The sequence below is a fragment of the Pelodiscus sinensis genome, chromosome 5 (genome assembly GCF_052426305.1).
Source record: "Pelodiscus sinensis isolate ZL-2025 chromosome 5, ASM5242630v1, whole genome shotgun sequence".
Classification (NCBI taxonomy): Eukaryota; Metazoa; Chordata; order Testudines; family Trionychidae; genus Pelodiscus; species Pelodiscus sinensis.
Window position 1 is genome coordinate 13,087,187 of NC_143056.1, and position 576,716 is coordinate 13,663,902.

At 44.0% G+C, this 576,716-nt stretch overlaps 5 protein-coding genes and 1 long non-coding RNA gene across 10 annotated transcripts; 3 read left to right on the forward strand and 3 right to left on the reverse strand.

Annotated features, from left to right (window-relative positions):
* Positions 1 to 96,667: 96,667 nt before the first annotated feature.
* SIX1 (SIX homeobox 1) lies at positions 96,668 to 100,452 on the reverse strand. The gene is made up of 2 exons (XM_075926331.2): positions 99,765 to 100,452; positions 96,668 to 97,902 (listed from the first exon to the last, which is right to left on the reverse strand). The coding sequence occupies exons 1-2, from the start codon at positions 100,322 to 100,324 to the stop codon at positions 97,629 to 97,631; spliced, it is 834 nt and encodes a 277-aa protein (XP_075782446.1). The 5' UTR covers positions 100,325 to 100,452; the 3' UTR covers positions 96,668 to 97,628.
* A 26,347-nt stretch (positions 100,453 to 126,799) lies between these two features.
* Positions 126,800 to 139,587, reverse strand: LOC102459421 (homeobox protein SIX4). Its single transcript, XM_075926354.2, has 3 exons — positions 138,563 to 139,587; positions 135,719 to 136,413; positions 126,800 to 133,000 (listed from the first exon to the last, which is right to left on the reverse strand). Exons 1-3 carry the CDS (start codon positions 139,393 to 139,395, stop codon positions 132,210 to 132,212), a joined length of 2,319 nt encoding a protein of 772 aa, XP_075782469.2. The 5' UTR covers positions 139,396 to 139,587; the 3' UTR covers positions 126,800 to 132,209.
* A 1,380-nt stretch (positions 139,588 to 140,967) lies between these two features.
* MNAT1 (MNAT1 component of CDK activating kinase) lies at positions 140,968 to 347,632 on the forward strand. The gene is made up of 8 exons (XM_006110770.4): positions 140,968 to 141,210; positions 203,936 to 204,088; positions 205,480 to 205,553; positions 214,118 to 214,221; positions 219,210 to 219,350; positions 226,447 to 226,572; positions 285,365 to 285,486; positions 347,133 to 347,632. The coding sequence occupies exons 1-8, from the start codon at positions 141,122 to 141,124 to the stop codon at positions 347,251 to 347,253; spliced, it is 930 nt and encodes a 309-aa protein (XP_006110832.2). The 5' UTR covers positions 140,968 to 141,121; the 3' UTR covers positions 347,254 to 347,632.
* A 3,561-nt stretch (positions 347,633 to 351,193) lies between these two features.
* On the reverse strand, positions 351,194 to 367,432 carry TRMT5 (tRNA methyltransferase 5). Of its 2 annotated transcripts, none has more exons than XM_075926357.2 (5): positions 367,356 to 367,432; positions 359,738 to 360,393; positions 358,496 to 358,620; positions 354,813 to 355,467; positions 351,194 to 354,272 (listed from the first exon to the last, which is right to left on the reverse strand). In XM_075926357.2, exons 1-5 carry the CDS (start codon positions 367,358 to 367,360, stop codon positions 354,184 to 354,186), a joined length of 1,530 nt encoding a protein of 509 aa, XP_075782472.1. In that variant the 5' UTR covers positions 367,361 to 367,432; the 3' UTR covers positions 351,194 to 354,183. The 2 variants fall into 2 exon arrangements, with proteins under 2 accessions (XP_075782472.1, XP_006110831.2); XM_006110769.5 differs by lacking the exon at positions 367,356 to 367,432 and adding an exon at positions 366,584 to 367,349.
* A 66-nt stretch (positions 367,433 to 367,498) lies between these two features.
* Positions 367,499 to 424,310, forward strand: SLC38A6 (solute carrier family 38 member 6). Of its 4 annotated transcripts, XM_075926358.2 has the most exons (16): positions 367,503 to 367,709; positions 369,246 to 369,376; positions 372,105 to 372,178; positions 379,320 to 379,372; positions 384,377 to 384,416; positions 403,272 to 403,350; positions 408,501 to 408,583; positions 409,055 to 409,113; positions 412,440 to 412,505; positions 412,740 to 412,793; positions 413,724 to 413,803; positions 414,769 to 414,869; positions 421,321 to 421,445; positions 422,304 to 422,448; positions 422,579 to 422,673; positions 423,999 to 424,310. In XM_075926358.2, exons 1-16 carry the CDS (start codon positions 367,590 to 367,592, stop codon positions 424,083 to 424,085), a joined length of 1,392 nt encoding a protein of 463 aa, XP_075782473.1. In that variant the 5' UTR covers positions 367,503 to 367,589; the 3' UTR covers positions 424,086 to 424,310. The 4 variants fall into 4 exon arrangements, with proteins under 4 accessions (XP_075782476.2, XP_075782474.1, XP_075782475.1 ...); XM_075926361.2 differs by lacking the exon at positions 422,304 to 422,448 and having other exon boundaries at positions 367,499 to 367,709; XM_075926359.2 differs by lacking the exon at positions 412,440 to 412,505 and having other exon boundaries at positions 367,501 to 367,709.
* A 93,188-nt stretch (positions 424,311 to 517,498) lies between these two features.
* LOC149524289 (uncharacterized) lies at positions 517,499 to 530,273 on the forward strand. The gene is made up of 5 exons (XR_016349581.1): positions 517,499 to 517,778; positions 520,387 to 520,494; positions 526,770 to 526,930; positions 529,502 to 529,579; positions 530,095 to 530,273. It is a non-coding gene; the product is annotated as an uncharacterized LOC149524289 (long non-coding RNA).
* Positions 530,274 to 576,716: the final 46,443 nt, after the last annotated feature.

Below are 576,716 nucleotides of genomic sequence, written 5' to 3' on the forward strand. Positions count from 1 at the left end.
ATCCCTCGCCGCGCAAAGCGATGTCACGGGCGCTCAAGGAATCAAAGCGGGGCGGATCCGGAGCCTGCACCGTACGGAGAACTGGATCGCTCCGCGCCGGCACAGGGAAAAGACGGTGGCTCTGGGAGGATACAGGCTGTAGTCAGTCCAGTGTGAAGGAAAGGAGCCGAGCGCGCACAAAGCTGCGTGCTAGGCGGGGAGCCAAGTGGCGCTGCTTGTGTGTGTCTTGCGGCGAATGACCGAGATTTCGCGATGTAGCCACTGTGAATTCGGAAGCGGGGATATAAATACCCCTTCCGCGTAACATCAGATCCAGCTCCCTTCTGTCCCTGGTAAATAAAATAGTGGCTCATAAATTAAATAACCTTCCCTAGCATCATTATAACTGAAAAAGATCAAGGGAAGGGGGGGTCATACTGGGGCTGCATGCATTGTCTGCCTTTTTTTCACCGACTGGTTTTGCTCTGAGAAAGCTCACGCCAGCCGAAGAACGGGCTAAGCTTTTGCCTAGCAAAAGGATTTTATATGATACCATTTGACACTGATCTTTAAATCGCTTGAGCTGTGCTTTTTTTTCCCTCGTCCGCTCGCTCTTCTTTCATTTGCCTCCCTGGCCTCGGAGACTTGCCTTCCCGAATAAGCGGATTGCTGCGCTTGTTTTAGCAGGAGAAGAGTTGTGCGCGGTGAGAGCCAAGGGGAGACTGAAGGAATCCTGACACCGCGGATATCCTGCAGCAATCAGCCCAGATGCAGCAGGAATCGAAAGAAACCTTCAAATCAGACACCCATGTCAACAGGGAAAGGATGGGGGGTGGCGAAGGGAGCCGCTGTCATTAAATTCTATGTATAGAGACACTTATTATTTGCTCCCCAATTGCAGAAGGCAGATTCCCATCTAGCGGTCCGCTTTTACGCGGCTTCTAAGTTAGTGTTTCAATCGGTAAAACATCGGCAACTGGACTCTCCGTATTTCTTCCCGTGATGGACCGAATACACAGATTTTTTTTCCTAACTAAATTCTAAGTCCACTTGGAAACACATTTTAATAGCATGAGAAACAAACAGAACTGTGGGAGAGAAATAGACATTATGGATATGTTCCTGTAAATAAAAACCCACTCAGAGAATCTAGTTTCATTTGAGAACATGGCCAATTTAAGTCGCTTTCAGGTTCCCTTAAAAATGCGATCAGCAGACACTTTAAAAAGCAGACATCCGAAGTGGTGTTTTCCCAACAAAGCAGCAGATCCATTGAGTCCGATCAAAGATGATAGCTACAAATAGAAAGTTACTCGGATTAATATATTGGCTTTGCTGTATTACCAGGCTTGCTACCTTTTAAAGTAATCATTCCTAATTAAAATCCCGTGGTGCGCAATGCAATCACCTAATTCTATGTTAAAAAAAGAGGCTGAGAATGTATGACTGGATACCTTTTTTCAAAATCCAATTGTCATTTTGTTTGACGAAAAGAAGTTTTGTGTTTAACTATGTAATTTTAACCTCACAACACACATCTCTCTAAACCCGAACACGTTGTCCAGATTAAAAAGGATAACGTGATTTACAAGCGTGTTTAAAGGGAGCGATTTGGCCTGTGATCGAAGCACATCCATCCAGCGTTAGTGTGGCTTTTTGTTTTGTTTGTTTGTGTTAGGCCTTAAGTTCTGCCTTTTCTTGACCGACAGCTCTTTCGAACATAAAGATTTTCTTCCCAGCTAGAAGTAAATCTGCTAGAATGTAGTAAAATATTTCATCGCCATCCAAGTACCCAGTGAAACTTGTGAGAGTTTTGACATTTACTTGTACAGAATAGAAACGAAATCGAACCTTGTCTTTGTTCTGTTTCGATCGATCGATCGTCTGTTTTACTAGATAGCGAGAAATACATGAATACGGCTCTATATTTAGATATTCTACATCTCTGTTAACATATCGAAGGTTTTGAGATTTCTTAGACAACTATGTAAACTATCTCAGTGGGGTAGTCGTATTAGTCTGTAACTTTAAAAACAAGGAGAAGTCCTGTAGCACCTTGGACACTATATAAAACCTACTTTCTCAGATGAGTGGAGGAAGTCTGAGTAAGTGGGTTTTGCCCATGAAATCTCATGATACCATATATAATTTTTGTTAGTCTGTAAATGCTACGAGTACTCGTTGTTGTTTTTTTTAATATTACATATAAACACAGTCCGTTTTTAGGAATTTCTTTGTCTTTTCCCCCTTCGTCTTATGTGGGTAGCTAGCTGGGATTTTCTCATTTTTATGTCCTTCTGGTATATATAACTGTATAATTATCTATATTAATATACAGAAAGGGATACTATGGGAATTCAATAGGATGGACAGACCATAGATGTGTGGGTCTTAAAAAATTACATCAGTATACAGAGAATTCTGAGGGATGAGAGAAACTAAACATTTGGCGACCTTAATTATGCACAATAGCTAAATATAAAATCATTGATCACCCTATTATATCTTCACAGTATACAGATTCATATCAACTGTTCTATAATATATAGAGCCATATGGATCATCGACGTTCATACACAGATTCGTTTAGAAGATCATCATAAGTGTGTGTGTGCGGAAGAGAGATTTTAGCGTTGTAATGTGCATACAAAGACACAATGTTACACCGATCGTCTTATATTTTGCTACAAAGGCTGTACTGCACTTTAGTTCCCCTCAATTCGCAGCCTTCCTGCGTGTTGATGTTGTTATCCTTCTAAGAACCATCAAGGCGAGAATCTCTTACAGGCACGAGATGCCCTGACATTCTCGTCTCAAAAATCAGCACCAGGCACTTAATATATTTTCCTCCCACTTTGCTTTTTAAAAAAATGAAACTGTATTTACATTAAACAAAACGCGAGAGAAAAGCTCGCTAAAAGTCTGCTTTGACCTCTTCTCTCTTTAGCGCCACAAAGAAGAAAATATTGTATCAAAAGTAAGGTGAATGGGGAGGGAGGAGAGGAGAAACAGCTTTTTCTCTATTCAGCTGGGGGAGGAAAACTTTGAATATTTCCGTTTCTTTTCAGAGGCAGGGCAGCCCTGGGCAGCAATGAATGGAAAAGTCGTGGAAGCGGTCTATGAGGCTGTCAAACTGCTCAGCGTAATAAGCGCTAATGATGGGTCCCGAGTCCTGTTAGGACAAAAGAGGGCTTCGAGGGCTCGCAGAGGCTGAATAGCTAATAAGTTTTCGGGAGGGGAGGGGATGAGCTAGCTGTCAACACATTGATTTTGCGAGTGCAAAGAAAAGCGAGGCTTGCCGGTTGGGGCGAGTCCTGTCCCGGTGCAGCTGGGGACGGACGGCCCACTTACCCGGGTCCTGCATTGTAAAGGGCAGAGCAAAGCTGCTGCGGCGGGCGGCTGACCACAATGCAGCCAGCCATGGGGGGTGGTGGGGAAGAGGGGAGCGCTCGGGAACGCCACCCCAGGCTTGTCCAAACACTGCGGCCGTGCGCATGCCGGGCCCAAGCGGGGCACCCGCGCGCGCGCATCCTGCGCTCCAGTTTGCACCGCCCTGCAGCAGGGGGGAGGCGGCTCCGGTCCTGTCCCGTCCGCTGACCCTATCTAAACGAGCCATTGCTGCCTGACTTGTTCTGCAGAGAGATCCTGCGAAAGCGAGACACGGGGGGAGGTAGAGGGGAGGAGGAGAGAGCTGAGCTGTCACCTGGGGCCTGCCTGGCTGGCCGGCCTGAGAGTGGCATGGCCTTCCTTGCAGCCAGAGGTTGGCCCCCATTAGTGTCCTGGTGCAGAGCAGGGGCGCAGATCCCCTCCTCTGAGCCCCGGGCGTGTGTTGGGGCGAAAAAACAGCGAGCCCGCAGCGTGGGTGCATCAGACTCCACCGTCCCTGCTCCCGCTACTCCTACATTATAACTGCAGGAGGCGGATGTGCTGCTGCCGTTGTCCCTTTCCCTGCCTTGGTGTAAAAGCGCGGGGATCCCACCAGGCCAATGGGTGGAGCAAAGGTACCCCCAGAGTCACAGCCCGGCCCGCTGTCCCAGGCCTTTGGGCCGATGGGAAAGAGAAAACAATGGTAATGGAACGTTTACACTCTGCGTGCCAGGCCGGTCTGCGCTCCAGATGGAGACGCAGGGAGGGGGAGGCGTGTGATTCCCAATATGCATATTCCCAGGGGCTTCTCCAGCGGGCCCCCAGTCTGTGCCTTTGTGTGGGAATGAGCCACCTGGGCTGCACTAAACCGCGCCTGTTTCCCCACCAATGGCCTGGCTGGCGCAGGAGGAGGATGGAATTCAGAGCTGCACCTGCTCACAAGCTGTGTTTAAACGCGAGCAAGCCGGACTTGAGTTCCAAGCGAGCGAGGATCTCTTTCCACTCCCCGATCTCTGTGGGCAAAATCAGTGAGGGAGGGGGATACAAGATGGGAGCAGGAGACCTTCCTTCTCAGTCAGAGAAGGAAAACCCCACTGGGGAAGAGAGGCTTTGTTGCATAAAATTATCAATTCCCCTCTTTTTACTGGGGAGAGCGGAGGTGTCCTGTCCCTATAACATGAGGCTGTAAAACACCAGGAAAGGCTACTCTGCCTCCCATGGAGCACATGAATGGGACTTTTTAGGGGGCCTCACTTTGCAGCCCTTGGGCTTGCTTTGCTCAGAAACTGGGGGCCTATAGAAACATGGTGTTTTAAAATCCTGTGATGAACTCAATAGTTGCAGATTCAGGGGAGAGAGAATTGAGCAGTTCCTTATTTATTTTATTTTTCTAGCCTTCAGCTCTTTGGTCCCTTTGTTATTTTGTGAAATTATGTTAAGAAACTGGTGAGTTCTTAGCCATGCACCGCAGCCTCCTGATACTGTCACCTTTGCTGTATTAGAATAAAAGCATCTTTGCCTGGTTGTAGGCTCTTTCCAGTCACTTCAGGTTGCCTCCTGTTGCTGGCAAGAGTGAGTCTCAGGTCCGACACTGGGTCCTCAAAGTACAAAAAACACTACACAGATATCTGTCAGACAGCAGTTTACTTCCTGACAGCTATCAGCTGTGCCCCTTAAATAAAAGAACAACATTATAGGAAGAGCAGCATTTCTTACATCCCTTCTGCTAGCCAGGAACCCCATTTTGGCTGCGGATGAAGTGGGAGACTGTCTCAGTTCCGAGGTGCCGGTACCCAAAGCCCATTGGTGAGGTCCAAATTGCTATGCTCTTGTGTAGCTTTAAATACTGCATCTCTACCTTGTTTGGGACAGTTTGGAAATATCCGGGGATTACTCATTGCTTGTTACAGTATGGCTTAGCTGTACTGCTTGTCCTTTGACTTTGTTTACATGATCAGTACATTTAGGTAAACAAGATTGTTATGTTCCCACCCTTATCTACAGTTCATACTTACTACAATGGCATATGTTCCTAGAGGCTTCCTTCTGGCTCATCAGTAGTAGGGAAGAGGGAGGGGAATAGGAAAGAGGGGGAAATGCAGGCCTCAGAACCCCTATACTTCACACATACAGAGTTCTTCCACAATTGACCCCTACACCTCCTGACACACAGATTGATCACTTGGGTCTCGTTCTCTCTTCCTACTTCCCCCTAAAACTGATTGGCTACGTCTACACTGGCCCCTTTTCCGGAAGGGGCATGTAAATTTCACTAGTCGTCGTAGGGAAATCCGCGGGGGATTTAAATATCCCCCGCGGCATTTAAATAAAAATGTCCGCCGCTTTTTTCCGGCTTTTAAAAAAGCCGGAAAAGAGCATCTAGACTGGCCCCGATCCTCCGGAAAAAGTGCCCTTTTCCGGAGGGTCTTATTCCTACTTCAAAGTAGGAATAAGACCCTCCGGAAAAGGGCACTTTTTCCGGAGGATCGGGGCCAGTCTAGATGCTCTTTTCCGGCTTTTTTAAAAGCCGGAAAAAAGCGGCGGACATTTTTATTTAAATGCCGCGGGGGATATTTAAATCCCCCGCGGATTTCCCTACGACGACTAGTGAAATTTACATGCCCCTTCCGGAAAAGGGGCCAGTGTAGACGTAGCCTTTTAGTGGGGAAAGAAAATACTATTTTCTCTGTTGTCAGCTCTTACTTTTATGAGATTTTGTCAAATCACTAGTCTTATAATGTATGTTACAGTCAATGGATGCTAGAAGGTATTTATATTAAACTAATAATCACAAACATTTGATTAGTTATTTTACAATATTATTTATTAAAAGTTAGGGTAAGATCCTACTGCACTCACTAATAGTGGCATGGGAGTCTATAGCTAGATTATCAAGCTTTGGCTCAGCTTCCTGCTATTTTAAATAAGTAAAATCCAATTAAAGTTAATCAACCGATGCTGTCCCTGCACTATATTCTTAAATAATCTGCAAAAACATTAGGTAACAGTAGTTTCTTATGTACCCTGCACCCAAAAAAATCATTTGCTGATTTTAGTGTTTTACCCACTTACTTACATATTACTTTTGCTGCTACAAGACCTAGTAGAATATATAGTGTGCGCTCTCCTTGGTTTTTTATAGGGCTTTGTGTAGGAAAAATAAAGGACGACTCTGTTTTTAGCTATGACCAGATCTTTTAAAAAGAGTGAGCTTTTCTGCTTGCCTTGCTTTACATGGAGCTACTAGGGTGAGGGCCAAGGCTATCTTTAGGCATACACCATCCTGTAGGGCATCTGAAAATTTGGGGCAGCATTGGGACAGCTGGTAAGAGTGTGTTAGTCCCCACACACACAGCATGTGGTGCAGTCTCCTTAAGCAGGGACATTCACTGGCATTGTACATTCTGCATGAGGAAACAGATACAGGGGTCTCTGCAAGGAATTGTGATTCTCTGCCACCAAAGGCAGGTTGGGTGTTTTGGTATCCTTTGCTGTCCCAACCAGTGTTTTCTCTAACATTTTCTATCCTTGGTCAAGTTGAATTTTCTTTTGGGTGGGCTGAAATTTCATAGGTGCACCACCACTACAAATAAAACATGCACGCATTTTATATATATGAATTGGATTGCTTATGAAGGGGGAAAAAGCACTCATGTCCATTTTAGCTACACATACCAATCAAGGCTTTCCTAGGTCAGCATGTGGCAGAACGACTCGTGAAATTTACATGCCCCTTCCGGAAAAGGGGCCAGTGTAGACGTAGCCTTGCAGTCTAGGCATTGTGGCACAGGCCCCACTTGCCCTTACTGTGGTTTAGGCTTCTGTCCCTTGGCTAAAAAGGGCATCAGGGCAGATGCCCCCAATCAGATGGGGTAACTAATCCTCCCCAACTACTGGCTGGACTCCCAGGTTACTTGTCAAAGGGAGTCCAAACACTCCCTATCAGGGACTCTCACCGTCCATCCTCATCTCTAGCAATGCAGTCACCTTATCAACTATAACTTTGCTCCAAACTCCTGTTCTTCCCTGTCCCCCGGCAGGAAAGGCTTTTTAAAATGCCCATTAGCAGTCTGAAGTGAGATCAGCTGGCCCTTAATTGATTTAAAGCAGCCCTGTCTCAGGTGTTCTCACTCTGCCTGTGATAACTCTGGGTCAGCTGCTCCTGGCTGCCTTGAAGTTCCCTTCTCCTAATTAGCCAGGCCTTTCTGCATTTTAGAGCTGCCTCTCTTCCCTTCTAATATAGCCCTTTGGTCTGACCAGGTCATATTTGTGAGGTATGATTTGAAAATCCATAACTTGCTGATCAGCAATATCCCAGTAACATCTGCACAGCAGCATTCTCTGTAAAGTTATAAATTTTCCCCTGTATGATGTTAAAATACATATTCAGACTTATGTAGCACCAAACAGACCTATCTTGAACAAGGATGTGTGTTTTTAAACAGTAAACAAAGTCGTGGGGCAGAAAAGGGCAAGTGAGAAACAAAGGAAGCTTGTTCAGGTGAAAAAACTTAACAGGGAACATCCTTGCACAATACAGACTCTTTGTCGCCTGGTTCTCAGCTAGAAAAGCTTTTCAAGAGGGGGACTGAAACCATAAAAAGGAGAAACGAACATCCCAAAAGGCCTCTCTTCTCTCTCACACACAGTCCATGTCTCTCTTTGCACCTAAGCAGACAAAAGAAGCAGATGATGGGTACTGGGGGAAAGCTTCTGACAGAGAGTCTGGTCAGTAATGCTGCTGGAGGCATGCAATCAGAAACTTTGCTTGAAATCTAAACTAGTTTGTTATGTTGGGCACTAGAAAGCATTTTATGTATCTTGTAAATGTTTGTGATGCTTACACCTCATTGCTTGTACTCACTTAAAATCTCTATCGCTGTAGTTATTAAACTTGTCTTCTTTGATCTAATCTGGAGTGTTTCAGTTTTAAAGTGTCTGGATAACTCTATTTAATGTTATGAACTGTTATATATTAGTCCCTTCAAGGAATAACAGATTTAATACACTTTGTTCAGAAAAGGGCTCAGCAATACAAAATATACATTTCTGGAGGGAAATTCAGGGGTTGGAGTATTTTGGGGTTATCCTGCAGAAGTAACTCAAGCTGATAAAAACCAGAGCGTAACCCAAGTATAACTGGCAGGCTGCAGTTACACACAGATATTCAGAGTGTGGCTAGAATGCTGGAATGATATTGGTGAGTAGCCCAGCTGTAAGCTTAATGTAGCAACTCATTGTAAGACACCCAGGGCAGAAGTGACACAGCCCTTCACTGGTCTGGATTGCACCTCAGTATGTTCCAGTATGTGAAGCTGTGATTATCTTTATTGCCCCTGAAGTAAAGTGGTAGAGGTAGTGCAGTGGCCCCTGATGCCAACTGGTATGCTGGTGAGGAGGTTAGAGAGGTGCCTATAAATCTACAAGGCTGTGTCTAGACTGGCAAGTTTTTCCGCAAAAACAGCTGCTTTTGCAGAAAAACTTGCCAGCTGTCTACACTGGCCGCTTGAATTTCCGCAAGAACACTGATGATCTCATGTAAGAAATCAGTGCTTCTTGCAGAAATACTATGCTGCTCCCGTTCGGGCAAAAGTCCTTTTGAGCAAAAGCTTTTGTGCAAACGGGTCAGTGTAGACAGCTCAGATTTGTTTTGCGCAAAAAAGTCCCGATCGTGAAAATGGTGATCGGGGCTTTTTTGTGCAAAAGCGCGTCTAGATTGGCACGGATGCTTTTCCGCAAAAAGTGCTTTTGCGGAAAAGCGTCCATGCCAGTCTAGACGCTCTTTTCTGCAAATGCTTTTAACAGAAAACTTTTCCGTTAAAAGCATTTGCAGAAAATCATGCCAGTCTAGAAGTAGCCCAAGAGTCTGCAGTACCTGTTTGCTTCCAGAGAAGCCCCATTATGTACAGGTGCTTCTCTCTCTCCTTTTCCTGATGGGAACCCTGGGCCTTTTTTCCCTCTCACTCTTTCCTTTTCTGGGCTGGCTGCAATGTTCGCCCTCCAGGCCCTGTGCTCATGGTCTGATGCAGCTCCGGCTTTTAGTTTCTCATTGAAATGTCATCTGTAACTCCAGAAGTTGACATTATTGTCAGCCATTTTGTGTGTCCAGCCACTGCTAGCTGAAAAACAAATACCAGAAATAACTGATAGATTATTTGCTAGAAATAATTTTAGGGTTCTGAGAGGGAAGGCCAAACAGCCGTACATCTATAATTTTGCTAATCAAAATTACAATAACACTAAAAGCTAATATAGCATAAAATTAAGACTTTAAGCAGCTGACCTTGGTTAAGTGCCCCAACATATAGGTTTTATTCTTGTCACAACTAAAAATATAATTTTTAACAGTCAAAAATAATACAAATATGGTAGCTCTCTAATGGCTACTATGGTAACCTGCTAAAAATCACTGTAAGTTATGTGCTTTAAGTTAACTATAAAAATTAAGCAAAAATATAGACTTTGAAGCAATCCACAGGAACTTTTCTTTGGGCAAGGAGCTGGCATCTAAACTTCCCATCAGCTGACAGAAGAATAGCCCCAGAAGCTGTGTCTTGTTAAACTGGTGGCACCATCACTGTAATGGGAAATGCATTTACTTGACAAGCCTTCCCCTGCATCAGGTTCACTTGTGCACCGTATGACAGAATTGCCACCCCAAGTTATTAGGGATGCTGAGCACCTGCAGCTCCCATGAACTACAACAGAAATGGGAGCAGCTACAGATTTGCAAAGCCGGACTGCAGGGACCCAGGTCTGCAAAGTTTGGCCTAAGTACTCACATTTGGGGGTTGGGGAGAAGAGGACTAACTTTTAAAAAATATTTATGTCTTCACACTTTAAAAGCAGGCACTCAAAATGCTTTGATACATCCCCTCAATGCTACATCAAAGAATGAAGTTGCTGTACACTGCTTGGTTGGTTGGTTGAAATGACTCACCTTCTTGCATCAGAGCCATTGCTTACTTATACACACACTGAGCAATGGAGGGAAATAAATGGCAATTACAAAAACAAACACATTTGAAGAAATAAATCTACGCACACTCATTAGATACTTAATGGGCTATTTCTTTGTGTGTGCAGTAAACATCTATTTCTGTAGCAGAAATCTCTCCTCTGAGAAAAACATTAACCTTCCGCAGTTCACCTTGGTTGGCAACTGGTAAGAATCAATTCACCTAAGAATGATGTCAACTTTTAACTAGCTTGCTACATTATTTCAGCTGGAGAGACCACTAAAAATATAGTTGATTGCATTTTACATTTTTAACAGTGAGATTTAACATCATTTGATTCATCGGCCTTATGTTACCTATCATCGCTCTTTGAGCTGCAATGCACGGAGCTGGCACTGGTGAAATGCTTTCAGAGTTCACACATTAATAAATGGGGCAACTTGGACAGTGTCTCAGTTGCTAGCCAAAACAAACAGAGCAGCCCATTTCCTAGAGATACAGTATAAAACTGTTATAGAACATTGACTGAGGAGGATTCTGCAGTGTTTCAGCTTTTTCCATCAGATCCAGTAGAAATCACTGATTTTTTTATGGCCTTCTGCAGTGCAGAAGTGACACCAACACAAAGTAAGTTTTTGGGTTTTTTTATTGCACATATCTGTCAGGTCACTGATCTGCAAAGCCTTACTCCTGTGAGTAGTCCTTGCTCCCAAAAGTAGTCCCGCTGAAGTCAATGGGACTATTCATGGCAGTAGGGACAGCAGGCATGAATAAGGGTTTGTAGGAACAGGCCCAACGTTGAGTAAAAAGTAGTTAGTGTAGGGAAAAATGCATGTTCTGAAGTTCACATACTAATATTATTCTTATATATAGATTTTTATTTGCTAAAATATTTGGCTGTCTCTTGTAGAAAGCTAAGCAGGACCAACCAAATTTAGATTCTGATGGCATTTTCTGTTGTTCAGGAGTTAGAACCTGGCTATTTATTTTATACTCAAAAACAGTGCTATACTTTTGCACCCACCATACATATAACTTTTCAAATTTGCTATTGAGTTATTAGAAAATACTCAGCTGTTACAGTGATAGGTATGGTATCAAATCCTAAGCAGATAAAAAAAAACACAAATTATTTTTGTGTTAAGTTTTCAAAGTAAAATAAGGAGGTTTGAATGCATAGAGAGTCTTATCCACAGCCCACCTTTGTATAGACTTTACCATGCAAGTGGATTTGTATTTGACTATATAATTCACTGTTAATCCTCAGCTAGGCTCTGATCCAAAGTCCATTAAAGTCAATAGAAAGACTCATATTGATGTCAATGGAGTTTGCATCAGGCTTCATTGTTGTGAAACTTCAGCTATATATTTTAATTGACTATTTTTAGTTTGCAGGACAAGTTTATCAATAGCTTGTCAGAACTGCAGGGGGGCAGACTTGGCCAACATCCAGCTTTTTCCTGTGATCACGATGTTATATTCATAATTTCACAAGAACTTATGCTCCGATGTCTCAAGAAAGTCTACAGTGCAATTCCACTCTCATGAAGTTCAATAAAGCGTGCCGTGATTTTTACATGAAATGTTTGCCAAAAGAGTATATCAGAGTCAATAGACTTCCAGATACTGTGAAGTAAAAGGATATTAATTGGCAAAAACTTCTTTATCCAAGTGGAATATGTACAGATCCCAGTGGAAGGGTTAACCTGCATGGAGAAGTCACAGAGAAGTGTGAACTGCACTCGACTTCAGAAGTAAGTTTAGTATTTAACAAGCACACTGTTGTGGATGCTAGGGAAGAACACAGTGGGTAGGCGCAGTCCTGACTCACCCATTGATGTCAATGGCTACGTCTAGACTGGTATGATTTTCCGCAAATGCTTTTAACGGAAAAGTTTTCCGTTAAAAGCATTTGTGGAAAAAAGCATCTAGATTGGCACCAACACTTTTCTGCAAAAGCACTTTTTGCGGAAAAGAGTCCGTGCCAATCTAGACGCAGTTTTGCGCAAGAAAGCCCCGATCGCCATTTTCGCGATTGGGGCTTTTTTGCTCAAAACAATACCGCATTGTCTACACTGGCTCTCTTGCACAAAAGCATTTGCGCAAGAGAGCTTTTGCCCGAACGGGAGCAGCATAGCATTTCCGCAAGAAGCACTGATTTCAGACAGTGGGAAGTCAGTGTTCTTGTGGAAATTCAAGCGGCCAGTGTAGACAGCTGGCAAATTTTTCCGCAAAAGCAACTGCTTTTGCAGCAAAACTTGCCAGTCTAGATGCAGCCAATGAGTTTACTCCCATGAGCAGGGGTCCCTTGTGGAGTAACAATTGCAGCACTGGGTCTACTGACTCACCTGGTAATTAGATGTAATTTTTTTTTTCAAACACCACACAAATTGCACAGAAACTAAGGCTGGAACTGCAGGCAGGTTGATCCCAGCTTGTTAGAGGATACCCGAATCTAGAGTAAACCCAGAAAGCACAGGATCTTATCAACTGGGGGGGGACATTTTGAAAATATGTGAATCTGGGTGTCCGTAACTAATAGGTGTCACTCTGCACCTCATAGGATTGGGTCCCTAATATCTCTGAGCATCTCCTCATGTCCTCTTTTTAACAAACTTCTCCTAAAAAACACCTGGCATTGAGATGATGCTCCGTCTAGGGTAGGAGCCAGGCAGTTTTTCTGCTTGTCTTGTCCCTAAGGCAGAATTCCTGTTCCAGGAGTAAGCAGCCAAATGAGTTCTTTGAGCAAGAGAGACCAGACAATCAGGCTAGCCTTGCTGATGTCATGTATGTAGTTTACATTTTTCTTCTGAGCCTTTTAATACACTATAGTTATGTTCCCTACGGCTGTCCCTTAACTAAAGGAATGTATAGTCAGTATTCCATAGAGTTTGCAGATGTCTATAGACTCACTGTGCCCTCTGATCAACATGACCTTCCTGAATGTGAGCTTTTCAATGACCAAACTGAAAAATCTAGAAATCTGGAGGCACTTCCCACACACGATAAGAATTAGACTTGACCGTAGTGGGCTATAGACATCTGTGAGGTCTCTAATTGGGGCCTTTAATTCCTATAATCCAGGATGATTTGCAGCAGATGCTTCCAGATTACTGCTAGGACCCAAAGGTGGCTTGAGAGACAAAAATAATTAGCATCCAAATAGCAAGGTCAGAGGAGGGCTGCTGTGTAAAACCCCATAGCACCGGGCTGGGGAGAGAGGGGAGCCCTTCTACATCCTGTGAAAGTAGAGGCTTCTCCCATCTTCCACTGCAAGGTGCAAGGGGGAGGGGGATACTTTCTGTGTACAGCAACTACCATAAATGGCTTTTAAAAAGAAACGAACCAGGCTCCAATTTTGTTTCTCTAAGGCTCCCTTGCATCACTCTGGTTGCAGAAAGGAGCCTTAAAGTGAACAGAAACAGCCGCCTATGCAGAGAGTCTCCCTGGACAGTACAGTCCTGCGATTGTGACCTTCAGCAAAGAGGGCAAAGCAGGTGTGTTCAAAGTGCCCGGCACTGCTACTATTTTTAGTCTCCCAGGGCCCAGAGAGAGCCATAGGCAGAATAAGATGTGTTAGAGTCACCTTAAAGGCTGGGCAGACCCACCCCAGAATTGGGAGAATGAAGGTGGATTAAAGCTGACTTTGCTTACCTGTCTGGCATGGAAATGGGGTAACTAAGAAGCTGGCCCAGAGCCTCATGTTGTACTGGTGTTGGACAGGGTTTTCCAAAGGGGCTCTGATTAGAAAGACTAAAACATATGAAGTTGCCAAAGAGAATCTAGTTTTATTCCCACTTCCAAACATGTGTGAATATTTTCTGAGTGGAGGCAGCAGTGATAGCACCTGAAATGCTGACGGGAAAACAGCTATAAACACTAAAAGCCCCGGTGAGAGGAACTGCTGCTTCTGTGATTCACTCCCAGCCTCCAGCCAGACAACCAAGTGCATAACAACTGAGGGCCAAGGCCTGTTCCCAAGTAGGCTCATGTAGCTGTGGGCTGAGTAGGCCCAATAAGAAAGAAGAGAAACACCCACAGAGGGCAAACAGAGGGATCACTTCTGGCACTTCTGATGTGGGGAGGTTGAGTCCTTCGCCCTCTGGATAAGAATATCACTGCTTGAACAATGATGTATGGGAGCTGCACCAAGTTTCCTAGTCTGACCCCTTCTCAGGTATAGCTTGTTTGCCCCACAGAAGTCTAGAATCTTAAACAACATTAGACATAGCTAATATCAAACTGCACCGAGGGAAATATACAGTCCAGCTCCATATGTGTTAACATTCCCTTTCCTCAACAGAATGCCCCTTTGTCCAGCCAGATAAACTTGTCCACTTTCAGGCTTTTATTCCTATATTTCCTCATCTGACTAAGGGAATGTCTACACTAGGAAATTATTTAGAAATCATAGAATACTAGAACTAGAAGGGACTCAAGAGGTCATCAGATCCAGTCCCTCACCCCGACAGCAGGACCAAGCATTATCCATTCTAGATCATCCCTGACAGGTGTCTGTCCAACCTGTTCTTAAATGTCTCCAGTGATGGAGATTCCACAACCTCCCCAGGCAATTTATTCCAGTGTTTAACCACACTGACAGTTAGGAAGTTTTTCCTAATGTCCAACCTAAACCTCCCTTGCTGCAATTTAAGCCCATTGCTTTTTGTCCTGTTATCAGAGGCCAAGGAGAGCAATTTTTCTCTCTCCACCTTATAACAGCCTTTTAGATACTTGAAAACTCCTATGATGTCCCCTCTCTGGGCACAGCTAAACTGTGGAGGGGCAGTTTTGATCCCCAAAAAACTCCTCTGCGTCCACTTTTTTTTGTGGAAGAGCAAGCACGCTCTTTCAGAAGCCCCTAGAATCATAGAATCATAGAATAATAGGACTGGAAGAGACCTCGAGAGGTCATCGAGTCCAGACCCCCGCCCTCAAGGCAGGACCAAGCTCCGTCTACACCATCCCTGACAGATGTCTATCTAACCTGTTCTTAAATATCTCCAGAGAGGGAGATTCCACCACCTCCCTTGGCAATTTATTCCAATATTTGACCACCCTAAGCATTAGGAATTTTTTCCTAATGTTCAATCTAAACCTCCCCTGCTGCACTTTAAGCCCATTACTCCTTGTCCTGTCCTCAGTAACCAAGAGGAACAAATTTTCTCCTTCCTCCTTGTGACACCCTTTTAGATATTTGAAAACCGCTATCATGTCCCCCCTTAATCTTCTTTTTTCCAAACTAAACAAGCCCAGTTCATGAAGCCTGGCTTCATAGGTCATGTTCTCTAGACCTTTAATCATTCTTGTCGCTCTTCTCTGTACCCTTTCCAATTTCTCCACATCTTTCTTGAAATGTGGCGCCCAGAACTGGACACAGTACTCCAGCTGAGGCCTAACTAGTGCAGAGTAGAGCGGCAGAATGACTTCACGAGTTTTGCTTACAACACACCTGTTGATACAACCTAGAATCATATTTGCTTTTTTTGCAACAGCATCACACTGTTGACTCATATTCAACTTGTGGTCCACTATGACCCCTAGATCCCTTTCCGCCATGCTCCTTCCTAGACAGTCGCTTCCCATCTTGTATGTATGGAACTGATTGTTCCTTCCTAAGTGGAGCACTTTGCATTTCTCTTTATTAAACCTCATCCTGTTTACCTCTGACCATTTCTCTAACTTGCTAAGGTCATTTTGAATTATGTCCCTATCCTCCAAAGAAGTTGCAACCCCACCCAGTTTGGTATCATCTGCAAACTTCTAAGAGGAAAAAGGGGGCTTCTGAAAGAGGCGGTTTTTTTTTACATTTGTCGCAGTCTAGATGGGCCAAATGTCAGAAAAGCCTCTTCCATCAAAAGAATCGGAAAAAGGTACGCAAAATGCAGAGCATATTTTGCATACCTTTTTCCGACAAAAACTTGTAGTCTAGACATACCCACATGTTTCTTCTCTTTTCTAAGCTAAACAAGCCCACTATATTTTCCCTTTTCCAGTCTTCTGGAATTTCTCCTGACTTCCATGATTTTTCAAAGATGATAATTAAAGGCTCAGATTCCTCCTCTATCAGTTCCTTGAATATTCTAAGATGCATTTCATCAGGTCCTGGCAACTTGAAGACATCAAACTTTTCTAAGTCATTTTAAACTTATTATTTTTGTATTTTAACATATAAACTTACTCCATTTCCACTCGCATTCATTATGTAAGGCATCCCATCACCAACTATCTTCTTGGTGAAAACTGAAACAAAGAGGTCATTAAGCACCTCTGCCATGTCCAAATTTTTCCTGTTATTATTTCTCCCTCTTCGCTGAGCAATGGGCCTACCCTTTCCCTGGTCTTTCTCTTGCTTCTAATATATTTATAGAATGTTTTCTTGTTATTCTTTATGTCTCTAGCTAGATTGAGCTCGTTTTGTGCCTTTGCCTTTCTAACCCTGCCCCTGCATACCTGTGTTATTTGCTTATATTCATCTTTTGTATTTGACCTAGTTTCTATCTTTTATGAGACTCCTTTTTGATCATGTAAGATCTCCTGGTTGATCCAAGGTGGTGTCCTGCCATATTTTCTATCTTTCCTATGCAGGGGAATAGTTTGCTTTGGGGTCCTTAATGATGTTCCTTTGAAAAACTGCCAACTGTCTTCAGTTGTTTTTCCTCTTAGTCTTGCTTCCCATGGGACCTTATCTATCATCTCTCTAAGCTTACTAAAATCTGCCTTCCTGAAACCCATTGTCTTTATTTTGCTGTTCTCCCTTTTGTCATTCCTTAGAATCATTAACGCTATTATTATAACTTATTTCAAAATAATAACTCCCAAAATAATAATTTCAAAATAGTGTGTCCACACGATGGGGAAGCTTCAAAATTAGTCCGAGGCAGGCTCCATTAATGTGGATGAGCTATTATTACTTAGAGCTCCAGGAAGCACTGGTGAGTAATTAGTCTGAATTACTCTGGTGAGTAGTTATTTCAAAATAATGGCACAGTAGTGTCCACACCACCGCTATTTCAAAATAACTGTTTCAAAATTAGCATTATTCGTCATGTAAAGCAGGTATTATGATTTTGAAATAACCACCCCTTATTTCAAAATAACGAGCTTGGTATTTTGGAAGCTCCGCTTGTTATTTTGAAATAAGGGGAGTTATTTCAAAATAACCCCCTAATGTAGACCAGGGCTAAATCTCTGATCTCTAAAAACACACTGCAGATTTCTTTGTTCAAACTCAGCCCTAAGCATTAGGAGTCCAAACCCTTTAACTTAGATACACCGCGATAAGTTTGGGAATTGAGAGAGACTCCCACGGACTTCTCTGGAGGTACAGCAATGATGTGTTTGACCCTGGAGTTGAAATCTTGATCCCACTGAAATCAATCGCAAGACTGTCACTGACTTCAGTGGAGCCTGGATTTTACTCTATGGGAGGGGATTATCTGGGTGGAAAGAAGTCTGCGGCTACTCTACACTACTGAAGAAAGTTGTGAATAGCGTAGCTGGAGTCAACTTACCTTAGGTCATGTTTCCAGGGGTCTATACCATAGAGGGGTGTCAATGGAAGAAACTCTCTTATAGACTTCCCTTACTCTTCTTGTCTGGGATAGAGTAGAAGAGTTGACTCCAGAGCAATCAGTGGTCAATTTGGTGGATCTTAGAGCTGTAAGCTGTGCGCTTTGTGGCCGTTTAGGAGATAGTCAAATGGCACTCAGCTGATTAGCACAGCACCCACAGCTGGATTTTTGTTTCTGCTGCTGGGGCACATTCACACATGCCTCAGTGCACATAACAAAATGTATTCTGCATGTGGATGGACAAAATCCACATGTGAGTGGAAAAGATTACAGGGAACATTGGTTTTATAGACCCATTAAATCAACCACTGGTGGATCCGTCTCAAAGCATCAGTCCAGGCTGTAGTGAAGACATAGACTGACTTAGAGTTAGGGCATCTTACTGCTACAGTACTTCTGAATATGGTGTAAGGATATTTTAGGAACACTAAACAGCCCCAGGAGTTACTTAACACATTCTGCAAAGCAGACAGCTCTTGCTGTAGCAGACAGAAAGCCCACTGCTAATGTTGAGGTTAAAATCGAGGTCTAAGAGGTTTATTTTAGCATGGGTTCTGCATGCCACACCCAAGTGATTAAGGGAGGTGAAATAGACATGTACACAAATGAAGGCTGTACACATGAACAAAGGCAAAGGCTTAAGTTTTAGTACTCTTTTATATCCCATCCTCTGGTTCATTATACCATACTAATTACAAATATTTATGGCAAAACATGTAATTATGCATTTCCCACTAACTTATATAACATGTTTGTTTGCTTTTTAACAATAACGAACTATTGACCTGATTTAAGAAATGAACTTATTTTATTTTTCTTAACTATGTTTGACAGGTCTCTGACTTTTCCATCATCCTTTACCCAAGTGAGGGAGAGTCCAAAAGCTGAATAAGAGAATATTTAGTGCTAGGAGATTTACCCAGTGCTGCTCAGGCCCTTTAACTCAATTAATGTTTGCTTTTGGAAAAGAAAATGAAAATGTCCATGCTTCTTTTAAATCATTGCTGAAGATGGGGCTGGGGAAGAGGGATTTGGTATGCAGGCTGCAGCTCCAGTGGGCATGGCTGGAAAAGGGGTGCATGTCCCCTAACAGGGGCAGGTCCATATTCATCTGCCCCTTGTACTCCCCAGCCAGAGCAAGGAATGCAGCAAACTGCATTTTCCCCTCATTCCCTGATGAAGAGGAACAACAGCTGGCAATGTTCCCATATAAATGGGGGGAGCTTCAGGCCCCTCCCCCCCGCCTTTGTAAAGGGCACCTGGGGGTTGGGAGGTTGGGGTTGGAGCTATTCTGTATGGTAGGGCTCATCCAGCCCCTTTCACCTGGTGATTCTCTCACTTTTCTGTGTGGTTTTCTGAGAAGCAGTCCCATTGCAGGCCCATCCCATTTTCCTGGCACAATCAAACCCTGCCCTTGCTTTAAGTTATGATACGAAGATGTTGTATGTTGAATTTGATGGTCCTAGCTCTACCATTGAGGAGGAGTTCTTGGACAAACAGACAGACACACACATAGACCGACTCTCTCAAATATATTGTGGATGCTAAGAAGGAAGAAGTGCAAACAAAGCCTAAAGAGATTATTTGGAGGGTGTTACTGACCATACTAAATTAGGCCCACATTTTTGCTTATATATTACTTACTTACAAATTACTAGCTAGAGAAGACCCATTAAATACAGTTAGGCTCTTATCTTGCATGAGGTAATTTCAACTAATTGCTGTTTCACTTTCTTACATGTGACCGCTTTCCCGATAATTAGGGTCAGAGGACAAGCTCAACCCTCGGTGTCTGGTCATACACCCCTTTGCATGGTAGTTTTCCTCTAACTCCAATGGGAGCCAGACTAGGCCTTATGGATGGAATGAATTTCAGATGAAGGGGTCTTCTTGGCTCTGTAATTTACTTCCTCTCTTGATCAGACAGATGCTGAATCTCTTGTTCATAAGGATGCAGTTCTAGGATTCTCTTGTCACTGGGGGTTTTACTAATCTGAGTGGAGGGGGTTAAGTAATTTATGTGTCACTGTCAGATGTTACATGGAAAACCGAGTCTTAGTTTGCCAGGAAACACTGATGTTTCACTGCATTCGTACTGAAGTAGTGTATTTTTACATGGGTTAGTGTACCTTGATTGGTTATGATCGGAGACTGGATTAATTATAATTAAAAATATACATCAAGAATAACATTTTCAGGTGTGTCTACATCCCCTTTTCAACTGTGACTTTGACACTTAAGATCCTAAAAGTTGTTGACTTAGGCTGCTATTTGCCTAAATCTCTTTTGAAAATGTGACTTAGGCACACCTAAAAACTTTACTCCAGACCTATCTAGTAGTCTTCATACTCAAGTCAGTTGAAAAAAATGGTTTTTTTGCTTATTTCTCTCTAGAAATCTTTTTCAGAAAAATCATGTTCTCTAAAGAGGGTCAGACATTGGGAAAGAAGGCTAATAGTTTGGGAGTGTGGTGGGGGTTTTACATTGAGATTTACTTTAAGGGGAGAAATTTCAATACTCCAACACAATTATCTGTGTTTTTATGAGAGTTAGGCAATTCTGTCCCCATAAAGGGATGAAATCCCAGATGTTCATATGTCCATATCTTTGTGTTGAATATGTAGATCAGAATTTGATCTTCCCAAAGTCTTAAGTTGATCCATCTTGAAATGTTGTGAATATAAATAGTAAAACTGGATCAAAGCCCAGATCTGAATCTGGGATTGAGATTGGGGCACATCTGTAAGCACAACAATGAAGGATTCTAGATGCTCAATTTAGGTAGAAATTAACAGACAAATTATGGAAATGCGCTTGCTCTTCAAAAGGATAATACTTAGTGTTTCTCATCCTTCAAACTGATTTTGCAAACTGTTAATTAATCACCATCATTCTGTTTTTGTAGGGCAGCAAGACAGGTATACAAAAACTGGCTTACTTTTTTTTGCATTCAGGCAGATCTTGATTTCAATGAAGGTCCATATTTATGCTTAACTGTATAATTGTCCCTTCTATTCAGTTTCTTCTTCTTCTTCTATTTCTTTTGCATTAGTATGACAATATATGCACTGTATGGTGGCAAAATAATGGACATGTCTCTCTTCTCATGTTGGTTTTATATGGACATAACTCCTTGGATTTCAAGAGAGCCATTCCTTTGCAGAGGTGTAATTTTACATCAGAATCAGGCCTAGTACCATTAACTTCCATGGATGGTAACTAAACAGTGTGGCCACCTTTCCATTTATTCCACTAGGAGCTTGATTGAGCTATATGACTTTTATCTGATATATCTCATTGCAAAGGTAGTGACTTTAGATTCTTTTGATATCATATTTTTAATGGAGTCTTTACCTTTTTCTATCACTGTATTTTCAAGTCGTTCTTGGACTTTTCAAGGGAAACAAAAATTAGATTGGGTTCAAGACATTTCATTAGGAGTGGTAATTTTTTAAAAGCATAGCTAGAAAATGTTCATTTCAGCATTAAAAATAGGTAGCCCTTTCAAAACAGACACATTTGAAAAGGATTAAATTAACCAGAACACGGACCTCTCCTTCCTGATTCTGAGAACTCCCCTGTGGGCCTCTGAGTCTGAGGCTCTTACTATAAAATAGAGATCAGTGCAAATAGTTAGCTGAAAGATTATTCATTCTGCTGATACCATTATTGGACCTAACCAAGTGAGTTATAAGATCAAGAACACATATTCCTGTGCATCCAGAAATATAATTTATGCTATCATGTGCCGAAAGTGTCCGTCCGCTATGTATATTGGACAAACATCTCAGACACTTCGCCAAAGGATTAATGCCCACAAAACAGATATCAGACAAGATCACAAAGAAAAAACAGTTTCTTGCCATTTTAACCAGAAAGGACACTCTCTCAATGACTTAACCACCTGCATTCTGCTACAAAGACCTTTTACATCTGCACTTGAAAGGGAATCCTCTGAACTGTCATTCATGTTAAAATTCGACACTTTCCAAAAAGGACTCAACAAACACTTGAACTATCTCACCCATTACCAAGATAGTTTCCCCAATTATCACCTCTAATATCATTAACTCACAAACATCCCACTCTCCCTACCTCTAATATCATCAATTCACAGACACTTACCTTCCTTCCTCCCCCCCTTCCCCCTGCATCCCCCTCCTGTTCTGCAATGTGATTTGTCCTTTTCATATTTGTTCATTTTTTTAATTGTATCCTTTGGTATATATGGTTGTGACTATTTTCTTCCACTATATGATCTGAGGAAGTGGGTCTGGCCCACGAAAGCTCATCATCTAATAAACCATCTTGTTAGTCTTTAAAGTGCTACATTGTCCTGCATTTTGCATCACCTAATAAACCATCTTGCTAGTCTTTAAAGTGCTACATAGTCCTGTTTTTTGTTTCATCACGGTCGGTAATGACTGTGGTCCAGCTCCTTAGTGGTTTTCAGACATCTAACTTCCATTGAGGATCTCACTTATCTAAACACAAGCCTAAACCCTGCTTATTTTAATGGGACATCAAGAATGGGAAACCAATGAGACGTAACCATGTGCATAAGTGTTTTGCTGAATCAGGGCCTGTGGGACAATAAGCTATTACTCTAGAAGCCACAAGACCTGTTTTTAAATCAAGCGGCGGTGCTGTACTCTTTACAAAGACATTGCACTCTGTCCAAAGACATTCATCTTGATTAATTTTCCCATGATCTGCTTTGAAAGTAAGACAAAGTAAGATTTGTTTTCATCCCAATATTCCACAGCACTGATTTGTAAAAATGCTCTGCCTAAGCAGAAAATGAAGAATCAGGACCAGCCTGGTGAAATAACCACTCGACCATAGTGACATCAAAACATCCATTTAGTTTAGCTCATGATTGTTGCTCAGGTAGAACTGGATACAATTCTTCTACTCCTATTCCTGAACTTTCTTCCATGAAGCCTACACCGGTGTTCCCTATAAGCTTGGGTGGCCACCCGAGAAAGATTCAAATGCCACACAGCTGACTAACAGAAACACATCAGCACATGTTTCTACTGGTGATGCACATCTGCACATGCCTTGGTGCACAATAAAATTTATCCCACACACAGATGAAAAAAAATAGATGGAACATTACTGCACACCCACATGCTCTTATAGGAAACTGAGCTGAGTGGTCCTCTGATGTGGAGGATAAGCGTCCACATTCAAAAGGAATGTGTAACTCACACTGACCCAAGTGTGGCATTCCATCCCACTCTAGTGATGTTGATGGCCTGCTACAGCATTATCCTATAGAGATGGGAGAAGGGTTAGCTCAAGTAGGGGCTCAGGCCATGTTCATCCTGGCTGCCAATAACATACCTACGGGTGTCATGGTGTACCCTCATCCTTTCCTCATTACACCATATTGTAAGTATCAGTGCACACAGCACCACCAGTAGTAGCTGGCTCTGTATCTTTGTCTTAGTATTCATGGCGTTTTGCTATGTGTGTTGCCTTGGCTGCTGCAGGAGGTAGGAACATCCTGTCTGTCAGTATCAAAGGGGTAGCCATGTTAGTCTGAAAATCTGCAAAGCGGCTCACAGTCACGGCTACCCCTCTGATACTTGACACCATGCAAGGCACTGCATTTAGCCATGTGGAGTGGAAATCTATCATGCATCTGATGAAGTGGGTCTTTGCCCACGAAAGCTTATGCTCCTACACATCAGTCTATAAGGTGCCACAGGACTCCTCGCTGCTTCTGCCTGTCTGTGTGCAGGAATCGTTTGCAGTGTTCCAGTAAAGCCTTTGGTTTTACAGGCAAAGATTACAAGTGGTGGCAGTGGCTTCAGGATGGTAAGTGCATTTATGGGCTATGTCTACATTGGTAGGTTCTTGCACAAGAACATCTTGCGCAAAGGTTCTTCTGCAAGAACTCTAGCGCAAGAACGCATCCACACTGCCATGTGGTTTTGCGCAAGAGCAACCATGGCAGTGTGGACGCTCTCTTGAAGAAGAAAGCTCCGATGGCCATTTTATCCATAGGGCTTTCTTGCACAAGAAACCCCTGTCGCGCATCCACACTGCCCTCTTGCGCAAGAGGGCTTACACCTGTTAGAAAAGAGCATAGCTCTTGCACAAGAAGCCCTCTCTTCTGACACCTTACTGTAAATGTTCTTGCACAAGAGTGGGCAAGCAGTGTGGATGCACTGGCAAGAACCCACCAATGCAGACATAGCCATGCAGTGGAAATGCAGTGGTCATGCAGATCATGGAATCTGAGAGGACTTAACCACTAATGTTCCCCTACGTGCTTTGACTTCTATTAGCTAGGATTAAAAGGCTTGAAATGCTAGCCCGGACCCCAGGTTTTCTTTAGACTAGGAAACGAGGTCTCGTTTTGGTCAGGTTGAGCGATCACACACCTGTTCTTTTCGTAGTATGTAGATGCAGGGTCACATCTTCCGTTCAACTTTGTAGCAGGCTGAGCTTTAACCTAAGTTACAACTTCACCCTATAAAACTGAACAACAAGATGTTACCTTGCACCTCCACTAAGAATAAGGTTAAGTTTAGCTCAAGCTTCACTCGCATGTACTAACTAAGCCCAAGCTAAACTGGACCACTTTTCCTAGTCTAGGCAAAATCAAAGACTTGACAAAAAACAGAGAAGTGGGAAGGGGCCTGTGGCACAAACAAGACACATTATTTCTCTCTTGTTGCAGCCCATCTTTCACCTATTGTCTACACATCATTTCCCATTGGTTCCAATGGCCATTTGGAGGGACTTTTAATTAGATCTTCAGGATAAGAACTTAGTCTTCTTTTCTTGTCTGTAAAGTTCCCACTGCACATCTAACACTATATTAACAATTACATTTAAGATGATTTGCTGAGATACATTTATGCTATTAATTGGACTAGTGGAGGGTGGGACCTTATTACTAATACAGGCCTGCACAACTCGGAAAGTGGCGAGGGCCATATTACTCCAAAGAAAACAGCTGCGGGATACAAGTAGGGATGTTTTCCCCAAAAATACCGAACACGTGGTATTTTTGTCGAGCAAAAGAAAAATAAATCATGCGTCTCCACTTGGCCCCCTGGCGTTTGTCTCTCCTGCACCCTGCCCCTTGGTGCCTTCCCCTTTCTCCTGACCTGCCCCCCTCCCCTCAGCACAAGCCCCTTCCCCTCCCCTACCTGGCTTCTGCCTTCCAGTTTGCGGGGCTGCTGAAGCCTTTTTGAATCCAGCAGTTGCCGGCCGTGACATCACAATGCCACATCACGACAGCATCCTGGTGTCTGCTGGCATCCCACCCTTTGGCTCATGCCCCACCTCCTCACACCGGAGCTGCATGCAGGCAGCCCGGCAGCAAGAATCGCTACACTTCCCCCTCCCCGGCAGTGCTCTGCTCCTCCACCGGCCGGTGGATCGTATAGGGCTGCACCACCCGTAGTCAGCACAGGCCACACAGTGAGCTCCTGCAGGCTGCATGCAGCCCTCGGGCCATATGTTGTGCAGGCCTGTGCTAATAAGTCGCTCGATCAATATTTTACATGTATGTACTACCTTTACTCCAGGAAGTACACAATCAAATGTACAGAATAAGGCTCTGAGCACAGGATTTAGATTTAGAATGAATCTTTCCAGGCATGTAACCACTATTTGCTCAGTGTGGAGCTCATCAGAAATTTTAGTCTAAACAACTTATTTTTAAAATGCTATTTTTGTCAAAAATTCAAATGTGATGGGTTCAGTCCCAGAGAGCAAAAGGAGAGCAAACCTAGAACCTTCAAGTCAGATGGGTGAGCTTTACCCACATAAATCATGTTATACTTCATTCCCAAGCTACAAGCTCAGCTCGGGGAAGGCTCAATCAAAGGAACTTGTTACAGCATCCAGGTACACGGCTCCAATGGGACCAGAACCCCAGAGAAATCTGTCTTACTGTGTATAAACCTGTACACAGATTAAGCTTGTAAATTGTTTGCCTTTTTGTGGCTGGGTCTCCTGGGCAGTGGGGTAGCCTAGTGGTTAGGTCCCGGAGTTAGCTGGTGGCCCAGGGTGTAGGACCCTGCTGCTGAGGCCTGACCCTAGGAATTCCAGAGTATAGTTCTTCACTTTGGGGTGTGGCCCTAAGAGTCCAATTTCCCCCTCCTCAGTGAGGGTTCCTTTTGGTTCTCCCCCCTTTGTGCCAGGGGAGGGGTTGGAGGCTTATGTGTTCCTGTGGCTGACCCAGTAGACAGCTCTGGCTCAGGTCCTGAGGACAGCAGAACCAGCTCCTGTCTCTTTGCTGGTCATCTCCTAACTGAGCCACGTTCCTCTCTTTTATTCTCCCTCCAAGCTTGGCATTCACTGCAGGTAAAACGGGGTGGAGCTAGTTGGGCAAAAAGGCCTAGTTTAGTCCCTGCACTGCCAGGCCCTCCTCTCACTCCCTCACACCTTTTTATCAATGAAAGAGAGATATGAACAGCTGTTGCCACCCCCACCCCTCTGTAACAGCTATTTACATTGGGTTTATCAATATACAAAAATAATTATATTAAGTAAAAAAGTAGGATTTGAGTGGGTGCAGCCAAATCAAAGTAAGTTACTAAGCAAAATAAAACAAAACACATCAGCTAAGCCTAATACTCTGAGGGTATGTCTACACTACAACGTTAATTCGAATTAACTTACTTCGAATTAGTTAATTCGAACTAACGGATCCAGACTAAAAAACTAGTTCGAATTAGAGTTTTGCTAATTTGAACTAGCATGTCCACATTAAGTGGATCCTGAACCGGGCTTAAGGATGGCCGGAAGCAGTGCCGGCAGGGCATCAGAGGAGGACTTAGAGCGTGGAGATGCTGTCTCAGGCTAGCCGAGGGCTGTGCTTAAAGGGTCCCGACCCCCACCCCGGACAGACAGTTCTCAGGGGTGCCCCGCTTGCAAAGCAGTCCTGGCTTGGATTGCCCGGACTACCCACACTGGGCACATCACACCACTCAGCCATCAGCCCAGCTGCACTTGCCGCAGGCTGCCATCTGGAGAGAGGGGACAATTGGGGGGCTGCAGGAGAGCTTCCGCCCCCAGAAGCCCACAGAGCCAGCCCAGTCCTCCCCATTGGGGGCTCGTGCCCCATTCCTCCCTCACCTCCTTCCACTTACCCTTCCCTAGCCCCTCTTCTTGATGTACAAAATAAAGGACAATTGTGTTCAAAAATGGAATCTGTCTTTATTGAACAAAACTGGGGGAGACTGGGAAAAGGAGGTGGGAGAGGGGAAGAGAGAGGCTGGGAGAGAAGAGGGCAACTAAAATGATTAGGGGTTGGGAACAGGTCCCATATGAAGAGAGGCTAAAGAGACTGGGACTTTTCAGCTTAGAAAAGAGGAGACGGAGGGGGGACAGGATAGAGGTCTATAAAAGCAGGAGTTGGGTGGAGAGGGTGCATACAGAAAAGTTCTTCATTAGTTCCCATAAAGAAGGACTAGAGGACACCAAAGGAAAGGAATGGGTAGCAGGCTTCAAACTAGTAACAGAAAGTTGTTCTTCACAAAGCAAAGAGTCAACCTGTGGAACTCCTTGCTGCAGGAGGCTGTGAAGGCTACAACTAGAACAGAGTTTAAAGAGAAGTGAGATCAAGTCATGGAGGTTGGGTCCATGGAGTGGTATTAGCCAGGGGGTAGGAGTGGTGACCCTGCCCAAGGTTTGTGGAAGGCTGGAGAGGGATGGCACGAGACAAATGGCTTGGTCACTGTCTTCGGTCCATCCCCTCCAGGGTCCCTAGGGTTGGCCGCTGTTGGCAGACAGGCTACTGGGCTAGATGGACCTTTGGTCTGACCCAGGACGGCCATTGTAAGCTCAGGGCTCAGGGTCGGGGGTCTCAGTGGACCCCCCTTTATTCTCTTGCACACCTGCTCCTGGGTGGCCAGGCTGGCAGCTCTCCTGCCCTAGCCGGCCACTTTCCTGTGCCTAGTGCGGAGATCATGAACGAGGTCCACGATGTCCGCACTAGCCCAGGCGGGTGGCCGCCTCTTGCGGTCCCGGGCAAGCTCCCGGGAGCCGCTGCCTGGTCCCGGGAAGAGGGGGAGGGCTGGGGGACATCGGGTGGGTGGCTCGATCCATGCCAGGTGCAGGGTCTGCTGGCTGGGTGCTGGCAGGCTTACACCTGGCACAGGCACCGTAGCCAGCCCGTGCCCCTTTAAGGGGTCCGGGGCCGGGAGGGGGGCAGACGAGTTTCCCTGGTGGTGCCCAGAGTGGCCACCAGGGAAAGCTGGGGAGGGCTAGCCTCCCACTAGTTCGAATTAAGTGGCAACACAGCCCTTAATTCGAACTACTTAATTCGAACTAGGCGTTAGTCCTCCTAGAATGAGGTTTACCTAGTTCGAATTTAGTGCTCCGCTAGTTCGAATTAAGTTCGAACTAGCGATTTGCCTGTGTAGCGCCTATGAAAGTTAATTCGAACTAACGTCTGTTAGTTCAAATTAACTTTGTAGTGTAGACATACCCTAAGGAACTTGTTACATGCAATTTCTTACCCTAACAATAGTTCTAATCATCTTTTATTCCAGCTTGAGCCTGATCCTTCCCCCTGTTCAGTCTTAGATGTTTCCAGCAGTCACCTTGGGTGGAAAGCAGGGGTCTTCAGTCACCTGGTAACCATCTCTATTGTTTGATTTCCCCTTTGTATTCCTGTTGTCAAACATAGGAATCCTTTGTGTTCAGTTTACATTTTTCATGCTCTCATGGAAAAAAACAGCATCTAAAATGGGTTCCAGCATCAGGTTACCTGGCCGCATGTCTTGGCAGGACCAAACATATTCCAGGCTTACAGGAAAAGCAAGATTATTCGCAGACCATTGTCTCAAGTAGTGGGCTATTAAGTTCCTTGAGTACCACTAATGACCCTAACTGAGCACTTCTAGATTAGTAAACAGGTTGATACTTCATATTTCTAACTTCAAATACAGGAATGATAAATGTACACAAATGGAATATACACATTCAGCAGATTATAACTTTTTTAATGATATGCTACAAAGTATGCTTTGCATAACGCATCTTCCAGTTATGTATGAGCATATTTCCATAAAGAATATGGGATGCAACATCACATGAAATGTTTAGGAAAATATGTTGCTTTTAGATTAAATTTATTTAGGGGGAAAAATCTGAAAGAAAGCATTTTGATAAAGTCACTCAGAATGGAACTTTGTCATTTAAAAATGACTTCTTGTAATAAAATTCCTTGAGGGATTTTTGGGTTTTTTAATATGAAAACATTTAAAAACCATTTAAAAGGCTGAAATCAGAACAAAATTTTTCAGCGATACTGAAATGAAGCAAACTATTTTAGGACTTTCATTGAACAGGAAATTTCAAATTGGCAGGTTTGTTCCATTTCAGAATGGTACAAAAACTGAAATTGTTGAATTTCCTGTGAAATTTTAAGTCCACGTCTTTGCAAACCTAGCTGTGGGAGGAGGAGGCTCTTTCATTGGGAGTACTAACTGGTTTATTTTTATGCAGCATTTTATTAGATGGTTTGATATGTAAAACACTTTAGCATTTCTCTTCCTTGAAGCCAGAATATTCTGCAAGCATTAAAATATTAACAGGCCAGAATAGAGAACCAAGAGAGAGGAAGAATGTCATATTTCCTGTTATATAATGTCATCTAGCCTCAGCTGACTATCAGGCATATCCAACACTGGATAGAACAGAGGCCAAACATACTTTGCAGTGTTGCCAAGCCCACAACTAGAGGGAAGGTGACTTGTTCTACAAAGAAAGTAGAGCTACGGAGAGGGAGTGCTTGGCAGCTGGGTGAGGAATGTGGGTTGTAAATGTTTTTTCCCTGGGTTCCCTTGGCAGATGTGAGTGGAAGGAGGGAGACTTCAGACAGTCAGGGTAGTGGGTGGAGGTTTAAGGAAGGTTTATCTTGTGGGTAAGGCTCTGAACTAGGATTCCGGGTTCTTGACTTCTGTTCTCAGCACTACTGGGATTTCGTGTGTGACCTTGGAGGGCCTGTCCGCACTGCAGCTGCGAGCAAGTCTCCCAGCCCCGGTAGACACACTCGTGCTAGTGCACTAAAAATAGAGGTGTGGATGTTGTGGCTTGAGTGAGAGCTCACGTTCTGAAGTCCGGGGGTCAAGTGGGCTTGGAACTCAAGCTACTCCCTGAGTTACAACATTCACACTTGCTATTTTTCTCAAGCTAGTTTGAGCCCCACCAGCACAAGTCTGTCTACGTCGGCAGGTAGCAATAGAGATGTAGCCATGTTAGTCTAGTCTGGCTGAAACAAAAAACAGGACTATGTAGCACTTTAAAGACTAATAAAATGGTTTATTAGGTGATGAGCTTTCGTGGGCCAGACCCCTGGATTTCAGAACGTGAGCTCTCATTGATCTGAGGAAGTGGGTCTGGCCCACAAAAGCTCATCACCTAATAAACCATCTTGTTAGTCTTTAAAGTGCTACATAGTCCTGTATTTTTTTTACGTAGGCAGGGAGGCTCATACCTGGAGAAGTTACTGAAGCCTTGTTTGCCCTGAAAGTTACGTTGGCAAAGCTCTATTAGGCCAGGTCTACACTAAAAGGGAATATTGAATCAAGACACCTTGTTTTGAGGTTCCCCACCATCCCTACAGTGGGAGGCCAATGGGAGAAAACACTCCCGTTGGCTTCCCTTACTCGTCACAAAAGCAGGAGTATTGGCAGGGCGCCCTCTGAGTTCGATTTAGCGAGTCTTAACTAGACTTGCTAAATTGAACTGCAGAAGATCAATCACAAAAGAGTCAATCTTCCATTTAGTGAAGACATGGCCTTAGTTAGGGGAGGGATTGATATTTTTGTTTATTTATGTCATTATACTGACCTAGCCATGCCAGTAAAAGCCCTAGAATAGATTAAGAGATACTAGTGTAATTGTGCCTTATAAATCAGTATAGCTTATTCTGCTTTCTGACTGCCCAGAACTATACTAGCATAAGCACTTTTATACAAACATGACAGCATCTACTGTAGGTCAGCTTGGCTGTTTTAATGGTAGCAGCATAAGTATACTTTCTAATAGACAGCTCTTTAATTTCTCTGTCACTCAGTTTCCCATCTGTAGAAACGGAGTGTGATGCTTCCCTCCTTCACAACTGTGTGTGTAAGGAAAAATACCATGAACATCCCATATGTGAGGGGCTCACACAAACAGTGATAAGCATCAGAGAAAAATCCATAATCAAACATCCCCCAGGAAGATTTCTCTTTCCTCCACAACCCCTACCTGGGCTCCCAGCCTTTGACCACCATCCACAGCAATCTCTGTGCCCCCTGGAGTATCAGCCTGCCTTCTTGAGGTGCTGAGCCCAACCCCAATGAAATCAATGGGAAGCTTGCCACTGATTTCTGTGGGCTTTGGATCAGGTGCTTGAAGCTGACACTAGGGCGCAGCTTTGCCTGTGCAGTTGAAAGGCTGTATCATTCACCACATTTTGGAATTTTTCATTCCCTGAATATTTTGTTCCTAAAGTTTTATCCCAATTCACAATGAAACCAAGTGCTGAAATATCAATATTTCTGACCACTCTGACTTTTATCCGCAGTGAAATAATCATAGAATCATAGAACACTAGAACTGGAAGGGACCTCGAGAGGTCATCGAGTCGAGTCCCCTGCCCTCACAGCAGGACCAAGCACTGTCTAGACCATCCCTGATAGATGTCTGTCTAACCTCCTCTTAAATATCTCCAGAGATGGAGATTCCACAACCTTCCTAGGCAATTTATTCCAGTGTTCAACCACCCTGACAGGAAGTTTTTCCTAATAAACAGAGCATACATGCTCATAGCACCTCATGGCTGTGTCTACATTGGCACCCCTTTCCGGAAAAGGGATGCTAATGAGACCAGTTGGAATTGCAAATGCCGTGGGGGATTTAAATATCCCCCACGGTATTTGCATGTACATGGCTGCCGCTTTTTTCCGGCTCGGGGCTTTGCCGGAGAAAAGCGCCAGTCTAGACGGGATCTTGCGGAAAATAAACCCTTTTCCGGAAGATCCCTTATTCCTACTTTCAAGTGGGTGCCAATGTAGACACAGCCCATGTGTTTAAAGCACTATGCAGCAATTGCTTACCAATCCAGCACCTCATAACATAATAATCATCAACGGCATTTGCAAGGATTAACCATGTATAAACACTATTATTCTATATTTATGGATAGAAGAGCCTGAAGCACAGCAAAGTTAAATGCCGTTCCTCCAGATCACACAGTGTCAGGAGTTCACTAGCTCTCAGTCCTTTGTTTCTATCTCCATGCCAGGCTGCAAAATCAAATACTCAGTTAACTAACAGTCCTGCAGCACCTTAGAGACTTACAAAAAATATATATAGTATCATGAGCCTTCGTGGACAAAACCCACTTCTGGTTTTGCCCATGAAATCTCATGATATTATATATATTTTTGTAAGTCTCTATGGGTATGTCTACATGGGTATGTCTACACTACAGAGGAAGCTCAAAGCTGCCGCTGTCGATCTTCCAGGGTTTGAATTAGCGGTCTAGTCAAGACAGAGGACAATGCCAGTAATCCTGCTTTCATGAGGAGTAAGAGAAGTCAAAGGAAGAGTGTTCTCCCTTCGACTTCCTGCAGTGTAGACAGCACCAAAAACTGGGTTAAGCCACTTTGACTTCAGCTATGCAATTAACGTAGCTTAATTCAACTTTGTCCTGTAGTGCAGACATACCCTAAGGTGCCACAGGACTATTCTTTTCCCCCCCAACGTACAAACTAATACAGATACCCCTCTGAGACTCATTTAACTAAGTAGGTCAAGATGATCAAAAGTGACTAGTGATTTGGGTGCTCCAATTTGACACCTCAAAAGGGGACTGATTTTCAGAGAATGGGTGCTCAGCTCTTTCTGAAAATCAGGCCACTAGAAGGAAGGTAGCCAAAAACTGAAGCTCCACAAATCACTTTGAAAAATGTCAACCTTAAACTTCAGATGACCTGATGTATGTTTCTCTTTCTGTTAGAGGTGGATGAGCTTGTATCAAAACTTTGGGTACAGGTTTGCACTCAAATGTGCAGTTTTAATTTGTCTATGCAATGAGCCAAAGCTGAACGATTAGATTCACCACCCTGATCATTAGGAAGTTTGGAGCTTAATTGTAAACAGTAACACTGTTTTAGAATGACAGAGCTTGAGTCGAATCTGGAGCTCATGGCTACCTGTATTTTGCATTGACCCACCAAATACAGTAGCAAAAAGCTGTTTTATTTGAGTGTTTGATTAGAAATCTGCCAGTTTCTAACACCTAGATGGGAACAAAAATAAAAGCATCCTCCTCCTCCTCCAAAATCAGAGATTTAAGAGACCATGAAGTCTCTTTACTGAGTGGTTCTCTAGACTTTTTAATTGCTTTACAGCCTCCTTTAGACTGTGTGATGAAATCTGATTCTGCTAGAAATGGAGCAATAGCTCCACCATGTGTAGACATTGATATTTACCATTCTTTATAAATGGACAAATATTTCACCAAGAACATGAGTCATTGGGATTTCCAGGATAACAGACAGTAGTTCTCAGATTAAGCCCTGTGGAGAGTAGTGTTGCTTTCCTGGAGGACAGCAGTATGAAAGATCTGGGAACTTTGTGTGTAGGAAGTGGGAACTGGGAGAATGAGGTGAGCTCACTAATGAAGTGGTGTGCAGAATGGGGAAATGAGACAGATATTGGTATAACAGGCACCACATGGCCACATTCACATGCATGCAGTATATTCACTATTGCTATACGTTGATTATAGAGATAGCGTTTACCTGTTTTACCAGGACATTCCAGTGGATACAAAACTGCAGGGGGAGCTGATTCTCCTGCCAGTTGCACTGGTATATATTAGGAGAAGCACCAGGAAAGTGAATGGAATTCGACTGGTGTAAACTAGTGTAAACACAAGAAGAATGATTCACATTTTTCTGAGGCTGCCCTGGCATTGTAAGGCTTGTGAGGCGGTAGGGGTAGCTGTGGGAGGGAAGGCAGAGCTTTCTACTAACAGCTAATCTATATTGCCATGCGGGTTTAATTCTCACTCCTTTGCTCCTTCTGTGACCAGCACTGCTGAGTAACAGGATGCATCAACGGCTGTACGGGACCTATGCAAAGTCAGGACCAGCCAGTCAGGAGTCACAGGGGCCAGGGCAGAATTGTTCCTTCTCGATGTTTGTCATTAATCTCACACGCCCCTGGCTCTCTGTTTCTTCATCACTCTGCAAGGATGTTTCAATGCTGTTGGTTCACGTCTCCCTCGGGAACATTACTGGTCACCTGACTGCTCTCTGGCGGCGGAATGAGGCAAAGACAGCTCTTCAGCCCAATGAGGTGGTGTCTTGTGGAGGCAGGGACAGCAGCCTGATGACGCCGGGCCCTGTCACTGAACCGCCAAGGACCATTTTCTCTTCCCTTGCCTGGAGGGTGTCTCACTGCATCGGGAGTGAGCCCCTCCCAGCTTTGGCTCTCAGACACGTGCTAACTGTGCAGGCCTGGCTTCGACTTATGAGCCCAAGCGCCAGCCCATGCTGCCAGATTGACACAGTTGCGTGTACAGTGGTAGCGTGAGCCAGGCTGGGAGGCTCGCTTACAGATGCCAGAAGAAGCTCAGCTTTGCCAGAGCAGATCAGACCAGTGATCCATTGAACCCTGGTCAATGAGTAGTACCCAAAGCTTCACACGAAAGTACAATAAACCAAATAACCGCCTATGAGGGTAAGTACGAGGCTGTAGGGGTCAATTGTGGAAGAACTCTGTATATGTGAAATATAGGTGTGGTGAGGCCTGCATTCTCCCCACTTTTCCATTTCCCCCTTTCCCTACTACTGCTGAGCCAGAAGCAAGCTAGGAACATACGCCACTGTAGTAAGAACCAATTGTAGATAAGGGCGGGAACATAACTATCTTGTTTACCTAAATGTACTGATCATGTAAACAAAGTCAGAAGACAAGCTGTACAGCTGAGCCATACTGTAACAAGCAATGAGTAACCCCTGGATATTTCCAAACTGCCACACACAAGGTAGAGATGCAGTATTTAAAGCTGCACCAGAGCACAGCAATTTGGACCTCACCGATGGGCTTTGGATACCAGTGCCTCAAAAGCTGAGACAGCCCCCACTTCATCTGCAGCCAAAACGGGTTTCCCAGCTAGCTGAAGGGATGTAAAAAATGCCACTTTTCCTATCATGTTGTTCTTTTAGTTCAGGGGCACAGCTGATAGCTGTCAGGAAATAAACTGCTTGTGTCTGACAGATACCTGTGTAGCGATTTTTGTACTTTGAGAACGCAGTGTCGGACCTGAGACTCACTCTTGCCGACAACAGGGGCCTTTGGTGGTTCCTGGAGGGGAGCTTGATGCCGCAGCTGGTCCCACTAGTTGTCCCTAGGAGTGGGAGTAGCTGAGGCCGGCCAGGACCTGGAGTTTGGAGAAGTTAATTCCTGCGTAGGGTTCAGATGCTCCTCAGAGAGAGGCTTCCAGCCTGTGTGCCCTGTGAGCTGAGTGCTTGGACGGCCACACAGGAGAGATTAAAATGCTGCCCAGCTGATTACCAGAACATGCACAGTGACCACCATCAGCAGAATGTGTTTCTACTGATGGTGCACATCTGCATATGCCTTTGTGCACATAATACAATTTATTCTGCACATGGATGGGAAAAAAATTAGAGGGAACATTGCTCCCAGTTAAGAGCTAATTGGGAGTAGCTGAGGTTGTTTAGGCTTAATGTAAAAGAGCTCTGCATTCAGAAAAGGCGAGCTGTGCTGATCAGCTGGCCTTGCAGAGCCATGCACTCTTCAGTTCTCCTGCTTGCATAACTGTATGGAAGAGAAACATGCAGCTGGAAACTTGTGCTACAGCAGAATCCCTGCAATAAAACTACCCAAGAGAGGAGCTGATGCTCAGACCTGAGCCTCTGTGAATAAGTACGTCTCTTTGATTCTGCCCCTGACACCTACCAATAAAGGAAACTTTCATCCTCTCATTGGACTATTGCCCCTCTGCGGAGAGTGACGCATGTCCACACCCTTTCCAGTCAGCTTCCCAGTGAAAGAGAATTCAATGGCTTGAAGTTTAAGTCTGTGGTAAGTGTAGCCCATCAATATGCATAAGTAGTCCAGATTATGTGCATTGGAAGGCACTTGTATTTGTCAATGGTGAATTTCATTTGCCATCATGCGGCCCACTCAGCTGGCTTTCTCTGTTTCCTTGCTGTTCTTTAGACTGGACTCTAATAACCTGGTAATCTCCAAATCTCATAAATGATCTGGAGAAAGGGGTTAGCAGTGCGGTGGTAAAGTTTGTGGATGATACCAAACTGTTTAGGATAGTCAAGACAGAAGCAGGCACTCCAACAAGATCTCACCAAACTGAATGATTGTGCAACAAAATGGCAAATGAAATTTAATGCGGATAAGTGTAAATTAATGAACATCAGGAAAAATAACGCCAACTATACGTACAGTATGATAGGGGCTAATTTGGCTATGACAAATCAGGAAAGAGATCTTGGAGTTATCGTGGATAGTTCTTTGAAAACTTCCACGCAGTGTGCAGTGGCGGTCAAAAAGGCAAATAGGATGCTAGGAATTATTAAGAAAGGGATAGAAAATAAGACACAGAATATCATACTGCCCCTGTATAAAACTATGGTATGCCCACATCTTGAATACTGCGTACAGATGTGATCTCCTCACCTCAAAAAAGATATTTTGGCCTTGGAAAGGGTTCAGAAAAGGGCAACTAGAACGATTAGGGGTTTGAAACAGGTCCCATATGAAGAGAAGTTAAAGCGACTGGGACTTTTCAGTTTAGAAAAGAGGAGACTGAGGGGGGATATGATAGAGGTCTATAAAATCATGAGTGGTGTGGAGAGGGCGGATAAAGAAAAGTTATTTATTAGTTCCCATAATAGAAGAACTAGAGGACACCAAATGAAATTAATGGGTAGCAGGTTTAAAACTAATAAAAGAAAGTTCTTCTTCACACAGCGTGTAGTCAACCTGTGGAACTCCTTGCCAGAGGAGGCTGTGAAGGCTAGGACTATAACAGGTCCATAAAATGCTACTAGCCAGGGGATAGAAATGGTGTCCCTGGCCTCTGTTTGTCAGAGGCTGGAGAAGGATGGCAGAAGACAAATCGCTTGATCATTGTCTTCTGTCCACCCTCTCTGGGGCACCTGGTGCTGGCCACTGTCAGCAGACAGGCTACTGGGCTAGATGGACCTTTGGTCTGACCCAGTACGGCCGTTCTTATGTTCTTATGTAAATGTTGCCATTTTACTGCTCTGCCTGCCCTTCCATCACATCAATAAATACATTGACTAACACTGGTCCCACTTGGGAACCGTGGGGTGGCCCAGTGATGATCTCTTCCCACTTTGGGCAGAGCCATTCATTTCTACTCAGTTTTCTGTTTCCTGACTAATTTCTAATCCACAAGAATACTTTATTTCTTGATCTCATGACTAATTAGCCTCAGTTGAGCCTTGGACCAAAGGCTCTCTGAGTCCAAATAAATTATGTCAACTGGTTCTTTTTTATCCATTGCTTTGATATGCTCAAAGAAGTCTAAGACTAAAGAGGCATGATTTTCCTTACCTGGTGCAGTGCTGGTTAGTCCACAATCAATTCCTAGTATCTCTATTATAGAATCATTTCATCGCTTTAATCAGTCTTTCTGAAACTGAAGACAGACACAATGGTCTGTAACTACCAGAAATGCCCAAGAGTCTTTGTGGAAGATAAAGTTTTCACTACTTACAATACAGTGTCAAATTTTCCTGGGATTCCAAAATTCTGTTCTTTACAGCCTTCTGGAATTTCAGGTGTATGTGATGTAGGCCTAGAAATTTGCTGCTGCTTTAACTTTCAGCTTGTTCCAACACCACCTCTTTTGACACCTTTGCATGTTTTTTCCCTCAAAAAAGTAGATCTAAATGTTTTTTTTTAAAAAGGCATAAAGATAATGGAGCAGATCCTCTGCTAGTGTAAATGAGCATCTCCGTTTATTTTAGTGGAAATACAACTGTTTTCATCAACATAGGTCTGGCCCAATATCCTTTTTCTCTGTTCAGCACCTAAAGCTAACTCTCTGTTTCTTTTATGTCTCCAGGATCCGTCTCACCAGGAAAATGATTCCTATTTGAAAACTTCCTGCTACATATATCAGATCAGAGCTGAATCTGTGTGCCTGAAAATCATCCCTATGTATTGGATCTAATCAATATCTAATCACATGCCAACTGTCCACAGAACAAGAGCTGTGGCAGCTAAACAGCATTCTGCTTAATCCTAATAACCAATCTCAGGCAATTTACCTCTTTATTTTCAGAGTATTTCAGATATTGGGCTCTAACCTGGGATAACAGGTTGAAGCACAAATGAAGATTTTCAAATACTCTGAGAAAGTATTTCTTATTACATATTTGTGCAAATGAATTAATGTGAAATCTGCCCTGTTTCTGGTTTCTTTTTGAGTATTCTTGATGTTTAACTTCCTTCTCACATATGCACACACATTGGAATTATGCAGATAACAGTCCATAAACTAGAGAAGGCTCAATGAAAATAAAAGCAAAAAGCTAAAAATTAAATGATCATAGACCAGATCTTCAGTGAGTATAGATGAATAATAAAGGGGAAGTTGATAGTAATAAATATAAATCAGAAACTAGGAATTGTAGAAAATGTATAAGCGAAGTACTAGAACACAAGGAAAAATTAATGTCTAGCAGAGTGAAGGATAAAAAGGAGGATTCTTTTTGTTCCTAATATGTTTAAAAATTCCTAAAAGGTATTGGACCATTATTAAAATGGTAGATTTATCTATAATAATACAGAAAGGCATAATTTTATTTGAATTATTGCGCTTTATTAAATAAACTTTTGCTTAATTTGACTATAAACTTAGAACATAAGAACATAACTTGGGCTATTGATTAACCACAGTTAACTTAGGCAATTAACTCAAAAAATTAATCATGATTAACCACAGTTTTAATCATTCCATTAAACAATAGAATACTAATTGAAATGTATTAAATATTTGTGGATGTTTTTCTACATTTATCTTAATTATAACAGAATATAAAGGAATTATAACAGAATATAAAGGAAACACTGCTTGATTTATAATATTTCTATTACAAATATTTGCACTGTAAAAATGGTCAATAAAAATAGTATTTTTCAATCCACTTCATATAAATCATCAATCATCAACCACCACTATGGTCTCAACGCCCATTGGTGTCCAGTGCCTCCCTCACTATTTCCTTCCATCTTTCCCTGTCCAGTGCGGAGTGGCTTAGTTTCTGTTCATATAAATACTGTAGTGAAATCTCTTTATTGTGAGAGTTTAATGCACAAATGTAGATGCTTTTGTTATATAACTGCACTCAAAAACAAAACAATATAAACCTTTAGTGCCTACAAGTCCACTCAGTCCTCCTTGTTCAGCCAATCACTAAACAAGTTTGCTCACATTTAAGGGAGATAATGCACAGGATGGGTGCAAAGGGTGTGAAAGCACCCCACCCCCATGCTCTCGCAAGTAAGCATGCTCCTGCCTGCCAGGGAAAGGCAGTAGTGGCCTCTCTCATGCTCTGGCCGGCTGGGAGAAGGCTGGGGCTGATTTCCCCACTTACTTGGGGGACCATGAGGGTGCATTCACACCTTTGCAGTCCACATTTACAAAAAAAGCACACACAAATACACAAAATTCCTGCGTATGGCCCTGTAATGTTGCCCACTTCTTATTTATGTCACCAGAAAGTGAGTATAGGTATTTACGTGGGTCTTTAGTTGCTGGCATTGCATATTTACATGCCAGCTATCCTAAGCAAATGCTTCAGCCACCATTTCAGAGGACATGCTTCCATCCTGATGGTGCTCATTAAAAAAATAAGGCATTTAGTTTGTAACTGACCTCCTTGGGGGAGAATTGTATGTCTCCAGCTCCATTTTTCTCCACATTCTGACACATATTTCATGCTATAGCAGTCTCGGATGAGAACTCAGCACGTATTGTTCATTTTAAGAACACTTTGGGTATGTCTAGACTACATGGCTCCATCGATGGAGCCATGTAAACTAGTTTACCCAGCATAGGCAGAGAAGCCTATGAAATGTGAAACAAGGCTTACAGCAGGCATGTCCAAAGTCCAGCACGCGGGCCAATTGCGGCCCGTGTTCCGGTTTAATACGGCCCCCCGGGTAATTTGGCAATATCTATCATGTATGGCCCCCAACGAATCCATGGCTACGTCTACATTGGCCCCTTTTCCGGAAGGGGCATGCTAATTTTTCAGATCGTAATAGGGAAATCCGCGGGGGATTTAAATATCCCCCGCGGCATTTAAATAAAAATGTCCGCCGTTTTTTTCCGGCTTTTAGAAAAGCCGGAAAAGAGCGTCTACACTGGCCCCGATCCGGCCCGATCCTCCGGAAAAAAGCCCTTTTCCGGAGGATCTCTTATTCCTACTTCAAAGTAGGGGCCAATGTAGACGAGCCCCATATGTATTGAGATGAATACATTGTAAAATCTCAGTTAATGTCAGTTGGTCTAAATCAGTTATAAATATATTTGGACACAACATGTATACTTGGTGTTATGTTCCTGTCCATATTTTTTGAACTTAAAAGTTGACAGACAACCTTTATTACCAATAATATGTAATGTACTTTACAATGTTCCTGACATATATTTCAGCTTCCTGGATTTTTTTTTTCATCTGGCCTTCAGATATGAAAGGCAGAGTGATTTAACACCTGTTTAGATTTGTCATCCATGTGACAAAATGAAAAGTATGCCATTTGCAATAAAATTTGCATAAAATAGTTAATTTGCATTTAATTTTAATGGTTCAAAGAATGTCAGGCAAAATGGTCGGCCCTCACGCATGTTCACTTCATCAAATCTGGCCCTCTTTGAAAAAAGTTTGGACACCCCTGGCTTACAGGATCGGTCGGCAAAGGCTTCCCCAGCCGACTGATCCACGTCTAGACTACCGCGCTATGCCTTCCAAAACCTGAGAGAGGTGGGGCGTGAAATATGATTCCAGGAGTCTTAAAATGCCACATTATGATGAGGTAACCTCCTGAATGACAGCAGGTTGCCTCAACACTAGGTACCAGTAACATCATTGGGGTCCTGGTGAATAATTAGCTGAATATGAGCTCCCAGTGTGATGCTGTGTTCAAAAGGGCTAATGTGATTCATAGATGCATACACAGCAGAATCTCAAGGAGGTGCAGAGAAGTTATTTGACCTCTGTTTTGCACTGGTGTGACCTCTGCTGGACTACTATTCTGATGCACAAAATTCAAGAAGGATGTTGAAAAATTGGAGAGGGTTTGAAGAAGAGCCATGAGAATAATGAAAGGATTAGAAAATGTGCTTTATAGCAATAGACTCAAAGAGCTCAATCTAGTCAGTTTAACAGAGAAGATTAAGGGGTGACTTGATTAGTTTATACATTTCGGCTGCGTCTACACTGGCCCCATAAAACGGAATAGTCATGCAAAGCAGGTAAGTCAGAATAGGGAAATCCGCGGGGGATTTAAATATCCCCCGAGGATTTAAATAAACATGTCCGCTGCTTTTTTTCCGGCTTGGGGAAAAGCCGGAAAAAAGCATCTAGACTGGCGCGATCCTCCGGAATAAAGCCCTTTTCCGGAGGATCTCTTATTCCTACTTGAAAGATCCTTCGGAAAAGGGCTTTATTCCTACTTTCAAGTAGGAATAAGAGATCCTCCAGAAAAGGGCTTTATTCCGGAAGATCGCGCCAGTCTAGACACTTTTTTCCGGCTTTTCCCCAAGCCGGAAAAAAGCAGCGGACATGTTTATTTAAATCCGCGGGGGATATTTAAATCCCCCGCGGATTTCCCTATTCTGACTTACCTGCTTTGCATGACTATTCCGTTTTATGGGGCCAGTGTAGACGTAGCCTCCTACATAGGGAACAAATATTTGATAGTGACCAGCGTTCCCTGTAGGCTGTGCATTTGGGCAGCCACCCAGGAGAGATTCAAATGCTGCCCAGCTGATTAGCAGAGCACCCAAGCCACCAGCGTATGTTTCTACTGGTGAGCCACATCTGTACGCGCTTTGGTGTACTTAACAAAATTTATTCTGCACAGGAGTGGAAAATATTAGAGGGAACACTGATAATGACCCCATCTAGAAAAAGGTCTAAGACAATCCAATAGCTAGAAAGTGAATCCAGGCAAATTCCGATTGAAAACGAGAGGTACAATTTTGACAATAATGAATCATTGGAACAATTTACAAAGTGTTGTGGTGGATTCTCCATCACTGGCACATTTTTAAATCAAGATTGGATGTTTTTCTGTAAGACCTGCTCTAGGAATTATTATGGGGGAGGTTGTATGGCCTGCCTTCCACTGGAGGGCAGGCTGGATCACAGTCGGCCCTCCTGGCCTTGGAGTCTGTGAATCTATAAATAGTTGTATCAGAGTCAATGGAATTAAGCTGATTGACACCAGCTGTAGATCAGGCCTTTGGATTTAAGGCTTTTAAAAAGAACAGATCTGTGCAGTTCTCCATTTTGTGAGAGCATTACTAGGATTTGTATAGCACTGAGAAAGTGTTAACTAATCCTCAAACCCACCTGCAAAGTCAGGAAATATTATCCTCATGCTAGAGAAGGGGGAATTGAGCCACAAACAGTGCAATCTCAGATTTAGGATTAGAGCTCCAAGAGGGTTGGGTTTGAGGCTCATTGGGATAATATCGGGTGAGAAATAATCCAATACGGCAGCTTAGTGCCAGTCCTGTTTCATGATTATGGATTATGTTGCTACCTGAAAAGTGGGAAAGCCCGATACAAGGAGATGCTGAAACACTGTAAAAATATGACCCAGTGAACAGGCTGCATGTGACTATTATCTTTAAATTGAAAGGAATTTGCAGGTTTCCATAAAATAGTATTTATGCTTTTCTCTTCTTCTGTATCGATGAGCTGGCCTTAAAAAATGCCTAGCGCTCTCCCCTGTTTTCTTTGCCTTTTTAAAGCCTCTTGCATTTAGCCACAACCTGTATTTTCACATGAAATTCAGCTGCTCAGCCCAACAGTCCACAGAGACAGGCTGTAAAGTAACTCATCTCTTACCCGGACAAATGTCTCTACATTCATAAATATGAGCATCTGGCTTAAGAGCAAAGTAGGTCACTGCTCATCCATCAAAGAGCATTGTTAGAGATACAGGGAGGAGTGTTTCCCTTTCCTTTGAGATAATGGGGGAATAAAGAGGCTCATGCTCTCTGACAGGGTGATGATTTGTGTCTCCCTACATGTTGTGTAGATTGTCTCAAGTATTGGTAGTAAAATGAGAAAAAAAATTAGCTTCCTCAAAATATATGGGTGGCTCTTCCATTGATGTAAAAGGTGCAGCTCCAATGACTTCCGTGCTGAAATCCATGGAGCTATACTGATTTATACCATCTGGGATCTGGCCTCAGGGGGCCGACAGACTTTTCAGGCCCTTGGACAAAGTGGGGGTGGGGAGGGGCTTCCACAATCCTTCCCCTCCCCCCCCCAACCCTAAGAGCTGCCCAGAGCACACCACCCGGTAACAGCTGGGAGCCCCAAGCCCTTTTGAATCTCCAGGTCCCGGAGCAGTTGCTCCTTTACTCCCACCCCCATCAGTGGGCCTGCATGGCCTGTACATCTTTTCAACAATTACGCATATGGCTTGGAAGCTCTAATAGTGGCCCAACACCCCACAGCAGGGCTGACAGCCAACATGGGCCCCAGGACAAGGTGTGGGGGGAAGCTTCACGCCCCTGAAATGGGAGGAACCTGGGGCAGCCAGTTCTCAGTGCCACCAGGGAACAACATGCCCCTCCCTAACGCCTCAGAGTTCCTGCCACAGCGCTCCAGCAGTGATTTAAAGGGCCCAGGGCTCTGGCCGACGCCACAACCACAGTAGCAGTGGTGGCAGCTGGAACCCAGGGCCCTTTGAATCGCCAGGCTCTGGGCAGTTGCCCTCTTTGCCCCCTCCCCATTGGCAAGCCTGGAACTTCACTGTGGTTCTTACTCCAAAGAGCTTCCCCTCTCAATACAAGACAAGAGGCCACAGGTGGAGCCAGCTGGTGCTGGGGCATACAAAGTAACGATGATGACAATATTGGTCAGCATGAGAGACATTGCTCTCAGCACACAGGAGGGATCCTCCTGTGTACCACAAGGGACCAAAGTGACAAAGCATCAATATTTCTGTGGATCAGCCTGCATTGAACAGTCTTTCTTCATGCCACTTACAAATGAATGCCATGCATTTGTATTAAAACAGATATTGCTGTGTAGGAGATGCTTCATTACATCTCTGAGGGTATGTCTACACTACAGCGCTAATTCAAACTAACTTAGTTCAAATTAGTTAATTCGAACTAAGCTAATTCGAACTAACGCATCCAGACTAAAACACTAGTTTGAATTAGCGATTTGCTAATTTGAACAAGCATGTCCACATTGAGTGGACCCTGAACCGGGGTTAAGGATGGCCAGAAGCAGTGCCGGCAGGGCATCAGAGTAGGACTTAGAGCGTGGAGCTGCTGCCTCAGGCTAGCTAAGGGCTGTGCTTAAAGGGACCCGACCCCCACCCCGGATAGACAGTTCTCAGGGGTGCCCCGCTTGCAAAGCAGTCCTGGCCTGGAGTGCCCTGAGTACCCACACTCGGCACATCACAGCACTCGGCCATCAGACTGGCTGCACTTGCCGCAGGCTGCCATCTGGGGAGAGAGGGCAATTGGGGGGCTGCAGGAGAGTTTCCACACCCAGAAGCCCGCAGAGCCAGCCCAGTCCTCCCCATCGGGGGCTCGTACCCCATTCCTCCCTCACCTCCTTCCACTTCCCCTCCCTAGCCCCCCTTCCTGATGTACAAAATAAAGGACGATTGTGTTCAAAAATAGAATCTCTCTTTATTTAACAAAACTGGAGGAGACTGGGAAAAGGAGGTGGGAGAGGGGAAGTGAGAGGGTGGGAGAGGGGAGGGCAACTAAAATGATCAGGGGTTTGGAACAGGTCCCATATGAAGAGAGGCTAAAGAGACTGGGACTTTTCAGCTTAGAAAAGAGGAGATGGAGCGGGGACAGGATAGAGGTCTCTAAAAGCAGGGGTTGGGTGGAGAGGGTGCATTCAGAAAAGTTCTTCATTAGTTCCCATAATAGAAGGACTAGAGGACACCAAAGGAAAGGAATGGGTAGCAGGCTTCAAACTAGTAACAGAAAGTTGTTCTTCACAAAGAAAAGAGTCAACCTGTGGAACTCCTTGCTGCAGGAGGCTGTGAAGGCTACAACTAGAACAGAGTTTAAAGAGAAGTGAGATAGTCATGGAGGTTGGGTCCATGGAGTGGTATTAACCAGGGGGTAGGAGTGGTGGCCCTGCCCAAAGTTTGTGGAAGGCTGGAGAGGGATGGCACGAGACAAATGGCTTGGTCACTGTCTTCGGTCCATCCCCTCCAGGGTCCCTAGGGTTGGCCGCTGTCGGCAGACAGGCTACTGGGCTAGATGGACCTTTGGTCTGACCCAGTACGGTCATTGTAAGCTCAGGGCTCAGAGTCGGGGGTCTCAGTGGACCACCTTGATTTTCATGCACACCTGCTCCTGGGTGGCCAGGCTGGCAGCTTTCCTGCCCTAGACTGCCACATTCCTGTGCCTAGTACGGAGGTCGTGGATGAGGTCCACGAAGTCTGCACTGGACCAGGCAGGTGCCCGCCTCTTGCGGTCCTGGGCAAGCTCCCGGGAGCCACCAGCCTGGTCCCGGGAAGAGGGGGAGGGCTGGGGGGCATTGGGTGGCTGGCTCGAGCCGTGCCAGGTGTAGGGTCTGCTGGCTGTGTGCTGGCAGGCTTGCACCTGGCATGGGCACCGTAGCCAGCCCGTGACCCTTTAAGGGGTCCGGGGCCAGGAGGGTTGGCCAGAGTGGCCACCAGGGAAAGCTGGGGAGGGCAAGCCTCCCACTAGTTCGAATTAAGGGGATACACACCCCTTAATTCAAACTAGTAAGTTTGAACTAGGCTTAGTCCTCGTAAAATGAGGTTTACCTAGTTCGAACTAAGTGCTCCGCTAGTTCGAATTAAGTTCGAACTAGCGGAGCGCTAGTGTAGCGCCTATCAAAGTTAATTCAAACTAACGTCCGTTAGTTCGAATTAACTTTGTAGTGTAGACATACCCTAACTCTTTAAGCCAGGGGTGGGCAAATACCAGCCTGCAGGCTTGATTTGATCCACGAGGGTTAGCCCCTGGCAGGCCCCCAGTGCTGTGTGTACCTGAGCCTCCACAGGTATGGGTGATCACAGCTCCTGGTGGCGTGGAGCACCATTCCAGCCAATGGGAGCGGCTGGAAGCAGTGTCCTGCTCCGTACTGCTTCCCATCCCCCCCATGGGCTAAGAACAGTGATCTGCAGCCAACAGGAGCTGCAATTGCCAGTACCTATGGAGGCACTGGTAAATATAGCAGTGTGGCTAACCCTGTGAACTGTTGCCATTTTATTGCCCACGCCTGCTTTAAACATTACCACAGCCTAAGCATTTTCTGCTGGCAAATACACTTGAACTTCATAATCTGGTTATCTCTTTACAAACATCTGAACGAGGAGTAAGGAGCGAAACCAAAATGTTGGGAGAAGCCAGGATAAATAAGAACCAAAAGCAAATAGAAAAGAACTAATGGAGCAGCACCTCTAAAATAAAGTATAAGAACAGCATCAGGGCGAAGGGACTGAGATGGCTCAGGAGACTGGCAAGAGCATGTGGAGCCTTTACCCAGGGAGTCACTGACAATCTACCCTGGTAGCAGTTGGCTCGAGGACAAAACTTAACTCAGAACCCAGGATCCAAGTTCAGACTAAACTATCAATAGTGAGTTGAATCCAACCTCTCTGAAATGTGGGTACCCAGGCCTGCCAACAGGAAGGGCAAAAGGAGCAGTTGCCCCGGGGCCAGGCAATTCAAAAAGTTCCAGGGCACCTGCCCGCCACTGCCACTACCACAGCAGTGGCAGCCACTGGAGCCCTGGGCCGTATAAATTGCTGCTAGAGAGTCGTGCTGCACCACATGCTCTGGCCAACTCGGAGTTTGGGGGCAAGCTGCAGTCCAGGTAGCGTGAAGTGTGGCTGCCCCAGCCACGTCCCTTCTGCATGATGCTCCACCCCTTCTGGGAACTCAGAGCAACCCCTCCCCCAAGAACCCGCAGAGGCTGTTGGCTCCCCTGTGCGTTCTGATATGCCATTTAGACCCCTGACACTTACAAGTGCTTTTGTAACAACCTGTGGTTTGCACATACATCATAGTTGTTACCAAGCATCCTTCCCAGGCCTCCCTGCACTAAAAACTCTGGCTGTATTTTGCCTGTCTCTGATCCAGAACCTTTCACTAGCTCTGACATTTATATATATTAAACCACTGGAAAATCAAAACTCTTAAACTCTTTGTTGGCTCAGATTCCCTGACGCATGTCAGCCACTAAGGGCCTAAATCATATGGAATCGATAGAAAAAAGCTTTTTTCTAAAAAAAGAAAAATTCAACTAGAGCTTCAAACAACTTTCCCAAGAGCAGGAAAGCTTTATGTTCATGATGGTATACCTGGCAAGTCCACATGGGCAGTGGCTGTTTCTGAAGACGAGTGGTGTGTGCACATTAAGGGGGAGGACCTTATCCAGTAGTGGCGGCTAAAAAATTTTATTTATATATTTCTATTCATCTAAAGTCAATATAAAACCACCATGTCTTGGTGACAGTGCATTGCTCAACAAATTAAAATTCCCAGCATCAAATGACATCCGTATCTGTATTCAAATAAAAGTCCACAATTAACACCACTATAAAGAATCCTACCCACAAAACCCCGCTCTTATTGCTACAGTGCTGCCTAGAAGTTCTATGCGAGATCTAGGCCCCCACTGTACTGGTTGCTGCACAGACCCATAGAAGAGACGGTCCTGGCCCTGACAAGCTTACAACCCGGACAGAAGAAGAGTTATGACTCCCATTTGACAGCTAGGAAGCGGAAGGATTGTGACACATCACACAGGGAGTTAGTGGCAGAGTTAGGAGCCTTCCCAAAGCCTTGCCTCCCACTCACTCCATCCCCCTTTCTCCAGCCTCACTCATTTTCACAGGGCTGGGGAAGACAGTTTGGGTCCAGGGGTGTGTGTGTGTGACAGACTTGTTGGGCCCCTGGGCAATGGGGGGGCAGTCACATGCTCCCTTAAGAAGCAGGGCCTTGGGTGGAAGGGGTGGGGCTGGGTCGACCAGCCCTCAGAGCCACCTGGAGCATGGGGCAATTTAGAGGACCTGGGGCTCTGGCTGACACAACTGCTGCAGTAGCTGTGACCAGGAGCCCCAGGCCCTTTCGAACCTCTGGGCCTCATGGCAGTTGCCCCCATCGACTGGCCTGGTTGAAGTGCAGGAAAGGCTGAAGGCTCCAGCTGGGAGGTGGGGCCAGAGATGAGAGGCTTGGGATGCAGGAGGGGGTTCTGGTCAGGGCAGGGGGCTGAGGTGTGTGTGGGAGGAGGTGAGGGCTCTGGGGTAGAGCCAGGGGTGAGGGGTTTGAGGTGCAGGAGGGGGTTCTGGTCAGGGCAGGGGGCTGAGGTGTGTGTGGGAGGAGGTGAGGGCTCTGGGGTAGAGCCAGGGGTGAGGGGTTTGAGGTGCAGGAGGGGGTTCTGGTCAGGGCAGGGGGTTGGGGTGTGTGTGGGAGGAGGTGAGGGCTCTGGGGTAGAGCCAGGGGTGAAGGGTTTGAGGTGCAGGAGGGGGTTCTGGTCAGGGCAGGGGGCTGAGGTGTGTGTGGGAGGAGGTGAGGGCTCTGGGGTAGAACCAGGGGTGAGGGGTTTGAGGTGCAGGAGGGGGTTCTGGTCAGGGCAGGGGGCTGAGGTGTGTGTGGGCGGAGGTGAGGGTTCTGGGGTAGAACCAGGGGTGAGGGGTTTGAGGTGCAGGAGGGGGTTCTGGTCAGGGCAGGGGGTTGGGGTGTGGGAGGAGGTGAGGGCTCTGGTGGGGTCAGGAATGAGAGGTTCAGGGTGCAGGAGGGGCTCCGAGCTGGGTTTGGGCTGCAGGAGGGCCTATGCGGTGAGGGCTCAAAGAGAGTTTGGGTACAGAAGGGGGCTCAGGGTTCGGGCAGGGGGTTGTGGTGCAGGAGGGGGTGAGGAGTGAGAGCTCCAGGGGGTGCTGGCCACATGCAGCTCCCAGGAAGCAGTGACGTGTGTGTCCCTCTAGCTCCTATGCAGAAGGGCAGCCAGGTGCCTTGATGTGCTGCCCCTCCCACAGGCACCACCCCGGCAGCTCTCATTGGCCACAGACATCCCCCTGCTGCCTTTCACCTACCTGGACATGTCACCACTTCCCAGGAGCTGCACAGACCCAGACAAGGAGCCTGCCGGCCCTACTTCAGCCAACCAGACTTTTAACAGCCTGGTCAGCAGTGCTGATTGGAGCCACCTTTTTCAGCCATGTGTTCCGGTTGAAAACCAGACATCTGGAAGCCCTAGGGCAGCTGTGTGCAGAGGCAGGCTGAGGGATACGCCAATTAATTCTGGCTTCTAAGAGCCGTAGTAGCAGAGCTAGGAACCCAACCCACCAGGCTGAAACAGCCACCAGCTAGGGGAATTCCAGAAGTCACCTCTTTCCACCAATCATCCCCCTTATGCCACTTGGGAGGAGAGGGTGGTGTGGCACCAGGGATGGCCCGTGAGCCTAGGCAGATGTGGCGGTCGCCTACGGCGCCCAATGATTACATCACAGCCATTGCCAGCCGTGCAGGCGGGGGCGCCGATCGCACCTTCCGCCTGGGGCACCAGCTGCCACAGCCGGCCTCGGGCCGCTCCTATGTGGAGCCCATTTGCCTAAGAGGGTCTTCCCAGGGCTAGTTATGCCAGCTGTATGGCTGGTGGCATGGCTCAAAGGGAACGTCTCCACTACAGACAGACTGCAGGAACATCCTCAGAGGCTCTATAGCCTGACTTGACAACATGAAACTGCAAAACAGCCATCCAGTCCCACGCACCTGCTGCATCCACACCAGCACTGCACCCAACGATAGGCGATGGGAAGGTTGTAGGGTAGGGGATCATCCCCTGGTTCATACTGCCACAGCCAGCTGCACTCAGCTTTCTTGGGCTGTTGTGGGAGACCTTTCTGGGATTTAAGAGTGGAACTGTTACAAGCTCAGGGAGTTCTGCATTCAGTTTAAGTAGCTCCTAGTGGGACCTGGCTGTGGTATCATCAGGAATAGTTCCATGGAAGGTATTAACCTGGCGTCCATCACTGTATTATCAGAGTGCTCAACAATCATCAGTGTATTTGTCCTCACAATACCCTACTGATGTTGAAAAGTGCATCAGTCCGGTCATGGGGGAGACCCACCACCATAGTACTTCCAACCGGCAGTCCTGGGAATTAGCTTGTTTGGCTCATTGGACACCTCCCTCTAGCTGGTGTCTCCCCGTGTTTCTCTTCGCAGGGAACACCCAGGTCCCCTGTACCCACCTTGCCTCAGTGACCCACTGTCAGTCTTCATCTAGCCCAAGCCTCAGGGGCAAACTGCAGTCTGCAATGGCCACTCAGCACTGGCAAAGGGGTATGGACCTGCTGCCCCTGCCTACCATGGCTGCCCATTGCAGCTCCAGTAGCTTCAGGCCTTGCAGCCTGGGAGGCCAGAGCCTCCCTAGCCCTGACTGCCTTCCCCCCCAGCCTTGCTCTACCTCCAGGAAGCCTCCTGCTTCTCTGGCAGTCAGGTCCCTACTGCTCTCTGTCCAGAGCATCAGTCAGTCCTCCTCTCCCTGCAGGAGCCCTTCTTTATATAGCCCCTCATTAGCAAGAGCTGCCTCAGCTGGGGCTTCGCTTGCAGCCCTTGCTCAGGGCTGGGGTTTTGCCCTGAAAGGGCCAGTGCAGGGCAAATACCCTGACACAAATCCCCATATTACAGCTGGGGAATCAAGGCCCAAAAAGAGTTGCTTGAGGTCACACAGGAAGTCTGGGCTGGAGCAGGAAACTGAACGTGCATCCTATGAGGACAGGTTAGTTCCTCTCTCGGATTAGAACCTGGGAGGAGTAACAGTCAATTCGAACTAAGGGGTTTATCTCGGAATCCTGCTTCTCTGCCGCGTGTAGACGCGGGCAGTTACTTCGGGCTAGTCAGTTTCCAAAATGGCGACTGGCCGGGATTATGCTAATCAAGCACAGGATATTTAAATCCCATGCTTCATTAGCAATTTCAGTCGCCCTCATTAGCCTCCCTAGTTCGAACTAGGGGGCTAGTGTAGACGTACCCTTTGGATGTTAAATATTGGTTGATTTACTAGTCGAGTCATCGATGGAAATTCCATCGACGACTCAACTAGTTGATAGGCACTTCCACATTCCTCCTTTGTAATGTACAAGAGCCCCCACTTGTACATTTCAAAGGAGGAATGCGGAACTCTGCGTGCAGCCTGGAGCCAGTGGGACGTCCCGCTGACTCCGGGGCATGCCAGCTTTGAAATGTACAGGAATCCCCAGTGGGGGCTCTTGTGCATTTCAAAGCGGAAGTGCCCTCACTGAGCCTGGGATGAGCAGGGGACTCGGAGTCCCCCGCTGACCCCTGGGCTCCATATTGTGCTGCTGATTTGAAAGGCCACACAGAGCCTGAGCTGATCCCAGACTCCATGCAGCGTTTCAGTGGAACCCGGGGTCACCTGAGGACTCCCCAGATGATCCTGGGATCCACAGAAATGCCGCGTAGCGCCTGGGATCAGCTGGGTCTCCAGCTGACCCTGGGCTCCATGTGGCACTGTCGCTTCAAAACACTGCCTTGGAGTTTGAATGCGGCAGCGCCGCACAGCTGATCCTGGGCTCAGCTGTGCAGCACTGCTGCTTTGAAGTACCCCCTCTTCTCTCCCCCCGCCTTTGCTGCCTCTATCTGATGGGGGCGGGGAATCGACTAGTCCTTAACGTCCTTAACTCTGACCAAATTGAGCCCTGCCCCAAATGCAGTAGCTTAGTGAGTGTGCAGCAGGGGGAGCTTTACCAGGCGTGGGATAGCTCCATTGCAATAGACAGTGTAGCAGAGCTGTGCTTCCATCCACGCTGGACAAGCCGTGGAGAGTCCGCCTGTCCTGCCAGGCATCTGGCTGTGGCCTTTTGAAAGCTCTGTGCCCTCACCAGGATCACAGGTCTACAGTCACCTAATTACCATCAACCCTGGTGTATAGAGACAGGAAAAATCACACAATAAAAATCAGGCTCACGAAGCAGCCAAGGAGGCCCGATGCCAAGAACGCAGGTGTTGTGCCAACTTGGCAAGGAGTGAATGCCTCTCGGTTAGACGGTGAGCAGGGGCTCACTCAAACAGCAGTTAGCATCATTGGCTTCTGGGGGGGCGGGAGAAGAGATGAAAGGAGTCCAAGGAAAGAGCACCTTAATGAGGTCGGCCTCCGAAACAGCCCGCGGGAAGCACATTACTAACGGAGCACGACATGGGCCTTAGATCAAGGTGGCCTCCCGAAGCAGAGTTTGCAAGCCAGGAAAATTTGAGAGCGAATTCTTCTTATTTTAGCAGCACCCAAGCAGCTCCAGCCACAAACCAAGCCCTTTTAGTTTGGGAAGTGTTCACAGTCCCAAGGAGCTGACGAGCTAAATAGATGGGGGAGAGAAACAAAGTGAGTTATTCCCATTTTACAGATGGGGAATTGATTCACTGAAACACAAAGGGCCTGCTGCAAGGCCCACTGAAGTCAACGGAAAGCTTCCCCTTGATTTCCAATCAGGCCCGTGGAAGCCCATAACAGAGCCAGGAACTGAATGCTGCTTTCCCAAGTCCCAATCCAGGGCCTCAAGTGCAGTTCAGACAGAGAGCGTCACTAGCTCGCCTCCGCTGACACTAATCCTGTAGATTTCTTTCCTGCCATGCTCAAGTTTTGAGCCAGAGCCATTTGTTTCCCTTTTGACCCGGGGTTTTGAATCACTCCCTTTATTCCTCTGCACAAATGACTTGAGCCAAGATTGTTTTGGCTGGAACAGGTAGGGCTAGCTGCAAATATTTAGTGTTCTCTGGCTCCGTAGCAGCTCCTGAGCTGCTCACAGTCTTGGCAGTGGCAGTGGAGGAGGAAGGAGCACCGTGCCTTCGTGGTGGTGGTGGCGTTCATTAGTTTCACTGCTTTCCTGAGCTTGGCAGTCAGCACTGGCATGCAGCATGGGCTGTGCTCCAGGATTTGTTCTTGTCTTAGACAATTTTCCCAGCGCCCCAGGCCACGGCAGCAGCTAATGTTAACAAGCCCCATCTCCGTGGGCTTCACCAATTGGGAAGAGCTGGGGCCAACTTTCTCTCATGTTCCTTTTCCTGTTCTGTTGTGTTGTGTTTGGTTCCAACCATGGGGTTTCAGTCTGGATTTAAAATCAAGCCTTTTTCTTTTGTTTCTCTCCCCATATCATCCCAGTGGTATTACAGGAAGCTGCATTTCCAAGTTTCAGAGGGGTAGCCAAGTTAGTCTGTAACTGGAAAAACTTAAAAAACAACAAATAGTCTAGCTGGACTATTCGTTGGTTTTTTAAAGTTTTTGCATTTCCAAAGCTAGCCATTTTTCTCCTTCCTCTTTTCTAGACTGCTTAAAGGAGCCCAGATCTGATTACTAGAGGTCTCAAGTTGCAGTGGGGGGGGGGGTCGAGGTTGGATATTAGGAAAAACTATTTCACAAGGAGGATGGTGAAGTACTGGAATGGGTCACCTAGGCTACCTCTCCACTACAGGGTTTTCGTGCAAAAACCTGCGGAGCGTTCACACCTCAAGTGCATTTTTGCACAAGCAAATTTATAGTAAATCAAAAGAACAGAGGGGAGTTTGCGGTGTAGGTATTCCTCTTTCTACAAGGAGTAACTCCTTTTTGTGCAAGAGTTCTTGCACAAAAAGGTGTGTGTGGACGGGCAACGAGAGGGAGGGGGTTGCGAAAAAGAGCCAGTCGAAAAAAGCACAGGTGCTCCGTGACTATTCTGTGAATAGCAATCAGAGCTTTCTTTTGAGAGAGCATCCATGCAGTCTGGACACTCTCTTCTCTTTGCTTTTGTAGTGTGGACGAGTTCTAGCGCAAGACGTTTTTGCAGAAGATCTCTTCCACAAAAAGCTTCTTGCGCAAGAAGCCTGCAGTCTAGACGTAGCCCTAGGGAAGTGATGGAATCTCCATCCCTAAAGGTTTTTAAGTCCCAGCCTGACAAAGCCCTGGCTGGGATGATTTAATTGGGCAGGAGGCTGGAGGCTGGTCTTGATGACCGCCTGAGGTCTCTTCCAGCCCTAGGATTCTATTATTCTACAGGTCCTGAAAAGTCAGTAGAAACTTTTGGTCCTCCCCATCTCTGAAAAGTAGGCCTACTTTTTGTTTTTCACCCTCAGGCTGACTTTTGAAAGGTGGCTTCTAATCTGGGGTGCCCCCGTTTCCTAGACAGCAATGGTTGGGCATGCAGAAATTAAGATTTCCCAAATTAGGGGCAACTTTGACCATGTGGCTGCACAAGTTCTTGTCTCAGTCATGTGAAGTCTTTACAACATTCCTAAAATTTCTCCAGGACAGCCAAGACCCATGTCCCTGCCTTCTGTCATGCCTCACACATCATGTGGAATGTTCTCCCTATTCTCATCTGCCATCCACCCTGCGATTTTCAAGCCAGACCCTCTGTGGCGGCTTTCCGCTCGCCACCGCGCCACCTGCCGTTGAATTGGGGAATTAGGACGGCTGGCAGGTGGCCGGATCCCTTTCAGGACACTGCCCTCCGGCAATGTCCACCACAGCCAAAGCCTTTCCCCCCTTCCGGGGGCTTAGACAAGCCTCTTCCCCGCCTTTCTTCAGGTCGGGACGAGAGGTACTTGTTCACGTGCCCGGCCTTGCTCCAGGTCCGGGCCACTGAGGGATAAGTTCAACCCCTCCCAGCACGTCTATTATCGCACAGTCCAGGGCAGGGTGTCCAGTTTAGTCCTGTCCCTTTAAGAGTTCCCTCCCGAGGCCCGGTCGGCAAGCCCGAGCCCTCGAGCAGGGCGGGCAACACTTACAGTCTATAAGGCCCGGCCCTCGAGCCAGGCGGGCCAAGCAACAGGTCCAGCCAAACCCAGGCCCTAACTCCGGGCGGGGCAGCAACTGACGGCCAGGCCCTGAGGCAAGGCGTGGCTGCCAACATACACAAGTTTGTAAGAGCTCCTCGTTCAGCAGCGGTGAGGGGGGAGACTACCACCCGGTTAGGGAGGGTGGCAGGGGGGGCGCAGGCCCACCCACCTCACTGCACCCCGGCCCAGGGGCCCTGAATGCAGCCGTGCAGCTGCGACTGGCTCAGCAGGGCTCCGGCCCGTAACTTGCTGGCCGCGGGCAGCTCTCCGCCCGGGCTACTCCCTGGGCCATTTCTCATCTCCCCCCTTCCCAGGTACCTGTAGCCCCAGCGGCCTGTCAGGGAGTTGAAGCCCGCGTCGTCTCCGCAGGGGCCGGGCGGCCCAATCCAGGGGTCAAGAGGTCGGAGCTCTGTAGCGTCCCGCGGGGCTTGTCCGGCCCGGCGTTCCAGTACCCACCGGGGGTCCAGCTGGTCCAGCGGCTCGGTCCCGTCCTCTGGGTCCGCGAGTGGTTCAGCTGGCAGGCCTGGCCAGGCCTTAGTAGCCCGGGCAGGGAAGCCCTGGCCGGCCTCCGGGAAGGTGGCTGAGGGTGGCCTAGCCCGGGTCTTAGCCTCCCCAGGCAGGAGCTCCAGCCAGGCCTCCAGCTCCTTCGGAGGCTGGGCCCTGACTGAGCTCCGCGGCAGCCTTCTTATAGTCCTAGCCCCGCCCTTTGACTTCCGGTCAGGTGAGGGGGCGGGGCTAGGCTGGTCCCAAGATGGCTCCCAGAGGGTTTCCTCCGCCTCCGGCTCAGTGGGTGCCATTCCCCTACACTCCACTGGCGAGAAGGAGAAGAAGCAGTGGGGTGCAGGGGCTGCTCTCTTCCTTCTCCCCCCACCCCGCTGGTTCCTGGTTCCTGCTTCTGCACCAGCCGGAGCCCTCCCCACCCAGCTGCCTGCCTACCCGCCCGTCTGCTGAGGCCTGCTCCCCGGACGTCACTGCACCCCACCACCACCACCGCTACCACCACCACCACCACCTGCTGCTGTTGCTGCCTGGGGGGAGAGGGGGGGCCTGCCAGCCGCCCTCCCTCTCCCCTCCACCACTGCTCCAGAGGAGGAGGACCACCCCACCAGCACCTACCACCCGGAGGCCTTCCACTGCCGCCTGCCTGCTGCTGCTGCTGCACCCCGCTGAGGGGGAGAGGAGGAAGCCACCGAGAACTGTGGAGGGGGTTTGTTCACAAACTGAGCTTTTCAATCTGCTCCGGGGTGGTGGTGAACTGAACTGTTGAAAGGGGGGCTGGGGGAGAGGCTCGGAGCCCTCCCCCCAGTCCAGCTGCCCCCCCCCACCCGCTGCCACCACCCCCAAGGCCCCCTCCACCACCCTTTGCCACCTGGACTGCCTCTTCTCCCCCTGGTGGGGTTTGCTGCCCTGCCTGCCACCTGGGACTCTGCTGCAGCGGTGGGCGAGGTTGAGCCCCACACAGTGCTCGTGGGTGTGCTCCCTCCCCCCTCTTCTGGACTCGGCCCCCCTCCCTCAGCTACATCTGGCTGGGGGGCTACCCTTACCCCCGGTCACCCACCCTACCCCAGCAGCTTGGTTTTTTTTTTCCCCCACTGCCTGCCCCTCCCTGTTAGCTTAGTTTGGTTCCTTCCCTCCCTTCCCAAATCCACTTACCCACCACACCTGCTCCCAAAGTCATCTGCCACGCCCCTGCCCCAGCCAGCCCAAGAGTGTGTGCCCCGCCCCACCCAGCTGTTGTTTGCCTCCATTTTATCCCTCCCCAGCCACCCCCCAGCCCCCCCCAGCCCTTGAGCACCACCTGATTTGCCTCGCCCCCTCCCTGCCCTGAGCGCTTGTGCCCCCCTTTTAGTTAGCCCCCTTGTTCACTGCACCTCCCCAACGGCCCCACAACCCCCCCCCCCCGTATCCCAGTGCAGCCGGAGGAGCCGGCCCCCGCCCTGTACCCGTTACCTTGCCCCCTGCCTGCCCTGCCGGCACCCTCCTCCTCCGCTCCAGCCTTGCGGGGAGGAGTGGTTGCTGGCCCCTCGGTTCCCCTGCTCTATCCGCCCCTTTTGGTTCTCTCCCTCCCAGCAACCAGTCGGCGGGAGGGAGTAGTTGCCCCCCTTTTTCCCCTTCTCCCCTTCCCTCCCAATTATACGCCCCCCCCACCCTTCCCTTCCCTTGCGTGCCCCCGCCCCCGTATTAGCGCCCTCCTCCTCTGCTACAGCCTCAGCAGGGAGGTGAGGCTGCTAACCCCCCCCCCCCATATCTTCAGTTGCCCTCCCCAAAACCAGCACCCTCCCTCTCTCCCACCCCCTCCATTTCAGACACCCTCCTCCCTCGCCTGCTGTCTGGTGGGGAGGAGCGGTGAACCCTTCCTCCCCTTCCTGCTATCTGTGCCTCCTTCCTACCCCCTTCCATGATGGAGGCAGTCCCTACCGCGGCCCCCTCACTACCACCAGGCCCGACAACTGCTGCGGCTGACCTCCCGACCCTAGGCCCGAGCTCCGCCGCCGCCACGGCCGCCGCTCCCTCAGACACGGGAGCAACCATCACCTCGGCCGGAAAAAAGGGCGGGGGGAAGAAAAAGGGCAAAAGCCCGGCCCCGAAGGCCAAATCCATCACGGCCAAAGCCGCCCCGCCCTCCGCAGCCCCTCCTTCCCCTGCTATTCCCTCCACCAGCTCTGGGGGTGACACAACCAAGGCCCCCAGAGCGTACGCCCAGGTGGCCGCTGCTACCCCCTCACCTGCCCCGTCATCGGCCCCGACTGCCGCCTCCAGCTCCATCCCTGGTGGCCGGGGCCCTTTTCCCACCATGACCAGGAGGCACGGCGTCCGCTGCCTCCTGGTCGCCGCCTCGCCCCACATGGAAACATACGTGCGGGCGTTGGCGAGGGTGGTGGGGGCCTCGGCCGTGGTGGCGGCCTCCAAGATGTACGGCAAGGCGGTCTTCTTCCTTGCCTCGGAGGCCGCCGCCCAGGAGGCGGTGGAGAGGGGCCTGGCGGTGGGGGGCGTGCACGTGCCCCTCGAACCGTTGGAGGACCTGGGCGTACGGGTGGTGCTCACCTCCGTCCCGCCCTTCCTCCCTAATGCCGCCCTGTTACCTTCCCTCTCCACCCTGGGGAAGCCCATCTCGACCATCAGCCCTCTCCCGCTGGGCTGTAAGGACCCCGCCCTCCGCCACGTCCTATCCTTCCGCCGGCAGGTACAACTGCAGCTGCCGCCGGCGGCGCGTGGCGGGGAGGCGCTCGAGGGGTCCTTCTTGGTGCCCTACCAGGGGGCCCATTATCGGATTCATTACTCCTCGGGGGAGACCCGGTGCTTCCTCTGCCGGGCGATGGGGCACGTCCGGAGGGACTGTCCCTTGGCCCGGTCGGAGGAGGCGTCCGGGCCCCCCGGGGCTTGTAAGGGCACCGGCCTCACCACCGCCGGCCCCCCTGGTAGTCCGGGATCCGCGGCCGCCCCTCCTCCAACCGACGGCCCTGCCCGGGAGCCGGAGGCGCCCCCTCCGACGTGCCCGAGCGGGCAGGCGGGCCCCGCCTCTACACGATCTGTCTCTGCGGGGCCCGAGGAGGAGAGGGTGGCGCGGCTGCCGCCGGGCAAGGGAGAGGGCCCTCCCCAGGTGGAGGTATCCCCCTCCTTCCCTCCTTTGCCACAACGCCCCCCCCGAAAATCAAACGTACCCCCTGGCCTTGCCCCTGCTGACCAGCCCTCCACCTCCACCTTGGAGGACTGGACGCTCGTCCGGGGGAAGCGCAAAGCCCGCCGTTCGCGGGCTTCCTCTCCCCCCTCCGATACGGAGGGTGGGAAGGCCCCCCGAAAGATCCCGAGGGGGGCCAGCGCTGTCATGATCCCCCCCGGCGAGCGTCAGCAGGAGGCGCCGGCCGAGGAAGCCGTGGCAGCGAGAGGGGACGATGAAGTCCCCCCTGAGGAGCCTATCCACGAGGAGGCCTCTGATGGAGCCCCCCCGGCCCTGAGTTCAACTGAGACCCCCTCCGTCCCCGCCGAGGTAATTGGTGCCTCGGCGGCCGGAGGGGAAGGCTCCGGGGCCGAGGGGATGGAGCTTAGCTCCATCTTCGAGGAGATCGAGGCCCTGGGTCTGACCCCGCTCACCCAGGGGGAGGACGACCCTCCGCCAGCGGGCCTCGGTCTGGGCGGCGACTCTATGGCGCCGCCCCCTCCTCTCCCCGATCCCGTGTCCAAGGTGGCTGACCCCGTCCTCACACTTGGGGCGCCCCTGATACTGCCCACTGGCCCGGCCGACTCGAGCGCCGGAACGGAAGCCGCCGAGCCCTCCGGGGCGACGGCTGGCGCCGAGCGGCCGGGTCCCGGGGTTGGGGGTGCCCCCTCTCCAGCTACCGAGGCGGGGCAGCCATCCCCCTTTCCCGTTGGGGGCCCAGCAGAAAATGCCATCCAGGCCGACGCCGAGGCATTAACACTTGCCTCTCCACCTGAGCCCGGCGTCGGCGCGGGCCCCTTCCTGTTCCCGACCCCCAACTTCCCATTCGGGAGGCGCCGCAGCCTGGTGGGATTGCCACAGGGGACCCTTTCCCAGACCCCGTCCAGGATCCCAATTCCCTCCCACGTCCCGATCCTCCCCCTACTCCCGCTTCCGCCCTTTATGAACCCATTTCCAGCCCCGAGTCCTCCCCTGTTCCCGATCCCTTCCCTACCCCTACCTCTGCCCCATTCCCTGTCCCCGACCCACTGTCCGGCCCTGAACCTACCCCTCCCCCCGGCTCTGCTGTGGAGGTAACCCCTCCCTCGCCGTCCCCCCCTTCTTTTCCCATCCTGGTCCCCGTTATGTTGCCCGATCCGTCCCTACTGCCCCCCCAAACGTCCGCCAGTGCCACCCCCGCGAGGGCCGTCTCGTTCCCGCTAGCTGCGGGCGGCCCTTCGGGGGTTGTTTTTGTATCCCCGGTCCCCAACCCGTTGGGGGCTGCCTTGTTCCCTCCGCCGCCTCCTTCCCTACCGGGGTCGGGGGCGGGCAGCGCGGCGCCAGCAGCAACGGCGCCGCGTCGGGGATCGGATCCCTGTTTGCCCGTCTCCGTGGCCCGTGAGCTTCATCCGGGGGCCCGGACGGAGGAGAATCCTGGTTCCCCCTCGGTGCTGAGGGGCGAGCTGCGCCAATTCCTCGCGGATAACCGCGGGGCGAAGGGAAAGGTGCAGCTCGCCCTCCAGCGCTGGGGGGACTTCCACTCCATCCTCCAGGCCACTAGAGCCTTGTTGCAGGAGGGGAGAGGGACCAGTAGGCAGGACGACGCGGCCTACCGTCAGACCCGCAGGTTTCGGGACGCTCTCCTGACCTTCGGGTCGGGGAGCGGTCTGCTGCGGGGCCTGCGTGAGGCCGCCGACTCGCCTGTCCGCGAGGATCTACCCCAGCCCTCACTATGAACTGTACCATTCTCGCAACATTGAATGCCCGGGGCTGTAGGGCGGGTCTCCGCAGGAGCCGGGTGCTCTCCTTCCTTCGGGAGGGGGGGTACTCGGTGGTTTTCCTGCAGGAGACCCACACGACTCCAGCCGTCGAGGCTGGCTGGCGGCTGGAGTGGGGGGACGGGGCGTATTTTAGCCACCTCGGCGCCCACTCGGCCGGGGTGGCCACCCTGTTCTCCCCTGCCCTACGGCCCGAGGTGCTGGGGACCGCCGAGGTTGTCCCGGGCCGCCTGCTGCACGTCCGGGCCCGCGTGGAGGGGCGGACGTTGAACCTGGTCAACGTCTATGCCCCGAACGCGGGCCCGGACCAGGTCACCTTTTATCGGCAGGCGGCCACCTTCCTCGGCACTCTGGATCCTCGCGAGGGCCTGGTCCTGGGCGGGGACTTCAACACCACCCTCGATGACCGGGACCGTGTAGGACTCGCGAACTGCCAGGCCGCGGCGGACGTCCTCAGGGAGATCGTGGAACATCACTCCCTGGTGGACGTCTGGCGAGACCACCACCCGGACGACAGTACCACCTTCACTTACGTCCGGGTGGGGAAAACACGGTCGAGCCACTCCCGGTTGGATCGCATTTACCTCTCACGATTCCATCTGGCACGAGCCCACTCCTCCAGCATCCGGCCGGCCCCGTTCACGGACCACCATTTGGTGTCCGTGAAGGCCTCTCTGACTTCGGAGAGGCTGGGGCCGGCCTATTGGCATTTTAACAATAGCTTGCTGGAGGACGTGGGCTTCGTGGCGTCCTTCCGGGAGTTCTGGCAGGCCTGGCGGGGGCAGCGGCCCGCCTTTCCCTCGGCGCGGCGATGGTGGGATGTGGGGAAGGTGCGCGCCCGGCTCTTCTGCCGTGACTACTCCCGGGGCGCCAGCCGGCGGAGGGATGCGGCGATAGAGCAGCTGGAGCGGGAGGTCTTGAAGCTTGAGAGGCGCCTGGCGTCCGCCCCCGAGGATCCACTCCTCCGCGAGGCGTGCCGGGAGAAGCGGGAGGAGCTCCGAGCCCTGGAAGATCACAGGGCCCGGGGCGCTTTTGTCCGATCCCGCATCCACCTCCTTCGGGAGATGGATCGCGGCTCCCGCTTCTTCTATGCCCTGGAGAAAAGGAGGGGGGCAAAAAAGCACGTCACCTGCCTCTTGGCGGAGGACGGCACCCCCCTCACGGATCCGGTGGAGATGCGTGGAAGGGCCAGGGCCTTCTACGCCAGTTTGTTCTCCCCGGATCCGACCGAAGCCGACGCCTGCAGGGCGCTCTGGACCGAGCTCCCGACGGTCAGCGCGGGCGACCGAGACCGGCTGGAGCTGCCTCTCACTCTGGCCGAGTTCTCGGAAGCCCTCCGTCTCATGCCCAACAACAAAACCCCGGGCATGGACGGGCTGACCGTGGAGTTCTACCGCGTGTTCTGGGACGTCCTCGGCCCGGACCTCGTCACCGTCTGGGCCGAGTCCCTGGAGAGCGGGGTCCTCCCTCTGTCGTGCAGGCGAGCGGTGCTCGCCTTACTGCCGAAGAAGGGGGACCTCCGCGACCTACGGAATTGGCGTCCCGTCTCGCTCCTCAGCACGGACTACAAGATCGTAGCAAAAACCATCTCGCTGCGACTGCGGTCCGTGCTGGCGGACGTGATCCATCCCGACCAGACCTACACCGTCCCGGGCCGTAGTATATTTGATAACTTGTATTTGGTCCGGGATCTCTTAGAGCTCGGGTGTAGGGACGGCTTGTCGTTCGCCCTCCTGTCCCTGGACCAGGAGAAGGCGTTCGACAGGATGGACCACGGGTATCTCCTGGGCACCCTGCAGGCCTTCGGCTTCGGGCCCCGGTTTGTGGGTTTTCTCCGGGTGCTGTACGCCCTCGCGGAGTGTTTGGTCAGGCTCAACTGGACCCTGACCGAGCCGGTCAGCTTCGGGCGGGGGGTACGTCAGGGGTGTCCGCTGTCGGGCCAGCTGTACGCTCTGGCGATCGAGCCCTTCCTCTGTCTCCTCCGTAGGAGGTTGACGGGGTTGGTGCTTCGGGAGCCGGAGCTGCGGCTGGTCCTGTCGGCGTACGCCGATGACGTGCTCCTCGTGGTCCAGGACCCGGGCGACCTGGCGCGGGTGGAGGCTTGCCAAGCCGTCTACTCGGCAGCCTCCTCCGCCCGGGTCAACTGGGTCAAGAGCTCTGGCCTGGTGGTCGGGGACGGGTGGCGGGCCGGCTCCCTCCCACCCGCGCTTCAGGCCATCAGGTGGAGCGCGGGTCCGCTGCTCTATCTGGGCGTTTATTTATCCGCCACGCATCCCTCTCCGCCGGAAAACTGGCAAGGTTTGGAGGCCAGGGTGGGTGAGCGGCTGCGGAGATGGACGGGACTGCTCCGGTGTCTCTCCCTTCGCGGGAGAGCGCTGGTACTCAATCAGCTGGTCCTGTCCATGCTCTGGCACCGGCTCAACACCCTGCGCCCGGCCCCGGAGGTCCTGGCCAAGCTCCAGAGGGCAGCTTTGGGGTTCTTTTGGCCAGGACTGCACTGGGTCTCTGCAGGGGTCCTGTCCCTCCCCCTGGAGGAGGGGGGTCAGGGCCTGGTCTGCATACGCAGCCAGGTCCGGACCTTCCGCCTCCAGGCCCTGCAGAGACTCCTCTTCAGTGCAGGTAGTCCGGCATGGGGCACCTTGGCGTGCGCTTTCCTCCGCCGCCTCCGAGGGCTCCGATACGACCGGCAGCTCTTTTTTATCCACCCGAGGGGTCTTCCGCGAGACCTCTCAGAGCTGCCGGAATTCTACCAGGACCTCCTCCAGACCTGGAAGCTGTTCTCGGCGACCAGGTCCGTTGTGGCCTCCGAGGGGGCAGACCTCCTCGCGGAGCCCCTGCTCCACAATCCAGCCTTGTGCGTGCAGGTGGCGGAGTCTCCCTCGGTGCGCCGGAGGCTGATCCTGGCAGAAACCACCACGGTCGGAGACCTCCTGGACTACGACAGGGGGGACTGGGTGGATCCCCGAGCGCTCGCTCGGCGCATGGGGCTCTCCACCCCCCGAACTCCTCTGCGCCTACTCCAGGAGGTGAAGGCGGCTTTGCCGCGGCCCGCTCTCGACTTCCTGCAGCGGTCCTTGCGAGAGGGTACGCCCCGCCCCTCCCCTCCTGCAAAGCCTCCGTCCCTTATTATTGGGCCCCTGTTCCACGGGCCCCCCCGGCCTCCCCACCCTTGGACCCCCAGCCGGCTGCAAAATCTGCAGCCGGTCTGTTTCCAAGCCGCGCCAAGGCAACATCTGTACACGCTCGTGCTCCACACCCTGCATTTCCCCACCCTCGTGTCCCGCCCTGATACCAAATGGCGGGACTATCTAAGACCCGTAGAGGGTGGGGAACCCCGGTGGGCCAGCGTCTATTCCGATCTGATTCCGCGGCCCATCGGGGACATCAGTTGGCGGCTCCTTCACGGAGCCGTGAGCACGGGCGTGTACTTGGCGCGGTTTACCCCCATTCCAGACACCTGCCCCTTCTGCGGCGTGAGGGAGAACCTGGCGCACGCCTACCTCGAATGCGCCAGGTTGCAGCCCCTATTCCGGCTCCTCCAGAACCTCTTATTGAGGTTCTGGCTGCACTTTTCCCCCCACCTATTCATTTATGCACACCCTATCCGTGGCCCCACAAAGTCGCGAGACCTCCTCGTCAACCTCCTCCTGGCTCTAGCTAAGAGCACCATCTACAATACCAGGAGGAGGATGCTAGACGAGGGGGTTCTCTGCGACTGTGGGGCCTATTTCCGCTCCTCCCTTGTGTCACGAATCCGGGCAGAGTTCCTCTGGGCGGCGTCCACTGGCTCCATCGACAGCTTTGAGGAGCAGTGGGCGCTGTCCGGGGTTCTCTGCTCGGTGTCCCCATCCGGCTCCCTTATTTTGAACCTTTAACCCGCACTCCTTGATCCTTTATTCATTATTTGCCCCAAGCACTTAGTTGGACATGGGTCCAGTGTCCCTCCCATAAGGCTGGGGAGGGGCTTTTAGAAGGTGGGCGGGCTTCGCCCGCCCACCATCCCATGTTTTCAAATAGACCCCACCACCACCACCATCACCATCACCACCGCTACCACCACCACCACCACCACCTGCTGCTGTTGCTGCCTGGGGGGAGAGGGGGGGCCTGCCAGCTGCCCTCCCTCTCCCCTCCACCACTGCTCCAGAGGAGGAGGACCACCCCACCAGCACCTACCACCCGGAGGCCTTCCACTGCCGCCTGCCTGCTGCTGCACCCTGCTGAGGGGGAGAAGAGGAGATCATCACCACTGAGAACTGTGGAGGGGGTTCGTTCACAAACTGAGCTTTTTCAATCTGCTCCGGGGTGGTGGTGAATTGAACTGTTAAAAGGGGGGCTGGGGGAGAGGCTCGGAGCCCTCCCCCCAGTCCAGCTGCCCCCCCCCCCACCCGCTGCCACCACCCCCAAGGCCCCCTCCACCACCCTTTGCCACCTGGACTGCCTCTTCTCCCCCTGGTGGGGTTTGCTGCCCTGCCTGCCACCTGGGACTCTGCTGCAGCGGTGGGCGAGGTTGAGCCCCACACAGCGCTCGTGGGTGTGCTCCCTCCCCCCTCTTCTGGACTTGGCCCCCCTCCCTCAGCTACATCTGGCTGGGGGGCCACCCTTACCCCCGGTCACCCACCCTACCCCAGCAGCTTGGTTTTTTTCCCCCACTGCCTGCCCCTCCCTGTTAGCTTAGTTTGGTTCCTTCCCTCCCTTCCCAAATCCACTTACCCACCACACCTGCTCCCAAAGTCATCTGCCACGCCCCTGCCCCAGCCAGCCCAAGAGTGTGTGCCCCGCCCCACCCAGCTGTTGTTTGCCTCCATTTTATCCCTCCCCAGCCACCCCCCAGCCCCCCCCAGCCCTTGAGCACCACCTGATTTGCCTCGCCCCCTCCCTGCCCTGAGCGCTTGTGCCCCCCTTTTAGTTAGCCCCCTTGTTCACTGCACCTCCCCAACGGCCCCACAACCCCCCCCCCCCCGTATCCCAGTGCAGCCGGAGGAGCCGGCCCCCGCCCTGTACCCGTTACCTTGCCCCCTGCCTGCCCTGCCGGCACCCTCCTCCTCCGCTCCAGCCTTGCGGGGAGGAGTGGTTGCTGGCCCCTCGGTTCCCCTGCTCTATCCGCCCCTTTTGGTTCTCTCCCTCCCAGCAACCAGTCGGCGGGAGGGAGTAGTTGCCCCCCCTCTTTCCCCTTCTCCCCTTCCCTCCCAATTATACGCCCCCCCCACCCTTCCCTTCCCTTGCGTGCCCCCGCCCCCGTATTAGCGCCCTCCTCCTCTGCTACAGCCTCAGCAGGGAGGTGAGGCTGCTAACTCCCCCCCCCATATCTTCAGTTGCCCTCCCCAAAACCAACACCCTCCCTCTCCCCCACCCCCTCCATTTCAGACACCCTCCTCCCTCGCCTGCTGTCTGGTAGGGAGGAGCGGTAAACCCCTCCTCCCCTTCCTGCTATCTGTGCCTCCTTCCTACCCCCCCCCCTTCCATGATGGAGGCAGTCCCTACCGCGGCCCCCTCACTACCACCAGGCCCGACAACTGCTGCGGCTGACCTCCCGACCCCAGGCCCGAGCTCCGCCGCCGCCACGGCCACCGCTCCCTCAGACACGGGAGCAACCGTCACCTCGGCCGGAAAAAAGGGCGGGGGGAAGAAAAAGGGCAAAAGCCCAGCCCCAAAGGCCAAATCCATCACGGCCAAAGCCGCCCCGCCCTCCACAGCCCCTCCTTCCCCTGTTGTCCCCTCCACCAGCTCTGGGGGTGACACAATCAAGACCCCCAGAGCGTACGCCCAGGTGGCCGCTGCTGCCCCCTCACCTGCCCCGTCATCGGCCCCGACTGCCGCCTCCAGCTCCATCCCTGGCGGCCGCGGCCCCTTTCCCACCATGACCAGGAGGCACGGCGTCCGCTGCCTCCTGGTTGCCGCCTCGCCCCACATGGAAACCTACGTGCGGGCGATGGCGAGGGTGGTGGGGGCCTCGGCCGTGGTGGCGGCCTCCAAGATGTACGGCAAGGCGGTCTTCTTCCTTGCCTCGGAGGCCGCCGCCCAGGAGGCGGTGGAGAGGGGCCTGGCGGTGGGAGGCGTGCACGTGCCCCTCGAACCTTTGGAGGACCTGGGCGTACGGGTGGTGCTCACCTCCGTCCCGCCCTTCCTCCCTAATGCCGCCCTGTTACCTTCCCTCTCCACCCTGGGGAAGCCCATCTCGACCATCAGCCCTCTCCCGCTGGGCTGTAAGGACCCCGCCCTCCGCCACGTTCTATCTTTCCGCCGGCAGGTACAACTGCAGCTGCCGCCGGTGGCGCGTGGCGGGGAGGCGCTCGAGGGGTCCTTCTTGGTGCCCTACCAGGGGGCCCATTATCGGATTCATTACTCCTCGGGGGAGACCCGGTGCTTCCTCTGCCGGGCGATGGGGCACGTCCGGAGGGACTGTCCCTTGGCCCGGTCGGAGGAGGCGTCCGGGCCCCCCGGGGCCCGTAAGGGCGCCGGCCCCACCACCGCCGGCCCCCCTGGTAGTCCGGGATCCGCGGCCGCCCCTCCTCCAACCGACGGCCCTGCTCGGGAGCCAGAGGCGTCCCCCCTGGCGCGCCCGAGCGGGCAGGCGGGCCCCACCTCTATTCGGTCAGTCACCGCGGGGCCCGAGGAGGAGAGGGTGGCGCGGTTGCCGCAGGGCGAGGGAGAGGGCCCTCCCCGGGTGGAGGTATCCCCTTCCTTCCCACCCTTGCCACAACGCCGTCCCCGAACCCCAAAAGTGCCCCCCGGCCTTGCCCTCGCTGACCGGCCCTCCACTTCCACCTTGGAGGGCTGGACGCTCGTCGGGGGCAAGCGCAAATCCCGCCGGTTGCGGGCTCAATCTCCCCCCTCCGATGAGGAGGGCGGGAAGGCCCCCCTCCGAAAGATCCCGAGGGGGGCCGGCGCTGCCCAGAGCGCCCCCGACGAGCATCAGCGGGAGGCGCCGGCCGAGGAAGCCGCGGCGGCGAGGGGGGACGACGCCGCCCCCCCTGCGGAGCTTCTCCACGAGGAGGCCTCGGGTGGAGCCCCCCCGACCCCGGTTCCAACTGAGCCCCCCTCCGTTCCCGCTGAGGTAATTGTTGCCTCGGCGGCCGGAGGGGAAGGCTCCGGGGCCGAGGGGATGGAGCTTAGCTCCATCTTCGAGGAGATCGAGGCCCTGGGTCTGACCCCGCTCACCCAGGGGGAGGACGACCCTCCGCCAGCGGGCCTCGGTCTGGGCGGCGACTCTATGGCGCCGCCCCCTCCTCTCCCCGATCCCGTGTCCAAGGTGGCTGACCCCGTCCTCACACTTGGGGCGCCCCTGATACTGCCCACTGGCCCGGCCGACTCGAGCGCCGGAACGGATGCCGCCGAGCCCTCCGGGGCGACGGCTGGCGCCGAGCGGCCGGGTCCCGGGGTTGGGGGTGCCCCCTCTCCAGCTACCGAGGCGGGGCAGCCATCCCCCTTTCTCGTTGGGGGCCCAGCAGAAAATGCCATCCAGGCCGACGCCGAGGCATTAACACTTGCCTCTCCACCTGAGCCCGGCGTCGGCGCGGGCCCCCTTCCTGTTCCCGACCCCCAACTTCCCATTCGGGAGGCGCCGCAGCCTGGTGGGATTGCCACAGGGGACCCTTTCCCAGACCCCGTCCAGGATCCCAATTCCCTCCCACGTCCCGATCCTCCCCCTACTCCCGCTTCCGCCCTTTATGAACCCATCTCCAGCCCCGAGTCCTCCCCTGTTCCCGATCCCTTCCCTACCCCTACCTCTGCCCCATTCCCTGTCCCCGACCCACTGTCCGGCCCTGAACCTACCCCTCCCCCCGGCTCTGCTGTGGAGGTAACCCCTCCCTCGCCGTCCCCCCCCTTCTTTTCCCATCCTGGTCCCCGTTATGTTGCCCGATCCGTCCCTACTGCCCCCCCAAACGTCCGCCAGTGCCACCCCCGCGAGGGCCGTCTCGTTCCCGCTAGCTGCGGGCGGCCCTTCGGGGGTCGTTTTTGTATCCCCGGTCCCCAACCCGTTGGGGGCTGCCTTGTTCCCTCCGCCGCCTCCTTCCCTACCGGGGTCGGGGGCGGGCAGCGCGGCGCCAGCAGCAACGGCGCCGCGTCGGGGATCGGATCCCTGTTTGCCCGTCTCCGTGGCCCGTGAGCTTCATCCGGGGGCCCGGACGGAGGAGAATCCTGGTTCCCCCTCGGTGCTGAGGGGCGAGCTGCGCCAATTCCTCGCGGATAACCGCGGGGCGAAGGGAAAGGTGCAGCTCGCCCTCCAGCGCTGGGGGGACTTCCACTCCATCCTCCAGGCCACTAGAGCCTTGTTGCAGGAGGGGAGAGGGACCAGTAGGCAGGACGACGCGGCCTACCGTCAGACCCGCAGGTTTCGGGACGCTCTCCTGACCTTCGGGTCGGGGAGCGGTCTGCTGCGGGGCCTGCGTGAGGCCGCCGACTCGCCTGTCCGCGAGGATCTACCCCAGCCCTCACTATGAATTCTACCATCCTCGCAACATTGAATGCCCGGGGCTGTAGGGCGGGTCTCCGCAGGAGCCGGGTGCTCTCCTTCCTTCGGGAGGGGGGGTACTCGGTGGTTTTCCTGCAGGAGACCCACACGACTCCAGCCGTCGAGGCTGGCTGGCGGCTGGAGTGGGGGGACGGGGTGTATTTTAGCCACCTCGGCGCCCACTCGGCCGGGGTGGCCACCCTGTTCTCCCCTGCCCTACGGCCCGAGGTGCTGGGGACCGCCGAGGTTGTCCCGGGCCGCCTGCTGCACGTCCGGGCCCGCGTGGAGGGGCGGACGTTGAACCTGGTCAACGTCTATGCCCCGAACGCGGGCCCGGACCAGGTCACCTTTTATCGGCAGGCGGCCACCTTCCTCGGCACTCTGGATCCTCGCGAGGGCCTGGTCCTGGGCGGGGACTTCAACACCACCCTCGATGACCGGGACCGTGTAGGACTCGCGAACTGCCAGGCCGCGGCGGACGTCCTCAGGGAGATCGTGGAACATCACTCCCTGGTGGACGTCTGGCGAGACCACCACCCGGACGACAGTACCACCTTCACTTACGTCCGGGTGGGGAAAACACGGTCGAGCCACTCCCGGTTGGATCGCATTTACCTGTCGCGATTCCATCTGGCACGAGCCCACTCCTCCAGCATCCGGCCGGCCCCGTTCACGGACCACCATTTGGTGTCCGTGAAGGCCTCTCTGACTTCGGAGAGGCTGGGGCCGGCCTATTGGCATTTTAACAATAGCTTGCTGGAGGACGTGGGCTTCGTGGCGTCCTTCCGGGAGTTCTGGCAGGCCTGGCGGGGGCAGCGGCCCGCCTTTCCCTCGGCGCGGCGATGGTGGGATGTGGGGAAGGTGCGCGCCCGGCTCTTCTGCCGTGACTACTCCCGGGGCGCCAGCCGGCGGAGGGATGCGGCGATAGAGCAGCTGGAGCGGGAGGTCTTGAAGCTTGAGAGGCGCCTGGCGTCCGCCCCCGAGGATCCACTCCTCCGCGAGGCGTGCCGGGAGAAGCGGGAGGAGCTCCGAGCCCTGGAAGATCACAGGGCCCGGGGCGCTTTTGTCCGATCCCGCATCCACCTCCTTCGGGAGATGGATCGCGGCTCCCGCTTCTTCTATGCCCTGGAGAAAAGGAGGGGGGCAAAAAAGCACGTCACCTGCCTCTTGGCGGAGGACGGCACCCCCCTCACGGATCCGGTGGAGATGCGTGGAAGGGCCAGGGCCTTCTACGCCAGTTTGTTCTCCCCGGATCCGACCGAAGCCGACGCCTGCAGGGCGCTCTGGACCGAGCTCCCGACGGTCAGCGCGGGCGACCGAGACCGGCTGGAGCTGCCTCTCACTCTGGCCGAGTTCTCGGAAGCCCTCCGTCTCATGCCCAACAACAAAACCCCGGGCATGGACGGGCTGACCGTGGAGTTCTACCGCGTGTTCTGGGACGTCCTCGGCCCGGACCTCGTCACCGTCTGGGCCGAGTCCCTGGAGAGCGGGGTCCTCCCTCTGTCGTGCAGGCGAGCGGTGCTCGCCTTACTGCCGAAGAAGGGGGACCTCCGCGACCTACGGAATTGGCGTCCCGTCTCGCTCCTCAGCACGGACTACAAGATCGTAGCGAAAACCATCTCGCTGCGACTGCGGTCCGTGCTGGCGGACGTGATCCATCCCGACCAGACCTACACCGTCCCGGGCCGTAGTATATTTGATAACTTGTATTTGGTCCGGGATCTCTTAGAGCTCGGGTGTAGGGACGGCTTGTCGTTCGCCCTCCTGTCCCTGGACCAGGAGAAGGCGTTCGACAGGATGGACCACGGGTATCTCCTGGGCACCCTGCAGGCCTTCGGCTTCGGGCCCCGGTTTGTGGGTTTTCTCCGGGTGCTGTACGCCCTCGCGGAGTGTTTGGTCAGGCTCAACTGGACCCTGACCGAGCCGGTCAGCTTCGGGCGGGGGGTACGTCAGGGGTGTCCGCTGTCGGGCCAGCTGTACGCTCTGGCGATCGAGCCCTTCCTCTGTCTCCTCCGTAGGAGGTTGACGGGGTTGGTGCTTCGGGAGCCGGAGCTGCGGCTGGTCCTGTCGGCGTACGCCGATGACGTGCTCCTCGTGGTCCAGGACCCGGGCGACCTGGCGCGGGTGGAGGCTTGCCAAGCCGTCTACTCGGCAGCCTCCTCCGCCCGGGTCAACTGGGTCAAGAGCTCTGGCCTGGTGGTCGGGGACGGGTGGCGGGCCGGCTCCCTCCCACCCGCGCTTCAGGCCATCAGGTGGAGCGCGGGTCCGCTGCTCTATCTGGGCGTTTATTTATCCGCCACGCATCCCTCTCCGCCGGAAAACTGGCAAGGTTTGGAGGCCAGGGTGGGTGAGCGGCTGCGGAGATGGACGGGGCTGCTCCGGTGTCTCTCCCTTCGCGGGAGAGCGCTGGTACTCAATCAGCTGGTCCTGTCCATGCTCTGGCACCGGCTCAACACCCTGCGCCCGGCCCCGGAGGTCCTGGCCAAGCTCCAGAGGGCAGCTTTGGGGTTCTTTTGGCCAGGACTGCACTGGGTCTCTGCAGGGGTCCTGTCCCTCCCCCTGGAGGAGGGGGGTCAGGGCCTGGTCTGCATACGCAGCCAGGTCCGGACCTTCCGCCTCCAGGCCCTGCAGAGACTCCTCTTCAGTGCAGGTAGTCCGGCATGGGGCACCTTGGCGCGCGCTTTCCTCCGCCGCCTCCGAGGGCTCCGATACGACCGGCAGCTCTTTTTTATCCACCCGAGGGGTCTTCCGCGAGACCTCTCAGAGCTGCCGGAATTCTACCAGGACCTCCTCCAGACCTGGAAGCTGTTCTCGGCGACCAGGTCCGTTGTGGCCTCCGAGGGGGCAGACCTCCTCGCGGAGCCCCTGCTCCACAATCCAGCCTTGTGCGTGCAGGTGGCGGAGTCTCCCTCGGTGCGCCGGAGGCTGATCCTGGCGGAAACCACCATGGTCGGAGACCTCCTGGACTACGACAGGGGGGACTGGGTGGATCCCCGAGCGCTCGCTCGGCGCATGGGGCTCTCCACCCCCCGAACCCCTCTGCGCCTACTCCAGGAGGTGAAGGCGGCTTTGCCGCGGCCCGCTCTCGACTTCCTGCAGCGGTCCTTGCGAGAGGGTACGCCCCGCCCCTCCCCTCCTGCAAAGCCTCCGTCCCTTATTATTGGGCCCCTGTTCCACGGGCCCCCCCGGCCTCCCCACCCCTGGACCCCCAGCCGGCTGCAAAATCTGCAGCCGGTCTGTTTCCAAGCCGCGCCAAGGCAACATCTGTACACGCTCGTGCTCCACACCCTGCATTTCCCCACCCTCGTGTCCCGCCCTGATACCAAATGGCGGGACTATCTAAGACCCGTAGAGGGTGGGGAACCCCGGTGGGCCAGCGTCTATTCCGATCTGATTCCGCGGCCCATCGGGGACATCAGTTGGCGGCTCCTTCACGGAGCCGTGAGCACGGGCGTGTACTTGGCGCGGTTTACCCCCATTCCAGACACCTGCCCTTTCTGCGGCGTGAGGGAGAACCTGGCGCACGCCTACCTCGAATGCGCCAGGTTGCAGCCCCTATTCCGGCTCCTCCAGAACCTCTTATTGAGGTTCTGGCTGCACTTTTCTCCCCACCTATTCATTTATGCACACCCTATCCGTGGCCCCACAAAGTCGCGAGACCTCCTCGTCAACCTCCTCCTGGCTCTAGCTAAGAGCACCATCTACAATACCAGGAGGAGGATGCTAGACGAGGGGGTTCTCTGCGACTGTGGGGCCTATTTCCGCTCCTCCCTTGTGTCACGAATCCGGGCAGAGTTCCTCTGGGCGGCGTCCACTGGCTCCATCGACAGCTTTGAGGAGCAGTGGGCGCTGTCCGGGGTTCTCTGCTCGGTGTCCCCATCCGGCTCCCTTATTTTGAACCTTTAACTCGCACTCCTTGATCCTTTATTCATTATTTGTCCCAAGCAATTAGTTGGACATGGGTCCAGTGTCCCTCCCATAAGGCTGGGGAGGGGCTTTTAGAAGGTGGGCGGGCTTCGCCCGCCCACCATCCCATGTTTTCAAATAGACCCCTCTACACCCTCAGATGAGTAAATCAGCACAGCTTTACAGACCTGCAATTCAATGGCAAAAGCAAGAGTGAGTTTGAAGGCGATGGATAAAATCTGGAAAAGTAAAGCGATTAGCTTAAGAACGAATCTGAGCGTCTTGAAAATGTGTGTATTTAGCAGCATGTTGTACGGATGTGAGACATGGGGTGATAACGAAAGATTCGAAGAGAAGGATATTGGCATTCGAGAGGAGTTTTTATAGAAAGATCCTAAGAATAGGATGGATGCAGAAGGTCACCAAAATGATCTGGACAAATTGGAGAAATGGTCTGAGGTAAACAGGATGAAGTTTAATAAAGACAAATGCAAAGTGCTCCACTTAGGAAGGAACAATCAGTTTCACACATACAGAATAGGAAGCGACTGTCTAGGAAGGAGTATGGCAGAAAGGGATCTAGGGGTTATAGTGGACCACAAGCTGAATATGTCAGCAGTGTGATGCTGTTGCAATAAAGCAAACATGATTCTGGGATGCATTAACAGGTGTGTTGTGAGCAAGACACAAGAAGTCATTCTTCCGCTCTATTCTGCACTGGTTAGGCTTCAATTAGAATATTGTGTCCAGTTCTGGGCACCGCATTTCAACAAAGATGTGGAGAAATTGGAGAGGGTCCAGAGAAGAGCAACAAGAATGATTAAAGGTCTAGAGAACATGACCTATGAAGGCTGAAAGAATTGGGTTTGTTTAGTTTAGAAAAGAGAAGACTGAGGGGGGACATGATAGCTGTTTTCAGGTATCTAAAAGGGTGTCATAAGGAGGAGGGAGAAAACTTGTTCATCTTGGCCTCTCAGGGTAGAACGAGAAGCAATGGACTTAAACTGCAGCAAGGGAGGTTTAGGTTGGACATTAGGAAAAAGTTCCTAACTGTCAGGGTAGTTAAACACTGGAATAAATTGCCCAGGAAGGTTGTGGAATCCCCATCTCTGGAGATATTTAAGAGTAGGTTAGATAACTGTCTATCAGGGATGGTCTAGACAGTATCTGGTCCTTCCATGGGGGCAGGGGTCTGGACTCGATGATCTCTTGAGGTCCCTTTCAGTCCTAGTATTCTATGATTCTATGATATAGGAAGATACAGCTGAAAGAGAACCTACTGCAGAAGGTTATACAATGGAAGTTATAGCTATTCAGGCATATCTGCAGAATGAACAACAAGTGAAAAGTTAAGACCCTGGTATTCGGCATAATGGATGGTCCAAATAGGAGAGGCAGACCCCACAGAGAATGGGTAGGTAATATAGTAGATTGGTGCGGAGCTAGTCTACAGAAACGAAGCCACTCTGCACTGCATTGGGAAAGATGGAAGGAAACAGTGAGGGAGGCATTGGACACCAACGGGCATTGAGCCCATGGTGGTTGTTGATGATGATGATGGTGATGAATTCAATGGCGCTGTGTTCATTTACGCCAGCTGGCCTTTCTCTTAAATCTCTCCTAAGGAGGCACGTCTCTCATTTTGCCCACAAGAAGTGAAAGGCTGCTAGCTGTATATATATTTTAGAGCGTTTGTGCATTTGTCTGTCTGCGAGTCCATCCTTCTCCTAAACCAGGGGTGTCCAAACTTTTTTCAAAGAGGGCCAGATTTGATGAAGTGAACATGCGTGAGGGCCGACCATTTTGCCTGACATTCTTTGAACCATTAAAATTAAATGCAAATTAACTATTTTATGCAAAGCTTATTGCAAACGGCATACTTTTCATTTCGTCACATGGATGACAAATCTAAACTGGTGTTAAAGCACTCTGCCTTTCATATCTGAAGGCCAGATGAAAAAAAAATCCAGGAAGCTGAAATATATGTCAGGAACATTGTAAAGTATAGTACATATTATTGGTAATAAAGATTGTCTGTCAACTTTTAAGTTCAAAAAATATGAACAGGAACATAACACCAAGTATACATGTTGTGTCCAAATATATTTATAACTGATTTAGACCAACTGACATTAACTGAGATTTTACAACGTATTCATCTCAATACATATGGATTCGTTGGGGGCCATAAAAGATAGATATTGCCAAATTACCTGTGGGGCCGTATTAAACCGGAACACGGGCCGCAATTGGCCTGCGGGCCGGACTTTGGACATGCCTGTCCTAAACAGTAAGAGCTAGGGCCACCAAATTTGGTAGGCAGCTAGACCAGGGTTTAGTTGTTCCAGGGTCACAGGATGTGCCTGGAATCCAATTGTTTTCTGTACATGGAAAGGAAGGGCTCTGAGAGCAGGGACAGTTATGTTCCACAATGAGCAGTGGGGGCAGTGAACGTGGGGGACCAGTTACACTGCAGAATGACCATGGGGGAAGGCTGCACCAGGAAGAGAGTGGCCAGTTGGGGCTGGGGGTCTCCATATTGCAGGCCACTGGCTATGGGTAAGTGGCCGACTCCGCCCCAACCCCTCCTTTTCAGCTGCAGTGCCCCAAGGAGCTGCTGGCTGTGGGGAGGGTGAGCCACCCAGTCCCGTCCTCCCCAAGGAGCTGCAGCTGGTGGGGACTAAGCCACACAGTCCTGGCCCCAGCCAGGAACTGCCAGCTGGGGGGCCAGGGTGCCCTGCCCCCCCAGAAGCTGCCCTCCCGCAGGAGATGCTGGCTGGGGGAGCAGGCAACACAGCCCTGTCCACCCCCCCAGGAAGAGCCACCAACTGGTACCAAGCAGCATGACCCCGGACACCTCAGGGCGTGGCTTTTTCTGGAGCTGCACTGCCTTCACTGGTGGGCCCCTCCCAGGCCTCTCTTCCCTGAGCTTCCAGGCCTGATCCTCCCATCTCCTGCCCTCAGCACTCTACACACCTCCCAGCCCCCCTGCCCTGATTCCTGCACCCTCAACACCTGAGCCTGCAACCCCATGCCCTGGCTCCTGTACCTCCCACCCCTGCCCCGAGTACCCCCACACCTGACCCATGCCCTGACCTCTTCCTCCCCCCCCCCCACTCCCAGCCCACTGCCCTGACTCCTACATTCCCCACCCTCTGCCCTAAGCCCCCACAAGGACCTAAGCAATGCCGGGTAAATCCTCTAGCAATAATATATAATATAGGTATATACTTTAAAGAAGACAAAGCCATCCTATTTATTTTCTCCTCAGCACTTCCTGGTGCAACCTGACTGGGCTGGCTCGGTTTTGCTCAGAGAATACATTCTTCAAGGCAAGACCAGCTGATACTTTATGTCTTGTACAAGGCTGAGGTTATAGTCAGCCCTGAACTAGTCATTAGGGGTGGTCAAAAATGTCTAGCTGAAACTTTTTTCTAGTGGAGAACTGGGATTGAGACTAAACAAATAGTTGAATGGAAAGTATCTGCTTTCCTTGAAAATGTTGATTTGTGTTTGTTTGAAAACTGGGCAGCAAATAAACCAAATGTATTTAGTTGGATTTGGCAAAAAACTTGACAGCAGCTACAGCCCCCTCATACTATATTGTCTGAGTCTTCAGATTTTCAACAAAAACGAACATTTGCATGCCTTGAAATTTCCCGTAGGGCAGAGAGGAAACATCTGCCCAGCTCTGTTAAGAATACTGGTAGTACTAGGTGGATAATCCTTTGGTTGTGGAAACTTTTCAATCTTCATACCCCTCATGGGATTTGGCCTTCCAGGGTCAGGATAGCTACAGTGGGAGAGGTTGGGGGAGCCACAGGACAGTTGCTCTGTGCTGCATCATTTCCCCATTTCCGAAGGGCTTTGTGTAGCGTGAGATAATGCAGAGTTTGTGGGAAGCAGCGGCAGTCAAGGAGCAGCAAAGGAGCAAAGCTTCTGAAGAAGCCATGCCACCCTGTGAGTGCGGTGGCTAGAGATAGGTGTGGAGGCTCCACCTGGGTGGTTTGGGTCTCGCTGGGTTTCTTGGGAGCCACAAGAATTTCAGGACATTCTTTGGTTTAGAAAATTAAATCTTCTGTCTGTTCCAGGGGGAAGAAGAGTCAAAGGGTCCAAAGCCTCTGTCCCAAAGGGTTGCGTCTCAGGAATCTCATCAAGTGTAGACTTCCATGCTTTCTGGTCCCCAACTCTGACTTTCTCCAGCTGTGGGTTTGATCTGGCCAGGCCCTGTGTCTTCAACATGTCTGTGGAGCATCACTTACACATAGGATGTGTAAGTAGATTCATAATTGATTCATAGGTTCATAATAACCTTCACTGATTAAGAAAAGCATGTCACTATTTTGCCACCTGTTCATTTTGGCTGTGTCTAGACTGGCCGCTTTTCCGGAAAAACTTGCCAGCTGTCTACACTGGCCACTTGAATTTCCGCAAAAGCACTGACGATCTCATGTAAGATTGTCAGTGCTTTTGTGGAAATACTATGCTGCTCCCGTTCGGGCAAAAGTCTTTTTCTGAAAAACTTTTGCGCAAAAGGGCCAGTGTAGACAGCTGAGGTTTGTTTTCCGCAAAAAAGCCCCAATCGCGAAAACTTTTCCGTTAAAAGCATTTCCGGAAAATCATGCCAGTGTAGACGTAGCTTATTTGTTTTATTCACCCTTACCCTTTACCAAAGCCTTAGATTTTGCATAGCAGCATATTCCCCTCCAGCTCATCATCGTGAAATGAGGAGTAACGGTAGTTCGAACTAGGAAGCCTAGTTCGAACTACCTAGTTCGTGCCCCGTGTAGCCGCGCTGCACGGGGTTCGAACCAGCGGGGTTTTAAAAATGGCGGCTCCCCGCTTATGCAAATGAAACCCGGGAAATTCAAATCCCGGGCTTCATTTGCAAGTGCGGTATGCCTACATTACCCTCCTAGTTCGAACTAGGAGGGTAGTGTAGACATACCCTAAGGTGCCACTGGACTACTCCGTTTTTTTAAAGCATCCAGAATGATGACAATGTAAACAACCAATCCAGCCAACAGATGGCACTCAAACTCCATGCTATGGACGTGCTTAGCAGGCCAAAAAGCTCAAGTTTTCCAATGAAGGTTTTATTCACATCCCCAGGCAAGATCAGATGTTCAGCTGGCGTCAATCGGCATATCTTCACTGAAGCCCATGGAACTACACCAACTGTGGAGCTGACCTGCAGATTATATCATTCGTTGCTAGGCAGAAAAGCTTTGGATCTTACTCCTAATACATATAGAAACTGGGTATACAAATGAGATTTACGCAGTTCATACATTCATAGACTACTCTGGATGTAAGGAGGAACTTTTCTTAATAGGGCATGAAGCGAGATGCATGTGGACCTACTATCATTGTACCAGTATCGCAAATGCATACTTCTTACTAATCCATAAAGTCAGGAAAGACAATACGGGAAAACTACGGAAGACTGGATAATGCGGACACACAGAATGTAGCCAGAGGCAACTGCAAAGCATGCTAGTGCCAGGTCAGAATTTGAACTGGTGCAAATCAGTGGAGCTCTATTGAAGTGAAAAAGCCGTCACTGGAGCCATGCTGGTTTACACCATCCACGTTTCTGTCTCCCTCCTCCGGGATTTCCAGTGGAGCCTGCTAAAAATGCAATGAAAGAACATGTTGCAAACTAGAATTCAGCAACTAATTCCCATCATGTAATTTCTCAGCAAATTTAGCCTGTCTTGTTTCTGATTGTGGAATGTGTTTGTGAGCAGATTGGTTTTCTTGAGGGTTTTTTTTTCAGGTTTGCTCAGCAAACTGTTTGTGCCTTTGACTTTTTGTGGCTTGAGTCCAAACCAGTTTGCTGCAAGAATTCAATACTCAGTAGTCATAAATATGAGCTGTGTTTGGTCATGTGATATTGTTTCTATTCCCTGACTGGTTGAGTCTCTCTTATAATTAGGAGGGTTAGAGGAGGCCACTGTGGCTTTGAATCTCTCAGGGAAAGGGAGCAAATAAGCAGGATTAGGGAATTGTAGAAAATTATAGACATTTTCTTCAGACCCACACAAGCTTTGCCAGAAATATCATTCCTAGAAAATAAAGGCTACATGTAGCAAGATGTACTGGCTGCTGGCAGAGGGTTTTGTTAACATTTGTCATAGTCATGCAAAGTAATTGTGTTTGTACTTACTCAATCCTATTGCATCAGAGTTCCATAGGCATGTCTCGGAGTGATGGGAACTCTGTCACAGGGAAACGTCGCATTTCTGTTTGATTTTTTCCTATTATTGTTAAAGTGATTTCTAAGATTTATTGTAAGTAAAAGAGATTAAACTGAGAACTTTTTTTTTATTCTCTTTGCTCTGTACATTTTGATAGCACTGTGTGGACAGTCAGTTTAGTTTCTACTGTATTATGGGTGGATTTTCCCCTTGCTGGTGTGAGTCCTGGATAGAAAAACACATTGAAAAATCCACCCAGGAAATATGATTGTAAAACTGCAACAGTTGATGAGTGGGTGTAGTATCGGAAACTACTTTTAACTTTTTTAAATTGATTAGATTTGAAATTCTTAATGTTGCTTTAAGCAGTGTCCTACCCTTTCTAAAACTTAACCAACTGTAACACTTTAATTGCTCTAACATTCTGTAACCCCCCAAACTATTCACACAAAGTAATTGCACCTGCTTGGGCAGATGTAGATGAGAAAGGTGTGATCAGAGCTTTGGTTTTGTTATTTGCCGATGTGGAGAGGTTGGAGAGAATTGTCCTTTCCTTGTGTCATACCGAGTCCCTCCCATCTCATCTCATCTCATCTCAAACGTACCCAGTGGATGTTGGGCCATGGGAGTTTTTGCACTCCTTGAGAATTTGAGTGCACCAGTCTCAGAATTCGCAGCACACCAATGTTAGTGTACATGAACCTTGATTGCAGACATGTCCCTGGAAAGCAGTTGTGGAAGGGACAGGGACACAGATGGTGTGAAGTCATTTTTAAATGAACACAAACACTCCTGGGAAGTGCATTCTAGCATTTTCCCAGTTCTGTCACAAAGCATGAATGAGCATTCCCCTGGAAAGGGGTATGAGCCTTAGACATTCAGAGGGGATACAACCACACAGCTCCCAGCACATCCCTCCCCCCAACTAGAATTTATTTAGAAAGCTGAAAGGGAATTATCTGGCATTCAAAGCGCAAAAGACCTTATTCAGCAAAGCACGTGGTCGTGTGGTCCTGAATTGCGCTGAATCGGGGCCTCCATGACTTTTGCAGCTAAGATGCATGTGTGAATGACGTCTTATCCTCTTATCTGCGTGAATAATCTTTACTCAGGCTAGCAGTCCCATTTAATATGTCCATTAATCATAGGCTGCTCTGTAAACGCAGCACTAGAAGAACTTTTTAGCAGTTGACTTAATGAGACTGCTCTTATGAGGGAGGATCATTTATGTGAGCAAGGGCTGTAGAGTCAATTGCATGGTGCCAGTCAGATGTAATCACAGAAAGGCCCTAAATTAAACTGTGCAAGGGGATTTCATCCCTATGCTGTGACTTGTGCACTGCTCATATCAGTTCTTAGAGCAGCGGTGATTCTCTGGTTCATGATGAGGGGTGAAAGAAATTTAGGTTTCTTACAGGTCCTGTCCTATCGCAACCTGGGTCCCTGTCAGCTCTTTAAATTGCTCCCGGCTGGCTTTTGCTGCAGCTCAGCCAGTTCTTGCTGGGGCTCCACACCAGGGTGCACCCACTTCATTTCACCTCTGTTCATGATACATTTCCCTTAATATGAACATCTCTCTTTTGAGCTCAGGCTGTTTGCAGAGATTGCATTTATGTTGCTCTGGCTTTTTAAAATGGCTCATGAATGTATCACTCATGACAGGTGGTGGATTCATGGCCCAGGTGACTGGAATCCTTTATCCACAATGTAGGTGCAGTTAGTTATTTTAAAAAAATATTTAACAACCAGCCAAGAGCCATTTCTAGGAAACACAATGCGATTGTGTTTTCACATGAACGTGCTTCCTGTGTCACATGGACAAGATGACTCCAGCTCAGCCGTTTTGGTATCCTTGTGGTTTTGATTTTCAGTGGAGAACAATCATCCCAGCTGAGATTGTACACCGAGATATTTTTCTTTTGGATAGGGTTACATATGCACTGATCACAGGAGCCTGCAGTGGGAAGACTTCATTTTTTTTCTAAAACCAGTTTCGTATTCTGTTTCTGAAGATGGTTTTAGCTGTAATTGTCTGCTCGTTGTTAGAGTGACCAAGCCTTCCTCAGCGATCACTAGGCAGGATGCTAAAATTACAGGTGACCTCAGCACTGAGCTGTTAACGAGTTCTCTTGCATAGATTCCTGCTAATAATGGAGCTTCAAATCCTGTTGCCATTTCTTTGTGTGTGATGATGGGAAGTTCTCTGTTCCAGGATGGCTAGCATTTCCCTGCTTCTTGGAACAGCCATTTTGGCCATTTCCCCCCTGGAAGCTCCTCTTTCTCACTGGCTGTCATCTCTCTCCAGTTGCAAAGGCAGGATGTACAGTTTCCTTGGGGACCACCAGTGGCTCACTGCTAGGACATCATCCTGCAGAAGGGGCATGAAGGTGAAAGAGCTGCCTGCTCCAAATATCAAAGCAAGGCTCATTTTCCAGTGTTAAACCACCCTGACAGTTAGGAAGTTTCTCCTAATGTCCAACCTAAACCTCCCTTGCTGCAATTTAAGCCCATTGCTTCTTGTCCTATCATCAGAGACCAAGGAGAATAATTTTTCTCCCTCCTCTTTGTAACACCCTTTTAGATATTTGAAAACTGCTATCACGTTCCCTCTCAGTCTTCCCTTTTCTAAACTAAACAAGCCCATTTCTTTCAGTCTTCCCTAATAGCTCATGTTTTCCAGACCTTTACTCATTTGTGTTGTTCTTCTCTGGACTTTTTCCAATTTCTCCACATCTTTCTTGAAATGTGGTGACCAGAACTGGACACAATACTCCAATGGAGGCCTAATCAGTGCAGACTAGAGCAGAAGAATGACTTCTTGTGTCTTGCTTGCAACACACCTGTTAATGCATCCCAGAATCATGTTTGCTTTTTTCGCAACAACGTCACACTGTTGATTCATATTTAGCTTGTGTTCCACTATGACCCCAGGTCCCTTTCTGCAGTACTCCTTCCTAGACAGCCGCTTCCCATTCTGTATGTGTGAGACTGATTGTTCCTTCTTAAGTGGAGTACTTTGCATTTGTCCTTATTAAACTTCATCCTATTTACCTCAGAACATTTCTCAAATTTGTCCAGATCATTTGAATTATTACCCTATTCTCCAAAGCAGTTGTAATCCCTCCCAGCTTGGTGTTGTCTGCAAACTTAATGGCTACGTCTACACTGGCATGATTTTCCAGAAACGCTTTTAACAGAAAAGTTTTCCGTTAAAAGCATTTTTGGAAAAGCGCGTCTAGATTGGCAGGAAGCTTTTCTGCAAAAGCACTTTTAGCGGAAAAGTGTCCGTGGCCAATCTAGACGCGCTTTTCCGCAAAAAAGCTCCGATTGCCATTTTCGCGATCGGGGCTTTTTTGCGGAAAACAAATCTCTGCTGTCTACACTGGCCCTTTTGCGCAAAAGTTTTTCGAAAAAGACTTTTGCCCGAAAGGGAGCAGCACAGTATTTCCGCAAAAGCACTGACAATCTTACATGAGATCATCAGTGCTTTTGTGGAAATTCAAGTGGCCAGTGTAGACAGCTGGCAAGTTTTTCCGCAAAAGCAGATGACTTTGCAGAAGAACTTGCCAGTCTAGACACAGCCAATGAGTGTACTCTCTATGCCATCATCTAAATCATTGATGAAGATATTAAACAGAACCAGTCCCAAAACAGACCACTCCTGAACCTCACTTGTTATGCCCTTCAGCATGACTGTGAATCATTAATAACTACTCTCTGAAAATGGTTATCAACCAGTTGTGCACCTACCTTATAGTAGCTCTAGGTTGCATGTCCATAGTTTATTGATTAGAAGTTCATGTGAGACTGTATCAGATGATTTACAAAAGTCTAGATATACCACGTCCACCACTTCTCCCTTATCCACAGGATTTAATCCTATTGAAGATTGGATTGATATGATTTGTTCTTTACAAATCCATTCTGGCTGTTACCTGTCACCTTATTATCTTCCAGATGTTTGCAAATGGATTTCTTAATTATTTGTTCCATTATCATTCCTGGCACAGAAGTTAAACTGACTAGTCTTAAGCTTCAGAGAGGTAGCTGAGTTAGTCATCTATATGACTAGTCTTAGTTTCTTGGGTTGTTCTTATTTCCCTTTTTATAGATAGACAAAATATTTGTTCTTTTCCAATCTTCTGGAATCTCTCCTGACTTCCATGACTTTTCAAAGATGATAGCCGGGAGCAGCCTGAGGCCGGCTGCGGCAGCTAGCATCCCAGGCGGAAAGTGTGATCGGCGCTCCCACCTGCATGGCCATCAATGGCCGTGACATAATCATCGGGCACCCAGGCACCCCGAGACATCATCATCGGGTGCCCCAGGCCACCGGCTCCCTAGGCGACCGCCGAGTCTGCCTAGGCTCATGGGCTGCCCCGATGATAGCTAAAGGCTCGGATACCTTTTCTATCCACTCCTTTAGTATTCTAGGATGCATTTCATCAAGCCCTTGTGACTTGAAGACATCTAACTTCTCTAAGTAATATTTAACTTGTTCTTTTTTATTTTAACTTCTAAACCCACCCCATTTCCACTAGCATGAGCTTTCGTGGGCAAATCCCACTTCTATTATCATGTTACTCATCCCCATATAGGACTTACAGACTATGATCAAATCACCCTGAACCTTATCTTTGTTATGCAAACTAAGGTTGAACTCCTTCACACTATCACTATACAGCCTGTTTTCCCCAGCCTTTAATCACTCTCCTGGCTCTTTTCTGAACTCTCTCCAATTCACCGACGACATTCTTGAGTTGTAGACACCAGCACTGGACACAGTGCCACATACGGAGGTAAAATAGCCTCTCCACTCCTACTGAAGATTCCCCGGGTTGTACATCCATGTAATGCATTATCACTTTTGGCCACAGCATCACACTCTTAGCTCATGGTCAGCTGATAACTCACATAGGCACTGACTCAGGGCTGGGGCACCCATGTGGAAAAATTCACGGGTGCTGAGCACTCACTGGCAGCCAACCTCCCTGCCTTCCCCCTGAACATCTCACCTGAAAGTGGCCTCACTTACCAACTCCTCCAGCTGATTCTCAGTGTTCAAGAAACTCTGAGAGGGAGGGAGAGGAGAAGGATGGGGTGCTTTCAGGGAAGGAAGCAGAGACTAGAAAGAGACAGGGGCAGAGCGACAGTGGGGCTCAAGTGAAAAAGTAGAATGGGGATGGAGTTGGGCGGGACTTGGGGAAGGGTGGAATGGGCCAGGATGGGGGAAGAATAGGGATGGAAAGAGGCAGAGGTTTGGGGGAAAGGGTGAAATGGGCTAGGGTGGGGCCAGAAGAGGGACAGAAAGAGGCAGGGACTTAGGAGGAGGAGTGGGTGGAGTGTGGGCGGCCTGAGCACACACACATGGCTAGAGGGGAAGACAGTGCTTGTGATCCATCATGCCCCCAAGTCCTTTTCAGAATGGAGTCCCCTCTCCTTTAAGCCTGGCCTGCAGTCTGTTCTTAGAAACAGATTGAGCTTTTTAAGTCTATTACTATAAGGCACATCTTAGAGCCCCATGAAAGTCCAGATAGAAATCACCTCCACTTGTCATTCTGCATGCAGAGATTCTTGCAGGACTGAGGCTCAGATAACAGCCATTTTATATCTGGGGGGGAATAATGTTGGTTTTCAGCCTTAAAGGTTTTGGCAATTCAGATGAGAACATAATTCCAATTAACACGCACCATAAAATCTGCCAAAAGTCAAGGAAGTGAAGAGAGCCGTTCATTTCAGCTTCAGTTTCACTTCATTTCAGGTGGAAAATATAACACTGTGCTCCCAGCTTAGGCCAAGCACAACCCTTTATTTCTGCTATGTCGGTGCAGGGGGGAAACCAACAAGCACAGAAACTGAAGTCTCATTGGCAGTATAAATCGCAGTCGAAGACAGTATGGCCAAGATATTGGCACCTATTCGGTGTTTTCATTCCTCCTTGGTCTATAAAACAGCGATGTAGGGGACGCCCCCATCAGATCCAGGAGGACAATATCATATTTGTTAGCTGAAATGAACTGAACCCAGTAGGCAGCCTTTTTGGAAAGCTCCGGGACTTTTCTTGATTGATGTGCTGGAGTTTGGCCCCTACCCAGGACTGCCTGAGGCCCCCACTTCATTTAAAGAAGTTACTTTGCTCTCTATAGGCCAGGTTCAAACACCTCTCTCTTTACCTCGTTACCTGGACTTGAGAAAGAGGGGAGCAGCTACTCACTGGCGGAGACAGCAGGATATTTGGCAGGACTAATCAGCCACTAGTATGAGCAGGAGCTCCACAAGCTGACCCTACGGAATGTTCCCCCAGTGTCTCTATATCCTGAGCCTTCCTCTAAACCTGTTGTGCCTGATGATGTTCGAATGGCAGGTAAATGTGTTTGTTGTTGTTTTGCAGCTTGGTCATTTAAAGGGACGGACCCCAGGGAAGTGGGCCCTACATGTAATTGGATTTTGTGTCCTCTCCTGTCTCTTTACCAAGTCTAGGTAATGGGGGGGCATATTTACCTCCCCCCAAATAAGCATTGTATGTGTTCTGTTGCAGCATGTTCCAAAGGCCATTATGTTATCTATTGGCTGGGTCCACCCATGGACTGTTACGTGTAGGATACAACCATACACATCCCCTCTGAGGCCATGTGGAGGAGGCTGCAAGAAAGGAGAAACATGCATGGCGCTGTCTCTCATCACTTTCAAACTGGGTATCTAGTCAGAACTGTGCATCTCCGCTTCTTTCCAATATTTCAGGGTTCTGGACTGACCCCCGTCACTACAGCATCTGAGTATCCCAGAAGAAGAGAGACGTCTGAACCCCTTTATATTCTGGGGAATACACATTGATCATTTTCAGATATAATTTCTTTTGCAATCACTGCTATCTTGTTTATTTCAAATATTTTTTTCCAAACTCAGCAAAGAGATTCTTTCATCAAGGGAGTATTACCCACAAATCTCTTAGGAATGTGTGTTTCCAATGTTTTTCTGTTGTATTACTGGGAATAATATAACATCATAAAATACAATTTATTATTTAAATAAGCAGAGGCAGTGCAGCCCGGTGGCTAGCACATTGAACTAGACTTAGGAGACCTAAGTGCTATTCCCAGCTCTGTTCCTGATGACTTGTTGCATGACACAAGGAAGATGTCTTCATCTATGGTTATGTCTACACTGGTGGGTTCTTGCACAAGAATGGCTGTTCTTCTGCAGAACGTCCACGCTGCCCGCCCGCTCTTGTGCAAGAAGATTTACAGTAAAGCATGGTAAGACAGGGCTTATTGCGCAAGAGCTACACTCTTGTCTAACAAGTGTAAGCTCTCTTGAGCAAGAGCTCTTGTGTAAGAGGGCAGTGTGGACGCACGGCAGGGGTTTCTTGTGCAAGAAAGCCCTATGGCTAAAATGGCCATCAGAGCTTTCTTGCACAAGAGAGCATCCACATTGCCATAGACGCTCTTGCGCAAAAGCACATGGCAGTGTGGATGTGTTCTTGTGCAAGAGTCCTTGCACAAGAACCTTTGCGCAAGATGTTCTTGTGCAAGAACCCGCTAGTGTAGACATAGCCTATGTATCTTGGTTTTCCCCTATGTAAAATATGTACTCTGTAACACACTTTGATCTCTACTGATGAGATGGGAACTATTATTAATGAGCAACATTTTTTTATTAAAAACCTCTTGCCATTTTCCTTTGCTGAAAAAGTGTGTCTCCCCTTCCCAATACAGGGCATGACTCAGAAAGGGATTTTATTTACATTTTCCTCCAAAATCACCATTGGCTTGGATGACCTAAATGTTGTACATGCCCCTGGTGCACTGAGTGGGTGCATTTGAAATAAAGAGCTAACACAAAAATTGACAAGAGTCCCTTGTCCCTAAACTGAATTTTTCAGGAAGTGTAAACAAGACAATATAATGAATCTAATTGTGTCTCTTTCACTTGAAAATGACTATTGGGATTTTATGCTTCAGGGAGACTTCAATCTGATGATCGATACTTGGGTGAAAGAGGGCGGATTCTGACACTTCAGGATAATCCTTGGAATACATCATCATGTCAGGTTTGACAGCAAAAAAAGCAAACATGGCCAGAGGCATGGATAGATTTTAACCTAGTTTCATCATTAAAACTATACCAAAAAAAGTATGCATTCAGGGCAAAGATTGATAAACTGAAAGATCATGCCCAATCAGTCGGGAGATTAAACACATTACTCTAATAAAGGTTACCTATGACTTCCCTACCTAAAATTGTGTCCCTGTCCAGCTAGGAAGGATGAGTATCAGCACTTCAGCGATTCTTCTCATTTTGGGTCACACCAAGCTGCTTTTAAAGTATCAGAATCTGGCCCTCTAAGATTTACTTCTGCTTATAGGGAGGCAATATACTGCCATGGATGTGCCTGTGCTATTTCTATTGATAGCCCTGTGGCTGCTCCCAATGCACAGATTCAAAGACCAGGGAGATGCCCGCAGTTGGAAAGATGTGTGAGAATGCTGACCTCAGAGACATGTCTACCTAACAAGCAAAACTAGCGGCACAAGGTATGAGTCTGATACGTTCTCTCGTGCAATTCAGTCTCAGATACAAAGCTGTCAATTCATTGCAAGTCCAGTGGAGTCACACTGCTAATCTTGCCCCCATGGGGTGCAGTAACACTTTCATAAAGCTAGAATATGCAGTAGCAGGTATGGGCCGAAAACACGTGGAGTGAAGAGGTTTCATGAGTGTCTGTGTCATGTTTTCTATATTGGTTTGTAGCATCCCACAGTCTTAGGTACAAAGTAATTTAATGGACAATACTCCAAGCAACTCCTGAATGTCTTTAAAAGAACTATGATTTAGGGTATGTCTCCACAGCAGCATTATTTCGGAATAACTGACGTTATTCTGAAATAACAAAGAGGGGGTCTACACCACAAGCCTTTATTTCGAAATAATGTCAAGCTGGCTTCTTACTTAACTCCTGTAGCCCTCATTTCATGAGAAGTAAGGGAAGTCAAAGGAAAAGTGTTCTTCCTTCAACTTCCTGCTGTGTAGACAGCGCCAAAAGCCGAAATAAGCTATTTCAACTTAAGCTGCACAATTGACGTAGCTGAAGTTACATAGCTTATTCCGACTTTAGCCCTGCTGCGTAGACGTACCCTCAGTGAATTAAACCCAGGGAGGAAGTTAGAAGGGTTCTAATCCTAGCCCAGGCACTCAGTCCTTATAGGTATGTCTGCACTACAGAGGAAGATCAAAGCTGCCGCTGTCGAACATACAGGGTTTGAATTAGTGGTCTAGTTAAGATAGGTAATTCAAACTGAGAGGGGCACTCTGATTGATGCTGGGAACCCTGCTTTCACAAGGAGTACGGGAAGTTGAAGGAAGAATGTTCTTCCTTCAACTTCCTGCAGTGGAGACAGCATCAAAAGCCGAGTTGAGCTACTTGGACTTCAGCTATGCAATTAATGTAGCTGAAGTTGCGTAGCTTAATTCAACTCTGTCCCGTCGCATAGACATACCCTATGTGATTTTGAGCAAATCAATAAGGCCAACATTCAACCTGGGGGCCTAAAATTAGGTTCCTAAATCCATATGCAGGTACCTAAATATAAAGGCCTGGTTTTCCATGTATTTGCCATTGTCATTCATTCTCAGTATGTCTGAAAGTCCTGTTTCAAGTAGGTGCTGAAATAAGAATTTAAGTAACCAGGTTTGAAAATTCCAGCCTTAACTCCATTTGCTAAGTGACCTACTAATTCCTTCCTACCTCAGTGTGCTTACCTGAGGATTTATTAGTTAATAATGACATTTTTGAACCCATTCAGTGCTAAGTATGATTAAAATATAGTGGTGAGGTTTAGAATATGAATGAGGCCCTGACCCATGATTACTAGGCCCCAGTATATGACAGGAGGGTGGTGAGTTCTTGGTTTGTTTTCCTATACTTGGTTTCATGCTCACAGATCTGAACAGGCAGCCCTGCAAAGCCTTTGCAAGTGTAGCTGGAAGGGAGGTTGCCATTTTAAGCCAGGCAGCAAGGTACGCTTTTGCAGGAGGAAGAGGCACTTGTGAAATGGGTGACCTTTCTAAATCCCTTCTTGGACAGACATTTCCAATAAGTGCTGAAGAAAAGCCTGCCAGCTCTAGCTTTCTCAGCCTGCTCTCCATTTTCCTTCCATCATCTCCAGGCTGAATTTAATCTGAGAAGGTTCCTTTGAGCTTTTGTGTTTGCTGGGGGAGATGTGGGCGCAAAAGGGATCACATTACAACTTTCATTTCCTGAAATGTTTGAGGGAACATCCAGGGTTTTATCCACACATCAGGCAAAGTTGAGAGCTCAGGTTTCAGGTCTTGTCACTCAGCTGTCACCAAACAAATGAGCCTCTCAGAGCTGGAGACTGGGAGAGCTACCTGCTATTCATGACCCCTAAAGCAGGTGATCGCTCATGGGAAAAGCAGGTAGAATTAATCATTTTGCTGTTCTCCATTTCCTCTCCTTTTTGGCTGACCCACACACAGTGTGAAATCTGTTGAGGTTTTTTTTTTAATCAAATTAACTCCTTCTTGCCTGTAGAAAAACAAAAAAGAGCCATGTGAGAAAACAATGCATGCTAGGTGGCTGAGTCCTGTCTATGAAATACTTACTGGGACTTCAGCAGATGGACAGGAGCTAGCTCAAGATTGCAAACTGAAGCCAGGTGAAGTGGTGTGGAAATAAAAGAGGGAACAATCGCTCCCTGATCTGTCTGCCCCTATTTGCATCTGCCTCTGCTCCCTGGCTTGTCTGTTGTCTCTGTTTCCCTGCTCCCTCGCCTGGCTGTCTGCCTCTCTGCTCCCTGGCATGGCTGTCCATATTCATGTCTCTATTTCAAGGCCATTGGGATTGGGGCATAATTACAAAAACTGTTCTCTAAGTAAAGGGCATGTTTTAATTATTTTCCCCCAATATCAGCCATAGCTCTTTTTTGTAATAATGTTAATTCATTTAAAATTATCCAATGTCCTTTTCACAATGGCTAATCTCTGCTGAATTTGTGCCTCTTTCCGTCTCCTGTAACCCCGAATCCTGGGGTAGTTTTTGTTAAGTAATTCTTATTGTAAAAGCTGTTCTTTGAGGAACAAAGTTCTTAATTATTTTCATTTGTATTATGAGCTGCATACTCTGGATTAATCTCGAAGTCACTTGCTAATAGATTCTAGGTAGGTAAATGTCACACTTTAACCTCTCCTAATGTGAGTACGCTTCCTAGCTGAATGACAATTTTTTTTCTCCAGTGCTGGGTGAGTTGCCACGGCCAAGGCCTTCAACTCAAAGACTGTCTTTTGAAAGAGCAAAGTGGTAAATGTTATATTGTCATTCTTTGCCTGGAGGTTTGGAACAGGCGGGTTTTTCTAAGCAGGAGGCAGGAGATAGACTGTAAGACAATCCTGTTTTCTATATGAAATAAGCACTAGTCTGTTTATTTTGAAAATAGCCATTGGTTATAGATTCCCCCTCCCTGATTTCCCCAGCTTAGCTTTTTGCGCAGAACTACAGCCCTGGGCAAAATCGCATCTAAAACCTGACTTTAGAAGGCAGCAAATCATGTTTTTTTTACCCTGCATCTGTAAGGCAAATAGAATACTCACCACACACCTACACAGAAGTAAGGCCTTGTCTGCTTACATTACATGCTTAATTACATCTTCTTTCCCCAAATGTATGGACCTCTTGATTTGTCTTCGGACTTTTCACTTCTTTCCGCCGTTTTCTCAAACAAAGCTTCCATTGGCTTTAGTGGGAAGGGGGTGCATTTCTAAGTGGCATTGCAGGATTACACACACACAAAGCCGTCCATCATCAGCGTTTCATTGCCCTTTTAAAAACTGGGATTTGCAGGCGCTTCTGCCGCCAGTCACAGGAAGAAAAAGCCAGCAAGCTGGCCAAGAGAGGGGGCGAGCTAAAGCGTCTACAGACGGGCTCCAAGGTGAACACGGACGACCCCACATACCATAGTTTGTAGCCAAAACAAAAGGAAAAACTATGTAGCACTTTAAAGACTAACAAGATGGTTTAATAGGTGATGAGTTTTTGTGGGCCAGACCCACTTCCTCAGATCATATTCTGGAAGATAATTGGCATGCGTGTCACTCTCTCTGCCCGTTGCTCAAGCCTAGTTTGTCTGGGTCCGGACAGCAACGGGTCCCCAGAGGTTGGGGGCTGGGTTTCTGACCCATCGACACGCCAGTGAAATTGCTGGGAAGAAGCTAGGCCCCCGTAGGCCAGCTGAGCTCCTGAAGGGAATTACCCTTTGCCAGCTGTGGGAAACTGGGCTACAGCGGGGCTATTCAGCGCCTCGCTAGTGGGGAGGGGGACAGCCCCGAGTGGTGGGACCCAGTGGCAAGGCTGTTGGATTTCACGGACCTGCGAGGCTGGCAGGTGGCAGGGACCCGAGCGGCAGGGGATTTTTGACGTGCGTTGTCACAGCAATAATATTATAAAAAACCCTCACGGGCGAGGCGAAATCTGCCCCACTGGGGGAGTGTTTGCCTTCCTTGGCCGTGCCCCTTTGACGGCCCGGAACCAGGGGGCCTTTCACCAGCAGCCCCACCCACAGCGAGAAGGACCAGGGGGGTGCACAGAGCCCCTGAATGAGTCCAGAATCGGGCTCCTTCGTAGTCTGCGCTGGGCTGTTCGGAGCCCCGAGTGGATGGCAAAGTTTCGGGGATCCCTTGGCTAACAGGGCCTGGTGGATTTTTCTCAGCCCCGGGCGCTGCCCTCTGGCATGCGGCGGGAGACATTTCTGGCCCCGGGGACACAGGGCAAGCGGTGGGAACCCGGGTGGCTCGAGAAGTCCGCTCCCGGAGCTCCTAGCGGGGCACCCCCAGCTCCTTTCTGTTTCCCTCTAACCCCCCCCCCCCAAACCTCCAGCTCCCGAGTGAAGCCGGACGCGGTTTAAGGTGTCCGGCTGGGAGCCGGATTCGAGGCAGAGTCAAAAGGCCTCCAAGGCTGCCTCGTGTCTCCCGGCTTTTCCAAGGAGGAAAGGCGAGTTTTCGAAGACTTTCAATGCAGCGTTCGCCCCGCGGGAGCTGGACAATTGTTTTCCAGCAGCCGCTGTCTCTAGACGGGCGTGCGCCTAGCAGGCTTTAGACAGGAACCCGCTTTGGAACAAGTTCGGGGACCAGTTCCCACGCCATTTCCCGGGGTTATTTCTGTAACTATGGCCCAGTCGCATCGCCCGCTTGCGGCCCGATTCAACATCTTCCCGCCGGCAGACGCTGCTGACACGGACGCTTCTGCCGCGTCTCCCTTTAGCCAACATCTCTGGGGGCCGCGCACATCGGAGAGCGAGTCTGTGACTCCTTGGAAGGAATTCCCCGAGTTCGGCGCGACGAGCGACCGGATTGACGGCAGGAAGCGGGTGCGGGGCGGCCCTGAGAGGGCTGGGTGCTGCCTTTAAGGGCCCGGGGTTGCGTTTTCCCGAGATAATTAAGGAATATCCCGGAGTCCCCGGGCCGACCCTGCTCCCGTTGAAAGCCCGAGGAATTCTGCTGCCGGCTACACTGGGAGCAGCCGTAGGCCACGTCGGGGCTGCAAGAGAGGAGGCCAGCTTGGGGGGGAGCATCCGCCCTGGAAACCCCTCCTGCGCCAAGACTGCAAGGGCCCGATCCTGGGTGCCCGACTAAATCCGTTGCCCCAAACTCCAGCGCTCCTCCCTCCCCGCCATCGTCCCTGCAGGGTCTGGAGGCAGAGCAGGAGGATGCGGAGCTGGGTACCCGCTTCCGAGCAGCCCCGGCATCACCCCGGGCGCAGCGCTGAGCCCGCACGCTGCGGAGGCGCCCGGTGCAGGGAGAACACCAGGCGCCGCGCCCAGCGCTTTCGTCCCGGGGGACTTAGGCCGCGTCTTCCTCGCCAGCCCCGCGGAAACAAGGCGCCTGCGGCGTTATCCCGACCGAGGAAGTGGAGCTAAACCCGCCCAGCTGCCGGCTCGCGGGAAGGGGCGCCCAAGCTGCCTCTCCTCCCCTTCCCGGCCCACTAGCGCTCCAAGGCGGCCGGGGGTCCCGGGCATTGCCGGCCTGGCTGCCTTTCCAAGGAGCCAGGCTAGTGCCCTGCTCGTTCGTGCCCCCGTCACACCCCACGTCCCTGCCAGCGGGTCTCTGCCCAGGCGCCCAAGTAGCCGTCGGGGGCCCTGCCCAGCCCCAGGGGAGCGCGCCGTGTGACTGGCTTTCCGGCAGCCCGGGGGGGTTCCCAGGCAGAACCAGCCTGGCCCCCTGCCTCAGACTTAGCGCCCAGCTCGGGGGTGCAGCCGTTGCAGGGAGAGGGGGGCTGCAGCCGGACGGCGCTGCCTCGCGGATCTGTCGCATTCTCAGGGCGCAGGGAGCTCGCCCAGCCGAGACGCACGGAGCCAGCGCTCACCTCTTAGTGGAGGAGGGGATGGAAGGGACAGGCCCCGGGCTTGCCATCTCAGATAGTGCAGGCAGGGCGGGGGGCGGGCTCCCCCCACCCCCGATTGGCCCGATCCCCTTGCTGAGCTGCCAGGCCGGGGCGAAGGCCTGGAGGTCTAGCAGAGAGGAGCGTTGCAAAGTCCCACAACCCAGAGCAGGGCAGCAGACTGGGGGGGGGGGAGGAAAATCCTGATCCGATCCCAGTAGGAAATCTCCCCAGGCTCCGGCCAGCCTGGAGGGTCCGTTAGCCCTACACGGGGCTTTGGTGCTCCCCTGGGGTGTCTGACTTTCGCTGATCCCATCCTCCCCCCGAGCTGCTGCTGCACAAGCCTAACCGGAACCCAGCGGCCCTGCGCTGCCCTTTAGTGCTGGCACCGGCTGAGAAGCGAGACCTCGGGCTTACTGGAAGGGGAAACCCCGCTGCGCGCTCTCCCGACTTCACAGGCAGCTCGGCCCCGGCCAAACTGACGGGCTTTCGCGCCCTCCCCATCAAGTGAAAGTACAAACCGCCCCACATCTCTCCGCAGTGAAACCGGCCAGCTCTGTCCCTGTCGCGCCGCAAAGCCCCCTGGCACCTCTCCGCCCAACCCCACACCCACCAGCTCTTTGCCAGAGCGAGCAGCCAGCTGGACCGGCGCTGGCTTGGGGGCGTCTGGGGTGCCGAGGACAGGTTCCCCCGGCTTCTAACACGTAGTCAGCTGGAAGGAAGAGGGCATCTCTCCTCCAGCAGCCGAGCCCCGGGCTCAATCCTCTCGGTGCACCTGGAAACCCTTCGGATCCCTGGTGCAGGGACAGAGGGTAAAACTCCGGGAGCTGGTGACGCTGAGTTCAGCCGGGTTACTGCACACGAGCGCAGGTGTAGCTGAAAACAGCAGCGCGCCCACATCAGTAAAAAACGCCTCGCAATCCACCGACCAGCAACCCTTCCAGGCTCTCCTCTCTGCCTGGCCTTAATCCAGAATCCACCTTTTGCTTAAAAGATCCAAATCCCCCTCTCCCCTCACACACACACACCCACATTCACTCCCGGCGCGAACTTTCCCGTGTGTAATTTTCTGTCTGCTCTGCTCAACTCTGTCTCCTTCCAAACTGATCCGGGCAATCCCTGGTTTGCTGGATCCCAGCAGTCCAAGAGCACAGGTCAAACAGCTACCCCCTTTCCCTGGCTAGCCCTCACAAACGGCTGGGTCTGGGGCTCACATCAGCCCCTGAAACATTGGCATGCCCCGGCAGCCTGCTCCAACAAACTGCCCTTGGGTCATTAAAACGGGAAAGAGTGTAAGGGAGCCCTGTATGAAGGGCAAAAAGAAAGTGGTGACCCCTTTGGTTGGCAGGTTTAGATAGGCCTGCTGATGGTCTGGCCAAAACATGGAGCCAGAAGCCATGGGCAGAGGGCTCCACTAGCTATTAATTTGCTATTTGCTTTCCTTTATTTCCCTCCCTTAGGTTTTACTTTGCAAAGATGGTTGGGATGCCTCCCTAAAAGTCCCATTATCGCTTATTATGGTCATGATGGTTATGAGTCTATTCTACTATAAGGAAACAGGGTTGAACATAAATGTTCTCAATGAAGATGTGAGGGGTAGACCTGGTCGCTAACCCCTTTCAGCCTCCTTCTGTAGTTTTCTCTGGCTAACAGGGCAATCGGACACATCAAGCTATTGTAAAAGCCTGTTCTGGGTGAAGGCGGAGATGGCAGCAGTTCCCGAGGTTTTCTCCTCGGGGTGACTTTCACCTCGCGAGAATTGAACTAAACCCTGAGAAAGCAACCTCTGGTTGCGAATTGGTAGGAGCTTGTAGAAAAGTGTAGGGTTGCCGCGCAAAGCTGGTTAGTTGGGTTTAGAAGCACGGATCGCTGTCCCGTCGCCCCCTTATCTCTGCCTTCTCAATTTGACCTGATTCTGCAGGATCAGAGTACCACGAAAGGCTGCAGTGATTTCTATTGAAGTGCAACCTCCCCCCCCCCCAACTAGTTTTGCAAGATAGCTTGATACAGAGAAGGGGCTACGCGTTGCATTGCGGTGTCAAACCGGAGCATGACTCCATCGGCTGGGCATTTACACTGGTGCCAACCAAGAGCAGCAAATCTGGCCCTCAAGCAGCTGTTTGAGGAAGCTGTTAGAAATGGAAGTGGATTGTCCTTCCTGGGGAGATTTCCGCGGTGAGCTTTGAAGCGCTGCCTGGGTCATTGGGAGCTATCTTTAGGCAGCCTGTTTGTTTTTTGGAGTGAATGTGAAGAATGCGGAGAGATCCCTCCTGAAAAGACCTTCCTGCAGAGGGTGACATTTCTCCATGGCCCAAGACCTGGAGAGTAAACACTGCAGTGACTTAAATAAACACATACTTAATGATCCAAAACACTAACAGGGCAGCTTGGGATCATTACCGCCAAACCCAAGTGAGCAGAGGAAGGGCTGGAGAGCCAGAAAAAATGGGGATTCAAATGCCCACCACAGGGAAAGCGGCGTGTTCCAGTCGGCAGCCAGATGGGCAAACTCCCCTGTTGCTACTCACGGATTGAAATCCAGCAGCCGGGTTTGTGCCTGTCATTAGCCCTGTCCCAGGAAGGGCCCGATCCTGGCATCCTTACTCCAGGCCAAATTCCGCTTTATAAAGGGCTTCCCTCGTCGGCAAAACGCTCGGTGGTTTGAGTGGGAGGACCGCAGGATCGGGCCCTTCATAGACAAACGCATAACATTTTAGCTCCACACGAGACAAATTCGCCCGGGATAGGAAGCTGAGTTTTTGAAGGATGTGCCTTTCCTTGGGAGACACTCCCCGTCCTCTCTGAGAAACACAAATAAGCCTGGGGTGTTGGATTTTAATTTCTAGTTCATTTATCCTGCTGATTTTAAGCTGAATTCGGAAGCTATAAGGTTTATCCTTTAAATACTACCCCAAATTTATTGCAATTAATAATTCTGTTGTTTATCTGGCAGTAAGAGGTTGCCCACTCTCCAGTTTGCACTCCAATGTAAGTTAACAACGTAAGGGGTTATTTTTAGTGTTGTTTTCCTGCTTTACCATTACATGCTTTGCGGTCCTTCCTGCATTCTCTTGTTAGCAAGACTGTTAACAGTGAAAAAGCCAGGTAATGATAGAGGTGTCTGAAAACAGCTAGGGATAAAGACTGCTTCCAAAAACACTGAACAAAAATCAAAACAGCAATCATTCAATAGGGAACCAACCTAGTTCTTTGAACTAGCTCTCTGGCCTTGTTTTTACTCCTCAAGTAACCTCAGCAAAAGAAATAGATAAACCCTACCGAAATTGAAACACTAGCCTGGAATAAGACAGAACTCATCTTCGCAAATAAAATCACAGTCTTTGTATTCTATTAATTATTATTATTTAATTTAGGCTTGTTTGGGTACAATAGAAAAGAAACCTGAAATCATATGCTTTTTTTCACAAATAACCAGACTGCCAGATTTGCATCATTTTGCAAGACAAACTATGGAGACAGAGTAAAGGACAGTCTAACAGGAGTATGCAATATTGACATGAAACTTGTCAGGATAAAATAAGGAATATTGTTCAGAGGAAGCCACATTTATTTTTTTATTTTTAGTTTAAGTCACATTGATGCATTGAAAGTTCACCACAAAAAATAAAAGACAAGAATGTTTGCTCTATTAATGGTCATTGAAGTTCCTCTAGCTAATTGCCTGGTATATCTGCTTTAAGACATAGGCACTGGTTTTTATTCTAATACTGCATCTTTTTAAAATTTAATCTACACCAAAATCTGTTGTTAACACTAAATGTGAAAAATGTAAACTTAACTTTCCCTCCCAACTCCTTCCCAAATAAAAGGCCTTGTAGGTTAATCCACCCTCTTATTTCTTAAGAATTCAAATGAGAGTAAATTTCCCCAACTATAGAAAAACTCTTCATCTATCTCTCTCTCTCCCCCCCCCCCCCCCCTGTAGTGAAAGATTGGATCTTCCTCACTTTGGAATTGAATAGCATCCAGTTATTTTGTAATTCCTGTTGGTAAACGCTTTTAATTGAATTCGAAGGAACGTTGTCGTGAGGGAAAAATCACAAGGAACAGCCGTTTTCTGCGTTTTTGGCTACTTGGAGAAAAAGAATGGGAAAGCTGTAAGCGCGTTGGAGAGGAGAGGAAACTCCTTGGGTACGTTTTCAAAAAGAGTGTAAAGTCGTGTTAAGAATCGCCGGATAAGCTGTAAAATTGTGTCCTGTCCTCTATTTACAATCGAGTGTCCTATCGCCGCGGTAAACCTCTGTTTCCATTGCTTTCACGGCTGCTTGGTCTCCTTGTTTTTAGGAGCCGAGATCTACCAAGCTCGAGGTGAGGGGTCCTAGCAGGGAGTCCTGAAGGCTGTGGCTGGTCTGAGAGGCTGTTAAGCCGGTCAGGGAATAGTTGGAGCTCCTGGCGTGGCTAAGGTTTCCCTGTAATAGAAGGACTGAGTTCTGATCCGGACTTTGTGGGGGGGAGAATTCTTCTTCGGAGCTGGACATAAGCGGTTTGCCCCCATCCAGGGGAGAGAGCTGGTTGGGTTTGTTGGTGGATGTGTTGTTGTTTTCAGTGTTCTCCCTAAGAAAAAGAGAAAGCAGCGTGTTTGTTACAAAGTAGGAACAGCGTCACAGTTAGTTCAGCAGCTTAAAGCGACGCTCAATTTGTATAATGCTCAAAAGAGGCATAAAACAAACAAACAAAAAAAACAACAGTGGAGTTTCTACGTTCTCCCTCACCAATGCCAGGAGGGAAGCTGGAGCAATTCCTTATCAATGTATCCGTTTTGAGCGCTCTCTCCACTACACTCGGGACAAGAGAGAAACTCAAGCAAGACCCACTCTCTTACGCGAACGCGTCTCATTCTGCGGGCTGCCTCGCAACAAATTTAGTTTTAACAAAACATTTGATTAGAAAAGAATAACCATCCCCACAGCCAGTATTCAAAAGCACCCGGAAAAGTGTTTGCTATTTTAGCTACATGGCTGGAGCTGCTGTATTCGGCCTATGTAAACAGCTGCACGGTTTCATGTAAGTGATGTGCATGGTAACTTGGGTGAGGACAGGGGCTTTTTTTACATTTAAAACCGCTCTTTCCGGGGGGGGGGGGGTCAAATATGTAGAGAGCCTTCTAAAACCGCTAGAGCTGAGATCTAACAAAGCAGGGAGGTAGCAGAGAGATTAGTGCGGGAGCAGGACGCGCACCGAGGCTGTGCCCCGAAGATCTGTCTCTTTCGGCTAAGGAGGAAGGGAGCCACAGGCCTGGTTTCCCAACTGGCTCCTTGCTGGGATTTAAATCCCGTTTGAACTACAGAGGTGGTTCCGAACCGGTTCACACAGCGGTTAGCGAACCCGCTTCCCTCCAGAGTAGGTCTACAAGCTCTGTTACCCCGGATCTGCGTGTGCGGTTGAAAGTGTCTCAGCCCTGACTCACTCCTGGTTAATTTCATAAGCGCGCGGCTGCAACCTCTCGGGTTTCTCTTTCTCTTCCGGACCCCGGCCACAGGACAGCCCTGCCAGACGGGAATACAACCCCAGCGCCCGAGAGGCCAGGAGCTGAATAAAAGGCAAAGAATGAAACGATCTCCCCTTAATGCCTCGCTCTCATTTACTTCCCTGTCCGATCTGCCTGCCACAAACTTCCCTGACTCCCTGGCGCTCAGGAGGGAAGGGATGAAAAACAAAAGGCAAGAATGGCCAAGGTGAACTCCACACAAGTCACTTAAAAGTTTAGTTAAGCCTTCGCGCTAGGCAGGTGGGGATGTAGTGTCCGGGTGCCAGGACGAAGAGCGATTTTTTTCAGAGGGTCTTTCAATGCCTTATAAATCGCCTTCTGCGCGAAAATAGCAAACCCGTTTTCCTCCAGCCTGTCATTTCGCCGGGGGGGAGGGGGGATGAAATGCAGGTTTCGCTTTGAAAAAGTGACTCCAAAGAGAATGATCTGGCTAGTGGGTGCTCCCCCCCCAATGATCTGGCTGGTGCCCCCCCCCCATCCGATTTTATTCTTCCCGGATCACTGCTCTCAATGCCAGAGGCACAGTATCCCCTGCCTGGCACCGTCTCCCCCTAAACCACCACCGGGCAGAACCCCAGCAACATAGGGATCACCTTTCCCTTTGGGGGCGCTTACTGGCCACGCTTTTCCATTTGTTATGTCTTCACCTTACCCAGCTGCACTTAAAAAAACCGCACACCCCCCTTCCGTACCTTGGGAGTTTTGCGGGGTGCAGTGCTACAAATCCTGATTTCGGCTATTCCCTGGCGCCCTAAGCAGGGCTGAAACAGACACAGATACCCCCATATTCCCCTCCCCAAATAACCCAAATTCTCCTTCCTTATCTAAAGCGTGAGCTTTCTGGCTGGCGCGCCCGGTGCAGATCCAGGCAGCCCCGACCAAGCGCAGGGCAGGAGGGGAAGGGAGGAAGAAACGGCAGGGCAAGTACCTTTCCTTCGCCTCGGCTGCTCGGTCCCGCTGCCTCCTGTTTTTAAACCAGTTGCTGACCTGGGTGGTAGTGAGGCCGGTGGCCTCGGCCAGCTCCCTTTTCTCGCGGGGCGAGGGGTAGGGGTTGTGCGCGTACCACTCCCGCAGCACGCCCCGGGACTTCTCCTTGAAGCAGTAGCTGGTCTCCTCGCCGTCCCAGATGGTGCGGGGCAGGGGGAATTTTCGGCGCACGCGGTACTTGCCCACGGCGCCCAGCGGCCGGCCCCGCAGCTTCTCGGCTTCCACGTAGTGCGCCTTGAGCCAGAGCTGCTGCAGCTTGGGGTGGTTGTGGGGCGAGAACTGGTGGCTCTCCAGGATCTTGTAGAGCTCGCGGAAGTTGCCCCGGTGGAAGGCCACCACCGCCTTGGCTTTCAGCACGCTCTCGTTCTTGTGCAGGTGGTCGCAGGCGGGCAGGGACCAGAGGAAGCGGCCCAGCCGCTCCAGGTTCCCCCCTTGCTGCAGCACCTCGCACACGCAGGCCACTTGCTCCTGCGTGAAGCCGAAGGACGGCAGCATGGACATGGCTGGGGCTCGGCGGCGCGGCCCTGCCGGGGCCAGGTGAGAAGCCGGCGCGAGCCCGGGCGCTCCCGGGGACTGGGCGAGGGAGGGGGGGAAGAGGGCAGAGAAGGCAGCGCGCGGAGCCCCGGCCTGGGCGCGAGCCGCGGGGGGGGCCGAGGGCGGGTGGGATGCTCGGATTGTTGCTGGGGGAAACTTTGCGGCTCGGCCACCGCCGCGAGGCTTAAAGCGCCCGAGCCGCCGGGCCGCGCTGATTGGACGCCCCCCGCGCCTATCGGAGGCTCCGCCAGGGGCGCGCGGCCTGCGAGGCAGCAGGGCAGCGCGGGGAGGCCCGGCCCGCCAGCCGAGTTGCTGCTGCTGCTGCTGCTGCTGGTGGTTGGTGTCTGATGACTGAGTGGCTGAGCCTGTGTGTGAGAGCGGAGCAAGGGGGGCGGGGAGGGGGGAGCCGCTCCGTCCCGAGAGGGGAGACACGTCAGGGCCCTGCAATATGAGCCCCTTCTCAAGTGTCACCTAAAGGGAGCGGGGGCTCATCTCTGCACAAATCAATTATTACAGCCCTTAAGAAAGGTCCCCCTCCTCCCTCCCCCCGCCACCTCCTGGTCCCTTCCAGCCCTGCTCCTTCCCTGTGAGCTCATATTTAATTACCTTAATGTTGGGAATGAATAAATAACGGCTTGATGAATAGCTCATGCAGCATGATAAATAATAAAGGAGGGAGCCGTAACTTTGGGCTGGAGGACAGGAGGGCTAGGTGGTGGGGGTGGTTGTGTGAGGGTAGAGGGGGAGGCATGTCCAAGGGCCTCATTCAAAGTGTCTTCGCCATGAATTGCTGCTGAGGCACTGGCAAAACTGAAAGTGCTGCTTTTGGGGGGTGGGGAGAGGGATAAAGCGTTTAGACTGAAGTAGATCTGAATTCGAATTAGAGAAATCATCCCTCTAACAATTGTTTAGTTGAGGTGTGGACCCAGCTCCTAAGTACAAGATGATGTATAAGAAGGATAAGTAAACAGCGTCAGTGTTTGTTCTTGTGCCTTCCGGGTGGAGTGATGAACTTGGGTCGCAAATTTAGTAGAAATGAAAGGCGCTTCTGCACTGTTCGCCTTCTTTGTGTGTGCGCGCTGCAATATTTAGCAAAACTGAACGAACAAACGCCGCTTTAATAATCCTAATCCTCATTTGCACACCTTGTCTATAAGCAGGTATTATTTAAAAAAAAGATTTTGAAAACAATTAGCTTCCCTAAACAAAGATAATCTATTGTCAGTAGCAGGGGACGGGGTAAGCGATAAGAACAATAAGCAGAGATAAGGAAAGCAGAATGGTGGGAAGAGGGTGTCTTTATGACTGTATTTATCTTTGATTAGATAAGCTGAAAACAGAATTTTAAGTACACTTCAGAATTCTTTTGATTTAAGAATGAATTCACTTAGTGCTAATCACAGTCGCGATGCTCTTTAAAACCCCTTTGTCCTCACGAAATACAATTGGATTTTTTTTTACTTTAGACTATTAAAGTTAAGTGCGGAGGCTGACAGAAAAAAGCGTGTACTGGCATATCAGCTTTATTGTTTGTATACATTGATGCTCATAGTTCTGTTTTCCTTGACATTTGGAATGGTACATTTGTCTCTGATAAAGTGCCAGCAACAGCAACCTTCGTATTTTCCACAAACCGTTGATTCTGAGGTTTTATAGAGAAAAAATATATATAATCTAAAAGCACATAGTGAGATCTGCGCGCGCGAGTGTGAACGCAATATACTTGGCATTTCCGAAGTAAGCGTTCTCATCTACAGTGAAACAGGCTGAAAGCAGACGATGATATTTATGTACGCCTAGATTATTTTTTAAATATATTTAATGGCTATTTGAGCTGTTTAAAGAAAGCCACTGCCCCCACAGTCTGTACAATGGCTTTACTTACTAAACTGGAGTCATGGCACTTCTATATACCATGACCATGTGTCTGGTAATTTTCCCTTGCCATTTTATTTTAGTACTTATGATGTTTCAGATGAAGTCTTAAAGAGCTGCAATGTCCTGCCAGAAGGAATGTCTCTACTTGGAACAGATCCTTATTGACAAGGCAGCTGTGTGGGGACCGGAACGGAGTCTTAAACCCAGCTCTAAAATCAACTAATACCCTAAAGTCTAGAGCAAGTGCGCAGAATTATAATATATGAGGTTGCAACTTTAAGTGATTGTCGCCTGGAATAGAAATTCCACGTCCAAATGCGAGTTTACTAAGTGATTTTTTGCTAATATTTTAAATAAGGAAATAAATAGTAATTTTCAAGGTGTTTTGAGCTGACAAATTGACCTAAAGGACTAATTCGTAAGCAGAAAGACAGATATTTATACCTGGTGTGTTGTGTATCTTTAAAAGTCCGGCCAAATAAACACTATTTTAGAATAAGCCAGTGGATGAAGTGAAATTGACAAGAACTTGACAAGAACTTGTGCATCGTCGGAACCCTTTCTTTCCTACTCCAAAATGGTTATTCTTCAGTGTAATCAGAAATCCAGTACCGAAGGGGCGTGTGCCTTGTTCACGCGGGTAGTATCTACTCCATCCTACATAAGAGAACCATTTATTATGAATGTTAATTATTGGCCCGAACTGGTTTTCCTAAAATGGAAAGCTTTCCCTGTAAACCACTGAAAGAGGTAAAATGACATGAATTTACAAACCACACTAACCGATTTCTCCTTTTAAAAGCACACAGACTGGGTTTTATTGTTCCAGCAAAATCATTTGATGTCAATAACCAAATAACAACAAAACCGATTGCAGGCTCCATAGATATTTTTCCCTCTGTAGAAAGAAAATAAGCACCCTTTTAAATCTGAGTTCATTGCCCTGATTTTCTCTCGGAAAAAATGTAGGTAATGTTTATCAAAATATTTTGTTTAAAAATAATTGTAATGGATAGTTGAATATGCCTTTGACTACAGTATTTTTTCTTAAAAGCCTAGATATGTGATAAAGGGACATTTTCATAAGGCCTTAAATCAAATGTGCTTACAGATTTAATATAAAACAGGCCATTATTTTGTGCTCTTATATAATAAGATAGGTATGCTTATAGCTATCCACCGGGCTAATCGAATATGTTTTAAAATTAAGAAGATCGAACGCAACTTTGCCAAGTGTATCAGCGTTTGGGGAAGAGTTTAGAAAACTTTTTTATTTATGGATTTGTTCAGACAATTTATTAGTGCAAAATTAAAATGACCGCGGATATGATGCACATCTGCGGTTGTGTTCTTCATCTGATGAGAAACCTCCCAGGTCAGTCCAGTCCCAACACCATAAAGATTAAAACAGTGACAACAAACAAGGGCGGCCGCAAAATTTGGAGGAGCCAGTCTACTAGTGAGAATAAAATATGCTCTTTAGAATGGGCGAACTGGAAGTGCAGTAACACAACGCGGGCGATTTCCGAACCTTGAGATGGGGAAATACAAAACCAGGCCATTAGCAAATGAGTTTTGTGTTGTAAAGGGTTGCTTTCCCATCCACTTGCTGTTCTGAAAAATAGATCACATTTCGTTATCTTTAGTGAGAATCTGCAACGTGATACCGGATCTCTGCAGCCCTCCTTCCCAGCTGCAAGGCACAGGGGAGACAGCCAGTTTCCTTGGCTTATTTCTAAACAATAAGGATTTGTATTTTCTTTATAAAAAAAAAACCCCAAAAAGGACAGAACTCTTTCCATATTATTTGCTGTTATCTATAGAAGCCTATGGCCCAAGATGCCTGGAAACCAATAGAACCTTTAATTACTTGTTCGTAATTGCCCCAAGACACCTGTAAAAACAAAGTTGGTGTCAGCAGGCATCTTGGGAAGGGCCAGGCAGGGAGGGAGCGTCTCCTTAAATCCGTCCGGTTTGTCTATCTCCTGAAAATATCGGCTCCCTTTTGTCCTGGATGGTTTCGTGGTATTAGAGCCCAAGCACAAGGAAAAACAATCAGGGGCAGTTTGGGGGAAGAAGGTTTGCAGGAGTTGGCAGGGTGGAAAGGGGGCAGTTTGGGATTCTCCTCCCTCGGAGGGGTGTGCAGATGTATGCTGCTGAATGACAACTGTGCCTCCCCTCCGGGTGCGGGGAGGAGGGGGGACTGGGTTGTTTTGTGGACAACAAAAACGAAGGGAACCATCATTCTGCTGGGCCCGCCTTGGTCCTGAATGCTTGGCTCCGAACTGCCCAGAGACTGAAAACGCAAAGTTTTGGGGAAGACGGAAACTTTCCCGGCTGGGAACTCCAAAGAACAGACCTGCCTAGCAGCTAAGGGATGTTAGACTGAACGAGGGGAGGGCCTATCTCAAGTGCCCCTACACCCTAAAAGCCAGCGTTGGACATGATTCACATAAGATAATAAGGACATACAAAGGGCTCTTTCTTTGTATAGTTACCGGGGCATTTTTCAAAGGATTAGAGGTGATCACGCGTTTTCTTCTTTAGCCAGGCTGACAAAATGTGTATGTGTATTTCTTTACTTCCTCCCTTCGCCTTTTTTCCTCTTGAGTTCCCAGTCAAAGCCCCCCGCCCCCTTTTTTTTCTTTTGCACTAATGTACATCCTGGATGCTGGATCTGTCTAAGCTAAGAAGAATTTCCTTTTTGGAGGTGAAAGCCTCCAGCTCCTCCTGTTCCGAGGAAAGTGCTAGTGATGGTAATACAGGGTGACACTAAATAAACAGTTAAGTTGGGCTGGAAAGATGGAGTTAATTATCCAGTGAGCTGCATTTAAACCGAGACCATGAGGGGCTGATTTGTTTTGGCGCAGAGCGCTAAGAAGCAGGCGAGCCCTCGCTGTTTGTGCAGCGCTCTTTGCAACCCCTCGCTTGCTCTGCTTTTTGCATTCATCAGTATTGGGCGGCGGGGGGGGGGGGGGGGAATTCCGTTTTAATTTAAAAAACGGAGATTTAAACAAAAAAATAAATCTTCGTCATATTGAGTGTCTGTGCAGTTCAGACAGATCGAGAAAGCAGCCACCCACCCATACACCCCCCGACAGCCGGGTCAAACAGGCAGGAACTGGGGACTTTTTAACCTTCTCCCACCCCCACCCAAACAAACAACCCTTTTTAGTGGGTTCCAGGAGGGCGTTATACCCATAGGCCCGGTGTCCTGGCCGCTCAGAGGCCGCTCACAAGAGCCCTATATGATCAAAGCTGAAGGATAATCCACGATTTCGTTGTGACCTTTGTCTTTACCACATCTAAGGCGTGCAGGGGTTTCTATGTTCAGGTATCTTTTCATTGGGGCATTTTTTAGTTGGAATTATCGGTACAACTTCTGCGGCTCACCCACTATCTGTTGTGCGCAGGTGAATTTGCACATAAACAGCCGTTCTGGTCGTATAGATCCCCTTTTGGAAAATGCTGATATTAATAATCCCTGGATGCCCCTCTTTCCGGGTCATTACGGTACTGCTGGTCTCTAATCAATCCTAATGCGATGGCAATTGGAGTCCCTGATGAATGCATCTCAGGTTTCTTGTAATGGCTCTACCACATTTTCCTGGACCTCCTTCTTTAACCTGAGATGCCAGGGGGACAAGTTCCTTCTCGGCTGCTGATTGCTTCAAGATGTTGGGGCTGGTTTGGAGAAAGAGAGAGACTATGTCTGCCCCTGGATAATGTGAAACTGAAGTGGATGAGCAGTTTCTGAAACCGAAGGACAGCCGCGGCGTTTAACTCCTTTTCGGCGCGGATACCTGCCGGGGGGGTTCATTGTTTGGTTATTGAGCATTTCCGCTTCCAATACAGCCCCCGACATTTTGTGCCGCGGGACGACGCCCCTACCCGCCTGATCTGTCAGCCCTCGGCTTGCTAAAGCATCTTTCCGTTCCCATGAGCTTTTTCCCACCAGACAGGAACTTTCCCACCACCTTGCCCATGGAGGGGCGTCCTCTGCCTTTCACTCGGCGTCCAAGCCGCTCAGACCTGGACCAGCGACTGCGACCATGAAGACGAAGCCGCTGCCCCAGCTAGGAAATGACTTCCCATCATTTATCAAGATTAGCCTCTAGCATGAAAGGACCCTGCCTGGTGCTCAGGCTGGCAGACAGAGCCCAAGCTACATTCATGCCCTCCGCGCATTAAGTAGCAAGACAATTCGCATTTTCACGGCATTGTTTTCCTCCCATTTCTCAGCATAATGGAATTTGCCGTAACCTGAGACAATGATAATTGCAACTTCTGGCCATGCCCTTTTAAATAAGATAATGCAGCTTGAATTAGGCTGGATACTGCTGCAGACAAATTGGGCAATAGACTGCTGCTCCATTGATCGTTTAGTTAAGAGTTCTGGGTGGCTCGGTGACTCGGTTCTTACTTCCACCTCCAGTTTTCCCCTCGCCAGTAAATCGACAAAACATGTCCATATAGAGAGTATTTATGTGTGTACACATCCCCACACCGTAATATAGCAGTATACACACAACATAAGTAAAATCATAAATTAAAAACCTGTTTTCCTTGGTACGCCATCTCTAATTAGAATATAGGCGGATAAATTGGATATAAAACGTACAATGCATGTATTTGTGCGCGCATATAAAACTGCACATTCAGTTCGTGTACCAAGTTCTAACCTGCGGAGTTTTAACTTCCGGAGCCCATGTAGCCTTTGGCATAAGAAGTTAGTTTAGCAGAGTTGGAAGCGAGGCATATCAGCTGCACCCTCTGCCCTCTAGCTGACCTGTTTCATATAGAGCCCCATCCTGTTTATCCATCGGTTTTAAAGAAACATTTTAAATGTGGAAAACAAAGCTACACAGCAAACCATAAGCGACACACACACACACACACACACACACACACACACACACACACACACACACACACACACACACATGAAACAGGGCCTAATCCTGCTCTCCTTGGGGGAAATTCCCATTGAAGCTAATGGGAAGTTTGTCCCAGTAAGGAATGAGGTCTGGCCCATATTGTAAATTCATCCCCAAAGACCTGATGGGTGAGTATTTTAATAAGAAGCCTCCTCTTGCTATTCGCTGTCTGTGGAAATGACACTGGGCAGGAGGCATATTCAATAGCATTGGCTACGGTATTACCCGGAGCTTTTTGAGATGTGTCTAGTTTGAGAAGCCTTAGCACAGCAGATGTTAATAAAATAACTTATTAAAAAGCGGAACCTACTGCCTGCGAAGAAAGGTGCTGTGTTCCCCCAGATGTTTTATCTGACTGGCCACTGAGGCGTTTCTTGAAACGTAGCCCTAGCCTTTCTGGAGGACTGGCTCAGCTGTACCCGGTGGCATGTCACACAGGCCTTACTTCGGCCTCAGATTTGCGGGGTTGAGCTATTTTCAGTTTCTGGCTCTTACTGCCAGGAAGGAAAACCTTCTACCTATGAAGGCTTTAAAGCTGGAATGTAGGGCCCCGCTCACATTTTTAAAACCCGCTCAGAGATTCCCAGCCGTTCTGTAACAAGTTGGTTTGGTTTTTCTTGCTTGCTTAGAAATGAAATCAGATTTAGCAAATATGTCTAAACCCTGCCAGAAACCCAAGAGAAGGTCCTTGGAATGATTATCCAGCATTGAGTGGAGGCGCTGTTAGAATTTGGGACTGGAGGGAGAAGCTGGGACTGATGGACAAACTCATTTTTTTTTTTTTGCGCCAAACAATTGAGGGATTCATCCTCTCTCCCCCCTCCCCCCCGCCATGGGAAAAGTCGAAATTGGGAACGCGTGGACCACTTCTACTCCAAGCCCTGCCACTTCCTCCTGCCTCCGCCGCCGTTTGACCCTTTCCATTGTGGCTGTGTCAGTTCAGGGGTGCGGTTTGAGCCGTGCCGGTGTTTTGAGAGCGGGGCTGCGCGTTCAGAGCCGCGCAGACTGGCTCCTTGCGCTGCGTCCCCTGGGAGTGAGCGCTGCCCCTGCATTTCTGAGAAGTGGCTGGCTCTGGGGAGGGGCACAGGAGGCGGCGGCGGCATCTGGAAAGGGAGAGAGAGGGCAAGGGTGCAGGAGGAAGGAGGAGGGAGAGGAATCAGGGACAGGGCAGAGAGCGGGAGAGAGAGAGAGGGCGCTCTGTTACTGAAGGAAGGCGTAGCCAGCTCAGGACCTGGTGGGCTGGAGCCAGCCTGCCCGTTTTTGCAGCTTTCTCCGCTGCCTGCCTGCGATTTTGATTTCTGCGGCGGCGTATCGTGCTGCCCCGGCTGCGGACGAGGAACCGATTCGCTGTTTGCTCTGCCGCACGCCTGGCGAGAGCCTGGCTCGCTCCGGGAGAAGGCCGAAGAGTCCCCGCTCCTGCGCCCAGCCGCCCTAGGAGGAGGGAGGATGGACGCACCGGACAGGTTGCGCAGGGGAACAGGGCGGGTGGGGGGGGGGGTGCGGGGCAGCGCCCTCCAATAGCTGGCTTCCACGGGCACGCCCCACGAGCACCAGAGAAAGGATTAAAGATGCTTGACCCTGCTGACGTTTGGGGCATGAAAAACAGAGAAGAAAACAGCACCAGGGACCAGAAACCACCTGTCCGGAGAGATCCACTTTCAAGGAACATCTAGGGCCCAGAAGCAGCCTCGAACCTTTTCAGCTGATGCTGCATTGGGGGAAAAAAGACCCTTTGTCCACTCGGGGGAACAGCCAGTGGGAGGAGCCGCACAGCTGTCCTGGCTTTGCTTTCTCTCCCTGGAAAGGCTGCAGGGGGGATCTGAGTATTCCTCCGACCTACACCAGGCGTCAACTACAGAGGAAGCCGCTCTCAACCCTAGCAGTCTAGCTAAGACAGCTAATTCCAAGTGAGAGGGGCTCTCACCCCTAACCCAGCTTTCATGGGATGTCTACACAGCAGCCTTATTTCGGACTAACTATTGTTACTCCAAAATAACATAGTGCGGCGTCTACACTACAAGCCTTTATTTTGAAATAATGTCGAGCTGGAGGACTTCTTACTCTTGACTCCTGTACCCCTCATTTCAAGTGGAGTAAGGGAAGTCAGAGGAAGAGTGTTCTTCCTTCGACTTCCTGCTGTGTAGACAGCACCAAAAGCTGAAATAAGCTATTTCAACTTTAGCTACACAATTAATGTAGCAGAAGTTGTGTATCTTAATTCAATTCTTTCCTGTTGTGTAGATGTACCCTAAGGGTATGTCTACATCGTGGCGCATACCTCAAAATAAGCTGTGCAATCTGAGCTATACAAATTGCGTAGCTTATTTCAAAATAGCTTATTTTGAAATTTGACGCTGTCTACACAGCATTTATTTCAAAATAAATTGCTATTCCGCTGACTTCATAAATCCCCATGCAATGAGGTTTATAGGAAGTCAGCGTAAGAAGCTTGTTATTTTGAATTTATTTGGAAATAACAGGTTTCTTGTGTAGACCGCACATAATATTATTCCAAAATAACTCTGCTGTGTAGACATACCTTAAGAGGCCACCTGCAAAAGTCTGACTATGTTTCCTTTGCAGGCAACAAGACCAGAGAAGCTCGTTGGAGCATGGCTTGTAACATTTTTTCAATACCTAGCCCCACCGTGTATTAGATCGCTAGAGTTCAAACAGCATTTGCTGGCCCATTTTGCACATATGCAAAGTTCCCCCCCCCCCCCCCCGCTTCATCTTGTTAAACACACAAATAAATAAAAAATACACACCTGGCTAGTGCAAAAGGTTTTTCCGGTCTATATACACCAAACCAGCTCTCACTGCCTGTGGCTGCTGAGGGAATGAGAAACAAGATTTACATAAACTGCCCTGTTTACCTACACTCTTTGCATTCTGAGACAAAACAAACATTTTCTTTGCTCTGGCACAGTGCACAGCTGTGGTCACAAGCCAGCCAGCCGTGTATTCTTATTTTTCTTTAAAAAGTGTTGGGTAGGACTCTGTATTAAATGAAATTAGCCTGTAAAAGGGCTGGGGGTGGGGGGACCTTAGTACACAGACAGTGTTGGTGGTTTTTTTGAGAGAGCTGCAAGAAAAGGACCTTTCACCTCTCATTAGTGATGCCATCAGTGCTTTGGCAGAGCCGAGGCGAGGTCATGTTACATATGGCACACAGTCTGTTCAGCTCTTGGAACGTCAGCTTTGAAATTTTAGAGAGGGGAAAGGTCACCTTTAATAAGCTCTAGTCTGGGGGTTCTCAGTTCTTTCTCTGCAAACTGTGTGGGTGTCCATATGCCTCAATCATCTCCAAAGTTGCTCCCTCTAATTTGAAAAGCTGCTTAGAGTATTCCCCCCTTTTACCTCACATGGAATCAGTTCAATTTTAACTAATACTCTCAAGTTGGCTATTTTTCAAGAAAAAAAAGCCAGCATTATATTTTCCCCTTCTTACAATCATAAAACTGTTTGTTATGAGTGACATATGGCAGCTTTCCAGGAGCAAATGAGATTCATCTGTCTATCAGGATAGGTGAACACAGATGTATAGGTTTACAGTTCCCAGACATCAGTGTTATACCCAATATAATTTGATGGTGCTTCAGGAGCTTCATACTTCCATGGTTATTAAGAGTTCTTGTTTCTGAATCTTCCTGGGGTAATATAATCCTTCAAGCCTTATTTATTGGGATCCCACTTACTGGTATATTATAAAAGCACATGGTTACAGTTCCATTTCTTTCCTCAGAGGAGACTAAAAAAAATCAAACACAAAATATATGTGTTTGAATGGGACAAATTAATTGCTAGCAAGACACCACTAACTTCAACTTTACTGTAGTCAATAGAGCCCTTCAAGACTTTTTCTAGTGTACTAGGTCTGGGCAGAGAGAGAAGTAGAGGGTAGAAGGGCTTCATTGGTCTTACTCCAATGCTCCAGGTGATTTATTTATTTTAATTTAAAATACATTATTTTCCAGAGCCAAATTTTGCATATTTTTAATAGAAAGATGCAAAGGGCCCATTTCTTGAGCTCTTATACTGATTTAAATAGAAGTTGCATCCAGCCACTACAGACTCAGCCCCAAAGGCTATTTACTTCTACACCAGTCATCATTAAAAACATATTAAATAAAACAGGTGATTATGTAAAGAAGTTGGAGGTAAGGGAGCCAAATTAGCGTGCAGCTTTAGGAATACACTTTTGAATGCTTTTGGCTGCTCCAAATTCAACAGAGGCATCCAGAGAGCACATTTTGGCTACATCTATACTGCATGATTATTTTGGAATAAACTATTCCGGAAAAAATACTCCAAAATAGCTTGTTTCGAAATAGTGCATCTACACTACAGGGAAGCCTGGAAATTAAGTCTGAGGCAGGCTCCCCTAATCTGGACATGCTACCTTGATTTAAAGCCCCAGGAAGCACCGGGGAGTAATTACTTTGAACGGCCTGGGGGAGGAGCTATTTTGAAATAGCAACAGTGGAGCGTCCACACTATTTCTATTCTGAAATAACTATTTCGAAAGAGGCGTTATTCCTCGTGGATTGAAGGATACAAATGCCAATATAAGCCACCCGTTATTTCAAAATTATTTCAAAATAACGGGCTAGCTGTGTAGATGCTCACATAGTTATTTCAGAATAATGTCTGTTATTCCGAAATGACGCTGCTGTGCAGATGTACCCTTTAAGGAGAACTGATTCATATTTCCTACTTCCCTAAACTAACAGGGTGACTAAATTAAAAAAACAACAAATAATCTGGTAGCACTTTAAAGACTAACAAAACATGTAGTTGGTATCATCAGCTTTTCTGGAAAAGATGAAGTGTGTGCGGAGGCTTGGTTTTTTATGATAGTTTCTAATGTTGAGAGTCCCTCCTCGATTTGTTTTCTGTTTGTTGTATAGAATGCTGATAAGGTGGTTCCTGAGTTTCTTTGCTAGAGTGTGGCATAATCTCTGGCTGTAGTCTGTGGGATACGTAGATTGTAGTGGGGTTTTCACCCTTAATCCTTTAGGTATGATGTTCATTTGTTTGCACTTGGAAAGGAAGATGACATCTGTTTGGATCTGAGTGAGTTTCTTTGTGTAGTTGATAGATTTCCACTCCAAATGGCTGAATGTAGTGCCCTGCATGTTCAAAAGTTTCAGAGGGGTAGCCGAGTTAGTATGTAACAGGAAAAACTTTAAAAACAATAGTCTGGTAACACTTTAAAGATTTGTTTTTTTTAAAGCTTTTCCTGTTACAGACTAACTCGGCTACCTCTCTAAAAGGGTGACTAATGAATGTTTTACTATTTAAAAGAAATAATCTTCCACTAGGTGTGTCAAAAGAGTGATCAGTCATGGAGTTATTAGAGAGACTGGATTAAAAAGGGGCTTCCGTGATGAGATACACTGATTATTTTTCTCTTTGTTTCAGAGCATTTTCAAAACCTGGAGCTGAATTCTGCTCTTAATTACATAGGTGAAAGTGAAGCCCCAGCCCATCAGTGTAAATGTGTGATGGATCTAGCCTGCTATTTTCTGTAGAACAACATATATATATATATATATATATATATATATATATATATATATATATATAGTGGCAGCTGAGTAGCAAGAGAAGCAGACCCTTTGTACCAGTGAGAATCATGTTAAATAATTAATTCCCAAATGCCTTTCTACATTAGTGCTTTCAGCAAAAAAAAAAATAAGTCTGCTTTATAGGGCCTCAGGCAATGTAACATTTGGTACATTGTCAGTCCAAACAGACTAGGTAATAGATATCCACAATACTTTGGAAAGATGCTACTCTACAGTGTATTGTTTGCATAGTTTGGATCCACAGACCCAATTTCCTCCCTTCGCATTATACTCTTATATAAGATATGAAAATATTTCTGAAACAGCAACTGAAGAAACTAGAAAAATATCTAATCCATCCAAATCAAAGGCTGCCAGGGAACTTAATGTCTGGGTCTTCTCTACAAAGGGACTCCGTGAAAGTAGAACGTTTGTCTCTCCTTGATTTTCAGACCAAATCTGATCAGTTTATAAAGAAAAGGATGAGGCTCCCCCCACAACTGCTGTCCCCACAAACTCATCCTGTAATCTGAAAGTCAAACTGAGATCTTTCTGGCCTGTACATCAAGATTAAAGATCCAGCAATCTATTAATAAGTCAGAGGAAGTGTGCATCACAATACACCCAGCTCACCTTTCCAGAGTTACTGGAGGTCTGCGAGGCAAACAGGAACATAGGAACGGCCTTACCAGATCAGAATAGTGGGCCTGTTTCCAACAGTGGCTAGTAACAGAATTGTCAGAAGAAGATTCAATAAATTCTGCAGTAGGCAATTGGGGTGTATCTACACAGCACCCTAAACTGGAAAACATGACCTATGAAGGAAGACTGAAAGAATTGGGCTTGTTTAGCTTGGAAAGGAGAAGACTGGAAGGGGACATGATAGCGGTTTTCAAGTATATAAAAGGGTGTCATAAGAAGGAGGCAGAAAAATTGTTCTCCTTGGCCTCTGAGGTTAGGACAAGAAGCAATGGGCTTAAATTGCAGTAAGGGAGGTTTGTTGGACATTAGGAAAAACTTCCTAACTGTCAGGGTGATTAAATACTGGAATAAATTGCCTTGGGAGGCTATGGAATCTCCATCACTGGAGATAGTTAAGATATTTAAGATATTGGAGATATTTAAGAGCAGGTTAGATAGACATCTATCAGGGATGATATGGTGCTTGGTCCTGCCGTGAGGGCAGGAGACTGGACTTGATCATCTCTTGAGGTCCCTTCTAGTTCAATAATTCTATGATTTTCAGAGCCCAGCTCTCACCCAATCTATTTCCTCTGAAGTCAATTTGAGTTAGGGTGGCAATTGTAAAAACTATTTAGTTATTAAACTGAACAAATAGATCCCTGATATACTCCAGGAGATAACAGACTAAGAAGTTGGCATTATTCTCTTTTTCTTTTTATATAGTCCCTTGCCAAATCAGCTCTGTATTTTTAAGTGAATTTGATCATTGTTGTGTCATACACATCTATAATTTATTTCCAAATATGCAAGAATTAGCAGAATTTCTAAAAAAGATTATTCATATTTCTGAAGTTTGTCTTCAGCTTTTGCATGTCTGGTATCCAGAGAGTTCACCATAGGGGCTGAGATGGGGAGTTGGAGTCCCCTACTTTTTTAACACAGAAGCCAAATTGCAATAATAGTATGTTTATTATTCATTTTATGCATTAGGTACCAATAGAAATTGGGCCCCATTGCGCTAGGCACTGTATGTACTTAAGAGACAGTCACTGCCTTAAAGAGATTAAATGACAGCTAGAGAAGGCAGACAAATGAAGGATTATTGCTGCAGGTTTACCAATGGTGAACTGGGACACAGAGAGAATGAATGACTTGCCAAAGTCACACACAGAATTTGTGGTGGAGCTGAACCCAGATTACCTGAGTTTCCTTCTGATGCCACAAAACCAGCCTCTGCCCCAGACCTGGGTAAAAGAGTGGCTGTGGCCATCTCTGGTTTATCCGTTAAGACCCGTCAAGACTTTTGGCCAAGAATCTGAGCTTCCCTGGAAATTCTTCCAAAGTCTGCAAGAGTAACAGAGCAAGGCTGCTCACCAGCTTCTCAGAGTAGGTACAAGGAAATGATGCTCACTCTCTGCAATCTATACAAGCTGCTGGTACCTCAAAGGATGCAATGCAGGTTCTTAGCACTGGTATATTGAGCACCTCATAATCTGAGCCCTAAGTACTTGAGTGATCACTTCTATGGCTATCAGCTATAGTTGGCAAAGTGTCCTGTAGCTCCATAGGTCCAGCAAGGATTAGTTTGGACCTGTTGTTGGAGGGTCTTGTTTACTGCGTAATTTCTCTCAAGGGAGGTATTCCAGAGTCCCTGGCTGGCTGCATTTGGACACACAGCAAGTCTCATCAGTTTCAGCTGGTCTGTTTGTGACCATTCTGTTCTGAGCCCTCTCCTTGCCCTTTTGTTTTCTACATTCCTTTTACTAGTTGGGAACTGTTCCCGTTGTGGGTGGGGTGGTTTGCCTGATGCCTGTTGGGTTTGTATTGGAGCCAGAATGTTGGATTTTGTCTAGCCATGTATTGTATTTGGCCAGTTGGTTCTTTTTTTAGGCTTTATAATATTTTGCATTTGGATTTTACTGTATAGCACTTCCATGTTTCACAACAGGCATATTTAGAAACAGTTTAAATATAGATAAAATAAAAGAGAAGGCTTTAAGACACACACACACACACACACACACACGTCCTCTAAACACAGTTTGGGGAGAAGTTACTGAATATGGTTAATGTCTTCTGCATCATTTTCCCCACCCCTTTCTGGGGAATTATAAGCAATTTCTGTTACTGTAAAATGGAAAGAATTTATTCAAATCATTTAAAAATAAAGGCAAATTAGGAGAAGATACAATGTACATTGATGATAGTGATCTAATATTTCTAATGTTTCTATAGTGACTGGAAATAATCCATAGTTTTAGAAATGAGCAAATGTCATTTAGATGTGTAAGGATGGAAAAGAGGAACCATGGATCTATAGGACAATTAGCTTAACCCTGTGGTAGAAAAGCTATTAGAAGTATACATGCAGAATTATGATGGAATGGGTTCTGAACCACAAGGTTTGAACTGAGGTTTATAAAAGCACTTAGGAGCCCTCTTTTGGTCATTCAAAGGCGGAAGAAAAGAATTAGATAGTGAGGCTTTGGGTTTATGCTCACAAACTCCAACTGGGAGACTATCCCTCAGCTTGGAAGGTTCAGAAAGAACTGGGTTTAAGAGTCTGTGGAATTTCATAAAACTAGGTTTTAAATTCAAAACCTTTTCAGTAACTAGAGTTTACTCTTTTTTACAGGTGTATTTGAAAGATATTTTAAACTCTAGTGAGTTCTAAAAAGTTTTTGTGAGCTGTGTGGGAATTTCTCTTCCACCTCACAACTATATATTAAATATTTCAGATTAATAATAGTTTTGCCTGCATTGATTGTTATATTTGATGAACTGTTCTCCACGTCTTCTTGGCTTTGTAGACATTTTGTTCAACATCTTTATTAATTACCTGGATAAGGGGATGGACTGCATGCTCAGCAAGTTTGCAGATGACACTAAGCTAGGGGGAGAGGTAGATACATTGGAGGACAGGGACAGGGCCCAGAGTGACCTAGACAGATTAGAGGATTTGGCTAAAAGAAATCTGATGAGGTTCAACAAGGACAAGTATAGAGTTCTGCACTTGGGATGGAAGAATCCCAAGCATTGTTACAGCTCTGGGGACAGACAGTCTAAATAGCAGTTCAGCAGAAAAGGACCTGGGGATTACAGTGGATGAGAAGCTGGATATGAGTCAACAGTGTGCCCTTGAAATCAAGAAGGCAAATGGAATATTAGGGTGCATTAGGAGGAGCATTGCCAGAAGATCTAGAGAAGTGATTATTCCCCTTTATTCAGCACTGGTGAGGCCACATCTGGAGTACCGTGTCCAATTCTGGGCCCCCTACTACAGAAAAGAGGTGGATACATTGGAGAGGGTTCAGCAGAAGGCAACCAAAATGATTAGGGGGCTGGAGCACATGACCTACGAGGAGAGACTGAGGGATTTGGGCTTATTTAGTCTGCAGAGGAGAAGAATGAGAGGGGATTTGATAGCAGCCTTCAACTTCCCGAAGGGAGGTTCCAAAGAGGATGGAGAGAGGCTGTTCTCAGTAGTGATGGATGGCAGAACAAGGAGCAATGGTCTCAAGTAACAGTGAGGGAGGTCTAGGTTGGATATTAGGAAAAACTATTTCACTAGGAGGGTGGTGAAGTACTAGAATTGGTTCCCTAGGGAGGTGGTGGAATCTCCATCCCTAGAGGTTTTTAAGTCTCAGCTTTGTCAAAGCCCTGGCTGGGATGCTTTAGTTGGGATTGGTCCTGCTTTGGGCAGGGGGCTGGACTCAATGACCTCCTGAGGTCTCTTCCAGCCCTATGATTCTATGATTCTAAAGGGTAGCATGTATTAGCAAGTGCTGATAATGCCACTACAGTGAGGTTTGGGGAAGAAAAGGTCAGAAGTGATTACAGCACAGAACAGATATTGACCAGCACACGCTGAAGGCCTGAAATCTGCAAACAATAGCAAAAACTACACCTGGGGTATGGACAGAGAGGACTCTGATTATTTGAGAATAATAAATGTTTTGCTGTCAGTATCAGGATGGCATTTGGGGTGGACCTTGTTATTATGGACTCAGTGCCTGTAGCATGGTTAGAAGTCTGCTCTGCAGAGTGACTTTTCTTGGAGGTATATAGACAGTTGGGCTCCATATTACTTTTTAAATCAGATACAGAGTGAGAGAAGTATTGAGGGGGGTCATTTCATTACTCATAGGTCACGTAGGAAGTTGGAGCAAGTGGTATGAACTAAACAATGCTCTCCCCTTTCCAAGTTGACCTCCTGTGCTGTTTGACTGTGAGGCAGGAAGCCGCCAGAGTCCACAATAGGAAAATTAAATACTGTCATTTCAAATAGCAAGTGGTTTATTATATAACAGATCAGAGGGTGTGTTCTATTTTTGGGACCACACTAAGCTAACTGGGGACAGTCACCAACACAGCTGCCTGTGAGGCTGTTTCCAGTGACAGTCGCTTTGATGCCAAACAAGCTCACTTTTCCTCACTAGGGTACTATTCTGAAGAAACCTCTGAATGACTTAGTTGCTTTCCCTCCTATAAATGGGCAATCTGTTTTCCCAGAGTTTATTTGCACATTGTTTTTGAACTATGTATTGAGAGCTGGTGAAGGGAGAGAAAGCATCAGAAAATTAACAGCAAAGGAAACCTCGCTGAAAATGTGTGGGCCCTGTCCTCAACTGGTATAAATTAGCATTAGCAAAGATGCTAGTGGGACCACAGCATTCTACACTACCGGAGGGCTTGGCTCACCTGTAGGAAGATGGAAGAGCATTTTAATTTATAAACCAAAAGATTTCTGCCAATGGCATGAGCAAGCGGTATTCGAGATAGGTGTAACTATAAGCAGGCTTTAAGCCTTACTCTGAAAATAAAGAGAGAAAGGGAAGTAAAACCAATCCAAGTAGATTTGCTAGACAAAACGTGAGTGGTAGGTTGTCAGTCAAAATGCCATTATTAGGGATTTTCACAGATTAGCCAGCCAGGCTATTAAATGTCAGACAGCATTTCGTATCATGGGAGAGAAAAATCAAACTGCATACAGGTGGGACCTCCCTGGTCCAGCACCCTGGGCACCTCAGTGGTCCCGAGTGACAGAGTTTCCCAGATTAGGAGAGGTCAAGGCTCCTCTCCTGGCTATTGGCCCAGCTCCTCACTGCAGGCCCACTTCCCTCACCCTTGCTGAGGCTGCGCCTCCTGCCCGGGTCCAAGGCTACACTCCCCAGCATACTGACTCAGGCTGGGGCTGTGCTCTCACCACCATCTTGGGCTGCGCTCCTGGGCATCGGCCCTGCTGCCTCAGGCCCGGGCGGGGGCTTTGCTCCCTTCATGCTGGCCCTGCTACCACCAAGGCTGCACTCCCCACCACCAGCCCAGACCTGGTAGCTGGCCAGGCAGGACTCTCTGGTCCACGGATGTTGCTGGTCCAGAGAGTGCTGGCCTAGAGGGGATCAATCTGTACTTCACTTCGGTCTTGCACCAGTTCAGCTGTGCTGAATGGCTAGTTGGAGCTGGGAGAGGAGAAGGCTACATTTTGTGCTCCTGTATGTCAATGAATGGTCCACCCACAAGCACAGGAGTGAGTGGCTACAGAGGTGCAATCCCTGCCACATAGCCCACCCTTAATAGCTAGTACCTGCAAGCACTCCTTAGCCTCATGCAGGGGTTCATGTGGTGCCGCATGGCAGAGTCTTCTATAATTCAGATTCTAAATGTGATTTAAAAGAAAAACCAGAACACCAGTGTTTGTTTTAATATCACAGATGAAAATTACTTTTTTTGATCATTCATAAACATTTTTGGTAAAGTGGGAAACTATTAACATTCCAAACCGTGCTGGCTGGTCACTTGCCCGTACATCTGCAAAACAACATTCTGATTCTAGAGCCTGATCTTACTCTCATTGAAGTCGGTGGCAAAACTCCCCTTGGCTTCAGGGGGAATAGGAGTAGGCCTCTCCGGCTACAGCTAAACAGCAGCGCTATTTTGGGATACTAAAAGTATCCCAAAATAGCTATTCCACGTCTTTAAACTTGCCCGTTATTTCAAAATAGATTTTGAAATAATGGGCACACTATTCCGGCATTCCTGGTTAAGGGACATTTCGGAATAGCACTTTATTTTGAAATTTGGTGCTGCGTAAACAGTGTCAAATTTCAAAATAAGCTATTTTGAAATTAGATTGAAATAAGATATGCAATTTGCGTAGTTCAAATTGTACATCTTATTTTGACCTATGGATGCAATGTACAGGCAGTCCCCGGGTTACGTACAAGATAGGGACTGTAGGTTTGTTCTTAAGTTGAATTTGTATGTAAGTCGGAACTGGTACATATTGTAGGGGAAACTCTAGCCAAACATTTCTCCAGAGCTCAGTTTTATTCTCCCACACCTCACTTCCCTCAGTCCTTTATTCTCAAGCTGAGGTGTCTGCTGAGAAAAGCCACCCCGCGTCTCCCTGGTCTGCTGGGGGGGGCGCTAGCTTCGCGTCTCCCTGGTCTGCCTGGGGGAAGCAGCTAGTGTGGGGTTGCCTCACCCCGTTTGTAAGTAGGGATCTGATGTAAGTCGAATCCATGTAACCCGGGGACTGCCTGCAATTCACCCCCACTGTCATTCACAGGTACTTTATCCTTTTCAAACACTGTCTTAAAATATTTTAGTGGTATATAAAACCAGGATTGATATTGAACCAAATCCTCATGCTCAGGCCAGCAACTCCATCCAGCCAACTTCTTGGATGGTTGACATAAGGTTTGAGGGCGGTGGGGGCAATCAACACTCATTAGGAGATTTGTTGTTTGATAAACAACACTCATTGGGAGAAATATAGGTCCAGATTGCTGTAAATGCTGCATATCAGTGCCATTGGGACTAGTTGTGTGTGTCAAAATACCGTTGTCCATTATAAGTGTTTGTAGGATCTCAGTCTGTAATCTCAAACCAGAACAATTCCATTACTTTAAATTGTTTTGCTCCACATTTACACCAGCGTAGGTGAGATTAGAATTTGGCCCTTAATATGTATGAAACAAACTCAGCATTGGTGTAAACGTGGACAGAGCTCCTGTTGCTTTTGCCATGACTAGCCCCTGTACTGAATTAGATTACACTTTGTTCACGGACTGGCACTGTGGTCCAATGGATAAGACACTTGCCTGGGCATCAGAGCTGGATTCTCTTGTCAGCTCTACTACTAACTCTCCGTGCGGCCTTCGGAAATCACTTCCTCTCGCCGTGCTTCATCTGCCTTGTATATTGTGACTGTAAACTCCTCAAAGTAGGGACAGTCTTTTCGTATGTGTGGACAGCTCCTAGCACACTGTGGCCTGATCTGAGTTAGGGACTTAAAGCCTCACTATAATATTACTAATTGTATGGCAATTTGCAGCAATAAAGAACAGGAAAAGGGCAGAATTTAACATGCTATAGTACTTCCTGTTAGTACATTTTCAAGGACTTTTGCTGCAATATCAGCAGATACTGTTTAGCCAAAAACATTTCAAATCAGGTCTTTCTTTGTGAGACACTGCAGCATTCAGAATGACTTTCTTACATGGAAATATCTTACCTGACTATGGTTTTCCTGGTTAACCGGCAGATTTACTACAACTCTGTTCAGTTTCCCTGAACGGCATGCTGCTCCTGGACATTTCATCTTTTTCTCTGAACAATCACAGCTTTGCACCAGCTTCTGGAGCACATAAACTAGGTGCTATTTTTATTGAAGCTGACTCCAGATTTTTCACAGCTGTGTCAGTTTGGATTGTTAGCCTCGGTGGTGAATTTTCTGGCTCTTAGGGGTTTTGAGTGGGGATGTAAGAAATTAACCGTCTGGTTGCAGTTAAACTCTTCTGCCCTGCCAGCGTGTGCTGGCTCCTGGTGCACACTGGCTGCTGTCTCCGCTCCCAGGGAGCTGGCTGTGCTGAGGGCTCTGCAATATCCAGAAAACCCCGCAATACGTGTAACCTTGTAACCACTAGGCTTTTTAACAGTTGCACAGTTACGTTTTAAAAACCATTTTTACATCCTGAGTTTTGAGATGCTGATATATGTATGGCTATGTCTACACTACGAGTTTTGCTGGAAGAGGCAATGCAAATGAAGCGTGGATTAGCATTTTCTCATGCTGCATTTGCATACTCTCGTCCGATCCGTTTTTGCGTGAGGGGTTTTTGTGCAAAAACAAACAGTGTGGACGTTTCCTTTTAGTGCAAAACCCCCTTTTTGTGCAGACCAAAAAGGGGTTTTTGCTCAAAAAGGAAATGTCCACACTGGTTGTCTTGCACAAAAAGGGGATTTGGTGCAAAAGGGAAACGTTCATGCTGCTTGTTTTTGCACAAAAACCCCTAGCGCAAAAACGGATCAGAAGAGAGTATGCAAATGAAGTGTGAGAAAATGCTAATCCATGCTTCATTTGCATTGCCTCTTCCGGCAAAACTCGTAGTGTAGACCTAGCCTAGTAGTTATATTCCTACTTTTGTAGCTCTTTTCCAATTAAAAACAAATTCTAGATCCATGTCTGAGTTGATGCATCGATTGGATTCCTAGGGCCAAATTCTCAACAGATACTCAGTGACTGATTTGATATAAAAACCTTAATACAAGTACTAGAAATGCCATGAATATGCATATGTGAAATAGCTGGGGAGCTCTCCATTAAAGTGCACTTACCGGGACATCCTGCCTTGGAGATAAGAACATTCATCCACGACCTGGTACTGTGTGTGGGGGGGAGGGGAGCTTCTAAATGGCTTAGAAAGCCCATCCAGACAAAACTGCAGGAAAGGAGGCCTTGACCCCCAGCCCTGCTGGGCTCCTCTTTTAGTTGGTTTTCCTGATGGACTGGGAGCAGGTGCTCATCTTACAAGTATTCTACCATCAGGTTAGGTGCTGCAGGGACATCAGAGGTCCTGATAGGCTGCTTTTCTCCAGCTGAAGCGAGTACTGCATGCAGTTCTCCCTCCATCATCCAATGTAAAAGTGGCCGGCTTGTGGGTGTACCTGCTCCCCCCGAATGTTATTATGCCCTCTTTTCTCTTTGTGCACAGACTGTGCCATTTGTATAAGCAGTGGTTCCTCTTTGAGGCTTCTCTGCAGCCTCTGTGCCCCATATCTGCTGGAAAATAGGGGTTGCAAAGCAACAAATCCTCAACTAGGAATGCTGCGGGGATAAAAGTGATTCCCTGGTGGTTCCGATCTGATCTCATGGTCCTTTTCCATCCCCCCGGCTGTTGCAGCAGGGCATATGTTGGCTTAACCATGGGCTACCAACATGATACTATTCCATTTCCCATCCCCAGCTGGCTCCAATATTTAAAGGTTGCTTTAAGCTCTTGTTCCAGCTGGAATGGAGCTGTCATCTGGGAGCAGAACAAACCTTCACAAATTAAGTATCACAAAGAGGCTTGGGAGGTCAGAACAGTTTATCTTGATTTTACAAGCAAGAAAATGGAAGCACAGTGAGGTGAGGTGGGCAGTGGGAAATGGAGGCATGTGACCTGCTGCTGGGAAGGAGGAGCATTGGACAGCCTGTGAGTATCACTCATGCACCTTAGGGATGTTTCTCTTCAGAATCTTCATTAGCTTCAGCAGCTGCAGAGCCTGTGCAAGTTACACAGATCTGCAGAAGGAGCTGGCGTGAGGATTTGGCCTATGAAATATAATGACAATGATTAAGACATTATAGGCTTGATTTTTCACAAGTGCTGGTTGAGTACCTGCCCCTCCAACTGAAATCAGTGGGAGCTGGAAATGCTCCAAACACCTGAAAAATTAGGCCTTAATTGTGCCTTTACTGTTTGGCTACGTCTACACTAGACTGTGTAGACTGTGTCTAGACTGGCAAGTTTTTCTGGAAAATCAGCCACTTTTCCGGAAAAACTTGCCAGCTGTCTACACTGGCCGCTTGAATTTCCGCAAAAGCACTGACGATCTCATGTAAGATTGTCAGTGCTTTTCCAGAAATACTATGCTGCTCCCGTTCGAGCAAAAGTCTTTTTCCGAAAGACTTTTGCGCAAAAGGGCCAGTGTGGACAGCACAGTACTGTTTTCCGCAAAAAAGCCCCGATCACAAAAATGGCGATCGGGGCTTTTTTGCGGAAAACCGCGTCTAGATTGGCCATGGACGCTTTTCCGCAAAAAGTGCTTTTGCGGAAAAGCATCCTGCCAATCTAGACGCGCTTTTCCGAAAATGCTTTTAATGGAAAACTTTTCCGTTAAAAGCATTTTCGGAAAATCATGCCAGTCTAGACGTAGCCTACATGTTTCTTGGTCAAGAAGCCTTTTGCGCAAGAGTTTTTGCATAGAAACTTCTTGCACAAGAGCACATCCATACCTCAAAGCACATTGCAAAAGAGATGTGCTTTTGCACAAGAGAGCGTCCGCACTGCATGGATGCTCTTGCACAAGAAAGCTCTGATGGCCATTCACAGAAACCTGTGCAGTGTCCACACCTCAAATGAGCTCTTGCACAATTAAATGGGCAGTTAAACAGCACAACAGAGGGCTTTTTCCGCCGTAGGTAAAATTCCTTTTCTGAGGCATAACTGCTTTTAGCAGTTATTGTGCAAGAAGGCAAGTGTGGACATTCCAGAGGGGTGCTGGAGGCAACTACACACAAGCAGACCATATCCTGGTCTGTGTTCCAGTTGCTTTGCTCCCGCAGATTCTGCCTTCTGAGGATTCCCCTGCATGAGGAAATCCTTGGGCGCTGGAGAATTATTAGAGTGGCTCCCATCCAGGCTCCTGGCCAAGGGATTTGGTTGGGGAAAAGGGCATGGACATGGTGTCTCTAAATTCCCAGTGATCTGATGATGGAACAATCCTTAGGGGATGCTGGGAACCTGAGCAAAGTAGAGCAGCCCCGAGGTTGCTCTGAAAGTTGCTCTCAGAACTGGGATATCAGTGAAGGTATAAAGGTGAGAGATTGCAGCCCACAGCCTGGACAATTGACTTCAGTAGGGCTAATTATGTGAGTAAAGCAAGCAGAATGTGCAATTATAAGGACCCAGATAAGACTGCGGATTAGTGAAAGTGATGGGCTGTGTCTAGACTGGCCAGTTTTTCCGGAAAATCAGCCGCTTTTCCGGAAAAACTTGCCAGCTGTCTGCACTGGCCGCTTGAATTTCCGCAAAAGCACTGACTTCCTACTGTATAAAATCAGTGCTTCTTGCGGAAATACTATTCTGCTCCCGTTCAGGCAAAAGTCCCTTTTGCGCAAAGTTTTTGCGCAAAAGGGCCAGTGTAGACAGCTCAGATTTGTTTTCCGCAAAAAAGCCCCGATCGCAAAAATGGTGATCGGGGCTTTTTTGCGCAAAAGCACATCTAGATTGGCACGGACGCTTTTCTGCAAAAAGTGCTTTTGCGGAAAAGCATCCGTGCCAATCTAGACGCTCTGTTCTGAAAATGCTTTTAACGGAAAACTTTTCCGTTAAAAGCATTTCCGGAAAATCATGCCAATCTAGACGCAGCCTTGACAAATCCCACACTGAGCATTGAGAGGTTAAGGAATGACTCTGAGCTCAACCGGTCCCACCCTGCCACATCTGAAGCAAATGTGCCAATTGGAGGAACTAAGAGGCAGAAAAGCAGCTTATTTGGGGGCAGGCCAGGAAGAACAGATCTGCTACCACAGCTCCTGGGAGATAAGCCGAGGAAAGATAGAATCTCTCCCAAAACAGCTGTCCAAAGGCCCCTCCCTGAGGGAAAGGAGGGCCCACTGCCAAGAAGCATTGCCTTTCATGTGAACTCTGGACTGGACTGATCCCGTTTGGACTGAGCTGACTGAGGAGATTGGGCCGTACCCCAGGAGGGGGCAGGTGCCTTCATGCTTCCTTACCTGAGCTCATAACCTTGGGGGAAATGGTAGGAAGTGGCCTAGGGAGGGCTGCCTTAAGCTTCCCTACCTGCCACAGCTCCTATCACCCTCAAAGGGCCCTTATTTGGACCTTGGTGGAGTGGGAGGGCCTGGCTCCTCTACCAACAAATCCTCTGCATGTCACCAGTTTAAGCCCTAACCACCAGGCAGTGCTTCCCTACCAACCCATCCTAAGCGATGGCTGTCAGTTACTAAAAGAAAACAAAAGTAAATGTCTACTGAACTGTAGCTTAAAGTGACAAGTTGCCTCTGAACATGAATAAACCCAGTGCTGGACTGAGCCATATTTGCGCCCCGGGCAGCAGGCACGCAGCGCATACAAGGCCCCACCCCCAGACACGCGGTGCCCCTTACCACTTCAATCAGGCACCCCCCATAGGATGGCGCCCTGGGCAGCTGCCCAGCTAGCCCCCCCCTTAATCCAGTCCTGAATAAACCCATGTGAAATTTTTAAATGCGAGTCAAACCTCAATATACATTACATGAAATATATGCTAGGTTTGAACAGGTTAGGGGCATTTTTTTTTAATTTGCTTGCATGGCAAATTATAGTTATATTTTATGCAACTTGATGTTGCTGTGGGAAACTATTTTCTATACCACATACAGATGAGTCGTCTAGCTGAATTTGGTGATATTAAATTTCTTCTGGGACCAAAAACAGCAACTGTGTGGAACCCTAAAACTTGGTGAACAACATGAAAATTCAGTAATGCTGAAATACGGTACTTCAGTACTAAGGTGGTGCAAAGATCAGTCTGCACTTAAATCTAGGAAGACAGGTGTCCAATGACTTGCACAGTTTTTAAATAGTTCAGTTTAAATGGAGATTAAGTCAAGCTACCTTTACAAAATAAGTAAGATGTGTGTGACAACTTAAAAAGGACCTGTAGGGGAAAAAATCTCTTTGTAAATAATGAATAGTATTAGGGTTTGTCTACACAGCAGTGTTATCACAAAATAACAAGAAGCACATCTACACTACAAGCCTTTATTTTGACATAATGTCAAACTGGAGGTCTTCTTACTCCGACTCATGGTAACCCTCCTTTTATAAGGAATAAGGAAAGTTGAAGGAACAGTGTTCTTCTTTCAACTTCTACTGTGTAGACAGCGCCAAAAGCTGAAATAAGCTATTTCGACTTAAGCTATGCAACTTCAGCTACGTCAATTGCGTAGTTTATTCCGACTTTAGCACTGATGTGTAGACATACCATTGGATTGTAATCAGAAGCCTGTTTTGTGGTTGTCTTTGTATAAATTCAGTAATATACATGGATTTTGAAAGGTGTGGTCCAATATGAAATAACAGACATGATATTGTTACATTGGGTATTTTGAGAGCAAAGTAAGGGGCTGGTGCAAAACTGATTAAGACAACAGAAAAACTATATTATATTCAGTCGAGTCTGAAGAAGGCCTATAGTGAATATACATCTTTTCTATTGCCAATACCTTTAGAATAAATCCTTACAAATGTTTATCTAGTTCAGATTATATTTCTAACATAAGTTCTGCATTCAGATGTAATTATATAAAGACAGTTGTTTGCAGCACAAGATGTGTATAAATATAAAGTTTATTCAGTATAGTGTTTAGAAAAATAAGTTCACATCATCTCAGAATACAAATAAAACACTTAACTGTCCAGGCACAAACCCCTATTACAGTACCACAAACTTACACACCTTAGATCTCTTTGGTTGGGTCATAAGCAGAAAAAGGTTTGGTGAAAGGTTTGTATACCATCACTGAATGGTGCAGTAAAGACTTCTATTTATTTTCTACCCCAATGCATACATTCCGTGAAGATTTCATCTTTCTGGTAAGGCACAATAAACCCATACTGATTACAGAAATAACTGGTTAGTTCTGGACAAACAGTACATGCAGCAAAATAATGAATACCCTTTGAATGTGAATCCTGAAAGCCAAAAGATCCACATGCTCCTTGAGTGTAGAAATGTAAGAAGGTAGTTTTATATTATATGAAATGTATAAGTTAGATATAAAATATCTTCAGGGTAGGATTTCTAAGAGATACAGGAAGACTTCATGTTTCTTCTTCTAAAAATTTCACTATTTTCTTTTCATTGTTTCAAAATTATTAATATTTTAACAACTTCAGATATTTCCTGATCATGATACTATGACACATGCCTATTGGAGTTCCATACACTTGTTTCAAAAGAAGCAGGCGGGATACATAATTTTCGTTATTAAAGGTGCACGGGCCCTGGAAATCTATGCATGGGGACTTTTCCAAGCATTCCCTACCAATATGAGCCAAATTCTGTCCCCTGTAACGTATTTGCAATCAATGGGGGTATATAAGTTTTTTAGTTACAGAACATAGCCCTTATTGCCTCACCGTAGATTTGGGAGAATTTAAGCTTTTGTTTCAAGAAATTATTCTAGCAGTTATGGTCGGGAAAACAATTTTCTTAATTTGAATCAATGGACTTCTGTCTTCCATAGTTCACAGACATAATGAAACAATAATTCTAAGAATTGTAAACTGCCCCATTAATTTCAATAGGGTGTTAACTTGGAAATCTGATGTCAACACTAAGAATAGATCAACCTTGTTAGTTAATTCATTACTGGCACTATATATTGGGCCAAATTCAAACCTGGTATAACTCCAGTGAAATGAGCTGGTGTACTCTGACATAGCTCTGTTAACTTCAGTGGATTTCTGCGGATTAACAGCAGCTGAGGATGTGTCCTAACTAGGTCCATAAACATGTTTATTCGGTGTGGGTGGAGTCAGTTGAAAGAATACTTCACTGGACTGCAAGACTGAAGGAGGCAACTACCTGGATGCTCTGCTAACATTAATGAGTCTTCTGGTTCTCAGCAACATCAGGGTGAAATTAAGAAAAATAATAAAATTGTTCAAAAACTTTACGACATTTTGAAAAATGTGCTTAATGAGCTTTCATATTTCCCCAAAATTTCTATAGAATCCAGTCAAAGATTTAGCAGAATTTGGCAACATTTCCTGTACGATTGAGGGGGGCTTAACTTTAGGTCATTGTGCACTTCCTGTAGATGGACATGATGTGATGCCAACCTGCTTTTCAATTTACAAGTAAAAAATTATAGCACACATACTTCATATTTAAAGTTTAAGTGTACCTTTATATCCATCCACATTAAATGGAAGAGGGGGAAAAGGATATTTTACTTGACCAAAATATTGTAAGTATGTCTTCCATTTAAACAAGAGAGCATCACTGTAAAGACTATAAAGCAGAGATTTTCAAAGCTGCTTTGGGGACTTTGCCTATTTACAGCAGTTGAAGTTCTGACCCTAAGTACTGTAAAGGGCTGTGTATACTGTGTAAAGAAGGCAGGTAATCTGCTTGTCTGGGCAGATATTCAAGGACCACATTGTAATAAACTGACCCTTTTTTTACTGTAGGAGTAAAAATACTATTTAAATAGCCACTATAAAAACACTGTATTGGGCAATGACACGCATTATGCATATGTGTACCTGCAGAAAACAGAGATTATTATTAGATCATATGGAGGGAATGACACTTATTTTTGATGGGGAAGAGAAGTAAAGAGAAAATAAATTACTTGCTTCCTGGAAGACTAGAATAGACTTATCTGACATTTTTGCACCTCTTGCTGTCCCTGCATTATGTAGGACAGGCAATACTCTTGTTAAAAGTACCAGACATTCTGAGATATGCACCACTGATTGACAAATACCATTTTCATGTCAACCAAAATGCATTGTAATTCATTGCCTCAGTAACATAGTTAATACAAACAGAAAAGTTACCAGCAGCATGTGTGCTGGCAGAACAGCATAGCAATTCTATTATAATATCTGATTGTTTTAACAGCTGAGAAAGTTATATGAAATATTCACTAACTTCCCTCTAAAGACAGTTTGAGCTTTGCAGAACAAAACATGAGGCTCAGAACAACCTCTAGAGCCACACACAGCTTTCAATCCATGCATACAATTTCCATTCATGTAAAAATATAATACATAATAACATATAGTGTCTCTATTCTTCAAACATTAACAAATTAATTCTTGCAAGATTCTTGCAAAATGGATAATTATTATTGTTATCCTCATTTTATGGATGGATGAACTGAAGCAGGAGGGTCACATGACTTGTCCCAGGCCATAGAGGGTGTATGTGAGATGCTCAGATACTACAGGAAGAAACAGTGTCAGAGCAAGGACTGGAATTCTTAGGTCCCTAAGGTTATGTTTATACTTACTGAAAGATCGACATTCCGGGGGGGTCGATTTTCTGGCATTCGATTTAGCAGGTGTAGTATAGACCTGTACATTGAATGCTGAGGGCAACTCCCGGCCGTGTCCAGTACTACTCCTTTTGCGAGGAATAAGGGAAGCCAATGGGAGCATTTGCTACCATCAGCCTCCTGCAGCATGGACACTGCCAAGGTTCAGCTTAAGGTAACCTGACTCCAGCTACGCATTTTACGTAGCTGGAGTTGCTAACCTTAAGCTGAACTTTCTGGTCTAGTGTAGACCAGGCCTAACTTTCTATCCTGTGCTCAAACCATGCCTCAGGTCAGTGGGAGGCATGCCTGCAGACTCAGGGCATTTGGTGGCTCCATGTTTTTAATAATAATTAAATGTTTTAAATTGCTTACTTTTAACAACATTTATGCTAGTCAGGGAAGTAGCCAACTGGCTAGCTGCTTTCTTTTCTCCATATACACTGGAAAGCCTCAATGATCTCTTCTTACAGAACATATTCCTCCATCCTGTCCCTTCCCCAAACCTCAGGCTGCAATGTTGAATGAAACAATTCTTCGCAGGTCAGCTTAGAGGTTCCATGCTGTTACTTACAAGAACAAATTGTATGCAATATAGTGCAAAACAGTGTCACACAGTGGGAAAAGCCACTTCTCTAAACATTTTTGATAAAACAAGTTAGCTATCAAGAGAGAATGAGACAGGGATGCTCCTGGACAGAACTGATATTATCTCTCTTTGTTGTCCTTTAAATTGTTTTGGTCTTTTTTTTTTTTTGTGTGTGTGTGCAAAAGATGTTCTGTATCAGTTCATGTAGGCCTCAACAAAAGCCCACTGAAGTCTTTGAAAGTCTTTCTCCTGATTTTAATGGGCTTTGAGTCAGGCCTTTTATGACTCATGCATGCTTCAATTATTGTTTTTATTCATATAGAGTTAAAAATATCAACAGTGAGAAGTTCTTCATAGATCTTCATTATTAATTAATAATTATTATTAGTAAAGCTTAAGGTTGTGATTTTTCAAGTTAAAAAAAATCCTATAGACAAATGGTGAAATCTGCTCTATCCGTATGGAGCTGAGTGTTTGGGACGTATGTGGATGGCTTGCAGAGGGCTAGGAAACTGAAATCTTTCCTCAGCTCACAGCTAGCAAACACTGTCTTCCCCGCACAGCTCCCTCTAACCATTAGGGGTTTCTGTTGCAGCTTAAGGCCCCAGTTGAAGAAAGCGCCTTCACACCAGTTGCATGGAGCATCAGGGCCATCGGAACCTTGTAAATATAGAACTTTCTTCCCTGGCCTAGCCAATCATAGTTGTCTGTGCTTGCCTACATGAAGGTTTTCTTCTTTGTTGCTCTGCCCACAGTACCTCTGTGAACCCTCTCTGCAAACTTAAATGATGCAGAGGGCCTTACTCTGACTCCTCACACAACTGATTTCACCCAAAATGCCCCAGAGACCAACTTGTCTTACTCAGGGAAGTAGGCACATTCACTTAAATGGAGCTACTCACAAGAGTAAGGTGGGCATAATCTGGCCCTGAGGATGGATAATTGCACACGTGTTTTCATTCCTCCTGCCACTGTGCTTTAGTAACAAGAATATAAGGCCACTAAGAAGAAAGGCACGTAGAATTCTGTAAAAAATACATAAAACTTTTCACTAATTTGAAAATTACTAAGTAAACAAAACATAACAAAAAACCCCCAAAAAACCAAACACAAATATGGGAGCGAAAAATGTTCCAATCTTGCAATACTGGGAGTTCATTTTCTAGTTTCAGTGTGATTAACATTGTACTTTTACAACCTCTATTGATAAAACTCATTGCTTGAAAACCCTACAAAAAAGTAAAACCTTGTTGTAAATAATTGTTTACTTCCTGTTCAAACAGTAAAAATAAATTAAACAGTCAGAAAACATTTCAATGCACTGTATCTAAAGTGAAAGAGACCAATATAAAGCATAAATAAAATCCACTGTACCAATAAAAAAGTCTCCTTTGTAATAACTGGAATATTTACATTCATACTGGAGTGAAAGCTTTAGAGTTGCATAATTAGTGTTTCAAATCCTTCCCTCCCCAGCTGAACTGGCAAAATGCTAGTCATAACATTTAGAAATCTGCAAAAGTTTGAAGCAAGATTTTTGGGATGAACAGAAGTCTGCTGGGAAAAAAAAAACAGTGACAATATTATTTGCAATTGTGTTCAGTTTCTTAACCTCAAACACCATTAAAGTAGCTTGTGAGGTATCGTCTAGTTTCTTAAAATCTGTTCAATGCCCGTGGACTAGGAGTAAACAACAAAAACTGCATTGTTTCTACATTTTTATAAAAACATTTCATTTTCCTTGCTAGTATGAAGAATGTGGACTTATTTTTGAAATTATGTTGTGGCATGGAGATTCTAGATAAACTATTAGGGTTATATTAGTAAAACCAGAGCAACACATATTTGCTTGGTTGTTTATCTTGTTTCCTCTAACCTGCCTCCCTTAATCTTATTAAAAGAGCATACTGCATGCAAACAAAATGTGGCAACCTAATTTCACTATTGTAAATTCCCATGTGCTTTAATGCAGATTATTCAAATGTTCTTCTGTTTTCAGCGGTATTACTACTATCTTTAAATGAGAAAAATCATGGTGCTTTTTAGGGCCTTGTGTGGAGACTTATCTACTGAAACCAAAAGCAAGAATAAGTTACAAATCTTGCATATCTTCATCCATCTGAACTGTCTGGAGTTTGGCAAGCTCTTTTTTGTCCGTTTCCAGTTCTTCACAGACCGTGTCAACCATATTGCTCATAATGTATTTGGATTTTGTGTCCAGCAGCATTAAATTGCTGGTTGACTTACTCTCAGAATTGGATAAGAAATTTTCCTTGACATCAGGTGCTGACTGCAGAACTAACCTGTGCTCTCTGACAAAATCCGGGTGAACTTGTGCAGATGGATGAGTGACATGGTCTCCAGTTGTAGAAACTATTTCCCCGAGTGTAGGCTGCACTGTAGTAATTGACATGAGGTCTTGACTGGTGATGAGGGAACAGTTCTGAAGAGTTGCATAGTTAGTGTTGCTGATTGATATCACAGTAGATGTATTTGTTACAGAGGCTGACATAGACTGACTCTCTGAGATATCAGAGTTCAGTTCTGCAGCATTTAAAAGAGAAGGCGGAGCTAGGGAAAAATTATGTGAGGGTGTTACATTTACTAAAGAGGAAGCCATGGACTGGAGGCCTCCACCAGAAACATTTTCAGAAGATACATTTAGTTGTGTATTCGGACTGACTGGCATTAATTGAGAAAACACAAGGCTTCTTTCCAATCCTTCTTGTTTTACAGATCCGATTGCTGGACCTGAATTGGGAACTGTATACACCACTGCACTGGGAGCAAGAGGACTAAAGAAAACCTTTCCTTGCTGCACTGTTGAAGAATCACTTGTAAAAGTCCCCCCATCTGACGTACTTGGATTTATGGAAATGTTACCTGGGGGAAAAAAGGTATAAATTATAGTTGATGGGAAGTTGTGTAATGATACAAGTTATTTTAGTATACACTTTAGTCTTACCAGTTTTAAGAAATCTAAGAACTACAGGCACCATAGAAGCAATATTCTTTGGAATATTTTAGAGAACATAATGTATGAATAAATGAAAGCCCCTGAATACACAAATTACTTCTGAACTTAGAAAAAGGTTTCAGGTACATTATCACCTTTCAAAGTCTTACTGAGTGGACAAATAATCCATAGCTAAGTGATTGAAATGAACACAATTTGGCCTTCTTTAGCAGCTACCACTACATTTCCTTCTAAGAGTACAAACATAAAAAGCTTCTAAGTAAAGCCAGTTCAGAAAGAGACTAAAATGACACATGGAAAATTACAAAAAACACCCCATGAAGTGACTACTGAGCTAAAAGCCAGAAATATAATTCTGCAGAGACATGTTGAAAATAATACCTTTTGTTGGGCTTTCTATACAAGTCAATTTAGTATTCAAACTGTCTTATGTTCTCTATCAATACGGATCCTGTGAACACATTTCTAAGAGCCCAGTCCTGCCACTTTTACTCATGTTGAATTTCTCAACCTGGATTCTCCCATTAATATCCATGGAACTACCAGAAAGAGAGTTCAGAGGTACTCAATGTGCATAATTGGACCCAAAGTTGGTGAAATGGTGAGTCCAGTAAGAGTCATTATTACAATGAGTCTCTATGCACAAGATAAATTGGCTCTCAGAGCGGTTTCCACCTTTCAGCATCTCCACTTATCCACCTCTTTCAGGAAGCTATTAGCTATATTTGTAAAGGGGCTGTAATTGGTTTTGGAGTTACCCGTTTCATAACATCTACAGCGTATTGCTCACTTAGGAAAGTGTTTAAAATGGGGACTGTTTACCTCCCCCTTAGCTTTCATTAGCCAGTACTTTCAAGGTGCTCCTAGAGACATTTTTGGTTACCATAATTATTTTTACCTAATGAATACACTAGAAAAATGAAGGAAGGAAATTGAAAGTTAAGTGGGAATAAGGTATAAATAAATTATAGCAGCTTACTTAAGATAGCATGGAATGTATTTCACTATGAATACAAAACCACTTACCAGCTAGTCTCACAATTTAAAAACAGCCAAACAGTAAACATGGACGTTTCAGAAAGGTAGCCATGTTGGTCTGTTTCAGCAAAAATCACAAGGAGTCTGGTGGCACCTTACAGACTAGGAAAGTGAGTTGACACTCATGAAAGCTTATGCCCTAAAAAAATTGTTTGTCTGTAAGGTGCCACCGGACTCCTTGTTGTTTTTGGAAACATGGAGGTTTCTGATTTTCCTCTACCCTGGAATTGCCACTGGGGATCAATCACACTCTGCCTAGTCAGGTATTCTCTCTCCAATGTGGGAAAATGCTGAATGCTTCAGATAAAGGTTTACAATGCTGCTTAAGGCTGTCCAACATTATACCAGAGAGAGAAATTTCTTCCTCACCTTTGCTGGCTGTCATCCTATTCTTTGGAGCATGTAGATTAACAGTCCTTGTAATTTTACTCTACCCCTTGTAATTTCAGATGGTATTTAAATAAAATGTCTAATCTTCCACTGACAGTGAGTTCCACAGTTTAGAATAGTACAAATGTATCTATCTATCTTGTGCTGATTTATAGTTTCCTTTGAGTGTCCATCCTTCAATTAAATTCCTTTTTACTGGAAAAATAACTAAGTCCTTACACACATATACCTCAAGCTAAAACACAGTACAAATTGTTTATCATTCATGGTCCTTGCTAATGTGCAGAGATTCATATTTGGTTTAAATATTTTCTTAACACCAAAATGCTGAAGATTAATAAATTATAGGATAGTTCAGCTCTGCATTTACTTTATAAAATTCACCCATATCAAAATAATGATCCAGAACTAGATTTGCTTTACACAGATTTTCTCCTTTACTACCTGGAAAAAAATCAATCCATAATAAATGTTAAGGTAATCTCTAAAAGAATCTTTTGGGAGGAGTTCATATAATGGGTATGTTAATCCATGGTGACATAAATTTCCGTAGGGCTAAGGTAACATTTACCCAAAATCTCTTAACATTTTATATCTACAAGGAATCACATATTTCTATGACTTCTCTTTAGATTACTCATTCTCTCTTATAATGAGAGATTACAAGCACAACAGATCAGTCTTGTTGTGCCTGTATATTCTGTGGCTTTAACTTTCACAAAATCCTTGGATTAGAAAACAGTACACACTTTCTCACTAGCTGCCAACCTTTTGTTGTTTTTAAAGTTTTTCTCATTTTAAAGTCAGTATTAATCAATAATCTTTTCTCTTTTTTAAAAAAAAAGCCCAACGGAATTATTTGGAGCTACTAAGTACTCACTGATTTAACACATTTCTGGAACTGTGAAGATTAATACTGAAGGATTCCTACCATGGTATTTTAAAAAGACAGTGAAATCTCACACTTTCCTTTTTGCTGCATTAGACAAAAAAATTCATACCCCACATAACAATATCTCTAAAAATGAAGGATACTAAGTGTTAAAGGAAGATGTAATGTACGATTCACATCGCAGCTGCCAGGATGCTGTAACTATACACCACTGCACAGATATTACACACTATTAAAAAATGATATGTATTCAGTTCCCCCCCCCCCCCCCAAACAGCTTTACTTTAGCAAACAAAACTTTTACCTTGTGAAGCTGCCACAGAAACAGGAGGCAGCTGCAGAGGAGAAAACCCGACGGTTCCATTAAGCAACTGGCCATTTGTTCCTGAATTAGGGATCTGGACAATGCCATACTGGTTTATTTGGACAGGAGCAGTAAAAGTAACTACAGACCCTCCATCCTGAGAAGCAACAGTTTGTATGCTTTTCCTTTTCACCTCAGTGCTCGGTATTAACCCTGGGAATGAGACAGGTACATTACTGGGACTGTATGTTGTGGGTGCTGCTGCCGAGTTAGACACAGAAGCCTGGAGGATTTTGAAGTCCTTGACATCCTCAGAAGAAGACACCAATATGTCAGTGATTGACACGCCGTTGCTTACAGCACTTGAAGTTGTTTTGGGTGGATTTAAAGTTACTGCCTGTGAAGTCCCCATATTGAGACCATTGAGGATTACTCCATTAGGTCCCTGGAGAAAAGAGCTCCCATTAAGAAAGACAGAGGAAGTACTGGCAGGCACTAGGTTTCCATTCAGCAAAACGCCAGAAGAACTTAAAGATATTTTAGTGTTTCCAAGCTGCTGCATGTACACCGGTTCCATGTGATTGGGAAGGCTGAGGCTGGTAGCTCCGTCGGACGAGTTGGGGAGTGGATGTGGAGATAAATCCTCCTGTCCCTTACTGGATTCATCTTCTGTGCTAGGGTTGCCATCTGACTCACTATGAGGAAAGACGGAAATATGGTATTTCATTACAGTGACATTATTCATAGGTTTTGAGTCCAGAAGGGGTCACTATGACTATCACAGGTCAGAAAACAAGACTGAGTGATGTTTATTGTTTGCATCTGTTTTTAAAGCAAGCTTTTAAGAGACAATAAACGGTTTAAAAAATAAATAAAAGTCAAGCCAATAATGAGTGTAAAACTGGATTGTAAACCTGTAAGTAAATTCTCTTTCAGTGGTCATCCACCCAGAATAATCAAAGGGAACTGCCTCAGGGCCATCTCCCTGCCTGCTAAATTGCCCTATGGAATGGTGTGTGCATGTGTGAAATCCAGCAAGCTCAGGAGCAGCCATTTGGTAAGTTACGCGGTGCCTTCTGGCAACTGTAAGGTAAAGCAGAGTCCCAGGGAGCACTGTTAAACCCTGAAAATATCTACTGTCTCCTTGTTAAAAAGAGCCAAGCACATTGGAACACACTAAAGGGGAGACTGGGACCACCCCCACATCTACCTACCACTCACTGTTAGTTCTTGAATGTTTAGATCTGTTAGGAAGACTTCATTCTGTTCCAGTGTGTCCTTTCCCAAAAGGGGAAAGTGACCTACTGGAACCTTAATTTACACAAGAGACAAAGAAACTATTCCAGACTTCCCAGGGGTGGGGAAGGGGAAATCTACTGTGTGGTTGCATACAGTCTGATCACAGGTTCTGGTGTTTGGTTCATTTTTATTTCTGAAGAATGGGATACCCAGACTGCCAGTCTTTCAGAGCAGCACTGCTTTGGTTTATTAGTTGAGACCATACCTTTCTAACAGTTTGAGAGTGGGTGACTAGTAGAGGCAGATGCAGAGAGGGCTCCAGTCCAACTCTGCCTTCAGGTACTTGGAAACAAAGGGTGCCTCTTTCCTCTCTCCTTTGTGCTGGGGCTCAATTAATATTGGAAAGGATTTGGTCATCCAAACTCTCCATGGAATGCATCCAGGAGATGTCAACCAAAGGAAGATCTCAACAACGCTCCCCAAAAGCCTTAGAGGCATGGGGTGTTAAATGCGTTGTATGCCATCTAAAATCTCCCCTCTCCTGGCAACAGGCTCTGTTTCTGAACCACCCAGTGCTTGTCTTTTGCTGACTTTTCTGCTCTCCGTGGCATTTTACTGTTGTTTTTAGGTTTTGTGGGTGCTGGTTGCTCTGAATGTCTCTCCACAGCCATGTGTCCTTTTGATGTGTCCCGAAAAAAGGGGGGAGATTGGATCAGCACAATCTCGCCCTTAAGGCCTTTTTCAACCCTCAGCCTATGGAAAGGAAGAAGGGGCCTAGAATGTGGCTGGAGTGTGGGGAGGTCACCTCCACCTGGCCGGCTCAAGGCGGTGGAATTCCCCCTAGCCGCCCCACTCCTAGCCCCCAGGAGCAAGGTGTGGGGAGCCAGGGCAGGACTTCCTCCCGGACAGGCACTGAGCTGCGGGAGCCTGTAGTGGAGTCCAACTTCAGGGACACAAGGAAGGGCGAAGAAGGTGGGGGAAACCAGGGGGGAGCGAAGAGCAAAGGCCTCACTCATATTCTCGTCACTGAGCCGCAGTCTAAGCAGGCCTGGCTGGGGGAATCTTCCCATGGTCTTTACCCTGCTTTGGATTCGGCCCGGTGGGAGCCCAGCGTTCCACCGGCGCTCCCCGCTAGGCTCGCAGTGAAACCCGATCCGGACCCGCTCGGAATCAGATTTCAAAACAAGAGCCGCGGCCGCAAGCCGCCCCCGCCCCCCTGCGACTTAAAAACTCGGCAAATGATTAACTCTGTCAACTAAAAAGCGACTCCGCTGCCCCCAGCCCCGCAAGGGCGCCGGCTGTGCCCTTGCAGGGGGGAGAGCCCCCATGGAGAGGGGGGGGGGGGGGGGGGGGGGGGGGCACTTAGCAACTCCCCAGCCGCGCTCACACGTTGCCTGGGAGCTGGGGGCACGGAGCCGCGCCGAGCTGGCTGGGTGGGAACTTCCCCACGATCGCCCGCAGCCCGGCCCGGGGGAGCGTGCGGCGGGGAGGGGGCGATCGGGCGGGGAGGGGGTGTGCGTGCAGGGGAAGCAGGCTGCTGAAGGTAAGCGCCATGTTTGCACGGGAAGAAAGAGGCCGGAGCAGGCGGGCGAAGTTGGCGCTCACCTTTTGGACTGGGGCTCGGAGGGGTTGCGGTCCCGCTGCCGCCGGTTCTTGAACCAGTTGCTGACCTGGGTGAGCGAGAGCCCGGTGAGCTTGGCCAGGTTGCGCTTCTCGGCCGGCGAGGGGTAGCGGTTCTGCTTGTAGAGCTCCTTGAGCGCGTTGCGGGACTTCTCCTTGAAGCAGTACACCGTCTCCTCGCCGTCCCAGATGGTGCGGGGCAGCGGGAACTTCCTCCGCAGCCGGTACTTGTCCACCGCCCCCAGGGGTCTGCCCCGGGCTCGCTCCGCCTCGGTGTAGCGCGCCTTGTACCACAGCTCCTGCAGCAGCGGGTGGTTGGCGGAGTCGAAGCTGTGGCCCTCCAGGATGCTGTAGAGCTCCGGGTAGATGCCCTGGTGGAAAGCCACCAGCGCCCGGGCTTTCATCAGGCTCTCGTTGCCACGTAGCAGGTCGCTCTGGGGCAAAGACCACAGGAATCTGGCCAGGCGGTCCAGGTTCCCACCTTGCTGCAGCGCCTCGCAGACACACGCTACATGATCCGGGGAGAAAGCCAGGGGGGTCTGGGAGGAGGAGGAGGAGGAGGGAGAGGAGGCGGCAGCAGCATGGTGATTCCTGGCCAAAAGTTCCGTGTGGAGCAGTATCTGATCTGCAGCTCCCTCCTCCCTAGCAGCGGAGCCCGCTTGCTCCATGGGGAAAGGGGCAGGGGCAGGCGGGGGCGGTGGGGCAGGGTTGAGGACTGCCTTGTCCCGGGGCACCGTGCCTGCTTCGGAGAGGATTTCCATCACATTCTCCTGCTTGATCGCGCTCGGGAGCTTGTCTGCGGGGGAGGCAGAAGACATGTTTCCCCCCCTTGTTCTCTCTCTCCGCAAAGTCCACTCCTCCTGCTTTCGGCTGGATCTAGCCGATCAGGTTTCCTCCCGGCCACGCAGTAACCATTAAGATAGCTGCTCTAGCAAAGTAGTGTAAACGGATCGCTCCTCTCCGCGGCTCCCCCCAACGTGACTCCTCGGCTAGCTGCATACTATATGGCACAAGCAGCCTGCTGGCCCAGCCGAGCCCCCTCATTGGCCATTTCACATTTTGGGGGCGGAGGATCTGCGGTTTCTATAGAAACCGTCAATCAAACTCCCTTTTGCCTCCCCCCCCCTTCCAGTTTGAAACACCTATACCTGGAGTTAGAAAGGGTTAGTGGTATTTTGTTTCTTTTTTCCTCTTGTGAGGGTTAGTTAGGTTACATAAAGGACGTTTCATCACTATAAAGCAGAAAATTCCATTTTATTAGGGCAAAGGAAAAATCAACAAAACTTTAAAACAGGGGAGAAAGTCACCCTTTAAAATTAGTTGGCTACTAGGAATGTAAGCCAGAGAACATGTTACCGCTGCAGAATTACAGCATATACGTCTGGAGCTCTCTATGATGGAATCATTCATTCACTTATTCCCTCAGACTCCTTTTAAAACACAGCAGTTCCTCCCAGAAGATTAAACATAAAAATTTCAAAAATCAAATAAGGTTGTGAACGATCAAGAAGAACCTATTGCAAATACTTGAAGGAAGATGTTATGTAACGTCTTCTTTTTCTGTGTTAAAGCATACACTATAAATAGCACAGCATAAATACCCCAAACATGACAGAAATGAAACTATACTTGTCACCTTAAGTCACCCAGAGTTGTCAATTAAAGTAAGAAGGACATGATACAGCAAGGCAAATAAAACAGCAAAGCAACACGACTAATCCGTGATGATGAGCAGCAGAAGCTGATCCAAACGTCTGATGATAAGAGCGACTAGGTTCAGTGCATGGTCAAGAACAAAGTTTATGTGCACAGTGTACATTCTTTCCTATTCTCTGTATATGTTGGTATTACTGATCCATTCTATTATCTGTTGACAACATCCATGGCAAGATCAAGTTATTTAAATCACTAAAATGCCAGAATTAAAATAAAGTAATAATGGAGTGGGGTTCGTTATTTATCATAAGTAAAAGAAAACCGAATTGTCAAAAGCTAAACTGTAAAATTAGCTCTTTCCTGGATTTTAATTGTTTGCTCTGTCAATTTCCCTGCCTCTCTACGCTTCATACACATGGCAAATACTTGGGCTTTTAAGGACTTGCTCTATAACCCCTGATTCCCCCCCCCCAAAAAAAAACTCGGTGTTGGGCATAACAATAAGCATACAACTGAAAAGCCCTGGACATTATACGGCTACAGCAGGCTGGGTATAGGTATTGTTCGGAGTGCCTGTCTCCACGTGCCTTCGGTGTTGTTTATTTTCATTCTGTGTTAATTATTTGTATGTGCACAAGCTTTCAAGAGAAGGCACTGGGAGGGGAGGGGGGAGACGCGGTATAAGGCACACACAACGACGCACAACTGACTGCCCTTTTGTCCGCCCCCCAAGCACACGCGGTGTGTGGTGGCTGCAGCAGCAGCAGCAACACTCCTCCTCCGAGCGGAACGCTTGCGCTGCGGGGTGAAAGCCCGGCCGGGCCCTGTTTGCAGTGGCAGCGCTTGGAGGAGCGAGCGAGGGAGGGGGCGGGTGCTGGGGGGAGGACCATGGATGACCAGAGCTGCCCGCGGTGCAAGACCACCAAGTACCGGAACCCTTCCCTGAAGCTGATGGTGAATGTCTGCGGGCACACGCTGTAAGTGCTGCCGCTGGGGCTGGGGGGGGGGGGGGGGGGCTCAGGGTGCCAGGAGGGCACTGAGGACAAGCAGTCCCTGGCAACCCCCCCCCCCCAACCACCTCCTAGGCTGCTGTGGTGCGCGCGGGGGGAGGGGGTTATCACTCCTCTAAAAGCATCTGGAGTGCGGGGGGGGGGGAGCAGCTCCCCCAGGTTGGGGGAGGGGAGCAGGCTCAGGAGTGAAGCTCGTACATCCCACACAGGAGGAGGAAGAAGGTGGGGGTGGGGTGTTGCTGCTGCTCGTGTGTGTGTGTGTGTAGGGGGGTGCTGCTACAACTGGTTTGTGTCTCTGTGTGTGAGAATACTGCATCTGCTGGGCCTGAAGATCCCACTCCAGCGCAAGGGGCTGTGGAAAGGGGGAGACACAAAGCTGCCTGAGCATCTCGACCCTTAGAAAGCACTTGGTAGGTATGAGCCCAGTTATTTGCTCCCAGTAATGGTTGCAATAATTTGGTGAGAAGCAGTTCCATGTTGGGTGTGTTCCTCCCTTACTCTACTGCAAGTTTTAAGGTCAATAGCTTGTTCCCTATTCAGTCTCATTTTTCAGGCCTAAATGTGGGGAGGTGTTTTACTTCTGGAGGCTTCTCAGTTAAATCTAGTCTCTGAGAAGTACTGCTCTGTGCAGAAGGATTTCAGCTTACCTATGCAAAGCAAAGCCTGAAGGCCAGAATGAATCCTGCTCATTAACTGATAAATACATAAATTATTTTCAAGTTCAGGTGGTTTGGCAATAAGAAGTTGTGTTGTAGGGAAGCATTTGTGCTTGGAATTGGAAGCTCCTATCAGCTGTCAAATCCAACTGGATTTGTAGCTGGTTTTTGGTGTTACTGTTGGTTTTTTTTCTCTCCTGGGTTTTAACATCTCAGGATTAATAGCACAACAGACTTGGCTGCTCTGTATGTATGCTGTTATGAAGGTATTTCTCAGCAAGAAAGTTGGTTCATGTTATAGCACTCAGACTATGTAACCTTATTTTCAGTCTCATCTTTTTATGTTAAAACTTTTCATTTTCATCATGATATTTAATAAAACCAAGTGTTTTCTGAGTTGGGAAAAGGAAAAAAAGCATTTTTTTCAGTTAAATTCTAATTAGATGCATTTTTACGTGCACTTAGGTAATTTAAAAAAATACAAAAATATGTGTTAAAAATTGAGCATATGTGTAGTAGCCCTGAATGAGAGCTACATGTGCTGACTTTGGAAGAAGTTTGGTTTGGAAATGACAATATTGTAAACAATTTAAAATCATGTTCAGAGCATGATTTATTCATTTTAACTGAGTTAACCATTCAACAAACTGTAATAATCCAGCTCTTTCAGATGCAGATATTTATTTGTGGAATCATTCTTGCCAGTGACTGTTGTTAGTTGGTTAGCTTGGTTCTGGAGGTCTTTCATAATTTTCATGCATGTTTACATGGTGCTTCTATAAAGAGGTTGGACCTGTCACATTAGGGAACTCTAATGAAAGCTTTTTTTCAATCCTTTGCTTTTCTAGTGGATTTTAAAGTAAGAAGTCTTAACAAACTCAAGTAATTATGTAACAGACAGACATGTGAACTGAGTATATTTAAAAAGGCAGGATTTCGCTGGTTTAATGTTTTATTTTTGTTTTTAAGAAGCACAACTATGTCCATCTGAATATGTGTTTCCTGGTTAAGTCTAGCCAGGGCTGGCCAGGCCTGGTTAATACTTGATTGGCAACTTTCAAGGAAGTCTGTGGTGCAGGAGATTATTGCTTGTAAATTTCGGATATTATGTTTTTTTTCCTATACTGCTGCTCCAGTAAAAGCATAAACAAATAGATGTTATTTTTTATATCTAGTCTACTTTTTCTGTGATTTTTTTTTTTTAGCTACATAGATAGGGTTCTAAGAAAATTACTATGCATGTATAATTTATTTTATATAGCAAAAATGCCTATCTGTTGTCTATTAGGTTGTGTACAAATGCAATATAGGTTTGATTCAGCAATGTTTATGGCCGCTGAGGAGCACTTACTCAAGTGAGTAAATTCCATGGATTTAATATGAAATAAGGGTGTCAGAACGGTGCCCCAGTGAATCAGTGTGACAAATACTTGGATACATGCATAGTTTTCTTATATAATTACAGTATAACTATACATCACTGTACACTTCCAATAAAGGCCAGAGTAAACAGGTGAGCTTTGCATTGTGTTTTAAAGGCTCAATAATGTAGCAAAAATGCATATTTTGATATTGATTATAAGTATGATACATAATGATGTGATAGAACTTGCTTATAAGTTCTATAGCTTCTATTTCTTTCTCTCTCTCTCTCTTAGGATTAGATAATGTTCACTGCAAGGCCTTGCTCACTGTTAGTTTTGCAAATTAAGTTGTACCCCTAGTAACTGTTGATCTTGTCTGAAACTCTATACAGTTGTTTGGTGTGAATGGAGAGTGTGTGTGAGTGAAAGCCATCACAGATGCCCAGGTGATCAAGAAGAAGTGGAAACTTTGAAACATCCATTGTGTCTTGAGGCTGAATTGAATTGGCAGCATTAACGAACCCTGGAGACAGACAGAGACCCCACCAAGAGAGAAAAACAAGGATGGGAACCCTGACAATCATCATCAAAGGAGCACAAATTAACACCTCCTAAGGGTGAATGACTGTAGCATGACACTGCAAAACCCATAGACTCCAATGGGAACTGACATGGATAAGAAGGGAAGCTCTTGCCATGGGACTCTGGGTTCAGTCCTGCAAGACAAGCCTCCGAGGAGCCTGGAATCGCGATTGAAAGACTCCGACTCCTCACTCAGTCAGCCTTGCCTAGCCAGTAAAACTGACTTGAGCCACAACGGATTGGTAACTATGCAACATCTGTAGGACTGTGTGTGTGTGTGTGTGTGTGTGTGTGTGTGTGTGTGTGTGTGTGTGTGTGTGTTAAAGCATATGCTAACTGCTTCTCTGTTGTCATCTTAATAAACATGGCATATTGCCTTCTTCCCTGAAAAAGATTCTGTGGACTTCTTACAAGCATAACAAATCACACCAGTTCAGGAGAGTGAAATACAGAATTGCAGAGTCTCTATTGAAAGTAACTCCTTAACTGGATGAGTCTAGGGACTGTTAATGCATCAGCTGACCTCAGTTACTGTGGCAGGGCATGGTAAGAGATACGGTCTCTGGGATAGCTGAAATTAAACCATTGCTGCACAGTAGTTTCAGTGTAAATACCCCAACCGTAAAGGTTCTTGGATTTTGTAATGATGAGTGGTCAAAGCAGCTTAGCCTGAAATTAGAGGAGCACGTTGGATTGCTGCTGCCCTTGTCACATTTACTTGTGTCATGGGTCTCCTTGTTCCTAGTAAAAGGAAGAAGGTACATGTGGGCAGAACTGTAGATAGAACTGTGGACTGTTACTTCTCTAGCTCCTGAGATTGATGTTTCACTCATTGATGCATTTTCAGGAAAGGATGAGTCACAGGCATTGAGGAAATGGTGCAGCTCTTGGAAGGACTAGTTACAGGCACTGAAGAAATGGTGCACTTATTACTGTCTCATCATGGTAATCCACCCAAAAACTGGTAGAGAAGGCCACCTGGCCTTGTCTACATTAGGATTTGGAAGGTGTTGGCTAACATGTTCACTGTTTAGTGTAAAGCAGGTCTTTAACACACTACACCAATGGAGTCCAAATCCTAATCTAGATGAGGCTGGAGGGATTACCAACTACTTAATTTTGCTCAAAACTCTGAGGGATCCTTGTCTTTTCCAAAAGAGGCCAGTATGTTCCAGTTTGATACTGTGCCCCACTGTAAAGCATACATGCAAGAGGATAAAGTTAAGATCAATGCGTGCCTCTGATCTTGGAAGTTATTGGTTTGCATTATAACTGTAAATGCTCCATCTTGTGGCACAAATGTAACCTTTTCTCTCTCTCTCAATATCGAGACGGTTAATGTTGCATTTTTATTATTATTATTATTTCCACATTAATTATCTTGTTTTAGGGGTTGATATATTAATAGTTTTATATCTTATAAAAATTTTTAACGAAGTTGGAAGTCTAGGTGACAGCCCTGACCGTGATGAGACACCACTGATCCAATCATGGGGGCAGGGTGAAAAAATGAGTAATCGGCCACACAGTCTCTGATAGCATACTGTTGGGGTTCTGAGTGAATAACCTGCTGAGTTAAGGTTGGTCTAGTGTCCTTTAGTTCTCTTGCTCAATATCATTACATTATGCACGGGCCTTTATCAGCTGTTCTCATAAGGAGGTTTACATAATACCAAGGTCCTGATCTTGCAATTGATTATATATGGGCATATCCCTGTACATGGTCCTTTGGAAGTCATTGGGTCTCTGTGGAGGTGGGTCTATGGGTAATTAGTTGCAGGAGTGGAGTCTGTGTGTGACACAGGCACAGTGAGATAAGGGTGGGTGTTAGCCATCTGTCATAATTTGCATTAGTGAATCCATGTCAGAATTTTAACTGAATGTATTGATTGATTACAGGATGACTGAGCGTAGGGTGCATCATGCAAGTTATTTCCAGTAGAAACAGGGAAGTGTTGTTAGTACAGTATACAATGCACTGGTGAAACCTCATCTGGAATACTGCACAATCCTGGTCTCTTGTCTTTGAGAAACAACGAGGAGTCCAATGTCATCTGTTAGTCTCTGAGGCTGTGTCCAGACTCCATGCCTCCGTCGACGGAGGCATGTAGATTAGCCAGCTCGGAAGAGGGAAATGAAGCCGCGATTAAAATAATCGCGGCTTCATTTAAATTTAAATGGCTGCCCCGATCTGCCGATCAGCTGTTTGTCGGCAGATCGGGAGAGTCTGGACGCGATGCCCCGACAAAGAAGCCTTTCTTCATCGACACAGGTAAGCCTCGTGAAACCAGGTTTACCTGTGTCGATGAAGAAAGGCTTCTTTGTCGGGGCATCGCGTCCAGACTCTCCCGATCTGCCGACAAACAGCTGATCGGCAGATCGGGGCAGCCATTTAAATTTAAATTAAGCCGCGATTATTTTAATCGCGGCTTCATTTCCCTCTTCCGAGCTGGCTAATCTACATGCCTCCGTCGACGGAGGCATGGAGTCTGGACACAGCCTGAGGGTATGTCTACCCTACCACCCTAGTTCGAACTAGGGTAGTTAATGTAGGTATTCAAACTTGGAGTGTAGGAGTACAGGTAGTTCGTAATAGGAAGCCTAATCCGAACTACCTAGTTTGTGCCGCGTGTAGTTCGGGCACGGAGTCCGAACTAGCGGACATTTAAAAATGGCGGCACCCGGCAACATGCAAATGAAGCCCGGGAAATTCAAATCCCGGGCTTCATTTGCAAGTTCGAATGCCTACATTAACCACCCTAGTTCGAACTAGGGTGGTAGTGTAGACATACCCTAAGGTGCCACAGGACTTCTCATTGTTTTTGCAGATACAGTCCAACACAGCTAGCCCTCTGAGATCTTTAAGAAAGATTAATTTAAACTGAAACAAAAAGCAGGACTATGTAGCTTTTTGTTTCAGCTACACCAGACTAACACGGCTACATTTCTATAACTTATCTAATTTAAACTGGAACAGGTTCAGAGAAGGGTGTTGCAAGGTATGGAAAACCTTTCTGATGAGAAGACACTCAAAGAGTTTGGCTTGTTTAGCCTAAGCAAGGGAAGGCTGAGATAGATATGATTGCTCTGTCTACGTAGAGCTGAAGGATAAATACCAGGGAGGGAGAGGAGTTATGTAAGTGAAGCACCCGTGGACACGAGGACAAATGGAATCAACAAGTTTAGGCTGAAGCTTAGACAAAGATTTCTAACAATCAGAGGAGCCTTCCAAGGGGAGCAGGGTCAAAAAATCTAACTGGCCTCAAGATCGAGTTCTGTGTTTATGAAGAGAATGTTATGATTAGATTGCTTATCATGGTATGTGGCCCATCAGCGACAGAAGCAAAAATCCTTAACTGCTGGGGATCGGATGATGGGAAGGGCTCTGAGTTACTACAGAAAATTCTTTCCCAGGTATCTGTCTAGTGTCTCTTGTTCACATACTCATGGTCTAAGTGATCACCGTATTTGGGGTTGGGAAGGAATTTCCCTCATGTCAGATTGGCAGAGATCCTGGGAGGTTTTTGCCTTCTTACAAGGCACTGACAGGTTTAAACTAGTGTAAATGGTGCAGTCTCTGTACCATGGGTCTTTAAACCATGCTTTGAGGATTTCAGTAACTCAGCCAGAGGTAATGAATCTGTTTTCAGGAGTAGGTGAAGTTCTGTGCTCTGCAATGTGTAGGTTAGACTAGATGATCAGGATCGTCCCTTCTGTTCTTAAAGTCTGAATCTACTAGGAGAACATGAGTGGATATTTAAAAATATATATTTTCCTTAGCTGGTGCTACACCAATATTATAGAAGCTGGTGCTACACCAATAAGTAAGAAGCTGTGTGTTGATGGAGATACAGTAAAGTTTTATTATCCTTTTCCACTATAAATCTTGTCATGAGGATAGGAAGATGATAAACGGGCCGTAAAAATTTGCTACAAAATGAAAGTTAACATAGAATTCAAGAGTCCAAGAGTAAGGAATGCCTTTTATAAAGCAGAAAGGGTGACTTCTGCAGTAGTAAATATGCAAAAAATATTAAATATTTGGCTAAAAAGATGCTTTTGAGGGAAAAAGACGTGTATCTAATTGAAAGAAGGAATGGTCCATTAGTGTTTATATGGCATTGGTTTCTAAGGTGCACTGATGGCTTTGCCTTTCTTTTAAAAGTTGAGTTTCAAGAATTGCATTACAAAGCCTCTGTGCATGCATGACAACTTTTCATTACTCTGATGGTTTCAAATGTGTTTTTGGAGTGAGCAGGGACGGCTGTGTGGGAGGAGGGGTCTTTGCCAATGAAGTTTTAATCCATCCAGTTTCAGTTGAGAACATGAATTTTCTTTTTACTCTGCTTCTTTGGGTTTCATTGCTCATGCTGAGTTTTAGTGGGCAGGTTAAACATCTGACTGATTTACTTACATTAAAAAAAGGAAAGGAAATGCATCCACCAAAAACTTTTAAAAAAGAATGTTAAGGTTGTTACCACAAATGGGATCAAGTATAGAAAGTTACTGTTGACTGTAAAATGTGTCTTATGGCCTTCAACAATCAGACATAAAAATCTTACATTTAAAAGGAAAAAAAAGTTAATTGGAGCCACTGGTCCAGCTGCTGAGTCCCACTGTATTTTTTTCTGTTCAGAGAGGGGAGGGAAGCTGGCCTTTAAAGTCAGGGCTTCCTCCCTGATGCTGTTGGACTTGCTGCATCAACCAACAATGGGGCGCTTTGGACTTTTGGTTCTGATCTACACTAGGGAGTTATTTTGAAATAACCCCCTTATTTCCAAATAATAAGGGGAGCATCCACATTACCAAGCCCATTATTTCAAAATAACAAGCTGGTTATTTCAAAATCTGTATTCCTACCAGCCTCTGGGAATAATGCTATAGCGTTAGCGTGGATGATCTGGTGCTGCTAATTTGAAATAATTGGCTTCCAGATGCCTCTCACCACTGCACTTCTGACTGCTCTGGCCACACCTCGCATCTCCACTGCTTCCCCTTCTCCCGCGAAGCTTAAAACTCTGGGCTGCAGAAGAAGGGCTTATTGCACATGGCCAGCTTTGCCAGCCCTGTGCGAGACAGCAGCATCCCAAGATCCATGAGTGACCCCAACTCTTCCCTGAGAGCTTCCCATGGCTGCCAGCACTTCTGCTGCTTCCTCGGCTGCCACTGGCCAGGAATGCAGGAGAGCTCTGGCCCAGACTGGTGCGGAGATCCAGGACCTTATTGAAATCTGGGGGGAGGAGACCAACCTCCAGGATCTCCACACCAGAAAGATGAATGCAGACATCTATGGCTGGACCGCCGCCAGCCTGGCTGACAAAGGACCCTGGACAAAGTCAAGGAGCTCCGGCAGGCCTACCACAAGGCCAGGGATCACAGTGGATGCTCCACGGCAGCACCATACAGCTGCCAGTACTACAAGCAGTTGGATGCCATTCTGGGAGGAGTGTTGATGACCTTTCTCTCTTTCCCCCCCCCCCCCCCCCCCCATCATCATGGAGTCCAGCCAGGACATGCCTGGCATCAGCCTCCGGGGGGGGGGGGGGTTCAGACAAGGAGGAGGCCTTCTAGTCCGCCCTCTCAGGATGTCTCCCAGGTGTCAGATGAGCCCTGGAAAGGCACATCAGGTGAGTTCTATAACTTTCCCTATACACATGCAGGGGCACATGATGGGCTGCGTGTTCTTTGCTTGGCCTTCTTGGTTTGGGTGAGGGGGGTCACACAATAGCCTGTGCATGTGGGTGCGCATGGAGTGCCAGTCCGGAGCACTTAGCCCCATGACTCACTCACATAGGAACCCCTCGGTCCTTCTCACAAGGCTCCCTGGAGAGACCTGCCTTACTCTGGCCTCCATAGTGGGACACTTTCCCATGACAAGCCACCAGAAAGGAGTCTGGGGTCATAGAACCATACAGCAGTGCCACAAACGGCATGGGCTCATGCTTGCACTCCGGCAGCATCTGCTCCCGGTCAAACATGGCGGTGCGGAGGAGACTGATCCTGTGCATGAGAACCTGCTGGCAGGGGGAAGAGGAGGGGAACCCAGTAACATTGTCTCCAGCAAGTGACCTCTGCCGCTGATGCAGGCCTCCCCCAACACCCCTCCTCCAGCAGGCAGGGATAGAAGTTCTCTCTATGGGATGCTGCCACTCCTGGACCTGGTGTGTGTGGGACGCAGTAGGAAGCTGAGCTGCCCTGTCCTGCACTCCTGCCTGCAGGCTCCTGCCGCCCAGCACCTTCCCATGCCTGCTTGTCCCTGGGCCGTGGGTGTAGCGCTTCTCCCCTGGGATGTCTGTGCCCCTTCTGGAAAGTGCCTATTGTCTAGGGAATATATGGCTTTGCTTGAAGCTCACCATTATCTGAACCGAGATCTTCAGTGTCGGCTCAGAGATTAGGTCTAGGCTTCATACACAGTGTCTCCTGTGATGAGTGCCCTTGTAATTTTTCCTCACAGCTGGGCCAGCTGCCACTTTGGTGCATTCCCCGCCATCTACCCGACTCTGCGAGATCTTCAGGCAGAAGAGAACATGTGAGGACCTGAAGTAAAAGCAGATGGCCTGCCTGCAGTCCCTTGTCTGAGGGTTCGAGGAGGAGCACCAGGAGCGCCGCACTGAGCGGGAGCAGAGGCAGGCTAACTGGGACCAACTGGTGCGCCAGCCTGAGGCCATGTGCTCCTCTTTCACCTCCGTCCTATAGCTGCTGGACAGTATGGTCCCACCAGTCTGAATTGGTCTCCTGCCACCAGAAGCAGCGTTCCGCGGTATCCAGGGGATTGAAGGGCATGTGCAGCAGCAGGAGTGATGAGGGCCTGCGGTCCGGGCTGGTCCTTGTTCTGCTGGAGCAGCTTGTGGGCAGTTTGGAAGTACTGCTCCAAGAGGTGCAGCTCGAGGCCCGTGAGCCTAGCACTGTTTTGCAGCAGCTCTGGCTCCATGTTGTGAGTCCTGGGGCATTCACAAGGGCAACCAGAGCACGCTGCATCCGTTTTGTGTCCCGCAACGGGGGATGCAGTGGAGGAGTGGCATGTGAGTGGCATGTGAGACGTGGCCGTAGAGTGTTACAGCTTCCTGACCAAGCAGCCACAGGAAGTTCCCACCCTCCTGGTGCCCTCCCCAGAGTGCTTCTAGGGGCTCTCAGTACAAGGCAGGCTCCAATGTGTGAATGCGCTATTTCTATTAGTTAAAATAATTCTGATTACTTCTGATGCTTCCCTGTAGTGGAGGCATGCTTTTTCAATTTTGTTAAATCCGGTGTTATGTCAGTTTTAGTTATTTTGAAATAATTTCCTTGTGTCCTCGGAGAGAGAGGAGTCCACAAAACCCAGGCTTCTATCTTGAAGAGTCAGATCTGCTTCTCCAGTTACCTATGATCCCCAAACTCCTGAAGAGAAGAGGTAGGGAGATCTGTAAGACCACAAAACCTAGGCCAATTCCCTGAAGTTCTGGGTCTGCTACTTCTGCCATTCCAGCCTCTGTGCAAATAGGATAAAGATCTCAGAAGAGCATTGCACAAGTGGACAGACTCTATGTGGGTTCTTTAATGCGACAGGCAGCATTACTTCAATGTAAATGTTTTAATTTTTTGTTCTATCTATGGGCTAATAAACTTCTTATAGGGTAGCTAGTTAATGTTAGAACAAATTCACCTTCTAGACTTCCCTGGTGTGATTAGGATCTTCATTATTTTTTTTCTCTTTTCCTATGGGGAGACAGGTTAGTTTTTCTCTTGTTAATATGGCTCCAAAATGGAGGTAGCGGCATAACCAATTAGACCTTTAAAAATGTTCTAACTTTAAGGTCATTCAGGAAGGCATTTACTCCTAGAGTTCCCCTATGGGGACTCCATAGTCTCTCATGCATCCTTTTATATCTGCTTCTGGGAATTGGTGAGCAGTTTAGCTGCATCCTCTCAGGCTTCTCTGATTGCTATTTTAATGGCTATAGAGGCAAAGGGAGTGGAGCTTTAGGCTGCCACTTGGGAACCAAATTCACCACAGGCGTAAGTGGGTGCAACTTCAGTGAAGCTGGGTCTGTTGTGCCAGCACTGAGTGTGACCCAGAATCTTTTGGCTACAATTGTACAGCGTGAAAGTATGGTGTCTGCTCCAATGTTCCATCCTCTGCTGTGATAATTCTACAAAGTGTTGTCAGACTAAATTAGAGACCCTGGAAAATTAACATAAAAGCTGAAAATCTTAAATTGGGTTTTAAGATGTTGTACTAAGAGGAAGTTAATTCTGGAGATTAAGGCCTCAATCTTGCAAATGCTTAAGTTGATGTTAACTTTATTCTGTTGAATTGAATGAGCCTATTCACTTCAATAAAGTTACGTGCGCATGAGTGTTCAAAGGATCAGAACCTCAGTTTCCACTGCAGATGTATCAGGTAGATAAGGTATCTTGTTCTGGCCCTTGTGGGGTGATTTGTAGGAGCAACATATGAAAATAGTTGAAGAGGTTCCTTTTGTCTTCTCTCCAAAGTTTGGGGTACAATTCCTAGTAAAATGAGACCTAACCCCACATCTTCCACATAAGTCTAATGGAATATTAATTTACTATCAGTGTGGACACTCCAACTTCAATGGAACTGCCAAATGTCTGTACACTGACACTGAATGTTTTCTTATGTATGCAACATTCAGCTTTCCTTTCCCTATCTTTTCATATGCTTGTTACTTCCACTGTGTTTGGTGCTGATCTTGGAAATGCTAGGGAAATGTAGGGTTGGGTCTTTCGATAATAAACTCAGTCAGGGACTTTGTCTTTTTATATGGTCTGTAAAGTGCCTGCCATGCTTAGGGATGACACTAATAACAACGAGACAAAATTCTGTTCCCAGTTAAACATTGGTGTAAATCTGTAGGAATTTGGTTGACTTATTTGGAATTACTCCAGATTTACATCTGATGAAGCAGAGCAGAACTTGTTCCAGGAGGTGTTTAAGGGGATAGTAAATCACATGCTCTGTCTGTTCCTGTTCACCATATGAAGTTTGGTTTGTTAAAATTGGCACTGGTTGGAAAAGAGATGCAGGCAGAAGCTTATTTCCTGCCTGAATTTGACTTAACCTGAGAGAGATTTTTCTTCTTTAAAGGAAGATACAAATGAATGTTCTACAGTTAATGCTTCCCGAGGGACCTGCTGTGTCTTTCACCAGAATTTGAAGAATGGTGAAACAAGACAGCCTTTCTCCTTTTGGCTTTTTGGATTTATTCTTTTTTTTTCTTTTTTTTTTTTTTTGTGGGATTTAGATGATCTCAGGGCTCTGTTCTCTCCCATTAGTCATTTTAAGTCTCTTGTGGAGGTGATTACATCATTATTGAAATACCCAGGATTTTATTTTCTTGTGCTATCTATAATGACACAGAATTTTTTGTCATGAGTCTTATCTGAACAAATTTTTATAGGTTTGGCTCTGAGTCACAGTGTAGTCTTAATATTTTTGATGAAATATCATTGATGTTTTTGTTGTTGTTTTTAAAACATTCTGTGTTTTTGTTGCTGGTTTTTAAACCAACAATGCAAAATTTTGTTTTGATTCTGATTGTACTATCGAGCTTGTTTCTGGCATGTCTATTTTGTAATCCTTTTTATTAAGTTAGCAGGAATTTGTAAGTGACACTCTCGATTGTGAAAAAGTTTCTACAAATCTTTAGAAAATCTTAATTGCAGTCCTGTTTGGAACGGTGACTTTGACAAAAGAAAAATGATCGTGAGATTTGGTTTGTTGTGTCCCTGACTTCTAGATAAAATCTTTCATCTTAGAAATAAAAGAATGTTTTTGTCTAAATGCTAGCCCTGAAAAACCTCTCCAGTGTTACTTACAAGCTCTATTTTCTTGGGCCATAGTACTCATGGAAGACCACCTTCCCGCCATCCTCTCCTTGAACCAAAGCAATGAAAAGGTAGGGGAAGACATGCCTAAGCCCCTTGGACAAGGATGATGGGATTAAGGAAACACCCGTAGCCTCATTTGCATAGAAGATGTAATGGAAAGATATTTCCATTAGCATACAGAATGGAGAATAGAGATTCCAAATCAAGAATCACATTGAACTCTGGGACACAGAAAGAAGAAAAGCATTGCCTGGAAGGAAATCTCTGCTCCTAATGCTAATGAACCTACACTTGCCCACACCCAGATCAGTAATTATGAGTCCAATTTTAGTAATACATCCTCTACTGGTATCCGAAATACTGAAGTTACCTAATTGCATTATGACCGCTCTTCAAGGAATAGCACCCTAAGCCAGAAATGTTCAGTTTCTACTGTCTAGCTTAAAGAAGGCAACTTTAGAATACTCCCTTGAACCATCTGCTTACCCATAAACACATCTAGCGTTCCTTCTTGAACCATTGTGTTTCCCTACAAAACACCCTACCCATGCTCAAGTAAAGTGTTCTGATGCCTGGATCTAAAGTCTGTATCGTTCCATTGGGACTTCATCTACTCCTGACTGATTGTGCTAGGGCTCTGCTCTGTCTGTCTCCAACACACTGTATCCCCCTTCCCCATCTACCATCACCACCTGGGAACCCTGATCACTTCAAGCTTCATGGAGTGGTGAGCTCTAGCTCTCTCAGTATAGCCTCCTGACCCTGCCTTATGTGATCAGTTATGGTTTGCTAGCTCGAATGTTTGTAATCATATATAAGTTAGATTTACTATTATAACTGTTTTGTTTGCTTGGCTCCTCTTGTATGGTTACTGCCTAGAAATCAATAACTTTCATGGTTAAGCTGGTTGTTTTTCTCTCTTTTCCCCCCTCCCCGCAACTCTTGAAGGGAGGACGGTTTGGCTTCCCCATTCACTGTGCAACAATGCTCTTTGTACCTAAGCTAATTATCCCTGTAGCACCCAAAAATTGTGTGGGGTTTGCTCATCACGTGGGTTACTAGCAGAATGATTGTGGTGTAAAAGTGGGTATAGGGAATTGCTGAACCTGGGGGCCTATGAAGGTAGTAGGAATGTGAATGGTTAACTGGCGGCCCAGGCAAGGAGCGGGGCCCCTTATCTGTTAACTGATTAAACAGGATTTTACGTCCTTAGAGGGTGGCACCTTCAATTTGTATTTAAACCCAGCCCACTGAGTCCAGGGGCACATGAGGGTCACAGCTTGCTGTGCAACCCAGCATATTGAGTGCAGGGATGTGTAAGGGGTCAGCTTGCTGATTAAACCGGTCCTCTCAGATGCCCACAGTATGCTAACATCTTTATGGCTGACCTAGAACAACGTTTCCTCAACTCCCGTCCCCTTTCACCTCTCCTCTACCTACGGTACATCGATGACATCTTTATGATCTGGATGCATGGCCAAGAAACACTGGAGATATTCCACAGAGATTTCAACAACCTACACCCCACCATCAACCTCAGCCTGGACCATTCTACATGAGAGATCCACTTCCTGGACACCACCGTACAAATCAACAATGGAAAATTAGACACCACTCTCTACAGAAAACCCACCGACTCATACAGTTACCTACATGCATCCAGCTCCCATCCAGAACACACCACACGATCCATCGTCTATAGCCAAGCCCTTCGATACAACCGCATCTGCTCTAATCCCACTGACAGAGACCAGAAGCTTCAGGATCTCTACCAAGCATTTATAAATCTCAACTACCCACCCAGAGAAATAAAAAAGCAAATTGAAAGAGCCAGACGAATACCTAGAAACCATCTACTTCAAGACAGACCCAAGAAAACCAACAATAGAGCACCACTTGTCATCACCTACAACCCCCAACTTAAACCTATCCAACACATTATCAATAAACTACAGCCTATATTGGAACAGGATACCATACTCAAAGAGGCTCTGGGAGACAGACCCATAGTCTCCTAGGGTGTGTCTAGACTACATGCCTCCTTCGACGGAGGCATGTAGATTAGCCAGATCGGAAGAGGGAAATGAAGCCGCGATTAAAACAATCGCGGCTTCATTTAAATTTAAATGGCTGCCCCGATCTGCCGATCAGCTGTTTGTCGGCAGATCGGGGCAGTCTGGACGCGATGCCCCGACAAAGAAGCCTTTCTTCATCGGCACAGGTAAGCCTCGTGAAACCAGGTTTACCTGTGCCGATGAAGAAAGGCTTCTTTGTCGGGGCATCGCGTCCAGACTGCCCCGATCTGCCGACAAACAGCTGATCGGCAGATCGGGGCAGCCATTTAAATTTAAATGAAGCCGCGATTATTTTAATCGCGGCTTCATTTCCCTCTTCCGATCTGGCTAATCTACATGCCTCCGTCGAAGGAGGCATGTAGTCTAGACACACCCCTATAGACAACCACCTAACCTCAAGATGATTCTTACCAACCACCACAGGACATACCACACTAATACCAACCCTGGTACCTTCCCTTGCAACAAACCCCGTTGCCAGCTTTGTCCACATATTCATTCTGCTGATACCATTATTGGACCTAACCAAGTGAGTTATAAGATCAAGAACACATTCCTGCGCATCCAGAAATATAATCTATGCTATCATGTGCCGAAAGTGTCCGTCTGCTATGTACATTGGACAAACATCTCAGACACTTCGCCAAAGGATTAATGCCCACAAAACAGATATCAGACAAGATCACAAAGAGAAAACAGTTTCTTGCCATTTTAACCAGAAAGGACACTCTCTCAATGACTTAACCACCTGCATTCTGCTACAAAGACCTTTTACATCTGCACTTGAAAGGGAATCCTCTGAACTGTCATTCATGTTAAAATTCGACACTTTCCAACAAGGACTTAACAAACATTTGAACTATCTCACCCATTACCAAGACAGTTTCCCCAATTATCACCTGTAATACCATTAACTCACAAACATCCCACTCTCCCTACCTCTAATATCAATTCACAGACACTTACCTTCCTTCCCCCCCCCCACATCCCCCTCCTGTTCTGCAATGTGATTTGTCCTTTTCATATTTGTTCATTTTTTTTAATTGTATCCTTTGGTATATATGGTTGTGACTACTTTCTTCCACTATTTGATCTGAGGAAGTGGGTCTGGCCCACGAAAGCTCATCATCTAATAAACCATCTTGTTAGTCTTTAAAGTGCTACATTGTCCTGCATTTTGCTCTGGTAGTGGGTGTGAGTGTATGTGTGTTCATCTGATCCTAGTATAGGAAGAATCCAGTCCTGGGGAACCTAGATCCCGCAAGATAGCTCCTTTGGGAGGGAATTGGCAGAAGGGAGAAGTAAAGTTCCATATGAGAACACAAGTAGCACCCTAAGGCTACATCTTCATTGCAATGCGGGATACCGGAGTATCCCGAAATAGCTCTCCCATGCCTTCACAGCAAGCCTGTTGTCCCTGTAATGTTTGTGATGTTTTTGCAAATTCATTGCAGATGTTTATTTTGTCAGCTTTGGTCTTTTTGAAGAAAAATTAAGCAAAAATGTGTGTAGTAAATGATACATTTTGACTTTATTTAATTGGATTAGGTCTGAATACCTTCTAGATGCATAATTCTTTTGAGAAAAGTATTCTTCCTTAGTAGCTATTGCTTAAATGTAAAGATAAAAGCAGTGGCATTGGGACAACTTGTACAGTAATTACTCGTTTAACATGTGCCCGCTTAACATGTTATCACAATAGCACAAATTTTTTTAGGGAACGTTTTTCGAATAACACAACCATCCCCGAAATAACATGAAAATAATCAAGCGGCGGACTACTTCGCGCAACGGTATAAGTTGGTGAAAACAGTGGTAGGACACGTCGTCATAGCACTCCTCCGCTCACTCATGTGTTTATCTTTGCGTTTTAACAAACCACCGCAACTTGTGTTGCTAGTTATCTTGTGTTGCTAGATATCTAATGTTAACGTTGACGACCAAGCACCTCCGCGTGCCCGGGGCCGGCGCCCCTCCCCAAGCGCCATGCGCCCGGAGCGCGAGCGGCCAATTCGCTGCGCTCCCGGGGCCAGAGCTTACCATGCACCCAGGCCGGCTCCGGAACCATGCATGCACCACGTACCCGGGGCCAGGCCAGCCCTGAGCACTTGGCGGGCGCACACAAATGCATGGCGCCCGCGGGCACCGTGTTGGGGACCACTGGCTTAGAGTCAAACGCCAGCTGAGCGGCAGTTGACTTTAAATGCTGAGCCCCTTGCAGGGCAGGAGGAGACTTCACACACACTGCTCCACCCCCAGGCCAATCAGGTGCCCAAAGTCTCCTCCTGCCCTGCCTCCATCCAAGAAGGAGCGTGCGGCACTTAGAAGTGTCACACTCTCTGAGGGTGGGAGGAGACTTCACATGATCCTCCCTCCTCCTCCTCTCCCTCCCCCCCGTCCCCAGGACAATCAGGACTTGGGTGTGGGGGGAATGTACGAAGTCTCCTCCTCCCCTGCCAGAAGCAGGCGGTGGTTAGAAGCGCTGTGCACTCCTTGCAGGGCGGGGGGATACTTTGCGCACTTCCCCCTCCCTCCCCCATCCCCAAACCCTGATTTGTCTGGGGGCAGGAGGAGTGGCAGGGCCTCCCCACATGCTGGATCAACTTGCTTGGCAGGCCGAATCTGGCCAGCGGAGGCCCTTTCACCCACCCTGCCGTATATGATGGAAAACACGTCAAGTCTGTAGGTACTGCCACATCCTTTGATTACAAGTGGATGGGGCAAAAAACCAGCCGTAACTTAGGCCCCTAGCTTGCAAATTGCTTTGCACTGTCTGCAGGAAATGGGTTTATAGTGAGAGCTATTTGAGTGAACTAGAAAGAAATTGGACTCCAAATGCGCGAACACTTACTTTTACTATCCTGGTTGTCCTATTGAAACAAATGGGATCATTCACTGTAGTAAAGTTAAAGATGTGCATAAAAATTTGCAGAGCTGTGGCTTTGATTTGAACATGCTGACTAGTAGTATAGCAGAAGCAGGGAAGTAACTTTTCTGGGTATTGAGGAAAATATTCTTGTTTTTTGTTTTGTTTTTATTTTTTTTTTCAGGGGGAAAAGCAGGGAAATGAAAGCCAGAAAAGCATGAGATCAAACTAGCTACAGGCATAAAGGGAAACAAGAAGACCTTTTATAAATACATTAAAAGCAAGAGGAAGACCAAGGACAGGGTAGGCCCACTGCTTAGTAAGGAGGGAGAAGCAGTAACAGGGAACTTGGAAATGGCGGAGATGCTCAATGACTTCTTTGTTTCGGTCTTCACCGAGAAGTCTGGAGGTGTGCCTAACGTAGTGAATACAAGCAGAGAGAGGGTAAGTTTAGAAGATAGGATACACAAAGAACAAGTTAAAAATCACGTAGGAAAGTTAGATGTCAGCAAGTCACCAGGTCCTGATGAAATGCATCCCAGGATACTCAAGGAGCTGATAGAGGAGGTATCTGAGCCTTTAGCTATGATCTTTAAAAAATCATGGCAGACAGGGGAAATTCCAGAAGACTGGAAAAGGGCAAATATTGTGCCCATCTATAAAAAGGGGAATAAGAACAACCCAGGAAACTACAGACCGGTCAGTTTAACGTCTGTCCCAGGGAAGATAATGGAGCAGGTAATTAAGGAAATCATATGCAAACACTTGGAAGGTAATAAAGTGATAGGGAATAGCCAGCATGGGTTTGTGAAGAACAAGTCATGCCAAACTAATCTGATAGCTTTCTTTGATAAGATAACAAGCCTTGTGGATAAGGGAGAAGCGGTGGATGTCATATACCTAGACTTTAGTAAGGCATTTGATACGGTCTCGCATGATATTCTTATTGATAAACTAGGCAAATATAACTTAGATAGGGCCACGATAAGGTGGGTGCATAATTGGCTGGATAACCGTAGTCAGAGAGTTGTTGTTAACGGTTCTAAATCCTGCTGGAAAGGGATAACAAGTGGAGTTCCTCAAGGGTCTGTTTTGGGACCCGTACTGTTCAATATCTTCATCAATGATGTAGATATTGGGATAGAGAGTACGCTTATTAAGTTTGCAGATGATACCAAACTGGGTGGGGTTGAGACTTCTTTGGAGGATAGGGACATAATTCAAAATGACCTTAGCAAGTTAGAGAAATGGTCAGAGGTAAACAGGATGAGGTTTAATAAGGAGAAATGCAAAGTGCTCCACTTAGGAAGGAACAATCAGTTCCATACATACAAGATGGGAAGCGACTGTCTAGGAAGGAGCATGGCAGAAAGGGATCTAGGGGTCATAGTGGACCACAAGTTGAATATGAGCCAACAGTGTGATGCTGTTGCAAAAAAAGCAAATATGATTCTAGGTTGTATCAACAGGTGTGTTGTAAGCAAAACTCGTGAAGTCATTCTGCCGCTCTACTCTGCACTAGTTAGGCCTCAGCTGGAGTACTGTGTCCAGTTCTGGGCACCACATTTCAAGAAAGATGTGGAGAAATTGGAAAGGGTACAGAGAAGAGCGACAAGAATGATTAAAGGTTTAGAGAACATGACCTATGAAGCCAGGCTTCATGAACTGGGCTTGTCTAGTTTGGAAAAAAGAAGATTAAGGGGGGACATGATAGCGGTTTTCAAATATCTAAAAGGGTGTCACAAGGAGGAAGGAGAAAATTTGTTCCTCTTGGTTTCTGAGGACAGGACAAGGAGTAATGGGCTTAAAGTGCAGCAGGGGAGGTTTAGATTGGACATTAGGAAAAAATTCCTAACTGTCAGGGTGGTCAGATATTGGAATAAATTGCCAAGGGAGGTGGTGGAATCTCCCTCTCTGGAGATATTTAAGAACAGGTTAGATAGACATCTGTCAGGGATGGTGTAGACGGAGCTTGATCCTGCCTTGAGGGCGGGGGGCTGGACTCGATGACCTCTCGAGGTCCCTTCCAGTCCTATTATTCTATGATTCTATGATTCTATGATTAATATGTTCTGCTTTCCAACTGCTTTGTAAATGGAAACCTTAGGTGTCACTGAGATGTCACTAATTATATTCAGGCAACGTTGTCCATTATAGTGGGAAGTGTTAACCAGTTTTAATTAGACTCTCTTTTCAGATGCTTATACTTAGTCAAATTAACCATTTGGGCTGAAATTTCAATGCTAGGTATGTCTTAGAATGTATTTTTTGAAAGATTCAGCCAAAACAGTTCCACTGTTTCCAAGAATGAGATTAAGGAAAAATGTTTTGTAATTTAAAAAATGTCTTAAGAAAAAAGTTTGACACAAGTTCCATGCCTTGGAGTTGGCACTTGAAATGTGACAAGGCTGTGGTCTTTGTGTCAGGGCTGTGCCTCTGAAAATACATCCCAGTTTAGCCAAATTATAAGTCTCTAAGGGTTTTTTTTTTTTTTTCCTGAATTTGCACAGGCTCAGTAGATACTTAGAATCTTTGGAGATTTTAGCAGCTAAAATCTATCTTCATTGAACATGCTTCAGCCCTTCACAGCTCCTAGCACTGACTAAACCACACATGTACCATCCTCACCTAGTATCTGAGTATGCTGCAAACCTAGGGCTAATCAGGACTTTCCCGGTAATGGCTGGAATGAGGCTGGGCACTGGAAGTAAGGAGCCTGCCTTCTTGTGCTTTCAGTGACTCCATTGTTGCTACCAGGCATCCTGGAGGAGGAACCCTCCTGACTTGACTGCATAGAGAACATGAACTCAATGGAAAGGAGAGAGGAGTAGAATAGGACAAGTGTCCGGTGAGACTGGGAAGGGCAGAGAACTGTAATTAGGAATTGGGGGTTAGTGAGACTGTCACTGGTTGGCCAAGGAGCGCCAACAAGGGAAATGCAAGGGACTGAGATCAGATAAGGAGCTGAGAGGGGAGGGAACGACTGGAACTGGTTGGATAAAGAAACTGGGGGTGGGTGGGGATTCAGACTTTTTTTCTCTTTTAAAAACCTAGGAAATCATACAAATCTAAGTATAAGAATGTTATTCATATTGCAGAGTCAAGCATTCAAATTGGGCAATGCCAAACTTCAGGTCCCCTATGAAACTTTATCTCTGCTCTTTTCTGCATATGCATTATTATGATAGTCATCAATGGCATGACTATATACTCTCCCCTCCCCCCACGTAGGACCTACTCTGATTCTGTAGTGAAAGAGGTTATTGTTTGTAGGGCCCTTTGCTTATTTGTTGCTGAAGTGGTGGTGTATGAGGCAAAAGATTACAAAAGAAAAATGATGGCCTCATGACAAGACAATTGAGTGCTGTCCTAGATAATCAGATTTTACTCCTGTCTCTGCCCCAGAGCTCATATGTGATGCTGGGCAAGTCACTTCAGCCACTTTCCACAAGTTTTCACTAATTGTCTGATCACCTTCTTTATTATTTGACTTAAGACTCTGGGTGTGTCTAGACTACAGGTTTTTTTCCCAAAAAAAGTACCCTTTTTTCCAAAAAAAACTTCACCTGTGTCTAGACTGCAGCTACGTTCTTTTGAAAGTAAATCGAAAGAAGGCGGCAGTTTTTTTGATCACGGTAAACCTCATTTTATGAGGAATAATGCCTTTTTTCTAAAGTACTTTAAAAAAAAGGCGCTATTGAATGCAAATTGTGCTTTTTCAAAAGAGAGCTTCTAGATTCTTTCGAAAAAGTGGCTCACTTTTTTGAAAAATCTGCTTGTAGTCTAGGTGCTCTCTTTCTTTTGAAAAAACTTCTTTCGAAAGAGGCTTGTAGTCTAGACGTAGTTCTGATTTGCAGAAGTGCAGGTTCTGATTTGCAAAAGTCTGAGCACTTGCAGCTCTTGTGGGAGCTAAGCTTTGAACATATAAAGATTTACATAATACAGTAGACTTCCGATAATCTGAAACCTTTGGGACCTAGGTGGTGCTGGATTATCAAATATACCGGACTCTCAGGAGGTACTACAAGTTGGTTTTTTTTTTTAATTTTTATATATATATATATACACACGCACGCACACAGTATATACTGTGCAAAAAGTGTTTTTAACCCTTTTTATTGTAGCACAAGCACTGTCCAGCATCACACAATGCCAGTGGCAGACTGACTTGGTCCCATCTGGTTTCGCTCAGTGCCGCTGCTGCCTTGTGACTCGTTTTTTTGCCGAATCTCTTGCAAATGGCTCTTGCCATTTTGATGCCGGACTATTGGGAGTGCCGTACAATTGGATGCCAGACTATTGGAGTTTTACTGTACCAAATACTTGCGGGGGCGGGAAAGCAAGTTCTGGATGTGTCAAATTGGTCATCCCAAATTAGTGGACATTTCTGATCTTAGTCTCTTTATGCCTCGGTTCCTCTTCTGTAAAATTTGAATACCTTTTTGCCTTACAGGTTCTAGTGAAGATAGATTATTTACTCTTTGTGAAGCAGTTGGATAGCATAGTGGCGAGCATCATGGAAAAGCTCATCTGATTCTGTATTCAGGGAAGGATTTGAATAGTATGCAGTGAATAAGGCATGGTACCACCACTCATGAACAAAAAGAATAGAAGGTTGTACAAGCAACCTTAATTTTATCATCTCCTAAATTTTGAGTGCTTGACATTGCACCATTAGTAAAGTTGTTATAACATAGCTTTTTAGGTGTATAATCTTCATAAGAAGGACCTTTCCTGTAATTATATTGGAAAATAAAATAATAGTAAGTCTTCATAACATTCCATTCATTGTTTTCAGTCTTTTGGGGGTAAAAAAAAGTCCTTTTCTACTTTATAAGTATTGTATTAGGTAGAGAAGTTATTTAACACTCTTGTCAAGTTTTATATTTGTCCTTCTTGGTGCGCTACAAGCTTATTCCTTTATGGGTATTTATTGGACAAATATTTTCTTTTCCATTTTATTCTATTTTTTTTGTATCCTTTGTCAGGTATTCAGTGTTTTTTGGCAGGTTTATATATAAACCATGGTTTCTGTGACAAAATGACTTTGAAGATCAGTTACAGCTCTCTAGCAGTCCCTCTGTCCTTTTGCATATTTGAAATGTCACACTGTAATCCATAATAAAAAGCAAATATTGCTGAAAGGAGTAGCTTTTAAATATAAAGGATTACTTTTACTCCTGCTGTAAACTTCCTTAGCCCAATATTTTGTTTTAAAATCCAGGAATTTTTATAAATGAAAAATGACAGATTGATTGGAGGGGGAAGTAATCTACCCCCGCTTTTTAACTCTTCTCTCCCCCCCCCCCCCATTCTCCAAATGTGTAAGGAGTTAAATCATTGAAAATTTAATGAAGCTTTTATCGATTATGGTGCAGTGCCTCTGCATTCTCTGAAAATTATTCATATTTAATGAGCCTCTCTTCTGATTTCAGGTACCAGGAACAACTGCTTGTAGCCATAATTCTGATTTATTTGCAAACAGTATATTCTGTTGTCATTTGGAACTTTGAAATTTTAAAAATAGTTCAAATAAGTCTGATTTCCTTCCCATTGTTGAAAGTTATCCAGAGCTTCACAAAGTTAGTTATCAAAGAGCTGCTATTTTGCTACTGTAGATAATGGCAATTAAAATATTTATTTCCAGGCCTTAGCTGTTAAGGGTGTTATTACTCCATATAGACTCATGTTACACAAATGTATTGTGTCTGTTCAGTTTATTATCCTCTTATTTTTCATAATTGGAATTATTAGCATGTATCTACTAACTTTGTGTTTTGGGGTTAATTGCTAAGAGGTCTGTATAATGTGATACCATTGAATGTGTACCATAAAATTTAATAACAGGACATTTTTTTTCATCCTATCTAATACACAGGGGAAATTTGGAAGGTGGAGTCTCTTTTTTCCTCCCTTGGTGATTCTGTGTAGTTGTCTATTTTCTCTATGGACTTAAAATTAAATAACTGTGTTTTAATAGATGACCTTGATATGAAGAAATTTGGCTTTACATGGGATGTGTTACTTTGGATGTCATTTGAGAATTGTATTATTGTTTGTTTTCAGTATTATAGCTGGTTCATTTACGTATGCGAACAGTTATGTTCAAGGAATACTGTATATCTTCTCATTAGTTTTTAAATGAAAGCTGAATCAGGTTAAACATATTAGGTATATATCCCTCACGAACCTTAAGATTTTCTTGATCATTATCAAGGTTTTAAAATTATGTAATGGTTCTTTTAAATAAATAATAACATTGATGTGGCGTGCCAGACAGCATTCCCTCTATTCTTTTCCATCCATGTGTGGATATTTTTTATCCATGTGCAGAATACATTTTTATGTGCACTGAAACATGCAAATGTGCACCACAAATAGAAACAAAAAAACTAGCTGAGGGCATTATATAATCAGCTGGATGTCATTTGAATCTCTCCTAGGTGGCTGTACAATCACACAGCTTACAGGGAATGCTGGTATCTGGAAGAATGTTAAAATGTGTGTAATTAAGTAACTATAACTGCTGAAAATTTCAGAGATTACACATCATCAGTGATCTACAACCTATCCTGGACAACGATCCCTCACTTTCACAGGCCTTGGGAGGCAGGCCAGTCCTCGCCCACAGATAACCCGCCAACCTGAAGCAAATTCTCACCAGCAACTACATGCCACACAACAGTAACTCTAACTCAGGAACCAATCCATTCAACAAACCTCGGTGCCAACTCTGCCCACATATCTACACCAGCAACACCATCACAGGACCTAACCAGATCAGCCACACCATCACGGGTTCATTCACCTGCACATCTACCAATGTAATATACGCCATCATGTGCCAGCAATGCCCCTTTGCTATATCCATCAGCCAAACTGGACAGTCCCTACGTAAAAGAATAAGCAGACACAAATCAGATATTGGGAATGGCAATATACAAAAACCTGTAGGAGAACATTGCAATCTCCCTGGACACACAGTAGCAGATTTAAAGGTAGCCATCCTGCAACAAACAAACTTCAAGACCAGACTTCAAAGATAAACTGCTGAGCTACAGTTCATCTGCAAATTTGACACCATCAGTTTAGGATTAAACAAAGACTGTGATGGCTGTCCGAATGCAAAAGCAGTTTCTCTTCTCTTGGGGTTCACACCTCCACATCAGCTGCTAGAAGTGGGCCTCATCCTCCTTGACTGAATTGACCTCGTTATCTCTAGCCTTATTCTTGATTGGAACTCTTTTCTTATGCCTGTATATTTATACCAGCCTCTGGAATTTCCACTACATGCATCTGACGAAATGAGTCTTTGCCCACGAAAGCTTATGCTCCAATAAATCTGTTAGTCTATAAGGTGCCACAGGACTCCTCGTTGCTTTTGTAGATCCATACTAACATGACTGCCCCTTTGATACAGAGATTACACAGTTACACATGAAGGCAGTTGGCTCCCTGGAAACTGTTGCGCACGAGGAGCCAGCTTTTTAAACCATCTCCCTGCACTCACTGGTTCGCATCTGCCACCACATGTTGCTGCCTCTGATTCAGAGGCAGCAGCACAGGGTGGCTGGTGGCTGCTTGGGAACTGGTGCGTACAGGGAGCTGGCTTTTAAGCTAGCTCCCCGTGCATATCAGGAGCCTACGTATAACCATGAATGTTAATGGATGAGCTCAGGCTCGTAGGTTAACTGGTTACACTTTCACATCCCTAGTACCAAGATGAAAGTTCTGGCAACAGAAATCCTCTCTCCCCAGAATGTGCAATGCTGTGTTTCAATAGCTTCAGTGCAGAACTTGCAGCTCAGAGGAAACTGGTCCTGAAGTGATTTTGCCTATATCTTCACTACTGCAGAAAAGTCAACCTAAGGTATGTAACACCATCTACATGAATAACATAGCTGGAGTGGCTGTACCTCAGGTGGAGTGTCTGTGGGGTCTACGCTGCAGTGGGCTGATGGGAGATGTAGCCTCTTTGACCTCCTGGTTCTGGGCTAATCTGGAGGATGAAGCACCCCCTGGAGTATAACTGACAGTCGTGAAGGGCGGTCTAAATGATCACAACTTGCCTGTGGCTGCATCGGGCAGCCAACTCCCAACCCCTACAGGGCTGGAGTGCCAGAAGCGGGGGCTGCTCCTGGGTACAGGTAAGCATCACTTGGTAAGGGTGATGTTTACTGGATAACTAGCTATCTGTTCACATCGCTAATTTGCATTAGTGATATAGATACTTTCACTGGGTATTCATTAGAGATGTAAGTGACTAGTCGACTATCTGATAAGAATAAGATAATCGGATAGTCGACTAATGGTGCGACTAGTTGCTTCCCCTCCACCATGCTGCCTCTGTCAGAGAGAGGCAGTGGAGGGGGGAAGCAGGAACCGGTGCTGGAGGGGAGCCGGCTTAAAAGCCATTTCCCTCCAGTCTCCGTGGGGTGCAGGGGAGGTAGAAGCACAGCGGGAAATGGTGCGAGCGGGGACTGAAGCAGTCTGTGCTCGCACTGCTTCTGCTGCAATTCTGCTTTTGAAATGTACAAGAGCCCCAATGGCTCTTTCAAAGGCTGAGGTGCCACAGGGAACATGGGGCTTCCACTTTTGAACTGTAGCAAGAGCCCAGTAGGGCTCTTGCTACAGTTCAAAGGTGGAGGCACCCTTAGTTAATGGAAATCCCATTGACTATTCAATTAGTTAATTAATCTAAATTTAACATCCCTAACAATCATAGCACAGAACTGGAATTTTGCCTCCTGTGTGGTGGTTATTGGCTTAAAAAGTATTGTTATTTTAAAAAAATGTAAATTCTTCTTTTCCAGGCCATTTTTAGGAGCCTATAGAAAAACAAATTATTGTATTCTGTGAAACAAGATGGTTGTAACAAAGATGTGGGGTTTATTTCTACAAACACTGAAACAGGTGAATAACGTAACTCACATATGTAGCACCACAGATGTCACAAATCATAGAATCATATCATAGAGCTGGAAGAGACCTCAGGAGGTCATCGACTCCAGCCCCCTGCCCAAGGCAGGACAAATCCCAACTAAATCAACCCAGCCTGGGCTTTGCCAAGCCAAGACTTAAAAACCTCTAGGGATGGAAATTTCACCTCCTCCCTAGGGAACCCATTCCAGTACTTCACCACCCTCCTAGTGAAACAGTTTTTCCTAATATCCAACCTAGACCTCCCTCACTGTAACTTGAGACCATTGCTCCTTGTCCTGCCATCCATCACTACCGAGAACAGCCTTTCTCCATCCTCTTTCAAACCTCACTTCAGGAAGTTGAAGGCTGCTATCAAATCCCCCCTCACTCTTTTCTTCTGCAGACTAAATAAGCCCAAATCCCTCAGCCTCTCCTCATAGGACATGTGCTCTAGCCCCCTAATCATTTTGGTTGCCCTCCGCTGGACCCTCTCCAATGCATCCACATCCTTTCTATAGTGGGGGGCCCAGAACTGGACACAGTACTCCAGATGTGACGTCAGGAATGCCGAATAAAGGGAAATAATCACTTCACTTCTCTAGATCTTCTGGCAATGCTCCTCCTAATGCACGCTAGTATGCCATTAGCCTTCTTGGCTACAAGGGCACACTGTTGACTCATATCCAGTTTCTCATCCACTGTAATCCTCAGGTCCTTTTCTGCAGAACTGCTACTTAGTCGGTCAGTCCCCAGCCAGTAGCAATGCTTGGAATTCTTCTGTCCCAAGTGCAGGATTCTACACTTGTCATTGTTGAGCCTCTAATGTTTGCAGGATCAGAATATTAGCTTATTTTACAGCATGCGTGTGTGCGTAAAACACACTCATTTACTCTGTTACCAATTTTTCTGGTAAATTGTTGACATAATGCAGATGAACAATTTGTTTACAATAAATTGATAATTGTGGATTTAGACTGTTTTTCCTAGAGCAGTCACTTTTCTCTTTTTATTTGACTTGGCTTATTTACAATATGAGGCTGATGGTGCTGAGATGGGAGAGAACTTGTCTTTAAGGTGTTATCAGTGCTGTGCTCTGATGTGATTGGCTTTTACGTTCTACTGAATGACATCAGACCATGTAACTTGTCAGCCTTGTGCTTGCCTAAAGAGTTCATGCACAGATTTGTGCTAGGATTTGTAATAAATACATATATTTGTTTATAGGTCACAATGTGGATATGAATTTTGCGAGGGTTGGAGTGATTTCTTTCATATGATTGAAGTAAACATTATTTATTTGTGCTGTCCAATCTGTTCTGTGTTTATGGCAGTGAACATTGATTCAGAAGAATATAAACATTTTCAAGGCAATTAGAATATTTTATCTGTAACTACTTAAATTATGTATTTTATTTATCTACTATATATTTGAGAAAATTTGTATATCTCTGTTCATTAACTCTTCCTAAACAGTAAGAACTAGTACCACCAAATTCGTTATAAAGCTTATTATCACATTTATATTAAAACAGCATCATGACACACAAGGAAACTGACTATGCAATGGGCCTCAGTCTATATTCTAGTGGATAAGTGTGCACAAATGTCTATAGTGCATGTTGCTAATACATGACCTTATTTTTAGTCTCCATATTTTAGGTAGGGTGCCTGCCTTATTTGGGTTCATAAAACAGGCTCCACAAAGTATTGGGGAACTTTATAGATACCATGTACAGTATTTCATCTGCTCTCAGAAAAATCTTATGCATTTCCCTAGGCCTCAGGGTTGGAGTCAATATGTTGTAGTTTACTTCTCTTTCTAGCTTGTTCGCATAAACATGTCAGGGCTTTATTCTGCATTTGCTTAGACACTGTGTACCTTAGATTAGAAGGGAATTTAAATTTTGTAAGGCTGTTTTTCTGATCATGCAAAGTCTGTTTGATCTTCCAGAGAATAATGTGAATGTTTGTCACTGCTAGGCATCTTCGTAGATGGAAAGGAAAGGAAAGCTATGCTGAGAAACACATGGAGAATATCACAAAGGAGATCTGGTGTCTAAAATTGTGGGGGACCTTTTATGGAGCATCAGCATCATTTTAAAATTGCTCGTGTTAATCTTCAATTGAGTTCTCTCTCTCCTGTTAGCCTCCAGACCATCCTCTGGCATGGCCACTAGTATAAATAAAATGTCTTGGACAGGACATTACTCACCAGAATGAATAGTAGTTCTAACGGCACTTCTCTGTTAGTTGACGTTTTAATTATAAGTTGAATCCATCGAAGGGAAGTAAAGTAAATGGTTAAACAGAAGATTCATTAAAAATAGTAAATGATTATTTTCATGAGGTTAACTTAATATACTCTAAAAGCATAAAAATGTGTCAGATTAACATTTATCCCATTGTTTTTAAATAGCACAAGTATGGGTACTTATAAGAACAACTCCCAATACAGTGTCAAGTTCTGCGTGGGGAAAGGAAAAATCCTCTAATTAGCTTCGGTTTTGAAGGCAGACAGAAATATGAGTTGGGAAGGTGAGAACATACTATGAATGAGAGATCAATACCAAGAGAATGAGGGAGGAACAGTTTTTCCAGCACAGATTTATTCAATTAGATACTTTTTTCCATATTAAAATGCTTGCCTTCTCATTCCCGAATCTGGTATGTCTACTCTACATGTGCTATGTCATACAGCTGCAATGCTGCAGCTACAGTGCTGTAGTGTAGATATTTATTACAGTGATGGGAGAGGTTTTTCTGACTAATTAATCCACACTGCTAAGAGGTGTAACTAGGTTGATGGAAGAATTTGTCCATTGTCTTAGCAGTGTCTACGCTGAGGCTTTGGTTGGCTAAACTCAGACTTTTAGGGTGTGAATTTTTCACATCCTTGCATGGCATAGCTAAGTCAATGCAAGTTTCAGGTGCACAGTAGGTAAGAGATTTAAGATGTTACTAAAAGCTGCCTGGACTGCAGATCTAAGCAATAATTAATATGTACAGCTTTTAACCTGTGTGTGTGTGGCCTCTCCTCTTAAGTCCAGAAAGGAGAAGTTGGACTCAGGAAAGTGATGTCAGGGAGTGTCTACCCAATGAGTGGACAGTCATGTGTAAGTCATCTATCTGCTCCCCTTCAGTTTGGAGAGTTACCTTTTGTGCAGCTGGAAAGAAGGACAAGGAAAAGTCATTCTGTCAGCCTGGTGAAAGTACATTGTGTCTCTTTGGGGTTAGACTCTGGGTCTTTTCAAAAGGCTGTGATTGTCACGCAAGTGAGTCAGCCTTTTGTGTGCAAGACCAGGTGCATTACGTATTTTCAGGATGGAGTGCTAGGATGTTTTCTGCCATTCATCACGTTTGCCAGCACTCCTCTGCAGGCTTTTGCATTGTAACCGGTTTTCCTAAATGCTTTGTTTCCCTGTATGACAGGAGAAGAGTGTGAAATACAAGAAACGTTTCTACAGTATGTGCGGTCTCCAGAGAACAGTGCCAACTAAGTATCAGTGGGCAATGTACCAAAAATTAAAATGTCCACTAGTTGTTGCAAGGTGGGTAGGCAAAAGGTCCTGTATCGCTTCTACCATTTCTTTGGGCATTCCAATTCACAGCCCCCTCTCCATTTAAGTGATCTTCCATTCTCCTTTGCTGCATATTTTTACATGATCACTTGCATTTCATAACAGCAGGATTTTGGGGAGGATCCATGCCAGTAAATTTTTATGAATGTTAGAGATGAGCTAGAAAAGACTAAACTAGTGGGCAGAAGTTTATAGTGCTCCAACTTAATGCTGAGTTTGGTGTGATCCTTATTCCTGAAAGAGTGTCCAGATCCTGTTTAATTGGTTAACCGGTTAAACATAGTGTATAACTATTTAACAGGCGGGAGAGGAGGGATGGATGGAGGGGTGCTGGAGTGGCCACCAATCTATTATGGCCAGGCTGGAGCAGCCTCCCCTGCCATGGGCGGGGGCTGCTCCAGCCTGGCCCTTTCAGTGGCAGGCCCTGCTCTGGGTGACTGGAACAGTCCCTATCCGTGGCAGGTTCCCCCCCCCCCCCCAGCCCCTGGCTGGAGCAGCCACCTGCCTGTGGCAGGTGGGGAGCTGTTTCAGCCCCACCAGTTAATTGGAACCAGTAAGCATCCCCCATTAAGGGTGATACTTACCAGTTAACCTTTCATATCCATAGTTTCCTTTTGGTATATATCTCTCCTTGCTGAATAAATACAGATGAATGTTCTCCGTGTGCCCCCAAACAAGTTAAAAGCAGGTTTCCATCAATTTCATCATCTTACATAAAATATTGTAATTACCACTTTGATGTTGTAACATAACTCTGCACATGCGGTGTGCCTGAAGATGAGAATGCTGGGCGACCAACATGTTGCTGAAGTTTAAAAGTTTCATTGAGGGTGGATACAAGAAACTTTTAGCTTCAAAAAGTTAAATGCCCTCAGACTACTTCTTTGTATGACTTCATTTCTTTCTTGCAGTGTTAAGGTTTTATTGTTATTGTGCCTGTTTAGTGTGTGACTTGTTTTTGATTTGACAAATCATTTTGAAGGGCCTGATCCTGCAAACACACCTGAGCCATTTGTTTATTATTATTGAAACCAGTGGGCTTGCTCATGCTTTTAGATGTTCGGGCACTTGATCCAAAGCCCATGGAAACTTTTACTAGTTTCAGTGGGCTTGGGCTCAGGATTTTAGCCTTGGTAGTAAGTGCTCGAAGGATTGGGCCTTACATTTATAGTGAAAAACACGTACGTGTGTCTGTGTGTGTCTGTGTGTGTGTGTGTGTGTTTTTTCTTCAGTTCTTTATCTTTTAAATGGAGACTGACAAGGAAGCAATGTTTAGTTAATGCATGTTGTAGTCCATTTTAATCCATCTTGTGGTGAAACGCAACATTTTAACATTCCACTTGGACCATCTGAGAAGTGGGGGAAGGACACAATCACATATTGGCCACATCCAAAAAAGTTCTTTGTTTTGACATTTTTAAGGATCATTTAGCCTGAAACCGGTTTTGTTTAAGTTGCTGAGCAAAAGTCACGAGGGTTTGTCTTTCAATGACAATTGTTTACTGTGTAGGTGGGAGTTTAATGCAGGTGCTAGTGACAGTTTGAGGTACTTGACTCTGTGCCCAGCATGAGAAATTACTTGTTAGCTAGCAAAATTAAAACCTACTTTTGTCATCTTAATGCCTTCACATCTTTATGCAATTAAACAACATTTAATTTATTTATCATGTTAACTTTTAATACTTTATTGTACATACAAACATAATTCTACAGTTCAGATCCTCCTCACAACCCACTGGCATAACTGAGAGCAGTTTTGACACTCTCTTCCTGACTGAAATCTATATTTATGATAAGCAAGAGCGTGAGTTTTATATTGTTGAAGATTCAATAACAGCTCAGAAAGACCAGCCTTCAAAACCATCAGGAAATACTTTGTTCTTACCACAGTGGGAGAGAGGATGTCTCTTCCTGTTAAATGCTTTAGAGAAAAGGCTAGCCATGATCATACTGGTCTGTAGTTGCATTCAATTTGTAGGTAGGCTGCTGCTAAGGAAGATCTCCCTGGAATACTTCTTTTCTGTAGTCCCTGAAGAAAGCACTTTGAAATTATGGGAGTATGCGCCCGTGGGGAGGGGGTGGGAACTGTTGTATATATGCAGCCTCCTTTTCTACTAAGAGGCATTTGAGTTGGTTGGTTCTCTCTCTCTCTCTCTTTTTTTTTTTTTTAAATAATTGTGCTCATGTGCACAAAATTTCAGGACTGTAGTTTTGTTTTTTTTCGTACAAAACAAGTTTGAAAAATTAGAGCATGTTATGATTGGTGTGTAGGTTTGGGGAGAGGGATTTCAGAAAAGGGGAGGATCCTTATGTGTAGTGCTGGGCAATGATTCAGAGAAGGAAAGGAGAGGTTTTAGAGGCCAATCTTAGGCTGCTAGGAGAGATTGAAATCTAGGTCCTCCATGGTAGTGTTCTCTGAAATGCTTCCAGTTCCATGTGCAGGGCCAGGTAGACAAGCAGAACTGCAGGATCTCAATTAGGGATGTGAATGGTTAACCAATAAGCATCTCCCTTACTCAGCCCAGGCGCACTGTTCCAACCCACCCATGTTTAATTGATTTACCAGTTAAACATAATATTTAATGGATTAACTATACACATGAGATTTTACATCCCTAGTTTCAACAAGTGGATGATATGATGGGATACAGAAGGGGTTATATTTATTAGGAACTGGGGAAACTTTCGAGAAAGGGGGGGGCCTATACAGGAAGTCTGGGCTTCATCTAAACCAAAGTGGAACCAGATTCCTGGCACTTATAATTAAAAAAAGTCAGAGTAATTTTTAACCTAAGGGCTGGGGAAAGCTGACCGGTGCAGAGAAGCACGTGGATCGGACCAAGCCATCCCTTAGGGTAGGGCCTATTAATAGAGATTCTCTGTGTCCAAGTAAAGAGGAGAGGATGGAAGATGATAAAGTACAGGTAAGATTTGATGAGAAACAGTCAAATGAGAGAGTCCCATTCAATCACCTCATGTAATGGCAGACAACTAAATAGTGACAAGTTTTTAAAGTGTTTATATACAAATATGGGAAGTCTAAATAATAAGATGGGTGAACTAGAATGCTTTGTATTAGAATGAGGCTGCTGGTATAATAGGCATCACAGAATCTTGGTGGAATGATGATAATCACTGGGGGACAGAAACACCAAGGTACAAAATATATTGGAAGCACAGAACAGTGCATGCTGATGGGGGGGAGTGGCACTATATGTGAAAAAAAGTGAAGAATCAAATGAAGTACAAATCTTAAATGGGTCAAAGAGTTCCATAAAATCTCTACAGATTCTAATTCCAAGCTCTAATAATATGAATATAGCAGTAGGGATAAATTACTGATCACCTGACCAGGATGGTGATAGTGGCTGTGAAATGAAAGGGAGATAAGAGAGGCTATTAAACTAAAAAAAACCCACAACCTCTCAATGATAACAATTTTGGAAGTTTTAAACTATCCTCATAGGGTATGTCTACACTGCAAAGTTAATTCGAAATATCAGCCATTATTTCGAATTAGCTTTAATTAATTAATTCAAAATTAATTTAAAATAACGGAGCGCTTAATTCGAATTTGGTAAACCTCATTCTACGAGGAGTAATGCCAAATTTGAAATAGCTATTTCGAATTACGTGCTGTGTAGACACTTAATTCGAAATAGGGGGGCCTCCAGCCCTTCCCACTCTGGGCACAACCAGGAAAACTTACTCTCCTCTCCCCTAGCCCCGGAGCCATTAAAGGGATAGACCCTAGCCACAGTGCCTGTGCCAGCTCCAAGCCTGCCAGCTCAGAGCAAGCAGTGGCCACCGGGGCCCCTGACCCAGTGGCCCCAAAACATGAGCCAGCAAGCCACTGGCAGCCAGCCCTCCACCACTCCCCAGGAGCAGTCTGCCAGCTCCTAGGAGTCTGACAGGGGCTGGAGAAGGCGGGCACTTTCCTGGTCCAGGGTGGAGATCATAGACCTTATTCAGGTTTGGGGGGGATGCCCCAAACGTCCATGATCTCTGCACTAGACGGAGGAAAGTGGCCGTCTATGGCAGGATAGCTGCCAGACTGTCCTCCAAAGGCCACATTCGAACCCAGGAGCAGGTTTGCATGAAAATCAAGTTGGTCTGGCAAGACCCCCAACCCTGGGCCTTGAGCTTCTCCTCCCCCTTCCAGCTCCCTCCTCCCATGTTTCCCCCTCCTCTCTCCCACCCTCTCTCTTCCCCTCTCCCACCTCCTTTTCCTCAAGGCCCAGGGTTGGGGGTCTCGCCAGACCAGCTTGATTTTAAGCTAACTTGAAATTAAGCTAACTCAAATTAGCGCTGTAGTGTAGAAGTACCCATGTTGACTGGGCATGTGTCACCTCAGGAAGGGATGCAGAGATAAAGTTTCCCGATGCCTTAAATAACTGATTCTTAGAGCACCTGGTTCTAGAACCCGTAAGAAGAGAAGCAATTTTTGATTGCAGAATCTGGTCCAAGAGGTGGCTATAGCTGGACAACTTGGAAATTGTGACTGTAATATAATTAGATTTAACATCCCTGTGTTGAGAAAAGAATCACAGCAGCCCAACTCTATGGCATTTAAGTTCAGAAAGAAGAACTACACAAAAATGAGAAGGTTAGTTAGACAGAAATTAAAAGGTACAGTGCCAAAAGTAAAATCCCTGCAACCTGCATGGAAACATTTTAAAAACATCACAGAAGAGGCTCAATTTAAATGTATACTCCAAATAGTATAGTATATGTATCTCATATAAAAGAGAACCAAAAGAGTCCCACCGTGGCTTAATAAGTAAAAGAAGCAATGAAAAAGAAAAAGGCATTATTTAAAAACTGGAAATTAAATTCTAGTGAGGAAAATAGGAAGGCACATACACTCTAACAAATGAAGTGTAAAAATACAATTAGGAAGGCCAAAAAAGAATCTGAAGAATAGCGCCCAAAAACTCAAAAAGTAATAGCAATTTTTTTCAAGTACATCAGAAGCATAAAGCCTGCTAAACAACCAGTGAAGCCACTGAACGATTGATACTAAAAGAGCACTCAAGAATTATAAGGTCATTGCAGAGAAACTAAATGAATTCTTTGCATCAGTCTTCATAGCTGAGGATGTGAGGGAAATTCTCAAACCTGAGCCTTTCTTTTTAGGTGATAAATCTGAAGTACTGTTGGAACAAATTGATAAACTAAACAGTAATGAGTCACTAGGACCAGATAACATTCACCCAAGAGTTCTGAAAGAACTCAGATGTGAAATTGTAGAACTACTGACTGTGGTTTGTAACCTTTCCTTTAAATCAGTTGCTCTACCAAATGATAGGAGGATAGCTAATATGACACCAATTTTTAAAAAGGGCTATACAGGTGATCCTGGCAGTTATAGGCTGGTAGGTCTAACTACCAGCTATAGGCTGGTAGGACTGGGCAAATGGTTTGAGACTATAGTAAAGAACAGAATTATCAGACATCTAGATGAATATAATTTGTTGGGAGGAAAAGTCAACACGGTTTCTTTAAAGAGAAATCATTCCTCACCAAACTACGAGAATTCTTTGAGGAGGTAAAAAAGCATGTGGACAATTAGGGATCCAGTGGATATAGTGTACTTAAATTTCCAGACAGCCTTTGACAAGGTCCCTCATGAAGTAAACTGTCGTGGGATAAGATGAAAGGTCCCTCATGGATTGATAATTGATTTAAGAAATAGGAAGCAAAGCGTAGTAATAAATAGTCAATTTTCAGAATGGAGAAAAGTAACTAATCTGGAATTCATGTATTCACAAATTATCTGGAGAAAGGGGTAAACAGTGAGTTGACAAAATTTGCAGATGATAGAAAACTGCTCAAGATGTTTAACTTCACTGCAGACTGTGACAAAAAGATCTCTCAAAACTAGGTGAACGGTAAAATGACAGATGAATTTTAATGTTGATAAGTGCAAAGTAATGCATATTGGACAATATAATCGCAACTGTACGTATAACATGGTATTTATATTAGCTATTACTACTCACGAAACAGATATTGGAACTTTGTGGAGAATTCTTTGAAAACATCCATTCAGTGGGCGGCGACAGTCAAAAAAGCAAAAAGAATGTTGGGAAGCATTAAGAAAGGGATCGAGAATAAGATAGTGCCACCTCTTATTTTCTCTATATAACTCCATGCTACTCCCAGATCTTGAATACTGTGTGTTGTTGTGGCTGCCTCATCTCAATAAAGATATCTTGTCATTGAAAAATGTTCCGATAAGGGCAACAGAAATGATTAGGAACAGTTGCCATATGAGGTGAGATTAATAAGACTGGGACTTTTCATCTCAGAAAAGAGACGATTAAGGGGGGGGTAGAATAGAGGTCATGAATGATGTGGAGAAAGTGATTAAAGAAGAGTTATTTACTCCTTCCCATAACACAAGAACTAGATAAATTCATGGAGGATAGGTTCATCAATGGCTATTAGGTAGGATGGGCAGGAGTGGTGACCCTAACCTCCGTTTTTCAGAAGCTGGGAATGGGGAATGGGATGATTACCTGTTCTGTTCATTCCCTCTGGGGCACCTGGCATTGGCCACTGTTGGAAGAAAGGATATTGGGCTAGATCAGGGGTTCCCAAACTTTTTGACATGGGGACCAATAAATCCATTCACAAGCTTTTGGAGGACTGGTAACATATATTTGCATATTCATTAAGCAAACGATGAATATTCAGATATGTTGTTTCTGGTCCTCCCAATGCCAGCTTTAGCAAAGCTTTTGATACGGTCACCTTTGGGGTGGTGTGCGTACGCAGGAGGAGTACTAATACCACCTGGTATAATTCTGTTAATTTCACAGCCCTCCACTGAATTACTGCTAGAGCAGCAGGAGAGAAAAGCAACACTGTTGTAGCAACAGTACCAGAACAAGTAGGAGTCCTGTGGAACTTTAGAGGCTAACAGATTCATTAGGGCATAAGCTTTTCTGGGTAAAACCCAATAGTGCCAGGTGAGGAACTAACCACCATGTGCATTAAAATATGTAAATGTACCATCTCTATAAGTAATTAGCAATAAAATAAAGACACATGTTTCTATCTTGCTTTCAATCCTTCTATGAATCTTGGTGATTTTTAGTGAACAATATAGCATAGTTCTTGCTGTAGAATTTTGTTGTCTGACTGGTTAATTTTGTACATTAGTTTCAGGTTGTTCTGCTTGTCACTAGACTTGTTTTTCAGGGTTTTGCAGAGAAAACACCCAGTGCAGTGTTACTTACGTCTTAGAAAGTTAATGTACTGTAACTGCAGAAGTTCGCTGTTTCATTGCTTGTTGAATTCTGTCAACAAAGTGGTATAGTTAGTCATTCAAATTTTTGTGCACACATGCCTGCACAAAAATACTTTCAGGTTGTTACTGCTTTGTGTGATAAAGTGACCGTAATGAGAGGACAAAATCTTCAATTTGTACTGATATGTTGTTTTTGTCTAGCTAGCAGTACCATTTTTAAAATATAAGCCTAGATTTTTGCCTTCCTTCAGGAAGTAAATAGGATGATTACTGTAAAATCATGAGTATAATGCACACTTTTTTTCCTGTTTTTTCAGCGTCAAAGTCGGGGTGCGCATTATCTATAGGAGGTTTTTTTTTTTAAAGTTTTAAACTCACCCTCGGCAGGCATAAGCTGGGCGGGGGGCAGGTTTCCTTCCTGTTCCTTTCCCGTTCCTTTCCTCCCATTCTCCTGTATAATGGGTGCGTATTATACATAGGAGTTCGGTTTTTTCATGATTTTAAGAGTATAAACTCAGGGTGCGCACTATACATAGGTGCGCATTATACTCGAGATTTTACGGTATTTGCTCTGCTGCATTGTAGTATTTTTCAGAGTTGGCAGACGTTAAGTGTAATGTTTATAAATTTTGGACAAAGGTGTAGTGGTTTTATGGGTTGGAAACAGCTTGTATTGTCTGATACAAGTTGAAAAGTTAAGGAAAAGGGTTTATTTGATGATGCAATTTCAATTAGTATTTTATGAAGTGTTTCAGATCCCCATCATTAGCAGAATACACGTATGGATTTAAATTATAAGACTGATGGTTGTAGGCTTCATAGGTAAACTGAAGGTTACCTAGCAAGGCCAGAGTACCAGGAGAGGGCTTTCTTGCAATAGTTGATGACATCAATTACTCTGGATTAGTAATCTTCATTTTTTTTATACTGCTTTACATGGCAGTGATAGCATCACTTCTATCAGGGGAAGAAGCACATAGGTCCTTATTCAGGAAAGCAGTGAAGTGCACACTTAAGTGCTTTACTGAACAGTGATTGACTTAGCACACAATTATCTGCTTTCCTTAAACCAGGGCAGGGTGCTGAACATATGTCTTGCAAAGTAAATAAAACAGGGTTCTTGAAGTTGCCTCATTTTCAAAAAGTTCTGAACATCCAATCTTCAGGTTTTCTTTATTAGGGCATTCTAAATCATTAGTCACCTTTGAAAGTGTTGGCTGTTGGCTTAAGTGGGAATTGTATCAGGTTTTGTAAGGAAAAGTCCTGAAAAGGTTTTGAAAATATTGCAACTACAAAAAAATAGTCGGAACTCACACATGAATCTCAGTTTATCACACTAAAATGGTTGTAATTTTTATATTTTAATCTCAAGAGGGCACAATTTTTGTTGGAAAAATTACCTATATATTTTACAGTACAAGAGAAATAGGTCAGATTCTAAGCATTCCCCCACCCCAAAGGTAGAGTAGTGAAGTGCCTGGTTAAATAAGTATGTTTTGTGTAATAAATTGATACAGATTTCATAAAATTCTGTGAGTACCATTTCACTGGACATAGGCTGTATGTTCTAGGGTGCTCAAAGAATGAAGAACATCCTTGTGATATTTATGCTTTCTGAGTCCCTCTACATTCTTAAGGCCTCCATTGTTTCCGAAGCAGTGAAGCAAGTTCTGAATGTGATGCTAAGAAAAGACTGTATGAAAATGGGGGAGGACATGACTGTTAAAGCAGCATATTGAGCGAGAGGCTCCAAAATGAAATGAAAACAGGTTTAAATTGCTGCTGAAGTAAGAACATTCTACCAATCTCCTACTCAAGTTCGCATATGAACAGGAAAGCAAAGAATAGAGGGTGGGAAGAAACTAGCTAGAAAGGAGATGCAATAAGTCTTACGTAAGTGTTTACAACTGTTAAAAAGTGAACACGTCACTTTTATATTTTGTGCTCCACAAACTTTGCTGTTTACAGAGCAAGACATCATGCCTGGATCCAGAAAGCTCTCAACAACACAACTTCTGGTAACATATGATGTGAATGATGAACATGACAGGACAGATTACTCTTCTTATGTGAAGAAAAGGTTTCTTTTCAACAAATTATGAGACTTAGAAAATATGAATCCAAAACCCAAGCTTTCTGGTTTAATTTTTTTTTAGGTCTGACAGAAAGGTCAATTTGTAGATCCCTAATTCTGTGAGATGTAGCATTATGCTGAAGTGGACACTTTGTTGAGACATGTTTTGTTATTGCATAGCATTCCCTTGCGAGGTGCTATTAGTGATCTCTGGTATATTAAGGTTATTTGTCCTGAATTTTTAGCTTTATACATTTTAGAAATTGGAAATGTACTAAACATTTTCTCTTAGGCAGTAGACTTTTTTATTACTAAAATATCAATTTATCTTTTCAGAGCTACATTTGGTGAAGTTTGTCCTTTCTGCTAAAGACCTTTATTGTGTGCTGTTGTATGGGACTCAGCAGAAACATGTTCCATTTTTGTGATTCAATACAGGTGTTTTTGTTTTTTGTTTTTTTTTAAACTGTGGAAGAAGACAGCTTGAGGACAAGGAGATAATAATCTGCTTCCTTTTCAAAATGAATACAAAATTCCAGTTAAGCCATCAGTTAAAAATAATTATGGTAATATTATAGTTCCATGGTGTCTAACCAGTTCTGAAGCAGTAGCAAACTAGTCACACTCAGCTGGCCAAATAGTTGCGAGTGGTTAGTGGCTAGCATGTTGGACACCCCGGTTATAATTGTACATTTTACTACTTTATACCTACTGTAATAATGAAGTTTTGTAAAACACTCTGCACTCCTCCACATATCGCTGGAAGATCAGGATGTATTAAAAATGGAATTTTTAGCTGTTATGTTTTCAGGGCTCTTGTCTAAGAAATCACAGAGGGTACGTCTACACTGCAACACTATTTTGAAATAATTAGCACTATTCCGAAATAATGTAGTCTGAGTCTACACAGCAAGCAGTTATTTCAAAATAGTGTCAAAACACTGTCAAGCTGGAGGACTACTTACTCCGACTCCTGTAACCCTCATTTTACGAGGAGTAAGGGAAGTTGGAGGAAGAGTGTTCTGTTTCTAAATAAGTGCTGTGTAGACATTCCCTATTTCGAAATAAGCTATGCAATTTACATAGCTCCATTTATGTAGCTTATTTCCAGTTGAACCCTGCTGTGTTGACACACCCAGAGTGTTTAAACAAGCTTGAAACCGGCTGTAACAGCCTGTTGTCATAGAAGTCTTGAGTTTGTTTCCTTCTGCATGTTGTGTCATTTGTTTTAAAAGGCTCAGGTAGATATTGAGACTCTTGATCAACAGGTTGACTGTCAATCAGATTTCCAAGAGCACTTAAGTCCTGCCAGATAGAGCTCTCTCATCAGCATAATGAAACCACCTCCACCACAGGTGATGGCTGTGTTTGGCAGGAGAAGCTCTATTGCCAATGTAACATTGTCCACACCATTGCTTAGGCTGGTGTAACTTCTGTTGTTCAAGAAGATGACCTATTCATATCCCTGAGTGACACAGGTCATACCAACATAACCTGTGGTGTAGACAAGCCCTTAGGCTCTTATGTGCCTAAATCATGTTTGAAAAAAGGACCTACATTTTCCAAGCATCTTTATCTTAAGTATTTGAATTGTAATCGTGTTCCATCAGCATTTATTTATTAAATGAATAAGGAAACTTTCCTACATATTAGGAAATTCCAGTCCTCCTTTTCCATTCTGGGTTTTCCCCTTCCTATGGGAGAGCTTTCTCTTGGGTAGTTATTGTATGGTTTGCAAATAACTATTTCAATTTTGTATCTTTATTAGCTATGGTAGTGAATTTGTGTGTAAGATATATTGTAGTTCATAGAAGAAGAATACTTCCTTGGCTTCTTGCACCCAAGTATTTGAGTTTTAAACCATTATAGATGTGATGCTAACTTAGCTTAAGGTAGGTAAGGAATGTATAGGGATCACTTCACTTTCCTGCTTGTGACACACTGCCACTTCTGCAGTGAACACAACAGTTGTTCAGCAAGCAGCTGTCAGCAGCAGTTTAAGGCAGGAAATGAAGAATGGCATCTTGAGCCGAAACTCCAGGGGGAATTTAGGGAAGCAGGGTATAATTACCAGCGTTGGAATTTTGGCCGGAAAAATTGGGTTGCTACCACTGCAGTTATGGGAAGAACTATGGGATCTTTAATGACTGCAAGTGCTTAGTACCTCCGTCGTCTCATGTGAAAGAGAGAGCACTGACAATAATGTGGCCTCTAAAGCCATGTTGGGACAATGATATGGTGCTTATTCCGAGGGAAGAATCTCCTGCTGAATCATTCACACCACATCCTGCAGCACATGTACTGGCGTGATCAGCCTTGTTTAACTTGTGAGATATGACAGATCTCAGCACAAGGTGTTGTGGCTGCAGACTTGAGAGAGGAAATTCAAGTTAATTATTATAGGCTTGCTATTGCGCCATTTCTTTTGATGGCTAGTAGATTGATCTGTATTACTTTCCTGTCAAACAATGTGTGTGTTCACTTTATATTATTTTAGTTTTATCCTGTTTTCATCTTAAAACAGTGACTTACTTAGCATTCTTCCATATTTTAACCTACTGTATATTTGAGAGAGTTTATCTGTCTGTTCAAGAACTCCTCCTGAATGATAAGAGCTAGAACCACCAAATTCCGTATACAGCTTCCTATTTATCATAACTTAAAGCAAGCTAAGGGATTGGTTGTGCCAGGACAATGGGATTGCTTCTCATAAAACCATTCAGAAAAATGAATCACTAAGCAGATGAAAGGGAGCAACCCCCCCCCCCCCGGTGTCCTTTAGAGAGGACGAGGGGGCCTGAAGCTTTCGCCTCCCCTAATTCATATGGGAACATTATTGGCTGTTCCACTTCATCAGGACGCAAGGGGAAAGTGCACAGTTTGCTTCATTCCTCACTATGGCTGGAGAACATAGGTGGCAGATAAACCTTGACCTACCCCAGCTGGGGAACATGCATGCATTCCTCCCCCTGGGTATGCTCACTGGAGCTGCAGCAGCCAGGGAGAGGTGCTTCTCACTTGGCCCCAACCTGCTACAGAGAGAGAGTTGGGGTAGTCTTCTCTCCCCGAAGCAGCCTGAATACCGAACCCCTCATCTCTAGCCCCACCCCCAAGCAACGATTTAAATAAAGACAAACAAAATTGACCTGAGCAACGCTGCGTATATCTTCGTGTGTGTGTGTGTGTAATATAATTTTTCTGCACAGAAATTAATACTTTTCTCTTTATTACTAGTTTCTTTCCCAAGTTGAAGTCATCCCTGGGTTTCACCTGTTAAATGCTATTGCATGACTCATAACTGTAATTTTGTCCCTTCCATTCTAGAAATGTTGTGATGTGCCTTTCAACTTCTTTATTTTTAGTGACATGTAACATCTCTGCTTCATCCATTGTCTGTTGCTCCATCCATTTCTCTGGTATTCCCTGTGATGTTATGTATGTTTGTTGTTTGGCTGTTTAGAGTATCCTAAAATAATGAAGGAAAGAAACTGGTTTATCTCAGAGGCTCTCTTTTTTTGTCTTAGGACCAAAGTAAAAAAGTGGAATGAGCCATTTTAAACCTTGTCTTACAAAAGATACAGAAGACCAAGTTAGTTAACAGCTGAAAACAAAGCTGCTGGGGTGAGATTCTGTGCTGGGCTTGTAAGAAGTACAGCCTGGAATTCACAGCTCAGGAGAAGTGGGATTTCAAGTGGCTTTTGGGATGTATCTACACTTCCACTTGATCAACAAAACTTTTGTCATTCACGAGTGCTTAATCCTCCCCTCCCACCCCGAGTAACAAAGTTTTGCTGCAGGAAGTGCACATATGAACACTGCTTTGTGCTCCTGCTGACAAAGCGAAACCCACTCATTGGGGGTAGAAGTATTTTGTCAACAAAAGTGCTGACAAACAGTGTTCACACATGCTGATTTTTAGTGACAGGACTATATCGACACAGGCTTGTCGCTAAAAGCTGCGTAGTGTAGACACACCTTTAGCCACATTTTGTGCCCTTTTGATCCTGAGCTGTTTTGATGTTTGGAGAGGCCCCGGGGACCTAACTGAATTAGAGCAACCTCCTCTATGGGCTCAGCATTCAAGAGTGCTGCCAGCTGTAGTCCTGCCCATAAACCAGAAGGGCAGTCAAACATCAGGCTTCTGGCATGCTTATGCCTGAAGGAATCCTCTCCTTGGTGGAGCTGGAGCTATTATTGCCCCTCTTCAGAACTTTTACATGACATAGAGTTTTGCAATTAATTTCAATGAGGCCAGAATTTTGCCCAGAGGCCATTCCTAGTTCTGACCCTGACTCACTTTGAGTCCAGCCAAGTCAATTAGGTATTGTAAATGCACTATCTACCATGTGACTGACATGGCTTTTACAAGTAAAATAATGGTTATAGTAGCAGAAGGAGCTTTTCAGTATTCTTCATGACTTCTGTTGAGGGTTGATACTGTGCATGATACTGTACAGTCATTGCCCTGTCAGACTTTCTCTGACTACATTTTTGTTACTTGCAAATAGGGATGTAAAAGCGCAGCTGATTAGTCGACTACTCATATTCCCCCCCCCTCCCCTTTGCTGCTTCTATATCAGAGACAGCAATGGGAGCTGGCTTAAATGCTGGTTCCCCCAGCACCGTCTCTGTGGTGCTGCTTGCCCACCCCCACACTGCTGCCTCTATCAGAGGTAGCAGTGTGGGGAGGCTAGGGAAAACTGCTCCAGCAAGAGCCCCTGTATGTGGGGGGGAATTGGGACCCTTCAGAGATAGGAGCTGCTGCGGTGAAGCAGCCTCTGTCAGTGGCCAGCCACTGTGGACAGGGTCTGCTTTGCCACTGTAGCTCCTGTTCACAGCCAGCCCAATGCCTGTGATTTCTTCCTGCTTTTTATATGGTGGTTTTTGTGTATGACTAATCCAGTGGATGCTTCAAATGCCAAGTGTGACTGACCAGGTTTGATGCTCCTTCGAGGGAATCAGCAAATATGTGGACAAGGGGATCCAGTGGATATAGTATACCTAGATTTCCAGAAAGCCTTTGGTGAGGGACCTTGTCAAAGGCTCTAAAGTAAAGTAAATTGTCATGGGATAAGAGGGAAGGTCCTCTCATGGATTGATAATTGGTTAAAAGGCAGGAAACAAAGGGTAGGAATAAATGGTAAGTTTTCAGAATAGAGAGAGGTAACTAGTGGTGTCCCCCAAGGGTCCATACTGGGACCAATCTTATACAATCTGTTTATAAATAATCTAGAGGAAAGGGGTAAACTGTGAAGTGGCAAACTTTGTAGATGATGCTAAACTGCTTAAGATGGTTAAGACCAAAGCAGACTATGAAGAGCTTCAAAAAGATCTCACCAAATTAAGTGATTGGGCAGGCAACAAAATGGTAAATGAAATTTAATGTTGATAAATGTAGAGTCATGTGCATGGGAAAAATAATCCTAACTATACATACAAAATGATGGAGACTAATTTAGCTATAACTACTTGAGAGAGATCTTCCAGTCATTGTGGATAGTTCTCTGAAAACATGCACTCAATATGCAGCAGCAGTCAAAAAAGCAAACAATGTTAGAAATTATTAAAAATGATAGAGAATAAGATAAAGAATGTTATTGTTTCTATATAAATCCATGGTATGCCCACATCTTGAATACTGCGTATAGATGTGGTCACCTCATCTCAAAAAAGATATATTTACATTGGAAAATGTTTAGAGAAAGGCAACAAAAAAGATTAGGGGTTTGGAGCGAGTCCCATAAGAAGAGAGATTAAAAAGACTTTGACTTTTCAGCTTAGAAAAGAGGAAACTAAGGGGGGATATGATAGAGGTCTGTAAAATCATGACTGGTGTGGAAAAAGCGAATAAGGAAAAGTTATTTACTTGTTCTCATAACATAAGAACTAGGGGTCACCAAATGAAATTAATAGGTAGCAAGTTTAAAACAAAAAGAAGGAAGTTTTTTTTTTTTTTTTTTTTTTTTTTTTAAAAACAGCACACAGTCAACCTGTGGAACTCCTTTCCAGAGGATGTTGTGAAGACTAGGATTTTAACAGGGTTCAAAAAAGACCTAGATAAATTCATGGAGATAGGTCCATCAATGACTATTAGCCAGGATGGGTAGGAATGGTGGTCCCTAGTCTCTTTGTCAGAGGCTGGAAATGGATGATAGGTGAGGGATCACTTGATGATTACCTGTTCTGTTCACTCCCTCTGGGGCATCTGGCATTGGCCACTGTGAGCAGACAGGATACTGGACTAGATGGACCTTTGGTCTGACTCAGTATAGCCGTTCTTATGTTCTTTATATTCTAAATAAGTGAATAAACAATTGCATAACCTCCAGGAGTGGTATAAGAACAAACAATGCATAGGATGACATGGAAGTTTCTCGTGATTCAGGAATGGGAAAGAGGGGGAGCGTCTGGAAAGAGAGAAAACCTAAACCTTAGAAGCCCTGTGCTGTGCATGATCTTAAACTTATTAACGATAAGCGTGTTTGCCTTGGCTCATGTGAGCCAATGGACAATATTTGAATCGGACCACAGCTTGTATCAGTTAAGGTGCTGAGTTCAGGACAAATATAGAGACTTTTGTAATTGAAAATGCTCTTCGCTATTTTTAAAAGTTCATTGGTGAAGTGGACAGCTACTAACTCTTGTGGTAAATTAGTTTTGATTGGGGCTACAGACAGGTAATTGATAGAAAATGCTGAAAACTTGCCAAGATTCTTATTCAAAGCTAGCAATGGGTACTAAAGGAGCTATTTGCTTGTATTTGCCCAGTAGGCTGTAATGGATTTGAAGTAGTTATTCTGGTGCATTGGGTAAATTCTGTATGTATTCTGGCATGCACAGTCATTGTGAAAGCACTTTTTTCCCGATGCTGTTATGACTTCTTTGGAATTGTCAAGCAAACATATATTTAGATTCTTTGTAAACATTTGAGATTGTGACTGACGGGATACAATAGAGCGGTGGGACACCACAATCTAGTGCACTGGTCATTCCTCGTTTTTAGATTATAGGACGAGTTGGTTACAAAGTAACCTTCCATTAAGAATATTTTAAAGATCTACAATGTACAACAATATTATCTGCTCTCCCTGTTCTAGTTAATAACACAAAAGAGCCTTTTCTAACACTGTCTAAAAAATAAAATGGTTCAAGTGTGCTGAAAAAGCGTGAGCCAAGTTCCAGCCCCACAGCAAATTCTTATGGCAGAGTTCAAGCCATTAGAAATACATTTATAATGGAAATGTTGACACATTGAGTGGTGAAAATGTTTTTGCTACAATTAATACATCATTTCACTTTAATCACCCTTCAGCCAAGCTGAGGTGCTCTAAGCACTGCCCAGTCTGCTATGTCTTAAGTCTGAGATGAGCTGCTTTGTATTTGCAAAATAATTCAGTATGTAAGCAGGTACTAGAATAATAAGGTTTTAATCAGGTGTCACTTCTTCTTAGGGAAATAATGCAGGACTAATCTGACTTAGCAAATATTGAGACAAAGGAAGAAGTGTCAGTCTCTTAAAAACATCTTCTTTTAGATCATTCACGTAGCCAGAAAATTTGGCAGACCACAATGAGAACTGACATAATACAGCTCCAGAAAACGTATCATGCACTGACTTTTTAAAAAGTGAGAATAAAGATTAGGCTGTGTGGGAGTCCCACAATAATTGTAAAAATGAAAAATTGTTAGCAAAGGAGACTCTGTGTGTGATTCTACCACCCAGAGTTCATCACTGGCAAGAAGAATCCTGCAGACAGTTTAAGGTAGCGTAAAGGTAACTGGCTTTGTTTTCTGTATTTCATTTATGATAGTACTATGATTTTGATTTGACTGGGATCACGATTGTGCTTATCATTGCTTTGAGGAACTCTGTTCCCAAAAGTTTGTGTGGTCTACCAGGGTGAACGATTCATTTACTTGCCAAATTAAGATATTAACTACCTGGCTCAATGTTCCTGAGCACCTGAATGTAGTTGCAAAATCATATCTCCACTGGATGAGAACAGTAAAATCCGTGCGTCATGAGGACCCAGTAGAACCTGGAGGAAAAAAGGAGCATACTTTTTTTTTTTTTTTTTTTTTTTTGTGTCCTCTCTAGGTATGTGTGATCATGTGAGTGCAGGCACTCTGGGCCAAGGGAAGTGGCACTTTAAACAACTGAGTGCCTTCTGTAGCAGAGTGATTTAAATGAAGGTGATTGAAATCAGCTGTTTAATCCATAATTTCAATCTCCAAATCTTTACATAGTTTGTAAAGAAAGGTGCATTCTCATTGGTTGATATAATTTTTAAAACATGTTTGATTTACAAATAAATGGAGTATTTTCACTAGGTTTGGTAGATCTTTTGGCTGCCTAGATGACTGAAATAAAATAATATGAATTTATATTTATTTTTCATAAATTTCATATTTAATATTTTATCATTAATTGTACTTTTAATATGTTAGAAAATAGTAAATAATATTATGATTACTTAATTACTAGGTAATCAGCTTTTTGCTCTTGATTTGTGTTAAGCTGTATTAGGAATGGTAACTAGAATTTAATTAAATGCACAAAACAGTATTAAAAATACATTTTATGTATACAGTGTGACATTAAATGTTTTGAAAACAAACTTTTTTATCAAAATGTGTTTCACCTTTATAACTAAATGGTTTATTGAAGGAACAGAGAATTAAAGGTAGTACATTAAACTTATTGTTTCAGGTCAGCTTTGTAGAATTTTGAAATTAAAAATTATACCTGAATAGAAGAGACTGGAGCTTAAGTTCCTACTTGCCTAAATCTCTGGAAAATGAAATAATGCTCTCCTGGGGTTCTTCAGACTCTTAAAACTAGTAGATCTCACCCCCTCCTCCCTCATTTTTATTTATGAGCTGGAAGAGAAAGACAAGTTATCTGTTTTACAAGTCCTAATAGATTTTTCTCAATTTTGAATGAATTAGCTGGGGCTCCCTCCCTCTCCCAAACCTCTTCCGGTTGGGGAATAACAGCAAAGGCTGTCTCCTGGGCAGAGGGGCCCCACTTACCCATTCTGGTGGTGAGCAAGATGGCTGAGTCCCAGCCCTGTTGGCCACTGTCTTGGTGGCATGGCTATCCCCAGTGGTCACTCTGCAGTATAGCTCTCCCCTACTTTCTAACCCAGTGTTTCTCAATCAGTGGTACGAGTACCCTCAGGGGTACTCGAGAGAACTCTGAGGGTACGTCATCACAACTGAAATTTGGAGAAAATTGAATTTTTATTTCACAGAGTTTTATTATTTTTGTACTTTTTCACCCAAAAATTGAATTGGCCGCTCAGCTACGATTAAGTTGTTTAAACAAATGTGTTGCAATGGTAGAAAAAAATGTTGTGTGTCTGAAAACTATAGGTACTGGGGGTACTTATAATTTCTTTATTTTGAAAAAAAGGTACTTTTTTTGAAAAACGAGTACTTTATAAAAAAAAAGGTTGAGAAACACTGTTCAAACATATTTAAAAATACAGTTGTTATACTGCAGTCGCATAGGCAGCAAGAAGATGTACTAAATCTAGTATAAATACTCCATTTAATTGTAAATCAACACATTTTAATGATTATATCAATGAATGAGAATTTACAAAATTTATTTTTTTTTAAATAAAATAACTGGTTAATTAAATCAGTTTTTTTCCATGTGGAGATTGTGGTCCAGGGCACATGATTCAATTGCCTCTTGCATCTCAACCCTCTGCAACCCGTCCTGAAGCCCTCCCCCATGTCACAACCCCTTCTTTTACACAAACTCCCTCCCAGACGCTACACTTCCTCCTGCACCTCAGTCCGCTAACCCAAGTTCTGTTTTGTCACCAACCTCTGTCCCAGACCTTACATCTCCTCTGTCAATATCATAGAAAAATGCAGCCTTTGACCCCTTACAAAATTGAATGCCTCCTCAAAATTATTGCCCATCCCGACATATCTAGCTATATATTTTAGAAATGTGCATTGTCTGTCCATCTGAGAGTCCATTTGTTCAAGAACTTTTTCTAAATGATAAGAGCTAGGCCCACCAAATATGGTATGCAGTTTCCTCTTACTCTAACTTAAAGCAAGATCAGTATTTGATTGTGCCAGGATAGTGAGATGTTCCTGGAATTCAATTGTTTGTGTCTCATAAAATGGAAAGGGAGGGGTCTGGTAGGAAGAACAGTTATAATGTAGAATGACCACAGGGGGCAGCAAGTGCCCCAGCTACAAGCTGCTGGCCAACAGCACCCAACACCCCATCTGTCCTGGGGACTAGGTGCTAGCCATTGTGCAGTCCTTGCTCCTCACACCCGACTCAGGTCTGGGGTGTGCTGGAGGGAGGTTCGGCTAGCTCCTCCCCATTCCTAGCCAACCTGGGGAGAATCCGGAAGCCAGGATGCACAGCCACATCTCTGCCCCAGGCTGAACCCAGACAACACTGGGGAAGTCTTCTAGTCAATCATAAGCAGGGCTTGGCAAACTGCGGCAAAATCTACTCACCAGCACCACACTGCGCATGCACGCGTCGCCGGTAAACGGGGCGACCAGCTGAAATCTACTTGCCACGGACGAGTAGATGCACTGATTTGTTGAGCCCTGATCATAAGGATTATCTAGATCCATTTAAACCCTTTTCTCTAGCAACATACCGGAGAGTTTGGGGTATAGTGAAACATTTAAAATATTAATATTCATATTTGCCTAGTAAACGTTACTTTCTAAACAGGAAGCTTTCACCTAGGTTATCTAATTATACTGAGCAATAAAAATCATTTTAGAAGTCCAGTAGAAACAGTAAAAATGTAATCGATAAATACTCTCACAACAAACTAACATATCAGTTTTGAACTCACTAATGTTGAAAAAAAAAAAGGAAAAAATATGTAGCACTTTAAAGACTAACAAGATAGTTTATTAGGTGATGAACTATTATGGGGCAGACCCACTTCTTCAGATCATATTCTGAAAGTGAATTGGCATGAAGACCATATATAACAAAGGAATACAATGAAGAAAGAAAATAAATTATAAACTAACAAATCAGATATTAGAACAGAAGTTGGGGGTGAGGGACAAGGAAAAGATAAGACAAATTTATGACAATCTAAATTTTTCTGACCTAGTAAGACACAATAGGCAGTGCATAAGAATGGTGCAAAAATAAGTTTACTAAACCTGATTGCTCAGACATTCCACATCATCTTCAACATCATTGCCTTCTAAGGAGCATTTTTCATAATGTTGCTTCAGTCTGACAACCATGCTTTGCATCAAAGAGATGCACTGTTTCCATTTGTCATATGTTCCTTTTTAGCTCAGAGGTACTTACTCAGGAATTTCTTGAAAATATTCCCAAATAGGTTTCTTTCTTTCTTTTTTTTTTGACCTACAGCCATGGCAGTCCCAACCCTCCCCCTCCAATTTCCAGCTGTTGAAATCAACACTAGAGGCTGTGCTCTGTAAAATGATGTCTCTTTGTCCCACATTGTCCTGCTTTGATGCCAGTGTTGCTCCTTTCTGGTTGCACAGTATGCTCTCTCTCTCTCTCTCTCTCTCTCTCTCATTTATGTAACCTTTTGAAAAAACAAAAGACTGAACAATCCAAGATGTCTGCTCATGTAACCCACATGCCTTTTGCACAGTAGTGTTACATTTTTTTTAGACAGAGAGGGAAGCTGTTTGTATATCTGTGTACTCAAGTGAGGCCATCTCTAGGGGGGCACAGAGCCCAGGGCAACCCTCACTACCCCAGGCATGTCCCTGCTCTGCCTTCCCCTCTCCCCCCCCCCCTTTGCATCCCTTCCTTGAAGCCCCCTCATCCGAGAGATGTGACCCAGGGGATTATTGGAGGGACCTGGTTGCAGGGGGTTGTTCTCCCTCTCCTGCCTCTCTCCCCCTCCCCCGCACTCACTTGGTGGTGGGTAGAGGAGCGTCCCAGTTCCAGTCTGCTTCCTCCGAGCCCTGCACTGCTTGGGGGAATAGAGTGGGCTAGGATGGGGCTCTCCACTTCCTACTGCTGTGGTGAAGTGCAGTGACTGGTCAAGAAAATGGTGATGGAGCAGAGCAGGCTGCTGTGTCGCTCCACTTCCTGCAGCTCCCATGAGTGTGGGAGTGCCCGGCTATTGCTGCTAGCTTAGGCTCTCTCCCCTTCCCCCCTCTTCCCTCCGTCCCAGGTAATCCCCAGGCCATTCTGGGCCCCTCTCCTGTGGCTAATATCAATATGGCGACTGTCCCAACCATAGGATGTTTGATGTAGTCACTGGGTGGGGGGCAAGCATCGGGTCTGTGGTGGCTACCCCGAACTATTTTATGGTTCTTACCCAAACAAGACTATTTACTTGAAATGCCTAGAGCATCCAGAAGCAAGGGCTGGTTGTTAATGAGCAGTTCAGAGGTGTTTTCCCCATGAGCTGAAGAGTAAATCTCTATGGAAGGTGGAGTTATAAATTTTCGTAACTGAGCCAATCAGAGCTCAGCTCGGGAGACGGTATACAAATAGAATGACACCAGCCAGGTGTGCTCAGTAATGATCCTGATGAGAGACATGATGGTATCTGATGGAGTCAGAGGATGGGTTCTAATACCTGTGATGACTTTGCTGATCTTTTACATCCGGCAGCACAGCCCTTTTCTCCCCCACAGGATCAAACCCTTAATATAGTACATGACCTATTGTGACACATTTGAAACCTTTACCTCCAAAGTTAGATGGTTCTTCCCCTGATTCTTTCTTGATCTAGAAAAGCAGCCTTTTCACTCACTTGTTTGATAGAGCCTCAGGGATTCAGCACATTTGTTTTATTTAATATCTTAAGATACTATAGTAAGTTTAGGCCTTAGCGTGTTTAGTATTACATTTGATTTCATTTTAATTGGGATTATTTTTAAAAAGAAAAACCTTAAATAACAAAATAAAAATATCTGACGTTTTTATTCAGTCGGTGCTGGAGTAATTTTCCAACCCCTAGAGTGGAGTACTTTGGGATAGGAGGAAGGAGAAGGGAGGGAGATGTTGCCACATTTCACCCATAGCAGCTCTACTTTTACTCTGCTCATCAGCTGTTCCCACAAACTTCTTTTACTGAGGAGCACCAGGCCCTTTCACACAACTGCACCCTCCCCATCTTTGGTCTGTGACTGGCAGAATGTTCATGCGATGGCCTAAATCCCATAATCTCTCAGAACCAGAGCTGAGCACTACTTCTGTCCGTAGAAAGAGCCAGCATACTGGGTAGTGATTGGTAGCCCAACTGTCCAATCTATGCCTTGTACCAGGCATAATCTCCTAAAACTAATCAGTAATAACCAGCCAGCTACAGCTTTGCCCAGTATTTGTGTGCAGCAGACACTGCTGTGGAGCAGGGAGTAGTTATTAACCACATGTGAATGTTGTGAAATGAACATAGCTTTGAAGGCTGTGAAGATATCAGGAATCTTTTTATCTGCATTAAAAGGGCGGTCAGTGTTCTTTAAAGCATCTCTGGCATGGAAATCAGGGTAGAAATCTTACTAGCTCAAGTTTTTCTTATGTGATTTCTTGTGGTTTTTCCTATTCACATATACAACAATCTCTTTTCTGTTGGTATCTTAGGTCCTCCTCTTCTGGTTCCATTTGAATAATGACAGATGGAAATGACAAATGGCAGAGACAAGTGCAAATAAAAAGAGAAAAATAATTGCCCTCTTTTCTCTTCCTTCCACTTACCCTTTCCCCTCCCCCTGCTTGAACCTCTTTGGTTTTGGTTGAAGTCTGGGATCAATGTTTATATCGTCATTTTATCTGAACTGTGCCTAGCCAGGATAGCACATAGATGAAATACAGGTTAATTTAGATTATAGAAGAATGTTGGTTAAAATGCCAGAAAAAAGGGGGATAGAAGTAGTTAAATATTTGGATTTTTTTTTTTTGTTTAAAAAAAAAAAAAACCCTCTTTGCAAAGAAGGAGAATAAAACAACTCTACTGCTCTGCTTCATAAACAAAAGAAAACCATAAAAATGTTCTTAGGAATGAGTAATGACCATAGATCTAGGCTTCTTCTGCGGACTTTTGCTGTATTCAGCAGAATCTAAGATTTCATTAAAAAGAGAGCATTTCTAGCACTTCTTGTTTGCAGAGAGAGCCCTTCCTTTATGCTGCTGTTTTGTTTGCTCTGCAGCCAACCAGCCTAAAACAATATGCAGCACCATCAAAATGTGAACTACATCCATTTGTCTTAACATAGCAGTAGCATTGGTGACTCCTGATCCTTTATTCGTCCCCCCCCCTACCCTCCAAGTACAGTCCGTAGAGAGATGCATAGAATGCTGGATCACACCCAAGCTTTTACTGTTTAAAGATTTGTTTTGAGAGGGGTCGTCCAAAATAAATGCCCATCTCCAGTAATTGGAGCTATTTTATAAAATATCAATGTTCTCCCAAAAAAGAACAAACTTCCAAAAAATGTTTCTGAAGCACATGAGAGAGCAGTATTGAACACAGTAAGTTATCAACTATGATTAACTTAGATTAAATGTAGGAAGTAATTTAGTGTGGTGAATGTATTCACAATTCAAAATACATTCAGCTTTTTTGTTGTTTGAATTTCTCATAAATAAGCTATCGTGCCGATGCAGGGCAACCTCACCTGTGTTTCCTGACAGTAGCCTAGCAAGGGCATCCTCTCAGGCTTCTGGCTCCCCAGTTATTGCTTCTTCAGGGTGGAGATTCTTGTGTGTATTCCTTTCTGACTGGGGTATTTTCAGATTGCACTGTTCCCTATTAAACCCAACACAGACAGGTTGGGTTTAACAGGGAACTGGGTTGCCTAAGGACACCTGCTTTTTTTTTCTCTTTTCCAAGGGTGGATAACTCCAATTATAATCTACATGGCTCTCTAGGAAGCTCATTTTATTCTTAAGGTAAAAAGTATTACAGAAAAACACATTAAAACAATAAGTTATCTACACACATGCTCATAAGTTTACCAGAGTTCATCCCAATCTTAATATGGATTTTGACAGGAACAGTCCTTCAGACCCTCTGTGAAGGGGCGAGGGGGGTTATAAGTTCAGCTCAGAATAAAACCGTAGTAGTTCCAGTCCATTCAAACTACCCTAAGGTTTGAGACCCTTCAGGGATCAGGGAGCCTATCCATTTGCTGGATCAGGCAGAAGATCCTGAACCAATTTAAAACCAGACTATTTATCCAAAGTCCTTCCTTTGTCCTGATCCCTAGAGAAACCAGTTTAAACTAATACATACATACTGCTCCAGGAGGGTGACTTCAAAAGGTTCATAAGAAAGGTAGTACAATAGCATCCCCCCTCCTTACATGGGAAGATCCAAACAATGTCGCAAAAATGCAACTGTTTGTGTTAAATACATTTTTTCCCTAATTTCATAGTTTATCTTCTTTCCATAGGTTCATTCATAATATTGCAGTCTGTTGTCAGTCTTTCACACTTCCCAGTACAATTGTAGAGCAAGATCTTTTACATGCATGAGCTCTTCATTTACTGTTTCGCATTTCAGAAATGGGATAAAAATTTGTTAGTAAATCTTGCCGGTGTTATACTTGACCTTTGTAATGATAATTGGATTTTGCTGACCATCTTCTACTATAAAGAATCCAGGTCTCTTTTTCTCTCTAAAGTTTGTGGTGAAATTAGTGAACTGTGTTACCCATAGCCTATTCACTCAACTATTCTGTTGGATGACTTCTCTTGATTAAATAAGTGCTTTTTAGGATGCATACAAATGATACCCTGTAATTCATAGTTTTCTTTGATATCTTCTATATTAAGATTGTAAACACTAATCTCACATCTATTACAATTTTATATGTATTTTCTATTCTGTTTCCCTGACAAATGCATCGTTATTCAGGATCCAGTTTCCACTAAATTATGCCATGGACTAGTATGGGAGCAGGGTCCAGATCTGAACAAATGTACAGTCCTGATTTAAGCAGGAGTCCATAACTTTTTCTATCTTTAGGTAATATTAGCTCTCTGAAGTCCTGACAAAGCCCGTAAGTGCCAACTTCAGTGGGTTTTAAGCACTTGCTTAAGGGCTCTTCTGAATTTGGGGCCAAAAATGCCTGTCCTGGTTCAATAGAATAATTGATACACAAAGGCCTAAATGGGTTGCCAGTTGCTAAATGGAATTGTCAAAATTGGGCACATAAGGAAATGTTAATGTAGTAGCTATTACTGCTACTGCTAAATAGATGCATGGTACGTTGTCTGAATCTATACAGCTGCCCTGTACACCTAAAGTGACCACCCATCCTGAATTGGGCAGGACAATCCCAAAATGCAGAGCTCAAGTCCCAGTCCTGGGCTGAATGACTCTGGGACAGCATTTGTCCTGGATTTCTTGTCGTGCTGCTCCACATCTGCCTTAGGATTAAGGGTGGCACCAGCCTCTTCCTGGTGGGGGCTGAAGTTGGTCGTAGCACGCTCGCTCCCCGCACTGGCCATAAGTTCGTGCCCCTGGCCAGACTATAAGCCAGAGCCAGGCAGTAGTAAAAGTTCCCCAGGGAATCCGAGCTGCTGTGGATAGGCCTAGTTCTTCTACCTGCCCTGGGCAATGTGCCCTGGGGGGGCAGGGACATGGGCTGGGTGCTGCTCTTAGGTCCTTGCCCGGGTGGAGGTGGAGAGCAGGAGTTCCTTGGATGGTTCTTACAGTCTGGCTTCCAGTCTGGTCATGGGGTACAGCCTTGGGAGAAGAGGAAGAGCAGGGGGTGGAGCTTTAGAGACATGGGGCAACTGCATGTGTCCCACTTTTTTAAAAGGTGGGTGACCCTACGTGCAAGATGTGGTCTGACTACTGTGACTGTCTGTAGAAAACCCCACTGGGACTCCTTGTGGATGCAGCAGTTCATCTGCATGTTGCAGGGTTGAGGCCTTAGTTTATAAACTTTTTAGGGGCAGGAACCATATTTTCTTTTCCTGTTTGTACAAGGCCTGGCACAGCAGGGCACTAATCAGGATCAGGGCCTGTGTGCATGTTCAAAATTGAATGAATCCCCTCCTTTTCCTGAAGCCTGCCCTGGTGGTGTTGTAAGTGTGTTCTTTGGGTTTAGTGATATACAAAGACATCAAAAAGAACCAGTCAGACGGGATCTCAGGAGATTCTTTTCTTTTAAGAAAACAAGAATATTCTTGAGATCAAACGTGTCTGCGATCAATCGTTGAGAAGGTAGCCAGACCTTCCTTTGCTTGGGGGCATGTATGGCCTATCAACAAGGAAGTGTAGAGTTTCAGTTCTGTAATTGTTCTCTTGGATGGTGAGGAAACTGCTGCTGGGCAAGAGATTTTTGTCTGCTCCATGCAACATTCCACCTTTAAAAAGTCCAGTGCAATCCCCGTTGAATTCAAAAGAGGTTACGCATAAGTAATAGAGGGCAGGATTTGGTGTGGGAGGGGAATGGGAACTTGACCACATGCAATAGAATTCCCAGCTAGAAGTATCCTGTCACCCTTTTGACATGGACAGATATTTTCTAGCCTTCAAAAGACATTGGCCTCAATTTGAGAAAGCACTAGATCACTTGTGTCAGTGCTTTCCCAGGCAGGGCAGGGATACTTTCCACAGCTGAGTTTTTAATATGAACTTGAAATCTAGTCGATTTGGGGGAAGGAAAGGAAACGTTAAGTAGGGATGTGAAAGTGTTAACCAATAACCTGGGCTCATTGGTTAACGTACACAGTTATACACAGGCTCTCCCCCCCCCCCCACTACTGATTCTGTATCCTGTGAGAGGTGGAGGGGCAGGTGGAAGTCAGTGCTTGCAGGGAGCCAGCTTTTAAGCTGATTCCCCATGCTCACTGGCTCCCAGGGGAATAGGCAGGAGCTCCCCATGTGTGTACTGGCTCCTGCAGAGTTGCTTGCCTCCCCCGTGCTGCTGCCTCTGATATAGTGGAAGTGGGGCAAGTGAGGAACCGGTATATGTGGAGCCACTTTCCCCTCTCCCTCCACCTCAACTGCTGCCTCTGTATCAGAGGCAGCCGCGGGGTAGCAGGCAGCTCTCCACATGCACTGTCTCCCAGGGAGCCACTCCCTGCATGTAAACACATAACTGCTTACGTTTTCAACAGTTACACATTTACCTGAATAAACAGATTTTAACATCTCTAATGTTAAGTTTCTTCAGGTGCTGTTGGTTTTGTATGGTGCCTGGCACAGTAGGGTCTTGTTCTGAATTGATCCCTAGGCAATACCATAATAAAACATCCATGGCTGGGTCAAACTGTGAAGGAATCCTGTGGCACCGTAAGGTACATCTACACAGCAACATTATTTCGAAATAACTTAGTCCATATCTACACAGCAGGCAGTTATTTTGAAATAATGTCGTTTCTTACTCTGAATCCTATAACCCTCCTTGTATGAGGAGTAAGGGAAATCGGAGGAAGAGTGTTCTATTTCAAAATAAGTGCTGTGTAGATGCTCCCAATTTCAAAATAAGCTATTTTGAAATAAACTACACAATTGACGTAGCTCAATTTGCTTAGCTAATTTCAAGTTAAGCTCTGCTGTGTAGATGTACCCGTAGAGACTAGCTGATTTATTAGGGCATAATCTTTTGTGGGTAAAACCTACTTCATCAGATGAATTGGAGTGGCGGGGTGTATACAGGCAGTCCCCGGGTTACGTACAAGATAGGGACTGTAGGTTTGTTCTTAAGTTGAATCTGTATGTAAGTCGGAACTGGCGTCCAGATTCAGCCGCTGCTGAAACTGACCGCCAGTTCTGACTTACATACAGAATCAACTTAAGAACCCCAGGCGTCCCCAAGTTAGCTGCTGCTGAAACTGATCAGCAGCTGATTCCAGGAAGCCCGGGGCAGAGCAACTCTGCCTCGGGCTTCCTGTAGTCAGCGCTGGTCAGTTTCAGCAGAAGCTGACTTGGGGACGCCTGGGGCAGAGCAGCTGGGGTGCTGCCGGGTTGGTCTAGTAGCGCCCAGAGCGGTGCTGCGGGCCGCTGCTGAAACTGACCAGCAGCGGCTGAATCAGGACGCCTGGGGCAGACCAGCTGGGGTGCTGCCGGGTTGGTCTAGTAGCGCCCAGAGCGGTGCTGCGGGCCGCTGCTGAAACTGACCAGCAGCGGCTGAATCAGGACGCCTGGGGCAGACCAGCTGGGGTGCTGCCGGGTTGGTCTAGTAGCGCCCAGAGCGGTGCTGCGGGCCGCTGCTGAAACTGACCAGCAGCGGCTGAATCAGGACGCCTGGGGCAGACCAGCTGGGGTGCTGCCGGGTTGGTCTAGTAGCGCCCAGAGCGGTGCTGCGGGCCGCTGCTGAAACTGACCAGCAGCGGCTGAATCAGGACGCCTGGGGCAGAGCAGCTGGGGTGCTGCTGGGTTGGTCTAGTAGCGCCCAGAGCGGTGCTGCGGGACCAACCGGCAGCACCCCAGCTGCTCTGCCACGGCGTCTGGAGAAAAGCCTAGTCTGCTGGGGGGGGGGGTGTACTAGCTGTGCCCCCCCCACCCCAGCAGACCAGGAAGACGCGGGCGGCGGACCGAGATGCACCACGGTCCCGCCACCTGGGTCCTCCACGGCTTTGCTCCCCGTCTCCCTGGTCTGCCAGGGAGACGGGGAGCAAAGCCTCTGAGGACGCCAGCAGCGGGACAGCCGCGGAGCGTCTGGGCTGTCCCGCTGCCCGAGCCCCCCCGCGGCTTTGCAAAGCCTCGGGGAAGCCGGCAGCGGAGCAGCCCCTGCCTCGCTGCCCGAGCCCCCCTGCGGCTTTGCTCCGCGGCTTCCTGGTCTGCAGACCACAGAGACGCGGAGAAAGCCCCGGAGTACACGGGCGGCAGGACCGCGAGGTCCCGCAGTCAGTGTCCTCCGGGGGAGCCCCGTTCGTAACTGCGGATCCGACATAAGTCGGATCCGCGTAAGTCAGGGACTTCCTGTATATAAGAGCAACAAAAGAAAGAAGTTACTTGTGTGGATGAGGCTAATCAACTCAGGGTGGAAATGGTTCATTTACAGCATTTGATATGGAGATGTGACTATCAAGAGAGGGGAAATTGCATCTGTAATGCATTAACCCGTTAAAATCCTTATTCAATCCTAAGTTGATAGCTGAACTGGAGTTCATTTGCAAATTCAATACTGTCTCCCTTTGTAATCAGGTTTTGAAATTCTTTTGTAGAAGGATGGCTACTTTCAAATTCATTACTAATTGTCCAGGGAGGTTAAAGTGTTCTCACGCAGGTTTGTGTGTTACCATTCCTGATGTCTGATTTGTGTCCATGTATCCTTTGGTGTAGGGACTATCCAGTTCTGCCAATATACATGGCAGAGGAGCATTGCTGACACTTGGTGGCATATATCACATTAGTGGATGTTCAGGTGGATGAGCCCCTGATGGTGGTGTGGCTTATGTGGTTAGGTCCTGTAATGGTGTTGCTTGTACAGATGTGTGGACAGTTGACAATGGGGTTTGTTTGCGGGGATAGGTCCCTGGGTAGGGATGAGCATGTTTAACCAGTTAACCGGTAAGCCTCATTCTTAACATGAGAGGCTTATTGGTGAAGGTTAACCGTGGGCACTGCCATGGGCAGTGGGTTGCTCCAGTCCTGTGGGGCACCTGCTGTGGATAGGAATGTCCGAGGTGGGCCTAGGAATCCCATAGGCAGGGGCTGCTCCAACCGGGATACCAGAGCAGCCCCGGCCTATGTGGTGCTCAGGCTCACCATAGGCAAGGGCTGCCCTGCCCCAGCAGCCCCATTTGCAGTAGGTTTGGGGGCAGGGGAGAGGAAGACCGGCTGCTCCAGCCCAGTGGCGGGGGAGGTCACTCCAGTTGGGCTGGAGCAATACCCCATCCTCCCCATCCATCCTCCCCTTTAATCAGTTAACTGGTTAAACAATTAAACGGGTTTTTATGTCCCTGTTTCTGTGATGTTTTTGTGTGGCTGCTGGTGAGTATTTGCCTCAGAGTGGGGGGCTGTCTGTAGGCGTGGGCTGGTCTGTTTCTCAAGGTTTCTTCTACATGTTGATCTGAGGAAGTGGGTCTGGCCCACGAAAGCTCATCACCTAATAAACCATCTTGTTAGTCTTTAAAGTGCTACATAGTCCTGTATTTTATAAGAGTGAGAGATTGTTTTCAGGGATAGGTTATCAATGATGCGCTCTGGAGGGAGTTTTAGCTGGGGGCTCTAGGTGACAACCAGTGATGTTCTGTTATTTTCCATGTTGGGCCTGTCCCGAAGTAGATGACTTATGGGTTTTCATCTGGGTCTGTCAATATATTTAATACTCACCCGCGGAAGTGGAAAATCAAGCATTCTTAAAATGTAAAGATCTTGTAGGTGTTTGTCTCTCTGAGGGATTGGAGCAGATACAGTTGTATCTTAAGAATTGACAGTCTAGTTTCCCTAATTTTAAAATAAAATTTGTCCCTTCCTCCCCCTCTCTTCTGCACCAGGTGATATGAGACCCACACAAACAAAATAGACTACAGTACTTAAACCAAGGAAACCATGAAACTGTCTATAAACATCAATCAGGTTGTCACATGTGCAAAGTAAACATAGTGGTAAAAAAAGAACATTTCCTCCCACCATCTCTCTATTATATTTCAGTTATGGGTGTTGTCATAAATGATGGTAGGCAAAGCATTTGAAAAGAACCCTGATTTTTTTTTTAACTGATATCCCTGTAGCTCATTTATTTTTCTAGTGTAAGGTGCTAAAAAGTTTTTTCCTCTCCTCCCCCAATATATTGTATTTATATATATTTGTGCTTCTGAAATGGAAATGTGAGTGTGTATGAGAGAGAAATATAAATAATAAGATTGGCTTATTGAATGGCGTCAGCCAGTGTTGAAGAGACTGTAAGATTGTCACTCTGCTTGTATGTTAAGTAAAACCAAAGCCAAAAATTACAATTACGCTATTCTACAATTTCCAATCTTAAATGAAGGCAGGGTAAAGTTGATTAACTCTAGCCTGCTTTGTTCCAAAAAGTAATGGAACCAGTCTGTTTAACTGGATGGTAGTTTTGAAACAAAACTAGCTCAGTATTCCTCACAACTGCTTAATTCTTTGCCCGGCAGACTGACATTAGGAAGAGACAGTGAAGCTTGGTCATCAGTGTACAACTGTTTTGTGGCTTTCATGTACCAAATATATAAATAGGACTCTCTCTCACTCAACAATAGGACGTGACTGCAACAGGTGTTGTGCTTTGCTTGTATTGTGCATGATATTAGTACCCAAATACATCTTGAGTTGTGTATTGTTTTCCACGTTGTGTGTGTGTGTGTGTGTGTGTGTGTGTGTGTGCTCTTCCTCTGTTAAATGTCAGTTGACATTTATCAAGTGACAGTTATAAATTAAGATGCTTGTCAATGTGTTAGAAATAAAATCAGCATTTTTTTGAAGCAGGAGGTAATAGCTTATGTAGCTTCTGTGTACAGTGTATTTATGTGCAGTTGTCTGAATGTATTAGCAGAAAAAACAAGGGAACTTTAACACTGGGCATTTGTAATAATGGAACATGAAATCTCTTGAATGTGATCCTGGTTTGAATCTAGCTCCAGTCCAGAGCTAGACAGGGTTGTTACAGTACTATAGCTGCTGGGAAGGCTATGGGACAGATTGTGATCCCTTTTTGTTGTCTGGCTATACCAAAAGGAGGACAGCAGACATTTGATATTGGTTTAATCAGGCCACAACTTTTTTATTAGATGACAGAGCCTGCCTGGCAGATAAATGTAAAGTGCAGGTAACCCTGTGTTCATTCCATTATTACCAGTGGGGCTTCTCCTAGCTCCCCTCCTTTTTCCCTCTAGGTCACCCACTTGCCCACTTTACAGTGAAGATGTAGGCGTCTAAGGATGTTAAAATGCATTTAATTAAGTAACTGTGTAACCAGCAGTTACACATGGGGTGCAGTCAGCTGCCTGGGAGCCAGGGCACTTGGGGAGTCAACTTTTAAACTGGCTGCTAATGCGTACTGGTTCCCACCTACCTCCCCCTCTCCTCCATGCTGCTGCTTCTGACACAGAGGCAGCAGCAGTGGATTCAGGCAGCTCTCCAAGAGCTGGTGTGTAGTGGGAACCAGCTTCTAAAGCTGACTCCCCACGCCTACTGGGAGCCTGTGTGTAACCGTGAACGCTAACTGATCAGCTCAGGCTCATTAGTTAACCAAGTACACGGTTATACTTTCACATCCCTACAGGCTTCCTGGTATTCTTAGCTAAGAGACTAAGTGGTTTAAGCAGGGAGAATAAATAAATGTCTCACCAGCTGAAGGAAGCTTCCTAAGACCAGGCCCATGTGGAGAAACTTGCACTGCCATTGCTGGTGCTCTTGTGTACTTTGAATGGAGGACCTTTGTTTCCAGTGATATTAACCTGGTACCTTTCACGAGCACAAAGTGTTTCCTTGCTCACACCCTTGTTTGCACAACATTTTAAAAACAACGTCCGAATAATAAATGGGGAAGACTTACATCACAGTTACAGTTAAGCATCACTTTTTTCTTTACCTTATTCTTCTCTCCTTCAGATGCGAAAGTTGTGTGGAGCTGCTGTTTGTCAGGGGGGCTGGAAACTGTCCAGAGTGTAATACGCCGCTGCGGAAGAGCAACTTCAGAGTACAACTCTTTGAAGATCCTGCCATAGATAAGGAGGTGGAAATTCGGAAGAAAGTATTGAAAATGTGAATATCTTAATTCAGAAAACGAAATTCAAATGGCCTTAAATTATTTCCATCTTCAGAAAATGATTTAGTTTTGCCAGTGGGAGTGTACGGATGTATCTAAAGATTCAGATGTCTTAATTTTGTTTCACTTTGAAGGTTTTAAATGTCTGATTTTATTAAAAAAGGAATTGATTTTCTCTGCAAGCCATGTCGCTGGTTGACCTCATGAGGAATGGAGGCTCAATATGACCTTGGGGGATCCTTGCTTTCCTAACCGGGTCTACTGTGTGTAATGTGGGTGAGTGGGAGTATTGTGCTGGCCTCATTGAAAAGAGTTTACTTTCCAAATTGAATTGGCTCTAGAGTATGAGGACAGTAGTTGCTTTGTCTTTCTGAGGTTAATCAGCAAGTGGAGCAGGGAACGGGCTGCCTTATTATTGCAATCTGGACCTATCTTTGGAACTATGGTGAGAATCCCTGAAATAAAGATGGTCTGGACCCTGTAAAATGGGAGAGTCCCATAGCTCCGGCTCTAATCTGAGTGCAGAAATCAGCATAGCTGTGGAAGAGCCCCACAAACCTGAGTTGGCTGGTGCTGGCTGGCCAGCCTCAGGTTTTTCTTTGCTATAGACTTATGCTTCTGAAATCTTCTGTGCCTGACATACATGGAAACATCAGTAATGCCATCTCCTCCATGGAGCCCTATAAGTGTGCTGGTATCTGTATTGCTACAGACATACTTACTGATGGGTATTTTGAAATGAAATTACCAACATAATTGAAAATGGCATGATCGTATGATGTTAGTTAAACACAATCTGCAAAATATGTCACATTTTAAAATGTGGTCACAATTTTTAATATTTTGGTTCAGAATTCCCTAGGGAGTAAACTATTTTGGCCTCTCACCTTTATTGTTGAGTAAACTGTCAGAAATAAAGGACGTGTTGACTCTTAAGGTAGGAATCCCACAGCATTTTATGTTTATTGCATGAATATCTTTTTGTATTTCCCTCATTTTGGGTCAGACTTGCACATCCCATGTGAGCTTTGAGAGGTGTGGGTGCCTGGGCTCAACTACAGTGCACCTTATTGGCTGCAACAGAGCTGGGCACAAAGCCAGACTCTGCACTTTTCAGCCTTTTTCCACAAAGAGTTGAGGTGCTTATTTGTGGTACTTTCAGTTAGAAAATAAGTCTGCCCTTTTATTAGACATGAGCAAGGAGCTAGCTTGGAATTGGTATCTTCTAGGATATGCCTCCACTTCTTTTCTTTACTTTGGGGATGGGCAGTCGTATCTCACTGACAATAATCCTTGGCCAAATGTACTATGCATGAAATGAACACAATGTTGAATTAAGCTACCATGTTGGTGCATTATGCAAACAGTAGTTTCTCGTCTCTCTCAGATACAATAAAAGAGAAGATGACTTTCCCAGTCTAACGGAATATAATGATTTCCTGGAAGAAGTAGAAGAAATTGGTAAGTCTTAATGCTTGCATTTTTGATGTGCTGTGCTCATGAGACCACAGGCTTTTATCTTCCAACTGCCTCGGAGAATATCAAAGCTGCATTTCTTTAATAGGATTTATCATGGTACCTGATGTTTATCTAATTACTTTTTCCTTACATTTTTAATCAGATTTGCCCAATTGGGGGACATATTTAAGTAATAAACATTTTATCTGCAAGAGAAAACTATGATGCATAGAGGAAGTAGTGTTTTATTGCTGGAAAGAAAAGGCATATAGGGTATTGTTGGTGCTGCAATAGCAAAGATTAAACAAAGAAGAAAAATTCTAATTCTTATTATATGCCTCTGTTTACCTTTATTTACCATGACAGCAGCCATATGGCGTCTTTCATCATTTTGCTTCTGTGAGTACAGTAGTTGGAAGCTGCTTTGAAGCAGATGACCTTGCATACCACTGTGGCCGCATTTTGTTGCTACGCGGGAAAGGAAGTTTTAGGAGCAGACGCTGAACTCTTTCTCTTTTGGATTTGCTGAAGCAGAGATTTGCCCTTTGAAAGAGGAATTTGTTTGTATTGGAGTTCATTTTCTGCTTTTTCAGAGTTACTCAGGATTTATGGAAGGGTGCTGGAGTCTGCATAGACAAAGACAGAAGTGTTCAAAGGAGTCATTCTTAAATTGTTTTTTGGAGGAGGAGTGAAGGGGCTAGGTGCTGTCAGGAAAGGTAATGATTGAGGTTTAAGAGAAAACATGGTGAAGGTGATGTTACCCCCTTTTAACTCCTCAGCAAAGATGAATAAGGATTCCTCTGAACTTTGTTGCTGTTTGTTAGTTTCAGTGGCTGTGTCTAGACTGCATTCCTCCGTCGACAGAGGGATGCAAATGAAGCACATCGAAATTGCTAATGAAGCCGGGATTTAGCATAAACATGGCTGCCAGTTGTTTTTGACACGGAGTTTTGTCGACCAAAAAGGTAGTCTAGACGTGGTTCTGTCGACAATAAACCTTTTTCCAACAGCTCCTGTAAACCTCATTTTGCTTCTCCTTGCTTTGGAGGCTTAGTAAATTACAAGTAAATAAACTCCATAAGGCCTAAAAACAATGTGGTTTATAGAACTAAGTATGTAAAACATGCAACAGTGTACATCTCTGCAGCCCCTGGGACATTTGTTGCCCCCCCCCCCCCAGTGATTGTTTCTTTGGAATTCAATTTGAGCATGTGCCATTTACAGTGTTGTCTCTCGTCAGATGCGACCTATAACCTTATCTGGAAGATTCATTTCCCCTTCACAACAAGCTTATCATTTATTTTTTTAAATGGAAAGAGCAGGGGGAACACTGGTGATGTAGCAACAAACATGAACATTTTGGTGCTCACCTGCCAATATTTCTATTTTGTTTCTCCCACCCCACCCCTCCACACACACCTTTTGAAGTGGTTTAGAATGTTACCATTAAAATGCTTTGGGCTAAAATGTTTTACACAAGTTCTTGAGTGGAAACCACATTTTAAAAAAATTCCTCAGGAAAAATCATTTTGGCAGTTTTTAGATCATTGCAAACACTTGATTGTAATTAACATTAGGAAAAAATGAATGGTGTAAATTCTGCCCTTGGGTTAGCTATGCACAGCACCCATTGTGAGGCATATGTATGTCCCATTGATTTCAGAGAGCAGGAATAAGCCTTGCAAAGAACACTGCTACAAGTACAATAATAGCAGCCACACCCTTTGTGCCTTCTCCCTATCCTTCCCTTCCGTATTGCTTCTTTAATTGCTTAAAAAAAAAAAACCCAAAAAACATAGGGATGAGCTCTTCGAGCCAGGGCTGTCTTTTTAGAGTGTGCATGTACGGTACTTAGCACAGTATGGTTTTGATCCTTCAGTAGGGCCTCTAGGCATTACTACCATATACATAGCTAATAATAATTATTGCGTTATAAAGCTTGCAGTATACTCAAGTAGGAAAAAGTGACTACTATTCATGTGCCCTATGGGTAAGAACTTACCTTTCCACTTTTCAAAGACTTTTTTTATAGTAACCATTGTTTAGTAACTTGTGCTCATGCCAAAATAACTATCTAGTGAACACTTACTGGATGTAAAGAACTTAATACCTGTGACTTTTTTACCTGTTTTTTTTTTTTTTTGTGGTTCATATAAACTTTAACAAAGGAAATGACACAATGCAAAGGCACGCAGCTCTCTCAAAATATAAAAGGCAACAAAGACATGGAGAATTTCTGCACCTGTGACATCCAAAATGTCCCATATTTGACCTGATGGGAATGAGTAATTGGAAATAATTCTAACTGTGAAAGCACTTCAAAAAATCATTCTTTTAATGCTAAAATGAACTGAAATGGAACATCCATAATTCATAATCTTTAATTTAGGTTTTTCCAGCTTCAGTATTAATTTTTTTCCCCATCCTCTCCCTAAAAGAGGGTAAGAGCAGAAGAGGTTGGGATATTTGCGATCTTCAGTTGATGCTGAAAGTGGTATTTTGGGGGGAGGTGTTGGAGCTTTAGCAATCAGCTTTGCTCTGAAGCTGTGTGCCTTCAGCAGTGGGGATGTAGAAGTTAACCTGTTAACTAATAAGCACTAGCCACTACTGGGAGCCCGTAGTGGTGGCAGTGCTAGTAAACCCCAGGAGCCTACAGGTCCAGGAGCCACTGGGAGCCTGCTGGGTCAGCAGCACCAGCAGCCTCCTGGAGCCTGTAGGACCCGCAGCTGCCAGCAGCCTGCAGACCGTTGAACTGTGTTAACTGACTGAAATTCACTTCCTCATTTAGCAGTCATCCCTGTGCCACCTCCAGTCTCAAAGTGGCAGTGTGCTTTACGATGATGACGGTCTGGAAGCATAGGTTGGAAATAAGGGGTAGGAAATGTGATGTCTATGCTACACCAATATGTGCCAGTAAGTTTTTAACTTAAATGTAGCTGTTTTATACCAGTAACATTCTACATTAATCACTAAATCCATGTGCAGAATAGACCACAGGGTAACGATTTACAGTTTTGGTTTTAAATATCTCTGTTGGCTAATCAATGAACCTGAGAATTAGGGAGTGCTACCCTGCAGGAGAAATATTCATTGACCTTTTTTATTTTATTGGTAAGGCAGCACAATAAATCAATTTCTACCTTATTAGGAAGTAGGAAAGAAAATCTTGACATCAGCTTCATTATAAAGTACATTGACTGCCCATTGTCAATTGTTTTATGACATCCATACACTGTGGTGGCTTTGTCTGCTTCAGCAAGAACTCCTTATGCCCCATAATGGAAGGGATTGGAGCTGGTACATTGAATCATGGCCGCGTAAGTCCTCCAATCATATTCCCTCATGGGAGAACCAGAGAATCTAGCTTGACTATTCCTCAGTGGCAAGAATTCTTTCTGGTGACCACTGTGATCCACATTTAAAAACCCCAGTAATTAGGAAAATGTCTGATGGGTTGCCATGTTAGTCTGTATCTGCAAAAACAGCCAGGAGTCCTGTGGCACTTTAGAGACTAACAGATTTATTGGGGGATAAGCTTTTCTTGGTAAAATCCACTTCTTTAGTAATTAGGAAGAGAGGGCTCAAAGTTGGTAATGTCTTCAAGAGAAGGTGTGACAGATGTTGATGTTGCTGACTTAAACACCACTGATAGATTTGTTTACCATAAACAGTGCTGCTTTCCCAGGGCCAATAATTGTTCCACCTGGCTTTAAGGTTTGTTTCAAAGGTAATTCTAAATTCCATAGTACATAAGCAGATTGCTTTTCCTTTTGTTATGAGATTAATTTGGAGCTTTTTAAAAAATAGTGAGATAATCTCGCTAAAGGCTGAATTTCAGGAAATCTGTGAGTTTTGCCTAAATAGAATTGAATGTTTCAGAAAATACAATAGGCTTCTTGTTGTATTTCAACAAATGTCTAAAGGCAGGTCAACTCTGAAACCAACCAATGTGAGATGAATAAGGAAGTAAATAATTCTCATGTACAAATGGGCTTTAAGATTTTCAGGCCTATTATATTTCTATTTGGAAGCATGATATAAGTAAAGTAATAAGATTGGCTTCCCTTTGAAATCTTTGCAGAATAGGCATGTGCTTTGCTAGCCGTATTCACATTTTTTTTTTGAACTAGGCATATGTAGGATTTGTAGTTTTAACTGTATGTTGGCTTGTTGGTTTCAAACTTTTTTCAAATGTTACTATATTAAAAAAAACCCAGCTCCTCTCAAAAACCCATAACTGGCTGAATTCTGCAGACCATATCTGAGCAACACTCCTTAATGAGGTCACTTTAAATTCTGTGGAATTTGGTTCAGCCATCAGTATGGGGATGCTGTATTTTAAATGTTTTATTCTGTAGCTTGTGTTCTTCTTCGAGTGATTGCTCGTGTGCATTCCAATATAGGTATGTGTGAGCAGCGTGCATATGCGGTCAGCGGTACCCTTAGGGCCAGCTAGGGAGCCCCCTGGAGTGGCGCCTGTATATCGGCCCATATATACCCCTGCTGGCCTCCTCACACTCAGTTCCTTGTTACCGCCATAACGGTCCTTGGAACAACCCTCAGCTCCTCACTGAGATCCTTGTCTTCATTGTTCTTCTCCTTCTTTTAGTTAATCTTCAGCTAAGTACCTGCAAATTAAGTTACAGACTTTTTGTTGTTTCTTCTTTGATTGCACCCTGCCGCTGTGCGCCCTGTGCCCACGGTAGGGCATGCCTGGCCTTCAAGGCTTTAAGCCCTGCAAAAAGTGCAATAGGCCTATGCCGTGGGGAGATCCACACTCCTTGTGCTTAAAGTGTCTGGGAGAAACACACCTTTCGGAAGCCTGTAAAATTTGCAAGGCTTTTAAGCCCAGAACTAAGGGCGAACGGGAGTCGCATCTTATGATCCTCCTAATGGAGGTGGCACTTCGGGCACCGGCCTCCCACAGTGCACTGGCCTCAGTGCACGATGGCTACATGCACCACGCCTCTCTGGCACCGCAGAGAGCCTGGCACCACTCTCAATCACTGGCACTGCAGAAGAAGAGGCGGCCTAACGGGGTTGGCATGCGCCCTACAGTGGGGCACATGGTGTCGACGAGCCCAGGCTTCCTAGGTCGGGGGGGGGGGGCACTCCTCCCAGTGAAGGGACGTTAGCCCTTCAGAGGACTTTCCAGACCCATCCACACCGGAGGCCTTGGAGGCAGCGAGGGTCCTCATTGAGTCATCCTCCTCTCTTCCTCCCACCCCGGCACCCTTCAGGTGGCACAGGGACCCTTGGCACCGCTCCCCTTCCAGGGTGCCCGAAGACCCGGTGCATGAGGGCAGACAGCATCGCCCGACCCCTACGGCATGTCTCAGGACGTGACACCGGACTCGGTGTGGCATCATCGCCAGGCACTGCCGCCGATCCAGGGCCCACCGGCACCTACCTCTGTGCGGGACTCCAGTGCAGCCATGCCTCCTCCACCACCTCGGCACCGTGGCAAACCAAAGTCCATGTCCTGGCGCGTCGCAGCCTCATTGGCATCCATGTTGGCACCACCAGGGTCTGCCTCAGCAGGGGTGGACGAATATTTTGCGGGACCCAGGGCAGCACAATTTCACGGGGCCCCTCTCACTGCGCACTTCCTCTCTTACCTGTGTTGTGAGGCGTATCAGCACACCACACGTGCTCCTCCACCGTGCGACGCGTGGTGCCAGGGAATTTAAAATGCGGTATCCTGCTGGCCAGTCTGACCCTGAGCGTGGGGCTCAGGGCAGATGCCCCGCTCACCCTGCCCTATATCTGCCGCTGTGCCTCAGAGTACTTGTCTGATTCTGAGGCAGAATCCGTCTGGTCCTCAAGGGGCTCCAGGTCTCACTCGTGGCGTTGCTCCCGGCACCGTTCCTGGCACCGTAGTCCTCTGTACTCGTACCAACAACAGTAGGCACAACTGGTCCTGGTGCCCATGGTACAGCAAATGTGGCCCCCTCAACCTCCAGTGCAGTGGCCCTTCTGGACCCCCTGTACATACCACCAAAGCCAGGGCATGGATCCTCCCAGACCGGCTTCTGTCTCTTCAGACCCACAAGTTCCTCTGTCGACGACACCTCTGGTCAAGTCCCCTTCCTCGGGCCGCTTGTTACCTCCAGGCCAGTCTGTGCCACGTCCATGGGGGAGCATGGCTCCGGTGAGCCAACCTCCCCCCTCTTCATCCACGGCCACTTTGGACGATCCAGGACACACAGATGCCCCTTTGGGTGAAGTGCAGAAGGGGTAATTGTCTTCCTTCTTGGACGAGGCGCTAGCCGACTCCACTCTGTCCATGCCCTCCAGAGATGCTAGGGCCCATCAGGACCTACTCCGCCGCATGGCCCGAAGTTTGGGAGTACAAGCAGAGAAGGGCTCTGATGACTCAGACCCTACTGTCGACATCCTGCACGCTGACACTTCCTCTAGAGTGGTTCTGCCAGTCAACAAAATGGTAGCCAAAATCTCATCAGCCATGTGGCAACCCCCGCCTCCATTCCCCCAACTGGCAGGCATGCGGAAAGGAGGTACTTTGTCCCCCAAGAGGGTAATGAACACCTCTTCTCTCACCCTCCCCCAGGCTCTTTTATTATTTGTCGAGCCCTGGTTATAGAAGAATACTTCTGCTGCTCAGGCCACCAAAGGCATTTTGCTTCTCATCTTGTATCTCTGCATGCACCTGAAGTATTCCTGGGTATCCTGGTAGTGCAGCGTACCTCTGTCGTGTGCTTTTTTTCTGGTCATCTTAGAAAGGTTGAGAGAACTGTCGTGTCGGCTTTAAATGGCAGGAAGTTCTGACACTCTCACACAACTACTTTGATTGCAGGGCTCTGATCAGAAATGTGATTGTATGCCAGCTCTTTCACATGACAGTCAAGCCACCATGCCTAAATATCTACTAACAGTTTGTCAGTTAGGAGCTGCAGGTTGGAAAGGTAGAGGTCAAAATAAGATTCAAATACAGTAAAAGCCCTTTTGTCCAGCATGTCACCAACCAGCAATCTCAATAAACCAGTATTTCTGATATGCATAGGAAGTCCAGATTATAGTGTGATTTGTGTGGGGCCGGCAGGGGGCTGGGGCATAGGAGGGATGCCGGGGCATGTTCTGGGAAGAAGGTTTGGTCTGGGAAGGGTCTTGGAGTAGGGGTTGGGTGTGGAAGAGGCTGAGGCTACTGGATGGGGGTCACTCACCTCCAGTGGACCCCACAAATGGCTCCCTCCCCTTCCAGTTTTTGATGGAAATGTGGCCTGGCAGTTCTGCAGTCACAAAGCTTCCATCCCCCATCTCTGATTGCTGACTCCCTGGCCAATGGGCTGGGAGCCACGAACTGTGGCCAGTGGGAGCTGTGGGGGGAGGAGGAGGAGGGAGGGCAGTGCTCGAGCCCCTCCCATGCGCTGCAGCTCCTCCCACACCCTGCCCTGCACTCCAAACCCCTTCCTCTTAGTAAACCGGCATTTTTATTTTACTGTGAACTCCCTGTTCCTCCAGCATGCTGGATAAAAGGGTTTGGTGAGGAAACATTGCTATAGTAAATGTTGTGTTGCTAAAATGGTAAAGTTCTTCCCTGCACTTCTTTTAATTCTATGATTTCAGAGCAATGTAATGTTGAAAAATCCAATCTCTTTTGGGAGAGAACAATGTAGGAAATGAAAATGTTGTTGATGCTAAACTAGAGATTTAAAAAAAAAAAAAAAAAACCCTACAGACCAATAGAATTAGCCACACTTTTTGAAAATGAATGCTGATTCACTGGTTACACTAGTGTTCTATATTTTCAAAGTTATTTTTATTTGAGAGCTAAATGGCTTCCTGACCCTCACCAGCATTCTTGTGCTACTTCATTGGTTCCAGCTCCATGGCACATCATTCCAGGCTAAAAGCTACTCAGCAGCAGACTGGATCTCTGACATTGTCTGTCTCCTATTTTTGCTTCTGCCAATAATATCTGCCAATTTGTTCTTTTGTTCCCATTACTGTGCTGCCACTTTTGCTGCCCTCACCTATTCTGTGGGCCGAGACAGCTCCCCTCAGAACTCTCCCCAAAGCTCACTTCTGCCCTCGTACCAATGCAAAGTGTGGGTGAAAGAATGAGTGTAAATGAGATGGACAAACATAGGCACACTGACCTGGCCCAGCCTGCCACACCCTTGCCTGTCTCCCAAACAATTATCCCTGTTCGGGAGAGAGGAGGAGCACAGTTTAGGTATGGACTAGTTCTTTCAAGACATACAGAAATGTGGCCTCTATGACAAGTAACTTATCCAGGTTACTGATACTGTTCAAGGGATTGTGCTAGTAGTATCCCATGAAAGAAACAAAAAATCAGGTATTAATCTCTGTTACACAAGTATAATATTGCAATAATTCCATATAAGTAAGTGAAGTTACTATGGAGTTGAAAGATTGGGATTTGATCTTTGTGTGCTGTGAATTTTTGCCCTATCCTGTGAGGCATATGCTAATAATGTGATAGAGACAAGGAGCATTAAATAAGAGTAATACTTACTGGTTATGGTTGTCTGTACCAGGCTGATACTGCAAATTCATTTATCTTTTCTTAAATATCAATACAGTGTTTAACTTGACCAACAATGTGGATTTGGAGAACACCAAAAAGAAAATGGAGCTGTATCAGAAGGATAACAAAGAAGTCATTCAGAAAAACAAGATAAAATTGGTTAGTTTACTCTCTTTTTAAAAATCTTATTAATTAGTTGAGGAATTAAGTAACTATTTAAAGGTGGAATATTAGTAAAATGCTGTCTTTAAAAGAAAAGGGGTGAGGTGTGGGAAGAACCTAACACGCATACTGGCACGCTTCCTAGTAAGAAAAATGTGATATTCAAATATTCTCCTGTATCAAAGCTTTGTCTACATCAGGAGATCATCTAGGCAACTGAATTTTGTGTGCATGTTGGTTAGAGAGGGGCTGATATAACTAGGTAGTAAATGCAGGCTCTTCCAAACATGTATATGCTGGCAGTGTATTTGGACAATATCCAGAAGAGACTGGGTTCATTCCTATTCCAGGACAATAATTTCTTTCTTGTCCAAAGGAGGAGGGGGGAATAAAATCCAGATACAGACATTATGGAGGTCCCAGGAGAGAGTTAGAGAATGGAAAAACAAAGGCCTGTCTTATGCAAAATTTAAAACGAGTGATAGTGAAAAAAACTTTTGTACTTTAACAAGACAATCTTTTTAAGGGCTAATGATGATATTGCTTCTTAAAGGGCTATAGCACACATGTTCACTACGTGGGCCACACATACTTTCCAGGAGGGTTTTCATTAAATATTATTCCGGCAGAGTCATGCTTTCAAAAGTGGTCTGACAAGGATTTTTTTTTTTTTAAATTAAAACATTACAGACAAACCGTTTTTAAGTGTTTTTCTTCCAGTATTAAAAATATAAATTTCTCATACCTTTAAAGAAAAAAAAAGTTTCAATTCAGCAATTATAGTAGTAGAAATGACAGAATAAGGCCTGATTCTGCATGTGTTTTCCCCTCAACATTCACAGTAAGAATTCGGACTCTGAAAATAATAAATTGAACCATTTCCTTCTCAGAACCAAAGAAATTTGTGAGGGAAGGTGTTGAACTGGAGTAGTACCAACAAATTGAGAACTCCATGTATGTGTATAAAACAGCAAGGGCAAAGGTGATGCATTGTATTCCATTTTCTGAAATCAAAGACCATTCAGGTCATCAGTTGCCACATGAGATGAGATAAGAAGTTCATTTAGTAGGACCTCCTGTCTGACTGTCAAATATCAGATGTGTCAGAGGAAAGAGAGAAATAATAGTGGGGTCCCCTAAGGATCTGTACTGGGATCAGTGCAGTTCACGATATTTATCATACTAAATTATTTGGAAAAAAGGATTAAATGGTGAGGTAGCAAAGTTTGCAAATGATACAAAATTATTCAAAATAATTAATTCCAAAGGAGACTGCAAAGATTTAAAGGGGAATTCCCAAAACTAGGTGACTGGGCAAGAAAATGAATTACATCTGTCAATGTCAATAAAGGCAAAGTAATACACTTTGGAAAACACAATCTCAGCTATACAAAGGGGTCTAAATTAGCTGTTACAACTCAAGAAAGAGATCTTAGTCATTGCTCATACTCAGGGCTTGCCGAGCCACAGCGAGCCCCGCTCGTCAGCCCTGCTGTCCGGCGTTCTGCGCATGTGCAGATCGCCTGAACCCTGCTCTTCCGGGATGTAATCTCCTTGCCATGGGCAAGGAGATTACATAGATTGTCTAGCCCTGCTCATAGTTATCAGAAAACAGCTGTTCATTGTGCAGCAGCAGCAATCAAACAACTAAAAATGTTAGAAATCATTAGGAAAGAGATACAGTCGACTTCTGATAATCCGGCACCTTTGGGACCTATGTGGTGCCGGATTATCGGATATGCTGGAGTATCAGGAGCCAGTATACAAGACCCAGTATTATCGGGCTTCATGACATTGTAATCTTCAATCTTTATAGTTGGCAAGTGGCAGCCTCATCAAAGACCACCAGATTCTTTTATGAAGGTGGCAGAAGTCTCTGCAGGTTATGTACGTCCGCAGATATTCTAATATATTTTTTACACACAATAGAAAAACTGCGGGTAATATGTGAGCGCATGTTATACTTGGACGCGTGTTATATTCGCTAATTTACGGTAGATTAGTTCTACTTGGAGTATTTGATCATGTAGTTGTATTTTGGATGTGTACATGCCCACATGCACAGTTGTCAGAGATTTTAGTGTTAGTGTATCCTTGAGGCTGGCCATGGGGCCCCTGCGGTAGTGCTCCTAAGCAGCAGTATATTAGGCATCACTGGTCCTGTCACCTCTCAGTTTCTTCTTGCTGTCCATGGTGGTTAGTCAGCACCTTCCTTGTGTAGCAAAAGCTAGCAGTGTCTTCTCACCTTCAACAGACCTCATGCCTTAGGGCCCTTAGCTTCAAGTCATATTTGGCATGCAACAGGTTGGTGCCCATCAGTGTCTTTAGTGTCTGGGAGAGAGCCACAGGAATGCCAAGTGCTGTATTTATAAAAACTTTCACCCTCATGCCCACTAAGAGTAGGATATCCACCCAAGGACTCTCCATCCTGCACCAGATTAGTATTTGTCTGACCCCATGCTGAGTGGACTGGCTGAGAAGAGTACACTCTGAGAAGTGTACTGTTGTCACCAAAATCAGCCCAGCACTGCTCCTCTTCACCAGTGCCCATGAAAGTGGCAAAAGAAACGAAGCCCTTTGGCAGTAAAGGGCTAAGGGCCTATGGGTGAAGGACTTACGTCAGTCCGCATGCATGCTTTAGGGCTCCAAGGAGTTACCTCAGTGGCTGGACTCCCAAGCTAAGAAAGGGATTTGACCCCCTCCAAACCTAGGCAGTGGTAAGGGCTCCTAGCCTATAGTGGAGGCTTCAGTACCTGAAGAGGCTCTGGTGGCTAAAGACCAGAGCCGATCACAGGTGCTCCACCAGAGGACCGAGGCAGCTCCGCCTCTGGCACCAAAGACCAAGCTCACTGGGATGCAGTACCATAGACGGGTGTAACATGCTTGGTCACCAGACTGCAGGTGCAAGTTTTCTTTGCTGTGACCTCAGTCCCTGACTCTGTGACCCAGCTACTGGCCAAAAGGCCTAGCTTCCTGACAAAGTGTCCACCAACCAGACCTGGGTCACCAATCCTCATACCACAGGGTAGGTTGGCCTTCACTTAGGATATCACAGCCAGATTCTTGAAGGGCCTGGAGCAGTGGCATCTAGCAATCGTGTGGCCTTCTGAGATGGAGGGTCACTATTCATGGTTGCCCATCAGTGGCCTGGAACATCTCTACCTGCACTTCAGGGATCCTGTCCCCTTCGTGCTATCACAGCTCATGGGTCTCTGCCTTTGTGCTTTGTCCTCTTCATTTCATGGAAGGTCGCATTCCTACTTGCAGTGACGTTGTCCTGCTGAGTATCCGAGATTTGGGCACTTGCCTTGGATACACAATCTTCTGTAAGGACAAAGTCAGTATCACACCACACTTAGCTTTTCTCCCCAATGTCATCTCTGTTTCATATGAGTCAAGACATCTACTTACCGATGGTCTTCCCAAAACCACATAAATTAAAGCATAGTCTTCGTGTCTTGGATGTCCAAAGGGCTTGAACCTTTTACCTTGACAGAACCAGGTTGTTTTATAGTTGACACAATTATATGTTGTGGTGGCCAACAGGATGAAAGTTGGGCCTGGATCCACTCCAAGAATTTCTTCTTGGATCACAGTCTTCATTTGCTTCTGCTATGACCAAGTGAAGGTGCCGCCTCTGGCAGTTGTCACTGTCCATTTTACCAGGGCTCAGGCCTCTTCTACAGGCTTTCTGGCTCATGTGCCTTTTAAGGACACCTGTAGAGCAGCCAGACCTTTATGTCCCACTAATGTGCTGTCCCAGCAGGCCCAGGCCAATGCTGGCTTTGGCAGGGCAGTACTATGAGCTGCTAATCTGTGAACTATGAGCCCACCTCCATGGATACTGCCCGTAAGTCACCTAAAATGGAATTGACATGAGCAAGCACGCAAAGAAAAACTGTTACCTATCTTATGTAACTTTTTCTTTGGGATGTGTTGCTCATGTCCATTCCATTTCCCGCCTTCCTGCCCCACAGCTGGAGTTGCTGGCAAGAAAGAACAGAGAAGGCACAGGACTGGCAGCACCTAATATATTGCCATATGGGAGTGCCACTCCAGCGGGGGCAACAGCTGGCCCTGTGGATATTGATTGCTAAGGAAAAATCTCTGGCAACTGTGCAGTTACGAAAGGTAGGTAACCATTTTTTTCATGGAGGATGGGTCCATCAACGGCTGTTAGCTAAGATGGTCAGAGATACAACTCCATGCTCTGGGTATCTGTAAACCTCTCAGTGCTAGAAACTGAGACTGGACCATGGGATGGATCATTCGATACATTGCTCTCTTCTGTTCCCTGCCTCTGAATCATCTGGCACTGGCTACTATTGGAAGACAGGATAGTAGGCTAGAAGGACCACTGGTCTGACTGGTATGGCATTCTTATTTTCTAGGAAAATGCATGAAACCACATAGGGGATCACACTATGACATAACTTACCCATGAAGGTCACTCTTCCTAACCCCCATTGTTTTGTGACTGGCTTATTTCCTGAAGCATAAGTGTTTCTTTCCTGTCTGATGTGACTGTGGTTATTCTCATTATGGGTATAACTCCTACTAAGGTCTTGGCTTCAATTGTGTCTCATTGCAGTACATTCCACAGGTTAATTATCCATTTTATTTTTAAACATGAGTGATCAGTTTAAATGTGTTGCCTTCCATTTAGTTGAATACCCTGGCTCGTGTATTGTCAGAGTAGGTGAATAGGTGCAGCAAATTCACCTTTCCTATTCTGTGTGTCCCTAGCCTATACCCTCTTATTTGATTCATTTTGTAAATTAGAGCACTACAAGATTTTTGTTATATTTTCATACAATGTTTTTGCCTTTATCTAGTTCTTTAATAATTTTCAGTGCCTGTCTCTAGATCCCTGCCAAAGACATTAGGATAACACCCTTTTTGTGGGGGAAGGGCCTCGTGGCAGAAATTTATCTGCCAAATGTAGAGGGTTTTCCAATAGTAAATTTTTAATATGCCTGTTTTAGACTCGGGAGCAAGAGGAGCTGGAGGAAGCTTTAGAGGTGGAACGACAAGAAAACAAACAACGGCGACTGTTCATACAGAAAGAGGAACAAATGCAACAAATTATAAAAAGGAAAAATAAACAGGCACTTCTGGATGAACTGGTGGGTATCAAAACAGAACTATATATTTTGAGCTCTAATTTAAATTATTTTTAGGACTTCAGACATGGACTTGAACTAGTTTTATACAGATGATACAAAATATCAGTTTTGTACATTTCATATTTTCATTTATTTCATTTTGCAAAAATGTTGAGAATAGATCTAGTAAGACACTAGCGGGAATAATGGTGGAAATAATTCTGCAAAATGCAGGAGATTACTGAATAAGAAGGTGTTTTTGGTATGTTTTCTGCTGCTTCTTTCTTTAAGTTATTCCATTTTTTGGTCTCTAACAAACCTGTTTTAAACAGTTTGTATACTACATTGTACTTCATTGTGACAGGTACTGGTATTTCAGAAAGGGTATCACAATGAGTCTGTCTAGCCCATTCATTAAATTAGTAACTGACTGCTTTCCTTTACCTACCTCTGTAAGAAACTAGTGTAAAGGATCAGAATTTCTGTTTTACACACTGAAGTATTAGCAAACAATAGGAGGCGTATTGACCACGTTAGTAGGAAAAGGAGGTTTTATTATAAACATTTTCTTGGTGTGTACATTTGCCTCTCTTGAAGAGAAAGCGTAGCCTTTATAATTTAGATATAGTATGTTCTTGGAAATCTTTGGTAGTCGGCTATTTTAAAACTTCAAAAAGTGACATGCTTTCTGGGACTGCTTCTAGATTTCCTCTTAATCTATCATTCTTTGTCAGCCAAATCCAATGGTGATCTAGGGAGCACAGGGTAGACTATGAACACTGTATATGTGTGATCTAATCTGGGTTTACCATTCAACATACTGTTACATATATGCTGTACTAGGGAGTCTTGAATTGTGTGCATGTGTATGTATGCACGTGCATTTTATAAATAAAAATATGGGCAGAGAAAAACCAGAAAAGCAAGGAAATAAATATTAAGAACCCTATTGTTATGCCAGTATGGTAGCTTAAGGATGCTGCCTCAGCCTTAATTCAGAATTTCTTTGCTTTGGTTGGTTTGGTTCTCACATTAAAGTTCCATTAATCCAGTTCTCTTGCATTTTATTGCTGGTTGTTTATGAAGATGTATCTTCCTCCCTCTCTCCCTGAGAATGTAGAGTTCTTCTTTTTCCCAATGGGAGACTTATCAAAATGGAAAGAGGTTGGCATTAGGTGAATTAGGAGTTGGTTGTACAGTTTTAGAGACTGCGCTAAGGGCCTTGCCCAGGGCCAAGATTTGTGTCAGCCTTTTATTGGATCCTTTAAAAGGAGATGATGTTCCATTTTTCTTAGCCATCAGCATAGATGTGTTTCAGAAAGGCCCCTTATTTTACTCCTATGGATGTATCTCACCAGAAAGGGAAATACCCCAACAATGTGAGACCTTATATCCAGCACAGTCTTATAACTTTTAAAGTACTAATGCTCATGATCTGCTTAGTTAGGCATAGTCTGCCTAGCAGGCCAATTAATAACTCCACTGTACACTCAGTATATTTCCTTAATGGCTTGGAAAAAGGGTTTTGAACTGGTTTCTGACTTAAAGTGTGTTCAATCCTGCTTTAAAGTACACTTTTAATTTAGTAGGGGCCAACACTGTTTTCTTACCCAGCAGTCGATTTTACTGGAAATACAGTTTGCCAGATGGTTTGCGAAAAGAGCAGTTATAAATAATCTTTATAACATGACCAAAATAGGTAATTTAACTCTGATTGCATATGCATTGCTATTAAAACATAACTAAAAATTTTAAAACAGAAAGGTAATGTTAAAGGCAGAGGGAGAACATTAGAAAACTTTAAAGCGTGTCTAGTTTTTAAAGGGGACTATCGAATTTGGCTCAAAACTTAGTTTTGTAAAATTGTGCTTTTCGTAAAAACCAGCAGAAATGAGTTTCTGCAATAATTCCTAACATTTCTCTGCATACAGCTATTTTTAAACAACATCCCACTGCAGTACCTGAAATCTAAATATTGCTTATGCTGCAAAGCTAACTAAAGCCAAACAAATGTTATTTTTTTCATTGATAGAAATGGAAAAGACAAACAAGACATAAAGAAAGTGAAAAAATTGTCAAAATGGATTTAAAAATCTACTATTAGAACTATAGATAAAGATGCATGCATTTCAACAACATATGGCATGAAATCCTGGCTTTGCTGAAGTCAATGGTAAAACTCACATGAACTCTACAGAGGTTAGGATTTCACGCATGAATTTTAAATTTGTCTCTCCTTAATGCACCCTCTATGTTCAGGAATTGTTGCACAGAGAATAGTTGAATATATATACCTTTCAGTGCTTTCTCCAACCTGCTTTAGTATTGATTTAACAATAAGAAAAAAACGTAGGGCAAATATTTCCATCAGATGTGCATGAGATGTCAATTCCAATATCCTGCTGTCCAATCTTTTACTGAATTTTTAGTCACAGAGAGAACTTGTGCACACAGATAGTAGAATTAGGAGGTCTCGTGCAGCAAGAGAAGAATTTTGCGCTTAATGTTCAAACTTCAATGCAAGTTTGAAGACTGCTTCACAATTTGTGGTGGTTGTTTGGATTATAGTAGCAGTTAGAGGCTTCAAGCCATTGTGCTAGGTGCTATATAAATATAGTAAGAGATTGTTTTGCCCCAAAGAGTTTACCATTTACATAAACCAGTCAGAAACCAGGTAAGAGGGGAAACAAAGTCACTGAAGTGGATTGTCCCAAAGTCAAAGAGCAGGGCCATGGCCAAGCCAAGATTAGAATTCAAATCCTAGTCCATTGTCCTATCTGTTGTACCATGCTACCATCTCCCAATACGGGGTTAGACAGATTTCAGTATTTCATATCCCTATGGCTACCACTTTTCACTAAAATGCCATTTGTAATTTAAATCTTTATTCTCTTCATTGTTTTTTCTGAGCAATTCTTCCTTTCCAAACTTTCAGATCTTGATTCTGAGCAAAATGTGTGAACTTGTCTTTTAAGTATAATATTAACATGTAGTATACTAATAGTGCTAGAGACGTTATTAATTCCCCATGCATTACAACCTTGCTCCAACCCCTTTTATGTTGGGGATCTTCCAGAGGCTGAGTGGGACTGGGACAGCATGTCTGGGCAAGGATAAAGTACATCATGCTGTGATGCTGCCTGTAGGCAGGTAGGGACAGGCTTCTCTGACTTAGCCCCTCATAGTTCTTAATTATGTGTATGTATGTGTTTCCAGGCACATGAGTATCTCCTACTCCCAGACCTAGGAAGATGCCAGGGTAGCTTAAAGCCACCTTAGTCTTCTCCCCTTCCTCCTTTTTTTCCAAGCTGTGGGTTCTGATCCTGTTGATACTTATGAACGTGGTTAACAGTCCTGATGTGAATGGCTGTGTTGATTTCAGTGTGTTTTTCACAGGTGAAAAGACACCTGTGTATGTAAATGTTTAGAGAATCTGATCTAGAATATCTATTTCTTTACTGCTATGCAGTGATAGTTAACTAAAAGGGCAGTGGGGCTTAACAGATACGAGAAACAGTGAATCAAAAGCACTGTGGTTTGCTGGCACTGTGCTGATTTTCCAGAACTGTATCCCTAGGCTAATGTAGAAACTGCTGAGGAGTTAGCATGTTGTCGCATGAGACAAACAACCAACGTTTGATAAATGGGTGGAGGACAAAAAGCCTAGGGAGACCTCCTCCCTGTATAGCTCACATTAAATGTGAAATTTTCAAACAAATATAGCATTTGATAGGGTCTTCTCAATTATTGCTCTATAATAGCAGCACTGAGACTGTGAGTGTGTTGGATGATGTGTAGGTGCTCAAGGATTCAGGCCCTAGCATAGCAAATGGATGGTCCAAATTCTCTTTTCAGTTGCATGTAATCTAGAAGGGGAGCAGTCCTTATGCTGTGCCTGTGCCTGGATATTTGCAGGACTGTTCTGTTCCTCTATTATTTGTTTTATCTGTCAGCCTCAGTCAGATTCCCATTGTGAGATACAATCTCTGTCCTGAAACCCCTACAATCTATTTTAAGACAAAATCAGAGAGAGAGAGAATAACCAACAATAGAAGGAATGAAAAGTGAGCATCAGTCTTATGGTAGATAAGAAGTATAGGCACAGTTTGATGGTTCTCTGTCACTTTAGTTCGGGGTGGCCAACCTGGTCCAGATGAAGAGCCACAATAGCAGTGGAGACAGCATGAAGAGTCGGGGCAAAGTTGTTGAGCCCAAAAAAAAAAAAAAAAAGGCAAGGCCACGAAGACATGGGGAATGGCGCACTGGGGGAAAATAGGTGCTGGTACACTTTCCCACAGTTGCTTTTTTTTATTGTTTTTGTTTAACTTTTCTCCAGCTCTTCACACTGTCTCCACTGCTGTTGTGGCTTACAAAAAAAGCACTGGGAAGGGGTGAGAGGTGAAAGCTCTGGGAGGGAATTTGGGTGCAGGAGGAAGTAGAGAAGAGGATGCTGGCTCAGGGAGGGAGTTGCAGGCTGGAGAGTGTTAGGTTCAGGTGGAGAGTTGGGGTGCTGAGCAAGCCGCAGGCTTGGGGCTGTGAGGGTGCAGGAGTTTGGGCTGGGGTGCATGAGGGGCTCAGGGCAGGGAGGCTGGGAGTAGGATGGGCTCAGGACACATGTGCAGTGTGTGGATGGTGCAGGATTGTTGTGGCAGAAGACTGGGGATGTGGGGGTGCAGGAGTTTGGGGATGTGAGAGGCTTAGGACAGGGGGTTCCAGTGTATGATAGGGTCAGGTTTTGAGTCTGGGTGTGTGTGTGCAGGAGTGTTATGATGCTGTGGCCAGATGGGGGCTTGGCCCCAATTGGCCAGGCTTCATTTTAAAATAAAATATTACGTCAAACACAACATGTTTCAGTGTTGTCTTATATTATGAGAGGCGCGGGGAACCTGTTTTGAATCAGGGGTGGGGTCACTGACCCACAGAAAAGTCAGTCAGGGCCACACAACTGAAATGCAAAAAAACAACCCCTCCAAAACCCCCCAAAGTTCACTAACGTGGCCCCAACTGTGCTGGTGGGGGCAGTGGACAGGGTGCTGGTGGGTGCTGGGGCAGGGTACTTGTGGTGGTGGTGGGTCTGGCCAGGGGAGGGGACCGAGACAGCTGGGGCCAGTACCTGGTGATCCCGGGTCTCAGGAAGCACATGGGCTGCTCTTCCCCTCCCCTAAACAGCTGTGCACTTCCTGAAATGCCTGGTCTGTCGCTCTGCCAGGGACTTCCTCCCCCCCGCTGCCTGTCTGCGCAGTGCATGCCAGCTCCAACTTCTCAGGAAATGCACGCTACTCCTCATGACAGTTGCATGCTTCCTGAGAAGTTGGAGGTGGCACGTGGTCCTGGGACAACTCCACGCACACAAGCGCGCGTGCGCACACCCAGGCAGGCAGCAGGGGGGAAGGAAGTCCCTGGCGGAGCGACAGACCGGGTATTTCAGGAAGTGCACCAGCTGTTTAGGGGAGGGGAAAAGCAGCCTGCTCTAACCCAGTCCCCCTCCTCTCCCCCAAAGCCAGGCACAACCTCGAACCCAGTCCCCCTCCTCCCTCTCTAACCTAATTCTCAGATCCCGGAGCTGCTGCTAGCGCTACAGCCGCGTGTCTCCCTCCAGGCGCTGGGGCACATGTGCTGAGTGGCCGGCTTTGAGCATGAGCTGGCTGGGACGCCATGCGCACCCCAATCCCCCTCCCTTCCCCTGCCCAGAGCCAGACACCTACCCTCCCTGCTGTAACCCAATCCCCCTCTCCCCAACCTTATGCTCGGGTCCTGGAGCTAGAGCCACTGCGCCGCATCTGGGATGCCATGCTCCCCTCCCCTTTTCCAGAGCCAGGCATCTCTCCCTCCCCCCGCAACCTTACGCTCGGGTCCCGAAGCCGCTGCCTGCGCTCAGCAGCCGGCTGCTAGCATGTGCAGCCTGGAACACTGGCCTGCACGTGCAGGATATGACGTATTGCGCTGGGGGCTGTGAGCAGAACAGTACAGGCTGTGAGCACTCATGTGGCTCGCAGCGGCCCGGCTGTGAGAGCGGCTAACCTGAGCGGTTCCGGGTTCTGTCCCAGTTGCGTCAGGAGCCTCGGGTTGGCCACCCCTGCTTTAGTTGTTCAAAGGAATCTAGGCACCTAACTGCAAGTGATAGTCACATTTCTATTGTAAAGTTTTAAAACAAAATAATTACAGTCACAATCTGGACTTTGAGGGTTCAGTTGTTTTTTAAGTTAGTAGCAAATTTTGCATCACAAAGCAGTATTACCTGGTTCCCCAGAGCAGACGTGTATACGCTGTCTTGAGTGCTTTGCAGATTCAGTGCTGCACTGAAGGAGTCTGACAATCACCGGGTCTGATTCCCCCTGTCCCCTACCTTGCCTGCTTCCATGGTTGAGAGAAGTTAGAGGGTTTTAGGGTTCATGGAGATCATCAGACTAGTTTAACACAGAATTATTTAGCTAATAATTTGTCTACCTCTCCTTGGAATGTGGTATGTATATACATGTTAACAGTCTTTTTGCTGTGACCCAAATGTAAGATTTTAAGTAGTTAAGCAAGTTTAACTATTTATTTTATTACTTTTATATATTTTTTTTAAAAATTGGCTGGCTTCCCTAAAAATAAGTTGGTAAAGGAGAAAATAAATATGCTGTTGGTTGCACTTACAATAGTGCCATTGTGCAAGGCAGAACAAGGATCATTTCCAAACGGCCTCAGGTGAAATCTAATGGGGAACAATTTCAAACTGGTCTGAATTCATTTGTAGAAAGAATGTGTCTTAGATAAACATCTGATCCAAGTTATACTACTTTGTACTACTCCTTCTGTGATTAAGTTCTAATTTTTTTCTTATTTTAATAAATATGGTTGCATTGGCCAGTTGCAATAAGGACCCTGTTATTGTCTTTAATGTGGATTCTATAAAAATGCTTGTTTGCAGATTACTCTGATTTATGAGGCTGCTGCAGGTTTTTCTTATTACTGAAAGTGATCGTTTGCTGTAAACTGTTTCTCATATAGAGAATATTTAGCGTAACCTCTTTCTGCTGGCGATGGCCTTTTCAGACACAATTTGTAATTTTGAAGAATGTGCAGCATTAATTTCTTTTGAATATTTCATTCTGTGTTTTGAACATGTTTACAGGAAAGTTCCCATCTCCCGGCCTCTCTGCTCTTAGCTCAACATAAAGACAGAGCTACACAGCTAGAAATGCAGCTGGAAAAACCCAGACCAGTCAAACCAGTCACATTTTCCACTGGCATCAAAATGGTAAGACTCTTTGTTTCCTTTTTATTTCACTGTTTCAAAAACATTGAGGAAAAACTATCTAAGTTATAAAAGATCTTTTACATTTGGCTTGTACACCATAGCATGCAGACCAGTGATTAGTATAGTTCTAATTATTGGTGTAATTTTAAGAGAGCAATTCAAGAACTTTGGCATTCTAGTAGTTAGAGTGTAAGAGATTTTTTTGCATGTTTTGCCCTGGCAATGTTGTGCTGTAATTGATCCTTTGAAAGTTACTTTTTTACCCCAGAGCTGTATGTAATTGTTCTGAAAGTTTAAAATTCTAGAGCCTTCAGAAAAGACTGGTGCTCCTTTTGCTTACCGTGTGCATTAGAAGATTGTGTGTGAGAGAGAGAATCTGGAAATCCAGTGCCACATCAATAAAAACACACATTTTCAAAAAATGAGAACAACAGAGATGAGTATTTTCTAGCAGAAAATGTTAGCAGTTTTGTTGTAATTCAGAACCTGTCAGCATTCCTGTTTTATAGCTCCATTCTTGCTGTCACAACATAAGTGTTCTTTTCTTTTTCCAATCTAAACTTTTTTTTTTAACCAAAATATGTACCTGCAACCTGTCTAGCTATTTGGTTTTAATCAAATCCTTGTTACCAGTCTTTACTCTTTCTCCTCAATAACCCGTCTATTTTCCAAGGTCTCTGAAAAGACTGTAAAAATTCCTCCTAAAACAGAAGTGAGCAATAATTTTTGATGGAGGTGCCACTTCCAAGATTTTGGAAAGTGGTTGAGGGCTGCACTCTTCCATGGTATTAATGGAGGATGTGCAGGGTCTGGGATGGAGTTGGGTGCAGAAGGGAGCTTGGGGTAAAGGATTGGGGTACAGGAGGGAGAATGGGGTCTGGGAGAGAGTTTGGGAAAAGAAGGTAGTTGTGACCTAGGGCAAGGAACTGGGGTACAGGAGTTTGGGATGTGACCTAGCGTAGGAGGGGATAGTGATCTCGGGCAGGAGATGGGGTGCTGGATGTGGGAGGGGGTATGGATGCATGTGGAGTAGGAGGACAGGAGTGTGGGACAGAGGGTTGAGGAAGGGAGGCTGAGGTGCCAGAGGCAAGTTCTTGCCAGGATACTTACCTGCCTACCTGCAGAGCTAAAGGCTTAGGGAGCTTAAAATGTTTCTACCTGCTCGGCCATGTGCTTGAGTGAGTGAGCAAAGAGGCTTTGTGGCTGCCTGTTATTCAAACAGGCAGCTCCCAGACACTGGCCAATGGGATTGTGCTGGGGGCGGGAGCAGCATCTGAATCTTCCCACCTCCTCCGGACTCCGGATCCGGTGGCTTGGAGGGCCGGATCGGGCCTGTGGGCTATATTTTGCCCAGGCCTATCCTAAAATCATCTTCTGCAAATAATAATCCTGAGCAGATAACCCAGAATTTATAAAAATTAATGAGTCCTGTAGCACCAAGATTAACAGATTTATTTTGGGCATAAGCTTAATGGGTAAAACAAACTTTGTCAGATGCACAAAAGCTCATGTCCAAATAACTCTCTTAGTCTTTATGGTGCTACGGGACTCCTCGTTGTTTTTGCTGATACAGACTAACATGGCTACCCCTCTGAGACTTGCCAGAAGTTATACTCAACCGCCCCACCCTAAACCCTCCCCCCCCGACAAAATAAAAAAACCTCCTAACACTCAACTCTGCATCGTTGTGACATCAGTCTGTTTTGCTATGGGTGTCCGAACTATTCTCTGTGTCTGAGGGTATGTCTAGACTACATCCGTCTTTCGACAGAGGGATGTAAATTAGACACTTTGAAATTGCAAATGAAGCCGGGATTTGAATTTCCTAAGCTTCATTTGCATAATGGCATCATGGCGCTCTTTCGAAAAATTGCTATTTCGAAAGTAAAACTGCAGTCTAAATGTGGTTCTTTTGAAAATAGAAGCCTTTTTCCAAAGATCCAATCTTTGAAAAAGGCTTCTATTTTTGAAAGAACCGCATCTAGACTGCAGTTTTACTTTCGAAATAGTGCTTTTTTGAAAGAGCGCCATGATGCCATTATGCAAACGAAGCGCGGGAAATTCAAATTCCGGCTTCATTTGCAATTTCAAAATGTCTAATTTACATCCCTCTGTCGAAAGACGGATGTAGTCTAGACACAACCTGAGTTATAACATGATCCTCTTTGCAAACATCATTTGCATTATACTCTGTCTTTACAGCACCAGGTATAGTGTCAGCTTTTGACAAATAATAGTAAGTAAGTATCGTCAGCTCTAAGATTTGTTTTTTCTCTTGCATTCTTATGATATGTAATGTTTTCTTCTGTTTTAATTAGTGTCCTAGTTTATTAGGACAGGTTAGTATAGGCTACAAACTCGTATATTTGATTGTGTTGAATTAATAGAAAAAACCTGTTACTTTGTTTAGCAATGTTCCAACTGGATAGTTACACTAATTGTTCCTTTTTCCTACAAAATGTTCCAATGTATTTTTAATTCTTGAACTTCGGAACCGTGGAGTGTGTCATGAGGATGCTGTAACAATTATTAGTTTGTATTTGGAAAGAACCAGAATGATGTTTGTGTTAAGTGAGGATGTGAAAGTGCTTTCCAAGCCATTTCTAATAAAAAAGGCTGTCGCACATCTACTAGGGATATACATTTTTAATACGCAGGCCCAGGTAACTTATGCCTGAAGAACATAACATAAGAACGGCCAGACTGGATCAGACCAAGGGTTCATCTAGCTCAGTATCTTGTCTTCTAACAGTGGCCAGTGCTAGGTGCCTCAGAGGGAATAAACAGAACAGGTGATCAAGTGATGCACCCCCAGTTACCCATTTCCAGCTTCCAACAAACGGAGGCTAGGGACACCATTTTTGCCCATCCTGGCTAAAAGCCTCTGATGAACCCATCCTGCATGAATTTATCTAGCTCTTTTTTGATCCCTGTTCTGGTCTTGGCCTTCACAACATTCTCCGGCAGGGAATTCTATAAGTGCCTTCACAACATTCTCCGGCAGGGAATTCTATAAGTTGACTGTGTAAAGAAAGCTACAGGTTGGACCTCCCTTATTGGGCAGCCTCAGGACCTGTCCTGTCCTGAATTTGCCAGATATAGGGAGGTCCCCTGCCACAGCCCCCCTTCCCCCCCCCGCAGGACACTCCCACTCCCTGCAGCTGGCCCCGCTCTGGCCCCACTGCCATTGGGCTTCAGTCTACAGGGCTTGGACTTGGGCTCTGGCCTGCTGGGGCTCCCCAGGGACGGAGCTCCCCAGCTGCCTTGGCCCCGCTTCTCCCCTGCCTGACCGGGAATCCCCGGGGATGGGGCTTGCTGGCTTCCCTGCTTCTTCCATGCCCCGGAGATGGAGCATGCCGGCCCCACTTCTGTTGCACTCTGCCAGGGATCCCTGGAGCTGGGCTTGCTGGTTGCCCCGCCTTTGTCACGCTCCACCGGGATCCCCAGGAACAGGGCTTGCCAGCTGCCCTGCTTTTGTCGCTGGCAGCCCCACTGCTGCCTTGCCTGGCCAGGGCTCCCCGGGGATGAGACTTGCCGGTGCCGCTGCTGCCCTGCTGGCCAGGGCTCCTGAGAGATGGCGCTCCCAGCTGGTTTGTGCTCCTGGGCTCTGAGGCTCCCTGGTCTAGCAACATCTGTGGTTTTGCCGGACCACGGATGTTGCTGCACCAGAGAGTCCTGGATTTCAGAGTTTCAATGTGTACTAAAGGAGTTGGTTGAGGAGAGATGTTGTCTGCTCATGTTAATTTTTAATAAATATTGGAACACTAGAGAAATTCTAAAAGTCTCAAAGAGTGTTAACATTGTTCCAGAATTCAAAAAAGGTAAGATGGATAAATGGGTAACTACAGTCTGCTTATTCTGACATCAGTTCTGGCCAAAATAATGGAAAAGATGACAAAGGAATCTTTTAGTAAAGAATTAAAGGAAACAAATGTCAGTCAGCATGGTTTTCTGGAAAACTAGCCTTGTCAAACAAAATATCCTCATTCTTAGAATAGATTTATACACTTCATAAAAGCAGCTGCATAGAAATAATATACTTAGATTTTTGTAAGGCATTTGACTTAGTACCATAAAACATTCAAATTAAAAAAAAATCACTTCATACAAAAATCATTCTCATGTTAAATAGGTTCAGAGCGAGCTAATTTAGCTCAAAAAGTCATCAGTAAGGAATGATCTTCTAATAGGATGTTTTCTGTGGGGTTCTGCAGGGGATGGTAGAAGGCTTGGTGTTTTTATCAGTGACATGGAAGTAAATATCCAGTCACCATTGAATAAAAATTTTTGGATGACATAAAAATTGTTAGAATGGTAAATAATGAAGGGAGGGAAGTCATATACAGATATCTAAATCACTGGTAAGTTGGACCCATTTAAACAAAATGTGTTTTTAATATAGCCAAATGCAAAGTTGCATATTTGGGAATAAGGAAGGCAAGTCATACCTACTGAATAGGGAACAATATCCTAGAAAGCAGTGACCCTGAAAATGAGATACTGCAGCCAAAAAAAGGTAATGCAATCTTTTGGATGTATAAACGGCATAGGTAGGTAGGGAGGTGCATGACTTCTGTATATTGTATTGGTGAGACATATACTGTGTCCAGTTCTGATGATCATATTTTTTAAAAGATCATTGAAAAACTAGAGAATGTACAGGAAAGAGTCACAAAAATGATTTGAGGGCTGCAGAAAATGGCTTACTGTGAGAGTCTTAAAGAGCTTAATCTGTTTAATTTGCTGTCCAAGAGTGAAGCTCTTTAGAAGCAATTTAATGCAATTAAAAATTACCTGAGATTGGATTGTCCAAATACATTGTCATCTCATACAGAAACATCTATACTTACCATAGAATCATAGAATACTAGGACAGAAAGGGACCTCGAGAGGTCGAGTCCAGTCCCCTGCCCTCATGGCAGGACCAAATACTGTCTAGACCATCCCTGATAGACATTTATCTAACTTACTCTTAAATATCTCCACAGATGGAGATTCCACAACCTCCCTGGGCAATTTATTCCAGTGTTTGACTACCCTGACAGTTAGGAACTTTTTCCTAATGTCCAACGTAAACCTCCCTTGCTGCAGTTTAAGGCCATTGCTTCTTGTTCTATCCCCAGAGGCCAAGATGAACAAGTTTTCTCCCTCCTTCTTATATGACACCCTTTTAGATATCTGAAAACTGGTATCATGTCCCCCCTCAGTCTTCTCTTTTCTAAACTAAACAAACCTAATTCCTTCAGCCTTCCCTCATAGGTCATGTTCTCTAGACCTTTAATCATTCTTGTTGCTCTTCTCTGGACCCTCTCCAATTTCTCCACATCTTTCTTGAAATGCGGTGCCCAGAACTGAACACAATACTCCAATTGAGGCCTAACCAGCTCAGAGTAGAGCAGAAGAATGACTTCTCGTGTCTTGCTCACAACACACCTGTTAATGCATCCCAGAATCATGTTTGCTTTCTTTCCAACAGCATCACACTGCTGACTCATAGTCAACTTGTGGTCCACTATGACCCCTAGATCCCTTTCTGCCGTACTCCTTCCCAGACAGTCGCTTCCCATTCTGTATGTATGAAACTGATTGTTCCTTCCCAAGTGGAGCACTTTGCCAGAGACTGATCTTCTGCCATTCGATTTAGTGGGTCTAGTAAGGACCCGCTAAATCAAACGCCAAGGGAACCTCTGGTCTGCATTGGTACTCCTTGATTCATGAGGAATAAGGGAAGTCGACGGTCGTGTTTGCTCTCATCAACCTCCCACTGTGGAGATGTCGCCAAACTCGGCTTAAGATACATGTTATTTACATAGCTGGAGTTGTGTACCTTAGCTGAGCTTCTGGGTCTAGTACAGAGTTGGCCTAAATATGCAAGCTAAAAGGTAGGAAAGGAAATTGATGCACAGAGAGGTAAAATGACTTGCCCATGATCACACAAAATCAGTGGCAGAGGGGGGAATAAATCTGGAACCTTCTGAGGTCCAAACTAGTGTCCTGTGCACTGAACTATGCTGCATCTCCTGTCAGTCTTCTTGTTTGTATGACAATGTAAGCTGAAGTAGCAATTTCACCCCTAACTTTCTCCTGGGTTTTCTCTGACTAAATCGCAGCAACAATGTTTATCTTAATTTAGTCTGAATATTACAGGTGTTTCATTCTGGGTGCTGTCATCATGTACCAATTGAACCTCTCTAAACCAAGACACTCTGTTCTGGCAACATCTGTGATCTGGCAGGATGACGGATCTTCCCGGACTAGAGCGTTCTGGTGGACGGCTGGTGGCTGGGAGCCCTGCAGTGGGGCTAGAGCCCAGTAGTGGGGCTGCCCTGTGATGGCAAAGCCAGCTGCCTGGAGATGATGCTGTCTGGTGGGATGGAAGGCGGCGGTGCTGCCCAGTGGGGCTGGAGCCCAGCAGGAGAGCTGCCTCCTGGCAGCAGAGCTAGAGCCCAGCAGTGGGTCTGGGAGATAGAGGGGCTGCCTGGCGGTGGATCTGGGAGTGGGGCTGCCTGGTAGTGGCATTGCCAGGAGCCCGGCAGCCCCGCTGCTGCCCAGTGGAGCCACCTTGCAGAGCCAGGAGTCATAGGGGCTGCCATCAGGACCAGACCCCAGCAGTGGGGCTGCCTCTCAGCAGCATGACTGCCCGGTGGGAAAGGGCAGCAGTGGGAGCCCTGTGTGTGGAGTGGCCAGTGGCAGGATGAAAGCTGGCTGAGAGGCTGGCAGCCAGAGCATGGCTAGAGAGGCCAGTGGTGGTGGGAGGCCAGAAATCCCTCATTCAGGACCGGTTAGGGCCTGAGGGTGCTGGACCAGAGAGGTCCAACCTGTACTGTAATTAGTTCAAAGTTCGTGGGAGTTGCATGCTGTCCTGAAGCAGCAGAAGTCAGAGGAAGAGTAATTCTCAAGAGTGAAGCTTAGTGCCAGGTGACACAGGATGTCTAGGAAACCACTGAATGCAGCTTGGTAGTAAATTAAGCATAGTAAGTATGAGGGAATAATGTTTTTGTGATGTTACCCTCACAGCATTATTCTAATTAGAAATAACATGCTTATGTTATATTTTGTTGGACTTTTTTGTTTTAACTTTGACCTCAACAAAGGTCAGATTAACTGTAGTATGTTATTACCTCTGTTGCTTCAGGTTCCAGCAAATGTTCAGTGGCTGCTTCTGTTTTCCAGTCTGTTTCTTTTATAGTTCATGGAACCAGTATCTGAGGTTTGCACCAACTTTTCTCTCCTCTCTCCCCCATCCCCCGAAATATCCGTCTGATTCTCTGTAATTGTTTATGTTCCTTCAGTCTTTCCCGGCCACGTGGTATTATGTGAATTGGGAGGATTAAACCTAATCCCACAATTTAGTTTCTACTATCTACAGATCAAAATAGATGCATGTTGTGCTTCAGATGTTTGCATTCATTTGTGTGACGTGATTATGTTCATACATTGCCATTATTATTGGTCTGCTGCTGCATCGTCTTATTTTTTTCTTAAAGTACTGCTCTGAAAATCTGCCTAAACAGCAAAAGAGGTTTTTTTAAGGGAATCAATCTAGTTTGCTTCCTGTGCTATTCCTTCTAGGCTGGTTCCAACTGGTCTGTCTTCAGGCAGAAACAGTTCAGACAGATTTGATTTCTGCATGAGATGCATGCATGCCAGTCAGACTTAATCTGTGCTTTCTTTTAATTTCTACTCTTCTTATGGTGTGCAGCTTGCTTGCATGGAGATAGGGAAGGAACACTCCTTTCTCTAGTGTTTGTTAGCCCCCACTTAGTGCTCAATCCTGGAGGATGATGACGACTTTGGCCCCTACCCAGAAAAGCACTAAGTGCATGCTTAATTTTAAGCATTGGAGCAGTCCCATTGATTTAATTGTTCAAAGTTTAAACACATGCTTAAATGCTTTGCTGGATCAGGGCCAAATTGCTCACACTTTGCAGGATCGAGTCCTTAAGGAGTTACTATTGTGCAAACCTCTGACTGGGGCTTTTGGGAAGCTTTTAGATCACACAATAAAGTTCCGCTTCTTAGTAGTTCATACCTATGCAGCCATAAAAGCTTCTCCTTTGACTTGAATAGACTCTTCATTAATAATTACCCTCACTTTGTCTATTATTTAATCAACTAAATGAAAAACAAAACTGAAGAGGACAGGGTGTCTTGGGATGTTTGTAGAACATCCTATATAACTTCCCTTTTCCCCCACCCTCTTAAACTTTAGTTGACTTGGGGGAAAGTATATTGTGTTATGTGCAAACCTTTTTGTTCAGCACTGAAAGGCACGTCTGACTTGTTGTAACACATTTTTGAAGATTCCCTGTAGCAAAAATGCATTGTATGAAGATAATGACTTAATTACCGTAGTCCAATATCAATTGTTATATTGTCGTCTAGATGTTAAACTGCTTCTTTGGGTTAAAAGATTATCTCATTATTCTATAACAACACTGTAGATAATTAGTTGAAAGACAGCTTCTTTAAAATTTAAAAGGCGCTATTTACAAATTAGTTAATACAGATTATCTGATGCTAAGATTTCTTTACACCTTACTATCTTTATTGATACATGAACGTGAATAGATACTGACCCAAAGTTAAGAACTGGATACTTCAGTAAACTTCTGATTGTGTCCTCTGTGAGCCCTTTGCCTGTAATCTAGTATACGAGACATCTATTGTGTTCAAAGTGGTACTGTTTGTGAACCCTTTCCCATTAATAAATCTAGATTCAATTTACATTAGTGTGCAACTGAGAACTTGGGGCTGGTCTTTTCAAGAGAAGAGTTCACATCTGTTCAGGCACTAATTATTAATTGGTGATAATTCCAATCCAAGTAATCAAAACGAATAGTGTAATGTTGTAGGGGAGTGAAGAAATGGTTTGGAAAGGTAGATGACTGTCTGAACCAACTTAAAACTCTAAAGCACTTCATGCAACAGTGCTATGAGCTGGTGATCTTTTACATTTGAAGTAAGGAGTTTGGAATTTTGTTGGTGTTAACATGAACAAAAATTTTGTTGTTGTTGGCACAATAACCCTTTAGCAGGCAAGATATTTTATCTACTGGTTCTTTTCTACCCGTTTTATTAGAGTTAACAGGCTAAGGTCCTCCATATAATAGGCACTTCAAATATGAATGTAGGCCATCTCAAGGTTGCAGCAATCAGTGGCCAGCCATTGGCTAGATGCATCTGCATGAATCCCAAGTATAGACAAGAAAAATAAAGATTTGTTTCAGTAGAGTTTATGCCAGTTTTAAGCACGGGTAAGCTTCATGAGAGCAGAGCAGATACACCTCTAAAACCTAGAATGGCAGGAAAAAGGAGTTAAGGCTCCTTTAATGGTCTCTCACCTCATTCCTTGGCATTGGGAGAGGAAGATGGCTGGGGGTGGGAAGATAATGTCATCTGGGTTGGTGGGCAGTCCACTGGGGCTCAGGTCAGCTATAGACCCCTGTGAACTCAGTAAAGGGCTATAACCCCGGACCTTCTGACTGGATCTCCATCTCCTACCTGTATTGGCAGTTTACATTAGGAATGTTAATTATCGATTAATTGAATAGTCGAGTAACCTCATGAATTCTTACTGGTTAGTCGACTATTCTATAGTCCCTGGGGGCGGGGCCAGCAGCCAGGGCACTCCGGCCTCACTCCCGAGAAGACTCTGCCAGGTGGGAGCTGGTCTGCGAGGGGAGCCAGTTTAAAAACCAGCTCCCCATGTAGAATGGCTGCCTATCGCCCTGTGCTGCAGCCTCTGATAAAGAGGCAGCAGTGCGGGGTGGCAGCAACCCCTGTCTAGGGAGCGGTCTGAGCTCCTGGACCTGGTGCGAGCCAGAACTGAGCCGTGCTGCTGGCCAGCCTGCTAAAAAATGTACTGGCAGGGGCAGGGGCGGGAATGCATGTTGTCTATAGCATTAGCGTATAAGCTTTTGCTTATTGGTTAATCAATTACACTTTTACATCCCTACTTTACACCCCTGAGATTAGCATAGTACCAGATTTTTGATGTGTGGGCCTTGCACTAGTCACCTGTTAATGGAGTGGAAAAGATATTTTTTTTTCTCCTTGCTGCCTGATCGGCCGGTATGGAGTGAGCTTTTCTCATATTACCTATAGCAGCTCAAGGACCCAGGGGTGTAAAGGAAGAGTGAAGGTTCAAGTTGTCATAGCTTAGAAGCGGTCAGGTGTTCATTTCAGGTACTTGTTCCATATGAGGTCTGGTTCCCTTATAGGGAAGAGCTTTATAAAGAATGTAAGCATCTTTATACCATTTTATAAACCAGAGAGAGAAGTGATGTTAGTGGTCCTCAAGAAGCTGGAGGATGGTGTTGGAGCACCTACTGTCTGTCAGCAAAGAGCCCCCCATTTTCCCAGCCCCATAACCCGCAAGCAGGATGTCGCTGGTGTTTCAGTGACAGGCTAGGTAGGTACCAGAACTCAGCAGTGCAGGAACACTTTTTGGTAGTGAGGATTTTGAAAGTCGGCTAAGGAAACTGTAAAGCAGAGGTACCCAAACTTTTAACTTCATGCCCTTTCCCAGCACCCCCGTGAAGTCCTGCTGAAGTTAATAGGCTGGATAACTAGTAAGCCTGTCAGTAAGCCTCATGCTTAGTGGTATGCTTACTGCTTAAACCAGAGGTGGGTAATAATTTCTGACGGGGCAACTCCAAGATTTTGGAAAGTGGTCAAGGGCCGCACTCTTCCAGGATATTAATGGAGGAGATGCGGGGTCTGGGATGGAGGTTGGGTGCAGAAGGGAGCTTGGGGGAAGGGACTGGGGTGCAGGAGGGAGATTGGAGTCTGGGAGGGAGTTGGGATGAAGCAGGCGGTTGTGACGTAGGGCAGGGGAGTGGAGTACAGAGGTTTGGTTTGTGACCTAGGGTAGGAGGGGATTATGATCTGGGGCAGGAGATTGGGGTGCCAGATCTGGGAGGGTGTATGGATTCAAGAGGGGGACAGATATGTTGAGGTGCAGGGGGAGAGTTGGGGCAGGAAAGGGCTGGGGTGCCAGAAGCAGGCTGTGGCCAAGAGCCTTTCTTGTCAGCTGCCAAACTAGCCGGCCTGCCTATAGAGCCTAAAATGTTTTCCAGTCTGCTTTCCTGCCATATGCTTCATGAGTAACTGAGCTGAGGAAAGGGGACATGATTCTTCTTGGCTGCCTGTTACTCCAACAAGCAGCTCGCATTGGCTGGTTTTTGCAAGAAACTGGCCAAGGGGAACGTGTGGGAAGCGGGGTGGCTCCTAAAACTTCCCCTTCCCCATCAGTTTTAAAACAGAAACTGAGCCCTGCAGTCATGTTTCTACATGGTGACGGGGCTGTGGGGCAAGCTGGGGAGTCTGCCTGGGGCTCCCCACTTTCTCCGTGGGCTGGAGCTGGTGGCTTGGTGGGCCATATGCAGCCCGCGGGCTGTATTTTGCTCAGGCCTGGCATAAACGGTTTAACATCCCTATATTGCTGTTTCTTGGGCAATGTCATTTAAAAATGTCTGACATCAATAACCAAATCCCATTTCGTGAACAATAGTGTGGTATTTCCAGGAACCTCCTTTGAAGCAAATGAGACCTCTGCAAATGTAAACTGTTTGAATATAGATTTATTGTGACTGTTGGAACAGAAGAAGGTGACGCCTGAATAGCATCACTTTCCTCTCCTCCCTTGCGCAGTATTAAGGGTTTCAGGGTTAAATTCAGTGTGAAGCTGTTTATTCTGGAGTTGATATAGGCAGTCCCCGAGTTACACGGATCCGACTTATGTCGGATCCGTACTTACGAACGGGGCGTTTCTCGCCCCGGAGGACCCGGGCGGTGGGACCGCCCGGACGTGCCGAGGTCCCGCTGCCCGCGTCCTCCGGGGCGAGAAAAGCTGCTCCGCGTCTCCCTGGTCTGCTGGGGCGTGGGGGGGCCCAGCAGACCAGGGAGACGCAGAGCAAAGCTGCGGAGGACCCGGGCGGCGGCAACGCGGCACGTCTCGGTCCCGCCGCCCGCGTCTCCATGGTCTGCTGCGGGTGCGGGGGGGAGAGGGGGGCGCAGCTAGTGCGCCCCCCCCCCCCCAGCAGACCAGGCTTTTCTCGCAGGCGCCTGTGGTAGAGCAGCTGGGGTGCTGCCCGTTGGTCCCGCAGCGCCGCTCCTCGGCGCTACTGGACCAACCCGGCAGCACCCCAGCTGCTCTGCCCCAGGCGTCCTGATTCAGCCACTGCTGGTCACTGCTGAGGTGCGGCGCTGCGGAGACCTACCTGGCAGCGCCCCAGCTGCTCTGTCCCAGGCGTCCAGATTCAGCTGCTTTTGAAACTGATCAGCGACTGATTCCAGGAAGCCCGGGGCAGAGAAACTCTGCCTCGGGCTTCCTGTAGTCAGCCGCTAGTCAGTTTCAGCAGCGGCTGAATCTGGACGCCAGTTCCGACTTACGTACAAATTCGACTTAAGTACAAACCTACAGTCCCTATCTTGTATGTAACCGGGGACTGCCTGTACATTATATGGGCCAGTGTGATGGGTTGTGTTTCCCATGCAGGAAATGAAAGAGTCATGGGCCTGAGAGTTCAACCAACACACCCGATGAAGCTCAGCTAGGGAGGGAGCTGGATGGTTAGTATCATGAAAAAAACCTAGAGCAGAAGGGGGCTGCAGGGAGGAAAAGGAACTCCCCAGTCATGCTTTGAGACTTAAAGAGTGGAGAGACCAGCAGGAGGAAGCCCAGAGGGAGAATTGGCCCTACTGTCATTTCCTAACTAGAGAAGTCTCAAGGGGCACCAGGAGATAGATGACGCAGCCTGTGGGAGTGGGGTAGGCTTCAGCAGTAAGCTCTGATAAAAGGGGAGAGCCTGGACTTTTAGGGAGAGGAACCTGGGAGGTATTCAGGGAAGGAATAGCCAGGAGAACTTAAGGTGTGAAAGGACAAGTCTGTGGAGCATGGATATTGGTGTAAGTTTGTCCTTTTGGTCTCAGGTTTATTGGGGGATTACAGGGAAGAGCCCTGCTAGTCCTGGCCGTAGGGTTCTGGGTAGAAGAAGGGATAGGTCAGAACAGAGACTTTGTCTGGTTGCTTGGTGTGACGGTGCATCGGGGAGCTCCCGACCCTGCACCCCCATCCACAGCCAAATGTGACTCTGTCAGGCCGTAGAATAGAAGGTTTATTTGCTTCTCGGAGATACAGCACAGCATAGGCTCGACGTTGACATAGGAGCCGGGGCAGACAGCCTAGTACTCTTAGGGGAAAGGTGTTCACAGGCCCCTGAACACCCGTCCTGGACTTAGTCTGCTTGCTTCGTGCTTCCCTTTGCCAAGACGGCCCTAAACCCCAGCAACTCGTCCCTCAGTCCCCAGGCAGCCACACCCCTTCCTTTGTTCAGGTTCCACCACCTAGCCCAGGAGTCAGGCGGCTGGGCCATGCCTATGTGCCTTCCCTCAGGGACCATCCCCTGCTGGGTCACACACAGACACTCTCACTCTCTGCAGACCAGCATAGGCCAGTAGGGGTCACGCACAGCACAACACAGCAACCAGTGAATGCCAAATCAGAGTGGATCCAGGGCCACAGAGTGTACAGCACACCCACTACATCACACTTGGGCTGGAGTGAAGTGAAGTGTGTGTGTGGGGGGGGGGGAGGAGGGGTGTCCTTAGTTCCCCTATCAGCTATCAGAAAAGGTGGTGTGATATCCCCTTAAATCTGTGAACAAGGACATTGCGAAGACCTGAACAAAGAGTGTCCGAGGGTTAAAGTGCCCAAAGTCGGGTGCAGACCTGTTGTAACTTTGTGGCTGAGTCTAGACTGGCAAGTTTTTCCGCAAAATCATCTGCTTTTGCAGAAAAACTTGCCAGCTGTCTACACTGGCCGTTTGAATTTCCGCAAGAACACTGACGATCTCATGTAGGATTGTCAGTGTTCTTGCGGAAATACTATGCTGCTCCCGTTCGGGCAAAAGCCCTCTCGCGCAAATCATTTGCGCAAGAGGGCCAGTGTAAACAGCATAGTACTGTTTTCCGCAAAAAAGCGAAAATGGCGATCGGGGTTTTTTTGCGGAAAACCGTGTCTAGATTGGCCAGGGACGCTTTTCCGCAAAAAGTATTTTTTGCGGAAAAGTATCCTGCCAATCTAGACGTTCTTTTCCGAAAATGCTTTTAACAGAAAACTTTTCCGTTAAAAGCATTTTCGGAAAATCATGCCAGTGTAGACGTAGCCCGTGTTTGGACTTTTGGGGTAACAACAATGGTGACTTGGCCAGATGACTGAGTTATGAGAAGAGGTGAACTGCCAATTTTTAGAGGTGTTGAGCACTTGCAGGTCCCATTGACACTGGGTGGAATTCTGGTTGCTCTGCACTGCTACAATTGGCCCTTATGTTTGTGCTTTCTCAGGAAAAACATGTTGAGAAGAATGTTGCATGTTGTGCCAATTCTGCAGTTTCTAATAATGTAACTGCAGTGATTTGGAAAGGTGGACACCAGCTTCAAAAAGCCATAGAGATAAGGGAAATTCTGACCTTCAAAACTCAACCTCTCATTAAAGAAACAATATGGTGGTGTGGAATGTTTTATTATATCTGTAAAAACTAAATGGTGGATTACAATGAGGTACTTCGGGGCTGGAGTCTAGGTTTTTGCCATTTGTCTGAAAAACCCCATGGCTTAAATGTTGTTTATGTCTTAACAGCATTTAAAAAATGTATTCAATATGTAGCAACATGCCCGTAGGTTTGAACATTATGATGCAGGACACTTAGCAACAATAGACAAAAAGTTTAGGGGAATAAAGTGGCATTAAAAATGCTTTGTGAAGGATCAGGCAGAAACATGCATAGCTGCATTTAAATGTTTTGAACTATCTGGTTTTTGAAGTGTAAGTCAGATACATGGTATTTAAAAGCAGTCTGTCATCATGTCATCAGATCATATTCTGTATGTGCCAGCATTACAGACTAATGTTTCAGATATTTAATTAGTTCTGTGATTATTCTAACTGCTCATATATCAGAGTGTTTAAACATTAGATATTTTATGTTGACTTAATATAGGTTTTTTAAATCAAATGTTAGGTGAAAAAGTATATAAACCACTGCAGATGATAGTATCTTTTAATGATCTGGTAGTTTGCTGTTAGTCTAAAAGAGTGGTTCTCATCCAGGGGCGGGCAATAATTTTTGACCGGGGGCCACTTTAGATTGGCCTGTGAGTGGGGAGTGTGTGAAGTCTTTCCCCCACTTCCTCCAACAGAACAGCTGCCGGTTCTGTCTCGGCACCTGCACCTCTGGCTGTGAGAGACTTCGTGCACTGCCCCTCCATCCCCAGGTTGACTGCCCCTTTTAGGGTAGGAGGAGACTTCATGCTCTCCCTCTGCCCCCAGGCTAGTCAGGACTTGGGGGCAAGGGGAGCGCGCGAAGTCTCCTCCTGCCTTGAACCTGTCCTGCAAGGAGTGCGTGGCACTTCTATGCACTGCACACTCCTTGCAGGGTGGGAGGAGACTTTGCATGTTTTCCCCGCCCCCAGACCCTGATTGCCCTGGGGGCGGAAGGGAGCATGAAGTTTCTCACTCCCTGCCCTCTGGGGTACGGCGTTTAGAGCCAGGGTTGGCTCTAAGCACCATTCACTCCCCCGTTCCTAAGCGCTGATTGGCCTGGGGGCAGGGGAGCAGCAGAACCTCCATGGGCCGAATCAACCTGCTTGGCGGGCTGGATCCAGCTGGCGGGGGGGCCCTTTTGCCCACCCCTGTTCTAATCTGAAAAGTAACTGTAAAAAATGGCATTGTGAGGTTCTGCATTTTCAGTACCTCATTTTGTTTCGATTAGGGCAGTCAATTTATCTGTGTTAATGTGTTTAAAAAAATTAACGCGTTAATTGCAGGTGTTAATGCAGCGCTGCCCCTTTGAAGTGCCGCTTCAAAGGGGCAGCGCATTAGGAGCCTGGGATCAGCTGGAGTCCCTAGCTGACCCCGGGCTCTATGCAGCGCTGCCCCTTTAAAGCACCAGAGTGGCACTTCAAAGGGGTAGCTCAACAGGGAGCTGGGGATCAGCTGGGCTCTCCAGCTGATCCTTGGCTCCCTCCGCATTTCACTGCCTTTCTGAAGTGCCACTCCGGCGCTTCAAAGGGGCAGTGCTGCACGGAGCCTGCAGTCGGCTGGGGACTCCAGCTGACTCCGGGCTCCTGTGGTGCCCCCTTTGGAAACTTGGGGAGTCCAGCTGATTCCGGGTTTCTGTGGCGCTGCCCTTTTGAAACGCCGCTGCAGCGTTTCAAAGGGACAGCACATGCGATTAACTGCGATTAATTTTTTCTAATCGCTTGACAGCCCTAATTTCCATGTCAAAAGTGAGGTTTTATAATATAAAGATGTTCTCACTCCCTCCCCAACCCCTTCCCCCACACTCACACAACCAACCATGCAAACTTAGCCTGGACTCTGGAGTGGAGCTGTACACTCACCAGTAATGTGATAAATGTCTGGTAGTCCCAAGTTAAGTCTTCCTGTTACACCTGTGCAAGCCTACTAAAGACAGAGGGCCTGATTCTCCTTTAAATTGTGTACATTTACACTACACTCAGTGTAAAATATATTTATGCCCACTTTAAAGCCCTTTAACACTGCTAAAGTGGTATTTGTTTATGTACAAATATTAGCATGTATATAGGCCAATAAGTTTGCTCAGCTGTAATGACTGGATCTTAGTAAACAAAACTCTCTTGTCACACTCATTTAGTTATGTTGGCTCTGTCGGAGTGAAAAACTATAATATATAATTTGTTTCACCAAAATCAGTGGATCTGCCTGTGAAGAGACAAAAGGAGCAGATCTGCTGAAAAACATGCCACATGTACTGTTGTTTTTCAGAAGAAAACTGTACTCTTGAATTTAGTGTGTTTTACCTGACAAAAACAAAGTATGCTTTGCTTCCCTTGGCTACTGGAGCTGGGTTGTATAGTCCACTGATGCTAATAGCATTGCTTAGGTGAATACAGTGAACAGCATTTGGTCCTGAGCTTGGACTGTTGAGCAGAAACATCAGATTAGCTATAGTTGCAGCCCTTCCGCTGCTTTTGTAGGAAGAGTAGCTCACTATAGAGATGAATAAAATCTATTAATAAAATATTTTCAGGAGAAGCAAATGTTCTCTAGAAGAAAATCTATCTAAAATAGATCACAGGATAGTTCAGAATCGATGGATGGCATTTTCAAAGGATCATTCGTCACAGGATGGCTGCAGTTCATAGATTTTTATTTTGTAGCTTTTAAAACCAAGGTGGCATTGTGTGTCTGATTACCTCCATAACACAGGTACAACAGCATTCCCAAACCATGTGAGGGTTTGACTGGGATATGAACACCGCATGTTGAGTTGGTCTACGAATTGCCTTGTTGTAACTTTGGGATCTAATGAATTTTATAAAGCTACCACAACCCTGAACTAAAGCTGTTCTTAATTCTTTTTTCTGATTCAGCGTAAGCTATATGCACTATGGGGGTTTTTTTTTTTAAATCACTTTGGAAAATATCTTAAGCATTTTAAGGCCTGATTGTACAATTGGATTGGCATAGGTCAGATCTGGGCAAAATATGGCCTGTGGTCCACATCCGGCCTGCTAAGCCTCCCAGTCTGGCCCACGGAGGCAGTGGGGAGCCCTAGGCAGGCTTCCTTGCTTGCCCCGCACACCCCTCAGAAACGCAGCTGCAGGGCGCTTTCTTTTTGAGTCCATAGGGGAGGGGGAAAGATTCATGTAAGGCTAGGGCGTCGATAAGTCTTGTGCAAAAAAATGTTCAACATCAACTGAGCTGTGAGCATTGCTCCTATTATTTTAGCCCATAGACAACAATACTATACAAATACTTTCATCTTACAAACAAACTAGATAGCAGTGTTGCAAAATTGCTAAGCACACTTCCTGGCCGAAATATAAAATCTGCTCAAATCACACCATTTAAAAAAAAAAAATTTTACTTAATGGGGGTCACCTAAACCAATGCAGGTTAGGTTTAAATGTATGTAATAGTGTCTATAAGCAAAGTTACACCCAATTTATTTAAACTGATGCAATTTTTATATATAGCATAGGGCAGATCCTCATTGCTTCATTGACCACAAGCTTCATGTCAATTTACATCAGCTAAGTGATAGAAATGTAGCCGTGTTAGTCTGGGGTAGTTGAAGCAAAATGCAGGACAATGTAGCACTTTAAAGACTAACAAGATGGTTTATTAGATGATGAGCTTTCGTGGGCCAGACCCACTTCCTCAGATCAATACCAACCCTGGTACCTTCCCTTGCAACAAACCCCGTTGCCAGCTTTGTCCACATATTCACTCTGCTGATACCATTATTGGACCTAACCAAGTGAGTTATAAGATCAAGAACACATATTCCTGCGCATCCAGAAATATAATCTATGCTATCATGTGCCGAAAGTGTCCGTCTGCTATGTACATTGGACAAACATCTCAGACACTTCGCCAAAGGATTAATGCCCACAAAACAGATATCAGACAAGATCACAAAGAGAAAACAGTTTCTTGCCACTTTAACCAGAAAGGACACTTTCTAAATGACTTAGCCACCTGCATTCTGCTACAAAGACCTTTTACATCTGCACTTGAAAGGGAATCCTCTGAACTGTCATTCATGTTAAAATTCGACACTTACCACCAAGGACTTAACAAGACTTTGAACTTTCTCACCCATTACCAAGACAGTTTCCCCAATTATCACCTGTAATACCATTAACTCACAAACATCCCACTCTCCCTACCTTTAATATCAGCAATTCACAGACACTTACCTTCCTTCCTCCCCCTTCCCACCCCCCCGCATCCCCCTTCTGTTCTGCAATGTGATTTGTCCTTTTCATATTTGTTCATTTTTTTTAATTGTATCCTTTGGTATATATGGTTGTGACTACTTTCTTCCACTATTTGATCTGAGGAAGTGGGTCTGGCCCACGAAAGCTCATCATCTAATAAACCATCTTGTTAGTCTTTAAAGTGCTACATTGTCCTGCATTTTACATCAGCTAAGGATCTGTCCCCAGGCCTTATGTATTAACAGACACTGGGATTTAAATAAAATAAGTTAGTGCTGTCCATTCAGATTTGGTTTAACTAAATTGGTTTGAAATCACTTTAGGTTAAACTGGTGGAACTGTTTCATGGGGACAAACTGTTAGCATCTGGAAGCAAACAAAGGACTCCCCCTCTGACAGAATAGTTGTATAGAAGTGCATGGCAGGCTGGGGGGAGAGGGGTTTGTATCATTATAACAATATCATTTTAGAAATTATTATTCTTAAAGTGATATAATCCCATAGCATAGCCATTTTTAGTTATGTCAGTAGAGTTATAGTGGTGACTAGCCCTTAAGAAAATGTGAATTTAAATCAGTCTGAGATACGAAACTGGATCATCTCATTGCTAAGTCTCCTAACCATGAAAATGTCACTGATTTTTGCTGCCTTCCTTGAGTAGGTGTTACTGTGAGCAATAGGGAGAGATCTGACTGAAAGAAAGAAGGTGGCTGGGAGAAAAATAAAATAAAATAAAAAAACAGCTGGCAGGGAAATAAAGAATAATACAATTTTTCTCAATCATTATTTGCTTTGGAAAGATCATGCTTTAAGCACATGGAAATACTTTACACGTCGAGGAGTGCTGACTTCCTATATTCCTTATGAAGGAAAAGCAAATCATTCATATAATGTAAATAGATTATTCCAATATAGCTTTTTCTGTGCTGCTGTCTTTTTAATAAACCTATATTTTACTTTACATACCATATTTTGGTCACAAGGTACATAAATCATGACCATTAAAATAAAAAACTGTTGTTAATCTACACAAGCATGCAAAATATAAATGAGCTTCTTTTATTGGTGCAGAGTGTTGTTAAACATTATTTCAGATACTGAGTAATCCTAAAGGGGAAGCATACTAAAAAGAAAGGCAAGTTAAAAGTAAAATATATTTTTTTCCATAAGTGAGAAGATGGTTTTGTTTGTTTTACTCTCAAGTGATTTATAAACATCCAACCTCCGATATCATGGCAATAGATAAAGCCCTGAAAATCTGTGAGTATCCACTTTACATCTAAGGGTATCCACACCTACAGATGTGGATGCAGATATCTTCAACTCATTTTTGAGCAGCAGAAGAATATTTTAACAGCTTGATGGAGAACTTCGATGCTGAAACTGAGGAGCAGACTAAGATTCTTGGGAACTGATTTTTGCAATGGGAGTTTTTCAGAGTAAAGGAAAAATGCATATTCTGAATATAAATAGAACCATATAAACTGGAGTCATACAAACTGGAAGAAATAATCTAAAAACTCATCATAGTGATGTTTTTAATTGTTCCATAAACAATAAAACTTTATTCCCCTGACACCAGCCTGATCGCTTCATGGCTGTGTTTGTGCTGATCAGAATAAATATGGAATGTGATCATAGGCTGATAAAGGCACTCTTCAAGATAAGCAGCAAGAGGAAAGGACAAAAAGAAGGAAAAAGGCTTTTGGCTTGCCATAGAAATGGTGGAATCAACTCCAAGTCTTTAAGGCATGCTCAAATGCAAAAGACCTAATGAGGTTTAACTTGAGTGTCCATGTGCCATCACAGTCCTTTTACTCAATGATGTCCACAAAGACATGGCCTGCTGCATCTTGCTTCCAAGACATTGGGTCTGATACTGCTGTATTAAGTCATTTGCCTAGGATTTCTATTTCCTCCTCTTATTGCTTACTTGAGAGAGGTGTGACCACCTTGAGATTTATTCATAGAATCATAGAACCATAGATCTGGAAGAGACTTCAGAAGGTCATCAAGTCCAGCCCCCTGCTCTAGGCAGGACCAATCCCAACTAAATCAACCCAGCCAGGGCTTTGTCAAGCCGAGACTTAAACACCTCTAGGGATAGAGACTCCACTACTTCCCTAGGTAACCCATTCCAGTGCTTCACCACCCTCCTAGTTAAATAGTTTTTCCTAATATCCACCCTGGACGTCTCCCACCACAGCTTGAGACCATTGCTCCTTGTTCTGCCATCTGCCACTACTGAGAACAGCCTCTCTCCATCCGCTTTGGACCTCCCTTCAGGAAGTTGAAGGCTGCTATCAAATCCCCCCTCACTCTTCACTTCTGCAGACTAAAGAGACCCAACTCCCTCAGCCTCTCCTCATAAGTCATATGGTCCAGCCCCCTAATCATTTCGATTGCCCTCCGTTGGACCCTCTCCAATGCATCCACATCCTTTTTGTAGTGGGGGGCCCAGCACTGGACACAATACTCAAGATGTGGCCTCACCAGAGCAGAATAAAGGGGAATAATGACATTGCTGGATCTGCTGGCAATGCTCCTCTAAATGCAATCCAATATGCCATTAGCCTTCTTGCCTACAAGGGCACACTGTTGACTCATATTCAGCTTCTTATCCACTGTAACCCCCAGTTCCTTTTCTGCAGAACTACTACTTAACTGGTTGGTCCCCAGCTTGTAACTATGCTTGGGATTCTTCTGTCCCAAGTGCAGGACTCTATACTAGTCCTTGTTGAACCTCATCAGATTTCTTGTGGCCCAATCCTCCAATTTGTCTAAGTCACTCTGGACCCTATCTCTGCCCTCAAGTGTATCTACCTCTCCCCCTAGCTTAGTGTCATCCGCAAACTTGCTGAGGGTGCAATCCATCCCCTCATCCAGGTCATTAATAAAGATGTTGAACAAAACCGGTCCTACAACCGAACCTTGGGGCACTCCTCTAGAAACCGACTGCCATCCTGACATCGAGCTGTTGATCACTACCCTCTGGGCCCGGCCTTCTAGCCATCTTTCTATCCATCTTACCGTCCATTTATCCAATCCACATTCCCTTAACTTGCTGACAAGAATATTGTGGGAGACCATATCAAAAGCCTTGCTAAAGTCAAGGTATATCACATCCACTGACTTTCCCACGTCCACAGAGCCAGTTACCTCATCATAGAAGCTAATCAGATTGGTCAGGCACGACTTGCCCTTTGTGAATCCATGCTGACTATTCCTAATCACTTTCCTCTCTTCCAAGTGCCTCAAAATGGATTCCTTAAGGATCTCTTGCATGATTTTTCCAGGAACTGAGGTAAGACTGACCAGCCTATAGTTCCCTGGATCATCCTTCTTCCCTTTTTTGAAGAGGGGCACTACATTTGCCTTTTTCCAATCATCTGGGATTTCTCCCGATCTCCACGACTTTTCAAAGATAATGGCCAAAGGCTCCTCAATGACATTTGCCAACTCCCTCAGTACCCTTGGATGCATTAAGTCCGGACCCATGGATTTGTGTACGTTTAGCTTTTCTAAATAGTTCCTAACCTGTTCTTTACCCACCACGGGCTGTCCATCTTCATCCCATCTTGCGTCACTTAGCGCATTAGTCCGAGAGCCCACCTTGTCCGTGAATACAGAGGCAAAGAAAGCATTGAGTACTTCAGCTTTCCCCACATGATCTGTCACTAGGTTACCTCCTTCATCCTGTAGGGGCTGCACACCCTCTCTGATCACCTTCTTCTTGTTAACATGCCTGTAGAAACCTTTCTTGTTATCCTTCACATCCTTAGCCAGTCGCAATTCCAGTTGCGCTTTCGCCTTCCTGATAACCCCCCGGCATTCTCGAGCTATACATTTAAACCTCTCCCTGGTCATTTGTCCTAGTTTCCACTTTTTGTAAGCTTCCTTTTTGTGCTTAAGTTCACCAAGGATTTCCCCTGTAAGCCAATCCTACCATGATTGCCTTTCTTGCTATGCGTCGGGATGGTTTCTTTCTGTGCCTTCAATAAGGCTTCTTTAAAATACTGCCAGCTGTCCTGGACTCCTTTCCCCTTCATGTTAGCATCCCAGGGGATTCTGCCCATCAGGTCTCTGAGGGAATCAAAATCTGCTTTTTTGAAGTCCAAGATGTGTATTTTACTACTCTCTTTCCTTCCCTTGGTCAGAACCCTGAATTCTACCATCTCATGATCACTGCTTCCCAGGTTGTCACCCACCTCTATTTCCCCTATTAGTTCCTCCCTGTTTGTGAGCAGAAGGTCAAGCTGCGCACGGCCCCTGGTCGGATCCTTCAGCACTTGTGTCAAGAAGTTATCCCCAACATTCTCCAAAAACTTCCTGGATTGCCTGTGTACTGCCGTATTGGTTTCCCAACAGATGTCAGGGTGATTAAAGTCCCCCACAAGAACCAGGGCCTGCGATCTGGAAGCTTCTCTCAATTGTCCAAAGAAAGCCTCATCTACCTCATCCACCTGATTCGGTGGCCTGTAGTAGACACCAACCACAACATCACTGCTGTTGTTTGCTCCTTTAAACTTAACCCATAGACTCTCAACAGGTTTTTCTCCCTCTTTATACTGGAGTTCAGAGCAATCGTAGTGCTCTCTTACATATAGTGCAACTCCTCCTCCTTTTTTCCCCTGCCTGTTCTTCCTAAACAGTCTATACCCTTCCATGACAGCGCTCCAGTAATGCGAGTCATCCCATCAAGTCTCTGTTATCCCAATTAAATCATATTTCTTGGACTGGGCCATGGCCTCCAGTTCTTCCTGTTTGTAGCCCAGGCTTCTCGCATTAGTGTACAAACACCTCAGGTAACCAATTGATCACCCTATCTTCTCCATTCGAATCAGGGGTCCTCCTTTCTTGCTCGTTCCTCTCTGCATTTCTTCCCGGTATCCGACTTTCCCACTCCCCTCAGGGTTTTGGTCACTGTCCCCCAATGAACCTAGTTTAAAGCCCTCCTCACTAGGTTTGCAAGCCTGCTCGCGAAGATGCTCCTTCCTCTCTTCGTTAGGTGGATCCCATCTCTTCCTAACAATCCTTGTGCCCGGAACAGAGTCCCATGGTCAAAGAAACCAAAGCCCTCTCAGCGACACCACCCGCGCAACCATGCATTTACATCCTCAATTCGACGATCCCTGCCCAGTCCTTTCCCTTCAACAGGGAGGATGGACAAGAACACCACTTGCTCTCCGAATTCTTGGATCCTTCTTTCCAGCGCTACGTAATCAGCAGTAACCCACTCAAGGTCATTCTTGGCCGTATCGTTAGTTCCCACGTGGAGAAGCAGGAAGGGGTAGCGATCCGAAAGTTTGATCAGTTTGGTAAGCCTCTCAGTCACATCCTGAATGTGAGCTCCCGGTAAGCAGCACTCCTCACGAGATTCCAGGTCTGGACAGCAGATGGATGGCTCAGTCCCTCGTAGGAGGGAGTCCCCGACCACCACCACCCATGGTTTTCTTTTGGGGGTGGTGGCCATGGAACCCCCATTCCTAGGAGTACGCATCCCATGCCTTCCAGAAGATGGTGTTCCCTTCTGGTTTCTTCCTTGTGAGGTCCCTTCCAGAGCATTCAGCACTGTAGAGCCTGTGGAGAGAGCCTGAAAGCAATTACTTACCTCTATAGCATTGGGGGATTCCCATGCTGGCCTTTTCCCCCTCTAGAAGTTATATGCTGCCAGTTCTCTTCCTGGTCACGTACTGCCCTCTCTGGCTCCTCCGCCTGCCGTGCTTGAAGGATTAAATGCTGCCTTCTATCGAGGAAGTCTTCATCCTCTCTGATCGAGTGTAGGGTTGACACTTGGGCCTCCAGTCCTCTAACTTTTTATTCCAAAATGTCGACCAGCTTGCACTTTGTGCAGATGAAATCCATTCTTTCTTCCGGGAGGAAGACAAACATGGCACACGCCGTTCAGGTAACAACAGCAGACCTATCACCATCCATCACTGCTGTCCTGGAGAAGGGATTTAAAAAGAAAGGCAAAAGAACCTCACTCTCTTCCCAACTCCCTGTCCAAACTCCCTGTTAGCACTCACCTGTTTGCAAGCTCCTTGGTCGCTTGTCCACTGCTTTATAAAGCGCTGAAGTGCCTGAAAGTCCCTCCCCCTACCAAGGCTCAGCCAATCAGCAGAGACTTCTAGAATTCAAACTTTAATTAGAAGCCAACAGTTTCCACCTGCCAATCACAGCACACACCTAATGAGATTTAACTTGAGTGTCAGTGTGCCATCACAGTCCTCTTTTACTCAATGATGTCCACAAACACATGGCCTGCTGCATCTTGTTTCCAAGACATTGGGTCTGATACTGCTGAATTAAGTCATTTGCCTAGCATTTCTATTTCCTCCTTTTCTTGCTTACTTGAGAGAGGTCTGACTATCTTGACATTTGTTTGGGAAGGGAGAATTGGCAAACAGGTATGCAATTTCCTTTAAGTCAGCCTGTTAGCTGGTCAGAATCCAGTTTTGAGGGAGTTGCCCAAAGGCCAACAGACATAGAGAAAGCCATTCTGTCAACACTAACAAGATCAATGGCATGTCTGTGAAAAGGTGATAGAGAGAACTCCTTTTTTGATCTCTCTCTCAAGACATTTGCTCTTGGTAGCCACAAGTTGCTGCTTTGCTCTTATACAGCGTTTGCACTTTGTCCATAAAATGATGCCTCATATGACAGCTATTTCAAACTTTGTAGTGAACAGCAAGCACTAAGTTGGGTGGCATTTTAAGCTCACTTTTTAAATTCCTTCTGCTGGCTCTTTCTCCATTTTTTTATTCGTATCCTTATTCATGAGATCTCTTAAAGATTTTGTTTTCCCAATAAACAAGGTCAGATTATTTTACTCAAGCGGCTTTCTGTTTCCACAAAGTATCATTTCATCCTGGGTTTCTTCATTTCTACGGTAGTTTGAACATTCTGAGGGGCCTGCAAATGTGAAAGACATCAGTTGAGGTTCAAGCTTAAAGTTAATATTTCCCTTCCAATTTCCCTAATCCTTGAAAAAACACGGGGAAATTGCTATCTTCCATTAGTCTCGGTGTTGACTTTATGGGTTCTAGTCTTGTGATCAGGCTCACTGTACTAATAGTCATGTGACCAAGCAGTGGCTTTGGAACTGCTTTAAATGTTTCCCTTCCTCTCCCTCCGCGCACATATCAGGTTTATCCTGGATAGCATATATATTCACATAGTTAGGAATGCTTTTTCTTTTTTCTATGCACCTCAGTGCACTTGAACCTCTTCTACTATTATAAACTTGGATCTACAAGTTGCAGTGCAGCACTTTGCTTGCTACAGTTAACGTATTTTACTAGATATTTCAGTTTGAGGAAGGAATTTGTAGCACCTTGTTCAGGGACCTTTGATTTGTTAATCTTTTCTCCTCATCTTAAATTTGAGCTTAAATTAGCGTGTGTGTAACAGAAAACAGGTAGCCGTATATCTAATAGTTTCAAAGGAGTCAGACTCTTTTGATCACTTTCTAAATAGAACGTTTGGAACCTACCAAAAAAAAAAAAATTAAAAGCCCATTTCAGAAGGGAAACTGGTATCTATGTATTCAATAGTCCCCTAGATGTATTCATTCTGTACTAGAAAACATCACAGTGGAAGTTATTGTTGATCAAAGAGACAGTGTTCTGTACCAAAGAAACCTAAATAATAGTGTCCCTGAAGATATTTGTTCAGGTGCTGAGGGCAGGCAAAGGAAATAATTGTTTTGGGCCATCTGTATTGGATATCAAAAGGTGAATTCCCTATATGTGTCCAGACGGGAATAAAAAAGTCAGTCAAGGTATAGCTAGAATGGAATATTACCAGTATTGGCTGCCCATGAAAGAGAAGTCCCCTCCTCCCCCCATTAAGGGTAAAAATTCTTGGTCTATGAAATTTCAGTGACTTACCTTTATTTCTGTCTGCTCTCTTTTAAGTAAGTAAACTTAGACAGGGACTATAAGCAAGTAGTGAGGTTTAAACCATTTTTTAAAAACTTTATTTGCCAGTATATGTAAAGCTAGTGCCTGTAAATAAATTCCAGTATTCACGGGATGTGTGACATCTTGGTATAATTAGTGACATACTTTGTGTAACAGTTGGGGAACATACGTTACAAATCTTCCTGCCTCAAGTCTGTTTTCGGGCCTGGAAAAAGAATAGTGTGTGCACTCTGCCTTAAATATAAAAGATTTCAGAAGGTTTGAGAGACCAGAAAGACTAAGTGAGCTAAAACAGGTAAGTGCTATGTTGTGGACAGAAGATGGAAAGTGACAGGTCACATATAGAAAATTTGTCTAAATTAACAAGTTATTTGAAGAACAGGAACTCTGCAGCCTTTACAGTAATTGGTAGGAAGTAAAGCAATGGACCATCAACTTGCTGGAAGTGTTGCTATGAGAATACTGATACAGATACTATTCTCAGAGAGTGAAGTAGACCCTAAAGGAGAAGGAAGAAAGTAGAAAGTCATTGTGTGTGGCTTTTTGTTAACTTCAAGAATGCATTGTGTATTACTGTCAAACTAGGGGGATGTAACTAGTGGAGTCCCTTGAGTCAATCCTGGGTCTGGTACTATTTAATTATATAACACTAGAAGATTTACCTGGTGTTGTTTGGGGAACAGCCTTGACATGGGGGCAGAAGTGGGATCTTGTTTAATTCTTTGTGTATTCGGTAGTGAATTTAGTGTGTGCATGTATATTAATAACTATGTTCTCTCCTAAACTTCTAGGATGAAATCACAGCCAGTGTGGGCCGGCCTATCCAGCACCGTCTGTGATTTGGGGGGCGTGTGATGGATAGGAGGAGTGCTGGCCAGCATTCGGTGACTAAATGGTTAAACTCAGGTAGCTAGGGGGTGCTGGCAGGGAGCTAGTAGAGCCAATGGCAGAGGGTATTGAAATCTGAATTGAAAGATATACCGACTTGCTATTTTCTTTGTCAGAGTTTTTTAAGCTAGGAGCTGGGAGAAACAAGACACATTGAATCAGACAGAAATACCATGCTTACAAGGAATACTGGGCATGGAAATGGGCTGGACCTTGAAACATAGATTGTGAGTAGATAAGAAAAATATCTGTTTAGTAGCGATCAGGTTATTTTCTTTGGCTTGTTTGGTTAAACTTCTCTATGCTAAGTCTGTGGGCTCCCTCCCCCCCATTCACTGTATCTAAACTGCACCCAGAGAGACCATTTTTTCTCTGTGTTTTAGTTGGTTCTTTCCTCAGCTGCTGTGTAACATCTAGTAACCAAGTAGGCTTTATCACATATATCTTTTTGTTTTGTTAATAAAATCACCTTTTCTTAGGCGACAATTTGATTCTTGTGTCCTGGAAGGTAACAGGAGGTCTGTGTATGCATGTCTAATGAGAGGTCTGCTATCAGAGATTGCAGTTTTTCTCTTTTTTTTTTTTTTTTTTTCCTTCAAGCTCTCTTGTAGTAAGTGCATGGGGATATCCTATGGAAGAAGTTCAAGTGCTTCTTCCTGGGTCTAAGAAGAAGAGGTTTTTTATACTTGATGGTGGCAGCCTATCTCCCAAGGCCAGGAAATATGTAAAGTCGAGGAGGTTTTTTTAAGCAGAAGCCTATAGAGGCAAAGGTATTTAAGGTCTCTTGTGGGTCCCCACCTTCTGCACTCGAAGTGAGGAACAGCCTTGACAGGGTCTTTAACTCAATTAACTTTTATTTTTTGGAAAATAAAATGAAAATGTACATGCTTCATTTAAATCATTACTCTGGGATGAGGCTGGGGAAGAGGGATTCAGTAGGCAGGCTGCCCCAGTGCTCTCACTGCAGAAGCTTGGGGCCAGGTGAGAAGTGCCTCTGCATGGCCACAGCAGTGCCAATGGGCACAGTTGGGGGAGGGGTGCATGTCTCCCACTCAGGGCAGGTCCAGGTTCGTCTGCCCCCTGCACCTCCCATCCAGAGTGAGGAATGCAGTAAACTGTGCACTTTACTGCCCTTCCCTGACAAAGAGGAACAGCCAGAAATATTCTCATATGAATTGGGGGGGGGGGGGGGGGAAGGCTTCAGCTCCTCTCACTCTCTCTTTAAAGGGTGTCTGGTGGGTGGGAGGCTTAGGGCTGGAGCCCCAGCAGTGAGGGGGGAGGGAACACCATCAGCCAGCCCCTTTTACCACCTACTAATTCTGTCTCTTCTGTCTGGTTTTATGAGAATCAGTTCGATTCCAGGCACATACCATTTTCCTGGCACAACCAAATCCTTACCTTGTTTTAAGTTATGATGATCAGCGGAAGCTGTATATTGAGTTTGATGGTGCTGGCTGTTACTGCTTAGGAGGTGCTCTTGAATAGATAGACAAGGAGATAGTCACATGTACTCGCTCAGATATACAGTATATTATATTGGCTAATAGAGCAGAGAATGTGCTCATAAAAATGTGGTTTTCATCAAGTTGGGAGAGGATGCAAGCGCTTCGGAGTACTGATTGAGAAATAGTCTGAATCAACAAGATGAAATTCTGTGAAGACAAGTGTAAAGTACCACATTTAAGAATAAAAAATTGAATGCATGGCTACAAAATGGGGAATACTGCAGAAAAGCATTTGTGTATGTGTGTTATACTGGATCACCAACGGAAAGAGACAACAGTATTATTGTGTAATAAGGTAACTGTAGCCGCTGAAAATCTCAGCAGTTACAGTTCCATGAGCTGAGGGCTCTGCAACATAAAGCTTTATGCAGACAGCAATGAAGCCACCCTGGAAGCGGCACTGCCAGCCTCTGCCCACCCAGTTCCTGGGGCAGATGGCTTTGCTGCTGCAGTGAAGCCTTCTCTCTATTGGGCAACCCGTGCCCACCTGGCTTCCCAGGCACTAGCTGTGAATGTAGGTGATACCATTAACTAATTAGCATTAGCCTATCGGTTAAACGGTTAATCAGTTATACTTTTACCATCCTTACTGTATACAAGACATGCCTCTCTATTTGGCAATAGAAAGGCCTTAGCTTGAGTACTGTGTCCAGTTTTGGGTCACACACTTCCAGTAGGATGTGGACAAATTGGAGAGAGGGGAGAGCTACAAAAATGGTAGAAGTTTAGAAAACCTTACCTATGAGGAAAGGTTAAAAAAATTGTGGATGTTTCTTTCTGAGAAAAGAAGACTGAGGGAAACTCTGATAAGTCAAATACATTAAGGGCTGTTACAAAGAGGAAGTGTTCAGTTGTTCTCTATGTCCACTGAAGGTAGGACAAGAAGTAATGAGCTTAATCCATTGCAAAAGGAGATTTATCTCACAAGTTAGGAAAAACTTTCCACCTCTAAGGAGAAGAAAAATACTGTAATAAGTTGTGGAATCTTTCATTGGAAGGTTATGGAATCCTTCGTTGGAAGCCTTTAAGAACAGGTTAGACAAATACCTAACAGGGATGGCTTAGATTTATTTGGTCCTGCCAAAACACATTGGGCTGGACTTGACCTCTCAATGTCCCTCTAGCCCTTCATTTCTGTGATTTTATTATTTTAATGTAATGGGCATAAGAATGTTGAAAATGCTGGGAGAGGATGGTGTAGACAAGTCTAGCCCTCTTGTCTTTGTGTGTGAGTGTAAACAAATCCTTTATGGTCTGTGCATAATATGTACAGTATATTATGTGGAATCATATTTATGCAACACTCTTTGAATAGCTATGGCTTACTGCAGAATATGCATTTAACTGCACAATCAGTGTATGCTTCTATACCTGATGTATTGAGTAGGCATGCTTCTAAATTAATTGTTTTGATTTGGTATTTTCAGGTTGTCTGAGGCCCATTCTCCCTGTTCCAGCCCTTGAAGGGGACACAGATAGAGAGGGTAGAGTATTTATGGTCTCTGTCCCAAAGTATAGGAGGGGAACCATACAAACATGATTGCCTCTGTAATTACCAAAGTCCATTCTCAAGTCAGTGTGATCTCTTGGTCAGTATTGCCGAGATCTGCTGGCAGATCGAAAAGGATTGACCTAGACAAATGATCCTTTCCATCATCAAGCGATTGTTAGCCCCAGATAGCAATTGTGTGTGTGTGTGTGTGTGTGTGTGTGTGTGTGTGTACACATATAGGCGTGCCTGTGTTTTCAGGATAAATGCATGTCAGCCTGCACGCTAAGCTTCTATATGATTTGAAGCTCACGCACTCTGTGTTAGTTCCTTTGTTTTCAGCAAGGCATGGCATGATGATGGATCAGCTACCTAATCCTAAAGCATTTTTTACTTTTCTATTAGATCAGAAATTTCTGTACTTAAGGGCCTGTTTCTGCTTCCATTGGAGTCGGTGGCAGAACTCCCACTGTTGCAGCTGGAGGAATCTGGAGAATGGTCTGTGTGGGAATTCTTGGCATGATTTTTGTGTGCCTCTCCATAGATTAAGGGGAAACAGGGTTTAACCCCCACCATCAGCACGTATGTAGAACATCAGGCCTACATGGAACGATTTTGGCCATTCTTTTGGCCATTCTCAAGAACTGCAGCTCTGTCCCTTTTTTATTGTGTTTAGGACATGAGAACGTGACATTTGGAGTTTTACAAAAATTGTATTGTCTTCTATGGGGAGAGCCCTCATTCAGAGCTCAAGATGGGCTGGTATCTATGTCAGTATGCCATGCCAGTCACCTGTCTACAACATGCAAACTGTGCCATAGCTCTGAGAGGCTTGGAAGTTCTAGAAAGGGCCCTTCACTAGGCCGCAGGAGACTGCTTGGGATGGGAGTGGAGGGGAACCTATAAAAGGAAAACCTGTGGTGCAATAGACTATCACAGCATATGGGCTTCAATAAACATCTCATCCCAGCCATAAGATTCTTCCCTGTGGACCTGGGAATTAATATGAAAAAGAGCAAGATGGGTCTGAGAAGCAAGGAAGGAGAGGGATTGGGGGGGGGGAAGAAGGGGGGAAAATGGAAGAAAAGGAAAAAACCCTAACATGGTGGAAAAGAGACTGGAATAGGGGAGATAGTGGAAAGCAAGAAAACATGTGTAACTTGAATGCCAACACCTTTTTATTTAAATCTTAGCCATTAGGTACTCCCAAGCTCTTAGTACAAGAGAATTTGAAGAAAAAAAGAGAGAAACTGCAGTCTCTGATAGCTGATCTCTCAATCTTAGGCATTCATACAACAGACCACCTGTTACCTTCCAGGACACAAGAATAAAATTGTCGCCTAAAAAAGGTGATTTTATTAACAAAACAAAAAGATATATGTGATAAAGCATACTTGGTTGCTAGATGTTACACAGCAGCTGAGAAAAGAACCAATTAAAACAGAGAAAAATGATATCTCTGGGTGCAGTTTAGATACAGTGAATGGGGGTGGGGGTACAAAGACTTAGCACAGAGAAGTGTAACCGAACAACAAGCCAAAGAAAATAACCTGATCACGACTAAATAGACATTTTTCCTATCTACTCATGATCTGTGCTTCAAGGTCCTGTCCATTTCCATGCCTAGTATGACTTGTATTGTTTTTGCTGGCAGAAGATGGGGAGCTGAAATGGCAGGAAACAGTCAATTGGCACTCTGTGTTTCCAGTTTGATCATTGCACTCCTGCATTTTCAATTGCCTGTGACAGCTGATGGAGGGGGGGGGGGGGGAGGGGAGAGAGAGAGAGAGAGAGAGATTGATTGATTGATTGATTGATTCTTTTCACAGAAATTCTGCCTTTAGATAAGCGAATATTCACCTGAATCAGTATATTTGAGTTTTGCTAACACTGAGTAATTGTCTGGTATTATAGTTTCAATCTGATTCTCAGACGAGAATACTAATGGGTTTTCATTAGTTTTTATTTTATTTACCCAAAAAGAAAAGTTTTGGTGATAGATCAAATCTCCATCCGTAGAGGTTTTTAAGTCTTGGCTTGACCTTCTTGATGACTTGATGACCTTCTGAGGTCTCTTCCAGCCCTGTGATTCTATGATCAATAAGCAAATCCTAAAAAATGAATGTGAATTGTGTGATAATTCCTGTGATTAAATGTTGTGAAGAGTTCTTTAAAATCATAGAATCCTCCTCCTGCCTAAGGTTTTATTTACGTTTTTGTAAAGATCTGTATTTTCGGTTCAGATAACCTCACCTTGGTATACCCATGCCCAAGCAGCTGCTCTTTGCTATGTAATGTTAACCTTGAATATTACATGGAATGTCTTTGAAATGGAATTTTAAATTATTTTTCACATCCTGAAAGATTTCAAATTAATGGACTATCTCTCTAACAGTACAAGCTAAAAGTCTTTTTAATTACCACTTTATTGTCAGTATATTATCTATGAACACCATCAAATATCTTGTAGTGACTTCAAGGCATCACAAAAATAATTAATGGTTCTTTTTAGGGCAATATATGCTATTACAGCAACAACATGGAATAATACTTGAATGTATGAAATGAAGGCTTACTAGAAAAAGCTAATCCCTAGAGCATAGTAACAGGAAATACTAATATTACTAAGTAATAATAAAAGAACACCTCAGTGCACATGCTTTTTCTGTGTTTCTGCTTTTTGCTAAATGAAGAATGACTCTTAAAATGATATACAATTGGTGATAAATAAGAAACGCTTGTGTAATTAACAGTAGATCTGTTTGTTTAAAAATCTTCAGAGGTTGCGAAAGATTGAGTTTAGCTATATGGGAAGGATGAATGTTGTGCAATAATGCCCCTTCATTCCCCTTTCATAATAAATCTCAGCAGAGTATTCATCTAAAGGGCTTGATGCCAAAAAGAACAGGTTTGACTTGTCTGTGAGGATTTACACCACAGTAAAATGCACAACTGCTTTTGGAGAGGTCATTGTGAAGGTCACAGAGCTAGCATGCACTGCTGAATGGGATCAATCTATAAAAACAGTGAAAGAGTTTGTACTATGAAATCAATATTTAAAAAGTGACATGAAATACATTGAGAGTTTGGAATCATCAGAACATATGAACTCAAATGTGTGTATGGCACTTGGCAGAAATGCTGCTGATCTTTTTTTTCCCTCTGAAGTTTGTAATCGGGCATTTTTTAAAAAAAACATTGCTAACATTCTTAATTTAAAATGTAGATGTAATATTTGTTTCTGCATGCTTTCTTTGGCAAATTATTACAAAGAAATTCCAGAAAAAATTAATAATGGATTTAGCAAAATGGAAATTGGATGCTTTTCTTGAGTTAGGGTTGACTTTGACCATGGGGTTACTGTCTCTTTAAATAAAAAGTGATGATCATTTCAAATGGCACACAGCCATAGGTGGGGTTTAGTGCAGAGATTAATTAGTAAACTTTGGAATGTGCTACAGCAAATGCATCTGATTGGCAATAGCATGTGGTGCAACAACTGGTGGAAAGTCAGTGCTCCTGACAGGCACAGTTATTTCCAAAAAGGCTTAAGAGTTCTGGAATGCATTATTCTTTAAATGGATCCGTACTTACAGAAAAACATTGATTTGGTGCTGTATTATTCAGTTACTTCTACAGTTTAATATATACAGTTTTTTAAAAACTTGGTGTGCATTGTTAAAATAATGTGGCATGTATTAAAAGACTGTATAAATGACACACAGTAAACAAATGTATTTTGTCTTTGTAACTAGTTACATATCATCAACACAAAACTACATCCCCAAACCTTAATTTACAAAGGGTTGTGGTTTGTCTGCATTGCATTTTGCAGTTTCTGCCTTTTCAGCCAAATGTTAAGCTTGCAGCCAAATGTTGAAACATGATCTGCTCAAAAAGACATTAAAACATAATTAAAACTAATCAGATTTATATTGTACTAGACTACTTTTTAGAATTAGAGTTTTCATAATATTAAAAAGGCTTCTGTCATGAATTCCTGAACAGCCCCATTTTGCATAAATTAAATTATTGCACAATTTAAAGTTTGCTTACTTTTTCCTTTCAATTTTATGTTTTAATTTAGGCAGGACGTAAATTATATTTTGGATTTTAATTGAAGGTCCAGAAATAGGGTGAGAAGTGGTTTAGTAATCCGTTAAATCCAAGATTATTATTAATCCATTTGATACAAACTAAAGCTTCAATCCTACAAAGACTCATGCCGGTACATACTTAATGGGACTCCTCATAGCGTGAAAACTTAAATGTGTAAATCTTACAAGATGGGGTGGGGGAGATTCAAATTCTAATAGAATAATTAGTATAGTAAAAGAAAAGTATATGCCTTCCAAAACAGTTAGAAACTTTTAAAACTATAAAATTTCTATTACAGTTTAAAGTTACTAACCTAATATCAGAATTCTTCTATTAAATATGATAGACTCCCGCTGACTTCAATGAACGTTTGATTAGGACCTATGTTCCTTACATCAGCCATTTTTGCAGCAAACTGAAAACAGACTATCATCTTAGTTTAAATATCCCAAATACTGAGCCACATTCTCCTTCCATGCTGATGTAATGCTCCTGGTGTAGAAAAATAATAATGTCAAGCAACATTAAGGAACTGACCTAAAGTAAACCCAATCAAAAGCTGAGTCTACTCTGCCCCAACCCAGCAAAGCAATTTAGGCTTGGAGTCAGTGGGAGTAGTTACATACTTAAAATTAAGCATGGGCTTAACCCCTCTTGTTTGGGCCCCTGTAGCCCAGTTCCTGGGAATGAGGAGTAAGAGTATAGTGCATTCTAGGGTATAGTATTGGTTGTGGTTGGGTAAAGTGATTGTCTTCAGAAGGATTGAACATTTTGGCACTTAGGACCAAAAAGAGCTGAGTTTTCAGTTGTCCAGGTGCTGATGATCTCTTCTAACATCCGTTCCTGCAGTCTCTCGCTACCAACAGCCCTGTGTTTACTGCCATAAGTAAACCCAATGAACTAGATGGGCTCATACAAAGCAGCTAGCGGTAGGTTTCATAGTAAGAGTGTTTTAAGTCTTGATCCAGAAGAATGATTAGGCTTATAATTAGGCCTATTAACCTCAGTGCGCTTAAATTGAGGTAGATGCTTCCAATCTTTGCTGGATTGGGGTGTAAAGACTTGATCCTACAAAGACTCAAGCAAATGCATAACTTTCTTCACTTGGATGAGGTCCGCTGATTGGAGTTATTTAGAATGCACATAGTGGAGTACATGTGTAATTAATTCTATGCAGAGTTGAGGGCTTTAGCTGGGTTGGTTAGAATATTCTGCGGAGGCATTTGGGCAGCAAGATGTTAATTCACGTAATTTATAATTGATACTAATTTAAAAAAAAGTCTCACTCCCCATATCTAATTCAAAATGTAATATCTGAGCACTGTGCTCAACTCTCATGTTGCTGAGATTTGGTTATTTCTCACAAAATATATTCCAGTACATCTATGAGTACAGAGAATTAAAAACAAAACCAAATTGCAACTGTCAGTGGAAATGAATACAGGTACTTTTTTGGTGGTTCATTATCCTGGCTTTTGCATTGCTTGTTCACTAGCTTGACAAAATTCCATGATTCTCAGTGGGTCTGCCAGTCGTGTGGAGAAGTGCTAGTCTCTTACTTGGAGCTACTGGTTTAAAAAATTATTAACCTTTAAACAAAGGGCTTGATTCTCTTTCTGTCTGGGAGGAGACAGTACACCAGCATACGCTCACTATAAGCAATGCTTTTGAGCAAGCCTTACAGTTGACAGGCACAGCCTGTGAAGTAGGGGGAATTGGTCTGAGGGATTCAGTGAATCTCATGAGGCGACTCCATTAGCAAAGCTTCTGTGGAGCTCTGTTGAACGAAGCAGCCTTCGTAGATCACTTGTGGGTGTCACCTGTCACTTACCATCCCCCAATCTGTGAATGCTTCCACCAACACAGCATCCCCTAAAGGCACAGGGAATATAAATCATTCACTCCTGTGCCCTAGGGTTTGAATCTGGCCCAAGTTTAATGTGAAACCAAAGGTGAAAAATATACTTAAATACTTAAAAACATAAATAAGGCATGGTTTTTGCCTTATTTATAGGCACACAAAAGTTCACGTGCAAGGATAAGATATAAGTAATTGGAGGAGGGGGAAATGATTTACAAATATTTGGATTTTTTTGTAACACTTTCAGCTACGGCCTTTGCTGAAAATATCATTTTCGTGGTCAGGCTTATATGCAATATGTTGTCTTTCCTTTTCAAAACTTGGGCAATTGGAAAAAAAAAAAAAAAAAAAAAAAAGCTAAGAAAACAAAACCAGAACTTTGAGGTCAAACATGCTGAATGCTTCTTGTGCTCTTGCCTGGGCATGGGAGTATTTATGTGATTATGTTCCAGTCTAGAATCTTATGTCAAAGGAAAGGAAACTGTTCTAGATCTCTCAACATTTGAAAAAGGAGGAAAAAAATATAAGCACATGTACTGCCAGTGACTCAGATGGTGCAAAATCAAGCCCCTGTTGCCCGGTGCAGAAGGGTTTACATCTCACCTAGTGGTGTGGCATATCCAGATGCACAGTAGCACAGTGTGGCTGGCTGGCTGGCTTCCAGTTTGATGGAGGTCACTAAGACTTGAGGTTGGCAGGCACAGGAGGCAGCCTTTCTTGGTCAGCCAAAAACAGCTCTTGTTGGTGAGTCCAGCCCATGTGCTTGGACTTGCAAACAAATGTATATTTGGTTGCCCTGCCAAATAGGATTTTACAAGCCTTTGAACTTATTTACATGTGGGAAGCTCAGGAACAAAACTTGCCTAAATTTACATTATTTAAATCAAAATAATCCTGCTTAAGGCTATAGAAATGCACCTCTGAGGAGACTGTTTTCAGTTAACACAATACAAAATGCCTTTTGCATCAGTGATACATCTATTTTTTTGGTATATTGATGTGGATTAGGGCTACTTTGAGCAAACCTCAGTTGTGTTTAGAGGTAGGCACTTAACCTGCAACCTCTGCTCACATATACACAAGTGAGTAGTTCCACTGACTTCAGTGGCTTTGCTTCTGAGAGTAAAGATTGCTCATGAGTCGGGTTTTAAAGGACTGAGCCCTCCATTTAAAATAACGTGCATAATTTTGCTATGATACTTTTCAGCAGGTGGCGAATGTTTTAATGTACACTTCCTGCACAAGCAATTATCCTACCTGGCAGGCAGAGAGCTCTGGACAACTTTGGTTGTGTCTACACAGCACACCAGAGTGCTATAGACTATGTGTAATGGCCGCACGGCAATGAAGAGCACACTAGGCCCACCCTGTAGTGTGGGTGTAGCTTACATATGTTGCAGAATGACTCCAACAGCAGGGAAGGGGCTCCTTCCTTACTGCCTGGGAGGAAACACTATGGCAGGAAGGAGGCAGTGCGGAAACCTCTTGATCAGGCCTTTTACCTGCTGTAGAGAATGCTGATAGAGACTATCACTGCTGTTGCTCCTCTGCAAGTGTTTGGGTGGGGAATGCCTCTGGCAGCGTGGAGGCAGCAGGATGCCACACTGCTAAAAACAGAAGTGAGGAAAGGGAGACTCAGGATGTGTGAGAAGAGAGGTGTAGGATGTGTACTCCTGGGCTGTGTCCAGACTCAGGGGGTTTTTCGAAAAAAGTAGCCTTTTTTCGAAAAAACCTCACCTGCGTCTAGACTGCAGCCGCGTTCTTTCGAAATTAAATCGAAAGAACGCGGCTTTTCTTTCGATGGCGGTAAACCTCAATTTACGAGGAAGAACGCCTTCTTTCGAAAGTTCCTCTTTCGAAAGAAGGCGTTCTTGAATGTAAATAGGGCTTCTTCGAAAGAGAGCATCCAGACTCACTGGATGCTTTCTTTCGAAAAAGCAAGCCGCTTTTTCGAAAGTTCAACGTGCAGTCTAGACGCTCTCTTTCGAAAGAGGCTTGCAGTCTAGACATAGCCCTGTTTGCTGCTCCTTATGCCTGTGCTGCAGGGCTTCATTGTATGTACTCTCCACGGTGCCAAGAGAAACATGTGGTAGAGATGTATCTTTTATGTGGCAGGAAAACCTTCAGATAGAAACTCCGTGTTTTGTGGCCATACAATGTAAAGGGATCCTGTTTTCAAAGCGTCCGTTCCCTGTCCCTGTATTTTGGAAGTATTTGTGAAGTTAATGCCCTCTCTATTTATTGATGCATTGTAAAATTATCTTTTAAAAAGTGCTCTGCTCCCTGGAATGCAAACATGACTGTAGACTTATGGCATAGTCCTTGTGTGACTGAAAACCGACATCTTGCTCTAGAGTGCCTGGAAATGCTGTGTAAAACTTGTCACTGAGGCCCTGATTCAGGAGCAACTGTTCATAAAAGCACTTAAGCAAGTGCTTAAATCCCATTGATTTCAACCTATAGGGATTCAAAATTTTAAGGTAGATTTCCCCCCTGTTCTGGGGCATCATTGAACTTTGAGAAGGGCTAGAGTAAAAGTTGGATCAAGCAGTAAATTAATCCGGTTGCATTTGGTTTTGAAAAGCTCTTTTTAACCACATTGACATCTCACTTTTATTCTCAAACATCTGCTTTTGATTGTTTGCCATAAAAGTGTAAGAGTTAATCTTGCCCTCATTTTTGTTACTGCTACCAGAAACCCAGCTATTTTTATTACTTCTTGTATAGGGATTTGAACTTAATCGTTTCAGAATAAAGAAGAAATGAGCTTTTTTCTTAAACCGACAGGTAAGGCTAATTAAATTGTAATGCTAAGTGTGTAAAGATACTAGACATGGCTTGTTAAGTTGTAGCTCTACTTTGTTTTACTGGCCTAAAAGTATGAGATTGAGGGGAAGTCAAATGATCAATGTATTTCATGTCATTTCCCAGCATGGCAGCTGCTTTGACCTAGTGCAAGGCAACATTTGCATTGACTAAGAAGAGCTTAGTGCATATTTTCCTGCATGGAAATGGCATCTGAAATTAAAAAAAAAAAAAAAGAAACCCTTTCTATAGGTTTAGTCTTTTGACTAACAAATGTTGGTAATTTTTATCTTCAGTCTTCCTTTTACTCAGATCACAGACATCTTTTATTACGTACCTCAGCAACAGATAAATAACTATGGCATGTAGCATCTGGTTTAGGCCCTGATCCTGCAATTAGCTACATACGAATGGACTCCTGCCCTCAAATAGAGTGCTATTAACTTCACTGGGGTCCCCATGGCACAGGGGTGTACTTGGGACTTTAGGTTATACTGAAATTTTAGAATAGTGATAGAAATGTAGCCGTGTTAGTCTGGGGTAGTTGAAGCAAAATGCAGGACAATGTAGCACTTTAAAGACTAACAAGATGGTTTATTAGATGATGAGCTTTCGTGGGCCAGACCCACTTCCTCAGATCAAATAGTGGAAGAAAGTAGTCACAACCATATATACCAAAGGATACAATTTAAAAAAAATGAACAAATATGAAAAGGACAAATCACATTGCAGAACAGAAGGGGGATGCGGGGGGGTGGGAAGGGGGAGGAAGGAAGGTAAGTGTCTGTGAATTGCTGATATTAAAGGTAGGGAGAGTGGGATGTTTGTGAGTTAATGGTATTACAGGTGATAATTGGGGAAACTGTCTTGGTAATGGGTGAGAAAGTTCAAAGACTTGTTAAGTCCTCGTTGGTAAGTGTCGAATTTTAACATGAATGACAGTTCAGAGGATTCCCTTTCAAGTGCAGATGTGAAATTTTAGATGATTCTTTCTCCCCATCTTGTAACCGGATATTTCTTTTTCATTTCTAATGCACTACTCTCAACATACACTCATGGCAGGAGACACTAATGCAGCTTCCTTGTAACTTGCTGGGAGCTAATGCAGTTGATGGCTGTTCAAAATGGTCTCACCCACTTTCCTGTCTCCCCTTTGTACAGTCTCCTCAACCTTAAACTGGCTGCTTGGAGGTAATCACGGGGCTCTCGGTTTTCTGAATACAGTGTTTTAATTAGAAGTTTTCCTTCAGGAGCCTGTCACCATGACAAAATAAATGAGCCCCTTCTAAGTTGGACCGTCAAGATGCACACATGCCTAAATGGAGTAACCTTGTGATTGCATGGCTCTAATACTTGCCCTTCTTTAGTTATCTCCAGCATGCTGTTTAAAATTAGACTGAAGACTCTTCCAGGCAGGCACCATGTTTTTCTGTTTGTTCTGTAAAATGTCTTACATGCTTGTCACTGTGGTTACGACCCCTCTGCTTCCACCCCACCCCGGCAACAACAATAATTTTAATCACCTGTAGGATACCACAAAGGTTTGTCACTTAAACCACATTACTAACATAGGTCACGCTGTTACCTACCAGCATGGCTCTGTTCTGCTAATGCCATGTATTTGTGGCTGGGTTGGTCCCAGGATGTTGGAGAGACAAGGTGGGTGAGGTAATATCTTTTATTGGAACAACTTCTATTGGTGAGAGAGACAAGCTTTTGAGCTACACAGTTGTTGTTCCAATAAAAGATGTTACCTCACCCACCTTGTCTCTGAATTCTGCTGATACAGAGGGACTATCTCTAGGGGTTTCAGTAGGTCAGGTAGCACTTTAAAGAGTTTCTGGTGCTGTGAGCTGGGGAAAAATTAGCAGGTGCTTAGCACCCACTGCTGCTAAGCAGTTTCCCTTTGCCTTTCTCCCCCTGCACCTCTCACCTGCCAGAAGCTCCTTTGATCTACTTCTTCCACTCCCTCCCAGTGCCTTCCACTGCATCAAAACAGCTGTTTCACAGTGTTCAGAGGCTCCAAGAAAAAGGGGGAGGAGGGAGTATGCAGCATGCTTAGGGGAGGGGACAGAAAAACTAGGAATGAGGGTTGGGGGAAGAGTAGAGTTGAGCACCCCCTGGCTAGAGCAGAATTCGGCACCTATGTTTTGAGCATTCAACTTTCTATAGTTGAAACTCCGGTCATCTGAAGTGGGCTGTGCCCACGAAAGCTCACGATACCATCTACATGTTTTGTTAGTCAATAAAGTGCTACCAGACCATTTGTTGTTTTTTAAGTTTATCCTGTACAGACTAATTTGGCTACCCCCTGAAACCGATAATTTGATATGGCTACCGGTCAGACCGTAAAAATGAGATGTGTTTTGTATATAAGGTTTGTGGTGTTCTGCTGGTAAAATTACACTAGGCATGCTCAAAAATGTAGATGGATAGAGAAGAACATCACAAAAATCCCACCAGTCCAGTATTAGCCCTCTGTTGTCGGTGTCTATAGAAAGAACAAAATACATGTGTATAACGGGTAAATCATGTACTTTTTCCCACCCTGCATGTGCTGGTTTGGCTTAACAGAATTGAAGCCCATTTGTAGGCTATTTTTGGGAAGTTTGTGCTGTTAATGGTCCATCTGAACCTACTCTTTGGATTAGTGGACTGTGAGTGTGTTGGTTCTAAATCAACTCTGGCAGGTATTTCTCTCTTTTACATGTTGAAAATGTAAAATGTTGCTAATGTTGCTGCAAATGTTGATACTTTGTCCCCTTTGCAGGAAGATAAGAATATAGAGTCCATAGTAGGGACGTAAATGACTAGTCAAGTAACCGATAAGCAGGAGCTTATTGGTTGGCACTAGTGACTAGTCGCATCCACAGTAAGGGAGGTGGGGTGTTCTGCAATATTAAGACAGGAGCCAGTGCACGAAGTCATCGGCTCAGTCCCTGGTTCCAACTGGGACTCTCATTCATCGGCATTAACCCTGCTTCCCCCACTGCTGCTCTGCATTACAAGGAACAAAGGAGCCAGCATGCCAGGACACTGACTCAGTGACTACTCCTGCAGGTCATTGGTCAGCCCATATAACCTCCAACGCTGCTGCTCTGCAGTGCAAGCGACTGGGGAGCCCCTGGCCAATGCAGAGCAGCAACAGGAGAGGTTATGCGGGTTGACCAGTGACCCGTGGGAGCAGGGTCTGAGCCAGCATCTTCTTGCACCAGCTCCCCCTCTGCCTTACAGTGCAGAGTGGCAGTGGGCTTAGTGCTGATGAATGAGTGTCCCAGGACCAGGGACTGAGCTGGTGTCTTAGGCACTCTGGCTCCCCTGTCGTTTGTAATGCAGCACAGCAGCGGGGGAGGTTATGCTGGGATCTGGTGCAAGCCAGACTGAGTGCTGTAACTGCCAATCCTTGTTGACTAATTGAGAAGTCGATTTAAAAAAAAAAATCTATCTACTGCTCCATTAGGAAAGTAACCTCATTTTAAGGTCCTTAGTCCAAAGATTACAAACCATTTCCATTTTGGTTTTTTACTAATAATGAATAGTCATTATTGAGGAGTTAAATGTTTTGCAAGGTTTTCAGTTTTCTTTTAAAACTGCGGTGTCCTGCATATCTTACTAATAGCAACTGCTTATTGTTAACATGTGCTGATGCTTTGTCAGTTGCTGCCTGAAAATTACTGCTTCAGATTTAAGTTCCACATACTTTTTACATGCCTAATTTTGCCCACACTCCATATCACTGCTTCTGTTTCTAACTGTTCATCCATTTGTTTTTCCCCCTCCTTTCAATTTTCTCCTCCTTTTGCTCTTGTTTTCTCTGCTTCCTGTCCATTCAGTCCCACCAACTGTAGCAGTTGCTTTGTTTACTTCCTTTCTTCTGCCAGACACATTGTTTACCTCCACCAAATGTCTCCTTAAAATGCATTTGTCTCAGGAATCACCCACTCTTGGCTTCTCTGCATTTAATAACCATCACTCCACTGAAGCATTGTTCTGTATCTTTACTTACAGTTTGTCTTGCTTCAGATGGTTAAGTACAACAGGTCAGGGAATGTCTAAGATACTTGTTTTGAAATTAAGAGAACCAAACATTTTAAACAAAATACAGGACTATGTAGCACTTTAAAGACTAACGATGGTTTATTAGATGATGAGCTTTCGTGGGCCAGACCCACTTCCTCAGATCAAATAGTGGAAGAAAATAGTCACAACCATATATATCAAAGGACACAATTAAAAAAAGACCAAGTTCTTAATCCTTTCTTTGTGCAGGGGTATGGAGTGGATGATAACTCTTAAGTTCCTATCCAACTCTACATTTCTATGATAGTTGTGGAGATTGGAGGGGTGAGGGTGAATAGAGACAGCATAATAGATGTTTGTGAATGTCAGACTTTTTGCATTGCATTGTGTAATTCGTAGGCATAGGCTTTTTGCTGTAGAAAGCATATTTCATCTTCCTTCAGTAAATCCTAAGTACCATAGTCATATGACTGAAATGTTGTGTCAACATACAATATTCTGCAAAGAGCTGCACTGTTGCAAAACAAGAACTCTGTTAAGTCTAGCTGCACCAAGACTTAAGCCAAATCCATTGAATATGGGTAGCACTGGGCAGTTCATGTTGTCTGCTTGAATTGCCTTGTAGCTTAATCCCGCCACCTCCATGTTTTTAGCTATCACATTTAGGGCTAAATTTTCAAATCATGATCCTAATAAAGCATGGTAATATTGGGGAGTAGAATAACGTAGTGACAACGACTTTGTTTTTTACTTAAAACAAACAATTCTAAAATGGCATTTCCGCCTAAACAAGTAATGTTCAACAGCAGTAAAGCAAGAAAAACAGAAGTGTGAACCCAGTGCTTGAAGTTTCCAAATACAGGTTCAACCTCTCTTGTCCAGAACTCCCTGGTCTGGAAACATCTGTCATCTGGAATGATTTTAGTTAGCTGGATGTCCACTTTTCATGGGGGTGGCCAAGCTTCCTGCGGTCCCATAAAGTTTGTTTATAGCCTCCAGTCCTAGCTTTCAGTGTTCTGTGCTGTTATTTAGCTCTAATTTACCCCTAAATGTCTTCTAACAGCCCAGTAAACAGTGGAAGTGCTGGCAATGCTGCTAGACAAAATTGTCCTCCCCTTATCCAAAAAATTCTCTCGTTTGGGCTGGGCAGGTGCCAAGGGTCCTGGGTTTGAGAGATTCAACCTGTATGACATTTGCTTCCACAAAGCTCTGTGAGTACCTCCTAGCTGCTGATCTGAGAGTGGAGATTGAGCCCTTTTAATTCAATATGGCAAAAAGGGGTGAGGTTTAGGTAAGATGCTTGTCCCTCCAGTAGACCCTCCATAAACAAAGGTAAGAGAGGCAGTAAAACAATGGTCCTGCAATGACCAGGTCAGCTCCACATATAATAGGTTTTGTTACATGGTGGGATCGTTGCACAGAAAGGAAGCAGATTGCTAGGACTTGAGACCATGGACTGGACGCTCCAGGAAGAGAGTTGGAGGTGGAGTGGTAAAGAATGCAGTGACCATCTGTGTGTTGGTTATTGAGAAGTGGCAAATGTTGTGTTTATTCTTTTCCAGAAACAATGCTGTCTTGTTCAGATAATGGCACAGTATACACTAGTGAGGAACTCCAGGGAAAGTTTGACAACTCTGGCTGGAACCCTGGAGTCACTGATGAAAATGAATGAGTGGCTTGTTCCAACAAACACCCACAAGCTTTCCTTAAAATCACCACTGTGTTTCTGTGGCTGGGCCTATAGATAATGGTAACAAACAGGCAATTTTGATGTACTGACGTGAACAGGGAAACGGCTGGAATTTTTACTTTTAGAGTAGTCACTAAATCCTGATACTGGCTCGAAACCAAAAGACTTTTATATTTCAGTTTATAAAATGGGCATATGCTTTCTTCTGAGAGATTAGAGAAATGTTGGTTTTTTGGCAGGGGTTTAAGAAATAAGTCTGGTCAGATAATTATTTATGTCAGGATATTGCAGAAGGAAAATTCAAAAGCAAGTAAGTATTCATATGATTTAGCCTAAGTCACTATATGGTTAGTTTTTCCAGATACCTGTTTGCACATACTAAATCACATATGTATGCATCTTCATTAATAGCCTTTTCAGTACTGTTGATCTTCTCCTGTATAGCTGGAAATTCTCGAAGGAAGAACTGGGGAGCAATTCCTAGTTAAATCAAGTTTTCTAAAGCTGTTTGGATTTCAAAAATCTTTATTGTTTCTTGTAAATGTTGTCCAGACATGATCAGCTTTGTTTTCCACATGTCTGAAGTCATCTCCACATGAGCCCCTTGAGCCTTAAAACCAGTACTGCCACTTGGGATCTGATCCAAAACCTGTTAAATCAATGGAAAGTGTACCATTGACTTTGACAGGCTTTGGATCAGTTCCTTGATTCTCTTACTTGGCAGCTGCCGGGCTGTCTCCCGAAAAGTTGTGATAACTTGGTGAAGAAATTAAATTTATTCTTTAATTCCAAGGATCAGGAGGGAGGAAAGCTGTGGCTTTCAGATGTTGAAGTCCTATTGGAAAAGCCTCATTGGCATAGGAATTGTAAACCTGGGAATGGCGGTATGCATTTTGGTTTAACAATTTTTTTGTTTATCTAAAAAGGCTGTGGAAGACAGGGAGGGTTAAGATTAAAATAGTATTAAGTGAGCCCTTGAAATCTATTAGTTTTACTCTCTTTTTTCCCTCTGTGTATTATTGTAGCCATACAAAGTGGTTAATCAGAATCAGAAAGTCATATCAACCTTGTTGACATGGACTTGTTGGTGAGGAATGGGGAGAAAACGGCAAAAATTAGCTATTTGGTGTTCAGGCTGGAATATCGGAAATATTACAGGAACATTTGTTCCATCAGATACTCTACCACATGAAAACAGTTTTTTCAAACTTAAATATTTCTATGAACTTAAAAGTAGAATGTCTAGTACTATAAGGATAAGTGAAATCTATTATAGCTCAGTTTGGGTTTTTTTAAACGTTGCCTCTCTGTGTTTGCATAATAACAAATTAATGTGATAATGCATCAAAAAGACACTGTCTTTTGCATCACTTTGCACTGTGCCAAGAACAGTGAGGCTTTCGACCTTGACTGGGGTTCCAAGACTCGCTGTAATAAAAGTAATAATATTCCAGACGAAGAGACTCCTTAAGTTCCTTTCAACTAGCACAGCATGATACTTATCAGATTGTTTTGAAAGACAGAAACCTTGTGGCTAAAGGAATCCATATAATATGATTCCAGGATTGTCACTCTGTGTCGCTCTGAAGACTAGTAGGCCTGGAGAGTCAGTGTGATGTGATGGAAACAGCTCTGAGCATTCCTGAGAACTCTTTGTGTAGAATAGAATCTGGTTGAATCATCACTGGAATTTGTGGTCTCTTACTGTCCAGCATTTTAGTTCTGAGCCTTTTTTTGTATTCATGAGACTTTATAAATTACACCCAGACAAAAGCCTGGGCTTTCAGTTGCCATTATACATACAAATTAGGAATGTTAGCATATGGTCATGTAAACGATGAACCAATAAGCCTGGGCTTATCGGTTAATTCTGACTACTACACTCCCTCCTTGCTGCCTGTGGGTGGGGGGTGGGGGGGAGGACGGGACAGGGGACAATGAGGTAGAGTCCCAGCTGGCTCTCCATGAGCACTGAATCCTGTGCAGAGGGTAAGGGGGGCAGTTGGGAATCAGTATACACAGGAAGCGGCTTTCAAACTGGCTCCCCGCACATATCAGCTCCCATGAAGCCACCCACCCCCCACCCCGCCTGCACTGCTGCCTCTATCAGCCAGTCTGTGTGGGGAGCCAATTTTTAATCTGAGGCAGCAGGCTGGGTGGCAGGGGGCTCTGCCCCCAAGGACATTTGAATAATCGTGTAACCATTCAGATTTGTTGTGGTTACACGATTATTAAATTAAACAACATCTAACATCCCTAATACAAATAACAGTACTTCACTCTGACTAAAGGGAAACTAGCATGTAGAATTGTAGATTACTATTTCCATTATTAAATACAGGGAAAACACTCAGCTAATATGATAATACAGGGGCCATGTAAGTATCTAGACAGATTAATTAGTGAAAACACCTGTTGCATCATCATGCGCAGCCATCTGCTAATGAAAAAATGTGCCCTATTGAGACAAATTTTTTGACCCAAGCACCTTTGCTTTCTGCCACTTTTCCCAGATAGCTCTGTAATATAATATAGCTCTCTTCTTTCTTGGTTGTAACTCTATCTGTTCGTAAGTCGGACCCCATTCATTTACATTTGACCACGCTGTTCTTAAGCACGGATCGCGCATTTGTAGCTTGGGGATGTGCTTAATGGGAGGTTGGTCGTAAGGAAGAATGGTTGTAAATCGATGTGTTCGTAACTCGGGGACTACCTGTATTAACATAAGATATTTATTTTAAAAGTAGCTGATCCTATGTCTCATTAACTTAAAATATAGCGTACATGAGCAGACAGTTCCACAAAAATTCCTTGCAATGCAAACTTTAGGTAAAAGTTATGAGGCTGAAACACACATTAATTCAAATTAACAAAATTTTTGTGGTTTCATAAACTCCAAAATATAATGGATAACCACAGTGCCCAAATTAAACTCTGGCGGGGGGAAGAATTTTCTTGAAAGATAAGTATGGGGAGAGGAGACAGGAAAATCTGTTGTCTTTGTTCTTGGAAGCGATTTCTTTCACCATTTGGATACTGTCATTTTCTTATACACAAACATTACAGCATCCAAGGGGAATTGGAAACACTTACCCATGACCACAAAATCATATTCTAGGTCCATCAAGATAAAGTAATGCAAAAGGAGAATCTTGGAGCCTACAGCTTTCAGTCTGATTTTAAATTCCTTCTAATGCTGAAACAGGCATACTGCTAAATTCCACCTAGAGCGTGGACTCTGCATTTAAAAATCTTACCTCTCAGAAGTGTAAATTGCTATGAATTGGTAATACACTAACAGCACTTGCCTCTAGTGATCTCTGTCCAGTTGTAAAGTGGCTTCCATTTTGTTCCCCCTTGAGCCTCATCTAGGTTGTTCTCCAAGCCCAAATATTTGACAATTTCCATGTACTTGATGTCTCAACCTAACAGATTAATATATTGATCTGGGTGTAATCTAGGACTGAAGGGTGTTTGATAGGAACCTAGTTTCATCTAGGTCAGTGTTTCTTAAACTGTGTTCCGCGGCACATCGGTGTGCCACAAGGCAGTCGGAGGTGTGCCGCGGAGAACAACAGAGTTCGAAATGGCAGCTCCTAAAAAGGGCAGGCAACTTTTTTTTTAACCCCTCAATAACTTTCCCCAACCCCTTTTTGGTGTTCCCCATAAAAAAAAATATTGTTTGGTATTCCTCAGTCTTAATTGAGGGTCCGTTCTCCACTTTCACCAATGAAGAGCAAGCCCAGATCTCCCTCCATCTGGGTCCTTTATTTGTTTAGAGCAGCAAGTGTCTCTGTGATCGCTTTAATTAGTCACCTCCTGGCTTCACGTTTTTAGCCTTGCTGTTTTCCTCGCCCCAAACAGGCTCCAGTCTCCATTCATACACACACTCTTCTCACAGGGTGGAAAGCAGCGTAGAGTAAATTACAGAATTTAAAAAGCAAAGTAGCTCAAAGTTACAACGATTACAAAGTTGCAAAGTTGAACAATCATGGAGTTTAAAATAAGTTGCTGAACTTAAAAAGCAAAGCAGCTGAAAGTTACAAAGAAACAATTACAAAGCTTCAAAGCTGAATAGTTACAAAGATACCTTCCAAAGCCCAGCAACTGACTGAGAACAACTCCTAACTTGAACACAGCTTTCCATTACATTATAAAGCAGGTATTATCAGTGACCTAGTCTTCCTAGGGGTTCTGAAAGATGTGGACATGTGTATAGTAGGTGCTTCTGTGATTGTTTCAGGCCCTTCAATGGCTACTGTGGTGACATCGGGCTTGCTACAAAGCTGTGGATTTATGGAACTACACTTATACCTACTCTGTTGTATGGAAGCGAAATGTGGGTGTTGAGGAAGGCAAAAGAAAACTGGACTGAATGTTTTCTGATTTTCACCACCTAAGTCAGCTGCTTTATTATCAACTGACCGAGAACAATTCCTATCTTAATCATCTCCAGATCATGAGTAATAGAGGGTATGTAGTCATTCGAACTTGCAAATGAAGCCTGGGATTTAAATATACCGGGCTTCATTTGCATGTTCCTGGGTGCCGCCATTTTTAAATGCCCGGTAGTTCGAACTACCTTCCCGCAGTTACATGCAGCATGGGCTAGGTAGTTGTAATTAAAGCTCCTAATTCCTAATGTAGTCAGCAGCAGGTTTTGTCATTTTCTAAGTCATGTGTTGCCAGGACCTTGTAGTTTAATGGATTTCTACAAAATCTGTGTGTAAATCAAGTAGCTCTAACTTAAAGGGTAATAGCTCAGGCGAAGGCTTTACACAATATTTCCTGCCCCTTGGTCACCCAAATTACGGTGACCACCCAAAGGTGGATGTCGTGCCTCCGCACAGCCACACCAATATCTCAATTGTCTCAACAACTTCTGGATTTCCCATACTTGTATCCTGTTTACAATAACAAGATACCTATCAATATCAAAACAGTAATCAGAGGATAGTACTCAGAGGAATTAACAATAAAATTGTAACTAACAATACAAATCTATATCAATAACAAAGGGTATGTCTACACTACCCCGCTAGTTCGAACTAGCGGGGTAATGTATGCATACCGCACTTGCTAATGAAGCCCGGGATTTGAATTTCCCGGGCTTCATTAGCATAAGCGGGGAGCCGCCATTTTTAAATCCCCGCTGCTTCGAACCCCGTGTAGCGCGGCTACACGGGGCTCGAACTAGGTAGTTCGGACTAGGGTCCTATTCCGAACTACCGGTACTCCTCGTGAAACGGGGTTCGAAGCAGCGGGGATTTAAAAATGGCGGCTCCCCGCTTATGCTAATGAAGCCCGGGAAATTCAAATCCCGGGCTTCATTAGCAAGTGCGGTATGCATACATTACCCTCCTAGTTCGAACTAGGAGGGTAGTGTAGACATACCCAAAATGATAAGCAAAGGAACTAACAATAAACCTGATGTATCGGGGACCAAAGGATTTTGAACAGAGGTGGAGATGGATGTGTGATTGATAATTTTGTGGGAGATGCGGGAATAGGGAGAGGATGAGGAGTTTTCCCTGCCTAGTGTAGTATCCTCTCTTTCCCCAAATATAATACACAACAATGCTAGCATAGGGACACCCATCACAAGACAGAAATAGAACATGGGGCATGGACTTTGTTGTGACACTAGGACCATGATATTTCTGTTGCTCTTCAGCTGGTACCATCTGACCTAATGTTCTGTAAGATAAAAACCTGCAAAAACCTTAAGCATTTTAAAAACTGCAAAACTTAAGCATCATAGACACTGGGTTATCGTAGAACATAAGAATGGCAATACTGGGTCAGACCAAGGGTCCAGTACCCTGTCTGCTGACAGGTGTCCTAGAGGGAGTGAATTGAACAGGTACTGACCAAGCGATCTCTCTCCTGCCATCCATCTCCACCCTCTGACAAACAGAAGCTAGCGACACCATTCCTTACCCATACTGACTAATAGCCACTGATGGACTTAATCTCCATGAATTTATCTAGTTCTCTTTAAACCCTGTTATAGTCCTAGCCTTCACAACCTCCTCAGGCAAGGAGTTCCACAGATTGACTATGTGCTGTGTGAAGAAGAACTTCTTTTTATTTGTTTTAAAACTGCTGCCCATTAGTTTCATTTGGTGGCCCCCTTGTTCTTGTATTATGGGAACAAGTAAATAACCTTTCCTTATTCACTTTCTCCACACCACTCGTGATTTTATATACCTCTATCATATCCGCCACTTAGTCTCCTCTTTTTCCAAGCTGAAGAGTCCCAGTCTTTTTAATCTCTCCTCATACGGGACCCGTTCCAAACCCCTAATCATTTTGTTTCCCTTCTCTGGACCTTTTCTAGTGCCAGTATATCTTTTTTGAGATGAGGAGACCACATTTGTACGCAGTATTCAAGATGTGGGCGTACCATGGATTTATATAAGGGCAATAAGATATTCTCTGTCTTATTCTCTATCCCTTTTTTAATGATTCCTAACGTCCTGTTTGCTTTTTTGACTGCCGCTGCACACTGCGTGAATGTCTTCAGAGAACTATCCACGATGACTCCAAGATCTCTTTCCTGATTAGTTGTGGCTAAATTAGCCCCCATCATATTATATGTATAGTTGGGGTTATGTTTTCCAATGTGCATTACTTTAAATTTATTCAAATTAAATTTCATTTGCCATTTTGTTGCCCAATCATTTAGATTTGTGAGATCTTTTTGAAATTCTTCACAGTCTGCTTTGGTCTTAACTACCTTGAGCACTTTAGTATCATCTGCAAACTTTGCCACTTCACTATTTACCCCTTTCTCCAGATGATTTATGAATAAGTTGAATAGGATTGGTCCTAGGACTGACCCTTGAGGAAAACCACTATTTACCGCTCTCCATTCTGAAAATTTACCATTTATATCTACCCTTTGTTTCCTGTCTTTTAACCAGTTCTTAGTCCATGAAAGGATCTTCCCTCTTATCCCATGACAACTTAATTTATGTAAGAGCCTTTGGTGAGGGATCTTGTCAAAGGCTTTCTGGAAATCTAAGTACACTATATCTACTGGATCCCCTTTGTCCATATGTTTGTTGACCCCTTCAAAGAACTCTAATAGATTAGTAAACATGATTTCCCTTTACAGAAACCATGTTGACTTTTGCCCAACAAAGTGTGTTTTTCTATGTGTCTGACAATTTTATTCCTTACTATAGTTTCAACTTCTTTGTCTGATACTAACGTTAGACTTACTGGTCTGTAATTGCCGGGATCGCCTGTAGAGCCCTTGTTAAATATTGGCATTAAATTAGTTATCTTCCAGTCATTGGGTACAGAAACTGATTTAAAGGATTGGTTACAAACCATAGTTAATAGTTCCACAATTTCACATTTGAGTTCTTTCAGAACTCTTGGGTGAATGCTATCTGGTCTCAGTGACTTGTTACTGTTATGTTTATCAATTAATTCCAAAACCTCTTCTCATGACACTTCAATATGTGACAAGTCCTCAGATTTGTCACCTACATACTATGGGTCAGGTTTGGGAATCTCCCTAACAGCCTCAGCCGTGAAGACTGAAGCAAAGAATTCATTTAATTTCTCATCAATGACTTTATCGTCTTTAAGTGCTTCTTTTGTATTTCTATCGTCCAGGGGCCCCACTGGTGGTTTAGCAGGCTTCCTGCGTCTGATGTACTTAAAAACATTTTATTATTACCTTTTGAGTTTTTGGCTAGCTGTTCTTCAAACTCCTTTTTGGCTTTTCTTATTACATTTTTACACTTAATTTGGCAGTGTTTATGCTCCTTTCTATTTCTACTAAAAAATGCAAAACTTAAGCATCATAGACACTGGATTATCGTAGGGAGGAGCTTGGACCCAGGATGGTTCCTCCTACATGCTTAAGCTGTTCTTGGTGGACCCACTTCCCATGGGGGCCTGGGTCAGTTTGGAACACTGTATCACTCCCCCAATGAAACCGCCCCTGGGGCCCATAGGTCAACATCCTTGGTCTGTGCCCAGAGGAGGAGGAGGGGGAACTTTGCCACCTTCCCCTCCACTGTGGATTTGGGTGGGGGGCTCTTCCCTTTTCCCAAATAGCAACATTGTATCCAAAATTTGGAAGGGAAAGCAGGCATATCGGGGTTCCCACATGCTCTCTACCCCATGGCATCCCTTTCCTCTAGTGTACCTGAAAGGGGGAGCAGGCATATTGGGATTTTACATCCCTGCTGTCCACCCTGCATGTTACAGGAAGGTTGAACAACAACTGCCAGCACAGCCTTCAGAGCAACATGGAGAAGGTGCCTTTCCCAGATCTTTTCTTGCTTGTGCTTTGACTTCTGTGCCAGGAACTGGGCAGAGCTTCTGTAGACACCAGTTGATGTTTTAGTGGTATTTTCTGACCTGCGGGAGGCACCTGGCAAAGCTTATGATGGGTAAGGGGAAGAGGAGGAAAAGGCAGAGTCAAAGCATGAGGAGTACTCAGGCATGGCAGACTTGATTGACTGATATTGCTCAATACACTCAGTGTAGCTGTTGATGCCTCCTATGTAGACTGGTGCTTCTGGCACAGGGTCCCAAGAAGAAACTGGTGGGATCACATAGTTATGTAGACCTGGGATGACCAGCAAGGAGTTGAGAACTTAACTCCAGAAATGCATCTTTCCTCCGGCAACGTGAGCCGCTTGCCTGCTACCTTCTAGTATAGAAGAGAAATGCATGAGAGCTCCCTTACCAGTCCAGAAGCAGGTTGGTCAGTGATCTGGAAGCTGTCTGCCCCAGACTGCTAGAGGTCCATTGTGGTTTACCTGAAGGTGGTGGGCATAAAAGATATTCTTGAGGTGCTCGCTGGCTTTGAGAGATTGCGTTTTCCAGGCATTGCCAGAATCACTGATGAAACTCATGAGCCCATAGTTTGCCTTTCTCGAGGAGCACAAATACATAAATTGCAAAAGGTACCTGCCCATTGTTACACAGACCTATGAGGCGACCACAGGTTAACTTGTGAATGTCAGGAATGAAGAGCTCTGGCTTTACGTTAATGGACAGGCTGGGACACATTTTCCAGTAAGTGACAGTGTCAGAAATGGAGTTACTGTCCCACTGTTACTCTGGAGAAGCCCACATATCTACTCCCTTTTGCCCTGGCTTATGAAACTGTGCCCTGATTTCAGAAGCCCTGGCAAAAGACTGTTTTATTGACACCTCTTGAAGTATAAATAGTGCTTGAGGCTACGTCTACACTGCAGGCTTCTTATGAAAGAAGCCTCTTGCGCAAGAGCTTTTGCGCAAAAACTTCTTGCGCAAGAGCACGTCCACACCTCAAAGCGCATCGCAAAAGTGATGTGCTTTTGCGCAAGAGAGCGTCCACACTGCAGGGACGCACTTGAGCAAGAAAGCTCTGATGGCCATTCACAGAATGGCCATCAGAGCACCTGTGCTTTTTCCCTCTGGAGTGTCCACGCTTGCCTTTTTGCACAATAGGTGTAGTGTAAAAGGGAGTTATGCCTCGTAGAAGGAGCTTTACCTACACCAGCAAAAGCCCTCTGTTCTGCCATTTTACTGCTGATTTACTTGTGCAAAAGCACATTTGAGGCATGGACACTGTAGGTTTTTGCGCAAAACCTGTCATTTTTGCGCAAAAACCTTGCAGCGTAGATGTAGCCTGAATGTGTTTTTGGTGGATTGAAACTATTTTGGAGATGGTTATGAACCTGTTGGGATGCTAGTGTTGGCAGGGCTGTCCAGATTACTATGGCTTGCAGTGCTTTTTGCAATGCTTGCAAAGCCAGAGGTGAGCTGTTTCCTCCTGAATGGACCTCTGATAGCCAAGGGCTGATGGTTCGGTGCCCTCTGTCAGAAAGTGCACCTGCCACAGCTGGAGCTGGCTGCACGCAGGCAGCAGAAGTCAGGGGTGCTGTCTGTTCTCATGTTATGGACTTGATGGCCTCAAAGGAACGGGGAATAGCACCTCTGTGAATGCGCTGGTGGAGGGCCAGGGCTAATAGCTGAGGGGTGGGTTTCAGTGCTTGGGATGGGCTGGAGGTTTGATTGCCATGCAGTGTATCTATAAGTGACATGACAGTTTATGAAATGGGGGTGGGTGGGGAATGACTCACAGCAGGTATTCATATAGGGAAGTGATGGAAGCGTGGATTGCTGTACCTAGCTGTATGGAGGATTAGTGTTTTTGCACACTGACTCCTAATTGCTCCTGATCGTGTGTTTACTGTTACTGTTTCAAACACAGATTGTATGATGAGATGACCTAAAGAGTTTTATATATAAACATTTTAAAATAATACAACCTCTCCTCATTGCCAGGCAGGCCAGCTGCTATTATCACACCAAAACACCAGTTACAGCCGAACTTTTGCAAAACAAAAAGTGCGAGCGCGAGCAGTGAAACCAACAAAATAACTCCCTCTCCCTCATTCTTCTTTCCCTTCTTTCCTCATTTGCCCTGAGCTTGATGCCTGGGGAGCAATGTTCCTTCTAATTTTTTTCATCAATGTGTGGAATAAATTTTATGTGCACTGAGGCATGTGCAGATGGGAACCACAGGTAGAAGCACATGCTGCCAGCTGTAGGTGCTCTGCTAATCATCTGGGCAGCATTTAAATCTCTCTTGGTTGGCTGCCCAAGCACCCAGGTTACAGGGAAGACTGCTAAGGAGGGAGGATGGAAGTATCCACAAGGGAGAGGGTCAAAGTGGAGGACTGCATGGAGTTAAGTTCCTCAGCTGCTCATGATGCTTGATTGCATGGGCCACTCGGCCATGGAGTTTTCCAAGCTGTTTCTAGACTACATGCCAGGGTATGTGACAGAGGACTCAGGCCACGGTATGGAAGAAGCAGCAGGAGCTGGTCCTCCTCAAGCCAGGATTGATATCAGCCGCTCAAACAGGTCTCTCTCCTGAGCTCTATTCTCCTCCCTTAGCCATCTTCCCTGTTCTCAGATCCATGAAGCAAGTGTTTGCTTCTGCACTAGAACCTTGTCTTCAGGCTGTGGGGCCAGGCTCAGGTTTTCTCTTGCTTCTCTCCATACCATTTCTTTAGCTGGCAGTCCCCTCTGTTTCTGGTACCAGGCCTGCTTGTTGGCCCTCTCCAAACTTTAACCAGAGGTGTGGTTCTGGTCCCTGGTTTTCCTTTACTCACTCTTTAGCCACCTAATCTACTCCCTGCACTAGTCACTGGTCTGGTAAATTTGCAAAGCTTCCAGCTTCTTCGTTATTTGTATGCTCGTTGCTGGTACTCTTGCTAAAGTTCCTAGTTGTACTGGCTTTGCCCCAGAGATTCACCAAAATGTGGCTGTGCTCCCATGAAAGTTCTTCTCTTTTCACTGTAGTCTGTTGAAGATTTTGGGGAGAGAAAAGATAAAGAAAGTGAGCCCATGGGATTGGTGGGCTCCCTAGGATGAGAGTCAAGTGGAACAAAGCAATAGTGGTGGAATCATGGGTCATGGCTTAATTTGGTCTCTCACGCTGCAGTCCTGCAGGCTCCTTAGATGCAGCATTCAAGCTGTGAGTTAGAGCATTTTGAGCTGGGCTTGAGCCTGAGTCTGCATCTGGTCTTACATTGCAGTGTAGACTTAGGAGGCCTGATTCTTTGTTTCATACACTTATAACTTCCCAAAATATATAGCTTGTCTGAAAGCAAATTTCCTTTTTCAAGGTTTGAGCAAAATACCTCTTAATGTGATAGGATAGGGCTGTGGTGTCTAGCACATGCTAGTGACACATGTGGTTGTTTGGCCAGTTTAGTGTGGCTAGTTGGCTTGAATAATGTGGCTAGTTTGTTATAGCAGTAGCCATTATAGTGACTAATGCTTCAGAACTGGTTGGACACCACAGGGATATGGTGTATTTCCCTCCCGCAAAGTGTAAGTGTGTGTGTGTGTGTGTGTGTGTGTGTGTGTGTGTGTCTAGCTTGCTACAACTATAGATAAATATATACAAATAAAATATAGTAAAGGCTCTCCCTTTGTTTTGGTTGGAAAAGTTAAAAAAGACAAATTGAATATTTGAACACTAAGTTTTCCAAGTGCATCGTTCATAGTGGGTGCCACAGGATGAGAGCAAGTTTTTAAATAAGAACATTGAATGCATTGTATTAATTGACAACTTTAAATGGTAGTGAGACAATGTGTATGCCTTAAAATAGTATGGGGTAGAATCCAAGTTGAGCTTTCAACCTTATTCTTGCATTTCCTGATTTCTTTGAGTGACTGGTTGCTTGGTTTTAACATTGCCTTAATGGTGTTTTTGGCATAGAAATAATAGTATGAAAACCAGGTTGAATTGAATCTACCTTCAGAACTTTATTTGTTGTGGTAAATTCTGCTTTAAAGTGCCGGAACCATATAAGGTATCACCTTAGCAGTACTCCTATGCTGCTGTGCAGTGCAGAGCAAAGGAAATTGAAATGATCCATGCTCATCACATGCCTAATCCATTTGCAGTAGAAAACTTCTTCTCCATTGAGATCTGCACCAAACTGGAAGGCCCCTGACTCTGGCGTAGTTTTCTGTATCACTGATAGTATTTCTCGTGATCTGGCAGTCTTCAGTTTTCTTATCGGCCTTCTGTATGTTTAAGCAAAAGCTTCTAAGCTTGTAATTGAAGGAGGTCTTTCTACCTGTACTACACACATTTGTCATCCTCCATTGATTCCTCATTTAATTTTAACATGATGGGCTAATCTGCGAGCTCTTTGTGCCCTTTGTGAGTAATTACTTACATAAATAGCACCTTTGAATCCATTGAAAGGAGTAAAACATTTGGCAGTGGAAGTCTGGGATATACACAGCCTAGCCCTATGTAACGATTCAACACTTCTGGTTTGAACACAAATACAACGCTACCGTTTCCCTAAATTCCTGCCTTTTGCAGATGGGAAGCTGAATCCCTTTGGGTACCCAGATTGTCTTGGGCTATCAGAGTGGTCTCTGTTCTGCTGTTAGTAATTTTGTCAGTGCTGTAGAATAAAGTAGAAAATTGAAACTTTGTGAAAGATCAACAAAGCAGTGCAGAATACCACACAGCAACATCTGGTTAACTAGGCACTCTCTCTTCTCTTTGACCTTCCTTTCCACCCCCAAATCTCCTGTTTTGAGAGTTTGGAGTGATAGGAGCTTTAAAAAGAATTCTAGCTGTTTGTTTCTCTCTCTGTGGTCTGAAGGCTTTGCAAAAGTCCCATCTGGGATTAAAAAATTTTATTTGTGTGTTTCTCCATTTTTAGCTATGGAACAAATGGGAGTTTGCTGAATGTATCAGTTGTGTTCCATTGTAAAAAGTCTATCGTGAGAGCCATTACATATGGTACCTTCGAAAGCTCTGCAGAGAGAAATTAAAACAACTTCCCTTTCTAATTAGGAGCTTTCAGGAAATCATTGATTACAAAATCTAATACAGTTGCTCAGAAACCTTTCTTTGATATTACTTCCAAATGAAATGTGTATGTAATTTCACCAGTGAGTCTGGAAGCATCTGTACTCTGTTTGTAAGACTGATTTTGCAAAAGTTCTTCCTCTTAGCCCCCTAAAGAATTATAGCTAACAAAATATTAGTTCCATACTATATGTCCCAGTAAGGAATTAAATTTACTATCAGGAAATGGCTAATATAATGAATAATATGTTGTTAATGTGGTGATCAGTCTACCTTCATAAGTGTAAAATTACCCTCCCAACCTCAAAGGAGGAGCCAGCAAAAAACTAATGTCATTTTTTTAAAGATTCATTGTTGTTCCTTTTCAACAGGGTCAGCAAATTTCATTAGCGCCCATCCAAAAACTGGAAGAAGCCCTGTATGAGTATCAACCATTGCACGTTGAGACCTATGGGCCACAAGTTCCAGATATTGAACTTCTGGGAAGGCAGGGGTAAGTTCCACATTAGTAATTGAATCTGTTTCATGGCGTTTTATCTGGGAATGTTACCATCTTTGCTTGGTCAGCAACATATCGTTTTTTTAATATGTTAATGAAATATTAGACTTCCTAGCCAGCCATCGTTTTGTTTGGGTGGATAAGCTAAAAATTTTTGTCCTTTATAGATCTATTGAGAGCTAAACTGGATTGCATTAGTGTTTTTAAGGTTGTCATTGGCAGCCGTTGTGAAGTAGCTGTTCATTTTCAGTTGCACTATATTAAAGAGTAAATAAATAAAAAATTGGGGCTTAATTTACCCAGCAGCAAGCCAGTAAAAATATCAAAGCTGGGCCTTTTGCCATGGAAATGGGTAGATTTACTCACTGACTGCCATTTGCAGTTAAACAACATTTGTGAGAAATGAAGTATAGAGCTTAACTTTGTCAAAGTATAATGCAAGGCTGGCCCAGCAGTTTGGCTGCATTGCTGTATGTGGCCATGTTGGGGGGGGGGGGGGGGAACTTAAGAGCTTGGTGTTCCACGGTAATGGAGACAGAATAGCACAACAGCGGCATGCCTGCTCTCCGCTAAAAAGATTAGAAGCTGAACACCCGCTAAACATGTACACGAACAGCCAGATGGAGAATGTCACTGAGCTGGGTCTGGATGCCTTCAAGGTCATGCACCCTTGCTCCTTCTAGAAGACACATTGCAGAAGAGTGAAAATGTACGACGTCAGGGGGAAGAAACAAAACTAAAAAACCCCTCACAAAACCCCAGACTCAGAATGTGCACACAAGAGACCCCAAGGCCCCGAAATACCAGTGAGAATACAGCTGTGTGGGACCCTCTGGTATGCATCTTAGGTCTGATCCAAAGGGTACTGAAATTCAAGGAAAGAGTCCCAAGCACCTCCAAGACGTGCTGTTGTATTTTTTAGATTAGAAATTACATTCTTCATTCTGGGAGGGCACAGAGGTCTCAAAAAAGGTTTTTAAATACAGTCATTCCTGATGGAATAAGCAATCTAAAACTCAGTGTTGCTAAAAGACCAGCAAGCTTATCTAGAATCGCTTCCTGGTTTTGTTCTCATGTATTCCTGATGCCCAGCATTTCCGTAATCTGATATCAAGTTTATCAGAGCAAATATTCATCTGCTATCCTAACCCTGGTGGACATAGCTGGAGCCACCAGCATTTGCCACCTGTTCAAAATGCAGCTGTGGGGCCTCTGCTGCAGGGGGAGTTCTGAAGATCCCTCAGGCATGGATTAGGGATGTTAGATAGCGTGTAATTGAATAGTTGTGTAACCACATCAAATTTTAGCAGTTACATGACTGTTTGATAGTCCATGGGGGTGGGGCCGGCAGCCAGTGTACTCCCAGCCCCACTCCCTATCAGAGGCAGCAATCTGGGGTGGCAGGTGGGAGCTGCCGTCTGCTGTTCTGTACTGCTGTCTCTGACACAGAGGCAATAGCACAGGATGGCAGCAGGATCTGTCTGGGGAGCTCGGACCCCCGAGGTTGCAGAGCAGCCTCTATCTGCAGCGAGCCCAGGCCTGCCATGGATGGAGGCTGCATCGTAGCATCCTCCCCTGCCCCCCACTGCGTGCTGCTGCCTCTGATAGCAGCAGGGCAGGGGGCAGGTAGCACTTGCTTCTGCCTTCTCCTAACCCCCGCTGCCTCTATAGGAGGCAGCAATGGGGGAAAGCGAATCTGTGGAACTGGCATGCGCAGAGAGCCAGCTTAAAAGCCAGCTCCCTATGCATATTGGCTCCTGCCTGCTCCCCTTTCTCTCTGCACAGGGGTGAGGGGGCAGGCAGATCTGGTGCTGGCTCCCCACAGGCACCGGCTTCCGCCTCCTCCCCACCCCTTGCTGCTTCTGATACAAAGGCAGCAAGGGAGGGGATGCATGTAGTTGATGGGTTTAACCACTAAGCCCAGGTTTATTGGTTAATTGTGTAGTCGTGTATACGTGGATATCCCTACCATGGATGGACCCTCTTAGAAATGAAAATGGGAAAAATTAGTCTTCCATGAGGATGCCCTCTAGGCATTGGCATTTCATGTATAACATGTATCCTGGGTAACTCATGTGCACGGAGATCTAGGAACCTTTCTGTAACAGCTATCTCCATAGTACCTAAGTGTACGTGATGTTTGTTCAGTAGAATTCAGCTTTTTGGAAAGAGAATACCTTCTAAGTACTGCGTGGCTTCAATCTAGCTGCTCATGTTGTCAAGATTTTTCCCATAAAATACTAAGACATGCTTAATGCCTAGAGAAGCAGTCAGCAAGAGTCACTTAACAGAGATGCTCAGAAAGAGGTAGGAGTAGTCCTGGCAGTGTGTGTGGGGGGGGATCTCGCCTCTTCCTGCATGGGATGGCCTTGAGAATGCAATCCCACTTGGCTGCCAAATGCAGGTGATGAAAGAGTTTGAGTGAGTGATTTGGCAGATGTTATCTGCCACATGTGGGGGAACTTTGAGTTCCCCAACGGAGTCCAGAGACCTTCTGTGATTTAAAAATAAATAATGTATCCATCCTGCATCTGCCTTGCTGTTACTCTTCCAGTCTTATTCCACGGGGTATTTTTAATACCTTAGACCATGCAATACCTTACTTCTTTATATATTGGTTTCTGTATTTGCATGAACTCCTGTTCATCCATTGATACATGCTGAACAAATGTGATGTGGCCCCATGGCTGACCTTAGAGACAGCTGCAAACAGCTGGCTTAACGAGGCAGATGAGTTGAGCATAATACATGCTCCTACTAAAGATTTTTAACTTGAACCCTATTACAAAGGTTATATCTAAAAGGAGGAACAGATTCTCTCTCTCTCTCTCTCTCTCTCTCTCTCTCTCTCTCTCTCTCTCTCTCTCTCTCTCTCTCTCTCTCTCTCTCTCTCTCTCTCTCTCTCTCTCTCTCTCTCTCTCTCTCTCAAGTGAATATATTTAATTGGTGTATGGAAATTAGTGACACTTCACTTGGTCAGTCAGATTTCTCAGTTTTATACAGTATAGTCAGTTGTAGACTGCAGTGAAATTTCATGTTCCTATAAAGATATTGTGCATGAAAATTTCAATTTATTGCTTGCTGGACAGTTCCCCCAAAAATGCAGACTTCAGTGTATCCAAACCTCAGGAGCCTAGATTTTTGCAGATACTCTGCCAATCTAGTGTGGAGCCTTTAAATTTACTTCTGGTCGCATCTTTTATTGATTTTTAAGATATTGTTTATTACCTTCAAAGCACACAACGGGATGGATCCATCAAATATTCTCGTCTTAACCTCATATTTTCCACAACACTCACATCAATCTTCAGAGCAAGGAAAGCTGCTCCTTTTGTAGTATGCTGGAATCTGTGGATAACAAAGGGGGTTATTAGCACGTAAGCTCATAACAAAGAGCAAGAAAGAAGGATTAATTTTCAAGAGCTTATTTTAGGATTTTTGTTCCTTTTCTTTTTTTCTAAAAAATGGTGGTGAATATTTAGATTGTCCTATACCAGTTACTCACTAGGCTTCAGATAATTCAATTGTGTGGGGACTGATAAGCTCTACAATGTGCACAATTTTAAAATATTTTCAGCAAGTCGCATGGGGAAATCAGTGTTCAAATAGTTTTTTAAAAAGTTGTTTTCAGGCTCTCGAAGAGATAACCAAATGCTATAACTTTTTTCCCCCTGTTTTGTAACATTGATAAGTGGTTTTTGCAATCAACTCCTTTTAAAGCCTTAAAAAAAATTAAGAAATTGATTTTCAATACTAATGAATGACAATGTGTATATTTTTCCTTTTCCTTAGGAACAGTGTTTGAATTGTTGAAATGTAGACAATATTCCCAAATTAGCATAATAAGAATTGCCACAGAAACAGGTAATTTGCTTCAGTCAAGATGCGAAGGATCAAACTTTATCAAAGGGATTTAAGTTTTCTCATTGCTAACTGAGATTCCCTTAACAACAACAAGGAAACCCTGTGGCATGTTAAAAACAAACAGATTTATTTGGGCACCAACTTTCATGACCAAAAACCCACCTCGTCTGACTTCTTTTCTGTTGGGTTAGTGTAGGGAAATCTCAATTTCTGGCAATGTGAGGCTACCTTTCTCATAATCTCGGCTTTCAGTGTTTTTAAAATAAAAATGAGTTTTTGGTGCTAGTCTGTAATTGAAATGAGAAACAGGTACAAAAACTAGCATCAAAACAGTACAGAGTCAGGCCCATATGAACGGGGGGAGGGGAAGAGCAGGGGGAGAGAGAGTGCATGCAAAAGCATGCTCAAGCCAGGGAAAGGCTTCCCAAGTTTCTCTTCCTCCATGCTCTGACCAACCGGAGGAAGGCTGGGGCTGATTTCCCTACTTACTTGGGTGCATTCATATCCTTGTAGTCCACCCACCCACCCACCCACATCCTTGCATATGGACCTGCAAATCCTACTAGTGGTTCTGCAGTTTAACGCTTTCTCATGTTGAGTAACAGTGGACTTTTGCTCACAAAATATCCTTTGATGTTGGTAATTTGGATAATGATAGTTCCAGGTCTTAGTTTTCCACTTAGATAAAATGTAAACAAATTTGTGGTGAGCCAAATCTGAATACCTTGAACTTTGTTGTTCTGGGCACAGATAATAACATTAAAGATTGTGAGGCACTTATGCACACTGGTGATGTGACCCAAATAAGCATGTTAGTTGGATAGATCGGAGCATAGTCTAGAGAATCTTTTGATGTCATTCACAGATGAGCTCATCCATCCATTGGATAACTATCAAATATCCATACTGATATTCATAGAACTATTAGCTTCATGCGGTGGTACTAGTGGTATGACTCTTGGGTGACTCAGTGCTTTCCTTTGGACCATTCCTTGAGGGGAATGGCCAACAGCAACTCATCTTTTTTGCGTCCATTCATACAGCATTCCCCAAACTTCTGTCTGTTCTCCCCTACTATTCAGTGTGTATAGGTGGCCTTTGGCAGAGTTAGGTACAGAGTCTTGAGCTGCATGCCTTCATTATACTGATAGAGCCCAACTCTATATTTCTGTTTTTTCAAACTCAGTGTTGCCAAGTGCCTTACCCGGGTCTTTTTGGGACTGAGCTGTGAACAAATGCTAGCTTGCTAAAGCTCTGTTGGGAAACAGCAGGTGAAAATGGTAGGTTATGAAAAGCAACTGGGAAATAAGTTTGTGTACACACTTTGTTATTGGAGTCTGCAACCTGCAGGTATTGTCAGAGCTCCAATTGCTGTTGAGTGACCATGTAGCAGCAGTATCCAGAAAGACACTCTTTCATCTGCATTTGGCCAGGGGATTGAGATCACTTTTTTTGAATGCAGCCCTTGCTGCTGTGATCCATGCTTTCTCATATCTGCAGCAATGGCTATAATGCACTTAGATCTGAAATCACCCCTGTGTTCAGCAATATGCACAGATGACCCGTTGCTTTCTGGGTAGAGTTTAAAGTGTTGGTTTTGACCAGGAGAGACTTAAATAGTATGAGACCTCCCTGCTTGAGATCTATGCAGTACTATCATGGCTGTGGTCAACAGGGAGATTCAAGCTAGCATCACTTAATTTAAAGGAGAGAGAACTGCTAGCATGGTGTTCTGTGAGAGTCACCTTTGGGATTTGGGAACTTTTGCCTGTCTTTGGTCCCAAATAGCCCAGATGTGCTGATCTTTGTGAAATACTGCTGGGCCCACTGATTTACATAGGCTTTCAGGGTGGAGGTGTTAGAGTACAGTTTTTGATCCTGGTTGGTTGTTTTTTGGTTTTGAGATAGGAGTAAGATGCTGGTTGTAATTGTGATTTGTATTTTGAATTGACGTCTGTGGGTCCTGATCCCTGGAATATGCTACTCATAAATCAAGAGAAACTTTGCAGAATAACTTGTGAATATGTCAGAGATTGAAGGAGCAAAATGGGAACTGGGATCTATCTTAATCACTTCCCTTACTCATGTCAGCAACGTCACTGACTGACGGCATGTCTATACTAGGAAATGATTCTGAAATAACTTATTTCAAAATAATAACTCCTGAAATAATAATTTCAAAATAACATGTCCAAATTATGGGAAAGCCGCAAAATTAGTCCAAGGCAGGCTCCATTAATGTGGATGCACTAGCTTGACTTAGAGCCCCAGGAAGCACTAGGGAGTAATTAGTTTGGATTACTCCGGGAAGTAGTTATTTCGAAATAGTGGCACTGGAGCTTCTACACTACCACTATTTCAAAATAACTGTTTTGAAATTAGCATTATTCCTAGTGGAAAGCAGGAGTTATTTTAAAACAGACAGCCCATTATTTTGAAATAATGGGCTTGGTAGTGTGAACGCGCCACATGTTATTTTGAAATAACTCCCTAGTGTAGACCAGAGCTGAGAATGCTATATCTTTGCTGTTATGTAGCTATGAATAAAAAAACCCCTCAGGATCAAAATCACGTCTTTTTTTTTTTTTTTTTTTTTTTGGTCCCTCTGATGGTCTTTTAAGCACATTGGGACAATTTGATGCACCTAAGGCTGGCAGGATTTGCTGCACTATGTTCTCACACTAAATACAGCAGTGGAAGTGCTACATACATGCTGCCGGTGTATGTTTTTGTAACTTGAAAATCTGCTTATGTGATCAGATTTTTCTCAAAATTTCTAAACTTGTAATTTAAAAACAGTTATCAGTGGTGTGCCCGATTCTCATTTACACTTCATGCCACCTTTGACAGAATAAAAAAGCCTGAAATTACAATGCTGTTGTATGTTACATTTGCATCTACTTTAAGGCCTCTTTACATTGTCAGAGTACTGTACTGGGACCATTGTGTAAATGAGATTCAGGCCTTGTGAGTTTAAAAACATAGTGAGCAAATATTAATATTACATAACATTGTCTATGCAATAGAAATTATCTCTCTTTTTAAAAAAAGCCTTAAGAGGCATCCTGGGTAAATATATGTGAATCATGGAAAATTAAGGTGATAGTTTATTCAAGGATTTTAATTTGTTTTGAGAAAAATATAATTTCTCTTTGTCTTTCTATTTGCTTTCAGATATAACCTCATTATTTAGAGTGGTGGTCAAGTCAGGCCATTCTTTTCTTAAAATATACATTCAGAGATGCATTTTATAGGTGAACAGCCATTGTGACCTTTTTATCTCATTAGCCACTTAAAAGATAAATGTAAACAAAATAATATTGCAAGAGCAAACAATAAGTATTGAAGCAAGATGGGTCTTCAGTGGGATTTCTTACACTAGTAAGCAAGTAGATTTGGGCCTTTTTGTAAAATGCAGCTACAGGCAGTCCCCGGGCTACATGGATCCGACTTGCATCAGATCCCTACTTACAAACGGGGTGAGGCAACCCCGCACTAGCTGCTTCCCCCCAGCAGACCAGGGAGATGCAAAGCTAGCGCCCTTCCTCCCCCCCCAGCAGACCAGGGAGACGCGGAGCAGCTTTTCTCAGCAGACACCTCAGCTTGAGAATAAAGGACTGAGGGAAGTGAGGTGTGGGAGAATAAAACTGAGCTCTGGAGAAATGTTTGGCTAGAGTTTCCCCTACAAGAAGTACCAGTTCCGACTTACGTATAAATTCAACTTAAGAACAAACCTACAGTCCCTATCTTGTACATAACCCTGCCTGTACTGGGGACTGCCTGTACTGGGTTGATTCAGTTTTTTTTTCTAGTTCAGAACTGTTCAGTCATTTTAAATTTCAAATTATGACAAGGCTAGACATCAGCTGTTATAACTTCAGTAGCTTTTAATTTTTAACCATTTCAAATAGAGAACTTGGGTATGTTTCTTTGTGCAGTATTGTGGCATAATTTGAAACATATGAAGTGTTCTAATAGTTTTGTTTTGAAATGACTAATATAATTTCTTAGCTGTAAATCATGGTGATTTTTAAAGAGGTGATAGTAATTATAGTTTTTGAGCTATTTTTAAATCTTCATTAATCTGGTTGTCAGTTAGGTCAGTTGCTGATAACTGCTTAACCTGAGTTTCTGCATTAATTTCCAATAAAATAACTGAGAATTGATTGGAAGGGGTAACCGTTCTCTGAGTTCCAAAAATTGTGGCAGGTGATTTTTCACATCTGCTGTCTTTTCTAATGGGGGAACTACAGATATTTTTTGAGCCTTACGAAGGGAGAAAACCTTGAATGTGTGGCTCTTTTCAAGTTGAGCTGTTTTGGCCCATTGATTCTGAACACTAAGTTCATTCTGCTTCCTCTGAATAGAATATAGTTTTTTAGCGAGCTCAGCTGCCAGAGAGTTGAAAGAGCCAAAAGGAAGGTCTGATTTCCAACATATACTTTGCAATTGCTATGCTTTTATTCTTATAGGAATTCTGTTGGCTAGCAGGACGCACATTCTGATTTCCAACAAGTTTCCTGTTCTAGGGTCTCACCCACATCCCTCTGAAGTCAATGCAAAGATACAGATTGACTTCATTAAGCTTTGAATCTGGCTGTTGATACACGAGAGCTGGCGGGTAGGAGGTGGAGTATTGATGCTTTGAGGGATGTAACTGTATCTGGACACTTTTCTGTGCAGTGTATCCATACTTTTTTATTATACTACTTGTACACATTTTGCAATTAGCAGCTTGGAATAAAGACTTGTGAAGGAAAAAGTTCACCCACATACTATATATTTTATGAATTGGATATGCAATAGAGTAACTAGTGCATTTCCTTCATGGGAAAGGTATAACAATTCATAAACATGGTTAATTTTGAGCTGATTTAGGGCCTGATTTATATTGCTTTAGCATACTACTTGAAATCTGCAGGGTTTGTTATAAGGTTTATATAATGCTGAAGGATTTACACAGGGGAGGCGGGTAAGCACTGGCTTTTCGAACTGAATGAAAATCAAGGAAAGGAACTCATCATGTAGTGAGCCTGAGTCTTACTGTTTAAGAAATCTACTTTTTGGCAAAAAATATCTTATGCACATTTCAAATGACACCCTATAGTACATGGTGTTTTGCATGGAGCTCTTCTGTCAAGCTCATTAGAAATTGAATATATTAATAGTGGACTGCTTATGAAACAGATCTTTACTTCCTGCCTGCCCACCTGTGGGTATAGTGTGGGTTCTGTAACTATAAAAGGTCTCAGGAGAGTTATAAAATCAAAGAATATGGAAAATATATAAAGAAACAAGAAGGGACGCTTGCGTACATCATGTAGCTTCTTGTATTTAAAGTTGGCTGCAGTTGTATATGTACCACTAAATTAACCTCAAAAGCTGGTCATGACAGCAGAATGTCCATAGTAATTGTTTTTGTTGGCGTTTGGCTTCAGAATTAACTCATCGATCTAACATGAACCTCTGTGCTTGGAATACTAGTCTGGTGATTTTTTTTTTAACCTTTTTTATGCAATCATGGAAAAAATATGTTTCTGCTCGAAGCAGTTGTCAAACAAGCTTCTTTCATCGACAATCAGACACAGGGCAGCTGAATAAGGCTGTTTAGTCTAGAGTAAATACTCAAGAGATTACAAGGTCATTGTAGGAAATGTAATTATACCATTTATTCCAGAACAGTCTTTTGTAGTGTGGACTTGCAGAATACTCCATCGTGATGTTTATTAAATGTGTGTGTGTATTTATATATAAATACAAATTCAGCACCTACCTTTGAAAGCAGAGGAGTGTTGAGTAAAAAATTGAAATGATAAATAATGATAATATTAAGCTGATTTCAAAAAGCCACAATCCACACTTTGGGCTTTATTATTGGAATCACGATGGAATAGATCCTGTTCTTGCCTTCACAGGTGTGACTGCTTCCCCTTCAGCAGAGCAGTTGTGCTGGGCATGAGCCGATGGAGATGTCTCTTTGATGGTTGTGTGTTACATGTATGATAAAGAACCTTTCTGTAAGGGGCTCACTCATACTAGCATTCAGAAGGCTTAGGGTGTTACATTCTGAGTTGTCCGAGGCACTTAATGTTGCCAGGTGTCTGGTTTTGAACCAGACAGTCCAGTAATTGAGCTTTCTGTTCGGGAAACAAATGGAGAAAATATAAATGTCTTGTACTTTCTAAAGAAAATGTAATGTAGATTGTGAGGTAATGTCATGCATGTCCGGTATTTTTGTTGAAACCATCTGGCAACCCTATCTATACTAGGAGTAGACAGATCTCTTTGTCTCCCTGCAAAACCAAAGTTCTCTCTCCACCAGTGTTCTCTCTAAACTGCGTGGTAGCAGAGCTTCCCAGAGGATTAATCAGCCCTGCCTAGTCGGAGGCTCAGGGCTCCATGAAAGGAGCTGACTGACTGGACGGGGCTGATTAATCACTTGTGAAGCTGTGCTGCCCCCAGCTTAGAGGGAACACTGCTCTTTAGCCTCCATTTTGAAATAAGTGAGGATAGCGCCTACTCAGAATCCAGACTGGGTGGAGAGCCTCATTCCTTGACTTCCTGGTCAGATGATGATGAACTTGTCTGCGTGGGACCTATGTATGCAGTTCTAAAGTTTCCAAAAGTTTCTATATTTTCATGAAATTTTGGAGGATGCTTAATACCTTTTTAATTTCTACTCCCTCACTTTTCCCCTTGCCTTGCCTTTCTTCATTCTCTCTCTTCTGCTGCCCCACAATGTAGCATGCCTCTGCATTATGCATTTCACAGCTGGACCCAAGAGAGTGGCCAGGGAAAATTCCTGATTGTAATCCATATGGAATAACGGCCTTCTCTGCCCCAGCCCCTTCTGCTCCAGGAACTGAAGAGCCCAGATGTCTTCAGAGGCTCCTTCTTCAGCTTTTGTTGTTTCTAGCACCCAGTCACTCATGTGCTATTCAAACCCAGTAGTACCAATGTTACAGTGGCATCACGTCCATAGGACGTGGGATAAGTCCTTCATACTTATGGGAAGGAACAGCCCACCAGCATACCAAGTACCACAGGAGAACTTTCTCCTTTTGCTCCTGCTCAGCACCTTGGAGCTCCTCTCCTTCTCCCAAAGATTACAAGAGGTACTTAGATGGATATTCACAGCAGCATATGGTGCCTTCTGGACTGTTCAAGAAATCTGTCCTCCCATCCAGCTGAGATACCACCAGAGCTTCCACAGGAGTTGGCTTTGCCATTTCAGCCATATCCAGTGCTAAAGAGTTCATTACAAAGCGGTAGGGAAAGAGCTTCTTGTTCTGAATGACCCTGCTCCTCCTCCTCCAGATCATTCAAGAAATGTAGGAAGTTGCAAGACTACAATAAAGATGTCCAAGGAACAGAAGAGGTCTGGCCTCCTCAGACTGAGATTTCACTCCTGAAAGAAGGGGGAATATTAGATCCAAATTTAGACACACTGGAAGTGAATGGACAGGAAAGACTTGCCCACATCCTTCTCTCTATGAAACAAAGATCTGATGAGGATCCACAACTCTGGATCAGGCAAAGTCTCTAAACAAGACTCCAACAGCCCCAATAGCAGAATATTTTCTTTTGAATAAAAACATAACAAAACATCTTGCCTATTATTAATGCAACAGTGGAGAAAGTGATTAAATCAGAATTGGAGCAGCCAGTGAAATGAAGGCACCTTTATGGAGAAGTAATGAGTTCTTGAAAATTGCAGAAACAGTACAACTGCTTGGTCTAGATTTCAGAAATAGATGCTGTATTGGCAGAGACCACCTAATAGCCTTCCACATGGGAATTTTTTCCATGGTACCAAATGGACCAAGATATTGAAGTGGTTTTTCTGGCCCACCTTTGGGCAGTATGCTTCCTGAAATAGTCTTTTCTTAAAAAGAATCTGACTGGGATACATAATTGGGCTTTACAGGCTGTTACTTGTAATTGCTTGGATCACATTTGATCATTGTTACTAATACCTTTATTGTTGGTAAATAATATTCCTTCCTGCAATCATCTGAGTCAGGAATGTTTCAAATCTGGGAGCATCGTCTGTAGAATCCAAATGCAGGATCTTCCAAGCCAAGAAGGCATGGCACCTTAGAAGAACTGAGTAATTCATACCAAAGAAAGGATGCAATTTACTTGAGTTCTCAGGACAGATATAGTCTCATCATTCAGCCTTCACTTAACGGATGAAAAGGGAAAGATTATTGTAATAATATAGGCACCTACTCTGTGAACACATACATGTAAGAGGTGTATTCATGTTGATGCAAGTTTGCAGGACTAAGGCCCTAGATTGCAAGCTAAGCAGGTCAGGGACTATGTTGTTCACGTGTCAGTAAAGCTCAAGGTGCTGTATGAATCACAATAAATATGTTCCTTTTTATGGAGTCAATGGAGAGATTTTTTTGAGGTTCGTGCTTGTAATACATTCTTATTTAAAACTAAAATTAGATTGCGGAGGAAGGACCTTTGGAAAGGGAGGGTCTGGAAGTGGCCAGATGAGTATGCTGAGCTGTTTTCATGAAGGAAGAGTTTTCATGAAGAAAACTCATGTTATCATGAATTGTTTTGTTTTTTGAAAAGAGAGGAAAAATTGAAGATCTTTCAGAAACTTGAATTTGTCCAAGGAACATGGACATTATTAGCTTGCATGCAGTTGCTTTAAGTTTTGGGTTTCCAGATATCGCTAAATGGAAGGAAAACAGACTTCAAGGAAGGAGCTGTTTTGTTGACATTATGTTTTCTAGATACCTTTTATTAATCATAAAAGTTTAATTAAAAATACTGATCCTGAGTCAAAATCCACATGTTTAATTTTAATAAATGTTTGTCCAAAGTAATGGTAGCTCATAGGGATTGGTTTCTAGGGCTTGTAGTTCTAAACATGCAGACCATTATAGGAGCTGTTAGGTGCTCATAACTTTGGAAAAGCAGGTCTCTTATTTAGGCCCTGATCCTGCAGGGACTCATGTCTGTGCTTCACTTTATGCACTGTGATTTTGACTTCAAGTGGCAAGAAACAAACATTCATGGCTTGTGGCCTGTCCGTGACCTTTACTATAAATACTCATGACTAAATCATAGCCTTATTTATATATAGGTAGCTATGCACCCAGCCCTTCAAGCCTTAGGAGTCTACTCCACTTCATGTGAGTGTGCACTGTGACTTTGACTTCCAGTGGAACTATAGTGAAGCGCACCCAAACCCATGCAGGATAAGGCCTAAATAAGTGACTTGCTTTTCCAAAGTTATGAGCTCCTAAATATCAAGTGGGGGGCCTGAGGTGCTGCTGTTCTGTGTGACCCCTCTGGGGCCAACTGCTGGGGACCACTGAGCAGCAGCTGCTCCAGCTGCTCTGAATGTGCTGCTTTGGCTACCAGGGGCTTCTCACCAGTTGCTCAGGCAGTACCCAGGGCCAGCTGCCGTGGGCTGCTCAAGCAGCAGCCAGTGCAGCCATCCCCAGGGTAGCTCCAGCTGGGGCCTGAGTGTCTATCTCTAGGGGCAGTTGTCCCTGGGGGCAACTGGTTGGGCAGCCCTGGGATCATCTACACTGGCCACTGCAGAAGTCATGGAGGGCATGGAAAGTCATGGAATCTGTGACTTCTGCAACCTCCATGACAAACTCAGAGCCTTGCATATAAACTTGGGAACCAAATTTTAAAAATAGAAGCCTAAAATTAAGGCAATAATATTTTTAAAGGTACTTTATATAAATGAGTAGTGAGGATTAAGGCTTGCAAAAAAGTATTGAGACGTTGGTTTTCCTGGCTTCAGAATAAAAAAACCACAGGCAGAGACCGTGTTTCTAATAATGAAATAATGACTTGAACATACTCCGACTTCACAGGTTAGCTATTGCTCAGGCCTGAAGGTAATGCTACCATGTTTTTGTTTCTTTACCTAAATGGTTTTAAATGTAAAAACATAAATCCTGTGCAGTGGGAGTGGAAAAGGGGGGGGGATGGTTTTCATTTGGCATAATTTCCTGTGAGGCACAGTTCTAAATAAGGCCCATATTTACACAAGACAGTCCAGTTTTACATAGTAGTAGTAGTATATCCAGCACATTTTAAAATTGTTTAGCCATCCCTGGGTATTTAATACCGTCACAATAAATGTGTTTAATAAAGGTGGGTGAAGTTTGAAATAATTTTTGAATAATTTTACAGTAGAAACACCAGTTAAATCAACCCACTTGCAGTAATAAATGTCAGAAAAACAATTAATTATACTTGCTTGCAACTGCAAAATCAATTGTGTAACTGTTCTTTTAAAACAGACTTTTACATTACCAAAGCCTAAACACTATGCTTCTGTAACTTGTCAGAATCAGGTTTTGGTTAATAGATATTTTTCAGTGATGTAATGGGAATTTTTGGCAGTGAGTCAGAATATAATGGACTGTGATTAATGTTTTAATAAGTACTTTTCTTCTACTTATGATGCATTGGTAAAATAGTTTCCTGCTCAAATTGATAGAACAGCAGGTGTGCATACATATTTTTCTTAAAGAAAAAATAAGTTGTTTATCTTTTAAGCAGAATTTCTTATTTTTTTTGTCTTTAATTTAAAGATTGCTAGGTTTGTATTTTTTCAGTCCTAGCAATTACTGATGTCTGTAATTTGAAAGTGTAAGCTATACTGGAAACATTTCCATTATCTAAACAAATTGCTTTGCAAAAGAGGAAATTCATTAGTTTAAAAATAATTTTGATTTATTGACAATTTCTTCCGTGAAAGAGATTTATTTAAAAATAGCTGGCTATGAATTCAAATGAGTGCATGAACAAAGTGTGATCCTGAAAACATTATGGGATTAGATTTATTATTAGAGTTGATGTAATATATTTTCTGCACGCTTGAGTTACTTCCATACTGAAAGTAGTGTTGTTGTTCTACATGTGAAATGTTTCCAAAAAATATCCAACACATTTATTTTTCAGTAACATTTATTTCATTACCATCAGTTTTGGAGTTCCCACAGGGAAAGCATTTTCTAGAGGACCAGTCAGTTGCAGTCCTGATGGAGATATTTTTCCTAAACAGCAAAGCTCTCACCTTGTCCAAGACTGGAGTGTAGTCTGTGGCTCTAGTATGCTGCTTTTTTGAGCTTATTCGGTAGCTCCCCTTTCTCTAAATTACTGGAAAACGTGGGGGAAACGGGGCATGGTGAGATTAATAGTATACCTTGTGCTTTCAAAAACCACATCTTCAGACTAAGTTCTTAGGATCAAAGACTGCATTTTGTTTGTTGCTATTCACTCACTCTGCATATACTTACAGCACTCCCAGTACAGAGTTGATGAGGTGCACCCAACTAAATAAAGACCATTCACCTGTTAGGTGGACAAAAGAAATATTATTGCTGCAGCTACGGATGTCACAGGGCTTCTCAATGAGCGTGTTGACCAGTTGAGACTGCGAGCTCTTCGGCTACTGGAATAGTACTTCAGCCAAGTTGTTAGAGACTAGGCTTTATCAGCTGCTGTTGCCCGCTGGTTGACTTGTTTGTTTCACAACATAAACCAGTGTTGCAAAATCATCTTGAGCTATCTGGTAAGATCAGCAGCCTTTATGTATGCATTCACAGAAGCTGGTTTTACAGGATCTCTGCTGTGTATTTAAGATCAGAATCTGGCCCCAAAAAGAAAAGAATAGAGTTTTGCTCTATGGTAGGAGACTTATCTCCTTAGAAAATCATTTTGTCAGCTGTGGTAGCAAATTCTTTTAGAGATTTGAGTACTAATATATAAGGCCACGTCACAAGTTGTACCAACCCCACACCAGGCAAGAAGAGGTAAAGAGAGGCTTTCAGCTCAGGTAGTCTTATTTCATATCTGCACCCAGGGCTGCCGCAAGGGCGAGGCGAGTGAGGCACTTGCTTCGGCCGCGTAGCTGAGGGGGTGCAGAAAAGACAGCTACTTCTTCGCTCGTGCCTCATGCCATGTCAGCACCCCCGCCCGCACCAAAGACGGTCTTGTTTCAGGCGCCAAATTAGCTAGTTATGACTTTGTCTGCATCTGCGAAGTGTGACCTTCTTGGTGGAGAAGCCCCACTCTGGGAGATGGGCAGACCTCTCCCCACTAGATCCCAGGAAGAACAATTGCAGAGGTTTCCTGTGAACACTGCATCATAGGCCTGGGCCTGAGGATGCTGAGCTGGATTACAGCATGCCAGGGATCTCTCGAAAACAGGAAGGCCAGGACACACTGGACTGTATTTTTGTGCCGTCTTTCCTTTGTAACTGTTCCAGGCTGCCATAGGAAAAAGCCTAGGGGCAGAAAAGGAGGTTAGAACATGCAAACCAGAGCCATGTGCAACAGAGTCCCTGGCGGGAGGGAGAGATTAGGTTTTCCTATAAGGCCTAGAGAAGGCTCCACATAAGGGTTATATGGCCTAGTGGGTCTGGGTGTGGTGTTGGAGCCCTGAAACAAGATTGCCACATAATTATCAGACTGGACTCTGACCTGCTGAAAGGTGCCAGTGAGCTGGGCAGAGGGCTGAGTCACAAGAGAGAGGGGACCAACAGCAGATCTGAACACTAGGTCAGCAAGGCTAGGGCGAGGAAACCCCCTAAAAATGCCACATCCTACCATAAGGCAGCAAACAGACTGGTGAGCCAGTTTGTCACAGGCCAGATTATGCCACTCTTGTTCTCCTGGAGTAGAACTTACTCCTTAAGTACTTCCATGCTTTTCACTGGGGGTATGTCTACACTACAGAGGGTTTGTTTTTTTCAGAAAAACTGCCATTTAAAAAAAAAGTCAGTTACATCCAGACTGCAATTGTGTTCTTTTGAAAAAAAAAAAAAAAAAAAAAAAAAAAAAAGCGAAAGCACAGAGGGTTTTTTTCTGGCATTGGTAATCCTCTTTCTACAAGGAAGAAGCCTTTTTGCAAAAGAGTTCTTTCGGAAAAAGGCGTATGTGGACGGGGAAGAGGGAGTTCTTTTGGAAGAAGAGGAAAGAGGAAAAAGCAAAGGTGCCCTGGTAGCCACTCTGTCCATAGTAATCACAGTTTAAATGCGAGATAGCGTCCACACTGAATGGACGCTGTCTTTTGAAAAGGTAGATCGCTTTTTCGATGCACTTTGGCAGTGTGGACTCTCTCTTTTGGAAGAAGTCTTTTTGTAAGATCTCTTCCGGAAAAGCTTCTTCTGAAAGAAGCCTGCAGTCTTGACGTAGCCTAGGACTGTGTGGGGAATAAAATACTATTTGGTGTCAAGAAGGGTGACACTAAAGGAATTCACGAGTATAGTTTTCTTCTATCTAAAGCACATTCACACCTCAAAAGCACATCGCAAAAGCGATGTCCACGCTGCATGGACGCTCTTGCACAGGACAGCTTAACAGAATGGCCATCAGAGCACCTGTGGTTTTGTGGATAGGCTCTTTTTGCACAAGAAACCCCTGCAGAGTGTCTACACCTTCCTTTTTGCGCAAGAGCTGTAGCGCAAAAAGGAGTTATTCCTTGTGGGGAGAAGAATAACTCTACCAGCAAAAGCCCTCTGTCCTGTCGATTTACTGAGGATTTTTTTTTGGTGCAAAAATGCACTTGAGGTGTGGACGCTCCGCTGGTTTTTGCACAAAATCTTTGTCGTGTAGACTAGACATAGCCAAGGAGTGCAACAGTCCCAGAAAGGAGGATGGCCCAAGGCTTATAGTGGTAGGCCCGGGACTTTCAATTCCCTGCTCCATCCAACTTCTTGGATCAGTCACTGAGGCTATAACTGCTGGCGTAGTTACACTGGTCAGAGTATAAATAGGTATGAACCCCTGACCAACAGAGCTGTGCTGGCAGAATGTGCACATGCAGTTTTGCTGGCAAAACTTCAGTTTTACCAATATAGCTTGTTTCAGTTAGGAGCGTGTAGAATATGCGGTACTGGTAGAAGTGCAGCTTTGCTGGTATAAGCTGTGTCCACACTAGAAGTGCTTTGCTGGTGTGGTATACTGGGAAAGCACGTCTAGTGTTAGACATGGCCCTAGCTTGGCTTTGCATCCGTTCGCCATCTGTTAAACGGGGATAACAGTACTCCCTTCCTCTTGATGGTGTAAATGTACTGACAAGGTGGTGAGGCATTCATATACTGTGAACACTATAATGGGGACCGTGTATGTACCTAAGATGCAAGGATGCATGTTCCAACAGAGGCTTGTACTGTAGTCTGTAGGATAGTGCTTACTGTGTTTGGGCCTGACTGATGGATGGTGATCAATTACAAAACCCACAATCTTGTTGATTCGTATTTTTATATTTTGTTTTTATTCAGCATTTTTTTTTTTGCCCTTTCTGCGGGATCCAGCAGCTGAAACAGCATAACTTTGTTCCACAGCTGTTACAGCTGAGCCTTGTGTTTGAAATGGCAACAACACTCAGTGTTTGCAACTTGTTTTTAGTGTTTCAGCAGCCAGCTGCCTTAGGAAAGCAAAAACAATACGTAAAGCAAGAAATACAAATAAAGGAGAGGCTGTAAAACACATCAAACAGCCTGGATGCCCCACAACTCTGTCTAAATTTAGCATTTTTTTTTCAAATATAGAAAAGCGAGTTCTAAATAAACACATTGCCCCCCTCGCCCACACACATTCATTGCACCTTTAGTTAATATGTTGCTTCTATGGATTTCATTTTTACACTGCCAAATTTGGCAAGATGTTCCCAGAAAAGTAGTAATGACCTGTGGGAGGGGGGCCATGGCAAATCATGTGGCAGTTGCCCTGATACTTCTGTGTTAAGGATTAAGGAAGTCAACGGGTAGTCAACTATACGATTAACTGATAAACCTGGGCTTATCGGTTAATTTTGTCAATTACATGCATTCTCCCCCCTCTCCTTGCAACAAATGGGGGGAAGCAGGAGCTGGTGCTGGGGGGAGCTGTCTTAAAAGCCAGTTCCCCCCAACACTGGCTCTGCGTTGACGCCTGCCCCTCCACACCCCACATTGCCGCCTCTGTCAGCGGGGCAGGGGACAGAGGACAGATGAATTTCCCCATGGTCAAAGGCTGCTACACATCCCACAAATCATCCTCTGTCTGGTGATCCTGGGCCCGTATGATGCAGAGCTTGGACCACCCGCACCCAGGGACTGCTGCCCACACTACTGCCTCTGTATCAGAAGCAGAAGTGTGGGGTGGCAGGCATCCGGTGTACATGGAGAGCTGGTTTTCAAATTTGCTCCCCTAGTGAGCCTGCTCCTGCCTGGCACCCCGCACTGCTGCCTCTGATACAGAGGCAGCAGCGCAGAGTGGCAGGGGGTCCCTCGGAGTGGAGCCAGAGTGCAGTGGCTCCTGGCCTTGCCCTTGGTGACTATCGAATAGTCATGTAACCAATAAGAATTAATAGTTACACAGCTATTTAAATACCTGATATTTAACACCCCATTGAGAACTTGAGAATGGCCATTCTGGGTCAAACCTATGATTCATTTTGCCCAGTATCCTGTTTTCCGACAGTGGCCAATGTCCGGTGCTTCAGAGGGGATGAACAGGACAGACAGTCACTGAGTGATCAATCGCCTGTTGCCCATTCTCAGCTTCTGGTTTTGCTTAAGGAGAGCACAGGGCATGGGGAAGGGGAGAGGAGCTGTAACAGGCATTTATGCCATGCGCTGCACAGAACACTACTCAGCAGACACATCCAGTGGGACAAGTAGAATGAGGTTCTGTGCAGTCATATTCCTATTTGCCCCTTGCTGCTCTTTGTCCCCTCTGCCCATGTGAACCCCAAATGCTTGGGCTGGGCAGTAGAGGGAGGATTTGGCTTTTCATGGAGTTGTGTTAAAAGGAGCCTAGCCCCTCCACACATTTTTTGAGAAAAATAGAACAAATATTATTCCCAGAAGGATTGTTGTATCAATAAATATCGCTGTGTAGGGTAATAAGTCATTGCCACTGCCGCTGATTCATAATGAAATATGGATGTAGGCTAAACAGGCACCAAGTTCTGTACAAATTATGCCGTTCTGGCCTTTGAGATGTTACCATTGAACACAAACATGACTTGACCCAGAAAAAACACATCAGGTGAGCAAGGAGACAAAGCATAAATGTTTCCAGTGACTGAGGAATTCAAATCCTCCTTGTTTTTAATGAGACTTAAGGCACTAAGTGTCTGACACTCTTGAAAAATGGAATTTAGGCTGCAGAATCACCAAAGTGCTTTTGAGCGTTTTACTCTAAGAAAGGATCCTTGCACAAGTGAGTTTGAAGAGAAGGGAGAGAACATCCACATTTGCAAAGAAGATTGTCCAAGGCCTAGGGGACAGTATAAAAGAAGATTTTCAAATGGAGCGTGGGCGCAGAAAGGAGAGAGGGCACGGAAACCATTTGGAAGAGTGATTGCTGACCAGTGGTGGTGAGTCAGCCATGAATAGCCACCAGCCCATCTGAGGACTTTCATGTGTTCTGCTGGGATCCGCAAGCATAAGGACATTGCCTATGACTGCCCTGAACTCATGCATCCCTGGGTAGGTATGTTCACACTCGCACCCTAGTTCGAACAAGGGATGCAAATGTAGGCATTCAAAATAGTCAATGAAGCGGGGATTTAAATATCCCGCACTTCGTTAGCGTGATCCTGCCGGCGCGTTACTCTGATCAACAGCTGTTTCGAAAGTGAAAGTGTGCTCTGGGATGTGTTAGTTCGAACCAAACCCCTTGGTTCGAACTAATGTTACTCCTAAAAAAAAAGAGGAGTAACGTTAGTTCAAACCAAGGGGTTTGGTTCGAACTAACGTGTCCCAGCGCACACTTTCACTTTCGAAACAGCTGTTGATCAGAATAACATGCCGGCGAGATCATGCTAATGAAGCGCGGGATATTTAAATCCCCGCTTCATTGACCATTTCAACTGCCTACATTTGCATCCCTCGTTCGAACTAGGGTGCAGTGTAGACATACCCATAAGGCATACGCCTCTCAGCTGCAGGCATGTACTATGTTGGATTGAGAACTGGTTGCAAGGTTTATTGGTAGAGGAATGCCAGCTAAGTCCTCATTGCATCTGTGAGGGGCTTATTCTTGCAGCAATGATTAGAATGATTAAGTCGAGACTAGTTCAGGTGGAGCAGGGTGTTTGCCATGATGCACAGTTGTGGAATTTCAGAAAGGCTCATACAGGGACAAGGACCTACCACTTACTGTTCATCCAGTGTATAAGTGTCAGGGGATCAATAGCTCTTACAGCAAATGGACTAGCACAGTGTTTCTTAAACTGTGTTCCGTGGCACACCCGTGTGCCACAAGGAATTCGGAGGTGTGCCGCGGAGAACAACAGAATTAAAAATGACCAACCTTAAAGGGGCAGGTGACTTTCCCCCCCTCAATAACTTTCCCCCAACTCTTTCCCCCTCAATAACTTTCCTCCTGACCCTTTTCCCCCCCCGACTTTTTTTTTTTCCTCAACAAAAAATCCTTGGTGTTCCTCTGTCTTAAAAAGTTTATGAAACACTGGACTAGTAGCTACTGATGTACAATGACCAGGACTAGGATGAGACTAACCTGTGCCCAGAGACAGGATCTGAACCTCCTGGGTTTCCAGGGGCATCTGTCGACAAGAGAGAGAATTGTAAATGCTTTTTCATCTTCTGAGATGAAAAATTACTGTCTTCAAAAAACTACAATTGGAGTAGACTCTCCAGTGTAGTCTCCAAATCTTGGGGAGAAGAAAAAGTTGAGGGAGGAGGGGTTTCAAAGGGCATATTAATTGTTTCAACCCTAACCGTAAAAAGAGGCTGTGGGTTTGTCTTGCCTAATAGTTTATAGTTCTGATGATATTTATGGGCATGGTCTGAGGTGTTGAGCCCTCTGCATTTTGATTATTTAAACCCCACAGTTTCAAACCCCCCTTAAAAACATATTTTGGGCTGTTAAAACATGTCCTTTAACTTTCAGTGAAACTTAGGATCCTAAATTACTTAGGAGCTTTTGAAAATTTTACCCAGACTCAATATTGCAAATCTTGTTCAATGGATGCTTTTAAGGATCTATAAACAGAGCATCAAATCCTTCAGGGTTAGTAGATTGAGTCTCAAGTCTATAGATTGTCCTTTCCTTTATCATTTTATTGTTCTTCTTCTTGAAACCTGAAGAATAGTCTTGTAGAAGTGTTTGTAGGAAGTCATATTATTAATCAACTCCTGTGATTTTTGTAACTGTTAATTTCCATTAACAGATTTGTCAGACAGTAGTCAGGGAACGCAAGCTGGTGGAGCTAAAGGAATAGATGTTTACAAATACAGGAAGTCCCCGGGATACGTACAAGATAGGGACTGTAGGTTTGTTCTTAAGTTGAATTTGTATGTAAGTCGGAACTGGTACATATTGTAGGGGAAACTCTAGCCAAACATTTCTCCAGAGCTCAGTTTTATTCTCCCACACCTCACTTCCCTCAGTCCTTTATTTTCAAGCTGAGGTGTCTGCTGAGAAAAGCCGCTCCGCGTCTCCCTGGTCTTCTGGGGGGGGGGGGGGGTCCCAGCAGACCAGGGAGACGCGGAGCGGCTTTTCTCGCTGCGGAGGACGCAGGTGGCAGGACCGCGGCGCGTCTCAGCGGTCTGCTGGGGGGGGGGGCACAGCTAGTGCGGGGTTGCCTCACCCCGTTTGTAAGTAGGGATCCGATGTAAGTCGGATCAATGTAACCCGGGGACTGCCTGTACTAGATGACTTACCCAGCATTGCCCAGGTCCTTCAATTCATGAGGCGAGGAGTGGGTGGGTGCAAGAGTGAGGGTCAGGGGCTGAGGAGGGGCTCAGGGTAGGAAGGCTCCCATCTGGCACAGGCCTTTTCTTACCCCCACCCCCTCTCAGCACTTCCTGCTGGCCACCAGGGGCCTTTTTCCTACCCTAACCATCCCTGTGGCCACCAGGGGTCAGAGAAAGAGTTTGGGGCGGAGGAGGCAGCTACTTACCCAGTGTGCTGGCAGGCCTCTGCTGGCCACTTCCTTGGTGGTACAGCTGCCCCCCCAGTGACCATGCTGCAGGATAGTTCTCCCCTGTTGTCAGCCGATGGTCAGGGCAGTGTGTGTGTTTGTTTCTGAGAAAAGGTTTAACGTCCGTGTCTTTACTGCTAGGACCGGGGTCCCATCGCAGAGGGTGGCCAGCAGGCCAACAGACGCCCCGTTATATAGGAAGAGCTTATTACACCTTAGATTTTAGCTGCTAGAACACAGGGGTTCCTTCGCAGCGGGCAGCCTAGGAAAGGCTGAAAAGGTGCCCTAACGGATCTTGTCACCTGGGAGTGACACAGATCCAAATGCCCAAGCTCTCCCTATGTCTGTCCCTTTATGATCAGCTGAAGTTCTTTTAAATTGTGTTTGGTTCTATTACAGCAACTGAAGGAGTCAGGTTAAAGCTTAAACAGTTACAGGTTTATTAAAGACTTATAAAAGCATATGGTTACAATGGCTATTACTCTATTTCTTAAATGCTAGCAAATATATATATAGGTCTTAACAATGATTACAGGAAAAAGGTAAAGATAGAAAATAGAAATAATGGTACCAAGTGACAGCTTAATCTTTAAAGAGCTCTAACACTATGTATATATATATTTAAACAAAGGACCACATCCAGGTACAATTTTTACCCCTTTCTGTGTCTCTCGACTCCAGCGTGTCAGGCCAGGGCCAGTCTCTCATATTCGTCTTTCCTAGGAATTGAGGTGGGCGTCCCCTCTGGAACCTCGGGAGATCAAACACCTAACCCAACCAGCAGATAGATGGTAGATTGACACTCAAGAGTAAATGTGCTGCTGGACCCATCTTTATACCCCTGGGGGCCCGTATCCTCTTTCTTATCTAAGATGCCGAATTGTACTGGTCCGTTTTGTGGCGCCAGTTCTTACAAGCAAGTTTCAAGTTAATTTACACTTGCAAGAGAGAGAACTAAATTGTGTGTACTAGACATTTTTTTACTGGGCGAGAGATTCCTCCCCCCGCGGACGGATGTGTATTCGTATCAATGTGGGTTTGAGTCAAGGGCACTCCTTGGCAGCCTCTTGGTCAGCAATTGGCATATCTCTGTTTACAGCCATTCATGGTCACAGCAGCCTGGGCCTTCTGCTCTGTGTGCCCTGTATGCTCCAGGCAAGCAAAAATGGATGTTACAGGGGGGCTACACCTGTGGGCTCCCTTCCCCCAGTGACTACACTCAGTATTGCATCCCTGTGAACAGCCCCTCCCTTTCCACATTAAGGAAAACAGTCCCTTTCCTGACACTTTTGGTTTCCTGGCACAACCAAACCCTGGCCATGCTTTACGTTGGGAGAAGAGGAAGCTGCACACCACATTTGGTGGTCCTCACTCTTGCCGTTTAGGAGGATGTCTTGAGCAAACGGACTTAGACACATACACGGACAGACGCACAAATCTCTGAAATACATGTATAAATACTTCATATGTTCATACGTTTAAATCCCGAAGGGATCATTATGGTGATCTAGTGTGACTTCATGCATAATACATGTTATTAAATCTAGCCCAGTAATTTTTGCATCAGGCCCATAACTTTCATATCTTTGAAAATGTATGGATAACAACAGGATAGGCCCCAGAGGACTGGCGAAGGGCAAACGTTCCCCTTGTTAAAGATGGGCACTAAGAGGACCCAAGGAGCTATAGACCAGTCTAACTTTGATACCTGGATTGATATTGGAACAAATTATTAAGCAATCATTTTGTAAGCAGCGAGGATAATGGGGCTATAAGGAATAGCGACATTGATTTGTCAAGCACAAGCATGCCCAAACCACACTAATTTTATTCTTTGACAGTGTTATTGGCCTACTGGTTGGGGTGAAGCAAGAGATGTAGCATATTTGGGGGGTTGGTTTTTTTAGTGAGCCTTTTGACACATTCAAAGAAGGCATTTTTATAAACAAACTAGGGAAATGTGGACTAGATGAAATTATGATAAATTGTGTGCACATCGGTTGAAAGACCCTACTTAGTAGTTGTCTGCTTGATGTTTGCAGTAATTATCTATGTTTCATGACTATATAAAGGAAAGGCTACCGTTCCTGCAGTGTATGTCATCAGTTTTGATGGCAGTTTGATGGTATGCCAGTTGAGTACCCTATTGTGAAGTCTTTCCAAAAACCTGGCTTACCTTTCATATTCTGTTTGGTATTTTTTGATCCAGATAATTGTACCTTGAGATGTGGTTAGGTATATAAAATAATTAACATGATGTACACTGCAGGAATGGTAGCCTTCCCTTTACAAGAGATGTAAAACATGGACAATTACTGCAAACTCATCAAGCAACTTGAAAAATGTGTTGCTGTTATCACTATACCCTAAAAGTCTGCTGGGAAGACGGTGATAAATATTAACATATTCAAAAGAAACAAACTCCCTCAATATTGATTATGTCCATAGTTGGACAAGTAATTTGATCAGAATGGATGGTGATAGACTCCCCCAAAAAATCCTCTGGTGAGCTGAAACTCAGAAAGTGGAGAAAGGGCAGTCAACATAAGCACTTTTAAGTTGTCCTTAAGCAGAGTCTCAACTCATGTGACATAAATATTGACAACTTCGAAGATACAGCCAAGGACAGATGTGAATGCAGAGCAATTATCAATAAATGTTGTGCACACTCAGAGTAAGTTAGACATAAGATACTGATTTGAGAAAACTGTCATGCCAAGTCTTCAGCAGGAACCTACAAATTCCTATGTAACATCTGTTTGCAACCTTGCTCCTCAGAGGTCAGACTATACAGCCATAAGAGAAACCTGAGATGCCTCAATGTTATTGTTGGGTACAATAGGCAGCCATACTATTGTGCAGCAATGCTTTAAGTGGACAGTGTTTAGTGGGATCTTCATACATTGTATGTTTAAAAAAATGGAGTCAAACATTCACCAAAAAACTGCTGAGCCAGTTTAAAGAAAAAAATACACAAGATCATTAGTTCCTGTTTCAAAAGAAAGTAAGGATTTGCTAACTGGAACACAGTTCTTTCTATAAAGATGATGAATTTTGCATAGATAGCAAAAACTGAGAAGATCGGTAATGAACGCTGTGGAAATTGTCCAAAACAGCACTCACTAGAAGCATCAGAGAACTAGTTTCAGAGACGGAGTCTGGGAGTTATCTGAGAATTGCACTTAAATATGGTCAAAGGTATGTTTTTGGATACTACAATGTTGATTGGATCTGGCAGTCAATTTTTGGTATTTATCCTTTTGTAACATAATATCTCTGGTTATCTGGGTGCATTTAGGAAGACATGTTTTTCTCAGGCCCAAAGTTGAGTCAGGTTTCTAGCTCCCATTGGCTTTCTATAGGATTTGGGTATTTAACTGCCTTTTGTGCCTTTGAAAATGTCCTCCTCTTTTCTTGTATTAGTTACTTGCAACGCAATAGTGAAAGGGGATGCACTAAACCTCTTCTGATGGAAGAAATCAGTCCATGCTTCAATTCTTAGAGTGAAAGTTTTCCAGCAAATTATCAGAAGTTAGCTTGCCTTGCTCACCAGAAATATTTGCCTCATTTTGCTGGTAATAAAGCAGTTTTATTTGATCACAAACAATTTCTCCAAAATGGCAGATTTTTTTGTAGGGGAATGGAGTAGAGGGGAGAAGACTCAGACTTTATAGCAAGGTCCAACCCCAAATAAACATAAAACTTTCTTCCTTTTGCAACTTTTCCATCCAGTTCTATGGACCTGCCTTTTTCAGTTTTTAAATTCCAGACACCAGGAGTGCTAGAAGTTGTTTTCCAAATACCCACCCAGCTGGGTCACCATCCAGGATAATTGAACTAAAGTATATGTCCCACTGCCCTTAGTACTCTATATCGCAAAGTGCTTGTCAGGAGCAAAGAACATGTTGCAGTTCCCCCTTGCTGCTAAGTGTTCGTTTACATTTTTACATGGGTAGTACATTAAACATACAGTACGTCTGTTATCTTTTTCTGCTCCACTGCTTCTAATTAGGAGGCCTGTACGTTGACCTGCAATGAACACAAACATTAAATTGGAGCTAATGGGAAATGAGTCTGGACTTGAGTTATAGTGATCATAAAATGTGATGAGATCTGGCACTTGGTTTAATAATGGCAAAGAGTTGTGTATCCTGTAATCTAATAACTTCGTATTGTAGTGTATTGCATAAGGCACTAACATTTTATGTAGACTTAAGAAAAAATGTTTGATTGTAACATTAGAGGGACATGTACACAGTTTATGGCTGTTCGTTAAGGCATCAACAAAATGGTGAGCACGTGTCTTGTAACTTGTGTACCGCTATGAGATTTCAAGCTGGAGTCATTTTTCGTTGTCTTTAATTTGTTCTTCTGTAACTTGTGAAATTACAATGTTCAAGTGACCTATACAGGCAAAATATCTTATTTTTATTCATTTGCTACCAACATTTATGATATTGCTTAAGAGTATTATACTTTATTCTTTTGGCACTCTGCTTCTATAGCTTGGGCCTTCCTGGTCTAGCACCCTCCAGACCTGATGGGTCCTGAAAGAGGGGATTTGTTGGATCAGGGGAAGTCCCCCTGCCATTGGCCTCCCAGTCCACCGCCCCTCATGGCCCGGGCCCGGTTCCCGCAACCCCCGTGCTCAGGCTTTGCTAGCTCCGCTGCTACTTGGCTCTGACCCCAGGCTCCCTGCCACCAGCCTGGCCTAGGTCCCTGGGGCCAGAGCTCCCTAGCCACCATCAGCCCTACTGTTGCTGGACTGGAGCTCCCTAGCTACCACCCAGGCCAGAGCTCTATGGCTGATGCTGGAGCTCCATGGTAACCACCAGGGCTGGTGCTTCTTAACCAATGGTGGGGCCAGAGCTCCATGGCTAGGGCTGGAGTTTCATGGTCGCCACTGAGGTCAGAGATCCCTACCCATGCTGCCTCCCTTCTCTGCCACGGGACTCCGGTCCAAGTCACCGGCCCCCCGTCATGCTCCCGGTCCCACCGTCAGACATCCCTGACCCTGGGCTCTGTGGTCCAGGAACATCCGGGGTCCTACCTGGTTTTTGTTTTTTGGCAGCCATAACAAGTGGTCATGTGATAAAGTGGAATTAAGACAGGCGAGTTCTTGCAGGAACTGAATTTTTACAGTGAGGGCTATTAGCTGGTGAACATTAGCACAGGTTTCTTTGCATTTGTGTGAGTGATTGGAGCCACAATTTCTTGACCTGAGTTTCAAAAGAGCTGAGCCACGCACTGCTCCCAGCCATCAGTTAGAGTTGCAAGCACTTAGCACCTCTGAAAACTAGCCTCTGTCTTCTTCCATGGGTGATATGCTCGGTCTCCTGTATGTTTTCATGTTTGCACATCTGCTTTGTGTGGTCAGGCATTTCCATCTTAAATGCTTGCTGAACATTATTCCTTACAGTATTTCTCCAGAATATTTATTGCAAGCCAGCACTGGCCTATGATTGCATTGTATATGTTTTAATAGAATGTTAAATGTCCTCTTTAAATAAAAGCCATAAGCCATTGTCAAAAAGGTTCCCATTCCATTTTCTTCAAAACCCGTGCTTTGACTCTTTGCCAATTTTGCAAGAAATATGGTTACAAGTTTTTTATTCTTTTGTCTTCTCTGTTTCAGTATTACTGTTCTAAAGTGCATCAATGACCGAGAATTTCTTTCAGTTGTGACTCTAATTTATTCATCCTTGTGTCTAGTTTCGTTGCCTTAAAGTGATGTCTTCAGATTGACACAATATTGATTCTAGTAGCAGCTGGTTAAAATGGAGGTTAATTTACACAAAACACAGAGGCAGTTTCTTGTGACATTAATATTTGTTTCTGATTCGAGGCATCGATTTCATTATTATTTTAAAAGAACTTCTGAAAAACTTGTTAGTCTACTACTGAGTGTCGTTTATTTAAAATAAGCTACGGTTAAGGTCAGAAGTGATTGTTATGATCACCTCATCTGAACCCCTGCATAACCCAAGCCATTGATTCCTGTTTCATGCCCACATATCTTGTGACTGAGCTAGAGCATGTCTTTTAAAAAGACATCCTAAATTGATTCAAAGACTTCAAGTGATGGAGAATCAAACACAGCCCTAGATTAGTTGTTCCAATAATTGTCTACTGTCAAAAATTTGCATTCGTCCGAATTTCTCCAGCTTTGGCTTCTAGCCATTGGATATCATTTTGCCTTTGTCTACTTTTAGTAAAGGGCCCTATTCTATTAGATACCATCTTCCTGTTTTAAGTACTTACAAATTGGGATGTGAGTGGGCTTCTGGGTCACAGTTAACTGTTACCCGGGAGCAGCCTCCCACCGGCGGAGTTAGCTGCTCCAGACCTTTGGGGATGCTGGCTCACAGCCCACATAGGCTGGGAGTCAGCAGCCTCGCAGGGGAAAGGGGGCCTTGGAAACGGCAGCCCTCTCCCTCTCTCTCCTCCTCCCAGCAGCCCTTGGAAGCAGCTGAGCTGGAGCAATTCCTCCCCACAGTGCGGGAGCTGCTCCAGCTCACCTCTGGCTGGTGGGGGAGGGGCAGCTGCTCCAGCTCAGTGAGATGGAAAGCCCCCCCTGCCTGGCCCTGTTTAATTAGTTGATCAATTAAACTTAATGTTTATCTGGTTAACTCATTAAACAGGATTTTTACATCCCTACTTACAAATCAAGTCCCCTCTTAACCTTCTCTGGGGTGAGCGTAATAGGTTGAGTTTCATAACCCTTGTTTCTATTGACTAGCTTAAATGTGTGTAGAGTAGAGGCTAGCCCTAGTTAACTCGCCCAATGTAGCTACTTTCCTAGTATAGACAAGGTCTAACAGATCCTATCTTGGATCAGGGGGATGAAATACTTATTTGAGTGTAAAATCCTCTTGACTGACACTCCAGAAGCTCCTTAATTTCCCAATCTCTTCCTCATTGCCATGGGACCAGGGGTGCCAACAGCCTCCATGGGCTCCTGGGCAAGGTGGGAGGCAGTGGCCTCACGGTCCAGAAAGGGGCGGGACCAGTACACCCAGCCCTCCATGCTGTATGCCCCACCTAGCTGACAGAGCTACCTGGAGCAGGGTCCCTGAGGCTCAGGGCTTCCCTCCCTCCCAACATTGGGGAGCCTGTGCTGGCGCTCCAGCCCCCTGCTGTCTCCCCGTGGGGCTAGAGCACACAAAATCTACTAGGCTGGGTTCCCCTAGGCTCTGGTGTCACATACAAGGAGAATGTGGGGGTGTCTTTCTCTTCATTTAGGGGCCACAGTGAGGTTTGTGTGAGGCCCCCAACTGATTTTTCTGGGGGTCAGCAGCCCCCGATTCAAAAAAGATTTATGCTGATTTAATGCCATTGAAATCAATGAAATTATATCAGTGTACAATTTGTAGTGCAGCGATGCAAAATCAGCCTGAAGCTTTGAAGAAACAATTTTAGTTTTAAACTGGTCTTGTTCATATATTGTTCTTTGAATGCTGTTTACATTTTCCATTGAGTTCTTCAAACATTTAAGGAAAACCAATCAACTACTGAAGTAAACAGCAAGATAAATGCCATCAAAACATATGCACAAGTTATTTGGGAGCCTATGAGTCCTACTGATAACCCTTTTTTAAAAATTGGTGTTTGTTCATGATGTTATGCTGAAGGTATACACTGAGATGATAAGCCCTTAGTTATCATTATTATTGCCTTGTCATTTTGGTCCTTGGCTGAGTGAAAGACATTCATTTTCTTAATAGCAGGGAAAAAAGACACTAACTTTCTCTGCAATACTTTTTTTGGATGTGACTGCTTCATCAAGATCAACCCTTCATAAGTTTTCATACCAATTTTTGGAATAAGAGTGAGTTAATCCAAATTTTGAACTCAAATATGAATATGAGAAGACAGAAATCACTGAAGCTGTTGGCTGATATTAATTAGCATAGTGTTATATACTTAGCTTATTGCTATTCAGAGCCCCCTATTAAATGTAGTTTTGAAGCTCTATGGCAACGTTAGCAGTCACTTAAGATTAAAGGAATATTCATTCCACACTTCTGTCAGTTTTGTCTGGATTAACATTAGATTATTGACCTTGTGTTTTAATTATTATCAGCTTATTATTTGCTTGTGTGGCTTAATTATCCTTCTGATTATAGCTATCAGAGAGGAATACAGGTGGTCCCCGAGTTACTAACGCGTTGACTTACGACCGTTCGTACTTATGACCAAGCTCCCATTAAGTGCATTACAGCTGGTCCCCGAGTTACGAACGCGCAATCTGCGCTTATGAACAGTGCGGTCACATTTAAATGAATGTAGTCCAACTTATGAACAGATCGAGTTACGACCAAGTGTTTGGAACGTAACTTGTTCGTAAGTTGGGGACTATCTGTACTTGCTACTTTGAGGATATCTTTTAAAGCAGAAATTATTAGGTTTATCAGGCATCACTAGTTTAATACCATATAAATATGGTATTTTCAAAATACTTAAAAATTGATCTGGAAGAAAATAGTGAGATGGTAAAATAATGGTAATTGCACAGTAGATTGTTTCTGCAAAGTACTGAGCCATGTGGCCCTGATTCAGGAAAGCACTTAAGTGTGTGTTTATCTATAAGCACATAAATAGTTTCATTTGTATTAGTCAGAAAATAGTGAGACTATTCAGACACAGTTAAACAAGTGGTTAGGAGCTTTTTCTGGTTCTAAGCCAGAATGTTTAGCATCCCCGTGAGTGAGCCCTAACATTCTGATATAAGTAGAATTTAATCAATGTTACATTACATCTGTTTGATGTGTTTCTAAGGAATTCATTGATAATCTTCTTTCTGTTTATTTTAATAGGTCTCTGTTTCCTATCTAAACCCTACCAACTGCATAGATTTTTGGAGTACAGTAGAGATGCAGTATATATTTGTCAAACAGGTAGTCGGGGTTAGTACTTAGACTGTATTAGGGATGTTAAATTTAGATTAATCCAGTAAATCAAATAGTCAATGGAATTTGCATCGACTATTTGATTAGTCGATAAGGGCGCCTCCACCTTTGAAATGTAGCAAGAGCCCTACCGGCTCTTGCTACATTTCAAAGGTGGAAGCGCCGCTGGGAGCATGGGGCCAGCAAGGGACTCAGGCAGTCACCTGCTCACCCCTTGTTCCCCACGGCGCTTCTGCTTTTGAAATGTAGCAAGAGCCCCTCTCTTGCTACATTTCAAAGGTGGAAGTGGCATCAGTTATCCGCTACGCCCTTTCCCCCCCACCCATCAGATGGTGTTGAGGGGAATTGGCTTTTAAGGTGGCTCCCCCCAGCACGGGCTCCTGCTTCCGCTCCCTCTCCCCCACTCCCGCTGCCTCTCTCTGATAGAGGCAGTGAAGGGGGAGGAGAGGGAAGCGACTAGTCGACTAATTGCTTACATCCCTAGACTATATACAGTGGTACAGAACAAGAACTGAACTTCAGCAAACCTGGGAAAAGATGAGGTGAAATGTGATTGTTTTCTGTGGTAACTGAGGTCTTAAAATAGAAGGAAAATGAAGAGAAGAGAAGGGCTGGTGACACACTGCACCTTTTCAGTTCATATGCGTGCAGCTTTAAAAAAACCATTAAATAATGCCAACGGATGCATTAATTCTCTGCTGGCGGTGACTGCAACCTTGACAAATAGGATTTCCTACTTGCTGTTTTTTTCTTGCACATCAGAATAGCGATTTGCAATGGTTGGCTCGATCCTTTCCCCTCAAATGGACGGGGTGATGAGCCAGTTATAGCTACTTTTCACTTTCTAACTAATTCCTCTGTTCTTCTGCAGCTTCTCTTGTCGATTTGATGGCATTTTTATGTGGCTGACTAATGTAAATACTGAGCTATAAACCACCGAGTTTTAATCAGGACTCCAGATATAACAGAGAGCCCTTCAAGGTTCTGAGGGCTCTCTTTGCAAAATAATCTGCAACCGTGCCAGACAGCTCTGAGTTGCCATAATGAGACTCGTAGGGCCAGTTCCTCACCTGATGTACCTCAGCATAACTAATTTTAAAATGAGTGGAGCTACAATGATTTATATCAGCTGAGGATCTGGACCATAGACCATCCAAGGGGTTTGGTCTATTTTAGCTTATCTGCTGCATTGCTTCTGGGGCTAAGGAAATGGTACGTACTCCCCTTCCCTATCTCCAGTCTCTTGTTTTGTGGGATATAACCATGGTCTGCTTGGTTGTGTTCTTGCAGCTCCCCTACATTCACAGTGTTCTCCTCTGTTCCTCTTGTTAACCAGGTCAGTAGGACCCACTATTAAAGCCACTTCATGAGCTGACCTTTGGTAGTGCTGTCAGATTAGAGTTGTTAATGCCTCTCCCCCTTTTTGGGGGTCAAACTCACTGTCTCTTAAGTTAAGCTTCTGCTAGCTAAAGATTAAAGATGGGAAGTGCATGGGAAAAAGAAGTAGCTTAGGTGCTGGAAACAGAGGTACTCGGGGCATGGCAGCACCCGATAGCTTAAAGAGGTTTCAGTCTTATGCAGAGTTTACAGTTTTGTTCAATGGATTTCAGCAGCCTGACTATAAAAATTGGTTACAGTCTCGTCTGTGATCAATAGACTGGAATAAGGAGAAAAGACAGGAAAGGTGAAAAGATGGTGGCTGTAATAGAAAGAATTGAGTGGTGAGAAAAGAGGAACTGGGGGTTCTGAAGTGTTCAGTCTGGGGAGAGGGGCAGGGTACAGATGGGCTGTGTCTAAACTGGCAAGTTTTTCCGGAAAAGCAGATGATTTTCCGGAAAAACTTGCCAGCTGTCTACACTGGCCGCTTGAATTTCCGGAAAAGCACTGACGATCTCATGTAAAATCATCAGTGCTTTTCCGGAAAAACTAAGCTGCTCCTGTTCAGGCGAAAGTCTTTTTCCGAAAGACTTTTGCCCAAAAGGGCCAGTGTAGACATCATAGTACTGTTTTCCGCAAAAAAGCCCCGATCACGAAAATGGCGATCGGGGCTTTTTTGCGGAAAACTGCGTCTAGATTGGCCACGGATGCTTTTCCGCAAAAAGTGCTTTTGCGGAAAAGCATCCTGCCAATCTAGACACGCTTTTCCGAAAATGCTTTTAATGGAAAACTTTTCCGTTAAAAGCATTTTCGGAAATTCATGCTAGTGTAGACGAAGCCATGGAGAATGGTAAATGGAATAAAGAGGTTTTGCCATGGAAAACTGTATGAAACCGCAGGTAGCAAAATCTCCATCATCTGCCACTGCATGTCCATAAACCAGCTGCTGCCGTTTTCAGGAGATACTCTCAACAGTTCCTTTCAGATAAGTTAGGAAAGGTTGATGACCAGTGTGTTTCATGACCAAAAGTAGTCTGTAAACTTTATTTCAGGAAATCCCTCAGGTGGAACTGGATGTGTTTGTTTTGGCAGAGTGTTTATCAAATCATAATTGGCTGCACTATTTCATTGGAATGCTTATTCTTGTGTTTTAAATAAAAGCCTAATTAGTCATGTGTACAATTTCACTTTGATCAGATAAACTCCTGGTCTATGTCAAAAAGAATCCAGGTGAGACAGAAATGAAAAGGTGTGCATAAATGTTAAGTATAACTTTAATCTTTGAGTATTGAAAAAGTCTCTTCTGCAGGTGTGAAAATAACAATTTTATGTTGGAATAGACAAAAACATTTTTTAAAACTGAGCTGCATTTTTAGTATTTCTCTGGCTTTCTAAATTCTGTTGGAAAACTTAGTAGTACTCTGTATATCTGCATGCAGGTGGCTTCAGTATGGCAGAGCCTTCTGCCACCTAGTGTTAATTTGTGAATTCTTCTACAGAGTTTCAGCAATTAAATTAATCATCATTATTTATTAATCATATCCTCATAGTGCCCCATATATGCTAGGGGCTTGCTGTCCATTCATGTCTGCAAATGCAGTTTCTGCCCCAGTAATTGGTTACCTCTTTCTTTGCATATGTTTATTGAGAATACAGCTTGCAAGTTGGCTTAAATTATGTTCCTCTTATAAACCATGGAGAATTCAATAGATCTTGCATGTTCCTTCTGTGTAACAACTTTGTTAGCACTTTACTCTTCCAGATGAAAGTAATCAATAATCCCTAAATCAGCATATGTGAGCCTGGAAGTCTGTGCTCCTGCTGTTTCAGGAAACTGTATGAGAGCCTAAATAATACCAGTAAGAAGGATTTAATTCAAAAAAAAAAAAAAACCCTATTACTTTAATAGTCTAATTCATTGTCTTCTATAATAGAAGAACAAAGCAAAAAAACCTCCTTTTTATTTTTTTTGTCTGGAAATTCCATCATGAAACAATAGTTTGGGGACAATAAAACTAAACAAATTATGTAAGATTTCACAACAGCAACCTCAAACTATGCTAAACTTGGAAAACAGGCTTAACGTTATTTTATGTTTAGGCCAAAGAATAATAGCTCCTACCATATACTGACAGATACTAGGAGGCTGGTTTTGAGGTTTTGGGTTTTTTTCCCCTCACTTCATTAGAAAAGCTTTTTTAAAACAGCAAATTGACTTTTCTCCTAGCCCTCGGTATGAAGTCTCCTAGACTGCTGTGAGATACAAACTTGTGGTGGGGCAAAACTGATCCTCTGCAGGTTGTCATTCTGGTGAACTGAGCCAAGAAATTTCACATGACTTTAGCAGATGATTTTAATTCTTATCCCAATAGTAGTTGCATGGGATAACCCTCTTTTCCTAGCTCTTCCCCCCTTCCCTAGCATTTCCCAGAAGCAAATACCAGTGTGGCTGGGAGCTGTAAACTTGATCTTCAACACCAATCAGCAGCATCAGAGACTTAAGAAGCGGAGGGTCTAATGCATTAGAGCATTAGTCAGCTGCCATCCCATGCTGTCTGTTTTTTCTCACCTCATTTTGACCTGGCCTCCCTCATCTTCTTTAAATAGTCATTCAAACAGCCATCATTTTTCTCTGGACACTTGAGCTTTTCCACCAGTACAGTCTACAGTAACAGCTTTGAAAGAGTTATTCCCAGCTGGCAATTGTTTGTTCAGAATAAATAGGTTTGCAGTCTACTTCCTTGATTAACCTTAAAGAGCTTGGAATAACTGGCTCCAGAAATTCATTGCACATTTCTCCCTCTTTTGGGGTTAATGTTAAACTGAACAAAATTAATTGATGCCCAAAATGTGTCACAATGGTGTAATATCTCTCGATAATGCAAAGATAGGGGTCAAAATTTAAAAAATAAGTGTTGTGGTTTTTTTCCTTGACTAAGTGATGTGATTCACTTGCAGCCCTCCATGGCTAGGTCTATACTTGGGATGTAATAGTGTAGTTGGTTAACCAATTAACTGATAAGCAAAAGCTTATAGGTGAATGCTATAGACTACATGCATTTCCCTCCTCCTCCCCTGCCAGTTAATTTTTTTAGCAGGCCAGCCAGCAACTCGGCTGAATCCTGACTTGCACCGGGTCTAGGACATACCCCCACTGTGGGTCTGTGTGGCGGGGTGCTTAGCCCTGCAATCCCTCCAATGGGGGTCTCTCCCCGTCAGGCCCAGAGGCCTAGTCTCTTGGGATCAGGCCCAGAGGTCTAGTCTCTCAGGATCAGCTCCTACTCTGGGAGCTAGGAAAGAGGGCTAGGGGGGCCGGGCCCTCCCTGTCCACCATGCCCCAGCCCAGGGCCCTATCAGTGGTGGGTGGTTCCCACCACTGGCTCGGCGGGGAGTTCTCCCCGAAATGTGCCGAGCCCACCAGGGTACATCCTGCTCCCTGCCCTAGGCTGCTTCCTACCCTGTCTCCCTGGCTGGCATAGGTCCCACCTGTACGTGCAGATCCTACTGCGGTAGCGGTATTGGCTAGCATGGCAGCGGTGTCTGGTGTGGTGGCGGCAGCTGGTGCGGTGATGGTGGCTAGGGTGGCTGCAAGCCATGGCCAGCGGAGTGGCAAAGATCGGCACAGTGGCTATAGCTGCAGCGTTGGCTGGGCCTGCAGCTCTTGTTCTGGCGGCAGCGGCAGCTGCTCCACTGCTTGGGCAAGAGCTCCTTCCCCTCCAGAGGTCAGCCCCAACTGAGCTGTTTCCCTGGCTTTTATACCAGGCCCACAGTTAGAGCATGCCCAGCAAGTCTGTGGGGGTGGGGCCTTCTCAGCCCAGCAGGCCAGTTGACTCTCCTCTTGGCTAGTGCAGGGTTGGTTCGCTCTGTCACACTCTGTATTTAAAGTGTATTAGGAGCCAGGCGGGCAGGCAGCCTGGCTCAGTTCAGATTGCGCTGGGTCTGGGAACTGAGCCCCCACCCTGGATGGTCTGCTGCTACTCCATCCTGCTGCCTCTTTATCAGAGGTAGCAGCACAGGGTGACAGGCAGCCAGTCCGTGAGGGGAGCTGGATTTTAAACTGGCTCCCCTTGCAGACCAGCTCCCACCTAGCACCCCATGCTGCTCCCTCTGATACAGAGACGGCAGGGGGCTCCTCGGGAGTGGGGCAGGAGTGCACTGGCTGCTGCCTCCTCCCTCCCGGACTATAGAATAGTCGAGTAACCTATAAGAATTCATGAGGTTAATGGACTATTCAAGTAACTGACATTTAACATCCCTAGTCTATACTAGGTCTGGAAGGTTGGGTTAAGGTATGCAACCCAAAAATACGTAGCTGGAGTCTGCTTACCTTAAGCCGAGCTTGGTATTGTCTTCACAGAGGAAGGCCAATGAGAGCAAATGCTCCCACTGTCTTCCCTTACTCCTTGCGACTGAGGAGCCATTCTCCGTGTTTGATTTAGTAAGTCTTAACTAGACCTGCTAATTGAACACCAAAAGTTTGATTTCCAGCACAGCAAATGAAGATGTGGCCTAAGTGGACTCAGTGCCACTAGATGGGACAGAATACGACACTGGCATTTCACTGGTGGCTATTTTGGAGGCCTGTTCTGCGATTGACAAAAATGGCTTGCTTTTGATAGGATACATTTTCCCTTCTTTTGTGCCCTGTTTTGTCCTTTCTTTTAAGGCCATGTCTCCACTTACCCGAGGATCGATGCTGTTATAAAGACCCACTAAATCAAACGCTGAAATGCACCCGTCCATGCCAGTACGCCTCCCTGTCATGAGAAGTAGGGGAAGTTGACGGGAGTGTTTCTCTCATCAACCTCTCACTGTGAACACAGCGTCAAGCTCAGCTTAAGGTACATCAACTCCACTTACATAGCTGAAGTTGTGTACCTTAAGCCAACCTTCCGAGTCTATTGTAGGCCTGGCCTACCGTAAGTGTGGTTTTCTTTCTTCTTGTCTTTCCCATTTATTTCTGATCTCCTCTCTTCCCCCTTTTGTAGAGATAAAAACCATGTGAGGTCACTTCATTATGCCATATCAATAGTACAGTCTTCCAAGAAAAAAAATAAACCTTGAAAAGCATGCCAACCAGGGCAGTCTGTAGCCTTGATTAAAACATTTCGGGTTCTTCTTATTAATGGAAAACTGTCTGGTGCTGACATTTTACACACATTCACTTCTGGGTTTACACCTTTCTGCCCCACTTCTAAGAGCCAAATTGTGGCTTAACTAGCATGGTCAGGCAGGGATGCAGATGAGGTTTTGCCCTGGCAACATTCATCAGAGGAAGGGAAGCAATGTCTGTGGAGCTGCCGTGTACCCCCATTTCTCCTCCACACACATGTACACAGGTAGGATAACCTTTTCTCAATTCCACAACTGGGGGACCAGCAAGCTCTGAGTCAGAATCTCCCTCTTGGGTGCTTGTGGCCAAGCAATAACTGAGCTCTTAGTCATTTGCCACAAAGCTGCACATCAAGCAAAAGTTGCTATAAAAAGAAAAGTCCCCATGTGTTACATGCCGCCCTCTTTCCTTGGGTATTCCCGGTTTACAGACTAAACAATTCTGTTCAAAAAAGACGTTGGCGACCTCCATGAGACTGAGATCTGAGTAATTTACATATATGCTTTCTTGATGAAGTCTTTCATGTAATCTATTCAAAGCCACAGTTCATCAATATGGGTTTCTCACTGTGTAGTGGAGGATTTATTGAGGCACAGCAGGGTGTAAGGAAGTCAAAAAAGGGCAGAGTGAAGAACAGTGGGGAATTGTTATCTTAAAAGAATAATTCATGGTTACAAAGAGAATTTACTTGAAAGAAGTTTTGTTGTATCCCTTTGTCTATGAGATGAAGCACACTCCCAGAGTTGAATTCTGAGAAAATGTTCCCTATAGAGAGAGGGAGGATTGGGTTGTGTTTAAGGATGGACTTGCAGTTTAGGGGGTTTTCTCTGCAAAATTTGAATCCATATGTTTGAGTATCATTTTCATGAATAGTGCCATTTATTTTGAAGAGGGGTGATAGAAGTAAGGATTACTTACATGATATAAGGGGTTTAATAACTAAACTGTGAAAGTAGGAGTGACGTGTTCGCTTCTTAATAAATGTCAAAGGGAAATACAATGAGAATATCAGTGAAATTTAGATATGATGTAAATTATATTTCAGACAAATTGGTAGTAAATAGGACATAGGGTATGTCTACACTTGCACCCTTTTTCGAGAGAGGGATGCAAATGCAGCTGAGCAAAATTGCAAATGAACGGCGGATTTGAATTTCCTGCGCTTCATTTGCATATTCGCGTTATGGCGCTATTTCGAAATAGCACTATTTTGAAAAAAGAAACGCTGTCTAGACACAGTTATTTTGAAAGAAAACCCCTCTTCTGAAATAACCCTTATTCCTCCTACAATGAGGTTTACCAGTTATTTCGGAAGAAGTGTTTCTTTCGAAATAACCGCATCTAGACAGCGTTTCTTTTTTCAAAGTAGTGTTATTTCTAAATAGCACCATAATGCAAATATACAAATGAAGCGCAGGAAATTCAAATGGGCTCTTCATTTGTAATTTCACTCAGCTGCATTTGTATCCCTCTCTCGAAAGAGGGTACAAGTGTAGACATACCCATAGAAACATACAGACAAACTTGAAAGAATTAGAGTTGCTGGGAAAACTCGTTAAGTAGGAGATTGTTCCCAACACTACATTTTCTAATGCTTTGTCCAGTCATCTTTAAAAGTGATAGGGCATACAATATTCTTGGCCTTTTTGTACTTATCTGGCCAGCATGTCATGTGCATATTCCAAAGGAGTACTGCGAAAAGGAATGTGGAGGTCATAGTGGACCACATACTAAATATGAGTCACACTAACTGTTGCTTAAAAAAAAAAACAAAAAAAAAAAAACAAAAAACAAGCATCATTCTGGGATGTATTGGAGGGAGCGTTGGAAGTAAGACTCAAAGTAATTATTCTGTTCTACTCTGCGCTAACTAGGCCAGTGTATTGTGGCCAGTTCTGGGCACCACATTTCAAGAAAGATGTGGACAAATTGGGGAAAAAAAAAGTCCAAAGAAGAGCAACAAAAATGATTAAAGTTCTAAAAAATATGACCTATGAGGGAAAATTGAAAGAACTGGGTTTGTTTAGTTTGGAAAAGAGAAGACTTGAGTTTTCCTTTCCAGTCCTATGATTCTGTAATATTCTGCAGAATGCAAAATTACTTTAAAATCAGTTTCTCATCTTTATGGTTTCCAAACATGGCCTGATGTAGAACTGCCTTAGGGCACATCTGCACAGCAATCAGGTGGTGTGACTGCGGCATGTGTAGGCATTGATCTAGCTTGCTCAAACAATAGCAATGAAGTTACAGCTGCCTGGGCACCAGGAGAAGCTAGCTGTCTGAGTATGGGTGGGCTTGTACTTTGGCCAAATTGCAAAATAATAGGTCAAAAGTCCCTAAAGCTTGAGTAATTACTTGACCATGCCAAAATTCTTCTAGTACAGGCAGTCCCCGGGTTACGTACAAGATAGGGACTGTAGGTTTGTTCTTAAGTTGAATCTGTATGTAAGTCGGAACTGGCGTCCAGATTCAGCCGCTGCTGAAACTGACCGCCAGTTCTGACTTACATACAGATTCAACTTAGGAACCCCAAGTCAACTGCTGCTGAAACTGATCAGCAGCTGATTCCAGGAAGCCCGGGGCAGAGCAACTCTGCCTCGGGCTTCCTGTAGTCAGCGCTGGTCAGTTTCAGCAGCAGCTGACTTGGGGACGCCTGGGGCAGAGCAGCTAGGGTGCTGCTGGGTTGCTCCAGTAGCACCGCTCCTCGGCGCTACTGGACCAACCCGGCAGCACCCCAGCTACTCTGCCCCAGGAGTCCTGATTCAGCCGCTGCTGAAACTGACCAGCAGCGGCTGAATCAGGACGCCTGGGGCAGAGCAGCTGGGGTGCTGCTGGGTTGGTCCAGTAGTGCCCAGAGCGGCGCTGCGGGACGAACCGGAAGTGCCCCAGCTGCTCTGCCCCAGGGTCCACAAGAAAAGCCTGGTCTGCTGGGGGGGCACACTAGCTGCGCCCCCCCCAGCAGACGAGGGACACAGGGAGCAAAGCGGCAGCGGGGGGTGCCTCGCCTCTGAGGCTTTGCTCTGGCGCGGGACCGCTTTGCTCCCAGTGCCTCTGGTTTGCTGGAGACAGTCCCCAGCAGACCAGGGGCACCGGGAGCAAACCCGCAGCCGGGGCGGGGTCCCACGCTTCTGAGGCTTTCCCTATTCAACACTATTTAGTCTCATTTTGGGGAGGGGTGTTGTCATTATACTAACAATAATTTAAAATTAAAAGGTAAATCTGTGCCACAATTTCTCCATAATTCTATGTAAATGAACAAATTACTCCCTAGTTATTTAAAATGATGATCTAATGGTCCCTGGCTTTAAATCTATGGAATTATAGCTGAAAAGTAGCCTTCATGTTCAATGACATTCTTTTTCAGGGTCAATTACAAGTGAAGCCTGATTTAGTCATAGACTAAATGTAGCTGCAGTTCTGCAGTCTTCTAAAGTGTAATCTATACTAGTCATGCAGAGTGAGTGTTTTGCCATGACTGCAGTGTCCTTGGTAAGCAGCAAAGCTGCTCAAGGATGTTAAAATGCTTACTTGCAGTTGTTTCTGGAGCTTCTGCGATAGATGATTGATTTGCTATATCTGGAGGTTCAGACCTGGAAATCTGAGTGAATCAGAATGTAATCACTTCTTTGGTGAAGCAGGGTGTTGAGAGGACAGACAGCTGGCTGTTGACCTCAGGAAAATGACAAATGGTGGGCCAGGTGCCTTGATCATCAGAGAATGCCTGTAAAACCTCCATTTCCACAGGCATGATGGACAAAATTAACTTGCATTACAGGAAGGCTTCCTTCTAGAAATAAACATTAACCTTTTTACCAGCTAACTGTCTGGGGAAATGAATTCCAGTTTGCATTTGGGAAAGCTTTCAAGCAACAAACAAACTCCCTTCATGCTTTATGATCATGTTTAAAAAAAAAATCTTATTCCAATGGGGTTCTCATTGCTACATATTAGCCAGCCGGCATGTGGGATATAAAATGTGATGTCACTATACCAATCTAAGATGCCAGAGTCTGCTCTAGTAACTAGATCAAATTTATTACACAATATAGCCTAGATTGGATCTTATCTGATGGTATTTAAGTTCATTTTAAACTGACTTACTAAAGAAAAGAAAAAAAATGCCCTAACACTTAATGAAAGCCTGAAGAAGAGCTCTGTGTAGTTTGAAAGCTTGTGTTTTTTCACCAACAGAAGTTGATCCAATAAAAGATAATGCCTCCCTAATCTTGTATCACAAACATTTAAAGAATAATAATAAAAGCCAGCATACAATTCACTTAAGATATCCCTACATTAAAAAGTATGAGCATGTAAAAACAATCAGGGAGCATATAGCTTTCCAACATGCGAGACTTGATTATAGGTTCTGTTTTCCATTTCCCATTTTTATTTTATGGTCACTTTATAAAACAATGAGAACTTTCAGATAACAAGTGAGCCAGAGTCTCAGGATAGCTACATGGAAATCCATGGAGTTATTCCAATTTATACCAGCCAAGAAATTGGCCTTTTTTTTTAAACGTTTAACTTTTTGCAGTTACAGTGCACACTTAGGGTATGGCTACACTAGCCACCCTAGTTCGGACTAGGGTGGCTAATGTAGTCATTCGAACTTGCAAACGAAGCCCGGGATTTAAATATCCCGGGCTTCATTTGCATGTTCCCGGGCGCCACCATTTTTAAATGCCCAGTAGTTTGAACTACCTGCCCGCGGCTACACGCGGCACAGGCTAGGTAGTTCCAACTAAAGCTCTTAATTCGAACTACCGTTACTCCTCCTGAGGATGTAATGAGGAGTAATGGTAGTTCGAATTAGGAGCTTTAGTTCGAACTACCTAGCCCGTGCCACGTGTAGCCGCGGGAAGGTAGTTCAAACTACCGGGCATTTAAAAATGGCGGCACCCGGGAACATTCAAATGACGCCCGGGATATTTAAATCCTGGGCTTCATTTGCAAGTTCGAATGACTACATTAGCCACCCTAGTCCTAACTAAGGTGGCTAGTGTAGACATACCCTTATAGATGTGCTCATTTCCCTAAAGCAGCCAGTGCCCTCTGGCCCCACTTCCAGGAAGTCCCCTGCCACCCTTTACTGCTGCCTCTGTATTAGAGGCAACAGTGAGGGGTGCTAGGCGGGAGCCTGTGCGTAAGGGGAGCTGGTTTAAAAACCAGCTCCCCTCGCAAACCAGCTGTCTGCCTCCCCACGCTGCTGATACAGGGGCAGCAGTGCAAGGTGGCAGCAGCCCCTGTGTGCAGGGGATCCGAACTCTCCACTGACAGAGGCTGCTGCAGAAGGCAGGGACAGAGATAGAGCCACAAAGCAGCCTCTGTCCACAGCAGCCCGGGCTGGCCACTGACAGGCTAGTCCGGCATCTGCTCCTGTCTGTGGGATGGTTCTAGCTCTCTGTAGTCTGGCATGATTTTAGTTAGCCGGATGTCCACTTGTCATGGGTGTGGCCAGATTTCCCGTGGTCCCATAAAGTTTATTTACAGCCACCAGTCTTGGCTCCCAGTATTCTGTGCTGTTTATTTAGCTGTAATTTACCTCTAAATGTCTTCTAAGAGCCCAGTGAGGGAATGTTGCTAATGCTGCTAGACAATATTGATCTCCCGTGGTTTGGCAAATTCTCTTGTATGGCACCGGTCAGGGCCCAAAAGTGCCTGACTAGAGAAGTTCCTCCTGTATAAAGAATGGGTATGACTCTCTTGTTTAAACATGTGTTCTGGGATTAAATGAGAAGACTAATTTTTCTGGAAATACTTCAGAGGTACATTGATTGTTGTGAAACCCTTTAATGGACACTTTAATTAGCCACTATAGTAACAGTAAAGACCAATGCTGTTGCATTCATAACTGAAACAAGCAACTCTGAGAACTTGCTCCACTGAATTTGTCAGCATTTGCTGTTACAGCAAGGCATGCACATTTTCCAACTGCTGCAGTCTGAAATGTTTGCCCTTCATCAGAGAGAGAAAAGGAAAGGAAGAAGAGAGGGAAGAATAAATCCAGATCATTACATTGGTTTCCCACCTTTGGAATGAAACCTGGCTTCATCAGAGAACAGATGTTCCAAGGGTAACATTACTTGTCCTTTCTTTTGTTTTGCACTGCAGTTTGTCTTCCTGCTGCTGATGTCCAGCAGCTGACCTCAGTACTGCTTCATTTTAATTGAGACACACTGTGGCATGAGTTTTTAAAACATTTTTGCCTTACTAAACACAGTTGATTCATGCTCCTGCCCAAGATACACTCACAAGCATTTGAAACAAATCTTGTTAGATAAGACAGAGACCAAGAATAATTAATAGAAGTCCTAGTTTTCCTTTTCATGCTTTGCATGTGGAATGTCTTTAGTTTTCCCAATTGGAGAAATTATTGTTGGTTGAACAGTCTGTTTTCTATTTAAAACATGTTAAATAAATGAAGCACTGTGCCCTGCTCTGAAGACAGCAGCACAGAAGTAAGGGTAGCCTGGTATGGTATTGTCATCCTTACATCTGCACTGCTGCTGGCAGGGCACTGCCTTCAGAGCTGGTGTGTGGCCAGCAGTACTCACTCTCTGGACACCCAGCTCTGAAAGCAGTGCAGAAGGTTAGCACTACCCCTGTGCCCCTCCAATAACCTTGTGGTTTCCCATGCTCCCTTTTGGATTCGGACCCCCAGTTTGAGAAACACTGATCTTCCCCTGGAACTATGCCTAGTATAAGGTAAAAGTACACAAATGACCAGATTTCCTGATCTGTGATGCGTTTTTCATGGCTTTAAATTTGGTAATGCCTTAGTAATGGGTCTGGGTCATAATGTAGCACTGCCCTCAGGAATTAAGTGTTGGCAGGATTGGTGCCCCAAAGAGCGAAGCTTTCATAATCACAGTTCAGTGCATAGTTGGTGGTTCAGTGACAGTGCACAGTTCATTGTGAGTACAGATTACAGGCTTGATTCTGCTCTCACTTCCACTGGTGGAAATCGGGAATTAATTCCATGGCTTCATTCTGCTCCTCCTTCCCCTGGGAGGAGGTATGCTGCCTGGTAGGGCTGAGAGAGGGGTCTGACTGCCGCATAATGTGCTCAATGGCTTGTGTCCAGCTGGCACAGGTCCCTTGGGGCTGTGGTTGAAAAACTTCCTTGGGTTTTCAAGGTTGGAGCCTGTTGGTTGAAACAGCTAGGTTATCTTGAGATTATGGTTTCTATGGCAATGACTGAGATGCAGCATTGAGATAATTGCTTCCTTTTATTTACTGTCACACACTGCAGAACAGGTTGCTTTTGGGCCCCTGCCCTGCTGCTACTTCCCATAGTGACACTATTGACCAAAAGCAAAGTTTTTTCAACTACGGGTGGTTCTTTCAGATCTGGACCTTGTGGCATGGATAACCATGACACTACAATACTGCCCCAAACTTGCAGCAACGAGCCTGTTATTGCAGTACTGTGTTCATTTTATTGGCTTCCTATTTCCTTTAGATGCAATTCAAAGTTAACTTTGGTCAATGAAGACCATTATGGCTTATGTCTTGACTGTGTTGAGAGGCGGCTTCTCCCTCCATGTATTACCATAGCTCAACAGTCTCAGCTCATCTCAGTCGCTAAGAGTCTCCCAAGATGGCTTGGAGTTTTCAGTAAACTGTGGGAATTAACTTCTCCCATTGGTTCTTGCTGATAGGCCTGGTGAGAGGTCCCTCTCTCTTCTCAGGTACAGGCAGTCCCTGGGTTACATGGATCCGACTTACATCGGATCCCTACTTACAAACGGGGTGAGGTAACCCCGCACTAGCTGCTTCCCCCCAGCAGACCAGGGAGATGCGAAGCTAGCGCCCCCCCCCAGCAGACCAGGGAGACGCGGAGCGGCTTTTCTCAGCAGACACCTCAGCTTGAGAATAAAGGACTGAGGGAAGTGAGGTGTGGGAGAATAAAACTGAGCTCTGGAGAAATGTTTGGCTAGAGTTTCCCCTACAATATGTACCAGTTCCGACTTACATACAAATTCAACTTAAGAACAAACCTACAGTCCCTATCTTGTATGTAACCCGGGGATTGCCTGTATTTAAATGTGTGCTGGGGATTAGGAATGAGAGTGCGAGTATGTTGTGTTGGTGAATGTCTTGTTGCTGATTAAAACTTTTAGTTATACACTTTTTAAATCAGGCAACCCTGGGAAATAAAGTATGCCAGATTAAGAAATGTTATGGACCCTGGAGGGCAGGGTCTTGGGGGATGGGAGTAGGGTGCTTACCTGGCACCCCACTCTTAGAAGCACACAGGGCTCTGTGCCCCCCCCCCCCCCCCACTGCCCCACTGCTATGGGAGCAGTGGGGAAAGAGTCTCCGGAGAAGCACTGTTGTCGTGTCTCCTCCCCCACCCTCCCGTAGGTGGAGGTAGGCAGGAACAACAGTGTGCAGAGCTGGTGCAGAGCCCACTCCAGTGTCCAAACCATGAGTGTTCCGGAGCAGGGACATCCAGAGTACGGAGGCTCATGTATATTTACAAGTGAGTAGGCAGATTGCCAGCAGGGATTATTGGCATGATTAATAGCTCAGTTAGTTGTATCTTAAGGAAGAACAAACAAAACAAAACAAAAAAGCCTCTGCCCAACAAATTGTACTTAAAGAGCCTGATTTAAAGCCAATTTTTCAAGGCAGTGGAAAGACGCCAACGGATTTTAAACGGCTTTGGCAAAGGCCCATAGCTGGTCTATATCACTGTATATTCCTGTCACTGTGTCTAATCTTTCCCTCCATGCACACTCTTCCCACGTGTTTGTTATACAACTGTTGTATTTTCTCTTAACATAGATTGTAAATTCTTTGGTGAAAGGACTCTGACTGTATGTTTGACTATTAACTTGCAAAAATCAGTCTGATATTGACTGGTCTTCTAAGTCAGTGTTTCTTAAGCAACAGAATTCAAAATGGCTGCCCTTAAAGGGGGCAGGTTACCTTTTTTTTCCTCAATAACTTCCCCCCACCCCGACCCCCCTTTTTTCCCCTCAACAAAAAAATCCTTGGTGTTCTCCATAAAAAAAATTGTTTGGTATTCCTCAGTATTAAAAAGTTTAAGAAACACTGCTCTAGGTGTTACTTTAATAAAATAATGCACTTTTATAATTGGATATATTTTATAAGCAAATCCTGCATCGTCTGCATGGAGATAGGGAAGCGTGCCATGCCATTGACTGCAAGCAAAAGGGTTACCGCTTCTTGAAACTTGAGTTCTGTTTGCTTAGGAGCCATATGGAACAATGAAAAGCATGCATGCTGCAGTGGACAAGCAGAAGACTGGATACAGCATAATTCCTGATGCATCTTATTTCTGGATTAGCATAAACCTTCCTCCATCTAGTTATACCCAGTGGCTGCCCAAGTTGTTAGTGAGAGCTTGAGTTTTGTGCAGCAATATAGCTAACTAGAAGAAGCTTTCAATGAAATAACTGGTTTTTATATTCAAAATCAGAAGTGGTACCATAATGCTGTCTGATAAGAACATGGGTCTGTGAAAAGCTCTGCTAACAAATGTGTTGGAAGCTTATTGTAGAGGCCTCATGCACCTAATGAATCCCACGATATGTTGGTAAGATTCAGGAGTTCAATGTATACTAATAAAATAACGGTGGCAGTAGTTGACATTGCATCACAGAGAGTGAATTTATCTACCAAGTCTGTATTCCCAATCTGTTTTTGGATTGGTGTTACACTTTGTTTGATGATAGTTAAAGAGTTAGGTGCACCAAGGTAAGTCCCTTAGATGGGGTATTGAAAAGTTGCCAGTAGCTATGGCAATTGCTGTTTTTTCCTCACTTAGGTTTGGTCACTAACTAGACCAGGGGTGGGCAATAAAATGGCAGCGGATTAACCAGGGCTAGCCCCAGGTAGGCCACTGCAGCTATATTTAACTGCACCGCCACAGATAAACGGGAACAGTGATCTGCAGCCAATGGGAACTGTGATCCCTCAAACCTGTGGAGCTGCAGGTAAATTTGGTGGGATGTGGGCCCACCAGGGACTATTCCTGGCAGACCAGATCCAGCCTGCAGGCTGGTATTTGCCCACCCCTGAACTAGACTGTTCATCAAGCAGTGTAACTAGTGCCATTTTCCACACTTGCTTTGTGTGGCCCGTATTTAAGTATTTTTGTTGTATTATTATTTAACCCCTGAATCTAAAAGATTTCCCAGATGGAGTGTCTGCCCCGGACCACTACATTATATGTGCTGGGGTCAGACAGGCAGTAAATTGATTCACTGAGTGAATTACTTTATCACTTTTTGTCAAACAACTTGTGAATTAGTATCATCTTCCCCACACTTCCCATAAAACATCTGGCTAACAGATTTAAAAATAAAGAACATCTGTATGCCAAAAATGCAGCTGTATGTGTGCCACTGATGAGTCATCCATAGCCCATACCAAATAGGAGTTTCTCAATCTGGGATGGGTTGGGAGAAGAATCCATGAGATACCTGATGCATCATCAAGCATTTTTCTGTTTTCTTATCTGAGTGTTGACTCAGGCTATGTAGTAATGTTGCTGAATTACAACAACTCAAAGTTACAAACTACAACAGTTGCTCTTCAGATGTTAATAACTAAACTGAATATGGGCTGGCTCCGAAGACCCCTCTGTATGGGCTGTATCACCTGTCTCTGTTCATCTAAGGAAGTGGGTTTTGCCCACAAAAGCTCATGAGATTTTATATATATATATATATATATATATATATATATATATATATATATATATATATATATATATATATATATCATCTGAAGGCTATGTCTGCACTACCAGGTTATTTTGAAATAACTTCCAAAATAACTATTTTGAAATAAAAAGCCCATTATTTTGAAGTAACAGGTTTGGTAGTGTGGCTGATTGCCTTGTTATTTCGAAATAACTCCCCAGTGTCGATATGCCCTAACGTGCAACAGGGCTACTCATTTTTGTTTTGTTTTTTAAAGTTACAGACTAACACAGCTACCCCTCTGAGATTTTTGTATCACCTTTGTTATAGATTTTTACAGTGCCCACTGGGGTCCTGGACTCCAGGCCCTGTCCTAATGCAGATAAATGTCTGAATAAGAAAATCAATCAGTTAGCCCTAGGTTCTAAACACTCTTTCCAATCTTTTCTCTGGGTGCTGGGGAATATCTTGGTCCCTGGGTTTCAAGCCCAGTGCCTCCAGCAGCAAGCCTGTGTGTGTGAGTGGCCCACCCTTCAATTGTCTGAAGTGCCTGGGAGAGACTTGTATTGAGAACCACTGAGGGATCTGATACCTGGGTTTCAAGCCCTGCAAGAGGAAAAACCGGAAGGCCAGATTGAAGTCCTTCCTGATGAGAATGGTGCCCCATCCCGCATCAGAGCTAAGCCAGTCCAACTTGGCACCCAGTACTTCAGCGTCGGTGCAGAGTGCTCCTCCCACCATGAGAGTCTCTTGGCACCACTCTCCATCACCAGTGCCATAGAAGAAACAAAAGAAGCAGCTGGCCGAGTGTGGACGTTCCCTTACTCTGAAAAGAGCCAAGCACAGGGAGTTCAACTGAGTCTGGCCACTCCTCGGTCCCTGCTCCGAGGGCAGCACCACTGAGAAAGTCTACATACAAAGCAAAGTAGAGTCCCTTCCTGGACCATCCCTTGGCACTAGACGTCAACATGACACCAGTGAAACTTTGGTACCATCTACCCCAGAGGCATGCTCTTGGTACTGCTATCATCACTGGGTACACCTGTTAGCCATCTTGGCCTTCCACCTGCAAGTGGATGGTAGGTCACTTTTTTTTTCGTTAGCAAATATCAATTTGCTTCCTTAGAGGCTTAGCGAGACTATACCCACAGATTTGTGACCCCGTGTGACCTACACCTGGTGCTCTTAAGATGCTCTTAGGCCCTCTCTTTGAGCCACTGGCATCATGCCCTGTCCCAGAAGGTTGCCTTTTTGGTAGAGATTACCTTGGCCAGGAGAGTCTCAGAACCCCAGTATACGACGATAAAGACAAGGTACAACTTTGTCCCCACCCTTCATTCCTCTTAAAGATGGTTTTGCAATGGCCATCTTCCTCCCAGTATTCTTCCCCAAGCCATACAAGAATAGAGAGGACCAGCATGTCCACATGCTGGATGTGAGGCATGCCCTAGCCTTCTATATAGGAGAGACCAAATCATTCCATAATTCCACACAGCTCTTTGTGGCAATAGCAGACAAGATGAAAGGCCTGTCAATTTTGGCCCAAATAATTTTATTCTGGATCACTTCCTGCATTCACATTTCTTCTGAGCAGGTGGGTGGGTACTCCATCTCCTACCGTCTTGACAACCATTTCAATTAGAGCTCATGTTTGAAGGAGTCTAAGATGCAGTCTTGTGCATTGTAACACATATGTGGCCATATGACATTTCTGGCCCAGGTCCCAATCCAGGATATTTGCAGAGCGGAAACCTGGTCATCTGCGCACTTATTTTTTTAAATCTCACTATGTTGTCACCCAGCAGGCTAGAGATGATGCCAGGTTTGATAGAGCAGTGTTGCAATCCATATGCCCATGAATTTCCAAGCTCACTTCCTCAGGTACCACTTTGGAGCAGACTAACACGATGTAGACATGAGTAATCACTTGAAGAAAAAGCAACAGTTACTGACTTTTCGGTAGCTGTACTTCCAAGATATGTTGTTCATATCCATTCCATGACCCACTCTCCTGCCTTCTGTTACAGTTAACCAGCAAGAAAGGGGGGGAGATGGCTGGACCCCTTTTAATGCTGCACGAGCACATGGCACCAGAGGGCACTAGAGCCTGCCCAATAGATACCACCGAGAGAAAAATCTCCTGTGACTGGTGCTAGAAACTGGAGAATGGTCAACATCTCGGATAGTGTTGTTCTACCTGAATCTGATTGATTTAAAAAGACACATCTGGACAGACATCTGGGAGAACCGTATGGTCACTTGCCTGCCTGGTGCGAAGGTTGTGGATCTCTCGAGGCATCTGACTTGTGTGTAGTGCTGGGGAGGAGCTGGTGGTCGTGGTACATGTAGGTACCAATGACGTAGGGAAGGGTAGGAGAGATGTCCTGAAGGCCAAATTTAGGCTGCTAGGAAAGAGACTGAAATCCAGGACCTCTATGGTGGCATTCTCGGAAATGCTTCCAGTTCCACGTGCAGGGCCAGGTAGGCAGGTAGAGCTTCAGAGTCTCAATGTGTGGATGAGACGATGGTGTAGGGAAGAGGGGTTTGGATTTATTAGGAACTGGGGACACTTTTGGGAGAGGGGGAGCCTATACAGGAAGGATGGGTTCCACCTAAACCAGGGTGGAACCAGACTGCTGGCACTAAACATTAAAAAGGCCGTAAAGCAGTTTTTAAACTAAGAGATGGGGGAAAGCCAATTGGTGCAGAGATGCACGTAAATCGGAGGGAGACTTCTCTTAGAGGAGAATCCATTGATAGAGATTCTCTAAGCTGTAGTCAGAAAGAGAGGAGGGGAGAGGGCAAACCATGGGCCAGAGCAGACAAACAACCGCATACAAAGGAATCCAATGCATCAGGGAAGGGCAGACAAATAACCAGTGGCAAATTTCTGAAGTGCTTGTACACAAATGCTAGGAGTCTGATTAATAAGATGGGTGAACTAGAGTACCTCGTATTAAATGAGGAGATTGACATAATAGGCATCACTGAAACCTGGTGGAATGAGGAAAATCTGTGGGACACAATCATACCGGGATATAAAATATATAGAAAGGATAGAGCAGGCCGGGTGGGTGGCGGAGTGGCACTGTATGTGAAAGGTAATGTAGAATCAAATGAAATAAAAATAGTAAGTGAATCAACATGTTCAATAGAATCGCTATGGATAGTAATTCCATGCTCCAATAATAAGAAATTAGCAGTAGGGATATATTACCGACCACCTGACCAGGACAGCGATACTGACATTGAAATGCTAAGGGAGATTAGAGAGGCTTCCAAAATAAAGAACTCTATAATAATGGGGGATTTTAATTACCCCCATATTGACTGGATACATGTCACCTCAGGAAGAGAAGCGGAGATAAAATTTCTCAATGGCTTAAATGACTGCTTCTTGGAGCAGCTAGTGCAGGAACCCACAAGGGGAGAGGCAATTCTCAATTTAGTCTTGAGTGGAGCGCAGGATCAGGTCCAGGATATAACCGTTACAGGACCGCTTGGGAATAGTGACCATAATATAACAACATTCAACATTCCTGTGGTGGGAAGAACACCTCAGCAGTCCAGCACCCTGGCATTTAATTTCAAAAAGGGGAATTACACAAAAATGAGGAAGTTAGTTAAACAGAAATTAAAAGGCACAGTGACTAGAGCCAAATCCCTGAAAGCTGCATGGAAACTTTTTAAAGACACCATAATAGAGGCCCAACTTAAATGTATACCCCAAATTAAAAAACATAGCAAGAGACCTAAAAAAGAGTCACTGTGGCTTAACCACCATGTTAAAGAAGCAGTGAGGGACAAAAAGGTATCTTTTAAGAAGTGGAAGTCCAATCCTAGTGAGATAAATAGAAAGGAACATAAACACTGTCAAATCAAGTGTAAAAATGTAAGAAAAGCAAAAAAAGATTTTGAGGCACAGCTTGCCAAAAACTCAAAAAGAAATAACAAAATGTTTAAGTACATTAGAAGCAGGAAGCCTGCTAAAAAACCTGTGGGTCCCCTAGATGATCGAGCTATAAAACGAGCAATCAAGGACGATAAAGCCATTGCGGAGAAACTAAATGATTTCTTTGCTTCAGTCTTCATGGCTGAGGACATTGGGGAGATTCCTGAATCTGCACCGTCCTTTCTGGGTGATGAATCTGAGGAATTGTCCCGGATTGAAGTGTCATTAGAGGAGGTTTTGGAACAAATAGAAAAACTTAATGTTAACAAATCTCCGGGACCAAATGGCATTCATCCAAGGGTTCTAAAAGAACTAAAATGGGAAATTGCTGAGCTATTATCTGTGGTTTGTAACCTATCCTTTAAATCGGTTTCCGTACCTAATGACTGAAAGGTAGCTAACGTGACACCAATATTTAAAAAGGGCTCTAGAGGCGATCCTGGCAATTACAGACAGGTAAGTCTAACTTCAGTACCGGGCAAATTAGTTGAAACAATAGTAAAGAATAAAATTGTGAAGCATGTAGAAGAACATAATTTATTGGACAAAAGTCAACATGGTTTCTGTAAAGGGGAATCCTGTCTTACTAATCTATTAGAGTTCTTTGAAGGGGTTAACAAACATGCGGACAAGGGGGATCCAGTAGATATAGTATACTTGGATTTTGAGAGAGCCTTTGACAAGGACCCTCACCAAAGGCTCTTGTGTAAATTACATGGCCATGGGATAAGAGGGAAGGTCCTTTCTTGGATTGAGAACTGGTTAAAAGACAGGAAACAAAGGGTAGGAATAAATGGTAAATTTTCAGATTGGAGAGGAGTAACTAGTGGTGTACCCCAAGGGTCAGTCCTGGGACCAATCCTTTTCAACTTATTCATAAATGATCTGGAGAAAGGGGTAAGCAGTGAGGTAGTAAAGTTTGCAGATGATACCAAACTGTTTAGGATAGTCAAGACAGAAGCAGACTGTGAGGGACTCCCAAGAAGATCTCACCAAACTGAGTGACTGGGCAACAAAATGGCAAATGAAATTTAATGTGGATAAGTGTAAAGTAATGCACATCGGGAAAAATAACCCCAACTATACGTACAGTATGATGGGGGCTAATTTGGCTACGACAAATCAGGAAAGAGATCTTGGAGTTATCGTGGACAGTTCTCTGAAAACTTCCACACACTGTGCAGCGGCGGTCAAAAAGGCAAATAGGATGCTAGGAATTATTAAGAAAGGGATAGAAAATAAGACCCAGAATATCTTACTGCCCCTGTATAAAACTATGGTACGCCCACATCTTGAATACTGTGTACAGATATGGTCTTCTCACCTCAAAAAAGATATTTTTGCCTTGGAAAGGGTTCAGAAAAGGGCAACTAAAATGATTAGGGGTTTGGAACGGGTCCCATATGAGGAGAGGTTAAAGCGACTGGGACTTTTCAGTTTAGAAAAGAGGAGACTGAGGGGGGATATGATAGAGGTCTATAAAATCATGAGTGGTATGGAGAGGGCCGATAAAGAAAAGTTATTTATTAGTTCCCTAAATAGAAGAACTAGAGGACACCAAATGAAATTAATGGGGAGCAGGTTTAAAACTAATAAAAGAAAGTTCTTCTTCACACAGCATGTAGTCAACCTGTGGGACTCCTTGCCAGAGGAGGCTGTGAAGGCTAGGACTATAATAGAGTTTAAAGAGAAGCTAGATAATTTCATGGAGGTTAGGTCCATAAAAGGCTATTTGCCAGGGGATAAAATGGTGTCCTAGGCCTCTGTTTGTCAGAGGCTGGAGAGGGATGGCAGGAGACAAATTGCTTGATCATTGTCTTTGGTCCGCCCTCTCTGGGGCACCTGGTGCTGACCACTGTTGGTAGACTGGATACTGGGCTAGATGGACCTTTGGTCTGACCCAGTACGGCCGTTCTTATGTTCTTATGACATAAAACTCTAAAAAGAAGAATTGCGTTTAAGCAGGTCCAATTTTAAGTTTAAACTATTTGATTATGTTCCTTTTAATGTAATTGATACAGTTATAAAAGGTGACCATGCAAAAGGTCCACCAGAAAAGCCTTTATCAGAAAGCCTAAGTTAGAACAAGGTGCTGCCTTTTTGGAAATTAAAGTCGAGGGTCCCCTAGTCTTTCAGAAATGGGAGTGCTCCATTGATTGATTGAATACTGCTGACCACTGCTAGAGCAGTGTCCAGCCATGCTTTTGAAGGGAGGAGGGAAGTATAAGGGGAAGCTCACCCCCAAAAATGAATGATCAGTATGGCCTGGAAGATTCTAGGATAATTGTACACACTTTCCCTTGAAAACAGGAGGCTTGTTTCACATTATGATGAAAATGTGAAATTCCTCAAGACTCACAAAGAACAAAATAGAGTGGTTCTAACTGATGGGCTGGGTGAACGAGAGATCAGTAGCAACAGGTACAGAAAGAGGACTTGTTTGGGCAGAGTACTGGCAACATGGCAAATGGGAAGAACATAAAGCTCTAGTTTAGAGAACATATGGGTCTTTAACCTTATTCAAAAATAATAGTGCATGTTTTTTTAACCTTAGAGTTTAGTCTGCCCTCAGTAAAAACAAGATACATGAAAAACTATACACCAGAAAAAGCAAACCTCTTTTTCCTGATTTCTGCATGTAAGATTTACAGATACTTAAAATAAACCTATGAAAAACAGACATAGTGTGCTGGAATTTGCTAACTAGTCAGAGCAATTACCTACAGGTTCCAAAACCCAACTGAGCTTGACTTTTGGAAATAGACTTGGCAAGCTCTTTTTCCTGGTGCTGTTGTAAAGGTGTACATGAAAAGATACTGACCTCTGCCAGAAACCCCAGGAATCCAGTTCAGAGATGAACCTTGGTCATGAAGGAATTAAAATAACACAGATGTGAATTAATGTGAAAAAGGAGGCAAAACACTTATTTCTCATTGTGTGGTTTCAGCGTGGCAGATCCTTTTTAAAATGCTCTGGTGTACTACAGTAATTAAAGGAGTTAAGAACATTAAGTTGACATTACTTAACAAGAAAATAAATGCCTCACTTGAAAGCCAACAATGTATCATGTTTGTTTTATTGCGAAAAGCAAGAATTAATGCAAGTTGCCGAGGTAAAATTAGGTTTTAAATCTTTTCAGCAGTAATGATTTTGTGCTGCTTCAGAGATCATATACTAATTGATTGTAAATGCCATAATTTCTGTGGAATCAGACATCTTTATAAAACTGACTCCAAGTTGAAAGTCTCAGTCGGGTAGCCATGTTAGCCTGTATCTAAAAAACAAGTCATTCTGTAGTACCTTAAAGACTAACAGAAGAAGTGATTTGTGCCCACAAAATCTCATGATGCCATCTATATTCTCTTGTTAGTCTCTAATTGCAAGTTACTCTGAAATAACATCTACACTACGAGCCTTTATTTAGAAATAATGTTGAGCTGAAGGACTACTTACTCCGACTCATGGTAACCCTCACTTCACAAGGAAGTGAGTGTTCTTCCTTCGACTTCCTGCTATGTAGATAGCGCCAAAAGCCGAATTAAGCTATTTCGACTTCAACTACACAATTGACGTAGCTGAAGTTGCGCACTTTAATTCACCTCTAGCCCTGCTGTGTAGACGTATCCTAAGGTGTTACAGGACCACTTGTTGTTCTCCCATTTTAAGGTGATCTGGAAAGGGGGGAACAATAGATTGTCCTCCCACTCTTCTCCTCCCTGCAATGTCTGAGGAGGGTTTGAAAGGTTTTTCAAGAAAAGGTGTGTTTTGGAGGGATTACCCCTCCTTGCTTGTTTTTTACTATAATGAAATTAGGTCTTTTCTAGAAGATTCCATAGACGACTGGAGAACTATTAAGCTTCTGCCACAAGAAAAGCTTGATTAAGTGAGATGATGCTTATTAAGACTGTAAGTTAAATTTTCTAGTCCGACACCTTCAACACAGGAACAGTGCCGAACCAGCGAATTTGCTGAATCAAGGGAGGTCGGTATTGTCTAGCAGCATTATCATCTCTTCCACTGCTTATTAGGCTCTTAGAAGAAATATAGGGGTAAATTAGAACTAAATAACAGCACAGAACACTGAGCACCAGGTCTGGTGGCCGTAAACAAACTTTATGGGACCGCAGGAAACTTGACCATGCCCATGATAAGTGGACATCTAGCTCACTAAAATCATGCCAAACCACAGACGTACAAGAGAGGTTCAACATGTATAAAAACTCACTACTATTACAGGTGATGCTGGGCGTCATAAACTCTGGGGAAAAGCTGTCCTAACTCTTCCACAAAAACCAAGAACCATGGGACTTCATTCCCAATGTTTGGAAGGGCAATCCAAAGGAAAAAAAATCTTCATAAAAGAAAAGCAGGAGCTCTTTTATGCCTTCTTTCATATTCCATATAGTAACTAACAATAGCACAAACTTCCCTCTCCTCTTCCCCCATTTGTAGGTTACCACTGATGTTGAAAGGGCATTTCTTTGTACAGTGTAATGTCCATGTTGTTGAGAACTTATCTTTAGCATCATGAAGTCTTCCCGGCACTTGTCCGTATAAAGCCTGGATTTGGCAATAAAAGACTAACTCAATCTATTAATTTAGCATTTTACTAACAATAATTCAGTTAGAAATATCACTCAGGTCTGTGACTTATTAGGTGTGAGAAATAGTTTTCAAACTGTAATTAATCATTTTTGAATAAACTTTTTTACACATTTATGGCATCAATGGGGTATGACTGTTTATTATGATTTACCTATAAAAGCTGAGCTGTTTTATATACTCTTTATGGAAACAGTGCAGTCATAAATTAAAAGATGCAACTGTTTTGGATATTTTACTGGTGGTCCTCTACTTTCCTGCCAGAAGTGCAGCTGTTTTGGGTTTCTCAGGATAACATATAAAAATGCTGTGTGTGCATTGCAAGTTTATGCTTGAATTTCCAAGCCAGGGGTGGAATGACTCAACTTTCCCAGGAGCAACTTGTACTAAAATGTGATGAATCAAAACATATAGTTTAATCTCCGTGGCTTTCATTACAAATGAAATTCTCATTTATGGTCCTGTATCTGGCTTTTAAAGGTTGAGACAGCCACTCAACTGGTGATCTTTAGGCTGTAGACCTGGGGCTTTTTATATGCTCATCTGGTATAAATGGCAGTAGCTGCATCCAGGTAATTTACTCCAGCTGAGGATCTGGCCCTACATCTTTATTATGTGGAGGGCAGGGATTATGAGTTATGGCACTAAATGAAACACTCGAGCCCCATTTAACCCCATTTTTCTTGGTACAACACTGTCATTTTACTGGTTGTTCCAAGTGGGCCAAACAACTGCAGCGTTGGGCTCCTAAAAAGGGCTGGGGAGAGCATGAAAATTCAAGGTCACACAATGAGCCTAACCTCTTAAAAGCTTCAGGTGACTGGTTCAAATTTGGTCTAGGTATTTCTAGCCTTGTGTGAAATTGAGTTTCTGGTTCTGTGCTGATTAGGCCTTGGTTGGAGTATTGTGTCCCATTCTGGGCATCACATTTCAAGAAAGATGTGGAGAAGTTGGAGAAGGTCCAGAGAAGAGCAACAAAAATGATTAAAGATCTAGAGAACTTGACCTACAAGGGAAGACTGAAAGAACTGGGCTTGTTTAGTTTGGAAAAGAGAAGATTGAGAGGGGGTATGATAGCAGATTTCAAGTATCTAAAAGGGTGTTACAAGGAGGAGGGAGAAAAATTGTTTTCCTTAGCCTCTGAGGATAGGACAAGAAGCAATGGGCTTAAACTGCACCAAGGGAGGTTTATGTTGGACATTAGGAAAAACTTCCTGCCTGTCAGGGTGGTTAAACACTGAAATAAATTGCCTAGGGAGGTTGTGGAATCTCCATCTCTGGAGATATTTAAGAGCAGTTTGGATAGACATCTGTCAAGGATGATCTAGATCCATGCTTCTCAACCTCTTCTAAAAAAAAAAAAGAAAAAAAGTACCCTCAGTACCTACAGTTTTCAGATGTACACAATTTTTTTTCTACCATGGCAACACATTTGTTTAAACAATTTAATCGTAGCTGGGTGGGCGATGAAATTTTTGGGTGTAAAAAGTACAAAAATAATAAAACACTATAAAACTTTAAACAAAAATTCAGTTTTCTCCAAATTTCAGTTGTGTTGACATACCCCTAAGGATACTCGTACCACTGGTTGAGAAACACTGATCTAGATGGTGCTTGATCCTTTCCTGAGGGAAGGGGACTAGATTTGATGATCTCTCAAGGTTCCTCCCAGTTCTAGTATTCTGTGAGTCTATAACTCCACTTGCCAGTAAGGCATCTGGGGAAATCTATCTCTGATTCCAAATTCCTGTCTGTAAAATGGAGAAAATATTTACCTCACTGGGGTATTGTAAGGATTTGTTCACCAGTGGGTCTGGTTTTGCAATTTCCATGCACCAGTGTAACTTAATGGATTCCGTGGAATTCTAGATGTTCATTCTCAGAGCAGTTTTGGTGTCATTAAACCCACCAGCACCACTGGCATTCTGCTGGCAGTCTGTCATTAATAGTTCACATAGATCTACCCAAAGGTCTCTTGAGAACAATGTAGGGAAGCTTGTATTGCTGTTGTCCCTCTGTGCTTGTTCTGTGAGTTCCTAGGAGACTCTAGAATTCCATAGAACTATCTGACTCTATACAGACTGATACCTCTAATGTTCTTTACTCTGTAACTAGTCATTAAGAAAGGGATACATAACAAGACAGAAAATATCTTATTGCCTTTTTACAAATCCATGGTCTTCTCATATCTTGAATACTGTGTGCAGATATGGTCTTCACATCTCATAAAACATATATTGGAATTCGAAAAGGGTCAGAAAAGGCCAACAAAAATTATTAGGGATATGGAACAGTTGCCATATAAGGAGAGATTAATAAGACTGGGACTTTTCAGCCTGGAAAAGAGATGACTAAGGGGGTATATGATAGAGATCTACAAAACCTCTGGTGTGGAGAAAATAAATAAGGAAGAGTTATTTATGCCTTCCCGTAACACAAGAACTAGGGGTCACCAAAATGAAATGAATAGGCAGCAGGTTGAAAACAAAAGGAAATATTTCTTCACACAATGCACAGTTCACTTGTGGGCCTTCACAGCAGTCTCTGGTAGGGAGCTCACGACTAACAGAGTTTAGAAAAGAGCTAGATAAATTCATGGAAGATAGGTCCATCAGTGGCTTTTTCCCAGCATGGGCAGGAATAGTGTCCCTAGCCTCTGTTTATCAAAGTTGGTAATAGGTGACAAGATATCATTTGATGATTTACCTGTTCTGTCCATTCCCTCTGGGGTTCCTGGCATCGTCCACCATGGGAAGACAAGATAGAAGGGTCTTTGGTCTGACTCAATATGGCCGTTCTTATGTTCTTAAGTGCTTTAATTTACTCAACACAAATACCTAGATTTTGAAGAGAAGTAACAAAAGCAACTAAAAAAAATGCATAGATACAAATTGCATCTAGAAAAGCCAAAATTTGTGAGGATATCTAGGGATGCATTTTACATGCCCGCCTGTATTCTGCATCGGTGTTTCCCAGCTGGTGTGCCTGTATTCTGCATCTGTGTTTCCCAGCTGGTGTGCCATCAGGCCCAAACAGGTGCGCCATGGATTTTTTTTTTAAACTAGAAAACAAAAGAAAAGCTTTCCTTGTATTTGAATTACTGTTGGAGGTGGATTGCAGTTTGTAGTTTAGCTCTCCAGGATGTTAATGTGATGCATGCATCACATTCTGTCTTCCAAAGTGAGGTTAAGATAGCCCTGTGGAATGGGAGCAGAAAGGTGGGGGGAGGGAAAGGAGGGAAGTTGCCTTCTGATTGGTTGTCTGCCTTACTATCCTGCCTCCTTCAGGGGCTCAGCAACCAATCAGAGCTCAGTCATCCTCTTCTCCTCCCTTCTGCAGCCACCAGAGGTGGGGGAAAAGAGCCTCTGGAAGGGGAGTTGGGGACTCTGTTGCAGGGTTGAGAGGGGACAAGAACTCCAGGAGAAGCAGAGGTGAGGTGAAGCGAGGGTTGGGTGTGAGGTGAGGGAGCTAGGGGAGTAGAGCTGGTGCAGGTGAGGGGCAGAATTGGGGTGAGGAGGGGCCTGGATGGATGGAGGGTAAGAACAGAACTGATTTGGAGAGTGGGGCACAGGATTGTTTTGGCTGTTTGCGGGGGGGGGGGGGCAAAATTCATTGCTGGGCTTGGGATGAACAGATGTAAAGCTGAGAACTTCTGCAGCTGAGGCCAAATTCCTCCAATCCAATCCATTTGAGAGCCTTGTTTAGAATTGGTTCATGTCTCCAAATGAAATATGGTGGTGTCTCTCAAAATACTGAAAGGTGTAAAGGTGTGCCATGGCAGAAAAGGTTGGGAATCTGTGTTAACCACACATGGGCAGGTTCTTCCAGCACATCAGCTATAAGGTCCCTGAAATTTGTCTGAGAAGGTCTTTGAACCCTTGTTTTTTGAACTTTACAAGCCATATTGCACATTATCTTCTACTATTTGATCAGTAAAACTTTTAGAAATCTAGTTTTGATGACTATACAAAATACATTTGTATGTGGCCTGACTTGAATAATCTCTGTGCTTTACATATGTTAGAAATCACTCAGGATACTTTGCTTATTGATCAATTAAATGTATTTGATTGCTATAAATTGTCTTAGATTTCGAATAATGTTTTGACCATTCTTGGAAAAGTTTTCAATGTGGGAACTTAAAAAAAAAATCTTGGGCTTACCACAATATATATGATCGTTTGGGGGCTAAAACAATGCTTTTCTGTTTTAGATATCTAAACCATGTCCGAGCTACCTCTCCACAGGATCTTGCGGGAGGCTACACTTCCTCCCTTGCCTGTCACCGAGCCCTACAGGATGCTTTCAGTGGGCTTTTCTGGCATCCCAGCTAGCCTGCAGACCAGCCTGTGAGCAGTGGAGACTGGCCTGCAACAAGGAGCAAGTCAAGAAATGTCCAGTAAAACTGCTGTCCTCTGCACTATCGTTAACGTGCTGTCTCACTTTTCATGTAGATGTAAATTACTGAAACACAGCTGGCTTGACTAAAGTATTTTTAAAAGAAGTCTGCACAAGAGCTTTATAAAGTGGTGGATGCATTTTTGTGGAAGGGGAACTCTTTATTCATGTGGCACTTTCCTGAGAGGGGCTGAAGCAATAAGCCACATCTAATGGAAGATGTGAATAATTCAGCTATGGATGTTTGAGGTTTAGAAAAGAGACTTGTAAATTTTTTTTAAATAAAACCAGACGTTTTATTAAATTTTGTGGCTTCACTCTTATTGCAGGGTTTTATTTGCACAAGCATTTAAATGCCATTTTGATTATAAGTTGAGTCAATATTCAAACTTCTTTTTTCCCATAAAACTAGCTTCTCCAGCCTAGATGAGTGATCTAGAAAATAAGGCAACAAACCTTTGCTTCATTTTATTCCCTCCCCCAACATAGCTCCTTTATTAAGCAGAAGTGCTCTGTAGTTTAGAACAGTGGTCTCCAAACAATGGGACATGCCTAGGGTTTCCAGCTTTGGTTGGAGATTTTATCATATAACCTCTTTAATTAAAGTGTAATCTTTAATTTCTGGAGACTCCAGTACAATCCTGGAGGGTTGGCAACCTTAGGTGTGCCTCCTTTGGGGACTGCTGAGGACACCAGAGATGAGGATGTGAGGAGGCCAGGGCCAGCCCCCACAGGGCTGGAGAGAGAGCACCACACAGCCCTGCTCCACTCCAGCTCCTGGCCAGCCACAACTGCTCCCAGCTGGGTGGGTGATGGAGCACAGAGACATTCCATTACAAGTAAGGATGGAGGGGCACAAAAAGAAAAGTTTGGACACCACTAATTTAGAAGTTTCTCAGGGCAGGCAGCTCCATCTCCAGCCTCCTACTGCTTCATCTTACTTCCATAGGTGCTGACTTCCTCCCTATGCCAGTGACTTTCTACTCGGGGTATTCATCCCTCACTCTGTTTCAGTCCTGCCCCCACCTCGGTCCCTGCCTCTTCCATCCCTGCCCCACACCCTACCTCCACTCCTTCCACAAAAGCTCAACCCCTGCCCAACCTCTTTCCTCTCCCTAATCCCTCCTTACCTCCCCCCCCCCCCGTCATTAAGGGTATGTCTAGATTACATGCCTCTGCCAACAGAGGCATGTAAAATAGGCTACCCGACATAGTCAATGAAGCGGGGATTTAAATATCCCCGGCTTCATTAAAAATTACCGCCGCGCTGTGCCGGCTCAGCTGATTGTCGGCACAGCATGCAAGTCAAGACACGGATCGGTCGACAAGGAAAGCCTGTCAACCGCTCCTGTAAACCTTGTTTCATGAGGCATAACAGAGCAGTTGACAAAGGCTTCCCTTGTTGACCGATCTGCGTCTTGACTCACGTGCTGTGCCGACAATCAGCTGAGCCAGCACAGCATGACGGCCATTTTTATTTTAACGAAACCGGGGATATTTAAATCCCTGCTTCATTGACTATGTCGGGTAGCCTATTTTACATGCCTCTGTTGGCAGAGGCATGTAGTCTAGACATACCCTAAGAAAGGAATACATAAGAAAGCAGAAAATAGCTTACTGCCTCTTTATAAACCCATGGTATGACCACATCTTGAATAATGTGTGCAGATGTGGTCACATCTCAAAAAAGATATATTGCAATTGGAAAAGATTCAGAAAAGGGCAACAAAATGATTAGGGATATGGAACTGTTATGATATGAGGAGAGTACGACCGGGACTTTTCAGTGTTTGGAGGTTTTTTCTCACTCTGTACAAAAGGATGTTGTGATGGCCAAGATTTCAATAGGGTTAAAAAAAAATCATGGAGGATAGGTCAATCAATGGCTATTATCCAGGATGGGCAGAGATGGTATCCCTACTAAGGATGTTAACTAACAAGTAATTTACTAGTTGAGTAGTTGGAATTTCCACCGACTAGTTGATAGGCACTTCCACATTCCTCCTTTTGAAATGTACGAGAGCTCCCGACAGCGTTTCAAAGCAGCAGTGCCACACAGAGCCCAGACAGAGGCAGCAAGGTGGGGGAGGGAAGCAACTAGTCCTTAACATTCTTAGTCCCTACCCTGTTTTTCAGGGCTGGTAATCAGCAACAAGACATTGATCACTTAATAATTACCTGTTCTAGTCATTCCCTCTGGGGTTCTTGACATTGGCCACTGTTGGAAGACAGGATACTGGTCTAGATGGTATTTGACCAATTGGTCTGACCAATATGGGTCACATCTACCGCTTTCCCCCATCCACAAGGCTTTGCTACCCTGTCAAACAAAGCTATCAGATTGATTTGACACGATTTTTTCTTGACAAATCCAGGCAGACTATTATTTATCACCTTATCTTCTAGATGTTTTCACATTGATTCTTTAATTATTTGCTTTATTATTTTTATTAGTAGAGAAGTTGACTAGTCTGTATTTCCTTGGGCTGTTCTTTCTTTTTTTTTTTATAGAGGGGCACTATATTTGCCCTTTTCCAGTCTTCTGGAATCTCTCCCATCTTCCATGACTTTTCAATGATAATTGCTAATGGCTCAGATATCCTCATTCAGCATCTTGAGTATTCTAGGAATCATTTCATCAGGCTCTGGGGTAACTTGAAGACATCTAATTGTCTAAATAATTTTTAATGTGCTTTTTTTTCCTTTATTTTAGCCTCCGATCTTACTCCATTTTCACTGAGATTCATTCACTATTTAGGCATCCAATCACCATCAATCCAGTATGTCTGGGAAGCTGAAGTTCCCCATCACTACTAAGTCCTGTGCTTTGGATGATTTTGTTGTTTAAAAAAAGCCTTGTTCAACTACTACTTCCTGGTAGGTAGCCTGCAGTACATCTATTTATCCTTACTCAGAGACTTTCAGGTCTGCCTCCTATTTCCATCTCAGCCTCAGTACACATGTATACATTTTTAATATGTATCCCCTGCTCGCTACACTCACCAACCTCCTTCTGTTTGGTGGTAGGCAGCCCTGGCTCTCCCTCTCCTGACTGCTGGGGAGGGCTAAGTGGAGGCTGCAGCAGCCCCAGCTCAGGCTTGTCCCCACCCCAGCTGCTAAGAAGAGCTGCACCAGTCCTGGCTCTCCCGTCTTCTCTTCCCCCAACCAAGGCTGCTAGGGAGGGCTGGACCAAGGCAGCTCTGGCTCTCCCTCTGGCCGCTGGGGAAGGCTGGATTGAGGCTGCAGCAGCCCTGGCTCCCGCCTCTGGCCAATGGGGAGGGCCAGGCTGAGTGGGTAGGACTTTGCTTATGTGAATGCAGATGACACAGGAAACATTTTTATAGAGATAAGGCAACACCTCCTTCCTTTTTCCCCCCACCTGTCTTTCCTGAGCAAGCTGTACCCATCTATACCAATATTCCAATGATGTGTGTTATCCCACCAAATTTCTATGACGCCAACTATGGCATAGTTGTTTTATTTACTAGCATACATCTCATATTAGTATGAGATACTGATTTGATTCCCCCTGACAGTTGTCTCTCCTTTATCCCTGCTATTACTGGCCATACTCCCCCAAATTATAATCCTTTTCTCAGGTCTCCATGTTTTTTACTTACCTGAGGTAGAAGAGCTTCTCCTGCCAACATAGCTACTGCCACTTCAGGGGCTGGAGTAATTAAGCCAGGGAGAGCTCTCTCCTGTTGGCTTAGAGCAGCACCACTAGAGAGCTTAAAGGGGCACAGCTGCCCTACCATAAGCTCTCTAGTGGAGCCATAGTATTACAGTTTCAGAGGGGGTAGGACCACAGGCCTATACATTAACCTCTGGAATGTCCTTTCCCAGATATGCAATGTTGTAGTCAGTGCCAGGATCTTAGAAAAGACAGAAAGGCTGAGATGTTTTATTGGACCAAATTCTGTTGCAGACACACACAAGATTTCAGGCTACACAAAGCTCTTCAGATCTAGGAAAGGTGTCACAGCTAAATAAATTATCAGATAGTGTAGCATAAGAAGTTAGCACACATTCTAGTGAACCATTCAAGGTGAACCATTCAAGGTTCATTAACATCCCTATAAGTCACAGGACAAGAAAGGTTAGTGTGTTACAGATTACTGTAATAAGCTACAACTACAGTGTCTAGCAAAGCTACTAATTTAAGTTCCCAGGCTTTTCTTTTGAAAGTGTTGTGCAGGTTTTCTTTGAGGATGAGAAGTGGAGAGAGCACTGTGAAAATTATTCACCCACAGGTGATGGATGTTTTTGTCTTTCCTTTTTCCTATGTGACTTTGAAAGCTTAGTGATTGGTTTCATCTACATAGTTGTTGGGGCATTTAGAGCACTTGTCAGGGCTGTTCCCCACTCTGGCACTTTGAGTGCAGAAGGTGGGGGGCCCTCAAGAGACTTTAAAATACTCTTCCATTAAAGGCTTCTGTTTAAAACTTCCTAAGGTCACAGATTTCCCTGACTTTGGGTGGTACACTGCCACCACCCAAACATAAAAAAACCCTTGAGAATCCAGGAAGACGTACTTGGAAATTTCTTCTTGTGGGGGACCTCCAAGCTCCTTAACCCTCCCTAAGGAGAGAGCTTGAAAACAAAATGCAATTTCTTACTAAATGATCTTCAATCTCAGGCATGTGCACACAGAACCTCCTGCCTTCTAAGACACCGGAATCAGATCATAGTCTTAAAAAAGCGATATTATTAACAAAACAAAGAGGATCGATTTGGTAAAGCATACTTGGTTGCTAAGTGTTAGAGCAACTGAAATAAGGCAGATTAAAAGCACAGAGAATTGCTTCCCTGGGATTCAGTTTAAAAATTAGTGTAGGAGGGGAAGGAGAGATGAAAACAGTTTTGAGTGAGGCATACAACTAGAACTTCTAGAATAGGGAGAAATGATGCAAAGTTTTCAGATTTATCTTAAAAAGCAGCTGGCCAGCTTTTTGGAAGGGGAGAGAAAAGTAGAACTGGTGTCACAAGAAAGTGACAGCCTTGCTAGAGACAGTGTATAGGAGAGAGACATGGTTGTGGAACAGCATGAAACAAGAGCTTCTGCAGTGATGGTAGAAACCAGACAGTTGGGCCAAGTTCCATAATTGTGCATTGTATTATAGATTGGCAGTACTGGGTACCAACATAGTAACATGAACTTATCTGAATTCACACAGGATGACATTAGAGCACTTATGTCAGTTCCCCAGATAATTCCTTCCACTTGTTGAGTTGTATCACTTTAGCCATCTGCTAATACATGCAAATGCAGTCATGCTAAGATTTACAATTCTATATCTTAGAGATTTGTGCATCTGAGACCTTTTGTCTGCGAGTCCATTTTTTTCAAGAACTCCTAAATGGTGAGAGCTGGGACTTCTACATTTGGTATGAAGCCTCCTCTTATCCTAAATGAAAGCAAGGTCAGTGCTTGGTTGTGCCAGGAAAATGAAACAAACGAGACAAATTCAAACTGGAAATGAGGCATATCTTGAATATTGAGAGCAATTAACCACAGGAGCAATTCAACAAAGGTTGTGGTAGATTCTCCATCACTGCCAATTTTAAAATTTAGATTTCAAAAGGAATTTTTTTTGGGGGGGGGAGGGGTGTTCTGGCCTTGGGATTTACGAATTCCAGTTCAGTGCCCAAGTCACAAGTTTGCATTGATGTAAATCTAAACCCCTTGGCTACTTCTACACTGCAGGCTTTTTGCGCAAGAACAGCCATTCTTGCACAAAAACTTGCAGAGCATCTACACTGCACATACATTCTTGCGCAAGTAAATTTACAGTACAGCGTCGGAAAACAGGGCTTCTTCCAGAAGAGTTATTCCTCTCCACACAAGAAATAAACCCTCTTATGCAAGAGCTCTTCCAAAGAAGGCAGTGTACACAGGCAACATGAATCTCTTGTGCAAGAAACCCCTATGGCTAAAATGGCCATCAGAGCTTTCTTGTGCAAGAGAGTATCCACACTGCCATGGACACTCTTGCACAAAAGCACATGGCAGCCTGGACGCATTCTTGTGGAAGACCTTTTGCACAAGAACTCTTCTGCAAAACAGTTCTTGGACAAGAAGCCTGCAGTGTAGACGTAGCCCTCGTGTTAGGTACTAATGGCCACTTAGCAGGCAACAGAGTTTCAAGCTTCAATACCCACAGGGTTCTCTAAAACCTAGCTAAATCAGTTTGGTGGTAATACCATTTATCGCCACAGTGGCAGAAGTACATGTGTGTACCTTATTCTCAAAAAATTTTCAAAAAGTTGTCTTGCTTACCCAAGAGCTGTTCATATGTTCATGCACTTTCCTCCCTTTGTGTAAATACAGTGCTTGTAAATGCCAAACCCATCTGCACATTCAGAGCCCTGTTCTGCTTGCACAAATACAGATGGCCTTTCCTAACATACATACAAGTCTCCTTTGAAATGTACTACAAACACAGAACGGGCCCTGATATCCAATCTAAAATATTTACAATAAAAGTGTTGCCATAAACTGCAAATGCCAAAAATAGAGCTACATCTGGAAACCTTCCCAATCTCTTTGTGGTATCATACCATTACTGGACATTTCGCTACTCCGAAGGACATCTTATACACCACAGAACTAACACTTAACATGAGAAAATAAAAAGTTTAATATTCTCTGCAATAAAAAAAAAATCCTGCCTGGTTACCATTCCTGGAATTAAAATGTACAGGAGCAAGGTGATCACAGGAAAAAAAAAAAAAAAAAAAAAAAAACCCCAGACCTTCATACATGATAACTATTTTCTTGGTGTAAGTGGATATTTCCATTCTGCTTCCAATGACTTGAGTAGATTTCCCACCTAGCCGTCTTGCACAAAATAACCAAAACTGTATTATAACGGGTCTTTTAAACTAGGTAATTTTTCTTCAGGAGAGTCTTCATTTGGGCGCAGGCGTTTGGAGGCTGGTTCCTCAGGATTCTCTGAAACAGTTTCAGAAAGTGGTACATTAACAGTTAATAAAATTTCTACACAAGACAGTCTACACTCATATACACATAGAACTTGTGACACTTAACATTAATTGTGCAGAGTCCAGTGTCAAAGCTGGAGGGTTTTAAACAAACAGCAGGGAGGGTAGAAGTTAAGCATGTGATGAATCAAAGCCATTTACCTTACTAGGACTAAATCCTGACTACTGAATTCAACAGGAGTTTCTACATGAACATTAAGTTTTCCCCATTAAAATTTATAGAACCTGATCCTGCCAAATATAGAGGCTCTGATTCTACAACTGACTTCACACAGGCCTGGGGTCTGTTTGGGTGGTGTTAGTGCAGGAAGGGATCTAAATTAAGGCTAAAACTGGAATTGCATCACTTAAAAAGATTAGAAAGCCTCATGAATCAGAGAATTCTAGTTTTTAATCCATCAAATGCACAATCATTTTTCCTCAAGCATAATTTGAGGCAAAGGATACAGTTGAATTACCCTAAAGTTTCTAGCACGAGACTTTAATTTACCTTCATTAGTAAACTGATTCTTGTACAGTACTTCAGCTGGGATCTGAAAACTGATGCACATCATTTCCTTATTCGGTGCAACATTTCTCACCAGATGAGTAGAGCAGCGTCCTTCTAAAGAAGTTCCCAAAAAGGCTTCAGCCCGTTCTTGAACATCTTTGGCAGGATGATCATGTTTTGAGAAGCTGTAACAGTGCACTGTGGGAAGGTGGTCAGCACTACATGGCTTTCCATCTAAAAAATGTTTAAAAACATCTAGAAATTCTATAGCCAAAGCTGGCAAATTCATGACTATGTGCAGAGAGTGTTTCCTTTCTTTTGTAAGAAGTGACAATTCCTTGGTTAACGCTTCTTTAACTGGCCCCAGAAGAAAATCCCTACCATCCATATTGAACTTTTTTATTTTTTGATCCACTTTATTTAATTTACAGTTGTGTAGAAGCCATTTGTAGGATTCAGGGTTGAGATCATTTGCAAATACGTTGCACTTTTTCTTTGCTGCTGGGATGGCAAAAGGCCCAACCCCGGCAAAGACATCAAACAAAACATCACCTGGCTTTAAAAGTTCAATGATACGGCCATGTTCTGTGCTAAGACGGGAATTCCAATAGACTTTAGAAAAGTCAAATTCATAGGTGATGTAGTTTTCTCTAGTCTGAAAAAAGTACAAGACATTTTATTTATACCACATGTATTTATACCACCAGACATACATGTATATTTAAACAGTAACCAATTTATTAAACCTTTTACTAAAGTATAATGTACATTTATATTAATGCTACTGATGGGACAAGTGAATCTTGCACTTATATAATAAGCATTCTATTAATTGGAAAACACATTCAATGCCAACTGGTCTTCCCAGACCAGCTCTGTTTATAAAGGGGCCTTTAAATGGTCCTTATTCCATATAAGGAATATTTCACTCAGTCAATCCAGGCAGCTGGCAAGTGTGTAAATCACCAGGAGGGGGAGGAAAAGCAACAACTTAAAATTACCATTTAAAAAAAGGACTTTGTCCTTCAAGGACTTTCTCTCTGGCTGATAGTTGCTTTATTAATAGCTGATTTCAGAAAGATTCTTCAAATCCTCTTTATTCTACAATTCACAATAAATAAGAGGATGAAAATATAAATAATGGCAGTGGTGGATCAAATGCAGCTATGTGGCAGCCAGTTCTACAAACTCTGAAACTATACTGCATTTGGCCTTTAGGTGGCATAGTCATGGTGACTTGACTCCCATAAAAAAAAAAAAAAAAGAAGTCTGAGTTTCCTAAAGCCCTTTGGGGGTGGACCAATGCTAGTGTGATGATCACTGAAGTTGGGTGGTGGTATAAAAACCTCCTGTACCTTCTGTGACAGAAGGACCCCATCATCTGAATCTGATTAAAACCCAGGCTATACAAATAGTGTTTAGCAATATACTTACTAGGGATCTCAATGTGTAGTCAATTACACAATTAACAGATAAGCCTTTGCTTATCAGTTAATCTTGTCTACTAAACACACTTCCACCCCCCTTCAACTTCCATGCACTGCTGCCTCTGTATCAACAGCAGTGTGGAAGGTAAGGGGGGCAGTTACATGACATCTAGCATCCCTAATCCTTATAAAGTGGAGTTGGGGAGCTGACCCATGGCAGGCACATTCAAGGTTCTTTCATGCTAAGGGCAGGTGACAGCAAAGTGCCTTACAACCCTGAGTACCTCCAGGAAGCCTCACACCTTCTCCATCCAGATCTCAGTGCCACCTTGCAATCTTGAATGAAATCAGACCGTTGATTGGATCCAAATGCTTTTATCTGTTTTGCCAGCTCTACATGCCCAAGCTAGCTAAGTTTCAGAAGAAACATTTAAAATTAACATTTATTTTAAAAAGGGAAGTGCCAAATTAGTAATTGTTGCCTTCACTTTGTTTAAGCCTCAGCAGCCCAGTTTAATAAATAGTACTTTGTATGTACAGGCAGTCGCCGAGTTACGCGGATCCGACTTATGTCGGATCCGCAGTTACGAACGGGGTCCTCTCCCTGGTCTCCAGCAGACCAGGGAGAGGAAGCAAAGCAGCGGAACACACGGGCAGCCCAGACGCGTCTGGGCTGTCCGCTGCCCGCGTGCTCCGGGGCTTTGCTCTGCTTTGCTCCCCGTCCCCCTGGTCTGCAGACCAGGGGGACGGGGAGCCCGAGGGCAGCAGGACAGCCACGGCGCGTCTGGGCTGTCCCGCTGCCCGCGTGCTCCGCGGCTTTGCTCCGGACGCCTGTGGTACAGCAGCTGGGGCGCTGCCGGTTGGTCCCGTAGCGCCGCTCTGGGCGCTACTGGACCAACCCGGCAGCACCCCAGCTGCTCTGCCCCAGGCGTCCTGATTCAGCCACTGCTGGTCAGTTTCAGCAGCGGCTGAATCAGGACGCCTGGGGCAGAGCAGCTTGGGTGCTGCTGGGTTGGTCCAGCGGCGCTACTGGACCAACCCAGCAGCACCCCAGCTGCTCTGCTCCAGGCGTCCCCAAGTCAGCCGCTGCTGAAACTGACCAGTGGCTGACTACAGGAAGCCCCTGCCCCAGGCTTCCTGGAATCAGCCGCTGATCAGTTTCAGCAGCAGCTGACTTGGGGATGCCTGGGGTTCTTAAGTTGAATCTGTATGTAAGTCAGAACTGGCGTCCAGATTCAGCCACTGTTGAAACTCATCAGTTTCAGCAGCGGCTGAATCTGGATGCCAGTTCCGACTTACATACAGATTCAACTTAAGAAGAAACCTACAGTCCCTATCTTGTACGTAACCCGGGGACTGCCTGCATAGACAAATAATGCTTTTCATCCAACGGCCATGAAACAAAGTGTTACAGAAGAGGAAACTGAGGCACAGAATCTCTTCCATACATAATACAGTCAGTGGTAGACACGAAGGATGTCAACAAGTAGTTGACTAGATGATTAACTGATAAACCGTCTACACTGGGCCAAATTTCAGAAAAGCCTCCTCTTTCGGAAAAGCCCTTCTTCCTTGTGGGAGGAGGAAGACAGAGCTTCCGAAAGAGTACGTCTGCCTTTCTGCAAAAAAAAGTGGAAGAGCAGACGTGTTCCCTGGATGCGTTCCTCGTAGTGTAGACATAGCACAAGTCTCAGTCCTCTGCTCCAGCCACTATGCTATGCAAAGTGATTCCAAAGCACTTGTTTTCTTGTACCAAATATATTTTATCTCAGCGGTGTGCAACCTGTGGGTCATGACCCCCTTTGGGGTTGCAGCAATCTTCCTGGGGGGCTGCTGCACTTTGATCTGGGCCGGCTGATATTTTCTTTTCCTGGCTTGGTCCCCAATGTACATGTAGAGGCGCGGACTGGCGCTTTAAATTTAAGGGGCTGCAACAAAATGTTCCTGAAACGATTTTTTTTTTTTTGCTCAATGAAAATTTTTCCCAGCTCCGGGGGGTCATGAATGAAAAAAAGTTGAGCATCACTGCTTTATCTGACTGATTAAAACCTAGGCTATACAAATAATGCTAAGTAATATCTTTATAAAGATCTTGTAAACATGGCTGTGATTTCATTCATGGGAGATGGGGCAACATGGAACACATATAGGACTGATAAATACTGAGATATTGGGGTAGGACAACTACTCTTTCACTTCAACTGCATTCTGTGTGTCTGATGAGGTATGCCAGGAGAAAACAGAAAAACACTCTACCTTTGTTATCATATTGGCCTCTCCTGCTAGCACTTCCATTTGAAAATTTCGGTAAGTACTGTCAATAATATTGATTTTATTTACTGCACAGGTGATGCCTGGATTCTTGTCAATTATAACCTGACCTGCAAGAAAGGAATGAAAATATTCAACCACTAAGTGTTGCTAAATCATTAAATCCTGTAGGCAATGTTCCCTCTTATTTCCATCCACATGCAGAATAAATTTTGTTATGTGCATTAAGGTATGGGCATATGTGCACCATTTGAAAGACATGCTGCCAGCAACACGAGGCTGCGTGCACTCAGCTGACCAGGTGGGAAGCACCAGAAACGCTCCGAGACGGCCATCCCAGTGGCAGCTGCCTGCAGGATATACATTTAAAAGAGCAAAGTACCTATTGAATAACTTGCATGTGAAATTTTTCAGCATACTATAAGTTATTTCCATTAGTGCCACTATCACAAGGAATTTCTAGTGCAAATATTTTATGCTTAAAAAAATGGTTAGATTCCCAGTGAGGCTCTTGCTCTTCAGCCAAAGAGTACTGTCTACTGCAGAGGTTCCCAATCTGTAATATATGAGCTTGATGCTCCCTCCAGCCACTTCACCATTTAAAGTGATGGCATGTGAACCAATAAAGTTTAGCAACTGCTGCTCTAGTAGGAAGGTCACTGGCAATGAACTCAGGTGATCTAGTTCTGCTATGGACCTGCCATGTGACCCTGGGCAAGTCATTTCACCTGTAGTGTACTGGGATATTTCAGCAGTGCCATAACACACACCATAAATCATCATCATTCAGGAGGCCAATTCAACTCCCATATCAATGTGATTCTACTGGGACCCAGGTCAGCTAGTAACATCAGTTCACACGGTGGACTAGAGCAGTGGGCTATAGTGCTGTATCAATAAAATGTTAAAAGTTTTCATTTTGTTCTCTCCTGTCATAAAGGGGTTGCCTTCAGTGGTCCAACCTGAAATTTGCTAGATGCAAAGGGACTGACCCACTGCTCAGTGAGGTCAATAAACTATTAATAACTTCAGGTTAGCTATGCATAAGCAGCCTGAGCATTCACTTTTAATAAAAGGATGGTTAATATAAGAAACAACTTTAATAATATGGGCTCCCAATAGCTTTCCCAGTGCAAAATAATCTCTAGCTCAGGCACTTGTAAAAATGAGTTATCCAATTATACACTTCTCCCAAAGGTATTTGTTGAGTATCAATGTTGTACGTACCAATCAAGTGTTTGTAGGTTAGCTGATGATCTCTAAGATTCAAGTGAGCTATATGGCCAATCCTGCTAAATCCAGAAGTGACATCTTGACCTTCAGGAAGCACTGCTCGTAAGATTTCCTCAGTCTTGAAATTGTCATAAGTCAGTTCCAAGTTATACTTGGACACCTGAGGGTCAACATTAAATTGCTTTAATACTTCTTGATCAGATTCTCCCAATGAATATTCTGCTGCTATTTTATGGGGATCCAACAAAACAAGTCTACTGTCTTCATCTTTTGGATCATCAATCACTCGCTTCAGACCAGGACGCTGCAGTGTTGTATGTCTGAGGGATTTCATTAATTTGTTTATTACTTCTTTTTTCACTTTTAGAACTGGAACAACAATTATTCTGCTGAAAGCTGCTCTGTCGAGTGTTGTCATTCCACGTACTTCAGGATTAGGTGAAAAAAGTTCAGGATCAGCTTTACTTTCTAGAATTTCAGGCATTGTAAAGAAACTGTTTCTCTTAACTACCCCAAAAAATCCAGGTATTCTTTCAAAATACTGTACCAGAAGTAACCAAATTTCTGGAAATGATGTATTTGATGCAGCTGCTCTGAAGAGTTTTGATTTCAGTAATTTAGCAGAATGTCCATATAATCCAAATAAAAACCTAGAAGGGAAATTATTTCTTTTACAGACGTTATGTAATCATGCCATTAAAAAAACCTACTACATCACATGGATTTGCAATTCTCACAAAATATAGTTTGTATCAAGTAATTCATAACAATTTTATACAGTTCATAAACAGAGCATTAAACCGCAAATTTCTAACCATGTACGTGGCCAAAAAATACATCTCAACCAACTTTATGCAATGGTGGACAATCACCCTATAGACAAAAGTAACCTGTATTTGTTACACTGCTCTACAGCCAAAATGCTTCTGAAATAAATGTAGTCAAACTTTACTAATTCTGAGTCACTGAGAACGAAAATGATGCTTAAAATTGTTGATTGGCTCTAGTTTTCAAGATATGCTATTGGGTCAGTATATATGACCCCTGACTTGCAAATGGCGGAGGATAAGTGAGTTATAAAGAGAAGGGATCTCAATTTAAACCAGAAATGACTAAAATGCATCTTTGACTGGATCTATGAATAAATCTATGACTGGGTTTGGACAGTACTTGCTTTTTAGGCAAAACAATGAATGATGCAATCTGAAGCTGGTATTGCGTCATACATGATATGAATTCAAGATAGATTGGCCACTCCGACAGTCATTGGAGCCTGGGAGGAAAAGTGTTCAGCATCCACCACTTGTTGAATCAAGGAAGATTTTGTTACCACCCTTACACATCAAGCTGGGTCTGATGAAGAACTTTGTCAAGGCCATGGACAAAACACAAGCAGCTTTCAAGTACCTCCATGGAAAATTTCCAAGGTTAAGTGAAGCTAAGATAAAGGAAGGTGTCTTTGTTGGTCCTCAGATTCGTGAACTTCTTCAAGATGATGCATTTGACCATGCACTGCGTGGCAAGGAAAAGACGGCATGGAAAGCCTTCCAGTTAGTGGCAATACATTTTCTCGAAAACAACAAGGCAGACAACTACAGGTTGTTGGTGGAAAACCTCCTCAAGGCATACAAAAGCCTTGGTTGCAACATGTCACTAAAGATACATTTTTTGCACTCTCATCTAGATTTTTTTCCACTGAACTGTGGAGCAGTGAGCGATGAGCACCGCGAGAGATTTCACCAGGACATTGCAACAATGGAGAAACGCTATCAGGGCAAATGGAGCCCATCAATGCTTGCAGACTATTGCTAGACAGTGACAAGAGATGCTCCATTTAATGAATACAAGAGACAAGTCAAGAAGCGCCGAGTAGACACTGAATAGGACTAAACTATGTACATAATAGTTTTTTGCCTTTTGTTTCATAATAATTTTTATTTATATAACCCTTTTGCTGATTTTTAAAGTGTTACATAAACAGGACAGGTGAAATATTATCATGTAAAGCAACCATAAACACATGAAAAGACCTAGGTTTACAATTTATGATTAAAACTTTACTATCTACACAATATACATAGACGTAAAATGTAAAAACTTAAATATCTTGGAAACAGTAGCCAATCAGTTGTTTTAATTGTCATATTTGAATTCAGCACATCAAAATACATAATAAATAGCACATTTTATCTCTGAAGCAGACGACTTCTAAAAAATTGTAGACCAGTGAAATCTAAGTATACTATATCCACTGGATCCCCCTTGTTTGTGGACCCCCTCAAAGAACTACAGGGGTGCATCTACACAGCACCCTAACCTCGAAATAAGATACACAATTTGCACTAAGCAAATTGCATATCTTATCTCGAATCTGGTTTGAAATAGCTTATTTTGAAATTTGGCACGTCTACACAGTGCCAATTTCGAAATAGCGTGCTATTTTGAGCCATCCCTTACCCTTGTGCAACAAGGTTCACTGGGATGGCAAATAGCATGCCCGTTATTTAGAAAAATATTTTGAAATAACAGGCAGCTTGTGTAGATAAGGGATAGCTATTTTGGAATACCTCTGGTATCCCAAAATAATCGTGCAGACTAGACATACCTTAGTACAGTGGTCTCCAACCTTTTTACAGCTAAGATCACTTTTTAAGTCTCAGAACAGGTGAAGATCTACCGCCCCGCCCCTTCCTTGAAGCCCCGCCCCTTCCTTGAAGCCCCGCCCCTTCCTTGAAGCCCCGCCCTCTCTATTCTCCTGTCCATCACTTGCTATCCCCAGCCCTTATATACTGTTAAACATTTATTTTTAAATTATACAATATATTAAATTAAAATCACATTTTTATAGTTATGAAATAAATGGTCTTTTTAATTCATGCTATTTAAATGTCAAATGAAGCATTTACAATTATACATTTTGTTCTCTGCTATTTTGTAAATCTAAAATCAAGTATTGATAATTATATATTTTTTCTTCTAATAACAAAGTCTCAGTGTGACACCTGTGACTGAACAGTATCTGCCAGTGTCTTGAAATCTGGGTTGTAGTCTGAGATTGCTAGTTGTATACAGTTCATCAGATGGGCATCTGTGGTCCTGCGCTCAGCCTGGGAAGCTTGCTCCAGCACAGCTGGAGCTAGACGCAGCCTCCCTGGGCTGAGTGCAGGGCAGCCGGGCTGGAGGGAAGAGAAGCGGCTGCCCGGCCAGCTGGCCATGGCACTCAGCCAGGGTGCACCACACGGGCAGACGCAGAGGAGAAGCCGCCGATCAGCTGAAAGCCACAGTCAGCTTGCTGGTGTTTTTCAGCCCTCCCGACCTCCCACCATTCCTCACAGCTACTCACCTGTGCTGTTGCTCGGTGAGTAGCTGCTCCTCAAATGAGGAAATCTAATGTAAATGTATTGCGCAGGCATGCAGTTCAGAGAGGGCTCAAGAGCTACTCTTAGAGCCCCTGAGATCTACCGGTAGATCGCGATCTACTGGTTGGTGACCACGGCCCTAGTAGATGAGTAAGGCATAATTTTCCTTTACAGAAACCATATTGACTGTCCCCCAACAAATTATGTTGATCTGTGTGTCTGACAATTTTATTCTTTAGTATAGTTTCAACTAATTTGCCCAGTACTGACATAAGACTTACCAGTCCGTAATTGCCAGGATCAACCTCTAGAGTCCTTTTTAAATATTAGTGTCATGTTAGCTATCTTCCAGTCATTAGGCACAAAAGCTGATTTAAAGGATAAGTTACAAACCACAGTTAATACTTCCGCAACTTCACATCTGAGTTCTTTCAGAAGTCTGGGTGAATGCCATCTGGTCCCAGTGACTTGTGACTGTTAAGTTTATCAATTTGTTCCAAAACCTCCTCTATGACACATCAATCTGGATCAATTCCTCAGATTTGTCACCTAAAAAGAATGGCTTGGCTTTGGGAATCTAACATCTTCAGCCATGAAGACTTGAAGCAAAGGATTCATTTAGTTTCTCTGCAATGACTTTCGTCTTTTGAGTGCTCCTTTACAATCTCGATCATCTAAGGATCCCACTGGCCTTTTAGCAGGCTTCCTGCTTCTGATGTACTTAAACATTTTGGCTATATCTACACTGGCATGATCTTGCGCAAGAACTCTTTTGCGGAAGAGTTCTTGTGCAAAAACTCTTCCAGAAGAGAGCGTTTACATTAGCATGTGCGTTTGCGCAAGAGATGTGCTTTTGCGCAAGAGCATCTCTGCCAATGTAGACGCTCTCTTGCGCAAGAAAGCTGTGATGGCCATTTTAATCATAGGGCTTTCTTGCGGAAGAAATTCACGTTGCCTATCTATACTGGCCTCTTGCGCAAGATCAGTTGCGCAAGAGGGCTTATTCCTGAGCGGGAGCATCAGAGTTCTTGTGCAAGAAGCCTTGATTTCACACATTAGAACGTCAGTATACCTGCGCAAGAACTCATGGCCAGTGTAGACAGGCAGCAAGTTTTTGGCAAAAGCAGTTGCTTTTGCGCAAGATAGCACCAATGTAGACATAGCCTTTGCTATTACTTTTTAATTTTTGACTAGCTTTTCTTCAAACTCCTTTTGGGCTTTTCTTATTATATTTTGATACCTAATTTGACAGAGTTTATGCTCCTTTCTATTCTCCTCACTAGGATTTAACTTCTTTTTATCTCACTGCTTCTTTTACTTGGTTGTTAAGCCATGGTGGCACTTCTTTGGTTCTCTCGCGCTCTCTTTTTTTTAAAAAAATTGGGGTATACATTTAAGTTGGGCCTCTATTATGGTGTCTTTAAACATTGGTTTTACAAGAGGAAAAATTAAAGCTCTCTCAACACTAGTTCTATCCAGGTTTATGATACTCACTTTAGTATCCATGTGCTGTTTCTTGTTGTGTAAGTCCACCCATGGCAACAGACAGCTGTTTAAATGTAAGATTTATGAATGATCTTAAATCAGAAGCCACTGATTTTTGGGGGAGGGTAATAAAAAAACCATCCACCTCTCTGTGCACCCTCGTATCTTGCCCTGATGCAGCTGCTATCTCTTTTCCTTCTCCAGAGCATCTTTTACTTCTCTTTATTTCCCGCCCCCTTTTCACTCAAAAGCTCACCAATGTTCAAACTGGATGCCCATTAGTGAGTGCATATGCTCTCAGAGCCTAACTTGAGTATTGTACAGCAACAAAGAAAGCCTTGTCCAGTAGGCATTGGTGCCTTTGCCTCCCAGCCTCGATACACCAACTGCTACCATGGCCAGCTGTACAAAGAGTTAATTTAGGATGGTGGAAGTGGATGACTTTCCAAGTGTCACCCAAAACCATGAAAACAAACCTGGGGTCATATAAAGTTTTCTTGTTTTATTCCTCACCTTGCCCCATCTAACTGCCCCTTTTGTAGAAAACCTGATATGTAATGCTCTTGGAAAGCTTACTGAGGGCAGTGGATGCTCTCAGCTTACTCAGTTAATATGGCTACCCCTCATCATTGGATGAATTCACAATTTCAGATTCAGTCTGGATAATGGAACTCCGTTTGGCAACATTATTGTGGAATAACTGACTTTTTAAAGGTTTTCTGTAAAGCTATCTTTTCCTCTCTCATGTAGTGCAGAATACAATCACTTATGCTTTCTGTAGTCCCCTTTAGGGATGTAAAAAATCATTTAAAAATGTAACTATGTAACTGCTACAAATCCTAGCAGTTACACATGGGCTGTGTCTACACTGGCGCGATCTTGCGCAAAAGCGACTGCTCTTGCGCAAAAAGTTGCTGCCTATCTACACTGGCCACGTGTTCTTGAGCAAGTAAACTGACGTTCTAATGTATGAAATCAGGGCTTCTTGCATCAGAACTCTGACGCTCCCGCTCAGGAATAAGCCCTTTTGCGCAACTGTTCTTGAGCAAGAGGCCAGTATAGACAGGCAACATGAATTTCTTGTGCAAGAAAGCCATATGGTTAAAATGGCCATCAGAGCTTTCTTGCGCAAGAGAGCGTCTACACTGGCATGGATGCTCTTGCACAAAAGCACATGCCAGTGTAGACGCTCTCTTCTGGAAGAGTTTTTGCACAAGAACTCTTCCACAAAAGAGTTCTTGCGCAAGAAGCTACCAATGTAGACGTAGCCATGTTGTGGGCTCTGCCATATAAAGCTTTATATATAAGCATTATACTGCGGAGTCTACAGTGAAGCTGGCTCCCCAGAAGCAAAGCTGTCAGTCAGACGCTGGGTTCGTTGTGGGTTCTGAAGTATAACTTTATTGTGCAGAGCCCGCAGCACAGAGTGACAGCTGTCTCCTTGGGAGCAGTGCCAGCAGGAGCTGCTAGCCCCTCTCCTGGGGAGCCTACTTCAACTGCATGCTCTACAAGTAATTCAATCCTAAAAGGTTTGCCTTGAAATGTATTTAAAAGCTGCAAGAGTTGAAGAATGTAGCTCTGTGATTGTCTCCCTTATATACCAAGGAACAATCACCAATTCCTTTCCTCCATAATCTACACTTGTTGCCACTATGAAAATGGATTGAATTCATCTGATTGTTCTTTATAGGGATGTCAAACCCCGTTTAAATCAGTTGACCAGTTAAACAGTGTGTAACCAGTTAACCAAGCTGGAACATCCCTGCCTGTATGTAGCATTCTGCTTGGGCAGGCCGGGCCCTCCATGAACAAGGGCTGCTCCATGAACAAGGACTGAAGCGTCTATGCTCATGGTGCATTGTGTGGGCTGTGGCTGCTCTGGTAGTGCCCCACCCCACAGCACTATGCTCCAGTCAGGCCGGGCCTGCTGAGAGCAGGTTGGAATCATTTTTCCGGAGCCCTACATGCATCAATGCCAGTAATTAGGTCAACCTACCTACAGACCTCAGGGCATGTAAGTTTTCCACAGTCCTGAGCATCAGTAGTTATGTCAATTTGATTTTTAAGTGGACGAGGCCTTAGTCCCCCCTTATGATTCAGTATAGATGATTGCATTGTGTGTCCCTTTCTGAATTTGACCCAGTTTTTCGGATTCGTGGGTCCACTTTGTTGTAGAGGAACACGGGGAGGTCAAATCTGGACCGAAAGACAAATCTGATTCCACTGGAAACGTTTTAAAGCCACTAAACATCCCCGTCTGGGTTTGCACTCGTCGCTGCAGCCTTCTCCTGGCGCGTGCGAGCCTGCCCCGGGAGCTAAGGGAAAAAAGAGAGGACCCTCCCCAATGCACCTTCAGCGTCCAGGCTGACAGGGAGGGACAAGCCCCTGGCTCAAGAAGCTGGTGAGATCCTCCCAGCGGCGCTGGCGAGGCAGGTGATTTATGGAGACCGCGGCCTTTCCCCTCGGCGTCTCTCTGGAGCTCTGGCCGCAGCCGGGCACCGGCCCCAACGTTGAACCCCCTGTGGAGAGGCTGCGCTGCCAGGCCCTAGCGGAGCTCGGCTCCGGCTCGGTCCCCTCCCCACCAAGAGTTCGGGCCGGTTCCCTTCGGTCGGCTCCGGTCCCCTCCCCCATGAGCTCGGCGGTTTCACATCGCCGCAGCCTCCTGACTAAGCGGCGCTGAGTGGGGCCGAGTCCCAGAGCGGCGCAGAATCCGCCCCTTCCCGCGCTGCCCCGTCCCCTCAGGTACCCAGGGCCCAACCGCCGCTCACCTCATAACGGAGCACCAGCCGCGCGCGCGCCGGCTCCACACTCCCGTCTCACTTCGTCGTTACGTAATCAACCGGAGACCGGCACACGGGGAGGGCTGCGAGTGACGGCATCAGGCCGCGCCGTCTCCTCCGGCCGGGCCAATAGGACGGCTCCCGTCTGGCCTGAGGCTCCGCCCACCTCCTTCCCCCGAGAGCGAGGGCTCGGGACGGGGGACTTGGCGGGCTCGGGGCACCATGCAGCAGCCCGAAGCCGGGAGCATCAACTGCGGGCGGGGCTGGTACCTGTCCGCCCGCCAGCCGGATGGGGAGCAGGAGGAGGCCGCCCCTTTGCTGCCCCCAGCGCCGCCGGGCAGTGTGTGTGAGGGGGGGCTGGGCGAGGGGGGGGAGAACAGATGGGGGGAGAGGGGCTGTGGCTGGAGCTGAGGGAGGGGAGCTGGGCGGGAGGCCTCAGAGTGGGGAGGGCAGAGAGAGGCGCCAGGCACTAGGGGAGACGACTCGGAGAGGAGCTAGGATGTAGGGGGCAGACTTTTTATCCCAGGACTGGTCCTCCCCCCCGTTCATCCCCCCCGTAGGTTTTCTAGCTTGAGGTTTGGGGGGCTACTGGGGATGGGAGGATATAGACCAGGGGTCTCCAACCTTTTTAAGCACAAGATCACTTTTTGAATTTAAGTCACTTCAGGATCTACCTCAAACCCAAATACCCCTGCCCCACCCCTTTGCGAAAACCCTGCCCTCCTCACTCTGGGAAGATGGGATACAGAGGAGGGAGTCAGAGTGACATCAGCACCCCTGGCCTCTGTCTCCCCCAACCTGCGCAACAAGCAGGAGGCTCCCAGAGGGCAGCTCTGAGGGTCTGGACAGGAGCAGCAGGGCAGTGTGGGGAGGGTAGCTGAAGTGCTGGCACTTGATAGCCTCCCAGCCAAACCAGTCAGGATCACCTATCAGAGGCTCCAAGATCTACTGGTAGATCCCGATCTACTGGTTGGTGAACACTGATATAGACCATTCTCCAAGCCTCATCTTTTTTACTTGATCCTTCCATCCCAAGATAGTAGATTAGGGCCAGTCGAGGTGGGGTGAGTTGTTTGTGATGTGAAGCAATTGTTCGTTTGACTGGGATCACCAAACTCCTTAAGCCAGCAGGGGCAAGTAGCCCTGATGATAATGTGGGGGGACATGGGTGCGAATTGCTGAGCTGACATTTTTTGTTGCTGTTTTTATTAGTATTATTGTGGCGTGGTGCCCTAGAAGGCAAATAAGAGGACAGTCTCCATCCCAACAGGAGAGAAATAGGCAGGGTCAGACAAATATGTGATGTGGTCATTGAGTAGGAATACTGGAGGATTTGTTTTTGAAAGGCTTCAAAGTGTACTTTGAGGATATTTTAAAGAATGGAGAACACAAAGGATAACTTATAAAATAATATCTGGAGAAGGTGGTAGAAAAATGACAAGGATATAAAGTGGGGCATATAGCAAAGATATCAAGTGAAGTAAGAAGAAATGAGCATAGATGCAGGCATACAGAATAGTGCAGGTCTTTAAGGTGAGGACACTTTTTTCTGAGAAGTTTGATACTTTATTGAAAGCATTCAACTCTCCCTAGTGTTGCCTGTTCCTTTACCTTCCTCCTGCCTACCAATAGGTATCAAAGCTGCCTTTAACAAACAGCGTTAACCACATTCATTCTAATCTAAATCACTGTAGTTTGGAGAACTACTATATTTGGGGTCTATTACCAAGCTGTACTTTTTTTTAAAGTTTTGCTTTTAGGGTTTTATTAGGGTCTGCTCATGGAGAGAGGTAGAAGTGGCTGAAATTTCTTTGGTCTCCCCAAAACAAAACAAAACAAAACCCTCACACTAATTGTATTCGTTTTTTGTATTTTCAGAGAGCTCCGAATCATGCATCTTCAGGTGTTTCCTTTGGTTTCTCAGTATTTAATTTAATGAATGCAATCATGGGAAGCGGAATACTTGGCTTATCATATGCTATGGCCAACACAGGGATCATTGGATTTAGGTAAGTTTTTAGTAGGGATGTTAGATATCAAGTAATAGAATAGTGAATTCTTATCTGTTAGCCCCTGTCCACGGGAGGGGTCCGAGCTCCTTGTGGACAGAGAGTGCTCTGTCTTCCACAGAGCAGCCTCTGCCAATGGCAAGCCTGGGAGATGCAGAACAACTTATGTCTGCGGAAAGCTCAGACCCCCCGCAGACAGGGGCTGCTTCGCGACAGCCTCCCTTTACCCCTTCCCTCCCCCCACTGCCTCTGATAGAGGCAGCAGCACTGGGGAAACAGGGAAAAGCTGCACTGTGGAGCCAGTGTTAGGGGGAACCGGCTTTTAAACTGTCTCCCTCCCAGCACCAGCTCCTGCTTCCCCCCGCCGTGCTGCCTCTGATACAGAAAGGGTGTGTGTGCAAGTAGTCGACAGATTAACCAATGTGCCTAGACTTATCAGTTAATCGTCTAGTTGACAACTCATTGGCATCCCTAGTTTTTAGTTTCATATACTAAAATTATCTTTTATTGTGCATAATCTGTTTTCTTAAAAAGTGGGGAGCAAGAATTGAACTGAGTTTTTTGTTTTTGTTTTTTTTGGTATGAAAAAATATTACACTGTACGAGGATTGGTTGGCTTGGATTTTTGGCATTAAGGCTGTGGACCCTTTCACTTCTAGGTTATTCATACAAATCTGACCTGTGAAGGTACTGACCAGAAGTCATGTTATATTACCACTAATTTGGTGGAATCAATCCAGTTCCTAGTGGATAGATGTTTATTTCACAGAATCATTATTTCATTTAGCTACTGAATTGGGATGCCCAGGATAGGGCCGATGCCTATCTACTGATCAGTGGGGCGAAGCCTGTATTTCTGGTCTTTGGTCTGTACTTATTCTGTGGGTAAATGGAAACTGAAATACCATTCATTCTGACACCTTCTGTAAGGACTAAGTTTACTTTAATATATGTAGAGAGACTTGTGGTAGAATTGCAGTTCCTAGTGGTTATGTTCCAATTGTGGTTATAAAATTGTTGACATGCAGTTCTTTTGCCTACATAAAATACAGGACTATGTAGCACTTTAAAGACTAACAGGATGGTTTATTAGGTGATGAGCTTTCGTGGGCCAGACCCACTTCCTCAGATCAAATAGTGGAAGAAAATAGTCACAACCATATACAAGCAGTCCCCGACTTACGCGGATCCGACTTATGTCGGATCTGCAGTTACGAACGCGGCTTTTCTCGCCCCGGAGGACACGGACTGCGGGACCTCGTGGTCCCGCTGCCCGTGTACTCCGGGGCGAGAAAAGCTGCTCTGCGTCTCCCTGGTCTGCAGACCAGGAAGACGCGGAGCAAAGCCGCGGAGGGGCTCGGGCAGCGGAGCAGCCCGGCGCCTGGGCTGCCCCCCTGCCGGCTTCTCCGCGGCTTTGCAAAGCTTTGCAAAGGCTTTGCAAAGCCTCGGGGGAAGCCGGCAGCGGAGCAGCCCAGACGGGCCGCGGCTGCCCCGCTGCCGGTGTCTTCAGTGGCTTTGCTCCCCGTCTCCCTGGTCTGCTGGAGACCAGCAGACCAGGGAGACAGGGAGCAAAGCCGCGGAGGACCCAGGCGGCGGACCGCGGTGCATCTCGGTCCGCCGCCCGCGTCTTCCTGGTCTCCTGGGGGGGGGGGGGGGGCGCAGCTAGTATGCCCCCCTCCCCCCCAGCAGACTAGGCTTTTCTCCAGACGCCTGTGGCAGAGCAGCTGGGGCGCTGCCGGTTGGTCCCGCAGCGCCGCTCTGGGCGCTACTGGACCAACCCGGCAGCACCCCAGCTGCTCTGCCCCAGGCGTCCTGATTCAGCCGCTGCTGGTCAGTTTCAGCAGCGGCTGAATCAGGACACCTGGGGCAGAGCAGCTGGGGTGCTGCTGTGTTGGTCCATTAGCGCCGGAGCGGCGCTACTGGAGCAACCCAGCAGCACCCAACCTGCTCTGCCCCAGGCGTCCCCAAGTCAGCTGCTGCTGAAACTGACCAGTGCTGACTACAGGAAGCCTGAGGCAGAGTTGCTCTGCCCCGGGCTTCCTGGAATAGCCGCTGATCAGGTTCAGCAGCAGCTGACTTGGGGACGCTTGGGGTTCTTAAGTTGATTCTGTATGTAAGTCGGAACTGGCGGTCAGTTTCAGCAGCGGCTGAATCTGGACGCCAGTTCCGACTTACATACAGATTCAACTTAAGAACAAACCTACAGTCCCTATCTTGTACGTAACCCGGGGACTGCCTGTATACCAAAGGGTACAATTAAAAAAATGAACACATATGAAAAGGACAAATCAAATTTCAGAACAGAAGGGCAATGCCGGGGGCGGGGAGGGAGTTGGTTATTTTCTTCCACTATTTGATCTGAGGAAGTTGGTCTGGCCCACGAAAGCTCATCATCTAATAAACCATCTTTTTAGTCTTTAAAGTGCTACAGAGTCCTGTATTTTGTTTCAGCTACACCAGACTAACACGGCTACATTTCTATCACTATTTTGCCTACATAATCTGTGATGACTTGAAGTCTAGCACATAAAAATGTGAAGTGTAGTGGAACATAGCAAACAGCAGATAAGTCAGTGACCATATGAACTTTGGTCAGCAGATGTGAGCCATAAAATGAGGAAGTTCTGTCTCATGATGATTATTTCTTGTGCAATAATAAATCAGCTTTAAAAAGAGAACATGTATTTACTTTAAGAAATTCCTTATACTTGAACATTTTATATTTTAGTATCTTGCTGCTGATTGTTGCCAGCCTTGCTTCTTATTCTGTATTTCTGCTGCTCAGTTTGTGCATTCAGACTGGTAAGTGAAAATAATATGTGTAGAACAATAGTCTATATTTTCTCATATCTATATTTCAAAGGTGTGACCTTCTAATTTTTTGAATTAATAGTATCTAAATATGCTATATCTTTCACTAGTGCTGTAAGATTTTGAAAAGGCCAAATAAAGATTTGTCTTATTTTGTTATATAACTCATCCATTAGTGTGAATTTGAAGCATTGTCCTACTTCTGAAACTTTGTGACTGAAACTTTTTTGCGACTGGAGGTGTGCACAGAATGATTTCTGAACTCCAGTAATTTTGCAGAGATGTAGGAAAAATGGCAAATATCTGGTTTACCTCCATCCCTTGGCCCCCTTATCCTGCCTGTATTCCAAGGGTGCCAGTTCTATCCCTTGGGAGGCTGGTGGTGGCTGACCTCCAGGATGGGTGGGACTCAACCCTCAGCCATCACTAGCTTCGTGCTCAGTTATCACCAGCATCCCAAAGCCCTACCTTCAAAGGATGCCAGCTCCATCTCTCCAGAAGTAGGCAGGGCTTGAATACTCAACCCCGGGCTCTGGGGTTTTCATACCTTTTGGATTCAAAGACTGTTTTCATACCTTCTGGATTCAGGCATTGTATTTATTTACATATATGCACTCCAAGATATTGCTTCTTTCTTTGAAGTTATAAGAGTAGCAGCAAGCCCTAAATTAGCACCTTCACTTTCACTTTAATAGATACCTCTTTAGTCCTGGTACATTGATTTGACCATTATCCTTTCCCTTGCTTTTTATATACCTTTTCTATTTTAGAGATCATCTAATACTACTTGATTGTGATGTGACTTCTGATCCTAGACCCTTAGTATTAACAGGAATGTTTGCTTTGGAGTCTTTATTCTGTACAATATCTAATCTGTTACCACCTACTGATTTAACTCATGCGTTTTTAAAACTCTGGTTGAAACCTTAAGATGCCAGTTCCTTAAATTCTATTACATGGAGGTGTTTTGGTATAATATGGCCTCTGTCTCTATCATCCACCTTGTCATTACCACACCATCTGCTTTCCTCACTTTAAGGGTGGTTTCATGCTAGCAGAAAGCTTTGTTTTCCATAGCTAGCTTTGGTCACTCAGCTGACTATTTCTTGATTCCATGTGGAAGCTGCTGTTTCCATTTTCATCTACTGATTAATCTCCTGTATGCACACTTAAAAAAATCAGTATAGATTAGGGATACTTTCATATAAGGTACAATGGCTGCTTGATGCTTCTGGACTAGATGGTGGCTACCTTTTTCTCTCTAATGGCCTGCAGTACCACAATCTTTTAATATAGAATATTTATCATTTCTCATAGAAGGTATCCATGCAGTGAATAAGGCACTGCAGACATAGGTTCTATTCCCAATATTGTGGTAGACAGAGACATCCCTAAGGGGTGGATCTATTAACGGACATTCTCTGTCCTAGTAAGGAGGAGAGGAAGGAAAATAATAAAACACAGGTAGCATCTAATGAGAAAAAGCCAAATGAAAAATATTACAATTCAGTTAATTCATATAATATCACTTTTTACCTGTCTGCCAAGTTTTTAAAGTGCCTATATACTAGTGCTAGGAGTCTAAATAATAAGATGGATGAACTAGAACACCTCATATTGAATACGGATATTGATATTATAGGCATCACAGAAACATTGTGGAATGAGAATAATCACTGGGACGTAGTAATACCAAGGCACAAAATATGTTGGAAGGACAGAACAGGTTGTGCTGTAAGAAAGCGTAAAATCAAATGAAGTAAAAAAAATCTTAAATGAACCAAACTGTATCTTAAAATCTTCATGGATAGTAATTGTGTGCTTTAATACAAATGTAACAGTAGGAATATATTATTGACCATTTGGTCAGGTTGGTGATAGTGAAATGCTCAGGAAAATTAGAGAGGTTATTAACATAAAAAATTCAGTGGGAAATTGCAACTATCCCCATATTGACTGGATAGGTGTCACTTCAGGACAGGATGCAGGTATAAAGTTTCCTAAACCTTAAATGACTGCTTCTTGAAGCTGCTAGTTCTGGAACCCAGAGAGGGAGAGGTAATTCTAGATTTAGTTCTAAGTAGAGGACAGGATGTATTCCAAGAGGTTAATATAATTGGATGCTTGGTAATAGTGACCATAATATAAAATTAATATTCTGTGGCAGGAAAAACACTGTAGCACCCCAACACTGTACCATTTAATTTCAGAATGGGGAACTATACAAAAATGAGAGATTTGGCATTGTACTTTTTAATTTCTGTGTAACTGAAGTGAAATCCCTGCAAGCTGCATGGAAAATTTTTAAAGACCCTATAATAGGGGCTCAACTTAAATGTATACCCCAAATGGGAGAAAAAAAAAAGACCCAAAAAAGTACCACCATGGCTAAACAACAAAAGAATCAATGAGAGGCTAAAAGGTATCCTTTAAAAAGCATCAGTTGAATCCTAGTGAGGAAAATAGTAGCATAATTTCCGGCAAATGAAATATAAAAATATAATTAGGAAGGCCAGAAAACATTTGAAGAACAGCTAGCCAAAGACTCAAAAAGTAATAGTAATTTTAAGTGCCTCCGAAGCTGGAAAGCTGCTAAACAATCAGTGGGGTCACTGGACAATTGAGATGCTCATGGAGCATTTTAGGATGAAAAAGCCATTGCAGAGAAACTAAATGAATTCTTTGCATCTGTTTTCAGAGCTGATTAGGGAAGGCAGATCTCAAACTTAAGCCATTCTTTTCAGGTGACAAATCTGAGGAACTGTCCCAGATTGAGGTGTCATTAGAAGAGGTTTTTGAACAAATTGATAAACTAAACAGTCATGTCGCCAGGAAGACCAGAGGACATTTACATTTGAGTTCCTTCAAAACACTTGGGTGAAATTCCAGAACTACCATAGTCTGTAACCCAGTGTTTCTCAGCCAGTGGTACGAGTACTCTTGGGGTACTCGAGAGAAGTCTGGGGGGGTATGTCAACACAACTGAAATTTGGATAAAACTGAATTTTTGTTTTAAGTTTTACAGCGCTTTATTATTTTTGTACTTTTTACACCCAAAAATTTCATCGCCTACCTGGCTACGATTAAGTTGTTTAAACAAATGTGTTGCAATGGTAGAGAAAAAAAATTGTCCGAAAACTATAGGTACTGGGGGTACTTATAATTTTTTTTTTAAAGAGGTACTTTGTAAAAAAAAAAAAAGTTGAGAGACACTGCTGTAACCTATCCTTTGAATCAGCTTCTCTATGAAATGACTGGAAGATAGCTAATATGATATCAGTTTTTAAAAAGTTTTCTAGCGGTGATCCCATCAATTACAGGCTGGTTAGCTTGACTTCAGTACCAAACTATAGTAAAGAATAGTATTGTCAGGCATATAGATTAGCATAATTTGTTGGGAAAGGGTTAACATGGTGTTTCTAAAAGGAAATCATGCCTCACCTATCAACTAGAATTTTTTTAGGAGGTCAGCAAGCATGTGGATAATAGTGGACATTGATTTACAGAAAGACTTTGACAGGGCCCTCACCAAAGGCTCTTAATTAAAGTTAGCTGCCCTGGCATAAGTGGGAAGGTTCTCTCATGGACTAGTAACTGGTTAAAAGATAGGAAGCAGAGAGTAGGAATAAATGGTCAGTTTTCAGACTGGAGAAGGGTCACTGGTGGTTTCCCCACATGTTTTTTCTGGACTAGTCCTATTAACACATTTCAAAATGATCTTGGAAAAGGGATAAAACACAAAATGACAATTTGTAGATAATACAAAACTACTCAAGGTAGTTAAATCACAGGTAGACTGTGAAGAGGTACAAAAGGATCATACAAAACTGGATGACTAGGCAACAGAATGGCAGATGAAATTTCAAGTTGATAAATGGTGCACATTGGAAAGCCTAATCCCAACTGTGCATATCAAGCGCTGGGGTCTAAATTAGCTGTTACCACTGAAGAAAGAGACCTTGGAGTCATTGTGGATATTTCTCTGAAAATATCCACTGAATGTGCAGCTGCAGGCAACAAAGTAAACAGAATGTTGGGAATCATTAAGAAAGGGATAGATAAAACAGAATATATCTGATTTTGGGGAAGATATTTAATCTCTTCACATCTGTAAAATGGGATTAAAAACATCGCATATTCATATTGTATACCTCCTAAATCAGGGTTTTTCAAACTTTGGGTCATGGCTTGTCAGGTTAAGCTGTTAGTGGGCCATGAGATATTTGTTTATCTGAGTGTCCACAGGCATCACCTCTCTCAGAACCTGGTGACCACAGGTTGCTGTTCCCAGCCAAATGTGTTACAGGCCACTGCGGTAAGTGGTGGCCTGTAACACTTCCCTCAGCTTAATTTGTCTGGGAACGGCAAAGTGTTGCGGGCCACCACTTACCGCAGCTCACATTTGGCTGGGAATAGTGAGCTACAGCCGCCAAGAGCTGAGAGAGACAATGCCGTCAGGTGCTCAGGTAACCAAAGCATCTTGCGTCCTGCCAGAGGTTTACCTGACAAGCCTTGACCCAAAGTTTGAAAACTCCTGTCCTAAATAGTGGTGGTTTCACATTGATTTTATTTATAGTCTTCGTAGACAACTTAGTGCAAATGAAAGTAAAAGGACAGGGTAAAGGGGAGAAATGGAAAAAAAGCTATTTTACAGTAAAGGAACTTTTCACTTGGTTTAAACTCTCAAAGTTAACGCTCTTTATATTCTAGGAATCTAAGACATTATCCATAAGGTAATGATCTTCTGGGAAGTATTATTTTATATACTAATAACTTACAAGTATGAGGAGGCAATGACCGTAAAGTGATTAGATCAATTTTTTTCACATGCTTTGAAAGAACACCTTTCCAAATAATAATTACTCTTCAGTTAGCTCATTACCAGGCTAAACTAGAACCACAAGTATTCAGTGAAGTACTGCTGCATAAAACTGTATTAAAATTCCTGGATTGAAACTTATAGGCTTTTAATGTTTTTAGATGATGGCACTTAATATAGTTTTGGTCAATGATTCCTGTAAAAACCATGATAATTCTGTTTTCAGAACATTGCTGGACTTCAGTTGCAACCTGGTACGGCTGAAAGTCCACAAGTTTGACTTACTATGTCTGTCTCTGTGTGACGTATATTGTTCTTTATACATGAGGTATTCTTCAAAACAGGACATTGAATGTTAAAGATGCAGCCAATCAGCATTTGTCAACAAACCTACAAGAATGAGCTAATGTGTGACTGAGGTTGGGTAAGAAGGAATTGCAGTGGTTAATTCTAAAGAATGAGTTAGGGTTATACTTTTATGGTACCTTGAAAATATTTATAAACTGTCCATTGAGGTGACACCAAGTCACCATGAAAAATGAGTGTAAAAAGAAAAGCCATGTAGCTATTTGCAGAGGAAGCTTCTCTATTAGTTCCATTTTAAAGTAACACTGATATATTAAGCACAAATGTTAGTCATAGTGTTTTATTGGAGATGTGCTTCTAATCTTTTTTTAATTACACAAATACTACGGATCTGTAACAGTGACTGACTCTAATTACAAATAGCGGTCAAATGACTTAGCAGATAAACATTGTTGTGTATGCCCAAGCTGTGTGTTGAGCTGTTCAGTCTACAGTTATATCAGTTCATTAGTGCTTGCTATTAATTAGCACAGTTGGCTATATCTCACTAACGGAACTGGAATTATTTTGCAGGAACAGAAGGTTAAGATTACTGATGGCACTATTGTGAGCTGTTGCTGCTACGTTTTTATATGTCAGGTGTGCAGCCATCAGTGCTGCTGGTATAGTAATTGACAGTTTCACCTCAATGGATTCAACTCGGTTTCCATTGTGTTGCAATGTGTTTCAGAAATCATGATTTTGCTAAGTTACCATGTCTTTTTAAACCAAGTCTATTTTGCTTTCTAAATCTAAAAGCTTTTGAAAAATTGAGAGTAATTGCCCCACTATTTAGAGGACTGAAATTCAAGTGTAAATACAGAGTTACTCCAGGTTTATACTGACATAATACAGCAGACTCTGGCCCATTTTGGTTTTGCACAAGGTATTGATGATGGCACTAGTCAGGAATGTGGACTTGCAAAAGGCCCACAAGATGATTAAGTTCTGTGTTATTTATCTGTGCTCCAGTAATTATTACTGTGTGTGCAACTTTACAGACAAATAACTGACTCTTTCTTGAGGAGTTTAGTCTGAAGCACCAGTCCTGCAACCTGATTGATGCCAACTAATACTTTCTCCCATGTGATATTGATTGCGTTGACTTCAGAGGATTTTGGCTTGTGGGGGTTATCCTGACAGATCATCTTGCAGGAGTAGGGCCAAAATAAGTTGTGACATGGGAAGAGATGGTAAAGCACACTACAAAGGGTCTAAGTCAGAAGAAAGAGTATAAGAATTTATGAAAATAAAATCATGTGTTTAAGACCGATTTGCCAGCTAAAATACTTACACCAGTTTGAATATCAGCCATGTCCTGCATTAATGTGGACCAGAAGAAAGGGTTAGCATTTTTTAGCATAATTTACATGTGGACTGACCAACAATTTTCCATTCTGAATGATCTCTTTTTAAGTTACTAGCATATATATAAATTGGAAATCTTGGATTACTTCATTATGGTGATTTAGGCCAGGGGATTACTTTTTGAAGCTGAGCATCAGTGCATGTTACATTATATGTAAAGATCTGTAGCGAGGGTTTTTTAGGGCCTGACCTTGCAAAGTATCGTGCATCTTTAGCTCTTCCTGAAACCAGTGGGAGCGGGAGGTATTCACGCTTACAGAAGTGGCACTGAGGCTTGTGTTTCTTGAAAGATTTATGAGACTGAAATTAAATAACTTGTTTAATGAATATTGTTCAGAAATGTTTAGTCTCAGTATAATCTGCAAGAATCTTAAGGAGTATGTGATGTTATCCATGTATTTGTAATCATGATTAATGTAAAACTACTGCAGTATAAATTTCTATTGAGCATACAGGTAATTGTGTGTATATCAATTGTTATATCCCAAAGCTTTATTATAAATGAGAATTAAAAATACAGTTTTAGTTTTGTCAGTGTAAGTAATGCACCCAAATATTCATAAGTGAATATGAAGTTGGAAATACTTTTGTTTTCAACAGCTGTCACTTCGTATGAAGACCTTGGCCTCTTTGCATTTGGATCCCCTGGGAAGGTAACTTCTGTTTATATTACCCATGTCTGTTTTATTTTGTAGTTCTGATAAATAGTTTAATCGCATCATTCCTATTTAAGAAATGGCTGTGTAGCGTAACAAAATCCTAACATTGTACAAATCCTATGGGGTCTTTTTAATAATACTTCCCAGTTTTCCATTCTAAACTATGTAGGCCAAAAGTTTAATTAGCCTTAAAATAGATAACTTTAATTTATGGTGGTGTATTCTGTTTAAATACAAATCTTGAAGGAAAATGTTGTGACTTTCCAGTCCCTATATTAGTTTGATACAGATAGTATTTACTACAGCAGTGGTTTTCAAACTTTGTGTCATGACCCAGTATAGGGTCATGGAATGTCAGGCACTGGGTCTTATTGCTGCAGGGTGATCAGGTGATCAGTGGGGGTGCTAAGGCAGTCTACCTGCCTGTCCTGGCATAGCAGACTACGTTGTGTCCCAGGCATCAGCAGCAGGCCTGGCTGTTAGGTGGGGGCAAGGGAGAGAGTGCACAGAGCTCTTAGTACTGCCCCTGCCCTGAACACTAAGGCTGGGAACCTGCTGCTGGCTGTTTCTGGGCTGCAGCATGATCTGGGTGCCAGGAGAGGCTGGAAGCCTGCCTTAGCACACCTACTGCACTTCTGTCCTGGAGCTACTCAAGGTAAGCCCCTCCTGCCCCAGCCTTGACACCCCCCTCCCAAAAAAAAGCCAGAACCCCCTCCTACATGCTCTCCTCCTCAACCCACACTCAAGTCAGATTATGTTGGGTTGTGGGCATCAACAGTTTTCTTCAAATCAGACATGGGGGGAGGCAGAGTTTGAAAACCACTGTTAGTATGTTAGTTTGTGCTACCACATAGTCAGCCCAGTACTCCATTTCGCATGGTTTTTATAGGACACTAAAATTCTGCACAGTATTACCACAATCTGTTTACAGATGCCTCAGAATGAGTCACTGTGGTCCTTCAACTCTGAGAACTTTTGGAATGTCTACACAGCACACCCCTTTGGCAGTGAGTCTCAGAGCCGTGGTCAGCTGACTCAAGCTTGCAAGCCTGTTAAAAATAGTAGTGTAGATGTTTGGGCTTGGGCTAGAGCCCAGGCTCCAAGACCCTCACTCAGTTTGAGTCTGAGCCCAAATGTCTCTACATAGGGCCCTATCAAATTCATAGTCCATTTTTATCAATTTTTAAAGCCAGAAGGTTTTTAAAATTGGCCAGTTTCATATTTTCAGTTGTTTACATCTGAAATATAAGTGTTGTAACTGTGGAAGTCCCACAAAAAGAACCCGACTGTTAGTCTGATCCCCACCCATCACCGCATGCACTGTCCTCACCAGTTCAGCAAGGGTTTTTATCTAGGAACCTCTTGGCTGAGGCATTTCCAGCAGCAGGGAGATATTGGACCCACCTCCGCATATCTCCTCCAGCTGCAGGAACCTCTGGGGCTGGAGTTTCTTGCAGCAGGGAGAGATACTCTGGGGTGGATCTGATTTTCTCCCCACCCCCTCTTACCCCTTCCCCCCCCCCCAGCAAGAGCAGCTATGCAAGAAAAGGACAAGTGCACTCCTTCCTGAGCCCAGCTGAAACTTGCAGTTAGGAGCCCCCTGTCTCGGGTCCCACTTAGTAGAAGAGGGAAGATAAGATTTCATGGAGAAGGGCTTATTTCACTGTCCATGACACATTTTTCACAGATATGAATAAGGATGTTAAAATGCAGTTATCAGGTTAATCGTATAGTCGATAGGACTGCTCTGTAGAACTGCAGCGGGGGTAACTCCAGGAGCCAGCTTGAGCTGGAACGAGCAGTCCCGGCTCATGCCAGCTCCTGAAGCCACCCATGCTGCAGTTCTGCACTTTAAATGTAATAAGAGCTGCCAGGTTCTTACTACATTTACATGCAGAGGCACAGCAATCAGAGTAAGCTGGGGCTACTAGGTCCTATCTGCTCTGGCACCAGCCCCTGTTTGTGGCGGCACCCTGGAGACGGTGCTATGGGGTACCAGCTTTTAAGCCGGCTCTCCCCAGCACTGACTCCTGTTTCGCTTATAGGGGGGAGGAGGGGTGTGACTGTAGAATACTTCCTCCTGTTCCTCAGGGAGTGGCTGCCAACTAGGTACTTCCTCTTTAGCTCCCTTTTGTTTTCAGCTTCATTTCTTTAAACAGGCCCAACTTGCTCCTTCCCAACTGAACTATTACTTCATTTGGTTTTGTCGATCTCTAGCTCTCTTCCAGGTGCGGCATATAAGCTTAATTGACCTCTCTGTCCTAACTTACTCTGCATTTTGGGGATGAATACCCTGTCACAGTAGGGAAAGAATGGTAGTGGATCTCCTTTTTGAGAGGGAAGTCTATTGGACATCACACGTTCTCCATTATCATTCTTATGGTCTGTGTTTTAGGTTGTGTGAGAACTACCAAACAGAGTTAATACAAGTTTGCCTTTTAAAACAATTTCTTTGAAGAAGGAAGAAAAAAAAAAAAGCACAAGGCAGAAGTCTTTTCTGCTTTACTGGCCAGATTCTGATCTCTGATTCAGTTGGTGTAAATGAGATTAACATCTGGCCCATTAGGCGTGTGCAGCCTGGTCTGCTGATGGGATGGAGGGCGGGAGTAGTTGCCCCAAAACCTGGCAATTCAAAGTGTCCCCTGGCTCCCAGTCACCACACCTACTTTGGCAGTGCATTCCGAGCATTGTGGAGAGCTGGCTGCTCCTGACCCCGCCTCTTTCGCCTGAGGCCTCACCCCTTTCAGGATTATTGTGCTGGAGCCTCCCACCTTGCCCAGGAGCCTGCAGAGGCTGTTGGTTCCCTTGTGTACAACTTCCAGTAGCATTAATTAGTGAATAATGACTCTAGTGTAGGTGAGTTTCAGTAGTTATTGACCAAAACTAAGCTTAGATCAGGTTACCTCAATTAGTAATAAATCTTGATGTTTAACAAAATATGAAATAGGTTTTTTTTTATCATAGCCATTCTAAATCTGTTAACCACAAGCAATCAGAACCAGAAAAGAGTGGTTTATGCTGTGTAATGCTGCCAGACAGCTAAAATTACCAGCTTTTCAACATTTCTTTCCGGTCTTGGCAAATGACGAGGCCTCACATTTCTTAGAAATGTCATATTCATCTTGCTTTTTTTTCTCAATTTCCATTCTGCCATGATTTTAATAGCAACACATTACAACTATCTGAAAGATTGGAATCCCAGCTTTGGAATGACGTGCAAAAATTGATCCAGGTTTTCAGCATCCTCTGTTCTTTTCCCATTGTACCCAACATTGTAATATTCAAATGCTGATTGTTATTTATTTACTAACTTTGTGCCCACAAAATAAGTACCTACCATCTTGGTCCACAGTTATATGTTGGAATTGAACTAGAAAGAAAACAAGATAGTAATCACAGGAAAGTAATTTGTTAACCTGATTTTATAGGTTGGTTGATTTTATTATAAGCTTCCCAATGTTGTGACCAGAAGACGTTATCTTGTCCCAAAATCCTGCTACTGAATTAGAGAATGTAGAGAGTTCAGTACCTTGTCCGGATTCTTGAGGTGTGCAGCAAGGACATCCACACTGAGGACAAAGTCAAATTATTAAGAGAGTTATTAAAATAAATGAGAGAGTAATCAAATTACAGAACCACAAAGAAATAGTACACTTCTATAATTTCTGATAGTAACATCCCTTTTACAAAATCTACTCAAAGTAGCATACTCATACCCTTTATGGGGGACCTGGTGATTGGAAACAGAGGACTAACCTCATCTCGGGCACATCCAGTGAGTTTGGTCCAGGTTCCTCAATCTCAGAATGGTAGAGATCAAGCTTGGGTGTTGCGTAAGTAAGGTATAGTGCAGAAGCTGAGCTGATAGCTTAACAGAAGAGAACTTGATGATCGGTAACTAAGAGAAAGATTCCTCAATATGGGAGTTTGCCCTGTTATAGGTCCTAGCATGGGACAGTGCCCATGTCCAAATCTTATTTCCTCATCCAGATAAATATTAGGGTACATTTACTCTATAGAGTAGCTTGTTCTAACATATTAACATTTATGAATATTATCTCATTCTCAAAATGGTTGTCTTTGGCCCAAACTGTTACTTCCATGTTCTTGCAGTGTACCCTGGAACAGGTGTGTTGCAGAATTCTGGTAAACACCTTCAGTTCTCCATTCAGTTTTCCAAAGTCAAAAGGGTAACTGGTAGAAAATGTTTCTATGCCAAAGGTTACAAACAATTAAGGTATCTTGTTCTAGCTAATCATACAGAATACAGGCCTGTAGGTTCCCTGTGTTACAGCCAGGTATATTGAACTAATATAAACCAAAATAATGTAATCAAACCGATTTTCGTATATATAGCAAGATGGCATGCTAGCCTCATAGATGATGCATTTTAAGGTCTTCTCAAGCCTAGATGCCTACGAAAGGCTAGATACACTTGGATCAGTTCAGTGCTTTCTGGACTGATACACTTCTTTCTCAGCACTGGTCCTACAAACAACCAGAAATTTTAATTTAAAAAAATCTCTGATTTAAGAGTACATTTTTAATATTCTAAAGAGAATTAAATTCAAGGTTCATTATCAGATATTCGTAGTTTCTCAGGAGGCTGAGATGTAGTACATGTAAATCTATTTGATTGTCTCTTCAGTGGTGAATGACAGATGCAGTGAAGCTCTAAGAAAATTATTAGAATACACTCATATGCCCTCTGAATGATATAAGTATAAGCTGTCTAAAGGGCACACTTCATTTATAACTACCTTTGTTCTGCATCTCAAAATGAAAATGCAGTATTCTGGTGAAGATTTTTTTGCTATTATAGCATGAAAACAAATGTAATACAGACTAGTCACTTAACAGCAAATGTCCTTCCTTTCAGTACTAATTTTCAATTTTATATTTGGTTTAAGATAATAGGTATGGAATTTGACTGATACAGTCTTAAATTTTGTTTTTAATTTTCCTTGCCCTTTTCTAAAAAAAGTAATTGTTTTATAGGTTCTTGTGGCAAGTACGATAATAATTCAGAACATTGGAGGTAAGAAATGTCATGTGCAAATAATAGTGGGGGGTGGTGTTTGTGTCCTTTTTATTTTAAAAAAGGCTATATTTTGGTAAAATTTGTATCTGTGGGAGAGGATGACAATAAGAGGAAAGTTAAAGGCAAGGTTTATGAGAACTTTTGTCCAAGTGCCACAGCAGGTACACTTTGTCACGTTATATGCTCTCCAATTCCTACACGACATGAGGAATGCAGGCATAAAAGGTTGACCTTTAATGTTGTTTTAGTGACTTCTGTTTACTGAACAACAGAATTTTGTGTATGCTAGCTAGCTTAATGATAGTTTTTCTCCTTTTTTGGTTAATTTGAGATTGTGTTGTGTCAGCTATCCTTCATAATGTGGTCTATTTTTCATACAAATCAGTTGTCATCTGTGTAGTGTATCTATATAATTCTTCTTTAACTTTCTTGGTACATTTCCTAATAAAATAACACTGTCTTGAAATAAAAATGATCAATTACATAATTATAAACATTTAAATCCCAATTGACAACCAGCATATGAATTAAGTAGGAGTACACACAGAAATGCTAAGAATAGAGTCCAAAAGAAGATAGATTTGAAAGACAGAATTAAGAAAAGACTGACTCCTGTTGAATACTGAGGTTTAAACTGGGTTGTTTCTCCTGGATGAAAGCAAGAAATATGCTGAAAACAAAATAAAAAGATTAGGGAAAAGGATGTAGACAGTTGTTATAATGAGTAAGAGAAACAGCATTCTAGTTTCTGTCTAGAAAGAAAAAGCAGTGATTAGCAGAGTACCTGGACTTATTGCAAAATGGACCTAAAAGTAGATCATGTGACTGCTTTTATGATTGTCCTGCCTTTACTAAAAGCTCTAGCAATGGAAATGACTTAATTTAAATGGCTATAAAAATCCTGGAATTAATTCCAGACAGGAGTGAACACATTAATTCCAAAGTCTAAGGATTATTTATTCATGCTGGTTTTAGAGGATGTTCTGTAGCTATGAACAGATCTTAACTTTTCCTTTCCTATTTGACTGGACCACTAAATAAATGCTATAAGACAAAGATGGGCTACATAGTGAAGGTTCAGGTGACTCTGATCTAGTACAAGGCAGGCTGTGTGGTCAAAGGAAATTTGAGTTTTATTACATCCCCATAACAGTTCATAACCTTCTCTGTGTGTCACTTTTAGTAAAACTCAGATTAGTCATGCTGAATGCCCCAAGCTGTTGCACACTGGATATTATCAAACTACTTATTCCATTATCTGCAAAGGACTTCTTTGCCAGGGACCTGGATGTGTCCTGTAAATAATTTCATTTCTGTTTAACAGGTGAATTCAAGGAGCAGCTTTCATGACCGAAAAACATTCTTTCAAATATTTAAGAATGCCTGTCACTTTTCAAATCCTCTGGATTTTGGTTCTCAGGATTTCAGTGTGAAGATCTGTTGTGTTAGGAGAGTGGTACAGGTATTTCTGGCCCTTGGACATTTCACTTATTTGCATAAATTAACCCATTTCACAATTTTTTCTTATCCTTAATTGAATCTGTATAGTCTTGCTAAACCAAAAGCATCCCCATGAGCATAAAGAGGCATTCTGCTCTGTCTGAGGATACGTCTACACAGCAACATGATTTCAAAATAACTTAGTCCGTATCTACACAGCAGGCAGTTATTTCGAAATAATGTCAAAATACTGTCAAGCTGTATGAGGGGTAAGGGAAGTTGGAGAGAAAGTGCTCTATTTTTGAAATAAGTGCTGTGTAGATGCTCCCAATTTAAAAATAAGCTATTTTGAAATAAGTTACACAATTGACGTAGCTCAATTTGCGTAGCTTGTTTTGAGTTAAGCCCTGCTGTGTAGATGCACCCTAAGTGAGGTGGGTATGGGGAGTGCAGCCTCCATGGCACTTCCTCTATCTCCTGGTATTCTGTGGATGCTCTGCACAAAAGGAATGTTGTTATTGGGCATGAGAAGAGTAGGGATCTGTTGTTGCCCTTATCTCCATACTCGAGGACGTGTACACATTAATACAGCTGGGAGCTTTATTTTTACTCTTTAAGAATCCTCTCTACCCAGTAACTTCTATTTCTGCTGTATCAAAGGGACCCAACCAATGGTAGCATGGTTCTTTGGAAGTAGGAAAGGTGAGAGGTACTGAAGCCATTCAGTGTCAGGAGCCATCATTGCATTTGACTCTCCTAGTATCTAACAGATCTTGACCCTTCATGAGACAATGTTCAGGATCTTTTCTTTTCTTTTTGGTCCCCTCCCGTGGGTTTGTCAGTGAGATGGATCAGGACACTGAGTTTAGTTTGTTCTTAAGGGATGCCTCAAGACTTGACCAATACAGAATTCTTTGTTTCAGCTCTTTCTTTGGCGTCCCTCCTCCCTTGTTTCTGTGGATCCAGTGAGGTCATGCCCCTTCAGTACTCTTCCAAGCTGTGTCAATGCTGTAAATTTCAGACTATAGTTAGAAATAAAATGTTCTCCATTTACCTCTTCCATCATCGGAACTGGGAATATTGTATAATATAAAATCTCCTTACAAAGAAGATTATTGGCGCTGTCAGAATGTAGGTGCGGTATTGTTTTTAGTGTGGTCTCATCATTTCTAAGAGTAACCAGAATTTATGGAATGGATTTACCCTCAGTTGAAATGGAGACTTAAAACAAAAGTTAAATAACCACGTTTAAAAAAATGCGTTCAGTGTTCTGGATTTTGGGTTTTTTTCATCATTTTTGAGAGTGCCATTTTCTCATGGTTATATTTTTTTAAAAACCAAAATTAAAAAATCTTGCAGAGTTGAAAGCAAACTTACTATTTTTAATAACTTTATTATACACACCTATTGGTTTGTTTATATTGGGATGCTGACTTTACTACTGTGTTAAAGAAGCATTGACAAAAGAAAAACTTGTACATGTATTTTTTACAAACAGCTGTAAGAAAAGAAATAGTAACTCAAATGTGGATTAATCAGCCTTAAAAAAATCTTCTTAATAGTCATTTTAAAAGTTGAGAGAGAAGTCATCAGAAGCCAGGAAATTAAAAGTTAAGGATAGTGCTTGGGATTTGTCACTCCTACATTTTTAAACATGTCAGGCAGCGGTCACCCCAAAATACCCTGCGGTGAAGGGGCGTTCCGTCGGTGAGCGGATCCTAGTTTTTCTCTAGCCCTTCAGAGAGAGCCACACGGGAATCAGGGCAACCAATGGCCCCTCCCGAGGTTCCTTCTCTTACGGGCGTGCCAATACCACTTCCAATTCAAGTCTGGTCCCAGTCCGCCTCCCCGGGTTCCAGGACTAATCACCTTCACCTTTGGCCAGTTATGGCCTGCACCCAGGGTTCACAGTCCAGCCCTATAATCTGTCCGGTTCTAGTTTCCCACTCAATGATTCCCTGTCAGGCTCCATTCTTGGGTGCCTCTTTCTAACCCTACGGGGCCCTCATGCCCTTTCGTGAGCGGGGGTAGGAGGACCTGGGCCCTCCCGCTCCTCTGGGTCCCGGCCCAGGGCCCTAAAGGTAGGGGCAGCCACCGCTACCTGGTTGATGGGGGCAATCCTCTGAAACGCGTCAACCTCTCGGGACTCCTTATGCCCCCGTTGGCCACTTCCTACCCGTGCTGTGCCTATCTTGCTGTGTCCAGTCCAACGGCGGCTACGTCTCTGTGCTCATCGTTGCTCATCTCCCTTGGTGTCTGGAGCCTCCTTAGTCTTCCCGCCGAGGGGGAAGCCCCTGGGGAGGGACATGCTGCCCCTCGTCCTTGTGCCTGGGGATCTGTGGGGTTGAGTGTCTCTGGCATGCCAGGCCATGGGGAAGCTGGGAGACCCCCGTCTCCTGCCCTGGCTGATGGTGTTCCTCCAGCCAGCCCTGCTCTGCCTTCGCTTTCTCTTCCCTCTCTTTCAGTGCCACCGGCATTTAAAGCTCCCAGAGCGTGGCAGGAGCATGTACAATAGAACCTGGGGGGAGAAGCTGGTTGGCTCCACTCTGCAGACACCTCCTCCGCTCGGGTGCAGGGCCGGTACACCCCGTCACAACATGATTATTCAATTCTTCTATGGCTATTGTGATGAATAAATCAACATTTAAACTAATTTTCTTTTTTCCACATTTATAAGTCTTAGTGATGTGTGCTGTTTACCCAGGTAGAGCCAATTAAACAGTCCATTTAAAAACCAAAAATTGCTGAGAACCTGTATAGAGCAGTGATTAAAATATGCCAGTTACTTTTAGTTTTGCAAGCTTTAAAAAGCTTCTGAAACGAATACCGTATATACTCGAGTATAAGCCGAGTTTTTCAGCACAGTTTTTGTGCTGAAAAATGCCCCCTCGGCTTATACTCGAGTCAGCCTCCTGCTCGCGGGCGGGCTCAGCGCGTCTCTGCCGCCGGCCGGGTCTAGATGCGTGAGCCCGGAGCTCCGGCCCCCCAGCCCCTGCCCTCCTGGCCCTTCCGGCCCCTGCCCTCTTGACCCTCTCAGCCCCCCTGTCCCCTCGCTCCCCGGCCGCCCCTTCACCTACCGCTTCCCCGCTCAGACCCTTCCGACTTCCCGTTAAGAGTCCGGCCGCGGAGGCGCTCCCGGCCGCGGAACGGAGCGGAGCCGGGCCCCCGAGCGCTCCCGGGCAGGCTGCCGGGGCCGCGGGGCGGGGCGCGGCCCCCCGGCGGGGCGCTGTCAGGCAGCGGGCAGGGCTGGGCGGGCAGGTACGCCCAGGGCGCCGGGAACAACTGCAAACCCCCCGGCGGCAGCGGCGGCCCCGGTCTCCCGGCTACAGGGAGGCCCCATGCCAGGTGCGCATCAATGCAGCTGCCGGGCCCAGGGAGCGGCGGTAACCGGCCCGCGGCGCCGCCAGGCGGTGGGAGCTCTGCTGCGCCCAGGGCCAGCGCCACTGCCCGGGAGGCTCCGGTGGGTCACGAACCGAGGGCGGGCGGGCAGGGAGCCTGGATCCGCCCCCCCCCCCCCCTCCCCGCGCGGAGCCTCCCCCCCCCCGCTGGCTCATTGGCCCATCGACGCCTGGCCCGGGTCTCGCACAGCCCCCCCCCCCCCCCCCGCTGGCTCGTTTAGAGGGGGCTCGGCAGGCGAGGGGGCCGGAACGTGGGGGCTGCGGGGGCTGAGCTGTGGCTGTGCCTGCAGGACCATATTGTTTTTGTTGACCCCCTTTTCCCCTTACAGAGCTAGGTTATTGTTTTTCTTTGAAATAAATATTCATGTAATTTTATTGGTATCTATCTTCATTTTTTACATTTACCAGTAGCTGCCTCATTTCCTACCCTAGGCTTATACTCGAGTCAATACTTTTCCCAGTTTTTTGGGGTAAAATTAGGTGCCTCGGCTTATATTCGGGTCGACTTATACTCGAGTATATACGGTAAGCTGTTAACTTTTGTACTCTGTTCATTTTGATGTAGCCACATTTAAATTGCACTTATTTAAACAAAAAGCGACAACCTAAACATTTTTACAGTAGTTTTTACTTGGGTAATATAAACTTCAAAAATGAGTAATAAAACAAAGAAAATATTTATCAAGACCTACCTGTACAGGCTTTTCCCCACTCTGGCACTTGCAGGCCCTCTAGCTTCTGCACTTTAAGAGATATTTAAAATACCTTGCCTCTACAGACTCCTGCTTAAAAACTCCTCAAAGTCACAGATTCCCTGACTTTGGGTGGTACGTTGCCACAATCCAAGAGCAAAATCCTTTCCAAACCCAGGAAGACTCACTTGGGAATTCCTTCCTGTCAGGTATCCCAAGCTCTTTTACCTCCCTCAGGAGAGAGCTTGAAAACAAATTAATTTCTAGTAGGTGATCTCTCAGTCTCAGGCACGTGTACACAGACCCTTCTGCCTTGTAGGACTCAGAAATCAGAACATAGTTTTAAAAAAGGTGATTTTATTAACAAGATAAAACAAAAAGACATTCTTGGTAAAACATTCTTGGTTTCCAGATGTTACAGAGCATCTGAAAAAAGGCAGATTAGAAACACAGAATTGTTTCCCTGTGATTCAGCTTCAGTTACAGTGAAATCATGTTGCCCTAAGGAAGATCGTTACCATAGAACCAGGCTATATATTTTTTCAGAACAGGGTAGGTTGATTTAAATCAGATTTTATTTTTTTTAATTTGAGTAAGCAAGCAGGAAATCTTGATTTACATAATTCATTTTAATCTTGTCCTGCATTTATACTTTAGTTATTCTTCAAAAAGAATGGTTCATTCTCATTAGCTAGTGTATGTCACACAGTGATGCTGGCCTTTCAAGAGGAGCAGGGCCGGTACTGTGCTGCCTCAGCTCGCTTCAGCTGAGCTTAAAAGAAGTCATCTGAGTGCTAGAGAAGAGAGTGACACAGTGACCTAGTGAGAGAGAACTGCCTTAGAGCACAGACATGAGCCAGCTGGGATTGGGGCAAATGAAAGCTGCCAGAGCTGGGAGACTGACTGTGGTTCCTGGGAGAAGGCTGGAAGCAAGGAGAACAGCAAGGTTTGCTGGCTGACCTCATCAAGCCAGAGAGCAAGGGCTGAAGGCAGCAGGTGCCTCCTGTTTCCAATCTGGAGCCAAGGCTGATGTTTCGGCACTGAAAGACTAAACCTAAGAGAACAGTGCAAGGGCCAGAGTTGCACTCCAGTTAGAAGGGCTGTGATTACTGTCCTGGCAAAGGGAAAGAAGAGGACTGGCAAAGAGGCCAGGTGGACCCAAAAGTGCCAGGATGTGATATATGTGGCATTGAGGGACAATGGGGTGTCAGGATTTAATGATTGCACTGCAGTGATTAATTATGTGTTTGGTATTTTACTGTGGAATATTTTGAACTATATCCTGGTAATAAGCCATGTTGATGGATTAGAGGATAAGACTATATGGAGTCCTTCAGTTACCCAGGAGAGGACGTTGACAGTGCCACAGATGTAACGCTGGCCATGAGGGGACACTTAGGAGATGATTAGCCCTTCTGCAGTACAATGTGATACTTTTTTGGTAAGCAGGAGGATTTACTATTTTAAACATATTATTTAAGCAATTACATAATCATTTATCTCTCTATATTAAAAAATAACTTCTCCTGCGTCATCACGTCATTCTGCGTCATCTTGCCCCCCAGCCATAACAGAGTCCCTTAAGGGGAAGAGGCGGTCATGGCTCAGATCACCTCTCCCCCATTTGGGGGGCACTTGGGGCTCCCCGCTGGCCCCCAGCTCCCCTGGTGGAGGGCCATGGGCCAGCAGCAATGGCTCCTTGCAGAGCTGGGGGCCTCCATGCTCTGGGACCCACCAGGGAACAGCAGCCTCTGGCTGCTTGGGCTGCCACCTGCCTGGAGCTCCAGCCTGGAACCCACCTCTGTTCTCCCGCAAGATTAGCGCACCAGTGTTGGCTTCGAGCGGGGGAGAGGAGAAAACAGTGAGGCTCCGCGCCGCATTTGGCTTGCGCGCCTCTCCGAGGAATTGAAGGACTCCATACAGTCTTATCCTCTAATCCATCAACGTGGTTTATTACCGGAATATAGTTCAAATCTTGCAAAAGGTGGAGGGGGAAGGGTTCCAGGTTGAAGCTCCAGGCACTCGGCAGCACCAGCGCACGTGGCCTGAGGCAACCAGAGGTGGCAGCTTCGTACTGGGTCCTGGAGCGTCTGGGCCCCAAGCACAGTGAGGAGCTGCTGCTGCTGGCTCAGCCCCAGCCCTCCTCCAGCGGCTGAAGGGAGGCCAAGACTGGCTACAGCTGGGGGCGGGGAAGGAATGGGAGGGTGAGAGCTGGAGAGGAGGCCTGGGCTGGCTGTCATCAGGGAGGGGATGGGGGGATCAAGAGGCTGGGGGTGGGTCATTGCTGTCTGTGGCTGGTGAGGGAATGAGGGGGCTGAGGCGGTGGGAGAGGGCCAGGGCTGGCTATTGCTGGGAATGGGAAGGTTGAGAGGCCGGGGCTAGCGTGGCCCCGGTGGAGGGGCTGAGAGGCCAGGGCTGGCTGTGACCAGAAGGTAGAGGGTGTGAGAGGCCAGGGCTAGCACAGTTAGGGGGAGCTGAGATGCTGGGTCTGGCGTGACCCCTGGCCCTTGCCTCCCCGGCAGCTGTGGGAGAGTTGGGCTTCCCTTCCTGCATAGATGGGGGTTGGCGAGCGTAGTGAGCAGTGGCCCTGCCCCCCAGTTCTACTTTTTTTATATATATTGAGATACGTTTCTTATTTTCTAGATTAATATTTTTACTCATGATTGGTGTCAAGCAGCATTTGGATGAAAATTGAAATTCAGTAAAAATCTACAGAATCATTAACACATTAAATAAAATTCCATGTGCTGGCCATATAAAAATTAATTAAAACATGTTTTGCATGTGTGATTTATTAAACAAATGAAGTTGTATCTGTAGTTAATGGAGTGAACTGATTGTTTCTGGTCACCATGACCCTTATGATTTTAGGACTGTTAAATTGCCTATTACACTTCGTTTTTACTGTTAGATTGGAAGAGGAAAATAAGCTTTCCTGCTTTTTCAACTACCAACTAGTTTCTCAACTTTGAATGGGCTAGTTGTTGAACTGAATTAGTGGGATGTGGGACGTGGGATAAACTGAAATGAAGAAAATATCTCTGCACCTGCAGAATAATCTACTACTGTCAAAAAGCATATTCAGCATATTAGGTCTTCAGAATATTCTGGTTTGAAGTGTTTAGTCAGTGATTTTTTTCAGAGTCAGTGGGATGACTTTGAAACTTCAGTTTGGATTTTTTTTTAATTCAATTGAAATGATTTTTGGACGAGTATAGTAATGTTATAATTGTAATTTTTAAATGAAAAATGTGTTTGATTTAGGTTAAAATCATATTTGACATTTTAAAACATCAGTTTTAAAAGGCTGCATCGAAGTTCCCTTTTCAGAAGTATCCAAATCTTGAGGAAGACCCTGCTATTGAAGCTCCGATGGAATAGTGGGGTGGTGTAACAGTGGGTGGGGTGTAATGGGCTACAGCCAGGATTCCACATCCTATGGTTCCCTGGATCCTGAAGGAGCTGCCAGGTTTGTGGGCAGCAACTCCATGGAAGAGGGTGGGACAGTGAGAGAGAATTCTTCCCCAAGGAAAAACTCTCAGAGTTCATGTTTAAAAAATACCTTCCAGTTAAAATCCTCTCCTGCAATAAAATGTGTGTATATGTATCAGTATGGCTATGACAGCATATATAATGAATGAAGTTTGAGGGTGAATTATTTTAGCAAGATTTGTGGAAAATGGAGACACGCATAATAAAGTATTGCACAAGAGTATTTCACAATTTGTTGCCAACACTAACAAAAAATCAGCATTGAGGTCATAGGCAGGAATTATGTGGACTGAGTTTTATAACCATATCTCTCCATGCTAAAGACTGGCATTAGCTGAAAATCATTGCTAGAGGAAGATATGACTGGTCACATGGGACCTGGAAGTTTTGATGCACAAATTGCAGATTTTGAGCACATTAATTGAATAATACTGTATTCAGTAGCAGCTGGAATTAAATACTTCAAATGAACATAGATGGTCTCCACAGGGATTTTTTTTTTTTTGCTACAACAATAGGCTGATGTGCAGAGGAGAATTATTTTTGTTAAAAGATCAGTGTGGGTTACCTGTCTGCTTTTGTTTGTTGCCAAATGAGCAGTAATTACAATTCAGTGCAACTGAGTTTCCCAAATCAAATATATATGAAAGCAAAATTTCACTTTACAAGGAGGTAGCAAATTCTAGTGTTTAACGAAGATTAGTTTGTTTATAATGGTTTCCAATCATGCTGGCTCTCAAAAGGTGCACAATTATTTCCTCTGACTGGAAAAAGATTTTTTTCAAAGATTCTAAACTAAAAGCAAGGACATATTGATAAATGCTAAAGGGTAATGGAAAAGGAAAGCCCAGTAATAGTGGTGGTTTTGCTTGCGTACCACACATTTTGAGCAGACTTTTTACAGATAGTGCAAACATTTACATTTTTTGCGAGTTACATTTTATGGTCTGTTAATATGATCAACAAAATGGATAACACTTGAAGACACTCAGCTGTAGAAAATTTAAATTGTTAAATGCTTTAGTGAAGATTAGAATTCTGTTTTATTTTGGTTTGGGGATTTTTTGCAATTAAAATAGTCAGTATTTGGCAGTCTGTTTTCTTAAGTTTAAAAAGACCTGTATCTAGGAAAGAATCTGCATAAGAGACATTTGGGGTGGGGGGGGGGGGGAAGTGGAGTGTGTTCCTTGAGCAATGGGCTCTCAACGCCACCTGCTGGCCAGTCAGAGCACAGCACTAACAAGTTTTTATTCAGTGTACAAAGGAATTCCTCATTCATGGGGAATAATTGCAATCCCCGATCCCTATCACAGATGGGATTTATTGTTTGTTTGTGTTGCTAATTTGCAGTCTTGGGCTGGTTATGCTGAAGGAAAGGGCCTTTTTTAGTTTTTATATGATTTTGCATTTATTACAATTAAGGAGGAGGAAGAATTGGCGGGAGCCTAAATTAGGGAAGAAGGCATTTATAACGTGTATAAGGTTGATTTAAATATACTTATAGATTCAGTGAGGACTTTGTTCACAGTGCAATCTTGTGCATAAATTTGTACATAAAACTACAGCATTTTCTTGCTTATACCAAAACTCGTGGCATATTTTACACTGTAGAATTAAATTACTCAAACTTCAATTGTTTCCTATCACCAAGATAACTTGCATATTAGAAAAAATGGCTATCTTTTATTCTGTTCAGAGTTCATTAGTCACTTAATTACAAAATGTTATTGTAAATAGAATTTTGTCTTGTTTTTAAAAAATGCTAGTACTGAGGAATTTAAATATGGTAAATATATTGAGAAAATCAGCAAATACATCCTTTTCTCTCCCTTCAGAGTACATAATCTAGCAGCCTATTTGGAATAAATTAACACCTCTTCTTTATCCTTCTTCCGCCGCCCCCTGGGAAGGGCAGACATAGTTACAACTCTTTGCTAAAACCTGAATTGGTTAATTCTTTAAGAAATTATTGGACTCCTCAAATGCAGAAAATCTAATCCTGTTTTTTTTTAATAAACTGGATTGCACAGTGCAGTTTGTTTGACTTGAGAGTTTATTAGCTTTATTTTAAACTGAAAATTTCCAGTATTAGGCTTCTTTGGATAAGGACAGGTTTGTCAGTTGTCATACTAAATTTACAATTGACAGCCATTAAGACCAATTATACAGTATTTTTATAATGTAGTAACTGTAGTTATGGAATTTTTGACATAGTATTAAGAATTATTTTTCTTAAAAGTCTTAAATCTATCCACTGATTACATACATTTAGGGCTTGTCCATATAAGAAATGTTTCCAATTAGCTTGGTCTGACTGTAATACTCTTATTCTAGAATTGGAGTGACTGTTTGCAGCTTTATTTCAATTGCTTCCAAAATGACATAAACTAAACCAGGAAAATGTATGCATACTGGAATGGGAGAACCAATGCAGAAAGTTCTATTGGTGTAACTTACAGCAGATTATACTCATACCTCATGCAGACAAGCGCTAAATCTGTGGGTTTGACTACTGTTTTAAAACCAGTCCATTCAACTCGTGATTTGTAGATGCTGCTGAAAGAAATACGTTATTTTCATAAATATTGAGTGCAGGAGCCTTCTCCCAAAGCCTGCAAGACTTTGTATATTTTTATGCATAGATAATACATGAGCTGGATGCCTTAGAACAGGGGTTCTCGCACTTCTTTGCACTGTGACCCCAGGGCGGGGGGAGGCTGAAGCTGCAGACCAAGCCTTGCCACTCCAGACCGGGAGGGGGGGATAGGGAGGAGAGGCACAGCTAAAGCATAAGGTTTTCAGCCCTAGGTGGGGAGCCTTTAACCTGAGCCCTGCCACTCAGGGTTTAAGATGGCGCCTGAGCCCCACCACCCAGGCTTTCAGCTTCAGCCTTGGGCAGCAGTGCTCTAGCTTTGGCCGATGGCCCCAACCAAGCGAACACAAGCACCGGTAACCCCACTAAAATGGAGTCATGTGTTTCCTCTAATTTTTCCTACCCCCCCGAGCAGGAATAAATTTTCTTATGTCCACCAATGTGGAGGTGATGTGTGACATGGAAGTGATGTTATGTGCACCAACAAGATGTCTCTCAGAATTCATGTGGCAGGGAGTGGTGCCAAGGGGTTCTGAATGTGGGAGGAGGCACAGGGCTGTTGCAGAAGGTTGGCGTGCAGGAGTATGAGGGCTCAGGCTGGGGATGAGGGGTTTGGGATACAGGAGGGAGTAATAATTGCAAAAGCGACAAGGAGTCCTGTGTCACCTTATACACTTACAGATTTATTGGAGCATAAACTGATTGATTGTATGAGAACAAGAAGCCAAAGAGAATAAGGTTCATTCTTTCCATGCTTGGAAAGGGTGCATCACCAATCCAAGTACAGATAGTCCCCGACTTACGAACGAGTTACGTTCCAAACACTTGGTCGTAACTCGATCTGTTCGTAAGTCGGACCCCATTCATTTAAATGTGACCACGCTGTTCATAAGCGCGGATTGCGTTCATCACGCGGGGACCGGCTGTAATGCGTTTAATGGCAGGTTGGTCATAAGGACCAACGGTCATAAGTCATGCGTTCGTAACTCGGGGACCACCTGTATAAGGAAGGAACTGGGAGGATGTGCAGGTCGGGGGGTGCCTGGGCCAGAAGGAACAAGACACAGTTCCTTTTGGGTATAAGTGCACATCCTCGCAGTTCCAAGTCACTAGTTTAGACTTTGGCAGCAAATCCCTTGTTTGTGGGTAGGATGATAAGAAACTGAATAGAGCATTTTGGTAACCAAAAAGCAAAGCCAGTGAGGTGGCTCGAGGTTCTTCTCAGGTAGCCTAACATCCCAGGTTGAACCTCCCAAATCCAGGATTCTCTGGTCCGTCAACATCCATGGTCCTGCAGGAGCCCTGCCTGGGCTAGCAGCGGCTGGACCAGGCGACGGCCGTGAGAGCTGTTCTTCCTCTTCCCCCAGCTGAGAAACCCCTGGCGCCAGCTGGGCCAGGGGCTTCCGGTGGCAGGAGGCCTGGCAAGGACTCTCCCACCCCCTGCTGCAGCAGGGCTGGTGGCAACTGAGCAGTCCCAAATGGGCACCTCGGGGTACCCCTGATGGCAGCGGGGCCAGATTGGGCAGCCCCAGCCACAGAACCCCCAGCTGAAGCGGGGCTGGCAGAGGAGAGCTGCCCCAGCTACAGAACCTCCAGGGAGTTCCCAATGGTAGTGGGGCCAGCCCTAGCAGCAGGGTGAGGTGACTGGGTGGTCCTGGCTGTGGAGCTCCAGGAGGCAGTGGGGCTGGTGGTGGCTGATGGCCCCAGCCCGGGAACGCTGGGGAACACCGTGTGGCACCATGGCCAGCAGCAGCCAGGCTGTCGCAGCCAGGAACTCCAGGATACTTTGGGGCAGCATACGGGCATAGGGTGGGAAGCCCATGCCAGGCCAGCTTTAGTGGCACTGACCTCCCCATGTCCGGCAAAGTCCTTGCTTCAAGACAGCTCAGGTCCTGAGGGTGCCAGACCAAGGAGGTCCAACCTATAGTGCAGTGTTTGGGACTTTTTTCTCAATTTCTCTCTCTCCCAGATAAATTTGGGTTCATATGGTGAGTGCCAAACAATGTAAGTGCACAGTACATAAATGCTGACTAATTCTTTCATTTAATATATTTAGTATTAACCTGTCGTGATGCCCCCAGCTACATAGTGAAGAACTTTGGGTGCAAAGTAGCCTAAGGCTATAGATGAGATCCTGCAAACTAGCCAGCATTTCACCATGTGCTAAAAAGTTCTGCATGTTGATAAGTATTGTCACTTGTTGCTCTGAGGACAGCTATTGGCTGATAAGGTGGTAAGAATTATTATTTTTCTCCTTGACAAAATATTGCATTACAAAATTCCCATAAGTCCAATTGTTATAAAGCTCAGTTCTGGCTAGTTATTCTTGATCAACCAATTCCTTAGTAATTATGTACAAAAAGTGAAATTAAAGGAACAGTAAGGCTGCAAAATAAAGCTTTAGGAAATGCCCTAATTCAGGTTGCCTCTGCAAGGGTAGTTCAGCCTCTTTGTACATTCACAGTATGTTAGTCTCTTGTTCCATCATCACATGTTCCACCAGACCCTTGCATCATTCTGTGCACACGATGGACAGTGAATGAAGCAGAGGGTAAGCAAAGGGAGAACAGACATTCTTTTGTATTTAAGGCACGAGATTGGGAAAAGTTGAAGACTCATTGGCTCTGCCTCATACTGCCTATATGATTCTGGCCCAGAATGTCATCTCATGTATTTTTAGAAATGCATTTCTGTCTGTCCATCTGTGAGTCGGTTTGTTCAAGAAGTCCTCCTAAACTATAAGAGCTAGGCCCACCAAATTTGGGGTGCCTCTTTCTCTGATCCTAACTTAAATCCAGGTCAGGCTTTGGTTGTGCCCAGAAAATGGGAAGTGCTACAAATGGGATTGTTTTCCATAACGAGAGAGGAAGGATGCATTACTGAGAGTGGCCACTGGGTGCAGCGAGCCTGCCAGGGAGATCTATACTGTGCAGAGAGTCCTGGGGGCAGCTGCACCACCAAGAGAATGACCATCAGGACTTGGGCTCTGCCATCTTGCCTGCCAAAGTAGCCCCCTCGCCCCAAACCTCCCCAATGCCCAGCCGTTGGCTGCAGCATCGAGGCCAGGGACACAGAAGGCCCCTTGTGGCTGAGGAGGTCTGGGGAGAGCAAGTCCCACTGGATGGGAACCCCCTGCCCTGAGCCCCCTGACTCCTGCACTCACCCCTGCCTCCAGCCCCCTGCCCTGAAGGACCTGGACAGTGCCGGGTAAAGCTTCTAGTAATTCATATATGTAAGAGGCTGAACTCAGTTTGCATAGGGAACTACTTTTCTGGCACTTACTAATTTTTTGAGTGCTTGATTTGCAACCTTTATGTTCTTTTATTTGTTTTTATTTTTTTTGTATGTAATAGATAATTATTTAGACCCTCCTCAAGTGTCTGTTTTCAATGTAGTGTTTTAATACTCACCCAAATAACACAAAATATTAAATCCTAAGTTTTATATGTGCCATAGAATAGCTCAGTTTCATGACTAGCTCATCCGTGCCCCTCAGGAGAAATGACTTTATATACTAATTTCCCTCCAGGGTAGGGTAGCATTTAAGTTTTACAGTATAAGCTAAGTTTTTTATGGTTGCATCTGCCATTAGTGAAATCACATAAAAATAATTAGTTGGTAGCCAAAGATACCTGGTTTGAATCTCTTCTTCTCTCCTACTTTTATTAGTGAAGAAAACTAGTGGGTGTTGTAGTTTACTTTTGCACTTACTGGAAAATAAGGTTAGGTTTTAATTTAATTCTACATCCCTTCTCAGTGAGAAGCTTTTGCATTTTAGTTTCACATTTTTTTTAAAGTAACTTTATTTTGTATTTTTCCCAGGATCCATTATTATTTTTTTCCTATATTGTTTAATGTATTAAAGCAAAATGTGTTAAATCAAAGCAATTTAAATCACAATTTTTTATCGTGATGTAAATAATTTCCTCCTTGCTGACTTTAATCATTGGTCTTAATTGTATTTTGCATTTGTACTTTTTATTTTCTTAAAGGTTGATTTTGATTATTTGATAACTTCTAAATATGTTGATTTGCAAAACTAATTTAAACTTGCTATGTGTTTTGCTGATCAGGATACACTGTTCCTATTTATTTAAGCAATTATATAGCTTAACTTATATTTCTTCATATGGTGAATAATGCATTTCTTATTTACTAGATTCATTTTTTATTTGTCATTTGTCAAGCATGGTTTGAATGCAATTAAATTTACAACATCAGCATTTTATTTTGTATTATGTAGGACTCCTTTGAGTGATGGGCGCACACTTTTTTCCGTATCAAAAGTTTATCAAAACATGTTTTGCATTTAAAACACATTTAATTATGTTTTGTCTGTAGTTAATGAATCAGATTGATTCTGGTCACTTTGCCCTTCAAGATTTTAGAAGTAAAAGATCTCAACCTCTTGACATCTAATTTTTATTCCTAGATTTGAAGAGGAAAACAAGCTTTCCTGCTTTTTTTTTCCCCCCTCAAGTTCCAGTTGTTTTCTTAACTTTGAACGAACTAGCCATGGTACCTAGCTAGTTGAATAAACTAAAATGAAGAAGCTACTGCTGTCAAAAGCTAGTTTAGGCTGTACTTGAATAAATGCCTATCCAGTAACTTCTAGCAGTTCAGTAGTTCAACCTTCTTTAAATATTGGCAGAATACGTGTCCTGTTTAATATTATTTTTTAGTATTTAATTTACATGATTTTAAGTGTGTTCATTTAAAAAACTCGTGTTTAATTTAAATAAAAATACCAGATTTATTTCTTTTTATTTGTATCTTTGGATTTTCCCAACCTCAACAAAATGCTGTTATTCCTGTGAAATATGTAACTGTATTTTTTTAAATAAAAAAGAAGCTGGAGTTAAACCCTTTAAACAATGAACAAAGCATGCTATCTTGTGCAGTGCTGTTTATTCATGAATTGCCAAAAGAGATTCATATCTTATATAACCTTCAGGGTATAAATATACTTAATATATTCAGCATTGATTTGCTTCATATCCTAGAGAAAGAAAGAAGGGAAAGAGAACATAAATTAGGGAACAGAACTAAAGTAGTTTATAAGATTATTTATTAGTATATTAGATTGTGTATGCATACAGACAGTAAGAATGATGCATACAAGTGTTTGGCATATGCAAGTTTCTGGTTGCACAATTAGCTCCATTCTTCAGAGTGTAATTCAATGAAATAATACACCAATTTGAAAAACAAACTAAGCACACAACCAAGGGTAAGCGATAAGTACACAACAATGGATAAGCAATCAAATGATTAGCTAGAGGCTAATAGAAATGCATGGAAAGAGTGACATCAGTATCAGCAGGAAATCAAAACTTGACATTAATCTGAAGCTTTCTAGATCTGAAGTTGCAATAGAAATTATAATTTAAAATATCTTTTTGAAGCAGATAAGTGTCTGAGACTTCATATCTGTGTGTATATGAATGAATTGCATAATACAGGTGAGAGAGAGACTATTGGACAATTAATGCTGAATTGTAATATAAAGGAACTTACCATTTCTTTACTTCAGGGGTTTTAAAAAATCTGCCTTAATGTATGCATGTATCTGTAGATCAGAATCAGAAAATTCAATTCTTTGTCCTCTTCCTATGGTAATACTAATATTTTAAATATTACGTTCAAGTATACGTATAGCACATACCATCTTATTCCGTTAAGAAAAGAATACAATTGGTGACATGAAATAAAATTTCTCACCACACCTTATCAACAGCTGAGAGTCAACAGAGCAAAACAGTTCTAGAGCTTTTTAATACAAAGAAGTGAATATTTCCTTATTTTAGTGACCTAGCAACTGTTTTTAATTTAACCTTGCTGTAGGTACATGTCACTTTGTATTAATACATTTCACTTTTTTTATAGAGACCACATTCCTTCTCTTCAGAATTTACTGTTAACTGTTTCAGTACTTCAGCTTCTGTGATTACTAACTTTTAAAGATTGAAACAGTCTATTTTATTTTTTTTATTGCATGTCATCTTAAAATCGGCTTTCATAAATGTGCTGAGTTTAGTTTCATCTTAAGTCTTCAGTTATTTTTAAAAACCCCTAAAATAATTGCATATATCTAAGTAAAATTTTAATCTTATTAAATACAGCAAATGTTTTTTCAGATTTTAAAAAATATGAATAGCTTTTTCAGCAAATACTTAAAACCATTCAGTTCAAAAGAGTGGAAGGGTAACTTCATGGTAGATTTAAGTTTGTCTTTTAAGCTACCGTAAAACTGAACAAATCACTGAGTAATTTTCTGTTGGTCTTGGAACTATTTGTAAACCTTTTCAGATAGAAAAGACATAGTAACATGAGAATTAGCCTCTTTGAAAGGAAGAGGATGGCAGATGAGGTGGTAATAATATATTGAGTAATGGTGAAGAAAGTTGTAAGAATTCTTGTTTACCCTCCAAGGGCTTTTTACAGAGTAATGTTTAACTGTATGTTTGTCTTTTTCATTGCCCTCATCTAAACAGAATCATATGTTCTTAATTGTGTGTCATAGTTCCTATGCTGCTGACAATTTAATGGAGATTCTTCTTTGACTGTCAAGTGTCCTGGCCTTTTTAAGCAGGAGGAACCAAGTTCTGTCTCTGTTCCCATGACATTCCTAGTGGCCATAAATTTAAAGGTCTAGTTAATTACACATTTATCATAATATATAATTCATTACTAGAAAAAATGTAATTTTATATTGTAAAAAATTTATCAATCCTGTATTTGCCTACATTGTTGCAATGTGAATTGATGGACTTAGGAAGAAAAATCAAAGCTAGTTTTAAATATTTTTAAAATATAAATTCTTATGTTTTGTTGTAATAATTTAGTTACCTACAGATATTTTTTATTTATTAAAAAAGAAAAGACCATGCTGCAGCTACCAGTTGTAGATCAAGTTTAATGAAGAAAGCTTAGCAAGAAATTCCTCTTTGTTGGGGGGGGGGGGGGGGGAAGGGGAGTATGGGTTTTTCTCCAGTATCCTATAAAATGTTCCTTATTTCAAAACTGCTGCTCCAGCTAACTTGGGTGTAATACATGTGGATTTGCAGATATTTTTTAAGGAAGTGTATGAAAAAAGCATTAATTTTGTCTGTGGTGCCACTGAGTCTAATAACTAGATGGGATGTTGCATTCCAACTATTCTGGTTAAGCCATGCTAATTGTAATTACTTGAGATGCTAGTATTCCAATACTAAATCTGTTCCACTTCTATTCACAGCTATGTCATCTTATCTTTTAATTGTTAAATCTGAACTGCCTGGTGCAATTGCAGGATTCATAAGTGGAAATGACAGCGGGTAAGAGAAAAATGTTTCAAACATATAATGGACAAAAGCAAGTTGGGTAGAAGTCCTTGAGCTCTGTTGCAAAGTATATATACCAACATTTCCCTTTGATTTCACACATTAAAAAAATTAGTAATTTACAGGAGTTCTTAGAACACAGAAGTCTTTTAGCATATTTAAGAGTTCTTCATCACACACAAAAACAGAGCCCGCTTCTCTTCTCTCATAAATTTCACGTTGCTTTAATTCCATTGATTTTAGTGGCGTTAATCCCAAGTAGGAAATTAGGCCTGTAATTTCTGAGGGGTGTTGGGGGAGTTGGGGTTTTTTTTGTTTTTGTTTTTTTGCAGCCTTTGAAGTCAAAACTCCATCCCCCCCAAAATACTGTTTTACAATAGAGAGCAAGAATCTCGTGAGAACTGAGCTTGAAAGGAGACGGCAGAAAAAACCAAAACTTTTAAGCTGCTGTTGTATTACCACTTTGCATATTGTTAAACCACAATACAGAACCCAGCAGGCATCCATATTTAAATATTTTTGTTGTCTCTTGCTCAGTAACTTGACTTGTCTTGAGAAACCTGCCAAGTTTTCCAACATAGTTTATAATTCCTCATCGTGGCTTCCTTAAAGAAATTATGCTTCGCAAGTATACCTATATAATTGTAATGTAGCAAGCAATGCACTTTAGATCTGAACCAGATTCATTACAAGAAAACTATCTGTCCTAGCTAAGAGAAATGTTACATAAGTATCTTCTTTGGGTTGTTGCAATGCTACCACTATTCGTGACAATATGCTTTAGATTGCTTTGCAACCTTTGGGTTTTTTGGAGTCTTTTATCTGAATAACATTTTTCCCTGAACTGAAGCTCAGTATAAAAAACTCTGACCAAAAAAGACTGTGTATGTGAGCAGTACAGATATGGTACGTAAATGTTGTGGTACTTAATTTAAAAAAAAGTTATTTTTGCTTATTTTAATTTTTTCTGTTTGATAAGAAGTGGTCTGTAGTGATCTTTTTTTCAAAATAATAGAGGTTGTTAATCTGTTAAAGTTCTGTGTAAAATGATTGTGTTTTGTATGTGCTTTTTAATTTGGTAAATATTGCCATAAGATTGAAAAATAGATATAATAGTTGTCTTTAATATCATCTTCCACCTTCAACCTGATATTTTAAGCTCTCTCTGAACACTGTGACATTAAGCAAATTGTGTTGATTGGGTAAGAGTTGAGAAAAAATTCTTTATTTTAGTGAAGCTATATAACCTGACTTCTGTTGATTTTACTGTACTTTTAAATAATGGTTGTGTTCGTGCAGAGTTGACTCTTTCTAACAAAAATTTGTAATACGGATTATAGCAACTTTTAATTACTTTTTCATAGTTTATTGGCATACAGTAGACGCCAGAGGCCCCAATGAGAAATGGGGATCCCATTCCGCTAGGCTCTTTACAAGCGTACTTCGTGACACAGTCCCTGTCAGAAGACCTTACAGTCTAGAAGAAAGAGGTGCACTTCTTAATGTGCCAGCATTTCTGCCTGATGATAACTCCACCAACCTTTGCTGGTTGTTGAGTAAAGAATTCATATGTTCAAAATGAGCACTACTAGAATATGTATCTTACCTGAAACACCTTGAAGGGTGCTTTGGTCGGATCCCTTTAAATTGGAAGTCAATGGGGAGTCTTTTTCCACTGACTTCTGTGGACATGGTCCAACTCCCATAATTTGTTTAATCTAAAAATATATATTTTGAAATGACTGATTATATCCATAATCGAACTGTATACACAGAACTGTGACTTTTTTCTGCATGTACGAAGTCTGTTGACTTCATTTTGTATTTTGATATTTTAGCTTTTTAAAATTTATTTAAAGCCCCATACAGCAGCCTGAATTGCCCTGAGGGAGCACAAACTTTAATATTTTTTTCCTTTTGTCCATTTGTTGCAGCCTTAGTGTTTACCTCTTTGGTAGCTAATTTTATAAAATTGTAGGAAATAATTAAGCACCCAAAATATGTAATTGAATATCATACTTAAAGGTAGCCTTAAATATGCAAGGGACATAAATATTGGATGGCTGATTTAACTAATTATAGTAGGAAATTTGTTTCCAGATGTGGTTACGTGACAGTTTTATTTCTGTTAGGTCAATATGGGATCTGATATGCTTTCATTATGGTGCATGGTTTATCTTAAACTTCAATTAGTTTATCAAATTCACATATTGTCTGTGAAAAAGTTGTTTTATTTGCATGCCTAAGTTCTATGTGCAATGTATTTAGGATATATGCATGCATGTAACATTTTCTGTAGATAAAGTTAAACACATGTGTAAGTGTTTCCAGGCTTAGGACCACAGTTTGCAATGTGTCTTAATGCCTATTTTATGTATTTAAAAGAAAAAATACAGTATACACACTTGTTAATTGTAAATGGAAATGGTTCAATCAGTCTGAATAACAAGAACTCCATATATATTTTTTGAAGATGACATGAACGTAGTTTTAAAACACAGACTGCGTCAAAATGTTGTAATTTGTGAGCTCTCAGTTAACATTTAATGACCCTGTCAGGAGGATATGATTGATGCAATTAAGTTGTCTTGCCTGTGTGTTGTATAACTGATATGGACTGAGAGTAAGAGCCTAATTTAGAACATATGATGGTCTTGTCCTGTTCTATTTGGGAATGAAATTAAATCAATTTATAAATGTCTGGTTTTAGTTAAAATATTGGAGGGGGGGGAGAACATCTGCTTGCCAAAACATTTGCAGTACAGCTAAAAACTTAAACTCCATATTTCATACTTGGAACATTTTTATCATAGAGGAGTAAAGTTACAGGTCAAACCAGTTTTATAGGAAATCTAAAAACTTTCATTTTGAGAGCAAATGTTTTTAAATTATAGTACTGTGTGGGAAAACCGGGTTCTTGTTTGATAACTGATGTTCCATTGTTATATTTTTTTTTATTAACAATAACTTCCATATTTCAAACTAAAATGGTTTATGAATCTTTTGGTAAACTTCCTTTATTGTGATTTATATTTGCTATATTTTATATGGTATCTTATTTATTTTTTCCATGAATGCATTTTCCAAACATAATAGTATTGATTAATGTATGCTAACCAAAAGCGTTTTGTTCTCTTAATTTAATGGTTATCAGCGCTGTAATCTATTGACTGTTCTAGACTGTCATGTATTTTAAAGTGAAGATGCCACACACGTACTGCAATTGAGGTGTTTCAGCTTACCCTCACTTAGTGCATCATTTATGGTCCATTTACTTACCTCCTCCGTTACTTTTAAAGTTTCTCAGCCATGTTATGGGAAACAAATTGACAAACTGTGAATTAAAACAGCATGTGAATTGGGGCACACTTTCAGCGACCTTTAAGGTATTGAGTAAATACAATATTTTAAAGCAAATACAAGGGGCAAATTGTAAACAGTGAGAAAACGAGCCCTATATTTATCCAATATGGCTGCTGCTATTACTGTTAATGTTCTACTGTTGTCTAGACTGGCTGGCATTAACTGACACAACTCCTAAGGGCTGCAAATAGAAAAGTTTCATTAGAAAGAAACTGTAGAACATCTAGGCAACAAGACTTTAAAAAAAGATCTAATATAATGTTTCTACAAAAGTTTTCAGTACATAGCAAAATGGTCATTTGACTTGCACGTACGGTATGACTTCCGATTGGCCATAATGATGTCCGCTTATGGACTCTAGGTTTTTTCCTCCTTATATATAACACTTTTTTAAAAATGGTAGCTATTTGTCCACATAAGTGACAATCCACATTTTTCAAAGATAATCTAAGTTTCACAGGAAAAAGTACTATCTATGGTTTTTTTTGTTTTTTTGTTTTGTAAATGATGTCTTGAGTGTACTGCCTATGTATGAGGTGCTAATCATCTCCTGGACTACACAAACTCTCAGAGACTTAGGGTGTTTATAGGTAATAAACCTGAAGGCTGATGTACAAGATATTTATCAGTCAAGAATATGTGTTTATTACCAGGTTATCAGGGAGCACTTCATGTTACTGTTTTCAGTAGCAGTATGTCCCTCTGTTCTTTAGATTCTTTGGAGAAGGGACTCTCTAATTTTTTTAGATGAATTTTGATTTCTGTACAGCATTGTATATTTGTTCAAAGCTATTTATGCACATTACTGAGGAGATGCTGTTTCACTCATATTTCTCCTTTTCTTGTATCAATGCACTTAGGGAATGACTGGCTACTTTTCACGCAAGAAAATGTCAATTTATCTTAAACATTATTTGAAAACTGAATATGATGGATACAGATGTTTTCTCTTCTGTCTATACCCCTCAGCATGTCTTTTACTGAAACTTGGGCAGAAGAGAAAAGTTAGGATCTTATAATAATTTTTAATTAAAAAAAATTAAATATGCTTCAGTGTAGCTGTCCATATTGGGCATCTTGGAAGTGGAGATGAGCCAAGGCCATGTGGGAGTAACAGGGTAAGGCAAAGTGGGAAGCTGAGATGGCCACTTTTGTTTTGGTCATATGGATGAGTGGTTGAGAGCAGTAGTTAATCAAAGTGCAGTGGGCAGAGTGTACAGATGTTGACATTTAATAATATCCCTAGAAATCCCAGTGCTGTGTGATCAACTACTTCATTTGAGCTCAGACTTTTTCATACTGCACGGATATTCAATATTCAGTTCATAGGTACCTAACTCAGGCCTCTTCCACCAATCTAAATGCAAGTATTTGTCTAACACAGTGTTTCTCAAACTCTGCTCTACGAGACATCTCCAGGGGCTCTGCGAGGCTGACAAACTGGAAACACTGATAGATACAACACATACAATTAGTGGACCGCTGGGGCTCCGCATACATTTTTAGGCATGAATAGGGTTCTGGAACCCAAATAGTTTGAGACCCGCTGGTCTAACAGAAAACTGTCCAGAGTTGGTTATTCCTGTATTCTGCTGGAGAACTCAATTTCTCTGTCTCTCTCTGTCTATCTTTAAAATACAAATTCTTAGAGCAAGCATGATGAACAACCGATGCTGAATTAGAAGACGTATTTTTGTCCAAGATCAGTGTTAAGTAAAGTAGTATATGTATGCTTTAGAGCCTTTGAACTTTGTGAAATTTATAATTAACTTTTCCAATAGGTCATGGTATCTTGATGGCAGAGTGCTGTTACTGATTACTTCGGTCTGCATTGTTTTTCCCCTTGCACTTCTTCCAAAAATTGGTAAGTAATTTAAGGAAAGAAGATAGTATTATGCTATTTTAGAAGCAATTACAACTGAGGACTTAAAAAACCTTAATGGGTTATTTATTTATTTTAACTGGCAGGGGGTTGGTGATGGTGGGGACTATTTAAATTATTGTAGCATGTTCTGCCTTCCAGGCCTGCCTAGTTAACCTATTACTTGGGTTGCAATAGTATTTTGTCTGCCATACTAAAATAAAATCTTTACAGCAGAACATTAAAGAGCTGCATTTACTTACAGCATGCCATTAGTGGTAAGCCAGTTCTAATTCTGCCCTACAAAACTACATAAATGATCTGTGACAGGCAGTTGGAATGTTGTTATTCTGAGTCTTAAGCCCCAGATACCAAGCACTATAATAGAAAACATGCCTAAAATGTAAAGCTTTAGCTGTACATTAGGATCAATTTTCTTATAAATTGCCTTTTATTTTTACTATTATTTTACAGGCTTTCTTGGCTATACAAGTAGTTTATCATTTTTCTTTATGGTGTACTTTGCTCTTGTGGTAAGTTAAAAATCAGTGCACAGCTTATCTAGATAACATTTTTCTTATTGTTTGTTTAAATGTTTTATAAATCTTTTTTTTTCTTTTTTTAAAGTTTTCTGTAAAATTAAGAGTTTTCTCTGTGTCCTGGCATGCACTTTTTTGGACAGGATAAGTTTGTTTGGCTGAAGAGGTATGAAAATATGTATGAACTTTAAAACATGTGAAAAGGTTTAAAATAATTGTTTTGGTCTGGTAAATGGTAACAATATTTTTGTTTTGCTGACACTGCAGTGAAAGCTGGCATGTATACCTCATTTTCCTACTTGTGGAATGGAATTCTATTTTCTTAGCTTCTAACTATTACTGTAACTAGCACAGGAAGAAAATGTCATATTACAAGTATAAATTAAATTTACATGTAGAATGAAATGAGACAGTTCAAAGTGAAATTGCTCAAAAAGAATCCAAGAGGACTAGAACTTAGGCAATTGACTTTAATGCATCAAACACCTTATTTGCAACTGAAAGGAAAACTTCTTTCCCCTGAGCCATTTGAGTGATTTTTGATGCTGATATTCCTCTATTGTAAAGGAAACAGAACCAAATATTAGGGCTGAGATCTATTATGCAGCCCTGGGAAGAGTGTTGTGCCTTAGCATTGCATTGCTTTTTACTGGAGAGAACATACAGTTGCTAATGCACAAATATAATATTTAGTAGGTACAACAAGGAATGTAAACGAGTCCTATTTAGAAGCATGGCAAAATGTCTTCTGCTTTACTCTGGCTTGCATTGACTTGCATGACAGACTTATTGTATAAAAGGATAAACATTGTGGAAAATAAGTCTAAAGAACATGCCATTCAGAAGAGCAAGGAAACCCATTAGGAACTGAACCATGCGATAAAACCAAACTTCAAAGCTGTCCAAAACAGCTCCTTAGGGGATCTGTCAAGAACTGAAATGCTCTTATGGGAGGTTGGGAGGTAATCTTCTGTAGCTTGATATTATGGAGAAACAATAGCCTCTCCGTAGTTAACAAGTCTGACAAGGAGTTTCCATTACTAGTTCAGTGTTTGACCTCCTCTCTAAAATATATTTAAAACAAAACAAAAAAAACTTACCACCCTCAAAAGTTGTTGGTTAGCTCTGGGGCAAAGGTAGGTTGCAATGATTTTTAAAGTGCACTCTGTAACCTTTTTCCATTTAAAAGGACGTGCAAATTTCAGAAAGAAGTCGTCATAGTGAATGAAAAGATCTGAAAAGAAACCAAAATAAATGTTGGTTAAAGAAGAAATATATGCATAATGCCATACAAGATGAACATCAATTGTAAGCAAGATTCACAAATGCATGTGGCAGAGGCAGAAAGCATTTTGGTTCCAGGCTCAGAATGTGTATGTGTTGCTACAAAACTGAACGCATTTCAGGGATGCAAAGGGTTTTTGTGAAGCTGTAAAAATTGCATATTTCTGCCTTAGTTAGTACTTGATAAATTAGGAACTACAAAGCAATGTAAGTGAGGCCATATGCCTTTATGTATGTTTAAAAAAAAAAAACACCTTACACTTTTTGCCTAACAGTATTCTTTTCCTTTAAACTGCTACACTGGAAATCTGGATGCTGTATGAAATGCAATTTAGTTTTCATAGTTAACTCCAGTACTTTGAAGCAGGCGATAGGTACTATTAAAATACATGTTATAGTTTGCACAGTGTTAATGTCTGTCATGACAGCTGTACTTCAGTTTGTTGCAGAAGAAACCTGAACAAGTCATTGGAAGTAATACCCTTGTTTTTATATGTACAATTGACTTCATGTACATACGGTCTCCTTCAGCTTTTGCTTGTGAGCACAAATTTAATACTCTCTGCTGCAGGGATAGGTACCATATATTGCTCATGTCTTGTTTAAGCAACACGGTCTAGTGCAGTAGTTTCCAAACTGGGGAAAGCGCCCGAGGCATGCATGGAAGAACATTTGGGTGGTACATAAGTTGGCTTGGACCAGACCCCATGGAGTGGTGGTGAGGAGGGAGTGGCATCCCCTTCTTAACAGTTAGTCCCAGCTCCTCTGCTGAGCCAATTGTGTTGTAATGGAGGCAGGTGGGGGGACGTGGACAGATTTCATGAATGGTAAGGAGGCAGAGTAAATTTGGGCACCACACCTCTAGTGTGTAGGGCATTGAACTGGGTTCTGTTCCTAGATCTTTGTCCTGTTGTGTGACCTTGAGCATGTCTCATCACCTCTCTGTACCTTAGTGAAGTCATGTACAGTGGATATAATGAAATTCACCGGCATTTGTAAAGTGCTTTGAATTCAGCTGATGAAAAATGTTTTAAAAGCTTCTAAGATGCATAATTTAAGATCTGTGTTATTGCTTCGGAGTAGCTTTTTGTGCCTGTGTTGCAAGGTGGCGTGGATAGCCATGTACCCACTAATACCTGTGGTCACACTTCCCCCCACCCCCACCGGGGATCCTGCATGAGAGGGGGACAGCTAGTCATTGCTTTCTTAAGAATGCCACGTGTTCATATATGTGCATCCAGAAGAGCTGTGTAAGCACAAAAACACACACTTATCAACTGAAGTTGGTCCAATAAAAGATATTTTCATCTACATTGTCTCTCTTGCATGTTTGTACTGATAATTGGTAGATACTCTGAAATAAAAGGGCCTCTCTGTTTCATTTTGTCTTTATCTTGAATGTGACCACTTATTATTTCAGGTTTAAAGCCTGGAGCAAGTCATAACTAATTTTAGAAGGCAGAATTTCTTTGTAAACTAGAATGGGAAATGTGGGCAGAGCCCACATTTGCAGAGCCCACAAATGCAGTAGCAGGGACAGTACAATCATAATTTAGTAAGTTTCATGACTGATTGTAATATAAATAAATTGACTCCTGAGAGGGAAAGTGTCATATTTTTTCCCTTAATTTCCTACTAATTTTCAGTCCTGCCACATGGGACTCTTAACCATTAGTGTGGGTAAAATTCCCTATAGCATTCAACTATTAGAGACTTGGCTTTTTTTTTCCTTTTCCCTATTTTTGCCTTGTAATTCCAGCCACATTTGAGCCATTGCCATGTTTGACCTAGACTCCAGCCATGACTCCTTTAAGGCAGCCTATAATATCTAAACTAGTAATTAATTGGCAGGGTGGAATGGAGTTGACAGCATTTTCTATCAAATCCTGTTCAACTTCCTTGCTCAACTCTCCAATAGACAAGCAAGTTGTTTGCAATTGATGCAGTGGCCTGTATTACTGTGTTTACCAGTATACTCAAATTCTAGTTACGTATACTACCTCAGCCTTAAAAATATTAAATACTCTTCTTTACAGATTGTAATAAAAAAGTGGTCCATTCCTTGTCCACTGACATTAAACAGCCCTATAGAGATCTTACAGGTAACACGCATGCTATTTTGCAGATCTTTAGTAATATAAGTAATTCTTTCTCTATATCAAATTATTTGTTAGTAATATTTTATAATAAAAAAATTGATAAAGACTTTTTCTTTCCATTTATATAATATTGCTACTCTTTAATCAGCATTATTTTATTAACTTGCAACTGTGATTTAATGTTTGTAAACAGTCATTCAGAATGTCATTTTCCTCATTTTGTGTATTCTTGCACAGATTTCCAATTCTACTCAGGAATGTAAAGCAAAGCTCTTTCATTTTTCTAAGGAGGTAATGTGCTGTATCTTTGACAGGTGTGGTGTGTGGAGGTTTTGGTGTGTTTAATGTCCATACATTTTCCTTTCTTAGGGCATAAAACCAGTGTTTTCTGAAGGAATAGCTGTAAGTTAGAGATACCCAAATATGCTCCTCAGCTGTTCTCCAGGGTCTCAGCTTTCATTTAAAAAAAGTTTCTAGCTGTTAGTTGTGCAGAAAACCTCACACCTCTGACAGTTTTACTAATAAACCTTTGATTATAGAACAGCCTTCAGACTTCATTTGAAGGAGCTGCCTTTTTTTTTTTTTTTTTTTGTAAAAGATCTTTCAGTTTTCTGAATGCTGTAACCAATTTTTAAGACACACAAACACTGTTGGTAGTTTTGTTTGTTTGTTTTTTAACTAAAAGGTCAGGGTAGGGTTAAAGGAGTCAATCATTTGACAATAATGTTGTATGTTACAGAAAGCTGTACTTACAATTTAGTAAGTTTCATATTATATAATCGACCGATTTATAATATTTTTACTGATTCTATGTGCCAAATCATGCTCATCTTACATACAGGAGTAAGCTTAGGAGCTAAAGTGGAAGTACTTGCATGAGTAAGGGGAGTAGAATTTGGTACTTTTCGATATCCAGAAAGAGTCTTATAGTCTATACCCTCCACTGTGAGTGGAAGATTAGCCTTAAATATGACCATTGGCTGATATCCAGGAGTTCTTCACTGAAATGGCACAGTTGCATGGAAAAAATAAGGGGGGGACCACCATTCTGTCATGTGGAGATTATCAAGAATCATTTGTCCTAAAAAAAAAATCCTGTTGATTTGAGACATTGGATTGAGGCCATTGAAGTAGAATTTTGAGTTCACTCACATTTATTTACAGCTGTTTATAATGTGAGATTTTTTTTTTCTTTTCCTCCCCCTCTTTTTTTTTTTTTAGAGTGCTTATGCCATCCCAACCATGGCCTTCTCATTTCTCTGCCATACATCAGTATTGCCCATTTACTGTGAGCTCCAAAGGTAACATATGGAAAGCAAGTAATGTTAAAATATAATGAGTGTTTTTCTTCTTCAGCCAAAGTTCTCAGAAAATCTGTTCCATATTCAGCTTAGTGCTGTTGACCAATGCCAAGGATGTATCCTTTATATATTGTTAGGTAGTGACATTTGCTTCTTAGACTGTCTCTATACTACAAGCTGTGCATTTATTCCCCTGTTCATATGCACATAATCATGGTTACTTAATGAGAGCTAGCGAGTATGAATTATAATGTAACAATGATTACATGGGCACTGTCAGCAGAGGCACAGCTGAGCTATGCCCTGCCAAATATGTACCCACTGTTTTCAGGCAGGTTTGTACTTAGTATAGCTTACCCTACCTCTGCTGTACATGCTACCACAGTTTAGTACTATTTATATTTGCACTCACTCTCATCAAGCTACTGCAAGAGGTGTAAACAAGCAGGGAAATCATGTGTCTAGCTTGTAGTGTAGACATAGCTTCAGATTATATTTGTAGCAGAGAAACTAGTAAATGTTTTCATTGTCTACTGGAAAAATAAAATCCATAGACATTTACCAGCTGATTCTCTTTTTTTTTTTTTTTTTAAACTGCATCTAGAGAGCCTGCATTTGGCCAAATTGCTGTGGCTCGGTTTATAGGGGATTGGACTAGGTTCTATTCCTGGCTCTACCATTGACTTATGTCATCATGGGCAAATCATAACCGGGGGTGGGGGAGGGTCATCTCTGTGTGCCTCAGTTTCCGTGTCTGTAAAATAGCAGTAATGATCCTTGTCTTCATTTGTAAAGTGCTTTGAAATCTGCAAAAACAAGGACCAATGAAGTATTGGGTGGTGATAAAACACAGGGTTCCTTCTGTGTAAAATGTAAATTGCAAGATCATTTTAAAGATGAACTGCCATGTTCAACATTTCAAACCATACATTAAAAAATAATTACTTGCGGTTTTTGCATTTTAGCCCATCAAAAAGCAGAATGCAGAATGTAACCAACACAGGAATTGGTCTGAGTTTCCTAATCTATTTTGTGTCTGCCTTGTTTGGGTATCTTACTTTTTATGGTAAGTATGTTTTTCACAATTCTTTAGAGGTCAAGATAAAAATAAAGAATGTTCTATCTTCTCATATACTGCATAGTACATGTACTGTTTCTGCCTTCTCCTGAAGATTTATTTTTCATTTAGTTGTATGCTAAATAATTCCATTCTATTTGCACATATATAAAGCCTACTACAGAATATATGCTAAGGAATAAAATATTTGGGCATTTAAAATAAGGTCTTTGTTCCACATATGAAATAGTCAAGCCACGTAAACACCAGTCCTGTGATTATATAGAGATGTTCCTAGCTTTGTTAAAATTGACTTCAGTATGGTTACCCAGTGTGTAAGTTAAGCATGTATGTATTTCTTTGCAAGATTGGGGCTTTAAATGCTATCCAAGTATACCATTCAATTTCTTAATTGAGATTACTGTAATATCTTCTAAGATCATGCCTTCATTGGAGCAGTGATTTTCAAACTTTTTTTTTTCTTGTGACCCAGTTGGGAAAAATTTATGCCAGTGACCCAGTAATTACCTTATTAGCATTTTCATAAATATTGCATTATATCCCAGTTCCTCGGCAGCTACTGACAAGCTGGGCAGGAGGCTCCGTGTCAGCTGCCGACCCAGTACCCCACATCCTGCCACCCAGTACTGGGTCAGGACCCATATTTTAGCAATCACTGTGTTAGAGAAGCTTGACCTACTAATTACCATCTAGTCCACCCAGTGCACCTGTAGCACAACATTCATCATTGATCCTATTGTGCCTTTTACCAGTGTTTTCTCAAAGTGGTTTGGGACCTACTCTGAGAGAACTACTAACTGGCCGCTACCGTTTATTTGTTTATTGTCTGCACAGCCACGGAGCCTCACAGCTCCAATTGGCTCCAGTTTGCCATTTGCGCCAAGGGCAGCCGTGGTAAGCATCATGGACAGGGCTGCTGCTTCTCGTGGCTCCCTTCAGCTGCAAAAGGTAAACTGGAACCAATTGGAGCTGTGAGGCTCCATGGCTGCAGAGCCAGAAAACAAATAAACGGTAGCAGCCAGTTAGCAGCTCTCTGAGTGGGTCTCTGGACCACTTTGAGAAATGCTGCCTTATACCAAGGACTGAGCCAATAGTAGGATGGCCCTAGGAGCGCAGAGGTGTAAAGGTGGGTTGTAGTCATCTTTACACCCCACCAGAGCATTGGCAAGAGCATTCTGGACACAGCCCATGATGACCTGTAGATTTCTTGTATGGATTTATTTGAATAGAAATCTGTGTAGTTAATGAAACCAAAACAAAAGGCTAAACAAACACTCAAAGGAAAAAACACAACACTGCTGCTATGTGCAACAGAAAAGCAAACCCAAAGTAGGCACAAACACGAAGTGATGTGTAGAGCATTAATTATGTGGTCATGGGGAACAAGGTATACATTCTGTTGAAGATCCCTTTACAGCAGTGTTTCTCAACCAATGGTATGAGTACCCTTAGGGGTACTTGAGAGAAGTCTGGGGGAGGGGGGGGGTGGGTACATCAATACAACTGAAATTTGGAGAAAACTGAATTTATGTTTAAAGTTTTACAGTGCTTTGTTATTTTTGTACTTTTTACACCCAAAAATGTCATCACCCGCCTGGCTACGATTAAGTTGTTTAAACAAATGTGTTGCAATGGTAGGGAAAAAAATTGTGTGTCCAAAAACTGTAGGTACTGGGGATACTTACAATTTTTTTTAAAGGGATACTTTATATAAAAAAAAGGTTGAGAGACACTGCTTTACAAGTCCTTTGCTGATTTAAGTGGGGGGGGGGGGGGAGGGTGATATTTCTGTTTTATTGGTGAATGTTTGTATTTAAGCCAAAAACGAGGATTTCCAATTAGTTTTTGTACATACAAATGTATATCTTATGTGTTCAGCAGACTCCTTTAATTCTGCTTTGCTGTAGATTTTGCATGGCAATATGCTGAAGCAGCAATTTAATAACTATACAGTTGACAATGCAGTTCTTGAACTGGGGCTTAAATATAGTTGACTTAATAGTCTTTCTGGTAGACTTGCTTCTTCCCAATACTTAGATTTCAGAACTCTTAACTACACAGTGGCTTTCTTTTTTTAAAGGTCTATCATAACATTGCCAGACATTGGTGAGTGTCCATTTAATATAGTAGTTTAGTTTTCCTGTGAAATGTAGATAGAAGCTACTTTGCATTCATCAGATTTGTCAATGGTGTGACAGTGTTTGCAGTGTTATATCTTTCCAAGAGAAAGTTGTTCTGCTCTACATCTATCGGTTTTATTTTCATACCACTTGTGTGCTTTGTTCATAGATCATGCATGCCAAAGTTGGATTCTCTCTCAAGTTTCCATCTAGCAGCAATCTGGATCAATTGCCCTCTACAGTATGGTAGCATTATACAAATATGGTCACCAAAATGCATTACTTACCTGCATGAGGATTCTTCTTCCAAATTGCTTCTTATGACGCACTCCTCTCATGAAGTTAACATTTGTTACTTTGACTGACAGAGATTAAATATAACTGTCAGACAGTAGGAGGAAAATGCCCTCAAGAGAACCCTTGGCTCTTTTTGTGTTATCTGTTTAGAATGTCTATGGGCTTGGTACAGTATGGCACAGCATTAGTCCTGTTGACTCTTACCAAATAATTTCTGATCTGCAAGGGAAATTATTTTGAGTTCTTGCAAAAATCATGCTGCTTCTTCAGAGCATGACTATATTTCTGTTGTAGGTACAATGAATCCCTGTTATCAGTGACTAGCTGTCCCTACCTCAATGCCTTTGCTGCTTGTGTAGGACTCATCTGCCAACTTTGTAACCCGACTTTTACTGCATTCCTGCAAATTAGCCTTTTTCTCTCCCCTCCCCCCGCTTCTTCTATTCCCTGGTTCCCCTTCTTCTATTCCCTTTGCTTGCTTGCTTTCTAGCCAACTGGATGTGACAATGATGGAGCATGTAAGTCATGTGGGCTTCTCCTCAAATGATAAAGCACAGCCTAACTTCTCTTTGCTGCGTAGCACCCTATCAGATTGGTCAGTGCAATGTGGTCTCGTTCCACCGCTGGCTCTTCCCACACGGGAGAAAGTTGGAACAAACAGCCTGCAGGAGAATGTGGGTGTGGAGTGCCACTGCAGAAGATCACTGAAGCTGATTCTTAGGCAGGATTCCTGACCATTCTGTTTCCGGATGAGGCCCCAGCAAGAGGGGAAGGGAGGAAAGAGCACTGAGGTCATGTTCTGGAGACCATGTTCCTGGTCTCATATGCAGCATACCTCATTTGAACCTTGCCCTGCCTTGACTACAGCTCTTAACCTTTACTTGGTTGTCTCTCTTTTCTTTTCCTTTCCTTTCAGTCCTGATGGTCCAATGTACATTAATTAAATGGTTTCTTTGCAGAGGATATGTTTTTCCTCATTGCAGGCTACATTATCTTCTGTCTTTCACTATCTTTAGCCAAGACGGCTAATTACATTGTACCAGTGAATCCCTGCCTCACCTATCCATCCACTTGTCATAAATGCCATTCCTAGAAAACTTAACAATAAAAAACCAACTGAAAAGCAAAAAAGAACTTTGAGAAGAGATGTTTCTTCTATATCCATTTTGGAAGGATGTTGACTCTGTTGTAGATCTGTAAATCAGTGTGGCCAAGACTTTTTGATAGGAGCATAACCTACAGTAATATAAATCTGTTATAAATTAGAGTAGTGGGTATTTTGTAGGGAAAAGGTGTATTTGTTTTTGTGTTTGTTTGTTTTATTTTGTTTTAAATCATGGTCAGGATGAAAGGGCAAAAGACATGGAAACAAAAGTGAAAGTTGCAGTTCTTGGTTTGTTTTTCAAGTACTTGTTGTTTTCCACTTTTAGAACCAAAGGTAGGAGTTATGCTTGTGCAGTAAGAGACTGGAACATAATACTTGCCATCCCAGGTGTGACTTTTTTGCAAAAACTAATCTCACTCTTTAAATGATGGTGGAGGTTAGAGAGGCACCCTCATTACTGTTGAGGGAATTAAAGTTCTCTCAGCTGGTCTTTTATGTTGCTTCTATCTTGTTTTCTTTTAAATTATTGTGCTACTCATGATTTTAAGTTGACACTAGCCTTTTGCCACAACATCAGGTCACTTGCATGTCAAACAAACAAATCTCAATCTCAAATGTCAGTCGAGGAATGGTCAAGAATTCCTCTTTGAAATTAGAAATGCTGCAGCTACTTTCCCAAATGGTGAAATTTTACCTTCCAAATCACATTATACCTCATGTGAATGGAAAGCTGACCATGTAATGTTAATTGGCTCAATAGAAAGAGTTTGCTTCTGAGCAAATTTACCACCAGTTCAACCAGAAATTATCTCATACTTTTCTGTTTGAGATATAGAGCCACACAGTTGCTACTTTGTACTTTGGTTTACTGAATTCCACCCTTTCCCCCTGTGTTCAGACAAATGATCAGGAAGACTAAACAGCTAGCAAAAATGGTTCTAGTTACTTCTAACTCCTGTGATTTTTATTCATCAAATTGGAGGTATCCATTAGCAAATCTGTTCTCCAGGATCATGCCATAGCAGGACCAGGTCTTTTAAATGAAGCAGCTTCCCTTTGCTGCTTGGAATCTGAGATGGTAAATTGTCATTTATTCCCTATGGATTATTACTATTGTAAAATAAAAAAATAAATCGGAGAAGATTCTGATAAAGCCCTGGTCTGGATAGTTTTTCATTTGGTCTTAGCCTAACATTGTAACTGCAGGATTAGTAGAACGTGCATTTAGTTGACCTTTATAAATGAAGCACTGGAGCATCTATACTCTTCGTAATCCCAGATTGGGAATTGTTGAACCCATGGTTGCAACTGTGGACTCCAGCTTCTATACTGTATTATTCAGGCCTTAGTCTAACCACCCATATCCCAGATTTTCTAGCATACTCCTGAAATATCCTCTTCATTCATAGTGCAGTAAGAGAGAACCTGACTTTCTGGGGACAACAGAAGGTGCCTGGTGGGTTTTGTGGAATGCTTTTGGTGAACTTCCAGAGCACAAGTCCATTGGGGCTGTGGCATACTCCAAAACCTGTCACTAGACCCACATGCTAGTCTTTGACTAAGGCTTTTTAGTATTTCTTACCTGTTATTTAAATTCTGTTTCTGACATACGTTGCATCAAATAAAAGGGTACATGGATCTAAAGGCTCTATTCTGGAATTTTTCTTTAGCTTTTTCTTAGGGTTTATCTCCACTATGCCAGGGATCAACGCTGCAGTAATCGATCCGCCAGCTGTGATAAATCGACATCTGTTAAGATACAATAAATCTATCTCGGAGTGCTCTCCCATTGACACTGGTAGTCCCCTCCCCCCCCTCCCCCCCAAGACCAGAAGAGTAGCTGGTGTCAATAGGAGAGCACTCCCGCCGACCTTACTGCATGCAAGATGCTGCGATAAGTACATCGACTTCATCTACGCCATTTGCATAGCTGAAACGACATATGTTAGGTTGATGGTGGAGGTTAGTGTAGACAAGGCCTTAGTCATTTTCAAGAACTTCCCAGAATTCATCCCTGATATTTGTTAGTCCTTTCAGGCTCATTAGGATGTTACTGTCCTATCTGACAGAGGTTATCTGTATTCCCTTTATGTCTTATAACAGCTGAGACTTTCAAAAGCACTCCTTAGTGTTTAGAGTAGACACAAAGAGGATAATAAGCCATCAGAAAGTATAGTGTTAGATTGGACTCAGTATTTAATAAGGAATGTGCAACTCCAATCTGAAAGCTCTTCTTACGGGAATCTATCCTCATGCTACAACATTGTCAACAAATTTGTGGGCAGAGATGAAAGAATCTGCAGAGCCACAATGTTGGCATCTTTCCACTCCTTCACCAATCACTACTGGTAGAATTAATATCTTATCTGATTGCCAGTAGCAATATCATAGCTTCCAGTCTTCCTATACTGTATATCATATACATCTTTAAAGTTATGGGGGTTTTCTTCAGTCTTTTTCTTCTCTGTCTTTACAGCTTGTTGATTACAGTAGTTAAACCCAGCTGACATGAAATCACAAATGAGACTAGCACAGTGTTTCCTTGCTTGTAGATTAGCCAAGTAATACAGTCTGTCTGCAAAGCCTAAGTATCCCTCTCATTTAGTCCTTTCTTCTCCATATTTGTTTTCTCACTTATACATAGCTAGGTTTCATGACTCTGCAGTGGAAGTTTCTCTAGGTTTGGCCAGGTTTCTCTAGCTTTGTGTCTCAAACATATATTATATATGTTTATTATTGGCTTCATTAGAGGCAGAAAGAAATTTGTACTCACACAGCCGCCATTCTGCTGTGGGCACAAAACAGCCTAGTAGCTGCTCCAAATGGAAACTTTGAGAATCAATCTGTAGGTGAGATATATTTGTTCCGTTTCCGAATTCCCTTTGATTTATGATATATTCAATTTCTTGGTTTTCAGACAAAGTGGATTCAGAATTACTGCAAGGTTACACCAGGTATCTGCCACATGATATCATCATCATGACTGTAAGACTAGGCATGTTGTTTGCTGTGATTTTGACAGTGCCTCTAATCCATTTCCCTGTAAGTATTCCTAAAAGTTTTGATGCTTTTCATAGCAGATTCATAGTATAGTAGTAATAATTGTTTGCAGACTGCTCTATCTAGCCTTGTGTATCTTACTCATTTGTCAAGCACTTGATCAAAGACCTCATACTTGCATATGTTCCTTGAAAACGCCAAAATAACTAACCACTAAGCTAATTTGTGCTTTTTGAGACTGATCTTAGATTTAAACTATCCCACAGCATTGTTTTTAATTTAGAGAATAAAGTAATTCTACAGTTTATTTGGTTTGTTTTTTGTCTTAAATTCTGTTTTCCAAAGACAGTATGAAGAGGAAAATTGAAGTCAGCAAAAATACTTGCTGTTAGTGATTTAACAAAATTTTGATGTAGCTTTGTCTTCACATAGTTTAAAGCAATACTTAACATGTGGCTATAAAATTTAGGGGACAGTTCTGTCAGTTTGTGGGGGATTTATGTGCAGAACTTCATTTCATTTTCAGGATAATGCTGTGCTTCTCTGAATGAATGTATCCATTAGCAAATATTAACATCAAAGTATATCCAGCTACCACATACATATGCTCTTCATAAGAAGCTAGTTACATATATTAATTATTTGTGTGCGCACAATTCTGCAATAATATTTTTTGTTCTTCAAAGTCTTATAAAGTATATGTGTCATATCTCCTATGGCATTTATATGTGAACACTTTATTTTTGGCTTTTGTTGGATGGGGTCAATAAATGTTTTCCATTTCAAATGGTCTTTTCCAAGTAAAACCTGATGTATACTTAATCAAAATGGAAATAATAATAAGCCTTTTGGAATAAAGTTGTGTGCCTGTTTGATTTTTTTCCCCCTTTCATTATATAGGCAAGGAAGGCTGTAATGATGCTATTTTTCTCACATCTTCCCACCTCATGGATTTGCCATATCCTTGTCACTTTAGCACTCAATGCAATCATTGTGTTGTTTGCATTGTATGTGCCTGACATTAGAAATGTGTTTGGATTAGTTGGTAAGTGGTGGGTTTTTTTAAGGGTTTTTTGTTCTTTTGGGGATTAAGGGATTCTTTTCCAAAAAGAACACGTAGTATATTTATGTATATCTCTGTCTTACTACAACTAAAATTTTTCTATCTTGTAAAGGTTCTACCACATCTACGTGTTTGCTCTTTGTGTATCCTGGACTGTTTTATCTTAAACTTAGCAGGGAGGACTTTGTATCACGACAGAAGCTTGGGGTATGCTATTTTTCCATGTGTTTTTGTTACATACATTTTATTATATTACAGAATATGTTTTTGCCTCTTGCACTCCACTCCTTTTCAGTAGCCTGAAGCCTGCAATAATAGGGTGGAGTTTGTCTTCCTGCTAAGTTCTATTTCAGTTCTGTGGTACACTTGAAACTAATGTAGCCCATCTCTTTGACGAACTTGAGCTGTGGAATACTGATTAGAATCCAAATTTCCCCAAAGTCCAGATCTGGGACTTTAATCCATCTGTCCTTAAATGTGATTCTCATATAGTTTGGCCTTCTCCATGCTGTCCAGTTAAACAGTGTTCAACACAAATATGGTTTATGAGCTTTTACCTAATACACCTTTCTTGGCACAAGTCCGCTTTCCCCCAGCATTCCCTCTGTTGATACAACAGCTACAGGACTACCACTGGTAGCCAGTGGGGGAGTTCTAATACGAACAACATGCAGCTGCCTATGACTATAACAACTGTCATTTTAACCACCATCTCAGCTGAGCAAAGTTAGAGAACACAATGGTTAAAATGACATCAGATCATCTCCGCTGATGTTCCCACTACTTTTATCTCCCCTCATCATCTCCTCCATAGGGTTGGTTGCACTAGGACTAGCAACAATAGGAAATCTTAATGGAAGTCTAGTATTGACACCCACATATAGTTTAAAGTCTTCAGTAGCTGGGGCTTGGAAGTAGGGTTGTGTAGATTGCGGATGTTATGCTCTAAGTTGGCTATAAATCAGTAACCTGGTTACTGTTACAACAGCTTTAATGCTGTTGAAAATAGAACACTGATTCTAAACATGATTTTCAAAAGGCCTGTCTCTGTCTCCGCTGGCTGCTCTAGCAGTGTTTAGAATGCATTTAGCTAGAACTGTCTTTTCAGTAAAGCTCAAATTCTATTTCTTAATTTGTTTTAAGCCCCTGTGTGCATGAGATTAAATGGAATTAATTCCTTTCCAGGAAGTTAATTAAATGTGCGTCTACACACTTCCCAAGTAGATAGTGTTGTCACCCAAAACCAACTTTGAAAGGAAATTCTTGGGAGATCATTCCCAAAGCAGGCTTAGCGTAGTGTTCATAGAAGAACATCTTTCTGAGTGATATTTCGCTTGTGCTGGAAAGAGCAGCTGTGTTTAAATACTTGGTTATTTTAAACATAGCAGATTGTTTAAAAATATGCTATTAAAGCCTGTCATTGCAGTAGAAGTAGAATTTCCTTTTTCATAGGGTCTTAATAAACAGCAGTTCTCAGAAGTATGTATTGTTTTCTGCTGTTCAGTATTCACTGTTTGTTCTTCTCTTCACAGGCTTTTTCATTATTTATTTTTGGCATATTTGTTGGTCTCGTAAGTTTAGGCTTAATCATTTTCAATTGGGTTACCGGTAATCAATAAAATCCCTTCCATTACTTCTTGAGCTGGACTTAAGAATGACAATGCAAACTAAGACCTCCAGAAACATATTGCAGGATCTTGACAAAATGTTGGACATCATCAAGAAGAAACCCTTCGAGAGCAATGTATAAAACTGTGTATGAAAGATTTTGTTATTTTACACTCATGTCTGTTTCTTTGACTGATTGACTTCTTGTACAATTAAACTTTTCCATTCTACAAATATATTAGACTTAAAGTGACTTAATGTGACCCAGGAGAAGAGGTCACTTTACAAGAAGACATTTATGTAGTGTGATTACAGTGCAAAAATACTTTAATTAAGGTTTTCAGATTTTAAGAGTCAGAGATCTGCATCTGAACCTGCCATGGGACCTAGAGCTGAACAGGGCTAGTTCCCTGTGTTCTAATTTGGATTCAGCTGTTTTCCCATGAGAGGGACAGATTTTACAAAAACATGTGCCATTCATAATATGGGAAGTTGCATAATAGCAGTTATAAAAGGATTTGCATCACTTTCATTAAAATAGCTTGTAAAATTTTACCACCCCCATATTGAACCTTGAAGATAGGAAGATTTCTCCCTCTAACATGTTCCTCAGTTTGAAATAGCACTTCAAATCATGCATAGTTTATACGTCAGTATATTTAGGCCATCTTGGAATCCAATCTATCAAACACTGCCTTTTTATTTTCTAGGACATTTGATATATATTTCGTCAACATTAGCAAACACTTTCATTCTTCTTTGAGAAATATCCCTGTGGGTATGGGTATGTCCCAGTGCTGTTGACCAGAGTCTTTACAACAGCCTCTAGTGGGCCGCGTATGCAAGGTGCTCTGGCCTCCTGGATCCAGCATGCTGAAATCACGTACGTGTGGCTCCTCCACCCCTCAGTTCCTTCTGATCATCCTCAGCTTAAGACAGAGTTCAACAGTGCTCTTCACTTACTTTTGATAGATTCAGATAGATGAGTAGTTTGTTCTTCATGTTTCCCTAGTAACGTTTCTGTTTGATCCAAGTTCTCTTTCCCTTCACATTTTTTTTTCTTTGGAGTTTCACATTACTATTGGACTTCGTTAGATTGAGTTAACAATGACTGGCTCATCAGGAGTCAATTGCTACACCATCTGCAACAACGCTATGCTCCTATTGGACGGGCACTCTAAGTGCATCAGATGTTTGGGGGAATCTCCTGTCCTGCAAGTTTGCCTTCATTGCTCCAAACTGAAGGTGCAAACCTGCAGAGACACAGACCTGCGTCTAAATTTAATCATACTAAAAAAATCGCAACATCCAGTCTGTGACCCGGGCACTGAGGTGGCTGAAATTCTCCAGATCAGTAAAAGGAAGAAACCATCCAAGAAATGCACCTCCTCGGTGCCACATAAGGTTCCATCCCTGAAACGGTGCTCGACAATGAAATCGGCACCAGTGGCTGAATTGGTACACCATGCCTTAGAACATAGGAATGGTAGAAGGAAGAACAGCAAAATAGAGACAGTGGATTTCAGGAAGGCAGATTTTGGTAAACTCGGAGAGCTGGTAGGTAAGGTCCCATGGGAAGCAAGACTAAGAAGAAAAATAACTGAAGAGCGTTTGCAGTTTTTTAAAGGAACATTAGTAAAGGCCAAAAAGCAAACTATTCCACTGAGTAGGAAAGATAGAAAATATGGCAGGAGACCACCTTGCATCAACCAGGAGATATTGCATGATTTAAAAATAAAAAAGGAGTTGTATAAAAGGAGTCAAATTACAAAAGATGAATGTAAGCAAACAACACAGGTATGTAGGGGCAAGATTAGAAAAGCAAAGACACCAAACAAGCTAAATCGAGCTAGAGCCATAAAGGGTGACAAGAACATGTTCTGCAAATATATTAGAACCAAGAGGAAGACCAAGGACAGGTAGACCCATTGCTCAGTGAAGTGGGAGAAACAATAACAGGAAACTTGAAAATGGCAAAGGTGCTTAATGACTTCTTTGTTTCAGTTTTCACCAAGAAGTTTGATGGTGATGGGATACCTAACACTCGTGGAAAGGGGGTAGGTTTAGAAGATAAAATAAAAAAAGAACAAGTTAAAATTATTTAGAAAAGTTAGATGTCTTCAAATCACCCAGGCCTGATGAAATGCATCCTAGAATATTCAAGGGGCTGATAGAGGAGGTATCTGAGTCTTTAGCTATCAACTCTGAAAAATCATGGAAGACAGGAGAGATTCCAGAAGACTGGAAAAGGGCAAATATAGTGCCCATCTATAGAAAGGGAAATAAGAACAACTCAGGAAACTATAGACCAGTCAGTTTAACTTCTGTGCCAGGAAAGATAATGGAGCAAGTAATTAAAGAATTCATCTGCAAACAACTAGAAGAAATTAAGGTGATAGGGAACAGCCAGCATGAATTTGTAAAGAACAAATCATGTCAAACCAATCTGATAGCTTTCTTAGATAAGATAGCGAGTCATGTGGAGAAGGGAGAAGCGATGGATGTGGTATACCTAGACTTTAGCAAGGCATTTGATACGGTCTCGCTTGACCTTCTTATCAATAAACTAGGCAAATACAACTTAGATGGGGCTACTATAAGGTGGGTACATAACTGGATGGATAACTAAGAATAGTTATTAATAGTTCACAATCCTGCTGGAAATGGGGTTCCGCAGGGGTCTGGTTTCGGACCAGTTCTGTTCAATATATTCAATATTGACATAGAGAGTGTGCTTATTACATTTGCAGATGACATCAAGCTGGGAGGAGTTGCAACTGCTTTAGAGGATAGAATCATAATTCAAAATGATCTGGACAAGCTGGAGAAATGGTCTGATGAAGTTTAATAAGGACAAATGCAAAATACTCCACTTAGGAAGGAACAATCAGTTTCACGCATACAGAAGGGGAAGCAAGTGTCTAGGAAGAAGTACTGCAGGAAGGGATGTAGGGGTCCTAGTGGACCACAAGCTAAATATGAGTCAACAGTGTGACACTGTTGAGGAAAAAAATAAACATGATTCTGGGATGCATTAACTGGAATGTTGTAAGCAAGACATGAGAAGCCATTCTTCCGCTCTACTCTACACTGATTAGGCCTCAATTGGAGTATGTGTCCAGTTCTGGGCACCACATTTCAAGGAAGATGTGGAGAAATTGGAGAAGGTGCAGAGAAGAGCAACAAGAATGGTTAAAGGTCTAGAGAACATGACCTGTGAAGGAAGGCTGAAAGAATTGGGCTGGTTTAGTTTTGAAAGGAGAAGATTGAGAGGGGACATGATAGCGGTTTTCAAGTGTCTAAAAGGGTGTCATAAGGAGGAGAGAGAAAAATTGTTCTCCTTGGCCTCTGATGATAGGACAAGAAGCAATGGTCTTAAACTGCAGCAAGGGAGATTTAGGTTGGACATTAGGAAAAGCTTTCTAACTGTCAGGATCGTTAAACACTAGAATAAGGGAGGTTGTGGAACCTAGGGAGGTTGTGGAATCTCCATCTCTGGAGATATTTAAGAGCAGGTTAGATATCTGGGATGGTCTAGACAGTACTGGGTCCTGCCATGAGGGCAGGGGATTAGACTTGATGACCTTTCAAGGTCCCTTCCAGTTCTAGTGTTCTATGATATGATGCTCCGGGCGTCTTTGGCACTGGGAGCTCTAGCAATAGGCACAGTTCGGATAGACCCTGTGCTGAGGCCACAGGTTTGAATATGCCTGCCTCACAGACTACAATAGCAAATACAGCACCAAGCACACATGATGCTGCCACCTTGGTACAGAGGGCTACACATATGGCACCTGACAACTGCCCACACTGGATGCCAGCACTCTAGATCCATCACTTGGTGCCAGAACCATGACAGCATGGGATGCAGCTGTCATAATCGGCACCAACTATGATGCAGGCAACTATGGCACCATCCTCTCCAGCACTGAGATACTTACATCAGAGGGACTTGTCTCCTTGACCTTCAACTCACCCTTTCTCAGAACCAACACTACACTGGCACAACAGCACCAAGACACCATATGTTGCCTACAGAGTTATCTGGCGATTATGACAAGGTGGTCATAACCTTCTCACCTCAATTGTCTCAGTACAGAGGATTCCATGCCTGATCTGCTCCCAGCAGTTTGAGATTCCCATCAGGTAGGAATATTCCACAATAGGCCCCACATCTGTGGATGCCACCACTTGTGCCATACATGGGCATTGGCAATACTAGAGACCATGGGCTTACACCTACAAATGGAGACACAGTAAGCAGTGTGCCATACAACCCACTGCCTCTCTGCCACCGCAATCTCCATCACTGCAGCGACAAGAAGAGAAGGTTCAGGACCCACAGTCTCCACGAGCAGGGCCATATACATCCCCAGATACTAATTCCTCATTTTCCCCTGATGAGGCAGTCATGGCAGCACCTCCAACTGTGGTGGATGACTTCACTACCTTCCAAGACCTTTTAAAAAGAGTAGCAGCTGACCTCAATATTGCCATAGACTAGAGGGAGTCACAGGGAGCCAGCATGAGCTTACTAACCTCCTTCAAGGCACGCAGTGAGTGAAAATTGCACTGCCTATTAACCTGGCAATAATGGACCCTGCCAAGACTATCTGGCGGACGCCAGCTACCATCCCACCCACACATAAATGGGTGGATAGGAAACATACATTCCTCCTAAGGCCATGGTGTCGAACACATTAGCCACTAGCCACATGTGGCTATTTGGTTGGTTGAGTTGGACACCACAATTGTAAAGGCTCCAAATTTCTCTTTAGTCCTAACTCTCCTCCTCCTAACTCTCTGGTAGTGGAGGCAGCTCACCAGAGAAATAAGCATCAGCAATCCCACTCCACTTTTTCTGATCGGGATGGTAATGGTGTGTCTAGACTACAGGGTATGTGTGTGGGTGGGTTTTTTTGTTTTTTCTTTCTCCAAAAAAAGTGGCCTTTTTTTCGAAAAAAATTCCCCTGCGTCTAGACTGCCACCGCGTTCTTTTGAAATTAAATTGAAAAAATGCGGCAGTCTTTTTCAGCCGTGGTAAACCTCATTTTAGGAGGAAGAACACCTTTTTTCGAAAGTGCTCTTTTGGGAAAAAAAAGGCATTCTTAAATGCAAACAGATTTTCAAAAGAGAGCATCCAGACTGCCTGGGTGCTCTCTTTCAAAAAAGCGGCTCACTTTTTCAAAAGAAGTGGTTGCAATCTAGACGCTCACTTTCGAAAAAGCCTCTTTTGAAAGACACTTGTAGTTTAGATATAGCCTCAGAGACTGCACTTGTTTGGGAGAAAAAATTATACTTCAGCGACTCTACAATTCAGAGTAGCAAACTATGGAGAATAACTCAGTCAATATGACTATAACTACTATTTAAAATTCAACACTTTTATTGAGGATATCCCAGAGGCAAAAAAAGCAACAATTTAAGGCAGCGATTGCTGAAGGACATACAATCTCATGAACACCCTTGCAAGCAGCTCTTGATGCTACAGATTCAGCTACAAGATCCACAGCCACCGCAGTAGTACTGAGACCAGCTTTGTGGTTCAACTCTGCAGCCTTACCCCTCAAGATACAGTCCATGATATAAGACCCCCTATTCAAGAGTGAAAAGCTGTACTTAGCCAAGACCAATGCGGTTCTTCATACTATGAAGGTTTCCGGTCTTTGGGGATACACACCTGCACCTAGGAGAGGACCGTACAGATATCAACCATACCCTAGGCTGAGGTAGCCACATTACACTTAACAACATAAAACGCAAGACCAAAAACAATAACTGTGTAGCCGTAATAGACCTCAGCATAGATGCACGCAAACTAACTCGGTAAGCCAGACAGCCCAACAAAACAATCGGATTTGATGCGCCTCTCGAGGACCTGAAAATATACTCAATCCCCTCTCCAGGGTCACCATTTCCACACAAGCCATTGAACCATCATTTGTTGCCAGTCTATAACAATTGGCAATCTATAATATCAGATAAATGGGTTCCGCAAACAGTTTGGTTAGGATACACCACACAATCACCCAACCCATACCTCTTCAGGGACCACTCTCACAATCTTCTGTTGAATCAAGAAGTCGCAATCGATACAATTTATAGGCACACGACTAAATGCAAAACCAGCCATTGCTTCTTTTCCAGTCAACAGATTTCAAAGAATCAAAGACCAAGTCACCAAACTACAGGTCACACCTCAACCCGCAGCCCCCGACTGCTGACAGCCCCTAGGGCACATGGCATCATATAATCCCATGGTACCAAATGCACGCCTTTTCATGTGTTGCCTCCAGAGCTTTCTCAGGACAGTACACCAAACATGTACCTGTTGACCAAGACTCTTTCCATTTTCCCCACCCACCCAACAGTCAAGGGCACACAACTTTAGTGGACAAACACCACAAATCTAAGCACAGAGATTCCCTTCATGATTCCAGAACCTTCCGTAACCCTCACCACAGACTCCTACCTCATGGGATGGGGAGTACCTCTGACATACCAAACAAGGCAGGCCTTTGGTTTACCACAGAAAGGTCCCTTCACCTAAATGTGCTAGAGCTCAGTGCTATCAGATATGCTTGTGCTCATTTTCTTCCGACACAGGTTGTCAAACATATCAGGGTTTATGACAGTATGGCATGCATGTTTTATATAAACAGACAGGGTAGTGCTCATTCCCTTTGCATGGTGGTTATTACTCTCTGGAACTGGTGCCTCAAGCACAGAATCACCATAAGTTCCTGCTACCTCACATCCATTCTCAACACCACTGCCAACATTCTCAGCAGAGCTTTACCTCAAGAGTACATGTGGCAGATGAACAATCGCATACTATCAGTAAGTTTCCATTAGTGAGTCATCCCATGATATATCTGTTCACCAGAAGCAACAACAAAAAGTGCAGTCTCTTCTGCTCCAGAGTGGGCATAGGCACGGGATCCCTGGGAGATGCCCTAATAATCAACTGGGACCCCGAGTTACTTTATGCCTTTCCTTCCATACTGCTCCTCAACAAAACCATCCACAAAATAAGAAGGGACAAAGCAAGGATCTTCCTCATAGCCCCTTCTTGGTCCAGACAGCCCTGGTACCCCTTCATCAGCACAATAGCTATCTTTCTCCCAATCACCTACTGCAGACCTTCAAACTGCTATCCTAGCCAGCGCTCCAAACACTACATCCCAATCTATCCATGGTTCACCTAAAGGTCTGGTACCTGGATGGTTATCTGATCTAGAGCTACAGTGCTTGGAAGCAGTTCAGATGTTTCTGCGTGGCAGGGCCAAGTCCATTTGGAAAACATAACACTCACAAATGGAAATGCTTTGTTCATTGAGGCACAGGAAGAAACATTATACCTGAGGTGATATCTTTGCCTTCCCTCTTCGAATACCTCCTACACTTGAAGCATTCTCATCTGTTAATGAGTTCCATTAGGATCCACCAGGTGGTGATTACGACCTTCCACACCAAAATTGATGACACCACTATATTTGCACACCCAGTGACAAAATGATTCCTCAAGGGGCTATAGGCCCTGTAATCCAATATAGCTCCATTCCAGAACCCTGGGACCTACGTGCTCAATGCTCTTACCCAAATGACCCTTTGAGCCCATGGCCTGTTCACCAGAAGCAACAACAAAAAGTGCAAGGTAAAGGTCTCTACTGTAGCTATCAATGAAGGCCGTCTTTTTGGTTGCCATCACCTTGGCGTCATATGTAGGAGAAATGGCAGCAGTAATGGAGGCCCCTCCACATACCACTTTTTTTAAGGACAAAGTAACCCTCTGTATGCCTGAAATTCCTACCAAAGATACGGTCTTCCTTTCATGTAAACCAAACTGTTCACCTCACTGTATTTTTTCCCAAACCCCATGCTAATCAATTTGAAGCAAAAATGCACACACTGAATGTTCATAGGGCATTATCCTTTTACATACACAGAATGGGAGACCCTTTAGATCTTCACCACAATTGATTGTCTCAATAGTGGAATACAGCAAGGGTAAAGCCATCTCATCCCAGAGACTTCCCCACTGGATTTTGGACTGCATCCCATTGTTACGAGCACAATCAACTCATTCGGTATATCTCACTATGGGCTCGTTCCCCTAGAGCAGTGACCACGTCAGTGGCCTATATTTATAAGGTCCTCATTGCGGACATATGTACAGCTGCCACCTGGGCTTCTGACCAGACATTTTGCCAAGCACTATGCCCTTTCTCAGGGTCCTATGTGTGGTGTCCTGGATACTGCTGTGAAGACTCCAGTCAACAGCACTGGGATGCACCAACACCTGCTGTGGAACATCCACAGGGATGCTCATCTCCAGGAAAGTCAGTTACTGTTCATAGTGAGTAACCGCCTCTTTTGCACCCAAGATCTTCAGTATTTCCATTATAAATGCCTATTTTTGGATATTGATCATCTAATATGATTATTCATAGTATTGAGAGGCGGGGGGGGGGGAGGGGTTATACCTCCCCCAACTCTGTGTCCAATGAGGAGAGTCTTATAAATATTATAGCCAGGACGTAACACATTCATCTAGCTTGATCTGCATAATGCAGATTATACAATTTCATTCAGTGATTCTGGTATCTAGCCCAATAATTTATGATTGAACTAGAGTGCCTACATTTTACACTGGTGTAAGTTGGAGAAGAATCTGACTCAGAGTGAAATCCTGGTACTATTGGAGTTAAAAGGACACTTCTCAAACAGGACCAGAATTTCACCTCATATTGCTAAACTCTTGCATGTTTCCTACGCTCTCGTTATGTTTAACAGGAGATGTGAAAACCATTTTCAGCACCAGTTGGACTTCCTATGAGACCTAAGCCACACAGTGCTGAAAATGGTATTGGCAGCCCATAGCCAGCATTGCTCGCACTGAAGGAGCTGAAACAGGGATAGCAGTGATGATCAGTTTTGTGTGTTTTTTTTTTTAATTTCTCTGTTATAAAGAATATCCTTAAAATCTATAGATTTTTATCTTTTAAGGAAATTGAAACGCCACAGAAATTAAATCTATATAAAGTTAAGAAATTAGGCCTCCGACTGGAGTAGTCAGATTTAGAGTTAGAAACGTCTTCATTTCCAGATGTGGTATGTCTGTTAATTTGATGTACTATTTATTTTTACATCTGAAATGCTGAATAAGACACAATAGCGAAATGCTCTGAAATAACATATATTCAATTCAGTTGTATTTTGCAACTTGGATTTGAAGTAAACTCAACTGACACAATTGTCAGTTGTGCAGTCGAGGGAGGCTGGATGTAAAGATGGCTCTGATTGTCAGCTCTAATCCTGAACCAGAAGAGGGCCAACCAGGATTGCTTCTGCTTCCAACTGCAAAAATGGGTACAGACCATTCTGCCAACCTAGGGTTCTCCCAAGTCAAAGATAATTCTTACTTTGGTCTGTATCCACAGTAGACTCTATGTGCTGCGCTGGTGGAGCAAAGTGCCCTAATCAACGGCTCAGGATCTGACCATAGTAGTTTCAGTAGCATGTTTCTCATATCTTTGTGAACGAACATTATCTACCTCACGAAAGTTTACTTTGTAGTTTTGAACTGAACCAAACTGTTTGGAGAAAGTTTGTGTTTCCTGCCTACTTTAATCAAGGGATTGGATGACTCTGGAAGCCTAGAACAAGCAAACATGATGGAGGCTCTCAATCTTGCCCTTTGATACCTCTTGCAATTATTTCCATGTTTTACTCCTGATAAATATTGCCTGTCTTTTCTTCCCATAGTGGTACTTAACTTTCCCCTTTCACTAAATGTTCAGCTGCTCAAAAATTTCAGTGAGCAGTGTAATAACCTAAACCTTGGATAGATGTTGCCCAACTACCTTGGGTAAATGTGACGATAGCAATTTTTGGTTTTGTATGTGGCCTGATCCAAAGATCCTTTGACATCAGCAAGCATCTTTCTATTTATCTGAATGACCTTTGGATTAGTCACATTGTTTACTTGTGGATTTTTTTGTTAGGGCCCAAGTAATCTACAAGAATATTAATCACAATCAGGGCGATGTTTGTAGCGATTTTTTTCACATAGTACTTTGCCCTGCTCTTGTATTGTCATAGCTAGTAATATTTGCAAGACCTAATTATGGTAATTTAAAGTGCATATTAAGTTAACATTGAACACTTAACTGGGTGAATTGGAAAGCTTGCAAAATCCTGGCAAGATCTGCAGAGTTTTCTTTTTCTTGGGGAAAAAAAATGTTGTGCCCACCATTACATTTAATACTCTGCTCTCCTGAAAGGGCTAGATTTAATTTTGAAGAATTCAACTAGGGAACTGTTTGAAAACACATGAACCAATGCCATATTTGTTATTGTATCCCTTTTAAAATACACACTTTACACTGCAATATAGGTAAATATCTTACTACCATGGTATATGATCTTTTTTTAACATTGCTAGTTATTGCAGAATAGCTAAGGTTTCAGTGGCTAAAACTAGTTTGTGAAGTTTAATACTCCATTAAGAGTTTAAGCTATATTATTTCAGACTAGGTGCAGAGTCATGCAGAAAAAATGGCAGAGCATTGGTTTCTGGTGTGTGTGGTATTTCCAGTCCTTCTATCCATATGCTCATTAGTTCAGTCACATGGTCAGGCAGAAGGCGATGTCTTTCAGATCTCAAATTCCTATTCAATGATGGAAAAAATGCTGAACTGTGGCTACTGTCATCTCTTGCCACTTCCAGTCACTTCATAGTACTTTTATCTCAGGAAATAACAAAGATTGGAGTGAGCCACTAATAATGATTAAAAAAAGTTGGGGTCAAATCTTCATTCATTTGTTATATGGCAGGGGTTCCCAAACTTTTTGACACAGGAACCAGTAAATCCATTCACGAGCTTTTTGGAGAACTTGTAACATATTTGCATATTCATTAAGCAAATGATGAATATTCAAATAAGTTGTTTCTGGTCCTCCCAAAGCCCCCAGTGCCAGCTTTAGCAAAGCTTTTGATACGATCACCCACAGTATTCTTGCTGCCAAGTTAAGGGAATATGGATTGGATAAATGGACTGTAAGATGGATAGAAAGCAGGCTAGACCAGGGTTTCCCAAACCTTTTACTTCAGTTGGAACCCGTTTTTTTTTTTTCAGTACTGTTTTTTGCAGCCCAAAAATATAAACGCATATTAAAAATGAATAAATTTTCACTATTTCACCCGGCTGCATCCTCTGTCCAGCCTGGGCCAGCGCTTGGGGGACCTGGCGCCGCATTGGCACTCCAGGAGGAGAGAGCAGGAGCAGATTGGGGATTGGGTAGCTGGCTAGGAGTGAGGGTGCAAGGAGGCGTAGGTTGCCAGGTGTCCAGTTTTGTACCAGACAGTCCGGTATTTGAGGGTTCTGTCCAGGAAACAAATTGAGAAAATACGGGACATATAAAATGTCTGGTATTTTCGAATTAGGTACGTTTTATTATTATTAGGTGTATCAGTCCTTAGCTGCGAACTGCCTGGCTGGTAGAGGTGCTCATGCTGTGTGAGTGTTCACAACTAGTGGAGGAAGAGTATGGGGAGGGGCAAAATGGAATCTCAGGGGCTGGACTCACTCGTGTGCCTGGGTCTACATGTGCCCGGGTCAGTCCCACTTCCCGCCGGCTGCTTCGCTTCTCCCCACCCTCCCCTCCGCCAGCTTCTCCGTCCGAACTCCCCTGGCCAGCCCCGCTGCCCCCATCCAGCCCTGCTTCCGGAGGCTGGTTCTCCCATGCTCCTCCTCCCGATCTCCCCCACCCAGTCTTGTTTCCGCCGCCCGCCCTGATCTCCGCCGGACATCCCTGCTGCCCCCAACCCTGCTTCCGTTGGCCAGCCGCCCCCGGAACTCCACTGCCCCCAACCCTGCTTCCTGGTGGCCAGTTTCCCCCACACACACACCTCCTCCCAGTCCACCCCGCCCCACTCCACTCCCAGCAGCCACTCCGAGGCCCATATTTTTTCCCACGGCCTGGTAATGGGCCTTGGCCCATAGTTTGGGAAACGCTGTCATATGGCATTCAACTTTGTGTCCAATTCTCTATTCTTTCCTGATCAAATGGTACTGCCTCACTTCACTCAGCATTCAGTGTTTTATAAGACAGGTCTCAATAAGAGGTATGTAGAGAATTAATAGAACCTAGAAGTCACTGGATTTGTAAGAATAAAGTGTATGTACTTTTTCAGCTGGCTTAATGAGCATTCTTAAGGATGCAATATAAGTGCCTTCATTAGTCAATCTCTGTACTTAAATTCCCTGCTTCTTCCAATATATTTTCAATGAATATCTCTCAGATCCAAGTGTACTGCTGAACAAAGATTGACTATTTTTTTGGTAGCAGATGCCTGGAAGATATTGTTTAATAAACTAAAAAATAGTAGAATTACAAGAGAAAGAGAGGCAGTTTTTCCTCTGAGCACAGTAGCAAAAGTAGTCCATCAGCCTCATTTTGTTAGGTGCTTTTGAGTGCCAATAACAATGGTTGTAGGAATTTTAAGCCAAGGATTGTTCATGAGAAAGCCAGCATATATTCCCAGTTAGGTCTGATTTGAACTTCAGTCCCAGAGCATCTTGAATTTTTTCCAAGACAGTCTGTTTGGACTTTTACTGGGAGAAATAAAGTATAATGAAGACATTAAAATTATGGCTTTTTAAAATGTTTTTTGAAGATTCTGCCGTTCATATTAGTGCTAGTTGAGTAGATTAGATAATTGTAGGATGAGAAGGGACCTTGAGAGGTCTTCTAGCACAGTCCTCTGTGCTCAAGGCGAGGCAGAGTATTATTCTAGATCATCCCTGACATCCTAAATCTGGTCTTAAAAACCTCCAAAAATGGAGATTCTGCAATCTCCTTAAGCAATTTATGCTAGTGTTTAACTACCATGACAGGAATTTTTTCCTAATGTTCATCCTAAGTCTCCCTTGCTGCAACTTAATTGAATTTCTTCTTATCATATCTTTGAAGGTCAATAATAATTTTTCACCCTCCTCCCTGTAACAACCTTTTATGTGCTTGAAAACTGTTATTTCCCCCTTAGTTTTCTCCATATTAAACAAATCCAATTCTTTCAATCTTTCTTCATAGGTCATGTTTTCTAGGTATAAATCATTGTTGCAGCTCTCCCTTGAACTTTCTCCAATTTGTCCACATCTTTTCTTAATGTGGAGCCTGTAACTGGACACAATATTATAATTAAGGCCATATCAGAGCAGAGTAGGGCTGAACAATTACTTCTTGTGTCTTGCTTACAACACTCCTTCTAGTTCATCCTTTGGGTTTTTTTGTTTTTGTTTTTTTGTGTTTTTTGCAACAGCATTGCACTGTTGAGTACTATTTAGCTTGTGATCTACTATAACCCCAATCCCTTTCAGCAGGATCCCTTCTTAGGCATTCCTTTCCCTTTTTGTATATGTGTAGTTGGTTGATCCTTCCTAAGTGAAATACTTTGCATTTCTCCTTACTGAATGTCGTCCTACTTACTTCAGACCATTTTTTCAGGTCATTTTGATTTTTAATCCTGTCCTCCAAAGCACTTGCAACTCCTCCCTGCCTGGTACCATCCACAAACTTTGTGTGCTCTAGATGCCATTATCTAAATCATTGATGAAGATATTGCGTAGACCTGGGCCCGGGACCAATCCCTGCACGACTTTCCTCAGTGTGCCTTTTCAGCTTTACTGTGAACACTGATAACTAGTCTTCTAGGAGTAGGAACAGTTTTCTAACCAGTTATGCATACACGCACGCAAACACCCCCGTATAGTAAATCTATCTTGGCTATGTTTCCCTAGTTTCTTTGAGGTAATGCAAGATTGTATCAAAAGCCTTACTAAAGTCAAGATATAGCACATCTACTGCTTCCTCTGTGTTCACAAGGCTTGCTACTCTGTCAAAAAAAGCTATCTGGTTGGTTTAATAGGATTTGTTCTTGACACACCCGTGTTGACTGTTATTTATCACATTATTATCTTTTAGGTGTTTGCAAATTGATTGCTTGTTTGTTCTATTGTATTTATTGGTACTGAAATTCAGATACACTGCAGAGGCTATGTTGGAGAGATTAGGGTTACCCTTTTCTGAGCAAAGCTTTTATGACACAATGAAATAAGGTGGGACAATTTATGATATTGTTGCAATTTGTATAGTCTAAAGTTGCAAGGAATCTGACCAGATACACTGTGTCAAGTATCTGTGAAAATGTGGTAATTTGCCAAGTATGATGATCTTGTTTCCATGTTTACATCACCTTTATATTATGAGTTATAGATATGTATTGTAGATCTATATTTCCAAACTTGTGCTGTGTTTCTGGACGACATCCTCAGACAGATTGGCCTGGCCTGTTTCATAGCCCACTAAGGGTACAGTAAACACATTGAAAGGCCAGGGACTACACCTTATGACTCAGTGAAGTATGCGGGGGCATGCTTATGGACAGAACTGTAAGGCTTTTCCATGCTATGTGCTGTAAATCTTGTGTTAAGGACACAGGAAGTGCAAGCCACATGGCAAAAAAAAATGTTAAGGGCAATTGCATAATCTCTGTTTCTGTCTTCATTCCTGCTTCTTACATCTGGAGAAATTTTGCTACAAACTGAAGGTCTGAACCAAGCAGTGTTCCAGAGGGACTTTTAGTCCAGCAAACCCAGCAATATTGCTAAGAACCTGATATATGGACTTCTAAGTTTCTGTATGTATTTTATTACTTTACCATTTAATAACTTCTTGTTCTTTATTTTTTTCTTTATAATAAACCTCATGCTTTATCCTTTATGTAAAGGATTGGCTGACAGTGTGGTATTTTGGGTAAGATCCAAGGTAATATTTACCTGGGAGTGTGGCTGATGACTTCCATGAAGATAATGTAGCATAAGACTTAATACGTGTGCCTCTTTTGTATCAGAGCATTCATGAGCCATGTATGCAATTTTTTTGAGTATGATGAGAGTCCTTCATTTTTTCAGCTGCTGAATGTTTAACTATTATACCACATGCTTTTAACCAATCAGTTGATTTTCTTATAGGAAAAAATAGTGAGCATTTTCCATTCTTGTTTGGGACCAGTATCAACTTCATTGTTAACAAGTACAACAAACTTAATGTTAGCCTCCAGTTGATCGTGTATGGTATCTTTTCCTTAAATATGAAGTATGATGTAGCAGACGTGTTACTTTGCATAAACTGTATTGTGTTTCTAGCATTCACAGGCTTATAAGTACTTTTAAAATTAGCTTTGATAGTGACTGGCTTCTAAGATTTTCTACATCTTGATATAGTCTCAAGTCTTGGTGTTTTGCAACCCTTTCACATAGTTTGTCTGCATTGGCTTTGCTGATTGGTCTGGCAAACCAAGCTCCTATTGCTACAACTGGTAAAGTTATGGAACACTTTCCTTCAACTTTTTTTTTTTTTTTTTTTTTTTTTTACAGTGGTGCACCACTAACTTTTGTAACATCAATAATTGGGAAAAGTTTGACTAACAAACATCAGAAACTGCTTTTATGTTTTGAATACATTTTCTGTAGTCAATAGCTGCCTTTGTTCTTTAAGCTGTTTGAATGTAGATATCGCTAGAACCTTCAGATGACATGTGGTGTATTCTTGGTACAGTACTTAGTATCTTCACCTTTGACTATAGGGGATGTAGTGACATCTCATCGATCGATCATGTGTATTTTTTTGTTTTCTATGTTAATAGTGATCAATCTGGTATGGGAATACTTATATTCAGGGCTCGCCGAACTGCAGTGAGCCCCATTCGCCATCCGAACCCGGCTCTTCCGGGTTGCAATCTACTCGCCACGGGCGAGTAGATTGCATTACTGTATTTGTTGAGCCCTGCTTATATTTAATGTGAAATTATTTTTGTATAACGTTTAACTTGTGTGTTCATACAACAGATTGATTCCTCATCTCCTCAAGCTTCCTGTATGACAGTCATGGACTTGTTCCAAAGAAACAGACAATAAAGAATAACATTTGCATGACTCATTTGACTGTTTACTTTGTTTTAGAATGATTTGTGCCAAACTAAATTTTGTATTCTCATTTTACTTCCTAAACTTAATCTAGTGTTGTCAATAGCATCAACTCAGTCTATTAGAAGAGTCATCTAACAGTTTTATGATACTATGCTTTTTCTTTTGAAGAATGGTAGTGGTGGAACTTGAATGCATTTTAAAGTATCTTCTTTCTCACTGCTCCTGGAGAGGGTCCAGAGAAGAGCAACCAGAATGATTAAAAGTCTAGAGAACATGAGCTATGAGGGAAGACTGAAATAATTGGGCTTGTTTAGTTTAGAAAGGAGACGACTGAGAGGGGACATGATAGCAGATTTCAAGTATCTAAAAGGGTGTCATAAGAAGGGAGGAAAAATTGTTCTCCTTGGCCTCTGGGGATGGAACAAGAAGCAATGGGCTTAAACTGCAGCAAGGGAGGTTTAGGTTGGACATTAAGAAGAACTTCCTAACTGTCAGGGTGGTTAAACACTGGAATAAATTGCTTAGGAAGGTTGTGGAATCTTCATCTCAGAAGATATTTAAGAGCACGTTAGACAGACATCAGGTATGGTCTAGACAGTGATTGTTCCTGCTGTGTGACCAGGGGACTGGACTCGATGACCTCTCAAGGTCCCTTCCAGTTCTAGTATTCTATCAACCTCCACATCATTCCAACCTCTAAAAACCTCTAAAAATTACCGGTTTCCTTCGCGTTTCCCCCTGTAAACATCCCCTTGTACTTGGTTCTGGTGCTTACTCTGGTAGGTGAACAAGAGGTCTCCTTACATGATCTAATCTGCCACTCATGGATACAATGTGGTTGGTAATGAGCATGAGACTATGTTCAGTGGGCTGTTAACTGCTTCTAGAGGAACTGTTTACCTGCAGGACAATAAAGGAGAAGAGTTCATTTGTTTTTCTTCTTGAATTATGCTCTCTGCCATTCACACTGGAGAAGGTTGTTCATGCAACTTGAAAATGTCAAAGGCAGTTTAATCCATAGGAAGCGTGCTATTTATACTATACAAAGTGGGATCACTAGGCGGAGCAAAGCAGCACAAATACCGGCAAGATGGAAGCAGGCTTACACCAGGATTGCTTCTGCAGGAGATGTGGTAGGTCAGAAGGAGTCAGTGGCAGAACTGGAGTAAGTGCTCCATATGGTCTGCTCTGTCAGAAAGGGCAAGATGTGGTGGTGGGGTAAAGACTAGAGTAAATCAACTGACCCCTTCCCCTGCTCTATTTTTAAAAGAAGTCGGTTTGAGTCATTACATTACATTCGAGAGAGTTTGTCTAGGTCTGTTCAAGAACTCCTAAACAGTAAGAGCTAGAACCACCAATGCAGCTTCCTCTTCTCCTAACTTAACTCAAGGTCAGAATTCATTTGTGCCAGGACAATGGGATGTGCCTGGAAAGCGATTGTTTCTCATGGAAGGGGAAAGGACAGTTATACTGTATAACGACCAGAGGGGGACCACAAGGGGTCAGAGATGGAGATTGGGACAGCTATAACACCATTGGGGAAGCAGGGGTGGAGAAAGGGATGGCTATCTGCTATATATTTGAGAGAGTTTGTCCCCCAACTGGGGGACATGCACCTCTCCCCTGGCTGTGCGTGCTGTAGCTGGCCCCAAGCTGCTGTGGTGCAATTGGCTGGGGTTGTCCTCTCTCCCTGGAGCATCCTGCATACTGATCCCCTAACCCCACCCCACAGATTTAAATGAAGAAAAACACGGATTATTTCAGTTAAGGACCCGAGCAATGGCAGGTAAATCCTCTAGTAGATTATAAACTGCTTGGGACAGGAACCGTGTCTTTTATTAGTCTATAAAACACCATGCTTACACTTGGTGCTGTATGAATTATAATTCCGTCTAATAACTTGTGTGCCAGGTTTTAACCTGATACACTTGGAAAGTCCCAAGTTTCTGAGTCTTTGGACATCAGGATTTATGATTGGAAAATCTTCACCGTCTTGTTTCTGGAATAATTATAGTGTCTGTGTAAATAAAAACCTGCTCACATTCATGAGTGTTAGTATCCATGATTTGCTATGCATGTATTAATAAACTTTCCTTTGCTGTGAGCCAGCGTTGGTTTTGGACAGCATAAGATCAAGCCCCTGTACTTTTTCTGAGCAGGGCTATGGCAGAGTTTGTGTCTTTACCTCAACAACTGTTGTTACCTGTTTTTATTACTAAATGGGTCCTGTCTCTGCTTGGCATTTTTCTTGCCTCTGTTTTGCTATTTCAGCATAGCTCCTTGCATGTTAGTGGTTTGCACAGCAGCCGTGAGACGCCAGGCAGCTCTCTGCACCTGGTTTAAATTTAAATTTCCTTTGCACATGATGTCACACTGATTGTCAGTATGGCAGAGGTCAAGACAGTTCGTTTTGGGAAGCTTTGCATTGTTGAGTCTTCACAGCACTATCATTAATGCCTTAACCGTCTGACTTGCATTTCAGTTTTGTGGCATGATGTAATCCAAGGCACTAAGTTTGTAAAATGAATGGGAATCTTGAGTAGTGGCTAATCAGGCTGGTTTTCTGGAGACTGGGGGGGAAATTACAGCATCATATGTCATCTAGAGAATCAGAGCTCTAGCCACAAGAGTTCGCAAGTTGGGTGGTTGCTAAAGATTGCTGGCTTTGTAGGAATGCAGTGAGAGGAAGCATGGTATTATAGCTCCATCTACTAGAATAGTGTTGTGTTCTTGGAGATCTGTTCTCTGTACGCTCATGTACTTACTGTTGATATTAATGGCATTTTCACACAAGTATGAGGAAGAGATTTGGCGCACTGGTTATTAAGACATTAGCTCAATATAGGACAGGAATCAAGGAACACGAAAAATCTGAGGCCCTGTTCTCACCTCCTAAGGTTGCGCTCTGGTGCTTTATTTCACAAGTGGGTCTTTGGATAGATGTTTAACATAGCATTTCCAGCTGCGTTTGTGGAACATGGCTGTGGATCCCTCTCTAGGCAGAATTTAGGTAGCTTATGTGTTTTATGGCTGCTTCCAATTATGGCTCGGGACTACTGAAGGTTATGTTTTTAGTCTTGTAGCTGGGGATTTAAATGCACAGCTTCCATTCTTTTTAAAAGGGACAGTGCCTGAATTCATGCCATTTAGCTGCTGACCTATACCCTTTCCCCTCCCCTCCAGACATAAAAGCTTACCCAGTCCTCAGACCAACATTTTTAAAAGCCTGACCACCCTTTCATTGGTGCAAATTATGATTATAGTTTTCACCAGCGCCTCTTTTTAACTCACAAAAGTCACAACTGCATTCTTTATTAGTACCCATATTTGTAACTGCAGGCTTAAGTACTAGTGTTTGGCATAGCTCAAAATTTGATCCAAATGCTAATATTTGTGTCTATAGGTATATTGTTGTACCCATGTTTGGGTACAACGGGGAAACCAGGCAGAGGCTCTGCGGAAAATAATGCATTTGACATTAATGTGCATGTTTTAAATGTGCTTAGACTAATTCCAGGAAATGGTACACACATACTGCCTTTCCTCTTATGTGTAAATGTTTAATTGTCAATCATTAGATATTAATAGGATCCAAAGGGAAGTCATTTCATAGTGAGCCATTGGGCTTTTCATATAACTCTGGTCTGAGTGTTTGGGGCTTTGCTTTGTAACAGGCATGCACAGAATTCATATTAATGCTAATGGGAAGCATGTAGCAAGGGGAGGTTTCCTCCCCATCCACAGCCCTTCTGCTAGTGATCCTGATCCTACTTTATTGCAGTCAGTGGGGGAGTGGACATGGATTTTAATAACAGAATTGGATCTTGGCAAAATTGGCTAAAAGGAGTCCTCTTCAGAGCACATTGATTAAACACCCAGGTGGAAAGCTAAGTAATTAACTAAGTCCCCCAGAGCCTCATGAGGCATACAAATTATCCCCATTTTACAGATAGAGAAACTGAGGACAAAGTGTTCATCTACATGGGAGTGTGTCTGTTTTTGAGAGCCTGTTCTGAATCAGGGTCTACATTTCAAAGGTGCTGGGAATTGTGGGCTTGCTACAACTTCTGAACCAAAGCCCAGTGTTACAAACAAATTTTCAAGAGTAATCAGGTTAGCAAATGACTTGTGGATTAGTGGAAATGGTGGGAATACATATAATAGATGGCCCATTTAGGGGAGGAGGAACACGCGCACAAGGGATCCTGGACTATGATTCTGGAGGCATCTTCTATTGCTTTCTGTGACGGAGAGGTTGATTTGGGGAATGCCACACTTTTGGAAAATGTTGTTCATCATATCCAGGCAAAATCAACCACCTGTGATTGTGGAAGAATCTGCTGAGAGAATCCGCCAACTGTTGCATCTTCTGTAATTCATCCTCTTGCTCTCTGGTGTGCCAGGTTAGATTGTAAGCTCTTCAGAGCAGAGCAGAGACCATTTTTTCATTTTATGTATATAGTGTGCTTGTTGCAGTGAGATCCTTCGCTATCTGCTCTACCCTTCATTATTTATTGGTCAATACATTGTGTAAATGGTTAATTTGATATAGGCAATCACTGAAAGAGAGGTAATTGACCCAATTGATTATCATAGAACTTAGTGCTGCAGAATATTGTGGTACATTGCTTAGCTTAGCAGGTTAGAGATGGCTCTGAATAAGTATAGAACTTGCTGCTATGCTAGCTATGATAAGGTTGCAAGGGCAGTCATTCCTCTTGGCCAATGTCAGAGGCTAGATATGTGACTGGCCTCTTCTGATCTGGCAGTGTTGATGCTCTTCATAACACCGCTGTTCAACTCTGAGGGTCATTAAAATGGAACTATTTTCTCTTGGTATTTCCTGACATATTTTCCACTGTTGTGTACAAATTATTTTGTTTTAAACCATCTGCACCCTAAGCATGTCCTCTTTAAGGAGGTTACTAGAGTGGACAGAATGCCTGTAGTTGGAAGCCGAATGATGGTAGAAAACACTTGTCATGTCTCTGAGCTAATTGCTCCATTTGATGGACAGCTATAAAAAAAGAATGATGTTTCCCACAAAAATTAATTCCCCCAAACCTGGATTTTTGTATCTTTGAATATTCTGGAAACCAATATTTAATTTTTAGTCCGGTAATTCCCCTCACTAAATGCAGGGAAAAGCTGTTTGTCAAACTTCATCTCAACTCATCCTTTCCTTTGAATGTAATTGGCAGACATTTCCAAGCATTGTGTCGGGGGTGGGAGGGAGTTTATTTTAAGAGGCCTAAAGAGAGACAGGGTGAAACCGTCTGTTTGAAATGTACCTTAGTTAATGATGAAAAATAAAAATTTTAAACTGTTGACTTTAGCATAGTCTGCTGTTTTGTTTCACAATAAAGGAGTTCAGTTTACATCCATATTTTGACTCTGAATCTGCAAAGCCCATACATACATGCTGTGGAAATAACATAGTCCGCATCTACACAGCAAGCAGTTATTTCAACATAATTTTGAAATAGTCAAGCTGGAGGACTTCTCACTGCGATTCCTGTAACCCTCATTTTACAAGGAGTAAGGGAAGTGGAAGGAAGAATGCTCTAACTTGGACTTCCTGCTGTGTAGACAGCACCCAAAGCCGAAATAAGCTATTTCAACTTAAGCTATGCAATTGATGTAGCACAAATTGCGTAGCTTAATTCGGCTTTTGCCCTGCTGTGCAGATGTGCCCTAAGTGTGCTACCGAATGGGGCCTTTGAAGGCGTTTATTTTATTTTCCATGCAAGGATGCATTTCAGCTGTGCTTCCATTCCAATTGAAGCTGTTGTCTCTGTTGACCTGGGGGGAATTTGATCAGGCTTTTAGAAAGGTTTGTTTGAAGGATCTTTAATACAGAGAGGGGAATGAGAGTCAGTTCTGAAATGGCTAACAAATATTTAATTTTGTCTTTCATGCAAATTCCTTATCCCTCCTTTAGTGTGCTATTAAAAGAACGTGTGGGCTTTTAAAATCTTGTTCTATTTTCTGGTGGGACCATGCTGATTTTTGCATAACTAGGAATGTCTAAAATTCTGAATCAACCCACTTATGTTTTAATATAATGTCAGACCTTGTTAATTCAGTGTTCATTTTCCCTTTTCTTGAGCCTTGCGCTTGGAGAGGCCCAGTCCTGCCGGAGTCTGTGACCTTAGCTCCCATTGAAGACAATTGGGATTGCATGTGTGCAGCATTTTACAGGATGTACAGAACTTGTACAGTTACTGTAGTTGCATGATTTGAACAGACTGTTTAGACACGAGAACTGGGTAGAGCAAAACGTGATTTGGAGTTGCAGAGTTTCAAATGATTGGTTAAATGGCTACACTGTCAAAATAAACCGGAGACTGGCAACAATGGCTCAAGGTCAAAAACTTTGAAGGTGTAACTTTCAAAAGTGGCCAAGATAATTTCTTAATATGTAAGGATGCGGCTTTTTTCTGGAAGGTCTGTAGCCATAATTGGAAGACCTAAAGCCTAGGCCTTCATCTGCAGCCAGACTGAAAGAGCAGCAGCCATTAGCTGTAAAGCAGGAAGTCACATACTCCCATTCCATCTGTATTGCATTACAATAGGGTAATACTAGGCTGTTCAGAAGGAGACTCTGTCCTAATGGCACCCACTATCACCAGATAAAGTAACAAGTCTCAAGATGGGTAAAGAAAACTTAGTTTGGCATCTTGTTTGGCAAGAAACTCCTTATCAATAGCAGGGGTTGTGGAATCCTCATTCTGTTATTATGGTCTTCACTTTCCTATTGTATGTGTGAGATATGTCTGGTTTTTAATTGTTTGTCTGCTTGTATAAGGGTGTAAGTCTACTAAGGTGGTGGGGTATGATTGGTTAGGTAATTGTTATAGTATGTTACAATTGTTTAGTAACATTTTAGTAAAATAATTGGTTACGCTATAGCTAAGTAGGATTCGTGTTTCACTATATAAACTGAGGTCCAAGGAGACCAGCAGAAAGGAAAAGAAGTAACAGGCAGGAGGAGGAAAGACCTGGAAGAACTCACCTCCAAGACCCATTTAAGATCAGAGCTGCTGTGCACGACCGTGACGTGCAGCAACCTGAATCCAAACAAGACTGACTTTGCCTGGCCAACAGGGGAAAATCTAGCCCTTAGGCACTTAGACGTTTGTCTTACTGAAAGTAAGTGGGATGTAAGCACCCAAATTACTTAGGTGTGTGTGGCGATTTTTTTTTAACCTTTGTAACCTTTATCCTCTTGCCACCACCTGCTAGCTTCTATCACATTGAGTGCTCTGTATCACAAGCTAGCACTGAAAGTGCAAAGATCATTTGTCAAGCTCCCAGACTTGTAGCAACTGGCATCTTCAGCTTGTGGGATACAATTAGCAGAACGTTGGCAGGTTTATTTTAAAGTGTGGCAATTGTCACTTATTTAGAAATACTAGTCACCGTCAAGATCCTGAACTGCAGCCAAGTGAGCTGGAGCTCGGGATGAGGGGGTTTAAAGAAGGTTGCAAGGCTGTGGCCTTCTGTTTGGGAGGCCAGTCCCTGGCATATACTAGAACAATCTCAGGCAGCTGACACAAAATAGAGCAGTCCTATGGCTCCAGGGGGGGGGCAATTCTGCACCTAAAATTGGCAGAACACAGAGATGCCTCAATCAGGTGCCCAGCATGAGGGATGTGGGCAACAGTGCTGTGTTAGATCTGCTATAGTGCCTCTGTGCAATCCAAGGATTTCCCCAGGCACGAGGCCTGTAATGCTGACTTTAGAGCTGCCTTAAAAATAGCCACACTGTGTCAGACTAAATAATCCATCTAGCCTGCTGTTCTATCGTCCGACAGAGGCCAGTTCCAGACACTTCAGAGGCAGTGAGAAAGGCAATTGCAAATAATCCATCCCATTGTCCAGTTGCATCTTCTGGCAGTTGGAGAAGTTTAGGGACATACAGAAAACAGGTCTGTATCCTGGACTCTTGTGCCTAATAGCTATTGATAGACCTATCCTCAGTGGAGTTCTCTCATCTGTTTTTGAACCCAGCTACACTTTTTGCCCAAATGAAGGAAAACAGCCTGGGCACACTGAAGAATCTAGCCCTATATTTTTTTTTTCTATGGTATTGGTCAGTCAACACTTGTAATTTTCATTCCATGGGGAATTCTGACATCATGGCTATCTCTAGACTACATTCCTCTTTCGAAAGAGGAATATAAATGAAGCAAATTGAAAGTGCAAATGAAGTATGGATTTAAATATCCTGCACAGTCTAGATGGGGTTCTTTCAGGAAAAAAAAAAACCCTTTTTGGAAAGAACTCGTGCTCCTGAAAAAATGAGGAGTACAGGTTCTTTCGAAAAAGGGTTTTTTCCCCCTCATCTAATCGGCGCTTTCACTTTTGAAAAACCCTTTTTTGAAAGCACTCGGATGTGAATATGCAAATGAAGTGAAGGATATTTAAATCCACGCTTCATTTGCACTTTCGATTTGCTTCATTTATATTCCCCTTTTGAAAGAGGAATGTAGTTTAGATGTTCCCCATGAAATTTCCTTTCCTAGTGAATCAGAAAATAAAAAGTCAAAATTCACATGAAACAAAAATTCTGAAAATAATTGTTTTGGAAATCTAGACACAACCTTATTGAAGTGATTCATGTCAATAAGGCTGAAGTGTTTTATTTGGACTTGTGTTTGTGTTTGGTTAATTTAAAATGTAACATCAAAGTCCAAATGATACTGTCTAAACAAATACTTGGATCATTCTTGATTTTAAAAAAATTAATGAAATTGATGATCCCACAAAATACTTCGATTGTAATCTAATCAGCATTTGCATCATAATGACCTCTCTAGGCAGGAGGAATACTATAATTCTGACACCTCATGTGACTTTCAGTGAGCCAGTGGAGGCCATGAGCTGCAGGAAGCCCACCCAACAGACCACTGAGGTCAATAGGGCTTATATCCAGATATATAAAAATTTGCCTGTTTTACCTAAGCTAGACACAGTTACATCAATTTCACCTGTATTCCCTTATGCTTCCTAGTAGGAAAATCCCTGCACATCACAAATACTCAGATCATCTAACTGCAGCCACTCACTTAGCTGTCTAAGGCTTTGGAACATGTTTTAATAGCCAGTACTTTATGAGCAGCATGTAACAGTCACTGTGTTTATTGCCCTACTCCAGTAGTCCCCATTCCCTTTTCCAGTTCATTAGACCAAAACTCATCTGCTCCGGGTACAGCCTTCCATTCAGCTAGACATGCTTCACACTGAGGGAAAGAGCCATCACTTGAGCATGGTTCTAGAACAACATCTAATATGTGATGAGGACATGAGAAGATTTACCCATGTTGAGACTTGAGAAGATCCATGGTGAGTAAGACCATGTGCAATTCAACAAGAAGCACTAGGCACAATGAAATAGCAGTGTTAGGTCATATTAGAACGAGTGGGCAATAATTGTTGATGGGGGGGGGCACTCCCAAAATTTTGGAAAGTGGTCGAGGGCCACACTCTTCCATGGTATTAATGGAGGAGACATGGTGTCTGGGATAGAGGTTGGGTGCAGAAGAGAGCTCCAGTAGCCGCTCCAGCAGGTGCCGCCGCTGGTAGTCCTCCAGGTTGCGGGTGCACCTGCTGGCCCGGGTGCGGGTGGCTGTTGTAGGCAGGGTGGTGCACCCTGCAGTCCCAGGTGCTGCGGCTGTGGTGAAACAAGAGCAGTGGTCAGTTCTCCCTGGGGACATGGTGGGTGAAACCCAGCCCCCCTCTGCAAGGCAAGTTCGGCGTGTGGAGAACGGGCCAGGACCCCTGCATGACTCCCAGCTGCTGCTCCATGGTGGACAAGGCCCAGGTGCAAGGTCCCTGGGTTCCCTCTCCTCCCACACCCCCCATACACATAAGGGGAGCATGATGGCACTCACATGTGGAGCCCTCCCCGGCCTCGGACGACACAGCCGATGTGCTCTGTGGAGTGCCTTGGGGGTCCTGGGTCCTGAGCAGGCTCCTGGCTCTCGGCATCCTCCTCCTCCTCCATGTCTATGACGGGTTCCTCTGCTCCGGGGTCAATCACCACCCGGGGGGCATGCACTGCATGAGCCCCCAAAATGTGGTCCAGGGCCTCGAAGTGAGGGCATGCCTCCAGGTTGGCCACTGGCTGGGATGCCCTGGAGTAGGCCTGCTGCAGGTCCTTGATCTTGCAGCGGACCTGCTCCCGGGTCTGCATGTGGCCTCTGGTGGCCAGGCTGTCAGCCATGCGGCTGTAGATGGCCATGTTCCTGTGGCTAGTGCGGAGATTGTGGACATTGGAGGACTCCCCCCAAACCTCGATGAGGTCCATGATCTCTGCACTAGACCAGGCAGATGCCCACGTTTTGCAGCTCCGGGCAGGCTCCTGTGAGCCGCCAGCCTGGTCCTGGGAAGAGGCGGAGGGCTGGGTGGCAGCGGGTGGCTGGCTCATGCCGTGCCAGGTGCAGGGTCTGCTGGCTGGGTGCTGGCAGGCTTGCAACTGGCACAAGCACTGTTGCCAGACCATGCCCCTTTAAGGGCTCCGGGGCCGGGCGAGGGGCAGAAGAGTTTCCCTGGTTGTGCCCAGAGTGGCCACCAGGGGAACCTGGGAAGGGCTAGCCTCCAACTAGTTCAAATTAAGTGGCTACACAGCCCTTAATTTGAACTACTTAATTCGAACTAGGCGTTAGTCCTCGTAGAATGAGGTTTACCTAGTTCGAATTAAGCGCTCCGCTGGTTCGAATTAAGTTCAAACTAGCGGATTGCATGTATAGACGCTATGAAAGTTAATTTGAACTAACGGCTGTTAGTTCAAATTAACTTTGTAGTGTAGACATACCCTATGAGTGCATGTGGAGTAGCGAGGCAGGTGTGTGGGGCAGAGGATTGGGGAAGGGAGGGTCTGAGGTGCCAGAGTCAGGTTCTCACCAGAAGACGTACTAGCCTTTCTGGCTGCCAAACTAAGGGCTTGCAGCACTTTAAATGTTTCTGCCTGCTCGGCCATGTGCTCAAGTGAGTGAACATGAGGGTTGTGCTTTGTGGCTGCCTGTTATTCAAACAGGCAGCTCCCATTGGCCAGTGTCTGTCCAGAAACCGGCCAATGGGATTGTGCTGCAGGCAGGAGCAGCATCTGAATCTCCCTCCCTTCCCCTACAGACTCAAAAGAGAAAGCGCTCCACAGCTGTGTTTCTGAGGGGCATGCAGGGATGCCTGTCTGGGGCTCCCCACTGCCTCCATGGGCCAGATCTGGAGGCTTGGTGGGCCAGATGTGGTCGGTGGGCCATATTTTGCCCAGGTCTGTATTAGAAGGTAACTTTGCAGTTTGTATGTTATATGTAGGATATGCGCTATATAAATTAAACCTTAGCCTACTTACGATTTTTTTTTTAAAGCACTGGATTAAATATTAAATGTAATGGAAGGGAGAGATCCAGCATTTTTCATTCAGGCCAATAGCTTTTGATTCAAACTAAATATTTTTGAGACTACTTATATCCGCTAATAATTTTTAGCTAATGTAAAACCTCCATAGTAGCTTTTCAAAATCAGAACTGCAGTAAGTCTGGGCGACTGGAAAAATGTAAAGCAAATCTGGAGTGCTATATCTGAATCTGGAACTGCTGAGTAACTAGATCTTGGAGCTTAATATGACCAAAAACTACTCCCTCTGCTCCCATCCCCTATGAAAAAGGTTGAAACATAGAATATGTAGTTCTGTTGTCTGAACATGTATTCCTTTGTTTTACTCCCCTGCTCTTAAAGGTTCCTAGAATACATTTTTAGTACCCAGTAGGGTAGGAAAAAAGTAGTGCTGATGGCATCTCTGTAATCCTCATTGTGATGCAAAGAAAGAGATCAACTGACTTGCCACTTAGATGAAAATCATATTTGAGGTAAGCGGATATTTGCTCACAATCAGCTGGAGTTTGTTCAATAAAATGTGCACCCTGGTTTATTTATAGATGCTTCCTGTCCTGCCAAGTCATCTTAAATTCTTGAAAGATGAATGAAAGTGCAGTGTGCAGGAAGGCCTGCAGTGGAGGGAAGGAGGGAGAAGTATAAAAAAAACCAGAGCTACTAATCCACTTGTTTCTTTTGGGGGTGCTTGATGGGATCTCCCATGCTCATCTCCCTTGCGGGGGGCACAGACTCTAACGAAATGAATGTATGTGGCATGCTCTATTTTCTTAGCATAGCTCCTCTCGTCAGCCAAAGGAGGTTTCAGAAGAGATGATTCGGGGGGCTGGAGAAATTAACTGACGAAAGATTAAAAGACACATTTATAGCATGGCGACAGGGCTGTGATAACCATCTGTGAGGATGTGAATGGCATGTATGTTCAGGGGAGCAATTGTTCCCAGTGGTTCAAGAAGTACCAATATATCAATGAGAAAAAATCGAGGACTGAGTTCAGGAAGAGTCTTAACGATAACTCCTAATCTCCCCATGGGAAATAGTTGGAAGCCCCTCAGGAGTAATTTCAAACGGAGCCAGATAGAGCACTTGGGAAGATGGAAAAGGCAATGTTTCTAATCCAGAGAAGATGATCTAATAGGTTTTTTTCAGTTGTGATTTGTATGTGCACTCCCTCCAGAGAATGCCACCTATGCAGAACTTCCATCCACCTGCTGATCTCACATTTCACTGCCCTCTCCTCCCAGCAGAATATTGCTCTGCCACTTGGCTTTGAGATGATATTTATACACTTAAAAGCTGCCTTCTGATTTATATACATTTGTCTACTAGAACTATATAGCACTGTAAAAATAACATCTGCATCTGACGAAGTGAGTCTTTGCCCACGAAAGCTTATGCGCCAATAAATCTGTTAGTCTTTAAGGTGCCACAGGACTTCTCGTTTATATAAAAACAACAGTGGTCCTGTGGCACCTTAGAGACTACCCAAAATACATAGAATCATGAACTTTTGTGGGTATATTCTGGTTAGTCTCTAAGGTGCCACAGAACTACTCGTTTCTAAAGTTACAGACTAACATAGCCACTCCTCTGAGATTATATAGCGCTATTTTTACTTGGACTGTGGATCTTGCTGGTAGTAAAGGTGACAAAACAAAAGGATACTCTGGGTACAAAAATAGATCAGGAATTTGCGCCTCCACTCCCCCTGCACCTCCCCACAAATACTTGCAAGATGTTTGTCCTTCCGTATGACTGCCATATGACTTGTCTCACAAATTGCCATAACACATATTGCACACCCATTAAAGGACACTATGGCCCATTTAAAAGCTGCTGTGATACAGTGTAATGGTCATTCTGCTCCTGGGCAAGACAGAGTATGGATTGAGGTACTTTGCAGAGTCATATGATCAAGTTTAGATTGCTTCTACCCAAATCTGAGCCATAGTTAACAGTGTGTTCATGGTGGGAGACATTCACTCACCAAAGGAAATGCCAAATATTACGATTAGATTTGACACTTTCATTTTATTATGTGACTTCTGGGCTCCTTATGGCTAAGCAAAGAACTACTATCTCTAATCCCTAAAGGGCTCAGGGAATTAAGAATAGGGTCTGAAGATTTTTACCTGTCATTTGACAGTTCAAACCCAGTGTGGCTTGGGAGTGGCCAAAAATCAATTCACGAGCGCTGCTCAGAGTCTACATGAAAGGAGTTTTATTTCAAATCATTTTGTAGAGTCCAAATGACTTGCACCAAAACCGAAACGGTCTTCCTGGTGGTTGACTTCTTCAGGATAGAGACTGAAGTCTTAATGAGTATGGAAACCAAACTAACTTTCATGGTTAGGGCTGGTTCATCTGGATCTCATTTTAGACACCTGAATGGACGGTATTAGGAGCTCACATCGCCATCATAAGTTCTATGCCTCTTCTGTGGATAGCTCTATAATGTTGTAAGTCAAACGCTTCTCTAAAGCATGAAATTCACACACATTCAAACCAGCCATCAAGGTGCCCTTTGTGGTTGTAATGCAGTCTGTCTGCAGGTCCAAGCTTTTAGCTGTCAGAGATGTCCCCAATCCTCTCACTGCTACAAGCATCCTCTAAACTGCCCTGTTTTATTCACTCCCTCTGAAGCATCTGGCATTGGCCGCAGTTGGAAAACACAATACTGGGCTATATGGACCATTGATCCGACTCAGTATGGACATTCTTATGTTAGGTAATGACTGGTATGATCCCCTAGTACACATATTTCAAAACATTAGCTGATCATCTCTTGATGCCAAGGCAAATAAAGACCCAGGGGTGACATGGTATTTGGGTTTTTTAGCTTCCTTTTTGGTGCTTTCAATAGTATAGGCTGAGAAAATGAGTTTCCAAAGAATCTCATTTGTTAATAGATGAGCATGGTGGGGGAAGGAGTTCAACTCCTTGCCTAAGATTCTAGTATAAAAACATGCCCCTGAGGGACAGGCGCGGAGCTATTCAGAGTCCCATTTTGACTTGGACCATTCAGAATCTCCACTTTACCTTGTCCCATGGAGACAGAACCATGTGCAAGCGTTGTAATTGCATAGTAAATGATCCCTTTGCCCTTTCCTGGTAAATGAATGGGGCTTATGTAATCCTAAACTAATTACTTATCTCTGCATTTGTTCTATGGTGTTCTCATGAGATCAAAAACCCAAGTTAACGTGCTCATTCATTTGTTTGGTTTTGGTTTTGCCTTCCAATAGCTATAGGCCCAATTACTATAATTATTCTGAATGTGTGTGTTAACTTCCTTGAAATTACGTCATTATCTGTAGAAGCCTACTAGATTTGTGTTTTCAGGTGGCCTTAAAATATGTAGGCAACATTTTTAAAAAAAGTACAGCTTGCTGTAATTGCATTCTTTCCTCTGCTACTTTTCCTTCAATTCTTTTCTCTTTTCTATTTTCTCACTCCTTGCCTTAGACTCTTGGCATTCAACATCACTAGAACCTTGTTTAATAGTTTTTTCAAGAACTCTCCCTCCACTGCACCACTTTTGCTTTTTCCACAACTGCTAGCAAAGGTATGATGGGAAAGGCTTTACTGCCATTATAACCACTGGCCTTTCACCCTTGTTACCACCACTTGGCAGCTGATGTGGTGTAGTCTAAGTGACAAGATATAGGAGAGGTTCCAGTAAAAGATGTGTTCCCCACATGGATGTGAGCATTCACTGTTAGAAGTGCTACTTGCATCTGATTTCTCTTATTACTAGTATTTTTAATCCTCTAATATTAAAAGTCTTATAAACCATTCTATACTGGTACATCATGATAGTCCAATACTGAAAGAAATCTGACCGCTGGATAATGTGCATAAATTATTTTAGTTTTCAGAAAGTGAACTACAGAAATCACCCCCACAAAACCTCTCTACATCCAAAATTGAAATCTGGCTCTACAGTGCAACATTGCACCACATTCCAGAGATCCCAGATCTGGTGACTTCTTTATTATGAGTCTGGCAATATTTGGTGGGTTTTATTCTTAGAGGGTCTGAGTACATGTAAACACACCAAAATCTCAGGTTTCATTAAAAATAAACTTACTAAATGGTAAGTTTCTAGGTCGTTATGGTTGTATAGTAATGCTTTTAAATGTGAATGAGTATGAACGAGGCAAAAGCAAAAAGGCAATCTAACTCGAGATACATTATTTTGTAAATCCTCAGTGTTCTAAAACAAATTCCATTCTTTTTGGAGTCCTTAGTCCGTATTTTTGAGTTCACGGGTTTGGCAATACTGTTAATTTATATTTCAGTTTTCATTGTGGCACATGCCAAAATAAAAGTTGTAGATGTTCTCAGCTTGTGCATGCATGTGACGTGATGCATACAGTCTGGAAAATGACAACAGGTCCTTGAATAAATAAGATAATGAGCGTATGAATAGACTAAATGCAAAGCCTCTCTCCTTTATTTTTAACTTGGTAGTGCATATGCATTTCTTCTGACTGAGGAACAATATGGAAGTTCCTTCTCTATGTGATGCTCAGTGGCTCGGGGCAGTACTTTTTAAATGTATCAAAGATGACCAGTAGATGACTTTCTAAAGGCTGATTTCATAGTACATATGCCTGAGCAATCCTTCAGCAGCAGCTAGCTTCAGATATTGGAAATGGATTTCCATTCTTCACCCTGGACTTTATTCAGTGCTCCAAAATTATCTAACTCTCTAGTAACATGTGCCTTGTTTTCTTTGTGTGATAGTGAACCCCGTTGGCAGCTTTTCATTCCTTGCAGGGGGTTTGGTGTCACAAACATTCCAGAGTCTGTAATGTGGGGATGCGACAGTATGACAAAAGATTGCCCTCTGACTAACCATCCAGGAGAATCTTGCTTTGCTTCTTAGTTGGAATCTTTTTTCATTTTCAATACAGATGGTCCCTTCTTGATTCTCACATTGAATTATAAGATCTACTAAATGTAGAAATCCCACACAAGTCTGGTTGCACATGTGATTTTGTTTTAACACCAATAAATCTTCACGTCTGAATGCATCAAAGACAACTTAAATGTTCCTGGTGTAGTGTCTGATTTGGGTTGGGTTTTTTTTGGAATTTTCTAGGTATTTTCAAAAGAAACAAGAAACTCCATAATTTGGAAACTTTAATGTCATGTCCAAATTCATGGAGCAAAGGTCCATCATTGGTTATTAGTCAAGATGATCAAGGATGCAACTCTATACTCCAGCTGTCCTAGAACTGCAAGAAACTGAGACTGGACGACAGGGGAAAGATCACTAGAAATTGCCCATTGTGTTCATTGCTGCTGAAACATCTCGCACTGGTCGTTGTTAGAAGACACAATACAGGGGTAGAGGAACCATTGATCTGACCCTGCAAGGCTGGGGTATTTTTTGTCTCAAGCAACATGTGCATTCAGAATCTCTGTGAACTTCAAAAAGTTTTGGATTAGGCTCTAATTCTCCTGTACAGCTCTTTCTCCGCCATTGCATGCCTTGCTCAACGAGTCAACTAAGGAGTTCTATAGGCATTTAGAAGAGGTGATTGATGTGTCATATCACCTATCATGTCAAATTACAATGAATGTCAATCCAGGCTGCTTGCTTTCCTTCTGAATACTTGAAGACTGATGGTAAAAAAAAAAATCCTGATGTTATAAAAAAATGTATGCAAAATCCACTTTTTTTTTTTCAAAGCTTCATAACTCAACCAGAAAATTCTCAAAGCTGTGCATCTCAGCAGGGTCTGTCTCCTTATCTAGTTCCAGCTTTCCAGTCCTAGACACTTTAGACATAGCAATAAAAAGGTCAGAAAAAAGTCTTTATGATGGGGGAGGGAAATACTTCTCTTTGTCTATCTCTCTCTCTCCCCCCCCCTCAAAACTGGTAGAATTGTTTTTACCCAACCTTTACAGAAATGTTCACCCTCACAAAAAGACCAGGATTGAAACAGTTCAGCTCTAAGGCAAGACTTTCTAAATAGTTAGGAATTATTGAAATCAAGGGAGGATAATGGAATTCCTTTGGGCATCCTTAGCTCTAACTGCCATTCTAGCTCTTGCTAGAATAGAAGAAGGTAGTGAAAAGTGCTGTTACTGATGCTCATTTTTATGGGTGATTTTTATCTGAAGAGAGTCCTTCAAAACACAAAGCAATGGTACTTCCCTACAGGTTTCAAATTAATTTTCCTAAAGTGTGAATATGGCCATCTTACAGCTGACGTAGCAGTCTTGTTCTGAGGTATTTTGAGTTGTCACGAACATACAATTCTGGAGCTTTATATTACAATAGCCCTAAACAACTTTTTGAAGCTCATTAGCGTGAGCCAGGAAACAAAACAGGGAGATAAGATCATTTGGCCTTGAAGCAATTATTATGCATAGAATTCCCTATTTATCTACCTTGTTTTCTCTGTCAGGCAACATCAAAAACAAAGTTTAGTCCCTGCCCATTATAATTGTTCTCTTTCTGTGTGGCTTAGATTTGTTTGCACCTGCAGCGGTGGATTAAGCTTTTGTGGGCCAGAGTATGTAGAAGCCACTCCCCATCCCTTCTGACTGCAGACACACTCTGCCCCCTACCTTAGGGCTCCTGCCTGGGAGCAAGGTTGGGGCTGGGGCTTTCCCTGCTTCCCAACAGGAGTGGCAGATGGGCAGAGTGGGTTCGGGTATGCATTTGGCCAAGGCCCCTCAATTGACCAGGCCCCCCCTGGCCCTTTTGGCTCAGTAGCTAATCTACCCAAGTGCACCTGTTGTTCTTGACTAGCTTTATCTGACGTCTTTCATTTTTAAATGGCCTGTAACTGAATATACATTTGTTCCTCAGATGCACCTCAGCCTGTTTTTGGGCTGTAAGCCATTGTCATCATGTAGTCTGACCTGCATAACAGGCCACAGAACTTCAATCAGAGATTCCTGCATCAAGCCCAGATCTTCTGTTTGAGCGATAGCATAACTTTCTAAAAGGCATAGAGCCTGGACTTAGAGACCTAAAGAGATGGAGAATCCACCACAGCCCTAGGTAAGCTGTTTCAATGGTTAATTACCTCAGTGTTTTAAAAAAATGGCCCCTTCGCCCCTCATTTTTTCTGAATTTGTCTACCTTCCAATCATTGGATCTTATTATGCATTTTTTTCTGCTAGATAAAAATCTGCCTATCAGAAATCTGTTCTCCATGTAAATATTATAGACTCCAATCAAGTCACCTTTAAACTACATAGAATGAGCTTCTGAAGCCGTTAGCTATAAGGAATGTTTTCTAGATCTCAAAGCATTGTTGTAATTCTTTTCTGAGCCCTTTACTCCACTTTTGAGCACCCTTTTTGAAGTGTGGACACCAGCCCTGCACACAGTATACAGTTATGGTCCCAATGTGCCTGTATGCTGAGGGCTCAATGCTATTTGATATTCCTGCCTTCCTACCTTCAAGGATTGCTATAGCCCTTTTAGCTACATCCATGTAGTAGGAACTCCTGTTCAGTTGGCTAGCTACTATCTTCCTTAGCCCAGCACTTGGTTCTCTTCTTTTGTATGATGCCAGTTTGCTAACCTAAGGACTCATTGGGAAAAACAGATGTTGGTTTTAATTGTCAGTGGAACTCCTTAATTGTGCCTACAACATTGGCAGAGGTCCCATATGAACAGTCAGAATTCTGCACATGCAAAATGCATAAACTGCACCTCTAACCACAGTTTTCCATGAATGATCACCCAGTTTGAGAACCCAACTGCAGATGCATGTATCAAAATGTATGTGTCTGCAATCAATGGTGCATTTTTAGTAGCTTCTTATAAGTGTGGTTTCCTGTCTTCTGATGAATTGTATTGGGACCTTTTATTGATAATGTTTAATTCTCAGTTTTCAAACAACTTCTGCACATTCTTCTTTCAGGTTCTACTTTCTCTCAGATGTGTGTCTGCAGTGATACTATAGGAGGGAAGGATGGAAGAGTGGAGACTGGGTCTGCTCTGTTGCTCAGGAATCGGATGTGCAGTTCCTTGTTCTGTCTCAAATTTCCTGTGTAACCTTGGGCATTTCATTTAAACTCCTGGCACTTTGTGCCCCGTCTATAAAATATGGATAATAGCTCTTCTCTACCTCACAAGATACTTGTGAGGATTAGTCTATTAAAGATTGTGAGGTTCTCAAACTTGAGTAATGGGGCTACAGAAGTACACTATGTAGATGCTAGCTATTACCACTGGTTTTTGGAAGGGTAGGAATTTAACATTTGCTGCAATCTTCCAATGCCCAACATGCTGCTGATAGGGATCTTAGCAGACAGCAAATGCCTTTAAAAATATCAGATAAATACTACTTGTGAGGATGCATCTTGTATGGCTATGCATGTGTGTTTCTGCAAGTAACTTTTGTGTATGTCTGTTCATTTATATCACTGTCTTCCTTTACTTTAGTTTTCTCCCAACCACAGCTGCTAAGACTATCTATTCAAAATCCAGCTTCATGCTGTGGATCCCTTTTGCTTACCTAATTCCTTAAATATCAACACACGCTGCATATAATCTCCCTATTAGGAAGATTGAGATTTGATTGATTGCTTTTTTCCAGGTCAGGAATGTAGCCTTGGGAGCAGGGAACAGTCCCCATGAAACTGCACAGTTAATAGACAAATGCTTCATAACCTGGTGCTCTGCTGCCTGCTTTCCTGGTGTAATAAAAATATATTAGGTTCCAGGGATGTTGACCAATGTGTTCTGGAAATGGATGATTGATTCACACAGCTGAGAATCAGGTTTATAACATGTTTTGCTAGAGGAGTCAAGTCTGACAGATTAGTTCATGTAAGGATTATGCTATAGATAGAGCTGTTGACAGAATGAATTTTTTAAATTTATTTTTCATCAGCAGAATTAAAACAAAGCAGGGCTAATTAAAAGTAGTTTCCTGATGCCTTCTGATTGTGCTTGAAGTCTTCACGTGCTGTAAAGTTACACCAAGCAGCTTTCTTTGCTGCATTGTTTAAGGGCCCATTCCTTCCCATGGCTGAAGGACACCCTAAAGTTAGAGCTTTGCCATTGAATCTAGTGATTTCACAAGCATCCTTCTGACACTTGATGCAACTCCACATATTAAACAGATGCATGAAGAGCATCCTACAAGGAGCAGAAAACCCACCTAGCTGGGCTGCACTGGAGATAAAAGTGAAAGATGAAGCCACACTATAGAGATTTTGTGGGGAGAGAGTTTTACTTTGTAACCTGTGCTAAATACAATTCCAAATTGGAATAAACACTTTGTAACAGGAGCCCAGTTTGATAAGTGACATAGAAGGGGTTATTCGTGTGAGTGTATCACTGTTGGTTTGGAGAGTTGTGTACAATAACTTCCCAAATCAGCTAAAAGAGAACAAATCCTGCCACTTCCCCATTGACAGCTCCCTTTGTTTCAGAGGTAGCCGTGCTAGTCTGGTTCTGCAAAACTTGAAAGCTTTCTGCCAAAATAAAATGGTGAATGTTTAAGGTGCAACTGGACTTGTTTGTACCTCTCTTTCTCTGTTGGTCTGCCTTTGCTGTTGCTTTCTATCTAGAGCCTGTTTTCTGCTGCTCAGATGATCATAATGGTCCCTTCTGGCTTTGAAATCTGTGAATTCTTTGTTTTACTTGTTTGTTAGTCTTAGAGATAGGATGAACTGGATTTGCACATCTGAACTCCCTAGCAAATTTAAGGGCTAGGAGGAGGACTCCATGTTCAAGACCCTTGTTCCAAAGCTGCTATTTTGTTCCTGGTTCTATTCAAAACTACCAGGTGTTAATTTTCCCAGAACTGATACAGGTGGGACCAAGGATTAGAAATCTCACTAGTACTGCCAAGATTCAAGGGAAATCACAGAACTGCTAATCTCGCATGATTTTCACCACAGTGATGTCCCGATTGAATTTCAATCTAAACCCTAATCTTGGCTTGGCCTCAAACCTCAACTCTGGTTTCCCATCCTAAATGTAATCCAAATCTTAAACACTTAACTCCTTGACCTTTCCACTCTTCTGCTTGTTGGGTATGCAGTGATTAAAGGTGAGCTGAAAAGCCTATCATGGATCAAGAGCAGATGGTTCCCAAGCAGCCAGATACCTCAGTGCACTGAGTGGTGGAGTTTCCATCAGCTGCTGTAGGAGCAACACGGAAATCCTAATTAAAATCTTGACAGGTATGTAAAATAGTTTCATTTGTTTAATTTAAAATGCATTTAGTTGTGATTTTTAAAGCCATATATGAACTCTATTCTTGCTTTGGGACTGTGGACAGTGGAGTTTTTTTCACATATGCAAACCCATTCCAGTTGACCTTCAAAATAAATATATTCTGAAGGTTGGATCTGGCTTTCTTGTGGGGTTATATATAGCTGGTTATTTTAATGTTCATCATGTAATACGTGATAACCTCAGTATTTATTTTAAATGCATTTCAACATGCTGTGTCTCCATATGCCCATGGGTATTTATAAAAATGTATGGAATGTCCATGAGTATTAAAATGATCTTTTTTCACAAAAACCAGGGCTTTTTGGGGGGTACTTTTTTTTTTAGAGTAACAAAATGCTTATACAAAAGACAAAGGTGCATTTCTTTAAAAAAAAAAAAATTAAAAATATGCCGGTGTTGCTGGTTCCAGTTCAGAAGTGACTTTGCCTTTCTTTTTTCAGGGTGGACAATTTTTTCCCAGCATTATAGGGCCTGATCCTTTGTTAGATGAGAGTTCCTTGTCGCAGCCAGACTGGTATAAAGGCATTTTAGTGCAAATAAGAATTGGGCTGTAATTCAGTGCATGGACTCACTAGATAAGGAATATCAAATAAAGCTCCCAACACCCTCTGGTCCAGAAGCCTTTTCTCAGGGCTGACTTAATTTTCAAATGAGGTTTCAACAAGACGAGCCAATAAATTCAAAGTGATAAATATTAAACCACTGTGGCTTTCCCAGCGGACACACTTCCCTGGCTACTGTGAAAAAATCCATACTGACCCTGCATCTCTTCTCTCTGCTGCTGCCCCAGTGGCAGGAAGTCATGTACATGGTTTCCTATAGGTCATATGATTGCACTTAATGATGTGTTCTGCTATTACAACTCCCAATTAAAAAGAGGCCATTGGCTGAAACACTGGGATGTGCATACATGATCCACCCACCATGCCCTGTTACATGGGCCTTTAGCGTTGTGAATTAGTTTATCAAGAGGCACTCAAGCATCAGCAATATTGACTCCTAGTTTTTTATAGTGTCTTCACTCCAAACACTGCTAATCATTGTGAACACTCACTCCACTGGGCTACGTGTCCTACAAACATAGAGCAAATGCTATTCAAAGTGGTATCCTTTTCAGAAACATATCTTGTAGTTAGTAAGAAAAGATTTGGATTGATTAAAGGAGAAACTGGTATGTTTTAGTAAAATGCAGGACTATGTAGCACTTTAAAGACTAACAAGATGGTTTATTAGATGATGGTATGTTTTAGGTAGGGATGTTAAAATTATTGAATAGTCAGTGGAATTTCTGCCTGCCTGTTGCTACATTTCAAAGCAGATGCACCCTCATCAACTAATCGAATAGTCGATACAAATTCCATTGACTATTCAATTAGTTGGTTAATCTAATTTTAACATCCCTAGCTAAAATATCCCAGTTTCTTCTTTAATCATTCCAAATCTTTTCTTTAATCTTTTGCTTATCGGATAGTTGACTAGTTGATTAGTCACTTACATCCCTAATTTTAGGCTGCACAGAGGAAGTTGCTGGAACAGCAGAACATCCTATGGATTACGAGGTGGAGATGGCTGCGGGCTATAAGTGGTTTGTCGGAGTTAGCCACTGGTGGGCCATAAGTCGTTTTGCTTACCTGAGCTTCCACAGGCATGCCCATTCACAGCTGCCAGTGGCTATGGTTTGCCATTCCCAGCCAATGGGAGCAGCAGGAAGTGGTGGGGGCCTGGGTCACCACTTCCTGCAGCTTCCATTGGCTGGGAATGGTGAACCATAGCCACTGGCAGCTGTGAGTGGCTGTGCCTGAAGACGCTCCGGTAAACAAACCATCGGATGGCGCATCAGAGGCTAATTCTGAACTGCGTCCAGCTGCCAATCCAGTGGTTCCCCACCCCTAGACTAAAACAATGAAACCTGGACATAGTCACATACATAATGTGTATTCTTGTTCTGTATAGGAACAGGATGGTAAACCCTTTAAGAAGTTTGTGAGCCTTCTAATGGTGCTCACCATGTTCTGTTTTAGAAACCTGATACAAATTAATACACAAGGTGCAGGGCAATGGGGTGGTTGGCCTGCTGTTTTCTGTCACTGGAGTTTTTCTACTTAAGACAGTGACTATCTTTCTCCATAAATAGATAAACCTATTTCCCAGGTTCAGTATGCAGCTTCAGTGGATTCTTACTCATGCTTCTGTGTCCCTCTCCATGAAGATGGGAAAGTCCATCTAAAAGGAATAAGTAGGGTAACCAAATTTAACCCAAGAAAAATGCCTGTGAATTTGGGGAAGGCTGCAGGGATGCATCAGTGACAATGAAGGACTCAAATTACATCCATTGCAATCTTTCTTTTTTAATTAAAGGAAGAGGGGGAGGGGTTAAAATGACCCATAATCTGATAATTAAATGTAACTTTGATCCCCTTTACCTGACAACCTGTGATAAGAGATGTCAGATCCCCACATGATAACTGCCATTCTTCTTCAGGAAACAAAGCAAAATAGAGAGTGCGAGAGCCCTTTCTGGATGAAGACTACCGCTCTCGGTTGCATAGCTCTGGTGATTTACAGCACACAGGTCTCATTGTCTGCAAGTGTCAAGACAGGGTCTTCTATTTAATTTTGAAATACTTTCACTCCTCCAATTGATTTACTGCCCAGGAGCAAGGTAGTCGTTTTATTTTGGTTTTGTCTGTGACAGAACAGTCCTGCATAATCCTCAACCCTGGCTGCAATATGAGATGACTGAGATGAAAGAGACAGCATTTTTCTATATCCCTCCTGAGCATTTCTTTGGGGAGATGATCGTGCTAGTCAGTTGCCAGCCACATCCATTTTGCTGGCACCTCCAGTATTTTATGTGGTGCCTGAATCACAGCAGGCACTCCACGCCTGCTAATGGCTTTGTTAGCCATCCAGATCAATTGGTTATTTATGTCAGGCATGTCTCAAAACTGTCAGGTCAAGTTTTCCTACCCTTACTTAGTTTGCTCACAAGAACACGTAAATCTTCTCCTGCCACTTGCTGCTTAAACCTTCTGAGTGTGTAGCCAGTGGGTTACTGTTTCCAGCCAGAGCAGCTAACCATATTTTAAAAATTTGCTCTCCTGAATGTCAAGAACTTGGACGTTTCACTTGAGCCATGAATCAATTTAGTTTATGCCGTAAGATTTATAAGTGTTAAGCTTTTTCTTTTGGTGTCTGTTAGCTCCGTAGCCTGAACTCATAAACAAGAAAATTGAGATCTCTCCATTGCTCTGATGCTGTCCTATGCACTCCTGAAAAGCTATGACATCTTTGTCAAGCACCCTCTTTTCAGACGCAACAAGATGTTAACGTGCCATCAATTAAAGGGCCTGATTATGCAAATCTGAAATAAATAGGCATATTCCTGTGAGTTAAACTACTTGCATGAATAAAGATTTCCTGACGGGACCCATTGTTGTAAAGACTAGACTTCCCATGATGCAGTGACTTGGAGTTATGGGGTGTGCAGACCTGAAAGCCATGTGACTTAAAGTACGGCAGAGGGGAAATATTTAAGGAAATAACACATTGTTTATTATGATTGAAGTATTGATAAAGCAGCACCCAACTCTTCACGTTATGTTCACCACATACACACAGAGATGTTAAATAAAACAATAAATACTGTTGCTAGCAGGTGGCAACCTAAAAGCAGGCCCTCTCAAAGAATGACAGAGGCCTGGATCACTTTGGGTATTTCTAGACTACATGCCTCTGTCACCAGAGGCATGTAAATTAGACTACCTGACATAGTCAGTGAAGCTGGGATTTAAATATCCCCCGCTTCATTAAAATAAAAATGGCTGCCGCACTGATGGCTCAGCTGATCATCGGCACAGCGTGTGAGTCAAGACGCGGATCGGTCGACAAGGGACGTCTTTGTTGACCGCTCCTTTATGCCTCGTTTCACATTGGGCCCAATAATCTAGACAGCTTTCTATATACCTTACAGTCCATTTATCCAATCCATACTTTCTTAATTTACTGGCAAGAATATTGTGGGAGACTGTATCAAAAGCTCTGCTAAAGTCAAGCTATATCACATCCACTAACTTTCCCATGTCGACAGAGCTACTTACCTCATCATAGAAGCTAATCAGATTGGTCAGACATGACTTGCCCTTGGTGAATCCATGTTGACTATTCCTGATCACTTTCCCCTCTTCCAAATGTTTCAAAATGGATTCCTTGAAGATCCCCTCCATGGTTTTTCCGGGGACTGAGGTAAGACTGATCGGTCTGTAGTTCCTTGGGTTATTGTTCTTCCCTTTTTTAAAGATGGGCACTACATTTGCCTTGTTCCAATCATTCAGGTCCTTTCCTGATCGCCATGAGTTTTCAAAGAAAATGGCCAAAGGCTCTGCAATGATATTTGCCAACTTCCTCAGTACCCTTGGATGCATTAAATCCGGACTCATGGATTGTGTATGTCTGGCTTTTCTAAATATTTCTTAACCTGTTCTTTCTCCACCAAGGGCTGTCCACCTCCTCCCATACTGTGTTGCCTAGTGCAGTAGTCTGGGAGCTGACCTTGTCTGTGAAGACAGAGGCAAAGAAAGCATTGAGTACTTTAGCTTTTCCCACATCATCTGTCACTAAGTTACCTCCCCTCATCCAGTAAGGGCCCCACACTCTCTCTGATCACCCTCTTATTGCTAACATGCCTGTAGAATCATAGAACTAGAAGAGACCTCAGGAGGTCATCAAGTCTAGCCCCCTGCCCAAAGCAGGACCAATCCCAACTAAATCAACCCAGCCAGGGCTTTGTCAAGCCGAGATTTAAAAAGCTCGAGGAATGGAGATTCCACCATCTCCCTAGGTAACCCATTCCAGTGCTTCACCACCCTCCTAGTGAAATAATTTTTCTTAATATCCAACCTAGACCTCTCCCACTGTAACTTGAGACCATTGCTCCTTGTTCTGCCATCCGCCACTCCTGAGAACAACCAGTTGGCAATGACATTTGCCAACTTCCTCAGTACCCTCGGATGCATTAAATCCAGGCCCATGGATTTATTTATATTTAGGTTTTCTAAATAGTTCCTAACTTGTTCTTTCCCCACCAAGGGGAAACCTTTCTTGTTACCCTTCACATCCCTTGCCAGCTGCAATTCCAGTTGTGCTGTCACCTTCCTGATTACTCCCCTGCATTCTTGAGCAATATATTTATACTGCTCCCTAGTCATCTGTCCAAGTTTCCACTTCTTATAAGCTTCCTTTTTGTATTTAAACTCACCAAGAATTTCCCTGGTAAGCCAAGCTGGTTCCCTACCATATTTGCTTTTCTTACTGCGAATTAGGATGTTTTTTTCCTGTGCCTTCAATAAGGTTTCTTTACAATACTGCCAGCTCTCCTGGATGCCTTTCCCCTTCATGTAAGTTTCCCAGGGAATCCTTCCCATCAGTTCTCTGAGGAAATCAAAGTCTGCTTTTCTGAAGTCCAAGGTGTGTATTTTGCTGTGCTAGTCTTCCTTCTGTCAGGATCCTGAAATTTACCATCTTGTGATCACTGCTGCCCAAGTTGCCATCCATATCTACTTCCCCTACTTGTTCCTCCCTGTTTGTGAGCTACAGGTCAAGCTGTGGAGGGCCCCATGTCGGTTCATTCAGCACTTGTACCATGAAGTTATCCCCAACGTTATCCAAAAACTTCCTGGATTGTCCGTGCACTGCTGTATTGGTCTCCCAACAGATGTCAGGGTGATTAAAGTCCCCTGTGAGAATCAGGGCCTATGATCTGGAAGTTTCTCTTAGTTGTCTGAAGAAAACTTTGTCTACCTCATCCACCTGATCTGGTGGTCTATAGCAGACACAAACCACAACATCACTCCTGTTGCTCCTACCTCTAAACTTAATCCAGAGACTCTCGATAGGCTTTTCTCCCTCTATATACTGGAGCTCTGTGCAGTCATACTGCTCTCTTATATACAGTGCAACTACTCCTTTTCTCCCCCGCCTGTTTTTCTGGAACAGTTTATACCCTTCCATGACAGTGCTCCAGTCATGTGAGTCATCCCACCAAGTCTCTGTTATTCCAATCAAATTGTAGTTCTTTGACTGGGCCAGGGCTTCTAATTCTTCCGGTTTGTTTCCCAGGCTTCTTGCATCTGTGTACAAACAGCTTAGATAACTAGTTGATTGCCCTACCTTCTCCATTCGAATCAGGGGTCCTCCTTTGTTGCTCCTTCCTCCTTGTGTTTCTTCTTGGTATCCTACTTCCCCACTTACCTCGGGGCTTAGGTCACCATCCCCCAATGAACCTAGTTTAAAGCCCTCCTCATTAGGTTTGCAAGCCTGCCCATGAAGATGCTCTTTCTCTCTTGGTTAGGTGGATCCCATCTCTTCCTAGCAATCCTTGTGCCCGAAACAGAGTCCCATGGTCGAAGAAACCAATGCCCTCTCTCCGACAACACCTGCACAACCATGTATTTACTTCCGTGATTCCACAATTCCTACTTGGACCTTTTCCTTCAACAGGGAGGATGGACGAGAACACTACTTGCACTTCAAATTCCTTCATCCTTCTACCCAGTGCTACATAAATTTGCTGTAACCCACTCAAGGTCATTCTTGGCCGTATCGTTAGTTCCTACCTGGAGAAGTAGGAAGGGGCAGCAATCCAAAGGTTTGATCAGTTTTGGAAGACACTCTGTCACATCCTGAATTCTAGCTCCTGGTAAGCAGCATGCTTTTCAAGATTCCAGGTCTGGACAGCAGATGGATCACTCCATTCATCTTAGGAAGGAGTCCCTGACCACCACCACCCGTCTTCTTCTTTTAGGGGTGGTGGTCATGGAACCGCCATCCCTGGGACTATGCATCCCATGCCTTCCGGTAGATGGGGTCTCCTTCTGATCTCTTCCCTGAAAGGTCCCTGCCAAAGCATTCTCCACAATAGTGCCTATGGAGAGAGCCTAAAAGTGGTTACTTATCTCTACAGGAATGGGGGATACCTGAGTTGGCAGTTTTCTCCTGGTGGTTACATGCTGCCAGTTCCCTTCCTTGTTCTGTACTGCCCTCGCTGGTTCTTCAGCCTGCTGTGCCTGCAGTATTAAATGCTGCCTCCTATTGAGGAAATTTTCATCTTCTCTGATGGAACGGAGGTTTTATACTTGGGTCTGAAGTCCTCTAATTTTTTCTTCCAAAGGGTGACCAGTTTGCACTTAGAAGGGATTTCATCTGCACTATCTTCCAGGAGGAAGACAAACACGGCATAAGCAGATCTGTTACTATCCATACCTGTCTTCCTTCTGAGAAATTTCTCAGATGTTTTTAAAGCTCCTTTGAAGGACAGAAGAGAAACAAAATGCAAGGAAAAGACCCTCCCCTCAAGGTGAACTCCCAGGCAAACTCCCCTGTTGGCTGTTCACTGCATTTGCTCTGGCTACCTTTTTATAAGGCTGCTGGTTAGACCTGTCTCAAAGCCTTGCCTCTAATCCAATCAGCCCCCGAAGGACCACCTGGAACAAAGCACTCCCAATTCACACTGTCAAACTGCTGCTCTTTTCAAACTGCAAAACGCACAGTCAAACAAATGCTCACAGACAGAAAGATACTTTGATATCCGCCTGCCAATGCTGATGAGGGAGGAGGCAGAAAATAAGGGACAATTTGCCCAGCTTTAAGAAAAAGTCGAGACACATGCAGGAGGCCTTAAATATGGCACTGTCCCTTTAAAAACAGGACATCTGGTTACCCTCCATGTGGCTCAGCTCGGGCCTCTAAATTCTGTATTCCTGTCCACACAAGGCAATACCTAGGGGAATCTAGGTTCTCTCACATACACACTCCTCTCCCAAAAAGTGGGGTCAATTCCTGGGCATGGCACATAACCCCATGGACCAGGTTGTGCACAGCAAGCCGTTCTTTAGCCAACACTGCAACATTTGGTTCTGCAGTAGCTCCCACAGCCCATGTACTTCCCTGCCCCGAGGGATTTACTCATGCTGGTGGCTGTGCAATCCTCCAAGCTTGCCCTGACCCCAGCCTCCCTGTGGACTTGAGCAGGTGGAGCAGCAAAGCTGAGAGTCCAGTCACCTTTGGTGGAGTCGCTCCATGCCTCCTCCTCTTGGTCAGTACCCTCTGGAGACACCCTCTGTAGATGCAGTGGAGGGGGTGGGGATTGACTTGGGTGATTAGTTTTATACCGGTTGAAACTCACAAGGCTTAATCCAAGTCCCAGTGAAGCCAGTGGAGACCTTCCCATTGATAGATTTCAGTGAGCTATGGACCAGGGAAAGGCACAAGAAGTTCTCTGTGGCTATCCTCTTCCTAGCAGTGGGAGAATGCATCTCAGGATGGCAGGAGGACTGTTTCATAGCTATGGCATCTCCATCAGACATATGAAGAGACAATGGTTTTAAGGTGCGTCGGTCTGCTTTTGTCTGTATAGAACTGGAGAAAGCATAAAGCATGTCATTTCTAATGTATGCTCATGTGTGGTCATATATTTTAACTGATTTATACAGGGACACCTACAACAGGAGATATTTAACCTTAAGGACTTAACAAACATTTGAACTATCTCACCCATTACCAAGATAGTTTCCCCAATTATCACCTCTAATACCATTAACTCACAAACATCCCACTCTCCCTACCTCTAATATCATCAATTCATAGACACTTACCTTCCTTCCTCCCCTCCCCCTGCATCCCGCTCCTGTTCTGCAATGTGATTTGTCCTTTTCATATTTGTTCATTTTTTTTAATTGTATCCTTTGGTATATATGGTTGTGACTACTTTCTTCCACTATTTGATCTGAGGAAGTGGGTCTGGCCCAGAAAGCTCATCATCTAATAAACTCTTGTTAGTCTTTAAAGTGCTACATTGTCCTGCATTTTGCCCTAAAAGAACTGTACAACTAGAGAAGTAGATTTTGTGTGTGTGGTTCATGTAGAAGGCTTGAGGGGTATTTCCAAGGGTGACCATTAGTATTATATTTATTAATCTTGTGCATGGTAACCCTTGTAATTTGCACTTTCTTTTTTAATGCATTTGTGAAAAAGACGGAAGATGCTTGACAATGTAGTGGTAAAGAGGTGGAGGTTTGCTGGTGGCAAAGCAGTATGGCTGTGCAGGGAACAGCACTGTGAGCGGTAGAAGTGTTTAACATGACTTTCCTTCAGCATGCTTAAATACTTACTACATGAGTCAGCATTGGCTTAATGAAGCCTGGAAGAGAGAAGAACCTCCTCTTCTGCTTATAAAAACCCATCTGGAACTACACATTGGTCCTATTTCGTTAAAGCAATCGGTTGTTCAGTGTGACAGAAGCGTAGTCCACCTTTCAGAATTCTGTTCTCTTCCCCAGGAGAAGGGGAAGTCTGGCTGAATGAAACTAGTTCCCTTGTACTCTTTCTTATGTGACCGGGGTGAAAAGTTTCTCTTTCCAGCCACTTCTAGGAAAAGCATCAAAGCCTGTCATGACCCTTGACCATGAGACTTCAAATCTAGCTTGCCAGAATGTGATGCACAATTTTCTGATCGAAGGACACCATGTAGCTTTAAAAAAAATAGCAGTGAGCTCGCACGCCACGGGGAAGTGTACCTTTAAACCAAGAGTAAGAAAAAGCTTTAATTAACTTTAACCAGCCTTCCAAGATCTTTATTAGTTGCCCTTTTGTCAAATTAAATTCACACTGTGGAAGGCAGCTCAGTACTGCAACTTGATGTCATGTGCTAAGTGCCAGAGTAGGTTTTAATTGACTGTTTAAATGAGAAAAGGATTCCCGCTGTGAAGCAAACACAGACTCTGAGAAAAATGCAGGACTATGTAGCACTTTAAAGACTAACAAGATGGTTTATTAGATGATGAGCTTTCGTGGGCCAGACTGAGAGAGAGAGTAATAGAGATGTAGCCATGTTAGTCTGGTCTTGCTAAAAAAAAAGACAGGACTATGCAGCACTTTAAAGACTAACAAGAGCAGCTTTGGATGTGGCACTGAGGTTTTCAGCATATGCAAAAATATCAAAATGTTAATACTGGGATTAGGACAGCAGCTTTTCTTGCACTAGTTGCAAAACTTTATAGTCCCAAGTCTTATTCAATACCTTCTGACATTTTTATTCTTTACCTAGTCAATCAATTGAAGAAAAATCTATCCTTTATCTTTTAGCTGCAGTTATCGCTACACACATGCTTGGTGATAGTAGAGACCCTGGGGTTTAGCTAGGCTCAAAAATTAATTCGGATAAAAGTAGGATGTGAGTGTAAAGCTCAGGAGCAATTCCTGAATAACTCCATGTGTGGACCTGTGACGGGGTGAGGCTGCCCTGCACTGAACCCAGAGGGCCCAGCCAGGGTTACCTGGCTGCAGAGGCCCCTCCCCCACAGCCCTACCGAGCATGCCCAGGCTGTAGCTCCACTATAAAAGCCTGGGGAAGGACTCAGTCTGGGAGGTCAGCCGGAGGAGAAGGACCTGCGAAGGGAGCTCCTGCCCAGCAGTTGCCCGAGACTCCAGGAGAGGCCGGAGGGGGCGCGGAGGTGAGTGGGTGCGACCCAGGGACTGCCTGCTGAGGAGACGCCGGCCCGGAGGTCACAGCAAGTTGGGCGAGTACAGGGGAAGGAACCCCAGGGGACCGGGTAGGAAGTGGCTCAAGGCAGGAGTGGGAGCCCCCTCTCCCGCCCAGAGAACCTTGGCACTTTTTGGCCAGATTGCCCCGCCAAGGGAGTGACCCGCTCCCCGGTCGCTCACAGGGCCCTGGGCCGGGACTCGGTGGAGTAGGGTGGGCCCAGGTCCCCCTACCTGGGGCGCGTCCCTGCTACAACCCCAAACAGTGTTTTGGACTCAGGCTGGAGGGCCTTGGACTTGAGAGAGTAGGTGGGAGGGGCCCGCTACATGACCCTTATTCTGGACTATCCGTGCATTGTTCCAGTTTAATTGAAATTGATTAAACTAAACTAGAATATGTCAAAGTGCAGACTAGGGCACACAGAAGGGTATTCCTACAAGGAATTATTCAGACAGAATTATTCTGGATTTGCTGTTTTGGAATAACTGCACATAGCTGGTGAGGTCAGTGCAGTGTATTAATAGAGCTCATCAGGGCTGTGTAATCTGTTTTGCGTTGGTCACAGCTCAGACTCAGAGATCATGAATTAGCCATAGATGTCAACAACCCATATTGAAAGCAGTAGAGGTCAGAAAAGATGAACGGGTCACCTGTCCTTCAAAAGAATTTTTTACATAAAAATAAATTGTGGAGACAGATATTGGTGACTCCCTAGTTAAGATTACAGTCAATTTTTGCAGTTAATGTGGGGATTTTTTTTCTCTTTTAACCAGACCGTGACCCTCTTACTCACATGGATGAATGGCTACTTAATCCTATTGGCTTCCACAGAACCATTTGCCCGAGTAAATGCTCTGGCTCTTTCTTATGGATAAATAAAAAACTTGTCCTAATAAAAACTTCATCACTCAGTCCTAGGACACAGATTTAATATGGGGGTGAGATTACAAGTAATTTCTTGCAGTAGTTCAGGAGTTAGAAAGCAGTATAAAGAACTCCTGTCAATATTTTAGGGCCAGTGCCTGAAATGCACAGGACTAGTTGTGGGCAACATTGGATCTTATGTAGTGCTGAAACCCAGTGATCTTCAATATTTATTCTATTTTAATACGTTTGGGGGGGGATGGCTTTAAAATGTGATTTGCAAAGCCAGGTAGGAATCTGTTTAAAGCTTGTTCTAACATGTTTGGGCCCATCTAGGCTAGCTGGGACAACTGCATTAAAAACCAGTGTAGATGGAAGAGCATTAAACTTGGTTGCTTTATATCAGTTTCAGCCCCAGGCCATAAGTCTCTTCTCTTCCTTCTCTCTGTGTCCTCCTAGAATCATAGAGCTGGAAGAGACCTCAGGAGGTCATCAAGTCCAGCCCCCTGCCCAAAGCAGGACCAACCCCAATTAAATCAACCCAGCCAGGGGTTTGTCAAGCCGAGACTTAAAAACCTCTAGGGATGGAGATTCCACAACCTCTCTAGGTAACCCATTCCAGTGCTTCACCACCCTCCTAGTGAAATAGTTTTTCCTAATATCCAACCTGGGCCTCCCCCCCACTGTAACTTGAGACCATTGCTTCTTGTTCTGTCATCTTTTCACTACTGAGAACAGCCTCTCTCCATCCTCTTTGGAACCTCCCTTCAGGAAGTTGAAGGCTGCTATCAAATCCCCCCTCACTCTCCTGCACTGCCTACTTCTCTTCATTACCTTTGTGGCACTAGAACAGTTTCTGGAACGGGGGTGCTAAGTTTCCCCCTCCATGCACCTCCCCACTCCCTAGAACTGGGGCCAGTGGCTGGGAGGGACCCCTGGGCTTGTGGTGAGCTGGCAGCCGGGACCCTGGTTGGCAGGGGCATGGGGCAAGTGTCTGGAATGGTGGTCTCAAAACCTGCGAGTGCCACAGCACGCCCCACATTCCTGCACTTCCCCCTTTGCGTCCCTTATATCGGTGGTTCTCAGTGTGGGTCGTAACCCTCTTTGAATTGGGGTCAGCAGGCCTGGCTTAGACTTGCTGGGACCACTGCCCAGGGCACAACCAAAAGCCAAGGGGGCCTCAGCCCTGGGCAGCAGAACTGAAGTTGCAGGCCCCTTGCCTGGAGCTGAAGCCCTTGAGCGTCAGCTTTTGACCCTCCTGGCCAGAGCATAGAAGAGAGGCCTGTGCTTTAGTCCACCCACCCAAAGCGGTGGGACCCGAGGCAGGATCAGACTTTGGTCCCCACCTCCTATAAGATGTTTGGGATGGCCACCCCAAGCCCTGTGCTTTTGGGAGCCCTGCGGTAGCTGCCTCAACCGTTCGATAGACTATTCGATAGACTGGGGATTACCTGGAGCTGGAGGGCCTGGCGTGGGGCAGCTACAGGGGTCATCTCCTCCTACACACACTCCCCACAGCAGCAGGATCTGGAGTGGCCTGGCAGACTGCTCCATTCTGCCCCGCTGTGCTGCCCTTCTGGCCTGCTGCACTCTGCTTCTCCGTGGGGGTGAGCACCCTGGCTCCAGGGAACCTGGGGCACTGAGGGGAGATTGCCCCAGGCCCCACACCTTTCTAGGGACAAACCTGACTCCTCCCCCGCCCTTCCTGGGGTTGTGAAGTAAATTTTGTTGTCAGAGGAGGATTGTGGTTCGGTGAAGTTTGAGAACCCCGATCTTATAGCATTCCTCTTCCTCCACTCATTCTGTGCACCGTCACTTACTTCCAGCTCCCTTCTTCTCTTTTTCTTTACTTCCTATTCCATCTCTTCTCCGTCCTTTTACTACTTTCCCTTGGTTTACTCGTTTGGCTTCTCTGTCTTTCCTACATAAGAAGATAAGAACAGCCGTACTGGGTCAGACCAAAGGTCCTTCTAGCCCAGTATCCTGTCTGCCGACAGTGGCCAGCACCAGGTGCCCCAGAGAGGGTGGACCGAAGACAATGATCAAGCAATTTGTCTCCTGCCATCCCTCTCCAGCCTCTGACAAACAGAGGCCAAGGACACCATTTTATCCCCTGGCTAATAGCCTTTTATGGACCTAACCTCCCTGAAATTATCTAGCTTCTCTTTAAACTCTGTTATAGTCCTAGCCTTCACAGCCTCCTCTGGCAAGGAGTTCCACAGGTTGACTACACGCTGTGTGAAGAAGAACTTTCTTTTATTCGTTTTAAACCTGCTACCCATTAATTTCATTTGGTGTCCTCTAGTTCTTCTATTTAGGGAACTAATAAATAACTTTTCTTTATCGGCCCTCTCCGCACCACGCATGATTTTATATACCTCTATCATATCCCCCCTCAGTCTCCTCTTTTCTAAACTGAAAAGTCCCAGTCGCTTTAACCTCTCCTTATATGGGACCCGTTCCAAACCCCTCATCATTTTAGTTGCCCTTTTTTGAACCCTTTCGAAGGCCAAAATATTCCTGCACAAAAATATGCTCTTGAGGGTGGGTGCTGCACCACCCACTTCCCCCATTGAGCTGGCACGCTGGAAAAATCCATCTCCTGACAATGAACAACTGATTTTATATGCCACCAGGGTATTGGTTTCCAAAAGAACATGTCAGCGCAGAGGTGAAGACGCTTCCGGCCACTAGCACTAACCTACATTCTAGCATTAAAGATAATGGATACAATGGAAAATCAATGGAGAATATGTAACTTTATCCCGTTCATAGGTTCACATTGCGTTACAACAGTTCTTCGGATACATAAAAATGATATACAGCTAGCCTTTGCAGGAAAAAATCCCATGGGATACAGCCCGTGGGATGACGTGTGTCGTAAAGACCAAATATCCTTCAATATCTGCTGTTTCTTTTGGAATTTTGAGTGTGATTTCAGTAATTTGTGAGGGTGTAAAATAAACCAATGATTTCTGTGAATTATAGAGCTCTTTAAAGTGAGTCCAAAAATGCTGCTTGAGTTTCCAGTCCCACCCAGATGCCATGTCTGTTGAATACTGCTCTTTCTTATTATATCACCAGAGGAAATTATTGCTGCTATTATCTGCCCTCTGGTCAGAAGCATATTCTACACCTTGGCTAATGTGCCTTGTGGTACAGCCACCTGCACTTTCTCAAGGAGCTTGTCTAATTACTTGGTAGATGAGTCAGCCTGCATTTCCTATGGGCTGTCTTCAGACATACAAAGTTATTAATGCTGATTAGCTGAAAAAGTCCAGGTCTTTACCAAGACATTTCCTGGCTAATATTAGACACACCTTTTACATTTGAAGGTGCGATGGCAGATAAGAACCAGTAATAGAGTGAGGATTTGACAATGGTAGGTGCAGTATAGGACTGACTTTTTCAGATGCTTTTTACTCCTCTAAATTCATTCTGATTGACAGACTTGCTTTTACTTAATCATTTTTGACGGCACAGCCTGGGCCCAAATAAAAAGTGAGAAATGGCCATCATTATGAGTTTACACTCATGTATTGGTCAATAGCAGATTTCAGAGGAAGGAATGAGCTGCTGTCTGAATTTTACTTGTGCTACTTTACCAGAAAGAGAGAGATCCCCACAGCAGACTTGGAGACTCCCAAGAGATTTGATCATAATGTTGTTTTGCCTTGTGAGAAAATTTCAAAGGAAGGGTACACATCTAGCTAGAATTAAACACAACTCCCCCAAGTCATTAGTTTGAAGAGACGAGGTCATGTCCTGGCTCCTATTAGATTCAGGCATCCCTATGCACCTCTGCCAGTGACATCAGTCTAGATTTCCAGCTGCCACAGGTGAGGCAAGGTGGTCCAGTGAACTCCTGCAGTGAGCTGCAGTGTGACTTTTGGCCAGTGATTTACTGCTCCTTCCTATCTGACCCTGTCTTTGAGTAGATTGTAAGCTCTCACTATGTATGTATACTCATCACTTTGCAAACTCTCCTCAGAATGGCTCCTTGCTGTGTGAGGTGCTACTGTCCTCCCCGATCTTGCCAGTGAACGTTAATCCATCTGCAAAACCATCGGTATTCCAGTGCTGGGCTCACTTCATCTGCCTGTAACACACTCTGCTGTTCCAAGCAGGTCCTCTCTTGAGTGGAGATGCAAATCGAGTCTAAGTGGTAGTAAAATGATGAATATGGGATGTGGACTGTCAAGGCTGTTTCCCATGCTGGTACTTCGTATGCTGAAGGTGGAGGCCTACAAGAGACTTTAAAATACCGTGCCACTAAAGGCTTTTGTTTAAAATCTCCACAAGGTCACAGATACCCTGGCCTTGGACTGATATCCATGCCACCACCCAAATGCAACCCCCCCCCTTTTTGAACCCAGGAAGGGGCATTTGGGAATTTCTTCCTGTGGGTTCCATCAAGCTCTCTGGAGAGAACTTGACAAAAAAACACTTTAATTTTTCTTAATAGCTGGTTTGGCAATCTTAAGCATGTGCACATAGAACCTACTGCCTTCTAGGAAACAGAAATCAAATAATAGTCTTAAAAAGGTGATTTTTATTTACAAAACAAAGAACATACACTTAGTGAACATTACTTGGTTGCTGGGTATTACGGAGGAACTGAAAAAAGAAAGGTTAAAACACAGAAAATTGTTTACCTGGTAATTCAGTTTGGAGAGTTACAGGGTAAGAGAGCAGTTACATATGCTCTGCATAGAGAAGTCCAACAAATCCAAAAATAAAAAAAATAACCTGACTCAACATACCCTGTTCTACTCTCATATCTGTTGTTCCAAGATTTAGTCCCTCCCAAGGCATGGATGTTGCTGGATACTCCATGCCCTGCTTCCTGGCTCAATTCATGTCTCCCATCTCTGCTCTGGTCACATGAAAGACTGGAACAGGAAGGTCATTGCTTCCCATTCAAAAACCCACACCCTGTTTCCATTGGCTCTTCTGGCTTCCTGCGAATTCACTTCCTGCTTCCCTTGCATTCCTTGAGAATCTATAGGAGCAACTGGCTATGGTTTTAATCCTTACAGGCAAGTAAGTTAACTGAATGGCTGGGATGTCCAGAAAAGGAAAGTCCCCCTCCCATTCATCAGAGGACAAACATCTCACTAGATGAGGAATGAAACTATCAATCACTTTCAGTCACAGGGGGGTATCATCCTAATGTACAGAGGTAAAAGGTTAGGTTTGAAATAGACCAGTCGTGCATCAGTGCAGTAAGATTAGATTTGCTGGAGGAGCATTGTGCTTTGGAACACATTTGCAAAGATTTTTCTGAAGGCTTATAATCTACCACATGAACATCCCAGAACTTTGTATTCAGATCAGAAATCCCGTCTCTAAGTTTGGACTCATATGTGAAATCCATGGCTGCCCTTAGCTATAATGTGTTGAACTAAGGAATTTAGATTTGACCTGAATTCCCTTCTAGTTTGGATCCAGAGCTATTTGTGGCTATATGGAGCATATTCATTTTCAGTGTGATCTGAAAGTCTTCTGCCGAGCATGTGAAGATGAAGTGATGTTACTGGGTGGACTAATGATAATAGGGATTTCATTATTGCTATTAGTTTTACAAAAACCATAAGATCATTACATAAGAATAGTCTAACCCAGTATGGCCAATGGTCCATCTACCTCAATTTCCTCTCTTCCAGTGGTGGCTGGTGTCAGATGCTTTAGAGGGAATGAATAGGACAATTATCAAGTGATCCATCCATTGTTGTCCAGACATAGCTTCAGGCAGCCAGATACAGGGAGCTGTAGAAATGAGATTACATCCTTGACCATCTTGGCTAAACGCTCCATGACCTTGTCTTTTTTTAAACTCCATTATATTGTTGGTCTTCATAACATCCAAAGGCAACAGAGACCCACAGGTTGACTTTGTCTTGTGCCTTTTGAGAAGCCCCCTGCTGGAGGCCTTGTGGTTCTGCCCCACTCTTTCCCAGAAAAGGGTTAGTGAAGGTAGGGCCTCCAGGCCTGCCTAGAGGGGCTGCAGAGAAGCTGCCAATCAGAGTGAAGGGGCTCAGTTAAAAGGAGACCTGCAGGGCTTGAGCAGAGGGTTTCTGGCTGGGACCAGAAGTGGAAAAAGGACTGGAAGTCTGAGCAGCAGACGTGTGCCCTCTAAGATATTCCATCCCTGAGCAGAGTGAGTTTTGACTTGTGCACCAATACTGAGGTCATGTGAGCTTCTTCGGATGTGTGCCACCAGGGCACCCAAGTTATTAGCAAATATCTTATAATATAAACCTCTCTGCTGCCATGTCTCCCATCTTCCCCTCTCCCCATCTGCTTCCCTGGTGCCTGCTGCTGCCACTCCATCCCTCACCCTCGTCTGCTGTCCTGGCGCCTGCCCTTTCTTACTCTCCTCAGCCCTCCTGGGACCTGCCCCCTTTCCTGTTCTCTCTGATCCCTGCACCCACCCTTCCCTTCCCCCTGTGCCCACCCCTCCTCTAGCCCCACTCTGATCATCTGTAGCTACCCCTCCCCATCCCCTCTCCTACCACCTCCCTCTACCCACCTGCCCTGCCTCTGCCCTCTGGTGCCTGTCCCTCTCCTCCACTACCTTTCATGTGTCTGCCCTTCTGTTTCACCCCCACAATCCCCCTGGCACCTGCACCTTCCGTTACCCCTTACATTCTCCTGGTGCCTACCCTTCCCTCACTGCCCCGCCCTCCCAACACCTGCCCCCCTTGCCCTCTTCCTCTCTGGTGCCCATCCCCTCACCACCCTCTGCCCAGTTCTCCTCACACCCCTCTGCACCCTCACACATGAAAAGCAAGAGGAAGACCAAGGACAGGGTAGGCCCACTGCTTAGCGAGGAGGGAGAAGCAGTAACAGGGAACTTGGAAATGGCGGAGATGCTCAATGACTTCTTTGTTTCGGTCTTCACCGAGAAGTCTGGAGGTGTGCCTAACGTAGTGAATACAAGCAGAGAGAGGGTAAGTTTAGAAGATAGGATACACAAAGAACAAGTTAAAAATCACTTAGGAAAGTTAGATGTCAGCAAGTCACCAGGTCCTGATGAAATGCATCCCAGGATACTCAAGGAGCTGATAGAGGAGGTATCTGAGCCTTTAGCTATGATCTTTGAAAAATCATGGCAGACAGGGGAGATTCCAGAAGACTGGAAAAGGGCAAATATTGTGCCCATCTATAAAAAGGGGAATAAGAACAACCCAGGAAATTATAGACCGGTCAGTTTAACGTCTGTCCCAGGGAAGATAATGGAGCAGGTAATTAAGGAAATCGTATGCAAACACTTGGAAAGTAATAAAGTGATAGGGAATAGCCAGCATGGGTTTGTGAAGAACAAGTCATGCCAAACTAATCTGATAGCTTTCTTTGATAAGATAACGAGCCTTGTGGATAAGGGAGAAGCGGTGGATGTCATATACCTAGACTTTAGTAAGGCATTTGATACGGTCTCGCATGATATTCTTATTGATAAACTAGGCAAATATAACTTAGATAGGGCCACGATAAGGTGGGTGCATAATTGGCTGGATAACCGTAGTCAGAGAGTTGTTGTTAACGGTTCTAAATCCTGCTGGAAAGGGATAACAAGTGGAGTTCCTCAAGGGTCTGTTTTGGGACCCGTACTGTTCAATATCTTCATCAATGATGTAGATATTGGGATAGAGAGTACTCTTATTAAGTTTGCAGATGATACCAAACTGGGTGGGGTTGCGACTTCTTTGGAGGATAGGGACATAATTCAAAATGACCTTAGCAAGTTAGAGAAATGGTCAGAGGTAAACAGGATGAGGTTTAATAAGGAGAAATGCAAAGTGCTCCACTTAGGAAGGAACAATCAGTTCCATACATACAAGATGGGAAGCGACTGTCTAGGAAGGAGCATGGCGGAAAGGGATCTAGGGGTCATAGTGGACCACAAGTTGAATATGAGTCAACAGTGTGATGCTGTTGCAAAAAAAGCAAATATGATTCTAGGTTGTATCAACAGGTGTGTTGTAAGCAAAACTCGTGAAGTCATTCTGCCGCTCTATTCTGCACTAGTTAGGCCTCAGCTGGAGTACTGTGTCCAGTTCTGGGCGCCACATTTCAAGAAAGATGTGGAGAAATTGGAAAGGGTACAGAGAAGAGCGACAAGAATGATTAAAGGTCTAGAGAACATGACCTATGAAGCCAGGCTTCATGAACTGGGCTTGTTTAGTTTGGAAAAAAGAAGATTAAGGGGGGACATGATAGCGGTTTTCAAATATCTAAAAGGGTGTCACAAGGAGGAAGGAGAAAATTTGTTCCTCTTGGTTTCTGAGGACAGGACAAGGAGTAATGGGCTTAAAGTGCAGCAGGGGAGGTTTAGATTGGACATTAGGAAAAAATTCCTAACTGTCAGGGTGGTCAAATATTGGAATAAATTGCCAAGGGAGGTGGTGGAATCTCCCTCTCTGGAGATATTTAAGAACAGGTTAGATAGACATCTGTCAGGGATGGTGTAGACGGAGCTTGATCCTGCCTTGAGGGCGGGGGGCTGGACTCGATGACCTCTCGAGGTCCCTTCCAGTCCTATTATTCTATGATTCTATGATTCTATGACTTGCTCCATCCCCTGCCTTCCTCACGGCCACCCCCCTTTCAACACCTCTTCTCCCAGCACCCACTCCTCCCCATCCTCCTCTCTCCCTTTCTCTTGCCCCCTCTAGTCCGCCCCTTTCCTCTCTCACCTCCTGTCCTCTCCCTTTTCTGTCACCCCCACTGACACCTTCCCTCCCCCCAACCCTTTCCCCTCATTGTCTCCTCTTGGCCCTCTGGTATTTGTCTCTTCTCCACCCTGCCCCTTGGTGCCTTCCCCCTTTCTTCTCCTGCTCTGGCCCCCTCCTCTCCTCACCCCCACATTGCCCTTAGCTCTCCCCCTACCCCTTCCCTCACCTTCTGTCATCCTAACACCTGCACCCTCAACCTCCATTAGTATCCTGGCCTGGCCCAGGAGCAGCTGCACTATGACCCGGCTCCAGTCCTGGCATGCAGGGCAGCCGCCTACCACGCAGTCCCTCCCTGGGAAGAGCTGGCGCTGAGGCTCCATGGCAGCTTCTGGGACTGGGGCCACAGTACTAAAAATAGCACCGGGGCCCTGCGTCTAGTCCCAGCACATGGACGCAGCTGCGTGGCAAGCAGCTACCCTGTGTCCCGGGACTGGAGACGGAGCCACATTGCTTATTTTTAGTACCACGGCTCAAGCTCCGCTCTGGTGGCTGCCACGCGGCCTGCCCTAGCTGCAGCTTGCGACCCAGGAGGGCTGGGGTTGCAGTACGGTGCAGCAGCCTGGCTCCCTGCCTTCCCAAGAGGGGTGAGGCTGCAGTGTGGAGGCGGCCAGGAGGGCTTTGGGGCTGGGCCAGGCTTGGTTCCATGCGGGGGAGGAGGGATCTGCTGATGGGTGGACGGGGTGGGACCTCGTTGAAAGAGGTGGGGTTGGGACTTTCCTTTTCTCGCTAGGCTTTCACCTGCCACGTATGACTAGAAGGCTGTAAAACTCCACTGGTAAACAGTCCCGGGAACGAACCTGCTCAGACCGGGAACAGACAGAGCGCCCTGAGGGGACGATGAAGAAGGCCCTACGTGGGAAGTAGCTTATGGAATAGCAGCAGCAACAGAGATAAAGGAAGCAATATGGGGCTGCTATTTGTAGGGCCCCTGCATTGGAACCCAGAATAACGAGTGGGCACGGGTCCCTCCACTGGCCTTTGGCAGAGGGATCAAAGCCCTGAGAAGGGTCAAGGTTTGCTTAGAAGCATAAGCACAGGGCAGGAATGTAAAGGGATGTAGGAGGACAGGACTGAACACCCTGCAGAGGGCCAGTATTTGTTAATCTTTGTTACCCCAGGAAGGGGACCGAACTTGAAGGAGTGTCCTGGCGGGAGAACTGGGTCAATAAGAACGGACCAAGATGGAAGTTTCCAGACAGAATGTTCTGCGGGCCCTTCTCCTGGTATTGAGAAGGACAGGCTTAAAGCTGCTCCAGAAGAGGCTGAGCACTAAGCCCAGATGCAGAGCTGCAGAGCAAGTCCTTCTGAATTCTTGTTACCCCAGAAGGGATTGGTTTGTGAATTGACATATTGACTCAACGTGACCTAGCCAGAGGGCTGAGCCACAGAAGATGTGCCTGATGAGAGCAATAGCCATAGGGGACACCAGGAACAGTGAAAGGAAAACATGCAGGTTTCCCAGGCCTGCCGACAGATGCGGGGGCAACTACCCCAGGGCCCAACCATTTAAAAGGGCCTTGGGGCTCCTGGCTGCCGCCCCTACCAATGCAGCAGTGGCTAGAGCCCCGGGTGGCACTAAGGGCTTGCTGAGGGGGAGACTCAGCGTGGTCTTGGCCATGCTCAAGACTGGCTGCCCAAGCCCTGACCCTTCCACCTGAGGCTCCACCCCTTCTGGGCGCATGGAACTAACCCCCAGCAGGCCCAGAAATTCTGTCAGTCCCCCTGAGCTTCACACTCAGCTGAGAGGAGGCATTCGTGGGAAATGACCTCTCTCTGTCACAGGGGTACTTCCTTTTGTTTGTTTTTACACCTGCTGCCTATTCCTTTCATTGGGTGTTCCCTGGTTCTTGTGTTATGTGGAAGGGAAAATAACTCTTCTGTATTCCCTTTCTCTGCATCATTCATTATTTGATGGACCTTTAGCACTTCCCTCTTTAGTTTTCCAAGGTGAACAGTCCCAGTCTTTTTAATCTCTCCTCATATGGAAGCTGTTCCATACCTCTCAGCATTTTTTTTTGTCCCTTTCTACTACTAAAAATTCTAATTTTTTTTTTGAGATGAGGCAATCAGCACTCACCACAGTATTCAAGTGTGTGTGTACCATGGCTAATATAGTGGCATATTTTAGAAAAAGGACAGAGAAGAAGATAGTTCCTAAGTTTGTTAGCTTTTTTTGGCTACTGCTGCTCATTGAACAATTGATTTCACAGAATGACTCCAGGAATGGTAACTAGGGTTGCCAGATGGCTGAATAAAAAATACCAAGCTACCCATCCCCCCAAAAAAAACCACCAGGAAAAAATTTTGTTTAAGGAAAAAAAAGTGTGTGGGGGGGGAGAGGGCAAAGTTGTTGACCAAAAAAAAAAAGACACCAAAGACCTGGTTCACTGCTAGGGGTTACCAGGTAGTCAGTTAAAAAAAACAAAAACGGACACGCTTCATGGAGGGGGGGACCGGCCAGAAAGGGAGCGGTGCTGGCCGGGAAGGGGGGCACCCAGAAACAGCTAACCGGGGGGAAGAGGGGGGAGAAGGGGGGGCAACGGGAAGCAGGGCTGGTCGTGGAGGGGGAGGGTTGGGCAGAACGGGGCTGGCCGCAGGATATCGGGAGAGGGGGACCGGCCGGGAGGGGGTGGGGCTGGCTGGGAGTAAGGGGCGGTGGAAAGCACAGCTGGGGGCGATCGGGGGCCATGAGGGTGGCCAGGAAGAAGAGGGGGAGGGAAGCAGAGCTGGCCTGGGAGATCAGGAAGAGGAACGGGCCAGCAGGAAGCAGAGCTGGGGGAGAGGTCGGGGGCTGCAGGGCTGGCCGGGAGGAAGGGGGGGCCGGGAAGCAGAGCTGGCTGGGGCAGGGAGAGGTGCTGCGGCGCTGGCTGGGGGAGATCAGGAAGAGGAATGGGCTGGCGGGAAGCAAAGCTGGGAAGGGTGCAGGGGGTCTGGCCAGGGAAGATCAGGAGGGGAAGTGAGGGAGAACCAGCTGGTCGGGAGAGGGGGGAGGTGAGCAACTTGGCCGGCGGGGAGTGGGACTGACCTGGGCACTTGCTGCCTGTCCTGCGCAGGCTCCCGGCGATGCATGAGCGAGGAGGAGGCTTCACCTCCTCCTCACACTCAACCGACTGAGGGCTCCTGGCGGCAATTGTGGCCCCACTTCCTAGCTGGGACTCCCAGCCAGTCCCCCGCCCACGCCAGGCTTCCGTCCGGTGCGCAGCCAGAAAAATCAGAAAACACCAGACATTGCACATGCCCGGTATTTTCTGATTTTTTTTTATGGGACAGAGCGCGCAAATACCGGACTGTCCGGTACAGTACTGGACACCTGGCAACCCTAAATTGGTAACAGCTAATTTAGACACCATTATTTTGTATGTACAATTGTAATTACATTTCTCAATGTGTCTTACTTTCCATTTATCAGCACTGAATTTGATCTGGCATTTTGTTGTCCAGTCACCTTGCCCCATGAGATTCTTCTGTACTTCTTCCTAGTCAGTGCTGGACTTCTCTATTGTGAGTAATTTTATACTGTCTGCAAATTTTGCCACCACAGTTTTCATTCCTTTTTTCAGATCATTCAAGAGTGTGTTGAACAGCACTGGTCCCAATACAGATCCTTGGTGGATTCCACTATTTACCTCTCTCTACCGTGAAAATGGATTCTTTATTCCTACCCTTTGTTTTCTGTCTTTTAAGCAGTTTCATAGGGATAGCTGTGTTAGTCTGTAACTGGAAATACTTAAAAAACAACAAATAGTCTTGCAGCACCTTAGGGTACGTCTGCACTGCACAGTTATTTTAGAATAAGCCATTCCAGAATAGTTATTCAGAAATAGCTTATTTCAAAACAGCACGTCTACACTGCAGGGAAGCCTCAAAATTAATCCGAGGCAGGCTTCCCTGATCTAGACATGCTATCTTGATCCAGGAGGAATACTTAGCACCATTCTATTTCAAAATAGCAGAAGTGGAGCATCTTCACATGCCTTATTCCGAAATAGCTATTTCGGAATAGGTGTTGTTCTTAGTAGAATGAGGTTTACAGAAGTCGGAATAAGTTGTCTGTTATTTCCAAATTATTTCAAAATAACGGAATTGCTCTGTAGATGCTCACATAGTTATTCCCAAATAACTTTGCTGTGTAGACACACCCCTAGAGACTAACAAAACATGTAGATGGTATCATGAACTTTTGTGGGTGCAACCCACTTCAGATGAATGACTGGCTTTTAGCCAGTTATTGATCCATAAGGGGACTTTTCCTCTTTTCCTTTAATAAGCTTATTTTACCTCAGAGCCTTTGGTGATTTATTACTGTTCGTTAATCAGTTCGTTCCAAGGCCAAATCTGTTAACACCTCATTCTGTCTGGGGCCTTTCTTCAGATTTGTCACCTACAAAGAATAGCTCAGCTGTGGGAATCTTTCTCATCCTCAGCAGTGAAGACAGATGCAAAGAATTAATTTAGCTTCTCTGCAATGGCCTTGTCTTTCTTGAGTGCTTCTTTAGCACCTCCATCATTCAGTGGCCTCAGTGGTAGTTTGTGAGGCTTCCTGCTTCTGATGTGTCTCCTCCCCCCCGCCCCCCCCCCCCGTTTTATGTCCTTTGCTAGCTGCTCTTAAAATTAAAAAAAAAAGTTTGTCCTGCCTAAATATACTTTTATACCTGACTTGTCAGAGTTCCTGTTCCTTAGTTGTTCTTAGTAGGATTTGAATTCCAATTTTTAAAGAATGTCTTTTTTATCTTTAATGTCTGTTTAGCTATGTCTAGACTGGCAGAGTTTTTGCACAAAAACAGCCACTTTTGTGCAAAAATTCATGGAGCGTTATACTGCAAGTGCGTTTTTGCACAAGTAAATTTACAGTAAATCAGAAGAAGAGAGGGGTTTTTGCGGTATAGGTATTCCTCTTTCAATGAGGAATAAGCCTTTTTGTGCAAGAACTCTTGCGCAAAATGGTGTGTGTGGATGGGAAATGGAGGGGGAGGTTTGTGCAAAAACAGCCTATCGAAAGAAGCACGGGTGCCCTGGTGATCATTCTGTTAATATCAATCAGATCTTTCTTGCGAGAGAGTGTACATGCAGTCTGGACGCTCTCTTGTGCAAAAGTGCATCACTTTTCCGATGCACTTTTACAGTGTGGACGCACTCTTGCACAAGAAGTTTTTGCAGAAGATCTCTTCTGCAAAAAGCTTCTTGTGCAAGAAACCTGCAGTCTAGTCGTAGCCTTTTACAAAGTTGTTTAGCTATGGTGACATTTTGGCTTTGGATTGAGTTTGAGCCTCTATGGTGTTTTTAAAAAGTTTCCATGCAGCTTTCAGGCATTCCTCTCTTGTGATTTCCCCTCCCCCCCACTTAGGTTGCTTCTTCATTCTTCTATAGTTCCTCTTTTTGAAGTTAGATGCTACTGAGATGGGTTTCTCTGGTTTCCTCCCTATGCAAACATTAAATGTAATTCCATTATGGTCACGATTACCTAGTGGTTCAGCTATGTTCAGGATATGATCTTGGATCAGATCCTGTGCACCACTTAGGACTAAATCAAGAATTGCATTTCCAGGACTTGTGGCTTCCAGAACTAGCTGCTCCAAGAAGCAAATCATTAATGGCATCTAGCAAGTTTACTTGGAAAGCACACAGAGATGCATATCAGTATAAAACCCATAAACAGATAATGTAAGGGAAATGTGTAAAAAAACTGAAGAAGAAAGTGCTATCACACAGGAATAGAAGAGGAATATGGAATGCATCCAAAATAACTCATGTGATTAAAGTGTTTATTCTTTCTTCTATATATAATGTACTAAAGTCCTAGTAATCAAAATTGGAAGCAAGAGGAACTGTAAGTAAATAAAAGGAAAAACTATGTAGCACTTTAAAGACTAACAAGATAGTTTAATAGTCTTTAGTCTTTAAAGTGCTACATAGTTTTTCCTTTTGTTTTAGCAAGATCAGACTAACACGGCTACCTCTCTATTACCATTTAAGTAAATAATAAAACATTCACAAAACAAATGTCCCAGTCTTCGATGCATCCTCTTTTGATTTATCTGGGTTTTGTGAGCTCCAAATTAGCAATTGTACATGAGAGATTTTCCCTCTCCATTAAGTTTACTGGGCTCGCAAGCTTGCCAAACTTGGGGAACTTCATAGATATCAGGAATAAAAAAGCTCCCTCAGCAGTTAGATTTTTCCATTGCTTTTTCAGCTGTATTTCTCTCCGTAACCGGAGGGTGTAATGGAGCGTATTACATTACTGTGCAATAGGATAGACTTATTGGCAAGTAGAAAAGTATTTCTTCTGGCACTGAGAGAAACTGGTTTTAGGTAAAAATATAAGTGCCTGATTCTCTTCTCAATTGCACTGAAGTCAATCAGGAGTTCTAAAAATACTTAACACTTCTATAGTCCTTTTCATTAGTAAATCTCAAAGCATTTTACAAAGGGAGGGTAGTATCATTATTTCGATTTTGCACATGGGGAAACTGAGGCACGGAGAAGGGGCGTAATTTTCCCAAAATCACCCAGTGGCAGAGCTGGAAATAGAACAGAGGTGTCCTGATTCTGAATCCCGGGCTCTGTACTCTAGGCCATTGTACCTATACAACCTGGTGTCACAGGAGACTCGTGCTGGTGAAAATCTCCTGGTGCAGGATGCTACAGTTCTTCATCCCACCTCTAATAGAAGCCATGCCATCAGGGAACCATGATTCCTTTCTTTCCCCCGTTTTCCTGGTTTCCTTGCCAGCTCCTTGTGTCCAACGGGCTCCCTCACAGATCCTTCTACCACAGTAAGAATAACAGGTACTTCTCCAGAGTGCTTTCACAAACAGTGACTTGTGTTCATAGCATCCCTGGGAAGTGGATAAATATCCCATTTTACAGGTGTGAAAACTGAGGCAGCAAAGGTTGGTGATTCATTCAAGATGTTGAAGGCAAGGGCAGGCCGCATGGTCATGAGGCAGTGAGTGACAGCAGTGAATCAGTGTAAGTTATTCCACTTTTCAATAGAGATGGTAGATCAGAAATGGAGGATAGGGGTGCTGTATACATATCCACCGATCATTAGGTGGGCAAATGTGGGTTCACAGTCGATGATTATGTCATGTGTAAGAAACTAGCTGCCACCTAAACTTTGAGCCAGTTTCAGAATGTTTCTGAATGTTTCTGTAAGCGGATTGAGTTTATTATAAAAACCATTCCTTGAATTGCACATAGAAATCTATAAGGATAAAGTACTTGGAACAAAGCTTTTCATTTTGGATACTGCTGCCGAATCCTAACCTGTACCTGTCATGTCTCATTTGCAGATGGAATGGAAAGTCTGAGATTGTCTGGCCATGAGCCTATCCTGGAACCTTGGCAGGGTTCATTTTCCTTTCCCAAACAGCATCAACAGACCTGCTCTGTTTTTGGATTTGAGACTAGCTAGACGCTTCCTGCTGGGTCTCTCCTAGCCATTGGAACTGGACTGGATCAAGTTCATGAAGTGAAACGGTGTGAAGAAAATCAGGCAAAAGGCGGGGGAGAGGGGGAAGGAGGAGACGTGGGAGTCACCAATTGAGAGATTATTATAGGACAGGGGAAACAGGGGAGTAGGGATTTCTTCAGTGAGCTGCTGTCATTTTGAAGAATTTTGCTCTCTCCAAACCAAGAGGCTGTCAGTGATGTGTGGTTCAGGTCACTGAAGTTCACAATGGATTGCAGGCAGGTAGAGATGGCACGTATGCTGTTAAAGGCACATTCCCTGATTCACATTTCAAGGAGAAAATGATCTGCCTAAAGCAGGGGTGGGAAGCTTCAGGTCCGGGGGCTGTATGTGGCCCCCAGCTTGCCTGGATCCAGCCCCCGAAGCTCAGGGTCCGCCCCAGCATTGGGGACCCCCTTCCCCTCCCCCTCACTTCCCCACTGCAGGGCTGGCGCAGACACAATGTACTAGGCTACTGCCCCTCCCTCCCCTCCCCCCCAGGCTCTGGTGCAATTAAAGGAAAAGCAAGGTTTGGGTGTGGCTTAAAAAAAAAACGAATGCAAGACCAGAATCCGCTTTATTGCAGCATTTGATTTCTCAGATGTATTGCAAAAAAGTATACCAATCTCCAGCACAAATGAGCCAGTTTTCAAGAGGGGCTGTCTTATAGAATATGGATCAAAAGGGGTTTATTAAATATGAAAATTTGCACTGTCAGCACTTTACATATCTGATGCAAAACAATTTATTGTGTATAATAAGGAAACCCAACATTTAAGGGACAGAGAGTGACCCACAATGAAGTGGCCAAATAAAAAAAAAAAGTGAAAATCTGGAAAATTTTTCTCTAGGTTCACACCTCTCTGTTACTGGAGAATTACTTAAGGCTAAAAGGTAAAAGTGACTGAATGAACGAGAGCAGAATTTCATTCGGATTTGTTTTAAAGCCAGTATCATTCCATTGTGGAATTGACTTCTTCCTTTTGCCTCTTAAGGTGGTCTTCCTCCTCCTCTGATTTCTGTACAGTAGATTAAAAAACATCGAGGTATTCCTCAAGATTGTTGCATAGGAGTTTGAGAAGTACATTTCTGAAACAGGACCAGTCAACCTTACAAAAGTTCCACCTCTTATTTGCCTACTGAAAGCATGGTACCTTCCTATTCCAGCAAGTGACTATTGCTCAGTGATCTCTTCCAACGTCCTTCAGAACTTTCAGGGTTCTCTACACTGCACGCTTATTTTGAAATAGCACGTCTACACTGCAGGGAAGCCTCAAAATTAATCCGAGGCAGTCTTCCTTAATGTAGATGTGCTATCTTAATTTAGAGCTCTAGGAGGCACTGGGGAGGAATAACTTAGAATGGCCCTCATGAGGGGCTATTTCGAAATAGCAGCAGTGGAGCGTCTACACATGCCTTATTTCGCAATAGCTATTTCGGAATAGGCGTTGTGCCTTGTAAAATGAGGTTTACAGATTTCAGAATAAGCTGTCCTTTATTTTGAAATTATTTTGAAATAACGGCATGGCTGTGTAGACGCTCATAGTTATTATGAAATAATGCTAGTTATCTCGAAATAACGGTGTAGTGTAGACGCACCCTCAGTGTGCAGCTTGCCAGAGTTACAGCTAATGCCATATGATTTTGATGTATGTCCTAATGCCGTAATTCAAGACAATTAAATCACTGTCAGTGATAAAGTCCTCTAGTAAAGTTCTATTTAGGCACTGAAAACGCCACAGATAATTGTTTTGGCTGCTGTTTCTCAATGCTATTGCAAGCTTCCCTTTATTTATTGGGCTGTCATCTGTATGAAAAACATTGACAGCTCTTAACTCCTCACAGTCGAAATTGATAGTGATAAATCCAGCCCTCACAACGTATGTTCATCTCCTAAATTTCCTAATCTCTTTCATATTTCAGGGTCTCCCTAATAATAAACTTTACACCTCTAACAGCTCTTCCTCCCTCCTCCCCTCTCAAGCAGTGAGAACCCACTACAGGTATATTTTGTCCATCAGCAAATTTTGTTCCTTGTATAGCAGTAACATGGATAGCTGCCTCAAAGAGTCTTTTCAACTTCTCTGATATTCCAGAAGCCCATGGCTGTTGAATGGGTGGTGTTAAAGGTGGCAGTAGCATACTTGTTAACACCTCTCCAAAAAACCACAACACATGGCATGTAGTCTGCCTGTCTGCAGTAGCATCATATTTCTGCAACTTAGTGGTAGAAATATGGTTGCCAGAACCTACTTAGCCAGTTTGGAGAAACACCGGTACCACAATGAGGTGGGACTGGTTTTTACTGGGGTGGCCATTCCAGAGTTAATCATCTTCATTGTTAAAACTGTGTGTCTAATTTGAATTTCTCGGCCATCAGGTTCCAGCCATTGGTTCTTGTTTAGATCTCTCTGCTCCATTAAATAACCTTTCCATACCTAATACCTTCTCCCTATGAAGGTACGTACACACTAACCATTACTTCCACAGGTGCTTCTAATGTTCCCCAGGGGTGCTCAAGCCCGACTCAGCCCCAGCCCCTGCCTCTTTCCACCTCTTCTTACTCCTCCCCTGAGCATGCGGCATCCTCTCTTCTCCACCACCCACCAAGCACCAAGTACACTCTACAGAACAGCTGTTCCGCAGCATTCAGGTGTTGGGTGGGGGAGGAGCAGGCCCGCCAATGGAGAGGGGGCAAAGAGGGCAATTGCCCCAGACACTGGCAATTCAGTGAGCTCGGGGCTCAGCTACCACTGTTGCAGTGGCAGATCAGAGCCCTAAGTCCTTCTGAATTGCCGCCGGAGTGCTGTGCAGAACGCTCCGTGTAGCTTGGAGGGCTGCGGAGAGCAGTATCATGCTGTTGGCAGCACTGAAGGCTGGCTGCATCCAGCCTTCCTCCTTCTGCCCACGGCCCTGCCCCTTCCAGGTGGTGCTAAATTGCCCCTCCCACATCTTGTCCAGGGGCTCACGGAAGCTTCCTGCCCCCTTGGAGTGGGAGGGGAGCTTAGCTCCCAGTGGGCGGGAGGGGAGTGGTTACCCCTCAATCTTCCTTTTTGAGGAACATTGGCAACTACCGGAAGGTAGTATAGCTGCCTTGATAAGCTCAACACATTAAGACTCTCCCTGTAAGGTATTTTCTCCGGCCCTTGAATAACTTTTGTGGCTTCTCTCTGCACCCTCATCAATTTTTAATATTAAAAAAAAAACACACGTGAACACCAGAACTAGACACCATAGACTAGGCTTGGTCTCATCAGTGCCATTTACAGAGAGAAAATCACCCTACTACTGTTTATACACCCAGTTTCAGTGTATCCCTTTTGCTATAGCCTGACCCTGGGAGCTCGTGTTGAGTGGTCTGGCCACAATAACCCTGAATTCCTTTTCAGAGTCTCTGCTTTCTAGAGTACAGTTCTCCCCTCCGTTCTGTAGGGATGGCCTGCTCTCCTTTTCCTACATTGCAGGGCATGGTGTGCACCATGGCCGGGTTGTGGCTGTGCTGTTCTTTGCTCTCTGAGGTTATGACCCTTCAAGGGGGAGAACATCAGAATGCACATGGTGGTAATGATTTTAACTGTGCTAATTTGGTATCTTTATGCTGAGGCTAGTTTGCATGTGCCTATACCCTGTTTCCTCATAGTGCTATTTACTCACATGGATGCTTTGCAGAAGGACATTGGTAACTACAAGAAAATAGTACAGCTGCCTTTCTATCTCATGTAGTCCACCTGCATCTGTCTCCATGGTTTGCCTTCTTTCTGTGCTGCCCAACAGTGGGGCTATGTCTAGACTGCAAGCCTCTTTCGAAAGAGCCTCTTTTGAAAGAGAGCGTCTAGACTGCATGCGGAACTTTTGAAAAAGCAAGCCGCTTTTTCGAAAGAAAGCACCCAGTGAGTCTGGATGCTCTCTTTCGAAGAAGCCCTATTTACATTCAAGAACGCCTTCTTTCGAAAGAGCACTTTCGAAAGAAGGCGTTCTTCCTTGTGAAATGAGGTTTACCGCCGTCGAAAGAAAAGCCGCATTCTTTCGATTTAATTTTGAAAGAATGCGGCTGCAGTCTAGACGCAGGTGAAGTTTTTTCGGAAAAAGGCTACTTTTTCCGAAAAAAACCCTGAATCTGGACACAGCCTGGGTGTATGAAGAACACAATAATTTGAAACAGCCTCGGGGGCGAATTGATACATATTCTTATATTTCTCCATATATTGCTTGATAAGAGAGAAGATGATATGAATAAGTAGTCTCCGGCTCAGCAGTTATCATGAAGTTGGCAAGAGCTGAAAGAAGGAAGTCAAAGGGATATAGACCACTGTAGAAAGCAGCCACTCAAATGTGGAAGTGGGCTAGCCAGAGAAATTGGGTAAGTTTGGAAGTTTAGGGTACAGCTACACTTTGACACTATTTTGGGATACTTCCAGTATCCTGAAATAGCTATTCTGCATCTTTGAAGCAAGCCCATTATTTTTTTCAGTTCAAAATCATAGCCCACATGAATAGTTGCAAAGATGGATTGAGAGGGAGATATCTAGCAGCCAGCTGAAGTAGCCTACTTCTGATGATATCCAGATCTGCTACAAGCTCTTGCCATGCAATTAGGAGCTAAGCATCTATCTGAGCTGGCCAGGGAACCGTTAGATCTAGAGCAGAGGGAAAAGAGACCCCTCCTGAACTAGAAAAGAGCCCATGAAGACCTGTCTTCCTGGTACATCCAAATACAAAGATAAATGGACTTCAAAGCAGTTCATAGGTAAGGTGTTCAGTGGCATGTGGACTTGCAGATCAAGATCAGGTAAAGGAGGCCAAAGACACTCGAAGAGACTGTAATTTACCACAGATATTGACCCTTCCTTTGCAGCCATGCACCTGAAGAAGCTGCTACTGTGGAAGCTAGAAGCTATTGCTATGAGCCCTGTATATACAGGTGGGTCTAATATGCACAATGGAAAAGGGGAATCTGATCTGGTTCCTTGTACTTTTGCATGGTTAGAGTTTGGCTTGTAAAAGAAAGCAAATTGGCATTAATGAAAAATCAAGAGAAGTAGCCAAAAAAGGTATGGAAAAAAGGCTATTAAAAGGATTGTTACAAGGTAGGCCAGGACACACTATCACAGGTATCTAATGAAAGCCCTCCCATGCAATGCAATTTGGTAAATGGGGGCCATGAAACTGAAGGGACAAAGTTTAGAAGTACAAGGATTAGCCCCACTGTTTTTATTTAGGTTGGGTAATATAAACCGGGATACTAGGAGTTTGGCTATTGAGTATTTTTATAGGCTCTGTAAAATGCACAGAAATAGTGGGCACTGGTTCAAACCTAATTATTATTATTATCTCCGACAGCCTAAAAATGCTAAATAATAGGGGAGCCAAAACTGAGCCAGCTAATTAGTTTCAAATGGAGACAGTGACTGGAGAATCTGTACCCATCTAAAAATGAGGAAAATTGGTTTGAAAATTGAAATTTTAGCAGGAAGTATGGATAGCAGAGATGGTGGATGATGTAGTAAATGGTTTGGATTCAATTGTGGCTAATAACTGTGTAATAAAGTCCAGGAAAAGTGTCCGATAAATTCAGTATGTGACAATTCCCTTGAAAAAATTGACTCGGGTTTGAAAAAATAACGTGTAGGCAATTGTTTTGCAGTGAACAGCTTATTATGGATTCTGCCCCTGAATCCATGGAAAACAGCAACATATTATTTTCCAGTGAAGGAAGGATGAGGAGTGCTTGAGACCCATGGTTTTGGCAGGAATTTTAGTAGCTAACTTGCTTGTGGATCTGAAACAGGAATGGATTCCTGTTTGTCGAATGTTTCTGGTAAACAAGGGAACCACAGCTGCAAAATGTGAACCAGGGGACCTAGTAAATGCTGATATAAAAGCAAATACAGTAAACTTCCAATAATGTGGCACCTTTAGGACCCAGGGGGTGCCGGATTATCAGATATGCCGGAGTACCAGAAGGGGGGCTATGAGGGGGGGGGGGGGGTTGGCGGGGAGCTGCACAGCATCGGAGAGGGCAGCACTGCGGGACCAACCCGGCAGCACCCCAGCTGCTCTGCCCCCGGCTTCCCCAAGTTCACCACTGGTCAGCTTCAGCAGCAGCGGACTTGGGGAATCTGGGGGCAGAGCAGCTTGGGTGCTCTGCCCCAGGGCTTCCCCAAGTCCACCACTGCTGAAACTGACCAGCGGCAGACATGGAGAAGCCAGGGGCAGAGCAGTTCCAATTGTCTGGCTGGCCGGAGCACTTCCGGGTTCCAGTTGGTGCCGGACTATTGGGAGTGCCAGACCACTGGATGCTGGACAACTGGAGTTTTACAGTATAAGGATGAAAGTGAGTTCCCAAAGTTTCTACTCACCTTCTACTGGTGCTGTACATTTAAAGAAGGGGCAGCAGGAAAATCAAAGAGACTTTCTGGTTGAGTAACAGGACTTGTTCTCCTGGTCTAACAACAGTTCTGGGCTGGGCCAGACCAGGATTGATTCTGTGGCAAACATTCAACATTCTACAACCATTCAACAACTACAGCACAAAAGAGAAGAAGTTGTACAGATTTTAGAATCTATTAATTTGAGTGGGAGTGGAGTCAGGTCTTTTTGTTACACCTGGTCTGACACGACTCTCCTCCAGCAGATAGTTCCAGAGATGAGGAGCCTCCAGCTCTCCAGGGTTTGACCTTGAGCCACCGCAGCTTCATGTTCTATGAGGAGAGGGGCTCATAGACATCTGAGTGCCAATGAAGAGGCACTCTCTGGGGTAGCTTGTTCCCAAGCCCATTGAAGGGCCTTGATTGATCTGATCCACATCTGTACATTAAACATACTCCCAATTGCTTGTTGGGGTTAAAGCCAAATATTACATTTTTACGTCTGAATATTAAGATACTAGCTCCATCTGTCATGTAGCTGAATTTAGAACCCAGTGGAGCATATACTGATAATTAGCAACATTATTTCTTGGCAGCTTTCTGTGTGTTTAATTACAGGCTAATTTCATGGCTTTGTTTCTTGTTGAAGGAGAATTCCCTGACAGGCAAAGCATCTGATCCTCCCTGGTGAAAATCCTCATAGCTCCCTGCCAGTCAATGCAGCTTTGTCTATTCATGTGTGCTGAGGATTTGACCTAAAATACAGAGTTTGAAAAGAAATTGCTTGTAAACTCCCCTGGCTTGGCTGCCATGAGATAATGAACTGAAGCAGAGAGTTTTTCCATTAAATCAATAATGAAGCTTAAGCCCATTCAGGGCAGCTGTCTCAGAGGGTGTGACTGCACCTAGCTGCCAGACCTGCCTTAAGGAGTGAATGTGAGCTTTTTGGTTTCTTTCCTGCCTGTTGGCTTTAGTGACTCAGTGTCCTTCTGATTTGTGGGCAGGCTCTTTAGCTGGGGGTGAGTCTTAAGGTGATGTGTAAATAGCCACTAAGGTGAACAGGGTTAAGCTCTTCTATGGGAATCAACCGTCTTTCTCCTGCTTCAGACCTTTTCATGATGCTGCCCTAAATTTTAAAAACAGATTAGTACATGGAAACTGGAGGATTCCGGCATCCATGGCAGGTGGCTTTGCTAGAGTGGTGGCAGCTGAGTGCTTCCAACCTTTTTTCTTAGGTCATTGCCTAAGACCTTGGCCCACCCTGTATTGCCCCCGTGGGAAAATTCGGTGTAATCACCTTGAAGATCTCCTCCTACTGTCTGCTTCCCAGTCTTCACTCACAGCAAGGATTGGGTTCTGACATCAGGCTGACTGCGACTAGTTTGTTCTTGGAATCGTGAAAGGCCATTGTTCTGCCCAGAGGAGTACTAGGCATTTATCTATGCCTCGCCCATAGTTGTGGGCAAAGAGGTGTGGGGCTTTCTCAAGAGCTGCATGGGCCCCTGCTAACTAGAAGCTGTGAACAGTGTATCCCAGGTGATATTGATGTGTCAGGCTTACCAAGGATATTACCAGGAGTGGCCCGAGGTGGGCTGCAGCAGCTGGCGCCCCAGGCGGAACGCATGATCGGCGCCCCCGCCTGCACAGCTGTCAATGGACTGACGTCATCATCGGCCGCCCCAGGCGCCCCATGATGGCGTCATTGGGTGCCCCGTGCGTCCCGTTGAAGGCGGCGCCCTAGGCGATGGCCGAGTCGGCCTATAGTCACTGGCCGCCCCTGGATATTACACAACTACCCATTGGTCAGTGCCAACCGGCACATTGGACGTGTCCTGGAGATGCATTTTAAATGTAATTATCTGTAAGAAAGGAATGCCTATAGGCTGTATTCAAGATCAGAGCCTGGTTGATCTACGCTCCAGTAGAAATACACAGTAAGGGACACTCCCTGCGCTAAGAAGCTTTCAGTTTAAAGAGACACGTCAGGCAAAGGGGGAGAGAGGAAGTGACTTTCTCAAGACACAGCTGGGTGCGTGGCAGAACCAGGAATAGAATCCAGTGCTCTAGTCCCGTGTACCGTCCATTAGGCCGGGATGGGGAACCTTTTTCCTATCTGACCTTCTGGGGGAAAAAAATCAGCTGTGGGCCACACACTGCCCTGGGTGGGGTGGGGGGAGTGCAGAGGCTCAAGGCGTCCCCATGGCTCTGGCATGGAGCCAAAAATTAGGGCTCTGGATGAAGGAGGGGGATTCTGGCTGGGACATAGGGGTAGGGTGTGGGAGGGAGGGAGCGCTCTGACGGGGGGTGTGGGCTTTGTGGGTGGGGACGGAGATAAGGGGTTTGGGGTGCAGGTGCAGTGTTTGGGTGCTGGACGGGGCTCAGGGCAAGGGGAAAGGGTTGGAGTGTGGGAGAGATTTTGGGCTCTGGAGAGGGGCAAGGATGAAGGGGGAGGTGAGGTGCAGGAGGGGGTGTGGGGCACTTACCTCAGGTGGCTCTCATGGTGCAGCAGGGCTAAGGCAGGCTTCCTGCCTGACCTGGCCCCGTGCAGTTCATAGAAGCAGCCGGCACATCCCTGTGGCCCCTGGGCGGGGGAGGTGGTTGTGTGCTGCCTCACCTGCAGGTGCTGCCCCTGCAGTTCCTATTGGCCAAGAACCACAGACAATGGGAGCTGTAGGGGCAGTGCATGCAGGTGAGGACAGCATGTGGAACTTCCCTGATCACTAAGAGCCAGCACTCACAGCTCCAGCCCAGCAGGGGGAACCAAGGCTCAGGGCTTCTTGCCAAGGGCCAGATGAAATTAAGCAGGAGGCCAAATGCTGCCTGTAGATTTTTATGTCCATGCAGAGCTCCACTGAATTTTTTTGAAATGATTGTCTAGCTTAAGATGTCTCTTTCCTCCTGCAAAAATTAGAAAAAATAAAATTTTTAAAAGGTTAGAAACAGGTTCACGCCATGAAACTTCAAACTGAGACCCAGTTTTCTAAAACAACCCTGCCCACCCATGCACTGGACAATGCTGCTCTTAAAAATATTTGAGAGATTTTGATACAGAAATGATTGGATGAGGTTCTTAAGCTTGCTATGCAGGAGGTGAGACTAAATGAGTGTAATAGTCCCTTCTGGCCTTAATGTATGAAAATGAAAATATTTTTTTAAATTAAAAACTTATTTCTATTTAAAACCATATGAGAGGGGTGGCTTTGAGTTGGCAGTTGTTTCCCAATTTACTCATGGAACTTGGAAATGCCCATGTTCAGAAATTTCATACCGGTTCCCAGGCTAGTCAGCATACAATATGTATTTTTCCCTCTAGTTTTTTCTTTCTTTTGGAAATCAATATCGTATTTATTAAATATTAACCATAAATAATTGTGGGTGCTAGAAGGAAAGTTTAAAGTAAATACAAATGATTCAACATTTTGGAAAAAAACTGAAAAGTTTCCAAAGGGATAGAAGACAAATTACAAATGTGAAGAAAGAGGGTGAATCTAGAATTTAATCTTCCTTCTCTCGGCATGGTTTTCTTTTCAAAGTAGCCCTCCCTACGCTACAGGGTCAGAACTGTACTATCTGTGATTATGTTTAAACATAGCTGTTGCTAACAAGGGTATGTAGTTGCCCTTCCGAGAGTTAATGGCGATTTTTTTTTGTTTATAATTTGTATGTTACAAAAGCTTATTCTGTACTATCTGATGGATCTGAAAAGCCTTACACTTGATTCATTAGATGCTGGTTCTTTTTATTTGTTTGTGATGTTTACGGACAACACCTGGACCTGAACAAAAACATTTTGGAGGAAACCTTTTACATTGAAAAATGCAGATTTAAATCAATGAACATATATTGCAAATTTGTGTCAGCCCATCAATTTGTTCTCATAAGAAAACTTCGAAACAAAATTTTAAAAATGAAATGTTTCATTGTGACATTTTGAAAATGAAGGGTTTGGTTTTTTTCAATTCAAAATGTGTTTTGTTATTGAAATGCTTCATTTGATCCTTTTTTTTAAAATTTTCAGTTCATCACATGTTAGAACAATTTTCATTTCAGATCAGTGTGAAATGACTGTATAAGTGTAAAAAGGAAGGGATTTGATTTTTTTTTTTTTGGATCGGACAGAAAACTAAAAAATCAGTTATTTGTACATTAGCTGCAACCATGTAAGACACTGTACATGGTTATAGTAACAGAACCCATCTCCCCTCCCCCTCCCGGAGACCTTACAACCTAACTAGACAAGGCAGATGAAGGGTGTGGGCGGGGGGGAAAGAAAAACTGATTTGCTTAAGGTGTCACGAAGTCAATGCCAGAGGCAGAAACAAAATTAATAACTCCAAATTCACGGTCTAGAATCGTTAGCCCTAGAACCACCCTGTATCTTCTGCAATCAGTGCTGCCCAGGTGGATTTTTATGCCCACGCAAAGCTCCACTGAGTTTTTAAAAATGGTTGTCTAGCATAAGATGTCTTTTTCCTCTTGCAAAAATTAAATAAATAAAAAATTTAAAAAGTTAGAAAAAGGTTCAAGCCACAAAACTTCAAACTGGGACCCAGATTTCTAAAACAACCCTGCCCGCAGTCAAGAGCATTTTGGCTCATTGCGTGTGTGGGTAGGTGGAGAGGTAAAATACTTTTGTCTGTATTTTTTCCCCAGTACATATTCCACTCTCGTTTTAATATTTCTTAGCTACTACAAATCTGAGTTTTTAACTGCTTTTGCTGTTCCAATGATTTTTGAAGCCTTGTCTTCTAGAGGGAAGCAAATGCCGAAGAGAATCTGACTAACTCTGAAACTAGAAATCCCTGAAGTTGCTATTGCACTTGGAACCTTTGCATGTTATTGTGCTATGCTTCTCTGCTGGAGTTTAGTGTGATGGTGGTTTGGACAGCAATATTTTTGGGCAAGTCCTTGGGAAAACACAGGGAAAATAGCTTTTTTAAAGCAAATTATGTGAGAGTCGGCAGTGGCAATATATTCAACTGAACAGAATAAACAGAGATAATCTTGTGCATCTGGAATAAATGGAAAAACAGACATTCCACATGTTCAACAAAGTACACTGAAAGAAAGATAAGGGACAAAATCGTGTTTAGCTCTAGGGCTAATTTATGCTGCACTATTATAATACAAGTGCCTGTAGGTTGAAAATATAGCACAACTGTAATAGGTTTTTTCGATCTAATGATTGGGTGCCTAGCAAATTTACTGTACATTTTGGTCACTTTCACGGTCCAAGGATTTTAAAAATGGTAAATTTCATGATTTCAGATATTTAAATGTGAAATGTCACAGTGCTGAAATTGTAGGAGTCCTGACCCAAAAAGGAGATGCGTGGGGGTCACAAGGTTATCATATGGGATTGCAGTATTGCTACCTTTAAGTCTGTGCCTCTGCTGGCAGTAGCATTGCTGTCAGAGCTGGGCAGCTGAAGAGCAGCAGTTGTAACACTGGCTTTGTGCCCAGCTCTGAAGGCAGCACCTGCCTACAGCTGTGCATAAGTAAAGATGGCAGTGTAGAGTAAAGGTAAAGTAAAGTAAAGATGTGCTCAACCTGCAGACCTGGGCTGATAGTCAGCAGCCACTACGTTCTGGCCACCCAGCTCTGAAAGCAGCAGTACAGAAGTAAGAGTGATGTGGGTATGGCATTGCCACCCTTACTTCTGTGCTACTGCTGGCAGGGTGCTGCCTTCAGAGCTGGAAACACAGCAAATATTACAACCAGCACTCTCCAGTTGCCCAGGTCTGAATGCAGCACAGAAGTAAAGGTGGCAATACCTTGACTCTCCTAAAATAATCTCATGATCCTCCTGCAACTCTTTCTTGGGTTAAAACGAGGGATGTTAAAATGCGGTTAATTGACTAGTTGAGTTGTCGATGGAATTCCCCATTGGGGCTCTTGTACATTTTGAAGGAGGAATGTGGAACTCCGCTTACAGCCTGGGGCCAGTGGGAAGTCCCGCTGGCTCTGGGCTGCATGCAGGTGCCTACTTTGAAATGTACAAGAGTCCCGAACAGGGGCTCTTGTGCATTTCAAAGCCACGGAGCTCAGGGTCAGCAGGGGACTCAGTCCCCCACTGACCCCGGGCTCCATGCCTCACAGTGCCCAGGGTCAGCTCTAGTGGTACCTAGTCCCCAGCTGACTCCGGGTTCTAGGGAAATGGTGCATGGAGCCCGGAATCAGCTGGGGAGTTCCCAGCTGACTCTGGGCTCCATGGCTGCCCTTTGAAACGCACGGAGGTGGTGGCATTTCAAAGGGGCAGCCGCTGTGCAACTGATATCTGGCTCAGCTGTGTGGCACTGCCCCTTTTAAAACACTGCCTTGGCTTTTCAAAGGGGCAGCGCCACACAGCTGAGCCCAGGATCAGCTGTGTGACTGCTGCCCCTTTGAAACGCCGCCTCCGCACATTTCAAAGAGGCAGCCGTGGATCCCGGGGTCAGCTGGTGAGTCCCCAGCTGACCCTGGGCTCTGCTGAAATGCCTCAGAGAGCCTGGGATCAGCTGGGGAGTCCCCAGCCAATCCCAGACTCCAAGCAGCATTTTCCCAGAACCCCTTTGGGCCTTTTAAAGGGGCAGCATCGCTGCACAGCTGAGCTGCAGATCCCCTGTGCGGTGGCAGCATCTGCCCCTTTGAAAAGCTGCCTTGGGGTTTCAACGCAGCAATGCCACACAGCTGATCCCTGGCTCTGCTGTGCGGCACTGCCACTTTGAAGTACCTCTTCCCCTCACCCCTTTGCTGCCTCTATTTTATAGAGGCAGCAAGGGGGGGGGGATCAACTAGTCAGCACACTAAAGTCGACTAGTCTTTAACATCCCTAGTTAGAACCTCCAATTTGAGAAACACTGGTCTCCATCATGAAATCTGTATAGTACAGGGTAAAAGCACACAAGGCCCAATTTTATGGGAGGACCATAAATGTCCTGGTCCATGACATGTTTTTTGCATGGCAAGTTCCTACTAATGATCAATGACACCTGGTGGGACATCCTATAGTTGTACACAAAAGGTTTTGAATGTTTTATTTTATACTATGTATATGGTTCGTTTTATTTTATATTATGTATAATCTTTTAAGGGGTGTGCCAGCCCCGCATTGGGGAAGCAAGGCTTAGCCAGGCTCACCTGGTGAAGAAGTCCAGACCCTGCAGCACTACTGGGCATGCTCAGACTGCAGCCCAGGTATAAAAGCCTGGAGAGAGGCTCACTCTGGGCCGGCTGCTGAGGAGGAAGCGGGTACTGCCAGGGCTCTGAGAGGTGAACTGCCAGTAGGGCTGGACCTGGAGACCAGCCAGTGAGACACCAGAGATGCTGCTAAGGATCTGGAGGATGGACCCTGAAAGGAGTCCGGTGGAGACAGGTAGGAAGTAGCCCAGGCGGGAGGTTGAATCCCAAGGAACTTGGCATGATGTGGAAGGATTCCCCGCCAAGCTAGTGGTGGACAACTCCCCTGCTGTTAGGGCACTGGGCTAGGACTCAGTAGAATAGGGAGGGGCTCTGGTCCTCCTACCCCTCCCTCAATCCCTGCATCTGCTTCTACTGACTTTGGCTGCCCCCCGCGAGAGGGGTACTTATTTAGGACAGCAGCTGAATTACTGCATGTGTGGGATTGGGGTGTGATTTCAAGAGCTCCAGTGACTCAACTCCCCTGGGGGGACATGCCACTCTGTGACAAGGATTCAAAATAGAGTTATTTCAAAATGAAAAACTCCAAACATTTTGTTCTGAAAAAGTTGATATGGAGTATGTCAAAGCTGTCAGTACTCCCCCCCCCCCCCCCCCCGTTTTCTTTTGAAACAAAATTTGGGTGAAATTTACCTGATGGAATGAGATGTTTCCGCTTCCATGGACTTGCATATTCTGAAAGAATATGGTTCTGTTGAAGTTTCTTCAGCTAGCACTACTTTTGTAACCTCTTGCAGATATGATGGAGAGAGAAAATACGAATAAGTGAAGAGTTAAAAGTTTTATCTGCATAGGTTTTCAGCCATTGGCAAGTGTAATAGGGTGCTGGACAAAAGGTTGCTGATTCAGCTGTCACGCTAACTCCCATTTAGTGGAATAAATTAGAGCTGGATGGAGATAACCTGGTGCTAATTGGGGGAAGTAAAGATAGCTGCTGCTTAATTAGGCTGGAGTTGTATAAAAGTCTCCGGGGAAGCAGCTAGAGAAAAGGCAGGGAGTGGAAGTAGAAGGGTAGCTCTTCCCTTCCTCCTGCAGGTAGTGAAAGTTCAACTGTAACTGGTGAAATGGTAGTGGGAACAAGCCTGTGAATAAACTGCACCAGTGTTTATTAACCACAGGGTCTCAGAGTGACTTTGTGGACCTAGCAGAATCAGGAGCCAAAAGGGCCCTGCTCTGCTCTGCTACAGAAAGAAATGTTATTTCTGCTATTGTTTCTGTATATTTTTCTGTTCCTATGTATATTAGGATAGCTTAATTACCCTCCCATATTATTTAACTTAAGGTTTGGCCCATAGTCGGGGGTCCTTAGGCAAACTCCCATTTTCTTCAATGGAGAATTTCTTGATTTGGTCCAGTATATTTGCTTATATGTACATATGGTTAAGATCCTTTTGGAATGAGAAATACTGTAGCTATGTGTCTGCTCATGCCAATCAAACAGTCTTTTAAAATTAATACTAGGTTTTGATAAATAGACTTATGAGACCACAGGAGGAAATACAGGGCAACCGATATTGTAATCTTGCATGATCCAAGTTCTGCCCTGAATTATGAGGTGGAGGGTAAGTCCTATTGATATCAATAGAAATAGCACCTATCTCCCATAACACAATTTGGCCTGTTAAATATTTTAAACCACGACTGAAATTTCTCCCCATAGTTACCAGGTCATTGCGTTCATTTGGAAAATTAATAACTTGTGGACAGAAGAGAGAAACCAGTCTTGATAAATCATACGAGTTGTACATTAGTTCTACTACAGTGTAAGCAGTGTAGTCTGGAACTTGACTGTAAGGGAATGTCTACATTGCACTACCCGGGCACTTATCTAGATGTTCACCACTGTGGCGTCCACCAGTCTCTGTGTCTCTCTTTGCCTCTGTCTCAAATTTTTACACACACAAAAATACTAAACCAAGGCATAATTAATAAGGAGCATAATGCTGCGGTACAGGAGTCGGGGTGGGGAGGTAAGGGGAGGGGCTCAGGCTGGGAGTGCAGGATTCAGCGCAAGGGGGAGCTCAGGATGTGGGGCTGAGAGGTTGGGGCAGACTGGAGCTGGGCTGGGGGGGAGACTGGAGCTGGGCTGCCCATTCCTCCAGCAATTTCTTGCAGGGGGCGGGCCCGGGACTAGGCTGCTCAGTGCCCCAGGAAGCTCGTTGCTGGGAGGGGGAAGCAGAGCTGACCACTGCCTGACTCCTGGCCAGCCGGCAGCTATTCATGGAAGGAAGGAATGGGGCTGGGCTGCCCGGCATGTGCAAGGGGGATGCTAGGTCTGTGCTTCCCCCCCAGAGCTGCCGGTTGGCGGCCGCCTGCCAAGCAGCAGCTCTGACCTCGGCCGGGACTGCCCAAGCAGCTGCCCCTGGCCGTGGCTTCCCATAGATGGAACCGGAGCCAAGAGGCTGCCCCAGCAGGGTCAGCCTCACCATGCCCTGGGTCCAGCTGGAGCAAAAACAGGGACAGGGCAGCCTGCCTGCTGTCATGTGGCCCCCACTAGACGGCCACCACCACTCACCTTCCGGTCCAGCAGGAAAATGAGTGGTGGAGGGTGCTGCTGCGGTGTGGCTCTGCAGGAGAGGTGCGTGGGCCTAAAATTTGTTGTGTTCGGCCGTGCAGGCGCGCAGCTTAGAGGGAAGCCTGCTCCTAGCCCTGCGATCCCCAGCAGGAGCTCAAGGGCCAGATTAAAAGGCCTGACAGGCCTGTGGCCCGTAGTTTGTCCACCCTAGTCCTCGTGGGCCAAAGGTCAGTCCAAATCCATGCAAACGACGAGTCAGGCCCTAGTCCACAGTTGTTCATAACACCTAGAACGTTTTCCATTTTATAAAATGAGGTCATGGTAAAGTTGTTATAAAACAAAACACTTCCAAGGCTTGTTCTCCCTCCCCCCCGCCCCAAACCCTTCCCCTAACTGCTCTCAGGCTTGGGCCCAGATCCTTGAGGCAAGTTTCACTCTGCCACAAATATTCACCATGGTGTTCTAACTCCTTGGAGGGGAAAAAAGGTTTTTTTTTTTTTTTTTTTTTTTTTTTGCTGGAAATGATGACAAAGTTAAGTATGATGGTGCTAGTGGGAAGCACAGCTATTTCAGCACCCTTGATCCAATAAATAGGAAATTTCTGTCCAGATGGTGATGAAGCCAATATACCTCCCCTCTATGCAACACCAGGGACATTCCAAATCCTACTCCGAATCTTTTAATCCTGTCAGTCCTTAACTTTTTAAGATTGCGTCATTTCCTCAGTTTCAGACAGAGCTTTGCTCCTTCTGCTCCACAGCTACATTGCAGTCTAACAGAGATCATACAACTTGATCTGATATGGAAAAATGTATGTCAGCCCAAAGCTGAGTGTGATTTCTGGACCTCCACCGAGAACGGGGTAGGGGGGGCACGACTCATAAATCTGTAGGTACGTAAGGGCAGCTGCAGATTGACAAAGATGGTTTGAGTTTGATAGGTGTGGAGAGGGGCTATTGGACTGAAGGGAATGAATTTCCTAGGCATTTTACACTGTCAGGAATGGCAAAATATAAACTGAATCAGCCCTGAATTTGGTAGCTTCCATCCTGATGACTTACACTGATAACATTTAATCTCTTGTTTTGTTAGCGTGGAATAAAAAGAACCACAAGGCATGCCTTTCTGGTAACCTGAGAATTCAGGCTAATGGAAAAACCAAAATGTTCACTCTGACTGTGGCTATATTACATTTTCAGTTTTGCTCTCTTTGAATACTGGCTGATGTTAACATTTTGCGAATAGCTTTGACATTACTGGAAACAAGATTGCAGAGAAATACACTGAGTCGGATACTCAACCGGTGTAAATTAGCATAGCTCCATGATTTACACCAGCTGAGATCCTAGCCCGTTTTTTCTCTATGGATAGTTCTGCAGCATTTACATTAGTGTAATAAAACTAAAATATTACTTTTGAGACCCTCTAATGCTGTAAGGAATGAGAGAGATGTGTTGGCAGAGCAGAATGGGGTAATTTGCAAAGTGTTTGCTTGGCACTAGTTTGTGTCTTAAAGTCAAATGCTAGGAGCCATATGACTGTCCAAGGGGAGGATTTGCACTTAATCTCCTGCTTTTATGAACACCAAATTCACCCATGCATTTTGAAAGAGGGAAAAATACGAGTAAAACATATGGCTATATTTGGCTGTGGCAAGGAAGAATCTGATTATTTGCATAATTTAAGTAAGATGCATTATAAGACTCAAGTTATTTAAAATTAATATCCTGCCATGTACTAAATCATATTTTCCAACCCGGAGACGTATCCGCATGAGACCAGGACATCCGCAATGCCCACTCCTGCTAACTCTAGGCATGCAACACTCCCACTGGCTTCAGGAGTAAGTACCCTGGGTTCGGATTGAAGGAAAGAGAAGCAAATGAAAAGGGTGTAGTTGCCTGAAAAGAGCAACCTAAACTTTCAGGTAAGATTCTCTCCTGCATGAAGGTCTGTTCCAGGCAGAATGAGGCTCTCAAAGAGCTGATTGTTGCTCCTTCATTCTGTGGGTGGATCTGTGCCAGTCCTGACACTGGTTTGAGTAAAACAGCCTTGGGGCTGCTCTAGTTTATGCCAGCTGGCTTTGGTCCCCACAAGGCCTTATGCCAGCTGAGAATTGGCAGGGTAGGTCCTCCCACTCAACATCCTCCCTTGTTAGTGAGGAGTCTAGTAGTTAGATGACAGCTCAGAGTGTGGTCTCCTGCCTCTGCCAGAGGAAGTCTCAGCTTTGGCCAGATTCCAGCTGCTCTGCGCCACCTGAGCAGTGGCAAAGGAGCAGTTCTGCGAGGAGCCTCTGGCCCGCATGCAGAAATGTCACAGGCTCCATTTGTATTAAACCAGGCTCCTCCTGTGGGACAATCCAATATCAAAGATGTTTTAAAAATGTCAGTGCCAAGAGAACATAAATGCCCATGCCAGCCTAATATTAAAAGAAAAGGAGAATTTGCCATGGCTTGTCACTTTGTGCAGACCTTTCAGATAACCTCAGGAAACAGTCCCTATTAGGGTTCTTTAGGAGAAGATTTACACTCCATATATTTGGAGGATATCAGAAAAGATAAGGGTAAAGTTTTCAAAAGGACCTAAATCCCATTTTCTGAAGTGACTTAGGCTCAGCTCCGCACGGGTATTTCGGTTCCTTGTTTGTATTGATTTTAATAAGTGCTAGGAGGTTATATACCTTTCAGGCTCTGAGCCTAAGGCACAATGGAGTCTAAGCCCCATTAAAAGTCAATGGGACTTGAGAGTTTGTCAATTAGGTCTTTTAGGTACATCGACACAAGAGGGTTTAACTTGAAATAAGCTATGCAATTTGAGCTACAGCAATTGCACAGCTTATTTCGAAATAGGGAGCATCTACACAGCACTTATTTCAAAATAACACACACTTTCCCCCAACTTCCCTAACTCATCCTACAAATGTAGGTTACAGGAGTCGGAGTAAGAAGTCCTCCAGCTTGACAGTATTTTGACATTATTTCAAAATAACGCTAGTTATTTCGAAATAATGTTGATGTGTAGACATACCCTTAGGGAGTTTTACCTCACATTTCTGTGTTATTTTGCTATCTGGAATGCCTCACAGCTTGTGTGCTCTGGTGATTGAAGGAAGTTGTGGACCTATCCTACAAGTATTTTAGAAGCATTCTCTGAGGGAGCATTGCCCAAAATGGATTGAGCATCCATTCAATAACCTGTCTTAATATTTCCCTCCTCAGGTAGGGTTTCTGAGGAAGTTAAGGAAACATACTAAAGGACACAGATCTAGCTTTCCGATAAAATGATTGACACAGGAAGTATTCTTTTCCAAACATTTTTTTATTAATGTAACTAATAAACTCTACTATTGTACAATTTAAAAGTAAAAATCAGACCTAAAATCTCTATCTGCAAGTTAAAAAGCATCTGAACCACAGTAATGTACAGTTAAAATGATACTGAGTGGATACAATTTGCTATCGGTGGCCAGTCTGCAACAGATCACAGGCAGCAGATCTTCCTTTCTGCATCAAGGTTAACATAGGTGCTACATAAGAACGGCCGTACTGCGTCAGACCAAAGGTCCATCTAGCCCAGTAATCCTGTCTGCCAACAGTGGCCAGCACCAGGTGCCCCAGAAAGGGTGGACTGAAGACAATGATCAAGCGATTTGTCTCCTGCATCCCTCTCCAGCCTCTGACAAATAGAGGCCAGGGACGCTAATTCTATCCCCTAGCTAATAGCCTTTTATGGACCTAACCTCCATGAAATTATTTAGCTTCTCTTTAAACTCTGTTATATTCCTAGCCTTCACAGCCTCCTCTGGCAAGGAGTTCCACAGGTTGACTACACGCTGTGTGAAGAAGAACTTTCTTTTATTAGTTTTAAACCTGCTACCCATTAATTTCATTTGGTGTTCTCTAGTTCTTCCATTATGGGAACTAATAAATAACTTTTCTTTATCCACCCTCTCCACACAACTCATGATTTTATAGACCTCTATCATATCCCCCCTCAGTCTCCTCTTTTCTAAACTGAAAAGTCCCAGTCGCTTTAACCTCTCCTCATATGAGACCCGTTCCAAACCCCTAATCATTTTAGTTGCCCTTTTCTGAACCCTTTCCAAGGCCAAAATATCTTTTTTGAGGTGAGGAGACCACATCTGTACACAGTATTCAAGATGTGGGTGAACCATAGTTTTATATAGGGGCAGTAAGATATTCTGTCTTATTTTCTATCCCTTTCTTAAGAATTCCTAGCATCCTATTTGCCTTTTTGACCGCCGCTGCACACTGTGTGGAAGTTTTCAGAGAACTGTCCATGATAACTCCAAGATCTCTTTCCTGATTTGTCGTAGCCAAATTAGCCCCCATCATACTGCACGTATAGTTGGGGTTATTTTTCCCAATGTGCATTACTTTACACTAATCCACATTAAATTTCATTTGCCATTTTGTTGCCCAATCACTCAGTTTGGTGAGATCTTTTTGGAGTCCCTCACAGTCTGCTTCTGTCTTGACTATTCCCTTTACAGAAACCATGTTGACTTTTGTCCAACAAATTATGTTCTTCTACATGCCTCACAATTTTATTCTTTACTATTGTTTCGACTAATTTGCCTGGTATTGAGGTTAGACTTACCAGTCTGTAATTGCCAGGATCTCCTCTAGAGCCCTTTTTAAATATTGGTGTCACATTGGCTACCTTCCAGTCATTAGGTATGGAAGCCGATTTAAAGGATAGGTTACAAACCACAGATAATAGTTCAGCACTTTCCCATTTGAGTTCTTTCAGAACCCTTGGATGAATGCCATCCAATCCCAGAGATTTGTTAACATTAAGTTTTTCTATTTGTTCCAAAACCTCCTCTAATGATACTTCAATCTGGGACAGTTCCTCAGATTCATCACCCACAAAGGACGGTGCAGATTTGGAATCTCCCTAATGTCCTCAGCCGCGAAGACTGAAGCAAAGAAATCATTTAGTTTATCCACAATGGCTTTATCATCCTTGATTGCTCCTTTTATATCTCGATCATCTAGGAGACCCACAGGTTTTTTAGCAGGCTTCCTGCTTCTAATGTACTTAAAAATGTTTTGTTATTTCTTTTTGAGTTTTTGGCTATCTTTCACATACAGTGCCACTCTGCCACCCACCCGGCTTGCTCTATCCTTTCAATATATTTTATATCCCGGTATGATTGTGTCCCACAGATTTTCCTCATTCCACCAGGTTTCAGTGATGCCTATTATGTCAATCTCCTCCTTTAATATGAGGTACTCTAGTTCACCCATCTTATTAGTCAGACTCCTAGCATTTGTGTAGAAGCACTTTAAAAATTTGCCAATGCTTATTTGTCTGTCCTTCCCTGATGCATTGGATTCCTTTATATGCGGTTGTTTGTCTGCTCTGGCCCATGGTTTGTCCTCGCCCCTCCTCTCTTTCTGACTGCAGCTTAGAGAATCTCTATCAACGGATTCTCCTCTAAGAGAAGTCTCCCTCCGATTTATGTGCATCTCCGCACCAATCGGCTTTCCCCCATCTCTTAGTTTAAAAACTGCTCTACGGCCTTTTTAATGTTTAATGCCAGCAGTCTGGTTCCATCCTGGTTTAAGTGGAGCCTGTACTATAATTTAATAGTAATCTTATTTCTGCTGTTGGTTGTTGGCCTCACTGCTGTAGATGATATGGGTGCGATTGGTGTTAAGGTGCTGCAGCTGCTCTCTGCAGCAGTGTTCTCCACAGGACTCTAAACGAGCGATGGGCAGCCAGCAGTGGTGGGTGAACACATAAGTGGTTCCACCTGCAGCCCTCCTCTCCCCTACATGCCTCTCACATGAAGTCCCACACTTCCTGCTCTTCCTCGTTTCCTCCCAGCACTTAAGTACAGGGTTCTGGTGCCCCGATGCATGAGAGGCGTGTGTGGGAGGGAGGCAGCCAGGGGATCCACAGACTGCAGGTGGCGCCCCAGCGGGTCACATGTGGCCCATGGGCCACAGGTTACCCCTTACTGCCCTAAATCGTTACGTTCTGCTCAGAATGCTTCACGGTCGTCACTCATGCCTTCCAACAGCTCTTCTCTCTCTTCTCTCTCTTCCGTCAGCCTTCGGATCCCTCTCAGCTAGCTCATTTGCCTGTCTTCTGTACTATTCTATTGGCAGTGAGACCTTTACTGAGCATGTTCTGGATCTGACCCTTTAGCCTGTTTTCCTCTGTGCATGCCTAGCAATTTTGTAACCTCCAATAGCCGTTGGCTTCTGCTCTGCAATCTTTAGTGCCCCATAGCTTCTGCTATATGTGGCCCTTACTAACCTAGAACTGTCATAACCTTTAGTTGTTTACCATTGTAAGCGTCTCCTGGGCATGCTCAGAACTTTGTGTCCATATCTCATCCTACTTATGGCAATCAGGTGCTCCACAATGTCCCATTAATATACAGCCTGCAGTTTTTCAGAGGTGAAATGACCCCCTTATTCGAAAATGGAAGCTGGGGACATAAAATGGAGTTTAAGGAATTTTTCCAGTATCAGGGTGGTTTTGAAAAAGCACAAATGGAAATAAAATGTCCAGGTGCTTAAATGGCGTTTTGTGCCTTTGAAAATGGCTCCCCAGTGTGGTGAGTTTGGAGGGATCTTCCAGACCAGTTCTGACCTGCTACATTGGCTGCCTGAGGGCTCTGTTGCTGTGGCTCACTAGCAATCAGCCCACAAATACAGAGGTCTATCCCCAACTTCCACAAACCTAGTTACTGCTTGCTGGGTGACCCAGCAGCCCTTTTGGTCCCAAGTCTCTCCATGTTTGTCTACTCATAGTTCTTAACTATCAGCCACTCAGACTTTCCCCCTTGAAGACATGAAACCTGCCCTCAGCTACCAGTTCACCTGGGTGCACACATTCTACACAGTTTGCACACTAGAGACCTGTGTAGGGTAAAAATAAATAAAAGGCTTTAAAAAAACAGGAAAAGGACAGCTTCAAAGGGAAAATGGCAAGGAATCGCAAATGCATACATGTTACACAGAAAATAAACATAAAGATGCAACTCCAGGCTTTACACTTTTATATTAGAAAAAAATTCCTTTTCTAATACAAGTCACCTATTGCCTCTGAAAAGTTTCCCAGCATGCCCTATAGCTATAGGGGAGATTTAGCATTCACAGACAGCCTCTGCTCTTCAAGACTGCTCAAGTTCTGGATCCTCTTCAGTTCAACCTTCTGCCATTTTTAAAGGTTTGCAGTTTATTTTTTCATGTCAGACACTATAGATAAGCCAAGTGGCGAAAACTGTTCTTTCTTTGTTTTCCAAGATCAGTTCTTTGTTTTCAGATTCAAGCTGTTTTAGTGTTTTCCCATTAACCTGAATGGCCATTTGTCTTGGTTAGAACAATGCTAAGTGCTTGGAGCCAGCCTCTTCCAGTGTGAGGTGGAGCTGAATATTGCTGAACAAATTATGAGCACAATTTATATATAGATAAATGCATATATTCATAATCCTGGTCTGTATATGAGCACAATTTATATATAGATAAATGCATATATTCATAATCCTGGTCTGTATACATATCCAATTCAGAACATTAGGCACGTTCATAAAAGACCTTACTTGACATACTTTTATAGTACAATAACATTGTGTGTATAATCAGTTGTTTCAATTGCTTATTGTTTACGGTGTAACCTTCTGTTCTCCCCTGGGCTGTCTGAACTCTACAAATGTATATCCCAATAGCTGGGGGTCAGCTAATTGGCCTGTGGCCTAGAACTGCCTGAGAGGTCTAGAGCTTGTGAGGAGACTGGAACAGATATTACTAAAAGAGGGAAGGAATTGAAAGAGAAAAACAAGGGCAGCATGGGGTGATCTGTGCTGATTTATTTGAAAATGGATGTCCCCTGTAGATTTTTGCCAACTCTTCCTGCCTATAATTTATTCTTACATTATTCACCTGGGAATCAGCGGTGTTTGCAAGACTTAATACAAAATAAAAACCCTCAGAATTCTGCATTTCACTAGTCCTTTTTGGTGTATGGTAGAAACACGTTTGCCTGTTTCACATGGGAATGGTTACAGCTTGGCATCAATATTGAATTAAAAACACATTGAATCCAATTCATCCTTGGTGTAACTCTCTTCTTAAAATCATTAGAGTTATGCCAAGGACTGATTTGGCTTGGTGTTCTCTGCCTGTTTTGATTCAAATATGTTATAAGATTGTTAACTTTGTTTGCCTACAGATAATATTCACCCCTTGTGCACCCAAATTCCTTTGTATTACTAAAGCATTGTATAAAGGGCTGATGTGGCTCTTGTGCAGATCCTCTATAGTGGGGTGAATTTTACCCTGTGGATAATGATTTTGCTAACCCCTTGAAACTGGTACTTTTTAAGGGTATCTCTAGTCTGCATTTAGACACCCATGGGTGGTCTGTGCCAGCTGACTCAGCTAAAGACAAATTTAATTGCAGTATAGTCATTTGGGTTTGGGCTGTAGCCTGAGCTCTGGGATACTCACACCTTGCAAGTCCTAGCCCAAGCCTGAACATCTACATTGTATTTAAAGCATCAGCAGCTGACATGGGCTAACTGCAGGTTTTTAAAAGCCTCCGAGGGGCAGTCTTGTTAGTCTGTAACTTTAAAAAAATGACGAGTAGTCCTATAGCACCATAGAGACTAACAAAAAATGAGGAAGTGGGTTTTGCCCATGAAAGCTCATGATACTATTATATATACATATATATATATATTGTTAGTCTTGAAGGTGCTACAGGACGACTTTTTTTTTTTTGCGGGTTTTTAATTGCAATGTAGGCATACTCCTGGTGGTAACCATCTGAGTGTGTGCTACTCTGTGTCCAGTGCATGAGGATAAGGATTTAAGTCGTTCTACATGCCTGCTCTTGGTTATGAGAAAAGAAAAAACTCATCAAGAAGTTTTACACTTTAAAAAGTGTAAAACCCTCCCAATCTGTTTCTCCTACTGCCCATGGCAACAGCTCCTCCTAGTGGCCGCAACCTCTTGATACTCCTCCCCTACAGATGTGGAAAGTCCTGCATCTCCAATTGTGCTGCTGGCATTCACAATATCTCTCAGGGTAAATATCCACCTCTTCGATGTGCAGGATCCAGAAATTGTCCTGAGGCCTTGAAAGACTGATAAGGACCTGCAAGTGACTGGGTCTAAGACAGGGGTGGGCAATAATTTTTGCACTTAATAAACGTTGGTACATGGTCATGGGCTAGCTTCACCCCCGCAGAAGGGGCGGGGCCTGGGGCAGAGAGCGCGGGGCTGAGGAGTAGCCTCCCCCAGAGTTATCTGGGGCTGGAAGCTTTGAATTAAAAACACCGCAAAGGGCTCACGACTTGCGGCCCACGGCTGCCATGTTGCCTGGCAGACTCCCGGAGTTGCTGAAGCTATTTAAAGGATCTTGCTGCCTGCGTGCTGCCTGGAAATTCGGTGGCACAGGCAGTGGAATATAAATAGAAAGTGGCCTGATAAAGTCGATGGGCCAGATCAAAGTGTGAGGTGCCCTCATCTTGCCCAGTCCTGGTCTAATATGATGGGGAAAGTGGAAGTAAAGGAGGGAGACTTCTTTTGTGTAATGTTTCTCTGCTATCAAATGATTCGTCTTCACTAGGTCAAGAGATTCAGTTGATCAGCCCTCGCACAATTGGCATCTTCCTGATCTGTATTTCATTTGCTGGTTGTAAGCAACCTTGCGCAGAGCTGTGGCAGCACAGTTCAGGCACCGCACTGGGACATAGGAGATCTGGATTTTAATTCCTGACACTGACCCAGACTTCCTGTGTGACCTTGGGCAAATCACTTAATGTTCCCCATTTATAAACCAGGAGTAATAAACAGGCCTCCCATCATCTGTCTTGGGTCTGGATCTTTCAACACTATTTTGTTTAGACAGTGGTTAGCACCATGAGGCCTTGATCTCAGTTGAGGGTCTACGTCAGTGGTGGGCAACCTGTGGCCCATCGGAGTTATGTGTAGCCTAGGTGACATTTTGTTTACCATTGCCCACATGCAAGGCTGCCAGATTCCGCTGGTGTCTGTCTGTGTCGTTTTTTCCTACATTAAAATGACACGCACATAAAGCAAGGGCAAGTGAAGTGAGGTGCGGGCTGATTGCACACATTGACTCTGAGAGCCGTGAGCTCCCTCTGGATCCAATCAACACGCTGCTATGGTTCACTTGGCACATCCTGCAAATTCTAGGTATGCAAGTGCAGTGAGCAAAACTACCCTGTCGCAGGAGACTGTCTTTGTTACGACAGTCTTGCAGCCCACTGAGAGGAAGGACCACTCATGCGGCCCACTTACTGGCTTAGGTTACCCATCACTGCTTTATGTGCCACTGTAATATAAGTAATGAATGATATTTTCCCCGCATGAGTGAGAGAAAACATGCCTGGAAACAAATGCAGCAAGCTACCTTCCCATGGAAAAACTGACCTGAAAATTAAGATAAATGTTGTTAACCAAACAAAATGCAAACACTACTTATAAATATAAAATGTAAATCTAAATAAAGATTTTGAAAGCAAGCTGCAGACCCCACGTGTGGTGTTTTTACTGTAGGAAGTTGGCTGTAATCCATCCGTATAGCAGCACTCAGATAATAAAACTACATTAAGCCAGGAGTGATGATAATTTCAGGGAATAAGCATAGTTACGCTGGCTCACAAGCAAAAAACCAAAATATGTTTGCAAGCTACGGGAAGGAGCAAACGGATAGTTTTTAATCCTCCTGCCATTGTTAAGCTGTGCAAATCTATTACTTTTATCATAAATATTCCCAGCACAGCGTTTTCTCTTGCCAATATTTCTGACTGAAGAAGCCAAGTGGGTTCTGAAACCAACATGTTTGGCACTGGCATTTCCCCTCCTACGTCCCCACCTAATATAACATGGAATCTAGTTAAATATTTTTCCACTCTTTGCTTCTCTTTGTGTCTTCTGGAGAAAATGTGAGTTCTGTTTCCTCATAAAAATATCTTAGTGTTTGACAGGTTGGATGTCTTTGATCCTGAAATCTTTTGGGGTGATTATTTTCCCCCTTCAGCCCTCCCTTTGACTTTGTAATATAAGGCTCCATAAAAAGGATCTGCATATATACAACTTTAAAAGGGGATCCTTATTTGAAATTAAACGTTTACACCAATTAACCTCCTCCCAGTGTGCTATAAAGTGTAGTAAAAACAGTGCTCTTACAAGAGACCCTTGCAGCTTTCAGACGGATGCCTCCCTGGCTGTGGAACCCAGCACATCTGCTTTGAATTAGCTCTGATGGAAGGCCTACTTGTAAATGCAAGACTTAATCAGCCTTACTGAAGTAAATGGCACATACTATAGCAGAGGGTGCTCCAGAGTCTGTCTTTTGAAGCAGAGGGGGGAATAAAAGGCGAACTTTAAACTGAAGGAGATTTCTTTTTTCTTTATGAGCTGCCATTAGCAGATGTGTGGCTGTACCATAGCCAGTCTTCTCCCAAGCAATATATGCAGTTGAATAAGGGTACTGGCCTGGTGCACCCATGTTGTCAGGCCGTGTTCAGAGCAGAGCTGGTGTGAGGCTGGAGGAGCCAGGCCTCGAGGGAGGCATGGATTCCAGTCTTGTTTTATTGCTTCTGTCAGGTAGAGGTCAGATGTCTCTTCTAGTTTCATGGAGTTTCCACAACTGGCTCCTCTTCTCCCACCCACGTCAGGCCTCGGCTCATGCTGCACAGAGTGCAGGAGCAGAGGAGGCCAATAGCAGTGCACAAAGACGAGTCTTTGTGTGTGCTCATTCTTCCCCAAGAGAGGAGGGGACATAACGAGGTAGGTACATGCAGGGGAGGTGTGGGGAGAAAAGATGAACGGGATCCATGTGAAGTGGCGGGGAAGAGAAGAGCAATGAGAAACATGGTGGGCAAGGGGGAAAGCAGCAGGATTGGGGTGGGGAATGAGATGGGTGCAAGGATGGGGACTTGTTAACAGACCAACAAGGGAGAGAAAGAAGTGTGTGTGGGGGGGGAGGGGGAGGAACGGGACACAGGGCACTGAAGCACAGGAGGAAAGGAATACCAACAGAGCCAGGAATTGGAAGCGAGAGAGCAGGCCCCAAACCAGCAGGGAACAAATGAACAATAGAACAGGGAGGACAAAGGTGAATGAATGGTCATAGTGGAAGAGTAATAGAAGACGGGAGAAAAGGTCACAGAGCTGAGGGGCACTGGAAAGGGACTGCAAAGAGTGAGACGAGCGGGAGTGGACATGAAAAATAAAGGAAATACGGAGAGTGTTTTATTTTCTTCTGACTATCAGAAGAGGAAAGATGCAGAAAAAGGGAAGAGAAACCAGAGTAAATAGAAAGGAAGAATCAATCTCTGGCTGAGAGGAACTGGAAACAGTCAGAGAAGGTGGAAGAAGGAAAGAGAGAGGAAATACCCAAGGTGAAAGACAGCTTCTGGGTCAGTGTTGTGTTTATTCCTGTTCTTTCTTTGTGCAGGGGGATAGCTGTAAGTCTGGGGGAAGGAGATGACTTTGGGGATTCCAGTCTGGGGGAAGGGGATGGCTTTGGGGATTCCAGTCTTTAGTACATCAGACTATTGGTGTTGGGTGGTTATTTATACATATGACACCCAAAATAACTGTTGAAAGAACATTCAGAAGGTTGCAAAGGTGAGCACTCCAAAGTTAGGAGATGCTAGAATTAAGGTTGCTGGTGCAGCCTTAATTCAGCCCCCTTGTGTGCATGTGTTATAAGACCGTTTTTAATTACATGATCACACATTTTCTCTTGTTTCTCCTCCCAGCCTTTCTTTTGTGCACTCTATGTTCAGGCCCACAGCTTCCTCCTCCAGGCTGTCTCAGTGCCAGCAGGAGGCTCCCAAAGCATCCACAGCTAGGTTTTTGGTTTCTACTGGTGGTGCATGTTTACTCATGCCTCAGTGCACAGAACAAAATGTATTCCGCATGTGGCTGGAAAAGATTAGAGGGAACATTGCCTGAGAGACTCAACTTCCACTCTCTCTTGCCCCCACCCACATTTCCCCCCTTTTTCCAATGCCCAACCCTAACCCAGCCTCTTCCCTCCCTCTGCTCTGCCCCTTCCTACACACTCCACCCTCTCTCCTGAGCTCTCCCTGGCAATGTTTTGACTCCCTGTACCCGCTTCTCCCTCCCCTCTCCCCCATGACTTCTGCCTGCCATCAAACAGCTGATCAGAAACCAGCAGGAGGGGGTCAGGAAGGTGCTCCTGCCCCATGAAGTCAGTGCCAATGTTAAGGGCCACAAGAGGTTTGAACATGCTCAATGAGGACAAAACCTTTGGAGATTTTTAGCTGCTAAAATCAAAGAATTCTCAATGGACCATGCCCAAACTGTGATTGCCCCCTCCTCCCTACCCAGTCTTATAATTTGACCAAATCTGGATAGATTTCCTGAGGGACTGTAAAATACGTCCCCCTGGCAAAAAGGCCATGCCCCACCCCCAGACAAAAATCAAGTCTCTATTCCAAAGCTAGAGGAGTTCACAGAAAAGGGTGCCAGCATTTTTTTTAACATGGGCAAAACATCTCTCTTTTTTCCAAGCATTGTTCTTGGAAAAGGCTGACCCATTGTGGCTGAAATAAAAAACCAAATATTTAAAAAATTCAGCCTGAGGCAGACCGCCAGTGTGGACACTTTCACCCCCAAACAGCTTGCAAAGCGATTAACCACTGAAAACGGGATTTTATAATGTCAAGCACTCAGCACCTTTAATCATGCGCCACGTCACCAGTTCCTCTTACAATAAAACACATGCCAGTAGGATGGGAATTTTCCCCACCTCTGAGCTTGAATTTTGGAGGAAATGGAGAAAAGGTTTCAAACTCATTAATAATAAATCAGGAAACAAAAAAAGGTGAAACAGAAAGAAGAGACTGGTGTCACTTTGCCAGGAGACAGGTCTTGATTTCAAAGAAAGACTCCCATTGGCTTCATTGGATTTTTGATAAGCATGCCTGATATTGATTCAGTACATATAATTCATTTCAGGAAAGCACTTAATTAACTCCCATTGAATTCAGTGGGACTTAAACTCTCTCTGGAGTGGGGTTTAGGGCCTTTCTTTCACTAAATTGGTGTCTTTTTGCACATCTGTAGAGGTAAGTTAAATTAATGTTGCTCTTGTTGTTACATATTTGTGGTATAATTGACTCATAGATAAAAACACTGTAAGGCCAAAAGGGACTACTAAATCATCTAGTCTGACCTCCCGTCATAGGACATATTCAGTTCACGCTGAATTAATCCCAATAACTTGTGTTTGGCCCGTGCATGTTTTCCAGAAAGGCATCTTGCCTCAATCTGGGGACATCCACACATGGGGAATTCAGGGCTGATGCATTGAAGGGGAGGCGGGAAGGACATACAAGGGAGAACATGTCCCCCTCTGCCCCCCTGCACCATGAGCAGGAGGGGAAAGAGGTCAGAGTGCCTCAGCAGCCCAAGGAATGGAGTACTAGTGGGCAGCCTGGCATCCACATCAGGGGGCGCACTTTGCCACACTCACTGGCAGTGGTGGGGGAACAAGAGAAGCGATGTTCCCTTGGTCTGCTCCTCCAGCTGTTGGCCACATTGCTCAGGGGATGGTCTTCCTCCGCACTCACCAGCAGGAAGCAGAGCTACATGACCAGGCCCTATCAGAGAGGGGGCCAGGACGACTACTTGGCCTGGGCCTCGGGAGAAAAAGGGGCCTCAAATTTTGACATTTTTCTACCAAGTCATTTCCATTTATTATACACCTTGCAGTTACAACAGAGACAACACAAGAAGCTAGATATACCAGCAAAAATTGATTTAAATCATTGTGGTACCTCCGGCCTTTGCCAATTCTTCAGTCACATCCGAATTTCCAACTGCATGACTGGAGTAGCTTTTGTGATTAGTGATTCTGCGTTATGAAACCTTGTTTACAGTCTTTGCATAGTTTTAGAGGTTTTGAAAGTCGCAATTAGTTCTGTTACTATAAAGTGATTTTGCTTGGTCTGAGGGTGAGTTTAACCTTTAAATTAGATGTTTATCTCTGCATAGGAACATACAAAAGGCCATACTGGGTCAGACCAAAGGTCCATCCAGCCCCGTACCCGGTCTGCCGACAGTGGCCAATGCCAGGTGTCCCAGAGGGAGTGAACCAAACAGGTAATGATCAAGTGATCTCTCTCCCTGCCATCCATCTCCACCCTCTGACAAACAGAGGCTAGGGACACCATTCCTTACCCACACTGGCTAATAGCCATTTATGGACTTAACCTCCATGAATTTATCTAGTTCTCTTTTAAACCCTGTTATAGTCCTAGCCTTCACAGCCTCCTCAGGCAAGGAGTTCCACAGGTTGACTGTGCGCTGTGTGAAGAAGAACTTCCTTTTATTTGTTTTAAACCTGCTGCCTGTTAATTTCATTTGGTGGCCCTTAGTTCTTATATTATGGGAACAAGTAAATAACTTTTCCTTATTCACTTTCTCCACACCACTCATGATTTTATAGACCTCTATCATATCCCCCCTTAGTCTCCTCTTTTGCAAGCTGAAAAGTCCTAGTCTCTTTAATCTCTCCTCATATGGGACCCTTTCCAAACCCCAATCATTTTAGTTGCCCTTCTTTGAACCTTTTCTATGCCAGTATATCTTTTTTTTAGGAGATTTTCGTATTCCTGTTTTTTTTTATGTCTTCGTATACAATAACCATATCCTGTTAAGCTGTAAACTACCTCTTTGTCCAGTTTTAGATTCACCTTTAAAGTCTTTTTTGTGCTGATAAACTTTTCATTCTAGTTGTTTAATAAACTTTATTTCTAATCTGGTAATCACCCTGTATTCATATTCATAATAATGCACAGTTTTTAGAGGAATTTAATAATGGGGACATGTTAACAGATGAAATTTCAAGACTTTGAAATAAGGCTTTTAGTACCATAGTAAATATCCCTCCTGAACTACTGTTATATAATATTAATTGCAAAGTCTATACAATTAAAATTTTGTATAACTAATAGCTTTTAGGACATAGTATAACAACAGTGGAATCAAAACCTGATATTGGACTTCTTGATAAGAACAATGTTGATCAAACACAGTCATTTTTCAAAGTTAGTTGTTTTCATATTCCAAGTAATATACCGAAAGATGCTGAAAATCATGCTTTTCCCACTCATCTGCTGACACACACTCTTCCAAATGGAGAGATCTACACAAGAAACTGGCTCTGCTGGTGCATGGAGAAGCAGGTTCTGTACTGTGTAATCTGTTTGGTTCCAGTCAACGTATCGGTGATTCTACAAATGGAAACTTTCTTGGCATACTTGAGCTTCTTAGCAAGTATGACCCATCTTTATCAGGCCATGTTAAGCATGTTTGTGAATCACAAGAGAGCGGAAAATGCATGCAAATCCATTATCTGTCTACCAGAATTCAAAACAAGTTTGAGCTGTGTGGGACATTTGTGCAAACAACAATTCTTGAAGAGATACGAGACACAAGTACTTTTCAATTAGTATTGATGCAATTCCAGACTGTTCTCATAAAGAACAGATGACCTTGGTCGGTCAGTATGTTAAAATTGCAGGAAGCTCAAAGGTTTCAGTTGAAGAATGATTCATTTTGTTCAATAATTTCACACATAAAAAAATGGAAAAGAAATCACCACTCGTGTTTTAGTAGTTCTGAAAGGCTTCAAATTAAATTTTCAAGTCTTTATTGGCCAAGCATATGACAATGGATCCAATATGTCTGGGAAGTACAATGGAGTACAAGCAGTCCTTCTTGAGCAAAATCCAAACTGTATTTTTTCTAGTTGTGGCAACCATACCCTAAATCTTGTTGGGGTTGATTGTTCTGATTCGTGCAAGGAAGCAGTCACATATTCTGGAACAATTTAGCAATTGTACAATCTCTTCAGTAGCAGCCCTTGTAAGTGGGAAATTCTGAAGTAGCATCTGCCTGTTTGCCTTCATGGCAGGTCAACAACAAAATAGTCAACACGAGTTGATGGTGTTAAACCAGTTGCACGGCATTTGGACTCTGTGAGGAAGGCTTCAAGTGAGCTTGAATCTCTTATTCTCACAGCACAGACTCATACTGAGCTTAAGTCAATTCAGAAGCGTACATCCAAATTTGAATGCATTTCAATGTCGTCCATGAGGATGAAACTGCTAAAAATGATCCATGAAACTAATCTTGTACTTGAAGCACACAATGCTATTTTAGATGTTGAGAGGGATAATATTGAACGATTTCTTAAAGATATTCAAAAAATTCATGATCAATGGGGTGCGATCCTTTCTGAGTCCAAATCAGTGGCACAGGGTATTGACATTTCATCTGAGTTTTCTACCAATCGCAGACTAACATCTCAATCTGATGCAGAAAGGTACTATTGAGTTAATGGTTTTTTTTGTTATTATTGACTCCATCAAATCTGGTCTTACACATCAATATGAGTCATTGTGACAAATGTGACCCTTTTTGGAGTCCTTTGGGAGTTCAAAGAACTAAGCAATGAAGATCTATATTTCAGTGCCTGAACAGTTTCTGCAAAGGTACAACAATGAAATATCAAGAGATCTATGTGACAAGATCATCTTCCTGAAATGTATACAGTCCACCAACTTTAAATCAGACTGGAAGCCAAAAGTACTGCTTCAAGAAATATTCGGCCTCAGCCTGTCAATTTGTATTTCCTAATATCACAATTGCATTACATATTTTTGTCAGTCTCCCTGCACAAGTGGCTTTAGGTGAATGCACATTCAATGTGTTAAAACAAGTAAAGAACTATCATCGTTCTACAACAGGACAAGTGCATTTGAATGGGCTCGCACTGCTTAATATTAACAGTGATATTGCACATAAATTAGATTTTTCTTCAATTATAAACGAGTTTGCACACCACAAAGCCAGAAAAGCATTGCTACAATGAAGAGTTTTGCTTGTGTAACCACCACGCGGATTTGAACTTGGGACCTCTAGAGCTGAGTAAGGAGCTTCCCTCTGAGCTAAAAGCCAGTTGGCTCCCAGCCCATGCTGTAGAGGTCTCTTGATCTTAACTGTTGCTGTGGTCTAGGTTCTACTTGCATTGCTCAGAAACTCAAAGTTACATTTTTAATATACATGCTATTGATATAATTACTTATTATAAATAAATGACTCGTGTTCATTTTCACATAATTTTTGGTTTTAATATGACCCTGTGGATGGGAAATTAGATACATTGGGGGCTGAGCTGAGGCTGGGCTGGGGCCTTTGTCATTCTCTGAGACAGCCTGTATGTGACAAGCATCTGAGGCTATGTCTATACTACATAGTCTTTTGGTACCTCATCTTTTTTCCCCGTGAAAGTACAGTCTCCTCTCAGTCTTCTTTTTGAGAAGCTAAACAGATTGGGCTCTTTAAATCTCTCATTGTAGGTTATTTTCTCCAGCTCTCAAAAGCCCCCAAAGCTAGCTTTTGAGAACAAAAACTTGGCTATCCAGAAAGTTAAGTGCCAACTTCTGTTTATATGTTTTAGCTTAGTGCTGTAAAATAGACCATGTCTTCCATCCCATATATAACAGAACTGGTCCTTTGTTCAGAAAGCCTATCCATATGTTCAGGCTATCAATATGTTGTTAGATTTTTTTTCCCCCCTTTTCTTAGATTTTTCTTTTCAGAAACAAAAGGGTAGGGAAGGTACTTAATGCCTGTTTGACCAATCGTGAGTCACTTTCTGCTTTCTTTTGTTGAGAAGTGCAGGATTTAATTCTAGAATGCCCTGAATTTTATTGTTTTTAAAATATTGCTCTGGACTCCCAGCAAATGAGAGTTTAACGCAGCATCTGAGAGCATTCAAAAGCCAACGTTTCCTGGGGCCTGCACTTTACCATTTCCTCAAAGCTCATTTCAAAGTTGTTTATTGTGGGGTGGGTGTTATTTTCTGGCTGCACCCTGTCAATTGCTTCTGGAAAGCTTATCCGACAACGTGTCATTCCCTATGGAATTCATGCCTTCCCTCAGGGAATTTAGAAGCCCAGCTCTTGGTCATACCCTAATGTGTGTGCTATAATTGCTCAATTTTATGTAATTTCTTTTACATCATGAAGCCAGATGAGAAGTGACCATTAAAACGTGTGTGTAATATATCTTTCTAAATGGCACTTTGTTGTTGTTTTCATTCCTAATTTTGTTCCTGTTTTATTCATTAAATGTGATTTTAGAAAATACTCAGCCTGTTATAAAGAAGGGAGACATGGTGATTGGTCGGTGCTTCTGTAAAGCTATTTAAATAGTGCTTTCAAATACATTAGTTAGCATCCCTTCCCCTGTACGTGGATGGAAAGATACTGACTAGACTTGTATTTCCTGCATTAAAATACTTGTATGAAAAACACTGTTCTTTTCTGGTTTATCAAACAAGCAGTTAGCCTCCTGAGATGTCTGGTTCAGACGTGAATAGCTCAAAAAAATGTAGAGAATCATTTGAACTTGTGAGAATTTCCACATGAAAGTGTGTGTGTGTGTGTGTGTGTGTGTGTGTGTGTGTATTCAATTCATGCCTAAATCTATGGCACATCATCACTAGGTGTTATTTCAGAGCCTGTCCTAGCTCCTGGTGTGTGTGGGTGGGTGGGTAGGGGGTGTTTTACAGGGCAAGGTGTGCAGGAGTGAGGGCAAGGGGTGGGAAGTGCAGGACTCAGGGCAGGGGGCTTGGAGACTGGACCACCCGGGGAGTCAAGCGTGGTGCTTCTGCGGCAGCAGCTCCTTCTGGGGGTCCAGGGCTGCACAGTCCAGCCCCAGCCTGTCCAGAGGAGTGGGGCTCTAGGGGCTGGCCCCTGTATCTATCTGCACTCTCCATGCTGCAGCTGATCTGGGAGGCAGCACTCCAGGGGTTGCCCCTGGCCTGCAGCTGCCCTCTCCCCACTCTACAGCTGGTCTGGGAGGACAAGGATCTGGAGACCGTCCCTAGCCTTAAGTTTCCCCTCCCCATCCTACAGCTGGTTTGGGGAGAGGGGGCAAAGCTCCAGCAGCTGCCACCCCGCCCCCCAGCTCTGAAGCTGGCTCAGTGTGGGGAGAGGTTCCAGGACCAGTCGTGGCTCCAGCTTCCCCCCACCCACCCCTCCCCGGCTCTGAATCCTGTTGGGGTGGCGGGGTGGGGGGGGGGCAGCGCTCCAAGGGCTGGCTGTGACTCCTAGCCTGCCGCGTCTCTATGGGAAGGACCAAAGCTCCAGAGGCCAGCCTTGGCCTTCAGCTACCTCCTCCTCCAAGCCTGCAACCTGTCTGGGATCAGGTAATCGGCCGAGGGTCTCTCCTCTGCTCTGCTGAGGGGTCTTCTCCTGGATGGGGGCCGGGTTGTGTTCCCCACTATCTGGCACTGTTTGGGGTAGGGCAACCACTCACCTAGTCCATTGGCTGGCCACATGGAGCTCTGTTCCCAGCTGTTCATTTTCCTGCTGGTGCAGCTGTAGTATTGCGTCCCTCTTCTCTGCCCCTCCCTTTCCATTTTCTGGAAAACATTGCCATGCCAGGCACTTCCCATCTTCCTGGTACAACCAAACCCTGACCTTGCTTTAAGTTAGGGTAAGAGGAAGTTGCCTACCAAATTTGGTGGCCCTAGTTCTTCCAGTTTCCAAGGAATCATAGAACACTAGAACTGGAAGGGACCTCGAGAGGTCATCTAGTCCAGTCCTCTGCCCTCATGGCAGGACCCAATACCATCTATTAAATGAAGAGAGCCAAAATAGTGGCGGAAAAAATGCAAAGAGCTGCACCAGAATTGTTGAGCAAAAAAAAAAAAAAAAATGCTGCCCCTTTAACAACCACGGGTTAGGCTTTTTGGCCACATCAGGTTTCCACCAGCTGATGCCATCTTGCCAACACCATTTTGCCGCGCCGGATGGCTCCCCTGCATCCAGAGAGCACAGGGAGCTGAGGGCCGTTTGTAGGGGTGCATGGGGCAGCTTCATGAGCTGTGGGGGAGGCTTTGCAAGCCGCACTTTCGGGGTGAAGAGCCGCATGCAGCTTGCAAGCTGTGGGTTGGCCACCCCGATCTAGACCATCCCTGATAGATGTCTATTTAACCTGCTCTTAAATATTTCTGGTAATGGAGATTCCACGACCTCTCTAGGCAACTTATTCCAGTGTTTAACCACCCTGACAGTTAGGAAGTCTTTCCTGATATCCAACCTAAACTTCCAGTTGTGGAATCTCCATGACTGGAGATATTTAAGAGCAGGTTAAACAGACAACTATCAGGGATGATCTAGATGGTGGTTGGTCTTGCCGTGAGAGTAGCAGACTGGACTTGATGATCTCTCGAGATCCATTCCAGTTCTAGTATTCTATGATTGTATGTGGTAAAGGACAGGCAGGGAGATGTCATCTTTATATTGCTGGCACTTAAATCTGTGTGTCATCTGAGCAGTTCATTTGGTGATTGCTTGTAGATGCTGGAAAGAATCAGAGAGACCCGATCTTTGTGGAACCCCTACAAGGGCACGTCTAGAGGTGAATATGCAGTTTTCCTCATTACTCTTTGGGTGCATCCCTCCAGGAAGGACTGGAAACTCTTCAGTGCATTATCCTGGACTCCTGTGTCCTCTCTCAGGTGAGACAACAGTATCATAGTCAGCGATGTCAAATGCCACAGAGCAGTCAGGAGGATGAGAATGGACGTCTGTCCTCCTTCCAGTGACAGGAGGAGATCATCCATCAGTGCCTCTAATGCAGTTTTAGTTCTGTGTCCTGAGCTCTTGAAATGAGAATAACATGCCAAGTTTAGACTAGTGGAACTGGGGAGGCAAACCAGGCCAAACATGATTTTGAGTTTCTTCATGTCAACATTGTCTCTGTTAATTTTTAAGTGCTGTCAGGTGAAGTGCATGAATACAGTGTCTTGTGGTTCTGCAAGAGACACGAAAGTAGCATAACATCTTTTATAAACCGGCCCCTGATTTCGGGGCTTTTGGAATGTCCACTACCAGCCTGATGGCCAGAATTGTTACTATTTTGCTTTGACCTAAACGTTAGCAGCCTTACATGTGCCCCCACATACAAATCTGCCTAGGGCTTCTGCAACTCGGTGATTAACTCTGTTTCCATTTATTTATTTCATTTTATAACATGGGCATGTCCCAAACTCTAGGAGCAGTGTCATTCTTCGGCTGTATGCCCAAGAACTCTCAAAATAAATGAACTCCCGGATCATTCCTCTTACTGCAGAATGACGGGTGGAATCCTAACCCATTCTAAACCACTGCTACTGATTTGCCATGCCTCAGTTATGCCAATGCCTCCTTTTAGCTCTTAAAACATCTCTGCTTGGGATGGACTAGGACAAATTACGGAGACTATGTCTGTGTATGGTATGAGCTGTAGACAGTAGTCCAGAATTTCTCATCCAGTCAGAAACCTTTTTGACATAAGCATAAATCTTTGAACTATGTGTTGAGCCAGCTGCTGCATCATTTAAAAATAGCCAAGTTGGTGCCAATAAGAGAGATCACTCAACTTGGGGGCCATAAACAGAAATCAAAGGCATGCATTAGCAATGCCCCAGTGCTAGTACGGTTTCATCAAAAACCCGAGCCACCTCCTAGCAAATATCTTATGGGGTGACGTATACCCCCACGGAACTGTCTGCTGTCAGTTCTGTAACCTGGATCGATTTCACCCTGCCCAATAGGGTGCAGAATATTTCATGCTGTATGGAAGGCCAACAGCGTTTTCTAAGCTTTTAGGTTATATGTTACACAGTACACTCTCAGCTGTGTAAAGAAGAGGTTTTTAAGTGCGTGCCCCTGTCTCCAGCTGCTTGGATGACAAAGTAATTTGGCTATTAAACATTTGGAAAGGGACAAGGCTTAGGAGTGGGCACAGAAAAGCAGCAAGGTCAAAAGTTTAAGTTATGACCCATGGAAACCAAAGGGAAAACTAATATTTTGAGCAGTTTAGTCAGCATATTAGCAGCTGGGGCTTGCTGTGTTGCACTGTGTTTACAGGCGTTTTCCATAAATTGCAAACAGTATTAGGAAGACAGTGAAGCTGAAGCCCTTAGCTTTCTTGTTGAGCTGTTTATTTCACCTTGGGCTCGAAGTCCATCTCTCCAAGGCATCCATATAGAATTAACTAACAACAAAAGGTCCTGGAGGCTTCTGGGAGGAGGGGGAAGAAATCCCCCTTTTCTTAGAGAGGCTCCCCTGCACACTCCAAAAAGGAGGATATAATTTATGAATCCATTCGGAAGCAGATAGAATTTGAGTGTTGGCCAGTTCTCTCTGGATACATCTAATTAGACTAGCAATGCCACTGATTTCAACGGTTACTCCAACACGCAACTTAAATAAAGTAGTAGAGAACTGCATTGTGGTGTCTGTTCCCTGTATATGATATGAAGATAATACTAATTTTTGCTGTCTTGTTTAGCTTGTAAGCTGCTTTGGGCGGGGTCTGTTTTTAACTATGTATGTACAGCACCTAACATACCGAGTCTCTAATTTCAGTTGGGACTATAGGCCCTACATTTAAGGAAAATAATAAACTAATTATTAATATTTTCTATAAGTAGTAGTATATTATTGGCAAGTCTAACTATTAAAGTATAATATATTTAAGTTCATATAGAATAATTCTTACCAAACTCTCTAGGGAACGTCTGCTTTTTTGCCTTAGTTACATAAAGTTAAGTAATTAAAATGAGGACACAGAATTACCTGTGTTTGCGTATGTGTGTATCGAATATATGATAATCCTATATGAAATACCATTGCTAGTCCATTCTACTTTTTACTTGAGTAGAGACTTGTAGATTATATGAATTTTGAATTTATTAGTAAATCAGACCCATTAGCCACACTGGTATTGATAAACTACTATAAGGTATGCCTTTCAGGTGAATGTAATACCTTCCAGGAATTATTTCTGAACTGTAATTCATGAGTTTAACATTTTCAGGTCTGGTTTCCAACAACTCCCCTTTTAGCATTGGCCCAATATGGGATTGGAGTTGAGCCAATGCAGAAAACTTTTGAAAATCCTACCATGAGTGAATTCTACGGCTCGCTAAATACATTTTTATCTGTAGCCATTTTATGTATTATTGATAATGAGCTTTTTGCTTAATCTTGCATCCAATCTAAAAGTTCAAGTTGGATGTGACTGGGATTTAAATTCAATTTAGGTCAACCTGTGGGAAAGAAGAAGATAGAAAAAAGATTCAGTAGGGTGAAAAAAGGAGTGATGTGAAGGTGGAACAAGGGTGAGTGCGCAAGTGGAAATAAGAAATACAGAGAGTCTTTGTGAAAGAAGCAGAGCGGGGAAAGAAGAAAAATTGTTTTAAAAATGTAAATGCTCATTTGTGCATGCGTAGAATTAGAGAGAGTATGACAACACTTGTTTGTAACAGCCCAACCTTTGGAAAGTACAACAGTTAGCACATAAAATTGTCCAGTCAACTCCTCCATGCAGCTGACTATTCCTCCTATGAATGTCGTAATACTGTCCAAGGTTTTGTTATGTTTGAACCTTTCGTTCTTACTGACCTTACTCATGTAGCTCCTAGAGTGAACTGGTTTAGGGTATCATGCAACAGGGGCCAAAAAATCAGCTGGGTCTGTAGATGGGGGGTACCCCATACTAGATACCTGATACAACACTGGGAAATGAAAGTTGATAGTGGCCCCTGCAATCATCTGTGAAGATTCAGCATGTAACTAAGTACTTACTACAATGACAGCTTTAGAGCTGAGATTTTTTTTCTTCCTATGTTTCTAGGAGTATATCAGAAGCCAAAATCCTAACAGCACAAGGTGAACTGCACAGATTCATATCCATAGAAATACCACTGGTGTCCGAAGTAGGTAAAGATGAGATGAGGGAAGTTTCTTCAGCACATTGTGTAATGATAAATGGCTGCAATTTCTATTAATAAAATTGGCATGTACATGGGTAAATTCACATGGGCTTCACTAAGCATTTATCCCATGAGGTCAGTCTGTTATAATAAGCCAAGTTGGAGTTTCATTTGATATTAAGAGAACCCTTCCATTATATCCTGAGCATGTAAGAACCAGACAGAACAATTAATTGCTGAGCTGGCTAAGCATAGCCAGGAAATGCATCTTTCCACTCTGCATGAATGCGTTAGGTATATCTTAACATCCCAATAGTTTGAAAGGTGTTCCAGTGACTCAAAAAATGTGATATAGACTTGATTGGTGTAAATCGGTATAGCTTTACTGAAACGAGTGCAGCTTCACTAATTCACACCTTCTGAGGATTCTGCCACATGTAACAGGGACTGGATGAAACCCTTTCATGTATCAGGTAGTCTTACATATTTGAACTGTAAGGCGGGCTTACCTTCTTCCCTCCCCTCATAAAAAAGGGTTTAAGCCTTTTGCCTTTTGCCTATTATGCCTCTTATGCCTCTTGACTCCAACACTGTACAAGAAGAAATTTGTGATTGTCGAACAAAAGCTACTGCTCCTGTTAGGTTGAGTGTTTCAGGTTTATGGGGTTATCCTAATAAAATCCAGGAATGTTAAGAGGCCGTAGCATTCGAGACCACCAACTACTTTACCGTTCAAGCAGAAAAGAAAAATACGGTAAACTGACTATACCTGAGATTCAGCGGGTAGCAGATTCTTTGGTCTTCTATATAGAAATATAAAGGAAAGTTAAAGATCTTTATTTTGAATGGGGCACTAATTCATTTTTCTAGATTGTCCAGGTTCAAAGGTTAAATATTTAATTGTTAAGCTCATCACTGAATATGTTAACCAGGGGCACTGGAACTATTTTTAAAGTGGGGGTGCTAGGAGCCATTGAATCAAACTGTAAACCCAGCATATAAATAAAACCACTTCAAGTCTGGGGATGTGGCAGCACCCCTAGTTCCAGCATCCATGGATGCTTGCCACACTGGAAATTGATCTGCCGGCAGTCGATTTAGTGGGTCTAGTGAAGACCCGCTAAATCAAACACTGAGGGCGGCGCCGGTTGGCACTGGCACTGCACGCTGTTGTGAGAAGTAAGGGAAGCCGACAGGAGCATTTCTTCCCATCAGCCTCCCACTGTGAAGATGGGGCCAAGCTCGGCTTAAGGGAAGCCAATTCCAGTTATGTATTTTAAGTAGCTGGAGTTGCGCACCTTAAGCCAACCTTCTGATCTAGTATAGAACTGGCCCAATATACGTAGATGGGGATGGAATCACCTCATCTTATCAAACTTTTGTTGCTGTATTGGTTTATATTTACAGCTATTTATACGCTTCTCTCAGGATACCTCCAAATGAATGAATTTATCTTTACAACATTCTTGTGGAGCTAGGCACAAGTAACCCTATCTCACAGATAGGGAACCAGATAGGGAACCAGATCACTTAAAGGTATTTAGAGGCCTAACTCCTACTGATTTCTAACTGCCTTTATGGATCTAGGCCCAAGCATGGCAGCTTACCCAAGGTGATGTTAGGATTCCAGGCTGGTGCCGGGAACTGAATCCACACTTCCTGAATGCCAATCCAGTGCCCTGCTTATAAGACTAGCATTTCATTTTCTCCCTGGTCCTGCTGAGGAGTAGCAGAGACCATGATTGGAACAGAAGCGATTTATTGTGTCCCATCACCAAAGGAGGTGGCCGAAGTAGAATGAGCTGACCAAATGAACATTAGCATTGCTATTGTTATCCAGATGCTTATTCCATTACTTGTGCCATTTTGCCTTTATAGATTCATCGTTACATTCACATTTCCATTAAGAGCAAACAGGTTAAGGGTTTGGAAGCTTAAGCCCAGATTTTCAGAAGTGTGTATTACAGATCCATGAGCATCATTTTCCCATAAGAGCACCCTGCAGCTGCCTCTTGCAATACATGATTGCATACATCATTCAGAAAATCTGAGCCTATCTATGAAAACCTGCTGCAACTTGACATACAGGGACAAGTTTTCAATGCCTCTGACAGCCCCCAGTTGTTCTAAAAAGTCTGAGCAAAATCCGGACTTTCATTTCTAATTACTCACCAGTAATCCATATTGCACATAAAAATACTGGGCTGTCCAAATAAGAGGCATGTGCATCTTGCACTGCCTGCCCACTGCATGAGGTTTGGAAATTTGTCCCAAAGGCCTGTCTATGGAGCTGGATTTTTTCCCTTCCTTTTGTTGATGTAGAAAAGAAAACATCAGTTTGGCCATTTTAAGTTACACAGTTGAGTGGGAAAAAATAGACATTAAATGGTTTTGGAGACATTTTGGCCTCCTTAGCTTAAAAAGTGGCTTGATTTAAATTAAAACTTGATAGTTGGCAGAGAATGAGTTCCAGAAATATTCTTGCTCATTTCAATAGTTAGAGGAAAAAACTGTGTCCAAGACCTAGACGTTTCAAAATCAGCTGTAGTGTGTAGCCAGCATGTTTACTGACCTACCCACACATTTGTTCTCTCTCACACACAATTTATTCATCCCAAGATGCAACTCTGCATCTGTTTTATGTATTTGACTAGTCACTTTAGAAATATTTAAACTTGCAGTGAGACTTACAAGTCTAAGAGCATGAAAGGGGAAAAAGAAAAGCAAGCCAATGTGTTGGCCAGACAAGGATAATGACATTAAAGGCAACAAATCTCTTAGATCCACCCTGAACATAACCCCCATGGGAATCCAAGGATGTTACCTGGATATTATTGAGAGGGTGTAAGGAATTCATTCCGGCTAGCAAAAGACACAATTATTCAATAGAGTTTAATGCACACTGGTTGAGGGGGGGAACTGAGTATTTCATCTACAAAATCATAGGTCTCTACTACTTGAACTAAAGGGGATCTTCTTGAGTTGGTGATATTGCAGTAGGTGTCTCGCTCTATTTGTGGATCAACCGCTAAAACAAGCTTCTATCAACACAAAACCGTACATGACAATTTGAAGCAAAGGACATGAATATGCAAAGGCAGGTTTAGTCTAACTAAGGCCTAGATCTATCTCCAGATGAATTCATTATCTCCCCAGATGATGTCTTGCCTTTCTTCCCATGCCGGAGTTGTTAATCTTCTTCCTAAGAAAGACAGCCCCATTCCACTCCGCTGGTAACTGGCTGGCCAAAATAAGCAGTTTCTTCACTAGCTGCTGGTCTGCCTCCAACAGGGAGGCCCAGCTCTCAAGAAAGCAATGGGTCTTCTTTAATTTTCCCCAGTGCAAGTGCATGCTAAAGACTGGACCTTGTTGTGGAACCTACCCTTCCTTCAGTTTCATTTTATACTCCAAGAAATATTTTCTCCAAGTTACCAAGCTCACCCAACAAGTTACAACCTACCCCCCACTGAAAAGGTTGAAGATGTGAGATGGTGCTAGGTCCTGCCATGAGGGCAGGGGACTGGCGTGGATGCCCTCTTCCAGGTTCCTTCCAGTTCTATAATTCTATGAGACCCAAGAAATCAGGCTTACCAGAAATGCCTAAAAGCAAACTACCACTGGTGTTCCTCAGTACTCTTCTTACAACCCCAAAAACTCACTCAAGAGGCCAGACTTCTCAGAAAGCAGCTGCTACATAAAGTACTTCTAGCTGGCAAGCTAGCCCATGGTAACGGGAAAGCTTAACTGAGTCTGTTATATTCAGCTGCCAGGTCCTCTGTTCACAGTCCAGTGCAGCAATGGTGCGCAGGATCTAGGTGAATGTGTCTTTCCTAGTGCACATGTCTCGCCTCAGGATCAGTCCATGGCTGCAATGGCAGCAGCTATAGATCACACAGACAGATGTGTTATTGTACGGACAGTCACAATGGAAAGTGAAGGACAAGTTTCAGAGCTTCCTTTCTATATTCTCGTAAGAGTTTTAAATGAGACACTCCAGCTTTGGAGCACTTCTGCACAGTACTGCTCGCTAGCCACTGCCATGGTGAGTATGGCCTACCAGGTGTCGTAGGGAAAGGATGAGGGAATTGTTCGGTGGCATGAAATACTAAGGTTACTTCTAGACTACAGGGTTTTGTCGTCAGAAGTTTTGTCGACAGATACTGTCGACAAAGCTTCTGTCGACAAAGAGCGTCTAGATACATTCAGTTCTGTCGACAAAGCAAGCTGCTTTGTCGACAAAACCCTGTAGTCTAGACACAACCCTACATGCAATAACACCTTCTGTCGACAGAACTCTGTCGACAGAAGGCGTTATGCCTCATAAAATGAGGTTTACCAGCGTCGACAAAACTGCTGAGTTCTGTCGACGTTATGTCGACAGAACTCAGCGGTAGTGTAGACGCAGGTATAGTTTTGTCAACAAAAGTCCACTTTTGTCGACAAAACTCTGTAGTCTAGACACACCTTAAGTTTGGCCCCTGTTTCCATGCGTACGAGCTCTGGGCAGTGGCACTGAGAACTCTCTATTTTCCACCATTGTGTGCTTCCAAAAGGCACAGAGAGCACAACTGTTGCTTCCGTCCCTATGCCTCGCAGGCCCGTATACAACTAGCCTGTTTATTGCAGTGTTGCCTGCCTAAGTCATCATGCAGTGCTATGGAGTGTTCTAGTGTGGAGGAAGAAATAAGGCAGCCATGGCTAGAAACCTCCAGGAGAGGGTTGCAGAGTACTTCATCAAACTCTCTCAGGAGGCTAGAAGGGACTTCCCTGTGTACACAAACTACCTCCTCCCAGAGGAGAATGGAAAGCAGATAACCACTTTACCTCTCTTGGTTGTACCTCTACCTCTTCTCATAGGAGTCAGACAATGAAAAGTACATGTCTCCTGCTAACTTGGGGTTGGGCCAGGTGCCATCTTCACATTTAAACATTTTAAGGGAAAAATACATGCACATGCTTACCTGAGGTTCCTTCCTCTAGACTGTGCTCACTTGTGCTCAGCTCATGGGTCTGGTTACACTCAAAGGCTGTGTCTAGACTGGCGAGATTTTCCGCAAAAGCAGTTGCTTTTGCGGAAAAACTTGCCAGCTGTCTACACTGGCCGCTTGAATTTCCGCAAGAACACTGATGATCTCATGTAAGAAATCAGTGATTCTTGCAGAAATACTATGCTGCTCCCGTTCGGGCAAAAGTCCTTTTGAGCAAAAGCTTTTGCGCAAAAGGGCCAGTGTAGACAGCTCAGATTTGTTTTGCGCAAAAGCGCATCTAGATTGGCATGGACGCCTTTCCGCAAAAAGTGCTTTTGAGGAAAAGCGTCCATGCCAATCTAGATGCTCTTTTCTGCAAATACTTTTAATGGAAAACTTTTCCGTTAAAAGTATTTGCGGAAAATCTTGCCAGTCTAGACGTAGCCAAAAAGATCCTGACTTGCAGTATAGCCGGATGTCTCCACATGTGTCAATCCTCTGTCTCCACTGTGCATGGAAAGGTCACTGTCTTGAGCTTCATTGAGCTGTCTGTGGTGGTCTGCAGGGTGCTTGAGGAGTCTCTGCCAGGTATGTAAAGCTCGTTGTAAAAGTGGCAGGTCTGTGGGTTGACACCAAATCAATTCTTGCCTTCCCTGGCCTTGTGTTATGCCTCCTGCTGTTCCTTTGTGTTCCCAGGGCACTGCTGCTGGTCCGTTTGACCATTTCTCCTGCATCCCCTGTGCAATCTTCTTGGAGATGTCCATGTTACTACAACTAGTCTATAGTTGTGATTGAACAGTCTTTTCTCCCTAGGCCTAGGAGAGCCAGTATCTCCTGGCTACTCCAGGCAGGAGAGCTTCTGTGCATGTAAGCTGGTATGGTTGGTTGGGCAGTTGCTTACAAGCATGGAGAGCTGCTAGTCTGCTTGTCAAGCAGGGCAGTCTGGAAAAGGCTTTTTAAAAATACAATGCAGCGTTCCACAAGGGAAGGCCATAGTGGCTTGTGGTCTCTGTGTTCCTGTGATGGTGTGCACCTCCCTCGCACTGGCCAGGAAAGTGTGAACCAGGGCTATCTGGCTGAGAGAGCCCCACCCCCACAGGCCTGCTGGGCTTCCTCCAGCTGGAGGAAAGATATAAAGGTCAGTGGAGCAGCACAGTCAGGGCTGATTGCTGCGGAGGAAGGAGCTGCTACCAGAGCTCTGCAAGAGGAGCTGCTGGAGGACCGAACTGTGGAGGCCAGTCAGTGGAGAACGGCCGGAGAAGCCCTCAGCCAGGATGCAACTGGAGATGAATCTGACATCAGGAAGGCTGGTAGAAAGTAGCCCAGGGTGGGGAGGTAACCCCCCTCCCCCCACCCTGAGAGCTCAGTGTGTTGCGGGCAGATTCCCCGCTGAGCTAATGGTGGGAAACGCCCTCCATTGACAGGGCCCAGGTACCCCTACCCCACCCCATTAACCCCCAAGGGGGCACTACAGCAGTGACTATTGGCTCTGGCTGCTAGGCCTTACTTCCTTGGAACAGGGAGCTATTGATACGGACTCTGGCTGTTAGGCCTCAGTGCCCTAAGGGGAAGGGAGTGATGACTGCTTCAGGCCACTAGGCCCCACTGCCCTGAGGGAAGGGAGTGGAAAGGGCCTAGGCTGCTGGGCCTCATAATGAGAGGACCATTGTCCACAGAGACTGACACTCAAGGGGTGGAGCACTCGGTGAGATGCCTAAAAGGCATAAAGCCCTGCCCAAGAAAGGGCCGGGCACACTCACCCCACGACAGATCCCTTGGCAGTGATGTTCACCATTGTGACCAGAGTGGTCACTGGCAGGCATTGTGGGACAGCAGCTGGAGGACCATGAGGGTCAACATAGGTCGTGCAGTGTCAGTCAACCCCAATATGTTGACTATGTCTCAATGCTGTTTGGGAAAGTGATGTTACTGCGTAGCTGTAAGGAGGCACATATGTCAATGGAGATATACGCACGTTGACACTTGCACAAGTTGTTGCAAGGTGATTTAATGTCAACCCTCCTTCCGCCCCATGCCCATTGTAACATAAACAGGGCCAAAGTTTCAAAGTTAAGTGGTTTGGTGGCATACGTGCTATGCTCTTATGTTAAATGAGTAATTCGAAAGCAAGGCTATATTCTAAATTGTACCAAAAATATTTGTGCATGTCCATTATTGTCGATGTCTAGCTGTTGACATACTAGCAGATTGGTTTAGAAGTACAGTACCTGTTTGCTAGTGCCCCTTTCATATCCGGAAATCTGAGTTTTTGCAGACAGTGACCATAAAGACTCATCAAAATCCAGGGCTTACCATAGTCAAGATTGAGATGCCTTAACTATGACGGACGACAAAATTTTACTCTCAGATTGCAAGGTAAAAATAGGCACAAATTAGACATTCTCTGTTGTTTGCTTTTCTGAGGGTAAAATTTAGTAGGGTGACAATGATTTGTTTGCAGTCTCATTCACGGTGAGGACTATACATCTACCCTGAGCAGAGAAGCTGATGAACCCTTCCATATGGGAATGGACATAGACCAAGTACTGATTTCCCTGTTACATGAAGAGCAGAAGGAGGACTGATTATGCCCTCAGCATGTCAGTAAGGCTTGTTGCTTTGTAAATTGTGGTGGGCGAGCCTGACCTCTGCAGGACAAAAAGAAACAGGCCGCTCTTGAGGAAAAAGCGAACAGGTGGCAAATGAAAACAGCTACTTTCAGCAGCAAAGTCAGAAAATTAATATTTCTCTTATTCTGAGGGGAGAAAGAGTTGACTACCATCTGGCAATGCTGGAACAATTTGCATGGGGGGCAGGGACTGAACCAAACTTTAAACCTATATATAATGGAAACCACTTCAAGCCAAGCAGGGAAACAGCACCCCTAGTTCCTGTACCCATGCTATTGTCTTGCCTCTCTCTGCTTTCTAGAGCTCAGCTCTACTGAACATTTGGAGTAGAGCTGGATGAAACTTCTGTAACAACTCCAGCCCACAACGGCCCCCAGTCATTAGCAGCATGAAGCCCAGGACAAGTTGCTGAGGTTCAAGAACCCATGCTGAGTTGCACTTCTGAGTTAAGGCTATTTGCTGCATGGACGCTCTTGCGCAAGAAAGCTCTGATGGCCATTCACAGAATGGCCATCAGAGCACTTGCGCTTTTTCAGATAGGCTGTTTTTGAGCAAGAAACCCCTGTGGAGCATCCACACATGCCTTTTTGTGCAAGAGCTGAAGCCCAAAAAGGAGTTATGCCTCGCAGAAGGAGGTATACCTACACCGCAAAAAGCCTTGTTTTCTGTCGATTGACTAGATTTTCTAGCAGAAAAATCGCACTTGAGGTGTGGATGCTCAGCAGGTTTTTGAGCAAAACCAGCCGTTTTTGTGCAAAAATCTTGTTGTATAGACATACCCTAAATGTGCTGAGTTTTCTGCCATTTGCAACATGTTGATTCTTATTTTAAGGGCTTTTTTTGTTCTGAAAGCTCCATATGTTCTGCACATTGGATCTGAAAACAGCTTCACCTGTTTAATTGCTGATTTCTTTCTTTGCTCTTTAATTGCTTGCCAGCACTCAAGTGAGTTGTTTGTGTACTGCTCACACTGTGGATGCTTTAGGGGATCCCAGATGATCTAAAAATATTCATTAAAGCAGCTAATTCAGAACCCAGCAAAGGGAGGTATTAAATTAGGATAAAGTTAATAGTTGATCTCAAGTCCTAATTTAAATATTTGTTTTTGTTTGCCCCAATTTATTTATGCAGTGGAGTGTATGTGTGTAGGGAGTTCAACAAAAGAAGTTTGCCAATGTATGAAGCTTTGAAAAGATAGAAGCAAGTATCATATGCTGACTTTTACATAAGCAAATTTATCATAAACAAAAATATAATTGGAAGCTTAGCACCCACGAATATAATAGTCATAAATGATAGTAATGAAAAAGGCACAGCCAAAGAACGTGGCAAATTTCCATCCCTTGGGCTCCTTACATTAAGATTCGATGTCTTTCTAAAGGACATGGGATAAAATTTTCAAAAGTGCTTAAGCTAAAGTCTCAATGACTTTCAATGAGATGTAAGCACCTAAATGCTTGTTACTTTTGAAAGTGGGACTGGAATTTTACCCATATTCTCGTTGAATTGCTAAGCTGGATGTAGGAATTGCTGAGTGAAATTCTGTGGTTTCGGTTTTGCAGCAAGTGAGGTAAGATCATAATAGTTCCTTCCGACCTTAAAATATGAGAATGAATTAAATACTGAATTTTGGGTATTGAAAAGCCAGCTAAAACACCCCTGCATTTTTTCTGTAATAACTGAATTATTAGCTGTCATTTCTAAGTGCTGGGAAGTTAAATGATTTTCCATTTATGCTCATTTTGTGTGTAATTCTTTATCCTTGGAATTCACAGACATGGCCTTGTGATAGACTATTAATTTCCAGTTTCACTCCCACTAATTAGTTTTCCAGGATGACAGTCCTGTACTTCCTGATTTTGGTTTAGAGAATGTGATTGTGTCGCATTTTAGAGACATTGAGGACTTGTATTATACCTGAGGAGGAAATATCAAGCCCACTATTATTCATTTTTTTATTTTATTGATTAATTCATATTGCAGTAGCATCTAGGAGTCTAGTAAGGGTCTAGGACCCCATTGTGCTAGGCTGTGTAGAAACACAGGCAAAAAGATGCTCAAAGAACTTATAATCTAAGTTTGTGAATGTCAGTCAATTGCTTTTCTTTCCATGATCATGCAAGTTACTACAGGCACATGGCTAAAGGTTTAAAAAAAACCAACAACTCATTAAACTCTCCTAACCAAATTACAGCTTCTCCGGGAATTTTACTTTAGGTAGAAAATTCCAATGAGCTATGAGACCTGACCTAGTTCTCCTCTTACTCACATTAGTGTAACTATATTAACTTGAATAGAAGTGACTCCTGATTTATAGGAAGGTAAAAGAGAGGAGAAGTGGACCTATAATGTCATCATCCGTCATTATTGTGCCATCAGACATTTCATGAGAGAAAGTGGGAGGCAGCCATTCATTCATAATGACTGCAAAGAAAAGGAGGCAGAAACGTAAGATGATGCAGTACCTACGATATCATATCCTCCTTGTGACTCTATGCAGTCTTTGTGCAGCAGGAATGCCCAGGAGTTGATTAAAATGCCAACATTTTTGCCTCAGATGCCTAGGATGCTGAGCAATGCTGAAGCATGTGATTTGAAATAGGATTGTACTAATGCAGCATTACAATTGTCCATGTACCTCTGCTCCGTTACTGCTTCCATAAAGCTTTCTTCGTAAGCTATATTGATATATAAACCATTAATCTACATATAACCTTCTGGTCAGTGAGTTTCCTGCCCTCTTTGCATTTAATCCATCAAAGACATGAGTCCGTTACGGCCCTGGAGTGGGAGCTATGACTCTGTAGTTGCAGCTGTGGAGACGGATGCTTTCAGTCCTGGAAATCTGCAGTCCAACTTCCAATGTGGCCAAAATGGCAGCCATTCATAAGTAGGGGCTTATCTGGAATTTGATTTGATTTGGGCCTCACGTGCTCAGAACAAGCTTCCTCTGCCCACAGATACTGCATCCAAATGGTTAGCATATAGAATCATAGAATCATAGAATAATAGGACTGGAAGGGACCTCGAGAGGTCATCGAGTCCAGCCCCCCGCCCTCAAGGCAGGATCAAGCTCCGTCTACACCATCCCTGACAGATGTCTATCTAACCTGTTCTTAAATATCTCCAGAGAGGGAGATTCCACCACCTCCCTTGGCAATTTATTCCAATATTTGACCACCCTGACAGTTAGGAATTTTTTCCTAATGTCCAATCTAAACCTCCCCTGCTGCACTTTAAGCCCATTACTCCTTGTCCTGTCCTCAGAAACCAAGAGGAACAAATTTTCGCCTTCCTCCTTGTGACACCCTTTTAGATATTTGAAAACCGCTATCATGTCCCCCCTTAATCTTCTTTTTTCCAAACTAAACAAGCCCAGTTCATGAAGCCTGGCTTCATAGGTCATGTTCTCTAAACCTTTAATCATTCTTGTCGCTCTTCTCTGTACCCTTTCCAATTTCTCCACATCTTTCTTGAAATGTGGCACCCAGAACTGGACACAGTACTCCAGCTGAGGCCTAACTAGTGCAGAATAGAGCGGCAGAATGACTTCACGAGTTTTGCTTACAACACACCTGTTGATACAACCTAGAATCATATTTGCTTTTTTTGCAACAGCATCACACTGTTGACTCATATTCAACTTGTGGTCCACTATGACCCCTAGATCCCTTTCCGCCATGCTCCTTCCTAGACAGTCGCTTCCCATCTTGTATGTATGGAACTGATTGTTCCTTCCTAAGTGGAGCACTTTGCATTTCTCTTTATTAAACCTCATCCTGTTTACCTCTGACCATTTCTCTAACTTGCTAAGGTCATTTTGAATTATGTCCCTATCCTCCAAAGAAGTCGCAACCCCACCCAGTTTGGTATCATCTGCAAACTTAATAAGAGTACTCTCTATCCCAATATCTACATCATTGATGAAGATATTGAATAGTACGGGTCCCAAAACAGACCCTTGAGGAACTCCACTTGTTATCCCTTTCCAGCAGGATTTAGAACCGTTAACAACAACTCTCTGACTACGGTTATCCAGCCAATTATGCACCCACCTTATCGTGGCCCTATCTAAGTTATATTTGCCTAGTTTATCAATAAGAATATCATGCGAGACCATATCAAATGCCTTACTAAAGTCTAGGTATATGGTGGGGGTCCCTCCTCTATTCCCAATCCACCAAGCATACATGTCCGCTACAAATATCAACTGTAAAAGCCCACTGTTTACTTTCAGATTTGGAGTTCCTCACTTCAAATCCTGGAGTATTGATCAAAATAGCAGCCTTCAAATAGAATCATAGAACACTAGAACTAGAAGGGATCTTGAGAGGTAATCAAGTCTAGTCCCCTGCCCTCACGGCGGGACCAAGCAGCATCTAGACCAGGGGTAGGCAGGTCAGCCTCCATGGACCAGATCTGGCCCACCAACCCCGTTGATCAGGCCCGCAGCTGCCCATCTGTTCCCCCACCCCCAGTCCAATCAAGACATGGAAACGGGGGAGCGAGCTCCTCGTGCTGTCAGGGGTATACAGTGCCTAGAGGGAACTGCCAGCTGTTCAAAACAGCTGGTGATTCTCTCTAGGCACCAGGGAGTAGGGGGCAAACACTTCACACACACCCCCACCCCCAGGCCAATCAGGGGCTATGGACAGGGGAGCACAAAAAGCCACTTGCCCCCCCTTTCACCTGAGGCCCGGTCGATGACCACTTCAGCAATTTGTGAAGTGGCCCTCCCTTCAAAAATTATTGCTCACCCTTGATCTAGATCATCCTTGATAGAAGTTGGTCTAATCTGTTCTTGAATATCTCCAATGATGGAGATCCCACAACCTCCCTAGGCAATTTGTTCCAGTGCTTAACAACACTGACAGTCAGGAAATTTTTCCCAATGTCCAACCTAAACCTATCTTGCTACAATTTCAGCCCTTTGCTGCAATTTAAGCTCATTGCTTCTTATCCTATCATCAGAAGATAAGGAGAATCATTTTTCTCCTTCTTTGCTGTAACAACCTTTTAGGTACAGGCAGTCCCCGAGTTACGCAGATCCGACTTACGTCGGATCCGCAGTTACGAACGGGGATTTTCTCGCCCCGGAGGACTGGAGCGGCGGGACACCTGGTCCTGCTGCCCGCCTCCTCTGGGGCGAGAAAAGCTGCTCCCCGTCTCCCTGGTCTGCTGGGGGAGCCAGCAGACCAGGGAGACGGGGAGCAAAGCGACGGAGGACCCGGGCCGGACCCGCGGCGCTGATCTGGAAGCGCCGCGGGACCAGCCCCGGGTCCTCCGCCACTTTGCTCAGCGTCTCCCTGGTCTGCAGACCAGGGAGACGCTGAGCAAAGTGGCGGAGGACCCGGGGCCGGACCCATGGCCCTTCCAGCTGATCTGGAAGCGCCGCGGGTCCGGCCCGGGTCCTCCGCAGCTTTGCTCAGCGTCTCCCTGGTCTGCTGGGGGGGGGACGCAGCTAGTGCCCCCCCCCCCCAGCAGACCAGGGAGACATGGAGCAAAGCCCGGGGCCTGTGGTAGAGCAGGTGGGGCGCTGCCGGTTGGTCCCGCAGCACCGCTCCTTGGCGCTACAGGACCAACCCGGCAGCACCCCAGCTGCTCTGCCCCAGGCGTCCTGATTCAGCCGCTGCTGACCAGTTTCAGCAGCAGCTGACTTGGGGATGCCTGGGGTTCTTAAGTTGAATCTGTATGTAAGTCGGAACTGGTGTCCAGATTCAGCTGCTGTTGAAACTGATCAGTTTCAGCAGCAGCTGAATCTGGAGCCAGTTCCGACTTACATACAGATTCAACTTAAGAACAAACCTACAGTCCCTATCTTGTACGTAACCTGGGGACTGCCTGTATTTGAAAGTGGCTATTATATCGCCTCTCGGTCTTCTCTTTTCCAAACTAAACAAACCCAATTATTTTAGTCTTCCCTCATAGATCATATTTTCTAAACCTTGACTCATTTTTGTTGCTCTTCTCTGGACTTTCTCCAATTTTTCCACATCTTTCCTGAAATGTGGTGTCCAGAACTGGACACAATATTCCAATTGAGACTTAATCAGCACAGAATAGAGAGGAAGAATGACTCCTCGTGTTTTGCTCACAACACTCCTGTTAATGCATCCCAGAATCATGTGGTGTGTGTGGTGTGTGTGTGTGGTTTGTTTTTAGTTTTTTGTTTTTGCGAAAGTGTCACACTGTTTACTCATATTTAGCTTGTGGTCCACTGTGACCCCTAAATCCCTTTCTGCAGTACTCTTTCCTAGACAGTCACTTCCTGTTTTGTATATGTGAAACTGATTTTTCCTAAGTAGAGTACTTTACCTTTGTCCAGGTGCCACAGGACTCCTCGTCGCTTTTGTTCTCATTGAATTTCATACTATTGATCTCAGACCATTTCTTTAGTTTGTCCAGATCATTTTGAATTATGATTCTATCTTCCAAAGCACTTGCAACCCTTCCCAGTTCAGTATCATCCGCAGACTTTATAAGTGTACTCTCTATGCTATTATTTAAATTATTGGTGATGACTTTGAACAGAACTGGTCCCAAAACTGACCCCTGTGGAACCCCACTTGTTATGCCCTTCCAGCATGACTGTGAACCATTGATGACTACTCTCTGATAATGGTTATCCAACCAGTAATGCATCCACCTTATCGTAGCCCCATCTATGTTGTATTTCCCTAGTTTATGTGAGGTCATGAGAGACTATATCGAATGCTTCAGTAAAGTCTAGGTATACCACGTCTACCGCTCCCACTTTATCCACAAGACTTGTTATCCTATCAAAGAAAGCTGTCAGGTTGGTTTGACATGATTTATTCTTTGCATATCCATACTGGCTGTTTCTTATCACCTTATTTATCTTCCCGGTGTTTGCAGATGGTTTGCTTAATTATTTGCTTCATTATCTTTCCTGGCACAGAAGTTAAGATGGCTGATCTGTAGTTTCCTGGGTTGTGCTTGTTTCCCTTTTTATAGATGGGTAGTATATTTGCCCTTTTCCAGTCTTCTGGGATCTCTCACGACTTCCAGAGTTTTTCAAAGATGATACCTAATGGCTCAGGTCACCTCAGTAAACTTGAGTATGTTAGGATGCATTTCATCAGGCCCTGGTGACTTGTCATCTTATTTTTAACTTGTTTTCTTATTTTAACTCCTGATTCTATACCATTTTCACTGACATTCACTATGTTTGGCATCCAATCGCCACCAACCTTTTTGGTGAAAACTAATACAAAGAAGTTCTTATGCACTTCTGTCATTTCCACATTTTCTTTTATTTTTCCCCCTCTTCATTGAGCAATGGCCCTACCTTGTCCTTGGTCTTTCTCTTTTTTTCTAATATATTTATAGAATGTTTTCTTGTTACCCTTTATGTGTCTAGCTAGTTTGAACTCCTTTTGTGCCTTCTCCTTTCTAATCTTGCCCTTACATACTTGTGTTATTTATTTATATTCATCCATTATACTTTGACTTAGCTTCCACTGTTATATGACTCCTTTTTTTATTTTTAGATCATTTAAAATCTCCTGGTTAAGACAGGGTGGTCTCTTACCATACTTTCTATCTTTTCTGTGCAGTATAATAGTTTGCTCTTGGGCCTTTATTAATATCCCTTTGAAAAACTGCCAACTGTCTTCAATTGTTTTTTCTTTTAGTCTTGCTTCCCATGGGACCTTACTTACCAGCTCCGTGAGTTTACTAAAGTGTGTCCTCTTTAAATCCATTGTCTTTATTTAGCTGTTCTCCCTTCTTCCATTCTGTAGAATCATGAACCTGTCATTTCATGTTCACTTTCTCCCAAGCTGCCTTCCACTTTCAAATTCTCAACCAGTTGCTCCCTATTTGTTAAAATCAAATCTAGAATACCTCTCCTTTAGTAGCATTCTCCACCTTCTCAAATAAAAAATGGTCTCCAATATATTCCAAGAATTTGTTTGATAATCTGTGCCCTACTATGTGATTTTTTTCCCCAACAGACATCCAGATAGTTGAAGTCCCACATCACTACCAAGTCCTGTGTTTTGGATGATTTTGCTAGGTTTTTTTTTTAAAGCCTCATTTACCTCTTCTTGCTGGTTAGCTGGTCTGCAATAGTTCCCTACCATGACATACCCTTGTTGTTTTTTTACCCCTTTTAACCTTACTCAGAGACTCTCAACAAACCTGTTTCCTACATCCATCTCAACCTCAGTCCAAGTATATAGATTTTTAATATATAAGGCAACATCTCTTCCCTTTTTTCCTTTCCTGTTCTCTCTGAGAAAACTGTCCAGACATACTCCAGTTTTATTTTCTGAAACTAAGCTGAAAACTATAATAACCAGACCCATATTCCTATTAAGGTTGGATTGAGAAGAGGCAAAAGCATGCGATTTTTCAGAGAAAACATGATATATTAAGATAAGAATTAAAATTAGAACTAATTGAAAAAACTGAATTTCCTTAAGGAATTTATGAATTTTCTATATTTTATTTAGAGTCTCCAATGAGGAAGGCTGAGAAGTTGAAAACTAAAAAATTTGCATGCGCTCACAAAAAATCTGAAAAATTTCTATTCAGAAATGTCAGTGTACTGAAATGAAACAAGTCAACTTTAATCTGCAGCTGTCTGAATCGCTGTAGTGCCTCATGGGCAGGGATGGGCAAAAGCCACTCAGCAGGCCGAATCCGGCCCAGCTAGGGTTTTGAGCCGGCCCACAAAGCTGTTACAGGCCCCACCCCCTAGCGCGTTGCTTGGGAGCTGGAGCTATGCAAGTCCTTTTAACTGCTTCTGTTTAAAGGGCTTGTGCCTTCCCCGCGCCTGGAAAGCAACAGCCACAGGGAACGCGCGAGCCCTTTAAATAGAAGCTGTTGAAAGGGCTCATGTTCCCAGCTCGCAGGCAACATCCTAGCAATGAGGCTGGGAGCAGTGAGCCCCTTAAATAGCAGGAATTGGAAGGGCCTGCAGCTCCCGTTTCTGGTTAATATGATACCAAGGAGCCGCAAGGGAGGCGCGAGCCCTTTCAACTCCCGCTATTCAACTCCCTATCCACACCTTCTGTTCGAGGTCCCGTCCCACGCAGGATGGCCTGTGACCACTTCAATAATTTTTGAAATGGCCCCTGCTCAAAAATTATTGCCCACCCCTGCTCATGGGAGATGTAGTTTGCATGTCTCTCCTTCAGCAGCAAAAACATGGCATCATAGGAGAAGTAAAGTATCCCGGAAGGCCAGTCCATCAGGGAGAATAAGAGTGCTGGGTGCCCAAACTACAGCGCCCATGGGGCACCATGGTGGCTCAAATGAAGAGGTTAACATGGATCTGAAATTCAACATTTTGATTTTCCACCAGCCTTCCAAGAGTGTAGCTGTGCCACTGTCAGTTTGAGGGGTTGTTTAGCAATTCCTACAGTGGATTGGTCAATGCATGCTTTCCATCAGCATCAGGCAGAAGTGTCTCTCCACTGTCCTATTAACCCCCCCCCATAACTACTACAATTCAAACACTAACAGTTCCCATGTGTGTCTGCATTCCCGTATGACCTCCTTATAGTACACTAGGATACTATAGAGCAGGGGATCTTGTTTAACACACACATCTGACTTTTTAGAACCTCCCTCACCTCAACAGCAAACACTTGGTTCTAGTATAGTGATAGAAATGTAGCCGTGTTAGTCTGGGGTAGCTGAAGCAAAATGCAGGACAATGTAGCACTTTAAAGACTAACAAGATGGTTTATTAGATGATGAGCTTTCGTGGGCCAGACCCACTTCCTCAGATCAAATAGTGGAAGAAAATAGTCACAACCATATATACCAAAGGATACAATTAAAAAAATGAACACATATGAAAAGGACAAATCACATTTCAGAACAGGAGGGGGATGCGGGGGGGGGGGGGGGGGAGGGAGGAAGGAAGGAAGGTAAGTGTCTGTGAATTGATGATATTAGAGGTGGGGAGAGTGGGATGTCTGTGAGCTAATGGTATTAGAGGTGATAATTGGGGAAGCTATCTTGGTAATGGGTAAGATAGTTTGAGCATTTGTTCATTCCTTCCCGGAGAGTGTCGAATTTTAACATGAATGACAGTTCAGAGGATTCCCTTTCAAGTGCAGATGTAAAAGGTCTTTGTAGCAGAATGCAGGTGGTTAAGTCATTGAGAGAGTGTCCTTTCTGGTTAAAATGGCAAGAAACTGTTTTTTCTTTGTGATCTTGTCTGATATCTGTTTTGCGGGCATTAATCCTTTGGCGAAGTGTCTTTGGTTCTAGTGACCTTCTGTGCTAATTGTTCCATCTCTTTGGGGAGGGATAATGATTTTCCTCATCTTGGCAGAGGAACATGCAGAGTCTGCCTGCAGGGCTGTGACAAAGGCGTGGCAAGCAGGGTGCTTGCCCTGGGTGCATCATAAACAGGGGCACAAAGGCGCATTAAGTAAAAATAACAAGCTGCAAAAGTAAGGAATGTGACATGTGCTAACCTAAGGAAAGGGCGGCGGGTTATTAATAGTTTGCCCTGGATGCAGAAATACCTATTTACAGCACTGTCTGCCTCATGTTCCATCACCTCAGAGCCATGGATTTTAGGACCAGCATTGTGAAGGCATCAGATGAATGAGCCAATGTGATTAAGCCTGTATTCATTTCTTGCTGCAACATTATTCTGTCTAGTGGTTTTTCTAATGTACTAAAATGAGACCTGTCAATTTTAGGTAATTATATGGACCATTACCAAAGAATCTGAGCATCTTAGTCTTTCTCATGCACTTATCCTCACAACACTGCTGTGCGATAGGACAGTGCTATTCTCCCCATTGTACAGATTGGAAACTAAGGCCAGTCTACTCTACTGGAGAAAGTTGACTTAGGATTTGCAACTCCAGCTATGAGAATAGCATAGCTGGAGTTGATGTACCTTAAGTTGACTTTCTGTGGAGTTCCCACTGTGGGAGGTTGATTGGAGAAACTCTCCTGTTGACTTCCTTTACTCCTTGAATGCCTGTGGAGTACCATGGTTGACAGGGATGTTATCAGTGGTCAATTTAGCAGATCCTTATTAGACTCTCTAAATCAAACCCTGAAAGATTGATCTCTGGAGCATCAGTCATCGAGTAAGTGCAGACCTGCCCTTGGGCACACACAGACTATGTGACTGGGCCAGAGTCACATAAAAAGACTCTGGAGGAGCAGGGACTTGAATTTAGGTTTCCTAAATACTGATCTAATGCTTTAATCATTGGACCATCCCTCATATCTGTAAACACATAATTTCCCCCCATCTCTCTCTTGTTTCTCCATTATGCCTTAAACAAGACCTTTCTATGTGCAATTTGAAAATCAGTAAGGTGGCGATATACGGGGAGGTGCTTTTAGAAGGTAAGAACTGGACAGAAAGCTCTGGTGCTATTAACAGTGGGGGGGAGGGGGTTGGGAAGTGCGGTGGAAGAGAGAGATGGTCATAGCCAGGTGAGCTGAGGAGTTGGGATGGGAGAGAAAATAAATGCAAGGTTAAACTCTCAGATCCAACAGTGGCTACTGCTTCTCCACCTTTTATGCCTGTTGGATTTCCACAAAGAAAAGCAATTAAAATCCGAATTAGGAGCAGACACTGGTAGGTTAATAGCTTTAATTGAAACAATATTTGTTACAAATTTTGATCACCCTTGAAGATGGAGAACCTCTCACTCTCAGCAAGATCACTAGTTTAAATCAAGACAATATAATACCTCTGAAAGACTTTGTTACACAATTTATTCATCCTTTGGGAACCACAACTGAATTGTAGAGTAAATAAGGATTAAGAAACACATTTCTCATTTAGATAAGTGTGTGAATGTATTTTCTGTTCCCATATTAGTTAAAGACTACATTTCTATTAACGCAAACAGGAGCAGGACACAAATATTTCAAGCGGGAATGGGAGGACATCATGAAATTCACAGAACTATAGACCTATCAGCCTATTGTTGAGATTTGAATAAAGTGCTAATTCGTTTTTGAAAACATTGTGTTGACAGTCTACTAATTTCTCTTCCACCTCTCCACTTGAGGAGATTAAATTTCAAAACCAAAAACCCCCATGTTTTCTTGTGAGCGGGCAATATAATTTAGCTAAAGACACCATAAAAGCAAGGGCAGCTCAGGTCAGTGTCATCTGCATGGTGTATATGCGTATATAAAAAAGTGCTTATTTTTCATTAGTCTCTTATCTGATGTGTCCTCTGTTTTTCACAGCCTCTCTTTGGTCTCTCTCTGGTCCAGTTATCATTTATTTTTAAATGGTATTTACTCCTCTGGAAATCTCTGTTGCTTTTGTCACTATCTCTCTTTAGAAATCGTGAATCTAATAATATCTGAATCTAACTTTTCAGCTTACTACATTGGAGTTTTTGCATAATTAAGTTAAACAAGTTTTCCCAATAAACCAAAGAGAACTGTGCTAAAACTTGGAATTGCCTCAAACCAAGTTGATTTTCTTCACACTTACCTTTTTTTGTAGATTTCATTTTGACTCTTAAAATCAAGCCAATTCTGAAGACTCTATGTACTTTCTGTATGGTTGAGTAAAAGACTAGTTTGCATTACACTAATTGAAAAATATATAAAGAGATGAAAGGATATGTGTTAAGGCATAAACACAAGGGAAAAGAGTGGAATTTGAGCTTGCAATCTTACCTCTGCATTTTCTGACTTCTGTGTGCTTGATTTCTCCGTGTTTGGACTGTGCAGAGGGTGGAGGGTAGGTTGTATGGAATTAGATGATTGGCTTTTTTTATTGTCCCTGAAAGGCAATATTATGAACAGAATTTGGTGGCTATAATTTAAATCAAGGCTTATTTAAAATTTCCCTCATTGTCTAAGAAGTGAGAATATTTTTTAATTCTGGAAGTTTCTCTTTTCCTTGACACTTTTAATGAATTATTTTTTATTTGAGGCTATTCTACAAGCTTTAAAATTAATTAAAAACCAAGGAGGGCCATTTTGAACATGGTCCTAAAGATGGAAGTGTTTCCATCTTCTTCAATGAAAGCCAATTTTGACCCATAGTTTGTCTCAGTTGAAGATCAGTGAAAGCAATAGAAGCTTTCCTACTAACTTCCATTGTCTTTGGCTTAGGCCCAAAGAATGAGGTGTCAGTAGACTTGTATTTAAAATCCCAATTTATTTGTATGTATTGTGAATAGACACCAGCTGCTCCTTTCTTGCCTAAAATACACTGTCTGACCTTGAAAATGTCAACATTTTCCTTCTAAGAGGATGATGTAAACTTTGTCCATAATCTGCTAAAGCAGAAAGCTGTAATGGCTTTCAGGGCTTCCCGTTGACCAATTATGAATGGCTAAAGCCTACACCTGATTGGGCAGAGATACATACAGTAAAAACTGAAGCACATGTGCTCATTCATATGGCACTAAAATATTTATCAACCTTTGCTGATATGTTCAGTTAGCAGGCTTGGGGAGATCCTGATTTTGGGGCCTCCAAAAGTGGAATAAACCAGATTCTTTGCTTTGTTTGTCTTGGCCTACTGTGTCTCTTTATGAGGAAAATGGTCAAAATCAAGTGCTTCCTCTGTGTACTTTGACAGGAAACACTACTAATATGCTTTCCTTTTGTTGTATGCTTTTCTCTTTTCTCCCAGTGTTGTTTAAATATTTTCAGTACAATGACATATTTATTAACCCACTGCTCTCCACATGGGGTCAGACTTTGATTGGCCCATCTGTAAAGACCCTCAGTTAAGGTGGTTTTTCCAGCTAGAGTTAATAATAATATTACTATTCACGTAAAACTTTGAGACGGTCTCTTTAAAAATGGGACACATTTATCTAAAACAGCTGGTTAAGGGAGCACGAGGGCCCAGCTAAAGTCGGTGAGGTCAGAGGTCAGGGTTAACACCAATCTCTATGGAACTTTGAAGCTGACATTTTACAGATTATACGTGTCTCAGTGCACAGTGGGCATGGCATATAAATTGGTCTTAGAAGCCCCTATTTGTTCTCTGTGTTTTTATGAGCCCAGAGAGTTCTACTTTGAAGCAGCACACACAGAAAATAAAAACTCATTTTAATGTTGTGGAACTATTTGCAGTAAATCATGTTAACATCCTGGCTAATGCTCATATAGCAATGGCACCTTCTTTTAGCCCCATACCGTGACTCAGCTACGACAAACTGCCTATGCTTCCCTCCATAGAAAATCCCTTGGTGCTATAAACCGCTTGCTGTTGTATGAGATTGTAGGGCTAGAAAAAAGCATCCAATTTCAGAGAGCTAGGGTTGCATTCTGGAACTAATTATATCATTTGCTTTTTTTTTTTTTTTTTTTTTTTAAATTGTGAGGTGTTTTAACTGGAAAATGGTGAATGCTGGAGAGCAACAAGAAACAGGCCCTGTTACGAAAGTTCTGCTGGAGGCACTTTCGCCACCTAATTAATTTTCAATAAATGCTTCCAATAGGTAATTTGCTTTTGGCCAAATGTAAATCAACCGGAGACAAATAGGGTTAAAATTAGAAATGTGTGATGGGGACAATGTTTATGGACGAAATAACCTGGCACCCCCACAAATAATCTGCTGACAGTCATAGAAAATTGGACCACACAGATGTTAACAAACACTGAATACTGAGGGTAGTTAAAAATGTGATGAGGGAGGAAAGAACTGGTTAGAGAAAAGATTTGGTAGACAAAGAACCAGATCTTCCTCTGGTGTAAATTGATGTCACTCCACTGAAGTCAATGGAGCTTTGCCAGATTACATCATTTGAAAACCTGCCCCACAAAGTTATCCTTTTTATTTCACTATTTAATGATTATTGGCCAGACACTAGTCCTGTTGACACTAATGGGACTATATTGTGAGGAAGAGTTAGACGAGGCAGAGGGTTCTGTGAAGGCTGAATAGAGAACAACAACCTGAAACTAGAGACTCGCTTGGCTGAGAGGTACTTTTAATGTATCATGGTACAACTGATTTTAATTAATCCTAAACTGTCCTTGATAATCAAGTTATCAGTTATCCTTGTTGTGACTTAACAGCAGAAATGAATTTACATTGCACGATTTCAGTGTAAATCACTGCAGACGGTGGTTTACTGTCTATTTGCTCTTTGTACAGGGGTAAACGATATGCTTCTTGTTTGCACCCCTTAAACAGATGGAGCCCAATGTAGCAACTCTTATAGATATTTATATCAGCATAGATTAATTTATTCCAAGACCAGAAGGGACCAATGTGATGAACTAGTCTTATTTCCTGTAGAACACAGGCCACCGAACTTCCCCCAAAATAATTCCTAGAGCATATTTTTTTTCAGAAAAAAACCCTCAATCTTGATTTAAAAATTGTCAGTGGTGGAGAATCCACCATAACCCATAGTAAATTGTTCCAATGGTTAATTACGGTCAGTGTTAAAAAATATTGCAGTCTAAATTTGGTTAGCCTCAATGTCCAGCTACTGGACATTATTATACTTTTCTCTGTTCAGTTGAAGAGTCCATCATTTGTTCCTCACATAGATACTTACAGACATTCATCAAGTCATCCCTGAACCTTCTCTTTTTTAAGCTAAATAGACCAAACTCCTGCATACTGTCCCTACAACGCATATTTTTAGTCCTTTACTCATTTTTGTGGCTCTTCTCTGAACATTCTCCAATTCATCAAGATCCTTCTTGGATTGTGGACACCAAAATCGGACCCAGTAGTCTAGCAGTAATTGCATCAGTGCTAACTATAGAGGTAAAATAACCTCATATTTCTATCTGAGATTCCCCTGCTTATGCCTCTCAGTATAACATTAGCACTTTTGGCCACCGTGGTTACGTCTACACAGGGATAAAAAACCTACAGCCATTTCAGGTTAGCTGATACATGTTCGTGGGTTCAGGCTCCATGTCTGAAAAATTGCTTTGTTAAAGTTCAGGCTCGGAGTGCCAGAACCTGGACTCTTAGTTCGCTCTGTGTCCCAGATCATAGCGTGTGTCTAGACCACAGAGTTTTGTCGACAAAAGTGGACTTTTGTCGACAAAACTATACCTGCGTCTACACTACCGCCGAGTTCTGTTGACATAACGTCGACAGAACTCAGCAGTTTTGTCGACGCTGGTAAACCTCATTTTACGAGGCATAACGCCTTTTGTCAACAGAGTTCTGTCGACAGAAGGTGTTATTGCATGTAGGGTTGTGTCTAGACTACAGGGTTTTGTCGACAAAGCAGCTTGCTTTGTCGACAGAACTGAATGTAGTCTAGATGCTCTTTGTCGACAGAAGCTTTGTCGACAGTATCTGTCGACAAAACTTCTGTCGACGAAACCCTGTAGTCTAGACATACCCATAGGCTCTAGCCTAAGCCTGCATGCCCACACAGGGGTTTTTAGCCTTTTATCCCTGGATAGACATAACCTTAGTCACAGTGGCAGCTCATATTCAATTCATTGTTTCCTGCATCCTTCAAATCTTTTCAGTCGCTGCTTCCCAGGACAGAATGCCCCATCCTGTAAGTATGGCCAACATTCTTGATTTCCAGATAGATACATTCAGGGGAGCCAACAGCCACACTGGACAAGGTGAGGGAGGCCCTCCTCCACGCTCCTGGAAGGGGAAGGACCTCAGGGCATGCTGTGTGGCACCCCCACCTCTCCAGGCAGCCTTAAGAGTCTCCTGGAGTGTGCTACGCAGCTGTTCCAGCTGTGATTTAAAGGGCTCAGGGTTCTGGGCTCCTTTGAATCACTGGGCCCCAGGGCAATTGCTATATTTGCCCCCCTATCAGCAGGCCTGGATACATTTGCGGTAAGCTATATTAAAATACACACCGCTTGCTTGCACGCACTTTGCCAAGCGATTCAGATTGCTCTGAATTAGTGACCTTGTTGTCTTCATTGTTTCCCCTTCCGCCAGCTTTTGTGTCATTGGCAATCTTTATTAGGGGTGATTTTATGTTTTCTTCCAGGTTATTAGTAAATATGTTGCACAGCGTAGGGTGAAGGCCAATCCCTGCAGGATCCTACCAGAAGCAGACCTATCCAATGACAATTCCCATTTACAGTTACATATTGAGACCTAAGCTTCAGGGGATAGCTGAGTTAGTCTGTACAGAAAAACAACAACAACAACAACAAATGGTCTGGTAGCACTTTATAGACTAATGAAACATGCAGATGGTCTCATGAGCTTTCGTGGGCACAGCCCACTTCTTCAGATGACCAGAGTTCTGAGTTTAGGATGTGCAGACCCAAAATAAGTAGGGGGGGGGGGGGAGAGAGGGAGCAGAGGATATAGAACACTCAGGAAGGTAGAGGGAATCAGTAAGTATTGGGTAGTTAAAACGAAGCAGATAAGAATCAAAGTCAATTGATAGTATCCTTCCTGACACAGGAATCACAGAAAGAGCTGTTGGCACCTTCATAGACTATTAGGTAGATAATATTGAGACCTGTCACGTAGCCAGTTTTTAAGCCATTAAACATGTGCTGTGTGAATTTGATGTTGTTCTAGTTTCTTAATCAAAAAGATATATGGGACCAAGTCAAATGCCTTGCGGAATTCTAAGTATATTGCATCAACACTATTATTGACCAAACAGGTATTCTCATCAAAAATATAACTTATTAATTTGACAGGTTCTATTTTCCACAAGCCTACATGGATTGGCATCAATTACGAGACCCTCCTTTTATTATTAATTAAGTCCCGTATCAGCTGCTCTATTATCTTGCCAGGGATCGACATCGGATTACAATTCCCAGGTTTAAATACTAGCAACGCATCTGCTTCTTATTTTCACAATAACTGTTATTTCTGGAGTAACCCCACTGAAATTGAAATGACAGGTTGGACCTCCTTGGTCCGGCACCCTAAGGACCTGACTGGTCCTGGATAAGGGATTTTGCCAGACCAGGGTAGGTCACTTCTGGCCTCCTGATGTTGCCCCTCCTCCCCCACTGCCTCATTGGGCTTCCTGGCTCCCCCTGGGCAGCCCAGCTAAGTCATGATCCAGTCTTTCTGCCCTCCCTCCGCCGCCCCCAGCCCAGCTGAGCCGCACGCTGGGTCCCAACCTGCCCCCACCCCTGCCCCGAGCAGCCCAGGTGAACTGCGTGCCAGGTTTCCTGCCCCTCCTACATTGGCCAGGGCTCCCAGCACTTCCTGTTTCTCGCTGGGCTCCTGGTCCTTCTTATCCCCTCCAGCATGCTTGACCCCCTTGCTGGACCATGGATGTTGCCAGACCAGAGAGTTCCAGTATATAGAGGTGCAACCTGTAAGGCAAATAAGGATTGCAAAGTCAACTATACCTCTTTGGGCCATTTACAGAAAATATGGGGTATTGTCTGACAGCTGTTCACTATAGGAGTAGTCCCTTTGACTTCTAGTTTGACTTGAGGAAGGGCTGCCTGACTGGACCCAAGATCTTTTAGAGACTCTTGAGTAAACAGAGAAAATGGCCAGGTCATTGCAGTGTTTTCACTGCAAACAAAAAGTTTTTCTTCACTCGGCGCACTGTCAACCTGTGGAATTCCTTGCCAGAGGATGTGGTGAAGACTAGGACTTTAACAGGGTTCAAAAAAGAGCTTAGATTCATGGAGGTTAGGTCCATCAATGGCTATTACCTGGGATGGGTAGGAATGGTGTCCTTAGACTCTCTTTTGTCTGGAAATGGGTGACAGGAGAGAGATCACGTGAGAATTCCTTGTTGTGTTCCCTAACTCTGGGGCATCAGGTATGGGCCGCTGTCAGCAGACAGGATACTGGGCTAGATGGACCTTTGGTCTGACCCAGTATGGCCATTCTTATGTTCACTGATCCATCCTATTTACATCTCATAGATAAAGAAATAATCCCCTGGGCTATGTCTAGACTACATTCCTTTTTCGGAAAAGGGATGTAAATTAGACGTATTGCAATTGCTAATGAAGTGGGGATTTAAATCTTCATTAGCATAAAAATGGCTGCCGCTTTTTTTCGGCATGGAGCTTTGTCGGAGAAAAGCTCCAGTCTAGACGCTGATCTTTAGAAAAATAAAGCTTTTTCTGAAAGATCCCTTATCCCTCTTGAAATAAGGGGGATAAAGGATCTTTCGGAAAAGGCTTTATTTTTCAAAAGATTAGCATCTAGACTGGCGCTTTTCTCCAACAAAGCTCCATGCCGAAAAAAAGCGGCAGCCATTTTTATGCTAATGAAGCGCGGGAGATTTAAATCCCCGCTTCATTAGCAATTGCGATACGCCTAGTTTTCAAAAAAGGGATGTAGTCTAGACATAGCCCTGGTGTTTCTTTCTCTGGCAGAAGGTCACAAATCGAGAAGGATCCTGTAAATCATGGGTGGAAAAGTAGATCTATTTTGTATTGTCCCAAAGTGTTTCCGTATAATCATAAACCATTAGGTGTTAAAGGGGTTAATAGGCTCTCAACTCATTGTCAACTAATTATCTTTAAGGTGTTGTCATCACATACTAATCACTGGGCTGATGCCAGCTCCACCACTGGGAGGTGCCCAAGCTGAACAGTAATTCATTCTGAAGTGACCTTCTCTCACCTAACAGCTGCTTAGCTGGTTAACTTAAACCATCACATGAACCCGGAAAAAAAAAGCTTTCAGGAACTTTCATCTTTTTAAAAGGGCAGGAAACACCCCTCCCCTCCAATAAACTGGTAGCCTGGTTAGCAGTAGGGGATAGCTTAAGGCACCATGGGTGGCTAAGATGTATGAGAAACAGATGTAAACTCTTTGGTGATAGTCCTGCACTTTCTATTTATTGACAAATGAAGTAGGCAATGGAAGGCAATTAAAAACCAATGATTGCTCTCTAAAGGCACAAACCATAATCGCAAAGAGGAAGAAACATTGTGTATTGGCCCGAGGGGGGAGGGGAGGAAGTGACTTTGACTTTATAGGCGAAAGCATGGTTGCCGTTTATAATTTTCTGTGATTGTTCTTTTAGAAACATGTTTTGGGGATGAATGTAAAATAGTCCAGTGTTAGTTCTTATTTCTGTCCACAGTTGCTTCTCAAATGTTGGCTGGGGGCAAGTTAGGTTTCATTTGTTTGCATCTGGATGGCAAAACTAGGGATCAAACAAAAAGGGATTTATTTTGTATCTAAAATGCTGACGGGAATGAGTGAAAGAGAGCATGGCCGTAACAAAGCTGTTATTCATTGCCAATTTCAAATGTAGCTGGGGTTTGATGTCAAAATCTGCATTCATCTGCTATTGTAGAACCTCAGAGTTATGAACATGTCAAGAATTGAGGTTATTTATAACTCTGAAATGTTTGTAATGCTGAACAAAACATCATGGCTGTTCTTTTAAAGGTTTACAACTGAACATTGACTTAATACAGCTTTGAAATTTTACTATGCAGATGAAATCTGCTGCTTTCTATTTATTTTTTTAGTCATTTGTTATTAACATCACTGTACTGTATTTGCTGTTTGTTTTGTTTTGTTTGGTCTCTGCAGTTGCCTGATTGCACGCTTCCTGTTCCAAAGGAGGTGTGTGGTTGACTAGTCAGTTTGTAAGCATGGTGTTCATAACTCTGAGGTAACCAGAGTTACCAAGACTCAAAGCTAAAGAAATAAATTCAAATGCCGTTACTTTAAATCTCCCTCCTAGGAGGAAGATTTATTCTTTTTACTAATCTTCTGTCCTCAGGGCATAAGTTTGCATGATCATTTATCTCCTAAAGAACTTGAGGAGTGTGTGTTCTGCCTTGTGGTGTGACCTCCTGACACACAGAATGTGCAGGCAGGTAATGGCACGGAAGAAGAGATTCTCTCTGTACTCCTTTTAATAGCCATTTTATACTTGTTCCTAGGATGAAACCTACTTTTCACTTAATATGATGAAAGTGCAAATCCCCGGGCCTAATTTAAATGTGTCTTTATTCTCCAACCTATAATTCTGCCGCAGAGACAAGGGGAAAACCGAATCACCCTCCCAAGATGGGTGTTGTGGCCAAGAAGAATCTCATTAATAATCAGTTCCTCATGTCAATAAAACAAGTTTATTTTATCTTGCGGGAGCCTGCTGTTAGCACTTACACAGATCCATTGTGTGGAATGCTTGCATGCTAGTTGTATGCCAGACTGCACACTGAACCATTAATGAGTTTCAATTGTATGCTAAGTTTTTCAATGTTTTGGTGTCATTTACAGCAGGTTATTATACCAGTGTGTGGTTTCTTATTGCATATGTTATTAATAATGATCACATGTTTAGGCTCTGAAGATTCAGACAATTCATCCAATATTTACATTTTGTAAAAAGGAAAATGATCAGAGCAAGAATGTGATTGGTCACCAATGGCTCCAGCTGTGCAGGTATCCAGCATTAACCCTCACAGGTCAGGAGTTACTAGCCAACTGTTACAAAAATATAATGCAAAACACATTTTATAAGCACAGTAAGACAAGTCAATACACGTTAATTAGATACTGATCTGCCATTCCCAGCTGGGGGTGAAAGGCAGTTGCACTTTGGCCCTGTGTTTCACAATATACCGAATACCCACACTTCTCAGGTATGACCACACACGTCCCTTTGTGACCTTGGGCAAATCACTAAATCTCTCTGTACTTCAGTTCTCCATCTGGAAAGCGGAGATGATGATAAATACTTCCTTCATCTGTCTTGTGTATTTAGGACTTGTCTACACATGTGAATTAATCCAGAATAAGGTAGGATGTGAATTTAAAGAGAATTAAGGATTCCTGATTAACTCCATATGGGTAGGTCTACACAGCAATGTTATTTTGGAATAACTGATGTTATTCTGAAATAACATAGTCTGCATCTTCACTACAAGCAGTTATTTTGACATAATGTCAAAATAATTGTCGAGCTGGAGGACTTCTTTCTCCAACTTCTGTAACCCTCATTTTACGAGGAGTAAGGGAAGTTGGAGGAAGAGTGCTTTTTCTCAGACTTCCTGCTTTGTAGTCAGTGCCAAAAGCCGGATTAAGCTATTTCAATTTAAGCCATACAATTTGATATAGCTCAAGTTGCATATCTTATTTCAGATTTAGCTCTACTGTGTAGATAGACCCTATGTGAACATGATTATTCTGGAGTGAGAGTGCCTTATTCCAAATTAGCTTAATCCACTTTGGATCTATCCTATTTATTACACACCCTGTTTTAATTCTTTGGTGATAATTTGGAATTATGGAATAATTCTTATTCTAGTCTGGAATAAGAGTGCCCACGTGTGGAGTTAATCTGGAATAGTTAATCCTGAATAACATCCATATAGACATACTGGAGGTTATAAAACCTTCCAGGCAGAGTTATCTCTACGTTTGTACAATTAGTGTCTAATAAAATAAGATTCTGGTCTTGGTTGAAGCCTCTATTCTAGGCATTACTATCACACACACAATGATAATAATCAGTTGTATGTAATTTAAAAGTGTTAGCTGATATTACTGGTGGAAGGCATAAATATGCACACAATTCAAAGGTATTGCTAATCTCCCAGTGCTTTATTTTTGGGTTAATTACAGCAGATTGCTTCAGACATATAAGGAATAATCTGCCCATTTATTTTAGGTTATCTTCACTTGTAGATTATAGCAAGCAGTGAAGCATGAAGGAAAAAGTGATCAGCACTTACCTAATTTATAAACTCTGAATTTAATATAACATTTAATCTGTTATTTTAGTAGTGGTAGCAAAGGGAGGCTGACCCTGTAGTCGTAGTGCACCCAGAACTTCTGGGTTGGGATTTTCAAAGGGTGGTTGGGGGTTAGACACACAAATCCTGTTGACTTTCATTTGAAAAGCCTCTTTAAATATGCTATTCCTAGAGATTTAAATGGAAGTTTTGGGTGCAAGAGACGTGCAAGTCTGAGAATGGAGAATGCCCACATTCTAAAACTGCAAATTAAAATGATGTCTTAATTACTGCTTTTTGAAATCATGCTTTGCCCAGTCACCATTGTGTCTAGATTCGAAGAACTTTACATTGTATTTCATATAATTAGCCCTATATTATAAAATCTTTGTGGAAAGGACAGTCTTTCTGTTCTGTGTTTGCAGAGATGCTAGCACAGTGGAGTTCTAGTACACGACTGGGTCTCCTTGGTGCTACAGCAATATAAATACATGTAATCGTACATGTATTTATACATGTATAAATATATATGTAAGCTTTTTCTTCCTGACAAGCAATTGGAATGTAGGATTTCTAAATTTTATTTTAATGGAACAAAATAAAATGTACTGTATTCAGAAATAGATTATATGAACTTCACCACTAAAATCACAGTCTATTATGTAAATATAAAAGATCTACCCATTAAAAAAAAGGTGTAACTGCCCTGTCCAGTAGAGGGCAATGGGGCGCACATTATAGAATGTGTGGCCATTCAACTGATAACCTTCAGTCTTCCATTACATCCCTAGACATGTGATATGTTGTAGTTATTTCTATATTTGCCTTTCCCTTTATAAAGAATTGTAATTAACCCTTATTATGGGCATGTCTACACAGCAGGGCAAAAGTCAAATTAAGCTACGCAACTTCATCTACATCAATTGCGTAGCTGAAGTTGAAATAGCTTAATTCAGCTTTTGGCGCTGTCTACACTGCAGGAAGTTGAAGGAAGAACACTGTTCCTTTGACTTCTCTTACTCCTTGTGAAATGAGGGTTGCAGGAGTCGAAGTAAGAAGTCCTCCATCTTGGTATTATTTCAAAATAATGGTTTGCTGTGTAGACAAGCACTTCGTTATTTCAAAATAACGTCAGTTATTCTGACATGCTGCTGTGTTGACGTACCCACAGTAAATAAAAGAACTCATTGGTAAAAGATAGATTACTAGAAGATTTACCTGGGATTGCTTGGGTCCTTAACTTAATTAATTTTTGTTTTTTGGAAAATAAAATGAAAATGTACATGCTTCTTTTGAGTAATGACTCTGGGGTGGGGCTGGGGATGAGGGGTTCAGTCTGCAGGCTGTCCCAGGGAGAGAGGACTAACCCAGCTGCTGCAGCTCACCAGGCATAGCTGGGGGAGGAGTGAATGTCTCCTAACTGAGGCAGGTGCAGGTTTGTCTGCCCCCTGCACTCCCCAGACAGAGTGAGGAATGCAGCAAACTGCACTTTCCCCTCACTCCCTGAAGAAGGGGAGCAGCCAGCAATGTTCCCATAGGAATCCGGGGAGGGGAGCTTCAGTCTCCTCTGCCCTCCCTAAGGAGCACCTGTGGGGATAAGAGGATTGGGGCTGGGTCATTATCAAATGTGGGCGGGGGGGGGGGGGGGGAGAGAAGAGTGACTCCAGCCAGCTCCTTTCACCTGCCTGGTGACTTTTTTCTGTATGGTTTTATGAGAAGCAAGCCCATTGCAGGCACATCCCATTTTCCTGGCACAACCAAGTCCTTACCTTGCCGTAAGTTATGATAAGAGGAAGCTGTATATTGAATTTGGTGCTGCAAGCTCTTACAGTATAGGGTGAGTTCTTGAACAGACAGGCAGACAGACTGACTCTCTCATATATATAGATATTGTTTAATGAAAAATTTAAATGTTATTAAAACATTTATACATTTTTGTTCTTTTAAAATAATACCGCAAATTACTACTTAATGTTCATTTACTGTCATAATTTAATTGCACAGAAGAATAACATCCTAATTCTGGAGTAGATGCTTAAAGTAACTTTAAAAAATGAAAAAAAATCGGGTTGTCCCAATATAAGTTTAAAGGGTTTACACAAAAGAATTTGTAAAGACAATTTTTTCTTGAATCTTTGAAAAAAGGCTGAAGAATATTGCTCATTTTTATTTGTTTATAAAAAATTATTTAGAACTTTAAATTCCAGGCAAAATATCAAATTATGGGGTATTGTGACTCCTTAAAGACTAATACATTTATTAGGGAAAAAGCTTTTGTGGGCTACATCTGATGAACTGAACTGTAGCCCATGAAAGCTTATGTCCTAATAAATGTGTTAGTTAATAAGGTGCCACAGGATTCCTCCTTGTTTTTGCTGAAACAAACTTATACGGCTACCTCTATGAAACTTATCAAAATATGGATGCCTAATGCTAATTTAAGTAGGAATGGTTGGTGATTAGCACCTTCGAAAATTAGGGTATTAAGCAGCTAGTTCAAAGGGAGCTGAGCCATTTGTGTCTTTGGAAATGTCTTCCTAGGAGTTGAGTTATGGATTCAGGAATTTAATATTGGGAAGCCAAGTTTGAAATATATGGTCTATCATTTTAGACTCTCTCTCCTCTGTTTTAAATGTTCGTTAGCCTGCTTGTTTCATAGTAGGTCTAAGATCAGGAACCTGCACTCGCTCCTAAGGCAACAACAGGAGCCACTAAGTCAGTCAGAAAGCTTTGGCCAGGTCTATGCTGTGGAGGGAAAGTTGGTTTAAGTAAACAACGTAGCTGGAGTCGATGTACTTTAAGCTGATCTTGGCGCCATCTCCATAATGGAAGGTTGATGGGATAAACGTTCCCGTTGACTTCCCTTACTCTTCACAGCAGTGAAGGGTACCAGTGCCAATGGGGGCTCCTTCTGTATTCAATTTAGTGGGTCTTTACTAAACTCACTAAATCGAACCCTGGAAGATTGATCACCAGAGCATTGATCTGCCAATAAGTGGAGACGTGGCCTTAAAGAAGCAGCACAATCCATTCTTTATTGGTCCTTCTTTTGCTTGCTTCCATAGCCCCACTCCTGGTTGGCTTGGGGAGTGACTATTAAGGCAGCCTCTGAATCTTTTCTACTGTTCTGGGAAATAAGTAATCATAAAATTTTATAGTGCTTCCCTAGAAATATATATTACTTTAACAAAACAAAATACTTTCCCTTATCAAGCATTATTCTTTTACATTTACAATTTGCCTGATGTACAGGAGTAATATTCCATGGTTTGCTATAACATATAAGTTTATGACCCTTCTGTGGCAGATCAGACTAAACATAATTCATTCACAGCTACTTAGTGCTCTGGGAAATAAACCCCTGAACTTAAATAACTATGGTGTGACCTCTGTAAAATATTATTTATGTTTGAAGAACTATTGTTATGTACATATCAAGATGTGCCAAATGTTATAAAACAAACACTGGTCAGCAGAGTTCACTGTTTATTGGCCTAGTTCATCATGGCTTTGTTTCTGGTTATAGTCCTACAAATATCTGGAAATACGAAAAAAACCCAACTACTATTTGGGTGCTTTGATAATTTGCAGGCAATTCCTATTGTGGACCTCTATAGCTTCTATTGCAAATCACTTGAATAAAAGGACTGCCAATATAACTAAGCATTCTAGGTGCAAGCAATATAAATGATGCTCTGTCAGTGAAAGACTTTGATTGCCTCAAGTACATAGCCATTGTCCATACCGCCTGTAATTCATCTGCTATTCATTTTTGTAAAAATAATTAACAGAACGCAGGGTGAAAACCCCAAATGCAAAAAGGGACTCAGCATTGTGTGGGGTTTTTTTCCTAATAAAAATCCAACAGTAAGAGATGTGGGTATACCGGCGTGCGTTTGTGTCTCTCCAAATATTTGAGGATAAGAACATAAGAATGGCCATAGGCAGTCATAGGACTAAAGGTCCGTCTAACCCAGTATCCTGTCTCCCGACAGAGGCCAGTGCCAGGTGCCCCAGAGGGGGTGAACCAAAGACAATGATCAAGCGATTTGTCTCCTGCCATCCTTCTCCAGCCTTTGACAAACAGAGGCCAGGGACATCATTCCTTACCCCCCAGGCTAATAGCCTTTATGGACTTAATCTCCATGAATTTATCTAGCTCTTTTTTAAACTCTGTTACAGTCCTAGCCTTCACAGCCTCCTCTGGCAAGGAGTTCCACAGGTTGACTATACGCTGTGTGAAGAAGAACTTTCTTTTATGAGTTTTAAACCTGCTACCCATTAATTTCATTTGGTGTCCTCTAGTTTTTCTATTATGGGAACAAGTAAATAACTTTTCTTTATTCACCCTCTCTATACCACTCATGATTTTCTATCATATCCCCCCTCAGTCTCCTCTATTCTAAACTGAAAAGTCCCAGTCTCTTTAGCTTCTCCTCATATGGGACCAGGATATATCTTGGGCATAAGGCTTGCTGACAAATTTTAAGTATTTTCCACAAAAAAAGTGAAAGAAACCAATTAGGTTCATTTTATTCAAATTTGTTGTATAGAACTTTGCAAGAATTTCAGAGGGACAAAAATTTAAAAAGTGGGCTTTTTGGAGGGTTTTCCCCTTTCTCCCTCCACCTCTTTTTCAGAGGGAAAGGTTGGAACAGGCAAGGTTCAAAAAAACAAACAAAGAAAACGGCCCAATTATTCAGTTTTCAACTGTTTAAAATGAATGAAAATTCTGTTTTGGTCAAAAATAATTTTTCATTTAAAAAAGTATGTTGAAGAAAGTTCAGCCAGCTCTGTGCGGGCAATTCTGGCAGCTGTCATGTTTTATATGGTAGGACTAATATTGCAGCCATTTTTTTCACAGGCAAATTCTCCCACAGACATCAGTGGAATTTAAATGGGACGAGTATTTTGCTCAGGAGGGACAGACTTATGAGGCATGTACTTAAGGGAAGGGTGCATCTACACAGCAGGGCTTAACATGAAATAAGCTACGCAAATTGAGCTACGTCAATTGCGTAGCTTATTTTGAAATTGGGAATATCTACACAACAGTTACTTTGAAATACAGCACTCTTCCTCCAACTCCCCTTACTTCTCATATAATGAGGGCTACAGGAATCAGAGTAAGAAGTTCTCCAGCTTGACAGTATTTCAACGTTATTTCAAAATAACTGCCTGCTGTGCAGACACAGACTAGTTATTTCAAAATAATGTTGCTGTGTAGACATAGTGTTTTGCTGAAACATGGCGTAGGCCTGATGATCTTTCCTGGCTAATGGCTGTGTTGCTGTAGGAAGTCGGCTCACTGACTAGTGTATAAGTCATTTTTTCCTTTAATTTCATCTCCAGCAACAGTCCTTGACCTGCTCTAAAAATTCTTTTTAGCTGCCACTCTTTTTGCTGCAAGGCTGGTTGTTGTGAATAAATAAAAGATTGTTTGGGGATGATATTTTTTCTCCAAAATTATCCTGGGGCCTCAAGGGTCTACTACAGGTTGAACCTGTCTAGTCTAGAACTCTCCGGTCCAGAAACATCCGTGGTCCAGAATTATTTTAGTTAGCCGGATGTCTACTTTTCACCGGTGTAGCCACATTTCCCGCAATCCTATAAAGTTTGTTTACAGCCACCAATCTTGGCTCTCGGTGTTCTGTGCTGTTATTTAGCTCTAATTTACCCCTAAATGTCCTCTAGCAGCCCAAAGTAGTGCAAGTGCTAGACATTATTGACCTCCCATGGTCCAGAAAACTCTCTGGTTCAGAGCTGGTCAAGTCCTGAGGGAGCTGGACTAGAGAGGTTCAACCTGTATAATGCAAACTCTGAAAACTGTGTTTTTATGTCTCTCACTTCATTTTTTTAAATACAAGCCTCTGAGGGTTATAACATCTTCCTCAGCCTCAACACCACAGCCTCCTGATCTACCTTTACTGAATTTGAAGTTAGAATATTTATATCCATGAAGTTTGGAAAACACTGGATCCCTTAGTAGACGGGACAAGTTTATATTGTATGATGCATGCCCATGGGTCTGGTCTGACTAAACAGAATCAAATTAAAATACTTCACAAAATTACAGCTTTTTTTTCTGTAAAACTGTTTTTGGCTTTACTCTGCCTGGCTTTCATGTTTCATTAAAAGCAGCATTCAGCAGACTTCCTGTTTTAAAAAATTATGGGGTGATGGTACCCTCTAGTGGAAGATTAAGAGAAGTCCTGCAACCATTTACAGTTTGCAGTGTTATTGTAGCCGTGTTGATACCAGGATATTAGACAGAGAAGGTGGGTGAGGTAATATATTTTATTGGTCCAACTTCTGTGGATGAGAGACATGAGCTTTTGAGCGCTGTATCTCTTTCACCAATAGAAGTTGGTCCAATAAAAGATATTACCTCTCCCGCGTTGTCTCTTGATTAAGTGTGATAACTTAATCACAGCAGTTGAAGGGACATGCAAAAAGTTCCACATGCTGCTGGGGTTTTTAAAGCTGATAAGGTGAATGGTAGATGCACGATCTCTTCCCAGCCTGGCACTTCCACTATTTGAGCTTTCTGTTCGGGAAACAAATTGAGAAAATAGAAATGTCCGGTATTTTCTAAATAAGATGTAATGTAGATTGTGATGTCATGTCAAGTGTGTCCGGCATTTTTGTTGAAACCTAGCTGTGATCTTGCAAAAGTTAGGACTCTGTTGGGGCTTTACGGTCCACAAGCCTGCTGGGAGGTCTGAGGCTGGGAATACAATGCTATTGCCATTCCCCCAGAAGCTGCCTGCGTGCAGCATATAGGGTACGTCTAGACTACCACGTTTTGTCGACGGAAGTTTTGTCGACAGATACTGTCGACAAAACTTCCGTCGACAAAGAGCGTCCAGACACATTGAGTTCTGTCGACAAAGCAAGCTTCTTTGTCGACAGAACTCCATAGTCTGGACGCAATGTTACAGGCAATAACACCTTCTGTCGACAGAGTTCTGTCGACAGAAGGCGTTATGCCTCGTAAAATGAGGTATACCAGCGTCGACAAAACTGCTGAGTTCTGTCGACAGAACTCAGCGGTAGTGTAGACGCTGGTATAGTTTTGTCGACAAAAGTCCACTTTTGTCGACAAAACGCGGTAGTCTAGACACACCCATAGGTAGGTGGAATACTTGCAAAGGTGGCGGTGGTGGTGGTGTACCTTATGCTTTCTCCCTGCCTGTACTGACTTCAGTCTGCTGAAAAGTGTGGGAGAAGGAGGAGGGCCCAGCCATGGTAACCCACATCCTCTTTAGAATTTACAGTGTTGTGATCCTTTTCCTCCCAGAATATGAGAAACAAGGTAGGTGAGCCAATATCTTTTATTGTACCAGCAATCAAGTTCCCAGTGAGCCTCAGAAGTTAAACTCACAACTGTGCTGGACACTAAAAAACAGGGACACTGGTTTTATGATTCATTACAACAGTTTATAACACACTCACCTGCCGGCTAATCCTCATTCTCACTTCTTTTTAAATGGACTCCAAATAGGGTTGCCAAATGGTTTCAACAAAAATGCTAGACACATTTGACATTACATCACAATCTACATTACATCTTATTTAGAAAATACCAGACATTTCTATTTTCTCATTTCTGTTTCCCAAACAGAAAGCTCAAGTACTGGACTGTTCAGTTCAAAACGGGACACCTGGCAACCCTAACTCCAAAGCACATTTTGAACCCCTTATATTTAACAATCTGTTCCACTTTGTATTTATCTTGGACACGCCGATTCCCCTTTTCAGACCTGAAGAAGAGTTCTGTATAGCTCAAAGCCTGTCCCTTCCACCAAGAAAAGTTGGTCCAATAAAAGATGCTACCTCACTCCCCTTGTATTTCTTCTATTGCATTTGAGCGAGTAGATGGGCCCCATTTCCTCTTTCCTGGGGGCGATTTTCTGCTTGTAAATTTCTGAAGGTCCTGATCCTGCAATTGGATCCAGGTAGGCAAATCCTTGAGATCATAAAGAGCCCCATGGAAATCAGAAATCAGGTGTTTATCTAAGTAGCAGACCTACCAGACAATCTGAATCATGGAAAGCAGCCATTTGCATAGTTATTTCCTATGCAATTGGTTTTTCCATTTTACTATTAGCTCTAGATAAATATCATGTTGTTTGCCAACAGGGTTTCCAAACTCATATAACATGGCTTGATTTTCATCAAATAACATCAAAAATAGACCTTAAATGTAGACGCTAGGCATTTGGTAACAATGGGCCGTATCTTGCTTCCAAGGAAATTAATATAAGTAGAGCTGAGTTACTGTCTTTAGCAAACCTGTAATACATTGAGGCTATGTCTACACTACAAGTTTTGCTGGAAGACGTAATGCAAATGAAGCGCGGATTAGCATTTTCTCACACTTCATTTGCATAATCTCTTCCGATCTGTTTTTGCACAAAAACAAGCAGTGTGGACATTTCCTTTTTGTGCAAAAAACCCTTTTGCACACGATCATTATACCTCCTTTTTTGAGGCATAAGGATCTTGTGCAAAAAGGGGGTTTGCGCAAAAAGGAAATGTCCATACTGCTTCTTTTTGAGCAAAAACCCTTGCACAAAAACGGATTGGAAGAGATTATGCAAATGAAGCGCAAGAAAATGCTAATCCATGCTTCATTTGCATTGCCTCTTCCAGCAAAACTCGTAGTGTAGATGTATCCTCAGTGGTTTAAGATTTAATTTTGATTTTCATTTATGTCTGTATTTTTTTCTGTAACTTTATTTATTGAAAAATAATGTTTCAGAATATATTTCAGAATTGGAGGCAGCTAGCTCACATATCCTTTATCATACTACTAAAAGATTTACCCAATGCTGCTCAGGTCCTTAACTCAATTAATTTTTGTTTTTCTTCATTTGAATCATTGCTCTGGGGTAGGGCTGGAGATGAGGGGTTCGGTATGCAGGCTGCTTTGGCGAGAAAAGACATCCCCAGCCCTCTCTCACTGCAGCAGCTTGGGGCCAGGTGAGAAGTGCCTCTCCATGGCTGCTGCAGCTCCAGTGGGCACACAGCCAGGGAAGGAGTGTATGTCCCCCCAGTTGTGACACTTTCTCCTCAGCCAGCAATGTTCCCTATGAATCAGAGGGGGGAGCTCTTCACCTCCTGCCCTCCCTAAAGGAAGCCTAAAGGGTGGGAGGCTCAGGACTGGGATACACCCTCAGCCAGCTCCTAATGATTTTGTCTCTTTTCTGTATGATTTTCTGAGGAGCAATCCCATTCCAGGCACATCCCATTTTCCTGGCACAACCAAACCCTGACCTTACTTTACGTAATGATAAGAGGAAGCTGTATACTGAATTTGGTGGTCCTAGCTCTTACAGTTTAGAAGGAGTTCTTGAACAGACAAACAGATAAACTCTCTGAAATATATAATAGATTACTGACGGGTGCTGTACTTTGCTTTTAGTGGGTTCCAGATTATGCAGAAAACTTCAGCAAAGTGGCAGTCATTGAACCACTGGGAGAAGAGTAATAAAATAAAATAGAAGTTATATCTGTTGTAATTGAATTACACAAGGGTTTTCATAATGAGATGTAGGTGGCAGTATTCTCACATTTGGAAATCCTTTTTATCACTTTTCCAAGTTATAATTATGAAATACACTTCTACTACTATTAGATTGACGGAACAAGTGCGTGAAACATATTGGATTTGGATCTTTTAAAGAATGGTAATATGATAATGAGCTAGAGTCTCAGACCTGAGAAGATAAGGGACATATTAATAGCATGACTGGATTACAGAGCTCTGATCTTTCAGATGTGTTGTTGTGCTTGACATCCTTTGATTTTACTCATTAATTTGTTGTGTTTTCAGAGTTTATAGGAATATGTCAGGATCCGTTTACACTATGACTCCTCTACAAGTGCTCACCATGTTCTGTTTTGGAAGCCACCAGAAAACAGAGCAGCAGCATAAATATAGCCAGGCCTTTCACGTTAGTGTATAGTAAGTAAACACAATTATTTGTAACCCAGCTGTGCTGGTGTGGTTTCTTCATGTTGTTGACTGTTGTGTAAAGAACAAAAGATCCAAGTTATCTTTACAGTTATGTGTGGTTTATGCACATTAGAGGTAGTGGTTCATTTTAAAAGCCTATGGTCTTGGTCCTGAATACTTTGGACTTGACCCAGCAGAACACTTTAGCACGCATCCCTCAGCGGATGGGGCTACAACATTACTGAATTGCAGAATAGAGCCAAAGTGCTCTGCACCATGTAGGTTTGAGCTATGAGTGTACAGCATTTGCAGAAGGAAACTGTGGGATCATAATTAGCTTGTTACAGAACACTTAATATTTTTTCTTTTGTGGTGGTCTGTGAATTTTTATTCATTCGGTCAAGAGCTAAGCCCCACAACATGTGGATTTGTGAACTGAAACAAGGCTACTTGGAGAAGTTTCAGAGGGATAGTCATGTTAGGCTGTTTCAGCAAAAACAGTGGAGGCCTGTGACACTTTGAAGACTAACACAATGATCTGGACATAAGCTGCCATGGGCTGGAATCCACTTCCTCAGATGCATGAAGTGGAAACTCCAGTATGGCAGGTATGTATACACATAAAGAGGGCTAACGAGGCCAACTTAATCAGGATGGCTGTGGCCCGCTCCCAAAAGTGTAAATACCAAAAGAGGGAACAACATTATATGTAGTAAGCTATCTGGCCAATCTCTATTTAAAACCAGTTTGATAGTGTCAAGTTTGCATATGAATTCCAGCTCTGCAGAGATCATGCTGAAGTCTGGTTTTTAAGTTATTTTGCGGAAGATTGCCATACTTCAACAAAAAACAAACAAACAAACCCTTCAAAAACAGACTTCAGCGTGACACTGCAGAGCTGAAATTCATACGTAAATTTGACACTATCAGACTGGTATGAACAGAGATTAGGAGTGGTTAGTTCACTACATAACGTAATTTTCCATCTTTTGGTATTCACACCTTCTCATCAACTGTGGGTGTGGGACACATTCACCCTCATTGAATTGACCTTATTAGCATTGGCCTTCCCCTCTTCATAGTAATGTAACGCACCCATATTCACAGGCGTATTCACCATATTCACCTGCCAAACTGAAGTTCATTTCTTGCATCTGAGGGAAGTAGGTTCCCGACCAGGAAAGTTTCTGCCCAAATGAATGTGTTAGTCTTTAAGGTGGCACAGGACTTCTCACTGTTAAGGCTACTTTGTTTTCTTTCTTTGCTCATTGAGGACACCATTCAGCAAATCATTCAAGTTCACCTCTAAGAAGACATGCGCTTAAGTACTTTCCTGAAGTCCCCTCCTGAGGGCATTCTGTGCCAAAAAAAAATTAAACATTTGGCATAAAAGAAATTAAAATTCTGCAAAATTTTGCAACTATTATTTGTCAAATAAATGTGATGGCCTCAGTGTGGCATCGGGAAGCACAGGACACTGGCTACACAGACGTGGGAGATCGTTGTGCCACTCCCTCCTGGGACACAGGCTCAGTGGTGAGGCCGTACCTAACACTGACACTGTGCAAAGACTGAGCCTGCCCCAGAAACACTCCAGGGCACTGGCCCTCTTTGTGGGCAGGCAGAGTCAGCAAGGCAGGTTCCAAATGTGGAAGGATCCAAACTTGGGTTGAGAGGGTTCTGGGTGGGGCAATCTGGATGCAGACGGCTCACTGGAAGGTGCAGAGGGGTATCTGGTTGCATAGAGGGTTGGTGTGGGGTTCTGGGTACAATGGGGTCCAGGTGAAGGTGATTGGGCTTTTGGGGGGTGTCTGGGCATGGGAGCTCAGAGCGGGGTTCCAGATGCTGGGGGAGTGTGGCTCTGCAGGGTGGAGATTCAAGTGTAGCTGAGGCTTGGTGGGGTGATAATCCAGGTTCATCAACATGGTCCAGATGCTGAGCGAGTGGGGCTCATTGGGGGTTGGGGAAAGGTGGTTTTCTATGTGCAGAGTAGGCAGCTCGGCAGGAGGGTCTAGGTATGAGGAGAACTGGATGCACAGAAGGTTAGGCAGATGGGGCAGCAGCTCCCGGCATAGGGATCCCTCCTCCCTATAGATGAGGAGCGGTGGGGGCTGGAAGCGGGAGGTGAAAGAGAGATTGCAAAGCTTCCTGCAGCCTGGGTAAAAATCAGAAGCTGAGTTTAACCCGACCTTGGATGTCATGCAGGAGAAAAGGAATTCTGTCCTCCCCAGCTCAGCTGGGATTAGCAGCTGAGCCTGATGCAGGGGAGGAGCCACCAGCCAGGTCTTCCCCAATCCTGCCTCCTGCCCCACAGTGACTTACCTCTCTGGTGAATGACCTTGGTACCCAAAACATACCACCAGGGAGGGTCACATGACCACACTTGGGGCTTCCCTAACAGAAAGTCATTTTTCTGTGGGGAAGCAAAGAAATCTGCAGAGGTCATAAATTATGTGCATGTGCAGTAGTGCAGATAGTTTGAAGCCCCATCAAAGTCAATAGAGGATAAGTATCTGCTTGAGTGCTCTGCAGAATTGGGACCTAAGCCCAGCCCCTTCTCCATCCTTTGTTCCACATGTGCCAGGCAGGGGTGGATGAGAGTGCTGCAGGGCCCTGGGCAGTCAAATTTTGCAGGGCACCCCTTTGACACAGTGCATGTGCTGTGGTGCCATGGTGCATGTGCGGGGCCTCAGGAAATGCGGGGTCTGGGGCAGCCGCCCCGCTCGCCCTGCCCTAAATCTGCTGCTGGTGCCAGGTCCATCCTATCCATTGCCAAGTCTGTGGTGGTGGCTGTCCCTGGGAGTGGGGCTTGAGCCCTCCATCTCTTGCACTGGGGGAGGCTACCTTATCCACGAGGCCACTGGAGGAGCCCCCCAGGCTTCCTATATTCTGGGCCCCCTTATCAGTTCTAATGGGCCCCTATTTAGGAGAACCCAGTCAGTAAGCATTTAATAAAAGCTCTGTAACCATCTAGGAGTAACTGAATTGGTTGGGATTTTTGCTTTCCTTAATTTATTGTTAATGAATTGTAAGTGTCAGCACACAGAGTAAACAAATTATTGCTCTAATATGGAAAAGGGACTGCTTAACAGCAGAAAGCATAGATGCGACCAACAGTTTGTGGGTGACTGATGGTATATAATAGACACCTTAGCCAAAATATGAACGCATTGTGAATGTACACAATCCACTGAGAGGAAAGATAGAAGCAAGAGAGAGTAACTAATGACCTGATCCAATTTCCATGGACATCAATAACAATCTCTTCCATTGACTTCAATGAGATATGAAAAGGACTCAATTCTGCCCTCTCAGCAGCAAAATCTACAAGGAATTCAATTTAAATCCATGTGAAAGTGGTATGTGATCAAAACCAGGCCCAGCATGTTAATGTCAGTGTTTGCTGATTTGTTTTTCAAGTGATTTGTCACCTGATTTTAACATATCTGCTACCAAACTCACAATAAAAATAATATGCAGGCTGTATACTAAAGGGACATTGTTAGTTTAAATATGATAAACATATGTATTAACCATTTTATTAATAAAAATTTAGATTAACAACACAGAAAGTAAAAAACCCAAGTAAATTTTCACTGGTCAGGAGGATTACTTTTTGCATTTTGCCCAAATTTAAATAAATAAATATAAACAAACACAAAATATTAAAAAAACCAAACACAAAATATTAAAAATCAACTAATTATGCTTCGTTTCAGTCAGTTTCACTTTCAGGTTCTCACTGTTTAGCTTGCAAATAGAGGCTGTTTTTATTTATTTTATAAACAAGTTTTTCCAGTGGAATGAAAATCATCTTAAAATATATTTGTTGGCTTTCTAGTACTTTAACGTGTGCTTCCAAAAATGCAAAAGATCGGGCTAAATCAAGTTTGTGTCTCTAGAACTGACCATTGAGATTTAATTCTGCATGGAGCAGTGTTGCTAATTTTCCGGTCTTTTTCATGGTGATGGTCTCATTACATTTTGTTTCTTTCTTAAAGCCTCAGCTGCTGGAGTCATGCTGTTTTTGAGACCCTTGGTGTTCATTTACAGGTTGGTCTCTATCATTCACAGCTGAGGAGAAAACATGGATCAAGTGCACTTCAAAGGTTTAGACACAAGGGGCCAAATAAAGAGCCCCAAATTATTATTTTTTTTTCTTTTAGAAAACTCTCATGCTTTATAAACCAATTACATGATTTCTGGGGACTGACTTATGATTTTTGTATGCTTGGGCTGGAATTACTTATATAGCAAATGCTAACATAAAATACATGTGATGTTTCAGTGCACAGTTCCACTGTTCACACACGTGTGTTTTCTGGACTGGGGCTCTAGATTTAGTCATAACTTTTAGGCCAGAAAAGACCATTATGAACATCTTGCCTGCTTTGCTGAATAACATGGGCCACCAAATTTTCACCCAGCAATCTGTGCATCAAGCTCAACTGTGAGAAAAGTAAAAGACATTTTTATATTTGAATGTTAAACTGTGGTAATAAAAATAAGCCAATGAATACAGCAGCAGGTCCACTTCCTTTTGGCTCACAGTAGGATAGATATAGAATATTTAAGTCCCATGATCCTGACTGTAGTTAGATTAAACAACTGCTCATCGGAAACAATACAGAAAGAGCTTCAGTGACCAGCATCTGGCATTTCTCTGGTTTAATGTGAAGATTCTTGTGACAGGATTGAGTAGGAACTGACTGCAAGTATTGCCAAAATTGCTAACTACATCTGCTCTCCGGCATTAGTCATATTTGGACTAACTTACAAATAATGGTGCAACATTGTTTTGCTTTGGTAGGGCTTAATTCTTTCTAAGCACTCAGCTTGTTCTCTAGTGTTTCCTGCACAAGCCATAATATCTAATATAATTCACTTGCTTTAGCAGTTAATGGCCACTGTTTGTTAATGGACCAAGACAAACAAAAGCAGTTTACTGTATCAAACAGGCCATTAGCTCTATTAATGATTGGCTTCTAGGAGTTAGTGCTCTGATAAACAGTATTCTGCAGTTTGTAATGTGACTGTTTTTATACAATTACATGAAGTTTTGCTAAAATAAATAAGTAATATGGATTGGGTGAGCTTCCAATTTTGTCTGAGGAAATACTAGTAAAAACATATATTGGACCAGATTTTGCTTTCAGTTTGTAGGAGGTGTAAATCAGAAGCCACACCATGACTTCAATAGAAGGTCTCCAGAGTCAGATGTAACTAAGGATCTGAACCTGCAACACTGGAGTCAATAGAAGCTTTGTTGTTCGCTTCAATGAACATTGGATCCGTTCTGTAATTATTATTATTAGAGAAGAATTTGGTCTTTTTTTCCCCCCCGCAACAAATTATTCCACACAAGGGATAGTTGGTTTAGTAGCTGTCATTATTCAGAGGTTTAAGAAGCACCATTATAAAAAGAGCTTCACAAGGAAGTGATATAAATAGATTAAAATTAATAGAGGAACGAAATAGAGTTAGTTCCCAGTACACTGAACTCTGCAGCTGTTTCTATTTTGTTTTAATGTATTCAACTTCAGTTCCACTTACAAAAAAGGTCAGTGGCATTTCTGAAATAGTAGCTGAGAGCCAAGGTATTCCAGTCACTTACTCTGCTGAATGTAGCCAGTGTTTTGTGTAAATTTAAAATCAGAGCTAGTTGCTTATAGCCCTTAACATGAGGATGACACCAAATTATTTGAGAATTATGGGTTATTGGTGAAGGGAACAGCATACACTTTTGGAGGATAAAGGAGGCTTTGTTTATGTTTTAGACTCTGAATGAGTGAGTTCTAATTTTTATATAGATTCAGTGTGAAATGAAGGCAGACTAAAGCATAAACTTAGGTCAAGGCAAAGCCAAGTGGTCTGGCTTTGTTTTCAGAGACAAATAAACGGGTTTTCTAAATATCACTAGCAATTTATAAAAGAGGAAAAATACATAAAATTATATTCACAACTACTGTGACTCAAAGAGAAAGTGCAAGAGTATTCTCACTATTTCCTTTCCTTCTATGGTCATTTGCATTGAGGAAACAAAAAGCTAAGTCAATTTTTAAGAGAGAGCATTTCTGAGTTAGCTCACTGAGGCTATGTCTACACTGCAGGGTTTTTGCGCAAGAAGTCTTTTGTGGAAGAGTTCTTATGTAAAAGCGTGTCCACACCTCAAAGCGCTTCGCTTTTGTGATGTGCTTTTGCACAAGAGCACATCCACATTGCATGGACTCTCTTGTGCAAGAAAGCTCTGATTACTATTCACAGAATGGCTATCAGAGCACCTGTGCTTTTTCGGATAGGCTCTATTTGCATAAGAAACCCCTGTGGAGCATCCACACATGCTTTTTTGCACAACAGCTGTAGCGCAAAAAGGAGTTATGCCTTGTAGAAGGAGATTTGC

Coding starts and splice junctions, on each gene's coding strand:
- MNAT1 (XM_006110770.4), top strand. CDS start 141,122: ATGGATGACCAGAGCTGCCCGCGGTGCAAGACCACCAAGTACCGGAAC. Junction 214,222..219,209: donor AGAAAAACAAGATAAAATTG/GTTAGTTTACTC, acceptor TGCCTGTTTTAG/ACTCGGGAGCAAGAGGAGCT. Junction 285,487..347,132: donor GAACTTCTGGGAAGGCAGGG/GTAAGTTCCACA, acceptor TTTCTGTTTTAG/ATATCTAAACCATGTCCGAG.
- SLC38A6 (XM_075926358.2), top strand. CDS start 367,590: ATGCAGCAGCCCGAAGCCGGGAGCATCAACTGCGGGCGGGGCTGGTAC. Junction 384,417..403,271: donor AATAATTCAGAACATTGGAG/GTAAGAAATGTC, acceptor TTCTATTCACAG/CTATGTCATCTTATCTTTTA. Junction 412,794..413,723: donor TCTTTCATTTTTCTAAGGAG/GTAATGTGCTGT, acceptor TTTTTTTTTTAG/AGTGCTTATGCCATCCCAAC.
- TRMT5 (XM_006110769.5), bottom strand. CDS start 366,702: ATGCAATCATCTATACTGAATCATAAGGGGGGACTAAGGCCTCGTCCA. Junction 360,394..366,583: donor ACATGCCCTGAGGTCTGTAG/GTAGGTTGACCT, acceptor TTTCCCTTCTAG/GTTTTTATTTGGATTATATG. Junction 354,273..354,812: donor GAATCAGTTTACTAATGAAG/GTAAATTAAAGT, acceptor AAACTGTTTCAG/AGAATCCTGAGGAACCAGCC.
- LOC102459421 (XM_075926354.2), bottom strand. CDS start 139,395: ATGTCTTCTGCCTCCCCCGCAGACAAGCTCCCGAGCGCGATCAAGCAG. Junction 136,414..138,562: donor TCCGAGCCCCAGTCCAAAAG/GTGAGCGCCAAC, acceptor CTTTCCTCATAG/TGAGTCAGATGGCAACCCTA. Junction 133,001..135,718: donor TTCTGTGGCAGCTTCACAAG/GTAAAAGTTTTG, acceptor TTTTTCCCCCAG/GTAACATTTCCATAAATCCA.
- SIX1 (XM_075926331.2), bottom strand. CDS start 100,324: ATGTCCATGCTGCCGTCCTTCGGCTTCACGCAGGAGCAAGTGGCCTGC. Junction 97,903..99,764: donor GCAGCCGAGGCGAAGGAAAG/GTACTTGCCCTG, acceptor TCTTTTTCTTAG/GGAGAACACTGAAAACAACA.